At 44.5% G+C, this 487,587-nt stretch overlaps 8 protein-coding genes across 24 annotated transcripts; 3 read left to right on the top strand and 5 right to left on the bottom strand.

Moving 5' to 3' along the window:
- Positions 1-568: 568 nt before the first annotated feature.
- Positions 569-2,857, bottom strand: LOC133382214 (CKLF-like MARVEL transmembrane domain-containing protein 7). Its single transcript, XM_061621893.1, has 2 exons — positions 2,324-2,857; positions 569-625 (listed from the first exon to the last, which is right to left on the bottom strand). The coding sequence occupies exons 1-2, from the start codon at positions 2,855-2,857 to the stop codon at positions 569-571; spliced, it is 591 nt and encodes a 196-aa protein (XP_061477877.1).
- Positions 2,858-6,236: 3,379 nt separating this feature from the next.
- On the top strand, positions 6,237-88,545 carry STAT6 (signal transducer and activator of transcription 6). Of its 3 annotated transcripts, none has more exons than XM_061614617.1 (21): positions 6,237-6,550; positions 47,233-47,363; positions 51,078-51,216; positions 52,137-52,217; positions 55,526-55,664; positions 58,465-58,517; positions 59,594-59,751; positions 60,773-60,892; positions 61,558-61,743; positions 65,683-65,770; positions 67,383-67,505; positions 69,196-69,288; positions 70,402-70,608; positions 70,703-70,797; positions 73,370-73,506; positions 73,999-74,136; positions 75,980-76,034; positions 78,752-78,850; positions 82,700-82,777; positions 83,758-83,922; positions 84,614-88,545. In XM_061614617.1, the coding sequence occupies exons 1-21, from the start codon at positions 6,500-6,502 to the stop codon at positions 84,708-84,710; spliced, it is 2,433 nt and encodes an 810-aa protein (XP_061470601.1). In that variant the 5' UTR covers positions 6,237-6,499; the 3' UTR covers positions 84,711-88,545. The 3 variants fall into 3 exon arrangements, with proteins under 3 accessions (XP_061470601.1, XP_061470602.1, XP_061470603.1); XM_061614618.1 differs by lacking the exon at positions 6,237-6,550 and adding an exon at positions 6,608-6,708; XM_061614619.1 differs by lacking the exon at positions 6,237-6,550 and adding an exon at positions 28,902-29,038.
- On the bottom strand, positions 85,913-114,211 carry NAB2 (NGFI-A binding protein 2). 4 transcript variants are annotated; one of them, XM_061614620.1, is made up of 7 exons: positions 113,455-114,211; positions 110,157-110,925; positions 107,977-108,110; positions 106,282-106,333; positions 97,425-97,551; positions 92,629-92,829; positions 85,913-88,797 (listed from the first exon to the last, which is right to left on the bottom strand). In XM_061614620.1, the coding sequence occupies exons 1-7, from the start codon at positions 113,976-113,978 to the stop codon at positions 88,697-88,699; spliced, it is 1,908 nt and encodes a 635-aa protein (XP_061470604.1). In that variant the 5' UTR covers positions 113,979-114,211; the 3' UTR covers positions 85,913-88,696. The 4 variants fall into 4 exon arrangements, with proteins under 4 accessions (XP_061470604.1, XP_061470605.1, XP_061470607.1 ...); XM_061614621.1 differs by having other exon boundaries at positions 97,425-97,548; XM_061614623.1 differs by having other exon boundaries at positions 113,443-113,535.
- Positions 114,212-116,752: 2,541 nt separating this feature from the next.
- On the bottom strand, positions 116,753-118,464 carry LOC133382050 (uncharacterized). Its single transcript, XM_061621708.1, has 2 exons — positions 118,306-118,464; positions 116,753-118,204 (listed from the first exon to the last, which is right to left on the bottom strand). The coding sequence occupies exon 2, from the start codon at positions 118,130-118,132 to the stop codon at positions 116,753-116,755; it is 1,380 nt and encodes a 459-aa protein (XP_061477692.1). The 5' UTR covers positions 118,133-118,204; positions 118,306-118,464.
- Positions 118,465-135,831: 17,367 nt separating this feature from the next.
- Positions 135,832-155,877, top strand: NEMP1 (nuclear envelope integral membrane protein 1). Of its 2 annotated transcripts, XM_061614600.1 has the most exons (10): positions 135,835-136,083; positions 138,466-138,584; positions 142,359-142,578; positions 143,933-144,005; positions 144,962-145,055; positions 146,833-146,947; positions 147,778-148,003; positions 149,942-150,115; positions 150,505-152,833; positions 155,433-155,877. In XM_061614600.1, exons 1-9 carry the CDS (start codon positions 136,002-136,004, stop codon positions 150,713-150,715), a joined length of 1,314 nt encoding a protein of 437 aa, XP_061470584.1. In that variant the 5' UTR covers positions 135,835-136,001; the 3' UTR covers positions 150,716-152,833; positions 155,433-155,877. The 2 variants fall into 2 exon arrangements, with proteins under 2 accessions (XP_061470583.1, XP_061470584.1); XM_061614599.1 differs by lacking the exon at positions 155,433-155,877 and having other exon boundaries at positions 135,832-136,083; positions 149,939-150,115; positions 150,505-150,715.
- On the top strand, positions 152,748-254,200 carry SPRYD3 (SPRY domain containing 3). 4 transcript variants are annotated; one of them, XM_061614604.1, is made up of 11 exons: positions 152,748-152,833; positions 192,823-192,969; positions 194,928-195,003; positions 197,628-197,752; positions 199,864-199,999; positions 200,659-200,850; positions 228,535-228,684; positions 231,324-231,381; positions 244,129-244,248; positions 244,881-245,035; positions 248,183-254,200. In XM_061614604.1, exons 2-11 carry the CDS (start codon positions 192,842-192,844, stop codon positions 248,315-248,317), a joined length of 1,275 nt encoding a protein of 424 aa, XP_061470588.1. In that variant the 5' UTR covers positions 152,748-152,833; positions 192,823-192,841; the 3' UTR covers positions 248,318-254,200. The 4 variants fall into 4 exon arrangements, with proteins under 4 accessions (XP_061470588.1, XP_061470589.1, XP_061470587.1 ...); XM_061614605.1 differs by lacking the exon at positions 152,748-152,833 and adding an exon at positions 190,229-190,299; XM_061614603.1 differs by lacking the exon at positions 152,748-152,833 and adding an exon at positions 190,685-190,860.
- Positions 156,319-171,810, bottom strand: IGFBP6 (insulin like growth factor binding protein 6). Its single transcript, XM_061614607.1, has 4 exons — positions 171,211-171,810; positions 160,020-160,171; positions 159,173-159,292; positions 156,319-157,370 (listed from the first exon to the last, which is right to left on the bottom strand). Exons 1-4 carry the CDS (start codon positions 171,590-171,592, stop codon positions 157,257-157,259), a joined length of 768 nt encoding a protein of 255 aa, XP_061470591.1. The 5' UTR covers positions 171,593-171,810; the 3' UTR covers positions 156,319-157,256.
- Positions 254,201-255,856: 1,656 nt separating the features above from the next.
- Positions 255,857-439,835, bottom strand: TNS2 (tensin 2). Of its 8 annotated transcripts, none has more exons than XM_061614590.1 (29): positions 439,681-439,835; positions 336,560-336,671; positions 336,184-336,221; positions 313,794-313,832; positions 306,531-306,569; positions 301,404-301,453; positions 298,786-298,957; positions 297,948-297,998; positions 296,374-296,496; positions 296,010-296,074; positions 295,228-295,311; positions 292,705-292,817; positions 291,230-291,290; positions 291,028-291,106; positions 287,551-287,680; positions 285,424-285,489; positions 281,857-281,973; positions 279,155-280,405; positions 275,912-276,059; positions 270,650-271,533; positions 267,035-267,121; positions 266,560-266,691; positions 264,889-264,981; positions 264,666-264,743; positions 263,687-263,764; positions 260,404-260,572; positions 260,082-260,150; positions 258,616-258,645; positions 255,857-257,398 (listed from the first exon to the last, which is right to left on the bottom strand). In XM_061614590.1, exons 1-29 carry the CDS (start codon positions 439,780-439,782, stop codon positions 257,257-257,259), a joined length of 4,602 nt encoding a protein of 1,533 aa, XP_061470574.1. In that variant the 5' UTR covers positions 439,783-439,835; the 3' UTR covers positions 255,857-257,256. The 8 variants fall into 8 exon arrangements, with proteins under 8 accessions (XP_061470574.1, XP_061470579.1, XP_061470575.1 ...); XM_061614595.1 differs by lacking the exon at positions 439,681-439,835 and adding an exon at positions 391,659-391,743; XM_061614591.1 differs by lacking the exon at positions 439,681-439,835 and adding an exon at positions 380,265-380,643.
- Between the last annotated feature and the right edge of the window lie 47,752 nt (positions 439,836-487,587).

Raw genomic sequence — 487,587 nt, 5'->3', positions numbered from 1 at the left:
CCTGCTAGTTTTTATAAGTGTTAGGTTTGGAAACTACATATGCTGACAGCAAATAAAGCACCAGACAACATAATGTGGGATCGGGACAATGAACGGGCTTTTGAGCTACTTAAACAAAGTGTAGCCACATCAATGTCTTTAAAACCCCCGAATTATAATAAAGCTTTCCACCTGTTTGTACACGAGAGAACAGGAGTCGCCAGCGGAGTCTGGACCCAAATGTATGGCCCAAACCATTTTCCGGTAGCCTTCTATTCACAACAGATTGATAATGTTGCACGAGGTACACCTACCTGCATGCGCACACTTACAGCAGCAGCCCTACTTCTGAAAAAGGTAAAGGGCCTTACATTGGGTCACTTTACAACTGTTTGGACTTCACACGCTCTTTCGGCTTTGCTACGAAAGGGCACTACACAAGTCTTTTCTGCACAACGGCAACAAGACTGTGCTCCGGACACCTCCTTAGGATCAACTGCTGTAAACTGGGAGTCTAAGTCCCGGCGAATGCATAAGATCTTGTTCTGGAAGTGCCCAGCGAACTCATTACAGCGGGCTACCGATGGTACTATCGTGTCCTTCGGGCCAGAGTGAAGTAGCCCTCGGACAACTCTAAAAAGCTCCGCTGGATGGGAAAGAGAAGACTTAATGGTGTCAGCAAAATATTTTCTTTTCGCTACCCTCACCGCTTCTAAGTACAGTTTTGTAGAGGCACTTACCAGTGCATAGTTGCATCCGTCTGGAGTTCGCCTCCACCGCCGCTCAAGCCGCCTCCTATCTTGTTTCATCGCTCTCAGCTCTGGAGTATACCAAGGAGCTGTATGAGCTCTACACAGGAGAGGGCACGCAGGAGCAATCATGTCAACTGCCCAAGCCATCTCCGTATTCCACAGTTCAACCAGGGCTTTGACAGGAGCGCTAGACTTTTCAGCTGGAAAATCCCCCAGAGCCCTTTGAAAACCCTCAGGATTCATTAGTCTCCGGGGGCGGACCAATTTAATAGGTCCCCCACCCTTGCAGAGGGGAAAAGCCACTGTGAGTCTGAACTTCAACAAGTGGTGATCTGTCCATGACAAAGGAAGAGATGTAAAATTCCCCATATCCAGATCGTCATCTCCATGCCCCGTAGCAAAAATAAGGTCTAGGGTATGCCCCGACACATGCGTTGGGCCATTAACATATTGGGACAGCCCCATGGTTGTCATGGAGGCCATGAAGTCCTGAGCCGCCCCAGACAAAGTAGTCTCGGCATGGATGTTGACATCCCCCAGTACTAAGAGTCTGGGGGATCTCAGCAATACCTCCGAGACCACTTCCGTCAGCTCAGTTAGGGAAACTGTTGGGCAGCAGGGTGGGCGGTACACCAACAGGATTCCCAGTCTGTCCCTCTGACCCAACACAAGGTGTAAACACTCCAGACCAGTTGTTACATGGACATGGTGCTTGATGAGAGAGATGGAACTCTTATAGACCACAGCAACCCCCCCTCCCCGACCCTCAGATCTACCATGATGCTGAACCGAGTACCCCGGTGGGCAGAGCTGGGAAAGGCTAGCCCCTCCCTGCTCACCCACCCAGGTCTCGGTTATGCATGCCAGATCGGCCGCTTCATCCACGATCAAATCATGGATAAGGGAGATTTTATTATGTACCGATCTGGCATTTAAAAGCAGCAACTGGAGATCCGAGGGTTGGCTGAGAGGACAACCAACAACCCTGTGGTTGTGAGGAGGACTGGAACAAGGCACAGCCACTACTTGTCTGGGCCGCGTTCCCCTTACCTGGCATATCCTTCTCACAACGCCATACCTCCCTCTGCCCATCACTACGCTAATTGGGGCCCCCTCAAGTCTTCCCGTTTGTTGGTAAAGCCCCCTTCCCAGGCACATAATAAAAACTTATATATATCAACTTACGTACTCATTCATCAACAAACACAAACACATATACACATCCAAACATTCAATCACACCGAGTACCAAACACAGTCCCGCACTCTATACACACAAGCGCCGGCGTGAGAGCCACTCTTCTTCCAACAAGAAAAACCTCGTCGTCAGATGGTGTCAGAGATGTTAAACATATGTCAGGTAGCCTCCTCATGATGGGCAGCGTCGTTATTAAAGCAGTCCAGTCCTTGTCTTTATCCACCAGGCATGGCAAAACAGTCACAGATAGTAAGGGCATGCACCCCAAGTGCAAATTAACTGTTTGTTTCTAATGCAAAATAAGATTGACTCCAGTTAGGTGGGGCCTTTCCAGCCAAACAAGGTCTTCTTCACAGAGACTTGTATTAATAATGCCCAGCAACATAGATCAATACTGTTGATTGAGTGACACAAGAGACTTTGTAGGATAGCCATATACTTAAGATACACAGAAATGAAGCTAAGAAGCCAAAGGCTGCTCCAGCTGCAGGACCTGCTGAATAGGAGCTTTTTGCTGCCACCACAATAGAAGCAATGAGAAGCAGGGCGGTACCTATTAGGTAATGAAGAAACTCTGCAAGTGGCCAGTTGATGCAGGCCAGCATTCGGTAAATTCTGAAGATGTAGACAATGTAGAAAATTAGAATCATAACTAAGTCATACATGGAGATAATTTCAAAGTAGGTGTATGTACTGTGATCTATCCACCGTGAAGATCTTATGCAGATGAATCCAATCAGCAGCAATAACATTTGGGCCACTTTCAGCATGGCTGAGTAAGAGCCCGCGTAGGCTCTATCCAGTAACCCGGAGTCCGACCCGAAAGCAGAAGATGGTGCGGAGGAGGAAGGCGCGTTCCTTCCATTTAACTGCAACACCACTGAGGGAGACAATTCACCACGGCCACTTGGCTCTTCCTTCACCACCATTCTCTCTACCCATTGGTCATGTCCTGATGTCTGCCTCCCCACTACCTGTATCCTTGTCCCATCAAATGGAGATGAACTCTAAACCTTTTGCATCTATGCTGCGTCTGTATATCATCTAACACAGTGCTAGTCTAGAGTAGCAGTTGTTTCAAGGTAAGATAGTAGACGGTATCAGTGTTAGTTGTAGTACCAATGATGGCTGGTGTCACGGGTAGACATTGTTGGGCATCTGTAGGCGACCCACTATCATTCTTGGGAGACTCCTGCGCCTTGCCCTCTTGGCATGCTGTTGCTGCTTATTCAATTTTCTCTGAGGCTGCACCTAGATCGTGGAGCATCATGCCTTAAGAGCTCCACCTGGTCTCCTTTTTCATTGCTTTTTGCCTCCTTGCCAAGACTCTGAGCCCCTCCAGGCAACTTTGTAATGTATTAATTATGATTATGATTTGTTTTCATGTCATGATGGTATCAGAATGATTTTATGGAGTAATGCTGTTTGTGCCTGCCAAAGTTTCAGGAGGGGACACATTGCTTCATTTTCAATCAGCACATGTTCTTTAACTTCCTGCTGAAATCCTGTAACCTTTTATATCAGAAATGTTCCAGGGTGGGGTTTTTTTTGGGGGGGGGGAAGGGGAAATCCTATTTTTTGTTGTGCCCCTCCAAACAGCAATAATGAGTCACAATGGGAAAGTTCTGCAGAACAACTAATAAAGCTGGCCTAATAAACTGATTCTGAATCCCAGCAAGCCCGAGGCTCTGTGGGTGAGTGGTTTCTGGATCCAGGAAGCTGTTGCCTGCCCTGAATAGGGTTACACTCTCCCTGAAGGAGCAGGTACATAGTTTGGAGGTGCTCCTGAATCCAGGTCTGTCACTGGGGAGATGCAGGTGTCCTTGGTGGCTAGGAGTGCCTTTCACCAACTTTGGTTAGTGAGACAGCTACTGCCGTTCCCAGATTGGGATATTGTTGTTGTTATGTGCCTTCAAGTTGATTTTGACTTATGATGACCCTATGAATCGGTGATAAACCACCCTGTTCAGATCTTGTAACTTCAGGTCTGTGGCTTCCTTTATGGAATCAATCCATCTCATGTTGGGTGTTCCTCTTTTTCTACTCCCTTCTATTTTTCCCAGCATTATCCGCCTTTTCTAGTGAATCGTGTCATTATGTGTCCAAAGTATGATAACCTCAGTTTCATCATTTTAGCTTCTAGTGGTAGTTCTGGTTTAATTTGTTCTAACACCCGATTATTTGTCTTTTTTGCAGTCCATGGTATCTGTAAAACTCTCCTCCCAACACCACATTTCAAATGAATTGATTTTTCTCTTCTCCACTTTTTTCACTGTCCAACGTTCACATCCATACATAGAGCTTGGGAATACCATGGTCTGAATGATCCTGACTTTAGTGTCCGGTGATATATCTTTGCATTTGAGGACCTTTTATAGTTCTCCCATAGCTGCCCTCCCCAGTCCTAGCCTTCTAATTTATTTTTTATTGTCTCCATTTTGGTTAATGACTGTGCCAAGGTATTGATAATCCTTGACAAGTTCAATGTCCTTGTTGTCAACCTTAAAGTTACATAAATCTTCTGTTGTCATTACTTTTGTCTTCTTGACATTCAGCTGTAGTCCTTCATTTGTGCTTTCCTCTTTAACTTTCATCAGCATTCGTTTCAAATCATTACTAATTTCTGCTAGTAGTATGGTATCGTCTGAATATCTTAAATTATTGATATTTGTCCCTCAAATGTTCACACCTCCTTCATCTTGTTCCAATTCTGCTTTCTGTATGATATGTTCTGCATATAGATTAAACAAATAGGGTGATAAAATACACCCCTGTCTCACACCTTTTACGATTGGGAACCAATCGGTTTCTCCATATTCTGTCCTTACAGTAACCTCTTTTCCATAGTATAGAACAATCAGATGCTGTGGCACCCCCATTTCTTTTAAAGCATTTCATAGTTTTTCATGATCTACACAATGAAAGGCTTTGCTGTAATCTATAAAGCACAGGTGATTTTCTTCTGAAATTCCTTGGTCCATTCCATTATCCAACGTATGTTTGCAATATGATTTCTGGTGCCTCTTCCTTTTCTAAATCCAGCTTGGACATCTGGCACTTCTCACTCCATATATGGTAAGAGCCTTTGTTGTAGAATCTTGAGTATTACTTGCATGGGATATTAAGGCAATAGTTTGATAATTACTGCATTCCCTGGGATCCCCTTTCTTTGGAATTGGCATGTATATTGAACGCTTCCAGTCTGTGGGCCATTTTCCATATTTGTTGACAAATTTTTGTCAAAAATTTGGACAGATTGTCTCAGTAACTTGTAGCAACTCTATTGGTATGCCATCTGTTCCTGGTGATTTGTTTCTTCCAAGTGTTTTAAGACCAGCTTTCACCTCACATTCTAAACTTTCTGGGTCTTCATCAAACGGTTCCTCTGTGACTGAATCTGTCATCCTTGCATCTTGTTTATAAAGTTCTTCAGTGTATTGTTTCCATTTTCCTTTCATTTCATCTCGGTCAGTCAGTGTGTTCCCCTGTTGATTATTCAACATCCCTACTCTTGGTTTAAATTTCCCTTTAATTTCTCTAATCTTGACCACAGTTGTCCATGCAGTGGTAAATTCTAGGTTGGATTAGTGGAATGTGCTCTATGTGGGATTACCTTTGAGGTTGGCCCAGAGGGTGCAGCTGGTGTAAAACATGGAGGCTAGGTTGCTTCATAGAATCATAGTAGTGTTGGAAGGGGCCTATAAAGTCATTGAGTCCGGTGCAAGAATCCAAGGGTAGAAACATACTTGCTGTTCTGCTGGTTCTAGTTCGTCTCCACCTTTGTCTTCTGAAAACGGGGCACACAATGCTAGTCAAACCCTGCCCCTTTTTACTGTAAAACGTGGGTGAGTGTGCTTTGAAAAATTCAGCTTCAAAGAGATTTCGCAACTGATCGGCAGATCAATCGTTCCCCCTCCAGGTGTGACTAATGGAAATGCTCTAATCTGGTTTCCCTCATTGTTCAGGAGGAATTCCTTGGGTAACCAAGCATTTTATGGCTGGACGATACTCTCTTGGCAATCCTGAAATCAATGGCTGAGAGAATGTGGTTGTGTTTAACTGTTTTTAATGATATTGTTTTTGATGTGTTTGCCGCCCTTGGGCTCCTGTGGGAGTTATACCATGAGTGCCTCAAAGCCACTGTCGTTAACACAGCAAAAATATCGAAGCCGACTCAAGGGTATGGCTGCCAAATGGCCTTGGGAAACATTAACCTCCGAGTCCTAGGCATCCGGAAGTTTACTAGGAAAACTGCCCGTGGCAGAGCCAAGGCGCTGCGGCTCAGTGAGGGAAGGAACCATCTACGTCACAACCCCTCCCCAACACCCCAGGCTGTCCTTCCCCCTTCCTGGCTCAGTTGGGTTTTCTCCTTCTGTTTTTACTTTCACTTATGATTCAGTGCCTCGGTGACGCCAGTCAGCGTCTCTCCTTCACTGCTCGTTTCCCCCTCCCCGCCCCCAAATCGCAGACTTCGGGAGTCGGGAATCAGCCCACAGCTACTGGGATCAGTAGCGGAAGATCAAAATTTGGGATGAAAAGCGAAGGACTTCAATAGCCAAGGCTTTGGCGGCATGCAAGCAGGAAGCGGAGGAGGAGGAGGGAGGATCTCTGGCTTGAAACAGGTACAAAAGGGGTCTGGACAACTTTGAAGGTGTAGTAGCGGGATGGGATTTGTTGGAAAGGATCAGCAGGATAAGAGTTCAGAGGAAATGCCGAGGTTGGATGGTGAGGTGAGAAAGGTAGTGGTACATCCAGATTATGGGCGAAAGAAAGAGCAGAGGTATGTTAAGGGGGTTTCCTAGCGGGACAACTGGGAAAGAGGCTTGGAAATGTTTACTTCACAATCCTTTTGAAAAAGATAGGTGAGCCTAGCATCAAAAGATGCCCTACGGCACTTTTAAAACCAGCACACTTACAGGGCGATCCTGTGCATGTTTACTCGGAAGTAATTCCCATCGCGTTCAGTGGGACTTACTCCCAAATTGAGTAAGTTTGGGACTTGCAGCCTTTTATTGCAAGTCTTTCACAGGACACCTGATTTGACTCACACCTGTTTGAAATACGGTCATGGCTATGGATTAAAATCCCAGCTCACAAACATGCTTTGAAAGTGTGTACTTGTGTTTGTGCTTGTGCTTACTGCATGCATGCAACTTTTTTACTGGGGAATTCCAGAAATCTTGTTAGCAAGCTGTGGCAGCAGAAGCAACTAAGAGTCTAATTTGTGGTCTGAGCTCCTCAGGGCTAGAGTCCATTTCATTTATTTATCAAAATGTATATACCGTTTGATTGGAATACTGTGTACAGTTCTGGTCGCCTCATCTCAAAAAGAATATTATAGAGTTGGAAAAGGTTCAGAAGAGGGCAACCAGAATGATCAAGGGGATGGAGCGACTCCCTTACGAGGAAAGGTTGCAGCATTTGGGGCTTTTTAGTTTAGAGAAAAGGCGGGTCAGAGGAGACATGATAGAAGTGTATAAAATGATGCATGGCATTGAGAAAGTGGATAGAGAAAAGTTCTTCTCCCTCTCTCATAATACTAGAACTCGTGGACATTCAAAGAAGCTGAATGTTGGAAGATTCAGGACAGACAAAAGGAAGTACTTCTTTACTCAGTGCATAGTTAAACTATGGAATTTGCTCCCACAAGATGCAGTAATGGCCACCAGCTTGGACGGCTTTAAAAGAAGATTAGACCAATTCATGGAGGACAGGGCTATCAATGGCTACTAGCCATAATGGCTGTGCTGTGCCACCCTAGTCAGAGGCAGCATGCTTCTGAAAACCAGTTGCCGGAAGCCTCGGGAGGGGAGAGTATTCTTGCACTTGGGTCCTGCTTGCGGGCTTCCCCCAGGCACCTGGTTGGCCACTGTGAGAACAGGATGCTGGACTAGATGGGCCACTGGCCTGATCCAGCAGGCTCTTCTTATGTTCTTATTGTAACATAAAACCTTAACAAAAAAATCAGAACAAACATTAAAATTCTCAATAAAAGTCAGATTAATATGGGAATTAGTATATATATTTGATCAGATGTATTAGTGATTAAAGGGTCACCTAGATGGGCCACACATGAAAAATGTATCTCCAGTGTACAGTTATGATTTGTTTTTACAGAAGGCAAGTCAATGCAAGAGATATGTCACATTGGTAGATGTGTCACATTGTTACGTAGAGCACAAATGAAAACAGAATCCAATCAAATGAATACAGGACTTAGTGTGGCTGTGACCCCACCTGGATAACGGCCTTGATCACAGCATTACAGAGTTGGAGGGGACGTTTTAGGCCTTCTAGGCCAACCTGCTCAGTGGAAGAATCCAGAGTTAAAACATCCCCGGCAGATGATGGTCCAACCTCTTTTTGAAGATCCCGAGAGAGAGAGAGAGCACCAACTACTCTTCTAGATACTGTAATTGGTTCCATCTAAAGAGAAACACTTTGTATTGGTGAAGGGCCATAGCTCGGTGTTAGGGCACCTGTTTAGTATGCAGAAGGGCCCTGGTTCAATGCACAGCTTTTCCAAGGAAGGTTGGGGATGGCCCCTGTCTGCAATCTGGAGAGCTGCTGCCAGTCAGTGTAGCATGTACACAATCCCAAGCTAAATGAATAAAAGTGACTTGGTATAATGTGGCTTCCTATATTTCTATCTGACACCCTTGCTGGTGATCCAGGGTACAAGGGTTTGGAGGAGTTTACTGATTTGCAGTTAAAGGATCCTCAGAAAGTTTGCATCGTTGTCAGGAATCCTGAGGCTTGTTTTGAAAACGAGTTCTGCTTGGAGTAGTGTGCCTCTGAGTACCATATACTGGGACAAATGACAGAATCGAGGTCTTCATTTTTGTGCCCTTCTTGTGGGTTACTTACCGCCAGAGGCACTCATCTTGCTGTGTTCGGAAACAAAATGCTGAACGAGTTCTGGACGAGATGAATCTTAGTCTGATCCAGCAAGACATTTTTTTTTATATTATTGTATCGGAGCTGTTTTTCTTACCCCAAACTGATGTTGAATAGTGACTTAAGCTGCAGTTCTGTACTCACTTACCTGGAAACAAACCCCATTGAACTCAAAGGAACTTCTGAGTTAGATATATAGGATTGCGTTGTGATGTACCAGATCAGGATGATCCTGGTTTGAATTCCACCTCTGCTACAAACTCACTATGTGGGTCATTGGGCCAAACTAGATGAGACAATAGTAGCGATCTATTATCAGATCTCTTGGCTTTTTAATTTTATTTTTTTTAAAGCATCAATGGAGGAGGAGACAGTTAGAACTGAGACTGTGGCAGTGAGGGAAGAGGGTTCAACCTTTTCCTCCATGGCATTCCACTAGTTAAAATCTCTGCCTCCTACAGCTCCATTGGGAGTAAACTGTAAGTTTTCTTTAGTGAAGCAAAGAGCATGTTGGGGATTGGGGGTGGAAAGGACAATTTTCACTAGAAAAACGGGGAAACAAGGAAATTGGATTTCTTTGTTTATCCCTTTTCTGCAGTTACTGCACTCGGAGGAGTTCACATCAGATATGAATGGATTCATAACAGTCCTTCTCTGCCAATATTCAACAACTAGATTCATTAAAAGAACAAATAATTAATGTAGTTCTTAGACTAGTTAATAATTAAAACAATCATGCTAAGTTTGTAACGGTTCATTCTGATGCAACATTATAATGACAGCATAACGTTCACAATACATTTATCTAAATTAGCGAGAAATGTTTTAGCATTAAAGTGTTAGTCTTGCATAAGGCCTAATTATATGCTTTTTTTCCTGCAAAAGGGCTCCGTGAAGTTATAGAAAGTATACTGGGGCTCCATCTGCACTACACATCTAAAGCAGTATCATGCCACTTTAAATGGGCATGGCTTCTCCCAAAGAACCCTGGGAACTGTAGTTTGTTAAGAGTGCCTGGAGTTAGGACACACCCTATTCCCCTCACAGAGCTACAATTCGCAAGAGTTCCCTGGGAAAAGAAATTGATTGTTAAACCACTCTAACTGTAGCTTTGTGTGGAGAATTCTCCTGACAGCTCTCAGCATCCTTAACAAACTATAGTTCCAGGATTCTTTGGGGGAAGACATGACTGTTTAAAGTGGTATGATACTGTTTTAAATGTATAATGCAGATGAGGCCTAGGAAAGTGTTTATCTTCCCTTGCTTCTACAGCACCATGGTTCTAACCTGAATCTGAGGCTGGGGTATGTGTGCTGTGACTGTTTTTTTTACAAACATTTAAAGAGATGGAGATCCAATATGCAGATCTTTGTTGCCTCATCCCTTTCTCTCAGACTCAGCACCTCCATATGCAATAGAGGAGGAGTAGTACTGATCTGTATGGAGCGGAGCTGTGTCATGGATTATGGCAAGATAATGTCTGTGTGTGAAGTTAAGTATTATTAGTAACGTTAAGCCCTTCACATCTGAGGACAAAGGATTGTTGAATGACAACCTGTCTATAAATATGTATCTATCCATACAGTTAGAATAGATCTTCAGTGTAAGACCTTCTGCAGATGCCTCCACTAGCTGAAGATGTATTGGGTGGCTACTGCGGCCTTCTCAGTAGTGGCACCCCAGTTGTGGAACTTTCTCTTCAGAGAAGTCTGCCTGGTGCCTACATTATTGTTTCCTTGGTGCCAAGCATATACTTTATTTTTTGCCCAAACTTTATAGATACATTTTAATCCTACTGTTTTTATACTGCTTGTATGATTTTGTGACTTTCAGTGCATTGAGCTTTTTGTACCTACATTTTAATTGTTCTCGTCTTATTGTTAACAGTCTTGGGAATGTGGTTGAAGGGTGATATAATTTTTTAAAATAATGCTTGTCTTGCCTGGCAATGAGGCATCTTGTCCCACTATATTTAGCCTGTGGTGAAGTGCAACACGATAAAGAAGGAAGTGCTTCAAATGAGGTATTTATTTGGTATTCCTGGTTAGACTTGCACGACTAGCAAAATGTGTAATTAGATCAACACCCTGTAGCAATGGGGACAGTGGTTGGCATTGGGGTGCTCAGAGGATGGGTAAGATTGGTGTTATGTGGTTTGGTTTGGTATAGTGGAAGAAGAAATATAACTATCACTGGGTATATTGTGAAAGTGATAGGATACAGCATCTTGTGTGTTTGCCAAAAATATCAGGAAGTCTGGGAAAAGCCTGCAAAAATGCTTTTGCCTCCTGTTGTGTAAAGAAGCACAATGGCCATGTTCACATGTCTGGTAATGCTAAAAAAGGAGTTAAGATGCACATATAAAAAACAAAACAAAGTATAATAAACATTTAATGCACATATATTATAGAACCAACATGATATATATGTGCATTAAATGTTTATTGTACTTTATTTTGTGTTTTCTTTGTGCATCTTAATTCCTTTTTGAGCATTTTTTTTTTGTTAAGGTAGATTTTAACTTTCCAGTCCTTGCACAAGTCTAGTAAGCAGGAATCCTTGCTTAATAAGCTATACTGGGTACACACATCCTAAGATCTTATGAGCCTGCTGGATCAGGCCAGTGGCCTATGTAGTGTAGCATCCTGTTATTGTAGTTGCCAACCAGATGTCCCTATGGGAAGCCCAGAAACAGGAGCTGAGCACAAGAACACTCTCCCTACCAGCAGTTTCCAGCAACTCATATTCAGAAGCATACTGCCTCCAACCATGGGGTAGCCTGATCATTTCCACTCTGCTCCTCCCATCACGTGAGTGGGAAAACAAACCAGGGAGGGGTTATTTAATGTGATGTTTGAACCTGTTGAGATCATTATTTGTTTCTTCCAAACAAACCAGGATTTGTAAGTCAATAAAGACTACAGTTTAAGGTTGGCTAATAATCTTGGCTTGTTAGGAAGAAATGGACCACGATCCTAGATTTGGATGGTGCACTAAGCTATCCCTTCCTGGTTTGTTTACTCACTTGTATGATGGGAAAATTGTAGCAGGGCTGATCTCCAGGTGCGCATACTAGCATACAGCTTATGCACGGTATAGTTTATTCAGCCAAGTTTCTTATCTGGATGAGCAAATGTGCCTAGTGTCGGAAAGTTTCGGGATACTCAGGACAAGCAACTTGAGTCAAGCTCCTCCTTGTTCGAGTTTCCCCCTCTCATAATACTAGAACTCAGGGCCATCCAATGAAGCTGAACGTTGGAAGATTCAGGACAGACAAAAGACAGTACATATTCTATGTACAGCCGTGGAATTTGCTCCCACAAGATGTGATGATGGCTGCAAACTCTAAAAGGGATTAGACAAATTCATGGAGAAGAAGGCTGTCTAACTGCTCGCTATAATGGCTATGTGCTACCACCATTGTGGGAGGCAGTGCTATATGCCTCTGCATACCAATTTCTGGGAGTCAGAAGTAGGGAGAGTGCTATTGCACTCATGTCCTGCTTGCCGGCTTCCCATCGGAGCACCTGGTTGGCCGCTGTGGCAACAGGAAGTTGGACTAGGTTTGGCCTTTTATCCTGATCCAGCAGGGCAGTTTTGATGTTATCATACTGTTCATGCCGCTATCTTTGCCTGCAGTGTTAGCGCGTTAGCACCCCTCAACTTTCTCTAGACAAAGATTTACCTGTAATCCCAATCTTCATCATGAAAACCAGTTTTACAGCACAATCCTAGCCACATTTACTCAGACATAAGCCTCACTGTGTCACTCTCAGTCCCAGGTGAGTGTGCATAGATTGCAACCCTAATTTAAGATTTTTCAGGGTTTGTTCCATTTCTTTCTGTCTCCCTCCTATTTTCCCCCTTTCTTTTCCCGTCTGCTATGAATACATTCTCGGAAAATATTGTGCTGTGTAGTGCTGATTGGGCAATTTACTTTAGCTTGGGGACTTGAGGCGATGCAGTTGTGGGCTGCAACCCACCTATGTTGCAGGGAAGGAGGGGGACTTCTGTTTTGTCTTGTGATAGGGAAGAAGGTTCCGGAAAGAACAGATTTGAAGGTGAGAAGGAGGCTGCCTGGGAGCCACAAAATTGCATTCTACCAGTTTTTCTGGCTTATATTGAATCTCAAGCACTTTTTAACCATCCTGTTTTATTCACACAGTTAAGATCCCCCCCCAATTTATTTACTTAGGTTATTTTTATTTATATTCTAGGCTGTGCATATGTTGTGCTAAAAGCTATTTGCACCAAGAGAATAATTTTTCCCCCGTCTGCAAAGGAACACTGGATTATGTAAACTCTATTAAATATGAACATTAAGCACATTTATTGCTCATTTTGCACAATTTGTTCCAACCATTTGTCTGTCAGATTAAGGAAATGGGCAGAGCCTTGAAACTGATAGGGAAAGTCCTGAACACAGGAATCTTAATCAGCCACATTTCTAGTTTCTGAGGTTTTATCCGGTATTTCCCATGCACTTTAAATTTATTTATTTATTTATTTATTTCCATTTCTATACCGCCCCTAGCCTATGGCTCTCTGGGCGGTTCACAGCAAGGAATAAAATACAATACAGTAAAAAAGAATCAGATAAAATCCCTAAAACAGACAGCTTAAGCATTTAACAACTTGATATAAAATTAACTTAACATTAAGCAATTAAAATGCCTGGGAGAATAAAAAGGTTTTAACGTGGCGTCGAAAACATAGAAGAGTAGGCGCCAGGTGCACCTCATCGGGGAGACTGTTCCATAATTTGGGGGCCACTACTGAAAAGGCCCTGGATCTAGTAACAGCCCTCTGAGCTTCCCTATGGGATGGGACTCGGAGGAGGGCCTTGGATGTTGAACGTAGTGAGCGGGTAGGTTCATAGTGGGAGAGGCGTTCCGCAAGGTATTGTGGTCCCGCACCGTGTAAGGCTTTATAAGTCAAAACTAGCACTTTGAATCTGGCCCGGAAACAAATAGGTAGGCAGTGCAAACGCGCCAGAACAGGTGTTATATGTGCGGACCGTCTGGTCCTCGTCAGCAGTCTGGCTGCTGCGCTTTGCACTAGCTGTAGTTTCCGAATTGTCTTCAAAGGCAGCCCCACGTAGAGTGCATTGCAGTAGTCCAATCTCGAGGTTACCAGAGCATGGACGACTGAGGCGAGGTCAACATTATCCAGATAGGGGCGCAGCTGGGCTACCAACCGAAGATGGTAGAACGCATTCCGTGCCACCGAGGCCACGTGAGCCTCAAGAGACAGGAATGGATTGAAAAGGACCCCCAAGCTACGAACCTGTTCCTTCAGGGGGAGTGTAACCCCATCCAGAACAGGTTGAACATCCACCACCTGGGTCGAGAAGGCACAGCGTCTCAGTCTTGTCAGGATTGAGCTTCAGTTTGGTAGCTCTCATCCAGTCCATTATCGTGGCTAGGCAACGGTTCAGCACGTTAACAGCCTCACCTGAAGAAGATGAAAAGGAGAAATAGAGTTGTGTGTCATCAGCATATTGTGACAACGCACTCCAAAGCTCCTGATGACCGCTCCCAGCGGCTTCATATAGATGTTAAAGAGCATAGGGGACAGGACCGATCCCTGCGGGACTCCACAATGGAGAGTCCAGGGCATCGAGTAATGTTCCCCAAGCCCTACCTTCTGGAGACGATCTGCCAAGTAGGAGCGGAGCCACCGCCAAGCGGTACCTCCAACTCCCAATTCCGTGAGTCTCTCCAGAAGGATACCATGGTCGATGGTATCAAAAGCAGCTGAGAGGTCAAGCAGAATCAACAGGGTTACACTCCCCCCGTCTCTCTCCCGACATAGGTCATCATACAGGGCGACCAAGGCTGTTTCGGTGCCGAAACAGAGTCTAAAACCGGATTGAAATGGATCCAGATAATCGGTTTCATCCAAGAGTACCTGGAGCTGGTTGGCAACCACACGCTCTAGAACCTTGCCCAAAAATGGGATGTTCGCGACCGGTCTATAGTTGTTCAGATTATCTGGGTCCAGGGAAGACTTCTTCAGGAGTGGTCTCACCACCGCCTCTTTCAGACAGCAGGGGACCACTCCCTCTCTCAAGGAGGCATTTATCACTTCCCTGGCCTAGCCGGCTGTTCCAACCCTGGCAGCTTTCACTAGCCAAGAGGGGCAAGGATCCAGTACGGAAGTGGTTGCACGCACCAGTCCAAGTACCTTGTCAACGTCCTCAAGCTGTACCAACTGAAATTCATCCAAGAAATGAGGACAAGACCGTGCTCCAGATACCTCATTAGGTTCAACTGCCGTAATATTGGAGTCTAAGTCCCGGCGGATGCATGAGATTTTATCTTGGAAGTGCCCAGCAAACTCATTGCAGCGGGTTTGAGATGGTTCTAAGATATCCGGAGGGCTAGAGTGAAGAAGCCCTCGGACAACTTTAAAGAGCTCCGCTGGGCGGTTGAGAGATGATTTCATAGTGGCAGCAAAATATCGCTTTTTTGCTGCCCTCACCGCTTCTATATACCGTTTAGTGGATGCACTTACCAAGGCATGATTGCATCCATTGGGAGTCCGCCTCCATCTGCACTCGAGCCTCCTCCTCTCTTGCTTCATCACACTCAGTTCCGGGGTATACGACGGAGCTGCATGAGCTCTGTAAGGGAGAGGGCGCGCAGGAGCGATCGTGTCCACGGCCCGGATCAATTCAGTGTTCCATAGTTCGACCAGGGCTTCGACAGGAGCGCCAGTCTTATCAGCCGGAAAAACCCCCAGAGCCCTCTGGAAACCCTGTGGATCCATTAGTCTCCGGGGTCAGACCAACTTAATAGGTCCCCCACCCTTGCGGTGCAAAGGGGTGCTGTAAGCCTAAACTTCAGCAAGCGGTGATCTGTCCATGACAATGGGGTTGTTGAAAGACTCCCCACCTCCAGATCACTATCTCCATGTCCAGTGGCGAAGATCAAATCAAGAGTGTGCCCTGACACATGCGTTGGGCCAGTAACAAATTGAGACAGCCCCATGGTTGCCATGGAGGCCATGAAGTCCTGAGCTGCCCCTGTTAGAGCAGTCTCGGCATGAATGTTGAAGTCTCCCAGTACCAATAGTCTGGGAGACCTCAACAATACCTCCGAGACTACCTCAGTCAGCTCAGTTAGGGAAGCTGTTGGGCAGCAGGGTGGGCGGTACACCAACAGAATTCCCAGTCTGTCTCCTTGACCTAGCACAAGGTGAAGACACTCCAGACCAGTCGTCAACTGGACAGGGTGCTTGATGAGCGAGAGAGAACTCCTATAGGCCACAGCTACCCCAACTCCCCGACCCTCGGATCTACCACAGTGTTGAACCGTATAGCCAGGTAGGCACAGCTGGGAAAGAGCAACTCCTCCCTGATCGCCCACCCAGGTCTCGGTTACACATGCCAGGTCGGCACCCTCGTCGACAATTAAATCGTGGACGAGGGAGATTTTATTAGATACCGACCTGGCATTTAAAAGCAACACTTGGAGATCCGAGGGCAGGCTGATAGGACAACCAACATTCCTGCGGGTGTGGGGAGGACCGGAACAAGGCACAGGCACAACTTGTCTGTGGCGAGTTCCCCTTATCTGACCTGTCCTCCTCACAACACCATACCTCCCTTTACCCGTCACTACATTAATTGGGCCCCCCGAAAGTCCCCCCGATCGGAGCAGATTCCTCTCTCCCAGGCACATAGTAAAAATATATAAAATTCACAATCATGTACTCTATACACATTCAATTTCATTCACCCTCAAACAATGCATAAATTAAGTACAATAATTCAGACACCATTCATAACACTCAGACTCCATTCATACTACACACAGACCTTAAATAGAAAAATAACACAAGAGTTAAACGCTTCACAGACAGGAACAGCAACAGTCCAGCTTGGCCAAGATAGTAAAAGGCCAGATGATGGCAGCAACCGAAGCTACAACAGTAATAATAGCAGCATCCGCACTCAGGGCGTCCACAGCAGCAGCATAATAACGGTGGCAATGGTAGCAACAACAACGACTGTACCTGCATTCTGCTGCTGCTTTCTCCCTCCATTGGCCATTTTCTCTCTCTTGCTTCCTCACACAGAGCAAGCTCAGCAGAAGGCCGGTGTGAGTCACATGTCTGTTGCCCACCAATCACAGGAGCAGACTTCCCCCGCTTCCTCCAAGTAACTTAAAAGCCTTCACACCCTGACCTCAGCTGTGTGTCTCAAGCTGTGCAGATCACAGAAGGCAAGCATTGCAGCCATGAGGGTTAACAACTTACTACTTCATTCTGAGGAAGTGGAATTCTGCACCCCGTATTCTACTGACAGGAAAATACTAATTTTATAATTAGTGTATGATTACGTTTAGTATGTTGTAGCTTTAGTTATGGTATTTTGTAATTAATTTTAATTTGTCTAAGTCACTCTGAGACTTTTGTGTAAAGAAGCAAATATATTGAAAATAAGTTAAAATTATGTTTTTGTCTCTGCAAAAACATGATAAATAAATCTCATGACCACCTCCAGTGGAATACTATTACTATTTACATGTTATCCTGTTCTTCTAAGGAGCTCAGAGTGATCATTTGATTTCCACAACAACCATGAGAGGCAGACTAGGTTAGAAGGGACTATCCTGAGGACATTCTGTATGCTTCCTGGCTGAGGGTTGGTTTCAAATCAAATATATTTATTACGGTCATAGACCAAAACACATACATACAGATTAATACACAGCAGTAACAATAGCAAAATACAATAAACATCTAAAACTCTAAAATTCTAAAAAAAGCAGTTAATCGATTAAAAATTTCAGTTAAAAATTAAGCTACAAATGTCTCTACCTCGTGGTTATCAGAGATCTTCTACACAGAATAGCAGCAGAACAAAAGCTGGCAACCTTAGCTGTTACCGATGGGGAATGCTCAGATAGAAGATAATCTACATAAAAAGTTTCAGACCTACCAGGGAGATCTTGCAGAATGGGAGAAATCAGGTGAAGTCTAAGATCTCGGTAAGAAGGACAGAAGAGTAGTACATGTCCAATCGTTTCTACTTCTTCATTACCACACGGGCATAATCTATTTTTATAAGGTATTTTTTTATAACGCCCTTCCAGTAGAGCCGATGGGAGAATGTTAAACCTAGCCCACGTAAAGGCTCTTCTAAATCTGGGTAAGGTTAAAGTGTTCAGATAAGGAGCCATTACAAATGGCCTTGGATTATATCTGCGCTTGGTGATCAGCAGCAGATGACCCTGGAGATCTACATCTCGTATCCGTTGTGCTATGACTTCTTTAGCTTTTATATAACCCAAACTAATAATCATTGGCAGGGAAAATCCTAAACTTAATATTTTAGCATTGATCATCTTCTTCCACTTAGATTGGAAGGCATCCGAGAGTGTGAGTGGTGTCAGACCCACGGGGGTGAATATCATCTTCAGCCAGGAATTAATTCTATATGACCAAACACGTGATTCAATAGTAGGGAGCCCTACCTCTAACCGGAGAATATTACTGGGGATGGTTTGTACCTAAGTCTTCTAGAACTTAGTCTTACACTTTAAGCTCTACACACACTACCCTGGTTTTAGGCAAACCTCATAGAGTTGTTGTAACAATAAAGTACTTTGGGGATGTTGGTGTTTCATGCTGCAATTGTAACCGCTCAATGTGCCATGGACTCACTAGGTGGCCTTGAACAAGTAATAATACTCTTGCTAGCCTCTCCCCAAAGGGTTCCTATGAGTGATGAACAGAAATTCAGCTGATGAAGCTGTTCTACCCGTTCCAATTGTTGGTTTGTGTTACTGTTAGAGGCACAGGAGGATGAAGTTGGCAAGCCTAATAAACAAAAAGGGGGGGGGAAGGCATGTGTGTGTGTAGGGGGGAGTGTTCAGCCGTTGGAACATGTGTCATCCAATTCTTCCCCACCAAAAAAAGATACAAATGGTTCCTTTTAAAAAAAATCAATTTTAAATGTGCTCAGCACAAATCCCTCTGGACCTATTTGTCTGGAATTTAGCAGGGTTAAACCACACAGGAAGTGGCTACTATGTCTGCAAATATATCCAATTCTGATAAACAAGAAAAAAGTTAAAGCCATTTAAAAAAAATCCATAATAGTGAATGGGAAGTCACAAATGCTTGGTTTTCCTGGACTGAGATTCAGATTTAGTCCTAAATTGGGCTGCCTCTGAATCAGTCCAAACAAAATTGGACTGTTCTGAACTGCTGAATCTGGGTATGAACCCAATCTTGTGGCGGGTGCACTTCCCTGGTAAAATATAATTTTCAGCACTCTCCCCTAGTGACAATACCGAAAATTCATGATTGTTAAACTAGTATAAAACTTGTGAAAGAGCTATCCTCAGATAACTGGTTGCTGGATAGTGGTTCTAATCTAGGAGTAATTCAAACAAGGATAGTGTGCTTACTCTCAGGCTTTCTGGAAATGCTCCTTTCAGGAAATGTCCAAGAAATTGTAGGCAGAAAGAATGTTATTTGGCCCAATATGTTTTAGTTGCTGCATTAAAAAAAAATGAAGGAAGGAAAGAAATTCAAATGTCAGTTGTTTAAAGTTGGGTTACTAAGCTGATGGGATGTTGCAATCATAGGAGAAGCTGTTAAAATCATTGAGGATGTACGATTTAGACAGATGCTTTTCAGATGAAATGGTGTCTAACATTTACTTGAAACAACGTGGGCTAGAATTTGTTTTTCAGAGTTCTGAATTCAGTGCAGAAAGAATGCTTGGGCTACTTGGATTGTGAGGTTATATATTGTGCAGTTTGTGTTGTATAATTTGTATTTAATTTAACTGATTATTTAAAAAATGGCATACGAATAATTTTTAAAACTATGGGTGGTATCCAGCTGAAGAGTTCCACTAGGGCAAGGAGCTTTAGCGGAGCAATGGAACTTCCCTACCTTCTGTCCATGCATGCCCCTTAAATCTGTTCTGGGGTTTTCTCCAATCCTCTAGAGCAGATTTACGGGGTGTGCAGGGGGAGAGAAGAAGGCAGGGAAGTTCTATTGCTCACCTAACACTCCTGGCACTAGTGGAACTATTTAGCTGGATACCACTCTATACAGTTAATTACATAGTTAAATATTCATTTTTTTTTTAAAAAAAAATCCATTTCAACCTGATATGCTGGGTTTGGCTCCTATCTGTACAGCTATGAAATATAGCTACCATGAAACAGGTGGAGCATATGCACACTACAGGTTTTTATCCGTTTACATAACACCCTGGTTGAAATTGAAAACCAGTTAGCATTAGCAGTTATTATTTGGTTATGTTGCTAGAGGAAATGCAAGATCATAACACTGTATTGGGATTTGTGATAGGAGGATGTGGCTTCTGATAGCAGCAGGAGGATGTTCTAAAACAACAAGGTGATCACACAGCAAGTGGCTCTATAAAAGAGGGTCAAGGTCCATCGTCAGATGTGATAGGGTGCATTTGGTCCAAAAGAAGTGAGGGTGTTCTCTGACAGGGTAGTGACATGTATTGGGAATAGAATAAATCTACTGGGGGGAGGGGGGCAGCATGTGCTGCCGTTCTTGGGTCAAAGAAGGTTGATCTGTGCGTGTAAGCTTGTATAGCCTTGAGGCTGGAGACAAACAGACAGTTTTTAAGAGCTGAAAGTGGTTTGAGAGAACGACGTTACAGATGGACCATCCCACACATTTAGTGGATGTGAGAGGGGAAAGGAGGATCATGCCTGCTGGGCACCCCATTGGCCATCAGTCAAGGTTCCTGCTAGCGTGGAAGGCTCTTGTGTGTGCTTATATCTATACATGGTTTGATTGCCTTTGACACAAATGCAACTGCACAGCTTTGAGGGGTGTGTGGCCAGTAGGAGGTGCCATCCTTCTCTAACCTTGTGTGTTCATATATATACATTTCTTATGTCCCACTTTTGCTTTTGAGGTTTTGTGGGCTTTTTAAACGGTAATAGCGCTTGCAAAATCTGTTTACCTGAAGCTAAAACAGGATGAATGTGCAGATCATGGGCGGAGATCCCTTTTTCAAACCACCTTCAACTCTTGGAAGAATGAAGTTGTGAGAATATAAGAAACATGACGTAATTAGCAAAAGAGGGCATTTATTGGTACTTTTTTTGAGTGCAAAATATATATCACTTTGTCCAGAAATGTGTCCTTGAGACCCTGTGGAGCAAACCAAATGAGTTCTTGAAATTTTTTGTTAGTAGCTAAAAAAGGCAGACCTTTCAAACATGTATTAAGTTCATTTATGAATCGCTTCCTATGCAACATCTCAAAGTGATTTAGCAATATAAATATCAACAATAGACATAAAACAATTTCATATATAAAAAGAATTTCAAATCCAGTGCTGCCAAAGCTTCTTGTGGCTGTTGTTGGGGGTGTCGTGGTACATGTCTACATTTTTATTTAATTACTTGCAGGTGTTTTGTGTGAATCTGTTAATAGTATAATATATTTATGTTTATGGGTTGTATTCAACTAAGTCCTACTCAGAGTAGACTCTTTGAAATGAATAAACCTAAGTTACTCATGTCTATTAACTTCAGTAGATAGGGATGGGCAAGCATTTTGATTCAGTTCACATTTCAGACCGTATCGATCAAAATTGCACTTTTTGAAACAATATGAAAACTGAAACACAGCCATCCTTTGAAATGTGCACTTATTCAAATTTTGTAATGCAATTCACCATCCAAACAATGTTTATAAAAATGCATATATTAGGGCAGTGTTTCCCAAACTTTTTTTATTTTTTTGTTGCTGGACTACAACTCCCATCAGCCCCAGCCAGCATGGCCAATGGTCAGGAATTATGGGAACTGTAGTCCAGCAACAACAAAAATAAAAAAAAGTTTGGGAAACACTGTATTAGGGGAAAGCATGCATATAAATGAATATGTGAGTGAAAATAACATGAAAACATGAATTATATGATGAGAAATGGCCTGCAAAGATGTGTACATTAGTCAAAACTGCCAGGAGAAATTTGCACTAAAATGCTGGAGAATTTTCTTGAGGATTTTTTTTAAAAAAAATAGCAAATAGCTGCAGAAATATGGAGAACTGCATTTAAGATTGGAAAAAATGAGTAACTGAGAGAACTGAAATTGACAGATCTTTCCATCCCTAACTCTAAGTAGGACTGGCATTGAATACCACCCTCTGTTTTTAAATGTGTTGTAAATTGCTCGGAGACCAATGTATAACAAGTGACTGACAAGCCTAGTTAGTAAATAAATAAAATACTAATGGAGACTTGGATAAAAAATCCCCCTTAAAAGGTTTACTGAATATGGAACCTTCAATAGGTGCCCAAAAGACAACGGTGCCTGTCTGCTGTGCAATGGGAGGGACTTCCGAACTTCAGAGACGATGAACAAATGTTGTTATCTATATGTGATCAGCTTCCATTATTACTAAAAGAGTTTCATCCTCAAGGCTGCAATCCTATGTACATTTAACCTTGGAGTAAAATTCCATTATCTCATTGGAACTTCTGAGTAAACATAGTTCTGTATTTGTCAACCTTATCAAGCCTTCCAAAAACGATCGACTTAGGGTTGTTGTCTCATGTCTCTGAGCTGCAGATTTAAGCCAGGATGATGAGCTGTGTAAACCTGGGTTTAATGTGATGGCTTCTCACAAAGAATTAGGACGATCTGACAGTGAAAAACATACTTGGCAAGAGATCTCTAGCTCTTTCAAAGAATGACAGTGCCCACGGTTACTTTGCTGAAAGCCACAACAGTTTTCTTTTTTTAAAAAGAGGCTTGTAAGCCATGCACGCTTATAGCATAGTGTAGAATCTTTAGTGATGCTTCCTCTTCTGAATCTCATGGCTGCAGAAACCTCCACTGTTAAAGAAAGTGCAGCAGACATGAGTAAACCTATTTGAGGACTAAGAGGCTTCTCAGCCTCTACCATCAGAAGTCTGGTCTCAGTCCAAAAGCAAACAACCATAAACATTTCCCCAGCAGATTAAACAGTGTGTGCTGTATTTGCCAGATTTTTTTTAAAGGCAGGCACAAAGCTAGAGTTTTGTACTGGAGATTTCCTAAGTTTCTTCCAGCCAAGGGCGATCGTATTTATTTATCTATTCAATTAATATTTGATTTATATCATGTCCTTCCTCCTAGTAGGAGCCCAGGGCAACAAACAAAAGCACTAACACTTAAAAACATCATAAAAACAGACTTTAAAATATATTAAAACATCTTTAAAAACAGACTTTAAAAAGCTTTGAATACATCTAAAAAAAACAAAAGGTTTAAAAACAGACTTCAAAAAGCAATTCCAGCACAGACTGGGATATGATCTCAATTTAAAAGGCTTGTTGAAAGAGGAAGGTCTTCAGTAGGCACCGAAAAGATAACTGAGATGGTGCCTGTCTAATATTTAAGGGTAGGGATTTCCACAGGGTATGGGCCACTACACTAAAGGTCCGTTTCCTGTGTTGGGCAGAACAGACCTACTGATAAGATGGTATCTGCAGAAGGCCCTCACCTGCAGAGCGCAGTGATTGACTGGGTATATAAGGGATAAGACGGCCTTTCAGGTATATTGGTCCCAAGCTGTATAGGGCTTTGGACACCAAAACTAGAACCTTGAACTTAGTTTGGTAGCTAATACGTAGCCAGTACAATTCCTTCAGCGGCGGGGTGACATGTTGGTGATGCCCTGCTGCAGTGAGTAAGTTGCCCCGGCACATTTTGCATTAGCTGCAGCTTCCAGACCAACCTCAAGGGTAGCCCCACATAAAGCGCATTACAGTAATCCAGCTTGGGGGTTACTTGTGCGTGTACAACAGTGGTCAGGCTATCCTGGTCCAGAAACGTCCACAGCTGTCTTACCAGCCGAAGCTGTTAAAAGGCACTCCTAGCCACTGAGGTCACCTGGGTCTCTATGACAAAGATGGATCCAAGAGCACCCCCAGACTACTGACCAAACTCAGGAACCACCAACCCACAGCGTCTCCGCCTTGCTAGGATTCAGACTCAGTTTACTGGCCCTCATCCAGCCCACCACAGTCCAGGCAGCAGTCCAGGGCTGCCTGGAATGGTTATGGCAGGTGTTCGGCACCTCTGACCCCTGGGCTAATATTGGCCTACCAGGGGCTCCAGTTTGGCCTGCAAGACCTTCCTCCTCAAACCATACCCACCCAACCCTTGTTTGGGATTAAATCCTGCTCAATTTGGTTGCACGCACCTGTTCCCTACTGGGAACGTGTGCGCAGCCAAGGCAAGCAGTCTTGTGGAGTTTTCTTTGCAGGCATCGACTGTGAGAGTAATTTCTCCTATGCATAGCCAATGCTTGCAAAATACAGGCTTCTCAACACACACACACCCGGCTGCCGATGCTTCAAAAGGCACCTTTCTCCTGTCCCTGTCACTTAATAGAGGGAAGAAAGAAGCAGTTTGCCAGCTATATGCTCGGCACTTTCTAAAACGCCAGCCATAGGGTTGGCAGCACCCCTTGAGCTGTGGCTGTCAGATACTTGGAAACCTTGCACAAGGAATTTTAACAGGTGGATAGGTCTCCCCATCTGTCAAGCATGATGTCATGTGATTGAGAGGTGGATTGCCCTGCAGGTTGCTTCCCCACCCCTGAGTTTTGGAGCAGTGAGACATTTAGGCCAAGGGGGCCGCAGGTGTGGGGAACCTTTGGCTCTCTAGAGCAGCCTTTCCCAACTGGTGTGCCTCCGGATGTTGTTGGACCACAACTCCCATCAGCCTCAGCCATTGGCAATGCTGGCTGAGGCTGATGGGAGTTGTGGTCCAACAACATCTGGAGGCACCCTGGTTGGGAAAGGCTGCTCTAGATGTTGCAAAACTACAACTCCTATCAGCCCCAGAAAGCATGGCTAGTGGCAAGGGATGATGGGAGTTGTAGTTCAGTAACATCTGGGGGAATTTCTGGCCCTCCACCCCTGGCTCGGGGTTTGGCTGAATAATAATAATAATAAAAAGCTGATGAAGCATAATGGATAGAACAGGGGTAAGGAACCTGGTGCCACCCAGATGATACTGGAGTTTAGCTTCTGTCAGTCCTAGCAAGCATGGCCAAAGGGGGGGGGCAGGGATGATGATCACAACCTTTTGTGATTCCTTGTAGCCAACCTGGCTTGTGATCCTGTGTCTTCAACCCTGCCGTGCCTAATCGGATCTCCGTGTGTCCATTTGAAAACAAATGAAAGCACATGAAAACAGATGTAACTGGACCCAGCAATGGAAGAGGGTATCTACACTGGCCCAATGACATTCTGGCTGGCCATATACCACTTCCATCTTCATTCACCTGGTGCATGTGTAGGAAGGAAAAGGCTTGGATAACCTAATCAAGGAAGTCGCCATCATCATTAAACCCCAGACAATACAAGCCACCACCACCTCCTCCTCCTCTTGCTGCTGCTGCTGACCGCACAACTAGCCGGTGCAGATGGAGATGCCAGTGAGGAAGATTCAGAGGGGGGCCCCTCAGAGCAGGTCCTCCTGGCCACGGGACCAGTCACTTGAGCTATGCAGACAAGGCAGAGTGAGCCTCTGGTTTTCCCTATTGTGGGGGTCACATCAACATCAACACAACGGCCACCGTCTTTAGCCCCCAGCTAAAGCCGGTCCTGCTCACTGATCACAACCTGCCTCCCAGAGAGATGGTCCACTTTCAGAACAGTGGACACACAGGCCCACCGAGGCTTGAGTCCTGGAGCCTCACAGCTGGTGGGCGCTCCCACACACCCCTTGGGAGGAAGGAGAGGCAAGAGAAATGGTGGCAAGCCACACCAGGAAAGCGATAACCTTTTACCTGCTTGTTGCCCTCCTCCATGGTCAACATAATTTCAGTTTTCTGACACTTTCATAGAGAGGCTTATGGGCTTCCCTTGGTGAATTCTGACTTTTATACTGTGTTGATGTATATGTTTATGAATATTATTTATGTATTTTGCTTTGTAAATTAATTTGATATTTTTATTGTACCTTGTGTATTCTGTTGTAAACCGCTTTGAGATCTTTTAGATAGTAAGCGGTCTATAAATGGAAATGATGATGATGATGATGGGAGCTGGAATCCCAACAACATCTGGAGAGCTGCAGGTCCTCAATTCTTTGGGTAGAGTATAGGACTAGCAATACAATCTTATGCTCACTTACTTGGGATTAACCCCTGCTGAACACACTGGAATTTACTTTGTAAGTATGCATTGAAGTGCTCTGTTTGGCCTGGAAAAAAATAGGTATTGGGGCGGGAAGCTATCTGTGGGTTGTATCCAGTGCTAGTCCTATGCAAAGTAAACTTACTGAAATGAATGGGCACGACTAACTTAGGTTCATTAACTCCAATGGATGTACTCTGAGTAGGGCATAGTTGGATACAATCCTATGAAACAGGACTATTGAATGGCCATAGGGTTGTTGTTTCAAAGACAAAGGTAAAATTTGGTAAGCTTGCTGAAGAAATTATTATTTCCATCTATATTGTATTGTACTTATGGGCAGTGAAACCACCAACACTTATTGGTTCAGCTGGTGTCCACCTCCACGCTCTTTGGGGAACAAAAGCTGCCAGCAACAAAATCAGTTTGCAGACGTGGTGTGCTTTTTTTGGTGCCCATCTGCAAAATCACTTCAATATGCTATCCTGAAGCAAGATATGACTGAATTCTAAAGAACAGCAGCATCAATGAAGCAGCTATTTTGCACTTCAGAAAGTTGGAGGAAGGATGTTTGAGTCAAGATGAACTCATTGAAACTGCACTCTCCTGAATAGGCATGTATGGGATTGTGCTGTCAATCTTCCTTGCAAGACATTTTGCCTATTTCTACGATACCAAATTAAAAGATTCCTATGGTGAAGAAGAGTAGCTTTGAGAGCAGCCTGCATTTAGAGCAGAGGTGGGGAAAAACGTCAGGCTTAGGGGCGCTGTGTGTGTGGGCCTCCAGGCCTTTCTTACTTGCCCTTGAGACTCTCCGTAGGTCATTTCCAGACCACAGGCCCTGCTCTGTTCCCTCTTTGAGAGAACTTTTGCCTGGCTAGAACGTTTCCTTGAACTCTGATTAGCTGGATGGAGGATAGAGAGGGGTGTATATTTGTAGGAACGTTTGACTTTTGTATGGCTGGAATGAAGCCTGTTGTCCAAATAGGTAAGAGTGGCACATCTGTTGCTCCGCCCCCTTTTTTTGTTTCTGGCCCGGCCTGCCACTGTTATTTATTTATTTATTTATTTATTATTTCAATTTATATACCGCCCTTAGCAGAATAGCTCTCAGGGCGGTGAACAAACAAGATAAAATACAATATATCATAGTAAAAAATCACAAAAACATGTACAAACAAACAACAGAAAGCACAACAAAAACGAAATAGAACACAAATTAAGAAGGATACATGTTAAAAGTAGAAAGATTAAGAAAATTAAAAGATTAAAATGCCTGGGAGCATAAAAAGGTCTTTACCTGGCGCCGGAAAGATAGAAGTGTAGGCGCCAGGCGTACCTCTTCGGGGAGGCTGTTCCACAACTCAGGGGCCACCACAATGGTAAAATGCATTCCGTGCCACCGAGGCCACTTGGGCATCGAGAGACAAGGAAGAATCGAAAAGAACCCCCAAACTACGTACCTGTTCTTTCAGAGGGAGTGTAACCCCATCCAGAACAGGGTGAACATCCACCATCTGAGCAGGGAAGGCATTCACCAGCAGTGTCTTGGTCTTGTCTGGATTGAGTCTCAGTTTATTAGCTCTCATCCAGTCCATTATCGTGGTCAGGCAACGGTTCAGCACATCAACAGACTCACCTGAAGAAGATGAAAAGGAGAAATAGAGCTGCGTGTCATCAGCATATTGATGGCAACACACTCCAAAACTCCTGATGACCGCACCCAGCGGCTGCATGTAGATGTTGAAAAGCATGGGGGACAAGACCGACCCCTGAGGGACTCCACAATGGAGAGTCCAGGGTGTCGAGTGATGTTTCCCAAGCACTACCTTCTGGTGACGGTCCGCGAAGTAGGAGCGGAACCACTGCCAAGCAGTGCCCCCGACACCCAACTCCGCGAGTCTCGCCAGAAGGATACCATGGTCGATGGTATCAAACACCGCTGAGAGATCAAGGAGAATCAACAGAGTCACACTCCCCCTGTCCCTCTCCCGACAAAGGTCATCATACAGGGCGACCAAGGCTGTTTCGGTGCCAAAACCGGGCCTAAAACCGGATTGAAACGGATCTAGATAATCGGTTTCATCCAAGAGCGCCTGGAGCTGGCCGGCAACCACCCGTTCCAAAACCTTGCCCAAAAAAGGGACATTCGCCACCGGTCTATAGTTGTTCAAGTTATCTGGGTCCAAGGAGGGTTTCTTTAAAATAGGTCTCACTACTGCCTCCTTGAGGCTACCAGGGACTACTCCCTCCCTCAAGGAGGCATTAACCACTTCCTTGGCCCAACCGGTGGTCCCAGCCCTGCTAGCTTTCACTAGCCAAGATGGGCAAGGATCCAGAACAGACGTGGTTGCCCGAACCATTCCAAGCACCTTGTCCACTTCCTCGAGCTGCACCAACTGAAACTCATCCAATAATGAAGGACAAGGCCGTGCTCCGGACACTTCAATGGCCTCCCTGGGAGGTTCTCTAGAAGGAAATATTCTCAGGCGGAAAAAGGTTCCCCATCCCGATTTAGAAAGAGAAGGCTTCAGCCTTGAGGGAGATCAGAAGACAATTAAGCAGCAGGTTATAGTCTCACAGAGCCTCTGCTTTCTCTGAAGGAGGAATGGGATAGACAGACAGCGTATACTGCAGATAGAATAAAATGTTGCAGGTGGGGTAAACCCCCCTTTTTTAAAAGTAGGAAACCTTGGCAGAAAGGTGTAGCAACTTTCTGTGGGTGTGGTTGTGGAGATTTTAGACCTTACTCCCTCCACGTATTATGTAACATATGTTGGTTATAAATTCCAGGATCTACATGTGAGTCATGTGCACTGCATGACCTTTAGCTGAATGCTGAAAACTCCTTTTGGTTTACCCAGGCAGGCATGGCTGGCTTATACCATTGTTAGGGTGACTTTTAGCACCTGGCAAAGCAGTGTAAAGCTCACCTCAATACCCCGGGTGTAAGTGCAGGCGGAGGAGAGCCAGATGGGCCCCTGTGCTTTCTGCCAAGCATCGGCAAATCATACACAGTTACCAGCTGGTTTCCTGAGGATGAACGTTGTACAAGCCTGCAGTATGTTTCAAGACCATGATACTTGTTTTTTATTTCCATTGTAATATTGAATGTAATTATTTATGCATTGTCCTTTAAGGATGTGTTGTTGTTGTTGTTGTTTTCCTTTCATAATTTATATGTTATGGCTGTTTTGCTCCTAGGATGTTTTTGCTTTTCAAATCCCTCTGAGTGATACCTAACACCATCTTGCTGCCTGAGGTGAAACAGCAAATGTCGCTTCTCCTCCTCCCAAGTTAAGGTGCACAGCCATAGTACCAAGGGTGGTCAAGTTAATTTGGAACCTGTGGCAGAAAATCCTTGGAACACCTCTCCTGCTCTTTCATGACTCTTTCATGCTCTTTCATGACTCCCCAAATCAGATGCCTGGGGTGTTTCTGGGAATAGTGACAGAGTGTCCTGGAAGTCTCAAATATTCAAAAGCCAAGAAGTTTGGCTTTGTCTCATGAGCTTTTGATCCATTAGTCCAGGTGTGGGGAACCTTTGGCCCTCCAGATATCACTGAACTACAGGTAGAAACACACTCACTCTTCTGCTCGTTCCAGTGTGTCTCCACCTTTCTTTTCTGAAAAGAGGGCACATGAAACTAGTCAAACCCTGGGCCTTTAAACTGTAAAACCTAGTGGAATCAGCTTAAGTGGGTTTTTTTTAATTGCTCCAGAGAGATTTTGCAGCTGATCAGCAGATCAACCCGTTCCCCCTCCAGGTGTGGCCAATGTAAACGCTTTGCTGTAGGCGACTAGCATGTTCACAACCTACAATTCTTATTGTCCTTGTCATGCTTGCTGGGGCTGAAGGGAGTTGTCACTCAGGAACATGTGGAGTACCAAAGGTTCCCCAATCCTGCTTTAGTCTGTTGCTGTTTTGCCATGGAAGGTATTGCAGCTATGTTTTCAAGAAAAGGATGATGAGAAAATATTATCCTAAGGAAGGACTGATCTGGTCTATAACTATATTTTCATCTGAAACATTTGTAGATGTGAAATAATTGGGGACCACATGCAGAGGAAGCCATTGTGGTTCCCTTCAGGTGTGATTCACTACAACTCCCATCATATCTGACCATTGGCCAATAATAATAATAATAAATAATAATAAATAATAATAATAAATATGCATACCCCAAATTGTAAATATTTTCAGGTTATGAGGCTGCACGTCTGATCATATTCTAGAATGTTCCCTTTCATGGAAAAAATACCTTAAAAAAAAGAAGTGAGCCTTAAATAAATAGAACTTGTCTAGAATGTTGCTTCCTGATGTGCAATCTTGCAGTGGGTTGTGTTTTTTTATGTGAGGGAGCTTCCCAAATCAGTGCCTCTATCTCCAGTCTGAAATAGTCCAGTCTGCTATAGTGCCTCAGGATTCTTACCACCTAATTCTGCTGTATGTGTAGATCTTGGATAGAAAGACTTCTGAGACTAGCAATATTTTCCTAACAGGCTTGTAAATATCCAGTTCTTTGCCTACTTGCCTGTGGTTTATTAGGTAGAGAATCATTAATAAACTGGAAGATATTGCCTCCTCCCCACCCCTTCCCCATTTATCAGTCAGGTGCCATAAGTGATTAACATAGTTACATGGTCTTAGGAAAGCTGATAAATGTTGTTTTTTGTGCGCCATTAACTTTGTGAATAAAACAAGATTATTTCTGCCTTGTGTGGGGGATGGGGTGCTGAATCTGCAAATTGAATAGGAGCAGTATCTCTGCCTCTCTCTGTGTATTAGGCTGTGAACACACTAGTTGCCAACATCAAAGTGTTTCCATTGGCCACACCTGGAGGGGCAATGGGTTGATCTGTAGACCGTATATATGGGGTGGGATTGCCAGTTCCTTCCCTGGCCTTTCTTTGCCCCCCAGCGTATGCCAGGTACTCATTTTACCAACCATGGATGGATGGAAGGCTGAGTGGACCTCGACCCCTTTTACCGGAGATTCGACTTCCTCCTTCCATTGGAATCGAACTCCGGCCGTGAGCAGAGCTTCGGCTGCCTTACCGCCGCTTACCACTCTGCGCCACGGAGGGTCAATTAAACGTAGTAGATTAAACAAAATCAGCTCATTTTTAATCATAATGTAATAAAGCAAAACAATGAAAACAGCCAGCCCCCTTTATAACAGAATTTCATCTAACTACAGTTTATATCTGTTTTCTAGTTTACTCAAACACACCCTTACAAGATCAGCACACTCATGTTCAAACATATCAACAGTCTAAACTAACATACTCAACTTACTGTTTTAACACCTAAAATCGCACTCTGCCAGCACTGGAATCCATGTCTTCGTGGCTGAGTGGGGCTTGAAGAAACATTTTTTGGTGGTTTGAGTGTGAGCAGAAAAAAGGGAAACAATCTGTGTTTTTAGTGCCTGCTGGAAAAGATTGCTAAGAGTTTCTGACAGACAGAAACAACTTTTTAGGTTGGGGGGGGGAAGCTTGATTGATGTTGCTTTGGGACTAGTAGAGCCAGTCTGCTTGGATGCTTGCTGTCCATCTGCTTAACCTATGTTTGCAGAGGCACCATGCTTTTACAATACTCTCTTCCCATAAAGAACTCCCCCCCCTTGTGAATGGCTGTCGTAAAACTCTGTCACTCAAGTGTGTGCGCGTGAGAGAGAGAGAGATCTGAAATACTGTTTTGACGAACTGGAGTGGAAATGTGTGTTTTGCACTGATGCTAATTAACAGGAAGCCTGAAAGTGAGCGTTTGTCACATCTTGGTTTTCCCCCTCTCTGAAGATAACTTGTAACTTGAATTTTTCCATGGTTTTTTTTTTTTTTTTTAAAGATGCTGCCTGTTGCTAGAGACGTTGGCTGCTGGAAGAAACCAGTTAACAAAGACAGAGATTGTAACACTGAGAGGTGTTGGACAGATGAAATGAATGTCAAAGAGTTAAATCCATGCCCCGGATTTCTTGGACAATCTACCAACCTATCACCATAACCACCACCACCACTAAAAACCCAACCCAAACCAGATTACCTAGTGTTAGGCGTAAATGTTAATTCTTTTCTAACATGTCTTTTGTTGATGTGATTTTCTTAATAAATACTGGTAAGCGCAGCTTGTAGTGTGCATAATCTACAGTTGGGCAATACCATTATTGAGACTAACCAAAATGTCATTAAAAGCGTGGCAAACTTTTGAGTTCTGAAGAACGCTTCACCAGACAAGTTGTGAAACAAAGCAAGGGGGAAGGGAGATGAGGGAAATTTTTTAAAAAACCCCAAAGTACAAAAATGTGTCTGATGTTGTAGCCATGAGACCCGCTTGTAGGTTCGAAGATGGAGATTGCAAGCTGAATAAGGCCCTCCCAGGTGAACATCTAGAGTTCTGGGGTAAAGAAGCAACAGCTGCTTCTTATTTCTGAACTCCCAAAGTCCAACATTTTGTCCAGGTTGTACTTTGGCTTACATAAGATGACTGCTAATCAGACCTAAAGACCTGTCTAGTCCATTAAGCTGTTTCCCAGAGTGGCCAATCAGATGCTTATGGGAAGCCAACAAATAGGACAAAGTACATAATAGCAGTGCTGTATCTGCCAAGTATGAGTTAGGACGTTCTCAGTCTTGGCACCCTGACTCAGAGCTTGGAAAAGTTACTTTTTTGAACTACAACTCCCACCAGCCCCAGCCAACATGGCCACTGGATTGGGCTAATGGGAGTTGTAGTTCAAAAAAGTAACTTTTCCAAGCTCTGCCCTGACTACAGAACGCCTTCCCCAGTTTTGGCTTGGTAACTTTTCAACACTATCTAAAATATTCACTTAGGCTGTGAACATTTAAAGCACACAACTCCCCCCCCCCAGTCTCCTGGGAAGAGTAGTTTGTTAAGTAGTAGTTTGGGAGCTGTAGCTTTTTGAGGGGTAAATTATATTCCCAGAATTCTTTGGGGGAAAAGCCATATGCTTAAATGTAGGGTGTGTATGCAGTCCCAGACCTTTGCTTAATTGGAGGAAGGGTTGAGTGGTCTTGTGGATGCGCTGATGTCTTGTAGTGACATTGAGTTTTGAGGTAATATTGCTTGGTCTTATTATTTCTGACATTTTTATTGTAACCCGCTCTGGGATTTATTTTTAAATGAAGAGCAGGCTATAAAATTTTCTAATAAGTAATAGCACTCATGTTCCCTAGCAACTAATATTTGGAGGCATACTTGCTCTGATCTTGAAGGTGGCATGTAGTCATTATGACTAGCAGCCATTAGGGATGAAGGAGAAATTAGATTCAGTTCACATTTAAAGCCAAATCTATCAAATCCACATTTTCTGGGGCAATATGAGAACTGAAGCACAGTCATCCATTGAAATTTATACTTATACAAATTTTGTGATGCATTTCTCCACACAAGCAATGTTTACAAAAATGCATATATTAGGGGAAAGTATACATAAAAATGAATATGAGTGAAAATAACATACAAAAATGCATTATGTTATGAGCCAGAAAAAGAGATAACAATATCCTGGTTTTGATTGTTTTTACCTTCTTGTAAAGGCTTGAAAGGTGGGTACTATTGTACCAGTCAAGGCTGTAGCTACTAGAGGAGGTAGAGATGAAGGAGAGATTTCATTGCATGTAAAGTCAGATCTACTTAATTTGCACTTTCCAAAACAATACAAGAAATGAACCACAGCCATCCTTTGAAATTCACACTTGTTAGGGTTTAGAATCATAGAATCATAGAGTTGGAAGGGGCCTTGTAGGCCATCGAGTCCAACTCCCTGCTCACAGCAGGAAATCCACAGCTAGAGCATCTCCCGCAGATAGCTGTCCAGCCTCTGCTTGAAGACATCCAGCGAAGGGGATCCCACCACCTCCCTAGGCAGTGGGTTCCATTGCCGAACTGCCCTTACTGTCAAGAAGTTCCTTCTAATGTCCAATCTGAATCTACGCTCCTGCAACTTAAAACCATTAGACCTAGTCCTACCCTCTGGGGCAGCAGAGAACAAATCTGTAAAGTTATTGATTATTCAAAAACTGCAAAGGAGTCACAGCTTCACAAACAATGAACAACTGCCAACTCCATAGGTGAGAGGTTCTGCAAACACACCATCTATACTAACACAGAGACAGCCAAAGGTTGATTGAGGCATTTTATTAATTAGCAAGAAAAATGGTCAAACACCCTCTCATACCCTTCTCACACAGTCAGAGCTTAAATTCTTACAAGATTAAAACAGAGTAGGGGAAGACATTTTAACACCCCTGGAGGTAGGGGAAGGGCCATAGCTCACTGGTAGAGCCTCTGTCTTGCATGCAGAATGTCCCAAGTTCAATCCCCGCATCTCCAGGTAGGACTGAGAGAGAACCCTGCCTGAAACCCTAGAAAGCCACTGCCAGTCAGTGTAGACAATCCTGCGCTAATGGGCCACTGGTCTGATGCAGTATAAGGCAGTTTCCTGTGACCTCTTATCAGGATTCTGAAAAGACCCCAGTCTTTCCTCTGCACCTAATTAAATATTGTTTCCACTTTCCCTTGCCAATCCCACTGTAGCAATACTAATGAGGTAAATTTCTAGCTTTCTTATTGGTCCAGCACAAATACACGTGTCACCAATTCCCTGTTCTTGTGTGGGTTTTTACTCATGTTCAGGGGAGATCTGACTTCCTTGTCCTTGTTGTCAATATGCTCCTTGTTCTTGCGCTCAAAATAATTTTGATTCAAACCTCACTAGGATCATTGCCTGATGACCATCTTTGATTACTTCAGTGGGACCACTGCCTCATCCACTCTTAGAATTTTCTGCTCTCCTATCCTTATCAGCAGTAGGATGTCAGAAGATTGATTTATCCCATGTCTGATCTCAGGTTTGATTTCACTTCCCTTTCCTTCCACTTTGGCTATTTACTAGTTCAGTACATTTGAAGCCACTAACCAGCATCACTATGAAATTCTTTGCAAGCGCTATAAGCTCCTATAGCAATCTTATAATACTAGGGTACATATACACCTTGGCCAAAATACAAAATCCCTAATTCCAAAAGTCCTAACACACTTGCCAAATTTTGCAGTGCAGTTGTTGTTGTTATGTGCCTCAAGTCAGTTGCAATTTATGGCAACCCTATGAATCGGTGACCTCCAACAGCATCTGTCGTGAACCACCCTGTTCAGATCTTGTAAGTTCAGGTCTGCGGGTTCCTTTATGGAATCAATCCATCTCTTGTTTGGACTTGCTCTTTTTCTACTCCCTTCTGTTTTTCCAAGCATTATTGTCTTTTCTAGTGAATCATGTCTTCTCATTATGTGTCCAAAGTATAATAACCTCAGTTTCATCATTTTGGCTTCTAGTGACAGTTCTGGTTTAATTTATTCTAACACCCAATTATTTGTCTTTTTCGCAGTCCATAGTATGCGCAAAGCTCTCCTCTAACACCACATTTCAAATGAGATGATTTTTCTCTTATTCACTTTTTTCACTGTCCAACTTTCACATCCATATATAGAGATCGGGAATACCATGGTCTGAATGATCCTGACTTTACTGTTCAGTTATACATCTTTGCATTTGAGGACCTTTTTGCATTGGAGGACCCTGATAATCCTTGACAAGTTCAATGTCTTCGTTGTCAACTTTTAAGTTACATAAATCTTCTGTTGTCATTACTTTAGTCTTCTTGACATTCAGCTGTAGTCCTGCTTTTGTCTTTTCCTCTTTAACTTTTATCAGCATTCGTTTCAAATCATTACTGGTTTCTGCTAGTAGTATGGTATCGTCTGCATATCTTAAATTACTGATATTTCTCCCTCCAGTTTTCACACCTCCTTCATCTTGGTCCAGTCCCACTTTCCTTACGATATATTCTGCATATAAACAAATAGGGTGATAAAATACACCCTTGTCCCACAACCTTTCCGATTGGGAACCAAGCAGTTTCTCCATATTCTGTCCTTACAGTAACCTCTTGTCCAGAGTATAGGTCATGCATCAGAACGATATGATCTCTGGTGCCTCTTCCCTTTCTAAATCCAGCTTGGACATCTGGCATTTCTCTCTCCATATATGGTAAGAGCCTTTGTTGTGGAATCTTGAGCATTACTTTACTTGCATGGGATATTAAGGCAAGAGTTTGATAATTAATGCATTCCCTGCGATTCCCTTTCTTTGGAATTGGGATGTATATTGAACGCTTCCAGTCTGTGAGCCATTGTTTAGTTTTCCATATCTCTTGACAAACTTTTGTCAAAATTTGGACAGATTCAGTCTCAGTAGCTTGTAGCAACTCTGTTAGTATGCCATCTGTTCCTGGTGATTTGTTTCTCCCAAGTATATTAAGAGCAGCTTTCACCTCGCATTCTAAAATTTCTGGTTCTTCATCGTACAGCTCCTCCGTGAATGAATCTGTCATCCTTGCATCTCTTTTATAGAGTTCTTCAGTGTATTGCTTCCATCCTCCTTTTATTTCATCTCGGTTAGTTAGTGTGTTCCCCTGTTGATTATTCAACAGCCCTCCTCTTGGTTTAAATTTCCCTTTAATTCCTCTAACCTTTTGGAATAGGGCTCGTGTTCTACCCTTTTTGTTGTCCTTTTCTATTTCTATACAATTACCATTGTAATAGTTCTCTTTGTCCCTACATACTAGTTGTTGTATTGTTGCATTTAGGGTTCTGACCATGTCTCTGTCTCCTCTTGGTTTTGCTTTCCTTCTTTCCATTTTAAGAGTTTCTTCAGTCATCCGTTGAGGTCTTTCTCTCTTTTTAACTAGAGGTATTGTCTTTTTGCATTCTTCCCTGATCATGTCTCTGACTTCACTCCATAGTTCTGGTTCTCTGTCAACTAAGTTTAAAGCCTCAAACCTGTTCCTTCTTTGATCTTTGATGTTTTGGTGTGTGATCTTCTGGGATGTTATTTAAATTGTATTTTGCCATTATGACTGCTTTGTTCTTCTTCTTTTGCTTTACTCTGATTTTCGATACAACCAGTTCATGATTTGTACCACAGTCTGCTCCTGGTCTTGTTTTTGCAGAAAGTATGCAGCTTCTCCATCTTCTGCTACCAGTTACATAATCAATTTGATTCCTATATTGACCATTTGGTGGTGTCCACGTGTATAGTCTTTTCGGTCGCTCAAAATGTGTTTGCAAGAAGCAAATTATTGGCTTTACAGAATTCAATAAGTCTCTCTCCTGCTTCATTTCTATCTCCTAAGCCCCATTTCCCCACAATTTCTAGTTCTTCTCTGTTCCCTACTTTTGCATTCCAGTCCCCCTTGATTATCAAGACATCTTGTTTTGGTGTATGACTAATTTCTTCCTGTAGTTCTGCGTAAAATCTCTCCAATTCTTCTTCTGTGTTTACCATTGGAGTGTAGACTTGGATGATGGTTAGGTGAATAGGTTCCCCGTTAAATCTCATTGATATAACTCGCTCAGACCTTGCGTTATAGCTCCTAATTGCTTTTGCTACATCACTTTTCACTATTAAAACAACCCCGTTTCTTCTTAATTTCTCATTTCCTGCACAAAATATTTTGTAGTTGCCTGATTGAAAATGTCCCATTCCAGTTCATTTTAATTCACTCACACCAAGTATTGTAATGTTGATACGTTCCATTTCTAGCTTGACAATTTCTAACTTTCCCTGTTCATGCTTCTCACATTCCATGTTCCTATTGTGTAAATCGTACAACTCTGGACTTTCGCATCTGTGCGCATCAGCCTCTGGGCTTCCTTTTGGCTTTGACCCAGTTGCGTCATTAGTCACAGCGCTACTAGTACTTGTCCTTTGTTCTTTCCCAGTAGCTCGTTGAGTGCCTTCTGACCTGGGGGTTTCATCTTCCAGCACTATCTTGTGTTGCATTTTGGATACTCTGTTCGTAGGGTTTTTGTGGTAAGAGGTATTCAGAGGTGGTTTACCGTTGCCTTCCTCTGAGTTTGGATGCATCTTAGTCTGGTGTCTCTGATGCATCTTAGCCTGTTGGTCTAGACCTCTGATGGCATTGCTTCTTCAACACTCTCAAATCCCCTCACCATGTTAAGGTGTGCATCCTAGAGTGGGAATGCAGTTCTACAGTCAAGTAATGTGTACAAAAATTAGAGGAGTTCGCGGCCCCCAGTTCCTCTCCCAGAGGTACAATTCTCAGAGTTCCCTGGGAAGAGGGATTGATGGTTAAACTACTCTGGGAATTGTCGCTCTGGGAGGGGAACTGGAGATCTTCTAATAACTCTCAGCACCCTTAATAAACTGCAATTCCCAGGATTCTTTGAGGGAAGCCATGACTGTTAAAGTGGTATAATACTGTTTTAAATGTATAGTGCAGATGTGTTCTGCATCTTCAAAGAAGCAGGCACCTGGTTTAGGACATCAGCAAGAAGCCAGACTGGAGGAAGTTCTAGAAACCTTAACAGGATATTCCATATAGCAGACGCAGAACCTGTGGTCCTCCAGATGTCATTGGACTCCAGTTCCCATCAGCTGCAGCAAGTATGGCCAGTGGTCAGGTATGATGGAAGCTGTAGGTGTAGTCCAATGATGACTGGAGGACCACAGGGTCCCCAGACCTGCCGATTAACCAGTTGTAGAATTGAGTGTCAGAAGTAATGAAACTGACGTTCAATAAGCCAAACAGATACAGTTAATTGGTGGATCAACTCCAGAATTAAGTTGTAAATTGGGTTCCCACCAGAGAATACTAGCACACACGGGGGGAGGAACAAAATAGACTTTCTATTTTGCATGATGAGATCAGGGTGGTTTTTTTTGTCATTGTGATTCAGATAGTTTTGGATGCAACTAGCCACACTTCTTGTTTTCATGGGGGAAGAATGGGCTTGAAGCACTGTGATCCTAGCTGCTTAGAAGTTTTTCTGGAAGTTTGGAGAAATTTTCATGCTGTCAGGAATTTGTAATATCTAATGAGTAATGTGTTATCCACTCCCACAGCTGGGATGTTGACACTGATTCTCAGACCTATGAGTAAACCAAAATCATACGCACCCTGGGTTGCCTCTAGGTGCCTCCAGACTGTCAGTATTATGTAGGAGGGATCCAAGCACGTACCAGAAATCTAGGTTTGCACAATTACAGTAGATGAAAGTGCTCCAGAGGAAGCAAGATAAGGGCAGAGGCCGTTCAAAGCTTACGTGCCAAGCCAGAAATCCAGAAGAGACGTCAGTGACGGTCCGGGTCTAGTTTGTCGAGGGATCAGTCCAAGTCAAGGTTCAGGGAATAGGAAGACACACAGTGGTCACGCCTGACGTTGTAGTCAGCAACAAGCTGAACCCAAGGTTTGACTTTTAAGGAGCAGGTTTGTCAGCAGGTGTGAGCCATCAGCGTTTTGGCCTTAAGTGGACAGTCCTGCCCCTCTTCTGCCTGACCTTCTGTTGTCTACATTCTGCAGGTGAGGGGGGAGTTCACTGGCTGCGTCTGGCTGAAGGGCTTCAGCTGTGTCTGGGGCACTCTGCAGCTGAGGGGGAGAAGGAGCTGGGTTCTCAGGAGTTTCCTCCATTTCTCCTTCTGGGTCTGCTGCTGTTACTCCCGAGTCATCCTCGTCTGATGAGTCCTCTGACGGGGCCATGACAGAGTATGGAATGAACAAAACAATTAACAGGAAGACATGTAAACATCCCACTAGCAAATCAGGGTGAATGCAGGGCACATGCTCATTGTCATATAACCACCCTGTAAACGAATTGGAACAAATACTCAATAAAGTCGGGCCATAGTCTACACTCTGCATAAATTTTGTGCAAGTTAATCAGGATGAATGCTGAATAAACAGGAGGAGCTCACTTGGAGAAATAAGAACTGCTGAATATTCCATTTAAAGCCGTCAGGCGCACACCCTGGGTTGTTCAGGGATTGTGGGTGGTATTCAGTGCTAATTCTACTCAGAGTAGACCTGCTCAGACTAGACATGACTTAGGCTGCAATCCAATATACACTTACCTGGGAGTAAGTCCCATTGAACTCAATAGAGCTTCTGAGTAGACATATTGGCGTGCAGCCTAACTTAGGTTCATTCATTTCAGTGGGTCTATTCTGAGTAGTACTTAACTGAATGCAACCCTTTAAACTGGCAAATCATCTTGCCTTTGACTGTGGCAAGCCCACCCAACGTGGGAACTCTGCTTTTTCTAGGGGCTCAGTGTTCTTCCCTTCTTGCCTTTAGTAAGTACTTTAAAAACATAAAGTACTTTGCCATCCAGGAGCTGGTACATATCTTTTTTTTGGGGGGGGGTGTCCTGTTCTCTGTATCTCTTTAAAAAGTATTTTAAAATAATAAAACCATATGCAAATTTTTTCAGAGAGATAGCTGGCTTAGTCTATTGCAACAAGTGCAATGGAGAGTTTTGTGGCGCCTTGAAGACTGGCTAACAGATTTATTGTAGCATCAGGTTTTGTAGACTAGGGCACACTTCATCAGAGACATAAAGTGTTATACAGGTACATAGCAGGGCTGTGGAGTCGGTATGCCAAACCTTCGACTCCAACTCCTCTATTCTTCTACTGTCCGACTCTGACTCCACCCAAAATTGCTTCCAACTCCACAGCCCTGGAAAGGGCTGTAAATGTCTTTTTAAATTGGAAGCTCTCATAGGAGCATTTTTATCGCTGCCTGAATATGCACTGATCTTGGCATCACAGGACTTGTCTTCATCTTGGTCCTGTGTCATACACCGACACACAAAATGTTTTCCATCTTGAGTTATGGTGAAATGCTCAGCTACAGCTGACTTCATGGGAAGCTTCTTTGACATTTTGAATTTATATTTTTAAAAATTTGTCAATCAAAATTTATTTTGAAGCCGGAGTGGGTACATTTCTACCGACTCCGACTCCACCCAAAATTGCTTCCGACTCCACGACTCCGACTCCACAGCCCTGGTACATAGTATACACATAACTATAGCAAATGGTAAACAGTGAGGCCAAATGCCTGTTGACATGTAATACAATTGTCTCGCAATTCTGTAGAAACTTTTAAAGCTTAAATGTATGCATGATAAGCACAGTGAGCATTCACAATAGCAGTAAGAGGAGAAAACACATATTACTCTGTAGAACAAATATTGTGTAAGTTGCAGGACTCCTAGATGTTGTCCCAGTTCGCATGTAGCCCTGAGCCAAACCATAACTTAGTGCGAACATACGAGTGTGCAGGCTTTTGGAGAGGCGGGTGTGTCTACTTTGCTCCCTTTGTTGTCCTCCTCCTGCTGCAAGCTAAGCCATAGTTTGGCTTAACATAAAGTATGAACTGAGCCATTGTTGCACTCCTTCTCCCCACTTCTCTTAGCAGTGAGAAGATCCATGGTGGCTGCTACTCAAGATACTTTTCTAATGGCTAGGGATGGGATCCATTGACTAGTGCCACTTCAAAAGCATTCCATCAATCTTATGGGCAGTATTGATTCAAGTTCATTCTTTGTCGTCTCTCCATTACTTTTACCGGTCCAATTTTTTCCTCCCCCAAAATCAATATTACTAGTGATAATTTGAAAGGAATTAGCAATATTTTGAAAGGAAAGCAGCTTTGCATCCTCCTCCTCCCCTGCCGTCGTAGGTTATTATAGGTTTGGCTTGCTTCCTCTCTGCTTGGCTTATTCGACTGTGTGGGGGGGTAGCAGACGGAGATGTACTGCAGTGCTGTGTTGTGAGTAAAATCAATAAAAGAACAATATATTCCAGGGAATATTCAAGGGGGAAATACAGTGACGGGAAAGCCGCTGAAGTTTGGATCAAAAAGGATTCCTCTGCAAAGATGGAGAATACGTGGGCCATTGAAAAATCCAGTGCTAAATCCGAATTCAGCAGAATTCTCGCCAGTGCCTACTGATGGCATTGTTTTGTTTTCAAATCTATAGCAGAATATAAGTGAAGGTGCTTCTGCCAAGGCATCAGAGAGAGGATGTCTCTCTCTCTCTCTCTCTCTCTCTCTCTCTCTCTCTCTCTCTCTCTCACACACACACACACACACACACACACACACACACACACACACTCACTCACTCACTCACTCACTCACTCACTCACTCACTCACTCTGTCCCTTAGCTGTGGGGGAAGGACTAATCTGTTGGTTTTGGATTTTCTCTGTTTTACATTTTTCATGATTTAAGTTCAGATCTTATACTTAATATTTCTGCCTCGAATTTGCGTGTTTTTTAATCCCGATGACAGTTCATTGTCATTTTAGTACTCATTTCTCCTAATCACGTTTTTGTATGCAATTTTGCCTCAGACATTTTGGCAAGCAATTTTCCATAATTTAATGCATTTGTGTATGTTATTTTCATTAATATATACATTTTTATGCATACTTTCCCCTATGCATTTTTGTATGCATAATTTGGTTGGAGAACTGCATTGCAAAATGCAAACCCATCCTTACCTGTCAGGAAATCATCTCCAAACTATTAGCTCCTGTAGATGAGATATCAATTGACCATTCTGGGTTATGAACCAGCAAACTACCTAACAAAAGGAACAGTCACTTAGCAGCCCATAATGTGTCATGCTGTTCTGGGCAGCTAAAGATATTTTGGTACCTGGAATGGGGAAAAAAATCCATGTTGAGTGGCCTTCCCCTGCCAGTACATTAATGTAGGCTACAGTCCCACCAGAAAGCTTCCTTATGCAAGCCACGTTGCAATGGGTGAGATGTGAGCAACCAAATAAAATTCATGGCTGTACAAATATTTGAAGAGGAGATCTCCACCATTCAAGCTCAATGCTCTGGGTGCCATAATGACGTAATATAAAAGCATTCTTAGTATACAGAATAGTTTCCTCCTGAGCTGCCTTCTTGATGCATGGACATTTTGTGCGTGTGTGTGTGTATGGGTTTGTGTCATGGTAACTCTCAAAACACCCGTGCGTGAAACAGAGACCCAGTTGGAGGAGGTGGAGCATTAGTGAGTGGGTTATAAATAAGTTTAGTGTAAATGCTTTGGAAAAGCTTTCTAAAAATAACTAGAAAGCAGGCCAAATGTTCAAGTCTACTTGGGCTTATTTGCTTAACTCTCTAGGGATGGTTTGTTTCTTGGGAAACGAGTGGAAAGGCACGTACATAAGATAATTTTAACACAAAACATAACGTTACAATGTGTTCTCAGGTCATGAGCTACTGTGAAGTGCTACATGGCTACATTTTCTATTCATGCTTATGAAGTGTAGCAGTTCAGATGCAATGCATATTTACCATGTGGCAGCTTTCCACGGTGTACATTTAAATCAGATGCTAAGTGGATCCTCTCTGGGCCAAACTCAGTGTTAGAAGGAGATGCAATAACAAGTCTCCCGGTGGGTATTCTAAAGTTGAAAAAACAGCTATGAAAGTCTGTCAGATTGAGCAGAAGATCTCGGGGGGGGCATGGTTAGAGTGGCTATGTGCCCTACTTTGCAGAGGACAGCCTGTTATTTTGAAGGACTGTCCTCTGTTTAACAGTGTTCTCTGTCTGAGTGCCTCACAGTTCAAGTTTGGCTTAAAGATAAGAAAGCTTTAAGAGGTTGGGCAGAAGCCTTGAAGTGGCCCATCAAGAGTGCTGCAGCACCTGATCAGCAGACTGAGCAGCCGCACAAGTCACCTGGTGCCTTCCCCACTATGGTGAGATAGATTGTATGTCTCTTTAAATCACAGTCATTATTTCTGAATTTGCATTTATACATATAAATTTATACATGCATGAATTTTATGCATATTTGTCTCCTCTTTAGTTCTCTTTTTAGGTGATGCAAATTCTCTTTTTTTGACAATGAATAACTGGTGGCCCTAGGAAGGGTGGGGGAGAAGGAGGGAGACGGGAGCTGCATGACCCTTTCCCTTCCAGTGGTTTGTCCTCTCAGCCCTCCCGCCACCTCAGTTCCCATAACTAAGCTGCCTGAATTATCAGGCAAAGAGAGGAAAGGGATTTTCCTGTTCCTCCTCCTGCACTAGATCAGAAATCCAGAGAACTGTGGCAATGGTGATTCACCCATAATAGGTTGACTTATTTATGAGAGTTATTTATAAACCAGCAACTCACAGGAAAATATCATAGTGATGTATAACATCACAAAATTGAAACATGATAACATGCATGATAAAATGATACAGAAAATGGGTTTCCTGGATAGTTATATGTGCCTGGTGGAGAGGAGGTTCATCTTCAGTTTTAATGCCGGGATGGGTGGGTGGGTGGGAAGTGGAGAAGTTTACCTGCACTATAGAAATCCTACTCAACGTGAAATGTCAAGGCATTCTATTTTTTCAGGAGGCCTCTGGAGACCTTTTGATTTTTCTACCACAAAGCATTCAGTTCCCCACCCCCTAGAACTGTTTCTGGAATTCTTAATCCGCTTTGTCTTCCTGACTGAGTCCTGGAGTGCTTTCTCAGGTTGGGCCTCACTACACCTAGCCTGCATTTGGTGCTGTTGTTTCTCATGCAGACTCTCTTCAAAAGCTGCTGCCTCTCTGATGCCTAGCAACCGTGTATATATGGGCGAGTAGAATGCTGTGGATAACCTGACTTCTTGGCTCGGAAAGAGTAAATCCTAGATTGTTCTGGGATTGGAGAACTGTTGCTTGTTTTTCCTCAGTCCTTTATCCCATGTACAGACTGTACATCTAACATTCCATTTGCATTAACTATTAATCTTCCGGAGTGTTGCGTCCTCTGATTTTTTGGCTGAACTATGGTTAGTCCTGGATCCCTTCCCCTGCTTAGAGTTTCTAGGGCATGGGTTCTCAACAAGGGGGGAATTCCCCCCCGGGGAGGAATTTTAGGGTTCCGGGGGGGAATTGGGACCACTATTCAGCAAAGTGTGATGTCCTGTAGATTATGTACAATCTGTAAAATTGTAGTTTGTTTTTAATTTAATCTGCGACATTCAATAAAGTTTATTGAATGTCACAGATTAAAATCAATTCTTGAACATGCAGCATTATTTTCATTTGCAAAATTAAATTATTATTTAAAGACCAGAAAGTGCTCCAAGAAATTCTGTTATAATATAAACTTAGAAATTTTTCTCTCACGAGAAACACTACCATCACTCGCGAAACGTCAACACACTATGAGAGACTATCTTGGGAAGGGGGGAATTATATTCTGAACAATGGTGAAAGGGGGGAATGGAGCAAAAAAGGTTGAGAACCACTGTTCTAGGGGGACAAAGCTGGAGGTTTGAGAGAGATGTGAAACTCATTCTGCTCTGGGATGATAAGGAGGACCTTTTTTTGGAGGACCTTTTTTTTTTTTTTACGCCAACAGGCAAGGTTGGGCGATAGGTTCATAGGAGGATGGTGGGGCAGGAAAGACCATTGCTGCATCCTCTTTTGGTGGTACAGATCTGTTAAATCTCCAGATTATAACCTGACAACCCTTGGTTTTCTTCTTGTTTGTATTGGAAAGAGCTACTCTATTCTCCCTAGACAAGTAGAGGCAATTAGAGAGAAATAGTTCAGCCAGGGATTACTGAATTTTTTGGTTGGGTGCCTTTCAAAGGATTGTCTGTGCTCGTTTCTTAGAGCTACAGCGTGCATCCATTTTACTACAGTAAATTTGTTATTACTAGTTAATATACATTTGCCATTTATGAAGGAGTCTGAATCGGAGTCGGAGTCGGTACATTTCTACCAACTCTGACTCCACCCAAAATTGCTCCCGACTCTGACTCCACGACTCCGACTCCACAGCCCTGATTACAAGACTGATTTTTAAAATCATTCAGAGAGGTCAAAAAATGGCTCCCATTACAAGGGTTGTAGTGAATGTGTACTGAAGTTTAAATGGCCCCACCCATAGCAGTTAGGTCACACCCACCAGTGTAGAGATGACATAGCAGGATGCACAAATAGAAAAAGCACAACACTCCCAATTAATGTTTGTGGGTATGTGTGATGGTACTCACTGGTATGGAGTACTGGCACAGCGACCATTTTGTGCTAGCACCCACAACACTTTTATCAAGGTATCAATACCAGCACCTCAGTTTTTTTAACCAAAACAAGCACTTTTCCCAATAGTGTGAAACATTAATTGCAATGCCACTTGCTGTTTACAACTGAAAAGCAATGATTGGGTAGTGCTAAGAGACACCCGTCTGGAAGAGCTCTGGATGAAAAACTATCTGAAACTTTCAGATACAGTTGAAAACCTGCTGTTTGCATGCATGCAGAAGTTTTATTATTTTCAATCTGAGTTGCAGAAGAACTCCTGGGCAAGTGTTACAAGCTGGACAGATTTATTTTCCCAACTAGGAAACATACAGATGGTGATATCATTAGTGAGGAGTTGCTGTGCCTCAATACAACTTCCCTTGGAAAGACTTTGCTTATGCCGTATTCGTAAACTGACCCATTTTAACATGGCCAGTCACCTTTTTGTAATAACAGTCCTTTTCCCGAGGTGATTACAACATAATTAAATTAAATTTAATTAAATGCACTGATACCATGAGACAGAAATAAACTAAAGGAACTTAGATTTGTAAAAACAGCTTAGTTATAGTGGAGCAGAAAGCTAGCCAAGAGTTTTCTAATCCTCTTGTATTATGTGAAGCACCCTGCACATAAATGGTGCTAGAGGTTAATAAAACTGCAAGAAGAAGGTCTTCACTGGCTACCTGTAAGGAAGGGCTCAGGCAGGTCTCTGTGGGGAAGGCATCCCACAGGGTAGGTGCTGTTGAAGCAATGGGTCTAGCCTGTGCCCTCCTTAACAACCAGTAGATGGGTTGCCTTTGCTGCCATTCTGAGGAGCTTGCTTCCAAGAGCAACTTACCAGATCTCCTCTCATTTTATCCATCAGAACTGTTGGGTTTTTTATAAAATATATTTATTTATACCAGAAGGCGTTGCAGTGAGCTGGCAATTTAGGAGTAGTTTGCAAAGAGTATCTTATTATAAGGGAAGGACCCCACAGCTCAGCGGCAGAGCACATCCCTTCCATGGAGGAGGCTTGATGTTCAATCTGTGCATTTCCAGTGAAAGAGAATTAGGTACAAAGTGATGGGAAAGATCTTTCTCTTCCTGAAACCCTGGGGAGCTTAAGAGTAGAGACAGTACTGAGATGGATGGACAAATAGCCTGACCTGGTAAAAGGCAGCCTCTACCGTTGCCATTGTCCATGTAAACATTGTCATAGATGGTGTCATTTTGGGGATGATGTTGGTGAAAGAGCAGTAAACAAGACACTCCCAGATTGGCCAATGAGTGCTATAATTTCCTCTTTTGGGTGTATTACAGCAAACATCTTCTGTTTTTGTCACTGTAGATGACTGATTTCAAGATGTCCCTGTGGAGCCTTGTCTCCGAAATGCCTCCAGAGCAGTTCAGTGGCCTCTTTGAAGAATTTCCTCGTAGCCTGCGATGCCTTCTGGGGGATTGGTTAGAAAACCAGCCTTGGTAAGTCTATATGTTCCAAAATGGTAGCTCTGCCTTCTCCACACTTAATTCCCAGCCCTGCTGTTCATCCTTGACAATATCCGGTTTCTTTCATCTCATGCAGTACAACTGTTCTTAGTACACACAATATAGTGAAAGCATGTCCTTGTACAGCTTCCCGCTGTTTCCCTATTTGGAGGTTTATTACCAACTCTGGAAAAATCCCCTTGGAAAAGATGCTGCAGTGTGATGTCATCCCTGCACCATCACCGCATTTCAGGTCTAACACAGTCTACCCTCTTGATGTTGGACTCCAACTTCCATTGGCCCCAACCAGCATAGCCAATGGTCAGGGATGGTGGGAGTTGCTGTCTGTTTCTGGAGGGCACCAGGTTTAACGGATCTACAGCTGCTTCTCTAGACCTGTCCCTTTCTCAGTCCTGTTTCCCACGTTGGCTAGCAGACTTGGCTGCAATGCTATACATGCTTACCTAGGAGCAGGTTCCTTTGAACTAAATGGGGTATACTTTTTGGGGGGAGTGGGGACATTTTTTCATTGATTTTTCAGAACAAATACAGCTAAAATAAAGCAACTGCAAATGGAACAACAAAGTGGAGTACTGACATTTCAAAAAACATGCATCATAGAATCATAGAATCATAGAGTTGGAAGGGGCCTTGTAGGCCATCGAGTCCAACCCCCTGCTCACAGCAGGAAATCCACAGCTAGAGCATCTCCCGCAGATAGCTGTCCAGCCTCTGCTTGAAGACATCCAGTGAAGGGGATCCCACCACCTCCCTAGGCAGTCGGTTCCATTGCCGAACCGCCCTTACTGTCAAGAAGTTCCTTCTAATGTCCAATCTGAATTTACGCTCCTGCAACTTAAAACCATTAGACCTAGTCCTACCCTCTGGGGCAGCAGAGAACAAATCTGTACCCTCCTCTATGTGACAGCCCTTCAGGTACTTAAAGAGTGCAATCACATCACCCCTCAGCCTTCTCTTCACCAGACTGAACATGCCAAGTTCCTTCAACCTTTCCTCATAAGACTTGTTCTCCATACCGGCTATCATCCTCGTCGCCCCCTTCTGGACCCGCTCTAACTTGTCTATATCTTTCTTAAAATGAGGCGCCCAGAACTGAATGCAGTATTCCAGATGAGGCCTGACTAATGCAGAATATAGTAGGACTATTACTTCCCTCGACCTGGAAACTATAGCTTTGTTTATGCAGCCCAAATCCGCGTTTGCCTTTTTTGCCGCAGCATCACACTGCTGGGTCATGTTCAACTTGCGATCCACTACAATTCCAAGGTCCTTCTCACACGCACTACTGCTAAGCCGGGTATTGCCCATCCTGTACCCGTTCATTTTGTTTTTGTGGCCTAAATGCAGAATCCTGCATTTGTCTTTATTGAATGTCATTTTATTAATTTCAGCCCAATTTTCTAGTCTATCCAGGTCCCTTTGGATTTTATTCCTGTCTTCCATTGTGTTAGCTATCCCTCCCAGTTTCGTATCATCCGCAAACTTCATAAGGCTTCCCTCCACCCCATCGTCTAAGTCATTGATAAAAATGTTGAAGAGTATGGGCCCCAGGACAGAACCCTGTGGCACTCCACTCGAGACCTCCTTCCAGTCCGAAGCAGCGCCACTGACGACCACTCTTTGAGTACGGTTTTCCAACCAGTTGTGAATCCACCTGACAGTATTTCCATGTAGTCCCCATTTGATGAGTTTGCTAATCAAAAGGTCGTGGGGGACTTTGTCAAACGCTTTGCTGAAATCTAGATAGATGACATCTACAGCATTTCCACCATCTACTAAGCTAGTGACCCAATCAAAAAAAGAGATGAGATTAGTTTGACAGGATTTTTTCTTGACAAACCCATGCTGGCTCCTTCTAATCATAATATTGTCATCTAGATAGTTGCCAATGGACTCTTTTATTATCCATTCTAATATCTTTCCTGGTATTGAAGTCAGACTGACCGGCCTGTAATTCCCCGGATCTTCTTTTTTACCCTTTTTAAAGAGCGGGACGACGTTTGCCCGTCTCCAATCCTCTGGCACCTCTCCCGTTCTCCAGGATTTCTCAAAGATGATGGCAAGAGGTTCCGAGAGTACATCCGCTAGTTCCTTCAATACTCTGGGATGCAGTTCATCAGGCCCTGGAGATTTGAACTCATTTAGGTTAACTGGGTATTTCCTGACTATCTCCTTATCAATCTCGAACTGCAGTCCCGACCCCTTACTGAGATTGCTACCGATGCAAGGTTGCACACTGTTCCCTTTTTGGGAGAAAACGGAGGCAAAATAGGTGTTGAGCAGTTCTGCCTTTTCCTTGTTATCTGTCAACATTTTGCCATCCTCATTGAGCAGCAGTCCCACTGTTTCCTTGGTCTTTCTCTTGCTTTGAACATATCTGAAAAAACCCTTTTTGTTGTTCCTCGCTTCCCTCGCCAGCCTCAGCTCATTTTGGTTTTTAGCTTTCCTTACGCTATTCCTGCAAGCCGGAGCCACTCGTCGGTACTCTTCCTTGGTGATGCGTCCTTCCTTCCATTCTTTATACATGCTCTTTTTTACTTTTACCTCCTCCACCAGTCTTCCGTGTAGCCACATTGGCTTTTTCCGATGTCTTCCGTTTTTCTTCCTCTTTGGAATTGTTTGCGATTGCGCTTTTTGTAATACGTTCTTCATGAACTCCCATGCGTCTTGGGCTCCTTTTTTCTTTAGTCTATCTAGCCACGGGATTCTACCCATCATTTCCCTGAGCTTGCTAAAATTGGCTTTCCTGAAATCCAAGGTCCGTGTTTGACTATATTCTCCTTTGGCTTTCCCCTGAATCACGAATTCCAGCATTACGTGGTCACTTTCCCCCAAGGTACCGACCGCTTTAATTCCCGTGACCAATTCGTCCGTGTTAGTTAAGATCAGGTCCAGGATTGCCGATTCCCTTGTTCCTTCTTCTACTTTTTGAAAGAGGAAATGATCAGCAAGGCCCATCAGGAATTTGTTGGAGGCTTTGTGCTTTGCAGAGTTTGTCTCCCAGCAGATATCCGGGTAGTTGAAGTCCCCCATCCCTACTACTTCTTGCCTCCTTGAGATTTCAGAGATTTGTTTGAGAAAGGCCTCATCTACCACCTCTTCCTGGCCAGGGGGTCTGTAGTAGACATCTACTACCATGTCGGTTTTATTTGTTTCTCCATTTATTTTTACCCAAATGGTCATCAAGGTCACATTCCTGTAGATGCAAAAGCGCTCATTTTACTCCCCTGTTGTACATCATCTCCCTTTCCCCATAGGTGGGCCATTACGTATGTAACCTCTCCACGCTGATAACACGTGAAGATGGAGGCAGACACAACAAGATATTCCTATTTACATAACTGACAAAGGGAAACCACACTTTTCAAACTGGTCATTTTTCAGTGGGGTTTACTTCTGAGTAGACCTGTATAGGACCGCATTCTTAATGGTCTGTAGCCTGAGTTATAAGAGAGCTACCCTTTGCCTAGCACCTGCCTGTGTAGTTTATGCCTCTGGAAAAAAACTCCTCATGGCTTAGAAAAATGGTGCCCATTCGATGATGTGCTGGCTTGGACAAGACTGATCAGTTTTATGGAATTTTGAAAGGGAGGGGTAGATGGGTTTGGCTGTTTGTGTAATAAACTACAACACTTAATTTTCTCTCTCTCTCTCTCCAACGCCCCCCCGCAATCCTGATTTCCTCAGGGAATTCATCAACAGCTCAGACTCCTTCTGTGCTATTTTCAGTGACAGGCTGCTGTCTGCCATGGTGGAGAAGCTACAAGACCTGGCCAAGAAAAACTGCCAGGCTGGCCCGATTCTTCAGCTCATTGCCAGCATTGAGGTATGTAGGAAACTGTTGTCCGTTGAACAGGACGTGGGGGTCAGCACAACTTCTTCTGTTGTGCCTCTGAGCACAGATTTTATCCTGTTACGTTAACTCTCCATCTCTTTTGTGGAGAACACAGCAGATGGCTATACTGGGACACCTCATGAAGGTGTTTAAAAGAAAAAGGAAAGAGGCTGCAGGGTTTAACTTGGGCCCTACTCTTTGGTAATTCAGAGACACTGCTATGGCAATGGTTTAAGGACTGGGGTTCCCCCTACTCAGGGTGACTCCAAAAGATTACTCACAGAGAGAGTACACCTTGGCCTGGCCCTCCCCTCGCAACCTCAGGGAGGAGTGTGGTGAGAAAGGGAAAGCCCCCAGACCAAGATAGATAGATATATTGCAGAGCAACCATGCAATGAGATGAGTATATAAGCCTAATCTATACACGTAGTAGAATTCTGAGGTGATGGAATGGATTATACTATGTCAGACTGGAGGTGGGGGATCCCAGTTGTGAATGCTCCCCAACATTTAAAACAATCCTCTGGTGGGCTTACAAGTTGTGGTATGGATTCACTTTTGGGAGCCTGGGCAGGTACATGGCCCATCCCGCATTGTTACCTCAAGAGACACTTCCTTCATTGGCCCCACCACCCGGCGTCTCTAAGGAAGCAATGGGGAAGCTGTGGCCCTCCAGATATTGTTGGACTCCAACTCCCTTGAGCCTCAGCCAGCAGTCAGGAATGATGGGAGTTGTAGTCCAACAACATCTGGAGGGCCCCAGGCTCCTCATCCTTACCCCAGGTTGAGGGATGTGTTGCCTGCACAGCAATTTCAGTCCATTCACCTGATGGGGAAAACAATGGGATAGCCTCACAGGTGGCTTGAGGAACAAGCATTAACAATATTTGTATTCTTCCCAATAATTATAGAATAGCTATCGGAGAGAGCCACTGCAGTTGGTGGGGATTATAAAAAGAATCTTAGCAGGAGAACAAGCAGCAGTTCAACAGGTAAGAGGTTTCCCCAGAGCTGTTTTCTGCAATACAGTTGTTCTAGCCCGGATGTCTCACCCTGACTCCTAAATACCAGCAGCTTCGCGTAATAGTACCTAATGACCAGTCCGGTCCGGACACCATCAGTCTTATAACATCCCTGGGACAGCAAGTCTTTGTCTTATGTGTTCCTAAGAGCCCCTTGTGAAATCCTGGCTTCCTTGTTGCTGCCCATCCCATCCTTCGCTTCTCTGTGGCAGCCAGCTTACTCCATCTAATGGATTGGTGTTTGTGCACTGTTGTCCATCACTTCCCTACACCAGGCATGAGGAACTTGTGGTCCTCCAGATGTTGCTGGACTACACCATCCGTGACCATTGGCCATGCTGGCTGGGACTGAGGGCAGTTGGAGTTCCAACAAAATCTGGAGAGCCACAAGCTCCCGACCCAGTGTGGTTGTGTTCTGCTATTGCTATGAAGGGGCTGTAGCTCAGGGGTAGAGCAAGCTGCTTTGTATGCAGGCGGTTGCAGGTTCAATCTCTGGCATCTCCAGGTAGGGCTGGGAGAGACTCCTGCCTGAAATCCTGAAGGGCCAGTCAGTGTCAACAATACTGAGCTAGATGGACCAATGTTGTGACTCAGTGTATTGCAGCTTCCTGTGCTTCTGCTTAGGCTTTTAATGTTTCCTTCAGTCTGGCTTCTTACTGACTTCCTAAATCAGGTACCTGCTTCTCTGAAGATTCAGGAACAAGAAATTGGAAGCAGGATAGCATTTGGAATCCCATCATCATCTGGAGGGCCACAAGTTCCCCCTCCCTGCTGTAGAACCTTCCTACATCCAGGCCTGGCATGCCACACCTAAGGTTTTTGTTGCTGGAGGTGTTAGCATCATCCTCTCTACAGCACTTTATACTTATTTCCTGTGACTACCCTGGTCCATCCTTACAGCAACCATGTGTGATCTATTTATTTTACAGACAAACTGAGTAAGTCTGAGATAATGTGATTCACCTGATGCTAACTAGATAAATGCATGGGTTTGAACCTAGGCCTTCTCGGTCCACATCCAACACAATTTCCAGCAGACCAATGTGGCTCACATCTGACCATTGAATACAGCCCACATTGTTTTTTCCCCACCAGTGCCTCTGTTTCCTCTCTAATCTCTCCACAAGTGCACCTTCCTGAATTTGGTTTCATTTACTGTCACTCACAGGGCTGGGCCTTAGAGGATTCTCAGGTAAGAACCAGGAGCCAGGTCCAAAGCAGTACCAGTCGTAGATAGTGACACTGGTCAGCGGTGCATACATGACCTCCCAACAGGTGTGCCATATTGGTGCCGCTGCTGCGTTTGCATAGTGTCAATCTCCCTGCTGCCTTACTCCTCCCACTCTCCTGGCAAGCAGCAGCGACTCCAGGGAGTTCAGATAAAAGTCGCTGCCTGGCCTGCTACTATGTTTTGCTATGAACATACTTTTTTAAAAAAAGCATGCTTAAAACTGACCAGTCTTATTTTGAAGGAAAAACAGATGCAGGCCCTCCGTCTGGATCCTGCTCCTGATCTTGTTTGTGGCTCAACACTGATACCTTGCTGAAAACCCCCATCCCCATCCTTCAGCTGCTACTTGCCCCTGAAAATGCCGTTTCCTGCAAACAGCACCTTCAGAAACAAAGAACAGCTGGGGAAAAGGAGGATTTTCAGCAGGGAGCAGGCGCTGGGGGCCTGATCCATGTAGATCAAGAGCATTTTTTTGGACCAGGGCCCTGCACCAGCTTTATCAAGTACTGTAAGTTGCAGTCTGGCTTCAGACGCAGTAGCTGCTGTTGTTGTCCACTCTGAATTGGTCCCAGTCTGATCTGGAAACCTTTTATAGTCTTTCCATGTCAAGGGGAACCAGTGGATGGGCAGAGTGACCCCAGAGCCTAGCAACTCCTTCACATCACAGCGATCACTCCAACCTGCAGCCCCAGTGGTTCCATGCAGAGGAACAGCCCTTAGGGCAAAGGGTCACCTGCTGTACCTTGGCCGCCTCTCTCTCGCACCTTTCCTGTCCCCTCTGTCAGTTTCCTCCTCCACCCTGCAGCTTCACCTTCTGTCACTTTCCTCTCTGCCCCATTCTGCTCTTTCCTGCAGTCACTTAGGAAGGCAAATGTAACAGGTCACTTAGCTCTTTCTGATCTTCAAGAGGAGTAACAAAGAATGTTCATGAATGTACCCTTTAAGACAGGGATGGGGAATGTGTGGCCTTCCTGATGTGGTTGGACACCAGCTCCCATCAGCTTCAGCCAGCAAGGCCAGTGGTCAGAGAGGATGGGAGCTGGAGTCCAGCGACAACTGGGGGGGGCTACAAGTTCCCTATCTCTGCTGCCCTCCTAGTCCCTTTTCTTTTTAAAGGCTTCCAAAAGTGAGATGGAGAGCCTGTTGTTTGCTTTGAGTGGAAGCTGGAAGACTTTATTTTGGAGGGGTTGAGCAAGGGAGCTATATCAGTACTGGAACTGGTCTTATACTCTGTAACCTTTCAACTCTGTAACCTTTCAAGGGACTCTAAATATTTATCCTAGGTTGAAGGCAGATGGAACATTCTAACACAGAAGGGTTGATAGTGCTGTCAACTGTCCTCCAAACAGACAGAAGTTTCTGTCCTTCAATGAGATAAGCAAAACACAGATTTTCAACATGGTTCAATTCGAACCAGGGGAAATTGGATGTTGTGGACTTCTAGCGGCGGCTGCCTGTGACATCACCAACATGCCACTCTTCCCATCTCCAGAGCAGTTTTTCAACTGAATTTAAAATACTTGTGATTTCTTTTCTGTTTGGTCAAGTGAAGTATGCAAATAAGCTGCACTTAATTTTTTTAAAGGTAGGCAGCCCATCTGTGGTATAAAGTGTGGGGCAAGATTGAGGGCTGTCACCTTCAGCGGCATGGGAAACAATTTGCTGAACCAACATTTGACGCATTGGCACATCTGTCTGTAACATAAGTTGCAAAATGGGGCTTGCCCTCTGGGCAACCAACATGTTGTGACAGCTACAATGAAGGCGACATCTCTCTTTAACCTTACCTGTGAAATCCATGTGAGAGATGCAATGTTTTCAAGCTGGTTTATATCTTTCTTTTATATCAGGCTCCTGGCTGATTCTTTTCTGATTTCTGACCTTCCCAGAAACTGTTGCCACTGTCTTGCACTGCAGAACTGTCACTGCAGCTTCATTGCCCAATCTCCTCTTGGTCTTTAGTGTCATGAAGCCATAACTATGTAGTTATTAAAATATGTAGAAAATGGATGTAGGAAGGGCCATGTCTCACGTCTGCTTCTTGTAGTTTCAGCATGTCCCCCTCTTCATCCAACGCCAACGGGAAGAGCTGATGTTTGCATTCAATCTGCAGAAGCTGCAATACAGAGTCCAGGAGATCCAGGCACTCCAGGAGAGCTTGAATCAGATGAATGGCAGCACAAGAGGTGAGGAGGCAGAGATGCACCCTGCTGGGTGTGAAGGTACCTCGGGCTGGGTGCCTTTCTCCATCACCCCCCCCTTTGGCCACCTGTATGTCTCCCTCCCTGCTGTCGTCCTCTCACCCCTCCAGTGCCCGTGTTGGCCCAACATCTGTAAAGGTGGTGCCCAATTGGCTGAGCTCATTGCCACTCTTGGCCTGGGGTCAGAAATTACTGACATCAAAATACAGGGCACCTTCTTACTGAAGATATTAGAAGATATGGTGGGGTTTCAGAGAGCAATTCCCCTTTCCAACTGTGCTTGCTTAACCCCAAGGTCAACATCGTCATCTTTCTGGCAGAGTTGCTGCTGTTTAAACCTGGCAGTCCAGCCATCTGCTACATTAGTTGATGAAACAAGTATGAACAAAAATAATCATGGATATCAAATAATATGTTATTGTAAATGATTAAATATGGAGAGAGGATACAGGGCACAATTGCTGAGTGGTTATCATAGCTCCTAATCAGCAAATTGAGGTTTGTGTTTTTCAGAGCAGAGATTGCAGAAGAAATACCAATCTACATTTGATTTCTATAAAGTACACCTGATGTTGTTTTTTGCTGACCTGCCTAAGCCTTTCCCCCCAATAAATACATGTTTTTGAAACTTCAGAATTACTTGAAGTTTGTTCATGCACACATACCTTTCTGCTTTCACAGCAGCAAATGGATATACTCTGCCCACAAGAAAGATCACAAGAAGCTGCTGGGCAGAGCACTCCTATATGCTGGTTATGCTGGGAGAGCTGGGTGGGAAATTGAGCCAGGAGGAAAGGGAAAACACACAACTTTTTAAAATAATGCTTTTATTGCGTTTATAATGCAATACACAATGGGAAAACACACAACTGAGAGAATCCAAAAATAGCAGCCACAACCCCAGCATTCAGTACCATCACCGCCAATGCCAACCAATCAGGGGGCATGGTTGTGGCCAATGCCGACATGCCACCCACACACGGAGGGAGCCAATGAATTCAGATCAATGGAGAACGCTCTTAGGACACCTCCCTGCACCACCACACACACAGTGACACTACAGCACATACACATGTGCCCTGCCCAGTCTATGAGCTCCTGTGTCACAGACAGCAGTGACCCCACAGCTACAGGCCCTAAGGCATCACTGCATGTAGGGGTTTGAGTCCCCCTAATGCCACACACCTATTACAAGCACTGTTTTGGAGTACAACCCAAGGAAGGGGAGACTACACAACACAGCAGCCACAAAGATCCCTTTGGTAGAAGCCTGCAGAGAGGATGTGTAGCTCTCGTGGGACAAGGGTATGGGACCCACTGAGGGAGGGAAAGATTTTTTTGCCAGGCAACAAAAGGGAGGGGCCAGAAGATGCAACAAGAGGCTATCCTTGTCTGGTCTGGAGGCTCCAGCTAGTGCAAAATGCTGTGGCTAGACTGTTGATGGGGACAGATTCCTGCCAGCACATAATTCTGGTGCTTAAAAGCTTGTACCGGCTGCCCATATCAAACCAGGCCAGGTTTAAGGTTCTTCTATTAGTTTACAAGGCTCTGAACAACTTGGGTCCAGGATATTTTAAAGATCACCTGATCCTTTGTATCTCAGCCCGATCTCTGAGATCTTTGGGGGGAGTCTCTGTTTGTGGTCCCCCATGGCTCAAATGCACGGCTTGTAACAACTGGAAGCTGTGCATTCAGTGTATTGGGCCCAAGCCTGTGGAACTTCCTCTCAACTGAGATTAGACAGGCACCTTCCTTGTTGAATTTCAGGCACACGGCTAAGACGTTCTTGTTCCAGCAGACATTTTAAAGTAGTGTTTGGTTTTATGATAATTTTTTGTTGTTTCATTGTTTCATTTGTTATGGTTTGTTTTTATGTATCTTAGAAATGTGAATGATTAAGCAGGATATAATTGTCTTGAATAAAATAAATAAATCAACCACAGCAGCACACTGGCAGTGGGAGCAACATCCATTGATTCACTGCATATAGGGCATGGGGTCGGGAAGCAAGATATGCAAGTTCAAGCCCTTCCAGGGGGAAGAAAATGGTCCCACTTACTATTTGCATGTCTGGAAAAAAATAATTGAGTCATGTCGGGGAAAAGAGATGGAGCCCCCTGGATTCAAATTCACACTGCAAAAGCTACAGAGCAGTTCCCTACCTGTTCAGCCACAGCAGCAGATGGGAATCAGACTCATCATGGAGGATTTGTCTTCCTGCAGCTTCAAGGCTTAATCTTATTTGCTAGGATCATATGAGTTGCAGGGAAGAGTCATAGCCTGGTGGAACAACCCAGACCTCACATGCAGGAGGTCCAAGGTTCCAGTCCACTATACAGTCCCACACTAGAATAGGTATCGAGGGATTCCCCATAAACCGGCACAGCTGAGACAATCAGGAGGAAGGAGTGCCGCATTAACTAATAACTCAACTTCTGCATGGGCCAGCCATCCCTTTTGGCTTACCCCTCCCCCTGGCAATCTGTGTAACCAATCCCCCTTCCTGTTTTGCCTCCCCCCATCAGATTTAGATCCACACCTTTTCACATGAGGAGCTAGCAAATTGTACTTCAATCAGTATCAGTGTTATTGGCATGGATGGGGGGCGCATAAGGGGTGTCTCACTGAGTACAATGTGGTTGGTTCCCCATTCTGCAAATTCTATAGATGGAGAAGCTTGAGACAAAGTGATCTCTGTAAGCCAGGCAGAAAGCCCTGACCTTCTGTGATAGCCTACTTCTGCCTGACCTTCTATAGAAGTTAATCATGATTCTGTGATCCTCAGTTTCTTTGCAGCTGAACCCACAATTTCCAGCACAAGAGGACTTGCAAGCAAGTGTGAGTAGCCCATTTGTGATAGTGGCTCATTTGTTCTTCAGACACCATTTTTGTTTGATTAATTTATTTTGTTTAAAAGATTTATAATCCTGTATTTCCACCGTCTGAATCAGGGAGGAGAACCTGTGGTCCTCTAGAAGTTGTTGGGCTCTAGTTCCCTTCAGCCCCAGGCAGGGATAATGGGGGCTGTAGTCCAGCAACACTCATCCCTGTTCTGAGTTCTCAAGGCAGTTTGCAGACATAATTCTAAAAGAGCATTAACTATCAACAACTAGGCAACTTAAATAAAACAGTTTTATAAAAGAATAAATATTTAGGGAGCTAAGAACTAAAATAACAGCAGCTAAGACTTGTAATTGCCATTAAAGACTCAAGTAAACTGGGTAGGATTAGTCTAGCCTCTGAAAGATAATCACTATAGCACCAGGGCAATGTGATTAAAGAGGAAGTTCCATAAATAGGGCACCCCACAGAGAAGGCACTATCTGTGGTAGCTATCCATTTAGCCCAGGTATGATGAACTCTCCCCCTCCCCTCGATCTTGCTGAACTACAACTTCCATTAGCCCCAGGAAGCATAGCCAGGGATGATGAGAGTTGTAGTTCAGCAACGTCTGAAGGGCCAAAAATTCCTCATGCCTGATCTAACCTTTGGAACCATGGGCACCAAAGAAAACCCAAATACCAGCTCTCTCTCTCTCTCTCTCTCTCTCTCTCTCTCTCTCTCTCTCAACAGCAACATTTTGCAAAATTTTATTGATTGATTGATTTCAATTATTTATATATCCCTCCTTTCAGGATACAAATCCTTCTAAAGTGTCTAACAAGTAACATTAAAACACATTTAAAATCGCAGTAAACAATACCAAATATAGAAAGTCATCGGAATCCTTCCCACAAGGCAGCTGGTGGCAGACTGCTCTGGGGGTGGGGGAAGTAGTCTTGCTGGAACAGGCTCCAAGATCTTTTTTGGCTGCTCCCTTTGCTCTGCTCCTCAGACCTTCACCCCATTGTGCATGCCGCAGTGGGGCCTATTGTCATCTTCATGTCTACCAACCTCTTCATCTCTTCTCACAGTCACTCCACAACCTTCAAAATCTATTCCTGAAAGCAACCAGTGAGCTAGAAGGGGCCAAGAAACTGGTGCTGATGAGATGTCTGATCTGGAAGAGGCAGCAACAGCTGGCTGGGAATGGGACTCGCTTTGATGAGGACTTGGCTCCACTCCAGAAAAGGTGAGTAATGCAAGGAGAGCTGAGTCAGTCAGGGGGCTACTCTTTTTGAGCTGTTGGGAGTTCTTCCAGCCCAGGTTGCAAAGCGAGTTGTACCGTAATTGCTGACAGTAAGGAAGCCTGAGGTATAAATATGTCCACAACCCTTTGGTGCTGCTTAAATAAACACCTGAGTTATAAAAGGGGTAAAGCCATTCTCATATCTTCGGATATATCTTTGTCATTAGGGTTGCTAAGTCCAGAGGAGCCTGGTACATAGATCCCTGCATTCTAAATCATTCTGTGCCCCATATACAGGACTGTGTGTGTCCTGCACACAAAACAAAGCAGCCATAAGTGCCAGAAAAGTACTTTTTTAAAATGAAAAGTTGGGACACTCAGGAAGCTGGATTCTGTGCCCAGTACCACACTGTACACTCCCACAAAATTACAGCTATATGTCTAGCCAGGAAAGCTCTTAGACGTCTGAGATCTACTCCCTGACCAGCTTAGACCTGGGGCCAAATACATCCCTCCAGGCCTCTCTGCTTGGCACTCGGAACTTTCCTCAGGCTGTGCCCCCCTCTCCCCAGGCCACCCCCCTCACTAGCCTTGCATCACACCTCAACTATTTTTGCCTGGTTGGAATGTGTCCTTGAACTCTGCTCATGCCCCTTGCTTGCCTGAATGGAGACTAGAGAAGGGGGTGCGAGTGTGTGTGTAAAAACTAACAAATTGTACAAAGGTGAAATTTACATTTGTTACTCTGCCCACTATTGTCTCTGGCCCCACCCACCACTGGCATGTGGCCCTCAGAACGCTGCCCAGATGGAAATGCGGCCCTTGAGCTGAGAGAGGTTCCCCATCCCTGCCTTAACCCTTTGATAGGCTTAAGAGGCAAGAACACTATTAAACCTGGGTGCAGGTGTGACTGCAGCACCTCTTGTCTGCCTGGTTCTTGGAGCTTGTGTAATCTTGGATTAGGTACGGGAGTTTGGTTGGTGGCATGGGGAAATAAACCCTTATATGGTATGCTTCCTGGCAGATTTGAAAGCCTGGTGGACATTGGCTTCCAGCTCCGCCTGCAGTTGGTAGCCTCTGGAATTCAGCTGAGCTCTGAGCTTCAGGAACGTCTGGATAACGTATCCAGTGCCCTCATCAAAAAGTAAGAAGAATCCCTGTCTGGGAGGCACCAAGTTCATAAGTCTGAAAGGAATTGAAGGCCACTGAGAACAATTGTTCTCCCTTGCCCCAAGCCTCAAAGAGCGATTCTCTCCTTCTCAGTCGCCCACAGGTTAAACAATGCAGCATAGATTTCATTATGGCCACAAGCAGCAAACAGCAGTGTGTCCCATTTCAAGGTATAGAGCAGATACCTCCAGATAAGTGAATCTCAAGAGATCTCTCAGTAGGGCTGAAAAGGCATAAGGCCTGCCTCAGAAGTCTGTGACACAATATGATCATTTTGGGGGTTGCGTGAGATTATTGCATTTGCTTCACCAATCCAGAGAAACTTGTACCGGCAGGCACCATATACCTCAAGGTCATCTTGGAATTCATGGCAGAATCTTCAGTGTAATCTGGGAGTCCTGCATCCCAAACCTGTGGTGGTGACTCTGTCAACAGCCCAATGCCTCACTCCAACATATTTGTGGAAGTCTTAACTATACATTCAAGAGGCACAGGCTCCTCCCAGTTGGGTGTTTATTGTGGGATTGCCCATTATACTGACAGGGGAGCATGGAGGATGGTGAGACTGACTGCAGCAGGGCTAATAGCTGATCCTTCCTGCTCACTGGCTCCCTATCCCCACTTCTGCCTCCTCTTCAGCTCATTCCTGGTGGACAAACAGCCCCTGCAAGTTCTGAAGACCCAAACCAAATTTCAGGCCAGCACCCGTTTCCTGCTGGGGCCTCAATTGCTGAAGTCTCCACAAGCCTTCACGGTCACGGCTGACATTGTGACGGAGAAACAGGCCCGGGAATTGGCTACCAGCCATCCTGAGGTTATTCTCAGGTGAGCAAAACAGTTGCAACCAAACAAAACAATCTTCCTGCAGCTTTGTTTCTTTATTAGCTTTAAATAATCCTGATTTTAGTCACATTTTAGGGTTTAGCCTTCTTAAAACATGGATACTAGACATAACAAAGAGGTCCAAATCCCCCCCCCCATGTCTTGAACAAATAACTGCCACACGGTGAATCTGACATTTTCTAGAGTGGAGATGGGAGAGAAGAGAGACGGCGATCAGTTCCAGGTGTGGCTGTTCAGTGAAAATGATCCTGCCTGCCTGCCTTTCTGGCCCTGACCCTTCTATACTATCTCTCTTTATGTCTGGTGTCAGGTCCTATTTATCCTCAGGGACAGGAAATATTTGCAAAACCTGCCCATAAAGGCTAAGGCTCTTCTAATAAGAGCGTTTACTGAGCATTTCTTATGCCACTTGCTCATTATTTGGTTTCATCACTGCAGGATTCCAGAGGGGTTGCAAGTACTTTTGGTGCTCTTCCCAGCCTTGCTGTAAACATAAGTCAGGGATGGGGGACTTGTGGGCTGTCCAGATGTTATTGGAATCCAATTCCCATGAGCTCTGGCTAGCATAGCCAATGCTCCGGGATGATGGGAGTTATCGTCCAGCAATATCTGGAGGGCCCCCAGGTTCCCTACTGTTGACATAAATGGAGGTGCTGGTACAGTACTGGTCCCAGTTCTGTTCCAATCACGCCTTAGAGGAAGGATGCTTGAGGAATTTGATTTCTGTGAATTCTGATGCGAACTGACCTGATCTGCATCTCCTGAGCTAATGTGCAGATCGGAGGGTAATTTTTTTTCAGTTTTTGCATTTTTCCAGATTTTGTGATACAGTTCACAACTCAGAACATCAGCAAAATGTATCAAAGATGCATATTTTACAATACATTTAGAAATGTGTACATGGCAGCCTACAATTGCTTAGTGGGGGGTAATCAACATTGTGCCCTCCAGATGTTACTGGATTACAGCTCCCATCATTCCTAATCATTGGTCATGCATGCTGGGAGTGATGGAAATTGTATTCCAACAACATCTGGTGGCTACTCCTGGCTGAGCGAAAGGCCAGCCCTGAGCTTTTCCCTGCATGACTGTTCCTGTCTCTATGCTTCCAGGCCTCTTGCTTCTTGCGCTTTCTCCCACTTCTCCCACACACCACCATGTCCCAGTCGCACAAGGTTGTCCATCCATTAGCCAGCAGAATTACTCCATGCAATCTATGCATAGAGGAAAGAGTGTTTGAATGTGTGTACCTCTGGGCCCTAAAAGGCCGCTTTGCATAAAAAAGCATATAGTTCTGAGTGCCACTGAAAAAGTTCACAGGGAGCTGGGAGGGTCTAGCAGCAAGAGATAAGCATTTATTTTGACAGCTGGCCTCTGGGCAGGGCAGCTAGATCAAGATGTTGGCATGGGGAGCAGCTGTGTTCAGGCAAATAGGTTGAATGGGTTATGAACTCAGTTTAATTTCAGATCCAATTTCCTTTTTCCTCTTGTTGTCAAACGCCAGACTGCACAAGTGTAAGGTTTTGACTCTCCATCCAATTGATATGCCAGATTCCTGCCAGCAGCAGATAGCAATCAAATTAAAGACTAAATTTGAAGCCCAAGCTAGGCTCCAGAAATGAAATGAAATCTGTCTTTTATTTTTAATCATACTGAGTTAGGACTGTACAAATAGGGAGAAAATGTTAGCTATCAAGCTATATTTACAGTTTTCTATGTATCTAGCGATGCATTTGATTACTCTTTCTGGTTTATTTGTGTGAAATCTTTCTTCCTCTCTTTTTAAGAGAGGCCAGAGCTGCCAAAATAATGGGCAGTTTATATGGGGTGGCTGCACCCACTTTGGTTTTGTCTCTGGCCGTCTGCTGGCATCACACACAGACAGGTTAACTATGAGGAAATGCGGACTGTGTGCTGAAATCAGTTCCCCACCCCTGATTTGTATTCTACTGCAAGTGAGGACCTGTGATGGTTTGCAGCAAGTGAAGAGGATAGGGAAGTTTATTGAGTGCATCTGATAACCGCCCAAACAGAATCTAGGTATTGGAGGAGGAAATCTTCCCAGCCAGCCAGCCACATCCAGAGAAGTTTTGCAATTGTTTTCACATTTTAATTTTTATTGTAAGGTGGATAATTGCATATGTACATAAAACATGTCTCTCTCTTTTCTTTTTTAATGTGCAAGGCCATTGCCGGCTCTCCTGTTTGGCAAAGTAAGGCAACCACCTCAGGCAGCAGATGCTGGAGGGAAGCTACAGCAGCCGCCGCCACCATCTGGCTGTTCCTCCAACGCCATTCACCTCTGTTGGAGGACAGAGCTGTGTCCACAACATGGCCTTTCCTGGTCCCCCTAAACCAGCCTTTCCCAACTAGTGGGCCACCAGATGTTTTTGGACCACAACTCCCATCAGCCTCAGCCAGCATTGCCAATGGTCAGGAAAGATGGGAATTGTGGTCCAACAACATCTGGTGGCCCACTAGTTGGGAAACGCTGCCCTAAACTAACTTGCTGCCTTTAAGTGCAGTGGAGGGTGCTATCCTTTCAGCAGTGCTGAAGTAAGGTTGAGCTGCCAGTCCAGTCAGCTTCTGTACATGGAAAGCGAGGAGGTGCATCTTGTCCTTTGTCTCAGGCAGCAAATTGCCTTGGGCTGGTCCTGTGCAAGGCTACCCATTTGGCCACAGAGCAGATACAATCATTCAGTTATTTGTTCATAATATTATTGCATATTGGAGCAAAAAAATCTTAATTTCACATATACGCTCATGGGGTCTGAACTGGCGGTGACCGACCAGGAGAGAGACCTCGGGGTTGTGGTGGACAGCACGATGAAAATGTCGACCCAGTGTGCGGCAGCTGTGAAAAAGGCAAATTCCATGCTAGCGATAATTAGGAAAGGTATTGAAAATAAAACAGCCGATATCATAATGCCGTTGTATAAATCTATGGTGCGGCCGCATTTGGAATACTGTGTACAGTTCTGGTCGCCTCATCTCAAAAAGGATATTCTAGAGTTGGAAAAGGTTCAGAAGAGGGCAACCAGAATGATCAAGGGGATGGAGCGACTCCCTTACGAGGAAAGATTGCAGCATTTGGGGCTTTTTAGTTTAGAGAAAAGGCGGGTCAGAGGAGACATGATAGAAGCATATAAAATTATGCATGGCATTGAGAAAGTGGATAGAGAAAAGTTCTTCTCCCTCTCTCATAATACTAGAACTCGTGGACATTCAAAGAAGCTGAATGTTGGAAGATTCAGGACAGACAAAAGGAAGTACTTCTTTACTCAGTGCATAGTTAAACTATGGAATTTGCTCCCACAAGATGCAGTAATGGCCACCAGCTTGGATGGCTTTAAAAGAAGATTAGACCAATTCATGGAGGACAGGGCTATCAATGGCTACTAGCCATGATGGCTGTGCTGTGCCACCCTAGTCAGAAGCAGCATGCTTCTGAAAACCAGTTGCCGGAAGCCTCAGGAGGGGAGAGTGTTCTTGCACTCGGGTCCTGCTTGCGGGCTTCCCCCAGGCACCTGGTTGGCCACTGTGAGAACAGGATGCTGGACTAGATGGGCCACTGGCCTGATCCAGCAGGCTCTTCTTATGTTCTTATGTTCTTATGTTCTTATTCAGTGGACACGGCGCATTTCACCTCTACAGAATAACTCTTAACATCTTTTGCTATTTAAATTTTCAGAGAAAGTAGGCTTTATTTTTTTAAGCACGGCAGGGATATATGCCTGCCACCCCACATCTTGGTCACCTTTGTTACGTTTGTTGATCTGATTATCAAGCTTCCAAGACTGGATTGTGGTTTGATGGAAGTCACTCTGAAAATATTATGTTTACTCAATCCACCTGCTATGATTAACCACTTCCCAAAAGTGGAAGCAGAAACTCACGTGTGCACTCTGTCTTTGGTTTCAGTGAAAACACAGGAGAAATTGTGAACAGCACAGCACCTTTGGAGACAAATGCAACAAGCAATGCCTGCTGTGCTCTCTTTAAGAATATGGTAAATGCAGCAATGGAGTGTGTGTGGGTGTGGGAGCAATGGGAGGATACAGCCTCCTGGACTGGCAGAAGGGAAGTCAACAAGCCTTTTTAGTGGAGATCTTTATCACAGTCTGTATCTGTATCGGATTTGAAATTGTTTTTCATATGAAGGCGTTTTTAATTGGGCTCATTTGCGAAAGATGGATAGATAGATAGGTAGGTAGATAGATAGATAGATAGGTAGATAGATAGGTAGATAGATAGGTAGGTAGATAGATAGATAGGTAGATAGGTAGGTAGATAGATAGGTAGATAGATAGATAAAAAATCTTACAATATATTTTATATATGAAAGTGAGTCATTTTTATTGCTACTGGTTTTTTCCTGTGAAATCGCTTCAAGATATTTCATAGGAAGTGATTCATAACTGAAAATAAATAAACCAGTTGAATAGAGTGGCTTCCAGGTGACATCAGTTGTGTAATGAGCATTCATTCTGATTCATTTGTGGGGAGGTTATAAATGTTGCGTCAACACAAGTATTGTCCCACACTTTCTAGTATATTTTGCAATGGGAAGAAGTCTGTTGTTTTGGGAAATGGGTTTGTTGTGCAAGGCCTCCCAATCAACTATTATAGCATAATCTGAATTTGCTGGTATGTGATTAAATTTCACCTGAAAATAGTGACATCCTGGAAGTGCCCTAGGATGTATGTTTGGGACAAAGCTGGTTTGAGGCAGATTACCTCACTGCAGGGTTGTTTGTTTATTACACATTCCTGTCTTTCTTCAGAAAGGTTACGAGAAATAACTGAAGCAATCTTCCATCCAGACCTTGACCAGGCTATGACATGCTTAGCTTTTGAAATGTTACAGCATTGCGTGCTGTCAAACCATTGTCTAGGTTGATATGGCTTAGGGCAAGGGTGGGGAACCTGTGGCCCTGCAAGATACTGGATTCCAACTTCCATCAGCCCCAGCCAACATGGCCAATGGTCAGGGACGATGAGAGTTGTTGCCTAGAAACATCTGGAGGATACCATAGGTTCTCCCACCCTGCCCTGAGGCTTAGAGTTTGGTATATGCAGCAGGTACACACAGCCAGATGGGATGATGGAGTTCTAAGGTGGTAGAATGGACTATTCCACTTCAGACTGTGGGGGAGGATACTCTCCCATTAAAAAATAAATAAATAAATTGCTCCCTGTAAGAAGAAAATTAGCACAGCAAGGAGAAAGGATCTAGTTCAGTCCTTTCCATTCTATGCTAGTTTTCTACTTACAGGAAGTAAGTTTTTAAAAATAGGACAGCTTTCCCCCCGCTCCGGCCAACCTGTGATCTGAAGTGAAACACTCAACTCTACCACCTCAGGACTCTACTTCCTCATTTTGACCTTGTCCTACTGCATGTTTAGATACAGCCTTGCTCTCTTATTGGGCTATATGATCAACGGACTACTGTAGTTCTGTGATTCTAGAGGACTATGGGGTCAAAAATAGATAACAGGGAGCTGACGTTTGGAGTAGAAGTTCCCCAAACAATAGTTAAAGTTGCTGCCTTGACCGTCCCCCTCCAGCTGTTGAGACATTGTCCTTGTAAAAGGAGTGATTTTGCCTTTCTCTTCCTGCAGCTCCTAAAAAAGATCAAGCGCTGCGATCGCAAGAGCACTGAATCTGTGACTGAAGAGAAATGCGCTATCCTCTTCAGTGCCAGTGTTAACCTTGGCCCCAACAAAACCACCTTCCACCTGCAGGTAACAGTGCAACTGCTGAGGTTTATTTCGTTACCTGGATTGCAGGTAGTGGTGTGCTGATAATATCTAATGACTTTATTGATGGAGGGGCACAAATGGATTTCTCAGAGGTTCCAGCTATGATCTGGTTCATGAGTCGGAAGAGGCTGTCATGGCAGCCATGAAGTCTCAAGCCAGCCCAACCAAGGTGGCTTCATAGGGAATGTTGAAATCCCCCAAGACAATGGTCTGGGGCTTTTTGAACTCCATCTCTGGGACCTCCTCAGCCAGCTAGGCAGTGGGGTAGATGGTACACCAGTAGAATTCCCACTCTGTCTCTCTGGCCCAGCACCAGGCTCAGACCCTCGCAATCAGCCTGGTATAATGCCAGTGTTATTCATCCTGTGTCACGCTCCAGAATCAGTTGAGGGACTAGCTTTCAGCCCAAGTGGACTGGAAGCTGGTGCATGGTCCAAAATGGGCAGAAATCAAGTTCTGGATCAGAGGGGTCAGAGACAGGTGTGTAGTCCCTGTGGAATTCCCTCCTCTTAAATATTAGACAGGCGCCATCTCTGTTATCTTTTTGGCACCTATTGAAGACTTTCCTCTTTGAACAAGCCTTTTAAGTTGAGACCTATCCCAGTCTATGTCTGTGTTGGAATTGCTTTTTAATATGTTCTTAAACCTTTTTAAAAATCGTTTTAATCTTAGATGTTTTGAAAGCTTTTTTAAGTAACTTTTTTGAAGTTTTTTTTAATGTGTTTTAACATTTGTTTTTATAATGTTTTAATGTTTTTAGTGCTTTTGTTTGCCACCCTGGGCTCCTGCTGGGAGGAAGGGTGGGATATAAATGTAATAATTATAATAATAGTCAAAACCAGGAAATGGTCAGTGAGATCCAAGGGCATCTGAGAATTCTGGGCTTTGTGCAAACTAGCATAGTATGTCCCCATATGTTATAACCTTTCCCATGCTTTTCCTGAGCTTCCAATGTGAAATTTGTTGTGAAATTTGCTTCTAATCCTTAGGACCCTGCAGCTCTGGTTTAAATGCCCATGAGAGAACCTCATGGCAGTTGACAGTGGAGGCAATTGCAAATGAGCTAAAGAGGAGAGCTGGGGGAAGCAAGGGTTTTCTCAAAAATCTTGTAAATAAATATGTGAAGAGCCCCAACTCTAAGCTGTTTAGTACTATGTAGCTCAATGGAGGAAGGTTTCAGGTGGCTGGGAAAGCAACAGAAGATACCCTTTTTCCTCCTCTCTCCTGAAACCAACTGCGCACGCACGCACGCACGCGCGCACACACACACTCCTACGTGCTCCTTTTCCAGGCTAGCTGGAGTCTTGAACTGTAGAACTCCTGCCAGTGGCTTGGGATACAGTGCAACATTTTGTTGCAGGTCGCACTTTTCGTTTTCTGGCACTGCAGATTCCTCGTTTTGAGCAGTGACTTTGGAGAGAGCTATAGCTCAAGGAAAGAGCCCCAGCTCAGGGGTAGATCATCTGCTTTGCATGCAGAAGGTCCCAGGTTCAATCCCTGGTATTTCCAGGTAGGGCTGGGAAAAGATTCTAAACAGTCCTGTGCCTGATGACCAGTGGTCTGACTCTGTATAAGGCAGCTTCCTATGTGAGATGTGAGGGGCAGGAGGAGGGCTCCAACTGTACAGAAAGTAAAATGTCTGCTGTGCTTCCCCTTTCCACTTCTATTCCAGGCCCTGTCGCTTCCTGTTGTGGTGATCGTCCATGGCAACCAGGAGAACAATGCCAAAGCCACCATCTTATGGGACAATGCTTTTGCTGTTGCTGTAAGTGATTGAAATCAGTTGATGTATAAAGCTTTAACTGTCTGCAAGGCAAAGAAACGATAGTAGATGGGCACAGAATGAAAGAGGACAGTCTGACATTAGTTGTTCTTGAACAAGGAGACACGTGACACATGTCTGTTGCAAAATGAAGAGGTTTGGTAATAGAATATAAGTGCATGTGCGTGTGTGTTCAGATGGGAGGGGCACTAAGAGAAAAGAAAATGCTTTTCATGGTATGCCAGTGATATGGGACCCACTCCTTTCCATGCTGCGGAAGTACCACAAGGCACTGTGGGCCACACAGACTGTGACTCCTTTCCACACCAGCATTATCCTAGTTTCTGGAAGGGTGATCTGCAGCGTGTGTGGACTTCTCCCACGTGGCAAATGGCCTCTCACATTAAGGACAGACGAAGACCCCTGCTGGATCAGCAGAGTGGCTAGCATCTAGTCCAGCATCCTGTTGTCACAGTGGCCAACCTGATGCTTATGGGAAGCCGACAAGCAGGACCGGAGGGCAACAGCATTCTCCCTACTTGTGATTCCCAGCAACTGGTATTCAGAGGCACACTGCCTCTGATCCTGGAAGTAATGTATAGCCATCATGACCAGTAGCCACTGATAGCCTTATTCTCCATGAATTTGTCCAATTCTCTTTTTAAAGCCGTCCAAATTGGTGGCCATCACTACATCTTGTGATTGCAAATTCCATAGTTTCCGACTATGCGTTGTATGAAGAAATACTTCCTTTTGCCTGCCCTGAATCTCCTGCCATTCAGCTACATTGGATGTCCCTGAGTCCTAGTATTATGAGAGAAGAAAACTTCGTTTCAGGCTGGTAATGGAAACCTAGTCATGTCCCCATGGGTGCAAAGTGAATGAGTCATATTGGCTAAGTAAGGGGAGCCGGGAGGCAGGACTAACAGTTTCTGTTCTTAGCTTGGGTTACTTTGTTGCTGCCATTTTGTGTGAGGCTGCCATTGTGGGAAGGGTGGGGAAGACCACAAAGTTTGAGGAAGACCATGGGCGCACGTTGCTCCTGTTGCTGGTGCTGCTTCCTGCAGTTTACCTTGTGTGTGTGGTGTGAGGTTCTGTCTCTTTGGCCCATTCTAGAATCGCATCCCTTTCATGGTGGCTGAGCGTGTCAGCTGGGAATCCATGTGTGAGACTCTCAACCAGAAGTTCATGGCTGAGGTGGAGACAAAGCAAGGGCTGCTCAAGGAGCACTACTACTTCTTGGCGCAGAAGATTTTTGGTGACAGTAACACTGGTCCTGAGGATTTCCAGACACGCCAAGTGTCGTGGTCCCAGTTCAATAAGGTCATTCAGTGGGTGTTGTGAGAAGGGTGGGATGGCGGATGACTGGGGCTTCCCTGGCCCACCCTGTTTTCATGCTCACCTTTTTCCTATACAGGAGATTCTTCCAGGCCGAGGATTCACATTCTGGCAGTGGTTTGACGGAATCCTTTACCTCACCAAGAAGCACCTGAAGGATTACTGGTCTGACCAGTAAGAGAGCAACTGGACCAAGCCAGTGTGGTGTAGTTAGCAGTTAAAAGTGTTGGATCAGGCCTGGGGAGAACGTAATTGGGTGACCTTGGGCCAGTCACTCTCTCTCAGTCTAACCTACCTGACAGGGCTGTTGTGAAGATAAGGGGGAGGGGAAAACACCATATAGGCCACTTTGAAAAGAGACAGGATATAAATGTCATAGAATTCAAAGACCCTGCTGGGATCATGGGAATAGGTCCTGAACACCTGTTGTTGTTGTTAAATATTCATTAAATTTATATCCTGCACCTTCTTCCAAAGGACATATATTATAATCAATGCTTTTTAGTAAAAAATGAGGTGTTGATGCTCATATCTCCTGCTCCTGCTTGGGAGGAAGGGCAGCATATAAACAAACAAATATCTTCATAAATGTGCTGTTGGTGCGAGCACAAAATGGCTGCTACAGGCAACAAAAAAGAGGTGAAGATACTCCATACTGGTCAGTCACAAAGAAAGCACTGATTATATTATAATTAATATAATATATTATAATTATATTCTCCCAAAACACAAAGGAGAGAGGAAAACCAATGTTTCACAAAGGGTAGTAGAACATGAGGACATCAACATTTGTGTATTTTAGGGGTGGGGAACCTCTTTCAGCCCGGTTTGTAGCTGGCAAACCTTCAGAGCACTAAAGCGATAGGCCAGAAGCAAGGGGGTGGGGAAAAGTCACCTGACTGGCAGGTAGGGAGGGTTTAAAAGAATGACTTGGCAGGCCATTTGACATTTAATTGTCAGGCCTAATTAAGCCCGTAGGCTGGAGGTTCCCACTGCTGGTGTATTTTAAAGTAAAAAAGAGCCCACAATTGAAGAAGTACTATCTACCTTGCTAGAGCGTGGCATGCATGCCAAAAGTTATGGTGTTATATCCTCTTAGTCCCTAGACTTGCTGAAATACCGGTATCTCATATAACGAAAGCTTCCCATAGCTGTCTTCCAACCAATAATTTTCAATCATACTGTTAATGTTTTTGATATGTTGGCTGTATATTAGAAACAATTGCCTTTCAAAAAAAATTTCATATCAAGCATGCACTGTTTGTACACGCTGTGACTGGGGGAATGTGCTTTCACTGTGCATGGGTACCACAGGAAGGTTTTCCGGCTGTTTTTTCAGCTCCAAATGACTCTCCCTAAGCTGATTCATCGCATCCCCCTGTGTTGGGGAAAGAAAGGGAGACTCTCTACCTTTCCCTTTTGCAGGTGTAAAAGCAGGTTGATTTTGAGTTGGAAAACAACCAGAGATGAAAGAGCTAAGAAGCCTCTCCATCCTCTTGCCCTTCTTCTGCTCCCAGGCTGCTTTGGGTTTTAAAGAAAAAGAAGAAGGAAAGGATAATAGAACTCTGCAGAATGTGTAGCTTGAGCCTAAGGCCCCGATTGTGCCACTTTAAATCGTCATGGCTTCGAAAGAATCCTGGGTACTGTAGTTTGTTAAGAGTACTGAGAGTTCTTAGGAGACACACACACCTGTTCCCCTCACAGAGCTACAATTTCCAGAGTTCCCTGGAAAGAAGGACTGACTTCTAAACCACTCTGGGAATTGTAGCTCTGTGAGAGGAATAGGGATCTCCTAATAACTCTCAGCACTCCAGGATTCTTTGGGGGAAGCTGTAACTGTTTAAAGTAGTATGATTCTGCTTTAAATGTATAGGGCAGATGGGGTCTAACTGTTGGTCTCAGGCTGGTGTTCAAATCCCTACTGTACTGTGAACACATGGGGGAGTTCTTGAGGAAATCACTATTATAATTAACCATCTACACTGTAATGTACTGGCCTCTCATATCTTACGGGATTTCTGATTTTGGTTCTGTTTTTGATCCCTTTCTTTTCTCTTGAGGCACTTTCAGATGACCTGTTTATTGAGCATTCTTCCTGATTTGTTTGCAGGGAGATTAGATGATGTTAACTATTTGATGAACATTAGTTCTGATTTGTTCATGGGGAGGTTAGATGATGCTGTGTCAAACCAAACATTATCCCACAGTGCATTTTCCTGTCACTTTGCTTATCACAAAAAGTCCAATATTTGGGGGAAATGGGTTTGTTTCTTCCAAACAACTATAATTGCACAACCTGAATTTGCTGGTACTTGATTGAATCCAGGGAGATAATCTTTGTGTACCACGTTATTTAGGAATATAGGAAGCTGCCTCATACTGAGTCAGACTATTGGCCCATTGTCTACACTGACTGGCAGCGGCTCTCCAAGGTATGAGACGGGACATTCCCAGCCCTACCTGGAGATGCCGGGAATTGAACTTGGGACCTTCTGCATGCATAGCAGATGCTCCACCACTGAGCGACAGTCCTTTGATTTTCAGTCCACCAGATTGCACTGGCTGTCAAAGAGTCAACTTTTAGATGCTTCTCTTCTAAATTGTACGAATAGCATAATCATGAGGGGTGCTGATCTTGGTGTCAGGTGGTAAGTATCAGTCTATGAGCACTGCAATGTTGTCTTTTTAATCCCTGTCTCCCTTTCCCCCCTTTCTTTGTCTCTTTTTGTCCATCTGTCCCACACAGACTCATCATGGGCTTTGTCAGCAAGCAGTATGTTTTCAATTGCCTGAGCAATGCGCCAGCCGGCACTTTCCTGCTGCGCTTCAGTGACTCTGAGATTGGTGGCATCAGCATTGCCTACGTCACCTACTTGCAGGATGGTACGGTTTTGTGTAGGGCAGTGGGACTGGCTCCTTATTCCTTCAGCTGTAGCAGGAGAACTAGGAGTGGAGGAGAAATTTGACTCAGTTCACATTGATAAACAAACCTATCCAGTTCACACTTTTGGAAACAACACCCAAACCGAAATGCAGCCATCCTTCAAAATTTGCACTTCTCCGAATTTTGAAAAGCAGTTCTCCAGCCAAGTAATGGGTACAAAAATGCATCTACTAGGATAATGTGTGCATAAAAATGTCTTCAAGCAGAAGCTGGACAGCTATCTGCGGGAGATGCTCTAGCTGTGGATTTCCTGCTATGAGCAGGGGGTTGGCCCCTTCCAGCTCTATGATTCTATATATTAATGAAACTAGCATACAAAAATGCATAATGATAGGGGATGGAAGAAGACACGCTGGGTAGCAGGCATCTATTTTCTGTTGTGGGCTCCATATTGGTTTTTTCTTGTGCTGCTTTCTCCCCGCCCGACTCAGGTTCCACTCAGGTGGAGAACATCCAGCCGTTCACAACGAAGCAACTGTCCATCTGTAGCCTGGCTGACTGTGTTCTGGATCTGCCGCCGCTTGAGATGCTGTATCCTGAGAGGCCTAAACGTGAGGCTTTCAGGAGAGGTGAGTGACAGGGAGGAGCTTGCTTTGTTCCAGCTGTGTCTGCTGATGGCTGCCTTCCCTAAAGGGTAAACTTTTCATTCTCTGCTCCTTGACAGGCGGGTGCAGATTTTGATGTCTTCTGACAGCCCAGATTGGAAGCAAGAGTGGGGGGCAGTACTCTAGAATAGGGGGAAAGGCCGATATGATCTAGGTTTTTCTAGTGAAACAGATGTCTAAAAGGTTTGCCTTTCAAAGCCCTAGGCTATGGGGAACCTTTGGCCCTCCAGATGTTGCTGAACTACAGCTCGCATTATCTCTCACCATTGGCCGTACTGGCTGGGGCTGATGGGAGTTGGAAGACCAGCAACATCTGGAGCTCCTCAGCTCCCTATCCCTGCCATAGGGTCAAGAGGAGAGACTCCGCTGAAAGTCTGCGCTATTTAGAAGGCAACATGTCAGGAGAGGAGAGTGAATGGTCATAACAGGGTCCTTTCAATGAAGGGCCCTGTGTTACAGAATCTTTCGGCCGGAGACACCCACCTCAAATTTTGACAAGTCAATAGAAAGCCCATTCTTCCCATCCATTTATTTGTTTCTTAATTTAATATTTTAAAATATTTGTATGCCAAATTCTAAAACAATTGAAACTGTTGAAATACATCATATTTATGACCTTAATTCCTGAATTCAAAAGTCATATCTGAAAACTAGCCCATCTCTTGCATGCTAGACCTTCAGGTTGGTGCCTCCTCGTGGACAGCAGACAGGGCCGCTCACAGAAGATCCTCTCTAGGGAGAGGGGCTACCCTGCCCTCTGTGGCTGGTCCCGTCTTCTGGCAGTGCAGCAGAGTTTTTTGTTGTATTTGTTGAGCTCATCATTTTTTGGAGAGGGGAGAGAAAAAAAATATTCTTCTGTATTTTTTTTTTTAGGAGGGCCTCCATCCTTATCTCCCTTCTGTCCACCCCACATCTTAGTCAGGGCAGGGGAGGGGATGATTCACTGAGGTAGAGTTTTTATGTTCCATGGCCGCCTTCTATCACTGGAGTCCTCAAGCTTTGGACCACGTGTCCCTGGGGCAGAGGAACAGCAGGCAGCTTCTCTTCCCCTCCTGTGGCTGGTGAGCCGCCTATGTGCAGCTTCCACTTTTCAGCCTGGTGGTCTCTGCCCTTCCCACCCAAATTAGACAGGGCTCCTTGGGTCATTGGAGTGCCCCATCATGAATCCTCACGTCCCTAAGTTAGCAGGATTGTGTGCATTTTCTCCTCCCTTCCTAGCATTGGTGAGCTGCCCATGAGAGATGTCGATCCATCAGCCTAGTCACTCTTTCCACCCAGTGTGGGCAGCGGCTGAGGTGCCGTGTGCTATACACACACCTCTCTTGCCCGCCCCCCAGGACAATGGCAAGCAGCCATTTCCCTCTGCCTAAAATAGGCCTTGCCTTGTTGTTGTTACTTCCTTTTTGCACAAAAGTGACTGAAACCGACTCACAGTGATAAAACCAAGTATAAGAAGAGTAAAACAAGAACCTAAAATGTTCATCCATAATACATATAAAATGGCAGATGCAACTCAACCCACCCCACAAAAATAATTAGCAGAAGAAGCCCTTCCAATTCAGGGCCCAAAGCCTGGGTGAATAAAAACGGTACCCTGGTATTCAAAGTCAACAAGAGCTGCCAAGCAGAGGTCCAACAGCATCTGGAAGTTCCCCATCTCTCCTATGGGGGGATGCAAAAACTGCTGGTGATGTCATCTTGCTGCAGGGCTTGCTTCTGAAGTATCTTTTCCTGTACTATACTGAGGGAAAAAAGGAACCTGCTTGTGGGTTGAGAGGATAAATGTTGAATGTGTTTCCTCCCACAGTAGACATGCCAAAGAAGTTTAAAGAGTATCAACCAGCCAAGATTACGATGACGATGTGAGTGGGCTAATTCTTACATTTTGGGAGAAACTGCACCACTGCTTCTCTTAGGCTTTCTTGGGGTGTATATGTATTGGAGATCTGTTGCTTTCAGAACTCCCAGTCAAGTAGCTTACTTCCTGATAAGGGTGTTGCTAAATACGTAACAGGGCACACGCCCAATGCACAAATTTGCATAAAATATGCATATGTTGATTTATATGCATAGATGCCTCTGGGAAACTTAAGATGGTGGGTAATGGGGGGGTGTCTCACAAGCAATATACTGTGCAGTGTGCCCAATAGGGATAGAGAATAAATTCAATTTAGTTCTCATTTAAAGGTGATTCTGTCTAATTTGCATTTTCTGAAACGATACGCAAACCAAAACACAAACCAAAAATTCGCAGTTTTCTGAATTCGCAGTGCAGTTCTCCAGCCAAGTCATGTGCACATAAATGCACATCCTGGGGTCAAGTGTGTATAAGAATGCATGTGTTCATGAAAAAAGCAGACGGAAATGCAGAGGAAAATTGCTTTGCAGAAATGTGTATATTAGACAAATTTGCTTACAATAATGTGCATGTTAGTTTGTCCTATGAGGCTGATGAATGTTCATGATGACTTTTTTAAAAACCCCAAACGGATGTGGAAATATGGAAATGAGATGAGAAACTAAGGAAACACAGTATTGACAGATTCTCCTATTCCTAGTGCCCAGCCACTCTATAAGGAAAGGGGGAAAAGGGGAGGGGAAGGGCAGGAGGCCTGAGGCTCAATGGAAAAGACTTGGGGCTCTAACCTCTAGAACACCCCTGTTCCCAGCTAGCAGACAGTGCCTTAAACTCACAAGTAATGTGAGCATCAATAGCTATTGTCTTAGAAGGTGGTGGTTGGTTTATTTATACATATGGCATCATGGGTGTTTGTGGCACATTATAGTAGGGGTGGGGGACCTGGTGCCTTCCAGATGTTGCTTAACCACAATTCCCATCAGCCCTAGCAAGCATGGCCAATGGCCAAGGATGATGGGAGTTGCAACATCCAGGAAGGCCAAAGGTTCCCCGCTCCTGCCTTGCAGCGTAAGCAAAGGGGTCCCTACCCAATTTAGCTTGTGAATCTAAAAGTTGTCCATGCGGAGAGAGAAATGAGAGAGGGGAGAAAGATTTCCACAGTTGGCCTCCGGCTTCTCTTACATTTCCTTTGAGTGTTTTGGTGTTTAGATGATGTTAGAAACAGGTTGATGGGCTGTTGTAGAACATTTAATCCAAGCCTGGTCAGTAGTGACTCTGGAGTCAGGTAGTAGAACCCTGATTGTGCCTTCTGATCGCCATCGTAAGATGCAGCTTGCCAGGCTGAATACAGGCCTACCAGCAGGCCTTTTGGTCATGAGGCGGTTGTTGTGTTTGACAGTGAATTTCTCCATGCACCTAGTCCAGTCACTCACCACCCTCATCACACTCAATAGCGAATCTTCATGCTAGCTATGACCTCTGCTTTTCACTATGAAGTCGCTAAACCTTCAGGATTTCTGGAAACATACTAGCTGGACTTTGCACTTTGTTTCCAATAAAACAAATCGTAGGGCTTTGCATTCCAGCCACACCCACTGAATTATTCAAGTTTAGCAGCATTCCATGTGTAAAGCTTCCCTCCCCATTGGTGCTGGACTCACACTCTGGTTGCTTAACCTCCCCCCTCCCCCCGGCATATACAGTTGGAATCCGGCTGCTTGGTGGGGGGGGGGTAGATTTATTTAGTTAATAAATGAACTTATATCCTGCTTAGCTTAAATATAAAACCAATAAGGTGTGGAAAACAAAAGCAGCATAGCAGTTTAATAGTGATCAATAAAATGGCTGATAGTCATATTTCACAGAAAGCCTGGGTGAACAAAAAAGGTCTTCAGTGACATTCTGAAATGGCAGGTGTGTGCCTATTGTTACTCGGTAAGGAGTTTTACACGGCTGGTGCTGCAGCACTAAAAGTCCTTTTCTTGGTGACCACAGAACAGATTGCTGGAGCACATGGCACTACCAAGAGTTCCTCTTGTAGTGTCTCTGGGCAATCAAAGATGGTGGGCACAACTCTCTGGAGCTTTGTTCCAACTGCAACAGTCTGCCTACTTAGTAAAAAAAAATTAAAAGGAAAAAAAACCAAGAAAAGTTGCAGACTGCTGCTGTCGTTCAGTCCCATTGCCTCCCCCCCCCCGTTGCTTGGCCCCAGACCTGTGCCCTGTGATCCAGCCCTAGCAGCACCGCTGACAGCCTGAGCATATGAACTGTCTCCATTGCAGCATGTTGTACTTTGAGATGATATTAAAAGCTCTGTCTCTTGTGTGCAGTCTAATGATGGTTCATTCACACATGAAAATCATGGCTTGATATGGCTATCGCTGAGTGATCAGCTGGCCTGTGTGAACTCAGTTGGCTGTAAATTTTGCATAACCACCAACTGCCGTGTTGAAAAGATCCCAGGGGAGGGAGGGAGGCAGACAAAGCAGACATCAGCCTGCCCATCCCTGTCCCAGCTGGACTGTCTGCATCACCGCAGGGCCATTTTCCACTGACTGCCCTGTAGGAAAGATTCTGTTGATATTGTTTGCTTTTAATATTTCAATGTTACTTTTAATCTGCTGTTGAAAGATTTGCATCCTGAAGGGCGGGAAATAGAAAATTGTAACAAAGAAATAAATAACAAATGTATGCTAATACAAAAACTATGTTGAATTCCAGACCTTGTTCATTCCCTGGTTCATCGATTCAGACCCCAGTCGGGTCCATGAGCAATCTTAACATAAATCCTGGAATCCCTTCTGGTCCTCCTTATCATGAGTAAGTGTCAAGTCTCTGCTCTGCTATGAATCCCACCATCTAGGTACAAAGGCTCTGTATTTGAAGAGTACAAATCTCTTCATGGTTTTCCATCATCATGGTTTTGGAGCAAAGTAGGCTGCGTACACACTATACATTTAAAGCACATGTCCTCCCCCAAAGAATTCTGGGAACTGTAGTTCATTAAGGGTGCTGGGAATATTAAATCCATGAGGGGTAAGCTAAAGCTTCCAGGAAGCTATGTGCTTTAAATGTGTGGTCTGTGCACAACCGAAAAGTAAGTTTTAATTAGAGAATGCATTTATTTATTTAGAAAAGTTTATAGACTACTTAATCAGAAACCTCTCTAAGCGAACACAATAAAATTATCAATACATCACAGATAAAATCAGCAAAACTGCTGCTGTTATATCCACCTTTCCTCCAAGGAGCTCAAGGCACATATGATTCTCCTCCTCCCCATTTTATCCTCGCAACAACCCTCTGTGGTAGGTTAGGCCGCAAGACAGTGACCGGCCCAAGGTCACCCAGTGAGCCTCAGAGTTGAATCAGAAAAAAATGAGTATACATAAAATAATTATCAAGAAAAGACAGCTAAAATCAACAAAACGTTTAGAACAAATGTACCTAACTAAATTATATGTTTGTGGAGGCTTGCAGAACTATAAAACAGTTTTCAGCAGGCATCAAACACCATATAGCATCAGCTGCTGCCTAATGTCTAGGAGCAGGGAGTTCCAAAGCATAGGTACTGCTGTACAAAAAGATAGATTCCTCACAGATGTGGAATGAACATTATATGGTGCTTGTAAATGTGTATGATGTGCACTGCAATGGTGCATGTTTCCATGTGATTTCTTCCAACGTGAAGGCAAGAGACTACAGGCCAGGGACAGACTCGTATTTGAGGAGTGGAAACTTGGCAGTCCAACCAGAGAGGCTCATGGTCCCCACTTATTAAGTAACAGGAACCATATAAGCTTGCTCCTTCCCACTTCGAAGAATCTTGCTGTATTCCTAAGCCAGTGTACAGTAGAACTGGGAACGTTTTCTACATTCACAAACAATTGCAACACTGGAAACTGAGCTGGTGAAAGAAATAGCTTCCCATTCCTTTTGCAGAGTGAGCTAAGCGGTTATGGGGGAAATGCAAATTGTAATGTTGATGTTACGAAACTTGTCTCTTCTGACAGATACAGCTCTGTGCAAAAGAGGATCGTGGGATGCAGCTACATAAATAAGGGCTAAAGAACGACTGACCTCAGCACACACACACGTCTGCATTTGTGGGAGTTGTGATATGAAACCGTTCATCTGTTCAGGGGAGGGAGTTAGGTGATGCTGTGATGTGCTCTTGGAAAGTTTTTCATTTTAAGCAGGAGTGAAGTCACATGACTTCAGCTTGCAACAATGGGACAAGCTGTACCTCATATAGGAGATCAGTGATTGGATCTTCTGATGTCTTTTTCTTTTGCTAAAAGCAGCCATATTTGGGGGGGATTGTTTGGATTGCGGCTGAAGCAAGTGAAGAGGGGAGTTATCCCATTTCTCTCATCCCCATGCCAATTCCCCAATTCAAATCTATAAGCCTTGGAGGGGAGAACATCTAAGTACTCTCATTTTGCCTGTAGGTTTCCCCCCTCTGTGTCTAACAGCAATTTCGGAGCTCTTTGTGTGCAGTTTCATATGTCTTCCATGTCTTCTCAAGTTTGACCACTGCTGCTGCTTTGCAAAATGGTAGCAGGAGGGGGTGATTTGCAGCTGAGGAGTGGCTTAAACTTTCCCCCACTCATCACTTTCCCCTCTGCAGTTCTACTCCCTCCACCCCCTTGAGCTGCTTTTCGCCCTGCTTAGGTTCCAGATGCATGTCTATGCCGAAACCATGTGGACTGCACAGGTCTGCAACTCTGGCTGGGAGGGGTTGCAGGGAGAAAACTGGTGGATGTGGCAAGGGTTGGCCACTTTCTGCCATGCCTGTTGCTTCCCTGCTGCAAAGCAGAAGGGACCCAGTAGTGGAGCAATGCTTGGCATTTCAATATATACAGCTACATAACATGCAGCCCCTGTCGTGATCCGCAGGTATGCCCACCACAGAAGAGATGGTCCAAGCAAGGGGAGGGTGGTAGTTCCTGGTTCCCTAGGCAGGCAGACAGGACAGCAAGGCAGGGCAAGATGATGCAAAAGTCAGCACCTTGGAGGGAGATCAGGGTGTGCATTCAGGACTACTGATAGGACTCTTGCAACAAAGGCCAAACATCCCTGTTGGCTCAGCGAGGTCCTGGAACAACCAGCTGAGTTTTGTAGCGGGGCTAGGTGGTCATTGATTGGGGGTCCTAGCCCTTCCTGGCTAGTAAAAGTGCTGGTGCTGTCTTCTGTAGCCGTTGGCTCCTTTGAGGTAATGTGGTTTCCAGCTGAGTGGATCTGTCCTCAGGAGCAGCCTATGAACCGACCTTCAGAGCCTGACAGCAGAGGTGTTTCCTCAGGGCTCAGAAGAGAGGTGGGCTCCGAGGCCTGGAAACCATACGGGATGGACCAGGGTGTGGATCCTTCTCCTCCTAGTAGCTGCAGTTGTTGAAGGACTCTGCTTCTGAGGAGTCCTGGTCTGAGGTCGTGACAGTTGCAGCTTTTTAGAGTTTTTGAATTTCAAAGTGATAATAAGTATATAGGGAAGAGAGGGTTCCCAATTGTTTGGAAAACAAGTAATTTCACCTTTGCAGAGCTGCACTCGGTCTGTAAAGAGGCCAAGCTGTACCAGAGATGAACAGAGTCTGTGGGTTCTGTCCAGCTTCTTTTTCAGCCTTTCCTATCCTTGGGTCCCCACCCACGCTGCTTCCCTGGATTTTTAGGGGGGTATCCCACTTGCTCGTTCCATTAGCACAAGGATTTGCACTGGTATTCCCCCTCATCCTCTCCCCATGCACACCAATGCCCTCCCCAGATCTGCTCTGGAGGGTTGGGGAAAACCCCAGAACAGATTTAGGGGACACACAGGGGGGAGGGGAGGAAGTTCCATTGCGCAAGCATAAATCCTTGCTCTGACTGAACAAGTTACTTAGCGCCACACTATCCCTTTGTTTAAAAAAAAATGTTAAAATTTTTTTTAAAGTGTCTAGCCGTTTTTTTTACCCAACAGGGTAGTAAGGACAAAAGGGATTATCTGTGCTGCCCTGAACTTTTGGAGGAAGGGTCAGACAAAAATGCAATGAATAAATAAATAATAAAATTCAGTTTGGGGCTCAATTCAAAGTGCTGGTTTTGACCTATAAAGCCTTGTGTGGCTCAGGATCCCAGTACCTCAGGGACAGCCTCTGCTCGCATGAACCATTCCGGAACCTGTCCTCATTGGAAGCCCTTCTTCGTGTGCCCCCCCCCATGAGAATGGGCCTTTTCAGTGGTGCTCACCATCACTTGTGGAATGCTGTCCCCAGGGAGACACACCTGGTGCCATCTTTATCTGTCTTTAGGCTCCAAGTAGACTTTCCTCTTTACCCTGGCTTTTGGCCCTTAATTTGAAGCGGTTCAAGCATTTGTGGCCTCTTTTAGTGGGGCGGGATCTGCAAGACCTGTCTTCTATCTGTATAGATAAGCTTTTAGGCTTTTATTGGTTGTGTTGGTTTTAATGTTAAGTCACTTTGGGTCACTTTTGTGAGAAGAGCGAATGACTGATGATGACAATGTTGGATATTTTTTTTGAAATGCTATAAATAGATAAAAATTAGTAACTAACCATTTCTTGTAGTGGTCCTAGCTCTGCATGTCTGTTCCAATCCATTTGGGATAGAATAGGATTTCCAAATTACTGTTCCTTTGGCAAATGTTCAGCATATCCTTGCTCTGTCTTTGCCACAGCCCTCAGCCGATGATTCCACCATCTATGGGCATGTCTCCCTCCATCAGCACAACATATGGAAGTCCACATTTGCTGCCGTAAGAATCATTGCCTGAGTGCAAGCCTATTTCTTGTGTGTGTGTGTGTGTGTGTGTGTGTGTGAGTGTGTGTGTGAGAGAGGGGGGGAGGGGGGAGGGAGGGGGAGGGAGGGAGAGGGAGAGGGAGGGAGGAAGAGGGAGGGAGAGGGAGAGAGAGAGAGAGAGAGCTTCACATCAAAGCTTACACATCTGTTCCACTAGGGGATGAACACTCACCCAGCAAGAAACAGAGAGCTAGGGTTATATATAGATTGTGCAGATATATAATTATATAGATATTGTAACCAAATTTTGCATGATGATTTCTGAGACCAAGGAGTAGGTTTTCCTCTTTTGTTTGGATACAGTTAGATGCCTTTCTGAATCAAGATAGCCAGCGGAACCTTTCAAACCTGCAGTGATTTTTTGGTTTCTTAGAATTCCTGAGCAATGCCGGGTACGAAGCTGCTAGTTAATCCATACAATATGAATGAAAGTAATAAAAACTGGAGTCTGCTCAATATTATTATCGAACATAGAACCCAGTTGCTGTATTCTCTGAATACATTTTGGTTCCTTAACATAGAATAGTGATATTGGGAATATGCTGTGTATTTAATAAATGTATTTCTCTATGTATTTTCTTAGCTCTAAGGCTACTTAAAGTTTTGCTGAGTTAGACTAGATTTCCCCCCCCAACAAGAAATAGATTGGGCCCAGCACTGCCTAGAAGGCAAAACCCCGGATGCCATTTTCAATCCCGTTAGCCAGCCAGCTTTAGATGCTTTCTGGAGGGGTTTAAAATAGGAGATCTAACCCTTCAGATGGCTCTCCCAGATGTTGCCGGATTGCCGCTCCCATAATCCTTGATCATTGGCCATGCTGGCTAAAGCTGATGGGAGTTGCAACAACATCTGTCAGATTCCTCACTCCTGGGTTAGAAGTTTCTGACTCCAGAGTTGGGCACATTGCTTATTCAGTTCTTCTCTTGCTTCCCACAGTGAATCAATGAACTACCCATACCCCATGGGAAATGCTTCACCCCTTGGCTCAATGGATATATACCTCGGGTCTCATGATGTGGATATGCCAGAGGTCTCATGTAATGAGGACTCCATAACCTCTGCAGGGGATCTTCCGTACCCTGTCCTGCCAAACCTGATAACGTGAGTGTGTCGGTGAGGAAGGGAAGGTTCCTTGAGTTGGTGGGTCTTTGTTTCTGTGCTTCCTCCTCCTGTGATTGTGTCGGAGGGCCAAAGAGCTCCCCCTAAAGAACTATGGGATTCAGTACTTTTGAGAAGGTGCATGGAGAACCTGACTATTCATTTCTTGCCTTTTCACTGTCCTACAGTTCCCAGCGTTTCTCAGTTGGGAGCTGCTGAAGAGTTAAGCAGGATGGAAACTAGTTTAAAAATATAATTGTAGGCAGACATGCTCTGATTTAAGAGGAAGGTTGTAGCAGGGAAATGGTTGCAGATGTGTGGGTCAGGGAAGAGGGGCACTGTGGTTAGCCTCACAAAGTGGTCTGGAAATTAAATTGTACAGGATGATTAAACAGGCTGTGGGTGGGAGAGGTGGGGGGCAGGTTTGAGAGTTCTAGTAGTAGGTTTGATGTGGATAGCTTGGTTGCTGATGAGACACCAAAGAAATTAGGAGATAGTATGGCAGTAATCAGGATTCAAGATAGGTGCTGTGTTCAGTCATAGAATTTCTTGAACCAAAATGTCTTCCCATTACAAACATGGGTGTAAGGATGGGTGTGGAGGGGCACAGAGTGAAGGTGTAATCCTAATAATCTAAGTGCTTTGCAAGGGCCGTATCCCTGCTTTCGCTTACCTCCTCTTTTGCCTCCTTTAGGGTGCCTGAGACAATTTCCCCACCCTCCGATGAAGAGCTGGTTCAACTGCTATATCCTGAGCAAGAGATGAATCGCTATTGTCAGAATCTGGGATGACCAACATCAGCTCATAACCTTCACATCTAATGCTTTGGAGGGACTTTTATGGAATGCACAGCAATCAAGAGTGGGCATAATGCCAGAGCAGTGGCGGTCGATGCTCCCCACCCCCCAAAATCCTTATGGGGCATAAGAAGCTCCCCCCCTGGCTCCAGACACATGCCCTTCTCCCCCTATCTCTTTAATCTCCCTCCTCTCTTTAATCAAGGAATCCTTGGATTTTGTGCTGGGTCTGATCTGTGAATTGATATGCCCTGCGAAAATTTCCCAGTTTTGCCTAGCCAGAGGAGTAATAGAGGAAGGTGCCTTATCCCGAGTTAAGACCATTGGTCCATCTAGCTCAGTATTTTCTACACTGGCTGGCTGTGGCTGTTTGGGTTTCAGACGAGGGGCTTTCCTGGTCCCACCTCGAGATGCTAGGGACTGAGCTTAGAACTTTTTGCATCCAAAGCAGGTGTTCCACCATTGAGCTATGATTGCACCAGTGCATCAGCACCGCTATTTTGGAGCAGGACCAAGGCTCACATTTACTTGCTGCTCAGCTCTATCTTTTTCAGAGGAGGCAATATGGCCCTGGGTGCTTTACTGCTTGCCTGTGCTATTTACTGAACTGTTGGGAGTGGATGGGTTTGCCTTCTGGATTTTTATCCCCACTTGCAGCCCAGACAGAGGGAAGAGGGTATTTTTCTCAGGATCTACAGACTTGAATGCTGCCTTCTTCAATTAGTTTAGGGAGATGCTTGGATGGACTGCTGGTCATTTCCTATATCTACTTTGGACTGCCGGGCACGTGGAATTACTCCAAACTGGCACTACTGTCTTGCTTTTAGCTTCTGCTATGGAAGGAGAAGACTCCTAGAGCTTTGAAAACCCACAAATTGCAGTTGTCCCCATCAAACCTTTTACTTCTGCCCAATTGGATGGAGCCCATATCCACCATCAAACACACGTCCCAGAACTATCTAATTCCAAAGCAGTGTTGGCATGAATTTTGGGCTGTGATACCTAGATGGGAAAACTCTCTGCTGTTCCTCATTCCTGAGAAAGTGTGGGATTCATTCTTTACCTTCACCACCAGGTATCAAAATCTCCTACCCCACCTTTCCTGTTAGTTTCCCTGTTACCCAGGCTTCAACCCCCATCTGCCAATGGCTCCTTAATCCCACCTCACAACCTGTAAAGAGGCACAAATATAGATGTTAAACTAAGCCATAAAATAAAGACTTTATTCCAAAATAACAAAATAAATAATCTACTGTACACATTACAAAGGAAAGGGTCCTAATTTTCTCTATAAAGACACCAAGGCTCTATGGGAGAAGATTGGGGGAGGGGGCAGAACCAATAGCAGGTGGGCATTGATGTTTGCCTCAACAGGACAATCTGTATTTTGCCTCTGTGTGTTCTAACAGTACTTTACTCTGGAGAAATTGGCTCTTGGACTGCTCCCCAGGACACATTGCTGAAGAGTTGCTGCTCCTCCATTTTTCTCTCCATCCTGACAAGCAGTGGTTATGCCAGGTTATCGGGCACCTGTGGCCCTCCAGATGTTGCTGGACTTCAATTCCCATCAGCATATCCAGTGGCCAGTGATGGTAGGAATGGTAGGCCAGCAACGTTTGGAGAGCAACAGGGTCCCCACTTTCTGGGTTATGCCATATTCCCTTGCTCTACAAAATGTAATGTTGCCTTTCCCCAAGGTACTCCAGGGGAATATCATCTGATGTATTGTGGTTTTGATATCAGCTGCCTTGGGAGGTGGGTTGTCCTGAAAAGCAGTGTAATTAAGCCAAAAAAAGCCCAATTTCCTCCTCTGCTCCAGAACCTTAGGTCTCCTTCCCTCACCCTTTTCTTGGTTACAGCACCTGCTCTACTCTTCATTCACTTGAGAAGGGGCTGTAATCAAGAAATCTCCTGAAGGAGGAAATGCTTCCCCTACACACCACATGCAGGATAGACGCTGCAGAACCATTGTTTTCATTCTGTTTGTGCTGTTCCTGGCCTTCTTAAAGGGCACTGTAGCCAGGAAGTGGTTACGCTCTAGAAATGTCTGTACTGTGTCCCACTCAAAGATCCCAAGACGCTCAGTGGTAAGGTACAACTGGAACTTCCAGCAAGTAACTGAAAATTAAACCACTGTCTATCGAACTGAGAACCTTAAACTAAAAGGTGGGAATTCCACCAGTGAATTATCAATGCATACACCTGGGCTTTCTGTCTGTGCCTGTTTATGGCTACCTTTTGCTATCATCATCATCATGATTTCTTACCCACCCTTTGCCATAAGGTCCCAGGGCGGATTATAGCAGTATAAAAATGCAATTGCACACCCGTTTCTTGTCTGCATGCGACTGCTCCAAGTTGGAAGAACCACACAGCAACACAGGGGCATTCAAATCATCATGTGCCCTTGGTGTACATGGCTGGAGAGGCAGTACTGTTTCTGAATCAGCCTGTACTGCACTACACTATGCAGCAGGGCCCCGCTTTCCGGTGTTCCGCTGATGCGGTGGCTTTCAATTAGAGAAAAGTCCCCGTTTTAAAGAAGATTTTGCGCTTTTGCAGCATTTTTGCACGACACAACCCATTATAGTCAATGGGTTCTGCTTTACGGCGATTTCCACTTTACGGCGGGGGCCTGGTCCCTAAACCGCCGTATAAGCGGGCCCCTGCTGTATCTTGGTGTTGAGGATACTTGATTTCTCTCTCGGCTATGGACTCCTCTTCCTGCTGCATTAGAATAGCAGGGACGAGAAGTATGAGATTATCCTCCCCCCCCCAACAGCATGAGCTGGATTGTCTCAGGAAAGGGAAGAGGGGTGAGAGAAAGAAGCTGCTATAGTGAAGGAGTGAGGATGGTGTTCCTTCTGGATTTAACAAAGAGAAGATCCACTTGTCTTTCCTCTCCCTTCTTGGGGCATCTGCAGATCACATAAAGATGGAGTGAAGGCAACATGTCTTTTTTAAGTCAGTTCTCATTCCTGCATCTATAGAATGTTGATAGAATTAGGGGGGGAATAATCTGCTGGTGGAATGGGGGACGGAAGCATACGTGTCGCCAGCATGCCCAACCAACTAATGGCAGTCATTAAATAAATTCATTTTGATTAACTGATCGAATTCCCTTGGGCAGCCATGTAAGCAAAGGGCCTCCCGGGATTCCCAGATGGGTGAGACTGAGCAGTGATCAGTACCACTGGTGACTATAAACGCTCACAGAAGGTCAAGACCAAGGGAGGGAATAACGTTGGAGCTGCTTTCAGCTTTGTATAGGAGATCTACCATAGAGAGCGACAGATCTGATGCACAGATGATGAAAGGAATGTGTATCGTTGGGGGGTATTTTTGCATGTGTAGGGGGGGTGCGTGGAGAGAATGTGTTGTATGTACACATATGGGAGGCGTTTGTGAGTCACTGCATGATTGTGGGTGTGGGGAGCATTTGGAAAGAAGATCTATGTTTGTGGCTGAGAAACTAACAGCCTTTCTGGTCAGGGTATAAAGTGTACTGATGTGATTTTTTTTTTATGGCTATGTACCCCCCGAGTTCCAGGCTCCACGTGAGGGGAAAGGCTGTGAGGTGAATCTGACCTTCCAGTAGCCCCCCACAGGGCAAAGCCAGCCACAGATTGGGTCTCCCTGAGCTCATGGCTATCACCTGCAGCCAGGATGCCCTCCTCTTGCAGAGTTAGTAGGGTGACAGGCTTCTTACAGGATGCACTTTCCTCATCCATATGTTCCCACTTTGTGATTGCAAGGCGGAAGGGAGGAAGGCAGTTTCTCCATTTTGTGAAGAGAACTGGGAATGAGTAATAAAGATGTGTTGTGCTAATATGGTAGCATTTCTTCTGTCGAGGAAGCCAAGAACACCTCCTTGTGGTGATGTGAAGGATTGCACCCCTCTCTCCGGCAGGAGTCTCTCTGATGTGCGGCGCTGGTTGGCACATTATTGCTTGGTGACGGAGCAACAAGTCACCTGCCGCTCATTGCCGGCTGGTCTCTGGTTCCACCTTAATGCTGTTTCTTCTAGTTTCAGGCTGTGCTGGTGGGGGCTGGCACCGCTCAGAAAGGTTTTCCCCAAACTCTAAAAGGAGAAATCAAAAGAGTCAGGCAGAAATCTGCAATCTCCTGCCCTGCACTTGCTTCTTTTTGTGATTATTAATTGCAGCCAGCAAGTCTCGGCTTCCACATCCGTGGACTTCCCTTCACATGCATATCCCCGCTGGTACAATGTATTATTTTGGTGGCCCTGAAGCACCAGACCCTGCATTTTCTCCTGCCATTCTCCAGTTGGCCATAAGGAAAGGATGCCATGCGGTGATCTCTCCTGTCAAAAAGTATTTTGATTATATAGCTTACTTTTAAGGTGCTTCCAGGCAACCTGTTTGTTGAGCATTCATCCTGATTTGTTTGCAGGGAGGTTAGATGACATTGACTGTTTGTTGAGCATTCATTCTGATTTGTCTGTAGAAAGGTTAGGCCACGTTGCATCAAAGCCAGTGTTATCGCATCCTTTCCAGTGCATTTTCCTGTTACTTACTGCAAAAAGCCCTATTTTGGGGGGAAGTGGGTTTGTTGGGCAAGACCTCCCAATCAAGTGCACAACTTGGATTTGATTGAAAACCACCCAAATAAGTGACGGTCTGGAAGCCCCCTTAATTAGTGAAATGAAAGGGTTAAGGAGACACCCAACCTATGACTCGCCAAGTTTCCTCCTGCTGTCTGTGACATACTAATAATCAAGATGAGACAGCATGATGATCTTCATGAGTAATATGGCTACTACCCTTTTGCTGTGCCCAAAATTTATTATGGAAACCATCAAAGTTATTCGTACTGGATATGCATATATCTTGCATGTTCTTGATTTAATCCTGAATTTCTTGACAAAACCTACCTACGAAGTGTTTTTGTATAGACTCCTTGTCCTCTCTTGACTAAACAAATGGCTCAGTATTTACAGTGCTTAACTGAATAATTATTCATCAGCACAAAGAATGTAAACCACTTCTTGGAGCAGAAGCGGCTAACTTTTGTCAGGGCAAGTGCCTCAGTGACACGTGGGGAACCCTCCATGGGAGGTTGTTTGTCAAAGTGGGCGTGGTAAAAGTGGGCGGGGTGAGAAATGCAGTTCTTAATTAAGACTGTCTTCCAAAAGGCTTTCCATCAGCTATTCTACATATTTTAAAATGATTTTATTATTAAAATAAAATTATTAAAATAAAATTGTTAAAAGTCAGTTAAAAAAATTAAATATTCTTGAAAAACATTTTTAAAGAAAAATTGACAAATTTGGGGGAGCGCCCACAAAAAACCCTTTTAGCATTGCAGTATTATAGCAAGGAAGCAACAGAAGCAGTCAGTAATCTTTAAAAAATCTAAATTTTTAAAAGAACTAATGAACCAATTTGGGTCATGAAAAACGCTGGACATGACAGCATCACAGCAGGGAACCTAAAGGAACAGTCAGTAATTATTTTTTAAATTTGGGGCCAGGGGGTGCTTGGGTGGCCACCAAAAAAACTTTAGTATCATGGCCACAGGAGCAGTTAACTCTTGCTATTTTATTTATTTCATGATAAATTTGGGGGTTGGGGGAGGCACAAAAAACCTTTTGGAGGACCAGATACAGCCCATGGGCTACAGATTTGCTGCCTCTTTTAGAGTGTCACTGAATGGCTTTTCAATAGTCCTGCCTCTTGTAGTCCCTTTGACTTGTAAAAAACTGATTCGTCCATGTTGCAAGACTGATCTCCCCCTTTCCCCAATCCTTAAGTTATCCCCCATCCCCAATTTATTTATTATTTATTAAAGTATTTATATACCGCTGTCTCATAAAATACAAGGGCAGTGTACAACTCTCTCTCTCTCTCATATATTAATTAATTAAAAGCAGAATAGAACAATCATTAAAACATGTCTAGCTACTCAAGTAAAGTTTAAACAACTGCATAGGCCTGTGAGCGTAATAAAAAAAAGGAATTCAAGAGACACCTGAAAATCAAAAGAGAAGATTCCTGCCGAGTCTCTGCTGGAAGAGTGTTCCACAGCATGGGACGATAGCATGGGACCACTAAAGGCCCGACTTCTGGTTGAGGCCAGTTGGGCCTCTGTAACATAGGGGACAAGATTCCAGTTTTCCAGGACATTTTTGGAAATCCATGGATAAGGAGATTCTGCTGTGTTGTTGCTGTTTCTTCCTTCCACTGATGGGGAATTTTGAGCCCACAGGCCAAATTAGGACTGTGAGTCCAGTTCCCCCCCCCCATGCCCACCTGCCCCCCCCCGATGCCATGTGGGATATCAGACACAGCTCCAAAGGAACAAAGTGATGGACAGGTGGGCAGCCCCACCCTCCTGTCAGAGTGGCCCATGGATTGGGGGGGCGCGAGGATCTGGGTCGGCAGGCCAGACCTTGTTCCCCACCACTGCTTTATTCTCAGACCACACAAGCTTAGGGCCCATAGAGGCTGACTCTCTGCCTCCTGAATCCTCTATTCAGAACGTAGAAGTAGAACTTCCCCTGGAACGAAAGTGAGTTGGACCCTGCCCTCTCAGGGTAGAGAGCTATCATTTTATGTATTAAATGCCAAGTGGTCCAATTTCCTAATAATAAATCTGCACAAATTTGCCATTCCATCCAAACCTGCAACTACCAGTGCACTAACTGCTATATACTACAGGTAATCAGAGGTTCGATTCCAACGGAAGGAGGAAGTCGAATCTCCGGTAAAAGGGGCCGAGGTCCACTCAGCCTTCCATCCATCCGTGGTCGGTAAAATGAGTACCCGGCATATGCTGGGGGGTAAAGAAAGGCCGGGGAAGGAACTGGCAATCCCATCCCATATATACGGTCTGCCTTGTAAACGTCACAAGACGTCGCCCTAAGAGTCGGAAACGACTCACACTGTAAGTGCGGGGACACCTTTACCAGGAAATTGCATGCCCATTTTGAGTAGAGGTGAATGATTGCTACCAGTTTTATGATTTTAGTAACTAAACAAAACAGGGATATGTTTGAGAGTGCGAGACTCCGAGGTTCCTAAGAACCCCTATTTAGCTGCATGTTTCCTATAGCTGGATTAAGCTATAGTTAATGAACAGTATGTGTTTTGATGCATATCAACTCTCACCTTAGGGCAGGTGGCTGGTTTAGCTGATCTTACCCAAGATCAATTCTGTACAATATTTTGTCTCACACACTGGCCAGCTGGATGGTGTGCCACATTCACAAGCAGGGCATGGTGAAGAGAGAATCCCAATGGATATGGAAGAACCTCCCCTGCCCCTACAGCATGGGGCTGAAGCATTCAGCCCCCTCTGAGGCTTACAAAGCTGGCTATCCCTGAGTCTTATATATACACAATAGCCTCCCTGCCTTTATCTAGGATTTCCGTTTCCTGGGCAACAATTAAATCGCAAAATGCTGGAGTGGCAAGATGCTCCTGGCACCAACCCACGCGTTTCATGCTAATCTGCAAACCTTTTCAGAAAAATGAACCCCCAAATAGAGTGCAGGCCTCCCACCCCTGCCTCCACGCCTTCCACAGTGCACAGGTGTGCCCAGTCCATGCTCCTTGTAGGCAACATGCAGAGACGCAGCTGTTCTTGGTGCTTCAAGGGGAGGGGCACGTAGGCCCTCTAGGTGCTGCTGCTGGACTCCGACTCCCATCATCCCTGATCAGTGGCCATGCTGGCTGGGGCTGATGAGTGTTGGAGTCCAGCAACATCTGGGAGGTACCCTGCTCCTGTACAGGATGGTGTTAATGGCTTTCTCAGTTGTAATATATATGCCTGTTGCTGTCCCGGCCCTGGTGCCCCCTCATTATCTTGTTGATACTGAGTGACAAGCCTTCCTTTGCTATCCGAGACCTGTGCTGCCCATCAAAGTCTAGGGAGGGAAGAAGCAGCTTACCTGGGCCTTGGGGCTTTCCTGGCAGGCAGGGGCTGAGCCGCCCTACCCGCTCGTGTGATACCAGCCGGGCCAACCTCAGCCCTTCATCCATCAGAGTCTGCTGCAAGATATGGCGACTCCAGAGTCCATGGGGTGGGAGGCTCAGCAGTGAGTCAGGGGCAGCGTTGGGGGGCGGTGTAAGGCGAGGGCAGGACCCTGTGGCTGCAGAGAAAGAGAGTGAGAATCAAGGAGGGGGGCATCCCTTGAGTTGGGGCAAAATGGACTGAGTCAGGAGAATGGTGCAATCTACTCCAGGCCTGAGAATCTCCGTTCTGAACTATAGCTATGCTAGTCCCTAAAAGTAGTCAAGTCACAGAAAAGGCAAGTCCCATTTGTCTGTCCTGCTCAAGCATGATCAAGAAATGGACAGGTTTCTTAGGATGGGTTCTTAAAGCCTGGAGTCACTGGAGAAGGCTGATCGAGTAAGGATTTTACAATACAGATGTTCTTCCATTTGCACCCATCCTAATGATGAGCATTTTGCTAGGGACATGTCAAGTGGAATACAGCAATATTGTTTCCTAGATCAGTTTCTGTTTGATGGGACAAATAATACAATGGCAGGGAAACTTAGCTTCCTTTCATTTCTGTCAGAAAAAGAATTCTGTGCAACTTGAAAACTTGTATGCAATTCAACCAGGGCACATTGATTTAAATAATCAGAGGTGGTGGTGGTGACTTAAATAATTGATTTAAATCAAGTTTCTCATTGGCACTTCATATATTTCCTAAATTAAGCATAGTAATGTGTTGATATAGCCACTAAGACATATTAATCTACAACTAAACAGAGCATCTGCTTTATCTAGGACAAACAGCAAAGTCTTGTGGCACCTTAAAGACTAACAAGTTAATTATGGCATAAGTTCCGAGGACTACAATCCGCTTCATCAGATACATGGTGTTAGCCTGAGTTCAAATATATCTATATCCATCTACCTACACACACACACATACACACACAGTGGTGTTGGTGGTGGTAATTGTAAATGGTAAGATTAGAGGGAAATGAATGCAGAAAGTAGAGACAGTGATATTTTTACAAATTCCATGCATCTGATGAAGTGGAGTGCAGTAATACATTTGTTGGAGTTGAAGGTGCTATGAGACTTTCTTGTTTTTGCTGCAACAGAATTACATGCTCTGGAAATTATCTAGGAGGATATACTCTGTAGTATATATCTGATGCTTTTATTAATTTTCAAAAATGTTAAGCAGTATGCTGCTTATTTAACAAGTAACTGCTTGAGAGGAAGCTGTCTACTGAACAATGTTGTCGTCCCTTCTGTTTGCTGTTATTACTTCCTGTTTCGTGCTAAGTTGGCCAGATACAAAAGAGGGCAGGGCTCCTGCACCTTTAATAGCTGTGCAGAAGTGGGGATTCCAGCAGGTCTAACTTGTCATGCAAATCTGATCCTCCACCTCTTTTCTGTATTGCATAACTGCCTTGGCCCAATCTCTACCCAACTCACTAGAAATGCAAAGTTGTTATCAGTCCAACATTTTTGCTCGTAGAAGCCCATGGGTATTGGCATGTCTGTCTTTATCTGTTGAGAGACAACAATAGTCCCAGACCTTTCCAGAAGCAAGGGCTGATAATTACTGGGCAGGGCTGTTTTATTTTCATATGTAACTTGAGAACTATGCAAACGGCAGAGCATACAAACAAGAGTATACCAGTTCACTTTGGGGAGCACAAGGGAGAATCCTCCTGGCCAAAGGTTTCACACCCCTGCGTCCTCCACGTTGTTGGACTACAACTCTCATCATCGCCATGCTGCCTGAAGCTGATGGGAGATGGAATCCAACAACAGCTGAATGTCTAAAGATGAGTCACCCTGGACCTGGTTCTACAGGGGATGGTTTCATCTGGAGCCGGGGAATGGATCCCAGTGCCTATGGTTGGTTGGTTTGTTTAATAAATACTGACAGGCCACTTTTGAGACCATTGCCCTTACAAGGCAGCAAACACAACAAGACGTAAAGGTACATGGGAAACATCAGATTATAATACAGTTTAGAAATTCAAAAACCAACGGTATGAAAACAGTGTTACAGGAAGGTGGCTTGAAAAAGGCCTGTGTGAAGGCCCCCATTGTAGGGCTTATGTGTAGTTCATTTGGAAGGGAGTTCCACAAACCTTAGGTGAGCTCTTATCTCTCATGCCTACCAACCCAATCAATCTTACCTAGGGGGCAGGGGTGGGGAGAAAGTGTATAAGTGAGTCCTCCAAAGTTGATCTTAACATACAGTGATGACTTCCTGGCCCCCACGGGCCCAGTTTATATGAGCAGCATTGCTAGGGAACGCTGCTCAGAAGTTCCTATGGTGCTCCTCCTCTGTCCCCCATTCCTGCTGCTTCTGCACCACAGAAAAAACAAGCCAGAACCCAGCTTGTCATGTTATCTGAACCTGGGCTTGTCATTTGTTTGCCACAGACAAACCACATGCAGTGAGCCAAGAACAAACCTTGATTACTTACTACTCACGGTTTGTTTGTAGAGAAACCACAAGCCTGAGTTTGGATGACATGTCAAGCCAAATTCTGATTTGTTTCATCTGCTGCAGCAGGAGGATGGGAGAAATGGATGCAGACACTTTTGAGCAATGTGCACCAGCACGCTGCTAATTCACATTAAACCACAGTTTTGTTTTAAACTATGGCCGCTATCCATAATAGCGGACCATAGCAAACCAGGCCGCTATCCATAATAATAAGAGTATATACCCCACACTGCTGATTGTAAGAGTCCCTTAAATATAGAACAGGGATGGGGATTCTGTGATCCTCCAGAGGTTGTTGGACCACAATTCCCATCAGCCCCAGCCAATATGGGAGTAACAGTCAGGGATGATGGGCATTGTGGTCTAGCAACATCTGGAGGGCCACAGGTTAGCCACCCTGGTATAGAAAATGTTATCCTCTACTTTGAAACTATAAACCCATTCATGTAAGCTGGGCCTGGCAGGTTTCCTGTTATGGTGGGAGCTACTGAGCACCCAGGGGGGGTATGGGGACAAGAGCAGCATCCCCAAGCTTGCGCAATTTAGGGATCAGAGGCACATCAAATTCCCTTCCAGACCTCTGTAGCTCAGTTGGTTTTCAGTTCCCTGCAACATGAGACCTTGCACAAACTTCCCCAACAAATCTGATCCCACCAATGATGTCTGGTGCCTCAGAATGACGACAGCAGACAGTACTTCTCCATGTTGAGACATGTAGCACTTCACTGTGCTCTTATCAAAGTTACTGGCTGAGGTGCTGGAATGCCAAATTAGAGGTGGCGAAAAATGTAAAAGTAGGAATGGGGAGCTTGTGGTTCTCTAGATGCTGTTGGATTCCAACTCCCATCAGCCTCAGTCAGCACGGCCAATGGTCAGAGATGATGGGAGTTGTAGTCTCAAAACATCTGGAGGGCAGCAGGTTCAAGAAGGGTTCAAGCTGCACTTGGGGCATTTGCACCTGAAGCATGTGCTCTAGTGCTGAGTTATGGATTCCTTTCTAATCCCTTGGACTCTTTTGAGAGTTGCCAAACAAGTCTTGGGTGCTATATGCAAAAAGGTGGACTATAAAGTGTTTGGATTAATTAATTGAGGCTATGGCTATACTTGGCATAGTAGACATTTCAGACACCTTTTGAGAAAATTATCATGGAGCAGTAAGGAAACATAAGATGTGTCATGTTGTTGACACAAATTTAAACTGGTTTTAAGGCCAACCTACTATTGCAGATTCCTCTAATAAAACACCTGGAGAGTGCTTTGCCAAAGATACCCTACCCTCTCCAAAATTGCAGTTCTGTGGCAGAGACAATGCAATAAGCCAGTTTAGGGAACACAAACACACCCAAAAGACTTTGATCCCAGAGTTAAAAAAAAAAGTTTTAAAGCTCAAAACATTTGTATTGTTTGAAAAAAGGTGTGCGTGAGAAGAATCTGAGGTGGCACAATGTACAGATAGTATTTGAGATGAAGTCCAAATCAGATAGAACGCAATGCTGTTGTGCAAAGCAATGCACATGAAATTGGGGATATGATCCCAGCTTAGATGCAAGTCAACACATGTTCCAAGTTTACAAAGAGCAAGTAAACATGGAGTAGAAGTGTTCCAATAAAAAGGAGGGTTCTTTGAACATGGATTATATCTGCCTGAAAGTCTATGAGATACAACTCTGTGGCTTCTTCTGGCGTCATGATCTAAGGCAGCCTTTCCCAACCAGTGTGCCTCCAGATGTTGTTGGACCACAACTCCCATCAGCCTCAGCCAGCATTGCCAATGGTCAGGAAAGGTGGGAGTTGTGGTCCAACAACATCTGGTTGGGAAAGGCCGGTCTAAGGGCTGTTTCAGATGACTTTTATTCAGCATTCATTTTTATTTGCTTGCACAAAGCAAATGGAGGTTAGATTATATCTGGTCTTTATTGGGCATTCATTCTGATTTGCATGCAGGGTAATTATACAATGAGTATTAGTTCTCCATTCACTCTGATTTGCTTGCAGGGTCTTTACACATCTTCCCATTAATCGGTGCTTCACCCCACACTCTTCAGTGCCATTTCCGTGTCACAAACTGCAAGAAGTCTGATTTCCTTTTTAAAAGTGGATCTGTTGCACTAGGGCGACAGGTCTCCTTAACCCACGTTAATTGCACAAACCTAAATTTGCAGCATGTGCTTGAATCTCTTCTGCAAAACAGTGACAGGCTCATTCGCCACCCCCTGCAGTTGGAATGTTTACTCAGAGCTCAGGCCACTCACCCTGTGGGTGTCCGTCTAAGCTTTCCCCAGACAAGCTGGCTGTGTCTTCCTCAACGCTGGACCGGTACTGAGGAAGGAAGGGTTCACAGACCAAGGGAAGTTCGGGACGGGGGTGCTCAGCAACCTGCTGGAAGGACAGGGATGGGGGAAGGGGAGGCATTTAGAGCTGGGTGTAGAAGTCCTTTGGCTACCAACTTTGCCTCCACTGTCAACACTATTCCCTCCACTAGGGTTGCTGGATTCAAAGCTGGAGAACAGTCACTTAAAAGTAGGGATGAAAAGATCCGTCAATTTTAGTTTTCATTTTTCCAATCTTAAATTTGGTTCTCCACATTTCTGCAGCAATTCACAATTTTTATTTTTAAAAATCCTCACGAAAGTTCTCCGTCATTTTATTGAGAATTTCTCCAACTAAACACATTTTTATATGCAGTTTTGACTAATGTACACATTTTGAAAGCAATTTCTGCTAATGTAATGCACGTCTGTATGTTATTTTGTCATATATTCATTTTTATGTACACTTTCCCCTAATATAGGCAATTTTGCCAACATCGCTTGGTTGGAGAACTGCATCACAACATTTGGATAAGTGCAAGTTTTCAAAGATGGCTGTGTTTCGGTTCTCATGTTGTTTCAGAAAGTGCAGAAAAGATAAATTTAGCTTTAAATGCAAACTGAATCAAATTTCTTGCTCATTCCTAAGTGACATTAAATGTGTGCAAGCATTCAACATGCATGTTATTTCATCTGCAAATATCAGCTACCCCACCCCACCCACCGACCAAGCAGAGCTGCAGCTGTGGTGTGTAGGATTAATGCTGAAATTCCCCCCGGAAGCCTGGAAGTTGATATGATAGAAACTTTCCTCCTGTGCTTCAGGGGGAGAGATATTTGGTGGGATCACAGCGTGCATGGAAAGGGTTAACCCACACACACACTCCAGCCCTGCTCCTCCCCCTCCCTCACTGCAGCTTCCATTTAAAGAGACACTAAGAGGCAAAAAAAAAACAAAACCCTTGCAATTTAAGAACGTACCTACAGCCAACAGATATTTCTATCAAACTTTAGAAAGCAAGGAAATTGGGCAGCTATAGTTAATGCACCAGGGAAGCAGGAGACCTGACCTTCTCTTACTGCTCTACACATTTGTAAAAATGCAAACACAATTTGGGTTGGTCTTTCACAGTCCAATCCCACTTCCTGTGTCGTTTGGAAGTATTTGGTAACGTGCCTCTGAGCATATGACGAGTGGTGGCAATAATTGTAATCAGCCCGAATAACAGAAACAAGACATGTGCTTATCTTGTTTTAGCAGGAAGCAACAATATTAAGACAGTTGATATAGTTCTGATAGTCACTTAATTATGTTTGATTTACTTTGCAATTTTAGTGAAGTTGCCGATAGTAAATTATTTTCTTTTGCTTCTGTTTCTGTGAATATGTGAAGTACAGCAATGTTTTGCATAATTTACACTAAAAAAAAACTCAAAAAACAATTGTGGAATAGTGGCACTGACTATTCTGCAGAATAGTCTCCAATGGACACAGGGAGTGTCTCAGTTTGAATAAGATAAAACAGTGGGAGGTGAAATATATTCTAGTAAATTTCTAGGTGTGCTCTGTGTTTTTAACTGACCATACCCACCTTTCCTTAAGTGAAGTGGTTTAAGCATAGCAGGCTGAAAACATGCATCTTCGGCAGGTCAAGTTTGTTTTTCCCAACAGCTAGATTCATTGCTTAAGTAGCAACATATTGTAATCAGTCTAATTTTACATCAAACTACAGTTTCAGATTCAACTGTTAATGCACCCAAAATAGAAACAAAATATAACCTCCAGTGTGAAACACAAAAGACTGTCTTCACCATCATATGACACTGCATGACAATAAAAAGGCTTTGAAATTAATAAAAATACATTTGACACAAATTTCTACGATGAATAATGAGAGAAATGTAATTTTCTAGGTTAGATTATCTGTAGAAACAGTAGTAACACAGGAAAGAAGCAAAGTAAGAAGAACACCAACAAACTGACAAAAAATGTAATTCTCCATCTCTGGAGATGTAGTCCTGATGGCAGGTGTTGCCACCACTTACCATATACTCAGAGGCACATGTTACCAAACTTTTCCAAACTACACAGGAAGTGGATTGGACTGTGAAAGAAATTGTCTTTGCATTTGGACAAATTTGTAGGGCAGTATAATATGTCAGGTCTCTTGCTCCTCTGGTGCATTCAGTATAGCTGCCCAATTTCCCTGCTTTTTAAAGTTTGATAGAAATACCTGTTGGCTATAGGTACATTCTTAAACTGCAAGGGTTTTTTTTGCCTATTAGTGAATTTCTCTGCTTTTTAATCCAGGAGGTAAGAAATAGGATCCTATGCAAGTTTGCTGAGAATGGCTTTTACTGGGATAATGGGATTTACTGCCCTACGATGGTGCTTAGGATAGGTGAAACTGACCACAAGGGAGGGGGAGGAGGAGGGCAGGTTTGATCATTTGCATGCTTATTGAGTTCAGTGGGATTTATTCCCCTGCAATCATGCTTAGGATAGATGAAACTGAACATGGGGAGTAGGAGAAGGGTGAGGGAGGGAAGGCTGGAGTGGGTAGGGGAGGAAGAAGAAGGAAGGGGGGAAGAGAAGAGGAGTGGAGGGGGGGAAAGGCAGGTCTGATCATTTGCATTGAGTTCAGTGGGATTTACGCCCCTACAGTCATGCTTAGGATAGGTGAAATTAACCAAGAGGGAGAGGAGAAGAGAAGGGGAGAGGGGGAAGGATGTGAGGGGGAGGGAAGAGAAGAGGTGGGGAGGGGAGGGGAGGCAAAAGGCAGGTCTGATCATCTGCATGCTTGAGTTCAGTGGGATTTAACTCCCATGCAATCATGCTTAGGATAGGTGAAACTGACCATGAGAGAGGAGAAAGGGGAGGAAGGGAGGAGGAGGGGAGGGGGAAGGGATAGAAGAGAGGAGAAGAGGAGGTAGGTTTGATCATTCGCATGCTTGTGTTCAGTTGGATCTACTCCTGTGCAATCAAGCTTCGGACAGGTGATACTGACCTGGGGGAGGGGCGGGGAGGGGAGAGGAAAGGGGAGGAAGGGGAGGGGTAGGGAGGAAGGTGGAGGGGAGAGGAGATTGGGTGGGTGGGCACTGGACAGAGGGAAAGCCCCTTTCCTTTCCAAAAGGAAAACATCGTTTAACAGTATCATTATTTTTGGGGGGGGATTCCCCACCTTTTTATTCTACAGCAGGCATATGTAGTCTCTCACCCAAATTTAAACCAAAGCTATCCCTAGCCATATCCACACCAGACACTGGTTCCACTTTCAACAGTCCTAGCTTCCCTCAAAGAATCCTGGGAATTGTAGTTTCTTAAGAGCGTTGGGAGTTGTTAGGAGATGCCCTATTCCCCTCACAGAACTGCAATCACCAGAAGAGAAGCTAAGTGTTATCTGGCAGCTGGAGCTCTGTCAGGGGAATAGAAGTCTCCTAACAACTCTCAGCACCCTTTACAAACTACACTCCCCAGGAGTTTTGGGGAGATGTCATGACTGTTTAAAGTAGAAAAAATCTGGCCTGGGTGTGGCCCCCTAATTAGCCAAACCAAACAGCTGTGAGTCTGGCTTTTAGCACACTGGCGGTTCTTACTGAGCATGCCTGCACTATCACAGACTCCAACATTAAATTTCTTAAATTAATTAAAAATCAGCTATGCAAATTTTTTAACTTTAAAACTGCAGAAGATGGTCAGAGCATGGGGCAAGGTCGGTAATAGGATTACAGGTACCTTGTGAACATGGCTGATTTTTAATTAATTTCAACATATTATGAGACCACTGACAAATTAAAATGTGCACATTAAATGCTTGTATGTCCTTTCTAGTTTGGCCCTTAATCTCCTGATGTGGCAAGAGATAAGGTCGCCACAGCATCTCCTGTCTGATCCCACCCTAGCCCTGCAGTCCACCACCTCCTCCATCATCACCACCAGCCCCGCCCTCTACTGCTTGCTGTGTGCCATAGCTGGAGCCCGGAATCAGCTACAGAAGGTTGAGGAAGAGGTGGGGGAAGGCAGGGCCAAGAGGGGACAGGGCAGGAGAATCCATGTCTGCTTCGATTTCCTGCTAGTTCTGGAGAGTTAAAGGCGAATGGACGCTCTCCATCTTCAAACTTGGCTAGGGAAAAGTCAATCAGAGCTGGAAAGCTTATACCACACACGTTCTAGCTCTAACTGAATTGTCACTATGATCTGCACATTCTGCATTTAATTTTCTTCTGATCTCACTGCTTACTCTTCCACACACACTGTGGGCCCCATGTGTATATATACCGGCACCTGAGAATTACACTTCAGGCATCTGAAGTGGGCTCTAGTGCACAAACGTTTATGCCATAATACATTAATTGATTCATCTATTAGATCCCACAAGACTCTTCATTGTTTTTACCTCAAGCATGTGTATTAGGATATGCATACAGTTCTCAATGCGCATACCACAGTATCCGTAAACATATACATCTTCAGATACACATCTTCAGTTATGCATTCAGGAATGCACACCAATATTTATGTATTTGTGTTTATATCCCACCTTTGCTCCAGAGAGCTCAAGGTGGTGTACATAGTTCTCCCCCATATTATCCTCACTGACCTCACAACAACCCTGTGAGTTGGTGACTGATCCAAGGTCACCTGGTGAGCTTTGCAGTGAAGTGGGGATTTGAACCCTGGTCTCCCAGATTCTAATCTGACATTCTAGCCACTACACCACACTGGCTCTAAGCCATGAAGATTTGCACATCCGAGAGTACCTACCTGCTGCTGTACCTGTTGCCCTGTTCTTGAAACTAATGTTGCCAAGTTATGGCCCATGTTGCTCTCCTGTTTCTTGAATGGTCTGCAGCCACAAAGGAGGATGCAGTCACAGCCTTCTCCCTCCATTTCTCCCTCCCTCTTGTTTATTTATTTATTACATTTATATACCACCCCGTAGCCAAAGCTCTCTGGGCAGTTTACAAAAATTAAAAACATTGAACATTAAAACAAATATACCATTTTAAAGCCATACAAAGTTTAAAAACCATGAAGCACAGATAAACATGTTAAAAGACCTGGGGTCAGAGCTCAGCACATGCTGTTAGAATGCCTGGGAGAAGAGGAAAGTCTTGATCTGGCACCAAAAAGATAATAATGTAGGCACCAGGCAAACTTCATTGGGGAGATCATTCCATAATTTGGGAGCCACCACTGAAAAGGCCCTCTCCCTTGTTGCCATCCTCCCAGCTTCCCTTGGAGTAGGCACCCGGAGAAGGACCTTTGACGTTGAGCTTAGTGTACGGGTGGGTTCGTGTCAGGAGAGGCATCTCATCAGGTATTGTGGTCCCAAGCTGTGTAAGGCTTTATAGGTTAAAACCAGCACCTTGAATTGGGCTTGGAAACATATAGGCAGCCAGTGCAAGCGGGCCAGAATCGGTTTTATATGTTCGAACCATCTGGTCCCTGTTACCAATCTGGCCGCTGCATTTTGCACAAGCTGCATTTTCCAAACTGTCCTCAAAGGCAGCCCCATGTAGAGTGCATTGCAGTAATCTAATTTGGAGGTTACCAGAGCTTGGACAACTGAAGCCAGGGTATCCCTGTCCAGATAGGGACATAGCTAGGCCACCAACCGAAGTTGCTAGAAGGCACTCAGTGCCACCGAGGCTACCTGAGCTTCAAGTGACTGAGATAGTTCTAGGAGAACCCCCAAACAATGAACCTGCTCTGTCAGGGGGAGTGCAACCCCTTCCAGAACAGGTTGGACATCCACCATCTGATCAGAAGAACCACCCACTAGCAGCATCTCAGTCTTGTCTGGACTGAGCCTCAGTTTATTAGCCCTCATCCAGTCCATTGTCGCAGCCAGGCACCAGTTCAGCACATTGACAGCCCCACCTAAAGAAGATGAAAAGGAGAAATAGAGCTGCGTGTCATCAGCATACTGATGGCAACACACTCCAAAACTCCAGATGACCGCGCCCAATGGTTTCATGTAGATGTTGAACAGCATGGGGGACAGAACTGACCCCTGTGGAACCCCATACTGGAGAATCCACAGGGGCTGAGCAGTGCTCCCCAAACACAACCTTCTGGAATTGACCCGTCAAGTAGGAGCAGAACCACTGCAATGCAGTACCTCCCACTCCCAACTCAGCCAGTCTCCCCAGAAGGATACCATGGTCGATGGTATCGAAAGCCGCTGAGAGATCAAGGAGAATCAACACAGTCACACTCCCCCTGTCTCTCTCCCGACAAAGGTCATCATACAGGGCAACCAAGGCTGTTTCCGTGCCAAAACCAGGTCTGAAACCCGACTGAAATGGATCCAGATAATCGGTCTCATCCAAGAGTGTCTGGAGCTGGCCCGCAACCACTCGTTCAAGGACCTTGCCCAGGAATGGAACATTTGCCACCGGCCTATAGTTATTAAGATTTTTTGGGTCCAGCGAAGATTTCTTCAGGAGTGGTCTCACTACCACCTCTTTCTGGGACCACTCCAACTTGCAAAGAGGCATTAATCACCTTCCTGGCCCAGCCAGCTGTTTCATCCCTGCTAGCTTTTATTAGCCAAGAAGGGCAAGGATCCAGCACAGAAGTGGTTGCATGAACTTGTCCAAGCACCTTGTCAAAGTCCTCAAGCTGTACCAACTGAAACTTATCCAAGAAACCAGGACAAGACTGTGCTCTGGATACCTCGCTTGATTTACCTGCTATAACATTGGAGTCTAAGTCCTGGCAGATACCTAAGATTTTATCCTGGGCCTAGCAAATTCATTACAGCGGGCCTCAGAGGGTTCTACCATGTCCTTGGGGCTAGCATGTAATAGCCCCCAGACAACTCTGAAAAGCACCACTGGGCGGTGGATTGATGGTTTAATAGTGGCAGATCAACATCTCCATCTCCAGTTGCAAAACCCAAGTCTAGAGTATGCCCTGCTACATGTGTTGGGCCAGTGGCATGTTGGAACAGTCCCATGGCCGTCATGGAGACCATGAAATCCTGAGCCGCCCCAGTTAAGGCGGCCTCAGCATGAATGTTGACATCCCCTAGAATCAACAGTCTGGGGGATCTCAGCAGTACACCCGAGACCACCTCCGTCAGCTCAGCTAGGGAGTCTGTTGGGCAGCAGGGTGGGCAGCACACCAACAGAATCCCCAATCTGTCCCGCTGACCCAGCACAAGGTGCAAACACTCCAGACCAGTAGTCACATGGACAGAAAGCTTACAGAGGGAGATGGAGCTCCTATAGACCATGGCAATCCCCCCTCCCCGACCCTCAGGTCTACCCTGATGCTGAACCAGGTACCCTAGTGGGTATAGCTGGGAGAGACCGACTCCTCCCTGCTCACCCACCCCAGTCTCAGTTATACATGTCAAATCGGCTGCCTCATCCACAATCTTGTTGCTGACCCTTGGCTCCTGCCTGAAGGAGCAAGGGGCGTTCTCATGTCATCCCATTTGGTACCCATAGGAAACAGGATGGTAGGGTGGGCAATAAGACAGGGAGAGGAACTGGGGAGTAAGAGAAGCCATTTCTGTATAATCGGAACAGCTGTTACTGCATTCTCCTTCACCCTTCTATGGCTATTAAAAACACAGACAGGTTCTCTGGGTCACAGCTATGCAAACCTATCAAAACAATGCAAACCTACACGCTAATGAGCTTCCAAAAAGTGCAGTGATTTGGGCACCTCAGCCACAAACTTGGAAATGTCAGTGAACACAAGAGCATATATATGCTTGATAGCATGTACACACACATATATACATACATACATGAATATACATGCATAAACACAGACAAGCATACACAGCCATGGCATATAGTCGTGTTCAGTAGATATCTATGTGAACTTGCCCTGGGCTCTCCTAATTACTGAAAACACACCACAGATGCACATGACATGCACCCCTGATGGGCAAGTCATCTTACAGAGGTCATATTTTGAAATGAGCAAAGGACCTATAGCACTCCTGAGCAACCTAAGGCATGGGCACAGAGGTCTTTAACACATGCGCATGCGTAGACTGCGACCAGGGCTTTGGTAAAGACCTTTCCTTATCGTGCACTCCCCATGTGTGAGCAAAGGCAGAAGCAGGCAGAAGTGATCACCAGAGGTACATCTGGGGAGAACTCTGCCAAAGCCCCCTACTGCTATATCATGGAAGATTTTAAAAAAAACCAAACCAAAAAAAATATTTATTATACATATATAATGTATATTGCATAGGACTTTCTGGGGTCTCCTGTCTAGCTCATTGATCCAGTCAATGCTGCTTGGCTGCAGCAGGCTCTGGTGTTGCCAACCCATTCTCTGGGCCCCTGTCATAGAGGACTGAAGAGCAGAGTGGCTTGCAAGGTGGAAAAGTGTCTAAGGAGCATCAAATGGGACTGTCCTTGGGATCATGAGCCAAATGGGGGGAAGGGGGAGGGAGGAGGTGTGAGACTGGCAGCCAGGGTAAAGCACAGGAACATAGGAACCTACTTTAGACTGAGTCACATCACTGGTCCATCGAGCTCAGCCCTCTCTCTATCCTAACTGGCAACAGCATCCAGGGTTTCAGACAGAAAGGCTTTCTCTCCTGTACCAGGAAATGCTGGGGATTAAACAAGGGATCTTTGGAATGCTTTAACACTGAGCAACTGGTCCTCCCCGATCAGTCTGTATCATATATCTACCAATCTCTATGAACACGAACATCATTACCATTATTTACATTGCACTTTCTTTCGGTATCCACAGGGCTTCGTATTCATTTGTCTTAGCAATCATGCATGCGCACACAACTGAGCTTGGCTCTACAGCTTACCTCCCGCTTGAACCGCTTGGCTTGCCCAGCACCAGTCTCATCTGGATGCAGTCTGAGGACAAAAGACACTGTGGAGTCAGAACACTTTGCTATATTACGGTCCAGGAAATTACCCCTATCTTGGGCACTGAGGAAGCCAAAAGGGTATTAAAGGAGACGACTGTAAACATTCTGCTGGGTTGTGAAGAAGAACTCAGCCATATGACGTTACGTGTATTCCTGCATGAAAACTGGACTGCTTCACCTGCAAGTGCAGGTTTAGCACATACAGAAATCTCCAGCCTGAGCAGCTGCTGTCATGCTAACGTTGCAAGCATAGCAGCTGAGGATCTGTTTAAATGAGAAACTGGGCACCTACAAAATCACAACGGTAAGCTCTTGTTGCCAATTAAGCAACCCACTGATTCAGACGTAATGGGAAGCCACAAGAACATATTGCAGTGGGGACTGGATTTGTGCTCTCCTCTTTTCACACACACGAGTTCAACAGCTTTCATTTTCGAAGCAGCCACAGTTCCCTGCCACATTGGGAAATTGTCATTTGTGGTTTGATGCCCTGGTTTGGTAACTTATCACAATCAGAACAAACCACAGTTGCCCATCTTTGGACACAAGAGGGAACTGTGACTAGTTCAAGAAGTAGAAGCAGAAGTTCTTTATCTCCTCCTTGCACACTTGCAGGAGGGGAAGAGGGATGCGAAGGGGATGTTTGCAAGCCCAAGGCTCAAGCAAGACCCTAACCTTTAATGCCAAACAACCGAGTCCTTTACATCTGCAATGGGCCATTCTGTGAGGCAAAGAAGCAGCAAGGGCCATGGGCACTGAGAGTGACAGCTTGGGCATGTTCAGCATAGTCAGAGCTGGGTTAACTCCAGCTGCCAAACAGGGCCCAGCCCATTTCTGGGATGCCTGAGATACTATTTGGAACAGCAGGAATATATTTATTGGCTTTAAAAGTTTCTAAACTGTTTTTCATCCAAACATATAACAATAAAATACAATAAAAGCAACACATAACCCATTGTAAAACAGTAAAACCTAACAGACAATAGCTAGAAGCCAAAAAAACAACAACTCAAAGACAAATGTAAACCCTTTCAAATATCTGGGCAAACAAGGAAGTCTTAAATTGGGGTGGAAAAGACTGTAATGTTACACCAAGGCTGGGGAGCCACCACAGAAAAGGCTCTGCCAGTGGGGAGATCATTAGCACAGCTGGATACCCCTCTGCGGAGCTCACTTTGTACGAGGACTCAGGAAGCTCAGCCCAGACCTCTGGTTTTGATGTCAGGGGTTCAAAAAGATAATAAGAAAAAAATATAGCAGAAGTACCCGTGAACAAGAGCTGAGTGCATTTCTTCTGACAGTAATGGTAAAGAGTCCTTACCTATCAGGAATTAGGGGACTGGGCTTCTAGACTAGAAAACAGTGTTGTCAGACAGACATGAGTTCTGGCACATTTTTTTTTAAGCATGTAGGTACTGACTGTCTACCCACCCTCAGCCTGGAAGGGACAGCTGGAGAGTGTTTGAGTCAAAGGAAAGGCCAGCCCGCCATGCAACACCTTTATGCTGCCTGCTCACCCATCTTTCCCCTCCAGCAACGATACCGCACGGGTGCAGGAGGTCACAGCCTCGCTTTGAGGAATCCCCAGGGGCACTATCACTAGCAAGAACAGGAGGGTTTGGTTCTCACCTGGATCCCTTAAGTGAAGACAAGTAGCTGCTCTCCCGGGCCACCTGGCGTGAGAGCGAGAAGAGTTCCACCCTTTGCAGCAGCAGGGAATTGTCCCGCAGGCAGAACTGTGCGGCAGCCTCATTGATGGTGAGCTGGGAGAACAGAGGGAACAGAGTGATTCTCTGGGGAAGGAGCAGACACAGAAGCTGTGAGGATATTAACTCCCCAAGGCTATGTAGCAAAAGCATGGCTCTTGAGGTAGCAAGGGTAGCCAACGTGGTGCTCTCTGGATATCGTTGGACTCCATCTCCTGTCAGCCCCAGCTACCACAGCCAATGGACAGGGATGATGGGAGTTGCAGCTACCTCTGAGAGACAGGCGGGAAACTCTGGGGGAGCCAATGAGCAAAGAGAAGGAGATCAACGAAGAGAGAAGGACAGCTACATGGATGGACATGTGGAGGCTTCTGCAGGATAACCACCAGGTTAAATGCAGGTGGTTGGGCAGGGGGGCGTAGCTCAGGGGTAAAGTGTCTGCTTTGCATGCAGAAGCTCCTACATTCAATCCCTGACATCTCCAGGTACAGCTGGGAAAGAGCCCTGCCTGAAACCCCGAAGAGCTGCTGCCCGTCAATGTAGACAACACTGAACGAGATGCACCAATTCGGTCTGACTCAGTATAAGGCAACTTCCTACGTTCCCATATTCCACCTCAGAAAAAAATATTTGGGGTTTTTTCTTTCTAAAAGAACAGATATATATTACAAGTTTTTCCCACACAATCGAAATAATTGCTGAAGTGTAATGGGAAGTCTGACATGTTTCTTCTTGGCTGGATGGGAAAGCTGCATTTTCTCAGCACTCGAAACACAACCCACAACCCACGGCGAGAGCATCCGAGCGTAGGCTGGACTGTTTGTGCACAGGGGTCTTCATAGGCTGGTGCAGGGGTAGCCAACATGGTGCCCTCCCAATGTTGTTGTTAGACTCCATCTCCCATCAGGCCCAGCAAGCATGGCTAATGGACAGGGACGGTGGGAGTCATTCTCCAATGACATCTGGAGGGCACCACCTTGACTTCCTCTGGGCTAGCAGCTGTGACATCACAGGGGATGAGCGATGCCTACACACTGCCTGCAAGCACATACCAGTTTGACCATTCTTTTAAAGGTAAGCCCTTTACAAGCCTTCCCCACTATAACAATGATGTGGGGAGGAGAGAGGGGGCTGTAGTCTTTTAAATTTGGGGGATGAAAGGAGGGAGGGGAAAAACAAAGAACAGCTAGCCTAATTCCACAGTCTGTAGCAACCCCAAATTGGTATTTCATGAATTTTTGTTGTTGTTGTTGTTAATGGCTTGGCTCCAGAGATCAAGGGAAGAGAACTCTGTTGATGAGATGCTCCTGCTGGTGGAAAGCAGATGGGAAGCCATTTTTGCTCATTCCCTTGCTCTCCAGGGTTGGGGGAGCTTTCAGAATAGCACAGCAGATGCCACAATGGGCTGCAGAAGAAAGGGATTTTTTGTGGGTGTGAAATCACCTCCCACAGTCCTTCCACCCGCAGGATCCTCCTTGATCAAAAACCCTCCCATTCATGAAAGAGGAAGTCTGGATCCAAGCCAGCCTACATAAAGACTCTTCTATGACTTTTTCCCTCTCCAGGGCTGGGGTCCATAATCCCCATTTTAAAAACAAAACAATACAAAACCAGCAAACATGCACTCCCCTTGCAGAACCTGAGGCCTGGGGGCCAAATGCACCCCTCCAGACCTCTTTATCTGGCCCTCGGAACTTTCCCCAGGCCACACCCCTAGCTGGCCCTGCTTCACACCCCTAATATTTCTGCCTGGCTGGAATGCATTCCTTGCTTGCCTAGAAACGGGTGTGTGAGCGTGTACAGAAAGTAGCCTACAGTACAAACGGTAAGGTTACATTTGTTGCTTTGCCCACTTTTGCCTTTGGCCCTGCCCACCACTGGCATGTGGCCCTTGGGAGGCTGTCTTGAAGGGAATGGGGCCCTCAGGCTGAAAAAGATCCCCTGTCCTTGTCTTATCCCTTCATGCATTTCACGGGGCTGTTGTGCTGCAAAACACTGGAGATGAATTAGCTCCCTTTTGGCACTTTGATGCAGAGTAGCCCATAAGTGGTACAGAACAGGGGCTGACTAATCCTTTCTCCTACCCCTCGTTCCTTGGCTCACCTCATGAAGCGTGAGCTGCTTGCCCTCGCATCGCCGGGCCTCGCCTCGTCCATAGATAGCGCTATGGCGCCGGACCTCTTCCTCTTTGCGAGGGTCTCCGTTGTCCATCCGGAAAATGTGTCCCACTGTTTTTGCCAGCTTCTTGTTCAGCTTCATGAGGGTTCTCAGCTCTGTATCACCACCACCACGGGGGCAGGTGCGCAGGAGACGATCCACACTATCTGACACTGCCTGGACCAGCTCCGGATCCAGATGCTCTGTGGATGGGGGTTGCTCACTGGGTGAGGATGCCCCCCCTTCCTCTTCTGACTCCGGATTACCCCACTGAATTGCCGGCAAGGGGGATAGCTTCTCCCTTGGATCCGAGGGGCTCTTGGCAGGGGAGGTACCGATGGCTTTCCCGAGGACCTCTCCAGGGCTAATGTGCCCATTGGTCAGGGACTTGCGCCCCCCTGACTCGGAGATCTTGAAGAGGGGTATGCTGCTTACAGGAATGGAAGGTACTGGCTGATTAAAGACCCCAGGATTGGTGGCCCACTCCCGCAGGGCCTTCTGGAGACGCCGGACATGGAGCGGCTTGGTTGCCATGCCAACCAGGGCCATGATCTCCAGGAACTCCTCTTCACCTGCTTCGCAGAGCTGCTGCACATCGTCACCACCCTGCTGGATGAAGGTCTCATAGTAGGAGAGGAGGTTGGCTCTCTGCAGAACACGATACAGCTGGAGTTCGCCCAGGGTGCGAGGCAGGGACAAGGCCATAGCCTGCGGCCTGCAGCATAGACAGAGGGAGCAATGAGAAAAGGTGGCTGAAACGGAGGGAATGTGACCACACCTGCTGCCACCCTCCCCCACCCCACAGTTGATCAAAGCAGGGGGAGAAAAAGAAGACACAGGATAGGTGTGAAAGCTGAAAACATTTGATAATGCTTGTTGCCTCACAACAATGTTTCATTTGTATACACAATCCGTTTGGTTAAAGGCCTGATTCACATAAAAAGAAACACAAACACACACCACTTATTTGTGTGAACTAGTCCACAGAGAGAGTTACCAGACTTTAGGGGATGAGCAGGAAAAGGAGAGGGGGAGAATGTTCCACTGCGCTAGGAAAAATCCTTGCGCTGATGGAAAGTTTGCTTTAACACCGTATTGAATACAACCTTATGACTCTGATCCGCATTAGTGACTGTGGACATGGGACCAGGGTGTGGTATTTATTCTGGTTGAATTTATCTGGAATAAATGAGCGTCATCTTGGGTACACACATCCTATCCAGCCACCTAGAACCATAGTGCACTGCAATCTTCCCATCAAAGTGAAGTTCTCACCTTCATGTTCTCCTTCTGCACTGTGGCTTCAGCCCATTCAGTGAAATCTACATGCGTTACACGCTGACATTCAGTAGAGAAATGGTACTGCACAGAAATGGCAGAGCATCTGCTTTGCATGCAGGAAGTCTCATGTTCAATCTGCAGAATCTCCTAGTAGGGCTGGCTCACCTCATGAAGAGCGAGCTGCTTGCCCTCCTCGCATCCTTGCCCATCCTCTGTCTGAAACCCTGGCGAACAGCTGCCAGTTGAGGTAGACAATTCTGAGCTAGATGGACCAATCCAATGATCTGACTCCCTATAACCCAGATTCCTCTGTTCCTTATGTACACAGGGCCGGCTCTACCACTTGGCTAAGTGAGGCAACTGCCTCAGGGAGCAGATGCTGGGGAGTGGGGAAGCATTCATGCCATGTGGGCTTGCCCTGTGCATTCAACAATAAATCTGTTTGGAACTGGTGGTGGGGAAGAGGGGAGTACATGGAATAGAAAATCGGTGTGATGGTGGTGCCATTTTGCACGTTACCTCAGGCAGCAAAAATGTCATGGGTCAGCCCTGAATCAATGTATGTTCTATCCTTCCATCATAACCCAGATCAGGCTGAAACCAACCTTGCTCTCAGACTGCTCCATGCAGCCCTTGCCCCTTCACTTCAAACCAGAAATGCCTGAATCGAAGGAACAAAATACAACTATATTCCCAGCTGCTGCTCTACCAAAGCCCCAATGGGATCTTCCACCTGCACTACAACAAAAAGCACTTCAAACACACACACACAATTTGGACCTGCTCTGCAGATTAGAAACAGGTCACACACAGAAACATGTTCCTGGGCTGCCCTCATCTCCAATATGCGCACATGCACACACACACACCGTACACCCACTCCTTACTCTTTATCTTCTCTTGCGCATGAACATTGGGGGGCCCTCCCCAGGCCAGACCATAAAGGCATTGGAGGTGCAATGGCCTGAGGTGGAGTCAGTGCACCTTGGCCACCGCTCAGTTGTGAAAGCTGGGATATCCTTTTTTCCCCCCTGGAGCAATGTTATATACCGAGAAGCACAGGAATGTGGGAACGTGGGTGATCCAGTGGGGGGAATGCAAGGGGGAGGTCATGAAGTTTGCGGAGTGGGGGTGGGGGAAGGCACTAGCTTGCTCATAACTTCATTGCCCTCCTCCCACGTCACCCTTCTTGCCAATACTCTTGCGGATACAGCTGCCTCTTCTGGAAGAAAGATTAAAGACTGGGGAGTTTATGGGGACATTCTGCTCCCTTCACCTTAGCATCAATCCTTCCAACCCCTTTTTAAGGAGCCCAGGAAGGATTTCCCTCACCTTCCCATCTTCCAAATATCAGCCTGACATTCGGCTCTATACTTAGCCCTGCCTCCCCAGATTCGTATATTCAAAAGCGTGGTTCGATGGGTGTATGAAGGTAGCCTTAGAAATACCACGCACACCCCTCTCCAGTCAGGCTTAATTTGAGAGAAGGGGGGGGGAAAGCTCAGCTTCAGATCCTGTCTGGAGATCATGAACGGCAATAAAAAGAAAACCACAGAAGATAGGAATGTCTCTGAGCATGTGCAGAATCCATTGAACCGCAAGGCCCCACATTCCTCTGCTGGCAGGAAGCAACCCAAGCGGCCCTAGTTAGAAGGCGTTGACTCCGGCAAGGCTTGAACCCCGGCACCTCTTCTCTCCCCGTGTAATATATATTTTCACTACTGGCTCCTGCACTTTACTACTCAGCAAAGATCTAAGCAGGCAATTAATTGAAGAGAGGGGAGGGGAGAAGAGAAAGGAGGACGACAAGGGACACCTCTCCCATGTAAGCCTTGCCTGGCGACCTTCCCCTCCCCTCCCCTCGGGGTAAGCGGCTTCCAATGTCTCTGCCCTGCCCTGCCCTCCCCTGCTGCTCGCCCGCGGCGGCACTTTCCCCTTCCCCCCCCCTTACTTTTTCACTCACTCGGTCCTCGCTGCGATCTCACGGCGTTGCTGGATTCCTTCTGAGCCCGGTGGGCGTGACCGTGGGGCATGGACCCAAGGCCTCCTTCGCCTCGCTGGTGGTGGCGGCGACGGCGCCTTCCTGGCGAGGAGAGCGCGCACGAGAGGGATCGCAGGGCGTCGGACGGAGCCTGTCCACCCGGACGGCTTTCTGCTTCCGTCCCTCGGAGCGTCTCCGTTCCCCTGCCCCCCTTTTCCTCCTCTCCTCTCTCTGCGCGCCTCGGCGCTGAGCCTCTGGCACGGAATTGCCTCCCACGCCGCCGGATTTACAATGGAACAGCGGCGGCGGCTCCGAGCTGCTGCCGCGCGTGGGAGGTTTCGGGGGCGGCAGGCAGCTCTTGCCTCGGACCAGAAAAACTGCAGCGGCAGCCGCCACAGCCGAAAGGAAAAATACCGCCCCCTTTCCCTCCTCTCCCCCTCCGTTCTGTCCATGCAGGCATGCAAGGGGGCGAGTGCGCAGAGCTTCACCCCACCATCTCCACCCATCGTCCCCCGGCCTCCTCCGGGCGCCTCCTAAGGTGTACTTTGATGCACCTTGGAATGAGAGAGGATTCAATGTCGCCTGTTGCGGAGGTGGCGATGAGCCAGCTTTGCCCATGGCTTTCTTTTCAGGATTTTGCAACCCTTGCGCTGTCCACGATGTGGGCTACGCCCGATCTGGACTAAATTAACGTGCGGGACTTTTGTGTACCTGTTTTTTTTTTTAAGTGCCTGATTGTGGTTTCTCGGGTGCATGTGTATCGTGCCTCCTCCCTTTCGTATATGCATGCGCGGTGTGGGTGGTGTCTCGTGCGGGCGAGTTCTTGTGATTTCATGTGTGTATGTTATGTTTGGAACTGCAAGGGACTTGCCTGTGCCTGCATGTACGTGCACAAGTGTCCCGTGTGAGTGAGGTACGAGCATGCTATCACATCACATAACCGTGTGTGTGGGTGATGTGTGCCTGTTGTAGTGTAAATCCTGTGTAAGAAACGTACAAGGTTAATTGAAGGGTGCGGGGGTTAGAGGTATGTTACATATTTTTTCCTTGCAGAAAACCTGCCATATGCTGGTTTTCCAGATATTTTGATGGCCAAAACCAGCGTTTGGTAACTGAAATGCTCGTCCAATTAGAGTAGTGTTGAGATATATGGTCCCCCCCCCCCAAAAAAACTTCCCATTGTGGTTTTACATTGTATTGCAAATTTCCACAATACTGAAAATAAGCTAATAGGTTATTATTTCATTCCACATATTTTGAATCATCCTGTGGAAGGCTTTTTAAGTGCAAAATTGAATGCTTTAATAAACTGTTTTTAATAAAAATAAAATATTAAAATCCTTTTAATATGATGTGACTGCATTTGGAAGACTGTGTACTGGGGATACTGGTTGCTTCACCTCAAAAAACATACTGTGTTTCAGAAAAGGGCAACCAAAATGAGCAAGGGAATGGAGCAACTCGCCAATGAGGAAAGGCTGCAGCATTTGCGGCTTTTTAGTTTAAAGAAAAGGCGAGTCAGAGGTGACATGTTAGAAGTGTATAAAAGTATGCATGGCGTGGAGAATGTGGATAGATCAAAGTTTTTCCCCCTCAACGCTAGAACTTGTGGACATCCAATGAAGCTGAATGTTGGAAGGACAGACAAAAGAAAGTACTTCTTCACATAGTACATAGTTAAATTATGGAATTCCCTCCCACAAGAGGCAGTGATGACCACCAATTTGGATGGCTTTAAAAGAAGATTAGACAAATTCATGGAGAATAAGCCCACCGATGGCTACTAGCCATAATGGCTATGCTTTGTCTCTACGCCAGTATGCCTCTGAATACCAGATTCTGGAAAATGAGGGGAGAGTGCTCTTGTTCCCGGGTCCTGCTTGCAGGCTTCCCATAATGGGCATTTGGTTGGCTACTGTGAGAACAGGATGGTGGACAGATGGGCAATTGGCCTGATCTAACAGGCTCTACCTATGTTCTTAACATCATTTATTGACTTGATTATGACAAAGGGATTGCATTGGGGGAGTGGGGAAGATTTTTTTCTCTCTGATATATTTATATTCTCTCTGCTAAATAATGCAAACACAACCTCAGCTGAATAAAAAAGCAAGGTCTCCTCCAGTTTTGTAAGAGAACAATCTCTCCACAAAATCTCCCAGCCTTGCTTCTTTTAAAAATAGATGTATAAATCAGAGCTTGGAAGATTACTTTTAAAAAGTAATAAATTACAGTTACAATTACTTGGCCCAAAAAAGTAGTAATTACCGTTATAATTACAATTGCTCTGAAAGTAACTGATTGCTTTACTTTTTCTCAAAAGTAATCACTACAATTACATTTCAGTTACTTTTTTTTAAAAACTCCTACAAGGTGCTGGCCTTGGCTGCTGCACATCTAAGAAGCCTAAAACAATATTAGAAATAAACACACACACACAGGGGGTAGTAGAATAAAAAATTTTATCCATAAGATTAACATAATGGCATAACAGAATCTCACATCCCCCCAAGCAATGAAGATACCCCAACTCTTGAAATCAAATTTTACACTTGAAATGCTTTTATAATATGTTTCTGTTATGTCTCAAAAGAACAAGATGCTCAAAGAGCATGTCAGACAAGGAATGTCTTTTTACAGTCATTATGTTGCCACCAGTACTGAACAGGCGTTCTATTGGGGCGCTTGAAGGCATGCCTGTGTTGTGCTGCAAAAAACACCGCAGCACACGTGGAAAGCCATGGAGTGATGACACTTCCCTGCTGGGAGACCTCAGGTACCTCCCCAGTTCCTCCTCAGCAGTGTCCACTGCTGACTTCTTGCCCTGGGGCAGAAAGTTAAAGAAGTCATCTGCTAAGTCATCTCCTTCCTGGTCTTTATCTGAAGACTGATCACTGTCCTCATTAAGTACACCCATCTTTATTTCAGCTTTCAGCAAGGCTTCCATTGTGTATCTAAGAAAGAGAGAGGATATGTTAACACATATATGTTAGGAAACCATCATCTGCTCTTCATTTCCTGATGCTTGTCATGTCCCCTGGTTCAGGGTCCAGCCTGAGCCTGTGGATGATGACATGGAAGGTAGGAAGGTGACCAAGTCACCACACTCATGGGGCAGCACAGCAGACCCTTAAGGATTACCTGCAGCAACCCAAGGTTGTGATGAGGAGCCCCAGGAAGAAAAGGCCCAGCCCCTGCCTACCACCTTAAGCCCTCTGATGCCTCCCTTGAGACAGCATTTCCCTTGGAGTAATCCACCCAAAGGGCTTCCCTAATGTTCTTACTTGTTGGTATGGGTGGTGGCCTGACACGATTCCAGCCAATCTAGTTTGAAGCGAGGGTGTAGGCAGGCTGCCAGAAGAAGCCTCTTGTCCTCCCAGATAGCTGCAAACCGCTTTCTTAGGGCTTCGCGCACACCTCTCAGCAGCTGAAAACAGTATGTGTACCTCTCAGGTTTGTTTTCCAGTCCTTCTAACTTGTGGTCCAGATTGCAGAGCGTTGGTAGCAAATACCCCATGAACATGCTGTTCTTCCGTTGCAGGATATCTAGGGACTGGGCTAGTGGCTCCATAATCTCTGTGTATTCCTGTACCACTTCAATCTCAGCAGCTGTGATCCTGGACAAGGAGCAGCGGTCCATTATGGCATGCATTTTTAGTGGCACAGTTGACAGGAGCTCATGTAGTTGCTTCAACGCATCAAAGGTGGAATTCCACCTGGTCTTATTCGGTACCTTCAGATACACACCACATTGCGCATGGATATACTCAGAAATCTGGGCTGACTGGTTCTGCTTGGACCACAACTTGCTGCACTTTCCCATCAAGGAACGAAACTGTTTCTTGAAAGGACCAAGAAGACTACTTTTGGAGGAATCAGAAAGCATGGCCTCTATGTCTTGTGTTGCCACAAGGTTGAGGGTGTGGCTAGCACATCTCTGGTGTGGTGGTAAAACAAAATCCTCTCCTGAGTCTGCAGCTTCTTCCTCTGCCTCAGGTCCTGTGTCCAGGATCTCACAGATAGGCACAAACTCCACCTCAGCCTCCTCCTCCTCCTGGTTATCACCATCATCGTCACTGGTGCCTGCAGCTTCCACTGGTTCTTTGGCCATGAAAACTCTGAACGCTTTCACAAAGTTGGAGCCATTGTCTGTAGTAGTGCACATAACTTTGTTGTGGATCCTGTACTGCACATGTACATCATGCAGTGCTTTTGAAAGGACATCATATGTATGGCGCCCCTTCAGACGCTTACAAGCCAAGGCCCTGACCTCACGTTTCAGGGTAGTTGGGTTGATCCAGTGGGCTGTTACCCCAAAGTAACTCTTCTTGCCATTGGTCCAACAATCTGCAGTGGTTGCTATATATGCCACAGCACCCATTCGGTTTGCAAGAGTTTCTCTCATGTGGCATGCTCTCTTCTCAATTCTGTCTCTCAGAGTCTTGGCACATATGATGGTGAGATCTTTGGGGAGTCCAATGCGAACCAGATTAATGAATGATGGTTTGTCCACAGTCTGAAGTGGTAATGTCTCCTCTGCAATGAAATCAATAATTCTCCTGTCGAGATTGCTCTGGGTGACAGGCTCCCTGGCAGATCCCCACCTCTCAAGGGTTGTCTGCTGCTGCTTCAGCATTTTGGGAGGAGGGGTGTCATGCATTGGTTCAAGAAGGCCACGTTTCCTTGCCTTTATTGCTTCTTCAATTGCTCTCAGCTTCTCAGGGTGTGCCCTCTGAGGAAGAAGAACAAAGCATGAATCCAAGAAAAAATGGAAGAGTTTAAACATAAATAGACAATGGACACTCTTTGAGGACCAGCATGACAAAGGCTTACCTCAAAATGTTTCTTCACATTGGATGAGGAGGAAACAGCTGATCTCAGATTTTTGATCCTTGGAAGGCAGTAATTGCATTGTACAACAACATTTTTCCCACTCTGGCTCACAAATGTACAAGCTTTCTCAAAGCCAAACCATGGTACTTGCTGTTCTGCAGATGTGGCTGTGGGCAACTGGCACTGCTTCATGCCCTCCTCCTCCTCATGCACAGAGCCTCCTTTCTGAACCTCACTTTCTAGTTTTGCCTCCTCAGGATCAACAAGCTGTGACTCAAGTGGCCGCACTAACTGACTGCTGCTCTCAGCAGCAAAACCTGCAACAGGCGTCTCTGAATAAACAAGAGATAATGCTCCTATATGGGTGAACTTCAGCTGTGATGTGCCCCCATCTCTTCCCCATGCTGCAAGATGCCCCAGTCAGAGTGGAAGTAAGCAGGTCGATAGCACAATTAAAAGAGATCCTATTTGCATCATTTTTGCTCACTGAATAACCCTGCCTGGGCCAGTCTAACCTACTATCTCACAGGGTTGTTGTGAGAACAAAATGAGACTAGGGTTCAAATCCCCACATAGCCATGAAGCTCACTGGGTGACCTTGGGCCAGTCACTGCCTCTCAGCCTCATGAAAACCCTATTCATAGGGTCACCATAAGTTGGAATCAACTTGAAGGCGGTACATATATTTTTTATTTTGAATATGATGATTATGATAATAAATATGCAGCATTTCAAATTAATTCTGTATGAGAAGCATTCCATGCCAAGCTTGGAAAACCAAGGATGAGGTATAAAATGTAGACAAAAATACTTTTGACAAAATGCCGTTTATCTTTTATATCTATATCTATAATTAGCAATACAGCTGAATGATGTATGTAAAGTATTTTTTCTTTCCCTTTTCTTTTTTATTAATATTTTAGTACTACTGCTAAACTTCTGATGAAAGAAAAAAGCATTCATTAGCCAAATTCAAATGATTAGAACACATCACATAAATTCCACTGAAGTTGGAGTTTTTGCCATAGAAAATGAAAAAAACATATAACCTATGATAGCCCAATAGACAATCAGAACTAATATAAAACCCTATTGCTTCTCATTTGCAAATCTTGCAAGATCTAAGGTAACTCTAGATCATGTGAATTCAGGTGATGCATGTTATGTACATTTGTATAGATATTAGCAGAGATTGTCAACAGTCTATGATGCTTGTGTGTGCCAATGTGTGTGTTTGTGGCAGGCTTTTACCCTGCACTGAGATCACTGAGACTTAAGACTTAGTAAAATAAGAAAAGCTATTTCATTTATAGAAATACATCATAGATAGGAAAGGCATACCTAGTTCTAAGTAACTAACTTGGAGGTGCAACACCCAGGTTTGGGAGTTGCCCTCACTGCCCCTTCTTCATGTGTACTGGAGAGTGACAGAACAGGGCTAGAAGCAAATAGAAAGCAAAAATGGAAAGTAGGGTAACATCTAAAGAAATACTCCCCTTTACATCTCTCCTTTCTTTCTTTCTGTATATATATATATTTATTTATATTTATATATATCCCGCCCTTCCTCGCAGTAGGAGCCCAGGGCAGCACTGACAGTGGTTGACCTTCACTTCCTAAAAAGCAGTAATGATGAAACCCCTCAACATTGCCTATCGCAGCCTGTGCAGCTTTGGCACTGTTCATCTTATTGAAGCTTACTTGAGCTTCTGCTTTTTGCACCTGCACATTCTTTTCTAGGCAGCAATTGTGTTGCAGCGACTGCACCACACAGCCTGTGACTTCTCTCCTCCTTGCTTTGGTCACCACATGGCAATGTCATCAAGAAAGGGCTTGCACATAAATACACAAGCCTGGGCTGTGATGAGAACAGATTAATCTCAACTCTGAAATTCACTGTATGCGAACTGAATGGTACTTGTCTTCCTGGTCAAATGATTAAAAAAAACACCAACTCTAGGGCTACAAGCTTTAATTTTCAGCAGATTAATTAACTAAAAGGAGAGTTGATTAATCAGTGGGGCCTATTTTTATTGGTAAGAATGAGTTTTAATATGAGACACTTGTTTATTGTTTTTAGAGTAATTTTGTGTGTTACTGTACTGGGGAATGCATGAAACAATGATCAGCCTTGATTTTTTTTAACTGTGTGCCCTAGAGCTTCTGTATTGAATTCTTCATTGTCTTGCACTCCTTTTAATTATTACATTCTGGAAATTCTCATAGATTTGAAGTCTTGGTGATAAGCAAATCAATTGAAATGTAATTGATCAGTTTATTGAAAGGGAGAGGATTAATCAGTTAAACATTTTAATTTTACATTGCCCAGATATTCAGCTGCAATAAATGGATTTTTTTCAACAAGAGGTGATCTTCACAGGTACCCCGCCTGGGGATGCTGTTGGAGAGAATGGGGTTTACATGAGTTGTCTCTCTCTGGGACTGGGAATCTCTCTCTTTCTCACAGAACATGAGTTTGAGAACTGGGGGACTGAGAGGAGGAGCTGCAAGGACCCTACTTCTCACCTCATCTCTGCCAAGAACAAAAAAATCAGCCTTAAGCCATTTATTATACGCCTAATGATTTATTATTATTATTATTATTATTATTATTACTGAGACAGTTTTTGTCCCACATGCAATTCAGTCTTGTGATTAAACAGGTCAAAAATACAAACAAAAAGAAAGATGGAGTTCAAATAAATATACAATAAAAAGCTAGCTGGCATTTTAAAAGGCAGGAGTGCTCTGTCTGGATAAATACAGCACACAGGTACGCATGGGAACAAGGTGGAGAGTTCAAAAAGGGGGGGAAGGAAGAGTAGGCCGAAGTTTCAGAAGTGCCTTGTGATTGATGGAGGGGGTGGCAGCGAGGCAAGGAGAGGCAGTGGGGGGGGCAGAAGGTGCCGCGGGGGGCAGAGGTGCTGTGGGGGGGCGGGGGGGCAGAAGGTGCCGCGGGGGGACAAGGTGCCACGGGGGGGCACACACACACACACAAATCATTGTCACTCACCTCCACAGCTCTTCGCCATTCTGCTGCTGCCTTCTCCGTTGTCCTTGCCCTGACTTTTTCCTCCGGCGTCCATTTTTTCCTCTCAGACGCTAGCAGGCCCTGCCTATTCACCTCTTCCCTCGTGCCTCCTAACACAGATCATGAGGGAAGAGAGAGTCTGTGCAGAGGTCCAATCAGTGTGAGGCACATGTCTTGTCTTAACCAATCACAGCCAGGAGCTGACTTCCCCTTGTTCCTGCCCCCAAGTAATGTCCAACCTAATGTGGAAACGTTAAAGTTGCAGCTGAAAAGTAGGGAAATTACTAGTTGTTCCGTTACTTGCCAAATGTAATGGAATTACCCACTCGTTATTTAAAATTGTAACGAATTACAAGTAAAAAATAATGAGTTACTTCCAAGCTCTGGTATAAATAATCATTGTAGTATTTGCTTTTAGTAGCTTGTTTCCATGATTCCAAACAATTGTTTCCATGATCTAACTTTAGATCTTAGAGGAGAAAGTTTTCTTATTATTTTTGAAAAATAGAAAATCTGAAAATGTGCATTAATATTTTCCTCACAGATTCTGTTTACTGTTTTACAATGATAATGAGGCTTTGATACTAGAAAATCATATCTAGTTATTATTAAACATTGGATAGCTAGCCGGTTAGGAACATAAGAAGCTGCTTTATTCCAAGTCAGAAGTTTTGTCCATCTAACTCTATATTATCTACTCTTCAGAGTCTCTGGCAGAAGTCTTTTGCATTTCCTGCAACCTGATCCTTTTAACTGGAGATTCCAAGGACTGACACATGACTGGCTTGTAAAGAAGATCATATTTCACCCCAGAGAATAGGGACATAAGCATTTCTCGCTTGGAAGGTGCAGAACTTCAGCAACCACTGTGACTGCAGTTTTCTTTGATTGCTAAAGATTTCTGAGCTGTTCTGAAGCTGGCTATCCAGATTGCACTCAATCCAATCCAATGTAAAAGGTATCTGAATCATTTTGGATCCTGACCATCAGTTCTTCTGCACCAACTTTGGCCATCCTTTCAGAGGATACCAACTGAAATTAAATGAACAAAGCAAGCGTAATTAATTCACTATAGATTAGGAGAGCTTCTGATATTGCAAGCTGAATGCATTAAAGAGGTATGGGAAATTGTTAGAGGGTTGTGGGCTAGGATGGAAGGGCTGGGCTGCAGGAGTATGAGTAGCCGTTGTATTGCATCAGGATATGAAGGAGACTGTTAGCAAATAAAAGTCCCACAGGGAGATGAATTGGACATCCAATGCTTGCAGGTATATATAGATGCATAAACACTCCTTTTGTAGATTCCCCTTCCAGGAGACTTCTGCTGCAGATCTACTCACTCCAGAAAGAGGATAGATGTCCTTCCTGAAGCGTTACCACATATGCATGGGATTGGCTGTTGATGTGTGTGCGTTGTTGCGTGAAACAGCATACGTTACATTGGAGTTAAGTTGAGCAAGAAACATCACAGAGGCATTAGATCAGGTTAAGAGTCTTTACTACAAGACATTATGGCTTAAGGCTTTAAGATTACATGTAGAGTTGCTCCCCCCCCAGGAGAGAAGTTCTCAGTTCAAAGACATGACACAGAAGACTCAGCTCAACACAGATAGCTGCTAGAACTCTCCCAGTCTATCTTGATGCTACCATGGCAATGGCCTTGGTAGTTCGTTCCCAGACTGGGCAAAGACATAACTCCTTCTAGCTACAGATTTCCAGACTTGCAGACTTGATGGAAAATAAACTCAGTGACATTGGCCACTTGCCAAATCCTGCCCATTCAACAGCAACCCATACCACAGGGCTTGAGAAGAGTATGTAATTGTGTGCATATATACATAGCTCAGCTGAATTGGGTGAGTGTGAACAGAAGTCTTGGAGATAACACTGCAAAAGAGATGACCCCACAAATCAAAAGGAGGGAAACAACTTGATGACTGAAAGGTAGAATATAAATTATTATTTAAATTTTTTAAAAACGTGATCTTCCCTCACAAACCCTACCTATGGCATCATAGGAACATGGAAATGGCCTTATACCAAGTTGGCCTGTCCATCCAGCTCAGTATTGTCTACACTGGCGGTAGCAGCTCTCCAGGGTTTCAAACAGGGAACAGTCCCAGCCTTACCTGGAGATGTTGGGGATTGAACTTGGGATCTTATACATGCAAAGCAGATGCTCTGCCACTGAGCTACAGCCCTTCCCCTATCCTGCTGTCCCAGCTCTAAGCTTTCTCACACGGAGGCCTCTCAGCTTTGTTTCCCATCTCCCAATACTAAATTTATGTTTTCCCCTTGCAGCTGGGAGTTGATTGTGGATTTATTTTTGGATCTTCTTGGCGGCACAGGAAATGTCCATTGTGGGTTTTGTAGCAACGGAAGTTCAGCAACTTTTTGTGACACCCTTTCATTGCATTCCCCTCCCCACCTCCTTCTAATGCTGTCCAGTCCCAGAGAAACCTCCTGACTTCTCAGCCACAGAGGGCCCAGGAAGTCAGAGCTGTTCCCTGCATGCAAAGGAAGGCGTAGGCAGGGAGCTGGCTCTGCGGAGGCCGAATCCTCCTGACCAGCTTTAGCTGCTGAGAGAAGGCTTCTATTCAGAGAGGCCTGAGCAGTAACATATGGTACCCACTGAGCAACCTCCCACGGGGATGGTGACAGCATCTACCCAGGTGGGGATAGATTTGAAGTGCTAATGCTCTTCAGTGCCAGCCAGCAAACTATTCAGTCTTGGAGTCCCTCAACCTCTTCAGGGGCTCTTAAATCCCCATTGGCCGCCCACCAGGACTCCTCTCACACAAACCAGGACCAAATTGTTGACAATGGCTGCATTATTATTTTGTTACCAACTGTGAATGTACTGAGTTGAACTGCGTGTCAGAAATTCCAAGTCTTATTCACACAAGTAAGCATTTGGCCTGCAATCCTATGCACACTTCCCTATGGATTCAGTAGGACTTACTCCTGAGTAAACATACATAAGATTGAGCTACCAGTTCAGCAATGTAAGTGGCATCATTATGAATCGGTGACTCAGCCAGGTACCAAAGATTTGCAGCTGGCCCTGTTGGGGTAGAAACCAAGATTCTAGAAGGCAGCCCCTTATTTTTATTTATTCATTTTTACATTTGTATCCCTCCTTTCCTCCAAGGAGCTCAAGGTGACATACACGGTTCTCCCCACTCTCCATTTTATCACAACAACCCTGTGAGGTAGGCCAGACTGAGAGACTATGACTGGCTTAAGGTCACTCAACGAGCTTCACGGCTGAATCGGGATTTGAACCTTGGTCTCTCAGGTCCTAGTTGGACACTGACCACTACACCATGCCAGCCCTGTTAATTTTACAACATAGCACCTAAAGGACAGGCTGTTGTTGGTCCTGTTTCTATCTGGAAAAAGAGCCATGGTGAAGGCACTTCTTAGTGGTGGGGGAGGGGGATGCCTTTGCTGTGGAATACCTGACAGGAATGTCATAAATTAGACTGTCTCATGCCCAGCACCTATCCACCCTGATTTACAGGTGTGCACATACACGTCTGGGGACATTAACATTAGACTATAAAACATGCAGAGGAGAGGTCTGTTGCTTATTAACATCATTTAGTAAGAACACCGGTAGTTGCAGTTTCTAAAAGTGCTATTTGGAATTACTTTTAGCTCCTCAATTAACCTTTTTCTGTGCAGCAAGAATATGTTGCATTGTTTCAGTAAATTAAACAGTCCCGTAATTAAATAAGACTGCAGACGCTCAACTTTAACTGAAGATAACATTAAATGAAGGTACAAGGTAAACTCTTCAGCGTCCCCATGTGTTTTGCAAGAGCAGTAACGAATGAACTATACAACAGGGTTGTTATAGGCTACTGTCAGCTTCTGCCGTTTCATTATGCTTCTCAGTCTAACCCCCCTCCATCTGCAATATGGGGGCAATCATATTGGATAACGTAGGTATTTCTCCCCTTCCAATGCAGGGCATTTTTAAAAAAAGTTTAAAAACTCAAAACAAATTGCAACAATGAAGTTGTTTATTTGGAATTCTTTTTCTGTCACTGCGGTCCCCCCTAGCAAGAGAGAGGTGTAGACTTCAAAAAAAAAACCTAGGAAATCCGGTCTGCAAGCTGAAGCGCTGTCTCCCGCTCTCGACCCCTCCCTGTCCCATCCACGCCACCCCTGTGGTCAGCCTTGCTTCCACGTGTTAACCTCCCCCGCGCTCGGCTGACGCACATCCTGCCGCCAACGCGGCCAGTGGCGCGCAACGCGTTCTGCTAGCGGGGCTTGCAGAAATGAGCGCGCCCACGCCCGGCCTCTTGCCGTCCCTTCAGGCGCTAATAGGAAGCTGGCACCGAGGAGGGAGCGGGGGGAGGGAACAAAAAGAAGAGCGAAGAAGGGGGAATAACAATTAATGGGAACGAAACAGATCCTTCTTCCTCCTCTTCTTTCGAAGTGGAACAGTTCCCACCCCTGCTCAAGAAATAGCCCTAGGAGTGGAAATTTGGAGGAATGGGATTGCGGCTCACTTACCTCCTAACTGGAGTAACCGTAGCCAGTCTGTAGACTCCCCTCCGACCTAACGCTCCACCCAGGATTTCTAGAGGTTTTATCTTTGTGGATTGCCACAAGGATAGATTTTTAACCTACCCTGTTCCCGAACGCTCATTGGGGATCTCCTTTTTTAAGAACAGGGGAGACAGGACTTGAGGGTCCTGGAAGGGCCATACCTCAGAGGTAGAGCATTTTCTTTGCATGCAGAAGGTCACAGGTTCAATCCCCAGCATCTCTAGTTAGGTCTGGGAAAAGTTCCTGCCTGAAATCCTGGACATCCGCTGCCAGTCAGTGTGTAGACCGGGGTGGGGAACCTCCATCTTGAGGGCCAAAGTTGTCCCGGGATGAGTCCGAATTTGGCAAGCAAGGCTGTTTTTGTCAAACCATGCCCTCCTGTCCCACACCTGACATCATGTGTTGGGCAGATAGAGATGGAGCTGGATTGGCTCTGCATCTGAGTTCCTCATGGGGAACTTGTTTGTGCAGCCCATCCCTGCAGAAAACAGCTTTGCCAGCCTTATGTTCGGTGCTTGTGAAGCACTGAGCACTGGGCTGGCAAAGCCCCTTGTGCTGTGGTCCCCAAGTACTGCACAAGGAACAGAGGTGGGTGTGATAACCCACCTGCCAGTCATAGGATGTCAGGTAATGGACGGGTGAGTGGTCTCTTCACACCTGTCAAAGTTTGGCCTGTGGGGGTGGGGACAGATAGGGATCTGGCCTGCTGGGCTAAAAAAGGTTTGTCACCCCTGGTGTAGATGGTACAGTACTGAGCTAGATTAAGATCAGTTCAGTCTTGACTCAGTATAATGCAGCTTCCCATGTTCCTACACTCTGTGGAAGAAGCATTGCCTACTGCCTTACAGTAGTGGTGTGATGTAGGGCCACTTGGGTTCTTTCCCCAGTTCAAGCTGAGAAAGTGAGGTCTCCTGGTTAAGAGCTGGAATCCAGGGCTGCTGTGTTCTCTGCATCACTCAAGATCACCTAGTACAAATAAAAGACAAGGGGAAAAGGCTGGAGAGAAAAAATAGGGTAGCCACTTCCTTTGTTCTTTGTCTTTTATTTGTACTGGCCTGTGAGCCTGTTTGATTATGATTATTTGAACATTTTCAATACAAATCCATTAATTAAAAAGATAGATCAGCTAGTGCAGATTAGTTATCCCACAATCAAGGATGATAAAGAAATGGGCTATTTCCTATTTTTTCAATGCACTCATGTAGGTAGAGTAGGAATTTGCATAGTGACTGTGAGTACAGAACAAGAAGGGAGTGGCAGTAGTGGATTATTAATGTGCTAACTTGGATTCATATGGAATAGATGGGTGTAATGTGATGCATGTGGCACCAGAGAGAGGCGTGGGTAGTATGTTCCCCATATTTTAGCTATGCATATAGGTAGTAGTATGCCTAAAATGATGGACAAATACTGTTGGATGTTACCTAGGAGTAATGTCCAATTAACAGTGGGACATGCTTCCAGGTAAACTTGCACAGGATTGCACCGATAGGCTGTTTTTATGCACAATAGTTTTGCACATGGTTTCCCCAAAGTACTTAATTCAGTTGACTAGTCCAGGTAATGTCAACTGATCTATTTCCATCTGAAGCTAAACACTTCTGAATGTGGCCAGCCCCTCAGCTGGAGACTTGCCTGTGAATATCATGAAAGCCACTAAGCTGAACTTGATTACTAGTTTCTAGTTACTTATTCCTGAAGTTAAGAACATAAGAAGAGCCTGCTGGATCAGGCCAGTGGCCCATCTAGTCCAGCATCCTGTTCTCACAGTGGCCAACCAGGTGCCTGGGGGAAGCCCGCAAGCAGGACCCGAGTGCAAGAACACTCTCCCCTCCTGAGGCTTCCGGCAACTGGTTTTCAGAAGCATGCTGCCTCTGACTAGGGTGGCAGAGCACAGCCATCATGGCTAGTAGCCATTGATAGCCCTGTCCTCCATGAATTTGTCTAATCTTCTTTTAAAGCCGTTCTTTGGTGCAAAACTTATTGTGACAAATGCTTCTTTCCATTTAATGCGCTCTTTTTAAAAATGAAAATAGCATTTGCTTGTTGGGAAGGGTAGGAGTTTAACCCTTTCCTCCCCTGCGGCAGTCATAGTGAAAATTGCTCTGTGTATTGGGAGGAAAGTTCCCAATATTGTCAGTCATATATCTCCATCACTGAGAAACTCTCACTTTTGAGATGCACCCAGGATGTTTCATACAGTGTAGGCCAATGTTTATTTTGAGGAGGCATATCAACTTCAGTTCCTCATTCAGGCTGCTCATGTGGTGTGTCATGTCATATAAGGAGCGAGGAACCAGCCACATTTTGGCAGGCTTGAGCAAATGTCATTGGAAATGACATAGAGAACTGGATGAGCTCATGGTTTCTTGTCAGAGCTGGCACATCATGGGTTGTGCAATAGGACTGCGCGGTTCTTCACATCAGCTTAGCCTCTGAGACATCCTCCCCGTCCCACTATAGCTGTGAGTGTGAAATTCTCTATCCAGGTGCACCAAGCCAAGTGCAGAGCAGTGGGCAGTGGGTGGGAAGGGCCTTGACAATCATGCCATTAAGAAAATATTTGACATTAAAGAGCCGGGTCACGTGGGTTGAAAGGATGGGATTGTGAAGCATTTGCATCCCACGTAGGCTTGTTGAAAAGGCTCCCGTCCACCCCCTGAGCCTTTCCTTCCCACTAACTTGAGTCTTCCAGAGAGAGCCAAAAAGAAAATCAATTGAGATCTCCTCTGAAATAGGATAGTTGCTTTCTTTCCTGACAAAGGCTCTTCAGCATTTTCTTATTTTCTCACCCTTTGAAGCCAGGAGCAAGCCTTTTCAAATGTATATACACATCCACATTTTAGGCTACTGTACTCTGTTTGCTACAAAGGGCTGCTGTTTTCACAAGAGATCCAAGTGTCATCTATCTAATCTATCTAGCTATCTGTCCTGTATGTGCTCAACCTTTTTTTAACACTGCATCCCACCAGAGGGTAGTTGTGTTTCTCAGTTATGAGTCTTGCATTAAAAACAGAGGGAAAGCATTGGGGCTTTAGATGTCAGTGTTTAAAATATCAGAAACTACCTCCTACCAAGACAGACCCTTAGCCCATCTAGCTCAATATTGTCTATACTGACACAGCAGTTCACCTGGGTTTCAGAAGGGGACTTTCTCTGCTCTATCAGAAGATTCATTCCAAGCATGTGTATCACTCAGCTACATTTTGCATTCAAAGGACCCATCCTACCACTCAGCTCCAGCCCTTCCCTAACTGCCAAACTGTACACCTGTCCTTACGAGATGTCTCAGCACAGAACACTTAAGGTGTTTATTTATATTGACAGTTATTGATTCATCTTGCCTGGCTCCTTTTTATTCCCCAAGCAGCTGTCTCTATAGGGCAACCTTTGCAGGCTTGCTTTCCTTTGAAGAACAGAACTGTTTTTTAGTTACTTGTTGGGAAAGGGTGCAAGTAATCAAGCTATATTGGTGCAGGCATCAGTTTCATGACATGCTAGATTGAGCAGCCCAATCTCCTTTTGTCAAGTGTCTTTTTGCAACAAATACATATTTCTGATTCTACAGTGGGACTTCTAGGAAAGCTTTATTGAATTCGATCTGGCTGGATTAGCAGACTGGCTGAAGGGCTCCTTGCTCACATACGGTTGAAACACACTGTTCTGCCAGTTTCAGTGCGTCTGCACCTCTCTCTTCTGAAAACAGGAGCACACAAAGCTTGTCAAACCCCGCCCCTTTTTACTGTAAAACCTGATGGGAGCAGCTTGAATGCATTTTTAAAAAATTCAGCTTCAAAGAGATTTTGCAACTGATCAGCAGGTCAACCCGTCCCCCCTCCAGGTGTGACCAATGGAAACGCTTTGATCTGGATTGCTCTTGTGAGGTCCATTCTGTTTGAAAGGAAGCAAAAGATGCTTAGAACTTTAGAGCATGGATACATGCTTTTTAGAAGCAAGGAAGAATTCCTATATTTTACGCTGCCTCTTTTGTGTCAGGGTCTCTTTGATTTTCTTTAATCTAGTAGGATAGCGATGTGACCTTGGCTCTGGAACAAGGGTTATCCACAGGCATATATTTCAGATAGTGTGGGTGTGAGCATTCTGTTCTCACAGTCTCAACAGTCATTATCGCTGCTGGAGAAACCCGCAGGGTATGAAAATAGAACATGAAAAAAGAAAAGGTTTCTCCCCTGAAGTGAGCAAGTTAATTACGTCTCTGAACTGCTCATGCACTTTCCCTTAAGAATTCCCTTTCAGAGGAAAGAGATTGAGATTACACTCCTAGAGTCAATTACCTAGGAGTAGGCTCCATTGAACTCAAAAGGGTGTATTTCCTAGTAGATACATTCAGTATAAGATTTCATTGTAAGGCTGCATACTTGGCAGAATGTTCCACTGAATTAAATGGGATTTGCTCCTGAGTAGGTTAGGACATGTCAGGTTTACTGAATTTATGAATTGCTTCCTACAACAAAAAGTCCTGAAGCAATTTATGAGTGCATTTAAAGGGTTTGAAGAGTGCATAGGATTGCACCAAAGGAATTTAAGAGTGCATCGGATTGCACCAAAGCAATTGAAGAATGCATAGGATTGCACTCTTAGTGCCTGAACTACTGGCCTGCAAACTGACAAGCAACACAAAAGTGGGAGAAAGATTTCCTTCTGCTGCATTCTCAGTAAAAGAGGTGGTGATTCACCCAATTGCTGTCATTGCTGGTGTCTTGTATTTTTCCAAGCCTGGATGTGCAAGGATGCATGGAGAAGGGCTATTGTGATGCTGTTGTTTATATGCATATTAAATAAGGCTCCAAGCCTGAGAAGTCTTTTTACCTCTCTCTATGGCAAAGTGCAGGAAATTGCTTACTATTTAATAAAAAAACTATTTGCATTCCATTCCGTTCTCCTTATGTTGCATATAATCAAACTTCAGTCAATATTATATTAAAATCAATTATGTGAGATCAATACCATGCATTACTTATTTGAGAGTAGCCTCATGAAACCCAACTCAGCTCACTTCTGATTAGATGTGCATAGACCCTCCATGGCGCAGAGTGGTAAGCGGTGGTAATGCAGCCGAAGCTCTGCTCACAGCTGGAGTTCGATTCCAACGAAAGGAGGAAGTCGAATCTCCGGTAAAAGGGGTCAAGGTCCACTCAGCCTTCCATCCATCCATCCATCCATCCGTGGTCGGTAAAATGAGTACCTGGCATATACTGGGAGGTAAAGAAAGGCCGGGGAAGGAACTGGCAATCCCACCCCATATATATGGTCTGCCTAGTAAACGTCACAAGACGTCACCCTAAGAGTCGGAAACGACTCGCACTATAAGTGCGGGGACACCTTTACTTTTACCTTTAAGCTTGGGAAGTCTAATCTGAGATACCAATGGTGAAAATTGAAGCTGGGCAGTCTTTATTCCAGATTAGTTACTCCAGGACACTTTTGACTCTGTTTTCACTTATCAACTCTGGATCTACCCATAAGTAACATGCAGCCTCTGGCAGATTACCTCAGCCCCCACACCTGGAATGTGGCCCCCACAGAAAAAAGGGTAGCCCACCTCTGCATTACAGAAAGCAGTAAAGGATTCTTGTGAGTCCCTTAGTGCTTCTGGGAAGTAGTTCTTTCAGTACTATTTTTTTCTGCCCCACTCTAACCTTTTATTTTTTATTGGCATAGCTTCCCATAGTACAATCTGAGAATGCATTGCATCACAAAATATTTTTTTTTTACAACTGTCAATAATTATTTTTTAAAGGAAATGAAAACCATTAACTTCTAATGGTTTGATACACTGCCCTTTGGCAGTTTTTCCTTTCCCCACCTCTCAGGTTCAGTATTTCTGGAACTGACCTTAGTTTGTTCTTCCTCCTATTGCAGAGAAGACTGGAATTGTTCCATTCTGTCATAATGCATATTGCTATTTTAGCATTCATTTAGGGGAATAAAGTACTATTATTCACATTTTTGTAAAGAAAACAAACCCCACCCAAATTGTATAAAATTAATCATTCTGGACTTCCCTTAGCTAGCCTAAGCTTTTGTGTTATTTTTTTCAGAAATGGTCAAAAAACCAGATCTTTATGTACCAATGTTCTATTGTGTTTCTAACCTTAATTTCACTAAACTCAGTATGCTCATTATAAATTCCTTTGGCAGTTATAGCTACAGGTAAGTTTGGGAGATGAACTTTGACTGTGAGCACACTAGTCACCTACAGCAAAGTGTTTCCATTGGTCACACCAGGAGGGGCAACAAGTTGATCTGCCAATCAGTTGCAAAATCTGTTTGAAGCTGAATTTAAAAAATGCACTCAAGCTGATTCCACCAGGTTTTATAGTAAAAAGGGGTGTGCCCATTTTTAGAAAAGAGAGGTAGAGATGCACTGTAACCAGCAGAACAGTGAACATGTCTCTACCCTGTCTATTGAATAGCCTTGGCTGACACATTGATGACTAATAGTCACCTATGTGCTGTGAGCTAACTTCCCTTCAGAACATATATAGGGGTTTCTGTTATATTAACAGTTAGGCTACATATACAGTATCAAACCATAGGAAAAAATATGGAATCATACTCTCTTTTTCTGTAGCATAAAGGGGACTCTAGTGCTCCTGGACAAACTTATGCAGGAGTTTTGTGTATTTTATGGTGTGACACAGAATGATAGCTTTATTGAGTGTTGGTTCGCATTCCCATCGTATGCTAACAAGGATCCAGTTATGCAACTTTTTGCTCAATCTCGCCCCACGTTCTGGATGGATGTGATCCTGAATATTATGAATATCAGCTAATGGCAATACCTTTATGATGACCCTCTTTTTATACTTATTGTCAAGCAAAATGTGCCACTTTGTTATTATTTAGCCTGTTTCAATGTCAATAGTCAATTGTTTTTGAATTTGTAGTTCTGAAATACTTTTATAGATACATAAATAGGATTTAGTGGGAGAAAGCTGTAGAAGACATGCAACTGAGAAGTCATATATTGAAAGGGATCTTCCTTCCTTCCCATACTGCAGATTACCCTATATCATAAACCAACTCTCTCCCCTTCTCTTTCCCATGCTGTAGCCCTATCACCTCACACACCAAGGCATTGTCTCCACTTCTCTACAACACTCTCTGACCATAGATGGCTGCAGGCATAAAATGATGAAACTACACAGGAAACAATCACATTCAACTGAAAACAGTTCAAAACAGATATCAACCCAGAAGGATAAAGGTTCCCATCTCTCTGAAGTAATCTATCTCATAGCTCTCACAAGTTAATTGTTCGAAGTAGCACTGGATTAGTCAGCCTCTCTAGTTTTAATTCTTCCCCCCTTGTTACAATTATTTTTAGGGCTGTTGGTTCGCACATGCATAGAGTTGTTATTTAGAGATGTAATTTTATTTAATAAATGTATACCCTGTCTCTCTAAAATGGTTTGAGGTGATTTACAGTAAACAAAAATATCCATATTAAACAAAAATATCTATGATTAATCAATCACCATGATTCACAGACAGCTGGATGCTGGTCATACCCAGGCCCAGAATCAGTATCTCAAATTGTTGGCAAAATGCTGGGCCGCATGAGCCCTGGAAATCCAGTTGCACCTGCTGCTGGCATATCTTAAAAAGCTCAAAATCTTTTTTTAGGGCCCATCTATCTATCTGCATTACCCTCCATGCCTCTGAGCTCTGCCCCCACTTATATTACATCAGAACCCAGAGGCATTCTGAGAAAATGAAACTGGCAGTGGTTTCTGCAGTTGCTTTGCCTATTTTTTAGCACTGGGCTAAACAGTGTTGCCATTCATCCCTACCTGTCCCTGCTAATGTTCTCTGCCTGCTGGTAAGGTTTCTTTATGGGGCCCATGAGAGTGGCATTGGGGTAGTGATGGTGAAGGGCACCACCTTGCTCATGGCACTGCTCATGGCAGGTCTGACTGGCACCATCCCTGGTCATACTAGTGGTTCCACTGCTATTGCCCTCCTTCTTTGCTTTTTCCCCCCTAGTGAAATGAAAAGTTTAGGGGGAGGAAGAAGACAAGGAAAACATACTTCCTTGACTGACCAGGAATGAGAACTTGGGATGAAGATGTTGATTCTGTGTGAGGCAGCTGTGAAAAAGGCAAATTCCATGTTAGGGATCATTAGGAGAGGAACTGAAAATAAAACTGTTAATATCATAACGCCATTGTACAAATCTATGGTCTGACCAATACTCTGTATAATTCTAGTCACATCACCTCAAAAAATGATACTGTAGAACTAAAAAAGTTCAGAAAACGGCAACCAATATGATCATGGGAATGGAGCAAAGGAAGGTTACAACACTTGCGGCTTTTTAGTTTGGAAAAAGGGCAAGTAAGGGAGGGCACATAATAGAGGTATAGAAGATTATGTATGCATGGTGCGGAAAAAAGTGGATAGGAAGATGTTTTTCTCCATCTCTCATAGTACTAGAATCCAGGCCCATCCAATGGAGCTTAATGTTGGAAGATTCCAGAGAGACAAAAGGAAGTACAGTAATACCTCAGTTAACAAAGTACATGCGTTCCTGGACATGACTTCTTTAACAGAAAGTTTGGTACCAGAGGTAGGAATAACATGGAAATAATAGGGGTAGGTTCCAACACCACAAAAAAGAAAAACAGTTCAACGTATTTCAGCAAACTTTTTATTCAAAACTAACAATATTCATGTCTGAGATGAAACAACTAGGTCTGGTAAGCCTTGCATATAGACCACTTGAAGGCTTCTTCCAAAATACATCGAGAGAAGTCTGCCTTGCCTTTTTTCTTTTATCATGTAGCATCTTGCTATAGCAATCTAAAGCTTTGAGCTCCTCTCTGTACATTCGAGCAGGCAGGCAAGGGGCAGTCACTACTGCCCTGTGCTAGGTCTCTCTCTCTCTCTCTGCCATCCTCCCCTACACTTGAGCAGATACATCTGCAGTAAACAGTGCTTCCAGGGTGCCTGAAGTGCTGTTTACTGCAGAGGCACCTGTGCCACCTGCAAGGAGCGCCATTCCAGTCATGTGCGAGAGAGCTGACTGCAGCAGCTTCTGTCCAGTAGACAAAGAACCACATTTTGACTATGTCAGAGTGTGTGCCCACCCACCCAAAAAAGATTTTGTTAAAAGGAGCTTCCTTCAAGGAGGATTTGTCAACTGAGGTATTACTGTACTTCCCACAGCTTTGCTCCCACGAGATGAAGAGATGCCCACGAAAAAGAGGATTAGACAAATCTTGGAGGATCAGGCTATCAGTGGCTACTAGTCATTATGATTAAGTTTTGTCTCCATTGTTGGAAGCAGTGGGTCTGAATACTGGGAAACATAACTGGAAGCAGAGCTGTTTTAATGCCCCGTCTCCTGTGCCAGCAAAGTCTAATGACTCTGATGGTGATAATACAACATTGCAAGAAATTATTGAAACAGGTGGCCGTTTTTCTCTATGAGGAGGTGGAGAATGCTCCAGTCTCCCTCCATGTGGAGCTCTTATATTTTAATGATTGAAATCTTATGCTAAAGATCAGGCGCCTCAATACAGAGGATGGATGCTCTTTGAAGGGGATCTGTGGTCTGTGCCACTCAAGAGGTTGTTTAGCATTTACGTCGGACGTTAAACCTCCGTTGCTACGACACCGTTGTTTACCTCTAAAAAAGACTGACAGGCTTTGCTCTAAATACTGTCTATCCGATAGGCTGAAAAGCGAAGTCCTCCGTCCAATGGGGGCAAAGAGGCGGGCTTAATTCATGTCGCAATATTTGGCCTCCTGGTTGGCTGGAGTGGTTGCAAATCAATGCGTCGTTTTGCTAAGAGGCGTTACCGCACAGAGGCCATCACGATGATGTCCCAGTCCTCTGATAGGCTATTGTCACATCACTCAGCGCTACCGTTGGCACGACGGATTTTGATAGTGGAACATCCCCACCCTCCTCTCGAGCGGCTTGTAATTGGCTAATGTCCCTTTCGGTCAAGCAAAAGGGTGGGCGTATTGCGGCAGCTGCCGCTCTCCTATAGGCTATGGAAAGAACCGTGGCGCAAAGTGCTGTTTTAGGATGGGTGGCGGGTGAAGGGGTGGTGGGCCGGACGTGGCGGGACGGATGAAAATGGACTTGGGGTGCTGTCAACTTTGTCGCCTTCTGCTAGGGGTCGTGGTTCTCTGGGTGCTGTCGTGTGACTCAGGTAAGTGAGCGGGGCTTTGGGAGGCAAGCGGAGGGTTGCCAATTTTTCAACCTGCTCCTCTCCTCCGTAAGAGCAGCTCCATGTGGGACCACGTTTTTGTGGAAAGCTTCCCCTGCTGATTTCTGCGCATTAAATTATTTCTTCTCCTACCATTGTTGTTATTAATTCAGATATTCCTAAGCCTGATTTAACATTAATAACAAATACATAATCTAATTAAAAACAAACTCTACGAATTCCTGCCATAACTTCCTGTACGCTTTTCTTGGTCTTGATAGGGAAGTGGGGATAGAACTGTGTGATTTGAGGGGTAGGGGTTCCTGGGCTTCTATAGAAGTGCTTTTAATTTGGTATTTCCCAAAGTTTTCACAAGTAGCCAAAAGTATTGGGGGTGGGGGAGAGCTAGCTCTCTTTGTGTGCTCATAAGAGACAGCTCTGTAAGGATTGTAATGTACAGTACCGGAAAATGTCAGCAGGCACGAAGTTTCTGATATTTACCAGCAAGGTGAATATCGTAAGAGACCCAGTTGTAAGTGTTAGAAAACTTGGGTTGTGATGTTGGCCTTGTTACATTTATATCAGGGGCATGTTAAATGCTCTTTAGCTGTAAATGATGGCAATGAGGATGGCACTCATTTGCTGGCAAGTGTCTGATTTGAACAGCCCAGATGAAAATCTTTGGTAAAAGGCAAGATTCACTAAATGTTTAACATGTACAGTGCATTCCTAATGCCTGCTGACTTGGGAGTAAGTCCAACTCAGTTCAGTAATGCTTACTTCCAGCACTGCTATTTTCTGGGAGCTCATGAAATCAGCACAGATTATGGTTTTAAAGCAAACTGAAAATAATGCCTTAGCCATCATCTTGAACTGAAATAAAACCTACATATTTTAACTTCATGTGTGTTCATCCCTTTTTAATCCTTGCCTCTTTTAACTTCCTTCATGCACACACTCCATTATGAAATTTAGATTGTTAGCTTCTTGAGACAGAGACAGGAACCTTTTTAGTTACTCTTTTAAGCAGCCTTCCCCAGCCAGGTGCCCTTCAGATGTTGGACAACAACTCCATGAGCCCCAGCCTGTATGGCCATTTGTCAGGGATGGTGGGAGCTATAGTCCAAAACTTCTGAAGGGCACCAGGTTGGGGAAGACTACCATTGAGTGTTATATACATTCATGGTGCTATATCTATAAAAATAATTTCTTCCCAGGATTCACAGTTTAATCCTTGCATGCTTTCTTAGGAATTACTCCCATTAAATTTGTTGAGATTTCCTTTTCACTAAGCATATCTAATTTTGTAGTGCTGTACAAAGTACACAAAATTCAACACGGGGGGGGGGAGCCAAGGTCAGTATAGTGGCTGTTTTATAGGTGACAATGGTCTTGTAAGGAAGAGCCATAGGTCAATTGCAGACTGCCTTTTGCTTTGCATGTGGAAGGTTCCAGGTTGAATCCCTGGCATCTTCAGGTAGGGCTGGGAGAGAAGCTGAGAACCCTGTCAGAAATCCTGGAGAGCTGCTGGCAGTCAGTGCAGACAGTACCAATGGTCTTGCTCAGCATAAGGCAACTTTTTATTTTCACATCCTTAGGGTTTCATTGGATAGATTTCAGATCAAATCCAAATGTGGTCAAATGGAGACTTAACTTGTAATTTCTGTTAGTGCATAGGTAGGCGACTCATAGGCTACAAGCAGCTGTTTCCCTTGTGGCCTGCTGTTTGCCTGCTGTTGCTGAAATTACTGTCACTGCTGAATTTGCTGTTGCCCAGTCACTTGCAAGGGTCAGATCCACACTTAAATAGCATGCCTTCCGGGGCAGAGTGAAAAGAGCATTTTGCAAGCAAAGATCCCTTTGGATCTGTGCTTGCACAAGGCATCCCTATCCCGTGTTGTAGTGACATTTCTTTCATCTCTTATGGTGTGAGGGTATGACAGGGAGTGCATGTGTTTGCATGTGTGTGTGCATGCCCATGTGAATGTGTGGGGCCCATCCCATAGCCCACCACCACATATAGCCTTTGTGACCCAAAAGTGCACACCCTTGTGTTAGTGGCTGCTATAACACCTGCTGCAGTTCACTGGTATGGTGTAACGGGTGAAAAGGAGTACTGATGTTTTGAGAGAAATGGAGTAGTGATGTTTTGGGTGTACTCTTGCTAATATTGCTCTCTGAAACAGTGCTTCCTTGGTATAGGCACTAGAATATGTTTGCCTCAGATTAGAGCACACACATGCCAGCATTTTACTGAACTGGCTAATCCTTGTTTTTGTATCAAACAATGCAGTTCTCGCAGTTCCCAGGGAGTAATTCTGATCTTAGATGAAGATATTGCCAATATATCTAATGCAATCCTTTTTCTTTGTTTGAACCCTGAAGATGAAGGACAGGTGGTTCAGCTTAAAGACCATCGCATGCTAGAAGCACATTCCTCTAAGCAGTTCTGCTACACAAACAAGGTGATCCCAAAATGGCATGACATATGGACCAGAATCCAGGTAGGAATTGGAGTTCTCTCTGTTTCTGGCAGCTCATGAATCTCAGTTGAACTTCCTGTTGTCATAATTACTAACAAAATTCAAGGGAACTAATCCTAGATTCTGCAAATCTCTGCTAAGTAGCTACATACAGCTTTCATCAAAAAACCCATTGTCGTTTGTTTCTCAGCATTCCTTCTGCTTTGAAATACGTAGTAGATGCAAGATAAGAGTTGACCATGCAGTGCATTTCTCATGGCTCGGTACTAGAACCATGAGTGCTGATGAAGAGCATTACTGTGGGGCCAGTCCTGCATATAGATTCAAATGTTTCCTCCATGCCTTCTCATTCTGTTCCGTGAGATTCAAACTGCATTATACAGCCATTTAGAGGAAGCTTATCCAAAAGAACATTCTATGTTACACAATGACATTGTGCAGGCTTTGGAGAGAAAAAAGGGTTGTGAGTGCCATCATCATGGGGGTATGGGCCAGAGATCAGTCAAAGACAAGGCCATCTCTTGGAATCTTGGTTATGCTTCAGGATGATGTGGCTGAGTGATGAGGAACCTGTGGCCCTCCAGATGTTGTTGGATGATAACTCTCAATCCTTGACTGTTGGCTATGGTGGCTGAGGCTTATTATTATTTACTAGATTTATTAGTTGGCTGTTACCCAAAGGTCTCCAAGCAACTTACAACATTGTTAAAAACAAAAGTAAATATATCATACCATAAAACAAAATAATAAAACAACAACCGCCCCCATACAGCCACAAAAAGTCTTAGCAGCACACTAATACAAACAACATCATCTTAGTCTATCAAATGCCTGAGAAAAAAGATAAGTCTTTACTTGGCTCTGAAAAGATGTCAATGAAGGCACCAGGTGGACCTCACTGGGGAGTGCATTCCATAGATGAGGAGCCGCAACTAAAAAGGCCGTCTCCCTTGTACCTACCCTCCAAACCTCCCTCAGAGAGCGGACCTGGAGAAGGGTCTCAGAAGAGGATCTAAGAGTCTGGGTAGGTTCATATTTGTCGAGCATTCTAAAAAATACTGGGATCCTGAGCTGTAAAGAGCTTTATAGGTCAAAACCAGCACTTTGAATTGGGCTTGGAAGTATACAGGCAGCCAGTGTAATTGGAACAGAATTGGTGTTATATGATCTGTTCACCTTGCACCTGTCAACAATCAGGCAACTGCATTCTGCACTAAATGAAGCTTCCAAACCATTTTCAAAGGCATTCCCATGTAAAGTGCATTGCAATAGTCCAACCTTAAGGTTACAGCAGCATAGAGTATTGTAGCCAGGTTATCTCTGTCCAGATAGGGTCTCAGTTGGGCCACCAGCCTAAGCTGATGGACGGCGCTCCACGCCACTGAGGCTGCCTGTGCCTCAAGTGACAGCAATGGTTCCAGGAGAACCTCCAAACCCCCAAAGTACAAACCCATTCCGTCAGAGGGAGTGAGACCCCATCTAGAGCAGACCACTCAGCCGGTCAGAGGAAACATCCATCAACAGCCTCTCATTCTTATCTAGATTACAGTTTATTGGCCCTCATGGATACTTTTATTGCAACCCAAGTACTGATTCAGCACATCCACTCACTGCCTCACCTACTGTCGTGTCCAGGGCTGGACTCAGAAATCACACCAGTCGATGAAAGCAATTCAGTTTTTATTAGTGTAATATCCAGACAGAGACTACGTCTCATGAAGCAACACAATACACGTGTCCTGTGACATGCAAGAGAGTTGACAGAACAAGGAATTTCTGCCCCCCCTTCACCTTATTAAGGGGGCTTTCTGGCGCGAATTCTCTCACTCCGCCTTAGGACAATTTCTTCCCCGCCCCTTCTCTCTCTCCCCCTGACCCGTTTTTCCCTTCTCCGGGTTCTTGGTGAGGGTGGAAGTTCTGCCTCCCCCTCCTCTTCTGAAGATTCTGTTTCTGGGATTGGAGAAAGGGGAGGGTGTGCGTCATGCCCATCAGACTGACTTTTCCCTGGCTGAGGAGGGAGTGGAATCCCCCCTCCTTCTTGGTCTAACTGCTCAGTGAGGGGGTTGAGCGTGGGAAATTCCTGAATAATGTCTGTAGCTTTGTCTGTTGGAGTTTCAAGGCCTCTGCGGTCGCTGGGCAACACTATCTCTGAGAGTTCTCCCTCCCCCTCTTCACCCAGCTCTGAGAAAGTGATCTCCTCCTCATCCTCTGAAGTGCTAAGGTCCCAATCCTGCATCCTGACACCTACAGAAGATGAAAAGTAGAAATAGAGCTGCGTGTCAGCAGCACTGATAACAACACACTCCAGAACTCTGTATGATGCCATTTAGCGGTTTCATGTAGATGTTACATGACGTGAACAGAACCAACCCCTGTGGGACCCCATATTAGAGACCTCATGGAGCTGAGCAATGCTCCCCAAGAACCACCTTCTGGAGCTGACCATCCATAAGAATGGAACACTGCAGTGGAGTGCCCCCAACACCCAACTCAGACAGTCGTCCCAGAACGATACCATGGTCGGTGGTATCAAATGCCACTGAAAGATCAGGGAGGATCAACAGAGTCACACACACCCTGTCTCTCTCCCGACACAGGTCATTGTGCTGGGTGACCAAGGCAGTTTCCGTATCAAATCCAGGCCTGAATCTAGCTCATGGGAGTTGGAGTCTTAAGAACACCTAGAGGGCCATAGGGTTCCTAACCCCTAGGTGGTTAATGACATCTATGGGTTATCCAGTGTCTCTATGCTATTTTGTGACTGACTCAACAGCCGTAGTTGGCAGATGTTTGTACTTTCACTGGAGTGGCAAATCTATTTTCTCACAGTACTCTATTTACCCAGTATTACCTAAACCAAGCAATATCCCGATACCCAAGTAAGGGAACATTACATAATTAAGATGCAATCCTTACCCCACTTTCAACTCCGTTGAAGTCAATAGAACTTACTTCTGAGTAGACATGGGTAGGATTGCACTGTTAGGCTTGCTTGCTTGCTGGGTAGTTGCCTTTTTTTAAAAAATGGAAAGGGTTGACTATGTAGCCTCTGAAGAAGAGAAGTGAGAAAATAGAGAAGAGCAAAATGGCAGGGATAGGTAGGGTGAAGGGGCCTGTGATGTCATAGGCAACATCAAATAAATGCTCACAACACTTTAACAACGGAGATTCACATTGCTGCGGCAATTATTCGAGTTACTATTGCGTAGCTGACTGCTGCTTGGAAATGGCAGTTCCTCCCATAACAGTTTCACAGTACCTAAGGGCAGTGTCTTAATGGTTCACGTGATGCCCTGCCCTCTCCTTCCCCTTGACACACAGCATCTGGAAAGGCCCTCAGTCTTAAACTGTTTGAATACTCACACAGTTTCTATTGGGAACTTGTTTTCCTTCTCATTTATTTCCACAATGAAGTTCAGTGTTGGAACTCTGTCTCCTCTTTCTTTCTCTCCCCCTGCACAATTTTTTCATCCTGATCCTCATCTCTCAGGTAAATGCTTATGTTTTCTCTTTATAACAACTCCATATTATACCAATCTCCTTCAGCCAACTTTTTTTCTCCAGATGATATGTACTTAGCTATAGTAGATTTCATTTGTTGCCAGTCTTTCCAAAAGTCTCTTTATCTCCTTTGGTATTCTCCTTTGAACCAGTTTCTCGTTTATCTTTTTAAGCATGCATTCCATAATGGTACCCAAGATTTGTGTTCGAATTCGAATACCATTTGTGATATTTTTCCTTATTTAAATGTTGAAATCTCCCTTGTGGCTAACCCCATCCACTTGTTTTTTGCAGGTGCGAGTAAAGAGCACCAAGATGATCCGGATCATTCAGGTCGAAAATGAGGAAAAACTGAAAGAACTGGAGGGATTCAGTGTGTGGAACTATATTGGCTCCTTCTTCAAAGAAAAGCTCAATGATACCTATGTTACTGTAGGCCTCTACAGTAATAAAACCTGTTTGAAAGTCGAAGTGCTTGAAGGAGACTCCAATTATACTATCATCGTTGCTCGTAGTATGTCCTGTTTTACCTTTTTTGCTGTCATACTGGGGAGATTGTCAGATGTCCATCTAGTACTGTTAAATGCATTAGATCAGGGATTCCCAAACTGGTCCATGAGCTTCATTCAGATGGTCCATGGTGTGTCTGTAAAAATACAATTAAAATCATATTACATCAAGCCCAGTGCATTATAGTTGCTACAATGGGCAGAAAAATACATGGTCCACCAAGACCTTCCGTAATTTTCAAGTGGTCTCTGGGGGAAAAAGTCACAGAATTAGATTATGCTGCTTATTTCCTGATACTGTGAACTGTAGGCCTTCTGGTTGTGCAGAAATGTAGCAGAGATGTGAGGGCAGGAATATCAGGACAGTGCCTGGGCAAGTGAGTTATGTAGTCCAGAACCTTTGTACTTCATGTAGTGCCATAAGTAAGATGATTACTAGGATCTAATGCTGAGGTCAGCAGCTTCAGTGTGTCAGGTTAACTGAGAAATTGAATTTTGTGATGGCCAAATTAAGTCTTGCAGTGAACTAAAGCTCAGTTTCTTGAACTTCATAAAGGGAAGATGTAAGCTTGGCTTAGACAGTATTCTGGTATTGGTGGTCTCTCACCATTCCTTGTGAAAACCCTTGCGTCTAGAACATTTTCTGTTGTAAAATGTGTACCTACACTTCTATACTTTACTACATTTAAAAGAATGCCATATTACCTAGTGTGGACGTTTTATGAATGGTTGGTTCACTCTTTTATTTTCTATAGTTGGGTGCCGATACCCATCACTTGCAAATGTCACATGTATGTTCATTCTGTATGTATTGTACGGGAACTTGGCCATTTCAACACACATGCACTGTTCACAACTGGTGTACTGCTGTGTATGTATTGTCTCAGAGCACAAAAGGTAAAGTGAGTGAAGTGGGCAGTCAAAAGTTGGTCAGTTCCTTTGGCTTTTATTTGGAAAGGATGTAGATGGTGAGAACTGCTACTTTAAATAAAAGGGCTGGTTGCCTTCTTCCAAGGGTGAGTTGTGCACTTCACTGTGTTATTTATTTAAGATAATTTAGGATGCAGTTTCCCTGTTCTTACAGTGGTTCAGCCTACTTAAGTTGCTGCAGAGGAACTTTTTTACTCTGCCCTTAGAATTAATTCTGTATTTGTACAAGGGTATAAATGTTCTGTGTGCATGCAGGGAGAAAGGAAGCAGTCACCACACAAGCTTTATGTCTGGTATTGTTGCTATATGAACCTACATTGTCAATGGGCATTTGCTCTGACAGCCCATTTGAGGACATGTAATGTCCTGATCCAAAAGATCTAGGAGCTTACAGATCAGATCAACACAACTGATTTTGTTTTATTGCAGCGTTTGATCCTAAGCTCTTCATGGTTACGTTTCTGGGCCTTCTGCTATTTTTCTGTGCTGACTTGATGAGCAGGTGAGCACTCTTAATGGATGACGGAAATGAGGGTTGTGCTTAAGTATGAGCAGTGGTAGCTCCTGTCCTTATGCCAGACGTCATCTACTGCTGTCATTTGCTTGGCTTATAACAGCTAGCGCAGCCTTTCCCAACCAGTGTGCCTTCAGATGTTGTTGGACCACAACTCCCATCAGCCTCAGCCAGCATTGCCAATGGTCAGGAAGATGGGAGTTGTGGTCCAACAACATCTGGAGGCACACTGGTTGGGAAAGGCTGAGCTAGCGGATTAATCTTTCCTGGCTGAAGCAGTGGAAATAGATTATATGATTTTTGTCTCAATAACAAAGGGATTATGTAGGAGTGGGGAACCTTGGGCCCAGGAGCCAAATGTGGCCTCCCTGGCCTCTATTTGCCCTCAGGAATCTTCTCTTGCCCTTATTAGAGCACTGACAGCCGGGCCAGATCTCCCATATTTTTAGCTGTGGCATGGCCAGAAAATGTTACAGGCGGTCCCCATTTATACAGTAGGTTCCGAAATCGCTGTAAAGCAGAACCCCATTGAGTATAACGGGGCGCGTTGTGTGAAAATGCCGCAAAAGCACAAAAATTGGCTTTAAAACAGGGAATGAAAGCCGCCGCAGTAGTGGAACGCCAGGAAGTGAAGCGCTGGGAAGCGGGGCCCTACTGTATATTGTTTCTTTGGTCCACAGAATGCTGCCTTTTGCCTTGCTAGGCCGTGCCTATGCTGCCTCTGTGAGCTCATAGCTTTCTGGGGCCCCAACTACTGGGTCAGCACTCATTTTTCCTTCTTCCTGCTATAGCCTGCTTTCCTCTGAATGGGCCTAGTCTCTGTGCTTCCTAAAGCAGCAGACAGAACAATCTTATTGCATGTGTTGAATATTTGCTGCTCCTGACAAACTTTGGATTTAGATCTTATTTCTGCAGAGCAACTGAGATAATAATTGTCTTTGCAGAAGCCCAGTTTTCTTCTATTCAGCTGGAATAAGCATTGGCATGATAAGTTCACTGCTCATCGTCATCTATGTAATGTCCAGAATGGTGCCCAAGGTGAGTGAAAACATAGTTCTCTGGACAGTACTAGACTCTTTGGCTACAAAGCATCCTGAAAACTACCAGTTTAGAGCTGGCTGTTTCAAAATGGTTAAGCTCTAATTTCAGGTGCCTCATTCAGGCTGACTGCAACTTTGAGAATGTGCAGAATGCACTGCCCACCCAATCTAGGTTAGAGGGAATGACTTCTGTTCAGCTTTGCTGTCCATATTACCCCTTTCCTAATCACCATTTGCAGTTCTCAAATGATCTTTCACTGTTTTACATTAGCAAGAGAAAGGAGGGAGATGGCAGCAGTAGCGAGATGGGAAGAGGAGAGGCAGTAGGAATTGTACGGAGGTGTATGTTCTTGGAAACATGGAGATGACAGCAATAATAGTAACTGAGCCAAGAGAGGGAGGAGATCATTGAAAACAAGGAAAGGAGGAACATATGCTTGCTGTGACCAGCAGAACATAGCTTACGTCACTACATATCGTTGTATTCAATGTAGTATTAAACAGATTGTTCCATTGTGCAAGGAAAAATCCTTTTGCTAATGGAACAATCTCCCCTGCGTACCCACTAAATCTGTTCTTGGGGTTCCCCAATCCAGATTTGGGGACCGCACAGTGTGCATGCAGGGGGTGGGAATCTCATTGCACTACTGCAACTTTTTAGTTGAATTCTGCCCAAAGTTAGGATTGTCGTTGCACCCTTCCTCACATATGGCTCTTGTCTAATATATAGTAGCTCAGAGGCTCTTTAGTGCATGCTGTTCTTAGAATCTGGCAAAACCTTAGTGTGAAAAATGTTTTCTTACTATGGTTGCCATATAAAGGCACAGGTAATTTATAAAAGAGAAATTTAAATGGGAGGGGGGGTCAGTGGGTATGTCTCGCTTTTGCATGACTGCATTACAGCTGATTGATATGGAAGTTCAAATATTACTAGCTGCACACTCATTAAAAAATTCAGTTAAAGTATTTTTCAGTGTAGGAGAAGCTATGCCATCAAAAAGAAAGTTAAAATTGTATGTTTCCCTATGAGAAAAAAATAGCATCGAGCAAATGATAATGTCCATCTTTGGACAAGTCTCTTAATCTGAGAAGTTTAATAAAATAGCTGCTAGAATGGAAAATGCCTGTTTCTTGTTTTTCATATTTACCACAAATCCCTGTGGAGCTGTGAAAAGTGTTTGTGTCCCTTGTGAAAGCATTTTGACCCAGTGTAGATACACAATTTAAAGAGTTTAAGTTGAAGGGTTCCCCCATCCCTCATTCAGTACCAAAAAGTGTAAAGTTTCCTAATTTTCATAAAGAGGCATCATGGTAAACCTGTGTCTGGGTTCTACCACATCAGATTAGTTGATCCTCTTTTGTTAAAAAATAAATCCCTGCATGTAGAGTATTAGGTGTTGGGAAGAAGTGTTCTAGCTTAGCCCGCTCCTGGTATGCTAATTTTGGTAGAGGAATATTCTGTCGCGTGACCCATCCCCGCCGATCTGCAGCCCATAGCAGCACAGTCTAGATACAGGTTTGCCACTTCATTTGCTTTGGATGTCTAACCAAATGGTTTGCATCCGTTCCTAGCAGGAGTTCCACCAAAATAAAATGGCTTGACTTGATCTTGTCAGGCTATGCAGATCTACCCCTGCCTGCCAGAGCCCAGACAGAGAATATAATATGTGGAGTTTGTGTAGCCTAGCAGTGGTGTGTACCTATTTTAGGGCAAGCTGGGTTCTCTGCTCGGCTAAGAATGCTAAAATAGGTTGTCTGTTCTTTCTATGTCCTAGAAAAGTCCCATCTACCTCATGTTTGTGGGAGGCTGGTCTTTTTCTGTTTACCTTATTCAGCTGGTCTTCCGAAACCTGCAGGAGATCTGTAAATTGTACTGGGAATATCTGCTGGGTGAGTGTATGCATTGGCCTGTTGTGGTCTCTTTTTTGCAAAGTCTGATCCTCAGGCTATTTTGCATATTTCTGAACAAACTTGCTTAGGAAACGCTTAGCCTCCACACTCCATTAAGTGAATAGCTTTTGAACTCTGTCCTTGGCTTTCAGTCGGCTTGAGTAAAGAGGATCCAGAGTTTTCATTAAGGTAAATCAAGCTGCTTGGTTATCTTAATTAATCACAACAAAATTACAGCTTAAAAAACAGTGCTGAGCAAATTCGGTGAAAGTAGGATTTGGAGTTGCTTAAACAGAAGTTTTAAAAAAATCTGGTATTTGGATTGTGACTCCTGGTAGCATGATGCACTGGGGATGGGAGTAATGGAGGAATTAATGGCATGTGTCTTGAAAGTGACCTGTTTAAGGCTTTAGGTTATGCAGTCCTCATTGTCAACCATACTAAACGCTCACTTGGACTTCATCTTGAGAGTTTTTCCCTTCAATTTCCCATGCTAAAAGAAGCACACACTGTGAGCACAACACTTGTTATGATGCAACTCTTCTAGATTAGCATCCTTTCCATGTTGAGACTCTTCTGACCTTGAATCTTCCCAGAGAAGGTTGTGTAAAAGACCCGAGTTCTTTTCTTTCTGTGCCTTCTGGATTCTATGCTTGGCAACATCTGCCTTAAAAAGACAGTATTTTCATCAGCTTGATATTTGGAACACTAGATATTTTATATCCATTTCTGGCTGATTCTTGTAGTGGTGCTTCATTTATTCAGTGTGGGGATAGTTCAGACTCCAGATAAAAATAATCCTCTTCCTTTTTTCTTCCTTTTTTCCACAGGTTACTTGCTTGTCGTAGGATGTGTCAGCTTTGGTGTGTGCTACAAATATGGCCCCCTGGAGAATGAACGCAGCATCAATCTCCTCACTTGGGGTCTGCAGATCCTTGGCTTGCTGCTCCTCTACTTAGGCATCCAGATACGGCAGATTGCAATCGCCTTGATCGTCATTGCAATCTGCACTAAAAACCTGGAGTATCCGGTCATGTGGGCCTATGCCATCTACAGGTGATGGATGGGAAGCAGGGCATTACTCATCCTAGAAAGCACACTCCAATAACTGACTTACTAATAGATTAATAGGAGGTGTATATATATGTGTGTGTGTGTGTGTGTACTTGAAATACAGTGTAATTTCTAACATACTTGGGAGACCTAGGATTACATGTTCAGAGATCACTCACTATATATCAATCTATAGCTAGATCGCTGGAAGGTGAATAGCTACTTTTGCATATGCAATTAGGGAAATACAGTGACTTGTTCAACCCAGCACACATCAAAAGAGCAGAGACTGAATCTATCATCTCCAGGGGCTGATTTTCAGGCTGCTGGAACACCTTGACTTTTCCTGTGTCTATTCACATCAGAGTCTGGGCACACTCTTGCAGAGGACACTTGCTCAGAGTGGGGTGACTGTCATTAATCATTTTTAAAAATCCTAAAATTCTGGGCACTGTACAGTGATTAAAGAAACAAAACAGTTTTGCAGTCTAATACACTGTAAAGGAACAGGGAGAAAAACAGGCAAATTCAGGTACCAGTTCATAAAAGTTATAGCAAGCTGTGTAATTGAGTAAAGTTTCTTCTGGTAACCAGCTGCAACAGCTGCTGAGGAAACAGTTCTGGGAAAGGGGGACCCAAATGGATGTTGGTCCCAGCCAGCCCAGTGGAGTGGGCCTTAATGACAGCATTTGCATGCCACTGTAAACCATAGTCTTACTCCTCTCCACTTCTCCCCTTACCATTGTGGAGCAGAAACAAACCATGATCCTGGCTTCCTGCTGTGTCCAAATGGGGACTGTGGTTTTGCTTGACCCCAAAGTTTTTCTTGGCTTGCTGATCATGGTTTGTATGAGTGAAACAAAACAAGTTCTCCACTTTGGATGTTACGCTAAACCAGGACTCGTTTCCTCTGAATTAGTGGGAGGAGTGAAGCAGGCAGATTCACTGTAAACCACTAATTATGGTGGACAGTTACATCTGAACTCGCCCATTGTCCCTTTTTCTCCCTTGGATGACACCAGATGAAATGGTGGCTGTTGGAAACAGGTTGTGGGAGACGAGTAATTAACGTAGTGCCATAGACCCCCAAGTGAATGGATATGTTTTTGCTCCTTGTAGCCTACTGTTCAGTCATATGGTAGAAGCTGGGTTGAGTGGGCTTGCTCTGGATGTTATGAGTGACAAATATGGTCAAATGGGTGTTATGATAAAACATGAAAATTGGGATTTCAGCTGTTGGATTGAAGCATTACCACTAGGTGGCACTTGCAAAGATTTTTAGAAGATATTATCTGCCTCTAAAGACAAGCCTTTTCTGTGGATGCCTGGGTCCTCCTAATCTTAAGTATTTTCTTCTGTGCAGTGGGCCCTTTGGTATAGCATTTGAGAGCATTATCCAAATATATCTTTATGATAGCTGGCAAACAGGGCATTTCTTAAAGCAGTAAGACACAAGTGATTTAAGACCCCTCTAGGCCTAAAACTAGAGGATGGAACTGAATCTCTCTCAAAAAGACAATCACTCTGTAATTTGTCTCCCTTTATATCTAATATAAGAAAATGACATGCAGCTTTGAGGCCTGTTCACATGTCTACGTAGCATCCGCTAAATCATAGAGCACCCTGCTCCGATTGTTGCCAAACTGTATTGAGCAGAGTAAGTTAGTGGGGGTGTTGTGAAGCCCAACACTGGGTCTTGGGAAAAACCATCAAGATAATCTGGTAAGATTGGCAGAATAGAATCTCTCTGAAGAACATCTTGTCTTAGGCCAGAATGACAGTTATGTGCCCTTTGAGTACAGACTGTCTTCCAGCTGCACCCTGTTCAAGTTAAGCTCAAGGCTAAACGCTGTCTCCTGAGCCACTGGAGAGTTGTTGCATGGAACCATACTTTGATGTTCAGACTTGCAGCTGCTGCTAATGCCATTACTATCCTAGCAGGAAGGTCTTCACAGCCATAGAAAAGCCCAGCCCACCACGTCTGCTAACTGAGGACGAGTACCGGACACAGGGGGAGGTGGAGACACGCAGAGCCCTGGAAGAATTGCGGGAGTACTGCCGCAGCCCCGACTTCTCTGCCTGGAAAGCAGTCTCCCGCATCCAGTCTCCAAAGAGGTACTGCCCAAGAAAATCAGAAAAAGGGAAGGGAAGGCTGCATTGTGCTATGGGCTCCTTTTTATAATTTAGGGACCTCAAAAGGACACCAAGTTACAAACCCAGCTATGGGAAGGAGGTGGGATCTGGGAGGGAGAAATGAGATTCATGCCCGAATCTGGTTTTCTTCTCTGCTAATGTTATGTGCCAAGAAAATGTTCTAAGTGTATTTTCCTTATTAATACTTGCTGCACACAGTGGGATATTCACCTGGCCTTGCCTGTAATCTGGACTTTGTCTGACAGATATTTAATTGGCCAGTGTTGCATATGCATCATGGCAAGAATTTAAATGAGGTCAGAGATAGGCTAGTTGCTGCAATATTCTCACTGCTCTCCGTTTACCTCCAGATTTGCTGACTTTGTAGAAGGGGCCTTGCATGTGGTCCCCAATGAGGTCTCTGTCCATGAGCAAGAATATGGGCTTGGAGGTTCCTTTCTGGAGGATCAGCTCTTTGAAGAAGAGGATGAAGAGGAAGATGGGGAGAGAGATTACAGCTTTGAAGAGGAAGACACCCCATGGCCCCAGAATCATCTGAGTTTCCAAGACAGAGCTGGCTAGTATTCATGCAGGTGGATTGGCTGGTAATGCCCCCTGCTGACCTGGGGTAAGAGTTGCAGTTTTGCAGCTCTCTTCTTACAGGGAGCACACATATACAAAGTCTACTGGGTACGACACATACACAACAAGGTGTGTATGCTTGGCAGACTCTGGGAATGGAGTGGGATACTACAGGCCATTAAAGCCTGGGAATGGAGTGGGATACTACAGGCCATTAAAGACTCGTCGTCTATACCACACAATGAACTGAATGTGAAGTGAACTGTGCTTGAAATATGGCAGAGTCCTGAACTAATTGTATTGTAGATTGCAAGTTGTGAATGAAGTAACAGAGGAGTGAGGTGGGCTTAAATCCTGATAGTAACAATGAGTTCTGTCACCTTGATTAGGCAGAGACTCCAGAGGAAGAGCTTAAAAACACCATAATGTCCAGCTGAGTCATTCATTTCTTGGAAGCCCACAATGTTGTCCTCTGAGTGCCCGTGATGCTTAGTGGATATGTTGTCCATTCCAGTGCCTCTGTACTTGTCATTTGTTAGCTTAAGAGTTGCCTATTAGGCTTGATCCTGTACTTGGCACAGTTCTTCTTCGATGATAGCAGCTGGCCCACATTGTGCATGTTTCAGCTCAACCAGGATTTTGTCTGCTTGCAAGTAAGATGCAGCCAGTGTTTTAGGTGGCTTTCTACTTCTTTCTGTGTTTCTGTTTGCTTGCTTGCTTGTTTTAACTAGTTTCATCCCAACTTTGGCTTATTGGCAGATGGAGGCTGCTGCTTTGTCACAGATAGAGCATGGTGAGATCTCTGGCAACAGGCAGAGATCTAGGTCTCTCAGAGATGTTTCTGCCATCCTGTAAGGGAGATTTGCATAAATAAAATTATTTTTAATCATGCCCCATGGGAAAGCGATGGCTTCAGCATGAATGCCTGCTGTCTAAATCACTTGGGCTTCCCATGGTGCATCTTTCGTTTATTTGCACCTTTCTTAGATGTTCAGTTTTGTGTTCCACAGCAAACCTGCCAAGGTGCAGATTTGTTTCACTCTTCTATATTTGACTTAGTCATTTGGATTGCTGCAATTCTCCATGTTAGATTTCAGTATTGCCTTGATGAGGGTGTGGCAATAATGAACTTCTCACAACAGGTGCTTTTATGTATAGCTCTCTGACGTTGCCATTTGGTGTCAACAAAGACTGACTGTTACTGGACCTATAATGGGATTTAACTTGTTTCTTTCAACCACCTATTTGGTCCTCCCTTGTTGTGAAGTTTGCAGTTCTCGTAACTTTGTATTTTTAGATGCTGTCTACCTCCTGGCTTTTAAAATTCTGACATTCTACAGGGATTTGTTCCTTTATCAGCAGCAATTTGGCACAAGCCAGCAAAGAGGTCCTAAAAACAGCATTGGCTAAGCCTGCCAAATTCTACCACCACCTCTTTTACTTCAGGGATACTTCCTAAAAACAGAATTACAGACATGACGACATCCTTATTTATTTAGGTGTAAGTCCTCCTTGCTACAGATTATTTGAGGCCAGTACAGAGAAATGTAGCAAAGGCCTACATTCCCAAAACGGATGCATTTGCTGAGACTGGTGAAATTGGATTTTCCAGGAGTGGGAATTTCCAGGAATAACCCCCTCAAAATAGAGTTGATGACATGAGAGAGGATTTGACAGGTTAATTGTGCCTTAGTGTTTCACCTAGTCTTGGAGCAGCATGTGCCAACACAAAAAAGGAGCAGTTCGGGCTATTCTGTTTCTTCTCATTAGCCTGTCATTTGATTGTCTGTGTAAAATCTTCCAGTTGTAATTGGCAAAATCTGTGATTCATTGTGTGCAGCAGGATTTTTGGAGTAGAAATAATTTATTTCCTCCATACTTCAAAGGTCATTAAAAAACATTATCACAAAATGCAGAGAACTCTGTCCTGTGGTGGACTTTGAGCGGAACTTGGTTTTGCAAGAAACACGGGGCTGCTGCTGCTGCTGCTACAAATGGCAACCCCATGTCTATATCCCCATGCCTTGAGGTCACTTGGCTGTATTTGTTCCTGCTTGCTGCACCAGTGATGTGGAACAAAGAGAGAAAATGAATACCATAAAAATGATAGGACACTGGGTAAGTTGTAGTAGACTGTATGGGGGAGGAGAGGGTAAATAACATGGGGTGGCCAGTTTTGTGCTGCCCTCAGCTACCGCCTTCACATTTTTTTCAGTTTAGAATTCAGGACTGGAGAGTAAATTGCTGGCGTTGTTTCCCATATTGAGAGCTAAAACGGATCTGATCAAACAGCAAAGCATCAGACCTAGATTACTCAGTTAACTTGCTTAAAATTTAAAGCAAAGTATTTTGCTCCACATTCTGTGCAAACCGTATGTGGAAGATACAATTCCTTCCTCTTCCAAATGTTGCAACTAATGTTAAAACACTGAGGTTTCTGACTCTAGCTAAAACGTATTGTGGTGGAAAAGCAAAACATTTGATCTATGCAGTGTTATCTGCAAGTGCGGGATATAAGCCATGAAATTTTTTGGATAGTGTTGGAGGGGAATACCTCCTAACAATGGTCAAAGTACCTGCAGGCCTAGTAGGTTCAAGTGTTTCTTGTTTTTCTTTTATTTCTTCGAGATGGTCATTATTTTTCAAAATGTTGTTTTTGATAGTGAATGTACTGATATGCTATCTCAGTGCTTTCTCATTTGAGTTGTGAAGGTTGAAATTTTAATAAAGTCTTTTTGGTAGAAAATGAAGCTTCCTTGTGTGGTGCCGTGGGGGGGGAGTAGACAAATCTAACTCCCTTCTTAAAGAGGTTTTAGTAGAAATCTGTCTATCTGTGAAAAATCTCTTCTTTGGATTTGCCACAAAACAATTGCCCCTTGGTTGTTCAGAGTAGCTATTTGCTTGTTTGGTTCTGAAGCATTATGTACAATAACCCATGTGTGAATTGGGAGATATTGAAAGGGGCCTGCCCAAAAGCTTGTGACTCTCCTTCCAGGTAGTGATTGCTGCTTGGTCAGAGATGGATGGTCCATGTTTCTCGATACTTCATTTTGATAGTTATACATTTGACATTTTAACTGACTTCATTGAAAAGCATTGCAGTTGAGGTTATATTTGGTGATCTGTGATAGCTCTCACAATTGAGATACCCCCTGGGTGCTGCTAAGTGCATCATGTGGTTTGCTATTTTAAACTGAATATGTGATTTATTGTCCTGGCCAAACTAGCTAAGCAATACGCTTAAAACTTTTAAAGAATGTTTTAGTATCTGTAAATAAACCTTAAGTGTCTATGCAATGTCTAGAGGCTCCATCGCTCTACAAAAAAAGCTTCAAGATGGGATTTTCTGTCTACCCTCTGTGCTGTTAAGGAGCTCCTTTTTTTGAGAGAGAAAGATTGCTGTGGCTGTCTGCTGCTGCATGCAGCATACATACTTTTTTAACCCAAAGGCTGCTCACAGCAGTAGAATGCATGCTTTGTACAGACAACCCCCCAAGTTCAAATCGTACCTAAAGGAAATAGCATAGGAGGGCTCAGAAAGAAAGACCCCATCAGAGAGCTACTCAGATGCCTGTCTGCTATTACTAGAATTACTAGACAATGATCAAGCTGTAGTTGGTGGATTTAGCTTTTAGGATCATTATGTTAGGATTAGAATAATATGGTTTAAGAATGAAGGGCTACAGAGTTTTTTCAGAACAGTAATGGCATCCACAAATGTAGTATCCTAGGAAAGGTTAGCAATTGGCAGCCCTTTAGTCAAGTCTGCCTATGTTTAATCTTAAGGGTGAGAAACTTTTTAAAAAATGCACACAAGCCCAAGATTCTCTGGTGACTGAATTCTGTGCCCCCTACCAATTTCCCTGCTTTCAGAGTAAGATTAAGAGTTGCTGAATATAGCTGGGTTATTCAGGAGCAGCTCTGAGACAAAATGCAGTCCCAGAGGAACAGGCACAAGCATTCACTTGTTGAATTTGGCTCCCTTCTACATCACAAATTGTGCAAGTGAACTAACATAAAGTAGCCGTGTTTTTCAGAAAAAGTAGCAGCCCACTTCTCTCTATCCCAGGGGTTGCCAACCTTTTTGGGCCAGTGGGCCCATTTTGAATTTTGCGAGTGCTGTGGGTGCCAGTCACTACATGGCTGCCATAGTGCAGCATAACAAAATTAGAGAGTACAGTCATTGTTGCTCCCCCCACCCCCAACAACCTCATGCTTACCATGGGAAGTTGACTATGTCCTGTTTGTGGAGAAACAGCAGTTAAACATACAAGAACTCTCTTCCCAGTGCCCAACCCTAAACCAAAGCCTAGGCTGCTATCCTCTATCCACGTACGTGGGAGCAAGCCCCAGTAAACGCAGAGAGACTTAATTCTCAGTAGACAGGTATACCAGTGAATTCTTAATGAGTACCTAGTTTTTAGCTCCTGCACAGCAGGAGACATCCCTAAGCCTCTTTGCTGAGGACTTTTTTTTAAAATGAAAGCTAAGAGTTTGGGTGCCTATGAAGGTCTTTGCAGGTACACTGTCCCTTGCTCTATCCCCAAGCAATGCATGGCTTTAGCTTCCTTTTGTATGTCGAGCCCCAGCACCCTTAGGAGGATCAAGGAGGGGGGCTGGATGAGCGTCAGTTCCAGCCGCTAGGGCAAGGGGAAGAATCAGAGGGTGTTGAGACTTTCAAGGACAATGAGAGGGTGTGTGGTTGACACTGTGCCAGTTCCCACAGACAGTTCTCCCACCAAAGAAGACCGCACTCAACTTCCAGACACCCCCATAGAGCCGTTGGATGTCTTGGCGCGCGTGCCAACTCCACCTCCCCTGAGCTCCCCTCTTGGCACTTCAAGCACTTCTCTGCCTCCTGAAGTTGAGTTGGCACCTATCGAGACAGATGAGCCAGCAGAGGCACGCCCCCTTTTGCCCCGTGCCAGGCGCCAGGAGAAGCACTTCGGTCAGAGGGAGGCTCTTCGAAGGAGTCAGAGATTACGGGCGAAGACCTTTTCTACTTAAGCCTGCTCCCCCGACCTGGGTGCTGAGTCAACTTTCTTCTTCACGCTGCAGAGTGTACTTAGGTAGCCTAGTTAGGGATTGCAGTGAGCTAGCATAGTGTGCCTGTGAAACGTATTGCCTTCAATGTTACTTTAATAAAACAGGAATTGATGCCATCCTCTGTCTCGTGAGTCTCACTCTGGGCAGGACGTTGGATGAGTTTGCAGGGGACTCCTACAAATGCTACGTCTAGACAGCGCATGGAAGACAAATAATGCTACTATATAAAGCTGCATCCACAGGACTCTTCCTTAATGCCAGTTGCAGAACTTGAACCTCTCTCTCAGAACTGATGGTAGCCTCCAACCTTAATTAGTAGCAAAAAAACTTGTTTAACAGCTTGCTATCCTAAGTAAACAATATCCTCTGGTGCAAACAGAGAATAACAGTTAAAGTTGCCAACAAAAAAGGTAGATGTCGTTCTAATTGCCAGATGCAATTATGACTTTTTTATTGTTTCCATGCATTTCTTATTGGCATGGATTATTTCTTCATTTGAACCCTTTTCAGTGTCAGGAGTTCTTCATAAGCAAACAAATTAGTCATTAGGAGCAAAGTATGTTATAGTTCTCAAATTTATTGAAACCAGTGACAGTGAAACATACGGAAGCCAAACTTTCCTCGCCCCCTGGACACAAACGGCTTCAATTAAAGCACACTGCAGACAACAGGGAAGACCCATTATATGCTCCTCCTCTGTCATGGAAGGCAGCCATAGAATCCCTGCCATCAACAGCTCCTGCCATCCATATTACTCTCCCATGATGTGCTTCAGCGGAGGCTATAAGGCAATCTGGTACAGAGGGGAGACTAAGGACCAAGTGGAGCTTGGTAAGAAGGGGGCCACCATAAATGCCCTAGGCAGAACGACCACAGCCTATTGCTTCTAGTGCCCTGCACCACGTATCCCATCCACACTTTCTTGTTCTAATTCAGGGGTGTTAACAGTAAGAAAAGCCTGTTCTATATGGGTCCATTCTTCTCCCATTTCATAGTGCCCCTGTGGACTCTATGGTGTTATATATTTTTACAAAGTTGTCCCCTTTTCCATTCTTCCCTATTACCTGTAGCTTAGTAGGATGCTTAAGACAGACCCTGGCTGGTGATTACTCCAGGACTCCTCTGGCTACTCATGTTCCTCTACCAGTTTAGCACCTGGGATACATGTCTACCTAAATAAGCCTGGCTTATGTGCCAGCATAACTTTGCAGTGCAACCACTAATAGCTTATTCAACAAAGCATCTTTAGTCATGCATTCAGAAGTTGCCTGCTATTGGCCATTGTCCTGACGCAGCCAGTCCAGGCTCCTCCACCCTTTTGTAGGAGATTTATCAGATGCAACAGTTGCTCCAAGGTTACTCCAGGGAATCCAAGATCCCAACAAGGTAGCAACCACACAATAAGTTAAAAGCAAACATTTGTGACAGTTCTAGTAGGGAGATTCTTCTCAGTCAAGAGTATCTGCTGCTGGAGCACTTGGTACTCCCCACCTATTCAGTCGATGTTAGCAAGCAGGCAAAGGGGGTTTTCTTCCAGCCCTTCCAACTGGTGGCCTCTCTTATCCACACACCAGCACTGGCCTCTCTTCTGCCCTTTGGATGCTCGGCACTGCAGAGGGGAAAGATATTAACAGGAGACGGGTGGACCAACCAACCACCATACCCTTCAGCAGATATCCAACATCCTTGGCTATTTAGGAGTACTGAGAACCAGCAGCTCCTTCAGCAATCAACACATTGTGGAGACCCTGGATTTCTTTACTTATGATTCTGGTGGGGAAGTTGAAGCCCAAAGAATCAGCAGTTCAACACAGAGAATGTAACAAGTCCAACTGAGAAATCACTTAGCTTCTGTTCAGTAGTGGATTTCCCCATTATTGCAGTTTGCCTCTGCACCCTCCCTCAAGTATTACTAGCAAAAGGGGGTGGTACTAATGGCTGTTTTTTCCTTTGGTCATGTATTCGATCCAGTGGTATTCAGCAGAAGAATCCCCCTTTCCCTCAAAGTATAATTGGAGGAATGATCATCTGAAAGCTTTGAGTACAAACAGAGCTAAAATTTGCCTCCCCTTAGTTATATGCACCCCCTTACTGTGTTGAAGTTACTTTGGGAAGTGTACCTCTTAACTGGAAAGAAGCAAACTTGGAACAGAGCAATGACTCATGCAGAGATGCTGTGGGCAATTTCTCCTGAAAATGCACAGTGCTTTCTTGCAATCCACTTCTAGTGGTGGTAGACAATTCTGCCACACCTATGCAACAGATGCAAAATAGTTCAATTGTTCCTGGTAAGATTCCACATGAACAACTGAATAGTTATGGCAGAATCAACTACTCCTAGTGGAGGTTGATTACAAGGAGGCAAAGCCAGAGTGGTGGACCACACAGAGACCAAATGTTTATCAAGCTATTCTACAGCATTTGAGTTTCCTTTTCCGATAGGTTAAACTGTTTTGAGAAGTTGTAAGATGAGACATTACATTTATCTCTGGGTCTTAATTGTAAAGGCCTGAGCATGCTCAAATCCATGCACATTATTAAAAAGACATTACAGGTAGGAGGTGCTGAGAGCATGATTACTCGTGGAGCACTGGCTGCAGACTAGTGCCCTCCAAAGTTACAGATGCTGGCCGTCTCTGGACAGTGTAGAGGCAGAAACATTAGAAAAAAATCTCATGTGTCTAAAAGAGTCTGTTTGAGAGAGAGAATATAGAATCAAAAAGAGAAGACGAAAGCAGCAATTGCCAAACTGTGCCAGAGTACACTAGTGTGTGCCATGGAAAAACTGATAGCATGCCACTAAAATGTTTTATTTAAATGATATTGTGAGCCTAAAATAGCCATCCACAGAAGATCTTGCTTGTTACGCCTCTGCATGAGTCACTATTCTGGGCTCTCCTCCTTCCAATTAGGAGTCATAATTAGAACATGAATTTGCAGCGAGCGATTTGCAGGGGCAGGCAGGCAACACTTTATACAGACTAGATTATGTTGCAACCAACTTTGTGCTCATTGTTTGTGCAAAAAACACATTTCTTTCAATAGCTAGAGCTCAATAGGTCCCAAGGCCTTAAAAGAAAGATAGGCATTTATGAGTAAAGCCACATAAGGCACACCAGCATGACTGCTTTGCTGGAGCCTAAAAAAAGTAGTAGTCACGTTGGTGCTGGATCATATTATACCTCACTTCCCCATTTAAGGAGACCAATACATGCATTACCCTTTTCCCAACCTTAGCGCTGTGGGAAGCTCCAAGTTATGGTTCTCATGCACATTATACTCGCTTCCTTCATATCATATCCAAAGAAGTACGCCTTGTGCCTGCCCAAGATCGGTTCCTGCCTGCACGGTTTATCTTGCCATAAAGCCTGATAACAGCTCACTTTGCCTCTGAGCAGCTTATCAGTCTACCTGCTTCCTCCTGTAGAAACCTCTGGTATCGCAGTTGGGAATGAAGATGTCTTCACCGTTGAAGTAAAGTGGGGCCTTCAGCTCCTGCAAGATGGCTGACAGGTGTCTGCGGCAAGGAGCCTGTGAAACAGAGATAGGATAGTAGTTAAGCAGTGGTGGATAACCTATGGCTCTCCAGATGGTGTTGGATTCAACTCCCATTAGCCCCAGCCAGCATGGCCAATGGCAAGGGATGATGGGAGAAGTTGGGAGTTATAACTCTCCAGATGCTGTTGATTACATGTGTTAAAGTTAATCACTGGATTGGCAAAAGGGTTATGGTTGTATGCAGGTGGATAGAAGCAGGAAGAGTCACTGAAGTATATTCAAACAGAGGTACTTAAGCCTATTTTATGAGTCAGAGTTTCTATACAGAAAGCACTGTATAACAAATGCTAGCATGGAAGGGAGGGAGTCAGGCTATGAATTTTCTCCGATATGCTGATTTTCCAGACAAGGAAGGCTGTGTGTACATGCATGCATGTTAGTGTTAAACCAAGGGTGAGTGTTCAATTGTGTGATCCTTCTGCTTACTGAAGACATGTAATCCCAGAAGACTTATACCTCATGCTCTTCTGAAAGTGTGAAGTAGCACTTGTAAGAGTTTGGAAGGAAAGGAAGAAAGGAAAAAAGATGGAAGCAGACAGCTAAGAGCAATAATGTGTAGGTTTCTCAGTTCTTCAAGCCCTAGCATAACTTTCCTGTGCATGAAAGGCTGCACAGAACAGGAAGCCAGAATTCCAGCAGGGAAGCAGAGTCCTCTCTATTTTCACTGCCTGGGACAGCATAGGCCACTTGCTCCACACACCGTTTCAAGCTCCTGTTTGGCATCACTGCTCAGGGAGAGCTGCTGTAGCTGGACTTTGCCAATGGTAACCTCTTGTAGTGGATCCTGGCTCTGTAAAGGGAGAGTCTCTGGAGTGGACTGACCTGCATTATGATTCTCTTCCCAACCGTCACCTAGAGGGATAGAAACAGACCAGTCTTTCAGTCACTCTTCTTAAGGTAGGCGAGGGGTGGGGAGACCTGCTTCAGGATAGCAATTCTCAAACTCTGTACACTGAACAAGACTAAAACATGCCTTGAAAAAAATTAAGCCCCTATGGTTTAATTGGATGCATCCATAGTTCTCTGCCCAACAGTACATGGATGGTGCAGTCAGCTCTCGTACTCTCTACTAGTGACTGGTAACATCTACTGCTGTCCAACCTCCCCTGAACAGGAAGGATTAAGGATGCACTGGGATTCCCTGATGCATGAGCTGCAGCTGACAGGTGCCGAGGAATCCCTGAAGCACCACTATCACTCAGCAAGCATAGCCCCATTGCAAGAGTCCCATGTTTGGGCAAAGGGAAGGAAGGACACTGACTAAGAATGTTAACTAATCTATCCTGCCATTGAAGGAATGTATCTGCACATTGTTCTGGAAACTGATCAAGAAAATATATGCAAGAGTGAGATCTGTCTGCAATGTTAATTGCAAAGCAAATGCACCTCTGTGCCAGATATCAAGAGTTGTTATCAGCGTACAATACCTCTCTAAAGGAGGGATTTCAGGTATGGCCAAAGAAAGCCTTTGGTCAATTTCTCCTTGCAATTTCAGAGAGTCTTGTCCTTGCTCTCTCTCACTCACAGCAATTTGTACCTGACTGCTTACCTAAAAGGCTAGACACGTAAGGTTGCATCCTCCCCACTTTATCCCGCACCAGGGAAGGCAGTTTTTTTAAAAAAGGGATTGCTGCTTGTTATATGTACACAATCCAGATTAAACAGATTTTTCAAATAGTCCAGAACTCAAAGTCCCTCAGTCATGAAGTTCACTGAATGACCTTGGAGAGTTAATACACTGCCCTGAAAGGCAGTTGGGATAAAAATACCAAGAAGAAGAAATGTACTATTTTTTTATTTATTAAATTTATACCCTGCCCTTCCTCCCAGAAGGAGCCCAGGGTCGCAAGCAATGGAACGCAATGCTGCCGATAACTTCAGCCATCTCCACCCAAGAACTAGCAGTATCCAAAGGACAATTTTAAAGCTAAGACTATCCAGAAGGTTGTGTGTGGAGTCTTAACAGTCACATAAGTTTTCCATTTGAAAAAGACTCCTGACCTATTTGTCCCTCCAGCCACATAATCTTGTCACTTAGGACTACAGGTGCCGAGCAGTCCAATTCTCCCTGTCATACCCCAGATCCAATGGAGGGTAGTTGTATTCATCTCCACATCTGTTGTTGAGTTACGATTTTCCTCAGGGGAAATTCAAGGTCTGTAGACAAACACCTCTTCATTCAACAGAGGTGGGACTAAACCCTAACCCCAGGTGCACTTTCCATTGTAGAATTTACAGGGAAAATAGATGCACAATCTAGTCTTTCTAAGATACTGTGCTGTATTCTGTACTATTGTAAATAATGTCCCCAGGCTTTAGCCACTTAGCAAAAATTAATAGACTTATTTGTATTTTTGTCAGGTGCATTTTGTGTTGAAAAATGTGCACTTTAAATGCTGTTTATCTTGGTGTGCTTTTTTTGTCCAAGCCAGTGTTAATAATGCATTGGAGTAAAAAAAAAAAAAAAAGTCCTATGTGGTTTTTCAAACAAAAGCTGAATCCGGAACTGGAGAACGCTGCATGCTTATTGAATGGTGGACTGACATCAGCAAGTCTGGAATAATGGAGAAAGTCACTTATCAAGTCCAGGCATGTTGAAATAATCACAGTAGATTTTTATATCATTTGGGTCAGTTTTATTAATGATACAGTCATGAAAAAAACATGGATTTCACCCACCAAAGACACTTCAATGTTTATAGAAAGATACAGTGAAAAATGTGACTGTGCAGTTGGTTTGTCTCCCAGTTGATCTATGTATTTTGTTTCCCATGGAGTTTTGTTAATGAAAATAAAAACACTTAAAATAAAAAAGCAGATCCAGGGAAGCAGGTATCCTTCTGACACAACACAGGGCTTTGTTTGAGGCACTTTGGCCTGGGGCAGTAGCCATCCATGTTGGTTTGTCCCCACTTTAAGAAAGTTAAATCGTGGCGTTCAGGGTAGCCAGGAATGTCTGGGTTTCCCAGCTTCTACTTCAGACCTTGACAGCTCAATGGGGAGGTTTAATTAAGAGACTGTTCAACTCCATCACTAGGAGACCCTAGCAAAACAGGCAGTGTCTACCAGAGTCCTACCCAGGGCTTCGGAGTCGTAAGCAATTTTGGGTGGAGTCAGAGTCGGTAGAAATGTACCGACTCCAACTCCTTTGTAAATGGCAACTGTATATTAACTAGTAATAACACATTTACTGTAGTAAAATGGCAGCACAAGGCATTTCATCACCACCACGTGAATCCAGAGCTTGGAAAAGTTACTTCTTTAAACTACAACTCCCATCAGTCCCAGGGATTGGGCTCATGGGAGTTGTAGTTCAAAAAAGTAACTTTTCCAAGCTCTGGATTCACGTGGTGGTGATGAAATGCCTTGTGCTGCCATTTTACTACAGTAAATGTGTTATTACTAGTTAATATACAGTTGCCATTTATGAAGGAGTCGGACAGTAGAAAAATAGAGGAGTCGGAGTCGAAGGTCTGGTGTACTGACTCCACAGCCCTGGTCCTACCCCAATAAAGTTCAGCTTTATAGTAAAATAAGACTTAAAACATTAGCTCTTAATTTCCTGTACCTGAAGTAGGTATGACAATCCAATTCTATACATAAATTGAGTTGTATTCAGCTATGTCCTGCTCAGAGCAGACCCACTGAAATTAATGAACCTAAATTAGTCGCGTCTATTATTAACTTTAATGGGTCTACTCTGAGTAGAGCTAGTAGTGAATGCCATCTGTTGTCTCTACAACAGTACACACAGGATGTGAGGACTGTAGCTAGTCCTTTATAGACGTGTAGCCAGTGCTCTACAGGTTGAGAATGCTGAAGGGGCTCTTGAGCACTGAAGACCTGTGTATTTATAGCTCAACAGGCACTAGCTCAATCAAGCTACTCCACTGAACGTCTGCATTTTCCATACTGCTCCTCAAGGGGGCACCAGAGTTCCCTAACAGCAAGCTGTCTGTTTTAAGGTACTCCTGGTGTCTCTGCTTCAGTCTGCATTTCATATACAGAACTCTGGCACAGTGGAGACCATTTAAGGCTGCTGGAACTGCAGAAGCAGAAAAAAAGATGGGCAAACCTTCAAGGACAAGCCAGTTTAGTAGACTGTAATAACAAGTTTCTTGTGATATCAAATGACATCATAGGTTCCAATAAAACTATTAGCATCTTTATGGAGGATACATCCATAGTTGTCACAGAGAATGATCAGTCTAAACATTCCTGATCCTATGTATGTTTTACTCAGAAGCAATTCATACTGTGTTCAATGGGATTTGCGTCCTATGTAAGAATGCACAAGGTTGCAATTTTATGCTGGAAAAATCCACCGTTGGCGGTTGTCAAACAGAGATTGGGCTTGCTGGCTAAGGAATGCTGGTATGACCAGCGTCGCACCAAGTGAAGAATCTTGGATGCCACATCAGCAAGTTTTTCAGATTCACAATGAACAGGATAAATTATGCATTTATCCAGGTTGTTTGATCAAATGGAATCAACTGATTAGCTACAAAAGCCCACTTAGAAGCTAAGTTGGTTAAGTTTCCCTAACTGCAGAAATAAGGCACTGGTAGAATGGAAAAGTAGGAAGGGAAACATATATATGACCTTCCAATGGTCCTATGCAGACACACAACTGGTGAAGCCTCACACAGCCTTTATCTTGCAAAAGCCATTTCTGTACTAATAAAGGTGAGAAGTTTGATGTTAAAGAACTGGAATTCTTAGTATTCCAATTGATTTGTTGGATATCGTTCTACAAGTGAGCTTCTGCAATTCAAGGCCATGCAGTAAAATAGTGTCTAGATTTTCTCCACTTGTGCATTCCAGGGCTGTGGAGTCGGTACGCCAAACTTTCGACTCCGACTCCTCTATTTTTCTACTGTCCAACTCAGACTCCACCCAAAATTGCTTCCAACTCCACAGCCCTGGAAAGGGCTGTAAATGTCTTTTTAAATTGGAAGCTCTCATAGGAGCATTTTTATTGCTGCCTGAATATGCGCTGATCTTGTCATCACAGCATTTGTCTTCAGCTGGGTCCTGTGTCATACACTGACACACAAAATGTTTTCCATTTGAGTTATGGTGAAATGCTCAACTACAGCTGACTTCATGGGAAGCTTCTTTGACATTTTGAATTTATATTTTAAAAAATTTGTCAATCAAAATTTATTTTGAAGCCGGAGTGGGTACATTTCTTCCGACTCCGACTCCACCTAAAATTGCTTCTGACTCTGACTCCATAGCCCTGGTGCATTCCTCTGCATGTTTACTTGGAAGTTAAAACTCTCAATGTTCAAGGATGCTTACTTCCAAATAAGCATGCATAGGACTGCAGCCTAAAGTGTAAGTTTATCCTAATTTCCAAGCAAAGTGTCACTGAAGTATTTCCAAGTGTTTGACTAGAATGTGAAGAAGCTTTACTCTGACTATGGGTGCATTACAAGGACAGAAAGCTGGCATTATATGAAACAATGTTCAATGCTGCGTAATGTAGAAAACAGACACATCACTTCTGACTTTGTAGAACTGCATGCACGGACACCAGGAGGCCTGGATAAAGTGGTCTTTTAAAATATTTTAAAGTGGGAGGAAGAGAAAGATGCACTCAATTCTTCTTAATCATGCATTCAGTGTTATGGACCGAAGCCTGTGAAACTCCCTCCCAACTGAGATTAGATAGGGTCACTCCTTGCTGAACATCAGGCACATGACAAAGACCTCCTTCTTCTAGCAGGCATTTTAAGATAGTGTTCAGGTTTCTGTTTGGCTTTATGATTATATTATTGTTTTATTCTGTATGGTTTATTTTATGTATATTGCTTAGGAAATTAGATATGCAAATGAAATGGGTCCCAAGCTATCGTCTGAAGGCACATGAGGCCAGCACCCTGCTGAAGCTAAGCAGGGTCAGGTCTGGTCAGTGCCTGGATGGCAGACTGCCTGGGAACCATATGTAAGCTGCCTTGGGTTTCTATCATGAAAAGAAAGGCAGGATATAAATGTAATAAATAAATAAATAAATATGTGATATATAACTGTCTTAAATAAAATCATCAAGAGGTTGGTATTCATTGCTTTTTAGTCACCAAGAGGGGAGTGAACTTTACAAGTTCAACACAAATAGTTCTCCAACCACAATCTCTTAACAGAGGGGAGGAATTGGCATGATCTCCACACATCCAGTATCCCTTCCCACCTCTGGCTTTGATTTTGAAAAAGAATGAGAATGTATTGTACAAGCCATTTGAGGGGTATGCTGGCCACAACTCCCTGCAGCCATCTGTGGCTCTCACCTTCTCCACCATATTAGCAAACAATAACAGAGCCATCTCTTCCTTTAAATCAGCCAACATAGCTAGGGCGCCATTTTGGCATACTCTGTCCCAAGCCAAGTTGAATTCTGCATAAAATATCTTATACACAATAATCACACACATTCTGCTAATTGCAGGAAGGGGATAAAGAAGCTAGATTTTACATTGGATATCCATGGCACTTGAAATTTCACCGAGCCATCTCTCAGAGCCTCCATCTAGGTGTTTTCCCCACAATCAATATAATTTGCACACTTGGAAATTCTGGAGAATTCAGATTATATTTGTATAATACAGTTCCATTCCAACATTCTCCCTGATGCCCTTTTGATTTTAAAGACCTGGTTCATTGCAATTTGTCTGGTTAGTGCAATCACAGTGCCCGCTTTGACTCACCCACTATAGAGGAATGGTCCATGAGGCAGCTGTTGTTGGCAAAAGCTCCACCTCTCTGTATTTCTTGGTTGTAGCACCACCATTACTACCCCTACATCTATGGAGCTCTATTTTAAAAAGTGAGAATTCTGCAGATAAGCTATTCAGGAGAGTAAATAAGGAAACAGATCCACCACCCCCCGCTTTCCTGCCAAACAGCAGAAGAGCAGGATTTTAACCTGCACTGGTTAATTTTTAAAAACAAAATTTTAAATTTTCATTTCTGCAGTGGGACTCAAGTAAAACAAATAAATATAGGAACATAGGAAGTTGCCTTATACCATGTCAGACCAAGCATCCATCTTCCTCAGTACTTCTACACTAGGAACAGGGAACCTGTGGCTTTCCAGAGGTTGTAGGACTCCTACTCCCATCAGCCCTAGCTAGCATAGCTAATTGTCAAGGATGGTGGGAGTTGTAGCCCAACAACATTTGGAGGACCACAGGTTCCTCATCCCTGGACTATTGTGACTGAAGTGGCTCTGCAGAGATTCAGATGGAATCTCCTCCAGCCTGACTTGGCGATGCCGGGGGTTGAACCTGGGGCCTTCTGCATGCAAAGCAAATGCTCTAGTACCGAGTTATGCCCCTTCCCTAAACTTGCTTGGGACATTCCTAGGTTCAGCCCTAGCTGTACTCATGAATCAACATTTGGGATAGAAACACACTTATTGTTCTGCTGGTTCCAGTGCGTCTCCACCTCTCTTTTCTGAAAATGGGGGTAAACGCTAGCCAAACCCCACCCCTTTTACTGCAAAATCTGGTGGGACTAGCAGAAATGCTTTTTTAAAATTTGCTTCAGGCAGATTTTGCAACTGATCGGCAGATCAACCTGTTGCTCCTGCAGGTGTGGCCAATGGAAATGCTTTGCTGTAGGCGACTAGTGTGCTCACAGCCAAGGAAAAGTCCTTGTCTCAGTCTCTGGAAGGCCGCTGTCCAGCATGGTAAATCCTAACTAGCATCAAAGACCATTGGTTAGATTTCATTAAAGGCAGTTCTTTTCAGAAACATCTCCACAATTCATTTAGAGGAACAAAACTTCTGCCCATTATTTACCAATGGCTTAACTATAAAGAACACTATACATGTGTTATTCATGGGGCTGCCCTTGAAGACTACTCAGAAACATCAACTGATACAGAATACAGCTGCTTAGAATTTTGACTTGGACAGACAGGCTTATGCATATCATGCCAATTTTAAGACAATTTTGTTGGGTGCCCATTTGCTTCTGGGCCCAATTTCAAGATGCTGCTTTGGTTAAAACTGCAAATGGCTTGGGACCCAAATGCCACTCTTCCCATATTAACCTGTCTGCGCTTTAAGATCTTCTGCTGATGCACCTCTCCAGTGCCAGAGATATGCTATTCAGCAATAAGGGAGAGGGCTTTCTCAGTCCTCTATGGAATGCCCTCCCTAAAGAGGCTCAGCTAGCATCTACACTGCAGTCTTTCTGATACCAGGCAAAAACATTTTTATTCCCCTAGGGAATTTTAGTTTTAAGGGTTTTTAAAACCTGCTTTATTACTGTTTTATGCTATAAATCAATTGTATACCACTGAGCAGTGGGACCCTCTGGAAGACCCATTGTAATTTTGAGGAGACAGTGTAGTGTGATGCAATTATTCCCTTACATGCCTCTCTCCCCCTTGGTGCATCCAGCATGCTTAAACTTTCTCATGGCTCCCATGGGAATGTTTAGGGAGCACAAGACAGCCAGGTGCTATGAATAAACTAATCAAAAATGGTCTGTGAGAATGTAGCCAAGACATAGGTGTGGCTCATAGACAATTACTGAAGCAAGCACGAGTTGGCAAAATGTATTCGACCTCATGATAGGAAAACAGTATAAAAAAGTCCCAAGGGGTGACAGAATGTTGAACCTCTCCATGAGCAAGGACTGTGATATAGGGCACGGCTGCCTGGCACTTGAAGCATGTCTGTTACTGCAGTAGGGTTCTCAGTAACTGAAGGAATGTAAGCCTACTGTAAGAACCTGTTCCTTTTCCCCCCGTGCTGTTAATATTTTGTCTCTCCCTCTTCATAAAAAATGGAAAAGGAATCAACCTGGTGGGCTTCACTGCCTCGTTCAAATCCCTAAAGAACCTCTGGCCATGGTAGAATGCTCCAAAATCCAAACATGATGAATGGCGGCAGATAAATGTTTTGTAAATAAGAGAGGGAAGAAGGTGATTTCAGGGCCACAAGTCAGGCATCTCATGGCTTGATGTTAAGACCTAGCTAGGGTGCATCCACTTCATGTGTCCAGTATCAGGCACCGAAGGAAATATGAATATACAACATCACCCCCACATCAGACAGTATAAGCTTCTGGACTGGCCATATGAGACCAGTCATAAGTACTAGGAACCTGCAGGCCTTCAGTCGATCCTTGGTTAATGAAACAGTCCTGTTGCATTTTCAGGTTCCAGATTACATGCTCACTTATTGCTCCAGCAACCGACTACAGTTGGGGCTGGAGAACAGACTTGCTAGAATACTGATGGCAACAAGAGCAAGAAGGTCTAGCCCAGCATAACTGAAAGATTTTTGAAGATGGAAATGTGGGACCAGGGGTATCAGTTCTCTCTCTCTTTGCCTAGGGCTCCTACATTTAGTATATACATTTTTTTAAAAAAGCTAACACAAATTCTCAGCTCTATTTTTGCTAGTGAAAATATGCACCTATGTGAGTTGCCCAGCATCCTTCCATCATCTGGCAGAGGGCTCATCATTGGAGGTGAGCAAAGCTAATTATACTTGCAAACAATCCAGTTTGCAGGCTGTGGCCTTTCCATGCAACCAAAGAAAACAGGCTGTTGTCACCAAGTGTTCAGGAAGCAAGCAAAAACGAGTTTTTAAGAAGTTACGTCGTGTGCAGTCAGGCACGATGCCAGAGATGCTTGCATTACTTCTCTTGTTGCCACAGACCAATGTGAATGTATCCTAATAAAGAATTCAGAGGCACAGTGCCCTTAAATCACAAAGTGAATTCTAATCATAAATCCAACTCATAAAAATAGGTTTGTGACAAGGAGCTGTCAGATCCAAACTTTACTTGTATATTAGTGTTAAAGAATTCAAGCCCAACCTCTCCCTTCCCATAGTGCCTCTGTCCACCACAGAAACTAGTGGCAACTTGTAGTCTATAAAAGCAGAGCAATAAAGAACTCTTTAGAGAATCCTCCCGTGAATTCACTGGGTGCAATCCTCCTAGGGTGCAGGTTTTCAAACTGGGAAGGGGGGACATGCCCCAAGGAGGTGAGAGGAGATGGTGAAGCCCCAGGTAGGAAGAGATGCTTTTCCAGCCTTCTCCCCACAAGGCATTGCACCCGTGACTAGTTTTAAGCAAAAGGTGAGACAGCTCTGACATGAGATCAAAGGTGACACAGCACGCACAGGACACACACCCCTAGGGAAGGAAGAGGATCCCGCAGATTATCCCCCACCCCCAAAGATTCCTGGCAGCTTTGGGCAGTAGACATGGGAGGGGGAAGATGGGTCAATTTTGGTTCTCTTCGTTTTTCATTTTTCCAATCTTAAATTCAATTTTCCATATTTCAGCAGCCATTTGCAATGTTTGAAAGAATCCTCATAACTCCTCCTTGGCATTTTAGTATGAATTTCTCCTAATAAATACATTTTTATATACAGTTTTGACTAATGGATATATCTTTGCAAGGAATTTCTCCAAACTATGCATTTTTGTGTTTTATTTTCACAAATATATTCATTTTTATTCATATTTCTTACAAATATATGCATTTTTGCAAACATTGCTGAGCTGGAGAACTGCACTGCAAAATTTGGGCACGTGCGAATTTTGAAGGATGGCTGCGATTTGGTTCCCATTTTTTTCAGAAAGCACAGATTTGATAAATTCAGCTTTATATACGATCTGAATTGAATTTCTTCCCCATCCCTAGTAGACACTTATCTCATCTATCTGGAAGTATTCCTTTCCTAGCCAGAGTTTCACAAGTACATGGCAAGAGCTTAAGGTGCTCACCTGCACAAGAAATGGCTACTGGGGGGTGCGAACCCAAAGGAGAGAAGCTGAGTTCAAAACGTTTGAGAAAGAAAACATTACCAACACAATGTAAACGAACTATCCTGATGCCTTACTGAATATTCTCTTCCAAGGCACCCAACTCCGCTTTCTTATGAAACAGCCTCTGTACTAACAGCCCTTTCACACCATTACGATTTCACCTATTTAGGGCTCATCCCTCACATTAATACAAAGGTCAGAAAACTAAGGAGGCTTCTGGTCTCCAGGATACATACAAATTAGCTCTGAGAAACCCATCAGGCCTCATCGCTTTTTGAAGCCTAAAGGAAGAAAATATGACAAGCTGAGCAAATAACCTTTAAAGGACATGCTTTTCAAAATTAACTTGCACTAACTACTCCTACACGACTGCAAATCAAATTGCTAATTTGAATTCGAATTTTGAACATATAAGCATGCACCGCAGACTTAAAGCCGCTAGCCCTTATGGATGCAACGAGAATTCCACCTCAAGGCTGGAAAGATAAGCACCCAGCATCCACTACTTAGTGGCCAGACGATGGTAATGATCTTTCTGCACTTGGAATGTCTATTTTTATAATCGTCAGTCTCGTTTCGATATCTGTTGGGACATATATGGACTGCTTATGTGCTTAAGTCAAGATGGGTGGATTATTTTTATTGTTAACGTGAGCTGACAACATTTTTTATTATATTTTCAAAATAACATATAAAGAAAGGGAAAGTTTGGGGCAGTGAGCATCTCACACTCACACACAGAGAGAAAACCGCACCCTTTTATCACATCCTTGCAGCGCAATCCAATGGCTATTTATTTGAAAATAGCTCACAGTGTGTTCAATAGGGATTTCTTCCTTTGTGTTGAGGACTTCAGCCTTAATCACTTTCGTCTTGATTAGAAGGTAACGAGATTAATTTATCTCCTGCAAGTAGTATCCCCCACTTTATCCTTTCCTGCGCGCTTTATAATTACTTCTATGCCAACTTTGCTTATAGCTCGGCGATTTTTCTACCCGGGGTTGATAACCCGACTTAAGTAGCCTCAATTCTACAGTGAAACTCCGGCTCCCTCATGCCTCGTGTGGAAGGTGTGGGCCAGCCAAGCCACTCACCTGCCGCGGGCCCCGCCTCCGTCTGGTTTTTACTGCTGCCGCCACTGCCGCTTCGCTTCTTGGCAGTTCCCGCCAGACAGACCCCCTTGCCGCGCAGCAGGGCCTGCAGCGGGGCGCGCTCCCCGGGCCGAGGGACGCACCGCAACCCCGGGGCACAGCCAGGCGTGTAGACGCCGCAGGGTTCGCCAGCTACCCTGACGCCGCAGCCCTTGTCGTCGCAAAGGGCCTTAGGGTCCCTCGCAGGGAAGTCGCAGCCAGCCGCCGGGGAAGAGCAAGCGGGCCTGGGCTGGCCCTTGGGCCCCAGTACAGCGCCTCCCGTCGTCGTCGTCGCCCCGGCCAGCAAGAACAGCAGCGCCGTCTCCAACCAGCAAGCCAGGAGCATGGTGGACCGTAATACGCCGACGCCGGCTGCTCTTCCCGCCGCGAACTGAGTGTTTTGAGCGCCGTGCTGTAGCTCCGGCGCGCCTTAAATGCAGCGCCCAACCCACGAACTGCCGGCCTCCTTCCGCGCCAGGTGTAGCCGGCTCGGCTGGAAGGTCACCAGCCGAGAGGGTGTGGCTGCGGGCTACCACGAGTTGGTTGGTATCTTCCCTCCTCCCCCTTATAATTGTCAATCTTGCCCGCTCCTAAGGCTGCAGTTCCATCCACACTTATTAGGGCGAAAATCCTGTTGAAGCTGCGGCGGAGAATTACTTCTGAGTAGACACGCATATAACTGCGCGGGGAGAGCACCCTTTTATGAACACTTGTTTGGGAGTATCGCCTATTGAATCCAGTGGAATTGACTTCGGAATAAACGTCTGAAAGCCAGTATGATGTAGCGGTTAGAGTATGTTTGGACTAAGAACGGGTTCCAGCCCAGGTACAAAGTACAACAAAGCCATGTTCCGCTCTCGGGCTAACCGATTCCAGGGAGCAGGGAGCAGGGAGGAGGGAGGGGGGAAGAAGAACCTTGGAGCCCCCCCGTGAGCACCTTGGAGAAAGGGTGAGATAGAAATATTAATAAATAACATAAAAACGTGCATAAGATGAGCCTACAAAGCTGCAGTCCTGTGCCCATTGCTGGAGGAAGCTCCTCTGCACTTTAAGGAACTTCTTGATACTTGCTGCATACCTCTCAACTTCCTAACCTAGATCACATCCAGAGTCCTAGCATATGCACGTTGAGGCGGAATTTAAGCCGCATGCTGTTCAGTGGGCTTTTTACTCATAGGTAAGTGTGGCAGACCTATTGCGTTGAAATTCTAGACATCTAGAATTTTTGGTTGATTCTATTTTTTAATCGTTCTAAAAGGAGTATACTTTTGAAAAGTAAAGCGAAACAGAACAGTCTGGATCCATCTTCAAAATATTTTGCTGCCGTGGAAGGCAACCTGAGGCCCAAGTCTAGGCTGTTTTGAGATAAAAGCTGAGATGCAAAGTCTGCAATAAGCTATTGGTGCTTATCTCTCCCACCTTTGCAACTTCCTATTGAATATGAACAATGGCAGGACCATTCTATACAGTATCTACTCAGAAGTCCCACCAAATTGAATGGAGCTTATTTGTAGCCAAGTAAGTATAGCGTTGCAGCCCAATGTTCCCATTTTATTTTTGTGGCAAACTGAGGATGAAAAAATCTTTGGCTGAGGCAGGAGTTTTAATTTCTCAGGTTTGAGTGTACACAGTAATGAACCACTGGAAAATAGAAGCTTTTATCCAATTGTAGGATTGCCAGCTTTTTTTTTTCATGGACGAGCGCATGTGCCTTCGAACATGCAAAGTGATCAGAAATCAGCAGCAGATTCTCCAGCACATGGAGATTGCAGTTTAGTGATGTTGCAATTTTCAAGCAGTGCAGAGTACTTTTCCTGAAGTCAGTGGGACTACTGAACTTTTAACTGTGCTGAATAACAAGTATGTTAAACCAGATGAAGATTGGAAATAGTGATCAGGAACACTTTACCAACTGGATTGCTGCCTGTCACAAAACTGTTAAGAGAGAGAGACAGGACCCTTACTTAGAGCACTTGTTTGAGGTTATAACCATCAGTTAGTGGAAGTAAATTGCTGACACTTGTAACATGTGAATGCTGCAAGATTATAATTAGATAACATAGGGTAGCTAGCCACAGAATTGAAGCATAAGGCTTTAACAAGTTCTTTAGCCTTCCCCCCCCCCTTTATTTCATATTCTTTCCTTCCCCCCCCCTGCAATTCTGCAGTTCAACCCTTCTCCCAACAGTTGGGTGAACCACTTTAAAAAAGAAACCCTGCTTGCTCCTGTGCCTTTAACAGGAGCCTGAATTTTCTGGGCATGGAAATATTGCTTGGGAGTGGAGGAGGAACTTTGGCTGCAGTCCTAAGCATGTCTATACAGAAGTGACTTCCACTGAATTTAATGGGTCATACACCCAGGAAAATGGGATTAGGACTGCAGCCTTTTACCTGCTAAATGTCTGTATTTGGCAGCTGTTAAAGGTGCAGGGCTTGTTTTTTTAAAAAACAGTGGCAACCCTATTCTGCAGCTTTCTCTCTACCCTTAAAGTCATAGAATCTTAGAATCAACCCCCTACTCAATGCAGGAATTCAAGCATATCTGACAGACGGCTGTCCAGCTGCCTCTTGAACGCCTCCAGCGTTGAAGTCTTCCTATAGGTGCTCTCACCTTCTCACTCTTACTTCCTGTTTTTAAAATTTCCCTGAAATAATCATGCTACTTTTTGTACCTGCCTGCAGCAGCAATGAGTAAACCAAGATGACTGTGTATTAAATCCTATGGTGAATTTTCTTTTGCAGTTGTGAGCTAGCTTTAGCCTGATCCTATGCATGTTTGCTCAGAAGTGAGTCCTACTGAGACCTCAGTTGAATTTACTCTGAAGTAAATGTGCACAGGATTGCAGCTTGATACTGTTCACCCCAAAACAAGTCCCACTGTGTTCATTGGGTCTTCCTTCCAAGTATGCATACAAAAGATTTCACGTTAGGACACACTTGTGAGAGTTGCCCTTATTTAATTTAGGACCTACTTTTGAATTAGGAGTGAGCTGCACATTAACTGACATCCAGCCACTGAGTAGTGAAGGCAGTGTATAAGGGGAGTTATCCCCACTGACCCTGACAACAGCTCTGCAAAGTAGGTTAGGCTTCCATATGAGTTAATCTAGTTATTTGGGAATAATATTGAAGCTGTTTTCCAAACAAACAAAAGCCAGCAACGAGCCAACAATTTCCTGACCAGGGCTTTTTTTTATTTTTCCTTGCTGATTTTTTTGAGGGGGGGCAGGGGTGGAGATGGGATATTCATCCTTCCTCCCAAGTTTTTTTTCTGTTTGAAGCCAGACAGAATGCTTGGAATACTTGCAGTTTCCAGTCCATCTCTGTTGTGTAATCCAGTTGCCCAGCTATTTTCCTCCTTGGCCAGTTCTTTCCAAAAACATGATGTGAATCAATCCTTTTTTTTTTTATTAAATTGCTCTCAAGAGTCAAGGATGGATTGCCTTTATGGCAGCCGCATCCATTGCAGAGGGCTGCGCCTGAGGAACCCTTGGGTTGCATCACTTGTCCTGTGGGGGGAGTGAATTAAGTTGAGTGATTGGAGCAAATCAGAATAGGAATCTGTCCCTCTGTAGTAGTTTTGTATGTAGGTCCTGTATAAGGAGTACTGATGGATCAGACTTAGGTGGGCAGAAGATCTGCAAGGATTCCTGTCTCTGTGTCGAACTAAAAAGCTTCTTCCATCCCTAAATTAGGTTGCTGAAAAAGGAATGCTGGAGGAGGTGGAGGGGGGAAACAGTGGAATTTTGTGTGAAAGGATATGTGACCTTGTGTTTTTTGGTACTAACCACAAATTCCTGGGGTGAGCTTGTGTTCAGTTGCACCCTGTTCCTTAATTCTTACCGTGTGTTTGCTTGTCTGAATAACTGCTTTGCCCTTGGCTTTGGTGGTGGATCTTGGGGCTGTAGTAAAATAGCCAAAGGAGATCCTACAAACCTGAAGTCTGCCCACCAAGGTCTATCTAGTTCTGCATCCTTCCCAGTGGCCAGCCAGATGCTTCCCCAAAATCCGACAAGCAGGATATGAAAGCAGCAGTCCTCTACGGTCCTTTGTATCCAGCATCTGGTATTCAGTGGCATGCTGCCTTTTTAGAGTCTGGCAATCAAAGCAGGACACTTTTATTTATTTATTTATTTTATTATTTCAATTTATATGCCGCCCTTAGCGAAATAGCTCTCAGGGCAGTGAACAAACAAAATAAAATACAATATATCATAATAAAAATACAAAAACATATACAAACAAACCACGAAAAGCACAGCATCCTTTTGACAATCCTATGTTCCCTTTGAAGATCCAACTGAGTTTCACTGTGTCAAACTGCTAATTTGACAATCAGACCTCAGCCTTGTAACAAGTGGGAGTAAAAAAGAGGAAGAAATGCCTCTGAGTATGTGCAGAGTGCAACATTTATTTCACCACAGATTAAGGTTGCCAGCTGATCAGAAAAGCAGCTTGGGCTGCTCCTGTGCCTTCAAAACCAGTTTGGTTGATGTTTCACAGTATGGAGACAAAGCATTGTCACCTGCTAGTGTTTGTGTGCACATCTGACTGCTGTTAAAGGAACTGGGACTGGCAAAAAGCTTGGCAATCCTACTAATGAGTAACTTACTGCTGGGTCGAGGAGAAGGGATGCAGTAGGAGACATGGCTCTAATATAGGGTTGTCATTTGGTCAGATAACAGCCTGGTTGGCCCTGTGTCTTTTGAGAGGTTTTCTCTCCAGATATCACCAGGTGAAGTTTTTCGTGGTATGGAGCTAAACATAATCCCAATCAGCTAACATGATGGCCTTCAAACATTGTTGGACTCCCAGTTTCCATCAGTCGCAGCCAGCATGGCCAATGGTCAGAGATAGTGGGAGTTAGAATCCAAAAACATCTGGAGGGCACCATGTTGGCTACCCCTGAATTAAAGAGACAGCTATAGGAGCCAATTCAAAAGCTGACAGCCTTGTGCTAGCACCTCTAGTTGTTGTGTAGAGGAGGGAATTTTGGCAGATGCAGCTTGATGTGTCATGAGGGAGAAGTGGGGAAAGCTGCAGCTGCCCAAATTTTCTCTTCTGCACAAAGGTATAGGTGCTGGCTTTTTTTTGAATTTGATCTCAAGGTTCCACAGGTTGTATCTCCAAATAAGCATGCATCAGTAGAATTGCACCCTTTAAAAGCACACATTTTTTCTCTCTCTCTGTCTCAAACTCATGTTGGTTTGCATGTTGCTGTTGCACATTCAAAAAAGATCACCGCAATCCTGTGAGTGCACATGCCCTTTTATAGCCTTGTAACGGACCTTTGCAGAGGCCTTTTTGCACTCCCACAGGCATAATTCCAGAGGAATCTATACTCTTGACTTTTGGCATTAGATTGCCCTTGTACTCTGAAGGAGATGCAAGCTCTTGGGAGTCTGAAGGAATGCTCCCTGATCTGTAGAAAGGGAGCAGGTGGACAAGATGTGATTTTCAGGAATGACCCTTGGAACGGCAGGACTCCTCTCTCCCCAGCTTCGCTGGAGTGGCACTGCTTCTGCTGGGCACAGGAGAAAAACTGCTGAGGAGAGTACATGATGTGGATGCTGGCAAGAAAGCTGCTGGGTTCTGTTGGGAGCTCATCAGGAATTCTGATATAGCAGCATTTCCCAACCTGGTGCTCTGCAGATGTATGTTGGACTCCAACTCCCTTCAGCCCCAGCTACCATGACTAGTAGTCAGGGATGATGGGAGTTGTAGTCCAACAACATCTGGAGGGCAACAGGTCAGGGAAGACTGCTTCATAGCGATCTTAAACACTTGTGCTCAGCCCTCTAAAGGCCGCTGATGTGATGGTTTGGGAAGAGAGGAGGAGACTTTGCTTATGGGAGGAGGGGCGGGTGCTTTGCCAACTACAAAAAAAGACTCAGTCATTTTCTTTTAGATGCTGGGCCAACTTCCAGAGTGGTATGTGTGTGTATGTGCACATACACATGCAAGAACCAGAGGATTTTTTTAATTAAAGCTAAAAAAAAAGTTGACTAAAAAGTATAATTTCCAGTTAGCATATGTTTGAACTGCGTAACCTTGGGGAAGCTAACATATTGCCCTCCAGGTGTTGTTGGAGTCTCCCAGAAGCCTCAGTCAGCATGGCCAATGGTCAGGGATGATGGGATTTAGACTCCAACAACTCATGGAGGGCACTACCTTGGCTACCCCTAGTGTAATCTAAACTTGCCAGATTCCACTTGCTAACCCAGGTGTGGGGAACCTTTGGCCCTGTTGCTGAACTACAACTCCCATCGGCTCCAGCAACCAGAGCCAGTGGGGATTAGTGTTGTAGTTCAGCAACATCTGGAGGGAGAAAGGTTCCCCATGCCTGCCCTAACTTGGCCCTGGCCCCAACCAGGTACTAGAATTTTTGAATCAAAGGTTAAAATGGGGGTTGAGAAAGGGGAGACATTTCCATCTTCCTCCACAAGCTTCCCCCACTCTCAGTCATACTACCGTTGATCAGGGTTGCTGCCACACTAGCCTTTTTCTTGGAATTGCCATCCTTGGTTCATTCACTTTTTACAAAGCATCCAGAGTGCCACCCTGGGCTCCTGCTGGGAGAAAGGGCGAGATACCTATACCTATCTATATAAATAAATAAATGTCATAGTTAATCCATTGTATTCCAGCATATTCTTCATGTTTTCTCAAGAGCTGATTTCTAGTAATTGTTTTGTAATAAAATGCAACTACACAAGGATGGTGCCTGTCCTAGGGTGGGCAAGCAAAATATTATTGATATATAGTGTCAGAATCCACATTATTCTTGTGACTGAAATGTGTTTTCACTCTTTTTAATACCATATTTTGGATTTTGTAAACCTCCCTGGGACCTATTGGTGAAAGGTAGACAATAAATATCAATAATAATAATAATAATAATAATAATAATAGACCAAGATTCCTGTTTCGTTAAACACTTCCCTTTTTGCAGGTGCAGCCTACTTTATTTCTTCCTGACTAGGATAGGTGAAGGATTGCCCCATAATTGCCCCTTGAATGGGCTTTCTTAGTTACCTCAATGACACTTTCTGTTTCCATGAGGGAGAAGGCTTTAATGACTAGTTTTCTGTAATTATTATTATTATTTTACTACAATAGCACTACCACCTAGAATAGAAACTGACATTAGCACACTAAAAGCAGATTATTAAGACACTATTCATGACTAAATTCCCCCACTGCAATCAACATGTAGTAACAAAATAGGCAAGATCTGCAAACAGGCAATTTTTAATTGATGTTGGAAAAGGGAATTACTGGTGAGTAAACATTATAGAAGCATCTTAGAATCATAGAATCGTAGAGTTGGAAGGGGCCTATAAGGCCACTGAGTCCAACCCCATGCTCAATGCAGGAATCCAACTTAAAGCATACCTGACAGGTGGCTCTGGTGGCCACTGGGAAGGGCATTGCTGGGCAATACAGCACTATATTAAGCACTGCATTTTAACTATACTAGCTAATTACAGAAAAGCAATGCTTCCTCAGCAGTAAAAGAAACAGCTGTATTGTGGAAGTAACCAAGGTCAAAGTTTTCTTTCTGTATTTCTGGCAGAAAGTCAATAAACAGAGGAATGTAGCAAAATGACTCAAGATCATAAAAGAGCTTAAAACAGAGCAAATTACCTGTGGCTAGAAAAAGCAGTCTATCTAAAAATGAGTCTGGCATAATTTCTGCAGTATATTTGTGTGTGTGTGTGTGTGAAATACATACATTTATCATATTCATTCCAAAGGGTGGGGAAAGCTCTTTTAAGTTACTAATTCACTCATACACCAGATAGCATGGAAATACCAAGTTAGCGCCCACCATAACTTTCACAATATGTTGGCAATAACTTCCACTGTATTGTGTATGGTGCTTGCTTACAATTTAGCCCCAATGCACCCACACTTTCCCTTCCACTCTTCCCCCATGGATTGGTGGCACTGCTGATGCTGGGGTCAGTGATATATATCATACTTTAATATGACCTATATTTTTGCATTCCAAACTCTTAATTCTGACAACCTCTTACATAGTTTATCCTTGGCATAGTTCAAGGTTGGGGAACCTGCGGCCCTGCAGATGTTGTTGGACAACCATTATCTCTGACCATTGGTCATGCTGGCTGGGGCTGATGGAAGGTGGGAGTCCAGCAATGTCTGGCAGACTACAGACTCCCCAATCCTGTGTTACAGCATAAGCAAGTAAAATAAAAGGCTGGGGGAGAGTGGGGACTAATTTCCTGAGGTTATATACTGTATGATGTTGTATAGCATTGAAATTGATCCCACATCAGTGCAATCTTCCTTATTACTCAACCATCAAATCACTACCACCCTGGGAGATAGCAGGTGTTCTGCTGAGACCAATGGACTTTTAACGTTACTCCTGAGAACATTGTCAAAATAATCACTGAGTATGAAGCCTCCCAGTGGGCAGTTGAAAGAGGTGCTGTTAGTGAATACTGAAATGGTTATCGATTGGACTTTTATTTAACAATTGCCAATTATTACACTCCAAGGACAACAAACGGCTGCCTTAGTGAACGAGCATTTTCCAGATTTATGTTACTAGCTGGTGCTCATCTGGCTTCTACACTTTGGAAATAGGCAGCCCTGTGTTCTTTGCACTTCTGGAGTTCTGCATTCCTGTAGCTTGTCCTTCCTGTGCCCAGGAGAAGGTCCCAATTCTGCTACTGTTCCTGCCCCTGAAATTTGGTGAGTTAAAAATGGGTACTGCTGCTGAAATTCTATACTTTTACTCTCCAGATAGATTCCACTTGTTCAGTGCTGTTAAAACTCTTTACCCCCAACAAACCAAAAACAACTTGTTGGCTGCTGCTGCTGCCCACTGTCAAAATCTAATTTTCTCTTGCTGCCTCCTCCCCACCCCAGCAGTTTCCCATGACTGAATGCAATTTACTGTGGTAGGCTGCCGGTAGAAGGCTAATAAGAAGCTACAGATGGTACACTCTGCCCTGACTACACCTCTAAACAAGCAGATGTTTGGCATTTTATCTACCATCCTGAAAACAGGCTGAATTATACAGAAAATAACACTTCCATTTAACATCAGTTTAATATTACATGATTTTTGGAGCCCATTTTCCATCTCTGGGTTGCATCAGAGTGAATACCCCTCTCTCCTTACCCTTGCTTCACTACTTGTTCTGTGTGCATTTAGAGTACAATTTTAACTCAAATATATTTAGTACTGGTAACTAACAGATTATCACTCCCGTTATTCTGAAGTGGGCTGTATAATACTGGCAGCAGGGGGATACCACCACTCCTTTTTTCCTAATATAAAATTTCTCCCTCAAACTGCCATTTGCCCAGTGAGGTAAACCATAAAGACCCCATACATATTTACATGTACATTATCACTCTGGGGGTGCTAAGCAAATAAGGTGTGAGTGAGAGAGAGATAGATGATGATGATGATGATGATGATGATGCCGCCATCGTGGCTCACCCATCATTCAATGTTCCTGGATGCCACAGATTATCTGGATTCACTTCAATCTGGATTTAGGCCTGGCTTCAAAACTAAATCAGCCTTGGTTGCCCTGATGGAAGACCTGTATCCTGAGATGGCTGGGGAAATACTCTATCTCAGAGGCTTTTGATACCATTGACCATGGCATCCTCCTAGACCGACTATGTAGGATGGATATCGAAGGCACTGTGGTTCCGTTCCTACCCATGTGGTCGAGTGCAGACAGCAGCACTGGGGGAGTGCTCTCCCTGGCATGTATGCTATGGGGTTTCATAGGGCACTATTTTGTATCTAGTACTATTTAAAATCTGTATTTAGACATTGGGAATGGTTGTTAGGAGTTTTGGAGCATAGTGTTTTTAGTACGCTGATGACACGCAGCTCTGGTTCACCAAAACATCCGAGTCAGGAGAGGCTGTGCAAGCTCTTTACCAGTGCGTTAATGCAGTGGTGGATTGGATGAAGGCCAATAAACTGAGTTTGAATCCTGGGAAGATGAAGGCTCTATGGGTATGCAGTTCCCATGTTTAGAAGATAGGCTAGTTGCCTGTTCTGTACAGGGTTGCAGGTATGTTGCTTGAGGGTGCTCCTGGATACATATTTGTCATTAGAAGCCCAAGTGACCTTGGCTAGGAATTCCTTTAACCAGCTTTGTCTGGTATGTCAGCTGACTGGATTGGAATAACTTGGCCACTATAGTTATGCTTTGGTAACCTCAATACTGGATTACTGCAATGCACTTTATGTGGGGCTGCTCTTGGGCCTGGTGCAGAATGCAGTAGCTAGACTGCTGGTGGGAGCAGACAGCTGATAGCATGTGATATCTCTGTTAAAGCATCTGCACTGGCTGCCCATATTGTACTGGGCCAGGTTCAAGGCTCTTGTGTTGACATATAAAGCCCTGAACTTGTGTCCAGGATACCTTAAGGACCGTTTGAGCCCAACCACTAAGATAATCCAGAGGAGTGCTTTTAGCTGTCTCCCACATTACAGAGGTCCAACTAGCTTCAACCAGAAGTCAGGAATTTAGTTTCCCCATGCTGTGGAACACTTTTCCAGCAGAAATCCTGCAGGCATCCTTGCTTTTGACTTTCAGGTGTCTCTTGTGCCAACGGCCTGTGCAGCTCTTTAAAATGTCTCTTGAGGAACTAGTCATTTTAATGATTATTTTGCATTGTTTAAATTTTAAATGTTTTTATGTTGCTGTACACCACCTTGATGTTTTATAAGAGGACAGTACATGAATATTTTTATAAATAAAGAAGTCTCCTCCCACTATGGTGACATGTATTGATTTGTAAATAAACTGCATAGTCCTGTTAATGGTTACTCAGAAATAAATCCATTTCTCTCTCCCATTGGTCCTTCTCATCTCACTGGATTACAAATTGAACAAAATAGGAAGTAAGACCCATTATTTATTATTTTATTTATTACATTTATACCCCACCTTTCTTTTCATGATAGAAACCCAAGCCGGCTTACATATGGTTCCCAGGCAGTCTCCCATCCAGGCATTGACCAGACCTGACCTTACTTAGCTTCAGCAGGGTGCTGGCCTCACATGCCTTCAGACCATAGCCAGAGGGACTTACTTCTGTGTGAGCATGCATACGACTATGCTGCTAATAAGTGACAATATGCTGTTGTTTAATAGTACCCAGAATCTGTCCTACAAAACGGTTCCTTCATGATAGGACTGGACCTAGCAGTGCTGTACTAACCATCATACAAAAAAATCTCTGGCTTCTTATCATTAAATAACTATTTCCTTTGTCAAATGGTGGAAGATGGACATCCCCATAATTAAGCATGGAGCTGCAGCAAATGACAAATAAATGAATGGTAGTAAAACAGAATGGGTTGAGATTCCCTGGGTGGTGGAGGAAGCAGCCAGGAGGCAACTCATCTGCATTTCCCTCAACAGCCAAGGTTCCTTAGTTCCTGCCCTTGTCTTCTACACTGCAGCTTTCAGGCTCAGGAATAAGATTAGAAATGTCCTCCTGGGTCTTCTACCCAGCCTGGTGCAATGCTTCACTTTTGAATCTCATAGCTACTGTAGGCTGTCAAGTGACTAGTTCGCTCTCAGCTCTTCCCAGTGCAGAGTTTTGAAAGGCATTCCACGGCAGCTGGCATGGAGGCCTCACTACAAGACAGCAAAAGGCACAAGGCTCTCTACAGCGACAGCTATGGAACCTGATTCATTTTCAGCTGACGCAGGTATGGGAAGAAGATAAAATTATTTGGAACGGGCTTCTTTGCTTACCAGAGAGGATTCAAGAATGCCTCTTAACCAAGAAGTGGGAATAGAGGAAATGGGGGAGAAGGAGCAATAGAAATGTTACAAGATTACTCATACCTTATTTGCTCTTTCAGCATGGAAAGCAAGTCAGGCAGTACTGATTATATTCCCCCAATGCTTTTGTTAGTTAAAGGGTTGTTATGTGCCTTCAAGTCGATTACAACTTATGGCAACCCTATGAATCAGTGACCTCCAAGAGCATCTGTCATGAACCACCCTGTTTAGATCTTGTAAGTTCAGGTCTGTGGCTTCCTTTATGGAATCAATCCATCTCTTGTTTGGCCTTCCTCTTTTTCTACTCCCTTCTGTGTTTCCCAGCATTATTGTCTTTTCTAGTGAATCATGTCTTCTCATTATGTGTCCCAAGTATGATAACCTCAGTTTCATCATTTTAGCTTCTGGTTTAATTTGTCCTAACACCCAATTATTTGTCTTTTTTACGGTTCATGGTATCTGTAAAGCTCTCCTCCAACACCACATTTCAAATGAGTTGATTTTTCTCTTATCCACTTTTTTCAACTTTCACATCCATACACAGAGATCGGGAATAGCATGGTCTGAATGATCCTGACTTTAGTGTTCAGTGATACATCTTTGCATTTAAGGACCTTTTCTAGTTCTCTCATAGCTGCCCTCCCCAGTCCTAGCCTTCTTCTGATTTCTTGACTATTGTCTCCATTTTGGTTAATGACTGTGCCGAGGTATTTTTTTTTTTATCATTAATTTTTATTCAAATTTTCAAAGACAAGAAACAAAACAAAACAAAAACAACCAAACAATAAAATAAAATGTTGACTTCCGATTTGTCGCAGATCAGTTATAGGTCTACAATATATAACAATCCTATCTCTAAAATTATATTATAAAATCACTTTCCTCCAGTAGTTATCTTAATTAATCATCAAATCTCATAAACATTATTTTATTCTTTCCACAAAAAGTCCAAGAGAGGTTTCAATTCCTTGAGAGATATATCTTTCAATTTTTCTCCAAATAAACATATCGCTTAATCCATCTAATTCAAATCTGTTAGGCCCAATAATTTCAATAGCCATTCTTCCATTATCTATATTAATTCCATCTTCCATCTTCAATAATCCTGTTAAGTCCAGTAATTTCAGTAGCCATTCTTCCGTTATCAGTATCCCATAATAATCTTGTTGTCATAGCCATAGTCCAAGTAAACATATCAATTAATCCATCTCGTCAAATCTGTTAAATCCAATAATTTCCATAACCATTCTTCCATTATCAATATTAATTCCATCTTCCATCTTCAGTAGTTCTGTTAAATCCAGTGGTTTCAGTATCCATTCATCCATTATCAGTATCCCATGATGATCTTGCAGTCGTAGCCAATAGTCATATAACAGGAGTCTGATGGGAATTTCCCCCATCACAAATATGTCCTTGCCATCAATTCTGAATATGTTGTTGAAATATTGTTGTAAAGTCACATCTCTGCTCTGGGTGCATCTCTGCTCTGTCACATATTTGTAGTTAATTCCATAACTTTTTTCTATGTCAAGCCCCATCACATCTTTCCAGTCAAGAATTCTGAATATGTTGCTGAAATATTGCTGTAAAGTCATATCTCTGTTCTTCTTTTTTACAAAATGCACTGGCTCATTTCTTAAGAGTTTCTCCACTGTCACATATCTGTAGCCAACTCCATAGATTTTTCCTATGTCAAGCTCCATCACATCATTCCAGTCCAGAAAATTATCCAAGACATTGATAACTTTACAACCAAAATCTTCATTAATTTCTTCAGAGACAACGTTGAATTCCAAACAGTAAACTTTATTTCTAACATCCATAAACTCCAAATCTTTTTCCAATTTCACATTTGTTCCAATCTCCAGGGCTTGTAGCTTCCCTATCCCATCAAACTCCTCTCTCACAAAATCCATTGTTTCTTTAAGCTCCTGCGTCATTTTGTTAAATTCAATTTTCATCTCCTGTCTACCCTGTCTCAGGGTTTGTTTCGTTATCTCAATCTCACCCATTATTTTCTGAAACATAATTTCTTCCATGGTCTCACTCACTTTCCTGGTTGTCTTTCTTAAAACCACAGAAACAAAAATTATTTCAGCCACAATTGGGTTAATGTTCCAGGCTTGCTTATATCAGTGTAGACAATACAGCCTGCCTTATCTCTATGTATTCAGGAATACAAAAACAAACTTAGTTCCCAACATCAAAACAATTAGTGGCATTGTGAATAAGCAGATTCGTCAAAATGAAATAGACCAAAAAAAAAGTTTTTGTTCCCTCCTCCTCGAAATAGAAATCCCTCTTCCGTTGGTATCTTTAAAATGCACCTCCAGGACAGCTTTTTGCAATAAAAACAAAGATAAGCTTTTTCGATTTCTTTCCTCCTTAATTTCGTTAGTGAAAGAGAAAAGCCATAACCTCACCTAGAAATTCTTCACAGCTGATTCATTGACAAATCTTTTTTGCTACACCAATTTAAACCAAGTAAAAAAAGAAAATAGAAAGAAGGATGCTTATTTGCCTGTTGAAGTCCGTTTTTCTTTAAAGAAAAGATAAACGTGTCGCTGTAATCAGCAAGAGCTTGATGAAAGTCCGTCCGGCATTGCAGTTTGAACCTTCTCTCATAAATAAATGAAATCCAGTCCTCCCCACAAAAACAGGCTTTATGGTTAATCTCTACATTTCTCCCTGACCGGGAGAAAATCTTTATCAGTCAAAAAGAGCATTGTGACTGAATTTTAAAGCTGAAAAAGCTTCTTCTGAGACAAGAGCTCGTCTCAGAGGCAGCACAGGCGAAGCAACCCTTCCCGGAAGTCGACTGTGCCGAGGTATTGATAATCCTTGACAAGTTCAACATCCTCATTGTCAACTTCAAAGTTACATAAATCTTCTGTTGTCATTACTTTAGGCTTTTTGACGTTCAGCTGTAGTCCTGCTTTTTTGCTTTCCTCTTTAACTTTCAACAGCATTCGTTCCAAATCATTACTAGTTTCTGCTAGTAGTATGGTATCGTCTGCATATATTAAATAACTGATATTTCTCCCTCCAGTTTTCACACCACCTTCATCTTGGTCCAATCCTGCTTTCCATATGATACGTTCTGCATATAGATTAAACAAATAGGGTGATAAAATACACCCCTGTCTCACATCCTTTCCTGAGGGGAACCAATCTGTTTCTCCATATTCTGTCTTTACAGTAGCCTCTTTTCCAGAGTATAGGTTGTGCGTCAGGACAATCAGATGCTGTGGCACCCCCATTTCTTTTAAAGCATTCCATAGTTTCTCATGATCTACATTATCAAAGGCTTTGCTGTAATCTATAAAGCACAGGGTGATTTCCTCTGAAATTCCTTGGTCCATTCCATTATCCAACATATGTTTGCGATATGATCTCTGATACGTCTTCCTTTTCTAAATCCGGCTTAGACATCTGGCATTTCTCACTCCATATATGGTGAGAGCCTTTGTTGTAGAATCTTGAGCATTACTTTACTTGCATGGGATATTAAGTCAATGGTTCAATAATTACTGCATTCCTTGGGATCCCCTTTGGAATTGGGATATATATTGAAAGCTTCCAGTCTGTGGGCCATTGTTTAGTTTTCCATATTTGTTGACACATTTTTGTCAAAATTTGGACAGATTCAGTCTCAGTAACTTGTAGCAACTCTGTTGGTATGCCATCTGTTCCTGGTGGTTTGTTTCTTCCAAGTATTTTATGTGCAGCTTTTACCTCACATTCTAAAATTTCTGGTTCTTCTTCATACGGTTCCTCCGAGAATGAATCTGTCATCCTTGCATCTTTTTTATAGAGTTCTTCAGTCTATTGCTTCCATCTTCCTTTTATTTCATCTTGGTCAGTCAGTGTGTTCCCCTGTTGATTATTCAACATCCTTGGTTTGAATTTCCCTTTCATTTCTCTAATCTTTGAAATAGGGCTCTTCTACCTTTTTTGTTGTCCTCTTCTATTTCTGTACAATAACTCCTGTAATAGTTCTCTTTGTCCCTACGTACTAGTTGCTGTATTATTGCATTTAGTATTCTGACCATGTTTCTGTCTCCTTTTGCTTTCCTTCTGTCTTTAACCATTTTAAGAGTTTCGTCAGTCATCCATTGGGGTCTTTCTCTCTTTTTAACTAGAGGTTTGTTTTTTTTGCATTCTTCCCTGATAATGTCTCTGACTTCAATCCATAGTTCTTCTGGTTCTCTATCAACTAAGTTTAAAGCCTCAAATCTGTTCCTTATTTGATCTTTATATTCTTCTGGGAAGTTATTTAAATTGTATTTTGGCATTATACAATTATTATACATTGCCACCCTGGGCTCCTACTGGGAGGAAGGGCGGGATATAAATCAACTAATGAATCAGATAAATAAATAAATGATTGCTTTGTTCTTCTTCTTTAACTTTACTCTGGTTTTCGATATTACCAGTTCATGATCTGTACCGCAGTCTGCTCCTGGTCTCGTTTTTGCAAAAAGTATGGAACTTCTCCATCTTCTGCTACCAATTATATAATCAGTTTGATTCCTATATTGACCATTTGATGATGTCCACGCGTACAGTCATCCTTTTGGTTGCTCAAAAAATGTTTTCAAGAAACAAATTATGGCTTCACAGAATTCAGTAAGTCTCCTGTTTCATTTGTCTCCTATGCCCAATTTCTCCACAATTTCTTGTTCTTCTCTATTCCCTACTTTTGCATTCCAGTCCCCCATGATTTTGTTTTGATGTGTGATCAATTTCTTCCTGTACTTCTGTGTAAAATGTCTCCAATTCCTCTTCTGCTTTTGCCGTTGGAGCATAGACTTGGATGATGGTTATATTAATAGGTTTCCCATTTAATCTCACTGATATCACTTGCTCAGACCTTGCGTTGTAGCTCCTAATTGCTTTTGCTACATCACTTCTCACTATTAAAGCAACCCCGTTTCTTCTTAATTTCTCATTTCCTGCATAAAATGTTTTGTAGTTGCCTGATTGAAAATGTCCCATTCCAGTCCATTTTAATTCACTCATGCCAAGTATTGTAATATTGATGCATTCCATTTCTTGCTTGATAATTTCTAACTTTCCCTGGTTCATGCTTCTCACATTCTATGTTCCTATTGTGTAGGTTGTACAACTCCAGACTCTCCTTTCGCATCTGTGCTTCCTTTGGTCTTTGACCCAGTGGTGTCATTAGTCACAGCGCTACTCATACTTGTCCGTTGTTCCTCTCCAGTAGCTCCCTGAGTGCCTTATGACCTGGGGGTCTCATCTTCCAGCATCTTGTGTTGCATTTTGGATACTTTGTTCATAGGGTTTTCATGGTAAGAGATATTCAGAGGTGGTTTACCATTGCCTTCCTCTGAGTTTGGATGCGTCTTAATCTGGTGTCTCAGCTTTGACCATTCCACCTTGGGTGACCCTGCTAGGAATCTAGCCTCTCGGTCTAGACTCCTGACGATATTGCTCTTAAGTTTCTTCAGCACTCTCAAACCCCCTCACCACGTTAAGGTGTGTATCCTAGAGGAGGTAGTTAAAGGGTAGCCACACAGAATTGATTATCCTTGCATTCTTCCTGAATTTTGTGGGATCCAAGCTCATAACTACATTATTATTATTACTAATATTATTAGTAGTAAATATAATACTAAGTATACTATAAGGTCTAAGTGTGCTGCAGAATGTGCTTGTGATATGTGACACTGATAGAATCAACTGCACCACTTCACACTGCAGGTATGAGATACTTGAATATTCTGGTTTGTAAAAAGGCTAACAAATCTCCCTGCATGATGAAAACTCCTACATCAGGGAGCAAAGTTGTAGCCCCGTCCTGTCCATGCTGTACCAGTTTTCTACTCTCAGGATTTTTTTTTAATGCAAGTGAGCATTCAGAAACGTGAATACCTCCCCTCCAAAAAACCCCTACAGTCTGAAATGGAAATGTCAATTTTACTAGCCAATGCTGTTGCATGTGAAGACAGACCCAGCCTCATTCCAATGAAACCAGTGATTAGAACATTGGGTCTGGTGTTGCCTGATCTTAAATCTGGCCCTGTTCAGACAAAAATCTGCACTTTGGGTACAATGGTGGTGCTTCTGGGATTCCCTCATGCCCATCAGTTGCAACCCAGCCTGCATCAGCGAATACCAGTGCAGCCCAAATCCCACCCTCTGAGATGATGTCTCTGTCCATATATTGGCAGAGGGAATCCATGGCGCATGGGCCTCCCAGCTGTAACAAGCATAGAGTGGGTGGTGGCTTGGATTTTCAATATACTTCAGCCCCTATTGTGGCCGTTTGGGAATTGTTGCACTTAGAAGTCCCACTGGATTTCTAACTTCATTCCTTATGAGTCACGGCAATATGAAATTACCATATAGCAGACCCTACAGTGATTTTATTTTATTTATAAAAAGCTTGTTCAGGCACAGTTGCCCTTTGAAGGTGGTATAGAAGTTTTCAAAAGTAGTATTAGGATAATGTAGAAGGTGAGCCTAGAAGTGGATCTGTTCACTTTACAATACTAGGGGTAGAAACACACTGTTGTGCCTGTTCCAGTGTGTCACCACGTCTCTTTTCTGAAAACGGGTACACTAAGCTATCAAAACTTTTTTCTCTAAAATCTGGTCAGATCAGCTCAAGTCAATTTTTTAAAAAAATCAGCTTCAGGCATATTTTGCAACTGATTGGTAGATCAACCTGTTGCTCCATCAGGTGTGAACAACAGAAACACTTGGCTGTAGGTTCAGGTGGAGGCAGTGATTGGCCCAATGCTTTGCTGTGGGCAGTCCTGAAAGATCTGGAGTCAGCAGTGGGTAAGGGAGGTGTCCAGCAAAGCAGAATTGCTGCAAAAGGCAGCCAGAAAAACCATTCTTGCTCCTTTTGAAGCGACTAGTGTGTCCGCAGCCTAGGAAATTCCTCTATAGGAAATGGAATATTTATTTTGATCACATCTTCCCATCACATGTCGAGGCCTCTGGGTGGTGACCACGTCCACCACTACAGGGTAGTAGACAGCAAAATAAAATATAACAAAGCATAATAAATCATTAAAACCAATTCACATAAATTGACGAGGCATGATAGAGCAATCTTGGATTGCGGCCCACGCCAGCAAGTGGATCTCAGGTTGGCTCAGCCTCTCCCCACCCCCAACACACCCTTTTTCAGAGCTTTCCACAGGCTACCCGCAGACTTCCGCTTGTCCTTTTGGCAGATGGAGCAGGGAGCTCAAAGCTGGCAGAGTAATGCTAGGTAGGAGGCCAGCAGAGCTGTGCTGGGATCTGGGGTATGAGTGTCCATTTATAATAAAACTCCTCCGCTGAATCTAACTAGCTCCTACCCGCTACAACGGAGTTTCCTTTCCTTAGAAATTCAACAGGCGGTGGCTTCTGCTTCTCTCCTTACGTCATAGTCGCGCCCGCTTAACCTTTTGAAGCCAACACCCATGGAGAACAGCGTCACACCTCCCCATTCATAGCTGGAGCGCAACTTCCCTACTAACCTTCTCTCGAAATCTTCGGCAGCAGGAAGCTACGCCCCGCTCGTCTCCTCAGTGGCTTGCAGCGGGGGCGGGAGAGAAGGAGCTTTGCGACATGCTTTTGCGGATCAGCGGTGGAGAGGCGAATGAGCAGAGATGGGCGGGAGGAAAGGCGGAGCCAAGGCTGGGGAGCCCGGATGTGAGCTGGGTGGCAGGAGACCTGAGCAGAAGAGGAGGAACTGGACTAGTGGCAGGAGGAGAGCGAGCCTGGGAGGGGCGGGGCCCATGGAGGGAGAGCAAGGGCCTCTCGGTGTAAGGGCTGCCTTGGGGGAGAGGTAAGGGAAATGGGAGGGGATACCCTTGGGCAGGAATTCCTGGGCTTGGGTGGGGGAGAGAGATGTGGTACCTGACTGCAATGGAGGTGAGCTAAGGGTTCCTATCTGAGGGTGAAGGGTCAGGAGGATTATTCTGGGTTTGAAATCCCGGAGGAGTGGGGAGGAAACGTGGGGGAGATCGCTGTCTTTCTGATAAGGAGGAAAAATGCAAGAGTTTGTGGAGACTGGAACTGGAATTCTCCTGACCTGGAAGCCCTGAACTATGTTCAGCAATGGAGGACAGATTCTGTACATTCTCAGAGATGGTGTTCCTCCCCGCCGGGCTTGAATACTGGCACTAAAAACCTGCTCCTATGGCTGTGAGCCCTCTCTGGGTTACGAGTGAGTAGAGAGGTAGGGTAGAGTTCATGGATGCTTATTATTATTCTCTTCAAATAAAAATTCTGCTGAGGACCTTGGTTGCATTTTAGTTTCACAACAGCTCTATGAGGTAGGATAAAAATGTGACTTGCTCAAAAGAGGCTGTTTGGCGATCTTTGCGTCCTGGAAGAGGCTTTTATTTAACCTATGATAGCTGCATACTACCTTTATATTGGAGAGGGGTATGCCTCTGAGTATCATTTGGGGAGAATGTTATTGCACTCATTTCCTGCTACTTGCAGGCTTCCCATAGGCATCTGATTGGTCACTGTGAGAGCAGGATGCTTGACTAGATAGGCCTCTAGTTTGATCCAGTAGGGCTCCTCTTCTGTTGTATTTTAGCCACTACAGGACACTGACTGGGATGTTGAGGTATCTATAGTTTATAGAACTATAGAGGTGTGACTGCCCAGAGAAAATAGGGACAAAAAGCTGGAGGGAAGGATATTTAGTGTGGCATGGAGGATAACAAAGAGAAAAATTAATGGGAAGGGACTGCCTAGGTCTAGGCCAGGGATAGCCAATGTGATGCCTTCCAGGTAGTGTTGGACTCCCAACTCTCATAAGCCTCGCCATCATTGCCAATAATCAGGAATGATCATATGGAGGGCACTAGGTTGGCTGTTGCTCATCTACGTGGTGCTGTGGCAGGGGGAGTACTCACATCACAGCAGATGTGTGGAGGACCCTTATGTTAGGAGATGGATAACACTTCAAATTTGGGTGGTAGATGGGCAAAAGAGGGGAAAGAAGAAGTAACCTGTATGACCTGGTAAAGAGCTATGGTGCAATGAACCATTATTTTGTAGTAGACAAAATCCAAGTCTCTATCATGAAGTTCACTGAATAGCTTTTGGTTGTCTCTCAGTCTAGCCTACCTTCCACGTGTGTTGTTTGATTTTCAGTATTTCATATTAATTCAGCACGGAGGCTCTCATGGAGGCTAACTATAGGTACAATAAATAAATTGGAATATACTAGTGACACAAGTTTAAAATATGATTCAACGCTGTTTGATCAAAAAAATGGGATAAACCTATAGCTAGGGTGGGATAAAAAAGTGAAAGATAAAATGGTGAGAATTTGACAAGGAGTAGTCTTGCTAGGTACCAGATGTGACTCTGGTACACAAGGTATACATGCAGCAGAAGACTCCACTCTTGATAGAATATTGAATAGTTGTAGACTGAGTTGTGCAAATTGGCACTTGATTTTTGTCAATCAGACTTAATGTTGCTTGGTGCAGAGTTAGAGTGGTCATTAGTTTGCAGCAGTGGCTGTGCAAGTAAGCTGAAATAGGTGCTGTTAATCAATTTTTTTACTGACCATTGGAAGCTGACTGTATCCACTCCTGATTTTTCTAGTCTGCAGTTCATTTCTGTCTTGGAAGCTTCATGGGCAGATGGCAGAGTTTGAATCTAGTGCCTGCAGTATAATGTTGTTCCTACAGTATATTGCCTGACACTTCTGAGTTCTAGAATTTCTTGTGGCATTTACTCAGTTCAACATGGATTTCTTTTTAAACATGATTTTCTACCATAGGTAGTTCTTTACAACCACAATGGATGATTTAAACCTGCACTACAGATTTCTTAACTGGAGGAGGAGGATCCGGGAGATCCGAGAGGTGCGAGCTGTTCGCTACCAAGAGAGATTCAAACATATCCTTGTTGATGGAGATACGTTAAGGTAATATTTGGTGCTGGGTAACCTGTCTATTTAAAGTGGTCTGAGTGGAGGAATCTACTTACCATTTTAAAGTTTCAATGAAGTTTGCATTTCAGATTTTTTATATATTCTCAATCCATGGAATATTATCAACACTTCTGTCCATGCTAGGTTGTACTTACAGGGATATGGCAATATTCTATTCTGAACTGAACATTTTGTGCTACTTACAAGAGAGGACTTAATCCTTTACATTTTCTTTAAAAATGTGTGTGAATTGGAAGGGCAAATCTGTGCAATAAACTCAGGCCTCCAGAACAGAAGTCATAGTTGCTGAGACCGTCAGAACACCAACGCTTTTAAACTCCTGAATAGCTGTACCAATATAAGAATGTTTCTATGTGGACCAGGAATCCCAGGGCATCTAAGTCCCACTCCACTGCTGGCTTCCCCCCCCTTTTCCCCCTAGTGTGTTTATAGGTCATCCATTTCTTTCACGACCCACTTGGGGCAGCAACCCTGCTGTTATTTAGGACAGGTTGGTCAGCTGATAATCTGCGGGCTGGATCTAATCCCCAAGCAATTTTATCTGACTTTGGTGGCTCTTTAGTCAGTGTATAGTTTTTTTAAAGTGATGGTTTTACTGATAGAAGAAAACATTTCAAGTTGTAAGAAAAATTGTGGAGTATTTTTCTCTTTTGGATGTTGTACGTAAGTGGATATATATAAGTAACACTGTGCTTCCACATATGTTCCATAACTGTGATGTTCTTCTAGTTGGTGGCAACTTCATAATGGAGGCTGACTGCTTGTAGGGGCATCAGCACGAGTGACAAAATACACTAGTGAACTGTTGTCTGGATTAATAGCCCCAACACGAAGGAAACAGAAGTTGCCTGCCTCTGGTTTACACTGTTTGGGATGAAAGAGAACCCACTTTCAGGCTATCAACTTATTTACCAATTAAAGAAAAAATATATTTTATTTAAATCAGATATTAATCTTAGTTCTGGGGCAGTTAATTCCTTTTGTGGATTTTAAACACAGCAGCCCTGTAAGTCAAACACTGTCTCTCTAAAGCATTGGCTTCTACACCTTTGCTTAGGTTGTTCTCTCACAAAGTAGCTTCAGGCCAGCTCAGTGTCATGAAAAAAAATTGCAACAACAGTGCGGGGGGATGTTTCCGTGGCAGGAGATAGCTGCAGAAGTGTAGGACTTGTGATAGTAAAAAGAAACCACTTTTTTCTTTCATTGTGGCCAGATATCCTGGCCTGCATTCTCTTCTGGTCAGTAATTTCTTCTAAAGCTGTCTTATTCTGTGATTTGACTAGTGAAGAATTGTTTGGAAACTGCAGCTAGTGCAGAATGCAGCGGCCAGATTAATAACTGGGACCAAGCGGTCGGAGCACATCACACCGATTCTGGCCTGTTTGCACTGGCTGCCCATATGTTTCCGGGCCCGATTCAAGGTGCTGGTTTTAACCTATAAAGCCTTACACGGCACGGGCCCGCAATACCTGATGAAACGTCTCTCCCAATATGAGCCTACCCGTACACTGCGCTCAACATCGAAGGCCCTCCTCCGGGTGCCGACACAGAGAGACGCCCGGAAGGCGACTACAAGAAAGAGGGCCTTCTCGGTGGTGGCCCCCGAACTATGGAACACCCTTCCTGACGAGGTTCGCCTGGCGCCTACATTACTATCCTTTCGGCGCCAGGTGAAAACCTTCCTCTTTGCCTAGGCATTTTAATATTTTAATATTTTAATATGTTCGTATTCTTGTATTTTTATTTTGTATTTAATGTTTTAACAGACAGTTTTGATATATTTTTTGTAATCTGATGATTAGGTGCTTTTTATATTATATGTGAAGTGTCTTTTATTGATGTACACCGCCCAGAGAGCTTTGCTATGGGTGATATAAAAGTTGAATTAAATAAATAAATAAATAAAATAAACCTCCATATCTTTTCTGCAGTTACCATGGAAACTCTGGTGAAGTTGGCTGTTACGTTGCTCCTCGCCCACTGACCAAAGACAACAATTATTTTGAGGTAACTTGCTTGGCTCGCTTGACAGTTGGGAATCTTTCTTTTTTTTGCAACTGGTATGGAGCATCTATTATCAGAATGCTGTTCACACCAAGGGCCCTCCCTGATGGCTGTTTCTGTGCCCGCCTGTCTTGTTTTCTCTTGCTGCAGGCTAGAACTAAGAGAGCAGATTTTGGCTGAAGATTAAGAGAAACTTCCTAATGGGTATGAGCTATTTGACAGTGGGACAGGCTGCACTGGGAGGTGGTGGGTTCTTTTTCACTCAAAGTGTTTAAGGAGTGCCTGGGCAGCCATCTGTAATTGGAATGCAGTATTTCGAAGATTCCTCCATTCAAGGGGAGAAGTTAGTACAGTAGGGCCCCACTTCTCGATGCCCTGCTTTTTGGCGTTCCACTAATACGGCGCCAGCGGCGTGATCAGCTGGAGGGGGGCTGGAGCTCCCCGCTCTCCATCTGATCTTGCCGGAGGAGGGGAAGATCAGCTGTAGCGTGCCACAGCAGATCTTTTCCACCTCCGGCACAGTCAGTGGGTTAGGTTCCAGACCCTTGCGCGGTACAGCTGATCTGCTTTTCAGCGCTTTTTGGCTTTTGGCACAGGACTGGAACCTAACCTGACGTATGAGTGGGGCCCTACTGTAATGGCAAACTTAATAATAGTGGGGTTGGCTCAACGGAAGAGTTGTCAGTGATGATGGAAGTAAGCAGTGGTAGTTTCTAGGCCCAGCAGCCATGTGTGGTGGCCTACTGTGAGCTCTAAACGTGCTGCTTTCTAGGGCTATAAGCACAGAGGGTTGTCCTGGACCTTGTCAGCCACCATATATAGCCGTTGCACAGTATACAGCAAGGCTTTTATGTTCTGGTGGCTACTAGAATGTTAAGTGCTCTAAATGCTGATTTTGCCATTGCAGGGTTGTTGCAAAGGGGCAAGCAACTCAGAACGTATTATTTGTTGCCTGCTTCCTTGCAACAGCCTTGTAACATAGTTCTGTTTTGTCCACTGTATGTAATGGGAAAACTATGGTAAGGGTGTATGATTTGCCTTTGACAGTCTGTGCAGGGCAGAGAGGCTGGCATTTAGAACCAGGGCCCTGTCTTTCCTAGTCCACTGGGTTACCCCAGCACTGTGGCTGGAAACGCATGTGCTCCTGCCATTTCTAGTCTGTTCCATTAAATTCTCAAGCTGTGGGCTGGGATCCCTATGGGTGTCATGTGGGGCTCTGAGAAATTCACTGCTGGAAAACTAGCAGCAGCAGCTTTGCATGTGTATGTGGTAATCTTGCTATGACACCCCCCCAAAGAGGGAACTTTGCAAGGGACAGCTGAAAGACCTGCTGTACTTGAGTACTCCAGGTTAATGCTTAGAGAAGCCAGGAGGGTCATTGTGCCAGGCAAGGATAAGGGCATAAGATAGCAGATGCACTCTTCCACTGTGGGACTTCATGTAGCCACAATGGCAGCATCCATGCAGAAATGCTCCCACAAGATGCAGTAATGGCCACCAGCTTGGATGGCTTTAAAAGATTAGACAAATTCATGGAGGAGAGGGCTGTCAATGGCTACTAGCCATGATGGCTCTGCTGTGCCACCCTAGTCAGAGGCAGCATGCTTCTGAAAACCAGTTGCCGGAAGCCTCAGGAGGGGAGAGTGTTCTTGCGCTCGGGTCCTGCTTGCGGGCTTCCCCCAGGCACCTGCTTGGCCACTGTGAGAACAGGATGCTGGACTAGACGGGCCACTGGCCTGATCCAGCAGGCTCTTCTTATGTTCTTAAATGGAAGTGTCAGCAGACTTAGGGAAAACCCAAGGTTTGCAGAAGTACATTTTTTAGGAAAAACTCAAAAGTCGGGGAACCCCCCTTCCTCCAAACAGCCCAATGACAGCGGAACATTCTCAGCAGACAGACTACTATAGTGTGTGGGGATGGTTGTGGAGGGAGCAGGAATTTGGAGGGAGAATGCAGTGGAGTATTCTGGAAACGGGCCTAGCTGGTCTGGCTGGTATCTTGCTCTCCAGATTGCAGCATTTTGTTGCAGACCCCACTTGTAATATTGAACAGCTGTTTGGTGTATTCTGCACATTCTCTTCTTCCCCTGTGCCCTCAAAATCTGCTCTGAAGGGACCCCCAATCCTCCTGAGCAGATTTTAAGAGTACAGAGGAAGGGGAAGTCCATGCTGCTGGCACATGCACAGCCTTGCATACAATCCAGTCATTGTTAGCCCTTTAAAAAGTGCTTTAGGGAGTTTAAAATGCTTGTGTCTCTTATGGCTGTAATCCCTACAGCAAATTCTATGGTATGTCAGTATTATACTCACGTTGCTGATGAGAAATTTGTGGTTAAGAGATTAGTCATTTGCCTAAAGTCACCCTACAGAATTTGTGGCAGGGGTGAGATTTGTACTGGGGGCTTCTTGCCTCTTAGTTTCTATGCTACAGTATTTATCCTCTCTTGGCAGGTCAAGGAACATTTCTCACTTTATCCTTAGCTTCTACATGGGGCCAGGTTGTTTTTAAAGCTACTCAGTAACTCACATCTGGCTCCTTTTCATGCCATAGGACACCAGGACTCTTTCCTGGATGGAGGGGCTACAATTTTGTGACTTTGTACATCCTTTCTTCCAACTTGTTCCCAGGTATCAATTGTGGACAGCGGTGTACGAGGGACCATTGCAGTGGGGCTGGTGCCTCAGTACTATAGCCTGGACCATCAACCCGGATGGCTACCGGATTCAGTTGCCTACCATGCCGATGATGGCAAGTGAGTTAACGGGTGACCCATCCTACAAGTGTGATTTTTTTCCTCCATGGGTTTAAGAAATAACTAGGGCTGTCACTAAATTAAAGAGATCTTGGTTGGTCATTTGATTAAATTTGCACATGAATAAAGCAATAGTTCTGGAGGGAAGAAAATATGTTCTTCACTTTTAGGTGATGCGCATGTGCCATGCCTGGCACTTTCCTGAGCGTGTGAGAGAAGAGGGTTCTAAGGTGATGCAAGTTCTTAGATTTTTAAAAAATATAATTTTGAAATGTATAATCTTTTTCATTGGCTGCCCTTTCAGTAGGTGAAATGGCTTTAATCGATTCATCTTATCCTTTAATCGTCTGAACATTGCTGCCACAGAAATAACTCATTGGGCACTCTCATTTAGGAAGATTGTGTGTATGTGTCTGATACATCCTATAACAGAAATACGCACACACATATGTGTAGGAAACAGAAATGAGCAGTAGGTTTCCAGTGGGTTTACACAAAGTAAAATATACACGTTGTCAGTGTTCATACATGATAGTGTATGCTCCTTATTTCCCCCCTGGTCACAATACTTATTTCTTAAATATGTATTGACATCTGAGGGTCTTCTTTGCAAGCACCTACCATCATCAGAAGTAAAGTTGGCAGCAACTGGACAGGAATGCCCTCCACAGGAAGGTTTGTCTGGTGGGCACATTTCGTTATTATTTTGCCACTAGGCAAAGACTTCTTCCTAGGCTTTTAGCATTGCTGACTTTTAAAGTTTTTTATCCTTTTAAAGTTCTGGTCATTTTCATTGCTTGGAATTTTATACTGCACTCTGCTAGCTTTTTATAGATGTCTTGTGGGTTGGTTTTTTTACTGTTTTGAAAGCTGCCCTAGGAATGCTGATTGGCCATTGAAGGCTAGGGATATGTTTCAGAAATAATAAACAAAACTTTAAAAAGAGCTGCCAGGGCTTGAGTTCCATGGGAATAAATATTCATGTGTTTGGAAGAGCTGTGGCTGTTCAGTACTGAAGTACTCTGTGTGTGCATGTGTGTGTCCACGTGGAACTCAGGAGTTGAGTTGATTCCTACGGCAGCCATTTTTGTCTGCCTACAGACTTTGCACATGTGCTTGAAAAACTCCTGAGGTTGCCAGTCTTTGGTTTGAAGCACAGAGTGGAGAGGGAGAGTAACCAGAGCCAGTGAGGGGAAACCCTGAGGAAGGCGTCTTGGAGGCTTGGAAGGAGCATCACCCACTGCTACCTTCAGAAATCTTATTCTAGAGCAGAAATTGCTAACCTCTGGGACTCCAGCTCCCATCAGCCCAAGGTAGCATAGGCAATGGTCAGGGATGATGGACAGTGAAGTCCAGGGACATCTGGAGGGCCAGCAGATTCCCCAGCCATGATGTAGAGGCTTGACAGATGTGTCAAGGGTGTTAAGTACCAGGCTATGGTCTGAAGACACATGAGGCCAGCACCCTGCTGAAGCTAAGCAGCGTCAGGTCCCTGGATGGGAGACCGCCTGGGAACCATATGTAAGCCACCTTGGGTTTCTATCCGGAAAAGAAAGGTGGGGTGTAAATGTAATAAATAAATACTGCATTGCTTGGGGGAGGGGGGGCAGCAGGGTACTCTTCTTGGTTACCTCATCAGACCCTCCATCTTTAGCCATTGCTGTGTTTCTGTGCACTGCAGTGGTCCTGGGAAGGAAATAGGTTCTCTTGGTTTCTGAATCAAACGTCCTGCCCCCACCCAAGCAGGAGACTGCTGTAGCCAGTACTTAAGATGCCTGCCTGTTGGTGCCTTTCTGATATATTTGCATAAGGAGCTGATTCAAGGATCCAGAGAAAATAACAGGATTGGGATTCAGGCCGTGCCCTCTTACCAAGGGAACTCTGTGGGATCACTTTTAACATTTCTGGGTTCTTCTGTTTTGCTGAGGGGATAGATCCTACTTTAAATCCTTGAGCTGTGAGTTTCCCAAACTCTTAAGAGTGTTGTTCTGTAAGATTAGGGACCCCCTTAGCATTGTGTGTCATAGTAGTGTGTGTTTTTCTTCCTGGCATAATGACACACTGCTTAGTAAAGATTGTTTCAAGATCTGCTTCTGTATTTGCCTACCCAGACTTTACAACGGCCGAGCCAAGGGCCGTCAGTTCGGGACGAAATGTAGCTCTGGGGACCGGATTGGTTGTGGGATTGAGCCGCTGTCTTTTGAAGTCCAGACAGCTCAGATCTTCTTCACCAAAAACGGAAAGAGGGTGAGTTCTGGATCTCCTCTGTTGGACGTTAAAAGGAGGCATTTTCCCAGGACACTGTCTGAAGGTACACGATGCAGCAGCCTTGCTGAAGCTAAGCAGGTCTGGGTCTAGTCAGTCCCTGGATGGGAGATTTCTTGGGAAACCTATATATAGACTCTTGAGCTCCAAGGAAAAAAGGTGGATATATAAATGAAAGAAAGACAGTTTTTTCCACAGAGGCAGTGGCTTGCCTGAGGCCACCTAGTGAGTTCATGAATGAAATGAGATTTGACCCAGGGATCTCCTGGCTCACACTCTTGGAACCATTCATCAGATGTTAATGGATGATGGAATTCTAGACTGTACTAGTTTTGATTGATTTCATTTTTAAATGCTTTCCCCAACGTAGAAAACGTAACATATCAAGGGGAGAGCTGCACTGTATCTTTTTGCCCCACCTTGATAGCTTAAATACAGGGAGGGTATTTTTTAAAACCAACATCATTAATTCCCCCACCCCAGCAGTCTGAAGTGGTATAGTCCAAGAACTCTGCAAGCTCACTCTGCCCCTTCATTCTGTGTAATCTGTAGAATGGCTCTGGGCCAGTTCACTACACCATTGTGTTTTGGAGAACAGAAGCCGTACAATGTATAACAAAGAGAGTGATTTCCTTCTGCAGGTGGGCTCCACTATAATGCCACTTTCTCCAGAGGGGCTGTTCCCAGCCGTGGGAATGCACTCCCTGGGAGAAGAGGTCCGGCTCCATCTGCATGCAGAACTGGGCAACGAGGAAGAGGATGACAGCATCATGATGGTGGACAGCTATGAGGATGAATGGGGCCGACTGCATGATGTGAAAGTCTGCGGCACAGTGAGTGAGCATCTCTTGAGGGGGGTGGAGAGTTTTGGAACTCCTGGGCGAGGCATCTGTGCTTTGGGGTAACGCCTCAAATAAAGACCCATCCAGAAAGCAGCTATTGGCACTCCTAAGCAGGACTAGAGTATGCAGCAAGGTGGGTAGGATATCCTATCCTCTGTGGATTTGTCCATTCTGTTAATAATTGTCCTTCATTCTAATCTCAGACTTGGGTGGTCAAGTTCAGAAACAAAATGGGGCCAACCAAAAATAAGATTGTGCTTTCTGTATACTTGGGGGGGGGTATTTCCCAGATGTACAGAAACATTTACATGTCTAAATGAAAGAAGTTAAATAAAAGCATGCAGAACAATGTGATAAGGATTGCTGAGGCTCCAGGATGTATGGGATGTTGAGGTGTCAGTTTGGGGGTGTGGGAAGAGAGGAGAGCAGAGGGAACTGGTCTGCTCAAGCTTTCATGACTTATTGTTTAAGTATACTGGAGAGGGATTGGGGTTGGCTGAAATGTATGCTGTGGAGTTAAAAATATCTCTCTTGCATTGTACAGAGAATTTTAGGAGTCAGGAAAGAAAAAATGACAGCTTTTCTCTTTCCTTCTCTCCAGAAAAAGCCCCTCTCTTCCCCCTAAAAAAGAAAAGAGACCCCTCAAAGTCAGGTCTGGCAGCCAGCTCCAAACCAGAACCCTCTAGTAATATATAGCACAGCAAGGAAAGGGCTTGGGTGTTACGAGAAAGTCAAGGCATTTATTTTATTTATTACATTTATATCCCATCTTTCTTCTAAAGAGCTCAAGATGGTGTACAAACATGGTTCTGTCCCTCCCAATGTTATCCTCACAACAATCCTGCGCGGTAGGTTAGGCTGAGAGACAGTGATTGGCTTCTCTCTCTCCCTCCCTTCCAACCTCCCTCCACCCAACAAGGTCTAAGTAGCATTACAAGTTCCGAACTGGCTGGAGCCCTGAACAGCAGAACTCTTCTTAGGACTGGGATGTATTGCAACTGCAACATCTTGTTGAAGGCTCTGCTTGTGAGTAATTACTAAAAGTGGCATCTCCATGTATACCTTTTGAATATTGGATGTTGAGGACAAAGTTGGGGTGGGATGGGGTGGGGTGTCGTGTTACTGCTGTGTCCTGCTCTTGAGAATCATAGTTTTGGTCACAGAATGCCGAGGGAGGTTAGGTGCACTGTTGGCCTTAATCTGGTGTGAGAATTCTTGTGAGCCGAGAAAAGGCAGGAACCTTCTCCCTCTTGGGATATAGACCTGCAGTCATCTTGGGGAGCTAACCATGTGGACTGCACAATTCTTGTTGGCCCCTCTCAGCAATTTGGGCCGGTGGGAGGGAATCAGTACAAGCTGAAATGCCACATCTGAGTGCTGGTGAGGAAAGGATGCGCTGAAAGCCCTTGATCTTGAGCAGACTTGAATTAACCCTTAAGCAAGACTGGACACTTGGTTGACTTAGTGGTTCCTGTTGTTAACCAAGTAATCCTGCCGAGTACATAGCTATGCCTGTTCCTTTAAATCCCTTACTGCTCAAAACGTGGTAGTGGGTTGACTTTCTCTGGAGACAGAGAAGCAATTACTTGGCTGCCAGTATACATTGATCGCTACGCAGGATGCAGAAGAGCACAATGGGATGGTATAATGAAGTCTGGCATTGCCAGGACAAGGAAAAGGGATCAGGTTGTGTGTGTAGAAGTGCTGGCGTGGTGGGGTGGGTGGGTCTATGGGTACAGAGCATAAGAAATAATGAACTTGAATGGATTTAGTGACAGACCTGGGTCTGCCTTTCCACCTCCCTGCTTCATTTTCAGACTAGGCTCTCAGTTTGTGCAGAGTTCACTGCAAATCCAAAACGGAGCTGGCTAGGCCTGTATCTGCTCTATATCTCCCTCCTGCACAGAGTGGGTTAGCCACCCAGAGGCCAGGCAGCACCCCTCTCTCTCCTCTGTAGGGCCCCGACTTAGCACATGGGCTGCCAGCTGCTTTTCCTTATACTGGTACCCTGAGACTCCTGCTGTGTTGGTCTTAAAAGCATTTTTATATTTCTTGTGGTCTCAAATGGATGTTTGGCAGCACATGAAGAGGATCTGCTGAAATCCCATGGGGTAGGCAGAGTACACCAGCCTTCCCTTCCTCAGTGGTGGGATGTTGGGGTGGGAGGAAGCACCCTTGCTTCTAAAATGAGAGGTGTCCTAGTTTTTTGGGGGGTGGGGTCCAACTGGCTACTCAGCAATACCATGAGTACCTTCCTTGCATGCTCAATGACTCTCTCCCCTTCACATATTCAGAGAGCTCTGCTTCCCAAGCCCCCGTTGCTTGTATTTCTGCCATGCCTTAGTTTTTGGCTTGTCTTGTTGGCCAGCTGCTTCCAGGTGTAAAGCTATAGCCTGTTGCACTAAGGAGGAGGAACCTGGGGTCCTTCTACATGTTGCCAGACTCCCAACTCCCATCCTCTCCATCTGGTATAGGCAGTGGCTGGGGATGATTGGAGTTGTAGTCTAGCAGCGTCCGGTGGGCTAAAGGTTCTCTGTTCCTATGCTAAGTGGAGGTAACTCCTCATGATATCTTCAGTTTGTAGGGTTGAAAATGCATGTTGTCTATTTTTGGATCTACTCCTGCCTAACGAGGCTTAGGTGAAGATATTGCAGTTTAATCCCTCAGTTAATACTGATTATTCTGTTACTCTCTCCCAGTATGGTGCCTAGAACAGGCATTGCCAACCTTTTTGCACCAGAGGGCATATTTCAAATTTTGAGAGAGTGATCAGGGCACCAGTCACAAAATGGCTGCCATGGGGGCCTGGCATAACACAAAATTAGAGAGTAGTCATGGTGAAGCCTTTCCCATAATTGTATTTCCATGCTATAAAAGGCTTGACCTGTTGAATTTATGCCTGCCATACAGCTCTTAAAGGCACATGAGCCCTGTTTTTCCCCAGTGCCCACCCTAAACCAAAACCTAGGCTGCCATCCTATATCCACTTACCTGGAAGTAAGCCCCATTAAACACAAAGTCTTGCTACTGAGTTGGCATGTATATCATTGTACTGTAAGTTTTATTATTAATACAGTTAATACAGTGATTTTTTAATGTCCCTGGTCTTTAGCTCCTGCAAAGCCGGAGACATGCCTAAGCCTCTTTGCAAAGTCTTCACACTTGCCTTTTGCAGGGAAGGGCGCTCTTTAACATTCATCCACACTTATTGTGTAGCAGTATTTGTAGAAAATAACTTCTAGGTACTACCTGATCTCAGGCAACTTAGTACAGGAAAGATGCATCCTAGTTGCTAGAGGAAAAGGAAGGGCAAAATACAGCTTCCAAGAACTACAAACTGAACCAGAAGAAGAAAAGCAGGGGGACCAGCAGCTCTTTAGGACCCCAGGGATTCCTATTACCTGGTGTCCAAACAACAGCTCTAACATCAATCACAGCTCTAACATCACTCATTGGCTAATAACACTGACAGGCAGGAGCAGCCAGGCTGGCTCATTTCACATATTTCACATATATCACTTAGAAAAGTAACTGCACATTTTGCTCCATAACTTTCTTTCTAGGAGGGCTAGAGACTTTTTTTTTAATGAAAGCCAAGATTCTGGGTTACTTACCCAGGGTGCCACTTGAAGACTTTTGCGGGCACCGTGGTGCTTCCTGGTCTAGAGTCTTGGTCTATGATTGGTGAGACCGTTGTTTGAAGCTCCATTTCGCAATAAAGTTGACTGAGTGATCTTGGGCCAGTCCCATTCTCGCAGCCTAACCTGCCTCACAAGCTTGTTGTGAGGCTAAAAGAAGGTAGGATTTTATGTGCCTCACACTGAGCCCCTTAGAGGAAGGGTGGGATAAAAATGTGAGACATAATACATCTAATGGTATACAAGTGGCACACAGACTTGGAACTCTCCATGTATCTCATGGGATATTGGTAGGACCCTGTGTGCTCTAGCCAAAAATAAAAAAATGTGCATAAGCAATCCAAATCCTGCATCAGGAAAAGCTGAGTTGTGCAACTGGTATAATATATGCAAATGGAGAACTTCTCCATGGATATTACTATTTTGTAGAAATGCTGCTGGTTTTGCTATTGATGAGGAATGGCAAGGAGCTACAAACTCCCATCACTGGAAAAATGATTAATGCTGCAGTCTAATACATGTCTATTCAGAAATAAGCTCCATTGAGCTCAGTGGGACTTAATCCCAGGTAAGTGTGTAGTGGATTCCTCTGAGATTTCAGCTGATGTTGTCCATGTACTTTCAAATCTATATTTGAAGTCGTAATGCCTACGGATATATACTTCGTGAGTTGAATCCTGTGTCCAACAGTACACATATCCTTGCCATTTCTTTAAAAATTGTGACATAGGCATAGTGTTGGATATCAGTGTTTGTTAGAGTTGGGTTTGTCATCATGGGTGTATAAAAAAGAGGAAACTCTCCAGTCTCCACATGTTTTAGCCACTCTTCTTGCTTTCAAATTTCTCTCCTCTATCAACACCATGAGGACTAGAATCATAGACTTGTTTTCTGTTCAAGACCAAAAACAGGAGTTCTCAACAGTTAAATAGAGCAATTCTCTGCTAGAAGCAACTTTCTGTATTTGTGCAGTGGTGTACAAAATGATTGTCTCCTATTAGAATGTTTCTTGCATGGCTGTTGGTGTTGACCATTGTCACTCCTGGCCTTGAACCATCTGGGCCAGATGTTCATCTGGCTTCATTTGCAAAAACTTCCAGTGACCTATTTGCTGATCTTGCCTGCTAACGTTGCCCTGTTGCCTAATGCTGTCATGGTTAACAGAATATAACTCAGGGCGGTGGGAGGACCATTTAGAATTTAAAGTTTGTTCTCATTCTGTTCTTCCCATTGCAGCCATAAGGAAGCAATTTGGCATCCACACTCTATACAGCAGCCCAATGTATATCATTATACAGCCACAAGAATGGCTGTTTACTATAGCCTGCATGGATTTTTCACATTCTGCTCTGTTAAATTGAAAATACCCATCATGCCATTCTGCTGCTTCCCATAAGCTCATTTCAAAACAAAATCTTGCGAAACTTATAGTCCTGAACTCAGAAATGCTTGCTTAACAACCCTTTAAGTTTTCATGGCGATACGCAAAACAATCAGAGAATCTAGAATTCAAAATGTAAAACAAGAGGAAAAAAATCCAGATCTCTGTTGGACTTCTTTTTGTCAGTGGTCTCATAATTTGTTGAAATCAATTAAAAATCAGTCAGGTTCATAGAGTACCTATAATTCTATTACTGACCTTGCCCTATACTCTGACCTTCATTTTCTGCAGTTTAAAAGTTTTTAAAATGCATAGCTGATTTTTAATTAGTTTAAGAAATTTAACATTGGAGTCCATGATAGCGCAAGCATGCTCAGTAAGTACCAGCTGTCAGTGTTCTAAAAGGCAGACTAACAGCTATTTGGCTTGGCTAATCAGGGGACCATACCCACTCCAGACATTTATTCCACTTGAAACAGTCATGGCTTCCCCTTCAAAATCCTGGGAAGTGTAGTTTGTGAACGGTGCTGAGAGTTGTTAGGAGACTCCTATTCCCCTGACAGAACTCCAGTGGCCAGGGTGGTTTAAGTTAGCCCCTCTTCCCAGAGAATTCTGGGAATTGGAGCTCTGTGAGGGGAATAGGGCATCTCTTAACACCTCTGAGCACCCTTGACCATTCCTGCCCTAGCATAAGAACATAAGAAGAACCAGTTGGATCAGACCAAAGGCCCATCTTGTCCAGCATCCTGTTTTCACAATGGCCAGCCAGATGTCCATGGGAAGCCTGCCAGCTGGACATGAGTGCAACATCACTCCCTACTTGTGATACCCCCTCCCACCAGCCACTGGTATTCAGAAGCATGCTATCTCAGGTAACGGAGGTGCACAGCCATTGTTACTAATAGCCATTGATAGAGTTATCCTTCATGAATTTGTCTAACCTCTTTAAAGCCTCCAAGCATTACTTACCTAGCTGGCATGAAGCATGCTATGGTCAATGAGAGATGTCACCACAAAGAGCCTCCCTGTAGCAAGTCATTCCCCATTCCAACTGCTTCATGTGCAAGTCTTGGCCACATGGATTGATGCCATCATGTTGTGAATCTCCACCCACTTTCCCCCATGTTTGCCTGGGACACAAGGGTGGAGACTCATAGTGTGAAGGGACAGGTTTGCACAGTGAGTAATTAGCAATGTTACAGCTGGATTGGGGATGCCTTCCCGCGCGGGAGGCTCCATGGTGACAGAAGACTGTGCTCTGGCCCTAAGTTAAAGTGGCCTTCTAAGCTGTTATCTGGGAATGAACCAGCTTCACACTGGGGTGAAGGCACCACAGCCCTTTCCATTGCAACTAGATGGATGTCGGCCGAGGCTCTCATCTGGTGTTTTGCAGGAGAGAACATCTGTCAAGCTAGGCTTGAGGAAGTGCCAAGGAGACATTCCAGACCTTTTCTTGGGAGAAAGCCGGTTGTTCCACCAGATTGAAACAGTGACTGGAGGTCAGCCTCTTGAGCCAAGATTGCTTCTGTTTATGTCTTTGCCCCAACCAAGACTCTGGGTTGTCTGCTCTTGCCAACTGTATCCTGTATACTGTCTGGCTGTTGCATTATACCACAAATGTCTGAATATTGTACTCTGCTACTAGACAGAGCTAGGAGAGAGAAGGTAGGGTGTGGCCATGTTAATGGGATCTGCCGCTCTTTGCAATTTAGAACTCCTTGATGCTTTTGCCTTGCATTCCTCCCCCTTTTCTCCACCCCCATCCTCTAATCTCTTGATGGAGAAGAATACAGAGGGAGCAGTACTACAGATAGCAGCACATTAAGAATATTTGTAGTGTCATGACCACAACAATGAGCGATATTTATTGTATAACTTCATGCTTGGTTCTTCAATCCAATAGGAATCGGAACAGGTTTCAGTATGCATTTAACGTCCATATAAACAGATCCTAAAACAAATTAACGTTCATGGAAGGAAAATGTCCTATCCCTGCTTCCACCTAAGCACCCACCAAAAGCTTCTATGGATGGTCAGGTGTGGGGAACATGGAGTGGAGGGAACAGCCTAACTTCTTTCTGTGAATTTCTTTAAGTTAGGCTGCACTCGTAACGCCACTTAGTAAGCTCTGTTAAATTCAATAAAACGAGTAGACATGGTTAGGATTGTGCTGTTAACATGAAATCTAAGCCCATAAAACCAGGAAAGTATTAGACTCAGTTAAGCTGCCCAGCATACTAAAAAAGATAAAATGGCATAAGACAGAAGTAAATAAGATCTAAAAGGCCTGAGAAAGTAGAAAGGTTTTCACCTGGTGCCCAAAGAATATTGGACTCTACATCAGCAAACCTGCTGAGAGAATTCCAGAGCTGGAGGGCTATCACCAAGAAGTCCTTCTTTCCAGTGACCACATAGCTTGCTTCTAACAGTGATATGATTAGGATCTCTGAGGCAGATTTTAATATAGAGGCAGGCTCATGTGGGAGTCCTTAAAGTACCTGGGTCCCGAGCTGTTTGGGGCCAGAAAGATGGACACAAGTACTTTGATTTGTGTTCAGAAAGAAGTGAGAGCTAGTTGCAGTTGAATTGAGACTGGCAAGAAGTGTTCCCTTTACAGTAGGGCCCCACTCATACAGCGGGTTAGGTTCTAGGCCCCCACCGAAAAGCAAAAATTGCCGAAAAGTGGAACATAGCCCTTTTTTCACTTTTTTACACAATACGCAATAGAGCTAGGCCTAAAAAAGGATACGAAAGTAAAATGAATACAGTATACAATACATACATTGCTTACCTTAAAATATTTGACTGTTGGCTGCAGCGCTTCTATCCTTGCCGGGTCTCCTGGCACGGCGCTGACAAGCGGGTTGGGGCTGATGCAGGTGTTAATCCTGCGCACGCAAAGGTTAGCGAAGGAGCTTCCTTGGACTGTGATTCTCCACACTGCCGTGTCCAGCTCCAGCAGCTTGGTGAAGGGAGTGCTTGGTGTCTGCCCGGAGCGTGTGCGATGGGCCACTCCACGCAGTTGGTGTTGCAGCTGGGGAGCGCCACTGCCTTTCATTCTTTAGGGCTGTGGGGCCGGCTGGCTCTCCATAGTGTGGTGAGCCTTCTCCGTTGCCCCTGGAGCTGGCACATTTTCATCATCTGACTCCAAGTCTCCATCATCTGACTCATCAACGGAACTTACTCGTTTTGATGGTGGAGACTTGGATGAAGCTGTTGCTGTTGACATTGAAGATTGTTCAAGGCTAGCTGTTGCTGTCGAAGGTTGCAATGGTACTTTCTTAAAGTAGGAAAGCAATGAACTTTGCCTCATGAATTCCCGTCTCCTTTCCCTTAGAATTTCTTTATAGCATGCAATACCATTTAGAAGGCTTGCATTCACTTTAGAACTTCTGTCAAAATTTGGATCAATCCTCTCAAAAGCTGCCATCCCCATTTCTATACAGTTGATAGCTTCTTCCAGTTCCTTGGTTGTCATTTCTCTAGGCACAGCAGGACTATCAGGATGGGTCTCCTCTTTGCAAAACATCCTTCTTTGCTCTTCAGTCAGAAGAAGATCTTCGTCTGTTAGGGTCTCATCATGAGAGACAAGCAATTCTGCCACATCTTCAGGCTCGACTTCCAATTCTAATTCCCTTGCCATTTCCACAACATTTGTAGTGACTTCCTCCACTGGATTCTCAAAGCCTTCAAAATCGTCCATAAGTGTGGGAATTAGCTTCTTCCAAACACCTTTCAATGTTGTTTCTTTAACTTCCTCCCATGCATCTGTAATCGTTTTTATACCATCAAAAATTGTGAAGCCTTTCCAAAATGCTTTTAATTTATTTTCTCTTTGCCCAACTACTGTATCGCTGTCTAAGGCATTTATAGCCTTAGCAAAAGTTCTTCTTAGGTAATAGGATTTAAATGCTGCAATTACACCTTGGTCCATAGGCTGCAGCAATGAAGTTGTATTTGCAGGTAGAAAAATAACATGTATCTCCTTGTACAAACCAATTAGAGCTCTAGGATGGCCAGGGGCATTGTCTGCAAGAAGTAAAATCTTAAAAGGAATGTTCTTTTCCTTGCAGCAAGACTCAACTGTAGGCTTAAAATAGTCCGTGAACCAATTTGAGAAAAATTGCCAGTCATCCAAGCTTTTTAATTGGATTTATAATAAACAGGGAGACTAGCTTTTGCATAGTTCTTTAGAGCCCTAGGATTTTCTGAGTGATAAATCATCATAGGTTTTACCTTGCAATCACCAGCTGCATTAGCCCCTAACAAGAGAGTTAGCCTGTTTTTTGCTGCTTTGAAGCCAAGCATTGACTTCTCCTCTTTAGCAATAAAAGTCCTAGACAGCATCTTCTTCCAATATAGGCCCATTTCGTCCACATTGAAAATCTGCTGCTTAGTATATCCACCATCTTCGATGATCTTTGAAAGCTCACGTGGATAACTTTCTGCAGCTACTGCATCAGCACTAGCTGCTTCACCCTGCACTTTGATGTTGTGGAGATGGCTTCTTTCCTTAAACCTTTTAAACCAACCTTTGCTAGCTTCGAATTTATCCTCAGCAGCTTCCTCGCCTCTCTCAGCCTTCATAGCATTGAAGAGACTTAGGGCCTTGCCCTGGATGATAGCTCGGCTTAAAGGCACGTTGTGACTGGTTTGATCTTCAATCCACACCACTAAAAGTTTTTCCATGTCAGCAATAAGGCTATCACGTTTTCTTATAACTTTAGTGTTCATTGGTGTAGCACTTTTAATTTCCTTCAACCCTTTCTCCTTAGTGTTGACAATTGTACTAACTGTTTGGCGAGCCAAACATACTTACGGCCTATCTCAGCCATGGACAGGCCTTGCTCACTTAGTTTAATCATTTCTAACTTGGCATTTAAAGTAAGAGGCTTACAACTGAAGAGTATATTATATATTTTTACTGTACATCGCCCAGAGTGGCGGGACAATCTGCCAGATGGGCGTCTGATAAATCCAGTAAATAAATAAATTAAATAAATAAATAAATTACAACTCCTTTTTTTATCTCTAGTACTACACTTAGATGCCATTGTAATTAATATATGTATTATATATATTTTATATATATTTTATATATATTTATATACAGTATATATAAATAGTATTGTATAATATAATAACCTTAATCTTTGAAAGTTTGGAAAATTGCCAGAATACAGAGAGACGCAAAGTGCACGAATTCTGTAAATAGACCAAATCACCGACAATAAAATGGCGCCCGACGCCCTTCTTGGACTCAGCTGCTGAGCACGTCATCAGAGCTTGGAAAAGTTACTTTTATGAACTACAACTCCCATCAGCCCAACTGTAGTTTAAAAAAGTAACTTATCCAAGCTCTGCGCGTCATGCCGCAAAAACACCGAAAAAGTAGAACAAGCACTGAACATAATGAACATGGATGTAATTGAAATCCACCATATTAGTGGAATGCCGAAAAGCAGGACTCTACTGTACCTGGTCCCAGTTGTCTAGCTGCTGTATTAAGTACCAGCTGTAGTTTCTGAACAATTCTGGGAGGCAGCCCCACATACAACACATTGCAGTAATCTAAATAGGTTATTAGAGAATGCATCTGCAAAGTGTAGGCCTAACACCACATAGAGCTTTTTCTTTTGCCTTATACAATGGAGCTGTGATGTCCTCAGTTGAGCCTACATATTTTAGCAGCTAATGAGAGCTGGTTCGGACTTTATATAACAGAAAAACTATTTGTTTTTTCAAATGAGTTAGACTGTTGGCTACATTGGACTGAAAACTCAAGTGAAGTTTGAAACCTGACATTTAGGAACTGAATTTGTTTTTGTTCATAAAAAGTATTTTGGAAAGTTCGTACTTTTATCTCTTAAGTAACCACCTGGGGTCAGTACAGAGGCAGCTCAGGTGTTCTGTTGCAAGGCATCTTCTGATAAGGTCATCAAGGGATAGACATAACTACATGTGGATATTGGGCCAGCACTAAAGAGGTGGCTGGGCACTGGCGTTGCCTGATATGCTGAAGTGCAGCTGATACTTGGGGTTCTAATAGCAGAGGCTGTTCTAATTTTGTTTTGTTTTCTTTAAATATTTTTTATTTTCTGTTACAACAGTAAACTATAATAGCTTTAACAAACCTTGGAGTACTGATGGTCTTGTCACATTACCCATTTTCCTCTTTCAGTTGACACATCTATTGCAACACATTAAAGCATTAACTAATATGTGGGCACATTCAGTACCAGGATTCCTTGATTCCTGTACATTATGAAAGGCATCCAAGTATCTGCAAATTTGTCCTTCACTTTAGATCCCCTGCTAACTCTGCATAAGCAAGCTGCCAGACCCTGGTGCTCCAGCCGTTTACCTGAAAAGTCTACTGCCTTCCAGTGACATGGCATTTCTGTCCAAACAGTTATCAACATGAACACCATCAGATATTTTTGCACTGGTTCCCCCTTTTTTGTGTTTCTGAAAGCGACAGAACCAGGGTCAGATCCAGAACAGTTTGCCTGGTTAACCATGAAGTGAAGCGAATAGCTGAAAGTTTTTGGAATTCATGTAGGCAGGCAGAGCAGGAGTGGTGCCCTTCCTTTTGGAAACCTCACGTATACCCTTTCTGTCTTGGAGGCTTTAGGATAAGCCCCCCCCATACCTTATAATCTGGAATCATGAGAACTATAAACTTGTTTCTTTTTTAAAAAAAAAAACCCTCTGATTCTCAGGAGGCTAATGAAATACCAATTTTTTCTGTGAAGCTTGACTCTTGTGATTTGTGGGGTAATTTCAGCCACAGAGAAGGGTAGCTTCCTTCTAACACAAGTGAATAGAAAGGAGCAGATTCAGCTAGCTAACTCTAGCAGAATGTGCTCACAATAATAAAATGCAGTGTCAAAATAGGGAGAATCATAGAGTTGGAAGGGGCCTTGTAGGCCATCGAGTCCAACTCCCTGCTCACAGCAGGAAATCCACAGCTAGAGCATCTCCCGCAGATAGCTGTCCACCCTCTGCGTGAAGACATCCAGCGAAGGGAATCCCACCACTTCCCTCGGCAGTCGGTTCCATTGCCGAACTGCCCTTACTGTCAAGAAGTTCCTTCTAATGTCCAATCTGAATCTACGCTCCTGCAACTTAAAACCATTAGACCTAGTCCTACCCTCTGGGGCAGCAGAGAGCAAATCTGTACCCTCCTCTATGTGACAGCCCTTCAGGTACTTAAAGAGTGCAATCATGTCACCCCTCAGCCTTCTCTTCACTAGACTGAACATGCCAAGTTCCTCAACCTTTCCTCATAAGACTTGTTCTCCATACCGGCTATCATCCTCGTCGCCCTCTTCTGAACCTGCTCTAACTTGTCTATATCTTTCTTAAAATGAGGCGCCCAGAACTGAACGCAGTATTCCAGATGAGGCCTGACTAATGCAGAATATAGTGGGACTATTACTTCCCTCGACCTGGAAACTATAGCTCTGTTTATGCAGCCCAAAACCGCATTTGCCTTTTTTGCCGCAGCATCACACTGCTGGGTCATGTTCAACTTGCGATCCACTACAATTCCAAGGTCCTTCTCACACGCACTACTGCTAAGCCGGGTATTTCCCATCCTGTACCCGTGCATTTTGTTTTTGTGGCCTAAATGCAGAATCCTGCATTTGTCTTTATTGAATGTCATTTTATTAATTTCAGCCCAATTTTCTAGTCTATCCAGGTCCCTTTGGATTTTATTCCTGTCTTCTGTTGTGTTAGCTATCCCTCCCAGTTTCGTATCATCCGCAAACTTCATAAGGCTTCCCTCCACCCCATCATCTAAGTCATTGATGTTGAAGAGTATCGGCCCCAGGACAGAACCCTGTGGCACTCCACTCGAAACCTCCTTCCAGTCCGAAGCAGAGCCACCGACGACCACTCTTTGAGTACGGTTTTCCAACCAGTTGTGAATCCACCTGACAGTATTTCCATCTAGTCCGCATTTGACCAGTTTGCTAATCAAAAGGTCGTGGGGGACTTTGTCAAACGCTTTGCTGAAATCTAGATAGATGACATCTACAGCATTTCCACCATCTACTAAGCAAGTGACCCGATCAAAAAAAGAGATGAGATTAGTTTGACAGGATTTTTTCTTGACAAACCCATGCTGGCTCCTACTAATCACAGCATTGTCATCTAGATAGTTGCCAATGGACTCTTTTATTATCTGTTCTAATATCTTTCCCGGTATTGAAGTCAGACTGACCGGCCTGTAATTCCCCAGATCTTCTTTTTTACCCTTTTTAAAGAGCAGGACGATGTTTGCCTGTCTCCAATCCTCCGGCACCTCTCCCGTTCTCCAGTATTTCTCAAAGATGATGGCAAGAGGTTCCGAGAGTACATCCGCAAGTTCCTTCAATACTCTGGGATGCAGTTCATCAGGCCCTGGAGATTTGAACTCGTTTAGGTTAACTAGGTATTTCCTGACTATCTCCTTATCAATCTTGAACTGTAATCCCGACCCCTTACTGAGATTGCTACCGATGCAAGGTTGCACACTGTTCCCTTTTTGGGACGGAGGCAAAACAGGCGTTGAGCAGTTCTGCCTTTTCCTTGTTATCTGTCAACATTTTGCCATCCTCATTGAGCAGCAGTCCCACCGTTTCCTTGGTCTTTCTCTTGCTTTGAACATATCTGAAAAACCCCTCCTCGCTTCCCTCGCCAGCCTCAGCTCATTCTGGGTTTTAGCTTTCCTTACGCTATTCCTGCAAGCCCGAGCCGCTCGTCGGTACTCTTCCTTGGTGATGCGTCCTTCCTTCCATTCTTTATACATGCTCTTTTTTACTTTTACCTCCTCCACCAGTCTTCCGTGTAGCCACATTGGCTTTTTCCGATGTCTTCCATTTTTCTTCCTCTTTGGAATTGTTTGCGATTGCTCTTTTTGTAATACATTCTTCATGAACTCCCACGCTTCTTGGGCTCCTTTTTTCTTTAGTCTATCTAGCCACGGGATTCTACCCATCATTTCCCTGAGCTTGCTAAAATCGGCTTTCCTGAAATCCAAGGTCCATATTTGACTATATTCTTCTTTGGCTTTCCCCAGAATCACGAATTCCAGCATTACGTGGTCACTTTCCCCACAGAGGTAGGGTACTCTCTGTGCACAGATACACTGAGAGTTGTTCTATGAGTTACACAAAATGAGGTGAGAGTGAATTGCAAGAGTTTTGTAGCTGGATATGAGTTTCCACCTTTTTGAATCTTCTTGTACCCTAAACAAAACCTCTCCCCCTGCATGCTGAAAGTTAGTACATCAGGAAGGAGGCTAACTCTATACACAGGGAGGTTTTTATTTGAGTAAACATTGAAAAACAGCATCCGCCCACCCCTTCATCTGCAGTTTGATGTGGTACACTACAGAATTTTTCAGAAGCGGTGACACAATCATTTCCTTTCTTTTAGGAGTATCTATCAGGAATAGCTGCCTTGCAAATAGCAAATTTTATACTGTAGGGCAGCCTTTCCCAACCAGTGTGCCTCCAGATGTTGCTGGACTACAATTCCCATCTTTCCTGACCATGGGCAATGCTGGCTGAGGCTGATGGGAGTTGTGGTCCAACAACACCTGGAGGCACACTGGTTGGGAAAGGCTGCTGTAGGGTATGGCAGAAAATTACCGGCAAGGGGGTGGGGATGGAACAGAACAGTGTGACCATGATCAGAATACTTGTATGGGTTACAGCAACATTTACTTGCCTTAGGCAAGTCAGTTGGCTTTTGGCTTCTGGCTTCTGTTGCTCACAGATGAGATGAGAATATAAATGACTAGATATAAACTTTGTTTATATGCTTTACAACAAAAGACCTTAGAGTTGCTGCAAGTATGGCTTAGGTAAGAATCATGCATCAGTTAATAAATTCCGAGTGCATCCAGATAGCTTTCCTGTTGCATTTAATTTCAGTTTTGTCCTATGGCGCTGATGCAAACATTACTTACACTCCACATAGCAGTATTCTGGATTATGTGTGTGTGTAGGTAGGGGGTTTACACTTGTTGTATGTATGGCCCTGATCACTGGTCTTGATATGGAGGCTCTAATGGTTGGAGAGTCAGGATTATGTGGATAAGTTGGCTTTAAACAGTTCTGTGCAACTCAAAACCTCGTGTATTCTGTTATGAAAAACACTCAGTTTGGTAACGCCTTAACAGATTGTGCATTGGCTTGGGGCTGGATCTGTCTTATTCAGGCTTCCCTGTTTCTACCCCACCACAAAATGGCCTTTGTTGGAATTAACTTGGGGTACATTGAGGACAAATTTTTCTCCGTCTACCCTGTAGATACCGCTCTGCCTAAATCTGGAATCTGCTACCAGTTTTATGTTCCTTCAGCTGATGTTGGCCAAGTACAGGACTCATTTGACCAGAACAAAGAGCAAAGCCTACATCTGCTTATCTAAGAGGTTTACCTGTTTGTTTTGGACACTCTCTTTTCTTGGCCAAAATGTTCTTGCCTTCATCTGTTGGAAGCTTCCCCTTATAAACTATGATCTGAAGTAAAATGCCATCAGGAAAGGCTCTGGGTGGAATTTCTTTTTCATAATTATGAATCTGACTATACTTTAATCTGGTGAAGGTGCATCTTTGGGCTAAGTGTTAAAAGGGAGACAGACCTCTGATCCTTTTTGTGTCAAGCCCTGCAGGTAGTCCAAAATAGTTGAAACCTCCATGTTCATAACTAGTATATCTCCAACGGACCAGATGCTGGGAACAAACATGATCCCCTGCCTATTAGCTTCCCAAAGATATCTGGCTGGCCACTTTCAGAAAGAATGTTGGACTTAGATGGACCTGTGGTCTGATCCAGCAGAGCTGTTTGCACATTCTTAACACCGTGCCTGAAATGGAAGCCACTGCCCACAAAAGCCTTACATAAGCACTTGTTTTCTGCATGTCTTCCCCCTGCCCTATGCAGGTCTGAGATGTGTGCCTGCCCTGACCCAAACAGCAATCCCCAAGAACACATAGAAGCAATTAATCCGCCTTCCCTCCCTTATTTCAACATTGCTCCTTGCCATTACCTATTTTACACAGCTCCTTTTACTCTTACGGTCTTCCTCCCTTCTAAATTTAGGCTCCCTTCTCATTATTAAAACAGATTATCACCTTTTCTTCCAAGTGAGCTTAATTTTATGTGTGACTGTAGGACCCTCCCTAAAATGTTGTATATAGGTATTTGTACAGTCTCTGCACTTTCGATGGGCATCTCCTGTCCCCTCAGATAATTACGCCTCAAACTCCTAACAAATTTACTTCGAGGCTCTGCACACATGCCAGTCTACTGTTAACTTTGTGTATGACTGCTTGTTTTAGCTAAGATGAATGGATATACCGCATCCTATAAGGGAAGTTTAGGAGGTGAAATAATTGAACATAGGTGGAAGACTGATTAATAATCTGGTCTGTATGGAAGATTCTGCAATCTGATCCTGGATAGAAGCAAAAAATGGTTGGTGTATAAGCCCACACCATCCTGGCTTAAGGGCAACACCAAAAATATGCTTGCTTAGTCTTGATTCGGAGCTGATTTAGTTAAGGGCGTTTCAGATGAGACATTTACAGACCACAGAAGAAGTGACTTGCAGAAGCTCTCCTTTCTTAATGTTACAATGTCTGAAGCACTCCTCTGAGGTGAAGCTCTGAAATTTCGAAAAGGTGTATCGAACCAGAATTGGACCCAGCCAAACATGGTGAAGACTGGAGAACCCTTCCAAGACAATCACTTTCCTCCTCCTGTCCTTTAAATTGCAGTGCCAATTTCACCCACGTAAACTCCTTGTCTTTCCTGGCTCCTTCCCTGGCCTGATGGAAAAATAAAATACATAACTTGCATTCTTCCCTTGGACAATTTAATATTTTGTTTATTAAAGGACCACTCTTCAAAGGCTGGGCGTGGGTTTTCGGCACGCTGGCAGAGTGGGAGGTAGGCCCAGATTTGCTGTGTGTCTCTTGAAAGTGAGTGTGTGTCTGCTTCAGCAAAGCTGGTTGTCTTGGAATTTTGGATGTCTGAGTTGCAGTAGCCTGAGGCCACCTCCTTTCCCATAGTCACCCTGCTGTAGAATTAGAAGTCTGTCTTATTTTTTTCTTTCCTTTTTTTCATTAACTAGCTTTCATATTTGAAGTTGGTGGGTCGTTGGGCTAGGAATTTCTGCTGTGGATAAAAATAATATCTCCCCACCCCCTGGACCATATTGCATTAATCCCCACTTCATTGTGTTTCTGACTGAAAAAATCCAGCAATGTTAGTTCTTTTCATGAGCCTTAGTTTTCCATCCCCAGCTAGTGGGCCTTGTTCTGAGGTAACAGCGCCAGATCTGAGGGCAGAAGGTGGCAGGGGCTCCCTTCAGGCCTTCAGATGGTCTGTTGGTCCTCAGCGCAGTCGCCATGGAAACTGGCCCATGGAAACTGTTTCCTAAAGGACAACTGCCCATCTAGTCTTTGTGCTGGCCTGTTAGGCAGAGGTGGCAACTGGCAGCTTTCAGTGGAATTGGCACCCTTTTTTTTCGGGAACATCTTTAATAGCTGCATGACGGGGGGGAAAGATTTACAGGTGCAGCTTTTCATGAGGAAAAGAACACTGGAAAACATTGCCTATTGAACTTATGCTTATTGTGCTGCTATGAGAGGCATGACAGCGTTGCTTAACAATCTGTTCTTCTTGAGGCCGCTGGGAACTTGCTGGCTCTTCTTATGTTTTCTTGAAATATTAATGAAACCTTTCACCCCGGATGCCTTTTTGGAATCCTGTTTTTCAAGAAAAAAACCTAAACGTGCCAGGAAAGTAGAGTTCTGTGACCTGAACAGATTATGCAAATTCTCTGTTTTCTGGCTGACTTAATATCATTTCCATTTTCGTAATCATGAGAGCAGGGCAATAGGCTATGCAGAGATGGAATCTCTTCACCTGTTCACAGCCTATCTCATGACATTAGACATTGTCTATATCTTTTCAGGTTTTATCTTCAAAAGGGTAGGGTTAGAAACTTTAAAAAAAATAAAGCTGAGATTCTCAGGATACCTAATTCTGTGTCAGATGCCTATACTTCCATGTCACATTTGTGGAGACCCTGTATCCGTCCCTTCATCTTTCTGGGTTTTTCTGTGGACCATGAACGTTATCAGCACAAGGCTCTGTTCAAAGCATAGTTCATGTCCAATTCACACAATCTATTTAGATACTAGTTCACTTTTCCTGCCCCCTTCTTCCAGAAATGTGTGCATGGTCACTGCACCAACACTATCCAAACTGGGAATATTATGTTTTTTTACCCCGTCCTTCCTCTGAAAGGAGCCCAGGGTGGAAAATACTATCATTACAATAATTAAATTAAAACAACAACTGTAATATATCACTAAAAATACAGTGCCTTGCAAAAGTAATCAGACCCCTGACCAATGCTCTCATATTACTGAATTACAAATGGTACATTGTAATTTCGTTCTGTATGATATTTTATTTTGAAACACTGAAACTCAAAATCAATTATGGTAAGGTGACATTGGTTTTATGTTGGGACATGTTTGTAAGAAACATAAAAAACTGAAACATGTTGCTTGCATTCAACCCCCACACATTAATATTTGGTAGAGCCACCTTTTAGTGCAATACCAGCTTTAAGTCTTTTGGGGTAGGTATGTACTAGCATTGCAGACAGTGTGGAGGGATTTTGGCCCATTCTTCTTGGCAGATTCGCTACAGGTTCCTTCAGGTTGGTTGGACGTGGAATGCAATTTTCAAAGAGCACCACAGATTCTGCCATGATAAAATATCATACAGAATGAAATTACAGTGTACCATTTGTAATTCAGTAATATGAGAGCATTGGTCAGGGGTCTGATTACTTTTGCAAGGCACTGTATTTTTTGAAAATAACCAAGAAACAAACAACCCATCGAAGCACTAGAAATTCAGTACTGTGAGAGCATTGGTCAGGGGTCTGATTACTTTTGCAAAGCACTATATTTGGATAACTATACCAGCAAGGAACATTTGGTTAATAACAATCCCTTTTTCCAAAGGCATACATAAACAAATGCTTCTTCAAAAGATGTCTGAATATTGACAGTGTGGGGGACAAATGAACCTTAATGGGGAGGGAGTTCTGCAAGCAGGGAGCCACCACAGAGAAAACTATCCTGCGCCTACTAGTGATATACCATGAGCAGGGCCACCCCTGCAGATCTGAAGGTACCGGATGGCTAGTACTAAAGGAGGTGCTCTTTTCAGTACTTGGGTCCCAAGCTGTTTAGGACTTTAAACACAAAGACCAACATGTTAGTTCTACTTAGCCACCCCACTCAGCAGCTGGGAAGCCGTGTTGAGCACTAGCTTTAGTTTCCAGAGTGTCTTCAAGGGAAGCCGCATATAAAGCAAATTGCAGAAGTCCCATTTCTGAGGTTCCCAGGGTGTGGATTACTAAAGCCAGGTTATCTGAGTCCTGGAGCAGCCATAGCTAACAAACCAGATGGAACTGGAGATAGGCACTTCTCATCACTGAAACTTCCTGGGCCTCCAGACTGGATCCAGGAATATCCCCAGACTATGTGTCTGTTCCTTCAGGGGAAGTCCATCTCCATCCAGAACAGGCTGCATCCCTAATTCCTGGGCACAAGACCTACTTACCAACAGCACCTCCATCTTGTTGGCATTAAGTCCAAGCTTATTGGCCTTCATCCAGCCTGTCACAGCCCCCAGACACCAGTCTAACACTTACACAGCCTTTTCTGATATGGATGGGAGAGAGAGAGAGAGAGAGAGAGAGAGAGGTGTCATTAGTATACTGATGACACTGCATCAAATCCCCAGATGACTCCTCCCAGCAGTTTAGGGATGTGCCATGTCCTCTTCAGAAAGGTGTGTTGATGATACGGTGGTAATCTGGATATGCATTTGGTACATTGATGCAGCTTCCCACGTGTACATTCATTGATGTGGTAAGCATAGTTTCTCTGTCTGAAATTTTTTTAATATTTTTTTACCGTTCTCCATCAATGAATAAAAAAAAGAAATTTCATTCAAAAATTATCAAAGGGAAGAGAAAATTTCAGTGAAATTCTCTTTGGTGGGATGCAGGTTTGCCCCCACACACATACATTTACCTTACTCTTTTTTTTATCATTAATTTTTATTCAAAGTTTCAAAAAACAAAACAGAACAAAACAAAACAAAAACAAATTAATAACTAATACAATAAAATAAAATGTTGACTTCCGATTTGTCGCAGATCAGTTATAGATCTATAATATATAACAAACCTGTCTCTTAATATATTACAAAATCACTTTCCTCCAGTAGTTATCTTAATTAATCATCAAATCTCATTAACATTACTTTATTCTTTCCGCAAAAAGTCAAAGAGAGGCTTCCACTCCTTGAGAAATATATCCATCGATTTTTCTCCAAATAAACATGTCAATTAATCCATCTCATCAAGTCTGCTAGGTCCAGTAGTTTCAATAGCCATTCTCAGTGTTAATTTCATCTTCCATCTCCATCCTTGCACCCATAATAATCTTGCTGTCATAGTCATATAATAAAAGTCTGATAGGAATTTCTTTCATCACAAATATTTCCTTGCCATCAATTCTGAATGTACCACTGAAATGTTGTTGTAAAGCTGCATCTCTGCTCCTCCTTTCCACAGAATGCACCATCACATCTCCCGAGAGTTTTTCCATTGTCACACATCTGGAATTAATTCTGTAAACTTTCTCCATTTCAAGTTCCATCAAATCCTTCCAATCCAGGAATTTTTTTGAACCGTTGATATCTTTATCTCTAATCTCTTCACCAATTCCTTCAAAGACAGCGCTGAATTCCAAACAGTGATATTTGTCTCCAGGATCCATCACAGCCTTAAGATCCAAATCTTTTTCCAAGTCCATATTTGGTATATCTATTCCAATATCCAGGGCTTGAACCTTTCCTTTAATTTTTCTTTCATCTTCTTTTATTTGTCCAGCCATATCTTTGGTCTCATCCACCTCCCCTCTCACAGAATCCTGAATTTCCTTCAGTTCCTGTCTCATTTTGCCAAATTCACTTTTCATCTCTTGTCTGCTCTGTCTCAGCTCCTGTCTCACCAGCTTAATCTCATTCATTATTTTCTGAAACATATCTAGATAGAGAACCCCTTCCTGTACATCCAGGGTCTCAGCCACCTTCTTGATTGTCATTCTTAACTATTCCCAAGCAAAGAACAGTTTATTTCTTTTTCCAGTCACAAACGAGTTAATCCTCCAAGCCTGCTGACATCACCCTCTAGACAGCACAAACCGCCTTATCTCTTATGTGTCCAAAAGTGCAAAACAAATTTTGTTCACAGCATCCAAAAAATTAGTGGCATAAAAAGTAAGCAGATTCGTCAAAAAAAAAAAAGTAGATCAGAGAAAATAGTCTCAAATGTCATAAAATCAGATTTCCTCTTTAGATTAGTTGCCCCTCATCCGTTTATATCTTTAAAATGCTCAATTCCATGCCAGCTTTTTGCAATAAAAAACAAAGATAGGCTATTTCGATTTTCTTCCTCCTTAATTCCGTGTATATGAGAGAAAGTTATAACTCACCCAGAGATTCTTTGTTGCTGATCCTTTAACAAATCTCTTTTACTATAACGATAACAAAATGATAAGAGTAGATAGAAGAATGCTTGCCTGTTAGAATACGTTTTTCTTTAAAGAAAAAAAAAAGTCTTGCTTAATCAGTTTGAGCTTGCTTGAAATTCCCTGGCTCCGTCCGATGTTGCTGGCAGGTCCTTCGTTCCTAATGAATTCAAGTCCCCCAACAAACACAACGAAGCTTGTGGATAATCTCTTCATTTCTCCCTTGCCTGGGAGAAAGTTTTTACCAGTCAAAAAAAACCTTTTGGCTGGTTTTAAAACTGAAAAAGCTTCCTCTGAGACGAGAGCTCGTCTCAGAGGCAGGCACAAGCTAAGCAATCCTTCCCGGAAGTCCACATTTACCTTACTCTTGAGGGGACTGATGGGTGTTTGTCAGTGACCTTTATTTCATTCTACAAGTCATCTCTACAGTTGTCTGTACCTTGCAGCCTTCTTGGGTTTTTCTGCTTCAGTTAAAGCCCAGAGGAAAACAACATGAGGTAACTCCTCTCAAGGGGCTTTTTCAGATCTGGAAGCGGAGGCAACCAGGGAGGCTGCAAAGTGCTAGAGAAATGCTTAGTGGGGGGGAGGGGGAAACCATATGTACCACCCTCAGCTACCTTGCAAGGATAAGGTAAGCTTAAACCCCTCGCCCACCAAAATTCTAAAACAGGCTGAGAATGACAGGAAAATGGAAGCCTCAGGAATAAAACTTTTTGAGAAATTAGAACACAGATTTTGACTTGGTGCTAGCACAAAAGTAGAGGCTTGGAGTCATGAAGATCAGGTCACGTGGGGCTCCTTGGCACAGACCTGTTCCGTTTCAGGCCTTTTGTACTTTTGATGACTGAATAGAGTTCTTAAAAGCCCTTCCACTAAAAAGGGATTAAGGTGCTTTTTAAAGGCAGCCCTGGCAACTGATTCATCATAGCTAGGTGTAAACACCTTGCCTACATATCCTGCTTGTCTGCTCTTTTGCCTATAGCCAAAGGGGCTCCTGGATGTATGCCAATTATAGTGCTACTGCTCTATGGCCATGCTTATTTTCTTTACATTTATATTCCACCTTTCTTCTCTAAAGTGTTATACACATGGTTCTCAAGGAGGTTCCCCATCTGGGCATCAGGTAGACCTGCCAAGTTTCAGCACATTGGTGGTCTCATGCTTTCTCATTGAGTGATTCAGGGTTGGCCCTTTAAGGAAGGGTGAGGTGGCCGGCTGCAGGTGAGAGATGTTGAGGTACCATTTAAAGGGCAGCAAGTTATCCATTATTTGCATGACTTGCACATGCTCCAGAATTAAAACATTTAGTTTTTAGAACAATCCTAAAGACTTTTTTTAAAAAAAATATTTTGGTAAACCTTTGAATTAGCTTAGGTCTATGTTTTGCTGATACTGTTTTTAACTGCTGCTGCTATTTATAATTTTAGATTGTGTTGTATTTTATATTTTGATTTTATGACTGGTAATATTGTTTTAATATGTTGTGAGCCAGCCCTGAAGAGTAGCCAATAAATAAACAGTTCTTGCCTTACTTTTTTTACCATGTTTTCGCTGATTTTACTTTTCTGCCGGACGCCCCAAAATGGTTTTGTACTGCCTCTGCATTTGTTACATTTTAAACCACTCTCTCCATCATAGGAACATAGGAAGCTGCCTTATACCAAGTCAGATCATTGGCCCATATAGCTCAGTATTGTCTACAGTGACTGGTAGTGGTGGAAAGGGTGGCATTCCCAGCCCTACTTGGAGATGCCAGTGATGGAACTTGGGACCTTCTGCATGCAAAAGAGATGCTCTACCACTGAGCTACAGGCCTTGTCCAATGGCCATCGGAAGAACCTAGAATAGCTTACATGTGGCTCCCAGTGTAATCTTCCATACAGGCAATTTATAGGGCCAAACCTGTTTAGCTTAAGCAGTAACTTGTGTTGTGTATCTTCTGGACCACTCTTTGACCCATGCCTTTCTTTCATTTCCTTCTGCTAAACCCAGTTCTACATTTCCCCCCTGCTATGTAGTTGAGATGTAGTTTGGCATTATATCTGCCTTTGTTTCCCATCTGTAAAGTAGTAAAAAGTAGAGTGGACTGGCTTAGCACGATATCTTGAGAGAGAGAACGGGGGTTATTATCCACCTTTTTGCTTTCATAATATGTATGTCATGAGCTGTGCAATCCTATGAATGTTCATTTGTAAGTAAGTCACACTGTGTTCAGTGGACCTTACTCTCTCACTACAGTATTTAGGGTTACAACCTTGAGTAAAAAAATCAGATAAAAGGCTCCAACTTCAGCATTTGCACCGTTGCAGAATTAATTGTACAAAAGTGCATATGCCTGTCACTTTTAGGAAGTTTTCCTTTGATAAGGATATGTTCATTTTCAAACCTATGAATATACTTCTGAGTTATGTTGTTGTTGTTGTTTTGTTTTAAAGAAAGGATACCAAAACCACCCCTTGAACCTTTAAAACTCATCAGGAAATCTTAATAGCCCCCAGTGACATCCCTCCCCCAAGTCCCAGTAATCCCCTATTAAAGTATGGCTGTGCAAAACATGGACAATGGCCCAGTTGGCAAAACCTTGCTGAATTTGCCCAGTCAAAGGAAGGTACTTTTCAGCTTGGCTACCATTTAAAAAATATCTATTTTAATAATGTTGTGAATTTGGTTTTTATGTTTTGTAAAATGCTTAGAAGACATCTGGACATTAAGGGAATCTTCAGCTGGAAAAGTATGGATACACTTTAACATCTAGGTCTTATTTCATTTTGGAAATGTAGATTATTATTTATTATTATTAATTTATATACCGCTTATTGCCCAGATGTCTTCTAAGCATTTTACAAAACATACACACCAACTGTGCAGCATTGCAACTCTGCACAGCTCTGGTGCAGATGACTTGGTTCTTTGTCCAGTGCTTCATATCCTATAAGAAGATGTATGTACAAGAATGAATACTCTACTAGAAATTTCACTGCCAGTAGCTAAACATGGACCATGAGTGTAGTTGTCTGTTGCTAGTTAGCCAAAGACTGTTGCTCCTTGCCCAGAAAGTTGAATATGACCCAAAAATTGTCCAGTGGCTTGAAGAGATGTAAATGTCAGTAATTAAGACTAGTCATGTAGCAAAGGAATATGCTTATATTTTTATCCAGACCCAAGGTATTTCTAAGAGACACCTTCTTTTAATATGAACAATCTAGAAGGGAAATGCAGTGTTGCTTGCCTCCCCAATCTTCGAGCGGTGAGATTTCAGGGGTCCCTGCGCTCACCCTGGGTTTGGTTTCCTTGGGAAGAAGGTCAGCGGAGACTGTGGTGTCTTTATGAAAGATGGTTTATTTATTTACACACATTCCAACCTGAGCTTAGGATGGAATGGTTCAAGGCATCAGCAGTCCAATATCCAGCTTTCCCATCAGTGTTACAGGAAGCATCCTAAAGCCATGGTGCAGAGAGATAGCCTCTCTGCCTGCCTCCAGTCCCCAGCCTTTCTCCAGACACAACTAAAAACACAAGCCTCTTCTGGGCCCCAGGAGGGGGGGGGAGGATCTCCTGTAGAGTTTCAATGACAAAAAGGTCTTCCTGGCCCATTCACCAGTTGCTGGGCACCTAATAGACCCATTAACAACCTGGCCACTCTATTAACTTAACTGAAGAAACTCATCTGGCCAGCACAGCCAGCCCCTCACCCCAAGGCACAGGATTCCAAATCAGAGGCTGGAAGGGGACTCACAGGGATCATCCATTCCAATCCCCAAACTCACAACAGCAGAATAAGAACATTCATACAGTATCAATAGCCATATCAGACCATGAATGAACTTCCTGTGTTCCCCATCCTTCTTGTTTTAATTGTCACTCCCCTAGTCTAGTTTGACATCTGTTCTTGTTGTTAAATTGCTTTATTTAAATTGGGGGGGAAAGCACTTCAATAAACTATTAATAACAATAATAAAATCTGATGAAACTTGCACAAGAAAATCAATTAAGAGTCATTCTTCCTCCTTCCAAGGATAGATCCTTGTCAGAGTAGGTCACTCCATATGTCGAGCTGCTTCCTGTTGCAGCTGCTTGAAATGTTTGCTTTGTGCTTAGATGGATGAGCGGTTCTCAGAGTCCTACGGCAGCGCGGTGAGTTAGTGGAAAGGGTCAGTGGTTTGCATTTTTTCCATAAGGCTGTAAGAGCCAGGAAAGATTGGTTCAATATGTGATTGTGCTTCATGAGGGGTGTATGTGTGCACGCACACCCGTGCCCTTGGGACTAGGATGCTCCATGCAAATTAGAGTGTGTTTGCAGTAGCTGTTTATCACATCACTGGCTTATTGCTGGAACTACAGCTATAGAATCCCTGGTTGAACAGTGTTAGTTTGATGATAGGACATCCAACAGTGTTTCAGTTGTCTCAGGGGATGCATATGGTTCTGGGGTTCCGGGCAACCATTCTTAAGTCAGCTTTCATTGAAACTTGTATAGATCTATGTGTTAAATTGCTGTAACTTAACAAGGGAGCCAACTGAACTGGATTTTCAGGGCTCAGTTTAGCTCTTTGCCCCTCACCTCACCAGCAGAATAAATTATCCAAAATGAAGACATAAGAAGTCTCTCTGGGGTTACTAAATCTGATAGGTAGAAGCTCAGCGTTGACATTCAGAGACTGTCTAGCTCTCCGGGCAGGCTGAAGTGAAATTCTTCCCTTAATAGCACTTTTGAAAACTTGTGCAGGAAAGTGCCCTTTGTAATCTGTGAATGGTGGTTTGAGGTGTTTGTGTCCGGCAGACAAGGCTTGGATAGCAAAAGAGGAGAGAAGGAGTGCTCATAAGCAGGAACCAGATGGAAAAAGCCCCAAAACTGAATTGGATATATGAATAAATGATTTCAAGTTTCATATATATGTAGTTATATTACAAAATCAATATCAGATACAGTGTAAAGAAGCCCATCCCAATGTCGTAGATTATAACAGCAACATCTGCAAATTAATAAAACAGAGCAATAAATATTCATCCACAAATAGCAATATGATGACCCCCCTGCTTTATATTGCACAGTTCGATGGGAGGTGGTCAGCTACCTTTTTCATAACTCATTTGAACAGATTCTGCAGTCGATATTGGATAAGAAGAAATCAACTTCTCTTGAGTAGTGGCTTAAAAAAAACTGGTAGCTGTTTCAGTTTTTGCAACGATTTCAGAATTAGCTGATCTCCAAAAGTACTGAAGAATCTTGAACACTGGAGACTTGCAAAATAAAACAAGGGCCCCCACTTATTCATTTATTTTGTACTTATACCCTCCCATCCCCAAACGGTCCCAGGACATGTTACAAAAATATCACAATTAAAATAAATGCAACATCCAATTACAATCCATTTGTTGGTCACACATTTACATTGTGAGGAGGAAAATCCTAGGAAAATGCAAAGCCTTTGCTGCTGTCTCTGTAGATGTTTTCCAACTTGTTGAAGAAAAGTGGCCTTGCATGTTTCAGATGCTTATCCACAGAAGCGGACATATGATATTTGCAAGGATAGGATTTTCCAGATTGTGGTTTCACACGTTAATATGTATTTAACTGCTTTTACATGTCTTAAAAGATGCACAGACTGGTTAGCCTATTGTGCAGCCACCCAATATAACTAGTGCTTTTCATAGTCCCTTCTCAATTGCTGGCCAACTTGCTATTGTATTTTCTCCATTCTGTGAAATTAGCTTAGCTGAATGGCACATCTTTCTATAGTTGCTATTATGGATAGTTGTTTGGAAACATGATGCTGCATTCAGGATGATTATCGTAAGTGGTGACTATGTGGTTTCTGTTCCCAGAAGTGAAAATTGCAGATATTCACTGCATCCCTTTAAAAAAAAAAAAAGCAACATCAGAATCTACCAGGGGTGGGGGTTGCTAACAAGTTGGTTGGTGTTAACTTTATGCCTTGCTTGTGATCCTCCTGGATAACCTGACATTGGACTCTGTGGACTGCCAAGTCTGATCTGGACTGTCATTTATTGTGTCATCCTTTTCTCTGCAGCTCCTGGAGTACGTGGGGAAGGGGAAGAGCATAATTGACGTGGGTCTAGCACAAGCCCGGCAGCCCCTCAGCACCAGGAGTCACTATTTTGAAGTAGAGATTGTAGATCCAGGAGAGAAATGCTACATTGCGCTGGGTCTGGCTCGAAAGGTAAAAGATATTTTGGGGAGAAGGGCGTGTGTGTGTGTGTGTGTGTGTGTGTGTGTGTGTGTGAGAGAGAGAGAGAGAGAGAGAGAGAGAGAGAGACCGACAGACCGACCCTCTTCAATTGCAGCTGCTCAGGAGTTTCCTTCCTCTGTGATGCCATTCTGTGTGGCTGTGGGGACTGCATGAGAGTAATGCAGCCACGAAGCTATGACTATTTGCCAGGGTCTTACCAGCATAGTCAGCAACCTTCCTCCTGATTGTATACAGATTGGATGGGAAAGACCCGCTTGGATCAGCCCCATGCATATAGTCATATGTGAAAGTGGTCACAGGAAGCCACCAGGCTGGAACTAGAAAAAGTCTGGGTTCTTATCTCTGTTCAACATATATTCCCAGGAAAGAGCCTTGCTCTTTGCATAACTGAGGGTGGTTGGAATTTGAAAACTTGTGAAAGCAGGTACCTCACTGGGTCCATTTAAACTCAGGGTTTAACTTGGCCAGTTTGAGGCTTCTCCGTGAGGTTGAACAAGACAGTGGCTAATAGAAATCCTCAGTGCAACATGTTGTGGTGCTTGGGATATTACAGCTGCAATGTCAAAGCCATTTCACAGTCTTGGTGTCACGGTCAAAACCCGTAGGTGTGGGGACATTTCCCTGTAAATTCATCCTTAGATCGGCAAAGAAGAGGCCCCAATCTAGCATCCTTTTTTTTAAAGGAAATTCTTCTGTGCAAAAGGTTACCTGATATCAAATAAGTGCTTGGGGTGCTCCTGGCAGTTTCATGTGTTGCCATAGGGCAACAGCTTTGGAGAACTCTGAAGGGCTATAGTTAATCTTCTGGTCCCACCTTGGGATTCTGTGTCTCTTCATGCTGCTTTGTTCTGCACACCTCCGCTGCACTGAGTTGTCTGAGCCAGGCTTTCTTATTGCTGAATTCCAGATAACAAATTAGAAGCAGGCAGGGCTGTACATTGGGGCTGGATTGGCATCTGTCCCTCTTCCTTTCCTGTCTTATGTGGCCATCTGGTTCTGTTGTTTGCCTTAACACATGGTCTGGATTCACGTGGCTGTGTTAGCCTTAGAGGCTGGGCCATTCCATTTCCTCCTCATCTTGCTACAGCAGGATAGCAAATTCCAGCATCCATGTGAGATCCAAACAGAAGAATAACTGGATCAACTTTCTTTCACCCTCCCTTGAGTTCCTGTCCCTACAGGAGTACAACTTGCCCCTAAATGCTCTGGCAATTCTGCATCTGGTGTGTGTATGACCACCAGAAGCTGCTTTGTAGGAGACCTGTGTCCAGGTCAGCTGGAAACTAGGAACTACCTTGCTAAGTCCAAGTCTCAACTGGTAGAGTGTGATGGCAGAAAAATAATATGCAAGACTCCTTGCCTTAGAAAAGTGTTTCCCACACTCCTGACAACTAAAGTACATTCCTTCCCCCCCCCCCCCGGAATTAAAACTGGAGGCACACAGCATTTTTGCACTGGAAACGTTTTGCTTTTAAAGTATCAAATAATAAGAGTTACCTGCTCTCGGAGGAGAGCATTTCTGAATGCATTTCCGAATGGCTCACCGATCTGGGCATGCCTCCTCACTTGTTAGGGTGTCAGCCCAAAACAGTGGCTCACGCAGAGAAGCAATAGGCAGCCTCTTCTGATAGTGGGGAATTCTGCCACTCTCTGCATCAGGAATGCGGAAGACGGACAATCTGCCCCCAGTGGAGGTGTTGAAGCTAGAGCCATAAATCATACAGACGCACAACAAGTAACAGTTTCTTTTCTGGGTGGGCACTTGGGACTCCCAGGACTTCTTTATTTCGGCTGGCATGCTGGTGTGCCCTGGCATGCAGTTTGGCAATGTCTGTCCAAAATTAAGGTGTTTCAAAATGTAACGTCCGCTATTATTGAGTCTTTGAAAACATATCTGCCTCTCCTTGTCTACATATATGTGTGGTTCTCATCTCTTTTAAGAGGTGCAATTTGCTTTTTATTTTATTTTATTGGAGCTGCAAGCCCAGCTAATGCAGATGTGGCATAACTCATTCCTTAGCTGTCTTCATTTCTCTGGAGCTGGAGCTGCTTAAGGCATGTTAGGACCAAATTAGCATCTTCTGCCCAGAGTGCTGTAACTCGGACTAATGTACTTCAGGTGACCAATCTCTTCTGGGAAAAGACAGAGTTGCTGCATCTTACGACATTCTCTATGTTCTAATTTTGGGGAGCAGCACATAAGCCTTATTCCCTTTTTTGAAAGTGTTTGTATCCTGCCATTTGAGTTTTGGCAGCTGCAAGAAGGGCCTTTCTTCCTCCTCCCACTTGTGGCAGTGAAACATTGTGGCTCTAACCCCTGTGGATAAACCTGTCCATGCTGAGTCAGGATTCCCGAGGGCATAGGAATGCACCCCTCTGAGCCCCATCCCTGTCCTTGTGATCACATCCTGGTGCTGGGGGGAGTAAAGGGAACCCTTAGTAGCTTCATAGGAAATGAGCATCGGGATGGGGGAATCAAGCACCTTTTCAGTGGAAATTTCTTTACAGCACAGTACTGACAGCTTTGCACTTTCCTGCCAAATGAATCTTGGGCGATTAAACTATGATGTTGCATCACTTACCCTGTTCTGTTTTTCTCTTGTTCACAGGATTACCCGAAAAATCGGCATCCTGGCTGGAGCAGGGGATCTGTGGCCTACCATGCAGGTAAGTGGGGATTTGCAGTTGCCAAGGGCCAGGCTTAGGGCATAGTGGGAAGAGCAGTTTGGTGGCTAAAGCATGTGTTTAGATTTACATTATTTGGTATCTGCCCTTCCTCCATTTCTCTGAAAATAGAGAACTAGATAGGAAAGTGTCTCGAAATCAGTGGAAATAAAACGTTAAGTAAAAATGGATGAATCTGGCATATTTAAAATAACATCACATCTTCTATATGCCTTCCTGAAAAAGACTGCTATTTTTTTTTGGAGGGCAATTGAAGACTGAAGTAGACAAAGTCAGTAGGGGGAAGAGTTGCACAGCTGTAGTGCCACAGCTGCAAAGACTCTGTTCCTTTTAGCCAGTAGCTTAATATCTGAAAGTTATGAATCACAGAGCAGGATTCTCCAGATTATCTAAGAGGGCAAAGAAGTTTTTTTATGGGATTCAAAATCACCATAAGGCCCTAAGCTGTTTAGGGATTTAAAAGTCTAACATTTGGGGAAGGGCTGTAGCTCAGTGGTAGAGCATCTGCTTTGCATTCAGAAGGTCCCAGGTTCAACCCCTGGCATCTCCAGGTAGGGCTAGGAGAGGGCTGTCAGACAGTACTGAGCTAGATGGACTAGTGGGTCTGATTCAGCATAAGGCAACTTCCTGTGTTCCATTTGAGTTGCCATCAGGCTTCTGTGTAATGCGCATTTCACACTACACAAGCATAGAATTGGAACATTTGAGCTTCTTGACAGCTTTTTTTAAAGCTAGCCCTTTGGGGTGTGAATATGATTTTGAATATGCAGGCAATTCTTGTTGAAATCTCCAGGACTTGCAACGCAGGAGTGTCTTGGAGCTTGAGCAGAACCTGATCAGTTTGGTGATATGGCATCTTGCCCTCCTGACACTTAGTTGAACGACAATAAGTTATGAAAGAAAAGGTGTGCCCAGTTTGCATATTCTATTCAGACTGCAGATTTTGTTTGCCTTTAGTGCAGAATTTGGAGGATCTTAATGCAATATTTGGGGTGACTTCTCCACGCCTCCTAACAGTGCATGCACATCCTAGATATAAAAAAGAACCTCCTTGCTCTCCAGCAAACCTCTGAGTAGTGTACTCAGAACCTCTGTTGTCTGGCAGTACAATGTGGATAACTATCCCAGTCTTTCAAATTAGGTTACAACAGTTAGTCAGCTAATTGTTTAGGTTAATCAATTAAACACCATTTGGTCAATTTAAGAAAGGGTCTTCAGTTCATTGGAACTGCAAAGTGTAAGTTTTAGTACAAGTGTTTACACGCAAAAGAAAGTACTCGGCAGGCACCATCTTTCCAGTTGTGGATAAAAAACAAAGAATGCCTCTTCAAAAAACGGGCTCTGCCATTTTTGTAAGTGCTTGTAAGAACCTTGCACTCTGCAAATGTGAGTAAAACTAGCTTAGGTTGAAATCCTAGTTGCAGAATGATGGCTGACGCTGCAGTCCCACCTCATTTGTTAATTTGTGAACAAACACCAGTGCATATGTAAATAAAATTGATCAACAGACATTTTAAATGACTGATTAAACAAAAATGTATTTAATTGGGTGGCAGTCCTAAAAAGCATAGGCAATTGGTTAAAATCTTTAAATATATCACTTTGGCCTGGCTTTTCTTCTTTGCGGATTTCCCTGTGCATGTTGCCTGCTCCTCTTATAAGCACATTTCTAGGAAGTTTGTGGGGAGTTAGTGTTGGTTAGAAAGGACAGGTCGAGGGAACATCCAGGTTCCTGTTCTTTCAGCAGCCCCATTAAACTAGTTGAAAGAGAGACTTAAGTGACAGATCTGTCTCCAATGTTATTTTGCCCATATCTAATAATGATAAATGGTGTTTCTGAACATGTACAGAAAACATCCCCCTCTCATATCAGAGAAATAAGCCTCACACATCTAGGATTCTGATTTGGTGCACAGTTTTAGATTTTCGTGGTTGTGGAACAACATCCACCACTCAGTGTATGGAGCCAGTGTGTAACACAAAAATTCATGTGGCTTGAATCATGAGGTGGGGAACTTAACCCCTGCCCTACCCAAAATACAATCTCGATGTGAGGGAAAAGGCTTCTAGGCCAGAGGGTTAGACATCCAGACAGGCTTGGTCTGTAGCACTTCTAATAGAAACTAGCTGCTAGGGTATGAATTATTTGGGTAGTGGAGATTTGGTGTAAGGCAGAAGGTAGTGTGCAGTGGGGCTGGGGTCTTGCATCCCTTTGGTGGAAGATCACTTGAGGCTCTGAAGTTAGGCTTGGTGCAAGATATGTCCATACAAATCCTGAAAGTACAATAGTTTCCAAGACATTGTACTTTGAAGATTCAGTTTTCATGGAATCATAGAATCTTGAAGTTGGAAGGGGCCTATAAGGCTATCGAGACCAACCCCCTGCCTAATGCAGGAATCCAAGTTAAGGCATACCTGACAGGTAGCTGTCCAGCTATCTCTCGAATGTCTCCAGTGTTGGAGAGCCCACCACTGGCCTAGGTTCATTCTCTTGTCCTCCATAGACTTGCTGAATAGCCTTGGACAAGTTGTGTTCTGTTAGCCTTGTTTGCATCTGACAGATAGAGAGCTAATAAGGAGTTCCTTCCAGGGTTGTCAAGGAGCATGAGACTAAAATGTTCAAAGGCCTTTGCCTTCTGAAAGTAAATGCTCACCATTTGAAGTGAATTGGGAGAGTGTTCCTTTCCTGGGTGAACAGTCAAGATGGTTTCGACTGCAGATGAGCCACCTATCTAATGTCTTTTAAACATGATGTCATCTTTATGATCACAGTGGTTAAATGGTGAATTTCTGCTTGAAAGAATTCTAATACAAGTTGGTTATTGACCATACAAGTGAGAGATCTTGTGTAATATATCATACCTGATTCTAACAAGACAGGGGAAAAGACTGCACCAGTAAATGCTCATAAAAAATATGCTCGTAAAAATACAAAGCTAGTAAAATTTTTGTATTAACACATTTTGAGCCATATAGACTCTTCCACAGGGAAATTTCTGTCATATGACAAGCTCAGGCCTTGTGCAGACATAAGTTAAACATTATTTGTTTTCTTTTAAAAGTTTTTAAAAAACCCTTAAGTTAATCATTCCATTCTAAAATATTGCATCAGTCCTGCTGGATGATCAGTTTTGCTAAGTATACTGAGTTCTTTGCGAGTGAGGTTTAAGCAGTTATGCTTATAGAGGTGAGACTGAATGTAGTGCAGAGTGTTCCTGTTCAGGGTTCTAGTCAGTTATGTTATTTAGTTATCTTACAAGCCACCCTATAATACATGTTCTTTGTCCGACATACAAGGTAAAGGAATGTTAAAAAACACAGATAAAATACAATTTAAATCAGCGTTGTACTTTACTCTCCTGGTCACCATAGGTGATGAGGGATTCCATCCAAATGATTGTTTCACCCCTCCTTTGGCAGCCTGCTGATGGTGGAGGAAGGTTAGCCCCTTCCTTCACAGCCAGCATGGAAAAGCAGTGGGCTGGCAGAATTGAGAAACCTCTTGGCGGGCTAGTTTTTTAAAAAAATCAGCCTTGTAACTTCTGGCCTTCTACAACACTATTTAACACAGAAAAAGCACAGGTATAAAATCCAACAAATCATTTTGAAACAAGAGCAAGAGAATTTAGAAAACCACAGCATTATGACAACTAAAAAAGAAAGTAAAAGCCATGCCTTCTTCCAGGACACTGCATTCCAATCCACCTCATCTCTAGTTTCCTGTTTCTCCCTCTCCCCTACATCCTCATCAGTTTTTTGGGGGGTGGGGGTTCCCCCCAAAAGCTGCTTTGTATTTCTGCAAACTTTGGGGGTTTCCTCAAACCTTCTGATACTTCCCTGTTGTAAATGGAGGGTCCTGTTTTGACTACATAAGAATCCATACTCAAAGGAGTTTGCTAGCTTCCTATAGGGGCATCTGGTTAGCCACTGTGAGAACTGAATGCTGGACTGGATGGGCCAGAGGGCAGCCAGGTCAAGCCCTGGCCGAGGGCTCCTGTGGTCAGAGGCCCCCTGAAGGGCTTCCATTCCATGATCCGCAGCAGCTGCAGCTCCCAACCCTGCTGCGGATCGCAGAGAGGGAGCTCAGCCCCTTAGGGAAACCTCAGCTGCCATCTTGGTTGATGGCAGGTATGCGCGTACAGCACAGCCAGCATTTACCATAGCGGGAGAGGTAGGTGTGCGTGGGTGCTGTGGGCCCTGGGCAAGCCCAGTCATGTCTGGTGCCGGCCCTGATGGTCCATTAGCCTGATCCAGCAGGGCTCTTCTTATGATATGTTCTTAAGAAGTTTGCTGTTAGTATATAGTATACCTAAAACAGGATTAAGGATTGGATGCAAACCAGGGTACGAAACCACTGCTTTGAAGTGGATTAACAAACTAGTTTGCATCAATCATTTGCACTAATCAAACCTTGGTTAAAGTAGTTTATCCCCCATCTCTGTCCTTTTTGCTTGTCGATGACAAGCAAGTCTCACTGGTGTCTACATGAATGTGCCCCCTGGAGGCAGGGCTTAGCTTGACAAGTCAAACCATGATTTCACTGTATGACTGAGAACTTAATTGGACTTAAGGGAAGCTACCCCATAATGCTCACCCTTGCTAAGCATTTTGTTTGTACTGTATGTGAAAATGTGTTGCCCTGGGGAAGAGTCTCTGTGGTTCAAAATGCATAAGAGAGACTGTATGTTTCTTCAGGCTTTCTATCCTCAGGGAACTCTTGCCTTGTCAATTATGAATTATATGTGATGGTGCACTTTCAGTCCACACAGGATGCAGCCAAGTCCTAGGTGTGAACTCGTGAACTACGGCTATGCTCTAGAACACATTACCATATTTCTTCCCATCCTCCCAGGGTGCACAGTACAGGTCAAAATTGGTAGTGACGGATAAGCTGTCTTTTTGTTTAGCTTATCCACGACTCTTGGCCTTCCCATTAAGGATCTTCCAGCAGTCTTCTGAGAACATAAGAAGAGCCTGCTGGATTAGGCCAGTGGTCCATCTAGTCTAGCATCCTGTTCTCACAGTGGCCTACCAGCTGCCCATGGAAAGCCTGCAAGCAGGACCTGAGTGCAAATAGCACTGTACCAGGTTTCCTGAAGCTGGTATTTGGAAACATAATGCCTCCGACCATGGAAGTAAAGCATAGTCATCATGGCTAATAGCCATTAATAGACTTCTCCTCCATGAATTTGTCTAATCTTCTTTTAAATCTATCCAAGGTGGCCATCACTGCCACTTGTGGGAATGAATTCCATGGTTTAACTATTTATTTATTTATTACATTTATACCCTACCTTTCTTTTCATTATAGAAACCCAAGGCAGCTTACATATGGTTCCCAGGCTGTCTGCCATCCAGGCACTGACCAGACCTGACCCTGCTTAGCTTCAACAGGGAGCTGGCCTCATGTGCCTTCAGACCATAGCCTGGGAACTATGCGCTGTGTGAAGAAGTACTTTCTTTTGTCCTGAATCTTCCAAAAGTCAGCTCCATTGGATGAAAGTAGAGGAATCCTGTGGTTCTTCCAAATGCAGTTCGAAAAGATCTTGTGTAAGGCAAACATTTTGCTTGAACCATTCAGATCCCCCTCCCTGCTCTCTTCTGTTTTAGCCTTATTCTTGGCCTGGCTTCAGCACAGCTGTGAGTGGCTCTTATCCCACCATCACCTTCAGTTCCATTCTTCACCTTGTCCGCATGAATGTTCCATCATTTTGGCTTGGCAATTTTCCTCTTTGTAGATAGTCTTGGTGAGGTTAGTTCCTGCCCTTTTTTTCCAGAGCTTGATGCCAGAGGATGTTTGAGAGTCTGACGGCATTGTTGCCTCCTGTTTTCTTCATGGACCTTGAAACAACTGGGATGTTAGGCAGATGGTAGTGGTTGCAGGTGCATGTTAACATTGGTACCACATGGGCATTTGAAATAACCAGTTTGCACTGGACCTGATAAGCACATGATCCTGCCAAGAGACCCTCCATGGCGCAGAGTGATAAGCGGCGGTAACGCAGCCGAAGCTCTGCTCACGGCCAGAGTTCGATTCCAACGGAAGGAGGAAGTCGATTCTCCGGTAAAAGGGGTCGAGGTCCACTCAGCCTTCCATCCATCCTTGGTTGGTAAAATGAGTACCCGGCATACGCTGGGGGGCAAAGAAAGGCCGGGGAAGGAACTGGCAATCCCACCCCATATATACTGTCTGCCTAGTAAACGTCACAAGACGTCACCCTAGGAGTCGGAAACGACTCGCACTATAAGTGCGGGGACACCTTTACCTTTACTGCCAAGAGATGTGTTTGAATTGGCCACCAGAGGTCCTTTTTGCAATGGCACCTTGGTTATGGAACAGCCTTCCCAGGAAGGTCCGCCTGATACCATCCATATGCTCTTTTTGGTAACTGGTGAAGACCTTTCTGTCATTTTCAATAACTTACGTAGTCTGGCCCTCTCAGTTCTTAAACTGAGTTATTTGTGTGTTTGTTTTGTTTACTCTGTGTTGGTTTTGGTTTTCAGTTTTATTTCGTTTTTAAATTGCCTGTAAGCAGCCCAGAGAACTATGTTATGGGGCAGGATACAAATGCAACAAATAAAATAAAATGTAATAAATACAATAAATACATTGAAATTAGACCCAGGGACAAATCCCGGCTCTGCTATGAACCATGGTTGCCCATTTCTCAAACGTAATGCTAGCAACCCCCACTGGTGGCTGGACGAATGAAGGAAATGTTATCCACTCATGAGCTTATGGTATAGACAGAACTATGCACTGTTTGCACTTGTACAGCACCTAGACTCTTTCACAGTTAGATGATGATGATGATGATGATAATATAATATAATATACTATTTTCCCTTATTAGAACAAAAAAATTGCAAGGAATACATATTTAATTGCAGACAGTGGGAAAAGTGCCTGCATCTGCAAATTTATCCTGCAAATCAGGGCTAAACATTGTATTGCATGTACACTGAGCAAACCATGGTTAAAATAGCTTTCCTGCCTTTCCAGCTTCTTGGATGCAAAGTGACAAGATAGACTTACAGGTGCCTCCATCTACATGTACTCCATGGACAGGACTTGGATTGATAGGACAAATCATGGTTTCGCTATCTATGGGGAATTTTAATCAGGGTTAAGGCAACAAACTATGGTGAAGTTCACACAGGATGCCTTCAATGAGAAAATAATTCCCTGAAAAAGAATCTATATGACTCAAAAAGTGGACTGAATAAACTAGTCTCAGGAAGAGACAAAGAGATATGTAAACATCTTAGAAGTTTAAGTGGTTTACAAATTCCATTAAATAAATGTGGGACACTGACTTGGAAAACCTTATCAAATACCCATTCCTTTCTTCCTTGCTTCTGAGATCTCACCACGCCTAGGGGCTAGAAACTTAAAGAAAATCTGTGATTCTCATGATTTTTAATTCTCCACTTACAGCGATTCCTGCTGTTGTAACAGATGGAGGAATATGCAGAGTTTTTCTTGCTTAGGCTCCTAACTATAAAATAAGACAAAACAGATAAACAATTGGCGCCTCTGGCAACTGTCCACACTTCCTTGAGAAGCCTGTCTCACAATTTGAGAGTTGTTGCTGTAAACCAAAGTAAAAAGATTGCCTGTTTCTCAGATATGGGCTCTGTGGCCAGCTGGCTCAAGCAGATTTGTTTCCTGTGAGAGCCAGAAGCATCCCAGCTTCTCTAGCCTTTACCATCCGCTGCATGCTTTTTCTTCTTTTCAATGGACTCTGGTTTTACTGCTTAGTCTAAGCATGTTGAAGTTGGTGGTGAGAACCCTGAATTTGGTCATACTTCAGGACTTTAACGTTAATGCTGGGGCTTCCTTGCATGGAATGCCCCGTGACTTCATGAGAATGAAGGACAAGCTGGGAGGCAAGGAAGTGACAGGAAAAAGCAATACAGTAATACCTCGCATTAACGTACTCAATGGGACCAGAGCGAGTACGTAAACCGAAAATGTCCTTAAAGTGAAGCAGTACCTTTTAAAACTTTTTTTCCCTCTCGTTCATGCGAAGCCTCAAAGCCCCGCGCTAAAGCCTCTGCTGCTGCGCTGCCGCGCCTCCCAGCTGATCGCGATCGCGCCTCCCAGCTGATTTGCGGTGGTGCGATCACGTCTATTTCCACCCCCACGCGCTAAAGCCTCTGCTGCTGCGCTGCTGCGCCTCTCCCTAACCCTGTAAGTGGTTTGCTAGCTGTGTTTCTGGAGAAATACAGGCATATGGAGCATGTACGTTATGGCGAGGCGACGTTAAGTGAAGTGATGTTAAGCGGGGTATGCCTGTATGTTTTATTACCACTAGCACTACTTAATTTTATGAAGAATGCCTGATGTTTTTCAACTTTAGGCCGTCCTTGGGGCAAAGGCTCTCCATGTGTCACATTCCTCTGCAAGGGTGGTCAACCTGTGACCCTCCAGATGTTGCTGCGCTTTGTTGTTGTTCGTTATGTGCCTCAAGTTGATTATGACTTATGGCAACCCTATGAATCAGTGACCTCGAAGAGCATCTGTCATGAACCACCCTGTTCAGATCTTGTAAGTTCAGGTCTGTGGCTTCCTTTATGGAGTCAATCCATCTCTTGTTGGGTCTTCCTCTTTTTCTACTCCCTTCTGTTTTTCCCAGCATTATTGTCTTTTCTAGTGAATCATGACTTCTTATGATGTGTCCAAAGTATGATAGCCTCAGTTTTAGCTTCTAGTGACAGTTTTGGTTTAATTTGTTCTAACACCCAATTATTTGTCTTTTTTGCAGACCATGGTATCCGCAACGCTCTCCTCCAACACATTTCAAATGAGTTGGACTACAGCTCCCATTATCCCTGACCATTGGCCATGCTAGCTGGGGTTGATGGGAGCTGGAGTCCATCAACTTCTGAAGGTCCAGCTTTCATAGGCATTGGGTTGGCCACTGTGAGAACAGGGTGCTGGACTGGATGGTCCCTTGCCTGATCTAACAGGCTCTGCTTATGCTCTGCTTATGAAGAGACACAGCATCCCCATTCCTGTATCTAGTACAGTAAAAATAACCCACTCAAGAGTATAGCATGTTGTTTAATGTGCTGTTGTTGTACTAGAACAAGATGGGAAACTTCTTTGCTCTGAGGATGACCCATGGCTGAAATGCATTGGACATTCTAGGCAAGGTTCTTGAGAAGATGGTTGCTAACCAGATCCAGGTACTCTTGGAGGAGACAGATTTTCTAGATGCGTTTCAGTCGGGATTCAGGCCTGATTTTGGTACAGAAACTGCCTTGGTCGCCCTGTATGATGACCAGTGTCAGGAGGGTGCAGGGGAGTGTGACTCTGTTGATCCTCCTCGACCTTTCAGCAGCTTTCAATACCATCATCCATGATATCGTTCTTGGGCCACTGTCTGAGTTGGGTGTTGGGGGCACCACATTGTGATGATTCTGCTCCTGTTTGGATAGCTGGCTCCAGAAGGTGGTTCTTGTGGAGCATTGCTCAGCTCCATGCGTTCAGCCCAAAAAAGAGAAAAAAGGAATTTGAAAGTTCTTTGCTTATATACACTAATCACTTCCTGTAGAGATTTAGAGTTCCAGCAATTCAGCTTCATTGGATGTCCCCAGGTTCTAGTGTTGTGTGTGTGTGAGCGAGAAAAACTCCCTACCCACTTTGTCCGCACCATGCATAATTTTATATAATTCTATCATGTCCTATTTGTCTTTTTTCTAAACTAACATGAAGAGTTTATTAGTTTACTATTAGTTTATTAGTTTACTATTAGTTTATTAGTTTACTATTAGTTTATTAGTTTACTAGAGCCAATGAACCAGCCTGACAGGCCTGGCAAATGTTAAACTAGGCCATCCTCTTTCTATACCATTTCCCTGATATCCTGTGTCCCGATTGACTCTCATGTGGGTGTTCTGATTGGTTAAGAAGCCACAGATTACCAACCCCTTCTGTCCAACAGACCAGGACTCCCCCATTGCTGGGACTGCTTTCCTTAGCTCCAGCTGCCCTTTCCTTAATCTTTACTTTGCCAGCAGCAAAAGCGTCTTTGGGTTTAAGATCTCAGCCCCTTTATTGCTTCACTCCTAGAACATGTCTAATTCCTGGTCAGATACTCTGATGGATCGCATTGCTGCTACTGAATAGCCAGGAAAAATAACCTACCTATCAATCTTGGTATAGGGAAGGGTCCTTTGAATTCAGTCTCTCAGTAAGAGTCAGAAGGATGGGAGGTGGAATAAAGATAGGTATGCTGATCCTCCCCTGTACACCTACCTAAAGGTTTCTGCTCAGACCAATGATAACTGAAAATGGCCTGATGTGCATCATACAGTAAGCCAAACTATGGCTTATAAGGGCATTACAAACATGCAGACTCCTGGATGGGGCTCACTGTCACTTCTGCTCCTCTTCGCTCCTTTCTGCTGCTGCACCATGCCGAGTGGTTTAGCATTTCCTCTGAACTGAGACTCGTGGTTAAGCGCTCTCCTCTTTGAGCTGTAGCCAAGGACAAACCTTGGCCTTCCCGAGGAGAGAGCGTAACCACAAGTTCCTGAGCCATTGTGGCCTCTCGTCTACGCATGCGGCAGAATAGGGAGGAGGAATGGGCTGTACCATTTCAGACTGCATGTTGGGGGTTATATCTTTTTTTACGCTTCCCTTTGTTAAAACAAACACAGCTCCCTGCAAGTAGAAAAGCAGTACAGCAGAGAGAGAACCCTCTTGTGCTAGTGGTTGTGGGAGCACTCAAAATAACATTCCCACCTGCAACCTGAAGTCACTCTACCACTTAAGGGTGATTTGTACGTGTAGAACAAAGCAGCCTATATTCTGGAGAGTTTAAAGAAATGCACAGCAATGTTAGCGGGGGTTTATTTAATCTCCACCTCCCCTATAGGACCGGGCCTCCTCCTCCTCCTCCTATGCCCACCTCAGTCCTGTAGGCCTATCCCTCTCCAGCCTGCTGCTGTTTTGATCCCCTTTCCTGTGCCTGCTGAGCAGAGGGGATTCCCTAAAAGGCACTCTTGCTGGCCGGCCTTCATTACTTGAGACACACTCTGGAATGTTTACACAACATTATTCCCAACGTTTCCTTGGCAACATGGGGAAATATTTACTGCCTTTTTACTGAACAAACCTCCCTCCTTCATGGAGACAAAGGACCTTGGCCACGTGCCGGGTGCTCTGGGCGCCTGCATCCGCTGCGTAGCTGAACTTGGAGAGACAAAATGAGTGCCAAGGCCTTTCAAGTGGTCTGTGCCCCCCCCCCTTTTGTTCTTGTCTGCCCAGAGGCAGGGAGCTGCTCTGACCACCAGGTTCTGAACTCATGCCTGGCTTTGATCATGAGTGGCAAATGGTGTGTTTGCCCTCGCTGGCCTGGCAGGGTAGTGTGTCTGATTGAATGAACCAACTTGTTTAGCCCTGGAGGAGGATCGCATGGCGAACAGGCATTATGGGAAACGTCTTCTTTGGCTCCTCAAGCCCTGGGGAGGCGTACTCAGCCATCTTGCCAAATACGCTTTTGGAACTGAAACCAGGCCTGTTTGAAGTTAGGGTTGTTCACAGATCAAGATTTGGCGGTTGTTACCTCAGGGCAGTTCTGAGATGCACAGCCCTGTCTGCAGGAATGAGAAATCCAGGGTTGTTGCTGGCTTGCTGGAACCATTTCTCAGGTACGAAGGTTCTCTTCTGTGATGCTGGATTTTTTAAAATAGTAATAGTTGAATCAAGAAATTCTGATCTCATCAAGAGCTATTTATACTTCTAGCTTACATCTACCTCTGGTTCATCAACATGCAACGATCTGAATTTTGAGTCTTGCTTCAACAATTTCCCACCTCTGGTGGAAAAAAAGATCCTGCATGGCACCTCAGCATTTTCCATTCACGACCCAGTTTTTTAATGGAGAAAAGGGGAAACTTTTACCCTAATGCTCCACCTTGTTTGCTTACCATCCAGTCAGGTTTTCTTCGTGACTTTGGAATAAAATGGCCTAGAAAATAGAGCTAAGCTGAACTTTCGTGTTGGGAGAACCTTTCTTTAAATAGCTAAGGTAATTGCATGAAAATCTTAAGAATTTCTGTGATTTTTGGCCATGTCCTGGATGCTAGTGAGAGCTACGCCAAAGGCCCCAAAGGCTGATCTTTTGAGGTTCCAGAAAACTATGCCTTCCAATAGTTGAGCTGAGTCTAGAGCTCCCAAGCCTGGGGAACAAGAGAGTTATGTAAAACTTGAGCTTGTCTGACCAAGCACTGGGAAGCCTCCAAGTAAGTTGAAACTTCATATCAGGAGTGGGGACCCGTTGGCCTTCCAGATGTTGTTGTTGGACTGCAGCTTTCATCATCCCTAACCATTGGGCCATGGTGGCTGGTGCTGATGGGAGTTGGAGTCCAAGAACTACTGGAGGGCCACAGGTTGTTTACCTCTGCATACATGTGAATGTGCATCACATGCATACATATATAGTCAATATGTCTAATACATGCATACATATATGCTCAATATGTCTCTCTCCCCCCTCCCAAATCTAGCTCAGGTGATGAGGCACAGCTGGAGTGGGCAGCGCAGCTCAGACCGTATCTGTGGTGTCTCCATCTGAGCTCTTGAGCTACCAGTATTTTGCTTTGCTGGTATTGTGGGGGATAACAGGACATCCAGACGTTACAGGCTAGTTGAGGTCTGCATTGTCTTCCAATTTCTTTCCTAGACTGCATCTCTGAGGTGCCTTTTCTCTTTTTCAGATGATGGCAAGATCTTTCACGGGAGTGGAGTGGGGGACCCCTTTGGGCCCCGCTGCTACAAGGGAGACATCATGGGCTGTGGGATCATGTTCCCACGTGACTACATCCTTGACAGTGAAGGTGAGCATCTAAAACTTTGTGAATCATGATCCTATGTAAAGCAAGCAATAAATGCATCACAGTGGATGGCTCTGAGTCATAGGATGCATATAAGAACAGAGTTTGATTTGCCTTGGCAAGTTTCTGCAGGCAATGTGCTGTTGGGGCTACTTCTCTCCCTGGGCTTGGAGGCACTTTTTTAGCTGCCACAGGTGACCAGGCAACTGGCTAATTTATAAATGTGGATTAAACTGTTAGGATGGCACTGTGAAATCACATCTTCGTACTTTCCCAGTCTGGTCCTGCGACTGTGTGTGGTGGCCAATGTTGCCATGTTTGTGAAGTTATCAAGCTGCTCCTTTCACTTTGCGCTCCTTGAGGATTCTGATTGGACAGGGCTTCTGTCACTCTCTTCCCCTAGAAGAGTTCTAAAGGTTCTTTGGTTCAGAAGAGGAATGCTAGACAGAGAAAAGGAGAGGGAAAACAGTGTGCTCACTGTTAAGGTTGAGAGAGAGGAAATGTGCTTAGTGGCTGTAGATCCGAACCACAGATCTGTCCATGGCTGCCAAGCCTACCTGTTAAGGATCTTTCTATAGTGCTTGACTGGTGTGTGTCTCGCTGGAAAAGTTACATGGCTTTGTGGTGCCCTGCAGGTGACAGTGATGACAGCTGTGACACAGTGGCTATCAGGGCCAAGCCACGAGGTGTGAGGAATGTCTTATACCTACACCAGGAAGCTGAAGAGGATGAGGATGAAGAAGAGGATGGGGAGGACATGGAGCAAGAACATGAAGGCAAGAAAGTGGTGGTAAGTGTCAGCGAAGGTTACTGATAAGGCTAGGGTGTGCCGGGTAACATTTTTTTCCTGTGCCAATCAAGGCTGCAACCTCCCTTGAGTCAATTAAAAGCCAGATAAGGTATTTGTTTATAAGTTATGTTAACCAGACAGGACATTGATGGGCCCTGCCAACTCATTATGCTGCCGGCTGGAGAGTTTAAAATCGTAATGAGCTCTCTTGAAGGAACTTAATGTACCCAAATCATTAATTTTTTCTCTCTCTTCTTTCTCTTTCTTTTGATATTGCTGTAATCAGTTGAAATATATGCCATGGCAGGGGGAAGTGGATACAGGTAGGGGATTGATAATAGGAATGTTATAGATAGATAGTTTAGCATAATTCAGACTTCTGGTGATAAGACACACTCATATTTTATACTTCTGAGACAGAAAGGTGTAGTACGCAACTTGTTATTTCATTTTTATGTTATGCTATTTATGTGAAAAATTTGCAAGAAAAAATACTATTTTGAAAAAGTCACATAAGAGAAAACATATAAAATAACAATTAAAATACACAATTGAAGTGGTGGAAACTATCCATTGTTAGGGGATTGTTCCTTTCCCAAGACATAAAATGCTTGAGAAAAGACAAGGGAACAGAGGCTTCCATTTGGAAATGACAAACATGGGCCAGCCTAAGTTCCCTAGAGAGGCCACTCCAGAATGCATGCCACAGCTGAGAGCTCTGCAGGGCACTCTTAGTGATTTGTCAGCTGAGTGAAGGGAGACACAATTGATAGGGCCTCATCTAAGAGCACAAGAAAGTACATAAGGGGGAAAGAAAGGTATGCAGGAACCAGGCCATTTAAAGCTTTAATGGTTATTGATTGAGGCCTCTCTTTACAACAGCCTTCTTCCCCAACCTGGCACCCTCTAGATGTTTTGAACTACATCAGCTCCAGCCACCATAGTCAATGTTCTGAAATAATGGGAGTTGTAATACAGTAAGATCTGGAGGGCACCAGTTTGCAGAAGGGTGCTTTACAGCTGCCATATTACCAATTTTCATTCCTCTTCTGTTCCCCTGATTGTTACCATTCTCACCTCCACTAGATATATGCAGATTTGCTTGATACGAATAATTCAGGTTGCAGAATGAAGGCTTCTTTGCCATATAATTTTGACTGTTTTATTTTCTGGATGTGGGAGGTCCCACAAGCAGGTTCCACTGCTGAGGGAGTAAAACAACAGTATTAGAAGATACAGAATGCACTCACCACCAGTTCTGATTGTGTACCTAAATTCAAGCACAGGAATAACAATGGTATCTGAATTTAGCCTCCTAGAATCTTGACTTTTTTTAAAAAAAACTTTTTTAGTCCTTAATGGTTGTGAGCATCAATGTGTGGCAGTATTTTAGAATCTAAAATGGGGTGGGTGGGGAGTGGAGAGAAAAAGCACACTTCTTAGTGAACTGGGCATGTTTCATTTACTTGCTTCTCCTTGCTTTCTGCAGTGTAGCTGCAGAAAAATTACTTGCATTGAGCAGTTTGCTTAATTCATCTAATTTATGCTGGTCACAGAATCTAATTTTAGAATTGGAGCTGCTTTTTTCTTAGCTCCGCTCCACCCCACCACTACCACCACTGTATGTTTCTGATACATCATGAGGCATTGCTTGCATGCTGTAAGGCCTAGTTTTGTTCCATGAGGGCTAGAAACTTGGTTGTAAAAAGACCACCACCACTCCAAGCAAATGACTCTCAGGATGCTGAATTCTGTGCTTGCTGGCAAGTTCACTTCATTGCTTTTAAAGCATGTGTGCAGAATACACACAACTTTGGAGGATATTGTACCTAGCCTTGCCTGGAAGGTTCAACGAAGAGTATGGTTTCCTGCCACTTTAAATGTCGTATTGAGAGGAGTTAACATTTGCTGTCCTTCATAGCTAATATTGTCATCTTAGCCCACAGTCAGAAGGGAGGGGTTCCCCTAAACTGATCGACAAGAGAGGGGCCCAGCCACCTGCGTCTCCATCTGTTTCATACCTCTACCAAGTACTGTCAAGTGATAGGTTGCAGGCTTATGTAAAGCATCTGGCTTGTTGTTAGTTGCTCTGTTCCCAGTGTGCGCCAGACAGAAAAAGAGTCCTGTTCCCACCACTCTCTGATTATCCTCTTGTCCGTCATTACTTGGTCTGGTTTATGCTAGTTTTCTCATTGTTTTTAGGGTGCTCCTAGTGGCTGCTATGAGCAATGCTCCTGGGCCTTTGTGGTGAGGACAGCTCTCTCCTTCCTCCAGACCTTGGAGTTCAGAAAGAACTCTAGATCCCTGGTTGTGCCAAGTGGCATTAGTGGAGTTCCCAGTGCTGGCTTGCACTACTGTTAATGTTGATTTGCCAGTGTATACATCAAGATGTAAACAGTTAATTTTGAAATCATCAGGGTTAGGATTTAGGCATTTTGTGTACCTTACATTAATTACAAAAATAGCTCATCTATTTACCACCAGAGTTCCTGGTTCTGGTGGACTCTTTTTAGTCATCCTCCTGATCCCTGTTGCTTGTTAAAATCTAACAAAGGGCCAAACTGCAATCAGCAGCTACTTGTGATATCTCTTGATTACTGGCTTACTTCAGACTGAAGGTGGGGTGAGAGGGTGTCAATTTCTGAATGTTCCCTGATTTTAGGGGTGGGGAGACACCCAATTCTATGCACACACAAAACTAGAATATCAGAGGATGCCTCCGCTGGTAGCACCTTCTCTCTATTGTGTAAGTAGAGGGAGTTTTTTTAAAATGTGCATTCAGATGCTGAATTTTTCCACCTGCAGTCTGTGAAATGGTGCAGTCGAACAAGAGCCACATCAGGTTAAGGCTACTGCTCATGCATTTTATCTCAGAGCCTCCTCTATGTTCAAGCCAGGCATGTGCACAGTTGGCATCCTTGTCTTATGGTGAGCCCTGGGTTGCAAGCTTTTCATACTGATTTTTTCAGTCAGCTGAGTTTGTTCAGGCTCTTCTTGGCACGTGTCCACCTAGCAAATCAATCTGCAACATTTTCTCCAAACTCTGGTTCAGCAGCTGCAGGTACGTACAATCACAGAATTAAGCTGTGTGAATCTAATCTAAAGTCTTCCCTTTTCTTTCTCTTTCCACCTCTTTCTCCCTCCCAGGTGTTCTTCACGCGCAATGGGAAAATTATTGGCAAGAAAGATGCTGTGGTGCCATCTGGGGGCTTTTATCCCACTATTGGGATGCTGAGCAGTGGAGAGAAGGTCAAGGTAGATCTGCATCCACTCAGCGGCTAAGGATCCAAGGATGGGGAGCCTGCCTCTTCTTCTGCCATTCTTCGGGACAGCCCCATTGCTGTTCTTCATTGCACTTCCAGCCTCTGCCTCTAGGGGCAGCATTTTGTCTGTGGGGCCATATAGATATCTGTCTGTCTAAACACCACCTGAGCCATCTGTCCTGTATTTTTTTTTCTTGCTTGACTGCAGCTGCTGTTGGACTCCTAGTACCATTGCTGGATGCTGTAAAAATCTTGAGGCTCTTGTTCCCAAGCAGGTCTGTTACTGATTACTGGGACAGAGTCCTGATCTCTTCCCACTCGCTATGTTCTGCTGGCCCCTGCCTCAGGAAACATTGTGGCCATTGCTTCTCAACCTTTGAAAGGGTGGGGTAAGGTCTAGCCTAGTTCCACGATGAATGGGCGCAGAGCCCCATTTTGCATTGGAAGAGCATGGCTCCTGTGGACCATATTTCATTTCTGTATAATTCTTCAGACGTTTGTCGTCCTTCCCCAGCTGCAGGCCAGCCCCACAAGTCTTAAGTTAGCTGTAATTCCTTTGGCACCTCCTTCAGGCACACTCACTCCTTTCCCAGTTAAAATGTAGCCTGTAATCCCTGGCTCCTAGAAATGGCAGAGATCCTGTTTTCATTTCTGAAAGAGGAGCCCGTGCGAACTTTGAGGAAGGCATGAGAGAATACGATATAGCTGGCGGAAATCTTTCTAAGACTGCATTTCCCTGTGTGGTGTGCACCTTTCCTCACATCATTAAGGAAGGATCTTGCCATCCCTTCTGGACTGTCTCCCTGCTATTTCTACTGGCATGCCTTCTACCAAGGCCACAGTCTGGAGACGTGGTGAGGGGGCAACTCTTGAGACAGCCTGCCTTGGCCCATCCCCCTTTCCAAAGCCACTGAGGGACCTCTAAAATCAGTTACATATGCTGGGCCCCTGGAAGGGTGGTGCTTTTCCCTGGGTGCAAATACTGCTGCAAACCTGTACTGCTGCTGTTGTCATTTTATAAGGTGGGGAAGAGGTATGGAGCATGCATCATGCCCTGCAATTTAATTGTAAAATGTTTTCTCTTCAACCTTCCCGCTTCTCTCCTCCTTCCCTCAAGTTTACTGAGGGCTGGTTCTTAGTGTGTAGGCCTGCCCTTGTGGTCATTTGCACTCTAGGTCTCTTGTACTCTGCATTGTGATTGCTTTGTTGTAACCCTTAACCTTCTCTGGCTTTGAGGTTATCAAAGGCTATTTGGAAGTGTAAAAATCTGTCAAGATGCCACTTGTGTAGATGTGGCTAATGTATGGCAAGAGAAGCCAACGCATAGTAGCTTCCCTGATCCTTGGGGCAGTGGGCAGGTGAAGGACAAGCCACTACATTCTCCCTGCCTCTCTGGCCCCGTGTCTCCAGGTCTTGCTACAGAAATGAGTTTTCTGTGAAGCCAAGATTTGAAGATGGTGGGCCCGACAACCGTTGCGCAGGCTCCCTCTTGTGGTCTAGTGACCTGGCTTTGTTGTAATAGTTCTGTTTTTTAAAAGTTGGTGGGGCCGGGAGCAAAAGCATCCTTCGGTGGTTCTTTCTTGCTTGAATGTTGATGTCTTACCAGCAACTATCCTAGACTACTCTGGAAATGTGATGGTGCCTCCATCTTCAACCTTAACCCATGCTGCCATTGCAGATGTCACTGGTGGCTGCTTCCTATCTCCTCACCACCAATGTATCTGGGTGGGGTACCTGTGTGTGAGAGAGATCACAGCAAGCTTTTGCAAGTGTCCTCTGACTACAGCAATCCTTGGAGCCAAAATCCTATCCCCCACCCAGCACTCTCTGTTGGCAAGACTGTTCTTGGACTGTGCAAGCCGATGGATGCTTGGTCTGGAGAGAGCTGTCTTTGCTCTCCAGCTCCATGCAGCACTGGCTCCTGCTGCATTTCTGCAGACCGTTATACACAGTAGGGTTGAAATGTCCGTATTTATCTAGTGCTTGAATAGGCTTCCAGATTGTTTTTAAAATGCAACCAGTGCTGCTTCCCTGCCCCCACGTTCCATTGTTTGGACCTTATACTTTCATGTTGCCCCCCTCCTCTTCTCTGCTGGTAAGTTTCTCTACCTTTGCCAGGTGTGTTCCTTATTCTTTCTAGGTTTGCCTGCAGCTGGGCCCTAGGCTGCTTCCTCCCCTTCTCCATCCCAGGAGGGGGAAAAGGCATGTTGGAATGTGGGTGGTAAGAAAGTGAAGTGGTGATGCTAGTGGGAAAAAGAGGGAGTTTCGCTGGAGTGACCACCCCGTGTGCTCCCTGCAAAACCTCGTTGTTGCCTAACACCAAGGAGATCAGCAGGGTACCCAGCAAACAAACAGTGAAATCTGTAGCTGCTTTCTTTACGCAATGCCAGTGTTTCCAACATCCCCCCAAAAGTTCCACATAACCCTTTCCTGAAGAAACTACTTGCTGACCACAATTCATACGGTGAGCACTGCTGAATGAGGTGTGGGGCGCTCCTTACTGGGAAGCAGCTCTCTGGGGCAGGGGTGGGGAGAGTGAAATACAGAGCCTAACTCTGACTTCCTTTTCTGAGAGGGAACAGCCCAAATTGTACATGGCATTCCAAAGGCCAAAAAAACAGAAAAACCACCACCAAAGCAGCAGAATTGGTGTGGTGTCATTTTCACATGGAAGAAGGGTGTATTTTGTCAGTGCAGCAAGAGCGAGCTGCGTGTGTGAAGTAGCCTCCTATCCCCCGGGCAGAGGCACATCCACGTCATGATGTTGTTAAAAAGTGTCTGGCTGCACCTTTTTATTTGCCTGGAAGTGAGCATCCGCAGCTGTTGTTGCAGACGAATAGTTCCTGTGTCTGCTGCTAGAGTAGAGCTTGAGTGTGATAACAATGTAAGGCCTTACCTGCTGCTGCCTCCCCCTCCCTCCCCTAAACTAAGAACACCTCAGGCAAAGGGGCTGCATAAGGAACCTAAACTGGACAATAATTAAAACAAAGACACAGGTGCTAAATGACAAAAGCAGGGTAGGCACTCTGAGTGCTTTTTTTTCTCTTGTGTGTTAATTTTATGGAGTAAACAGAAATTGTGTTGCCATTTGTACACAAAGAAGGAAAAAACAGATACAAAAAAATAACCAAGCTTAGTGCTGCAGCTTTCTCCCCCTCCCGCCCCTTCCCCCATATAGATATATATTACCGCTATATCTCTGGCTAACATTCATATATAAATTCTTTAGTAGACAAAATAGAACTCTGTACTGAACTCAACCCTTCTCCCCCCCCCCGCCATCTCAAAAGTTTTAGGGGCTAACAGCCCCTTTTTATTCAGCCCACCATGCCTGCCCTCTCCTACTGTCGTTCCATCTTTAATAATATAAGTGGCTTCCTTGCTTCGCCAGTCTACTGAGCCCAACTGTTATGCTTTCTGTACTTGTTTCCGTATGTCCCACCAGTGAACATGATGTACAACAGCAGAGCTTTATGTGCCTAAAAAGGAGCCAATCAAAATGGTAGTGATTTGTCTAAGCTATGAATACAGCATCATACAATTTCCAATATTTATTTATTGGGAGACACCCAAGGTTCTCTAGCCTTCTTCATGGTGGAGAAGGAAGCCTAGAATTATGCAGATGTGCTTGCTTTTTAAAAAAGTTATTAAAGTTTTAAAACCAAAAGGTGGTCAGTGCAGGGCCTTTGCAAGGTCAAGTTGCCTGCATTTCATGTGCCCCTGTGACCACTAATCCTAGCCCTTGCATATATGTAGTTTAACTATGGTAACAAGATACAAAGTAGGACAGGTCTCCTTAACTGTAACAGTTTTATAGCAGGGGTGGGCAACCTCAGGATCGGGGCCAAATGCAGCCCTTAACGCCTCTCTGTCTGGCCCTCAGGACTCTTCCCCAGGCCACACATCCTCCCCGAGCATACCCCTTCTTCTCAATCCACACCCCTCACTGGCCCTTCTTCACACCCTCAAGTGTTTCTGCCTGGTCAGAATATGTCCTTGAACTCTGATCCAGCTTGCCTGGATGGAGGATAGAGTGGGATGTTGAGAGTGTATAGAAACGAGGCTGCTGTACAAAGGTAAAATGTATACCTATTGCTCCACCCAATTTTGCCTTTGGCTGCACCCACCACTGGCATGTGGCCCCCATATGGTTGTGCAGAAGGGAATGTGGTCCTTGGGCTGAAAAAGGTTCCCCAACCCTAATTTATAGGGAAGGGAGTTTTAGACAGTTTGTCAGAGACGGTGAGAAAAGCTGATTTTACGAAGAATCGGGGCTTTGAAATAGCTAAAATGTAATGTCACTTTTCTAACATAATCTAGTCTTAAAAGTTTTGTGAGTCTTTGAACTGTTATCAGGGATAGCAATTCACAGTAAAAATAAAGGGGAGTGTTTATACATGGCCAGATTAGCTGATCTCTAAGAATTTTAATGTTATTACATGCGAATCTTCAGTAACAGGCAGTTCTGTCCCAGCCAAAAGTGGCAAACTAAATTAAGTACAATTTATTTCAGCCAGCCTAGAAAGATGTTCTTCAGGACCCAGTGCAGCAGCCTTCCTTAACCTGGTGCCCTTCAGATGTTTTGGACTACACCTCCCACCAGCCCCAGCCAACATGCTGCCTGGGACTGGTGGGATTTGTAGTCCAGAACATCTGAAGGGCACTTGATTAGAGAAGGCTGCAACACAGCAAACACATATAACCACCTTTGTAGCTAAGGGGTGGAGAACCTGTGGCCCTCTAGATGTTGGACTCCAGCTCCCATCAGCCCCAGCCAGCATGACCAATGGACAAAGACAGTGGAGTCCCAACAACACGGTGGTGGTGGGGACAAGTTCCTAACCCCTGTTCTAGCTCCATCTCCATGAGGGTTTGTAAGGGAAGCAAAGTGCTGTAAGGCAAAACAAAAAGCTGCCCTTATATTAGCTAATATATTTATTTTTGTTCACCTTGTTGTAAGCCGCCTTGAGCACAATTTTATGTGGAAAGGCGGCATACAAATAAAATGATGATGACGATGATAATAAAGACATACGTCATAGAGAACCAATTTGCAAGCTTAACACAGCTTCTCAGCCTCTAGGAGCAGCACTGAAAGCAGGATTTCAGCCGATGCAGCTTCTCCCATCAAAGTGTTCTATTGGTGGGAAAAGTTACAGAAACGGGAGTCTCCTTTCAGTGCAACTACTATATGTATAGGAACCCTTTCTCAAACCCAGCACTAATGAGGCTATAGCTTAAGCAAAGTGCCTTTAGAAAACCATTCACATCCTTTCAACCAGTTTTTGGAGCCATTTTGTATTAGATGAAAAACTGAAGACAGACGAGAGCAGTTTTCACATCTGCAGGGGAACAGGCTGTGAGGATAGACTGCACATCTCCCCATACAGAAGAAGTAATTGTTCCCTTTCTTTACTATCTTCTTTTGCTGCCTCTATCCACTGTTTGTAGAGAGCCTAAACACTCTGGGGTATCCTCTCATAATTTAACAACACAGCCCTGAGGATTGTGTGAAATGCGGCACTTCTCGGTAACCCATCGAGTAGCTTTTTAAGCTGTTCACAAGACCTCAGCTTGAACAGAACCCAGCTTTTCTTGCAGTCGTGCAGGTACCGTTAGTAGGCACTCCTTAATTTAGCAAATCTTGTGTTCAAAAACAAACTGCTTCCAGCTGTTATTTTTGCAAGTAGGATTCAATTGCATACTTAAGGCAGATTTAGGTTGCCTAATTAAAGGGGTTTGGGGGTTCTTGCACAACAACTGCTGAAATATAAATGAATTAAATCAGACTTTTCACAATAAGGAAAGCAATGGGAAAATGCACGGGAAATGTGGGGTTACAATTCCTCGATTCAACATTGTATAACCTCCCCACAAATAAATTGGAATGAATGCTCAAGAAGCAGCTGGTGTTGTATAACCTTCTTTTCAAACGAATTAGGATGAATGCTCAATGGGCAGGTCATCTGAAAGCAACCATGTGCATCTTTAAAAATATCAATTATTTGGTCCATAACGGGCTTGTTACCATTTTCTCACTGGGAAAATTTGCTTTGTCACACATGAACAGTACTGTGTTTACAGCTATGCCCTGGAGAGAACTAGGAATCAAACTCATGGGTGCTTCCAGGTGGGTCCTACTGTGGTGGGATAGGTGCTGCTCATGAATGCAAGGTAGGGTGTATGTGTGAGAGAGTGTGTGAGCATCTGCAGCAGAATGGCAGCCCATATTTGGCTTCCCTCCATTTAATCCAGATTTTCTCCTTTGTGCAGAAAATTTGATAAAACTTTTGCCAACAGCTTGTTTGCAATATCTGAATGACCTGTTTGCGATACTAAGATGCTATCTAGAAGCACCCAAAGGGGGTGGTCCAGATGATCCATATCTAATCCATGTACTCATTCTCACTGCTCTTCTGACCCAGGAACAGAATCCAGGAAGCCTAGTTCTTGGCTCTGCTAACCCCCCAAGGTTACTGCTGCCTTTAGCTTTAATTAGACCATGGGAACAATGGGTCCCGTTCTCGTCCCCGTTTTCTAGTCCATTTAGGCATGCATTGCTGCCTCCATTCTCACCTCCTTCCATGTGGTCTTGGTGAGCTGAAGGCCGGGCACTTAACTCAGGCAATCCAGTTGGCTCTCTCTGCTTCACTCTTGCCCCCTTAATCACATACAGTGGCCTAATATCACAAATGCTGCTCCATTACAGAACTCTGAAAAAGGTAGCCGAGGCATCTCCTACTCATGATCATAGCCAATGGGGATGTTCACATATTAGCAGGTTTTGATGTGTCACCTGCAACTGCTCAGTCTGGACCCTTCCAGTGAACACACCAGAAGCCATTCCTTTACACAATGTGTCTCCTTTACACTATTGGTGCATTTTCCTACATGACTCCTGCTTCAATCACTTCTGCAATGTGAATGCAAAACCTACATTGGCCAGAATGCTAATTTGCATTACAAATGCTTCTCCCACTGCTTTATCCTTCCAAAATGGCCTAAAGGGATGACCGCCCCTTGCTAAGTATCTTGGACTAGTTGCAAGTCCTTGTGCTTTTCTATTGCACTGTGGATTCCATCCACTTGGATACTGTTTACATGGGGGGGGGGATCCTATAAGCCTCCCAACATTTCTGGACCACAGCTTCCATCATCCCTGATCATTGGTCATGCTGGTTGGGGGTGATTGGATTTGGAGTACCAACAACACATGGAGGGCCACAGCTTCCCCATCCCTAGTTTGCATAACTTAAATCCAGGCTATAGGAGATTTGAGTGAATTGTCCCTCTTCCACTGTTCAGCTCACTCCAAGTTGCAAATCAGAGGGTGGCGTAAATGCCAAAGTTGTTGCCCCAAGATAGCAGACTGCACCAATCCTCTCCAAAAGTCAACATATACATTATGAATGGCAGAAGGGAGTGGGAAAGTAATTGACACCCACATCCAAGCTTCAGAGCCAACGGTATTGGTTAACAGAAGCTGTTAGGTGAATCCCAAATGATATTTTAAAAATGCCCCCCCTTCTCCTTTTTTACCCTTTGCTACTCTGAAATGTTTTGTCAGCTTAAGACCAGCTTTATTCTGGATGTTTGAAATGGGGGCAGGCAGACATCAGGCATGAGATCTACTTTTTGGTGATTTTTTTTAGCTAAAGGCCAACCACTGTCACAGCCCCTTCATACAAAAATCCATTCCAGGTAACCCTTCGTCCCACTTTCTTCATTACAGCAATATAGATTGGGGGGGGGAAGAGAGTGATTTTGTTGTCATTAAACAATTGACAGTCAAACAATCCCTGCCTATCTACTTCAAATCATCCAGAAACCTACTAGTAGATCCCAATCTGCTTTCTGTCCATCCGAGTTTAAAACTTCTGTAATGAATTATGTCTTACAAAGCCTGAGCATCTTCCTCGCTAATGGAAGCAAAGTTAGGAATTTATAAGCCTAATGGAGGAATGGGGAAACCTTTGGCCCTCCAGATGTTGCTGAACTACAACTCCCATCATCCCTAGCAAGCATGGCCAATGGGCAGAGATGAAGGGAGTTGTAATTCAGCAACATCTGGAGGGCCAAAGGCTCCTCACATCTGGTCTAATCAGTATTTAGTCAGGCTGGAATGATCTGCATTTTCTGAACCAAACGAGTTGGGAACTAGCTGCTGGTTCTCTGCTGCAAAGTGGCAGGCATGTGCATATACATGGGATTTGTGGGGAGCAAACAGCAACTGGGGGTGCTTAACCCTTCACCTGTCCACTAGTCTCCACATCCTTGGTCACCCCTGGCAAACGTCTCTCCCCAGTTGCTTTTCCCACTTCACCAGGGGCAGGGGGAGCTTTGTTCCTGCAAATAGCGCATACACACACCCTTTTGCTACAGAGAAGGCAGGCTTCCCAGAACAATATTTGTCCATGTATTTGTATTCTGGCCCTTAATATGCCCAAAGGCAGATCTGTGCCAACCTTGGCCTGCCTGGAGTAATTCTAACCCCTTTATCTACCATGACTGCAAGATGCTGCCTCTGAATCGATATAGATTGCTACACATATTCATTGCTTCCTTTTACTGCTGTTGAGCCACAGAACCTTGGCTGAACTTACAGAAAAATCAGCCAAATGTTTCAGCTGTATGGTCGTCTCCTAAGTTCTCATTTGTTGGTGCTTCCTCTGCTAGCAAGAAAATGCAACCTTGACTTCTAGGGGTGGGGTGAAGTGCAGCCTTGTCATCCTTCGCCCTTATACCCCTTTGTCTGGCCAGTAAATGAGAAAGGGAGGGAGGGAAGTAGAAAATCTCTATAAGGGGCTCCGCCTAAGTCTGCCAACCTGCCCAATAAGAGCTTCTCCCCACGTTGCCGGGGATTCTGCATCAAGTAGGCATGACAGATCAGTGGTCAAGCTGGGGAGGAGGAAGGAGAAGCCTGGTGAGAGATCAGGAACAGCAACCCTTCAGCTCTCTTCATCGCCGGTGAGTCCCCAGCATAACCTTTGTGATGAAGTTTACAATGGCCGATGCCGGTTGCTCAGGGTCTAACTCGGCAAAGAGGTGGCACACGTTCTCGCATGGGCTGCCCTGCTTCTTGGCCACAAAACCGAAGATCCTGGAAGAGACAGATCACCACTGTAGTACACACACACATGCATGTCTGCATCCATTGGGAAGACCCAGATGTGTGCCTGATCCAATTAATTCCCCCCTTTATCCTGGTCAGGGCAGAAAGTCATGGCTCAGTAATCAACACTAGAAAAAAAACCCTGCACATTTTCTTGTACACTTTTGTAAAGCGCTGTACGTAACTATTAATATTAAAGATTACACTGAATGTTCTCTCATGTTAGCATTTGCTTCAAAAGTAGGGTATTTGGCACAGCTGAACAATTTTTTAAAAAAATACTTGCTGAACACTTATTATTTTGCTACAAGATGGTGATTTTTGTTCCCCCAGGGTGTGGCTTCTTGCAGGTGTCATTTCCCTTTTTCTCCTTTGCCCTCACAGTCATGGAGGGTTGCCACAACCAACAGGATTACATTAAAATTTAGGGAAATGAAGTCTAGGATTGTGGGGGCAAAGAAGGGAGGGGAATGGCATCCAAAGCATAACACTGGAAAAAAACTTCATACAACGTGCCAAAAATATGTATTTATTTATTACATTTTTATCCTGCCTTTCTTTTCATGATTGAAACCCAAGGCGGCTTACATATGGTTCCCAGGCGGTCTCCCACCCAGGCACTGACCAGACCTGACCCTGCTTAGTTTCAGCAGGGAGTTGGCCTTACGCGCCTTGAATATAGGTGCTTTTTAACACAAAAACATGAGTAGTAACTCAGCCCTATCGAGAAAAGCAATGCTGCAACATTAGGCCTTTATTTGTGCAACCAGGATTTTAAACAAATTTAGAGAGTTAAAGTTGGAAGAGCAAAGGCAATGCCTCTTCTAAAAGGTTGCTCAATTTCCATTTTTTAACAAGCAACAGTTATTAATAAATATTTTTTAAAGTTTAACCATATTGTTGTCCCAGATAATTATGGGCACATTTTAAACCACTCAAAAGATTATGAATCTCACCCACCAATCAACTAATTCTGCTAAGTTAGAACTACAGTGCACAGGTACCGAAAGGGCTACAGAACTGGTCAGCATCCTGGATAAAGTCTGACCCAAGCAGAGCTCTGGTTCACCCAGATTTCCACACTGAGGAAAGTGCTCTGTTACACCCCCTGTTCACAATTTCTTGTATAGGAAGGATGTTAAGACAATGGCTGACTTGATCTCTGAAAAGTTAACAACCTGGCCTTTGGCCTTTCCAATACTTACTTGGACGTGGTGCCATCTGGGTTTGCCCACCTACAATCGGAGAGAGAAAGTAATGTCATGTGAGAAAAAATATATTTCTATCTTTCTCTGAGGCAAACCCTCAAAACACGTCCCAAGAGGTAAACATCCTTCACAAAGCAAACAAACAGCACACTTTGCTTAAAAGTTAGCTCTCGGAAAGTTGATGTCCCTTTAACAACAGCATCTCTTTATGCAAGTTTAAGGAAAGCAATATTTCCGCCAACATAAACTTAAAGGAATAAAATAAATAATCACACGGTATGCTTTAATGCATCTGTTAACACCAACAAGCTTCAAAAATGACAAGGAGCGTTTGCAAAGCTCCCTTACAATGTCTTATTTAACTCAGTTTAAATGGGCAGAAGTACAAGAAACTGCCTATGAGGTTTTTATTTACTGCATTTATGAATCATGCTCCAAAAGGGGTTCAGAGCAATGTACAACAAATGATAAAACATATCCAAAATCCAAAAATATCTACACAATAACAAAGTTATTAAAACACTATCACTCGCTGCTATGCGGCGTTACAGCAAAAGATCAATCTAAACAAAAACATCTTCAGCTGGTGTCTAAATGCAAATGAGATGGCCTCAACCACAAAGAAGGCCCTGCTATGCATCCCTAAATCATAATTCCTAATGGGGGCCACAAGCAGATACACACACCACCAATTTTAGGGATCAAGTTGGCTGGTATTGAAGAAGGTACTCCTTCAGATACATGGGCCCCTACAGCTTTATAAACCATTATCAACATCATAACGATATGCCCAGGAAATACGTGTGGTTAGCCCAAAATGGCCTGGCAGGCCTAATTAGGCCCACAGGCTGCACTAGGAATTGCGCCTTCCACCCAAGACCTCCTTCTACACATGCAGACCACACATTTATTGTAATTATGGTCATTTTATCAGCCAGTTGCACAAACAAAAACAAGCAGCAACCGCTCGTAATTAGAACTTGGTGAGACCACCAAAGTAGAAAACAGAAATACACGTCCTACACAACAGCCTGTTTTTATAACCCAAGTGTCTTGCTAACACTTTGGCTGGGTACACACCATATATTTAAAGCAGATGACCTCCCCCAAAGGATCCTGGGAGATGTAGTTTGTTAAGGGTGCTGGGAATTGTATTTCTATGAGGAGTAAACTGCAGTTCCCAAGATTCTTTGGGGAAAGCCATGTGCTTTAAATATGCTTTAAATTATGGTGCGTACACAGCCTTCCACCAAAAGTCCAGGAGAGATCACACAGACAAGCCTCCTGCAGGAGCTTCTCCACAACCTCAGGATGCTCTCTACAGACAGAACACTGAGCAGGGCACTTCTAGTCAATTTTAACAGCTATTGGGGAAGGGGGGGAATGCAGATTGTTCTCTGACTAAGGCAGAGGCACAAGCGCAACAAAAACCTGTGGCAAAGTCAGGCTAAGCTGGTGGTTACCTGCGGTCCTGAGGATCTGCGCTGCAGAAGGTGACGCTACTGACAGGATAATGACGTCGGAAAAACAGCCTGTGGGAAGAAGGAATTTTTCCTGAATCAAGAGGGAGGAAAAGGTGCAAAAACCACTATGGGGTTCTCTCATAACATGGGCCCAGCAGCAAGAAGAAGAAAATATATGGGAAGAGCCAAACATATCAGGATGAGCAGGGAAGACAACAATGTATTATAAGGGGCTGGGAGAGGAAGGTTCTTGGCCCACACTACAGGAGGTACAAAGGGAAGGGTATGCTGGTGCCCCTGGAACAGAAACAGGCTGACTCACTTTCTCTGGTTGTCTGTGAGCGTGATGCCCTGGGCTGACACCTTGAAGTGCACAACACAGGCAGAAGCAGAAGGTGTGGCGCTCAGGGTGCTGGTGGCTGCCTTGGCCACAGCCTGTGGTCCTGTCAGGGACTCAGTTTCCACAGAGCTCAGGTAAAGTACACTGCAGGCTAGAATTTGGAAGGGGAGGGAGGGGGAGAGAGAGAGAGAGAGAGAGAAAGATGGATCATCCACATCTTTGCACCTTCTGTAATCACACAGCTTGAGCCAGCTCCATCTAGCCCCTACCTGCCTAGGCTTCCTAACACTTCCTGGAGAATTCCCTATTTGATTCCCCCACTGAAGCGTATGTTTGAATTAAATGTCTGAGAACCCTGGCTGGGAGGAAAAGCATCTGAGGGAGGAGGCTGCAGAGAGAAGTGGTAGGCAGCAAAAGGGTTAAGTAACCCCTTCCCCAGTGTGGCGTAGTGGTTAAGGTGTTGGACTACAACCTGGGAGACCGGGGTTCGAATCCCCACACAGCCATGAAGCTCACTGGGTGACCTTGGGCCAGGCACTGCCTCTCAGCCTCAGAGGAAGGCAATGGTAAAACCACCTCTGAATACCGCTTACCATGAAACCCTATTCATAAGGTCGCCCATAAGTCAGAATCGACTTCAAGGAAATCCATTTCCATTTTCCCCAATCACTGCAAAATGCATCCTCGCCCTGCTACTTCACAGCTTTTAAAATTGTGACCAAGAATCCCATGGTTACATCTGCTGCTGAATAGTTAACACTTAAAGACTTCTTTACTTGCTGGTGACAAATATATTCTAATGTATCTTTCTAGTTGAGTGACATTGACATTGTGCAATATTTTGCTTCTCCTGCCTCTCAACTTCCACGAAGAACGCAAACAAGCTTCTAGGCCTTATTGCAGCAGAGATACACTTGAAAATGTACAGGCAGGGTAGGACTTCCGGGAAGGGTGACTTAGCCTGTGCCTGCTTTTGAGACGGGCTCCTGCCTCAAAAGAAGCTTATTCAGATATATCAGTCAGTTTTTTCTTTTTTTTTTTGACTGATTAAACTTCTCCCGGGTAGGGAGAAACGAAGAGATTAACCTCAAAGCCTATTTTTGTTGGGACGACCAGATCTCATTAATTTATGGGACGAGGTCCAGCCGACGAAGGTGGGACGGATTTTCAACAGCAAGCTCTATCTGTTAAAGCGAACGTTCATCTTATCTTCTAAGAGAGAACGTACTAACAGGCAAGCACCCTTCTTTCTATATTTTTCTTTTACTTGACTTAAATTGTTGCTGTTTAAAAGAGATTTGCCAGATTGATCGGTTTTTGACATCTCACTGGGGAGCCATAACTTCTCTCTGCTACGCACTAATTAATAGCTTATCTCTGTTTTTGTTGCAAAAAGCTGTCCTGGATTTGCATTCTAAAGATATACACAGAAGAGGGATTTCTATTCCAGATTTTTATTTTGAAGAATATTATACTGTCTGAGACTACTCTCTTTTTGGTCTATTTTATTTTGACGAATCTGTTTCTTGACGACTGCCATTAATTGTTTCGATCCTGGGAACTGCATTTTGTTTACTTAACTATGGAGAGATAAGGCTGTCTGCTCTGTTTATACTGTGATGTCACCAAGTTTGGAGTATTAACCCAATTGTTGCTGAAATAAGAAGTGGTTTTCCTATATTTTTCTTTTAAAATGGCAATTAAGAAAGTGGCTGAGAATCTGGAAATAACTATGTTTCAGAAAATAATGGATGAGATTGAGATAACGAAACAAAACCTGCGACAGGGTTGTAAGGAGCTGAAAATTGAATTGAGTAAAATGACGCAGGAGATTAAAGATATAGGGGTCCCTGTGAGAGAGGTGACCCTGGAAGGGGTCCCTGTGAGAGAGGAGACCCCGGAGATTGGAACAAACGTGGAACAGGAAAAAGATTTGGAGTCTATGGACTTTAGAAATAAAATCTATTGTTTGGAGACACAGGAGATTAAAGACATAGGGGTCCTTGTGAGAGAGGAGACCCTGGAGACTGGAACAGGGGTCCCTGTGAGAGAGGAGACCCTGGAGACTGGAACAGGGGTCCCTGTGAGAGAGGAGACCCCGGAGATTGGAACAAACGTGGAACAGGAAAAAGATTTGGAGTCTATGGACTTTAGAAATAAAATCTATTGTTTGGAACTCAATGTTATCTCTGAAGAAATTAATGAAGATTCTAGAGATAAAGTTATCAATGGCATGGATAATCTTCTGGACTGGAATGATGTGATGGAGCCCAATATAGAGAAAATTTATGGAATTAACTGCAGCCATGTAACAATGGAAAAACTTTCAAGAGATGACCCAGTGTATTTTGAAAAAAAGAACAGAGATATGATTTTACAGCAGTATTTCAGCAACCTATTCAGAATGGATGGCAAGAAAATATTTGGGATAGAGGTAATTCCCATCAGACTCTTACTATATGACTATGGCTTTGACAGCAAGATTATTATGGAATACTGATAATGGAAGATTGGATACTGAAATTACTGGACTTAACAAGACTACTGAAGATGGAAGATGGAAAATGGAACTAATAGGGATAATAGAACAATGGCTACTGAAATTACTGAACCTAACAGATTCTGATGTGATGGATTAATTGAAATGTTTATTTTGACTATGGTTATGACAATAAGATTATCATAATTAGTAATGAGATGGATTAATTGATATGCTTATCTGGAAAAAAAAAATTGATAGATATATTTCTTAAAGAATTGAAACCTCTCTTTGACTTTTTGTGGAAAGAATAAAGTAATGTTTATGAGATTTGATGATTAAGTAAGATAACTATTGGAGGAAAGTGATTTTATAATATGACTTAAGAGACAGGATTGTTATATATTATAGACTTATAACTGATCTGATCTTTGACAAATGGGAAGTCAATATTTTACTCTTTATTTTTTATTTTTATTTTTATTTTTATTTTTATTTTTTTTTTGTTTAACTATTTTTGATTTTGTTTTTTGTCTTTGAATGTTTTATGATTTCGTCTTGTATGTTTTATGAAAATTTGAATAAAAATTATTGAAAAAAAAAAAAGAAAATGTACAGGCAGGGTAGCGGAATAAGACTTCCAGAATTCGGGAGATTGGGCTTTAGCACTCTGTATGGCTCTTCACCCCTTCACCTATGACTATCAGAAGTGGAGTTATTTCCCTAAATTGCTGCCTGTCTAAAGAATATACATGCACTGCCCTCCCTCTCTATACCAGTACTTACCTGCTCCCTGCTTCAGCAGATCAGCAGCTGTGCTCATGTTGGTGGGAACAGCCAGCTCTGGGCTCTCCTCCACAAGATCTGAAAAGGGGTGTGTGTGGGCAAAGTGAGACAGCACTGGCTAACATACACATAGCAATGCATCACAGTAGTTAGAGCATGTGGGGCTTGAATGGGGAAACCCAGGTACAAATCCTCATCCAGCTGTGAAGCTCACTGTTAGGAAGTGTCCCTCTTCCCAACATAACAGGGTGGCTGTGAGGTTAAAATACTGCCCTGGGCTTCTTTAAAGAAAGGTGAGTTGCAGATGTAATGTGATGTTGGATGATGGGAGATAGAATCCAACTTCTAGAGGGCACCATATTGCTACCCCAATACAAGATTTTTTAAAAAATACCCAGCAAGGCTAGACTACTTCCAGGTGGACACTTTTTTGGGGTACGGGGTGAGGAATAGGGACTGGTCAGGCATACTAATTTAGCCTTCACCAGAATTGTGAGGATCTCTGCTGGTTCATACAGAAGAAAGCCGGTCGGTTGGTCGATAGATAAATAGTGTTTTGAAGGTTGAGAGCATTTTGCAGCTGTTATCTAGCGATCCTTACAACCCTGTAAGGGGGTCTGAGTGACTACAGCCACCTGGTGAGTTCTTGAGAGACAAAGTTTGACCTGAGGCCTTCCTGATTTATAGTTCCTTCTCTGAGCTGTTACAGTGCTATACCAGCCTGGGTAACAGGGACTGTTCTGCTAATAGCAGACCTACTAACATTAATGGACCTGTTAGTCACGCCCATTAATTTCAGTGGGCCTACTCTGAGTAGACTGATAGCGGGATACAACCCAATTAAAAGGCGAAGGTAATATCTTGCAAGAAATTGCAAGGCATTACAATGATACTGTATGTATTCATTTCAGCATTTATACCCCAACGTGTTCCTGCCTCTCCAGAACGCTGGGTTCTCAACAGCCTCCTGAGCACTTACCTTTGCTTGGGATACGGAGACGGCAAGGCAATGAGATGGGGGTAATGGAATGCTGGGAGACCAGGGCTGGCAAGCTGCCTGCAAAAAGGAGAAGAGGCACAGCCATGGGGCAAAGTGCTGCCTCCCGTGAACAAGAGGAACAAGTTTGGAGCAGCCTGGAGGCGGCATCCACTTGCCCCCAAAGGTACAGGCCACCACCCTTCTTCACATCCCAGTCACTCACCAAAATGGGGCTCGTTGTTACAGCCCTTGATCTTCACCCCCTTGGGTCCTGTCTCAATCAGAAAGTGGCGCACCAGCTGCTCAGCAGGATCTCCTATGCAGGGATGGAGAATAATTTTGTTGTGCACATTTTAAAGCAAACTAACTAATTCACATCTCCTGGACTGGATATCAAGCAGAAATATAATTATCCTTGACGATTTGCACTTTCCTGAATTTTGCAATACAGTTCTTAGTTTAATAAACGTGGCAAAACATGTCAAAGTATGTTCAGAAATGTATTTAAATATGTATTTAAATACCAATTTTCGCACAGATTTTTTTAAACCACCCCAGACTAATGCGGAAAGTGGATGGAATGGACTTTTATGAACAAACACGGGCAAGATTGACATGGACCAGAAACAGAGTGATCTGTCCATCCCTCCTCCTATGACAGTGAGGGCCATAAGCAAGCTATGGGTGCTAATCTGTCCCCATCTTCTTCCCATTCGACATGCTCTCGGACAAGAAAAAGCATTTACCAGTTAAGGTTGCTAATCATTCTCCTATGCACCTTTTCTTCCCACCCAGCACGCCCTCAAGCAAAAAAAAAAGAGCATTCACCAGGGACTGAAGCTTATTTATTAATACACCACCCAATTAGCCATGTCCTCTGGGTGGCTCACAATTTAAAAATCAACAAAATGCAAATGCAATTAAACCTAATCCCATTAACAGAAAAAATAATACAGGCACCAAGATCCCATTAAATACTGTATAATAGCTTAAGAGTCTATTGTGACTCTGGCAGATGAGTGAACCTTCTGGAAGGGATAAAGGGATGGAGAAGGACATATGATTTTTTTTTGAGGCTGGGATGGGGAGAGGAGAGAAGGAAATCTATTAGCCACACTTCACAGTTGTCCTTCAGCATCCCCCTGCTCCCACAGACGCTGCTAAGAGGGGCAGTAGGGTTAGGAATGGCTGTGTTAACATTGTGCAAAGGTGAGGCTGTTTCCCTAGGTGTGTCCCTAGGAGGACAATGGGCATATTGCCTGTCTCTCTTTGTCTTGAGAGGCTTGAAAGATTTGTCCGATCTGACACCAGAGTGGGTGCCCAAGGAGAAATGAATGGGAGCAATGCTGGTTTGGCTAGATCAGAGAGTCAATCTGGATCAAGAAGCAGACAGGAGGACTTTTAAATATGGTTTGATTTAGCACTGCCTGCCTATACTTGCTTATGGATATGAATATATGAATCCACCTTATACCAAGTCATCTAACCAGGTATTGGCAGCAGCTTTTCCAATGTCTCAGGCAAAGGGTCTTTCCTTTCCAGGCCTTGCTACCCATGATCCTTGTTGGGTGGAGATGCTGGAGAATGAATGTGGGACTTTACACAATCAAAGCATGTATTCTCAACTGAGCTATGGACTCTCTGCTTCTGCATCCATATGATATATCTGTTCAGCTTCTATATTTGTAAATGAGTAGATTATTGCAAAGAGGCCTGTACGTTTCCTTTAGAGGAAACTGGACCTGAAAAGGATTTCTCAGGGAAAGAAAACTTTGAAAACAAGAACTGGGTATTTCAGAATAATGCTGCAGTGACTGCTTGAGAGGCAGACTCCCTTTCCTTTGCAGCTTTTGCTGTTGCTGAAAGTCAGGAAGTGCTGGGTTGTTGTTTTTACCTTTGGTGGAGTGGTTGATGCTGTTGGGTGGAGGTGTTGCCACTTTCAGAGCCAGTCCGTAGGCCCCCTGGAAGGAGTTGCTGTCCCGAATAAGGAAAGTGCCAGGTTCCTTGTCCTTCAAGAGGGCAATGGCTGCTCAGGAGCAAAAATTTAGGTGAGCATCTGGAGTATGCAGAAGACTGCAGGTCTGCTGACATAGGATTGACCATCATACTAAAGTATTCCTCAGAATAAGGTCCAACACCAATAGGGGCCCTTGGAATTTCATTCTGTAAAATGTGGTCTTCCAGATGTTGTTGGACTGCAACTCCCATCAGCCCCACGCAGCATGGCCAGTCATCAGGGATTATGGGGGCTGTAGTCCAACAACATCTAGAGACCCAAGGCTGGGGAAGGCAACTCTAGGGAGAGTGTCAAATACTAATTTTGTTAAATCCTAGCCAGACTAGGCAAAAAATGTTTGAGAACTGTGTACCTTGGTCCCGGGACAAATGAGGCTTGTACCAGAACTTTGATGTGTCTTGGACAAATTTGACGCTAACCTGGTTCTCTTGCTCTGGATCTGGAAGGAAGCAAAATGGATGTTGGTTAAGTTCTCCCTCCAACAGGCAGACAAGCAAAAGTGCTTGGAATGTCTACAAAAGGGTGTAACATTAATAATAATGCATACTGTTTTTGCAATGCTTTAGAGCAGCCTTTCCCAACTAGAGGGCCATCAGATGTTGTTGGACTACAATTCCCATCTTTCCTGACCATTGGCAATGCTGGCTGAGGCTGATGGGAGTTTGTGGTCCAACAACATCTGGTGGCCCACTAGTTGGGAAAGGCTGCTTTAGAGTTCTAAGTGCTTAACATACATTATTCTAAATCAGGGATGGGGAATCTGTGGCCTCCCAGATGTTGTTGGAATACAGTTCCCACCATCAGTTCCCACCATCCCTGACCACTGGCCGTACTGGCTGAGGATGATGGGAGCTAGAATCCAACAACACCTAGAGGGCCACAGGTTCCCCATCCCTGTTCTAAGTGATGCTTACTATCTACAATATATTTTGGAAAGTTGCTTGTTTCCTATGCATTTGGACATCTCTTAAGATACCATAATCAAATTTTGCATGATGGCTCCTGAAATCAAGGAGAAGGCTTTGTTCTCTTTTTGGCTACAACTGGATGCCATTCTGAATCAAGATGGTGGACTGAACCTTTTAAAACGTTGATAATTTTAACTACTGACTTCAAAACTGCACTGATTTTTTTCGTTTCTTAGAAATCCCGAGAACCGTCAAGTACAAGGCTGCTATAATCCTATAAATTAGGACAATTTTATAATGGGAAAGGGCCACAGCTAGGCAGAACACATGCAAAAGTCCCAAGTTCGATCTCCAGTTAGGGTCTCTATGTGATTGGGACACTTGATTATGCAGTTGCCCTGACTACAGGAAGTCCCTACACACAAACAGTAGCTCACATATTGTACATTCAACAGCGCACAGCACATGGTTGTGGAGAGATGAAGATTCAACATCAGGAGTGAGGCTAAAAGTGCATCCTCACTCCACACACTTAATCCCCTACATGCAAGTGACACATGAACAGAGCTTTAGAGGGACATCTATCTGATGTTATTTTCTACATGATTTTTTTTTACTGGTGGGAGCATTCATATCACACAGTCTCCCACCCACATTCTGAATTGGTACAGAGAAGGCTATACCATCACAATTTCCTATGTGTAAATCATATTTGACACATCCAGTTGCTGAGAAATTAAGGGCTGTAAACAGAGTGGTACAAATAGGGTAGAACAAGAGCCCTATTCCAAATGATTAGGGGAATTTAAACCAAGAGTAGGGATGCTAAATAATCAAGGCTGTCAGAGTGCAATTCTAGGGGTTTTTTAAGTTTTTAATCTTTTAATGTTTTCTGTCTATGTTTTTATATGGATTGTATTTGTGCTTTTGTTGTACATTGCCCAGAGTGGCAGACTAATCTCTGCCAGATGGGCATCTAACAAATCTAATAAATAATAATAAGAGGGGAACACACTAGCTGACCAAGATGAAATAAAAGGAAGATGGAAGCAATACACTGAAGAACTCTATAAAAGAGATGCAAAGATGACAGATCCATTCATGAAGGAAGCGTATGATGAAGAACCAGAAATGTTAGAATGTGAGGTGAAAGCTGCTCTTAAAATACTTGGAAGAATCAAATCACCAGGAATAGATGGCATACCAATAGAGTTGCTACAAGCTACTGAGACTGAATCAGTCCAAATTTTGACAAAAATTTGTCAAGAAATATGGAAAACTAAACAATGGCCCACAGACTGGAAGCGTTCAATATATATCCCAATTCCAAAGAAAGGGGATCCCAGGGAATGCAGTAATTATCCAACTATTGCCTTAATATCCCATGCAAATAAAGTAATGCTCAAGATTCTACAATAAAGGCTCTTACCATATATGGAGCGAGAAATGCCAGACATCCAAGCTGGATTTAGAAAGGGAAGAGGCACCAGAGATCATATCGCAAACATACGTTAGATAATGGAACAGACCAAGGAATTTCAGAAGGAAATCACTCTGTGCTTGATAGATTACAGCAAAGCCTTTGATTGTGTAGATCATGAAAAACTATGGAATGCTTTAAAAGAAATGGGGGTGCCACAGCATCTGATTGTCCTGATGCGCAACCTATACTCTGGACAAGAGGCTACTGTAGAGACAGAATATGGAGAAACCGATTGGTTCCCAATTGGAAAGGATGTGAGACGGATGTATTTTATCATCCTATTTATTTAATCCCCCTTTAGGATGCACACCTTAACATGGTGAGGGGGTTTAAGAGTGTTGAAGAAGCTAAGAGCAATGCCGTCAGGAGTCTAGACCAAGAGGCTACACTCCTAGCGGGGCACCCAAGGCAGAATGGTCAAAGCTGAGACACCAGGTTAAGATGCATCCAAACTCAGAGGAAGGCAGTGGTAAACCACCTCTGAATACCTCTTACCACGCAAACCCTATGAACAGAGTATCCAAAATCCAACACAAGATAGTGCTGGAAGATGAAACCCTCAGGTCAGAAGGCACTCAGCAAGCTACTGGAGAAGAACAAAGGACGAGTAGTGTTGTGACTAATGATGCAGCTGGGTCAAAGCCGAAAGGAAGCCCAGAAGCTGATGTGCACAGATGTGAAAGGAGAATCCGGAGTTGTACGACTTACACAATAGGAACATGGAATGTGAGAAGCATGAACCAGGGAAAGTTAGAAATTGTCAAGAAAGAAATGGAACATATCAACATTACCGCTGAAGGTCAATTAGACTAAAGTAATGACAACAGAAGATTTATGTAACTTCAAAGTTGACAATAAGGACATTGCACTTGTCAAGGATTATCAATACCTCGGCACAGTCATTAACCAAAATGGAGACCATAGTCAAGAAATCAGAAGAAGGCTAGGACTGGGGAGGGCAGCTATGAGAGAACTAGAAAAGGTCCTCAAATGCAAATATGTATCACTGAACACTAAAGTCAAGATCATTCAGACCATGGTATTCCCGATCTCTATGTATGGATGTGAAAATTGGACAGTGAAAAAGTAGATAAGAGAAAAATCAACTCATTTGAAATGTGGTGTTGGAGGAGACCTTTGTGCATACCATGGACTGCGAAAAAGACAAATAATTGGGTGTTAGAACAAATTAAACCAGAACTATCACTTGAAGATAAAATGATGAAACTGTGGTTATCATACTTTGGACACATCATGAGAAGACATGATTCAGTAGAAAAGACAATAATGCTGGGAAAAACAGCAGGGAGTAGAAAAACAGGGAGGCCAAACAAGAGATGGATTGATTCCATAAAGGAAGCCACAGACCTGAACTTACAAGATCTGAACAGGGTGATCCATGACAGATGCTATTGGAGGTCGCTGATTCATAGGGTCGCCATAAGTTGTAATCGACTTGAAGGCACATAACAACAACAAATAGAGTGGGCATTAAGGAAGCAGGATCAAAGGTTAAAAACGAACCCATGGAGCTAAAATCCACCCCAAACATGCATTCTACGAACCAAGCTGTTACCTGGGCCAGATGTGTTGCCATCAGGCACACCAGGTGCAAAGGTAACATGGTGAGCAGAGCCGGGGCTACGGCCAGGCAGCGAGCTCCTCTCCCAGTTCCTGGCTGCAAGTATATGATGTTTTTCAGGCAGCGGCGGCTGCTGTGGCTCACAGAGTTGGTCCCGACTGGTGGGGCTGCTCTCTACACCTGTGTAATAGGCCGTCGCAATGGGGAAGGCTGGGGTTGGTGAGCCCTGCATGTCAGCAAACCCACAGCCAAGAGCTGGTGGTTGAACACTGATCGAGTAGGGCCCAAGAGAGGGGCTGCTGCTAGGGCACCGGAGAAGAGCTCTCATCTCGGGTTCAGTTCTGTCCCCCTGCACTCGCCCGTTATAGGCTGCTGGGATCTGAGGTGAGGCTGGAGCGCTGGACACAGTTCTGCAGCCAGGCAGAGGCGGCTGGCTGTGGCAGGAAGCGCCTAAGCTGCTCCTCTGGGCCTGTCTCTCCACCGTAGGGCCCAGCTGAGGTCCCAAGGCATCTTCAGCAGATGACTCATGGGGGCTAGATCTCTCTGAACCATTGTGGTGTTGCAGGTCTTCTGGTAAGATGCCATGTTTGGCTGTGGGCGAGGGGGTTAAGTGGGGTGGACTGGAGGAACAGTGGGCACGGGAGCATGGCTGTGGTGACTGGAGGCCAAGCCTCAGGGAAGTTCCGTTAGCTTGTGGCCGGAAGGCGGGGAGGTGCGTGAAGGCCTGCATCGGGGACAGAGTCTGTGTGGGACTGCTTGAAGAAGCCATCTTCTCTGGGCCTCTTTTCCAGCCAGGAGAAGCCAGCTCCTCAGGGCTTGCCCGGAGCACATTTTCAGGGGGGTTGGCGGCTTTGTTGCTGTGCTTGTGGATTCCAGGGCTGTGAGGTAGCAAGCATATAATTAGTAAATTTTGACAACAACTCCTGTCATATACAGAAAGACACGTCCGTATTGACGTGGGGGGAGGAACACAGGTATTCAAATCTGAAAAATAACAACACACAAGCATAGTGAACAACTACAGAATATTATTACTCAAGTTGTGTGCTGCCTTTCTGTCCAGTAAGAGTTGCCAAGGTGGCTCCCAGACAAAAATTATAGCCCTGCACAGATGCAAACAAAATTTTCCAGCCCACAAAATTGTTGTACTAGCTCAACTGAGCAACCACCCCAAATTCTGTAAAGTTTTTCTGCCTCATTGCCTGAAGGAAGTTCTAGACTTCCCACATGCAGGCAAGCTGCTGTTTACAAGCCTGTAATAATAACAATAAACCAGAAATATTAAAAACAATCAATCAACATCTACAGTAATAAAAAAATAAAAACAATAAAACAGTGTTTCAGATATTTAGAGTTCACACACAAAAGGTGGAGTTAGGGAGCTTTAACTCTCCCCCCAATCCCACTATAGTCTGATCCAGATCTACGGTTTAGTTTTTAAAAGCCATTCACACAAGTACTAATTACAGCAGCTGGCCTCCGACTTGAAACCGGACTAAACTCTATCGAATGCTCTGCTTGGTTGTAAGCTTTTAGATTCTGGACTAAAGTAGCCTATGCTGGTCCGTCCTTAGGCTACTTAAATCTAATTTGGAAAGACTCCTATTCCAGCTTATGGTCCAAAAAATTTAATGAGAAAGTAAAGCTTCTTGGCTTATCATTGGACCTACTTTCCTCCATGAATCTTGAATCAGCTAACTTTACCATTGATCAGCGCATCAAAGATATGGCCCTCCGGACTTCCGGGAAGGGTGACTTAGCCTGTGCCTGCTTTTGAGACGGGCTCCTGCCTCAAAAGAAGCTTATTCAGATATATCAGTCAGTTTTTTCTTTTTTTTTTGACTGATTAAACTTCTCCCGGGTAGGGAGAAACGAAGAGATTAACCTCAAAGCCTATTTTTGTTGAGACGACCAGATCTCATTAATTTATGGGACGAGGTCCAGCCGACGAAGGTGGGACGGATTTTTAACAGCAAGCTCTATCTGATAAAGCGAACGTTCACCTTATCTTCTAAGAGAGAACGCACTAACAGGCAAGCACCCTTCTTTCTATATTTTTCTTTTACTTGACTTAAATTGTTGCTGTTTAAAAGAGATTTGCCAGATTGATCAGTTTTTGACATCTCACTGGGGAGCCATAACTTCTCTCTGCTACGCACTAATTAATAGCTTATCTCTGTTTTTGTTGCAAAAAGCTGTCCTGGATTTGCATTCTAAAGATATACACAGAAGAGGGATTTCTATTCCAGATTTTTATTTTGAAAAATATTATACTGTTTTGAGACTACTCTCTTTTTGGTCTATTTTATTTTGACGAATCTGTTTCTTGACGATTGCCATTAATTGTTTCGATCCTGGGAACTGCATTTTGTTTACTTAACTATTGGAGAGATAAGGCTGTCTGCTCTGTTTATACTGTGATGTCACCAAGTTTGGAGTATTAACCCAATTGTTGCTGAAATAAGAAGTGGTTTTCCTATATTTTTCTTTTAAAATGGCAATTAAGAAAGTGGCTGAAAATCTGGAAATAACTATGTTTCAGAAAATAATGGATGAGATTGAGATAATGAAAATTGAATTGAGTAAAATGAAGCAGGAGATTAAAGATATAAGGGTCCCTGTGAGAGAGGTGACCCTGGAAGGGGTCCCTGTGAGAGAGGAGACCCCAGAGATTGGAACAGGGGTCCCTGTGAGAGAGGTGACCCTGGAGACTGGAATAGGGGTCCCTGTGAGAGAGGAGATCCCGGAGATTGGAACCAACGTGGAACAGGAACAAGATTTGGAGTCTATGGACTTTAGAAATAAAATCTATTGTTTGGAACTCAATGTTATCTCTGAAGAAATGAATGAAGATTCTAGAGATAAAGTTATCAATGGCATGGATAATCTTCTGGACTGGAATGATGTGATGGAGCCCAATATAGAGAAAATCTATGGAATTAACTGCAGCCATGTGACAATGGAAAAACTTTTAAGAGATGACCCAGTGTATTTTGAAAAAAAGAACAGAGATATGATTTTACAGCAGTATTTCAGCAACCTATTCAGAATGGATGGCAAGAAAATATGTGGGATAGAGGTAATCCCCATCAGACTCTTACTATATGACTATGGCTTTGACAGCAAGATTATTATGGAATACTGATAATGGAAGATTGGATATTGAAATTACTGGACTTAACAAGACTACTGAAGATGGAAGATGGAAAATGGAACTAATAGAGATAATAGAACAATGGCTACTGAAATTATTGAACCTAACAGATTCTGATGTGATGGATTAATTGAAATGTTTATTTTGACTATGGTTATGACAATAAGATTATCATAATTAGTAATGAGATGGATTAATCGATATGCTTATCTGGAAAAAAAAATTGATAGATATATTTCTTAAAGAATTGAAACCTCTCTTTGACTTTTTGTGGAAAGAATAAAGTAATGTTTATGAGATTTGATGATTAAGTAAGATAACTACTGGAGGAAAGTGATTTTATAATATGACTTAAGAGACAGGATTGTTATATATCATAGACTTATAACTGATTTGATCTTTGACAAATGGGAAGTCAATATTTTACTCTTTATTTTTTATTTTTGTTTGTTTTTTTCTTTTTTTCTTTTTGTTTGACTATTTTTGATTTTGTTTTTTGTCTTTGAATGTTTTGTGATTTTGTCTTGTATGTTTTATGAAAATCTGAATAAAAATTATTGAAAAAAAAAAAAAAAAAGATATGGCCCTCCAATATACAACAGCCAGTGCTCGCAAAACCTGTTCCCCTTTCCTCTTTGGTCTTAGCTCTCCCTTCCCTTATCGTGCGGCCTATCTTGTTAACCTGACCATTCTGGGTTTCCGTCAGCTGTTTACCAGGGCCAGATTTAATTGCCTCCCCTCAGCGTTATTAGAGGGCTGCTTCCAAGGAATTGCATATGAAAAGCGACTTTGTATTTGCAAAAAGGGGGAGGTCGAAACAATTGCACATGTTCTCCTCTCCTGTGATTTATATAAAGATGCTCGTGCTAGATTTATTTCTCCACATATTGAAGCTTTTTCTGGTAGATCTACAAAGTCGCTCCTGATCCATCTTATGTCTGACACTGATAAACATATCACTGAATCAGTTGCTCAGTTCTTAAATGCAGCTCAGAGTTCACGTAAAAAGGCAATTTTAGATTAACTATACTAGAACAACGTTCTATAAATGTTGATCCTGTATTGTCCTGTCTTATTTGTTTTAATTTCTTTTGAATAATCAATTGTATATCGGGTCAATGACCACATAATAAAATTTGATTTGATTTGATTTGACAAGTACTAATTGTGTGAATGGCATCTTGTTGAGTTTGGCCTTCAGTCTGAGCACCTTGTTGTTCAGAGCCAGATTGAATTGCACAGTTGCTCTGCCTGAGCCTGTTGACCTGCCTACCAACCTGCTTCCTGGCTGCCAGCTTGCCCTGAATCAGACCCAGCACTACTAATGTGGCTGCAAATTGCAAGGGAAGACTAGTGGGAGGGCAGGCTGTCTATTCAGGAACATTGCTGATCTTTTTATTGAGGAACCTCTAATACGCTTCAAGGAATCTGATGAGTTTTCTGGAACACTGTTCAAACTATTGATCTTCAGCTACAGCTAATGGCCCTGCAGGATGATCCACAGCTGGTTTTGACTTTAAAAAGAGCAATACAGTAGGGCCCCACTTCTCAGCACCCTGCTTTTCGGTGTTCCGTTAATATGGCGCCAGTGGGGCGATCAGCTGGAGGGGGGGCTGGAGCTCCCTGCTCTCCAGCTGATCGCACCAGAGAAGAGGAAGATAGGCTGTAGCTCACTACAGCCGATCTTCTGGCGCAATCAGACTCCCTCGCTCAAGCTGATCGCACCGGAGGAGGGGAAGATCAGCTGTAGTGTGCTACAGTTGGTCTCCTCCTCGGGGGTGGTCAGACTCGCACACTCCAGCTGATTGCGCCAGAGGGGAAGATCGGCTGTAGGTTGCCACAGCTGATCTTCTTCTCTTCTGGCGTGATCAGTCTCCCACTCGAGCTGATCACGCCCAAGGAGGGGAAGATCTGATCTTCTCCTCCTCTGGTGCGATCAGCGGCTTAGGTTCCAAACCCCCATGCAACAGCTGATCCGCTTTTCGGCAGTTTTCGCTTTCCGGCAGGGGTCTAGAACCTAAGCTGCAGTATGAGTGGGGCCCTACTGTAGTGAAGGTTCAGCTAAGAAACATTTGAAGCCTTCTTTTCTATGGCAAATGCACCTGTCACTGCTGAATACTGGACTGCTGGTGTGGACTGGCATGGGAGAGCCAGCCACGTCTGCACAAGCAGCTCGTGCCTCTTGACGATGTGGCTGCATGGCGCTGGAACTATCTGGCCAGGGCACGGACTCCTTACAGTCTTGCAGCTCTGTGGAAAGGAAGGGGACAGGAGACACACGTGGTCAGTCAGCCAGAACACTGCAAAGCCATTCTGATATGCTCATATGGAATGGGTTCCAGACCCCAGGGCCTTAGGTAAAATGGTCCCTTTAACTGCATCCCTGGTGCCTAGGCATCATGGCAGCAAAAGCCCAGGGTTTGATAGCTGACTTTGTTCTTGGATAGAACCACTTAGACGTACGTGAGCACACTAGTCACCTACAGCAAAGCATTTTCATTGGTCACACCTGGAGGGGCAATGGGTTGATCTGCCAATCAGTTGCAAAATCTCTTTGAAGCTGATTTTTTTTAAAAAAATGTGCTCAAGCTGCTCCCACCAGGTTTTCAGTAAAAAGGAACATGGTTTGACTATCTTCAGGTGCCCCCATTTTCAGAAAAGAGAGGTGGAGACACACTGGAACCAGCAGAACAGTGTGTCTCTACCCTAACAGTACAGAGTAGTGGTTAGAGTGCTGGATTCATAGGTGTCTGGGGGCGGAGGGACAGGGGGCAGTTCCCCCTTCCAGATGAGCCATAACTCCGATTCCCAGCTTCCTTCCTTCCTTTCTAAAAAAGCATTTGTTCCTAGCAAAACATGTAGGCGCTATTCTCATTAACTTTGTGAAAAACTAGCCTGCTCCCGCCTTTCAGGGATTTTGTTTGTTTGTTTCTGCTATGACTTCATTCATTTGCCGTTATTGGCATTTAGGAAAGGAGATCTAGCCAATTAGACAAAGAGATGGCTGGAGTGAAATAGCCATTGTGTCCAGACTCTAGGCCAGCCTTTCCCAGCCAGTGTGCCTCCAGATGTTGTTGGACCACAACTCCCATCAGCCTCAGCCAGCATTGCCAATGGTCAGGAAGATGGCAGCTGTGGTCCAACAACATCTGGAGGCACACTGGTTGGGAAAGGCTGCTCTAGAGAAAGGACTTCTTGCTATGCTTTGAAGCATTTTATGCTGGTCTTCCCTGGTGAAGCAGTTGCTGCCACCTCACAGAAAGCAAGGCAGGAATCCTGGATTTCAGTCTATGATGGAGGAGCAGTGTGTCACCTAAAAAAATGAAAGGCAGCAGCAGAGAGTCCATGATTTTTCTTATTTCAAAAAACTGATTCACTCCCACCCCCGGCCAGGATTTGTAAACATTTTATAGATTACTCTGTGAATGCCAGTGCAGATAAACCAACATGATTATACCCATATTGCAAGGCTGTGGCTGAGGGAGTGTGGTTTAAGCCAGCCCTGCAAAGTAAACCAATATTGTTGTACCCATTTTGATGAAGGGAGGGGGGAGTTAGAACAGTGTACAGAATCTTCAAATGTAGTTCAGGGCTGCTACTGGGTGTGTTGAGTTAGGGTTTCTTTAAGAAAAGAAAGTGCAGCTGTATGGGAAGTTGATTGTATCAGCAATGCAATTAATTAGAAGGCTGGGTGGGTGAAAGGCGCCAGGGAAAGACCTGAGGGTCTCAGTAGTGAGTGGAAAACCATCACCTGGATGCCATATCCCAGGCCCAGGTCCCAGGCTATGGTCTGAAGGCACATGAGGCCAGGTCCCTGCTGAAGCTAAGCAGGGTCAGGTCTGGTCAGTGCCTGGATGGGAGACAGCCTGGGAACCATATGTAAGCCACCTTGGGTTTCTATCATGACAAGAAAGGTGGGGTATAAATGTAACAAACAAACAAATAAATGCATTAAATAATAATATCTACCCACAGATGGGCAGCAAGCAATTGAGAAACAAGGGCAAGGCAGACCATTTCTCAGAGGCCAGGTTTCACCACCACTCAGGCATCAGATCTACCACAAATGGTAGACCTGTTTTCTGATGCTAGTTGCCTTTGCTTGTTTGGAATATTTACTTTGTCCCGCAGCCCTGGACAAATTCCAGTGGATATCTATGGTTAAATTAGGACTGGGGAGACTCAAGTTCAAACTTCTACACAACCATGAAGCTCACTGGGTGATCTTGGGCCACTCTTTACAACCCAACTTACCTCACATGGCCATTGTGAAGATAAAGCTAAGCGGGGGAGGTGTGATCAGAGGAGGGCAACATAGGAAATGTAATAAAACAAAATAACTGGTTAAACAGCCATTCCTACTCCCCAGAGAAGTCTGGGAAATGTAAGGATCTCTAATAGAATTCTCAGCATCCTCACCAAACGACAGTTCCCAGAATTCTTTGGAGAAAGTTGTGACTGATATAAACCTGAGGCTTGTTTGTAGTTTAGCTAATGATAATCAGAAGTAGTAATAGTAGTAGCAGCAGCAGTAACATTTACCTGCATGTAGGCTCCTTGGCGTAAGCCTCAAATGGCTTGGCCAAGCCTGTCACCATGGGGTGGTGGCAAGGAAGAGTCTCAATGGGCCATCAGCCAACACAGTACCATTTCTCTTAAAATGAAGCCAAATCCACAGGGAGGACTATATTTCACTTTAAAAAATCCCCCAAAACTAAATTTTGCTCCAAATTCTATGTTGAAAAAAACTCGCTTCTGCAGTCAGTGTCTGCTATGTGAATCGAAAGAAGCCTGAATATATGAGTTGTTGTATTTATTATGAAAGGGTGGGGACATTCAATACACATGCAAAGGTGACTCATGCTGAGCCAGGTCACTGGGCCATCCAATGAAGAACAAGGGTCTAGGACATGAGGTCTTTCTGTGCCTGCAAACTTAGATGCTGGGACCTTCTGCACAGAAAGCACGTACTCTGCCTCTGAGCTATGGCCCCTTTCTACTGACCAGTGCCTCAATCAGGGATGGGAACCTCTGGCCCTCCAGATGTTGCTGGACTACAACTCCCACCTTCCCTGGCCATTGGCCATGGGGCTGATGGGAGTTGGACTCCAACAACATCTGGAGGGCCAGAGGTTCCCCATCCCTGACCTTAGGTTTCTGCATATCCTCTCCCTTTTTCCTAGCACAACATTCCTGGCTCCTCTCTAGTCCCGCAATGCAGCATCCATGGCTGTTGAGCGTGGGGGAAAAGGGCCCCTTGGCTATGCACACTGCAGCTTTCCCTGGGACGCCTCCTCCCACTAGCATGGAAACACAGCACCCTCTTCTGTGCCAGTCACACTCACCGCGTGGCCTTTCCACAGGGGCTGGCGGGAGGTATCCATCGCTGCTCTCTGGAGGCTCATACCCATGTTTCCTGGCTGGCGGATATAGTGGGCTGGTTGGCGAGATGGAGCCTGAGTGGGGAGATCCCAAGTATCCTGAGGCATAAGGGGAAAGGCAGGACTTCGCTGGGCTTCTTCCATAGGCATATGATGGTACTGGACGGTAAGGGGGACCATAGCGAGGGTAAGGAAATGCCTCAGCATTCTCTTCCATCGCCTTTGACCTCTGGTGGGCTGGGTAACCATGGCCCAGGTGTGCTGCCACCATCTTGGGCTCAAAGTTAAAAGCTTGATGTTGCCCATGGGGGTGCCCATACGTAGTTGGCATTAGAAGAGGCACAGGCTGCCCACCCCGGTGGAGGGGATGATGAAGCAGTGAGGGTCTTGCATTTTCCACCCCCCATAAATCAGGTTCCCTGTCCAGACGTAGGCTGTAGAAAGAAGCAGTAGGCAGCCTCGCCTCTTCACGAGCTATCTCTTGGCAATCTTGGCAGGGGCATAAGAAAGTGGGTGGGTCCTCCAAGATGAGTAGCTCCTCATGTTCCCGTCGGCTAGGGCTGTGAGGGGACAGTGGCTCATGGCTGAAGGGATAGGCGTGGGGCTGTATGCCCTCAGAAAGTGAGCGAAACACCTGCCGTTTCTCCTCATATCCCTCAGGATGGGGATGAGAGTGCCCACCATTATAGACGGGCTGTCGCCGCTCCAGAGTGCCGTCAGGTCTGTAATAGGCCACATTGTGAAGCCTCTCAGGGCTGTGGGAGCGGTAACCAAGGTGACAGGAACAATGGCGGGTCAGGCCTGAGCGCTGAGTTTGGTAGGAAAAGGGGGTTCCTGGATGACCTATGTCTGAAAGCTCATCTTCCAAAATGGCAGTTTCTCTTTCTTTAGAGGAAGAAATGGCATGAGGACAGCTCCCCTCACTCGGCTGCCGTGTCTGTACACCAAATCCACCCAAGAGCCTGTCCAATTCCTCCTTCTCGGCGGCTGTGGGCTGCGGCCGGGACGGTGGCGTGTTGTCATCCGCCTTCTCGGTCAGCATGGAGGAGTGCCCCGAGTCGCTGCTGATAGACAGGAGGCGCCCACCTTGCTGCGGAGGGGACTCTGGACTGCTGGGGCTGCCATTGGTGGTGGAGGAGAAGCTGCTCAGGTCACCTTTCTTCTTGATCCGGGCATAGAGGCTTCCGTCAAGTGGGCCCCGGGTGTGCAAGACATCTGCAAAGGAGAAGTGGGACACTACTCAGGTGGGAAGCAGGGGATGCCGTGCAGTAGAGGAACTCAGCACTCACACTGCATGTATGGTCTGGAATCACTGGGAGATTCAGGTTTCTTCTACTGTTTCAAAAACATGCAAAACCTGTTTCACCCGAAGCATCAGCGAGACAAAAGAAATATGTGTGCATGGATAACAAAGCCTCTCCCTGAAATTATTTCCATCTTGAAAACTATTGCCTCTCTCCTGCCACTGTATGGTTTAATGAACATGCTGAAATTGATTCATGCCTAATCCAGCAGAGGGCGATGGTCCACTAAGGCATGGCCGGAGCAGGGTACATTTTCTTCCCTATACTGTATATACACAGCTCTGAGAGAGGCCATTAGTTATCCATCCATCAATCCAACTCACCATTATGCATTATCCCCAAAATTTATGGCACTCTTTCCCAACAGAAAAAAACAAAAAAACCACATTCCAAAAGATGGCCTCCTTTCTCTGAACATCAGCTCTTGCTGGGAAAGGGGGGGGATTTTATTCCATACTGTTGAAGTTTTTCTGGCATTTGATGCAGACATGCCACAACTATTAAACTGCCATTTGATTACTCCCTTTGGTATTTTATTTATTTTAGTTTTTAACGAGTTTACTTTAAGTGGATGTTAGGAAGAAACTGTAATCAGGGTTGACTGTGTAGAAGCCAGCGGTTGGAATTACAGTTCCTGGGAGCAAATAAAGTCACTATAGTCCAGATGTTTGGGAGGTGGTGGGGAGGATTCTCATTGTCCTGTTTGCAGTAGGGTTTCAAACTCTGAAATATCAACGCCTGTTTAAAAATCAAGGAAGGTATTTGAGTCCTACACACACACGTGCAAACACAGTGGAACCAACGGAATGTCTATGCAGGGACTCTTGTCAAGTTTAAATGTGCTAATTGAATTGTAGCGCACAGTGTAGATTGGAAGAAGCCTTAGATCCAACAACAGAAAGCTGCCCTATGCATCTTTGTCAAAACAAAATAAAACTGCAATGCTGTCCATCTTTAGATATAAGCAGAGTATGCGGGTAGCCTGTGCAAAAGAACAGCAAAATTCTGGGCCCGGATAACCCAAATTCTGCACCAATGAAAGCTCAGTTCTGAAACTTGTATCCATACACATTTGCTTACTTTGCTTCCCTTACTCACTGAGAGGAGCAAGGCAAGGCATTTAAGGCCAGGATTCTGACCAAAATAAATGCTACTAAGTTCCCACAGCCACCTCTTTTGAGATTTCAATAGGAATCAACTACAAACTAATTTCAACTCAGTCTTTGCAGTCTTATGAGTTAGAAACTTGGAAGCTGAGTTTCACAGGATGCTGAATTTTTCACCCAAAACAGTGTGGCAATAGGAGTCTAAGGGTTATGAAGACACGGCAGGAATGTCTCACTGGGATCGGCCCCTATGTACCTTCCAGGCTGTCCTCATGGTGCAAGTTGAAGTTCTCATAGGAGTCCCAGCGCACTACAGGATCTGAGATATTGTAATCTACTGCAACAGCAGCATTGTCCCTGTAGGTCTCACGGCCTGTGGAAAGAGACAGGAAGAACCAGATAACTTAAGTATCAGAAGGAATAAGTCCATTCTAGATAACATACTGATGTTATCCTGGATTGGATAACATACTCTCATTCCATACATCAGACAAGGTCACCAATGGCTGCACATCGTCCTTATGTGTCAGAAGACTTATAAGAGGTTGATGTGTGTATTTATTTAATTGGATAACCCAGGCTTTTCTGTAGGTTCACAACAATGTTTCTGGGAGGAAGGGCAAGATATAAATTTAATAAATAAATAAAAACATTTTAAAAAATCATCATCTATATTTTTAAAAGCAGGATTCCCAATGGAACCTGAGATGGGGCTATGCAGGCAGATCTTGAGCCCTCACCCAAAGAGTAATTCCAGTGCATTCCTTTACTTTCTCCTGTGTCAGTGAATGGTTGACATTCTCTCCAGTCAGAAAAATAAAAGGCTGCCACCGGGGATGATGCAGAGGTCAGGGCAAAATCTGACTATCCCTGAGACTAGGTGGTTTCTCTTCCTCTGGCAGGGATCCTGCTGGGGTGTGCAGTTATGGCCAGTCTCTATGGTGGCACATTGATTATGGAACATGGGCCCTCCTCACAGGAGCGTATCTGGCACCAACCCTTTTTTTTATTTTCAGCACCAGCTCAAAACACAACTGCTTACTTATACAATATTAGCCGTGAATTTTATTTGGAAGGATGAAGCCACTCAGTACCTTTGAAGAATTCTGTATCCCTGCTGATATTTATGGCATTTTGGAATTTGACACACTTAAGGGTTTAAAGTTCAGTCTTTTATTCTGCCTGTACCCGCTCTGGAATCATTTTTGATTGAGGCTGGGTTACAAATATTTTAAATAAATAAGTAAACCTGCACACAGAACACACATATATGCACTGTATAAATACTCTGTCTCTCCTCTCCCCATATATCCTATTAAGTTTTCAAATTATGTTTCTATTGTTTTTCCTCTAAGGAGCTCAAGGCTGTGTCCATGATTCCCTCCCATTTCATCCTAACAACAACCCTGTGAGTCAGGGTTAGACTGAGAAACAGTGACTGACTCAACGTCATCCAGTGAGCATCATGGCTAAGTAGGAATTTGGGGATCTGAGTCTCCCCAGTCTTAGTCCAAGCTTGATATATGCATCTAAAGAAACCCCTGGAGTCATCATTCTCCTAATAAAACACCAAGTTGATTGGCCATTAGTTTTTTGGAATATTAGCAATCTCTAGCGATAGCAAAGTGAAGTCATCTGGATTTAGAATGGTAGTTTACAGATTTTTTAAAAAATACATTACAATATAGGATTTATGTGCTGATCTCGCCTCTTTTTCTCTGCACAGTGGTTTGTCTGATGCGAAAGCTTTAGAGAAGCTAAGGAAATATGGATCTTATCAGTGCCTGGGTGGAAGACCACTGGTAAGCTATTCTGAGACTTCTTGCTGGAAAATGCCACAATACCGGAGGAATATTCCCAAGAAAATTATATTTGAAGTAAAAGAATATAAGATCTTGTAACCCCCCACCTCTACCCCAGGAAGGTTTTAAATCAAACCTAAGTTTATTATGGCTTTCATTCTCCAGGCATAAGCTTTCCTGTCCAAGATCAGCTTGTGGTTTGCCTATCTTGTTGTGGTTTGTGTAGTGCTCCCCCCCCCCGCAATTATGGAATACACACAACACTAACCATACCAAGGGAATGGGAAGCCCAGAGAGCTTACAGCAAAAGGAAATGCTTTGATCCAGATCGACAGGCAATGCTCACTCATTCCCTCTTTCATTGCTAGCAATGTTTGCAGGGCCGAAGGGAGTTTCTATTCATCTGGTGTGCTAGGAGAAAGATCACTCTAGGCAAAGTAAAAGACATACTCCCCTCCCCACCAAAAAAAGATGCCAAAGCACCTTTAGACGCTTCCAAACGGCACTGTTTCTCTAAAGCCACATCAGTACAAGAAGCCAAACACAGTTCACCAGCCATCAATTGCGGCCTTCCAAGATGCTTGATAACCCACCCCAGTTCTTGCATCCCCAAGAAGGAACCAGAAACACAAGACTGATTAAGGACATATAAGAAGAGCCCTGCTGGATCAGACCAAAGGCCTATTAAGGCTGCGAACACACTAGTCGCCTACAGCAAAGTGTTTCCATTAGTCACACCTGGAGGGGAACAGGGCTGATCGACCAATCATAACATCTCTTTGAGGCTGATTTAAAAAACACACACACTCAAACTGCTCCCACTGGGTTTTACAGTAAAAAGGGATGGGTTTGATTAGCATAGTGTGCTCCTATTTGCAGAAGAGAGAAGTGGAAATGCACTGGAACCAGCAGAACTGTGAGTGTGTTTCTACCCCTAGTCTAGCATCCTGGTCTCACAGTGGCCAACCAGATGCCCCTATGGGAAGCACACAAGCAGGACCTGAGCACAGCAGCACTCTCCCCACTTGTGATTCTCAGCAACTGGCATATAATACTGCCTCCAACAGTGGAGGTAGGATATAGCCATTGTGGCCATTGATAGTCTTATCCACCATGAATTTGTCTAATCCTCTTTTAAAGCTATCTAGGCTGGTAGCCATCATTACACCTTGCAGGAAAACTGAAACTGAGCTGAGCTTGCCATACATGGCTGGTGGCACTGTCAGCTTGCCAGACTCGCTCTAAGGGAGCCGGGCACAGGTTCTGGCACTGTCCGGCAACCACATCACCAGGGAAGCACAAAGGCAAGGCAACGTGCTGTAGACTGGTTCCCACCACCACCAAACATTAGCAATGAATAGCAGGAAAAGCTGTGTTTGGAATGCACTTTATACAAATGCTCCAGATCAAATTGGTGTCCCTCTAATTTTTTTATTTACATTTACATGCCACCTTTCTTGTGTGAAACTGCTTATGTCCGGTTCTCAAACAGTCCCCCATTCTAAGCACTGACCGGATGCAGACCTGCTTAGCTTCAGTGAAGTTGCTGCCTCTTGTGTGCCTTTAGGCCAAGGTCGAGGAACCTTTTTCAGCTGAAGGGCTACATCCCATCATGGCCAACCTTCTAGGGGCTGCATGCTAATGGTTGGTGGGGGCCAAAGGCAAAAGTGGATGAAGCAACTGTTGCGACTCTTGTCTTTTCACAGTAGGCTACATTCCAGCCATGCAAAAGTCAGATGGTGGTGGAGGTTCTACAGACATATCTCTCCATCCAGGCAAGCAAGGGGCATTATCATAGTTCAAGGACACGTCAGCCAGGCAAAAACACTTGAGGAGGGTGCAGAGCAGGGCTGTGGCCTGGGGAGAGGAGGCGTGGCCTAGGGAGAGTTCAAAGGCCAGACAGAGTGGCTTGGAGGACCGCATTTGGTCCCCGGGCCTGAGGTTCCCCAGCCCTGCTTTAGCACATGTCCCGGAATCAACCAGGAATTGTTCATCTCCCTCCAACTCATTTCTCCACTCACCTTTAATTTTCTCTGGGCTGGAAGAGAAGACAAATTCCACACTTGCTTCAAAGGGGAACCGTTCATCTAGGGAAGGCAAAGAGAGATAAGAGGTGAATAGCCTGACTGTGGTGCCTGGACTCTGATAAGCCAGGAGAAATTACCTGCATCACAGGCCACATTCACGCAAACATTTACCTTAGTTTGAAAAACACTTAAACATGGTTTACCACTCTTATGGAAAGAGGAACAATCTCCTTCTCCTAAAACTTTATCTAAACTGCAAACCTGTATCAGCTCACACCATTTCAACAGTCCAAAGAATTCTGGAAACTCAAGTGCTAAGAATTCTCTTGCAGAGATAGGGATGAGGAAGAATTCAGTTCATATTTAAAGCCAAATTAATCAAATTCGCATTTTCCAAGACAATATGAGAATCAGAACATAGCCATTCTTCAAAGTTCGCAGTTATTAGAATTTTGCAATCCAGTTCTCGAACCGAGCAATATTTACAAAAATGCATTATGACGGGGGAAGTGTGCATAAAATGAATACATAGTGACAAATAACATACAAACATGCATTAGGAGAACTTACTTACAAAAATGTGCACATTAGTGAAAACTGCATACAAAAATGGGTTTATTAGGAGAAATTTGTACTAAAATGCTGAAGAATTTTCATGATGATTTAAAAAAAAAACACAAATTGCCGCAGAAATGCAGAGAACTCAATTTAGGATTCAAAAATGAGAAACTGAGAGAAGCAAAACTGACAGATGTTTCTGTCCCTAATTAGAAATCTAATCTATTCCACAGAACGATAATTCCCAGGTTCTGTGGGAAGATGAAATGACAGGTAAACCAGTTTCTAGTGTGGATGTGCCCTGAGAGGAGGCCTCCCCTTCCACTATCACTTGCCCATGTAAACACCTTCAAGGAAAACACAGCACATCTCTTCCCAGAGTGCCACTGTCAACCTAAGCAGGAAGTGAATTTGATGCTGCTGCACAACAAAACTGCTTTTTTAAAATGGTACTTTTTTCAATAAGTGATGGGGAAATACACTGGAAAGAGTGGGGTAACAATTGCTTGATGTGATATCATATAACCTCTCTGCAAACAAATAAGAATGAATACCCAATAAACAGCGGAAATCATTTGTGCAAATGAATCAGGATGAATGCTCAATAAAGAGATCATCTGGCAACCTGTGTGAATGGTACGGAGTTCAGCAGAATTCCTGGCTCACTCTAACCAGATCCTCTTGGTTGCTTGCTTGTGTGAATCAGCATGAAAGTGAGCAGGTCGTATCAGATATGCAGCACCAACTAAGCTTTAGCAATGGTACAGGAATACCATGATAAACATTAAAAGATTTTGGGACTGTGTTCTCAGAATGCTGTCAAGCGAACCAGGGACAGTGCTTAAAGAGGGAGGTGTCAAGGTTCAGACCTGCTCCTTCATTCTGTGTCTGTAGAGATAGGCTGCAGTAGCTTAGCAGTAAGCGGGGAGCACTCTGTATATGGGCAGAGGCGCATTTCTTTAGAATATAATACTACTTTGGATTTGTTCCTTTACAGAAGTGCCATCACCACAAATGGGCATGGGCTATCTTATATGGATATGTTTAAAGGAAGATATGTGTGGTTATAAGACCAACAACACCTGTAAGATATTTTTCCCCGCCCCACTTACTCCACTGACTTGTACACAGCACAGGAGAGGTTTATCTATGACTGAAGCCTTTCTCAAGGCGCTCCCTATAATGGGACCTTGCAGAACTGGACTCTAGAAGAGTAGCCATGTTAGAACCAAGCTAGAGGTTCAGCAAAATCTAACCTCTACCACTTTAGGCTGAATTCAATTTTTGAATGCTCCCTTTATGTAGAAAACTAGCACATCAGGGAGAAAAGGTTCTGACCTACCTCTTTCCCCAATGTCTATGAGCAGTGAGTTTTTCATAGTTTTTGGGAAGGACCCTACCATGGAATTTTATAGAACATGTGGCTCGGTCCTTGGTCTTATGCAGAAAGCATATGATGAGTTCTGTGTCATGAATAGGCTCTTGCCTATAAGAACTCATCCTGAAATAAATTCATCTTTAGTTTTTGTTTCTTTGTTTCCAAGAATTGGGCCTCCTCCTCACCTCTCCAGGCTTCATCCAGCTCATCTTTGCTAAACCAGAGCTGGGAGCTGTGGATGGTACAAGTGTGGAACTGGACTCGGAACACCACATCCCGCTCGGCGCCCTGGAATTGCTTATGATAGCATTTCACCTGCAGGGAAGGAGGGGAAATGAGCACATGAGTTGCAAGAGAGCACAGCTGTTGCAGCTGGCATGCACACTTTTGCCATTGCCCGACTCCACACACATGCACACAGGGCAACAGGCAGCTGCCAAGGCACAACCACGTAGAGACACACACACTGAGCCCACAGATTGTGTACACATTTGATAGCATTCTTTTCATGGTCAAGAAACACTGAAGGGAAAGCACCTTAGCTGATGGACGATGAACTCTCCTGTGATCCAGTAATAATTATTTTATATGATTTAAAAGGAAAAACTGAGGAGTGCAATACAGAATTCACTGTAAACTTACTTTGCTGCCAGACTGGAAAAGAACTTAAACTGCAAGTATTTATAGCTACTTTAAACTGTGTGACAAACAGTCGAAGTGATAAATTGACTTATTTACTGTATTTATTAATTACATTTATAACCCACTTCTTTCTTCCAAGGAACTCAAGGCAGCATACATGATGCTCCCTCTCTCAATATTATGCTTACAACAACCCTGTGAAATAGGTTAGGCCGAGAGCTGGTAACCAGCCCAAGGTCTCCCAGTGAGTTTCATGTCTGATTGGGAATTTGAACCCTGCTCCCAAATCCTAGTCCCAACACTAGTCACTAGTCACTAATAGGCAAAAAACCTTGCGGTTTAAGAACGTTCTTAAACCGCAAGGTTTTTTGCCTATTAGTGAATTTCCCTGCTTTTTAATCTAGGAGGTAAGAAATAGGATCCTGTGCAAGTTTGCTGAGAATGGATTGATCATTTGCATGTTTATTGAGTTCAATGGGATTTACTCCCCTGCAATCATGCTTAGGATAGGTGAAACTGACCACAGAGGATGGGAAGGGGAGGAGGAGGGAGGGGAGGAAACGCAGAGGGGAGGACTGGGAGGGGAGCAGGCAGGAGGGGGAGGGGTGGAGGACAGGTTTGATCATTTGCATGTTTATTGAATTCAGTGCGATTTACTCCCGTGCAATCATGCTTAGGATAGTAAAACTAACCAGGGGGGAGGGAGGGAGGGCTGGAGTGGGCAGGGGAGGAGGAAGAGGCGAGGGGAGGAGGAAGGGAGAGGACAGGGGAAGGAGGGGAAAAGCAGGTCTGATCATTTGCGTGCTTATTGAGTTCAATGGGATTTACTCCTATGCAATCTTGGTTAGGATAGGAAAAACTGATCATGGGGGAGGAGGGGTGGGAGTGGGAAGGGGAAGGAGTGTATTGGAGAGGGGCAAAGGAAGGAGGAGGGAGGGCAGGTTTGATTATTTGCATGCTTATAGAGTTCAGTGGTATTTACTTCCGTGCAATCATGCTTAAGATAGGTAAAACTGACCATGGGGAGGAGGAAGAGGAAGGGGAAGGGGGGATTGGAAGGGGAGGGGGAGGGGGAGGGAAGGGGCAAGAGGGGGGGATAGCAGGGAGGCAAAAGGAGGGAGGGTTTGATCATTTGCATACGTTTTGAGTTCAATGGGATTTATTTCTTGGCAATCATGTTTGAAAATGGAAATGGACTGCCTTCAAGTCGATCCCCACCTATGGCGACCCTTTGAATAGGGTTTTCATGGTAAACGGTATTCAGAGGTGATTTCACCATTGCCTCCCTCTGAGGCTGAGAGGCAGTGACTGGCCCAAGGTCACCCAGTCAGTTGCTGTGTAGGGATTCGGACCCTGGTCTCCCAGGTCATAGTCAACCACTGACCCAGGGAAGGGGCAGGGAGTGGGAGGGGGAGGAGATTGGGTGGGTGAGCACTGGGCAGAAGGGAAGCCCCTTTCCAAAAGGAAAACATTGTGAACAGTATCATTCTTTTTCAGACTTTTCCCCACCTTTTTATTCTACAGCAAGCACATGTAGCCTCCCACCCAAATTTAAAGCAAAGCTGTCCCTGGCCGCATCCACACCAGGCCTTTATTTCACTTTGGACAGTCATGGCTTCTCTCAAAGAATCCTGGGAAGTGTAGTTAGTGAAGGTTGCTGAGAGTTGCTAGGAGACGCCCTGATCCCCTCACAGACCTTCAATCAGAGTGGCTGACTGTTAAACCAGTCTGGCCGCTGGAGCTCTCTCAGTGGAACAGGAGTCTCCTCTCAGCACCCTTCACAAACTACACTTCCCAGGATTCTCTGAAGGAAGCCATGACTGTCTCAAGTGAAATCAAAGTCTGGTGTGGGTGTGGCCCCCTGATTAGACAAGCCCAGCAGCTGTGAGTCTGGCGTTTAGAATTCTGACAGTTGGTTCTTACTGAGCATGCTGCCAGCCAAAATTTATTAAATTAATTAAAAATCAGCCAGACCTTTATTTTAACTTTTAAACTGCAGAAGATGAAGGTCAGAGTATGGGGCAAGGTCAGTATTAGGATTACAGGTACTCTGTGAATATGGCTGATTTTTAATGAATTTCAACAGATTATGAGAACTCTCAGTGAAAAAAGTCCAAAAGGGCTCTGAGTTTTTTTCTCTCTTTTTAGACTTTGAACTCTCGATTCTCTCTGACTGTTTTGTGTATCGCCATGAAAATTGAGAGGGTTGTTAAGCAAGCGTTTCTGAGTTCAGAACTATACGGTTTGTAAGGTTTTGTTTTGAAATGAGCTTATGGGAAGCGTCAGAATGGCATGGGGGTATTTTCAATTTAACATTGTGGAATGTGAAAAATCCATGCTGGCTATAGTACACAGGCACTCTCGTGGCTGTATAATAAAACAGTGGCTCTCATTATTGATAATTAGAGATAATAGTACAGGATTTTAAGGGTGTTGAAAATGTCTTGAGAAAGAGGCATTTCTATTCATGGTACACCCACATATTTTCTCACCTCACCCCCTGCCCTGGTCATCTCCACTCAAACAGATTTTTGAGACATAATATAAAAACATGCAAACATGTTGACCAGAGACAAAAGTGAGATGAACAGGTAAACTACAAGCAGCACCTCTGAGCCAACTTCAGTTCTCTGGAAAAAACAGCCATGCAGCGAGACAGGGTGGATGACTTTAGTGGATTATTTTTGTTTTGTTTTTAAAAAATAATGACAGAATTCCCATCATCTAACACAGGGGCAGCCAATGTGGTACATTCTAGACTGCAACATCCATCAGCACTAGCCAGCATGGCCCATGATCAGGGATGATGGGAGTGGCAGTCTAACAACATCTGGAGGCCACCACCACATTGGCTACCCTGATGTAATGGCATGTTTTCCATTTAAAAACTAAGAGTGCATACTCACGTAGCTGGTCTGGACTCTTACTTAAGAACATAAAGAAGTGTCTTGTTGGATCAGACAGAGGCCCACCTAGTCCAGTATTCCACCCTTACATTCTAAGCTGCTGGCAGCACTCACCATGACATCCCCCTTCAACAGCAAGGCTGGCTCCAGGCTGATGCAGAGCTTCTGAGTTCCACCAGCACTATGGAGGCTGCTGCAAGACATGGAGAAACACAAAGACTGCTGGGATCAAAGCCACAAGGAGATTGGTCCTAATCCTAGAAGGCTCCAGAGGGTGATCTAGGCATTGCCCTAGAGAGAACGCAATCATACTCACTAGATCCCGGAAGTGTAGACCAGCTGCATGGACTGATAGATCTTTAGGAAAGGCTGGTAACCTAAGAAAGGAAAGATGGATTACACAACACAGGTTTGGAGAACAACAAGGTTGGAGGAACATCGCAGTTCTATGCCAGAAGATCAGTGTAACTCTTGCCCCAACAAGGAATCATGGATGTCGATGGGTACGGAGAACTCTGATGAAGTCAGAAACAGTGCAGGGCACACATTCATTCCCCTAGGAAACACATTTCATAAGGAAAGTGGGCATGTGCACCAATTCCCAACAGAGACATGGTTTCACCTATCTGCACATACTCTACCAATTTTCGCTTCTGAGCCTAGCCCTAAAAATTCAGCACATCCCTTTGTAAACAATGCCCTATATATGTCAAATTTGCATCATTACAACTTGCCTGCATAAACACAGGGTTCACTCAACAACCCCGCTTCTGGCATTGCATACACAGATTTCTGGAGCACACACTCAGAAAGTTTGTGGGAACTGGAACTGCTATAAGTAGCATAAGAACTTTGGCTTGTGTTCCACTTCCAGCATTGTGGATACTCCTTGAATTGTGACATACACACACACACACCCTTAAGAATCTGCCTAGCTCACTTGTATGTAGAGCTAGCATTCTTATGTGTCCTAGCAAATGCTTAGGGACATGAGAGCCCTGCCACTGATAACAGCATCTCATTTTCAACAGTGGCCAGTCAGATAACTTTGGGAAAACAAGGAGGGCACATGAGCAACAGCCTTCTTCCGTGTCATGCCTTCAACATCAGGTATTCAAAGGCACACTGCCTCTGAATGCAGTGATGGCTGGTGTCCATTGGGGCAGAAGTCAGGGAGACCAACTGTAGACAAAGCCAGAGCCAATCGAGCCAACTAATTTGTTTTGTCCCCATCCTCCTCCCAGCTGAGTTCCACAAGAGCAACACTGAGACCGAGAAGGAGGAAGCAGACGCCCAGTGCTACTCACTATACTGGCTGTAAATAGGAAGGCAGGCAGGGTGGGCTGGCTGAGGGCAGACTAAGGTCTAATGAACCAGCCTCCACTGTCTGAATGGAGGTTTCTCGTTTACCTAACCCTACTAACTGTCATTGACAGATGTCACTTCCATAGGTTTGTCTAACTCATTAAAAGCCATCTAAAGTCATGGCCATCACTGCATCTTATGGTAGTGAATTCCATATGTTTATTATCACTCCCTTTACTGTCGATGTTCAGGCTGTGGGTGCTGTCGCATATGTAACGACTCTCGCACAAGAGGCTTGAAAAACCCCAAGGTTTGGAAAAGTTCAAAGAAATCTTTAGCTGGAGGGAGAAACCCTAAAAGGGGAGGGCTAAAATAGCTGAGTGGAGACTGAGCATGCTCAGATTTAAGCAGGGGTTTACTCATACGTGTGCCTATTTTGCATTAGATGGGGAGGGATGTTCTCTGGATATCAGCTGTGGCACTTACCTCCTCCAGCCTCAAAAGTAGGGATAGCTGGAAGCAGGACATGGTGCAGAAACAGGGTATTGCTGTTCATCTTGATCGTGCCTGAAAGTAGCCCACTAAAATAGTGGATATACCTGTCCATGGGGAAAAGAGGGAAGGGTCAGCCACAAGCTCTTAGGCAAACCCACAGGGCACCTGAAAGAAATTTTGGATCTGAAGACCTCACACCTACTTCCTCCTCTACCCCTTTGCCTCTAAACTCCCTGTTTCATAACAGCACTCTAGTTTCCCGAAAGACAGGAAAGCCATATCTCTGTCATGTCACCTCTCATTTCAGCTGAGGTCCCACAAAGTGGAATGTTTCCCAAAGAAGAAAAGACCAACAATGTGTGAGGGTCCAAACAGAAATACAAAAAGAACAATAAAGACTCACAATATGCAAAGGGTTCTGTATAGAACTCAGTAATAATAATATAAAGATACAAAATGGAAAAAAAGTTCCTATGTAAGAAACAGTATTCTTGCTTAACATTCTTATATTGGCCAAAAACCATTTATTGGAAGCAGCCTTGTACGTTAATGGTTACAGTGATTTAATATTTACAAAGCAAATCACCAAATGGAAACAGCTGCATATATCAGTCGTAAGAGGAATTCTGCACTTGCACTCTTGCCAAGGGCAGTATATTTATAACAAGGTCTGAAGAAGACATTTAGTCAAACAGATTTGTATCTACTAGTGTGTTGTTATTAGGGATGGGTGAGAGTATCCGCTAAATAGGACCTGGCACCAGATTCCAATTCGATAGTTCACCATCCTTTCGGACCAGCACCTATTTCTTGCTGCCGGCCACAGCTGTAATAGGCATGGATTTTGTGGCTGCGGTGACAAAACGGCAAGAATTTATTGAAGGAATAACTTATCATCACTTGGTTGTTTAGCTTGTCTAGGTCTAGGATTCACATAAGCTACCTATTACGCAATGTTTTTCCCGCAGCCAAAAAACCATGTCAAATACTGTCATGTACTTAAGTGTCTACGCTGATAACTACAAAATTCTGGCAACCAAAAAACAACCACTGCTGATCAAATCACCCAAAAACGCGCACAGCAGATCGAATCGGCACGTGCGAGAGCAAGCAGGAACAAAAAAAGGGCAGATCGGGATCAAATGACGGACTATAGGAATGCCAACAGATCGGAACCATGCAGCGAACCCCATCCCTAGTTGTTATTCATGATTAATTCATGACTACATTATAGATTTCATTTCTTTTGGACTTGTAATTGTGTATCTTTATATTATTATTACTGAGTTCAATACAGAACCTTTTGCATATTGTGGGTCTTTATTCTTATTGTACTTCCTAAAGAAGAAAACCTCTCCATGCTTAGAAAGCCAGCATCTTAAGGAGAAAGGCTAGGCTACAAGTCTCCTCTCCAGCCTCTATTTATCTATGAACAGGGAACGTTTTGTGTGTGTCTGGAGGAACATTTATGTTTACCAGGTCAGAGTCCAGATAGGGCTACTCATGCCTCCAGTCTGGCTCTGACACTTACAAAGCAGCCAAGTTATATCAGCCTAACAGAGGCTCTACAACTAGACTTCTGAGTCATTGCATCTTCCAGTGCCACTCTTCCACTTTCACCTTCCTGCAACACAGGGTAGCAGCTAGCACTAGTCCACGTGATCATGTCTGCTTGACAGGAGCATAGCAGTTATGCAGCAGCTATCAAGAGCTGGTGCCCTGGGGTGGGCTGTCCTGAGGAATGAGGGAATCCAACCATTTCAATTTCTCTCTGTTTTGCATTTTTCCAGTCTTAAGTTCTCCACAGTTCCATGTCAGTTTGCATTTTTTAAACAAAAATCCTCATGAAAATTCATCCACGTTCTAGTGCAAATTTCTCCTACTATATATTTTTGTATGACATTTTGCCTATTATACACATTTTCGCAAAGCAATATCCCCTAATGGATTTTACATGTTATTTTCACAATCATATGCATTTTATGCACATTTTATCTTGGTATGCATCTCTGTACATAGCTCGAGAATTGCATTGCAAAATTCAGAGACGTGTAGATTTTGAAGGATTGCTGTGTTTTGGTTCTCACATTGTTTCAGAAAGTGGAAACTAGGTAGATTCGCCTTTAAATGCAAATTGAATCAAACTTCTCCTCCATACCTATCAGTCCTACTCTACAGTTTAATGGTGGTCTAGCACATCTCTTCAATCTCACACCAGCACCCCTCCCAGGAGATTTTGTAGATTTGGGAGACTGGATAGCTCTTGTAGAGTCAGAATAATCCCCAGGCACAAGGGATGGATATCTAGTGTGTACACACACACACAATTTCAATATTTCCCCCCAAAGTTTCTCACTGCATACCCCTATAATGTCTTGATAAGATGCCTTTCCCACCCATCTTAGAGCTTGTTTTCACGTGGCTACCATTTTTTTTAAAAAAAGCCACAGCTAGCCACTAGAGGAAGAGAAGGGAGAGAGGGGAAAGTGGAGGGGAAGGAGCTGCGAGCCTCACCTCTTCTGGGAGGGTTGTAGAAAAGCGGCCACCTTGTCCTCGCAGAACTTGCGCATGGTCAGTGTGCTGAGGGCCTGGTCTGCACTGAGGAGAGAAGAAAGGAAAGGGGTGTTTGTGTGTTCAAGCGTGCTCCTACCCTTTGGCGTTTCTGTCTCAAGCTGAAGACAAAAGCCATGTCATAGTAGCAGTAGTATTTCTTATGCCTGGATTCTAAGGATCTGGATTCTGCCCACAGAAACTGGGCCTAAGTGAGGCAATTCTGGAGAAAGGAAGAAAACTGGTTTCTGGGGGGGGGGAGAGCTGCATATGAGGGAGTGAGGGGAGCAGGGCCAATCAGAGGGAGAGGCAAGGAGGGTCATTTGGCCTGTCACCCAAGCTGAAAGAGTCCCCCAAATGCAACCACTTGTTCATTTTTTGGCATTCGATAACTTTCACAACTTGGTTTTATGAACTTTGGGCCAAAATGCAACACACTTTCTCAGTTTAGAGCTGCAAATTTAAGCAAATAGAAGATGTGATTCAGTAAAAGACGTAATTATTTTGTATGTATACAATTAAAATATTCATAAATATTAATAAACTATATTCGTTCTGATGGCACAAGATTAGACTGTGCTGAATATGTCCTGTCAGATCAGCTGATTACAATAAACAAGACACTTATTCCATATATATGTATCTTTCTGGACCTATGAGAGGGCCTGGAGGGGAGTAACTGCAAAGGAGAGGTACGCTTTCCCCCACACAACCACAGCCCCCCACATACTCCTCTTGCTCGGTACCTTGCAGAGATTTTGCTGTAGTACATATAGGCTGCTACAATCACACCTGTCTTGCCCTTGTTGCCCTGGCACAAAGAGAAAGAATGCATTAAACACTGAAGCTAGGACCATAAAAACGCAGCAGCACCGTCAATCCAGGAGTGTAAGATGCTTTGCAAAATCGTAGGGAGAGCCAGCTTGAGGGGGCGGGGGAGAGAGACCAAGAAAGGAATGTAAGAGCCCAAAGATCATGATCCTCAGAAACCAGGAGCCCTCTTTCCAGTCTCTAATGTCTTTCTTGTCCCTCTGTCTCTACCATTCATAGATACTTCCCCAACATTTCTATCTGTAATGGCCAGGAAGATTAGGGCATTTTCTTCTGCACCTTGCAGTGAAGCACCACCACATGCTGCGGGTCTGAGTTGAGCCAGGTCTCCATGGCTTTGCAGATGGAGCAGATTTTGTCCAGAGGTGGGGCGTGCAGGTCTGGCCAGCCAAAGTCTTGCACCTGTGGCAGGCGTAAAAGAGAAGCATTGGCATTAAGGAGATGCATGCACATGCATATACAGAGGCAGAACAGATAGAATAAAACCAAAACCTGTGATCATCAGAGGCCCTCTTCATGTGCCCTCTACATGTGAGGTTCGGAGATTGGCAACACAAGAACAGGCCTTTTCAGTGGTGGGCCCCTGGCTGTGGAATGCTCTCCCCGGGGAGGCAAGCCTGGTGCCATCTTGATCCATCTTTAGGTGCCAGGCAAAGACAGCTAAGAGATCTAGAATGTTTATTATAGAAGAACCATGCAGAAGGTCGCAGGTTCAATCCCCAATAACTGGAAGAAACCTCAGTCAGGTTAGAGAATACTGAGCTAGATAGACAAACGGTCCAACTCAGTATAAGGCAGCTTCCCCATAAGCCAAGTTTAATTATTAGAATGCACATGCAAATCAAGTTTGTACATATAGGGTTTTTTAATGTACATATATATATATAAATGCAAGTTTGTTATTCCAGATTTTTCCCCTTCCCCTGATAGTGGAAAGTGGGATTTCTAGAACATAGAGATAGGAAAAGGCATGGGCATTTCACTTTAAAAACAGAGGCACAAGGACTGGGAATCAGGTGAACTTATTGGGGCAAAGCACTGCTTATTAAGCTCTGGTTTAAATATTATATAAATAAATGATTGTTCTTTCCTTCTATAAAAAGAACAATCCGTCCTTATCTGTGATTACTCACACTTCGTACCCCTCTGGTTTTTAAGAGCTTATCAGACACATTGCACATTTTAATGGACTTCCCCACAACACCGAAAACTATTGTATTTTTAAATGATCATCTAACGTCCTGGGTTTTTTTTCCCTAGGCAGTTCCAGGTTCAGTTAGTGTGACACTGTGGCCATACATATGTTTAGACCATCTGACAAAATGTACTCTCCAGCAGTTGCAAATGATTTAATTTAGTATCTTTGCATAAAACTGACCCAGAGTAAGGAGCATCACACAATGCCATGTGAGAATATTTCAACTGAATCCAAGACTGTTGTGCGAGGCGGGTCTCACCAAAGAGGCAAGGATAGCAGCTGCCAAGGGAAACTTCCGTTCCTCCCTGATCCAGTCCCAGAGTGTGTCTTGATTGGACCAGGAACTAGACTGTCAGACAATGCATTGACCATCAGCCAATGGGGATTAATGGGGCAGGTGCCATCCATTTTCAACATCTATATGTTTTGCTGTGGACTCATGAATCCCTGTTTCTTTCTTTCCCTTTTTTGCTCCCAAGAGTAAGAGTGTCCACCGGTAGCTGAACTCATGGTCTGTCTGCCTTGCGTTTGGGCAGTTATGCTGCAAGCTTCCATCACAGGAATGTTCAAGAACCACCAACATAGTTACAGTCTAAACAAACTCTCAGGCCCCAGGTCAACATAAGTATTTCACCCCAAAACCTTCTCCCCTTACCTTGGGGTTCAGTCTGATGATGTCATGCCGTTTCTCTGACAGATTGAGGAGCTGTTGACACAAAGAGACATGTCATTGGCTCCTGTGACTAGTGGTGACCCTCTACAAGGGTTGCCAGCCCGCCCATATTTTACTCATCTCACCAGCCAGTCTTCTCTCATGTAACCAGTACGATCTGGGGGGGAAACCGGCTCCACCTGGCTCCACCTGTTCTAGCTCTGCCTCCAACCCCACCCAGTGGCTCAGTTTTTAAATTAAAACACCATCAGCCCTGCCTTAATGTTCCCATTTTAACTCCCCCTTCCCAGACCAGAGGGTGTATCAATCTCCTACTCTTCCTGTTCCTTTGCAAAGTCACATTCAAGATAATAGCCTTCATATCACCCTTGCCCATAAGATGAGCAGAAGCATCTCTACACTGGCGGCTTGAAAATCTTCCAATCTATATTTTCAGGAAGAACACTGATCTAGAGGAACTTGAAGGGAAAGGCCATAGCCCAGTGGTAGAGCATCCTGTTTGGGTGCAGGAGGTCCCAGGTCCAATCCTTGGCGTCTCGCGGTAGGGCTGGAAAAAGACCCGTCTGAAACCACTGTAAGCTAGGTGGACCAATGGTCTGATTCAATATAAGGCAGCTTCCTACATTCCTAGGTTGAGCATCCTGTGTCTGCATGGGAAGGCGTAGTTCAAAATTTCTTTCCAACTCCGAGGAAGGACACCCCACATACTCACTCAAATCCATGCACCCAGAACTACTCACTTGTTCAAGTGCCCACCCTACAACAGCCCTCTAACGCATTTTCATCCATTGCCATCCCTTACTTTCCTTGGCCTTTTTACCATGTACTTGTCCTCATGCTTGGATTTTAGCATCTGGGCCACCTCCCGAAGGTTGCCATGGTAACGCTGCTCCTCCAAGGCCGGGGGGAAGAAGACAGAGATGATGCGCTCAGTGATGTAAGTGAGGTCAAAGTCATACTTGCGTTCCATCACGTGGTCCAGGCTGAAGCTCCTAAAGGAAGAAAAGGAGAACTGTTGGGGGGAGCCCATGGGTGTTTCCTAATCTTCACAGGCCCAATACACCACACAGCAAAAGGAATCTAAGAATATATTAAATGTTAATGGAAAAAGAGGGGACTTAAAACCTGCATGGTGTCACATTTGTCAACGGGTTATTTATAGTGCTTGTACCCTATGGTGCAATGGCACTGTGGTGCATTCTGGGTGCAACAGTGCACAAAGATGCCACTGGTCCATCCTGCAGACTAGCCTAGCAGCAATTACCTCTGTTCTTGATTTGTTTGTTGTTAGAATTATCATAGACTTTGAAAGTGAGAACAATACCCTGGAGGTCATCTGGTCCAATTCCTTCCTCAACGCAGGATGCAACTCCAGCATCTCTGACAGATTGCCGCTTAGTCTCGGTTCAAATGCCTCCAGAAAAGGAGAGCCCAACCACCTCCCAAGTCAGTCTACTGCACTGTCAAACAACTGTTATCTTTAGGACGTTTATCCTACTGTTTAGCCGAAATCTACTTCCCTGCCGTTTCCACCCATTGGCCTCCACGGCAAAAGAGTACAAATCTTCTCCATCTTCTGCTTAACAGAAGGCAACTTAACTGTCTCCAGTGGCAATGTTGAGAAACATATTTACCACCTCATCAGCTGTTTGCAAGCATTAAGCCCTAGCAGTGACACCTGAAGAAAGCCCTCCTCTCTAGAGCTTAAGTCACTGGGGGAGGGAGAAGAGACATACAGGAGAAAACACTTCCTTACATTCCCCAGACTTAGGAGATACAGCTTGCAGTGATGGAACTCTGAATGCATGGCCTACGTTTGCATAGTTCTTGTTCGAAGAAACCTGTCTTAAGTAAGACTGAGCCAAAAGAGGGGAGGGATTTTTCATGAACATTTATGCTGTGTCAAAAAACGCCCCACCCCATCACTGATGTGTTGGTTGCATCCAGAGGTGTGTGTGTGGGGAGGAGGACAATCTATTTAGAGGAAGGCCAACACTTGCTGAATTAGCTTCATTTGTCAGTGGACATTATAGTACAGCCAAATCTGAGTGGATACATCAGATTTACCTTCATCACAATCACTATGCAGTCCCCAATTGGCTGGCATCACTCATGTGACTGATTCAGGCAGTATTGCCCTCACTCTTCACTGGCTTCTCTTCCCCTCACTAACATGGTCCCATAGCCAACTCTATGCAGCAGTGTGATGTGATATTGTTATATGACATCATAGGATGAAAACTATGCAATTGGTTAGATGGAAAATGGGACTAAATCATCACCAGAGAGGTAAGATAAAGGGAATTAATAGGACCCCCAAAAGTGGACATTTTACCAATTAAGGGTTTGGGGTGAATTATTACTCCATCCCTTCCCAAAAGTCTATCTCAACCTGAAAATTACAATGGGAAGAATATCTGGGATCCTAGACCTTAGTTGACATCCACATGCCAACTTCTTATACTTTTGGCCACCGGTTTGTTCAGGCCACTTCCACAAACTTTCTGCTTTCGTTCTCAAAGCCCACATAGGTTTCATGCGCAAATTTGTGGTGCTTGGGAAGACATTAGGGTTATTTCCTTAGATCAGCTCTGGAAGGAATGATTTTCAATTTAATGAGAGGATTCACTTCTGGAACTTGTAATAATAAAAAAATCCCTTAAGGATGCAACCCTGTACTCAAAAAATGCTGGAGATGGGGTTACGATATAGTGGAAGTCTGCTACATCAGCGCAGCTTCAAGAACAGGAGGTCAGTATACCTCTCCCTCATCACCATCTATCTAGTCCCCCCCGACTCTGCTCAGTTAAATTCTGCATGGTAGGAAGCAGCAACACAAGTTTCTGTTGAGACCTACAGGAAGCCCTTTGAAAGGCACTGCACTGACATGTGGAACGATGGCACTTATAGTCTGCCCTGGAAGTGAGCTTATATAATAGTGACATTAGTATCATGGTGGTATTCAACCACCCCTGCGCCAAAGCTCTGGAGGTGAACACCACCTTGATGTCATTTAAAATCCATTAGCAAAAGATTATATAACCACAATCCCCCCAAAAAACCCACCATCCAATAAAAAAAAATCATACTGTCATCTTATTTGTATGCTGATATGTTGCAGCTAAGGGACAAAAGAGAGGAAACGGGGTTGCCCAGTACAGGTGTCCCACACTGTTAGCCTCTCCTGAGCTCAGGAACATTAAAGACCCTCTTTGCCTTTGTTCCTGCTGAACATGACCAATCAAAATTAGCTGCGGCACTGCAGAGACATGCCTTCTATAATTAAGGAATGGAATTTAAATTATCGCTTTCTGCAATCAATCAATCAATCAATAATATCCCACCTTTGCTTGAAGAAGTTACAGAATAACTATGCGTAACCAAAGACAACTCATCGTGACTAGAAGCTGGCTGAGATATGCCATGCCAGCCCCTTACCTGGGCAGCGTATTCCGTTGCTTAGCGGTGTTGAGGGACTTGGTGGAGCCCTGAAAAATAAATGTGGGGAGGTCGAATGTCAACATCTAGCAAAACATCATAAAAAAGCACTGCCAAAGCAAAACAGCAAACAAAAAAGTGGATTTGGCTGAAAAATGCCCTGAGTAGCTTGAAGGAAGGGAAGCAACATATTTCTTTCTGCCAAGCAGGGGTGTGGCTAACTTTTTTTGGCCTGAGAGCTGCATTTACCCTGGTCAACCAATGCCACCAGGGCAGAGCTTGGAAGTTACTTTTTTGAACTACAACTCCCATCAGCCCCAGCCAGCATGGCCACTGGATTGGGCTGATGGGAGTTGTAGTTCAAAAAAGTAACTTTTCCAAGCTCTGCACCAGGGATATGCCTATGCCCAAAGGTTGGTGTGCTCACCCCACATGTGGCAGGTCCACATGCACACAACACATACGGGCAGAGCTTGGAAAAGTTATTTTTTTGAACTACAACTCCCATTAGCCCTAGGCAACATGGCCACTGGATTAGGCTGATGGGAGCTGTAGTTCAAAAAAGTAACTTTTCCAAGCTCTGCATACGGGCCGATATTTGCTCACAGCTCCCGCCTCCTCAGAGGATCAGTGCAGATCAGCCAAGGAGGAGGGGTTTTCATCCCCTCTCTGCTCATCAAATGATTGATATGACAACTGGGGAAGGAGCAATTTACACATCCATCAGGATGCTGGACTCCGCCCACCACAGCACTGTGCCCACGTTGTTGTTTTTTCTTTGTGCCACAGTCACCAAAGTTGGTGGAGTTTTAAGGGACCACAAAGAATTGGGGGGGGCAAACTGAGGGATATCCAACCCTGCTCAAAAACCAACACTATGGATAATAAGCAATGTTGTAAGACTCAAAATAGGATAATATAAAATATCAGTTTTCACAAGTTGGAGACAGTACTTGAACACTTTTATCTCAGATTTGTTTTTGGGTTTTTTAGTGTTTACTGTTAACCTTTTGGGAACAGAGACCACTATCCCCCATCAGTTTCTCCCTTCTTAATCTGATGCGTCCGACGAAATGGACTTTAGTCCATGAAAGCTTATCCCATAAGAAATTTATTAGTCTTTAAGGTGCCTTTTTGATGGAAACTGGGGGTCACCTCCAGACTGTCACTATTTTGTGGAAAGGATTCAAGTGTACCCTGGAAATTTAGGTTTGCACAATTGAAGTGAATTGAAGTGCTCTGTCACCCTAGTGCAACAAATCCACTTTTTAAAAAACCATTTGTGTTTTGTAGTGAAGAAAGTGATGGGAAAATGCACTGGAAAGTGTGGGATGAACAAATGATTCATCGGAAGAAACATAAACACCTTGGAAGCAAACCAGGACAAATGCTCAATAAACAGTGTGTCTGAAGCAGGTAAATATATCCATAACGTACTCTGAGTCCTCTGAAGTAGAGTAGCATAAAAGCCTGCAGTTTGCTCCCCTATTTCCCTGAATGGCAGGCAGCCTATTGAGGTCAGTGTCCTTGTATAGAGAAGAGTTATGGTGCCTTTTGTAACAAACTGTTTACATACAGAAAACATTCAGGTTGAGCGGATGTGGACTCAGCACGCACGCAAACAGTGCTAATTGCCAAGCAACATCAATCCAGCTCCCCAATATTTTGGAATCTCCTCCTGCCAGCTGCATCCTCTTAACAACCTTTTCCATCAGACTCCAAACTCAAACCCTCTCTACAACCTTCAGACATCTTTATACATCTTCCTTTCCTTCCTAAGTCAAGTGGGGTGTGAAACAGGCTTCAGGGGTTCTGAGTAGATACCACCGAAATGGAATTAATCAGGGCCCCCACATGCCAAGCTATATCATAATATAGAAGGAGAGGCCATAAATTATCATCAAGGAGCAGGTTGAAGGATATCATCAAGTCCTCTCACAGGGGCTGAGAGACTGAGGGATAAACTCCACAGGGAAGGGCCATGCTTAGTGGTAGACCATCTGCTGTGCATGCAGATGGTCCCAGGTTCAGTCCCCAGAATCTCAAGATAAGACTGGGCGAGACCCGTCTGAAGCTCTGGAGAGTCACTGTCAGTTGAGACAAGACTGAGTTCAATGGACCAATGGTCTAACTCAATATGAGGCAGCTTCCTATGTTTCTATGTTCATTATTCATGCTTTTTTTTAAAAAAAATGTGCTAAAGCTGGCCACTTTTTTTTTGAAGGGAAAAAACCATAAGGAGCCCCGATCTGGAATGTGCTCCCAATCTGAATTGGGCCCCTACACCACTTTCCTGCCAAAAAACCCACACACAGCCAACTGCTATTTGCCCCTGAAGATACTGTTTACTACAAATACCACCTTGGATTTTTGGTGGGAAACTGGCACAGTGTCTCAAGCCGGCTTTGGCACAGGGGAAGGGCCATAGCTCAGTGGCAGAGCATCTGCCTTGCTTGCAGAAGGTCCCAAGTTCCATCCCCGGCATCTCAAGGTAGGGCTAGAAGAGACTCCTGCCTGAAACCCTGAAGAGTTGCTGCCAGTCAGTGTAGACAATACTGAGCTAGATGGACCAATGGTCAGACTCAGTATAAGGCGGCTTCCTATGTTCCTGTGTCTGGGTTGGGGATCTACATGGGTGCTTTTCCTTCAAAAGTAAAGTAGCTAGCTTAAGAATGCTTTTTTTAAAAAAAGCACAAATAATGTAACATGCAGTTTGGCCCAGAGCTATGCATCGGGAAACCCTGGTTTGAATTTTGCCGTTGCCATTAGCTCACTAATTGGCTTCTCTCTAAGCCTCAGTTCCCTACCTGTAATATGAGGCTAATAATACTGACCTACTCCACAGAGTTATTGTAAGGATTACAAGATAAAGCTTTTGAAGTGCTCTGAACATTCTAAAAGAGCTATACAAATGCTAAGTATTATGACTTGTTTACAATGCAGTAGTAACATAAGATGAGTGGCCATCACAGCTTGCATTTGGCTTCCATTGTCAATGGAAGTCAAAATAAACTTAAATTAAAACTCAAACCAAACCTTTTTATTATTTTCCCCCGACCATTTTTTTGAGTCTGTGTAAAACATATAATGGAACAGAACCCTAAAATAACATTTAAAAAATAGATTGCCTATTCAGGATAAAGGTTCAACACAAAAATGTGGTGGCACACTCACTTGCTCCTACTAAAATGAATAATGAATGCATAGGATTTATATCTGGGTTTCCTCTTTTGTTATGTGTGTTATGGGCCTCCAAGTAGACTGCGACTTATGGCAACCCTATGAATCAGCGACCTCCAAGAGCATCTGTCACGAACCACCCTGTTCAGATCTTGTAAGTTCAGGTTTGTGGCCTCCTTTATGGAATCAATCCACCTCTTGTTGGGTCTTCCTCTTTTTCTACTCCCTTCTGTTTTCCCCAGCATTATTGTCTTTTCTAGTGAATCATGTCTTCTCACTATATACAGTCTAAAATTACCTTATCTTTTATACTCTGTCTTCTGAAAGGGTTTAAAATCAGGAAACAAGAGAAATTTATTTATTTAGCTGAATTTATATCACTGCCTTATAAGTTCCTGCTGTTCAATTAATTGAGGAAAGGCTCATTTAAATAGCACCAACTGCAAATATGTTGAAAATATAGTTGGGGTGGGTGGGTTCCCCATGCATGCTTCACAGTACCTAAGAATTATTGCTAACACCTTTAGAAATTCATTTATTTCGCAATTTAAAGCAAACCTACCTACTTTACACTCCCCAAACCAAAATGCACCTGAACCAAAATGCACCAAATTCTCCAAATTTTGTGATGCAGTTCTCTAACAAAAATGCATACAAAAAGTGTGCATACAATGTACTGTATATATTAATGAAAACCACACAGAAAATTAATGCATTTTTGTATAACGCGAGTGAAATTTGCTTGCAAAAATGTATAATTAGGACAAATGTAAACAAAAACGTGTATGAATTTTCTTGAGGATTTTATTTAAAAAATCACAAATTGTAGAGCAACTGAACTTATGACTGGCAAAATCAGAAAGGGAGAGAAGCTGAAATTGAAAGATTTGTCTATCCCAGCAACGCTTGTCACAATAGACCCACACACTTGTTCCACCCTGCTTAGCAATTCAGCACTGTAGTATGAATCATATTTAAGATTTCCCACACAAACTAGAACTGACGTGATTCTGGAGGCATGCTGAAATGGTTACTGACCTGGAATTCACTTGAACTGGATCCAAATCGGAGCAACGTCAGACACAGTGAACCAGAACTGAATCAAATCATTTATGGTTGACTCCCTGATTACTAGGGATGTTGTGCATTCATTTTGGAACCAATGAAACTTTGATCCAAATGGGAAACACTTTTAGTTGTTCCAAAACAGAGGAGGGAATGTCACTTAGGAAGCTGCCTTATACTATTAGACCACTGGTCCATTCAGCTCAGTATTTTTTACATTGACTGGCAATGGTTCTCCAGGATTTCAGACTGGCGTCTCGCCCAGCCCTACCCGGTGGTGCCAGGGATTGAAATTGGGACCTTCTGCATGCAAAGCAGAGGCTCTAGCACTGAGCTACAGCTTCTATTTGAGACTCACATCTGTACCCATTAGTACCATGTGGGCTGTGTTTTCCTAAGCCCCAGCAAATGTGGCTATAGACCTGACTTGGGCAGCCACTGTGGGGCGCGCTCTCTCTCTCTCTCACACACACACACTCACACACTCACTCACACACACACACACACACACACACAGCTATTTCTGCTGCAAAGTCAATGATCCTGCCACAGCAGCGAATAAATAAACAAAGATTTTTAAAAGTTACAGAGAGGCAAAAATGTACTTGAGTAATGAGACCAATGTGCCCTTGGCAAAAATGCACTGAAGCTAATGCGATTTTAACGAACGAGTCATAAAGTGCATGAGACCTTTGAAGTACAAAAATGAATGTAATTACAAGAAGGGGGTAATGTCCTTGCACGCCCCTACTGATTACATGTCAGCGTGGTGCGTGTCTTGTTGCCTGCAACACTGTTTTTTGTCCCTACTAGCAAATCAATCTTTAGACTAGAAAGCCCCACAGGCAAGGTTAAGAGGGCTTGGAGAAAGCGGAGCCTTACCAAATGCTCAATACGCCGGACTGGGGCAGTGTTCCTCCTCTTGACATGTGGGAAAAGGGGGAGAAGAAGAGTAGTGAGATTCAAAAACAGAAACAAAAAAAACCCCTGTAGCTACCGACAGCGTGGCGCAGTGTCTTTCCCTGAGAAGCCAGGCACAGGAACGTAGGCAACTTCCATGGAGGACCGGCTGCTGGGTTGTGTGAACTATTCCATGACAGCTTATGATCCTCAAACGAGCTGAATGAGAAGTGGGCAATGGCCATAGCTGTGCTATGCCTTCCTACTAGGATAGCCTTTGCCAGCCTGGTGCCCTCCATGTGTTTTCATAGAATCATAGAATAGTAGAGTTGGAAGGGGCCTATAAGACCATCAAGTCCAACCCCCTGCTCAATGCAGGAATCCAAATCAAAGCATTCCTGACAGATGGCTGTCCAGCTGCCTCTTGAATGCCTCCAGTGTCAGAGAGCCCACTACCTCTCTAGGTAATTGGTTCCATTGTCATTTGGCTCTAACAGTTAGGAAGTTTTTCCTGATGTCCAGTCGAAATCTGGCTTCCTGCAACTTGAGCCCATTATTCCGTGTCCTGCAGCTCCCATCAGCTCTGACCATTGGCCATGCTGGATGGAACTAATGAGAGTTGGAGGTACCATGGAAGCAGCCTCTGAATGAAATAGTACATCTATTATATGCACACATATATATACATATTCCCACTTCCTCTCCACCCCTCCCCAAGGTGAGCGAGTGATGTTAGATAGTCTTTGATGCCAAAGAGCTGTCCACATATTTTGAGCAAAATCTTTTGAGCCCTTCCATTTGAGCTCTGCTTGTCCCTAGCAGCAGGACATTCTGGGCAGCCTTCATGGGAACCAAAACTCAGTCAAGAACTGATAATCAATTACTCCCTGCCAGGCAGATATTTTTAATTCACTATAATGCATTGAAGACTACCTCAGTTATTGGCAATCCAAGTCTAAATGATATGAGAAAGAAATGGCACTACTACTGAAATGACACATCTATGTCATATTCTCCCCCCCTCTGCTGCCCCTCCTGCTACCCCCCCAAATAACTATAGTACAATTAACCCATTGCTTTAATGTGCATTTCCACATCCCTGTTACCTGCAGCCAATGATGCAGAGCAGGATCAGGAAAACACAAGTGATGATGTCACAACAAAGAGTATACATATTGTAGAGGGGAAGGAGAAAAACTCGATAAGGGGATGTGATTTTCAGTGGCAAACCCAAAGTTGTAATTTGCAGTTCCCTCCTAAGTGAACTGCAAAGGATGCTAAGAACCAATTGGTCCCTTATGGTCCACCTTGTTCACTGAGATCCTCTGATGGGCACTTTTGGTGATTTCCCACACGGCCTCTGAGTTTCAGTTGGCTTTCACTAGGGACCAAGCTTTTACTGGGGTGGGTCTTGCCCTGAGGAACTCCCTACCAGTAGAGATTTGGTAGGAACTATCTCTCTCTTCTTTCAGATGACTTTTGAAAACTATATGATTTAGACAAGCCTTTGCAATTTGAATTTTCTCTTTTTACCCAATCTGTATTTATTGGTGTTTTAAACTATGTTTTTATGACTGTTTTTACTTATTTTTATTATATTTTATCAGTTGTACCACCTTGATATACTTTTATGAAAATGTGGATTATAAATATTTCAACAAATAAAATAAATAAACTCACTACTTAATTTGAAAACAAAAACCCACGTCCTCATGATCTGTGGTGATCAGATCCTACAATTCACACAACCATTTCTTCCCTTGACAGTGAGTTAGCGATGGCTTTGCATGGCTCAAGCAGATTGTAGGCTTTGACAGGTGTCAGGGCATTTGGGAGCTTGCCATGCCCTGGGAAACGGTTTCAACAAATATGCTTACCACACTAAGTGTGGCACCACCCTCTGGCAAGCATGATAAGGACACGTTGCCTTTCCCTTGTGGTAGAAGCACAGTGGGGGAGGGGCTCATCCAAAGGTACATATTTGGAAAGTAGCGCAGAAGAGGGCATGCTTCTCCCTGGCTCATTCCGCTGGAAATGACCAGAGTACAATTTTTGGGCAACAAGCCCAGCCCAGAATGGTTGACCCCTGCTTGGGAAATCTTTTGCTTTGCATGGGTTGTGCAGCCAGAATGGCAAGTTGCAACCTTTTAATGCCCAAAAGTTTCAAAAGATTGCCTCGCTGCACCAAACACAGTGACTGACAATTTCATTGTGTTCACAAAAGTGTCATGGGATTCAATTCCTGCCCCATCCCTTGACCATTTAACGGATAGTTATGAATATGCTGTAGTTCTGCTTTACATTTCCTGGAGACTGCTCGGCTCACACTGCCTTTACTGTCTGTTCAGTTTGGCACAACCTGAGGGAAGCAGAAACTGCCATCAGGATGGGGAAGAGGCTATGGGCTTTCTGACAGTTGTGCTTTAGAGAGGATACACCTGCTCTTTCAAGCTCATTGTCAGTGCAGTGAAAAGAGGCAAGGCAAAACCAGGGGCCCAGTACCCACACTAAGGCTGCACACACACCATACATTTAAAGCACATTTGAAGCACACACCCCTCAAAGAATCCTGGGAACTGTAGTTTGTTAAGGGTGCTAGGGATTGTCGCTTTGTGAGCAGTAAACTACAGTTCCCAGGATCCTTGGGGTGCTGCTTTAAATGTATGATGTGTACACAGCCTTAGGGAAGAGACACACTCATAGTTCTGCCAGTTCCAGTGTGTCTCCACCTCGCTTCTGAAAATGGAGCCACACAACGTTAGTCAAACCCCCACCCCTTTGTAAATCGCTTGAGTACGTTTTTAAAAAAAATCACTTCAAAGAGATTTCACAGCTGATCAGCAGATCAACCTGTTCCCCCTCCAGGTGTAGGCAACTAGTATGTTCACAGCCTTAGACATTTGTCTGAAGCGGTGCAATGGGAAGAGTGGCAGATTTGTGTACCCTTCTCCTGCCACTCAGCAGCCACCATTTAGTGATGGGACATTGCAGCTTTGCCGCAGCAGCAAAACAGCCCGTAGCATTCCCACACTTTGCTCTGAGGAAGGATCGCTTCTCAGAGCGAGGCATAATGGAAAATGTGGCCCTGGAGAGTGCCTGCGTCGTTGCTGCTTTGCTGTGACAAATACTGCTTAAGGTTTACTGTTGTTAAAGTAGCATTTTCTACCACTATGGCAAAGCGGCTGCAGAGCAGACACTCTTCTTGGCCGCCTCATCCACAGCACCTCACCTAGAGTCTTTCCTTGGAGAGAGTCATTATCAGGTTTCAGGCCCTGGAAGGCTTCAGCAAGCATGCCTGGGCTGTTGCAGTGGAAGAGGAGAGAAAGAAAGGGGAAACACAGCAGGAGCAGGAGGTGTGTGTGAATGACAGCAGCAGCTCTGCCTCAGGCAGTAGATTGTGTCGCACTGACCTTGGGCACAAAACCCCTCAGCACAGAGCAGTCAGGGGTCTCTCAATTCCAGAGATTAAGTTTGGGATGGAAAATGGAGGAGGGAGCAGGTGTAGGAAACCTTTGGCCTCTAGACGTCGCTGAACAACTCCCCTCATCTCTGGCCATTGGCCATGCCTGCTATGGCTGATGGAAGCTGTAATTCAGCAACATCTGGAGGGCCAAAGGGTCCTCACTCCCCACTCCTGCTATAAGGCAGTGATTTTCAAATGTCCTAACCTGAGGACCTCTTCTGCATCTATGTTTCAGCTCAAATATATATATATATGTATGTGTTGCAGGGGATTCTGGGAGCCTGTATCCTCTCAGCTCATTCATACAAGCCAGGCTTCTTCAGACTAGCTGCTGCTCTGTACAAACTGTTAGTCCTAGAATATTCCTCTGCAGTTGAGCATTACATGGGACAATCAGCATTTTGCCTTGCCATTACTAACATGGCTCCGGCAATCAAGGAACCCTTGATAAGCATCCAAGGAACTCTGGGCACCCACAAGCACAGTTTGAAAGCCATTGCTGTAAGGACTGATCTGGAACAGCCTTCTCCAACCTGGTGACCTCCCAGATGTTGGACTACAACTACCATTATCCCTGGACATTAGCTATGCTGATGGGAGCTGGAGTCTAACAACATCTGGAAGGCACCAGGTTGAGGAAGGCTAGTCTTGAAATACTCCCTTGAGAACTGCTGGAGGTGACACACAATGAATAATTGTTTAGGATTTGCAGGGATTGTGAAAGGAGAGGAGGATTTTCCAGTAAGGGAAGCTAGGCAGTCTCCTGCTGATACAGAAGCAGAAAGAAAGTTGACAGAGAGAAGAGACAAGCATAGCTGGGGTGGTGGTGTTTGATCAAGGTCTTGTGTTGGCCCACTGAACATCCTTGTATCTCATATCCCTAAATCTTCCCTCCAGCATTCTGTGGGATTCCACTTATTTATTTCTTAGATTTATATGCTACCCTTCTTCTGTTGTGGAACCCAGAGTGGTGTACATGTCGTTCCCAGGTGATCTCCAATCCGGGCACTGGCCAGACCCAGACCTGCTTAGCTTCAGCCAGGTGGGAGTTTCATGTGTCTTCAGACCATACCTTTGGACTACAGGCAAACTTACCTCCCACCTTCTGGATGAGTTCACACATGCATATTGCTCACTAACCAGTAGTGGAAAATACAAAGTGATGATATGCATGTGTGAAACAAGCACCACAGATCAAATGTAACCGACAGCTTACATATCACCTGAAATGTGGAACACTTAAGGCTCATCCAGACGACTGTAAAATGTGTGACATGATCGCTTTGTGTTCTCATTATTTTTCGGTCGTCCATATGATGCCGTGCGCTTTTGCGCATTTTCACACGGTTAAATCTGCTCCTACAATACCGCAAATCATGCGATTTGCTTTTTTAAACCGGGAATCATCCACTGTACCTTCAGGTGCTCGGATGCAATACCGCGGACTTTACAGCTGTGGGCGTTTGATGGGCGGTTCTTGGGCGGTTCCCCATATCCCTTCCCTCATTCTCAACCAATCATGTATTTCCACTGTTGCGCATGTGCGCAAATGTCCGGGGAAAGCCCGGGAAAAAGGAACCTATCAGAGCAAACTGGGCAGCTGCTCAGGATGAGATCTGCAATTGTGGTTGTTTGTAAACTTTTTCAAGGGAGAAAATGTTTATCTTTGCCTAACCTCCACCTCCCACCCCTCACCCCCGCATCAAATGTCCTTCTTGAACTTATTGGTCTTTGCTTCCAGGCATCCAGAGTCAAGGGGGGGGAGAGAAGAGAAATAGAGGCTTTCCTCTTGGATTACAGACACACACTCACCCTTAGTCAATTTCGCTTTCCTGCCTGCAAGGCTACTCTCTTTGAGTCTTGTCAATTTCAACCACAGCCTGCAGGTTCTCCACAGCCCAGCTGAGCTGAAAAGCATACAGTCGCTTTTGCGAAATATCTCAAATACAAGCAAAAAAACCCACACGAATTATTGGCATATAAGTGGCTTGCTAGAGCATCTCAGCCACCTGCAACCATAGAGACTGGTGGTCTACCTTCCTAGACATGACACATCGTTACTTGCTGTTCTGGAGAAATAAGTGGAATTGCAATCATGTGTATCTCCAGAAACGTTAAAGGTAAAAAAGCATACAGTCGGTTTTGCGAAATATCGCAAATACAAACAAACAAAAATACAGGAATTATAGGCATATAAGTGGTTTGCATGTTTCTTTTATCAGAGGGAACACCGCAAAGCCTGTGCTGGTCGCTTCAGCGCAGATTGAGACAGCAGCACAAGGGGCTGTTTGCCTGCATTCCCTGCCCGGGCCAAGAGCGGCCACCCATTGGGCAGCATTCCTGCCGCCGAGCCGCATAATGGTCCGGGGCTGAACCCTGCAGTGAATGAGCCCAAGGGTTATGGGGGGGGGATTCGCCCGGCGATTACAAGCGCTGATCCCTTGCACTGTCCACAATCCCCCTGGACGGTCAGGGGCACCTGGATACAGCCTGGGTAGGTAAGAGTTAGAGCTGGGGTGGTGAACCTGTTGCCCTGCAGATGTTGTTGTTCGCCTCAGGCTGCATGGGCAATGGTCAGGGATGAAGGGAATTGTAGTCCAACCATATTGGAGGGCACAGGTTCCCCACCCCCGATTTAGATTTAGTTCAGTTGCTAAGAAGCCAGCAATGGCCATGGTGAAAAATAATGACCAAGGGGGGTACTGATACTGCAAGCTCTCTTACTGGACAAACAAACACAACATAAATAAGGTGCATAACACCTTTTACAGCAGTGGGTCTGAACCTTTATTGAATCATGGACCCCTTTGAGAATCTGATGAAAGCTATTTATTTATGAAAGCTATAAATAAATAAATAAATAGATTTTACAGAGATACTGATTTTTTGTGCTCAATTTCATGGACCCCTGAATACCACAGGTTAAGAATTCCTGTTTTACTGGATTATTTGGACAACAACAAAGCAGCAAACTTTCAGGTTATATGGAACTCCTCATCAGGCAGAATCGAAAGTAGATCATTTACAAGGTTTACTGAGAAACAAAGCATGCATTCCAATCTACTTTAAGCCAGGGATGGGGAACCTGTGGCCCTCCAAATATTGCTGGACTACAATTCCCTGGCCATTAGCCATACTGGCTGAGGTATGATTGGAGTTGGAATCCAGCAACATGTGGAGGGCCACAGATTCCCCATCCTTGCTTTAAAGAGGTGGGGCCCCTATGAAAGCACACCAGCTGCATTTTGCTCATTATGTACAATCGTCTCCCTGGGAATGTATTCATGGGGAGGAAAGATCTGTAGGTTTAGGGGGGAAGCTGATAATACATTGCACAAGCCAACTGGGGATTTCTGATATCACATCCCCATCCCCCCCACAACCCCCCAACTCTGGTACCAGTTTTGTCAGCTGGAAACTGAGCGTATTTATTTATTTATCATCAACGTTTTAAAAGTTCCAAACAAATGTCAAATTGGATTGGGGGGGGGGTTGCAAGACAGACGACTGAATCAGTGTTTTTTTGCTGGTACTACGTATGTCTGACAGACCCTTTGCAAAGGTGAAGCGGGCCTTGGATGGGTGGGGAACAGCCAGGCTCACTCTTCCTGTGAAAAAGCATGGGGAATCTTGCATTTAAAACCATGTACGCTGCTGCCATGCTAAGTGCTTAATTCCCACCCTCACCAACGCAAACACAAGATACAGAGCTCCGTGGGGATGAGAGGAGGACATAGGTAAGACGCCAAACAGACGGTGGATGGCTAGACAGCCGCACTTACCAGTTCAGGTGGAGGGAGGGGCTGGCAAGGTGACGCTACCTGGAAACAAGAAGAAATGAAGAATGAAAAAGCCCGACTGCGCACCCCTGGTAGCTCAGCTTGGAGGCCGCACAGCTTGCCTGCATCCCCACAAACGGAGCTTCGCAATGACGTCCCACCCTCTCTCTCCACCCCAGGAGTTGGGGCAGGGGGGAGAGAGGTTCTTGCTCAGTTCCATGGATTGCCTCTCTAAGAGGCAGGATCTGTCTCTTTTTCCCCAATCAGGGTGTTTGCTTTGGCCTCAGCTGAGCCCTTCTAATGACGGCGCACACATAGGCGGCAATTCATCACGGCCAGGAGGCAGCACGGCCAATGTAGCAGGGCTGGGGGGCGGGCTGCTATATATAGAGAGAAACGTAAACAGGCTGCACCCCACACCCAGGAGGGCAGCACAGAGAGGTTATTCAGCCCTGTTCCTCTCCCATCTCCCCTGACTTAGCTGCCTTTGCATCCCTGGGTGACCCATGAGAGAAGAAAAGTGCCGAGCACCAACTGCTTTGCCTTCCTCAGGTTCTGGCATTGCAGCTTGCAGGCAACGGAGAACTCTCTCCCTCCACTGTTAGCCTGGACTAGCGACTAGGCCATGTCAGCCTGGGCTCCAGTTGAATTCAATTGCTGATTTTCACACACTCACTCACACACACACAGGTATGCATACATAAGCATTGTTCCAGATTAAAAACAGTGCACAGTTCAGGGTAAAGCTAAACATGACATGTAAACATGTGTAACAGATCCTGGACGGCCATAGTAATTTGTTAGAGAAAAGCTGTTTCAGGAGGGTGCAATATGGAACAGAGAAATATTAATATGCTTAATGCTTTTCCTGCCCATCACTTTTCTGCCACTTTGTCATCTCAAATGCTCATCTCCACCCACACATAGATATACAAGCTGCTCTCTGTCCCCCATGGGGTTCCAGGCACACACCTAAACGCAAAAGCTAAAATGTGAACAGCCACATTTTTAAAGTTCTAAGTAGAATATTTGTGAACTAGGCAAATACTTCTGCTGAGATATTTATTTGCTTCCTAATAAGAACGCCAAACATTAAGAGATGTACGTAAAAGACCCACTTCAGTAAATAGAAAGATTCTGTTCCAACTTTCTTTTTATGTAAAATGTGCTTTCAATCAGAATACAAGAAAGGTTTTATTTAACATCCTGAGGACAGAATTATGCATGGTGTGAAGGAAAGCTTTTCTCCCTCTCCCATAACACTAGAACTTGTGGACATCCAATGAAGCCAAATGTTGGAAGATTCAGGACAGACAAAGAAGGTCCTGCTTCACACAGCGCAGAGTTAAACGATGGAATTCGTTTCCACAAGAAGTAGTGATGGCCACCAACTTGGATGGCTTCAAAAGAGGGTTAGACAAATTCATGGAGGAAAAGGCTATCAATGGCTACTAGCCACGATTGCTATGTTCTACCCCCACTGCCGGACACAGTATGCCTCCGTATACCAATTGCGGGGAATTCACAACTGGGAAGAGTGCTATTGTGCTCAGATCCTGCTTGCAGGCTTCCCACAGGCACTTGGTTGCCCAGGATGCTTTGGTCTGATCCAGCAAGGGTCTTCTGGTGTTCTTAGATAGAGGGGCATGCCTCTGTACTATTAAACCTCCCCAAATTAATTCCGTTTTAATGTTAGATATACCACTGTACCTAAACACAATTCATATGGATTTTCTGGATCCCCTTTATTCAGTTTAATTTCCCAACATTTTTTGATGAATTTGGCTGCCAGGAGCATGCGTGCATGCGTGCGTGCGTGCATGTGTGCGTGTGTGTGTGTCCCACACACAGATGAATAATATTATTTATCTAATCACACATGTGGAACTCCATATATACTAAATTTTGTGTAGAATCTGCCACAGTATTTGACTGATTAAAATTCTCAAGCTTTTGGTTTGCACTTATGCAAAACACTTTCTACTTATCTTGCTTCTGAAGACATGTTTTGAGCAAAACATAAGCTGTGTGTAGGAGAAAAAGTCTCTGTGCCCCACAAGATAATGGGCCACCACCTCATCTCTTATGGCCTCCTCCATTCTAAACCTCCCTCCCTCCATTATGCCACACTTTGCTGAAAGTTCCAAACTGGTTCTGCAAAGATTGAAAGACCAGGTTCAGAACAGTCAGAATGAACAGGCTTATACAAGTAAGTATAGTTGTGGTCATTTTGTTGAACTTGTAAATTTTAGTATGAACATGGAGTTTCTGAAATACCTCATCCATTTTTCCTGCCCTCTTTCACACAGTGTATCATTAATGGCCCAGGTTTCCAAATGGAGGCTTTTTAGGCTCTCAACGTAATTTTAAAATCTCTCTGACAAGAGTGATCTCCTCCAGTAGCCCATGGGATGAGGAGGAAGAAGGAAAGATAAGGGGGTGTCAGAAAGAGAGTGAGAGAAAGGGAGAAGGGGTATCATAGAGAGACAGAGAGAGAGAAGGGAGAATCAGAAAGAAGAAGAGGTGAACATGCCCAGTTTTGGCTCTGGCAATGCCCACTGCTTGATTCGACCCCACCCCCAGTATGCAGCCTTAAACAGATTACCCCATAGGGAATGCAGCCCTAGACAGAAAAAAAAATCATCTCCCCTCCTGCTTTAAACGAACAAGAGCTGGGATGCCTTTGGCACATATGCGTAAATGGTCGCTTTTCCATTCAGAAAACATATGAGTCACATGCAGGAAAAGACTGGGTCGCTACTTGTGTGTCTTTGCAGGGGAGGGGGAGAAATGACTTATACACACATACATCTTCTGCTACTGTCACTATATACATGTACTCTGTACATAGGGGTTGGAAATCAAGTACAAAATGTCTTGTAAGAAATAAACCCTATGTGCAATCCTTCCGAAGAAGCTCTGTTACACAAACAAAGCCTTCCCTGCTCCTGTCTTGGCCACATTCCATCCCTAAGTGATCACAAGATTAAGAAGAGTTTATTTATGTTACTGCAGTCAGGACATGGACAGTTCCCTGCTCCTTATCATGCTCCCAAGACATGACCAATTGCTGGGCTACATATGAAAAAGGGTGCAGGTAAGAGTCTGAGTACTTGCGAGGCTCACATGCTGTACATCAATTGTACTTTCAATGCAAGATACCCAACATCAGGAAAAGAGTCTGGGAGTCGTCAGAAAGAGCCAAGTGTCCTTTGTAGGCCACAACCAGTCTATGCATGCAAGAACGTGCTACAGAAGAGGAAGACGAGAAGAAGGCAGACGTGGCTAACCTGGTGCCCTCCGGATGCTTTGGACTCCAGCTCCCATTAGCCCCAGCTGGCGTGGCCAATAGTCAAGGATGATGGGAGCTTTAGTCCAACACCACCAGGAAGGCACCAAGTTGGGAAAGGCTGTGGTAGGTACACGTGGGAGAAAATGCAAAAGGGATATTGAAGGTGAAACTGGTAGACGCTATGTGGGAATCAATGGGGGGCTGGAGTTTGGTAAGGGTGGGCGAGTTCACGTTTCTAATTTCTATGTACTTGTCCTGAGTTAAATATCGTCCCTGTTTGACTAAAGAGATTTTGAAGAGATTTTGCTAATGCGAGTTACTACAGTTTATTTATTCCATTTTTGTTTACTTTTCAGCTCAGTGTGTACACACATTCTGCCAGCTAACAATATAAAATCATTTTTAAAACACACACACACAAACACAACAAGTAATAAATTTCCTTTCAAAATATTTTTTCAAAGCAGGAAGACAGCAACCACACCTTTTGTTAATCCCTAGTGCCTGGTGGAATAAAAAGGCCTGCTTCTGCAAGGTTAAAATAAATGGTAGTGAAATGAATCTTCTGTGGGAGGGCATTCTACAAAAGAGGGGCCACCAGAAAAAAGGTCCTGCTCTTGAAAGATGAGCTAATTTCTGCAAAGAAAGCAGCTCTGAGCAGGGCTTCATTAGAATCCTATGATTAGATTATTGCAGTTCACATTAGATGGGTGCTTGTAAGGAGGAAGACATTCTCAGAGGTATTCTAGAACAGTGTTCAGTGACCTGGTACCTTCCAGATGTTTTTGACTACAACTAGTTGATGGTGGAGAAGGGTGTTCTAGACTATGACAGCACCAAATACGCATCTTTGAAAAATCTCAGCACAAAACATTATCTCCAAAAGTCTCATTCTAGTTTTCCCCTCACATTTCCTTACTGTTTGCAACAGTTGCTGCTGTTCTGAGGTCAACATTTCCCCTATCTGTCTTCCTTCCTTGCATGATCCTACTCAGTCAGGGATCATGCAATAAATGTGATGATACTGTTATGCCACATAGCCAGTTCAGAGCAAGGTGAAGAAATACAACCTTCACTCGGTGCTGGTGTCAGGGAGAGAGCCGCGCTTTAAACATTTCCCCACCTAAAAATGTACAAAATGGAGCTTTTCGTGGGAAGTGAAAATGTTCACAACATGCACCCTCCATTTTTGCTCAGCCCTGTCCTGGACACACCCAGTTTCAGATGTCAGAGCAGTTCAGGCTCTTTCAGTCTGAATGAACAGAAAGCAGAGAAAAGATTTCAATACTGTGTTAAAGTGGAAAAGCAGGGACTCAGGCAAGTGGTTCCTGGTTGTGAGAATAGGGATGTTACAAGTAGGAATGGGTGATTCTGTCCATTGTGGTTTCTCTCCGTTTCTCCTTTTTCCAATCTTAAGTTTAGTTCTCCATGTTACCACATTAGTTTGCAATTTTTAAAAAAATCATAAAAATTCATCAGCATTTCAGTGTAATTTTCTGCTAATATGCATGTTTTTATATGCAATTTTGCCCAACAGACATATTTTTGCAAAGCACTTTCCCCCAATAAAATGCATTTCTGTGTGCTGTTTTCACCAACATATGCATTTATATCCTAGCATATGCATTTTTGAACACATTACTTGGCTGGAGAACTTCCGTGTAAAATTCAGAGAAGTACTAATTTTTTGATGGATGGCTGTGTTTCCATTTGCATAGTTAGAAAGTGCTAACTAGGTAGATTCGCCGTTCAATGAGACCTGCATAGAATTTCTCCCGCATTCCTGTATACCAGAGAGTGTTTCTAATAATAACTGTGAAATGCTGGATATTATTGTGAGATTATTTTTTAAAAATACAGAACCACACTGCCTCAGTGATTCCTTTGTTTTTCATACCTGGAAAGCTGTGAGGTTGAATCAAACCATACGGTATTACTGGGGCATCAGAAAGCTGGTTGTTGCTGGGAAGGAGGCCAGCTCCTGCCTCTGTCCAATCATGTTTGATAACGGAGAAGCCAGGGGCAGAGAGAAGCAGGAGGGCTGGAGTGCAAATTGGCAGGGTCACAGGCCCTTGCCAAAAGCAACTATCAACACAACAGCAATTACGCTGTGCATGAGCGAGGATACAATTAAGTAAGCAGGTACTGTTAAAAGGGATGCCCTGCTGGGCTATGGCACAGGGTATTCTTTGCCAGCTCCGCCTTAAACAACAAACAAACAAAGAGGTATGGAGGGTATCTTCTCTTCTGAAGCCTTGCAGAGACAGTTTAATTGGTCACATTATTATTAGCACCCCCAAAGGCAATTAATGAGCATTAATCGACCTGCCAGCTGTTGCCCTCTGGATGACTGCCTCTTCTTTGCCTCTCTATCTCAAACAGCTAAACTCCCTCTCTGAGCAGAGCTTGAGAGTTCTGAACATGCAGACCATACTTGGGTGCAGATCAGGCTTCTTGAAACTTGGGTACGCCACACCTGAACGTTATCAAGCACCTAGTGGGTTAAATTATATGGCTGATTGTGCATACCTCTCAGAGCCTCTTATCTGGGTTTGCAATCAAAATGGAGCCCCTGTTGAATATTGTATTCCTGCCACTTCCAAATCCTGATTCCAGAAATTATAAAAATACGAATGATGGATTTTTATTAATGTATTCTCTGCATTCTCATTAAATTTTATCATTTTGCATCCTGTAGAATATAGATGTCAGGAATGGCTGGCCACCTGTCGAATTTGGCCCCATGGGAATATAGGGAGGTAAGAACCTGGCTTGCTCACTAGATCCAGTTCCCTACCCCTGCTCTCTTATATCAATCAATTGTTTCAGAGATTGGAAGGGGGTGAGGATTACGATTATAAATATGGGGCTTAAAATAAGAGACCTAGGAATGGTTGATTAATGGCCCATTCTCTCCCTCCCTCCCTCCCCCTTCCTTTCTAAATTGTTTTATGCCATTATTGATGGGAAATGGAGTCAGAAGGGGGGGGAAATAAATGTTACAACTTGAAACCAGTTTTCAGAAAACCGTAATAGTCAAAACAACAGAGTCTTGTGGCCCCTTGAAGACTAACATATAAATTAAACTAAATAAATAAATAAATAACAGAGTTATTATGGCATAAGCTTTCAAGATCTAGAGTCCATTTCATCAGATGCAGGAAGCGTTACCCAAAGACGGAAGGTTTACATCATAAGGCGGCTCCACAACAGCCGAGAGAAAGGCTTTCAGTGTGGCTGCCCTGTTTTGTGGAATAGCATTCCTGTTGAGATGTGCTATTTGTAGTTTACAGAAACAACTTAAGACTTTTTAAAGGTCTCTACTTTGGGTAGTTATCTGTATTGCTTTTAAACCTATTTTTATTGTGTGGATGTAAATTGCCTTGAGAGGTGACAAATGATTCAGTTGCAAGAGCAGCATGTGGGTAAAGAGGGGGACTTAACAGTGGAGATACAAGAATGCATCTCAATGTCTTTCTCTTCTGCTAAAAGCAACTATGGGCTTGGATCAGCACCATGACACGGGGGGGGTATTCTTAAACCTTTACCCCCCTGCTATGTCCCAGATCAAAATGACACACACTTTGGATCTTTGATTAGCCATGGAGAGGAAAACATTAGGCATGCCATGTCTCATTTGGCCCTCAGAAGAAAATCCAACAAATGCAAATTTTATTTTCAAACAGTCCTTTAAATAGCCTGCATGGTCAGGAATAGCTGCCAGACAACCACACAAAGAAGGGGTTTTTTTTAAGTTAGGCTTTGCTTTCAGCCACAAATGATTTTTTTTATCACAGAAAAGTGTGGGCAGGCTGGCTAATAAATACATTTGGTGAGCTAGTGGCTGGAGGGCCTATTTGCAAGCCTGCTCCCAAGTGTACAAGCCTAAAATCACAGCCCCAGGATTGCAGTTCCAAAAGGACACAATTAACACATGCATCGACCCATGGCTTTGACTGATTTGACAGATTAAAAGGACATGAATCAAGCCCGCACAGCTGGAACACTTGAAGTGAACCCAGGGCAGTTCATCAATGCCTTGTTGACCTATCTGTTCATCCTCAATCTTCTCCCATTTCCCATAAAGGCATACAAGTCTTCTGTCTTTGGTTCTCTCTGCCATACCATGCCCCGCTTCATCTCATCTCTGCCTCCCCCAATATACACATGCAGTCATACACACACACATACAACCCCCATCCCAACATTCTCCTGTGGTCCAGTTATTGGAAATATTTGGGATGCAGAACAAATATTGCACAAATGATGTTCTGGAGGAAGCTTCTTACCGCCTCCCCCCTTCCTAACCCCTCTGCTTCATTCCTCTAGCAAGCCCTGGCCTGGGAAAACATCTGGACCAGCCCATGGGAGGCAGAGGGGAGGTCACCAGGATGTGGGAAACTCCAGCAGAAAGTCGAGCCTGTATAGCTTAACAGGCCAGCTAGGCAGCTAGTGGGCCTCACAGCCTGATGAGCTGGGCTGCTTCTTAACAAAAGGAAGACATCACTGTTTTTATAGCATGTTACATCTGCAAAGTACTAGGATAGGCAGGCCTCTGAGTATGGAGGGGGGGTTGTATCCCTTTCCTTCCAGATGCCAGAGACAAAAAGCAGTGAAGCATATGAGCAGAAAAGGAGCTTGTCCAGGTCAACATATGCAAACCTGAGCCATCTTGGACATCAGCCTTCCCTTCATCTCTTCTAAGGATCTGCATGTGCAGAAGAAGGATATGGTGGAGAGGGGTTGTAGGTTGCAAGGGATAACATTTTTGAATGCTCCGCTCTATTAAACCAATGCAAATGGCTCAATTTAAAGTCCCGGTATAAACAGCTGGTATAGCACAGTGAGGAGGAGAGCCTGGCTGGGAGTTCAGAGGTTGTGAGTTCAAATCCCCGCTCGTGTCTCGGTGTCAAGGGCCAGCTAAAGATCACCCCCACAGTGAGTGGCTCAGGGGCTACATGCCTGCCACCGGTGCAGCCACGGGCAAGCTGCAGAGTCCCAAGGAGCCCAGTTGCCCCCAGCTGGCACTTGCGGACAAGGAAGGGGCTGGCTTGTGCAGCTGTAGCAAGCTGGGCAGGCCCTCGCTAGCTGGGGAGGACTAGCCTCAGAGGGAGGCAATGGTAAACCCCCTCTGAATATCGCTTACCATGAAAACCTTATTCATAGGGTAGCCGTAAGTCGGGATCGACTTGAAGGCAGTCCACCACAATGTTGCAGTGTTGACTTTTAAAGGCATAACAAGGTATGGGGAACCCCAGGCCCCGGGGCCAAATGCAGCCCTCCAGGCTTCTCTGCCTGGCCCTCAGAACCCTCCCTGGGCCTCACCCCACACTGGCCCTGCTTCGTACCCCAAGTATTATTGCCTGGCTGGAATTAGTCCTTGAACTCTGATACTCTCGCTCGTCTGGATGAAGGACAGAGAGGGGTGTGTGACTGTGTGCAGAAAGTAGGGATGGATGAGAAATTCTATTCAGCTCATATTTCAAGCGGAATATATCAGATGTGTACTTTCTGAAACAATATGAGAACCAAAACACAGCCCTCCTTTGAAATTCGCACTGAACTAGATTTTGCAATGTAGTTCACCAACCAATGTTTACAAAAATGCATATGTAAGGAGAAAGTGTGCATAAAAATTATGTGTGTGAAAATAACAGAAAAATGTATTACATGACAAGAAATTGCTTGCAAAAATGGGTACATTAGTCCAAACTACAGATTGCTGAAGAAATTTGAAGAACTGAATTGGAAGAATGAGTAACTGAGAGAACTGAAACTGACAGCTCTTTCCATCTCTACTAGACACTGGTCTACTGAACAACTGTAACATTTCCATGTGTTGCTCCATTCACTCTTTCCTCTGCCCCTAATCACCACTGGCACGTGGCCCCCGGAAGGTTGCTCAGGAGGGAATGTGGCCCTTGGGCTGAAAAAGGTTTCCCCACCCCAGCCATAAATGGACTGGAAACAGGTTAGTTGAAAGACTACCTGCAGTCATGTGAACCTGCCCAGGCCTTAAAATGGCTTCTGAGACTCTGCTTGCAAGCCCACCATCAGACTACCAGGCACTAGAGACAGGACGTTTGCCATAGTAGCCTCATACCCTTGGAACTCTTTCCCCAAATAAGTTTATTAGTTTTCCAAAAGGACCTTTGATTTTTGCTGTTGTATTGTTTTGATCTGCTTTCTTTTAAAAGTCCTGCAATCTGGGTTTTAAGATGTTGCGATTTCCCAGTTATTGTGATTAGTTTTCTTTTTTTTTTTTAATTTGTTTTAATGGTTTTAATAGTCTTTTGTCAGCTGCATTGGAAAGGCAACATAAGTATTTTAATTTAAATTAAGTTAATATAAACAAAAATATCCCTGCAAGTAGAAAATCAGCACAGCAAGGAGAGAGCTGAGCTAGATCTGGCCTCCCTGGTAAACAGTTAGGCAGTTTTTGTTGTTGTTAGATAACAAAACACACACACACACACACACACACGTCCAGGGGCTTTGGCTGGCTGATAAAGAGATCAAATGCTGGACTAGATGGAGCTTTTGGTCTGATCCAGCAAGGCGGTTCTTGTTATGCACTCACAGTGAAAAGCAGTTCCAGATGACTTGGAGAAGCAAGCCAATCCATGCGCCAGAGGGGAAGGCAAAAAAAGTAACATCGGGCATTGTGGCTTGCAGGGTGGAAATCCACCCCACCTCTAAGTACAGCAATCAGTCAGGCACTGTGTGAAGAAAGCCCACCTTACTGAATCACCTCAAAGGGATTTGCATTGGGCACAAGGCCACGCCATCAAGTATTCTTACTGTTCCCAATGCCTCCCCTGAATGGCCTCCTGCCAGCCAAAGTCCAAGGACAAAACTCTTCCCATTTGGGGAGGGAGGGAGGGAGAGAGAGAAATTTAAGGGATTCCAGGGAGGAGACAGCAAAACAAATCGCTCTAGACAAGTCATGCAAGAGCTAAGCCATATGTCGTCAGGGAACTTTTGGCAATTTCAAAACATAGAGGAAGACGTCTACTAAACAGTAGAGGCAAAACTCTTTTTCTAAAAAAAAAAGAGAGCTATTTATTTATTTACGACATTTTGTATCCGACTTTTCAAAAAGACACCTTTCAAGTTCTGCTTAGAACCATCGTTCCCAACCTGGATTAATCAACTCCCACCATCCTTGACCATTAGCCATGCTGGCTGGGACTGATGGGAGTTGTTTTGGCCTACCTGGAGAAAACACCAGGTTGGGGCAGAGTGGCTTAGAATCTTCCTACCAGAATAAAAGGTCCCCTCCCATACTTTCTGGAGTATCCCCCCCTCGCCCTCTAGAGCAGATTTTGGGGTGAGGGACATGGGAACTGCGGGGGAAATTGAGTCAACAAAAATCACCTCTTCCCCCAACCACCAGTAGGATTCTTCCATGAATGGCCCTACCTTTTGTGGGAAGCAAAGTATGGATCCAACCCAGTCTACATCCATTACTATAAATTGCCCCGAACCTTAGAAATAGTAACATTAAGAACCCCTTTTCTGAATCAAAACATGTAGTCCAGCATTTTGTCTCCAACAATGGGCAGATGTCTCTGGGAGGCCCACATACAGGACATGAAGGTGACCACGGCCTTCCCTGTGTACTAATCCCCAGCATCCAGTTCTCAGAATGTTATGGTGGTTAGAGCGTTGACCCAGATTCACACCTCTTGTTTAGCCACAAAGCTCACCAAGAGACCTTGGCCCAGTCACTATCTCTCTCAGCCTAACTCACCTCACAGGGTTGTTGTGAGGATGAAATGGAAGGGTTGGGGGAGGACCACCTTGAGCAACCCAGAGGATTGGCAGAATATAAATGTAATTAATAAAATAATAAACACTCCCCATTTAACTGTCATGGCTGATACCTGGCCAATGGGCAGGATATAACTTAATAAATGAGTAAATAAATAGCAACAAATAAACAAATAACATAATAATTATTTTAGTAAAAGCAATCCCTTTGGGGATTTGTTTTGTTTTGTTTTGATCCATCCATTCATCCTTAACCCCCCAAATGACCCGGTTCCCACTCACTAGCATTCCTTCCAGGGGCTGCTGCCCCCTTGCGATGAGGGAAGAACACACATCTCCGCTAGAAGAACAGCCCACTCTTCCTACCCACCTGTTTGCAGATGCCAGTCCTACGCCAAGTCTCCTGCAGCAGCTCTTCTTTCTACCCGCAATCCAGTGATCAGTCTAGCTCTGCAATCTAGCTTTTTTCCCCTCTGTCCAACGGGGAGTCTCCCAGAAGAGGCACCGGCAGTGCTGTGGGAACCAATGACTGCCCCATGGATGAGGGGCAAAACCTACTCACCCCCCTGCTTTCTCAAGGCCGTCACTCTCCCTGTCCCCAGCTGTCCTCCTCCCTTCCCCTGTTCTCTCTGAAGCTATCACTTCTTTCCTGAGAGCAGAGCTATGTTTGCAGAAACAGCTACTGATCCCGAGTTTTAGAAAAAAGGAGAGAGAGAGAGAGAGTGAGTCCCAGAACAACAGCAGCTTGAAGTTAAGTGGCTTCTCCTCCAGCTGCAGCCCTTGGCCCAGCTCCAAGGCAAACTCCGCTCCATAATTACACAACTTAAAAGAGCGGCCCCATGCAGGCTTAAAGGGCCAGAGGTCTGGATCTCACAGGAGTCAAATGGCCCAGCTCCTGGCATTGTCCTCCCTGAGTTAAGTCGCACAGGGATGTGGCACCCTTTGACCAAACCTGTTTGTGAATACACAGCCCCTGGAGCCGTTCCAAAAAGCTGTCATGTTTTGTGGCCCCAGGATGTCAGGACCGCATGGCCCAGAAGAGGAAGGAGATATTGCTATGGTTTCCTTCCTTTCCCCCTATTTACATGATCTGGAATGACAAATCTGGACCCCAGTTGGTTTTCTGTGGGAAGCAATTCAACCATGTGATGAGCTTTCCACAGCCTTCCGGTTGCAGTGCATAAGGACATAAGTAGAGCCCTGCTGGATCACGGCAAATGCCCATATAATCCAGTGTCTTGTTCTCATAGCAGCCAACCAGATGCCTCTGGGAAGCCCACAAGCAGGAACTGAATGCAACTGCCGCTCTCCCAGCAACTAGTATTCAAAGGGACATGTTGCTGCTCCTGCAAGGTGTGAGGTGTCTGCTTTGGGGTGTATGGGGTCATATAGAGTGAGGCTGGGGGAGAAATTCAATTCAGTTCACATTTAAAGCTAAATTCACACTTTCCGAAACAATATGAGGACCGAAACACAGCCTTCCTTTGAAGTTCACACTGATCCTAATTTTGTGATGCAGTTCTCCAGCCAAACAATGTATACAAAACTACATATATTAGGGGAAAGTGTACATAAAATGAATATATTAGTGGAAATAACAGAAAAACACATTACAGGAGACATTGCTGGCAAAAATGTGTATGTTAGTCAAAACTGCATACAAAATACGTTTATTCAGAGAAATTCACACTAAAACGTCAAAGAATTTTCCTGATGATTTTTAAAAAGAATAGCAAATGGCTACAGAAATATGGAGAACTGAATTTAAGATTGGAAAAATGAGAAACTGAGAGAACCAACGTTGACAGATCCTTCCATCCCTGGTATAGAGGTAAGGCAAGTGAATCAAGTAGAGAAGAGAATGACAGCTTCTGGGCCTACCTGTAACTCTGCAAGCCTGGCTGCAAAGATATGACAGTGACAGGCAGTGTCAATACAAAAGAGAAGCCGGGGGGGGGGAGAGATGAATGATCTGAGAAGGAACACCAGGTGCTGTGGCACTGCTGAAACTAAACCACTGAGACCTGATCACACAGGAGGCCACTGGAAGCCCCAAATCAAAGCAGGAACAGAACAAATGTCTGATGGTCTGGAGGTAAAGAAGCCTTGCTGAAGCTAAGCAGGTCAGTGCCTGAACGGGAAACTGCATGGGAGGTCTCAGCATGCTGTCTTCTTTTCCACAATGGGGAAAAGGTGGCATAGAAAAATAGTACACGTGCTGTGGTGTTTGCAGTTTGTTTTTTTAAGACTGCAAGATTTAACCAATTTGATTGGCAGATTTACCTGTTGATGTTATCATAAAATGTTTTTACGTAACTGTAAGCCACTGGGGGGGGGGACTTTGGAGAGGTGGCAGAGAAAGCCTCAAATGACTAAAGAAAGGTTCAGTTGATTTTACAGCACAATCCAAATCCTCTTTGCACTGGGCTGGATTGGGTGAAGGTATCCGCTGGCCCCTGCCCATCCCTGCTGGCCTCCACCAGCATTCGTCTACAGAGGGACGACTCCATTGCTCCACCAGCATGGAGCTCCTCCTTCTGCCTGCCAAACAGGTGGTGGGTGGAAGTGCTCAGCAGCCGCCAGCATAAAGCCTTGAAATGGACATGGGGGGGAGCAGGAAGGGGCTAAACCAAACCGGGATCAACTGGTACACTGATCTGGCACAGCAATCTGCCTGCCCCCACACCTTCTGCCCCATCTGGCATGATTGGCAGGGGTTATGGATGCAGTGGCAGTCGGAGGGCCCTGTTAAGCCCAGCTGGGCAGAGGCTGAAATTAGGATCGTACCCTAAATCAATGAGGGCAAATATTACGTCGGTGAGACATCATATTTAGGGCTTGCTTGTTCATTTGGGGAGGGGAGCTATTATGGTTCTGATGTGTTACTGCAAGGAGTGATGGGAAAGCACCCTTCTCCCTCAGCTTACAATAGACGGATGCTCTGCAGTGGCAAGTGGGAGAAAGAAGCCTCTGGCACATGGTGTGCTGCCCTGCAGTCTATCAGCATAGCCCCTTTAGTTTGAGAAATGAAATGGGCAGGGCAGGGCCTTTTCTGTTGCAGCCCCCACCCTCCAGAATCAATTACCATTGTAATTTCCCCACAGTGTGATCACAACAGTGGCAACTAGGGAGTAAAATGGTTCTGCAGTCAACTGCATAGCAGCACATAAGGTGCAGGGGGAAAGCTTTCCTCCCTCCCTTCTCCCTATTTGCCACCATTGCCAGAGAGGGGAGAGAGATCTCTGGCCATAGGCTATTCAGTATCTGTAGTGATGGGACAGCTTCAAGTGGCAACTGATTCCACAGGATGGGGGCTGCAACAGAGAAGGCCCTGCCCCACCCATTTCATATCCCAAGCGAAATGGGCTCTTTAGCAGCAATGGGTAGACTTGCATGAGGAGAGATGTACTCCCTGTGCATGCAGCAAAAAGCTCATTCCCATTCAAATAAATACAGAGTGGCTGTATACTATAGCCAGCATGGATTTTTCGCATTCTGCAATGTTAAATTGAAAATACCCCCCCATGCCGCTCTGATGCTTCCCATAAGCTCATTTCAAAACAAAACCTTACAAAACTTATAGTCCTGAATTCAGTTCCCAGGATTCTTTGGGGAAGCCATGACTATCTAAAGTGAAATAAGGTCTGGCGTGGGTGTGGCTGCGATTAGGCAAGCTAAGCAGCTGTGAGTCTGGCTTTTAGAATGCTGACAGGTGGTTCTTACTGAGCATGCTCAGACTTATCATTGACTCCAATGCTAAATTTCTTAAATTAATTAAAAATCAGTCAGGCATTTTTTTAAACTTTTAAACTGCAGAAGATGAAGGTCAGAGTGCGGGGCAAGGTCAGTAATAGGATTACAGGTACACTGTGAATATGGCTGATTTTTTATTAATTTCAACAAATTATGAGAACTCTGACAGAAAAAACTCCAACAGGGGTCTGGGTTGTTTGTCTTTCTTTTTACACTTTGAACTCTTGATTCTCTGACTGTTTTGTGTATAGCCATGAAAAAGCAACAATTTATTTAGTTCAGATAGTCACTTTAAATATGTTTGATTTACTTTGCAATTTTGGTGAAGCTTCCTATAGTAAATCATTTTCTTTTGTTCCTGTTTCTGTGAATATGGGAGGTACAGCAACACCTTGCAACACTAAAAAATCTCCAAAAACAATTGTGGAATAATGGCACTAGAATAATGGAATATTCTGCAGAATAGTTTCCAATGCACATGAGGAATATCTCAGTTTGCACAAGATAAAACAGTGGGAGGTGAAATATATTCTAGCAAATTTCTAGGTGTGCTCTATGTTTTTAACTGACCATGCCCACCCTTCCTTAAGTGGAGTGGCTTAAGCATAGCAGGCTGAAAACATGCATCTTGGGCAGGCCAAGTTTGTTTTTTCCAATAGCTAGATTTATTGCTTAAGCAGCAACATATTGTAATCAGTCTAATTTTACATCAAACTGCAGTTTCAGATTCAACTAATGCACCCAAAATAGAAATAGAAAATAACCTCCAGTTTGAAACACAAAAGGCTGTCTTCACCATTGTATGACATCGACCAGTTAAAAGGTTTTGAAATTATTAAAAGAAATTTTACACAGATTTCTAGGAAGATTAATGAGAGAAATATAATTTTCTAGGTTAGATTCTCTGTAGAAACAGTAGTAACATAGGAAAGAAGCAAAGTAAGAAGAACACCAACAAACATACAAAAATGTAATTCTCCATCTTTGGAGATGGCAGGTGTTGCCACCACTCACCATATGCTCAGAGGCACGTTACCAAATTCTTCCAAGCTACACAGGAAGTGGACTGTGAAAGACCAACCCAAATTGTGTTTGCATTTTGACAAATTTGTAGGGCAGTCCAATATCTCAGAGAGGAGTTCAGGTCTCCTGCTCCCCTGGTGCATTCACTATAGCTGCCCAATTTCCCTGCTTTTAAAAGTTTGATAGAAATATCTGTTGGCTATAGGTACGTTCTTAAACCGCAGGGAGTTTTTTGCCTATTAATGAATAGATATTAACTTCCATGTTGGGAGAAAAAAAACCCACTAAGGAACTCTCATGGAGTGATGAATATGTTTTTTCCCCTCTCTACTTGATCATTAATTTTAAAAAAGGATTTCTCTCTTGCCTCTACCCCTCCATAGCTGTGGGCCTGTTCATAGACAAAAAGACTCCAGCTATGTTCAAAAGCAGCCATGCAACTCCCAGAGATCCCCTTAAGGTCACGCCTTCTGACCCTTTCCTTGTAGCCTAGGTTTTTTTCCCATGGGCTGCATCTGCCCCTGTTCTGACCCCCCCCCAGTGAACACGGCCACAAGTGTGCCCTTATGACATCAGCCCCTCACGATTCCCTTCCAAAACTCAGCCAGACATGAGCCTGAGCTTTGCAAAGAGCTCTGCATTTCCTCAGCAGCTCCCCCTCCTCCTGCAAGTCCAGCAGGCCCAAGAGCACGTTTATCTGCAGAACAGTCCCAATAAGACAGTGTGGAGCCAGATGATGTCTTCATCCCCCTTCGCGGCAGTTTCCTAGTTCCTTTTCCTCTTTAGTCTTAGGGCTGGCAAAAGGCTTGTACATCTCAAAAGGAGAGCATGTGCTCTGTATAGAGATACACAAGGCCCCTCCAGACATTCTTTTTATTGTGAATTCATTATAATTTGTGATCATGATGGTATCAGGACTGTTATACCAGATCCCACTTTCAGTATTGCTTGTGTCTGCAAAAGGTTTGGGGCGTACAAAAGTTTTGGGAATATTTCCAATCAGGTCACGTACCATAACCTGCTGAAGTCCTGTAACTTTTTTACACCACAAATGTTCCCATTTATTTTTTGTTCCACTTTTGTCACACTAAGAAAAGCCTGCTAGATCAGGCAGTGGCCCATCTAGTCTAGCAACCTGTTCTCACATTGGCCAACCAGATGCCTAAGGGTAGCCCGCAAGCAAGACCTCAGCGCATGAGCACTCTCCAGATCTGCAATTTCCAGCAACTGGTACTCAGAAGCATACTGCCTCCAACCCCAGAGGGAGAGCATAAACATCATGGCTAGTAGCCATTGCTTTATGCTCCATGAATTTGTCTAATCCTCTTTTAAAGCCATCCAAGTTGGTGGGCATCACTGCCTCCAGTGGAAGCAAACTCTATAGGTTACCTATGTGCTGCTTTTGTTTGTCCTAAATCTCCCAACATTCAGCTTCCCTGGATGTCCACAAATTCTAGTGTTCTGAGTAGGGTTGCCAGGTCAGAAGCATCCTAAAACCTGAGATTTTAGGGGCGGGCCCAAGTGATGTCATTAAGCATGATACATTAAGCATCAACCACAGTTGCTTGGAGATTACAATTAAAAAAAATATCTGACTGGAAATTAAGCTAGACATCTTAGCTAAAAGATGGAGCCTGGGTAGGGAACATTTAATCTAGCCTACTTGCTTTCAGCAAGAAGGGTTTAAGTGCTATCAGGCCAGGCCAGTCACCAGAAGGTCACTGTAGGAAGAAAGGAGCCTAGTGTTGTGGAGTTGTTAGATGGGAGCATTCGGGAGTAAAGATGGATGCCCCTGAAGGCTGCAATTCTAAACACACGTACTAAGGGACTAAGCCCCATAGAACTCAACAGGACTTACTTCTGAGTAGATATAGTTTGGATTGTGCTGTTGGTAAAGCTTGACTAGGGATCCTCTGCAAAGACATCCATATCCAAGCAGGGCCGGATTAAGCTGAGGAGGGCCCCTAGGCTGATTCGGAGCTGCCCACCATCCCACCCCACCCCATCCCCCCCGCTTCACCTACCTTTCCGCTTTTTTTGCGGCTGTGCGCACGGCACACGCAGGTTTGCTATCAATCAAGATGGCGGCCAAGGTTTCCCTAAGGGGCTGAAGCCTCTGCCACCTTCTTGGTTGATGGCAGCAATGCGCACATGTAGCATGCATGCATGCCATCAACCAAGATGGCGGCAGAGGCTTCAGACCCTTAGGGAAACCTCGGCCACCATCTTGATTGATGGCAAACCGCAAAAAACAGCGGAGAAAAAGGTAAGTAAAGAGGGGGATGGTGGGCAGTTCGGAACCTCTTGTCCCAGGATCTGCGGCTCCTGTCCTGCATCCGTGGATCGCGGGCCCCCAAGAGCTCCGGGCCCCTAGGCTTCAGCCTACTAAGCCTAATGGATAATCCAGCCCTGTATCCAAGTAGGGTTGGCAACCCCCTGCCTGGAATGCCCTTCCCTTATCTTTTAATGTGGCTGCTCCAAACTTCTTTACAGATTTGACCCTTCACTTCAGAAAGAGGTCTGAGAAATGAGTAAGAGTAAGATTCTCTGCCCTGTCTGCATAGATGCCCTCATCCTTCCCCTGTGCACAGCAGAAGCTCTGGGCCAGGCGGGACGCAGTGGCATCTCATAGAGGACACCCTCCCCTTTCATGAGGTGTATGTTTTGTCCTGGCCCAGAGCAGATTTTGGGGTGGGCACCCCCAGTTACTTATTTTTCCTGTATGTCAATTTCTGCTTTGATTTTGTATAGATGCCCTCTTCTGTGCCCTGCGCCCAGCAGAAGCCCTGGGCCAGGCGGGACACAGTGGCATCTCGTAGAGGACACCCTCCCCTTTCCTGGGGTATATGATTTGTGCTGTCCCAGAGCAGATTTCGGGGTGGGCACCCCCAGTTACTTATTTTTTCCTGTATGTTTTGGTCTGCTTTGATTTTGCATAGATGCCCTCATCCTTCTCCTGCGCCCAGCAGAAGCTCTGGGCCAGATGGGATGCACTGGCATCTTGTAGAGGACACCCTCCCCTTTCCTGGGGTATATGATTTGTCCTGTCCCAGAGCAGAGTTTGGGGTGGGCACCCCCAGTTACTTATTTTGTATGATTTTATGACATTATTATGTATTTATGATAATATCAGAAGTCTTATGGTTTTGATTGCATAAATGTATTTTTATTCTTGACGGGGAGAGTCCCCCGATCACAGTGATATATCATACAGGGTACCCCAACATATATTTTGGGGTTCAGAGACATGTTAAGTTTGGTTTGACGTTGCTGTAGTTGTCAACTCTTCTTCTTCTTTAGTGTTTTGAACTTTCAAGCAAATAAGGAATTGGGAACGAGGAAACAACTTCAGCATCATATCAGTTAAATAGATTAAACAGTCGCGGGGGGGCGGCTGACGTTTTGGTGTATATCTCGAGAACCAGACCACCTAGAAACTTTTTTTTAAAAAATTGAAGCTGAGAGTCCGGATATTAAGGGGTGCTAGCTGGAGAGCCAGAGGGGCCCCACAAAAACCGGAGACTCCGGCCAAAAACCAGAGACCTGGTAACTCTAGTTCTGAGAGAGGAAGAAAACTTTTCTCTATCTACTTTCTCTATGCCACGCATACTTTTATGCACTGTAAAATATATTATAGTGCAAAGTGCCCCTCTAGATGGTAATAATGCAGTAACATTGTGGAAGCATAGCAGAACAACTAATCAAGTGGAATATGTGGACAGTCCAGCATAAATCCACTGCTAATGCATTATTATTGTGTTAAAGACATGTTGCAGAATATAACCACAACAAACAAACAAACAAAAAAACAGTCTGGAGGGCCCCATAGATAGATATAAGGTTGTGTACTGTGGATGTGTATATATAAAGGTTGATGCATCACATGCCTTCAGATCATGCCCTGGTCCCAAGGTACGGTCTGAGGCATGTGAAGAAGCAAACTTCACTAAAGCTAAACAGGTCTGGGTCTGGTCAGTCCCTGGATGGGAGACGACCTGGGGAACCCCATATATGCTGTCTTGAGTTCCATCATGGATGAAATTTCCCCTTTGAAAGGAATATTCCAGGCAATCAGTGAATGGATGTCCCAAATCACATTTTAGCCTTTGTATATGTCTACTGACTTCCATCTCAGTTGCTCATCAAGCCTGTACATGTATATTACACATGCATATTCCTGAGGATCTTCATCAACTGTAACGTCTAATGACAACCTGGTGCCCTCTAGATGTGTTGGAATCCAACTCCCATCAGCCTTGGCTAGCGTGGCCAATAGTCAGGGAGGAAGGGAGTGTAGCCCAGCAACATCTGGAGGGCACAGGTTCCCCAGCCCTGCTTTAGGGGAACACAATCTTCACTCCAGTCCGTTCAAAGTTTTGTGGGGATAGTTCTCTCCCCCCCAAAAAATTTTTCCCACATTCCATTCAGATGGAGCAAAAGTCACTTTCTTCTACTGTATCCACTTGCAATTGTAATTTCCCCTTCCCCTCCAATATGTTTGTAGGGGGAACAAAATAAAATTGTACTGATTAGCTTGAAGCCCCTGGAATTCTGTTGCCCAAGGCAGCTACTTTCATGGCTTTTATTGGTTGGCCTTCGATGTGAAAGATCCAGTGATGTACACACATGTGACTCTGCCCTTCTTCTGAATCCAACTTGAAACACACCTACCTCTAGACCATTGGTCCTCAGTTGGTGGGTTACAACCCATTACCAAATTGTGGCCTGATCTAAAGTGTGTTGCAATAGTAGTACTACAAATCATACAAATACATGATAAAAAAAATTAAGAAAGGTGAGTCTTGGGTCTGAAAAGACTGAAGACTGCTGCTCTAGACTACAGGTCCTCATAACATGTCTACTGTGGAGCAAGCTAAGTGACATTGACTGGATTAGACACAAGCAAAGCATTCAGTCCACTCTCTGAATTCCAGAGCTCATTGCAACCTGCTGCAGACAAGCACTCATGTACGTCAACTTCGGCTCTTTGCACTGCCACATGTTCCAGAACCCCAGGGAATGACCATGGGTGGTGCAACGCCTGCACTGTGGGTGGTAGGAACCCACTTGTTACAAAGCGATGACACATTGCCATTGGTTTAACTACATTCAGGCTGGCCTCTGTTAAATTCTTGTGAATGGTCATCTTAATTCAGGGAACTTGTGCAACGGATTCATAAGACCCCCACACAAAGACCTTTGCTTGTGCCAGCCTAATCCCCCACTTGTCTTAGCTCTCAGAAAGGAAGTCAAGCTATACATTGGGAAAATCTCATTTAGTTCAACGTACACATGAACATGTGCAAATGAGAGATGTTTGAGCATGACTGACTCACTCACAGGGTCCAAGATTATCAGAAAATCAGAACATGAGATATTGAGATGTCACCTTTTCCGCAAAGTCCTTGGCATAACTCCCTAGCTCAGCCTTTCCCAACTAATGGACCACCAGATGTTGTTGGACCACAATTCCCATCTTTCCTGACCATTGGCAATGCTGGCTGAGGCTGATGGGAGTTGTGGTCCAACAACATCTGGTGGCCCACTAGTTGGGAAAGGCTGCCCTAGCTCCTTCTGTAACTCAGCCTTCAAACCAGGCCTAGGGAATCATTTTCTGCCCAAGGGCCAGATTCCCTTTTGGGCAACCATGCAGGGCCACATGCTAGTGGTGTTCAGGGCCTGAGACAAAAGTAGGCAGCATGACTGTGTACAACAGGCTATATTCCAGCTATGCAAAAGTCTCTCTCACACACGTACGCACACCCCTCTGCATCCAGGCAAGCAAGAGGCATGATCACACTTCAGGAGACATTCCAGCTGGGCAAAAGCACTCAAGGAAGGCACAGAGCAGCCCCAGAGAGGAGTGTGACCTGAGGAGATTCCTGAGGGTGAGTCAAATTGGCCTGGGGGTCCCCACCCTTGCTTTAAGCCAACCCTGAGCATGTGGAGCTGAAACAACTGCATGTTCCTACTCTGTTTACCCCTCCTTCCCCTTTCCATGTTGTTTTGTATCAATTTAGACTGTAAGCTCCTCAGGGCAGGGATCTGCCGTCTTGTTCTCTGCAAAGCGTCCTGAATACAGTTGGTGCTAGTTAAATAAACAAACAAACAATGCCCTCCTTCACACTGGAAAGTACCCCAGAATGGTTAAGGAGTTTCCAGAGCACCCAGGCAGCCAAACCGTTGGACGTACATAGTCAAAGGCACGGCACCCTATTTTCATTTTAAAATGGGGCACTTTGAAACCAAACAGTCAAAATGTAGGACATTAATGGTTACCTCATAATGGAGGCATGCACTCTTCGGCACAGAGCTAACAAGACCCACACATAACAAAGAATGGAATGGAATGGAATGTCAGGCTGTGGGAGTTGTGCTGTTGCTCCTTCACACACTTGAATGGATTTATAATAGCCACAAGAACACGTATATATGCTTACAGAAGGCAAACTGAAGTGAATATTATATGCAACTAAACAGCATAGAATGCAACCAACACACACACACACACACACCATTTCTTGCTCTGACCAAATGCCCCTCTGCTCTTACCTTGGCTTCACATTTCTTGTGGCTTGCCACTTTGCACACTGCAAAAAAAGAAAAAAGGGAAGAGATATTCCAGATCTAGGCTTTGTAACCTTACAGGTGGATTTTCCTCAGTGTTTTCATACCAAGTGCATTACTGTTAACTGCCCAACTGAACAGTGCACTGAAGAGCAGTGCGTGATTACTTATTTAAGTGTCAATGCCATGTGATTTCCCTTTAATTCTGCTGTATGGAACACTCTGGTTAATGGAATGGCAGGGTGGGTGGGTGCTGCATAGATGGAACATTATAGGGAATGATCTATATTCACTAGACCTTTCGTTTGTTCTCAGTGAAAGATGAGAAAAACAGGGAGGCCTGCAACTGGAGGGCTCTTACCTTTACAAACAAGCCCCTGGGTCTCAATGGATTCCTTGCACACTACACATGCCTTTTTCTTCTTCTTAAATACCTTCTCTTTGAAGCTGTGAGGCTCGGACACCTTCCCAGGCTGAAATGACAAACACAAGGGCAGGGATTTGGTAAGGTGTTTCACTAATTTTAAAAAAATTAAAAAATCTATCCATCACATGGATAAATAGGTACCACACCGATGGACATACGTGTGTGAAGCCGTAAGGAGCAAAGTTATGAACAGAACAGATGTACTACTGTCAAAGGTACCGAACTGCGGCCACGTTACAATGCAGCAGGCATAATGGGCACTTCCAGACTGTCACATTTTTGAATGGATCACTCACACATTTAGGTAGATGTTGGTATATGCCCTCTGCACAATAAAAAAGCACTCCTGTATGACAAACCCACTTCCAATAAATCAATTAATAAGACATTTTGTGGCTAAAAAAAAGGGACAGAAAACTACAGTGGAAAGTTCAGGATAACCATGGGCAAATTTTGTGAAAACAAACCAGGACAATTGCTCAATATATGCTTTATCTTGAAACAACCAATGTCACCAATGGGAAATTTATTCATTGATCAAGCTGCACCAGCTAGGGATGGGGGGAGAAATTCATTTTGGCTTGCATTTTAAAGAAACCTATATAATTCACACTTCCCAAAACAATATCTGAACTCAAGCTCAGCTATCCTTTGAAATTAGCACTTTCCTAAATGATGCTATACAGGCTTGCTATGCAGGTCTCAAACCAAATGATGTGTGCAAAAACACATAGGGCAAAGTGTGCATTAAAATCATATATTAGTGGTGAGGAAAAATATAAACATGAAATTAGGGAAAACTGCTTGCAAAAATGTGTATATTAGGCAAAAGCATACAAAAACGTGCATATCAGAAGAAATTCCTTCTAAAATGCTGACAAATTTTCATGAGCGCTCTTTTTTTTAATGTGCAAACTAACACAGAAATGTTGAGAACTGCTCTTAGGACTAGAAAAGTAAAGAAGTGAAAGACACCACAATTGACAGACTTATCCATCCCTAAAACAGCTAAGAGCCCCTTCCTACCTTTAGTATGTATTGCCCAATCCTCTGCAAAGTTGAGACGTGTAACTTACACTACCTAACACTGCATAGAATCAGACTGTTCAGTACATGAGGCTAGTCCAATTAACACGACCCTTTTCATTATCCTAGCATATGCTTTTGTCAAGCCCTCCCAGAGCAGGGAGGGCTCTACTTGTGTTCAAGAAAATGCAAGTAGAAGTCCCCTTGCAGACCTGCCCCACTGAACATGGGGATGGTCTGGGAGTAAATGTGTGGGGCAATGTGCATGAGGATCTTGGTGGGCAGGGTTTGTGTTCGCTGACCATTAAACAGAATCTCCATGCTGAGAGGAAGAGCAGCACCAATTACTTTTTCAGATAGTTAACAGCCTCCTCCGTCCTAAACAGCCGGCTTCTGATATAGCCCACTCCCAATCCCGTTGCCAGGAGTTTGCTACATTCTTTGAAACTAAGGTAGATCAGATTCGCTCCACCTTGGACTCTATTAAAATAGCAGAACATAATGATATTCTATCAGAAATTGATGTAGCCAAATTGGCAGAATCCAATGACACTCCATCCGAAATTGTTCTCCCATCCAAATTTACGAACTTTCAACTTATCTCACCGGTTGATATTCCCCAACTTCTCACTAAAATGAGACCGACAAACTGCTCACTTGATGTCTGCCCTTCATGGCTTATAAAAACATCAAAAGCTCAACTTGCGAACTGGCTCTGTGTGATAATCAATGCCTCACTCCAACAAGGCCATGTTCCCCAGACATCGAAAGAAGCAATTGTAGTTCCTTTATTGAAAAAGCCTTCCCTTGACCCCACACTTCTTACTAATTTCCGTCCAATATCTAACTTATCTTTTATCAGTAAGGTTATTGAACGAGCTGTAGCCCCACAACTTCAAACATTTATAGATACTAATGTTTGCTATGACTCCTTCCAATCAGGTTTTCGACCAAAACATGGGACCGAAACATTGTTAACAGCACTGGTAGATGATCTACGACTTGAATTGGATAGAGGAAATCTAACTTACTTAATCTTACTAGACCTGTCAGCCGCATTCGACACTATTGATCATACCATTCTCTTAGACCGCCTCTTTAGTATAGGATGCTGAGGAACGGTACTACAATGGCTCCGCTCCTTTTTGGAGGGCAGGCTACAAAGAGTTGTCCTTGAAAATTTCTCATCCAAGGTTTGGCCAGTACGATACGGTGTCCCCCAAGGCTCCGTACTATCCCCAATGTTATTCAGTATTTATATGGAGCCCCTAGGAAGGATTATCCGCGAATTCGGAATACACTACCATCAATACGCAGATGACACCTAACTCTACTATTCTTTCCCTCCAGATACCATAGAGGCGGTACGTCCCCTAAACCAATGCCTGGTTGCCATACAAAACTGGACTAATAGGAATAAATTAAAACTTAATCCAGAAAAGACGGAGGTTCTGTTAATTGGACAAAAACCGTCTCATGAAATCAAAAACCTACTTATCTTAGACGGGGTCCCACTCCCTCTGAAATCCCAAGTTCGGAGTTTGGGTATTATCTTAGATTCCGCTCTGTCCCTTGAACCTCAAATTGCAACAGTATCCAGAAGTGCTTTCTCTCAATTAAAACTAGTCCGTCAACTCCGTCCTTTTCTAGAGATGTCGGACTTGAAGCAAGTGACACAGGCTCTTGTGACCTCAAGACTGGACTATTGCAACTCCCTATATATTGGACTATCTGCAAGATCACTTCGCCCGCTTAAGCTGATACAGAGAGCGACAGCAAGAATGCTGACCAGAGCAAGTCCACAGACACACACCACACCTCTACTTTACCAACTTCATTGGCTTCCGATCTCATTCCGTCATCAGTTTAAAATTTTAGTACTAACTTTTAAAGCTCTGAATGGTTTAGCACCAATATATTTATCAAATCGCATTCTGGAATTTAAACCTCAGCGACCGACAAGAATACCTTTTGAACACTCTCTCATTATCCCATCCACCTTTATAATCCGCCGTGCCAATACTAGAAATAAAGCTTTCTCGACCATAGCGCCCATCCTATGGAATAATCTGCCACCAGAGATCCGACGTTCTTCTTCACTCATGGACTTTCGCCGTCAGTTAAAATCTTTTTTGTTTCGTTTAGCTTTTAAACATTTAATAGTTAATTGATTTTTAATGTTGTTACTATACTCTTATTGTTCTTATTTTAGATTGTATTGGACATTGTTGTTGTTCGCCGCTCTGAATTCTATGAACTAGGGCGGGGTATAAATTATTGAAATAAATAAATAATAAAATTATCATATGCTACTGATGATCAGGCAGGGGACATCATCTCCTTGCCTTGCTTGTGTTCTTCCTAAAAGCATCTTTGCTGGCCTCTGCCAGAAGAGAATAGGGGTGTGTCACTCAATTGAGTCTTCTTAGCCAATTAACTGCTTGCATTTTTCATTTGCTTTTATGGGGAAGGGATACAGCTCAGTGACAGAGCATCTGCGCTGCGTGCAGTAAGTCCTGGGTTCAATCTCTGGCATCTCCAAGTAAGGCTGGAAAAGACCGACTGTCTAAAATGCTGGAGAGCTGCTGCCCGTCACTGCGTAGAGAAGACAATGCTGAGCTACATGGACTAATGATCTGACTTGGCATAAGGCAGCTTCCTGTGTTCCCATGTTCAGATCCATTCAAATTTATATAGGAGTAAAACAGCAGTTCTGAAGCAAAACAAGCATTTTGCCTTTAGACAAAGCACACGCGCCACAGCAGGCATCACCTTAGAAGAGACATAAGCTCATGTGATTGTAAGAGAGAGAAGAAGGAAAGCCTCTTAAGATGATGCTTGCCATTTGATGTTTTTATGCACACTAATATTAAATATAATTGACTTTTTAAAAAAAATGTATTGCACAATTAGCTGATGGACCTTTTTAGTTAATGAAAATGTTTTTTTTAATCAATCAATCCAACCAACCAAGGTTGTAATTGCAATAATGCTATAGCCACTTAAACAGGGAGGAAGCCTCACTAAAGTCCAATGGAACTTAATTGTGAGTATGTTAAAATGTTGCGGCACTAGACTAACTAGACAGATCTCAATTCTGATCCAGCACAGCAATTCCTATACAAATTAAACACATTCAGATGTGCTCTAAAGAAAGGAGAGAAATTTTGTGCGCATGTAAGGCCCCGAGGGTTGAAGAACGCAAACATAAAATCAGTTCACTCATGGGAGGGGAGCAGGGAGAAAACAGACTATAGGGAACATTTGTGACATATACAAAACGGTGCTGAACATTCCTCCATAAACTACAGGCCCAGCATATATCCTCTATAGACAGGAAGAATGTGCGTGCTAAGAGTTTGTTAGATAAATCTTCCTGGAATGGTGGGTGCTGGGTCAACATTCAGCATTCTGTTGGAACTTGGAAGGAGTAACTGTAGTTGTTTGGAATGCATCATCTCAACCTACACAGACAGAGGAAAGATAGCTGTACTTTATCTCCCTAAAATGGAGGGGAGAGGAAAGGACGCATACTTTCACCCTGATCGTAAAAACAAAGATTTTCCATGGACAGAAAGGATTCCTCCAGTTTTTTTTTATTTAAAACATTATAGTAACCCTATGCAGAGCTTTAGAGAGATTTGTTTGGCTGGTGTCTGGAACAGGACCTTTTATGTTGTGGCACTGCAGAGGAGTTGCTCCAACTAACAATTTAGGGCAGAATTACACATTAAAATGAGCACAGGGCTGCTGCTGAAAGTGACAGTCCTGTGTAGAGTCTCCTTCCCTTTCCTTCTCATAAAGTTTCATTCAATTTACACAGGGCCACATTCACACCATACATTTATTCCATTATTATTCCACTTTAAAGAGTCATACCTCCCCTGGGAAGTATAGTTTGTTCAGAGTGGTGCTGAGAGTTGTTAGGAGGCCCCTCTTTCCCTCACAGAGCTACAATTTCCAGAGTAGTTTAACAATCACTCCCTCCTTCCTAGAGAACTCTGAGAATTGTTGGTCTGTGAGGGGAAAAGGCATCTCCTAACAACTCTCAGCACCCTTAACAAACTACATTTTCTGGGATTCTTTGGGGGAAGTCAAGTCATGACTCTTTAAAGTGCAATAACAGTGGAATAAATGTCTGATGTGAATGTGGCCAAGGGCATAACAATGTGATTTCCCCACTGCCGCCAGCGGCAGACAACGATTTGACACAGCATTTTTAAAAATTCAGCCGGCTTCCAGTAGTGTTTTTATAATTGCTTTTTAAATTTTTCATTATTGCTATTATTACTCTGCTGGAGTCTGAACTTTTGTCACAATGGCTTTGAACTCTTTTTTATTGCACTGATTCATTGTAAATTGCTCTGAGTGCCCCTGGCAGACAATGACATGCTTCTTAAAACAAAACAAAAACGTTTGGGGATGAAAGGAATTTCTCCCCAGGTCTGTTTGGCAGTGCCCCTATATATTTGGCTCATTTGCACCCACTGCGAAGTAACCTCCTGCAATATGTGTGTTCTGCTTGCCTTGTGATCTGAATTGTATAGTTTGCTTTCTTTTGGGGAGGGGGGGCTGGTGGATGGTGAGTTCTGTATCATGGCAGAGTTAGAGACTAGATGGCCTTATGAATAACTACTTTCAAGAGAAATTATCGTCCAAATATACTAAAAAATGGACTGCCTTCAAGTCGATTCTGACTTATGGGCGACTCTATGAATAGGGTTTTCATGGTAAGCGCTATTCAGAGGTGGTTTACCATTGTCTTCCTCTGAGTGACTGGCCCAAGGTCACCCAGTGAGCTTCATGGCTGCGTGGGGATTCGAACCCTGGTTGTAGCCCAACACTCAAATCACTACATCACGCTGGCTCTTAAGAGGTACTTAAACAATATTACACTATTTTATATTGGGTTAATTAAGGTGGAATAACATGCTATGATGCCTTTCTTCCTTTTTTATCATTCCTTTCTTTTCTCCCTCCTGGTTAATGTGTTGAACGCATTTTTCTATAAAATAAAAAAGTTTAAAACGTTAATCTGAAATAACCACTTCTAGCTCTATAGCCACAATCACTAATTTGAATATCCTTTCTATGTATCAGTATGAACTAAAAACAAGTTTGAGGAATCTTGGGGGGGGGGATAACCCAATTTTCCCTTGCTTCCAGGTATGACTGTACTGAAGAACTAATCCTCCATTTGAATGCACTGTAAATACACGAGGTGTCTTGCAATTGTATCAGATTAACCCTGGTAATGCGGAGGGCTGTGTACACTATGCACCTTTTAAAAATACCAACACTGCATTCCAAGTAAAGCTAATCAATTTTGCCTAATTTATCGTTTTTTATTATTTTGCATAATTTACTCTGCTTCTTTGTTTCATTTTAATTCATTCTGAAACTGAGTAGCAAACAGTTGCAGATAAAGAATTGTTACTTTAATGATGACATTACAGTCACATGTATGCACCTATTTAATTGCCCATAACACATAAATGTCCTTCTATATAAGACTGACTGCAGCCTTCTGCATGTTTGCACAAGAAGTCCATTTTACTGTATTTAGTGGGGCTTACTCCCCTGTAACCATGCACAAGTTTGCAGCCTAATTGCATGGCTAATTGCATCTTGGTCCAATAATTAATGATCAGTGGCCAATTTTCATTAAAACAATAATTATTCTGCAACTGTGAACTGTGCTCAGAGCCAAGGCATAGAAGCTCAACCACTGTTGACTGGAAAGAGTATTCCGCAACATCTCTAGCTTTGGAGACCCAGCATTGCTCAAATTCTTTGAAGCATATCTTTGCAACCAAGAGAGCTAGAACCCTAAAGGAGGATGGGGATGAAATCTTTCATTCATCTTTCTGAAAAAGATACTTCTCAAGAAACTGAATTCTGTATCCAATATCACATTCTGCCGTTTATCTGCGCTTGTTCAGAACTGGGCACAGCCATATTCTTTGAAAGCTAAATTCAACTGGTTTATTTTTGAAAATTCCAATAAGCACGATAAGAAAGAAAGAATACTTTCACCTTCACATGAAATTTGAAGACAGCAGTTCATCAGTAAGAGTTTATGTTGAAGACTGAGATTTATATACATGTTAGTAATGTGCATTATATATAAAAAGGAAAGGAAAATATTCCCATCCCCCAATAACAACACCAATAGGTTCCCTACCCGCCTTTCACCATGAGGTCCCAGGGCAGGTCTTAACAATGTAAAGATACAGTATTAAAATCTGCTAAAACAAATTACAGTCAAGAGAATGGTATGCACAAGCACAGCCCATCACAGTCCCAGTTCCCCAGCTGACAAGTTTTACAAATGCTTCTTTGCCCTTCTCCCCTTCCCAGCCCCCCCCCACCTCCTTTCCTAGATTCAGAGGGCACAAAGCTTGAATTACCCAGAAATGGAACAGCTGTCCTGCCGGAAATGGAGCCACATTCCAGTCATGCAAATGGCAGGGGAGATGAATGGAATGTTGCTACATATTACTAACAGAGCCTCCCTCTCCTCCAACACATCTCCATTCTATACAGGGTAAAAAGAGGGGCAGAATTATGGAATACCAGATGCCCATGCAGTTGAAAAGAAGAAGTGGCAGGGGCATATGTGGGTGTGAGAAGTCACAGCAAAACACACCTTCAGATATTGGTTACTGTACTCAAAAAACGTAATCACAGCTCTTCCACAGAATCCCACCAGCTAAGTTTCCTTGAAGCTAGTGACATCCACAGCAACAATATACGCTTTGAAATCGTGCCTATTCTAAGCCGTGCCATTGCATACCTTATGATATGTCACAGATGAAAATAGGGACATGACTGCCAGTTAACACCCCACCCCAAGCTACAAAGCCCTCGACCATAACATTTTACTTAAGACTCTACTCTTATTAGATTTGCTGCTGTGTGTGGTATGCATTTATTCTGAAACAGGGCCCTTCCAGACTGGTGAGGGTGTCTTGCAGCTGTATTCTTTGGAATTCCCTCCCCTTAAATATTAGACAGGCACCATCTCTGTTATCTTTTTTGTGCCTACTGAAGACCTTCCTCTTTCAACAAGCCTTTTAAGTAGAGACCTTCTCCCAGTCTGCATCTGTGCTGGAACTGCTTTTTCATACTTTTTTAAACCTTTAAAAAAAAAAAAAAGGTTTAACCGCTTTTGTTTTAATATGATTTTAATGGTTGTTTTGTTTTAATATATTTTAAAGTCTGTTTTTATGATGCTTTAATAAGCATCATTTATTGCTTTTGTTTGCTGCCCTGGGCTACTACTGGGAGAAAGGGCGGGATATAAATCTAATAAATAAATAACATATTCTGCAACATGGCATGGCCTCTATAATAGTGCATTAATGGTGGATTTAGACTAGACTGTCTACGCATCATTCCGCTTTCTTAACTGTTATGTGATGCTTCCCCAATGTAAATGAATTATTGCTGCCTGGAGGGGCATTTTTGCACTATCGTGCAACAAAAGTGGGACCAGTCCTCCCCCACACCGAACATTTGCGGTATGAAAAGTTACAGGGTTTCAGCAGGAAGCTACGGGACATACACCAATTGGAAAGGAAGCAGTATGTTCACCCCAATTTTTTTGCAGGCACAAACAGCACTGAAAGTGGGATCATGTATAACCACCCCAATACCACCATGAGCACAAATCATCAAGAATACACAATAAAAAGGACATTAGGAGGGGCCCATAGCCTGTCCCCCATCAGCTGAAAAGCCATGTAGTGGTTGTTTCTTTGTTAAAGAGAGCCATATAATCCTATAGTAAAATTGGAGGCTGCAGCAACTCCCCTACGAGAAAAGGTTATTACACTACTTTTGCGCAACTTTAGTTCTGGAAAAAGGCAAGTAAAGGAGGGTGGGTACTAGATAATGAAAAAGATGCATGGTGTGGAGAAAGTAAATAGAGGTTTTTCTCATTCTCACTATACCAGAACTTGAGGTCACCCAATGATGTGAGTGGCATAATCAATCATAGAATCTTGGAGTTGGAAGGGGCCTATAAGGCCATCAAGTCCAACCCCCTGCTCAGTGTAGGAATCCAACTTAAAGCATATCCGACAGATGGCTGTCCAGCTGTCTCTTGAATGCCCTCAGTGTTGGAGAGCCCACCACCTCCCCAAGTAATTGGCTCCATTGTCGTACTGCTCTAACAGTTAGGAAGTTTTTCAATCGATCATTAATACCAAAAACAATTGCCAGGAAAGTTGATAAGGATCAGAAAATAGGAACAGTTTGAGCACATGCTCATATATATATTTGTGTCTACTAAGAAAGATTTGTGCAGAGGTTTTGAGTCTGGCGATATATATTACCAGACTCAAAACCTCTGCACAAATCTTTCTTTTTTTTTTTTTTTTCAATAATTTTTATTCAGATTTTCATAAAACATACAAGACGAAATCATAAAACATTCAAAGACAAAGAACAAAATCAAAAATAGTTAAACAAAAAAAAAACAAAAACAAAAAAGCAAAAATAAAAAATAAAGAGTAAAATATTGACTTCCCATTTGTCAAAGATCAAATCAGTTATAAGTCTATAATATATAACAATCCTGTCTCTTAAGTCATATTATAAAATCACTTTCCTCCAGTAGTTATCTTACTTAATCATCAAATCTCATAAACATTACTTTATTCTTTCCACAAAAAGTCAAAGAGAGGTTTCAATTCTTTAAGAAATATATCTATCAATTTTTTTTCCAGATAAGCATATCGATTAATCCATCTCATTACTAATTATGATAATCTTATTGTCATAACCATAGTCAAAATAAACATTTCAATTAATCCATCACATCAGAATCTGTTAGGTTCAGTAATTTCAGTAGCCATTGTTCTATTATCCCTATTAGTTCCATTTTCCATCTTCCATCTTCAGTAGTCTTGTTAAGTCCAGTAATTTCAGTATCCAATCTTCCATTATCAGTATTCCATAATAATCTTGCTGTCAAAGCCATAGTCATATAGTAAGAGTCTGATGGGAATTACCTCTATCCCAAATATTTTCTTGCCATCCATTCTAAATAGGTTGCTGAAATACTGCTGTAAAATCATATCTCTGTTCTTTTTTTCAAAATACACTGGGTCATCTCTTGAAAGTTTTTCCATTGTCACATGGCTGCAGTTAATTCCATAGATTTTCTCTATAATGGGCTCCATCACATCATTCCAGTCCAGAAGATTATCCATGCCATTGATAACTTTATCTCTAGAATCTTCATTAATTTCTTCAGAGATAACATTGAGTTCCAAACAATATCTTTAATCTCCTGCGTCATTTTACTCAATTCAATTTTCAGCTCCTTACAACCCTGTCGCAGGTTTTGTTTCGTTATCTCAATCTCATCCATTATTTTCTGAAACATAGTTATTTCCAGATTCTCAGCCACTTTCTTAATTGCCATTTTAAAAGAAAAATATAGGAAAACCACTTCTTATTTCAGCAACAATTGGGTTAATACTCCAAACTTGGTGACATCACAGTATAAACAAAGCAGACAGCCTTATCTCTCCATGCTTAAGTAAACAAAATGCAGTTCCCAGGATCGAAACAATTAATGGCGGTCGTCAGAAAACAGATTCGTCAAAATAAAATAGACCAAAAAGAGAGTAGTCTCAGACAATATAATATTCTTCAAAATAAAAATCTGGAATAGAAATCCCTCTTTTGTGTATATCTTTAGAATGCAAATCCAGGACAGCTTTTTGCAACAAAAACAGAGATAAGCTATTAATTAGTGAGTAGCAGAGAGAAGTTATGGCTCCCCTGTGAGATGTCAAAAACCGATCAATCTGGCAAATCTCTTTAAAACAGCAACAATTTAAGTCAAGTAAAAGAAAAATATAGAAAGAAGGGTGCTTGCCTGTTAGTGCGTTCTCTCTTAGAAGATAAGATGAACGTTCGCTTTATCAGATAGAGCTTGTTGTTGAAAATCCGTCCCACCTTCGTCGGCTGGACCTCGTCCCATAAATTAATGAGATCTGGTCGTCCCAACAAAAATAGGCTTTGAGGTTAATCTCTTCGTTTCTCCCTACCCGGGAGAAGTTTAATCAGTCAAAAAAAAAAAAAAACTGACTGATATATCTGAATAAGCTTCTTTTGAGGCAGGAGCCCGTCTCAAAAGCAGGCACAGGCTAAGTCACCCTTCCCGGAAGTCCACAAATCTTTCTCAGTAATCTTACATTTGAGAGCCAGTGTGGCATAGTGGTTACAGTGTTGGACTACGACCTGGGAGATCAGGGTTCGAATCTCCACACGGCCATGAAGCTCACTGGGTGACTTTGGGCCAGTCACTGCCTCTCAGCCTCAGAGGAAGGCAATGGTAAACCACCTCTGAATACCGCTTACCATGAAAACCCTATTCATAGGGTCGCCCATAAGTCGGAATCGACTTGAAGGCAGTCCATTTCCATTTCCAATCCTAAGTATACATTGAGGAAAATAGAAACTTGAGAGTTTCCACAGAGGTCTTGGAAGAGAAGGTCTTAGGCCAAGAAGGAAGCTGTTGTTCATTGCCACATCTATGTCGGAAGGCAGAGCTGGGGTCCCAATCCCGGGGAGCTGGATCCCGGAGAGTTGGGAGAAGAGTATTCGGATGGATGGCAGAGGGAAGGGGGAGGAACTTCCCCCCTTTGGAGCGAAGACGAAACAGAGGAACTGCCAGTGATAAGGTCGCTTAGCAACGGGGAGCCTGAGCCCTCCCTGGACATTCTCACGCCTCCCCCTCTTTCAGGCTCAGAGCAAGAGGGGGAAGAGGGAGGGCTGCTCACAGCCGAAAAGCGGGGAGGCAGTTTACCATCAGCTCCTCCCCTATCCCCCATCCTGGAATCGGAAACTTCAGAAGAGGAGGGTGTGATGCTTCCCCTGTCACCGCGCACACGCAGACAGCTGAAAAGACAGGAGAGAAGGGGGGGAAGGCGGGCAGTACCTGAGGGGCAGTTAAGGAGGAGCAAAAGATTGCGCGCCCGTTTGGCCCCTTCTTAAAGAACAGGCGGGAAGAAGTCCCTTGCTCTGTCAACTTTCTCCCAATGCCGCAGGACCTGTATCCCTGTATTGATTCATGAGGAAACGCAGTCTTTGTTTGGACATTACCCTAATAAAACACGAATTAACTACAATCGTTGGTCTGGTTCTTGAGTCACATCCTGGGCCTGACAATCTATGACCTTCCAGACATAAGTGATCAGAACCGCTCTCAGACAATGCCCACTAGACTCTATAGTCGAGCACTCATCTATAGAGAAAAAACAAAAACACTTTCATATAGAAAACTAAACAAAAAGGAGCATTCTCCCTGCCATGTTAGCTTTCTACGTACAGGGAATTTGCTTCTATGGGGCAACGATCAACCATGTGGAGACCTGCAGTCTAAACTCCTATGCCCCAAGTCCAGGTTTATGTCCCCCAGTCTATCCAGGGTTATTTTTATTTATTTATTATTTGCTTTATATCCCGCCCTTCCTCCCAGCAGGAGCCCAAGGCAGCAAACAGAAGCGCTAAAAACACCTCAAAACATCATAAAAATAGACCCTAAAGTACACCAAAACAAAACAACTTTAAAAACATTTTTTTAAAAAAAGCTGTTAAAAAGCTTTATGCTGTAGAGCATCCTTTCCTACAACCTGGTGCTCTTCAGACACTTGGGACTCCAGCTCCATCAGCCCCAGCCAGCATGGATCAGCATTAGGGACGATGGTAGTCCAACAACATCTGGAGGGCACCAGATTATTTATTTATTTGTTTGTTTGTTTGTTTTCATTTTTAGACCGCCCATAGCTAGTAGCTCTCTGGGCGGTGTACAAAACAGATTGGGAAAGACAGCTGCAGAGACTCGAATATTGAAAGCAGAAGCGGTTACGTATAACAAGAAAACATTTATTCAGGATACAGAATTTGTAAATGGGGAAGGGGGAGGGAACAGAGCATGCCCAGTCTACAGGAGGGGCCAGGAGTTGAGTATGCCCAGCCCTGCTAAAATGAGGCCTGAAATAACAGGAACAGGTAAAGATGCCCAAACGGCAAGTCTGCCTTGCAAAAGAGGAAGGCTCTCCGGGACATGTAGTTCTTTTCTTGCGAGGAAAGGAAGGTGAGGCTGAAGGATGCTCTGTTTCAAAGCATGTGGACATAAGCCCTACTGAATGGGCCATTCAGACTGGATCCCGGCATGGCAGCCCTCACTATAAATAGCCATGAATCGTGTTCTTTGTTGCAGGGGCTCTTGATGTGAAAACAAGTTATCTGTTTAAAAGGGCAAGAAGCAGGAGCCGTTGGCTGGCCCAGGCGAGAAGCCAAGGGGGCAGGAGGAGCCCAGCAAGAGGCAGCTTTTGAGGCTCAGAGGGGAAAGGCCTGCTTTCCAAATATCGCATTCCCAAGTACAAAAACACTCAGAGCTCATAACAGCTGAGCAGAAAGGACCTGACTTATGTCGAAGTTAACAAGATGATCCGAGAGTCACAAGACCCCAGATCAGTAGGCAATACTGTCATACGCTACTGAACTCCCTTGTCAAATCCAGTCAAGAAGCACGCACCGCTTAGTCCAGCCGCTGCCAACCTGGTGCCCTCTAGATGTTTTGGACCACTACTTCCATCAGCTGTGCTGGCTGAAGCTGATGGGTAACGGGAGTCCAAAACATGTGAAGAGCATCAGACCAGTAAAGGCTGGGTTAGCCTTTCCCCTCACCCAACAATTCTCCCCTGCAAACGTTCGGCAAGGCTGTTTTTAAACAGTTGTTCTCCACACCTCAGCCTCTCTCCAGACGAGCTCTAAAATGAGAAGCAAGCCGGTGGAGGGAAAGAGAGGCCATTTTCTGTGGTATGGAAGATATTAAGCAGTTCTGCTTCCCACAGTGTATTCTCCTCTACAAATGACCCCTCCCCTCTGCCCCTGCGATGCATTTGAGAACACCCATTTGCCCAAGCAGACCTGTAGCCAGGGGGGGTCCACCCCCCCTAAAAATGTTCTGCCTCCTAAAAAATTTACCAAAAAAATACATAATTTATTACAGGTTTGTTTGTTTTTTTGCCTCCCCTACTTTTTTTGGTGCCTGCACCTGAACTTTTAGGCTGGCTACAGGTTTGTACCCAAGGAACCAATTAGCTCACCTTCATTCCTGCAAAACTCAAGATACAAATGGTTCTTCCACCCTCTTTCCCAACACGAGCATCCCTTTCCCTAAGCAGTTCAAGCACTCACCTGAAAACACAGGCAAAAGGCGCTGTCTCTCTCCATCAGGGCCAGATCCACACCATACATTTATAGCACATCCAATGCACATTTAAAGCACATGATTTCCCCCAAGGAATCCTGGGAACTGTTGTTTTCCCCTCACAGAGCTACAAATTCCCAACACCCTTAACAAACTACAATTCCGATTATTCTTTGGGGAAAGCCATGTGCTTTAAATGTATGGTGTGGACCCATGAATAGTAACAGAGGCTCTGCCAGAGTTCTTTCCTTGCGCCCCTGATCTGGGGAAACCCACTCTTTAACCCTTCTGTGTCATAACTCAAAGGCTTCCTCCAGAGGACCTGTTTATTCAGCATTCATCCTGATTTCCTTGCACAAGACTCAGGCGGCGGTTAGACTATATCTGGTCCTTCTTGAGCATCTGTTCTTATTTGTTTGCAACACAGTTATACAACAATAAGCAGGGCGCTTGCAGTGTGTTTACATTTCTTCCTGTTAAATCAGACGTGGCTCGCTGGATGGGATGGAGTGGCTATGCTCACTTCCTGGTAGGTGGGTCTCTGCTGCTTATTGGAAGAGGGAGAGTGGGGGGTCAGCATGGTGTAAACTCCCCAGCAGGAGCACCAGATTGGCCCCACTAGTGCATTTGCCCTGCACCCAACCTCCCCCTCTCCCTCCTGCTACAGTAGGCTAGTAGTTACTTTCTACACACAGTCACAGACCCCCTCAGTGCCCTCCAGCAAAAGGCATAGTCAGAATTCAAGGACTTCTTCCATCCAAGCAAAAACCGTCAAGGAGGGTGCAAAGCAGGGCTTGTGAGGGGTGGTGGTCTAGGGAGAGTTCCATGGGCCAGGCAGAGAGGCCTTGAGGGCTGCACTTGCCCCCCCCCCACGTCTGAGGTTTAAAAAGTATGGAATTGGTAATGGAATTGGTCATTTGCATATAATAATTTGCAATAGATCCTGATGTCCTGGAGAGAGTGACCTGATGTAGCACGCTTTTGTCTATGGAAAATAATTTTAAAAAAAATTTCAAATAAAGAAATAAGCCATTTAGCGTGCCTGTTTTACTTGCATTTCTTCAGCAAAGCTAAAAACCTTGAAGCTGACAAGCTTGCCTAATATAGTATTGAGTTGTATCCAACGAAGTCATTCCACACAGTCATTCCCCTCCCTCTCTTTCCCACCTGCACCCCCAAATCTGCTCTAGGCTTCCCCCCCCCAATCCTCTGGAGCAGATTTGGGGTCGTGCAGGAGGACTGTAGAGGGAGGAGACAGTATTAGTTCCATTATGTAAACAAAAATCATTCCACTCACACGACTTTGTTGGATTCAATCCTTTGCAATAGGCAACAGTTCACTGTTACTAATATACTTACGAAATGGAAGTTTTTCCACAGTAACGTTAAGCGCTGGAAAAATATCTGCTTTACATCAGTGCAGAGAACTAAAGAGCCTCCTCTGTATGTACACAAGGGCAAAAGATGAGCCAAAAGGCCTGGTTTTTGCTAGCTTCACTGATCTAAAATTACAAAATCTACAAAAAATCTACAAAAAATGACTATATGAGTGTGTGAATGTGTAAGTATGTGTGTGTGTGTATGTGAAGTTTGTAATACAGTTCACCAACCAAAGTTCACCAAAATGTTAGGAGAAAGTATGCATAAAAATGAATTTGTTCGTGAACGTAACATACAAAAATGCATTATATTATGAGAAACTGCTTGCAAAAATGTGCACATTAGTCAAAACTACATACAAAGATATGTATTAGGAGAAATTCACACTAAAATGCTGATGAATTTCCATGAGGATTTTTTTTTTAATTGCAATTTGCTGCAAAAAAGCGGAGAACCGTTTAAGACTGGAAAAATGAGAAACTGAGAAAACTGACACTGATAGATCTTTCTATCCCCCCCCCCCACACACACACAGAGCTAGGCAACCCTGCAATGGCAGGTACAGATTTCTACCATCTCTTACCAGCATGGCAACACCAGCACCAAGCTGGGGAATGAAATCATCGGCATGGATGGTGGGTTAGTCCTGGCCGCAGCTTCTGCCACTTTGTGAGGAGGTTAACCAACGTGAGGAACTGGCTGGGCACAATGGCTCTTTCGTAATCAGAGCCCACAAGGAGCTGCAGCTGCAACATCGATTCTCCTCCTACCTTGCTCTCAGTGAGTCCAGAACAACATGTTTACTCACTGACTTGGTCACACTGCCGCGCAATGACTGCCTGCTATTGTGTCCCAGTTGAGAGGTGCTTTCCAGGGCGACACAACAGCCTCATCATGTGAAGGGCTGTATTTACACTGCTATCCACCCAATCCAGATTCAGAAATCTCTTTTACAATCCAGGTAAATTATGGAAATTAAAAGATAAACTCATCACATATTTATTCATGCAAGTTCTACCCTGGAGGGATATTTGGCAATAAGACAACCCATTGACTCTGTGATTCCTAAGACTCATGTTTCTTATTGTTCATGTTTATTGAATCCAGAATGTTTTTGGCAAGGATCAGGAGCTTAGCTTCAAAGGGTATGGAGTTAGTTATAAAGACTGGAAATAGGTAGAAACAGGTAGACATCAAGGGAAGTCACTCAGTGGGAGAGCTCACACTTCACATGTCGGAGGTCCAGTCTCTGACATCTCCAGTTAAAAGGATATTGGGTACCAGTGCTGGGGAGAAACTTCTCTGCCTGAGACACTAGAAAGCTGGTGGCCCATCAAAGTGTACGGCAGAGGCTGAGATGGAACCAGTGGTTTAATTCATAAGAACCTAAGAAGAGCCCTGCTGGATCAGACGAACAGGCCCATCTAGTCCAGCACCATGTTCTCACAGTGGCCAACCAGGTGACTGTAAGAAGCTTGCAAGCCAGATTTGAGTGCAACAGCCCTCTCCCCACTTGTGTGTGTGTTAACAAAAAAAGTGGAGCAACCAGTTGCAAAACATTTCAACATGGATGGTCACAGTCTGTTGGACTTTTCTATAACAGCGATAGAGATGCCAACGGATCCAGCAGCATTGACTAAAAGGGAGAACTTTTGGATTTACTCTCTGGACACATTGGCACCACATGGCCTGACCCTGGAGGACAGTACCACCACTACTTAGCTTCTGCAAAAGAAGCCCCTCTGAGCATTCCATCCTCAAAGCTCTATAACTGCCACCTTGGTAACAGCATTTGTATGTTGGCAGCTGATGAAGGCGGAAGCTGAAACGTTTTGTTAATACAATAAAAACCTCTGTTTGGTTAATCACAATTACGCAGATAGATAGATAGATAGATAGATAGATAGATAGATAGATAGATAGATAGATAGATAGATAGATAGATAGATAGATAGATAGATAGATAGATAGATAGATAGATAGATAGATAGATAGATAGATAGATAGATAGATTAGATTAGAGAGATAGAGAGATAGAGAGATAGAGAGATAGAGAGATAGAGAGATAGATTAGATTAGATTAGATTAGAGAGATAGAGAGATAGAGAGATAGAGAGATAGAGAGATAGATAGATAGATAGATAGATAGATAGATAGATAGATAGATAGATAGATTAGATAGATAGATTAGATAGATAGATAGATAATTTTATTGATTTTCAAACTAAACATCTTCCATTACCAGTACAACTGTTGGAAATAGAGAGGCATAAATAAAATACAACAAATAACTAACCTTCCCCCCCCCAACATACCCTACCCCACCCTTGCCCGTCCTGGCACTTTCTAGATTATAAATTTTACAAACATTGTCTTCATTTCTATTATTTGTGAATGTTAAAGGTTCTCATCAAAAACCTTTATAGAACATACTGAGGAAGACAACAACCAAATGAATTGTCCGGGGGCTATTACACTCTGGCCCCAGGAACATGGTAGAACCATCTGAGGCCTGCTGTAATGAATTTGCTAGGCACTTCCAGGATAAAATCTTTAGCATCCGCCAGGACTTAGACTCCAGTGTTATAGCAGGTGAATTAAGCAAAGTATCCAGAGCACAGCCTTGTCCCGATTTCTTGGATGAGTTTCAGTTGGTACAGCTTGAGGACGTTGACAAGATGCTTGGACAGGTTCGTGCAACCACTTCTGTGCTGGATCCTTGCCCTTCTTGGCTAATAAAAGCTAGCAGGGATGGAACAGCCGGCTGGGCCAGGGAAGTGATTAATGCCTCTCTGAGAGAGGGAGTGGTCCCTGGCCACCTGAAAGAGGCAGTAGTGAGACCACTTCTGAAGAAACCCTCCTTGGACCCAGAAAACCTTAATAACTATAGGTCAGTAGCAAATGTTCCATTCCTGGACAAGGTCCTTGAATGAGTGGTTGCAGGCCAGCTCCAGACACTCTTGGATGAGACCGATTATCTGGATCCATTTCAGTCGGGTTTCAGGCCTGGTTTTGGCATGGAAACCGCCCTGTATGATGACCTTTGTCGGGAGAGAGACAGGGGGAGTGTGGCTCTGTTGATTCTTCTTGATCTCTCAGCGGCTTTCGATACCATCGACTGAGATGCTGCTAGTGGGTGGTTCTTCTGACCGGATGGTGGATGTCCAACCTGTCCTGGATGGGGTTGCACTCCCCTTGAAGGCGCAGGTTCGTAGCTTGGGGGTTCTCCTAGAACCATCTCTGTCACTTGAGGCTCAGGTAGAATGCCTTCTACCAACTTCGGTTGGTGGCCCAGCTACGCCCCTATCTGGACAGGGATAACCTGGCTTCAGTTGTCCATGCTCTGGTAACCTCCAAGTTAGATTACTGCAATGCACTCTATGTGGGGCTGCCTTTGAAGACAGTTCAGAAACTGCAGCTTGTGCAAAATGCAGCTGCCAGACTGGTAACAAGGACCAGACGGTCCAAACATACAAAACCGATTCTGGCCCGCTTGCATTGGCTGCCTGTATGTTTCCGAGCTCGATTCAAGGTGCTGGTTTTAACCTATAAAGCCTTACACGGCTTGGGACCACAATACCTGATGGAACACCTCTCCCGATACGAACCCACCCATACACTACGCTCAACATCTAAGGCCCTCCTCCGGGTGCCCACTCCGAGGGAAGCTCGGAGGGTGGCAACAAGGGTGAGGGCCTTCTCAGTGGTGGCCCCCAAATTATGGAATGATGTGTTTGACAAGGTGCGCCTAGCACCATCACTGTTATCTTTTCGGCACCAGGTCAAGACTTTCCTCTTCTCCCAGGCATTTTATCATGTGTTTTTAAAATTAATTTAATTTTTTTAAATTGTGTTTTAAATTGTTTTTAAAAGATGTGTTTTAAATTTGTATGTTTGTTTTTGATGTTTTTAGTTGCTGTAAACCGCCCAGAGAGCTTCAGCTATGGGGCAGTATACAAATACAATAAAATAAATAAATAAATAAACAACCAAATGTCAATGGTGAATTTAATAATTTTTTTAAACAACTCCAAGTTATCACAACTACTTTTAGGTGGTCCAAATATGTGTGAATATGAGGGTGGCTTTTTCCTGTGTTCATTTTGGTTGATATATACTACAAACAGGTCCCATGTATCTAAACCTTTGTCTGTTTTGATTGTACGTTGCACTAACTGAAGTTTAGCTGTTAATTTTTCCATGAAAGCCATATATCAGACCTTTTGATACCAATGCTCCAAGGTGGCTCCACTTAGATCCTTCCAATAAGTTGCAATTGTAATCAGGGCCAGTCCCAAGGGGCAGCCAGGATACAAATTTAATAAATAAATAAATACTAGTTCTATAAAGTGTCCCCAGTGTTTATTATTACTATCTAGAGGGGCTCTCTTGCGCTATAGCCTGACAAAAACAGGACAAAAATAAACCAGAAAATTCATGGTATAAAAAGTTACAGGATTTCAGCAGGAAGTTATGGGACATGCACTAATTAGAAATGAAGCAATATGCCCCCAAACCTTTACTGGCCTATCAGCAATGAAAGTTGGATCACATAACCACCCCAATACTACGAAGAACAAAAATTATAATGAATGCACAACACAAAGGACATCTGAAGGGACCCAGTAATTCTTCTCTAGGAGATTAGCGTACAGCAGCAAGAATACAACAGCCAGAATAACACTTTTAAGAACTGCCTGGCTGTATCAGCTAAAGGTTTGTCTAGTCTAGCATTCCAACTCTCAGGTCACTTCCAGATGACCTGGTAATTCAGCATTCATTGGATTTGTTTGCACAAGGTTTGCAGGGAGGGAACACGATCTCACATCTAGTAGTGGTTATCCCACACATTCCAGTGTCACTTTTCTACTGTAAAAAGTCTGGGGTTTTGTTGTTGTTGCTGCAAAAGAGCACCAAATCCACTTTAATTGCACAGCTAGTATATGATTGCTAGTATACAATTGAACCGCACACACAAAATAGTGACTGTCTGGAAGCAGCCTCAGTCCCCAACTGCAGCTGATCAGATGCCACGGGGGAAATCTCTTTTGGCTCCTCCAGATGTTGTATTTATAGAGCATGCATCGCATCCTGATTTGCCTGCACAGAGCTTACACGGAGGCTGGATTGTATTCGGTCTTTATTCAGCATTTATTGTGATTTGTCAGAGCTTGGAAAAGTTACTTTTTTGAACTACAACTCCCATCAGTCCAATCCAGTGGCCATGCTGGCTGGGGCTGATGGGAGTTGTAGTTTTAAAAAAGTAACTTTTCCAAGCTCTGAGTTTGTGGAGTAGTTATATGACAATGAGCTTTTATCTTGATTTGTTGGTAAGGTGTTTATTGTTGGCGAGTGCGTGTGTAGGTCAGACATGGTTTGAATCCATTTATACCTCCCCATTATTCATTTGTTTAGCCCCCGTTTTTCAGTGCATTCCCTTGTCACTTCCTAACTGTAAAAAGTCCTTTTTCTTTTTAAAGTGGATTTCTTGCACTAGGGTAACAAAGTGCTTTAATCCACTTTAAATGTGCAAACCTAAAGTTCCCAGTATGCATTTGGATCCCTCGGGCAAAATTCTGACAGTCTGGAGGCTGATGGTGAAAGGCATCCTGTGTTATTTGTCCCTTAAAGGGCACCGCAAATGTTGGTGTGGAGTTCTAGCCAGGAATTGTTTGTGTTCACCACAAATCTCCTCTCTGGCATCCTGTGGCATGCACAGAGGTCTTTCTCATTTTGTGCAAGGCATGAAGATAAGAGACAGTGGAAGTGTATGCTGCTGCTTCAAAGGGACGCTTACCATTGCTAATCTTCTCATTGGAAACCGTCCAGGTTAGGGATCAGGGTGGTGCTGGATGGGTGCCATGCTAGCCAGACAGCTGAGGGCACTCGCCACTGGCAAGCCGATTTATGGCGATATGGTCCCCAGCATCTGATGCTCAGATACTTACTGCAGGGATGAGGAAGATCTGGCCTGTGAGCCAAATGTGGCCCTCTAGGCCTCTCTGTCTGGCTTTCAGAACTCTCCTGAGGCCACACTCCTCACCTGCCCTGCTTCGAACCCCAAATGTTGTCACCTGGCTAGAATGTGACAGTGCCTCTTGCTTGTCTGGATAGGGTGGGGTATATCAGTGTGTGTAGAAACTAGCCTACTCTACAAACATAAAATGTTCATCCATTGCTCTGCTGATATTTGCCTCTGGGCCCATTCACCACTAGCATGTGGCTCTTGGGAGGATGCCCAGAAAGGAATGTGGCCTACTGGTTGAAAAAGGTCCCCACCCATGACCTGCTGCCTCAGACCATGGGGACTCTTGTTCTGGCTAACACCTGGCTTTAAGTTATCATGACTAACCTCCATGAATTTGTCCAATCATATTTCTGAGTCATCCGAGATTCACATACCTATGCATGACTGAATTACGCAGTAATTTTTTTTAAAAAGTTCTTTTATTTATCCTGAACATATTACATATCAGTTCCATTGGATGATATCTACTCTGTCTTTTCAAGTGCATTCAAAGCACTTCACATACATTGGCTACGTACACACCATACGTTTAAAGCACATTTAAAGTACATTGCTTCCCCTGAAGAATCTTGGGACCAGTAGTTTACAGAGCTGCAATTTCTAGCACCCTTATCAAACTACAGTTCCCAGGATTCTTTGGAGGAAGTCATGTACTTTAAAGGTATGGCGTGAACACAGCCCTAATCTCAATATGCTCACAACAACTGTCTAAGGAAGGCTCCATATCACAGATGGGGGACTGGGCTTAGTACCTTGCATATGGCCACCGGAGTTTATGGCAGAGGTGAGCTTTGAAGCAGGGACTCCCTGCTTCCCAGTTCAGTCTCTTAAACGCTATCGTATGCCAGCTTTAATAATTTCTATTTATAGGTGTACATTAAATTTATAGATTACTTCCCACTACAAAAAAAGTCCCAAAGTGATTTACAACCACAGTCAAAATACAACAATAAAAATAGTATACGCATGTTAAAAACATAGTCAGAATACAATATCATAAAATGATCCATCCCCTTCATAACCACCCAACCCAACCTAAGATGAATAACAAAACGGGACAGGCATCCCATCATTGGTGCTGCCCAAATCGAAAGGTCTTAGCCTGGCACTGAAAAGATTGTAAAGCCAGCACCAGACGCACCTCTTTGGGAGAGCATTCCAGAGTCAGGGCACCACCACAGAAAAGTCCTTCTCCATCCATCTGTCCATCATCTGACATCACAATGACGTCTAGTGGCCCTTTTTTTGCCCACGGTCTCGTGGAGCACTTGGCAAAGGGCTTAGCAAGACCCTCTTGCAAAGTCCAGTTCAGAAAGCTATCTTGCAGGGACCTGACAACCCATTGATATTGGGGTCTTGCAGTCACCGGTCAGCTGAAAGGCAGTGCCTGCAAACCCCCTTTTGGCTGAGTCAGGTCATCACCTGCCCTGCACCTGATGTATGACAACAGGCATAGAGCAGGTGAGCAAAATGAGGGGCCTAATTAGGCCTGCAGGCTGGAGGTTCCCCACTCCTGTCGGAAGACATGGCTAGGCAGGTATGAAAAGAGGCTCTCCCTCACGTATTTGGGACTCAAGCCATATAGGGGTTTAAATGTCGCCCTCCAGATTTTGCTGAACTCCAACTTCCATCATGGTTTTAAACTTTGTATGGTTTTTTAAATTGTATGTTTGTTTTTAATGTTCAATGTTTTTAATTTTTGTAAACCACCCAGAAAGCTTTGGCTATGGGGCGGTATGTAAATGTAATAAATAAATAAATAAATAAATAAATATCCCTGATAATTTGCCACACTGGCTAGGACTGATGAGAGTTGGAGTCCAACAATATCTGGAGGGCCACATTAAAGGTAAGCACCAGATACGACAATGGATTAATGATTTGCACTCCTGCCCTTATCTGATCCGGCAATATATCAATGTGGGTACGAAGAAAATAACATTTGATTAGCTTTTCTTGAGACTTATGCATCCTTGCAGGCATTCCAGTATATTTGTATTAATAATTTATATGTTTCCCTTTTCCTATATTAATTTTCCCTTTTGATTTTATTTCTTTTTGTATGTTGTTTTAATTGTATCACTCGCAAACTGTAATGGAAAACTTCTGTTTAAAAAAGGTAAGCACCTTAAATTGGCCTAGAAAGACTATGGACTGGGACATACCTTACAGCCACCATAAGGAAGCCACTTGAAATCATTCCATGCGGTGAGCCATTCATGTGCAGTAAGGATTAACATGTGGATTGGGCAATTTCTCCATGGCACACCAGACCTTTTGAGGAGACTGTTAAAAATCACTGCTCCATAGCACCATCCACGTACATAATGGTCTACACAACAAAAAACAGGATTGACAGGTCCTTATCCCAAAGGGCTTAAATTTTTTAAACAGATGCAAAGGGAAACAATAGAGGAAAGGAAGGGAAATGTAGACAGGAGCAAAACTTGGAAGAAGATGCTGTTATTTCAACCACATGAACTTTGACTTTGGGCATTTTTAGACTGTTGCTATTTTCGGGTGGGATTTAATCACATATTAGCAAATTCAGGTTGCACAATTATAGTTGACTGAAGCTCATGGCATCAAACCCACTACCCCAAAAAGATAAGACTTTTTGCGATAAGGAAAGTGACATGAAAATGCACTCGAAAGGGTGGAACAACACTTGTTTTGACACAATATCATCTAACCTTCCCGCGAACAATTCAGAATGAATGGTCATTAAATAGCCAACCATCTAATCTCTCTGCAAAGAAATCAGGATGAATGCTCAACAAACAGGTTGTCTGGAAGTGCCCTTAGTGACAATAGGGCAGGGCAGGGGATCCCATTGGGCCCCCAACTCCCATTAGCCCGAGCCTGCATGGCCAATGGTCAGGGATGATGGGAGTTGTAGTCTAGCAACATCTGGAGGATTCCCCCTCCCCTGCAATCATACAGAGATGTTCTGGGAAGCAGTTTATTTACTTATTTATTTAATTTGTATCCTGCTCTTCCTCCCAGCAGGAGCCCAGGGCGGCAAGCAAAGCACTAAAACACTTTAAAACATAATAAAAACAGATCCTAAAATACATGAAAACAAAACAGCATTAATTTAAAAAAAAAAACAACCTTAAAAAGGGCTTAAAAACATTATTAAAAAGACATATTAAACAATTCTGACAGAGATGCAGACTGGGATAGGTTTCAACTTGAAAGGCTTGTTGAAAGAGGAAAGTTTTCAAAAGGCGCCAGAAAGATAGCAGAGATGGCACCTGCCTAATATTCAAAGGGAGGGAATTCCACAGGGTAGGTGCCGCCACACTAAAGGTCCGTTTCCTATATTGAGCGCAACGAACCTCCTGATAACATGGTATCTGCAGGAGGCCCTCACCTGCAGTGATAGACTGGGCATATAAGGGGTAAGACGGTCTTTCAGGTATCCTGGTCCCGAGCTCTTTGTACGCCAAAACTAGAACCTTGAACTTGGCCTGGTAGTAAATGGGCAGCCAGTGCAATTCTTTCAGCAGTGGGGTGACATGTTGGCGATACCCTGCTCCAGTGAGCAGTCTCGCAGCTGCATTTTGCACCAGCTGCAGCTTGCAGACCATCCTCAAGGGCAGCCCCACATAGAGCACATTACCGTAATCCAGCCTAGAGGTTACCAGTGCGTGGACGACAGTGGTCAGGCTATCCCAGTCCAGAAACAGCCGCAGCTGTCTCACCAACCGAAGCTGGTAAAAGGCACTCCTAGCCACTGAGGTCACCTGGGCCTCTAGCGACAAAGATGGATCCAAGAGCACCCCCAGGCTACGGACCTGCTCTTTCAGAGGGAGTACGACCCCATCCAAAGCAGGCAACTGACCAATTATCCGAACTCGGGAACCACGAACCCACAGCGCCTCTGTCTTGCTAGGATTCAGACTCAGTTTATTGGCCCTCATCCAGCCCACCACCGAGTCCAGGCAGCGGTCCAGGGCTTGCACGGCCTCTCCCAATTCAGATGTTACAGAGAAATAGAGCTGGGTATCATCAGCATACTGCTGAAACCTCGCCCCAAAGCTCCTGATGACTCTTCCCAAGGGCTTCATATGGATGTTAAACAGAATGGGGGACAAGATGGTACCCTGCAGCACCCCATAGCACAGCTGCCAGGGGGCTGAAAGACAGTCAGCCAATGCTATTCTCTGAGAACGACCCTGGAGATAGGATTGGAACCACTGTAAAACAGTGCCTCCAGTACCCATCTCACCAAGTCGGCCCAGAAGGATAACATGGTCAATGGTATCAAAAGCCGCTGAGAGATCAAGTAAGAATAACAGGGTCGCACTCTCCCTGTCCTTCTCCCAATAAAGGTCATCCATCAGGCCGACCAAGGCCGATTCAGTCCCATAACCAGGCCTGAACCCAGACTGGGATGGGTCAAGATAATCTGTTTCATCCAAGAGTACTTGCAGTTGCTGTGCCACAACCCTCTCAATCACCTTCCCTAAAAAGGGGGTATTTGCAACCGGTCGGTAGTTGTCACAAACCAATGCGTCCAGGGTGGGCTTTTTCAGGAGTGGTCAAATCACCGCCTCTTTCAAGGCAGCTGGAACCACTCCCTCCCATAATGATGCATTGACCATACCCTGGATCCACTCGGTCAACCTGTGATGCGTCCTCCTTCCCTGGCTCTCCCTGTCAGGTTCCTACCTGCTCGTGGTTACTGCCTGTCTCTAGGCACCACCAGGGACTCCACCAGTCCGGACCGCTCTCTCTTATGATTTCTCTCCCCGCTCTAGCACAGATCTCAACAGATCCCCCTGCTAGGCAACCACCAGTAACGTCCCAATACTAGTATTCCCAGAGACTCTGAATACTGGTATTGTTATTCTCTTCACCGCTGCCACCATTTGTTACAGTTCCCCTTCAGCCTTGGTCATTACCTTACCCTCCCTTCTGGTCTGTGAAACCCCAGCCAAGGATCAGGCCTTTGGTAAACCAAATTAAGTATTTATTACAGATAACAAAGCTAACAAGATTAACAAGATTTCTTCTTAAGGCACATAAGCATATGGTTTTACTCAATACTAATCCGAACTCCACCTCCCTCCTGGTAAACAACTCTCTACACCCCACCAAGCAATCCACTCTTTCTCTTCTCCCCCCAGATTCCACAATTTACCACCTCACATTCACCCAGATTTACCTGTCATCCTTTCATTTATACTGTCAGCCATTTTAAACATTCAGCCAATCATCAAGCATTCTATTGCCCATTCACTCCCCCTCCTCTTTCACTACTTACCATGTATACTCTAAACAACCAGCACTTACCATATATACACTAATATATAGGAACATCACACAACCCCCCTCAGCAAGCTTTAATAAGCCGAGCCTTAAAGACCTGGCTATTCAGGCAGGCCTACAAGAACCTTGGGGTGGATTAGCTTTTTGTTGTGTTTAGCTGTTTTGATATTGGATGAATTGTATATTGTATTTTAATTCTGGTTGTAAGTCGCCTAGAGTGTCCGTTAAGTCGGACAGATAGGCGACTAACAAATAAAAATTTATTATTATTATTATTATTATTAGAAGGGCAAGAGTCGACAGGACATGTTGCTGGCCGCAACATCGCAAGCACCTTCTCCACGTCATCAGGCTGCATCAACTGAAAGCGTTCCCAAGAAGTTGCAGCAGACGTTGCACTGGACACCTCATTGGGGAATACAGTAGATGTGGATGGGGCATCAAGACTGCTACGGAGGCGAGCAACTTTACCCTCAAAGTGCCTTGCAGACAATTCACAGTCGGCCTCCGAAGGGTCTAAGACTCTATTTCCTGGAGTTGATGTCAACAGACCCCTGATAATATGGAAAAGCTCCACTGGACAGCTACTTGAGGATGCGATGGAGGCAAAGAAGAGGGCCTTCTTCGCCACCCTCACTGCCACAGAGTAGGCACAGTTATGATGTTTTACTCATGCCCGATCAGCCTCACAGCACGTCTTTCGCTACTTGCGCTCTAGCCATCGTCCAGCCTGTTTCATTGCCCTTAGTTCACTGGTGTACCAAGGTGCAGACCGGGCTCCACAATGCTGGAGAGGGAGCTCGGGGGCAACCATGTCAAGAGCACAACGCGCCTCACTGTTCCACAGCGTGATAAGGGCTTCAACAGGGTCACCTGCTCTATCTACTGGGAACTCCCCCAGGGCATTCAGGAATCCAGTGAATTCCATTAGGCTCTGGGGGCGGACCATCTTAATCTGTCCACCACCCTTGCAGGGAAGGATCAGAGCCAGAAGTCTAAACTTCACCAGAAAGTGATCTGACCATGACAATGGGGTGACATCCACCCCCGCTATCTCCAGACCACCCCTTCCTCCATCTGGAGCAAAAACCAAGTCGAGGGTGTGCCCTGCCCTGTGTGTTGGGCTAGTAAGAAGTTGAGACAGCCCCATGGTCATCAGAGACAGAGATGGAAGTTCTGTAGACCACAGCAACTCCTCCCCCCCCATCCCTGCAGCCTATGCTGGTGCTGCAGCGAGTATCCAGGTGGGCAAAGCTGGGTCAGATCAACGCCTCCCAGCTCACTCACCCAGGTCTCGGTAATGCACACCAAATCGGCACCTTCATCCACAATCAAGTCATGGGTGAGAGTGGTCTTATTATGTACCGATCTGGCGTTAAACAACAACACATACAGGCCAGTGGGCACAGCAGATGAGCAATGAGGAACAAAACCATGAGAGGAGTGGCAGCAAGGAACAAGGTGCAGATTGCCTTGCCTTCGCCTTCTCGGGTAATTCACCACCTCCCCATGCTATATTTTCCTCTGCCCATAATCGCTGAAATTGGGGTGGCATCACCCATGTTCCTCCGTACTAAGACTCCCCCTAAACACCTAATATGGGCCCAACACAAGTCCACCAACAAAGCCTGCCGGAGCAAATTATCTCAGTAGGCCACTGCGAGGATTGGGAACAGTCACACCCATTCAAACTTTTTCACACAGGGCCCATCTACTCCCCCTTCTGTCTCACACCCAGGGAGGGTCAGTCTTCTGCCAGTTACAGACTCTCACTCTGAAGGCATCTGGCAACTTTCTCCTCTCATTCAGTTCACTGCACAGGCTCCCACCCTGTGCAGGAACTACACATGTGCCACACGCCCTCCCCACCACCAATCTCCTCTAGATTGGTTTAACAGAAAACAAATTAATTAAAAAAAAACAAGAAAAAGTAATAGGAGGGGGTAGCACCCTCACCCTTGGGACTCCCTAAGGGGCTCCCCAAGCGCAGCTGGGCTTGTATGCCTCCTGGCCCAGCCAGCAGCTGTTGCAAGGGGCTGCGAGATCAACTGCAGCCTCTCTCTGAAGCAAGGGCCAGGCAGGGGGTCCCAGTCCTTGCAGCACTTACCAGGGACTACAGCTGTCTGGACAGACAACAGCCTAAAGGAGCTAGTAGCAGGCACCCAGGTGCCAGATACTCACTCCCAGGGCAGGTCTTCCTCAGTCCCCTCGTGCTGCAGCTGTTCCAGATGTAAGGAGCAGCAAGGAAGGAAGGACACAGTTATTTCAAGGAGCAGGAAGCCTATAGATGGCAGAGGATGGTAGCAGTGAATGAGGGAAGGTCACAGGAATGAACATGTAGGGATACGAGGGTGGAGTGGTGCAATGGGGGAGCTGCTGCAGGATCCAGCCAGTGTAGGGATTCAAGGAGGAGCACTGGATGGCCAAAGTGATGAGAGAGCTGTATAATTTGGCAGCAGAGTGCGGGATGGATACAAGGGTATGAAGGTAAAACAATGGAAGACCAGAGAGGAGGAGATTAGGGCATAATGTGGTGACAGCAGCCAACAATGTACAACAATATGAAATAGTCTTCCTCTCTAACAGCTGAAACTGGCCTTAAGTGCTTTCTTCTGGAAACAGCCTACTTCAGCCTTCACCAACCTGCTGCCCTCCAGGTGTTTTGGACTATAGCCCCCAGAATCATCCCAAGCTGGTCTGCTTCATCATATAGTATATCTATATCCAAGGCATTTTTCTGGCAGTGCTCACCAGAACAGAGGACTAGCATCTCTTTTTTTGTTGTTGCCTATGGCAGCCATTTTGTGCTGGCACCAACAGCACTTATCAAGAAATGAATACCGGCACATCGGGGTTTTTTTTTATCTATAGCTATAGATAGTTGGGTCTGACTTACTGACACAGGACAGAGGGATCCATGCTGTTAATGTGCTTCTCCAGACAGGCCAAATCCTGAAATTTAGTACACTCATAGTCCCATGTACATGGATCACTAAGGGGGGGGGGAAACACTTGGAAATGGGGCCGCTTTACTTCTCTTCCTTGAAACCCAGGACACAGAGTCCATCTAAATAGGGTAGCCGTAGCCAGCTCTCCAGCACAGAACAAGCCAGAGCATCCATGGGATGGAATGCAAGGCACTGGGAGGTTTGTTCCCCTTTGACACACATGAAAACAGCCTTCAGGTGTGGGAGGGGAGAATCTTTGGTGGGCCCCAAGTGTGAAAATGGGAAGACACGCACAGGCATTAATTGACGGAAGGAAGGGTGTCCTTGGGCAGCCTGCGACACACCAACAGACACAAACACAGAGGGCAGAGAAGAACAAGCAGTTAACAAGGGGAGAATTAAAAGGAGTAAAAACAGACACATTCTGGTTGCTGGGGTGGCGTGCTGAACAGATCACACAACTACAGAAGAGACATTTGCCTTTGTAACGAGAAAAGCAAATTGATGGTTGTGATTTTCCTTAGAAATAGTCTTATGGGTCACAGATGCAGGGGGAAGATGACTGGGGGGTGGTCAGGAAAGAGACAAAGACAACATTCTGATAGACAAACATGAACACAAGACATAACCAAATGGGTGCCATGAGACTTACCGATAGAATCAGAGCTTGGAAAAGTTACTTTTTTGAACTACAACTCCCATCAGCCCAATCCAGTGGCCATGCTGGCTGGGGCTGATGGGAGTTGTAGTTTAAAAAAAGTAACTTTTCCAAGCTCTGCCCATGCTGGCTGGGGTTGATGGGAGTTGTAGTTCAAAAAAGTAACTTTTCCAAGCTCTGGATAGAATCAAATAGACAGAAGGGCACCCAAAAGGCTCTCTAGTCCAGTTTCTGCAAGAACACAAAAACAGGTCAGCCTACACCCCGCTAGGTTCTCAAACTGTGGGGAACGATACTTGGAGGGGTGTACACGTCAATATCCAGTGCTACTGTTCCTCTTGTAATATCAGTGTTCGAGCAATCGCTCAATGCATTTGTTTCAGCGTGCAGCAGTCTGACTACATGTGACTGTGCAGAAGGTTATTGCTGGGTTAGACTGGGACAGAAGGTAAAGTCAGCTTAGGTGGGAAGCACAAAAGGCAGAGGGCAGCAGGAGCACTGCAAATGGTGCTTAAGGAGGGTGAATTGTGCAAATGAACCTAGCTACATACTGCAAACTGCAGTTAATCAGGCCTGGGGGTGAAATTCCTTCCCAACCTGGTCGAATCCCAAGTTTAAGCAAAACCAATCCACTAAATTTCCCCCAGGAAATCAGTACTGAGCATCAACTCCATGCCAGTCAACAGCCTTCTATAGATTGGCAGTCAGCAATCAGAGGCCTCCAAACCAAACCTGGCCTAACAACTGACCAACCCAGAGGTGAAACAGGTGCAAAGGATACAGGAACTGTTGCAGTGGGATTTGCTAGCAGACCATTTAGGGGCAACGGAAGATAGGAGCCTGCAGTCACCACTCTCTTCTCAAAGCAGGCCTCCAGAAAAATGTTGATCAGAGTCATAAATCCTCCACAGAACAGCGAGGAATCTTTTAGTTCTCATTAATTTTTTTTTTATTCAAAGTTTCAAAAAACAAAACAAAACAAAAACAAATTAATAACTAATACAATAAAATAAAATGTTGACTTCCGATTTGTCGCAGATCAGTTATAGGTCTATAATATATAACAAACCTGTCTCTTAATATATTACAAAATCACTTTCCTCCAGTAGTTATCTTAATTAATCATCAAATCTCATTAACATCACTTTATTCTTTCCGCAAAAAGTCAAAGAGAGGTTTCCACTCCTTGAGAAATATATCCATCGATTTTTCTCCAAATAAACATGTCGATTAATCCATCTCATCAAGTCTGCTAGGTCCAGTAATTTCAATAGCCATTCTTCCATTATCAGTGTTAATTCCATCTTCCATCTTCCATCCTTGCATCCATAATAATCTTGCTGTCATAGTCATAGTCATATAATAAGAGTCTGATGGGAATTTCCTTCCTCACAAATATTTCCTTGCCATCAATTCTGAATGTGTTACTGAAATGTTGTTGTAAAGTCATATCTCTGTTCCTCTTTTTTACGAAATGCACCAGCACATCTCTTGAGAGTTTTTCCATTGTCACATATCTGTAATTAATTCTATAAATTTTCTCTATTCCAAGCTCCATCACATCATTCCAGTCCAGAAATTTTTTCGAAACATTGATAGCTTTATCTCTGATATCTTCATCAATTTCTTCAGGGACAACGCTGAATTCCAAACAGTAATCTTTATCTCTAAGGTCCATAAACTCCAAATCTTTTTCCAGTTCCACATTTGATATATCTGTTCCAATCTCCAGGACTTGCATCTTCCCTTTAATTTTTCTTTCTTCTTCTATTGCTTGTCTAGTTATATGTTTGATCTCATCAACCTCCTCTCTCATAAAATCCCCTATTTCTTTCAGCTCCTGCTTCATTTTGCCAAATTCAATTTTCATCTCTTGTTTGCCATGTCTAAGTTCTTGTTTCGTTATCTCAATCTCATCCATTATTTTCTGAAACATATTTACTTCCAGGGTCTCAGCCACTTTCTTAATTGTCATTTTTAAAACCAAGAAGAAGAAAAAAACCCTTCAATTTCCAATATAGCACTATTCCCAAGCAAAGAGCAAGGAATCTTTTGAACTTGAGGGCCACATTCCCTTCCAGACATTTTTTTGAGGGCCACATGGTTGACACCAGAGGCAAAAGAGAACGGAGCAAGAAATCTGAATTTTACCTATGTACAATAGGCTAGCTTCCACACACACTCACACACCCATCTCTGTCCTCCATCCAGGCAACCAATAAACATTAGCAGAGTTCAAGGATACCTTCCAGCTAGGCAAAAACTTGCAGGCAGGGTGCAAAGCAGAGCTGGTGAGGGGTGTGGCCTGGTGAGAGAGGGTGTGGCTTAGGGAGAATTCCTAGGATTAGACAGAGAGGCTTGGAGGGCTGCATTTGGCCCCACGGCCCTGAGGTTCCCCCCTCCTTGCTGCAGAATGTGCCAATACTATGTATGTACTATCAATGACAATCAGCTAATTTATGGGCAACCACAGCAGATTATCTCTGACCTCCTGCATTGCTGTAGAGCTGCGCAAGGGATGGGAAGTTCCCATCCAGCTGAACACAGTGTTCCATAACGCAGGAAACCAGATGGGAATTGGTCAAGGCTTAAGAATAGCAGGCTGGGCTCCAGAGGTCAGGAACAGGACTTAAAAATAGGATCTGCCAAGAGATATCAGTGCTTTTAAAACTACCAGCCTGGCATGGCCAAGAGCTTAAGAACAAAACTAAAGCCTGTCTCTCTCATTGTGCCCTGAAGATCAGTTTGCTGAATTTTCCCCACCCCAACACACACATACAGCTCATCACAAAAAGAAAAACTAATCCAGTCAGTTTCCCTTTCCTGCTTTACGATGAATGTCATTTCCTGGTTCTCACCCACCCACCCCTTTCCCCTGGTTCAGGTTCCCAGCACTGCTTAGAACGAGCTGGAAAGCATGTGGGAATGTCTTAAGAAACCTGGAAATGTGTTCTTTTCCTTGGCTTGGAAACCCTATGCATCAAATTGCTGGTTAAGCAAAAACCCATGTTTTGCACATGAAGCCTAAATCAAAGGGTTGGAAGCCTATCTGAGAGACTGTCACTGTAATTACATCCCCGGGAACTTCCAACACAATCATGCAGTAACAGCCACCATACTCACGATGACGGTAGATTGTAAAGTCCTCTCACTGATCAGTGTCAAGAGCTAATAAGTAGAGTGACAACCTTTGCAGTCCAATCTTATTCATGTTTACTCAGAAATAATAAGTGCCACTTATTTAAGAGTAGGGACGGGGAGAAACACCCATAAAGCTGAATCTATCAAATGTGTACTTTCTGAAGCAATATGATGTCCAAAACACCTTCAAAATTCGCACTTATCTGAATTTTGCAACCAAAGTTTATAAAAATGCATGTATTGGGAAAAGTGTGCATAAAATGAACATATTAGTGAAATAACATACAAAAATGCATTACATTAGAAGAAAATATGTACTTTAGTCAAAACTGCATTCAAAAATGTGTTTATTAGGAGAAATTTGCATTAAAATACTGAAGAATTTTCAAGAGGATTTTTTTAAATTGCAAATTGGTGCAGAATTTCAGTTTGGAAGCTTTCAGTTTGGAACTGAATTTCAGTTTGGAAAAATGAGAAACTGAGAAAACCGAAATTGACAGATCTTTCCATCCCTATTTAGGAGAAAATCACATTGAACTTATGGTGCTTCCAGACCATCATTTTTTGTGGGAGGGATTCAAGTGCATACTGGTTTGCACATTTAAAGTGGAATAAAGTGCAACGTTGCCCAAGTGAAACAAATCCACTTTAAAAAAGAATCAGACTTTTTACAGCTTGAAAAATAATGGGGAAATGCATTTGAAAAGTATGGGATGAATGAAAGACCAACAGGAAGTCGCATAATTTGTATAAATACCCTGCAAGCAAATCAGGATGAACAGAGGACAAATGCTCATTGTCGTATAACTGCCCCACAAACAAATCAGAATTAATGCTCAATAAAGACTGGATCTAATCTAACCTCAGTATCAGATTTGTGCTGGCAAATCAGGATGAATGCTGATCAATAAACAGGTCATCTGGAAGGGTCCTTTGCAATTTAGAAAGTTATGGGGAAAGCACTGAAAAGTGCAGAATGAATGATTTATAGGAAGATGTGTAAATACCCCAGAAACAAATCAAGACGAATGCCCACTGTCATATAACTACCCTGTTAACAAATACCAGACACAGTCTAACCTCTGTGTAAGATTTCTGCAAGCAAATAAGGATGAATGATGAATAAACAAGAAGTCTGGAAGAGCCATAGTGTATAGGACTGCAACTAGACAACCTGATCCTTTAAAAAAAAAGTGTAATGTGTTTTTTTAAGTATCACTGAGTTCAGCGGGGACTTACTCTCTAATAGGTATGCTTAGCACATTAATCCATTAATAACAGATAGATAACCCACACACAAGCACACAATTAATTGGTAAACCTGACAAGCAGCAAAATTCCAAGACCAGAAGCTCTTGCCACACAGCTGTGCCAGATCCATCCTTCCTGGCCCGCATCAATTGAACAAGAAATTTAAAGGATTTCCCTTCTGGTCTGCATCCAAAACCACCAATAAAAGTGTGAAATGTCAGCATTTCAGCCCAAGAGAAACTGCTTCTTTCAGGTTCTCAAAGGGAATGCTTCCTGCTTCACATGCTATCATAGCTTATAAGTATACACTTAAAAATGAAAATCATATGTGTATTTTTCTCACCACAGAGCCAAGATTGACTACAATCTATCCAGTGAAAACTCATACAGTAAACCTAGTCAGATTTGTTTCCATGCTGCAAAATGAAATGGCCTACCAAGGACATTGAAGTTTTGCAATATGCAGCAATATGTATCAATCAACTTGTCGGTCAATAAATCTATTAAAATTAAACTTCTTTAATCAGTTGACAGCCTCAGCATAAAAATGCAGGGAACAGCTTTACCTACTTTTTTTTTTAATGATATATAGTGGGCTTTTTTTCAATGTGACCAAAATGCTTAAAATGTATGGTGTGTATGCACCCAGTATATGAAAAGAGTTGATCCTTCAGGAAACCAAGCTACAGGCCATTTACCATTTTGCATTTATTCATCTGAGGCACTCCTAGCCTGCTTGGCATTAAATTCAGTCTTACAGTATGGGGGTAAAGACAATGCATAAACCACAATAAAACCACATTACCTGTAAACTAAGATAACACCACCAACAAATCAGCATGTCAAGCAAGGCCTATCTCCAGCAATAAAGGCTAACACTAGCACTTTCAGCTGAAGTGAAATGTACAAATCTACTTGGTTTATATGAATCTCTGTCAAAAGCCCTCCTTTTTCCAGATTAATCTTCAAATTTTGTGGTTACAATTTTCAGGGCTAGAAATCTGGAGGTAACTCAGGAAGCAGGCAGGTAAATAGTCAAGCATGTTTACATTGCACAGACAGAGGAGCAAACCTTAGCCTGGGCCTAAGTGGCACATTGCTCAGACTGAGCAGCTGTCTAGGACTAGACAGACCCCAATTTGCCACTTGTATAATCTGCCCTCAACCAAGCTGGTACGTTGCAATGCCACTCCCTACCCATCTGCATGATCGTGGTGGCGACCCAGTGCACTAGATAACTGGACAAGAGCTTCCTCCTCTAGCAAGCTCCTACAGAGGCATAAAGACGAAGGAGCCTTGCTTGGGTCGCGACTCGCTGGTCTAAGAACCCTGACTGGCACCTTACCACAAGGTGGTCAGTGGAAGGGAAATCTTGACGTGGATAGAATTGGGCTCCTCCCTTCATCCTGCATCTGCCACAAGTGACTCAAGCAAGGCCTCACACGCTGGAGCTGTTCCAGCACAGCAGTTATGCAACACTGCGCTCCCCTCACATAGCGTCTCGGAAGACTGGACCATATATTTGGATTGATTTGCAATATAAACACACACACACAGAGGGAATATAGTTGATTGAATGGCTGAGCTCTTTGGGTCATTTCAGAAGGAGCTGGGTAACAGCAAACCAGTCTAGATCTGCAGTCTCATTTCCTGTTTCCTCAGCATTCTCAGGTCTTCTGGCCAGAGGATCCCCCCCCCCCAAGGAGAAAGGCCATTCCTAATGAAATCTTGGAGAAAAATACTTCTTTTTTTAATCTACACACAAAATGGCTTCTGTTATTTCTGCCCCCTGCCCCCCAAGCCTTATGCAATCACCCTTCAAACAAAGCAGCAGAGAGTTTGATGGCTTGTGCCCCCCAAAACCTCACATACAGAACTTCACAGCCAGCCCTCCTGCAATGAAAATAAATAACATCATATATGCAATCCCCAACCCCCACATTCTTCAGTACCCCCAAACCAATTCATAGTTGGGTGGAAGTACAGTAGGGCCCTGCTTTACAGCATTCCGCTAATACAGCGGTTGTCAATTGCAGAAAGGCCCCGCTCCTATGGTGCTTGTTCCGCTTTTACGGTGGTTTATGCTCGTCACGCGCCATTTTCGTGTCATTTTTGCGCAATGCGACCATTATCTTCAATGCGCTCCACTTTACAGCGGTTTTCGCTTTACAGCGGGGGTCTGGAACGTAACCCGCTGTATGAGGGGGACGCTGCTGTAATCAGTGGCCTGCCTAAATGGTACCTCCACCCAGAGTCTATCCACCAGAAACCCTCATGTAACCCAGCAAGCAAGAGCCATTGTTGCAGTTCAAGCACATATTCCAACCACGCAAGGGCACTCAAAGGGAGCACAGAACCGGGAGGGTGAGGAGGTGTGGCTTGGGGAGAGTCCCAAGGGCTGGACAAAGAGGCCTGGGGGGTTGCACTGGGCCCCAAGTCTGAGGTTTTCTGCCCTAGATTCTCTAGATCAGGAGCTCCCAAACTATGGTTCGTGGACCATCACTGGTCCTCAAGCTGTCTTCGGGTAGTCCACAGCATGTCCATATTAAATATGAACGTTGATTTTAATTGTATTTTCATTGCTTCCTTTATTTCTTAGATTGTATATTCTATGGATTGATAAAAGAGGCAATAAAAATGCAATTAAAAACCATACAGCTTTTAGCGCAGAACATTACAATTGTTGTAACAGGCTGAAAAATCATTAAGTGGTCCATCAAGACCCTTAGGTTTTTTCAAGTGGTCCATGGGGGAAAAGTATGGAAACTACTGCTCTAGATTCTAGGTACTGGCTGTGTATAAGCCAAACATTTAAAGCACATGGCTTCCCCCAAAGAATCCTGGGAGCTATAGTTTACCCCTCACATGTGCTCTAAATGTATGGTGTGCACACAGCTATTATCTAGACAGTTTGGGAGTGCACTGTGAGAAAGCAACTTCCATATTGTTTCATCAGTGTATGAATGGGGACTAAGAGAGGCCCATAAGATATGCTTAGTGCTTCATTGCAACATGAAATGAACACCTCCATGTGTTAAACAGCCCAAGGTCCCTCTGCCCACCCATCTTTCATGCATACTGTGTAAAGAGGTGGAAACTAGATCCTACTTTGTTACATACGGGTAAAAGAGGGGGTGGGTGAAAGGGCCGATGTTGACTGCAGCCCTATATCCATCACAGAACACACATCCTCTTTGTGCTGATTTACATACAGCCACTTGCTTTCTCTATACTTCATGGCTTGCAAAAGAATGAGTGAAGTGAGTCCACTGAACAGCGCTGGGTTTGCGGTGATGTGACAGGTCAATGTCCCACCTGCGGGTACTTAATCTCCGACGGTGCCTCCAACACCAACAAGTGGCAAAAATCGAGGAATGGAACATGCATGAGCAAACCAGACCCATTTTTCTATCACCCTATACTACAGCACTTCAACACAGGAACATAGAAGGCTGCCTTATGTGAAGTCAGCCCACTGGCCCATTTAGTTCAGTATTGCCTACACTGAGTGGCAGCAGCTCTCCAGAATTTCAGATTAGGAGTCTTTCTAGGCCCTACCTAGAAATACCAGGGATTGAATTTGGGACTTTCTGCATGCAAAGCAGGTGTTCTACCATTCAGCTACAGCTCTTCACCAACATACAATGCTTTTCAGAGGAAGCAGCTCCCAGGATCATATGCTGAGCTGCAAGGCATCAAGAGATGCAACATTGACCGGTTCAAAGACCAGAAAACACAATGAATTAGCTTTCTGTAGCAGTGCTGCTCCCTTTTATTCCAACCACGCAAGGGCACTCAAAGGGAGCACAGAACCGGGAGGGTGAGGAGGTGTGGCTTGGGGAGAGTCCCAAGGGCTGGACAAAGAGGCCTGGGGGGTTGCACTGGGCCCCAAGTCTGAGGTTTTCTGCCCTAGATTCTCTAGATCAGGAGCTCCCAAACTATGGTTCGTGGACCATCAGTGGACAGCGCTCTTAATAATAGTAACCTGGCCTGAATTGCCTGGAACAATTTTGTGCCAATTTCACTTCTGTTTAGGAAGCTGCCTTATACTAGATCACTGGTCCACATAGCTCAGCACTGTCTACACCAGGGTTTCCCAAAGTGGTAGATATTGACGCCTGGCGCCAACAGGATTGTATAGGGGGTGAGTAATGACTTCGGGATCAAAAGGAGGTCAAAAAGGGCCTAGGGGTGGAAAAAAAGTTTAAGAGGTATAATGCAGTAATAATAATAATGATTAGGAAGTATGAGCCTCAGAAATAAAGGGGATGAGCATGTATAGAGTGCACCTCCCTTGGCAATGAGCAACCTCTGTATTTAATAAGATAATCCCACAATGCAAAGTGTTCATTTTTTATATGTTATGATTCCTAGTAATGATGTTGTTGTTATGTGCCTCCAAGTCGACTACGACTTATGGCGACCTTATGAATCAGCCACCAGTAGCATCTGTTATAAACCACCTCTTTTTTTACTCCCTTCTGTTTTTCCCAGCATTATTATCTTTTCTAATGAATCATGTCTTCTCATGATGTGTCCAAAGTATGATAACCTCAGTTTCAGCATTTTAGCTTCTAGTGACAGTTCTGGTTTAATTTGTTCAAACACCCAATTATTGGTCTTTTTCGCAGTCCATGGTATCCGCAAAGCTCTCCTCCAACACCACATTTCAAATGAGTTGATTTTTCTCTTATCCACTTTTTTCACTGTCCAACTTTCACATCCATACATAGAGATTGGGAATACCATGGTCTGAATGATCCTGACTTTCGTGTTCAGTGATACATCTTTGCATTTGAGGACCTTTTCTAGTTCTCTCATAGCTGTCCTAGCCTTCTTCTGATTTCTTGACTATGGTCTCCATTTTGGTTAATGACTGTGCTGAGGTATTGATAATCCTTGACAAGTTCAATGTCCTCATTGTCAACTGTAAAGTTACATAAATCTTCTGTTGTCATTACTTTAGTCTTCTTGACGTTAAGCTGTAGTCCTGCATTTGTGCTTTCCTCTTTAACTTTCATCAGCATTTGTTTCAAATCATTACTGGTTTCTGGTAGTAGTATGGTATCGTCTGCATATCTTAAATTATTGATATTTCTCCCTTCAATTTTCACACCTCCTTCATCTTGGTCCAGTCCTGCTTTCCGTATGATATGTTCTGCATATAGATTAAATAGGGTGATAAAATACACCCCTGTCTCACACCCTTTCCAATGGGGAACCAATCGGTTTCTCCATATTCTGTCCTTACAGTAGCCTCTTGTCCAGAGTATAGGTTGCGCATCAGGACAATCAGATGCTGTGGCACCCCCATTTCTTTTAAAGCATTCCATAGTTTTTGATGTTCTACACAGTCAAAGGCTTTGCTGTAATCTATAAAGCACAGAGTGATTTTCTTCTGAAATTCCTTGGTCCGTTCCATTATCCAACGTATGTTTGCGATATGATCTCTGGTGCCTCTTCCCTTTCTAAATCCAGCTTGGATGTCTGGCATTTCTTGCTCCATATATGGTAAGAGCCTTTGTTGTAGAATCTTGAGCATTACTTTACTTGCATGGGATATTAAGGCAATAGTTCGATAATTACTGCATTCCCTGGGTTCCCCTTTCTTTGGAATTGGGATGTATATGGAACGCTTCCAGTCTGTGGGCCATTGTTTAGTTTTCCATATTTCTTGACAGATTTTTGTCAAACTTTGGACAGATTCAGTCTCAGTAGCCTGTAGCAACTCTATTGGTATGCAATCTATTCCTGGTGATTTGTTTCTTCCAAGTATTTTAAGAGCAGCTTTCACGGTTCCTCCGTGAATGAATCTGTCATCCTGGCATCTCTTTTATAGAGTTCTTCAGTGTATTGCTTCCATCTTCCTTTTATTTCATCTCGGTCAGTCAGTGTGTTCCCCTGTTGATTATTCAACATCCCTACTCTTGGTTTAAATTTCCCTTTCATTTCTCTAATTTCTCTAATCTTTTGGAACAGTAACGATGACCAGTGCTTAATAAATGTTGATTGCATATTAATATTTCTTGTCTTTATTTCATTTACATGCCTAAGAATTTGGGTTGGGGTCAATGAGAACTTTATAATCTCATCAAGGGGTCAATTAACTTAGAATTTTGGGAAATCCTGGTTTGCACTGACTGGCAGCAGCTCTCCAGGGTTTCAGGCAGTGGTCTCTCCCAGCCCAGACTGGAGATGCTGGGGACTCAACCTGGGACCTTCTGCATGCCAAGCAGATGCTTCACCACTGAGTTACATACATCTATTTCCCTTACTTTCTGCTGCTTTCCTTTGCCTTAGACTGAAATTTACAGGCAACAGACAACCATTTAACCACTGAAAGCCTCATCCCACATCACATGAGGGGGGGAGGAGGGGGAGGGGAGGAAAAAGAGGAGGGGGAGGGGGAGAAGAGGAGGAGGAGAAGGAGGAGAAGAGGGGGAGGGGGAGGAGAAGAGGGGGAGGGGGAGGAGAAGAGGGGGAGGGGGAGGAGAAGAGGGGGAGGGGGAGGAGAAGAGGGGGAGGGGGAGGAGAAGAGGGGGAGGGGGAGGAGAAAGAGGAGGGGGAGGAGAAAGAGGAGGGGGAGGAGAAAGAGGAGGGGGAGGAGAAAGAGGAGGGGGAGGAGAAAGAGGAGGGGGAGGAGAAAGAGGAGGGGGAGGGGGAGGAGAAGAGGAGGAGGAGGAGAAGAGGAGGAGGAGGAGAAGAGGAGGAGGAGGGGGAGGAGAAAGAGGAGGAGGAGGGGGAGGAGAAGAGAAGGAGGAGGAGGAGGGGGAGGAGAAAAGAAGGAGGAGGAGGAGGGGGAGGAGAAGAGAAGGAGGAGGAGGAGGAGGAGGAGAAGGGGAGGGGGAGGAGAAGAGAAGAAGGAGGAGGAGAAGAAGAAGGAGAAGAAGGAGGAGGAGAAGGAGGAGGAGGAGAAGGGGAGGAGGAGAAGGGGGAGAAGGGGGAGGGGGAGAAGGGGGAGGGGGAGAAGGGGGAGGGGGAGAAGGGGGAGGGGGAGAAAGGGGAGGGGGAGAAAGGGGAGGGGGAGAAAGGGGAGGGGGAGAAGGGGGAGGGGGAGAAGGGGGAGGGGGAGAAAGGGGAGGGGGAGAAAGGGGAGGGGGAGAAAGGGGAGGGGGAGAAAGGGGAGGGGGAGAAAGGGGAGGGGGAGAAGGAGGAGAAGGAGGAGGAGGAGAAGGAGGAGAAAGAGGAGGAGGAGAAAGAGGAGGAGAAGGAGGAGAAAGAGGAGGAGAAAGAGGAGAAAGAGGAGGAGAAAGAGGAGAAAGAGGAGGAGAAAGAGGAGAAAGAGGAGGAGGAGGAGAAAGAGAAAGAGGAGGAGGAGAAAGAGGAGGAGAAAGAGGAGGAGGAGAAAGAAGTTTCCTAAGCTACATGTCAAGCAAAAGCTCAAACTGGGTGACATGGCATTTGGCCAACCAGCTTTCATGCATCTGGCATCCGGGGTTTAAGATCTGTGTCAATAAATGCAAATGTCAAAATTGGCTCTCAAGCTTCTGAGCACGAAAGCAAGAGGCATCAGACAACCTCCTTCTCAGACTCCAGAAATGTTGTTTCATTAGGCCCTTGTAGCACCAGGGAGAACAAAAAAACAAAAATAAAGTCAATTTCCTTTATTTTTAAGAGGGGAAAAATAATATTCCCTGATGCTCCAGAAGGGTAGATATGTTAAGTCAGCTGCAGAAAAACAACCAACCAGATTTTCATAGTTTTTTAAAATAGATTTCCAAGCAGTAAACAGCACTTTGGGGACAGATAGAAGCTGTGGCGGGGATGTCAGTAGGAAACGAGTGTGAGGCCCCTACCCAGATCAGGAGCACCTTCTAGAGTGGGGAACCTAGGAAGCTGCCTTATACAGAGTCAGACCATTAGTCCACCTAGCTCAGTGTTGTCTACACTGACTAGCAGCAACTCTCCACGATTTCAAGCAGGGGACATTCCCAGCCTAACCTGAAGATTCTGGGGATTGAACCTGGGACCTTCTGCATGCAAGGCAGATGCTCTGCTGCTGAGCTATGGCCCTTCCCCTCAGTGTCCTGCAGCTGCTTTTTCTTCAAAATAAGAACTGGGTAGTTTTAATTATGGGGTATTTTTTGGGGGGGGGTGTTAATGCATTGTTTGGCCCCGACAGATTTACTCTGACATGAGCTTTCCCAGGTTACAGCCTATTTTGTCAGGTGCACAAAAGGGTCGTCCAGACTGTCGCTATTTTATGGGTGGACTTTAATGGCAAAACTCAGGTTGTGCGATTAGAACTGATCTGGCACACTTACCCAACAAACCCACTTCCAAAAAAAGTCCACCCAAATTTTTTGTAGTATAGAAAGCGGCACAGGAAAGTGTGGGATAACAGTTGCTTGGTGTGATATCATATAACCTCCCTCTACAAAAATCAGAAAGGATGCTAAAGAAATAGTGTAAGCTCTCCACAAACTTTGTGCAAAGAAGTCAGAATTAATGCTCAATAAAGCAGCCTCACTTTCTACCACTTGCAAGAAAACCCCATCTTGCCTCTTCTCTGTTCGCCTCTGGCTGCATACACATTTAGCATTTAAAGCACATCCCATCCTAGGAACTGTAGTTTACCCCTCACAGAGTTACAATTCCCAGCACCCTTAACAAACTGCAGTTCCCAGGATTCCTTGAGGGAAGTCATGCGCTTGAAATCTGTGGTGTGTATGCAGCATCCATTGAACACTTACCCGGTGGCTACTTGGTATACGAGTGGTCTCTCTTCTCCCCAGCACTCTCAGAAGAGTTTCCACGGCATTTTTGGGCTTCATGATTACAGGCAATGAAGATGGTGGTGACAATGTCCACACACTAATCCGACTTTTGTCTTAGGGTCTCAGCCAGCGTAGGCAGCATGTGAGCGACGTTGAGCACAGACCCACACAAGGGTGACAGAAGCCTGCCCTGATTCATGGCACTGGAGGCTGCAGTGGATCCGCTTTAGCTGGCTTCCCAAACCAGCTCAGTCCTTGGAAGTGCATGAAAGAGGAGGATGTGAAGCTGGAAACAATGAGCCAGGAGCCAGGCTGGGCTGTGAGATCAGGGCAGGCAGGCAGGGAGCTGCTGCTTCCTGACACACAATAGCTCCTTCCCTTTGCACAGAGGTAATGGAAAAGGAGGGACTGGGAAGGAGCGACAGCCGGGCCTGGAGACCGGGGCCTGGCAGAGGCACAGAGGAGCTGCCCAGGTCACCCCTCAAAGCTTAGATCTGTGCGTCAGCAGCAGGTTTTGGCAGCCAAGGATTAAAAAGAGTCTGGCAGAGCATATAGAAGGGACAGAGAGACAAAGTAGCCCCAGGACAGGAGCACAGGAAACTGACATAGGAAACCACTGGTCCATCTAGCTCAGTATTGTCTCTACATTGAGTAACATCAGCTCTCCAGAATTTCAGGCAGAAGTCCTTTTTCTATGCTGGGGGTTGAACCTGGGATCTTCTGCATATTAAGTAGATGTTGTACCACTGAACTATGCCCCCCCCCCACACACAGCAAATGGATTCTGTGACTCTGGACAGAGACACACTCACTGTTCTGCCAGTTCCAGTGCGTCTCCATCTCTCTCTTCCAAAACCGGGGGCACGCGATGCTAGTCAACCCTGCCCCTTTTTACGGTAAAACCTCTTGGGAGCAGCTCGAGTGCTTTTTTAAAAATGCAGCTTCATATAGATTTCACAACTGATCGGCAGATCTGTCATGGCCCCGTCAGAGGATTCATCAGACAAGGATGACTCGGGAGTAACAGCAGCAGACCCAGAAGCAGCAGACCCAGAAGGAGAAATGGAGGAAACTCCTGAGAACCCAGCTCCTTCTCCCCCTCAGCTGCAGAGCACCCCAGACACAGCTGAAGCCCTTCAGCCAGACGCAGCCAGTGAACAGGATACTCCCCCCTCACCTGCAGAACATAGACAACAGAAGGTCAGGCAGAAGAGGGGCAGGCCTGTCCACTTAAGGCCAAAACGCTGAGGGCTCACACCTGCTGACAAACCTGCTCCTGAAAAGTCAAACCTTGGCTTCAGCTTGTTGTTGACTACAATGTCAGGTGTGACCACTGTGTGTCTTCCTATCCCCTGAACCTTGACTTGGACTGATCTCTCGGCAAACTAGACCCGGACCGTCACTGACATCTCTTCTGGATTTCTGGCTTGGCACGTAAGCTTTGAACGGCCTCTGCCCTTATCTTGCTTCCTCCTTGCTAGCCTGGCAGATTTATAGCCAAGCTGCTGGCTGAGGACTTACGGCCTGGCAATTACCAAGGAATCTCCAGCCCTGCCTGCACCCCCACTGACACTGCTGTTTCAGTGAAGAGCTGACAAGATCAACCTCTCCAGGTGTGGCTAATGGAAACGCTTTGTTGTAGGCAACTAGTGTGCTCACAGCCTAAGACTGGATATGCACATACAGCAGAATCAAGTGGTTGAGTCCTGAAGTGGTAAAATGGACCATACCACTTTACACCTCAGTTCACTCACACTCACACTCACAGAGAGAGAGAGAGAGAGAGAGAGACAGAGAGAGAAAATGTGGAAACTAGTGCAAAGGGAGAGGCCTCTGCTTGAAGCTTTCTCCCCAGTGTCCTAGTTTTCCACTTGCAAGGAAGTTTCTTGCAAGGAACATTCAGTGGAAACTCTCTCAGTGCATGGCACTCAAGAGCAGCTCCAATTTAGATCCAATTCACACTTAACAGCAAACAGTGCAGGAACTATTTCCCTACGAAAAGATCCCACTTCACCAGTGAGCAAGTAGATCCAGGAATTACATGGGTGCCAATTGCATGGGTTTCTTCCAGCCCAATTCCCTTCTGCCAGATGACAGAGTGACAAGCAGGTGGGAAGAGATTGTGCAATTGTAGCCCCAGCAACACGGCCCCCGGATTTGCTTGACAAGCGGTATAGGATCTCCCCACTAGTGGTCCCAGGCTATGGTCCAAAGGCACATGACCGCCTAGGAACCACATGTATGCCGCCTTGGGTTCCATGGTGAAAGAACGGTGGGGTATAAATGTAACAAACAAACAAATAAATAATAGTGGTAAGAGTATACTGGGCTTGAGAAGTTAGAGAAATCTAACAGGTTCTTATTCAGAAGTATCAGCTTGCTCTTTGGGATGGCTGAAGCGCCCCTGGCCAGAACCTTCCAGCTTATATTCTCAAAGTCTCCCTCCGTCAAAAGAAGCTGCTGGCCAGGAACCTGTATTGTACACTTGAGTCTGGGGTGATGCTCGCATCTGTTTGACCCAGAGAGTTAACTTAGGTCCAGAGACCCAGAGGGCTGGGGCCAGCAGAGTGAGGCGGCTGGGGCGCAGGGAGCAGCGGGGGGGGGGGGAGGATTTAGGACAGAGCCATAAGTACTATGTAGCCTGTCCTCAAAGTTAATTGCTGCCCTCAGGTGCAGCAGAGGACACTGCCCCATTTTGATTCATCTGCCAGCCTGGGAGATGCAAGGTCAGCACACTCCAGCTCACCAAAAGAGCAAGCCCTGTTGCCTCAGCATACACTCTCTCCACACACCTCTTTTTCTTCTAAGTTGGCACTGGAGAGACTACCCAATGCTCCTCGGAGAGCCAGATTTGGCCCTGGGGTTGCCGGTTGATGATTCCAGGTTGAAATGCTTGTAAGCCACTGAAGCATTCATCCATAGGCAAGTCAAGGGATAGCTAAATAGAAAGAACATAAGAAGAGCCCTGCTGGATCAAACTAGTGGTCCATCTAGTCCAGCATCCTGTTCTCAGTGGCCAACAAGATGCTATGGGAAGCCCAAAAGCAGAGCCTGAGGGCAAGAGCATTCTCCCCTTACTTGTAATTCCCAGCAACTTGTATTCAAAGGCACACTATCTCCCAATAGTGGAGATGGAACACAGCCATCATGGCTAGTAGGCATTGATAGCCTTATCCTCCATGAATTTGTCTAATCCTCTTTTAAAGCCATCCGTGTTGGTGGCCATCACTCCCTCTTGCCAGGTCCATATTTCACAACTATATGCTATGTGAAGAAGCCCCATATAATGATGGCCACATAATAGGGAGGGATACTTTAGTAACTAGTACAATGCTCCACTGCAATGGGAAAGCAAACAGTTCCTTTCTCTGTGTCTCTCTTCCTAGGTAGAAGACAGCTGCCCCTTTAAGAAGAGAGAATGACACCTCCCAGGGAGAGAGCTTGCCATCTCCATGATTCCAAGGCTCTTTGCAGGCCAGTTTTGACAGTGGGTGAAAGCTGAAGTTAGTCAAACTGGAGATGCCTTGAGGAAGCCTCTGCTGCTGAAATGGGTCAGGCAGATGCAGCCAGTATGGCACAGATGTCATGGTCACAGTGTAGGGGAGGTAGGTCTTGGGTGCACCCATGGCATTCACAACCATTTCCTGTATAAACACAGTGCCAGGGGCTTGCATAACCAAATGGCAGCCTACTGGCAACAACTGAAGCTTGCATCAATGTGGTTCTAACACTACCCCCTTTCTGCCCTTCCAACATTCCTAATGAAACACACAAACACTAGTTTGTAATGAAGCTATAAATTCTGGAATTCATTTGGAGCCGATAGCGGAAAGCAACCAGAAAGAAAAAATCAGTATTTTGATCTTCCATCCCAAATTCCAGCATGATGCAGCTTATAGCGAACACATCCAAGTTTAACTGTGCTTGAGATCTTAAGTCAAGTATGTGGCAAAGTTAGGTATGTATTCCAAATGTACCCAAAGGCCAGAACAAGCCAGCGCTGGACTAGCTTTTGCCAAAGCGTGTTTATTAAGTGATTCCTACCCACAAGACAGAATTTGGTGTCAGCCTCATGATTCAGCATCTATCTAAAATTTTATTTTCCTTTTCTAAAGCAAGCTTCGTGCCCTCATGAAAATGTGTGGGTAAAGCTTGCTGAAATGCAGGAAGCCACAGAAGGGTCAAAAGTGCTTTCAAGTAGTCAGGAGGAAGTTTTACCGCTCTGCATAGTTCCTCGCCCTTTCCTTTAGCTAGCAGGGGCAGAATAAGTAAATTATGCACCATATGCATACAAATGTGTGTTTGCTTCACTGTATAATTGTTACAGGTTGCAGAATTGAGGTTACCTTATACTGACATGGCCCTAAGCATAGTCTTAGGTTTCCCCTTTTTTTCAAGCCCTGTTTTTTGTTGGGGGGGTGATCTTCCTGGGGGATTATTAACCCTTCCCTCCTCAGGTGCAATCTGGAGGATCACACACCCTGCAACTGTTAGGCTTGTTAAAGGCCTTCTCTTGGACTAAATGGGAGGCTTATTTCAAACCTAACTGCAGCAACGGGGTGGTGTTTTTTGGGGGGAGGGTCACTGCTGGGGAGGGAAGGTGTTACTCCTCCCTTCCCAGCTGCAATCCTCCCCCCAAATCACTCCTCTTCCATTGTAATTAGGATGGGAGTACTTTTTGTGTGTGGGGGGGGGGTTACAGCTGTGATTCCTCCTCAAAATTATTTATTTATTTAGATTTATATCCTGCCCTTCTTCCCAGTAGGAGGCCAGGGTGGCAAAAATTACCCCCATATCGCAAATAAGACTGGAAAAAAGCCCTCTATGGGTGAGGGAAGAGGGAATGCTGGGGGCACCAGGGAAGTCCTCTGCGGGCCCATGTGCGCCCACAGGCACTGCGTTGGCAACTTATGGTCTACAATTTCCATCATTCCTGAGAATTAGCTAGGCTGGCTGAAGTAGATGAGAGTTGGAGTTCAACAATATCTGCGGAGGGACAACAGGCTCCCTAGCCCTGTCCTAACATTAACATTATTCCTGCTAGGGTATTGAGGAAGACATCCATTCCTCCTCCCCAAAAAACCCTTTGTGACATAAATTCACAGCTTCATGAGCCAAAAAGGCCCATAGGGCAATGTTAAAAGGAGCAGGTGGAGGCCTTGTCCATCCAAAATGCCCACAAAGCAGCTGCCACATTAGTGAATGGGGAATGAGTCAAGGTCATTTGGTAGTGGCGCACCACCTGTTGTGGTTTACCAAGAGGAAGTGAAGCTCTAAGACCAATCCTATGCCAGGGATGCTATCAACTGGGGTGGGTAAGAGGGAAAGGACAATCATAGTCTCTCTCTCTGACACACACATACACACACACACACACATATGTGTGTGCGTGTTTCCAGACCACATTATTCATTTTCACTAAGCCTTTTAACTTTGTCGCTGTTTTAAGTTACTGTTTGTTAATTTGTCTCTCTTGAGTTCTTTTAATGCTGTTTCTACATCAGATACTTTGCTTTGCTTGGATTGTTTTAATTGATGGAGACTATTGCTATTTTCATTTTTGATCATATCCGTGCACACTGTTAGCTGTTTTGAGCAACTCCCCCACTGGAGTGAAAACTGGGATAGACATATTCACACAAATAAATGTACTGATTGTCCTTCACAAGTATCTCTCCTCCTTGGCCACTCACATGCTGCACATGCTGAAAGGGTTATTGCTTTTCATTTAAAAGTGCCTTTTTGCCCGGTGGTGACAGGACAGCTACAGCAATGCTTAGGCATTAAAAAAATAGTAACATCAACAAAAAAATTCACAATACATACTTTTAAAATACATTGCTTGTTTACCACTTGACCTCTAGTGGGTCTCACAGCAGGCTTTAGACTTTGCTTTTGCTACTCCTTCTCACTCTGCACTGTGATTTGAAATAGTGGCTGCTTCCACACTGTCACTATTTTCAGGTGGGATTCGATCCTATATTGGCAAATGCAAGTTGTTGAATTAAAACTGACTTGGACCTCTTGCACAACAAACCCACCCCAATCAGACTTTTTGCTATAATGAAAGTGTCAGGAAAATGTGGTGCTTGATGAGATGTACTCACACTGTGTGTTACCCCTTCCCCTCGATTAGGTTTTCCCCATCCTCCCTGAGTTTCAGAATTCAGAGGTCCATTATGGGCACGTGCACAGGTATTTGGTTACGTGTTTTTGAGATACAAGTTTTCTGGTATACCAGACATGTACAAATCACAGAGTTAAAAAATAAAAATGTGTGTTGCACCCAGCCCCACAAGCAGCTCACCGAGGACTTCCTTGCTAGTGGAAATAGGAAGTGTGGTGAGAGTGAAACATCACCACACAGGTAAAAACAACAACAACACGGCCACACAGTGTGCTTCAGTCCATCCACAGTTGAGTAACATGCAATTATAAGTTGGGTTTTTTTGGATGAGGACAATGTTGCATGAATTTTTATTTATTTTATTTTGTTCAATTTTTATACCGCCCAAAGCCCGAAGGCTCTCTGGGCGGTGCACAGCATAAAATTATTACAACTATAAAGTACAATAAAATCACAATAAAAACATCAAAACATACATTCCAAACATTCAACATCCTAAAACATTATTAGCTACAAGTGAAATATGTTAAAATAAGTTCAAGTATTAAAAATATTAAGAATATTAAAATGCCTGGGAGAATAAAAAAGTTTTGACCTGGCGCCAGAAGGATAAAAGAGTGGGCGCCAGGCGCACCTCGTTGGAAAGACTGTTCCATAATTCGGGGGCCACCACTGAAAAGGCCCTAGATCTGAAAAGTATGCACACATTGGATGCACTGAATCTACTTTAAACTGATGTTTAAACTAACTTAGGTGGGAAAAGTGCTGCTATTGTTAAACAATTGGGGGTGAAAACCTCTTGCTGATCTACTGCAGACTACCCACAGATCTGTCAGTAGATCTGGATTCACCTGCCCACTGCTGATATATACACCACCACTTACCCGGTGGCCATTCATTACATGATCAGCATGGATCAAGTCACCATCTCCCAGCTGCCCTTCCCTGCCTGTCAAACTAAAGTATTATTAGCCACCCACTATAAAAGGGTTGTAAAGCATTCCACTCAGTTTTAAGGAGTGTTACAGAGATTACTTAGGGCTAATAAAAAGCACATCTAATTATCTGCCAGGGCCGGGGAGGACAAGTTGAGCAGAGCCAATCAGGCCAAAAGCAGCGTCTGTCAGTCAGTTTGGCTCCCATTCCCCACACCCTGCCATGTCAGAATAACGCCATGACCAAAGTCTCCCCATTCTCAACCTATTCGGTGCTAGCTGAGGACGCAAGGTTGTTACAAGCCAGAGCACCATTTGGGCAAGAGAACAAGCAGCAGTCCCATTTGGTCTTTCTGACTGCTTCCTCTGTCGTACTCTGGCTTACCAGTGGATTTGGTTATGTTGAAAATGTGCACACGCTGGAGGTTCAGCGAGATCAGGTGACAGAAGCTAGCAGCTGGTTATATTAGTGTGTGTGTATGTAGCAGTAATAAAATGCTCATCATTGCAATGAGGTGCGGACAGATGACCTTTAGGGGGCTGCATCTGTGTGCTATATGCTCAGATATGTGAGAACATAAGAAGAAGAGACCTGCTGGACCAGGCCAGTGGCCCATCGAGTCAAACATCCTGCTCTCACAGTAGCCGACAAGACACCCCTATAGGAAGCCCACAAGCACAACCTGACCGCAACAGCACTCTCTCATGAATTTTGTCTAATCCTCTTTTGAAAACATCAAAGATGGTGGCCATCACTGCCTCTTGTGGGAATATTCTCCATAGTTTTAACAACTATGTGCTGTGTGAAGACGTGTTTTCTTTTGTCTGTTCTGAATCTTCCAACATTCAGCTTCATGGGATGTCTACAAGTTCTAATGTTATGAGAGAGCAAGAAAAACTTTTCTCTATACACTTCCTCTATTCCATGCCTAATTTTATACACCTCTATCACATACTGAACTGGTAGGATTTCACACAGCCCCATGAGGTAAAGGCTTTCCATTGTCAGGTGCAGAAGGCAGGTTTTGCCCTCACCATGTTACTGTTTCCTAAGCACAGCAAGGAATGAGTGGCTGCCATTCATTTATATGTGAAAAAGTTAAGGTGCATACTTAGAGACAATGCAATGTGAAGTCCATCAGCCACCTCTGATCTGGAGTGGCCCAGCTTCTGCAGTCAGGAACCACTCCATGGGTAGACAATGTACAGGCTCCATAACTGTGCAGGTCTTTCTGCTTGCCTCTAAAGTCCAGAACAGCCTTTCCCAACCAGTGTGCCTCCAGATGTTGTTGGACCACAACTCCCATCAGCCTCAGCCAGTATTGCCAATGGTCAGGAAAGATGGGAATTGTGGTCCAACAACATCTGGAGGCACACTGGTTGGGAAAGGCTGGTCCAGAAGTTTGTTCTGCAATTTTGCATCTCATCTCATGGGGATCATCAAATCTGGATGTAATGGAAAGCATTCCACCTATTATGGCTAAATTATAATATTTTGACTTTAAATGTGCTTACTATCCTTCCCCCTGCTCCCATATGCTGTGGATAAAATTTTATAATGTGATGACAGAGGAATTAATTAATTTCATTACACAGATAAACCAGGGGACACAACTACAGCTACGTGAGAATCACCTGCCTAGCCTGGCTCCTTCACCTGTCTAACTCCACCTCTGTTTTGTATCTTGGTCACAATGAAGTGCAACAAAACCTTGGGAACCAACTTTTAAAAATGTATTGGTAGAGAGACAGAAAATCAATAGAATGGTGCCACTCTATGACTCAAACAGGGCTGATAAGCAGCCATCACATTTAAAAAACATTTTAAACAAAAGTGAAACTTGACCAGCTTGGGTTTCAGCATATCTGCTGGGGCAAGAAGAAAATGATATAGCTTCATAGGGGGATTGAATGGTGAAAGGTGTTCCCTTCCGATCATGCAAGCAAGAAGGGAGGTGCAGCTCAGGACTTGCTGCACTGCTTTGAAACTGGCTTTTCTGATGTGGCAGGAGGTCATTATTCAACAAATATGCACCAATATTCATTCAGTAGATTCATTTACTGAGATTTAACATGCACATTCTTGCTGGGTGCATTAGGAACATAGGAAAGTGCCTTATACTGAGTCAGACCATTAGTCCATCTAGCTCAATATTGCCAACACTGACTGGCAGCATCTCTCAGGGTTTCAGGCAGGGAGTCTCTCCCCATCCTAACTGGAGATACCGAGGATTGAACCTGGGACTTTCTGCATGTAAAGCAGATGCTCTGCCACTGAGCTATGGCCCTTCCCCTTAAGCAATGCATTCTTCAACTCATGCCCCATCTGCACTATACATTCAAAGCAGTGTCACATCACTTCAATCAGTCATGGCTTCCCCTAAAGAATCCTGGGATGTGTAGTTTGTTAAGGGTGCTGAGAGTTGTTAGGAAACCCCTCCCCCTATCCCCTCACAAAGCTACAATTCTCAGAGTGCTTTAACAATCAATCCCTCTTCCCAGGGAACTCTGGAAACTAGCTTTGTGAAGGGAATAGGGGTCTCCTAACAAACTCTCAGCACCCTTAACAAACTAAAAACCCCAGAATTCTTGGAGGGAAGCCATGGCTGTTTAAAGTGGCATGATACTGTTTTAAATGTACAGTGCAGATGTGACCCAGACTGAAGTGACACATGATACAACCAACCCCCGCACTTCCATCCCTAGCCATGTACAGCGCAAGAGCACATGGTTGATAGTGGGAACTGCTCTATTGCCCCCATCCCCACTGTCATTATCATCATCATCATCTTGGTACCCAAAGGTCTCCAAGTGACTTACAACACTGTTAAAAACAAAAATGTATACTATAAAAACAAAACAATAAAACAACAACATAATGTTGTCATTGTTGCCCCACCCAAGGCCATGTTCAATTGGCAAACGTATTAAGAGTGTCATGGAATCCCATCGGAGTGCTGGATTCTTGATTAGTGGCAGCTAAACCAGTGCAATGTTTTGGATGCTGTGGAATCCCATATCAGAAACAGGCACGCCCCCCCACCCCGAGTCATTTGTTCAGTTGTGCTAGTCTAACCATTACAAATTTTCATCCTTCATACTCTTTTACCTTTTTTTTTAAGGGATGGGACTTTTTTTAAGGGGTGGGAAAGTTTTTTTCATTCCAAGGGCCACATTTCTGCATGGGCAGCCTTATGGGGCCATTTGCCCGTGGCAGGAAGGGCCAGAGGCACAAGTGGGTGGAGCAATGAATTTGACTCTTGTCTTTGTACAGTAGTCTACCTACCAGCCACGCAAAAGTCTATACGCATCCCTCCATCCAGGCAAGCAAGAAGCATTAGCATAGATCAAGGACACTTTCCAGCCAGGAAAAAAATCACTCATTGAGGGTGTGGAGTAGGCTCTGTGAGGGGTGTCACCTGGAGGGAGGGGCCTAAAGAGCAGGAATGTGGCCCCTGATCCGACAGAGAGGCCTGGAGAACAGCATTCAGCCCCCAGGGCTAAGTCTCTCTCTCTCCCCTCCACACACATTTTAAAGGGATCTATCAAATTCATAGATGACAAGTTCATCACAGGTTGTTAGTCATGATCGCTGCTCAGTGGAACCTCCATGTTCTGAAGCAGTACACCTCTGAGTATCATAAGAACATAAGAAGAGCTTGCTGGATCAGGCCAGTGGCCCACCTAGTCCAGCATCCTGTAGCCAATCAGATTCTGGGAGCAAAAACAACAGGGATGGGGTGTTGCCCTCTTGCCCTGCTCATGAAGTTCCTAGACAGCCATGGTTAGAAACAGGATTCTAGAGTAGCCAGATTCACAGTCTGATCCAACAGGGCTGCTTTTGCATCCTTTTATTTAAAACACTGATTTCTACATACTGAAACGTTGAGTGGCTAACCATATAGGGCAGCTAGAGCCACTTTTTTTGTAAAATATTACAGCCCTCCTTCCACAGCCACATCTTCAAGCTCCCTAGTAGAAACCAATCCCCTCCACCTCCCCATTGAGCTCCAAAAGACTGACAGACACCCCATCATAGCTCCAGTCTGCGCATCTGCACTGAGCCCTGTATGTGTGAAGCTGCCTTCTGAAGCCTGTTCAGCCCATCCATCTGCCCACTCCCCAAACCCTCCTGTGTCTCCTCCGCAGCCTGAAAAAAGGGGAAGAAGAAAGTGATTTTTCCAACTACTGGAGCCCATCTGCAGGAAGTCTAGGTAATTTACCTTCCTGATTGAGGAAGAACCAGCTCTCCCTAATCCCACAGAGTGCCATCTACATAAAGGAAAAGGAAAGGGGGAAGAAGCTCACCTTCATGTTTCTGATGTCTCGCGATCTCTACACCCTGGATTTGGGGCTGGCATCTCAGTGCCCTGCATAACTGGTGGTGGCCTCCATCTAAAGCCCCTTGCCTGATTCTTACTGGGAGAGAAGGAAGCTGCAAGCTTCCCTGCAGTAAGAGTGCCTCTTCAGCCTGAGCAGAAACACACCCTCCCTTTCTCTCCCCTCCCTTCCTTCCTCTCTCCCTTTTTTCTTCCCTTCCTCTCAGAGATTTTTTCCTAGCCCCCTTTCCCTACCCTCCTAAAGGAGGAAATGACCACCCCCAAATTGCATTTCCTGCTGAAAGCATGAAATCTCTGAGGGGGGGGGGAGGAGGAAGAGAGGGAAGTTGGTTCCTCATGTTAACAGCTGCTGCGGAAAGCAGTGAGATTTAAGTTAGCAATGGATCAGTCAGCCTAGTAAGGATCATATAACCCACGAATGAACCTCTGCTTTCATTAACCAAGCAGAAGGGTTTGGGGGCCTGCCCATGTCCAGAAATCACTCTTCTCTAACTTGGAAGCCTTGCATATTTCATCCCAGATGGATCAGTCTGATTCGGCTTAGTTAGTCCAAAAGGAAAAAGCACTCTGTACATGCTCCAAAGCACTCCGCATTTTTAGTACTTCACTCATTTTGGGGCAAAGTCCAGTTTTATAAGTGACCCAAGAGGACCTAAGCACTGGGTCAATTTCCCCCATGTGGGGCAGTTGGGGACCTTAGAGGAGATTTCCCACATAGTTATAATTTAGGACATGCCTGGCTAATTTCTTAAGCAGGGCAGGCCTGTAGCATTTTCAACTTGGTGCCAGAATAATATCAAGATATTAACTGCAGTTTACAGGCTGTCAGGTGGGCATCCCTGATTTAGACTGCAGTCCACCGTGTAAATTCATTGGGAGGGAGTCAGCTCTATTGACCATAGCAGGACTTACTTATGAGTAAACATGCACAGGCTTGTGCTGTTGAGGGGGGGGCAGGAATGCCATTTGAGCAGTTCCTCCAACCTCAGATGCACACACCGCAAACAAGGACTAGCATGGCACAAATGTGGGCAATGCAACCTGCCATGCATGCCTTCCAAACTCACCTCCATGATGCCGCAGTGTGGCAAAGGGAACTGGGTTTTCTCTGCAACCCTTCCTGCATACGCCCTAGGCATTGAGGAAGCTGCATCTGAAGGAGCCATAAATACAGCTACGCACTCCCTGATCATGCAGCACAAGTGTAGAAATGTGTCTTAGTGGCAACATTCAGCATCCAAAGAACATTGGAAGCTGCCTCATACTGAGTCAGAGCATTGGTCTATCTAGCTGAGTATTGTCTACACTGACTGGCAGCAGCTCTCCAGAGTTTCAGGCAGGGAACCCTTCCAACCCTACCTGGAGATGCTGGGGATTGAACCAGGGACCTTCTGCATGCAAAGCAAATAAGATGTTGACCCTTGCCATTGCAGAGAACCAACAAAGAGGTGCAGTTCTGCTCAATCTATGCAACAGGTTGATTAATTTTTCTTTCTTGGAGGTCTGAGTGACCTTGGTGCAGGAGAGTCAGTTTTTAAAATACAGAGAGCACATTGAACCCTTGCCAAAAGACAATTACTATGCCCTGATTGTTTATAGCCATGTAGGGTTGCCAGGTTTTGAAGTGGACCCCTATAGCGCCTTCACCAGCTGTTTGATCCGCAGCTATTAAAAGGCAATAATGGTAGTCTTCATGCTCTAAAATGTTTCACCTGCTAATTCCTGACAAACTTTTAATTCTTGTGGATCAAGTATCTCTTAAAAGCACGACAGCAAGCCAGACTCTTCCCCCCCCGTGCCTGTTGGCAACCCTATTGGCACAAAGTGGGATGAGAAGGTGGCAGGGACGTGGACGCACAGATGTGAATTGTGATACTTCATGTTCCACCGTAAGTTGAGAATTCAAGAGAGAGGGTCTGAGTCAGACTGAATTGGACCATCTAGTTCAGTAATTTCTACAGTATCCGGCAGCGGCCCTTGAGTGTCTCACACAGGGAGTCTCTCCCGGCCCTACCTGGAGATGCTGGGGATTGAACCTGGAACCTTCTGCATGCCAAGCAGACTTCCATCACAGAGCTACAGTCATAGGTGCCAGAAGCAAGATCCGCTTGACTTGCCAGAATGCTAAGCAGACATGAACCAACTGAATGGGCGACAACTACTTGGGGTGGCGAGATTGTCAAGAGACTCCCCACCGCACGTCAGTAATCTTCGTCTAAGCCCTGAGAAATATGATCCGATTTGTTAACAAACTCCAGTTCCACAGCCAGCTTGCTGCAACTGCCCTTACATTTAAACACAAGTATTTGAGAATCTTCTAAATATGTCCCCAACAACTAGTAGCCCACAATTGTTATTTATTACCCCACCTGTCCATACATCCCTGTCATAAATCATTTGTGGGAAACTGATTGCCTGAGAGGGACAAGTAAGAGAGAGAGACCCAGCTTACGTCCATGCATGGAGTGGAAGCTGCTCCTTTGGGGCAAATGTGGCACTGCCTCACCTACCTCTGTCTGCCTTCAGTCAGCCCCCACCTGCTTGCCCAGGGGGTGGCCCTGGCTGTCAGCTTCCTCCTCTTTGTTCTCAGTGTTGCTCTTTTGGAGCTCAATCGAGAGGAGGATGGGGGCAAAACTAGAATTGGCTGGCTCTGGCTCCACCTACTGTTTGGCCTTTCTGCCTTCCACCCTACCTGTCCCAATGGGCATCAGCCGCCAGGGCTGTGGAATCGGTACGCCAGACCTTTGACTCCGACTCCTCTATTTTTCTGCTGTCCGACTCTGACTCCGACTCCAACTCCTTCATAAATGGCAAATGTATATTAACTAGTAATAACAAATTTACTGTAGTAAAATGGTAGCACAAGGCATTTCATCACCACCACGTGAATCCAGAGCTTGGAAAAGTTACTTTTTTAAACTACAACTCCAATCAGCCCCAGGGATCGGCCTTGTGCTACCATTTCACTACAGTAAATTTGTTATTACTAGTTAATATACATTTGCCATTTATGAAGGAGTCGGAGTCAGAGTCGGTACATTTCTACCGACTCCGACTCCACCCAAAATTGCTCCCGACTCTGCTTGCAGGGAGCAGATTCTCATTCACCATGCACAACCAGGTATATTGCCAAAGGGGCAATCGGTTTTGCAGATTAAAATGGTAGCGCTTCTGTCCTAATTTCTCAAATTCCTTTCACACTGCATTCGCTGTTGCGTTAAGGAATCGTGGCTTTTCTGGCAAACATGCTGGCATTTCACACAAATGTATTTTACACTGTTGCAAAGAACAACATTTTGTTTTTCTCCCTCACCCATTACACACACGTGCACGGTGGTCCCCCCATAATTCACTGCACAAGTCAGCAGTCCGCAGTCATGAGCAGTCCTATTATGGCCCCTTTTTATAATTTCTTTTGAAATGTCTTGAAATATGTCAATATTTCTCTGATTGCTCCTTAACGGTGTAGGAACTCTAAGATCTTGTCCTGTCTATATGTGACCCCTCTCCCTTTAGCATCTGACATTTTTGTGGGGTGTCTGGACAGGGGTGTGCATGGGGTGTGTGGGGAAAGGAGGAAGGTGAAGCTGCTACCTGTCCCTCCACTGGAATACCAGTACAATTTTTATCAGGGGGGAAAAAAAGCTAAAAAAATTGATGTGCTCCTAAAGTGTCGGTGAGAACCAGTGTGGTGTAGTGGTTAAGGTGTTAGACTACGACCTGGGAGACCAGAGTTCGAATCCCCACATAGCCATGAAGCTCACTGGGTGACCTTGGGCCAGTCACCACCTCTCAGCCTCAGAGGAAGACAATGGTAAACCCCCTGTGAATACCGCTTGCCATGAAAACCCTATTCATAGGGTCACCCATAAGTCGGAATCGACTTGAAGGCAGTCCATTTTTTTTTAAAGCGTCGGAACACATTGCATGCCAGGATGCCTGTCACATGAGCAGCTACAGCTAGCACAAAACTCCCATGATTTTTCAGGTTCCCAAGCTTGCACATCAATTATTTCTGGAACAATTTATCATAGAACTGAGAAGTAAACTACCACTACATTCCACCAAATTTTCAGAAATGGCTTTTACATTGTGTGCAAGATTGAATAAAATGTGTAAATTACCAGGTAAGAAATCATCAAAATAATAGAATAAAGTACAGTGTGAAAACAGCCCCACTAGGCACACTTATGACATCATGGATTCATACACAGAATTAACTCTTTAAAGGATGCACCACAAGAACATAGCCAGTATCTGGCAACCCTAATGGGAAGCTGTTGCTAGGACCACCATGACCATGGCTGCCCAAGGAGTTGTCAGCACTAGGCAGCTATTTGAAGGTCTCCCAAATGCAAAGCCAAAGTTCACTCCACCAGAGAAGACAAATGTTATCACCAAATGCAGCTGTTGTGAATGAAAGGTCATTACTCTGTTCATTTGGCATGCCTTTAAATTTCACTGACTACGTTGCATTTCATGGCATCTGACCACCCCTGTGGCTTAATACTACTTTTTTTCTTACTGTTCTACACCCACATCACATACATACATCCTGCCAAATGAGGGTAACATATCAGGTATCTGAGGTAGTGGCCTCTAGCCCGCAAAAGCTCTTACGCCACTGTTAATTTTTAAGGGGCTACAGAGCTCTTCTTTTTTTTTGCTGCAACAGACTAACACAGATACCATTTGGGAGGTTCCCACTAGACCAGCCTTTCCCAACCTTTGAGTCCCCAGATGTTCACAGAATCACACAACAGAGTTGGAAGAGGCCTATAAGGCCATCAAGTCCAACTCCCTGCTAATGTTGCTAGACTACAACTCCCATCAGCCCCATCCAGCATGGCCAATGATCAAGAATTATGGAAACTGTAGTCCAGCAACATCTGGGGACCCAAAGGTTGGGAAAGACTGCATTAGACAGTGGCTTTTCATTCTGCATGTAACAGGCCACCAAGTCATGCCACACAGACAAATTAATGTGATTATTCCAGAGCTTGGAAAAGTTACTTTTTTGAACTACAACTCCCATCAGCCCCAGCCAGCATGGCCACTGGACTGGGCTGATGGGAGTTGTAGTTCAAAAAACTAACTTTTCCAAGCTCTGGATTATTCCTTTCTCTGCCAGTTTAGGATTGCAATCCTGTGCATATATAGAAGAAAATGCCACCGAATTCAATGGGACTTCTAAATTAACACACCCAGGACTGGTCTGCATCTCTTCCTTAAGGAACCGTAGCCAACTAACAGCTAAATGCAACTTGGGCACAAGTGATTGCACAGAGAATACATGTCAATTAAAATAAGGGTTGTGGCTCAGTGAAAGAGTATCTACGTTGCATGCAGAACATCTCATGTTCGGTCCCTGGCATCTCTAGTCTGGGCTGGGAAAGATCTGTATCTGAAACCCTGGAGGGCTGCTGCTAGTCAGTGTAGACAATACTGAGCTAGATGGACCAATGATCCAACACAGTATAATGCAGCTTTCTATGCTCCTTTTTTAAAAAACAAAATGCAGGTGTGTGGAGCATCCATGGGGCACTATTGGGCAATTTGCCCAGAGGCCCACATTCTGCAGATGTTTTAATGGATCCCACCAGGGTTACCGTATTCTGGGTTTTAGGGACTTATTGGCACGAAGAAAATTTCTCCTGCTGCATGTTGAGTGGTTACACACTGAGCAGCTTACCACATGCTAAAAGGCATCTCACAGGACAACTTAAAAGCAGCCTCTCTCTGTGGTATTCTGTCACACGCACACCAGCCTCGAGAAATGCACTTGTGGTGTTGTTTTTAAAAGTACAATAACCCTGGTTGGGCCCATTAAAATTCCCACAAAATTTAAAGGGTTTATAGCACATGGTACGACCTCCCCAAAATAATCATTGGCATGCAGCCTCAGCAGCTTTTAACCAGATTCTGGATTTAGCTAAATTTAAAGCACATTTTAAACACATTTCCACCCACACCAAAAAAATCCTAGGAATTGTTGTTTGTTAAAGAAGCTGGGAATTGTAGCTCTGTGAGGGGTAAACTACAGTCCCCACAAACCTTTGGAAGTGCTTTAAAAGTATGGTGTGTATGCAATCCAATCTCTCTCTCTCTCTCTCTCTCTCTCTCTCTCTCTCTCTCTCTCTCTCGTCTGTATACTCCAAGTTCTTTCCCATTCACTTCCTATCTAACCTGCATTGATGCAGGACCCTTCACTGCTACCAGAACAACCACTTGTGCCTAGCTCCTGCAGTTACAACTCCCAAGGGACCTTCCTATTCCCAGCTCGCAGCCTGGCCTCCTGTCCCCAAGCAAAGGAAGTGCTGATAGCACTCAGGAGGCCCACACCCTTTTCCTCCCAAGGGGCTCAGCCCTTTGGCAAAGTCCTCCCCTCCTTCCTGTATCCTCAGATCAGAAACTCCCAGCTTAACAGGGAAGCTGAAGGCCTGGGCACTGCCAGGGAGGGGGAGGCTAAGCCACAAAACTCTTGTGGCTTCCCATAGAGGCATCTGGTAGGCCACTGTGAGGATGCTGATCTAGATCAGCCACTGGCCTGATCCCATGAGTAAATGCAGAGTGCTTTTTTTCACCATCATTGAGTAACTACTGGGAGTATTCATTTATTTATTTAAAATATTTCTATCCCACCCTTCTGCCCTATAATAGGGCACTCAGGGCGGCTTACAAAAATAAAATCAGGAATGTACATAATAAAACTGTAAGCAGTAAAATCACAAAAACATTAAAATAAATTAAAATACATAAAATACAATTAAAATACATAAAATACTATATATATATATATATATGCACACATATGTACATATATATAGGGATTGGTACTAAAGGGACTACAAAGGTAAAATTTAACATAGAAGACATAAAATCAGTGTCAGGCTCTACCTTCAGTCCCTCCCAAAGGCTCTCCAGAACAAGATCATTTTCAGAAGTCTCCGGAAAACCAACAGGGAGGGAGCAGAGCAAAAGTCTTCACTAGCAATTAAGCAAAAGGGCTTCCTGATAGACTAAAGCACTGCTCTTTCTCTCCCTTTACTGGTATCATTGCCACCTGACCAAATGAACAAGCCCAGGCTGCTCTTGTGCTTTTAACTGCAACTTGATTTACAGGCATTAGCAAGTAAGGTTTTTCATAGCACAATGACAAACATGATCTTCCGCTTTAGCAATGGGGAAGCTTTATGATGCCATTTCTCTTGTTTACAAACTTTGGTTCACAAAGAGGTTTAGGTATGTGATATTGTCTTTTAATTGCTTTGGGGGAAATGTAGCTGGCATATAAATATAGCGGATACTCTTAAAAAACAAAAAGAAAACTACCTTTTGCTGATAAAGAAAAAGGAGCAAGAGAGGGCTAGTTAAACAAAGTTATAAGGCTTCTCTCACATGAGAAGTGAAGGTTACAAACCAAATTAAAACCTTTCCCTATATTTAACCAGGTCTCTTAAAAAAGGGCAAAGGGAACAAAACTGAAATTGTGTACCACATACTGCAACCTGCATAGATTCTGTAGTGTAAGCATATTTGCATGCACTAGGTTACTTTGAATAATTTATTCTGCTTCTGTTAGTCATGCGGACTTACAATGAGCTATAGATGGCCCTTAAGCCCTACAATGACCACTGGAAATCTTAATCAGCTTCTCCTCCCACTGTTCTCACTTCAGTTTTCACAACAAACTGATCACACCCATTCAAGTCTATTTTTGCATCTATGAGGACTAGAAACCTTTAAACAAACCAACGAGATTTCCAGGATGCTGAGTTTTGTTCCTGATGCCAAATTCTGTTGTGAATATTCTGCAATTCCATTCTAATGCATGGGGGGGGGGGAACCCCAATCCTGTGAATAAATCATCATGCCTGTTAACAGTAAAATCCACATTTTTGCTATGTTCTATGTGAAGAAGTGATATAAAAATGTGTATTAATAGAAGGAAAACTGCCCCTCTTGACAAATTCCTCTCTCAAAGAGAACTGTAGAGAATCCTCTCAAGCAGCTATGGGGATACCCTAGATCCCTTTGTGTAAATCAGAGCACACCACCTTCTGGCTAGGCCCCAAACTACACAGGGAATAAATTAAGTTGGCAGAAAAAGAGCAATCCAGGTTTCTTCCATGCTTAGCTGTTTTCTCTGGAATTGACATAATTTGTTCAACTGGGTCATTACAGTGAATCCAGACAACAATACTGCCAGGCTGTGGCATTCCACAGTGTTTGCCCCCTGTCCTTTTAAAGACCAGGGTTGTAGCAATTTGTGCAGCGATGAACACAATAGCTTTAGACTGGCAAAGCATATTGATCTCCATAGCAGGGTGAGTTATAAGAGATGGTTGGTGGGGCCTGGCTGGCATTTCTACACTGGTCACAGATTTCCTGGCTCTCCTGTTTTATTCATTCATTGATTTTTATTTCCAATAATTGTATACTGCTTTTCACCACTGTTAGTACCATACTCTGCCACATAGGACACTTTAAGATTGTTGCTGTCTTAGGTAGGATTCAATCACACACCGGCAAATTCAGATTGCACAGTTAAAGTTGATTTGGAGATCGTGCATGACAAACTAGCTTCCCCCAAAATCTATCTTTTTTGCACTAGAAAAGGGATGAGGAAATGCACTGGGAAGTTTAGTATAACATTTGCTTGATGCAATGTCATTTGATCTCCACAAAAAACAATTCAGGGTGGATGATCAATAAACTGGTAATCTGGAAGCCCCCTTGGTCCCTTACCTCATAGCCAGAGTTTGCTTATATGTACAGGAATACCTCAGTTAACGAATTCTTCAGGAATGAAGTTCCTTTTAATGAAGGCTTTTCAAAGGTGACCAGCCTGCATCTTTGCTTTGCTATGGATAAACTTTCAAGCCTGTGCCCAAGGTGAATCTGACCATCCTGTGCCTTTGCTTTGCTATGGATAAACTGATGTGCCTTTGCTTTGCTACAGTGAAACTGACAGGCCTGTGTGTTTGCTTTTTGTTAAAGAGATCCCTTGCTTTATCCCAGGGCTGGGGAGGGAAATATCTGATATGATTCAGAGGAGGAGAAAGATGGGAAGTGGGTGGGTACAGGGTAGGCACCTTTTAAAGCCCCTATTGAAGCTGCCCCACCATCTATGTGTGGATGTAGAAACCTATCCCTACTCTTTCCATGTTATTCCTACCTCTGGTACCAAAGTTTCTGTTAAAGTAGTAATGTCCAGACAAACACCTACTTTGTTAATTGAGGTATTACTGTATATATGTGCACGCACATGCACACACACACATGTATATAATTTTGAGTTTGCACTAAGACATGAGTGCACAAATTATATTTATGTCCCCCCATTTCCACTCTCCAGTCTTGAGCACTGTGAGAATATAAAGTTCTTTGAGCCGATCATGGCAAACTGGGGTAAAAACCACAATAACACATGCAGCATAGGGTTGCCAGGTTCAGTCCCTGAGACTGATCCTTTATCTTTAGGAGAAGAGAAAGTCAGCCAAGTGCAGGTGTTCTTGCAACATTGTAATAGGAAAAACCACAAGGTGGAAATCTCCCTTCCCCCTGCACAACTTTTAAAGATACAAAAGACCTCTTGGAGGCTGGGCCTGGCAACCAAGAGGTCTTCTGTATCTTTAAAAGTTGTGCAGGGGGAAGAAAGAATTCCACCTTGTGGTTTTTCCTATTACAGGGTTGCAAGAACACCTGCACTTGGCTGACTTTCTCTTCTCCTAAAGATAAAGGATCAGTCTCAGGGATTGAACCTGGCAACCCTAATTTTGCAGCAGCAGCCAACCACAATGGGCACTGGAAGTTCCTGTCAGGGTTTTTATTATTCCCCAAAACAGTTCCATACATTATTTCTTATCCCCAGATCTTAAGGCCCAATCCGCTGTCACCTTTTCTTCTTTGCAAAACAACCCCAACAGGGAAAACCTAACAATACAGTAAATATTAAGTGTTGATACAGCAACAGCGAAGGGCACTTCCAGACAATGGGTGGTATTCATTGCTAGTCGTACTGAAAAGTAGATCCACTGAAGTTAATAGACACAACTATCTTGGGTTCATTAATTTCAGTGGGTCTACTAGGACCTGGTTGAATACAACCCAATCTGTTTATTGCACATTCATCCTGATTTCTTTGCAGGGAGATTAGATTATATTGACTATTTAATGAGCGTTAATTTTGATTTGTTTGTAGGGAGGTTAATGATATTGCATCAATGCAAGTGTTGTCCCACACCTTCCAATGCTTTTTCCCAGTCACTTTCCTTATCACAAGAGGTCTGATCTTTTGGGGAAGCAGGTTTGTTGCTCAAGGCCTCCTAATATATTAGAACTGTGCAACCTGAATTTGCTGGTATGTGATTGAAACCCACACAAAAATAGTGTTATTCTAAAAATGATCTAAGATGAGGCACTGTTAACTTTTCTAATTACCTACATGAGATTCATGAGTTGAGGAAAAAGATCATGAGTAAAATATCAGGGGTCTGAGAACTGACTCTGGAGGTCATTACAGACCCCAGCTTCTATTCCTGTACTATAAATAATATTCTTTATGATGGTCATATTTTTTCATATTAACTTTGAGTTGCTGTCAAATACATCTCTTTTTTTAAAATCACAACCTGATCTATAACTGTTTATATGTTTGTTTCACAAGTAAAGGAAGTTAAGATCCATGTGAGCGTAAGTGGAAATATTTGGATCTGATGTAATCTTTAGGTGCTCATCCTCTGTTTATCCTGATATCATTTCCGTCTGAAGGGAACATTATCTGAAGGAAAGGAAGAAGCCTATTAAAAAAAGAAAACGTGGAGCCTGAAACATCAGGAGCAAGAGGCAGTCCAGCACACAGCCCCTCTCTCTCTGGCTCGTTGGATGCAATTAGTCCTGCTCTGGTTAACTCCCTCTTGAACAAGAGCCTAGTTGCATCAGTCACATGTGGGGTGCCCTGGATGCTGTAACTGCATCCCTGTCAAATTAATGACCCTCATGTTCGGAGGAGGAGAAGGAAGCTATTAGAAGCTGGAAGAAGAGCAGAGCAGAGGCACGACTGCTGCAGACCTCATAGGCTTGCTTGCAGGAAAAAGACCCAACTCAGAGATGTTGACTGGGCAAGCTTCCAGTGGACCCCTGATGTCAAGGACATTTATGAGCTGGATGTTCTTGGGGAAGTTACAGAGCCCAGCACAGAACACACACGTGCATATGCACAGAGAGAGTCATTGTGTTGCAGGGAGATAAAGGAGCAAAATATAACCTCCAGATGTGTAAATACATTTATTATGCACCTAAATAACTATTCATGTTGTACAAAAGAGGTAAAATAATAAATAAATAATAACATTTTATTTATGAGTCGCCTATCTGGCCTAATTAACAGCCACTCTAGGCGATGTACATCAATACAATAAAATACAATATAAAACAATGAAAGCCACAATCAATAATTAGACTAAACACTACAATTCTGATTAATAACAGTATTAAAAGCTAACCCACCCCATGGATCCCATAGGCCTGCCTGAAACAAAGACCTGCTCACAAGTATACAACTGAAGATTACAATGCTAAACACTAGAAAATGAGTACTTTTGAAGTCAGTCGTTGAGTTTCAGCAATCAAATCATGGCTTGATAAGCCAAGATCTGAACCAGATTCATACACCTGTGCATAGCCATTTCATGCAAGCAGGGAAACAAGTCATGAAGCTGCAGTTAACCATAGTTTCTGAACCAGGAACTATGGTTAATGGCTTCTAAACAAGCCAGGATATAAAGTCACAGTTTAAAGTTGGCTTCTGTATCCTGGCTTGTTTGAAGTCACCAAGAACATAAGAAGAGCTTGCTGGATCAGGTCAATGGCCCATTTAGTCCAGCATTATGTTCTCACAATGGCCATCCAGTTGCCCATGAGAAACCCGCAAGCAGGATCTGAGTGCAAGAGCACTCTCCCCTCCTGCTGTTTCCAGCAACTGATATTTGGAAGCATACTGCCTCTGCCAAAACCTTAATTTGGGAGTTGCATATAATGGGAAGGTCTGGTTAACTACGGCGTCCTGACTTCCTTTCCCACTCATGAGAAGGGAGGAGCAAAATAGCTGTTTGCATGAACTTCATTCTTGTCTCAGCTTATTACCCTGAGAGCTAAATGTGGCTGCTGGGTCTTACTAACCTGGCAGGGTCTAACCAGGCAAGAGATCTTGGTCGTCACGATCATGATCAATAGAATGAAGATGTCAATCCAGTGGGTGTGAAGGGAAACTTCTTGTTGGGGATTGTTAGGAAACAGAGTTGAACATAAACTGGATGGTATTGTAATGCCTTTATATAAATCTATGTATGGCCACATCTGGAATACTGCATGCAATTCTGCTCACCTCATCTCAAAAAAGGGTATTACAGAGCTGGAAAAGGTGCCAGAAAATGATAACCTAATGTGAACAACTAAGGGGGAACATGAAAGTGGTTTATAAGGTCATGCATGGTGTGGACAAAGTGGATATAGATATTTTTTCTCATTCTGTTGTAAGTAATAGAAGAACCCGGGTCACCCATGGAAATCACATGAGAGTAATGAGTCTTGGGTACCAACTGAAGACCTGGTTATTTTAGCAAGCCTGATTCTGAAAACAATGTATGGGTTTTCTAACCTTCTTGTCAGGTGATCCATTCTGTCCTGTTTCTGTACTGCATTTTGCTTTGGTTTCATTTGCTGTGTTGTTTTGGTTGTTAGTGAGATCTTGTGCGCTGAGTAGATCACTTTTTATATGAGGCACCTTGGACTGCCGCTTCACACAGCAGGCTGGCACTGCTTACTCATGAGGCAGAAGGAGACAAAGGACGCTCCCAGACTGTCACTATCTTCTAGTGGGATTCAATTACATATCAGCAGATTCAAGTTGTGTAAACCTTCTTTTTAAAAATGTTTTTAATCTTAGACGATGTTTTGAAAGCTTTTTTTCAGAAACATTTTTAAAGACGTTTTGTTTTAATGTGTTTTAAAGGTTGTTTTTATGATGTTTTAAAGTTTTTGTTTGCTGCCCTGGGCTCCTGCCGGGAGGAAGAGCAGGATATAAATCAAATAATTAATTAATTAATACACAAACCCACTTCCCCCCAAAGATTGGACTTTTTGCAATTAGGAAAGTGACAGGCAAATACACCAGAAAGTCTAGGATAACACACAATGACACAATCTCCTCTAACCTCCCTGCAAGCAAGTCAGAATGAATGCTCATTAAACAGCCATCGTAGTCTAATCTCCCTGCAAAACAAAGCAGGAAGAATGCTCAATAAGCAGGTCATCTGGAAGTACCCAAAGAGAACCCCACAAAGTCTACGTTGCCTTTAAGAATCCATGGCCCTTTCCACTTGTTTTTTTAAACCACCCTGTTTCAGCAGAGCCCTAGAGCCCTAGGTATTTCAGCCATCTGACTGTTCTCATATCTATCTACCCCCATTCACTCCCACTCCCTTTCCCTTCAAGGGACAGCTCGGATTAAAATTCCATAAGAAAGCCTCCTTTTTAAATCTGCAGTTAATTAATTAATTGCACCAGTCAACCAACCCAATGAACCAAACATAAGTGACACTGACAAGGAGCCTGTCAGCTCTTCACTGAAACAGCAGTGTCGGTGGGGGTGCAGGCAGGGCTGGAGATTCCTTGGTAATTGCCAGGCCGTAAGTCCTCAGCCGGCAGCTTGGCTATAAATCTGCCAGGCTAGCAAGGAGGAAGCAAGATAAGGGCAGAGGCCGTTCAAAGCTTACGTGCCAAGCCAGAAATCCAGAAGAGACGTCAGTGAAGGTCCGGGTCTAGTTTGCCGAGAGATCAGTCCAAGTCAAGGTTCAGGGAATAGGAAGACACACAGTGGTCACACCTGACATTGTAGTCAGCAACAAGCTGAAGCCAAGGTTTGACTTTTAAGGAGCAGGTCTGTCAGCAGGTGTGAGCCATCTGCGTTTTGGCCTTAAGTGGACAGGCCTGCCCCTCTTCTGCCTGACCTTCTGTTGTCTACGTTCTGCAGGTGAGGGGGCAGTATCCTGTTCACTAGCTGCGTCTGGCTGAAGGGCTTCAGCTGTGTCTGGGGTGCTCTGCAGCTGAGGGGGAGAAGGAGCTGGGTTCTCAGGAGTTTCCTCCATTTCTCCTTCTGGGTCTGCTGCTTCTGGGTCTGCTGCTGTTATACCCGAGTCATCCTCGTCTGATGAGTCCTCTGACGGGGCCATGACAGAGCCAAACCCCTTCAATTCTTCCTCTTCAGATAATTGCATCTCCCTCTGCTGGCCAGAATTTTAAAGACACAGCCAAAATATTGTCATCCTCCTAGGATCCAGCAAGGAGGGGATGGAGGTGGTCAATAATGCACATGCCTCTCTTGTCATCACAGCATATGCACTAATAATAATAATAAACTTTATTTCTACCCCGCCCTTTTTCCAATAGGACTCAGAGCGGCTTACAACTAAAAACAACACCATTAAAACATACAGAAATATACAATTAAAATAGAAATAAACTATGAGAAAAATTAAAAACCATAAAACATACGTTAAAATGTTTTAAAACACACTAATGTGAGGGTAGAAGCAGCATGGGTGGTGGTGGTGGAGGAGGAGGAGGAGGAGGAAGAATTTTGTTGCTTTGGAGCAAACGTTTATATATATTTTTCTCCCCAAATTTCCCACATTACAATTTCCCCTCCTGGAATAACAATTTCCTCCAGACTTATACTAATAAAAGACATTGGAACAAGTTTTATGTGTTAAAATGCTAAAATAATTACTCATACACCACAGGTCAGCTGCTAAGCATCCTCCCCCTTCAATTGGAGGGCCAATTCACATGTGATGCGAGAGGTGCACGATCCAGTCTTCCAACATTTTGGTGTGTGTCTGTTTAATTTTAAAGCAGTCTGCATTTTTTCCCGCTGCAGAGCTAACAGCTGTCTTAAGGCTGCTGGCAACCATTCCTTAGTCAAGCAGATTGCTCATTAATTAGAGGGGCTGTTGCTCAGGGGTACAGCACATACTTTGCATACAGAAGGTCACAGGTTTCAATCCCTGGCATTCCCAGGAAAGGCTGGAAAAGACTCCCTGGAGAGCTGCTGCCAGTCAGAGTAGGTAATACTAATCTCAAATAGTCTGACCTGGTATAAGGAAACTTCCTAATGGCCCTGGCAGGCTCGCTGGCTGGCATTTCCTTCGTGGAAGCTCATGTTTGAGAGACAGTGGGCAATATTTATGTGAGTTTGAATGGGAATACAATCAGAGGTTGGGAAAGGTGATGAACCTCAGCTAAGGGGAGAGGGCAAGCAGATACGTGTGTGTCTGCAAAGAAACAGCAGGTAGGCAATTGGGGGAGAGATGAAGGCACCTTGGGGTTCAAAGAACCTCTCCCTGATGATCCGATGTGAGGCAGCAGCCTCTTCAGGCTTTAGAGTTGTTCACACATTACAATGAACATAGGTAAAAGCTCTCTCTACACATGCACAAGTGTTTGTGCGAAATATAGAGCTTGGAAGATTACTTTCAGAAAGGAATAAGTTACAATTACTGTTACGTGGCACCCAAAAAGGAACATATTACCATTACAATTACAATTGTTCTGAAAGAAACGGATTACTTTACCGTTACTCAAAAGTAATCATTACAATTATAGTTAAGTTACTTTAAAAAAAGAAAAACAACCTAGAATGCCTACAAAATGCTGGTCTTGGCTGCTGCAACCTAAGTAGCATAAAACAGCGTTAAAAATACACACACATGCACCAAGGGTAGTAGAATAATGATTTTTATCCATAAGATAGCTGTGATGATCTCTTCACTAGAAAGAGTGGCGGGGAGGAGGCAGAGGCTGCCACTCAGATCTTTGGGCATCAAACCAAGTGCAACCCCCCCACACACACACTCTTCAGGCAAGCGCAATCTCTTACTCAACCACCTCCTGGACCCTGCCCTGCTACCAGCTAAGGCACACACAAACACACACACACATCGTCGTCTCTCACCTCCACAGTTCTTCATCTCCATTCGGCTACTGCCTCCTTCTCCTCCTTTATTCATGTCCTTGGCCTTCAGTTCCTTTCACCCTAACTTCATTGTTCTCCACCACCATCAATTTTTTAAACTTTTTCTCCACTCCACCCTCATCTCACTCTCCACCTCCTCCCTCATCACCTCCGAAACATCCACAGAGCACGAGGGAAGAGCAACACTGCGCAGAAGCCCAGTTTGAGACACGATTTTCATCCACGAATCAGAGGAGCAGAAGGCTTTATCTGCTCCCTCCCCCCAGGAATGCCCCCCCAAAATGTTGGAAACATTAAAATTACTTCTCAAAAGTAATAAAATTACTCCTCGTTCTATTACAACCAAGATGTAAAGAAATTACCCACTCGTTTCTCAAAAAAGTAACAAATTACTAGTAATTCCTTTTTTGTAACTAATTACTTCCAAGCTCTGGTGAAATAGTATATACATGTTCATTTGTACAGCTCAACTACTAGCGTACACACATACTCAGACTGTATGCTCATTGAATGTGGTATGTGTGAACACGCCTTTTGCCTTCATTTTTGCTCTGCTTGTTTGGCTGTTAATAACACAAATGTTACAAGGCCACTACGCATAATTTCTCAGTGCACACTCACTTGCTTTTTCCTCCAAAAGCAAAAAACCTTAGGGCATGTGACCATACAGCTGCTGCTGCTTTAGGGATGAAGATCTCAATCAGGAAAACAGCAGAGTCTGGGTATGCTCACCTGAATGTTTTTAAGGTCATCTTTTGTAAAACAGATCCCAGAGCAGCCTGTTTGGAGACGAAGGGTGCCTCAGTATTTTGCAGGAAGGATTCAAGTGCATACTGGAAATTTAGGTTTGCACAATTAATGTGGGTTAAAGGACTCTGTTGCCCGAGCACAACAAAACAACTAAAAAACCCCCCACCATGACTTTTTGCAGTTTGGAAAGTGATGAGGAAATGCATTGAAAAGTAAGGGGTGAACAAACGACTAAATGGGGAGACATGTAACTACCCCACAAGCAAATCAAGATGAATGCAGAATGAATATTTGTTGTCATATAACTGTCCCGTAAACAAATCAGAACAAATGCTCAGCAAAGAGCAGACGTAATCTAACCATTGTGTAAACTTTATGCCAGCATATCAGGCTGATTGCTGAATAAATGGATCATCTGGACTAGGGGTAATAATGTAAGTACAGCCCTGCTGGATCAGGCCAGTGGCCCATCTAGTCCAGCATCCTGTTCTCACAGTGGACAACCAGGTGCTTATGGGAAGCCCGCAAGCAAGACCTGAGTGCAAGGGCACTCTCCCCTCCTGCAGTTTCCAGCGACTGAAACTCCCGTTTGTTGTTCCTACAACAGCCACATAAAACCAACAGAGACAAGCTCCCAGTAAGCAGTTAAGTGCCGCTCAGTTTTAACTCCCACCCCACCTCTTTCCTTTCTTCCTCTTTCCTCATTAAAATGCCTGGGAAATAAATACAGACCGCACCAAGCCCCTACGAACCTTTGTCTGCTTGGGGGGTCCTGGAATCACACTGGGCTAGGGGACATCTATCTAAGGCAGCTGTAAGGAAGCTGCTAGAGTAATCCTCCTCCTCTTCCCTTGTGAAACTGCAAATCTCACAAGAGAACAGCCAGAGGTTAACTCTCCCTATTCACCCGAATAGCTGTGTTAACCCTTCAGCAGCCAGCAGCATACCCATCATTACACTGTGTTATGGTTTAAGGATTAACATTGGACCTCCAAGAGTAATCAATTCATTTAAATGTGGATTAACCCTCCTATTTCCCCACCACCACCAGAAAGGATTAACTGGGGAGGTTCACAGAGACCGCTGGGGCTCTTGAGCTTTTGAAGTGTTCTTCAAGTCTCCAGCTAGCCAGGCCACACAGACATCAGTACCTTCCTCTCTGTATGGCCTTGGCTGCTGCTCATCAAAGTAGCCTAAAACCAGAGCTTGGAAAAGTTACTTTTTTTCAACTACAACTCCCATCAGCCTAATACTGTACAATGGCCGTGCTGGCTGGGGCTGATGGAAGCTGTAGTTCAAAAAAAGTAACTTTTCCAAGCTCTGCCTAAAACATAAAAATCAGCACACACACACAGAGGATAGTAAAATATTTTTTTTTTATCTGTAAGATTAACAGAATGGCATAACAGAATCTCAGATCCCCCCACCCCCAGCAATGATGATACCCCAACACACATGTAATTCACTTGAAATCAAATTTTGCACTTGAAATGCTGCTTTTACAATACATACACTTCTGTTATGTCTCAAAAGAACAGGATGCTCAAAGAGCACGTCAGACAAAATCTGCTTTGGACTGGGACAAATCATACACCCCAGGAAAAAAGAGGGTATCCTCTACGAGATGCCAGTACATCCCACCTGGCCCATAACTTTTGCAGGGTGCAGGGCAGGGATAAGGGCATCTATGCACAACCAAAACTGACAAAAAGGTGCAGAAAAAGTAAGAAGCTGAGGGCGCCCACCCCACAATCTGCTCTGGGCCAGGACAAATCATACACCCAAGGAAAGGGGAGGATATCTTCTACAAGATGCCAATGCTTCCCACCTGGCCCAGAGTTTCTGTTGGATTCAGGGCGTGTATAAGGACATCTTTGCACAACCAAAGAGACAAAAAGCAAAACAAAGAATAAATATCCGGGGGTGTTTGTTGGAAGTGGGGCAAGAGCAATTCCTGTTTTGTTCTTTTGTTTGTGCTCCAGAAGGAAGATAGAGCTAGGGTCCTCCAGATGGACAGGCTTCTTCACCTTTTACCTGTGATGTTCTGAGTGTCATGGCCCCGTCAGAGGACTCATCAGACGAGGATGACTCGGGTATAACAGCAGCAGACCCAGAAGGAGAAATGGAGAAAACTCCTGAGAACCCAGCTCCTTCTCCCCCTCAGCTGCAGAGCACCCCAGACACAGCTGAAGCCCTTCAGCCAGACACAGCCAGTGAATAGGATACTCCCTCCTCACCTGCAGAACGTAGACAACAGAAGGTCAGGCAGAAGAGGGGCAGGCCTGTCCACTTAAGGCCAAAATGCTGATGGCTCACACCTGCTGACAAACCTGCTCCTGAAAAGTCAAACCTTGGCTTCAGCTTGTTGCTGACTACAACATCAGGTGTGACCACTGTGTGTCTTCCTATCCCCTGAACCTTGACTTGGACTGATCTCTCGGCAAACTAGACCCAGACCTTCACTGACGTCTCTTCTGGATTTCTGGCTTGGCACGTAAGCTTTGAATGGCCTCTGCCCTTATCTTGCTTTCTCCTTGCTAGCCTGGCAGATTTATAGCCAAGCTGCCAGCTGAGGACTTACGGCCTGGCAATTACCAAGGAATCTCCAGCCCTGCCTGCACCCCCACAGACACTGCTGTCTCAGTGAAGAGCTGACACTGACTTCTTTTTGTTGCTAGACTGTGATGCTTTTAGGGAAGCTTACCTGTTCCTTCTCCTTCCGCCCTTTCCATTCCTTTGTCCTCTGGCTGTCCAGGAGAGAGGAGACATCCCTTTGTCTCTGCTCTCTCCAAGCATGGGGCTAACTCCCGCACCTGGGTGCTATGCCTCCAACTTAGCTAGTTAGTTAGAACTAGGTATGCCTTTTCTATCTACTGTGTGTTTCTATAAAGCAGCTTTTCTTATTTTACTAAGTCTCCAGTCTCAGTGATGCTGATGCAGGGTAAAAGCCTGCTTTCTTAGGCAAACGCACGCACACGCTGGCACACTCGCATTTCAACATCTGCTGTTACTCTCTGCTGCTCTGGTGCTGCTTTTAAACGAAATTAAGCAACACTACACACAGTGCAACAGTGTTCACCACAAGATCTTCTCTGGGCTAAGACAAATCAGACACCCCAGAAAATTATAGGGTGTCCTCTATGCTATGCCAGTGCTTATGGTCAGTGCTTATAAGATCTATGTGGATTTTTAAAAATTTTTGGTCTTCCCTGTTACTTACTTTGTTATAGCTCAATTATTATTATTTTTAAAAGCCACTGATGTTGGTGACAGAAGGACTTGTGGCAAGGTCAACCAACAATGATTTTTTGAAGAAGATGTAATTTCATAGATGACACTCTAAAGTATGAATGGATGGCATCTCATAGAACACACTCTCCCAGATGCACGGAAGTATGATATGTGGTGCCCCAAATCATCTTTTAGGATGGGCACGCCAGTTTCTTATTTTCTTTCCTCTACATAGTCGCTATTTTTCTAATACATATATGCCCTTGTCTGTACCATATATACAAAAGAAGCTCTGAACTGGGTGGGAACCCTCTTCTGCATCCATGGATGTATGACGTAGTGCCCAAAGCATGGGGGGGGGACCCACAGTTCGTTATATGCGTTCTACATTGCTTGTTGTGCATAGATTCACATATCCGTTTCGTGTGTCCACAAGAAAATCCATTCCAGGCAGGATGCAGTGGCATCTCGTTGAGGACACTCTCCCCTTTGCTCAGGTGAATGATGTTTCATGGGCCACAGATTTTGGAGTGGTCACCCCAAATTACATATTTTTCTCTACTTACTCTTCATTATTTTAGTTCTGCACAGATGACCTTATGAGTGCCCTGTGCCCAGCAGAAACTATAGCCCAGGTGGGAAGTACTGGCATCTTGTAGAGGCCACCCTCCCCCTTCCTGGGATGTATGATTTGTCCTGGCAGCAGGGGTGTAGTTGTCCAGGGGTTCAGGGAGTCCTAGACCCCTTACTTTTTTGGGAGCAGGGTCCCTATGTCTCCAGCATCATATGAGCTGATCAGCATGAAAGGGGAGTGTGTTAGCCACTGAGAAGAGTCTTCTAATAGGCTTCCTTGTCTTTCTTGCTGATTGGAGCCAATCAGTGTGAAAGGAGGTGAGACACCCACTGAGAATACTCTTTTCAGTAGCTAATACTCTCCCCTTTCATAGTGATCATCTCTCAGGGACATTAGTTGTTGTGGGAGAAGGCATTAACAAGGACCTCATTCTCAACCCAGGAGCAAAATAAAGGGAGAGAGGGGTCTGGATGTGGTGGAGACTATCATGAAGGGACCCTGCACTTCTGAATTTGCCACTACACTACTGCCTGACACAGTGCAGATTTTTGGGTGGGCACCCCCAGTTTCTTATAGTTTTCTGCATATTTTTGTCGCTTTGAGTTGTGCATAGATGTCCTTATCCCTGCCCTGCACCCAGCAAAAGCTCTGGGCCAGGCGGGATGCACTGGGATCTTGTAGAGGACACCCTCCCCTTCCCTGGAGTGTATGAGTTATCCTGGCCCAGAACAGACTGTGGGGTGGGCACACCCAGTTACTTATTTTTTAATGACATCATTATGCATTTATGAGCATTTCAGAAGCCTGATGATTTTGATTGAATAAATTTGTTGTTATTCTTGTTGGGGAGTGTCCCCAAATCACAGCGACGTATGAGATACCCCAACATATGTTTTGGGGTTCAGAGACATGTTAACTTTGGATTGGAGTTACTGTAGCTGGGAACTGGGAACTGGGAACCAACTTCAGCGTCGTTATGTTATCTGAGACTGATGGGAGTTGTAGTCCAACAACATCTGGAGGGCACTATGTTGAAGACCCAACTCCCTTCCCACCTACCCATCTGTTTCAAACACATCCAGAAAAGTATGTCTCTTAAATTCTATGTCTGACAGTGCATTCCTTTCAGAGGTATCTGCAATCCTATATACTTACCCATTTAACTCAATGAGGCTTAATTTGGAGTAGACATATATAGGACTGGATTCTACCAGAATACACTTCAGGGGCTATACTTTATTAATGCTGTACCAACTACAACTACCAACTGTTGCTTATGTACATATATTGTCTCAGCCTAAGCTACCTCACAGAGTTGTTGCAAAGATAAAGGGGGAGGGAATGACAATGGTCATGGCATTCACAAATCAAAAATAAATCTGGGGAGGGGGACACACACAAGTAATAAGATGTCTGACTAGGGTTGCGAGGTTCAATCCCTGAGACTGATCCTGTATCTTTAGGAGAAAAGAAAGTCAGCCAAGCGCAGGTGTTCTTGCAACTCTGTAATGGGAAAAACCACAAGGTGGAATTCTCCCTTCCCCCTGCACAACTTTTAAAGATACAAAAGACCTCTTGGAGGCTGGGCCTGGCAACCAAGAGGTCTTTTGTATCTTTAAAAGTTGTGCAGGGGGAAGGGAGAATTCCACCTTGTGGTTTTTCCCATTACAGAGTTGCAAGAACACCTGCGCTTGGCTGACTTTCTCTTCTCCTAAAGATACAGGATCAGTCTCAGGCAATGGACCTGGCAACCCTATGTCTGACAGATAGAATGTTAACAGGTGAAGCTTTCCCCATTATTGTATTTCCATTCAAAAAAGCTTACTCGATTTAATTTCTACCTACCCCACAGCTGTCCATAAGAACCTGATCTCCTGCAATGCCACCCCAAACCATGCAAAGAACTCAAGTGAAAAAAAAACAAAAGCAAACAAAAGAACATCTATAACAGTATGAAATACGACATTCTCGGGCAAAAAGAAGTTATGAGACAGTAGACATAAAAACCCACACACAAAGCCTTGACAAAGAGCGACAAAAATACTCTGAGCGTGAGCATTTTCACATTTTAAATTTTTACGTATCATTGTTTTTACTTATTTATTGCCTTGGGCCAGTCCCTAACTGTCAGCCTAACCTACCTCACAGGGCCTGTTGTGAAGATACAGAAGGCAGAATTAAAATGGGAGGGGAAAGGAAACTAAGGCTGCAATCCAATACGTGTCTACTCAGAAGTAAGCTTTATTGGGTTCATTGGGACTTACTCCCAGGTAAGTGTGTACTCACACTTGCCTGGGAGTAAGTCCCATTAATCCCAATGGGACTTCTGGGAAGACAAAACTGGATTGCAGGTTAAATGTAAATGTACTGCCTTCAAGTCGATTCTGATTTATGGTGACCCTATGAATAGGGTTTTCATGGTAAGTGGTATTCAGAGGGGGTTTACCATTGCCTTCCTCTGAGGCTGAGAGGCAGTGACTGGCCCAAGGTCACCCAGTGAGCTTCATGGCTGTGTGGGGATTTGAACCCCGGTCTCCCAGGTTGTAGTCCAACACTTTAACCACTACACCACACCGGCTCTCAGATTGCAGGTTAGTCCTTGTATTACATGCATCAGATTTTCTTGCCTTAACCAGATTGATGCATCTTTTTACTATGAAGGGCCATATTTTTTCTTCCCCCCCCCCCCCCGCAAATTGGTACAGCTTCACCCAGTCCTTATGTTGCCTAATTAGTACAATCCTATACCCAATTTGATTTACCTGGGAGTAAGCTCCATTAAACAAAGAGACTTACTTCTGAGTAGACTTGTATATATTGTACTGTAAGTCAGCTATACAATCATTTTTAACAAGTGCCTGTTTGGAACTCTTTCATTTGCCAAGGGAAGAAGGATTTGCACAAAAGAGCTTCTAGGGAATATCTTCTTCACAAGACAAAGATGCATTCTGCTTTTTAGGGAAAGGAAGGGCAGGAAAGAAAATTGGCAGCTCTTTAGGACTTTGGCTGCTTGCTGCTGCAACTTCTGCCTGCCCCTCACTCACCCTGAAGCTGTGCTTTTGGCTCTGCTTGCGTCTCTCCGCTAGTAAGAGAAGAAGGCAGAAGCTACCGCTGGAGCTTTGCGGGGGGGGGGGCACGTGCTCTTTGTGCACCAAACACACACACATCGTCATCTCTCACCTCTACAGCCAGTTCTTCATGTTCATTTTGCCGATGCCTCCCTGCTGCCTCCTTGCTCTCCGGCTCTTTTCTCCCTCCACTCCTGTCCATTATTAAACAATTGTTTTCTCCACTCCATCCCATCTCACTCTCCACCTCCTCCCTCATCACCTCCTAAACATCCATAGAGCATGAGGGAAGAGCAACGCTGCACAGAAGCCCAACTTGAAGTACATGATTTTTATCCACAAATCAGAGGAGCAGAAGACTTCCCCTGTTCCCCCCCCCAAGTAACACCCCCAAGTAATGCTGGAAACGTTAAAGTTACAGCTCAAAAGTAATGAAGTTACTACTCGTTCTATTACCAGCAAAACGTAACGAAGATACCCACTCGTTACTCAAAAAAGTAATAAATAACAAATAACGAGTTATTTGTAACTAGTTACTTCCAAGCTCTGCCTGTAAGGTAGAGTGACTGGCAGAAGGTCACCCAGTGACCTTCATGACTGAGTGAGGATTTCAACCTACAGCTCCTTGCTCTAAATCCAGCACTGTGACCACTGCACATTAACAAATATAAATGAAGATGCCTTAGGTGAAAACAGTTTTTCTTTCTGAAATGAATTCCAGTGGTCCAAAGCACAATCGTTTGTATCCTGGCCCTACCATGTTCATAAAGCTCTCTTCATCTCAAAAAAACAGCCTTATTATTGGAGTACTGGAGAGGGGCCATGGTTAAGGAAATAGTAAATTGTATTTGTGAGATTTTGCAAGAAAGAATGTCTATCCTGTGAACAAGTATATACAGGAGATTGGGACAATAGGTTTTATTAAAAGACTAAGTGTTGTCTTTTGTTTTGCAAATGGCAAATATTGCATGTAATAGCCTGAAAGGGGATCGTTTTGTTTGGAGAAAGAAAAAAGCTTATTGGTGTTGGGACACTGATTGCAATGACCTGAAGCGCTTGACTGGAAAAGAAATGCCTTTGTAAATAGCGAAGCATGAATCATCGTGTATGTTTTTTATTTAATCTTTATTTCTTGTTAGCCCAATTTATCCTCTTTTCCAGGAAGAGCTGAAAACATTGTAGAGAATTCCTCTACGTAGACCATATTATGTAAGGAAGAAAGTATTAAGGATGCTGAGAAAAACCATCCTCTCCTAGGCAAAAGGTATGTTAATAGTGCAGGACAATTGATTGATGAATAGAGAGCCAATAACCTGAGATGTTCTGATAGTCCAGAATCCCTCTCCAAGTTTTGGAATGAGATATTCTTCAGAACTTGGTAAATATAACAGCACACCAGCTAAGGATGGGAGTCAAATGGAGGATTAGAGGCTGAATAATCTGTTGAAGGAGACTATTCACTTTCACCATGCTCTGTGTATTTTCAAATAAATATTACAAAAATATCACACCATAAGTCTCCAGTGCACTCTCATTCAAAGGAAACTGTCTCTGCTCGATCATCTTTTTTTTATAACTACAATGCTCCAATCACTTTAGCTTTTCCTTATAGCAGTGATGAGGAAACTATGACCCTCCAGATGTTGCTGGACTACAATCCCCACCATTCCTGACCATAGGTCATGCTGACTGAGGCAACTTCTAGAGGGCCACAGTTTCCTTATCTCTGCTGTAGGGTTACCCATGAAACTTTTCATAACTTTGAAAAATGGGGCAAACAAGTAACAACGCTATCTCCAAAGCAGTAGTGCAGTGGCAAATTCAGAAGTGCAGGGTCCCTGGGTTGAGAATATGATCCTTGTTAATGCCTTCTCCCATAACAACAGTCATCCCTAGGAGCCAATAAGTATGAAAGGAGAGAGTGTGAAAAGAGTATTCTCAGGACAAGGAAGCATGCTAGAAGACTCTTCTCAGTGGCTAACATACTTCCCTTTCATGCTGATTGGCTCGTAAGATTAGGACCCTGTTGGGACACTATTCCCAAAAAAGTAAGGGGTCTAAGACCCCCAAAGACCCCGGACAAGTACACCCAGTTCAGAATAAGTGATTTCAATATTTACAGATATGTATGTTTAGGATTGCAGCCTTAAATAACATTCTAATTTAAAATTATTCTTTAGCTCTTTTTGCTCATGCTTTATGGACTCTGAATTGCTTTGGAAAGTTTGGCGCTCCATAGTATTTCAGACTAAAAGGGAAGTTGCTCGGACAGTAAATGGAGGCGATTTTTGTTCACCTATAATGGAGAAAGAGAGTTTCTGTTATTTCAACTCAGAATATTATTATCTTGGCAATAGCTAAGATTGTGTACCTCAGCCTTTGCTGATCTGGTGCTCCCAGATATGATTGGACTACAGTTCCCATCAGCCCAGCTAGCCCAACTATGCTGGCTGGGGCTGATGAGAGTTGTACTCCAAAGCATCTGGAGGGCACCAGGTTGGTGAAGGCTAATCTGTATACATGCCACAAAAGGAGGTGATAGAATGGTTTTTGCACCACTTCAGGCAACAAGCGTGGGATGCCACTTTTAAATGTTTTCCCCATGTTAAAAAAAACAACCTCAGTTCAGCTAGAAAAGCAGCACAACATCTAGCCCAGTTCTTTACCTGATGTGCTACTTTTCTATTTGGACAGATTTTGTTTTAAAGGCAGGGAAACATCTAAAAATGTGACTCCTCCACCCCCATCTGTCTACGCATTCATTCTGCTGCTTGTACGGAATGTTTCAGTTTATCAGCAACTATAGTGAACCAGCTGCTCATAAATCAGCCTTTTTCCTGACAAGTAGGATGTTGAGAAGTGCATTCTGTCATAAGCCTTTGCCAGCTGGTCAGAGGGCAAAGGGTGGCCAAGAGAGTTTTCTGAGTGGGCATTGGCCCACCCTCCTATACTGCCATCTATGATGTCAACACATATGGATTGGGGACAACACTGATGGGCCTTGGTCTTAAAACAACAAAGGGAGACTTCTGGCTCCTTAAAGAGTAAGGACACCTCCAAATCCAGTATTTTGCAGGAAGCAAATGTAGGGCCATAAAACTACTGATGCAAGGTTGCACACTGTTCCCTTTTTGGGAGGAAACGGAGGCAAAATAGGTGTTGAGCAGTTCTGCTTTTTCCTCGTTATCTGTCAGCATTTTGCCATCCTCATTGAGCAGCAGTCCCACCGTTTCCTTGGTCTTTCTCTTGCTTCGAACATATCTGAAAAATCCCTTTTTGTTGTTCCTCGCTTCCCTCGCCAGCCTCAGCTCATTCTGGTTTTTAGCTTTCCTTACGGTATTCCTGCAAGCCCGAGCCACTCGTCGGTACTCTTCCGTGGTGATGCGTCCTTCCTTCCATTCTTTATACATGCTCTTTTTTACTTTTACCTCCTCCACCAGTCTTCCGTGTAGCCACATTGGCTTTTTCCGATGTCTTCCGTTTTTCTTCCTCTTTGGAATTGTTTGCGATTGCGCTTTTTGTAATACATTCTTCATGAACTCCCACGCTTCTTGGGCTCCTTTTTTCTTTAGTCTATCTAGCCACGGGATCCTACCCATCATTTCCCTGAGCTTGCTAAAATTGGCTTTCCTGAAATCCAAGGTCCATGTTTGACTATATTCTTCTTTGGCTTTCCCCAGAATCACGAATTCCAGCATTACGTGGTCACTTTCCCCCAAGGTACCGACCGCTTTAATTCCCGTGACCAATTCGTCCCTGTTAGTTAAGATCAGGTCCAGGATTGCGGACTTCCGGGAAGGGTGACTTCGCTTGTGCCTGCTTTTGGGACGGGCTCCCGCCTCAAAAGAAGCTTATTCAGATATAAATCAGTCAGAACATTTTTTTTTTGACTGATGAAATTTCTCCCGGGCAGGGAGAAACGTAGAGATCAACCTCAAAAGCCTGTTTTTGTTGGGAGGACTGGATTTCATTAATTTATGAGATAAGGTCCAGCCAACAATGCCGGACGGACTTCCTAACAAGCTCTATCTGCTTAAGCGATACGTTTATCTTTTCTTTAAAGAGAGAACGGACTAACAGGCAAGCACCCTTCTTTCTATTATTTTTTTTACTTGGTTTAAATTGTTGCAGCAAAAGGAGATTTGTCAGATTGATCGGCTTTGGACAACTTCTGGGTGAGATATAGCTCTTCTCTGTTATTCATGAAATTAACAGCTTATCTCTGTTTCTGTCGCAAAAAGCTGTCCTAGAAGTGCATTCTAAAGATAATAAACAGAAGAGGGATTTCTATTCCTGATTTCTATTCCGAGGAATATTATATTGTCTGGGACTATTCTCTTTTTGGTCTATTTTATTTTGACGAATCTGCTTCTTCACGACGCCACTAACTGTTTTGATGCTGGGAACTAAATTTGTTTTGCATTCTTGAACATAGAGAGATAAGGCAGGTTGCTCTGTTTATACTGTGATGTCATCAAGCCTGGAATATTAACCCAATTGTTGCTGAAATAAGAAGTGGTTCTTCTTTATTTTTGTTTTGCTTTGTTTTCGTGGTTTTAAAAATGGCAATCAAGAAAGTGGCTGAGAATCTGGAAGTAATTATGTTTCAGAAAATAATGGATGAGATTGAGATAACGAAACAAACCCTGCGACAGGGTAGTAAGGAGCTGAAAATTGAACTGAGCAAAATGACGCAGGAGCTTAAAGAATTAGGGGATCCTGTGAGAGAGGAGAATGAGATCAGAGATGAGAAAAGAAAAAATAAAGGGAAGATACAAGTCCTGGAGATTGGAACAAATGTGGAATTGGAAAAAGATCTGGAGTTTATGGATTTTAGAAATAAAATCTACTGTTTGGAATTTAACGTTATCTCTGAAGAAATTAATGAAGATATTAGAGATAAAGTTATCAATGGCTTGGATAATCTTCTGGACTGGAATGATGTGATGGAGCTTGATATAGAGAAAATCTATGGAATTAACTGCAGCCATGTGACAATGGAAAAACTCTTAAGAGATGAGCCAGTGCATTTTGTAAAAAAGAAGAACACAGATATGACTTTACAACAGTATTTCAGCAACTTATTCAGAATGGATGGCAAGAAAATATTTGGGATAGAGGAAATTCCCATCAGACTCTTATTATATGACTATGGCTACAACAGCAAGATTATTATGGAATACTGATAATGGAAGATTGGACACTGAAATTACTGGACTTAACAGGACTATTGAAGATGGAAGATGGAACTAATAGGGATAATGGAATAATGGCTATTGAAATTATTGGACCTAACAGATTCTGATGAGATGGATTAATCGAAATGTTTATTTGGACTATGGTTATGACAATAAGATTATTATAATTATTAACGAGATGGATTAATTGACATGTTTATTTGGAGAAAAATTGATAGATATATTTCTTAAAGAATTGAAACCTCTCTTTGACTTTTTGTGGAAAGAATAAAGTAATGTTTATGAGATTTGATGATTAATTAAGATAACTACTGGAGGAAAGTGATTTTATAATATGATTTAAGAGACAGGATTGTTATATATTGTAGACCTATAACTGATTTGATATGTGACAAATGGGAAGTCAACATTTTATTTTTTTTTGTTTAATCATTTTTGTTTTGTTTTGTTTTTTGTCTTTGAATGTTTTATGATTTTGTTTTCTATGTTTTATGAAAATTTGAATAAAAATTATTGTAAAAAAAAAAAAAGATCAGGTCCAGGATTGCCAATCCCCTTGTTCCTTCTTCTACTTTTTGAAAGAGGAAATTATCAGCAAAGCCCATCAGGAATTTGTTGGAGGTTTTGTGCTTCGCAGAGTTTGTCTCCCAGCAGATATCCGGGTAGTTGAAGTCCCCCATCACTACTACTACTTGCCTCCTTGAGATTTCAGAGATTTGTTTGAGAAAGGCCTCGTCTACCACCTCTTCTTGGCCAGGGGGTCTGTAGTAGACACCTACTACCATGTCGGTTTTATTTGTTTCTCCATTTATTTTTACCCAAATGGTCTCTACCGGACCACTTTGTTTGCTTTCTTGGATTTCCATAGAGGTGTATTTGTCTTTGACGTATAACGCTACTCCCCCTTCTTTTCTGTTGCTTCTATTCTTTCTGTAGAGTTTATATCCTTGAATGGCTATATTCCAATCATGGGAGTCATCCCACCAAGTTTCTGTTATCCCTATGAAGTCATATTTGCCTTGATGCACTAAGACTTCAAGCTCCCCTTGCTTGTTTCCCAAGCTCCGCGTGTTGGTATATAGACACCAGAAGTCTCTTTTGTCCCGATTGGATTCCTCCGTTAATATACCGTGAGCTTTGCCATGCATCCCTTTCTCTCTCCCAGTGTCTCCTGTACCCTTCAAATCATTGTGTTTACAACCCGCTGTCTTTGGATCGGTATTTAAGCTATCATCTCCATCCCCCAGAGGCTTTAGTTTAAAGCCCCCTTGATGAGTTTTGCCATACTTCTGCCAAAGAGATTCTTCCCAGTCCTCGTGAGGTGCAGCCCATCTCTTGCCAACAGTCCCCCCTCCAAGAAGCTTAGACCATGGTCCCAGAATCCAAACCTCTCCCGTCGACACCATCTGCATAACCAGTCGTTGACCTGCAGTATCTTCCTTTTCCTTTGTAGTCCTCTATCCTTCACGGGAAGAATTGATGAGAAGACCACCTGCACCCCCAAATGCTTGACGTTCCTACCCACATACAACTCAAACAAAACCATTTCTCTGACTGGAAATTAAGATAGAAATCTTAGCTGAAAGATAGAGCCCGGGTAGGGAACATTTAATCTAGCCTACTTGATTCTGGCAAGAAGGATTTTAAGTATGAAGAAATATTTATATAAGCATGATTGTCAAAGATGTTTATTATTTACACAACCTGTAAAGATATTTGTAGTGCAATCCTATGACTGTTTACTCAGAAGCAAGTTCCAATGTGTGCAATGGGGCTTACTCAAACAGGGAAGCGTGCACAGAACTGCAGCCTCAAGTGATAAAGAACACTCACCCAACCCAAAATTCAGAATCATGCCACTTTAAACGGTTTTGCAACTGTTTATATTTTTTATGGTTATTGGATTTTAAAGGGATTTATTTCTTGTTGTGTGCTGCCTTGGTTTCCAATCGGCAATCCTACGTCACAGGGTTGTTGGGAAGACTCCATATACACACACAATGGAGATGTAAAAATACATAGACTTCATATAATAGTTTATTGTCAAAATGAGTTGGTCATTGCAGAACATTTAAAAAAATAAAAATAAAATCAGTATTATTTTCCTACATAAAAACAGTGATATCTATGTAAACCCTGCCTAATTGCTTTAAAAATAGGATGGAGAGAGACAGAAAGATTTACAACACAAATACAATACTTTGCTATGTTCACTCAAAAGTCCCATTAATTCACAGCACAATCCTAACCACGTCTACTCAAAAGTACCGGGCTAAGTTCAAGGTTCTAGTTTTGGTGTACAAAGCCCTATACAGCTTGTGACCAGGATACCTGAAAGACCGTCTTATCCCTTATATACCCAGTCAATCACTACGCTCTGCAGGTGAGGGCCTCCTGCAGATACCATCTTATCAGGAGGTCTGTTCTGCACAACATAGGAAACGGACCTTTAGTGTGGTGGCACCTACCCTGTGGAATTCCTTACCCTTAAATATTAGACAGGCCCCATCCCTGTTATCTTTTCAGCACCTATTGAAGACCTTCCTCTTTCAACAAGCCTTTTAAGCTGAGATCTTATCCAAGTCTGCTTCTGTGTTGGAATTGCTTTTTAATATGTTTTTAAAACTTAAAAAAAAATGTTTTTAACCTTTTTTAAAGAAAAGTCTTGAAAGCTTTAAAAAAATGTTTTTAAAGATGTTTGGTTTTAATGTGTTTTAAAGTCTGTTTTTATGATGGTTAAAGTGTTTTTAGTGCTTTTGTTTGCTGCCCTGGGCTTCTGTTGGGAGGAAGGGCGGAATAGAAATCAAATAATAAATAAATAAATAAAAGTCCTATTCAATGGGGTTTACTCTGGGTATACGGGATTAGCATTGCAGCTTTACTCCCAGAAAAGCAAGTATTGGATTAAAGCTTCATATTGTGAAGGTTTTCAAAACATTAAAACACTGTCATCTTCAACAGCCCAGGAAAATTTAAACTTGTTTGACTCATGAACACAAGATAAAAAAATACTTTTGGTACTGCTGAAAGCTTATATACTTACTCAGTTTATGAGATTTTCAGATAAACAGGAAAAAAATAGTTTTCTACCTTTGCAGTGGAGTTTAGGTACTGCCTGGAGGTCCAGAAACCCCTTGTCAATCACAACCCTGACTTCACTTATTGGCTATAAACATGAAAGGGAAGGGTTAGAGCAGCAAGCTAAGAGATCATTTCACAGAAGTTGTGGGTGAGGCGGGTGACATTTTAGTGCATATCTCGAGAACCAGACCACCTAGAAACTTAATTTTTTTAAAATGAAAGCTGAGAGTCTGGAGATTAAGGTGACTCACCCGGAGAGAACCCCCAAAAGCCAGAATATCTGGCCAAAAACCAGATCTGGCAACCCTACTGAGCACAAATATGAAGCCCAAGGCCAGCCCTACCATTTGGTAGAGTGAGGCAGCAGCCTCAGAGGGCATATGCTGAGGGGCAAGAGCAGACAGAGCTGTGTGTGACTTGCAACTTGCCCTGTACCCTCTGAGCTAGCCTGCTGCCCTCATTGTCCCATTGCCACTGTTGAAGTAAGATTCAAGTGGAAGTTTGCTTATGGAATACAGCAAGGCGCCATCTTGTCCTTTGCCTCAGGCAGCCATCAATGTCTTGGGCCAGCCCTGCTGAAGCCAAATCTCTCCAGTCCAATGGCTAAACCAGACATTGTCTAGTAAATTAGTGTCTGTCCTCAGCAATGTCTACATCATGTCCTGACTGGTGTCACAAAAGCCAATGATGGCAGCCAGTGTGGTGAAATGGCTAACGTGTAGAACTAGAGACCTCGGAGACCAGGATTCAAATCCCCACTCAGCCCATAAAGCTTACTGGGTAACCTTGGACCAGCCACTGTCTCTCAACCTGACCCACCTCACAAGGTTGCTCTGAGGATAAAATGGGGAAGGGGGAAAGCCAAGTATGCTACCTTGATCTCTTTGGAGGAAAGGTGGAATAAAAATGTAAAGATGAAATAAATAATTAGGGCAAAGAAAAGACGCAGAATGGTGTAGTGTCATGGTATGTTCTATGTAAGATACATTTATCTTACATAGAAGGAGGGGAGTCACATACACAATGGCAGTTTTCATCACCAGATGCAGATACCTACAGCAATGTTTAGCTTACACAAAGTCTAATGCTCTGTTCACCGCACCACAATGGCTCTATGAACACAGTACACATTTTTAAATGGTTCTTCAATGGTTTCAAAATTTCCTTTTGGAATTTAAGCCTGAAGTTCCTGTGGGCTTAAGAGTCCTGTCTGTCTGTCTGTCCATTTACCTGTGTCAGTGCGTTGTACCTCCTCCTCACCACTAAGTAGCCACTTCCACCCTCCATCTCATCTGAAGTCCCACAGCCACAGGCAATTCCTTCAAGCAGGCTTGTAGGCCCAGGCTCCTTTAATATAGGAATCAAGTACTGGATGACTGCTAGTTTGGCTGACAGAGATGCCTCACAGCAGGGACAGGCAAATCCTCCGTTCGGTTCACTCACTTTCAATCAAGGACAACAGTCCAAGCCAGGCAAATTGTGGGTTTTTTCATTGTCTGCAGCAGGGGGCTGTGGCTGGGCGTCTGGGAGAGTTTTCGAGCTGCTCATCATGACTGAATCCCAAGAATAAACAAGGCCTCAGGAATTCCGTTTCCAATTTCTCCTTTTCCACTTCAGACAAACAAGGCTGGAAAAATGAGTTCAGCAGTCCAGGCCCAGAGAGGCTCCGCTGGAATTAAAGCTGGCACACAAGCACACACACACAGCTTCCCCCCCCCATCAGTCCCTTAGTTTGGCTATGTTGCTCCTAATCATTCTAAAAATAAGGAGCCAAGGCCTAAATAAATCATGTGTTCAGCTTTAAAATCATACGGTTTAGAACATCAAGAGTAGCCTAATTTGGCTTCCTTGAGTTCTGAATTGTAACTTTTTTCAGGTTTTTTTTTTAATTAATATCCAAGTATCCCTGCTGGACCAGAGCAATAATCCATCTAATCCAGCATTCTGTTCCCCATGGTAGCCAACCAGCTGCCCAGGGGAAATCCACAAGTAGGACATGAGGGCAATAGCCCTCTCCTCCTGTTGTTCCTCAGCAACTGATACTCAGTGCTATGCTACCTCTGATCTTGGAGGTATCATATCGCTATTATAACTAGTAGCAGCTGGTAACCTTATCCTCCAAAAATGTTCTAACCCTCTTCTAAAATCATCTAAGCTAATAATTTATTACAGACATGTAACAACTGCCCCTGGTAAACAGAAACAGTTGGAGAGGATTGTGCCTGTTTTGCTCAACTTGCATAACTTATACAAGAAATCAGCTTTTCTTGTTGCAGAATTTGGATCAGCATGGCCCTAAATGTTGATTTACTTACTTATTTAAATCACAGGGTCACATCCAACCAAATCTCTGTGCGCCGAAGGACTTCCATGAGTCCAACAGAATTCCCTCTCCCTCCTGCATGCTCCCAACCCTCTAGAGTAGATTTGGGAGATATTGGGAGAGGGGGCAAGAGGGATGGAAAGTTCCATTGCACTTGCAGAAGTTGCTCCACTCTCACACCTGACTTATTCAACTCACACAGTACATTCTCCCTGGAAGTAAATTACAAGTTCTAGGGGGGGAAAGGAGGAATCTCATCCTGAACCCAACCAATTGAGGTCCCTAGTTAATTACTCCCAAAACCGATTTTACAAAATGTATCCAATTCTACTGAACAGAGTCTTTCTTGACAACTATACAGCTAGTATAACTAGGAAAGAAAGACCTTTTTGTGTGAGCTTTTGGATATGATTCTCCAACATGCAAATGCCCATCACAGTACACAAGACAACTGACAAGCAGACAGACAATAAGAATAAACTCAGCTCTAGTGCATAATAATTGAAAGATATCTAATTTGCATTCATTATAATGAATTAGCATGCAAGTAATCACCTGGATTAAGTGATTTTAAACATATATATCTATACTTGCTTTAAAAAAGAACAAATAGCTACCATAATAAGTAAATATTGTGGCCAGGATAGTTTTTTTAAAATAACATATTCTCTGGAATGACAGTGTTGAAAGAAGGGACAGGGGACCTGTGGTCCTCCAGATGTTGCTGGACTATAACTATCACCATCCCAGACGATTGGCCATGCTAGCTGGAGCTGATGGGAACTGGAGTCCAGCAACATCTGGTCTGCAACCTTTGGCATAAAGTTTTTTTTAAAAACTCCCCCCCCCTTTTTTTACTGTTTTTGGCTCCCTCCTAGTTCCTCTAGTATATTTGCACAGGAATAAAACCTCTCAGTTTCAGCTCTAGCTTCTAGTGAGACCTATTTTTGTCATAAAGAGCTGCCACCTCCATCAGAGAGTTGTTAATGCTACTTATCTGCCTCAAAATAAAAACAAACTGTGGGGAAGAACTGCTTCAAGGTCTGGGACCACCCTGTCTGCCCCATTCAAGGTTCTGGGTTCCCCTCGCTTTCTTGAAAAGGGCTCTATGCCCAGATTAGCATGCTAGCAAGCAGTCTAGACAGTCTCTAGACAAAACTCTAATGAAATAAAAGTAGTTCCTTAAAGAAAAGAAGCAGAAAATATAGCATACATAGCAAAATAAAAGGATTATTTAGGCCAGTGATTTTCTTTACTGATTGGCTTAGGCAGTCAATAAGAAACAGGTTTCAAGGCTTCCATAAGTATTTTATTCAAACCATTTCAAAGGGTCCAAGATTGCACAATGTGTGTTGAATTCAGGCACAGTGAGTTAACAGTGCATCATACCCTTTAAAGTAGTCCAGACTTCCTCCTCCCTCTCTTCTCTTGACCTAAGAGAAACCTTATTCCAGGCCAGCATTAAAAGCCCAACTAGGGAGCTAGATAATGGGTGGGGAACCTGTGGCTTTCTAGATGTTACTGGACTACAGCTCTCATCATCCCTCATCATTGGCCATGCTGGCTGAGGCTGGTGGGAGATGGAGTCCAACAACATCTGGTAGGTCACAGGCTCATCAACTCTGCTGTATAAGGACCCTGTTAATGAAATCAATATGTAAATGGGCCTTGAATTTGGAAATCAAGGATCAGCAGACAACAGAGCAATGGTTGCATTATCCCTAGTCCTTTTAGTCCATGGAGCACTCCATCTGTTTCCTTTGGAGCCATTTAGGAGAGTCTAGCACAAAGAGACATTGCTGCAAACCCAACCTCTTTCTTATTTGTTTCTTTGATTTATATCCCACCCTTCCTCCTAGCAGGAGTTTTTAAACCTAAAACATCCCATCTTTGTAATGAGATCATAACTCTATTCCCTCATGTCTTTTTAATTAAAGCAGGAGAAGTCATGAATGACTTCATGTACCATTGCTGAGTAACCACATCTCTGCTATGTAACAAAAACCAATTAACATTAAAATTCAGGATCCCATGAAGCAAACAGCAAACAGAATACACAGACCTGGGTGGGTGGGTGACAGAAAGGATTAAACAGAGGAAATGTCACTTGCACGCACTCTCCACTGCTTTGCTGACTTCCCAGAGAAGACTTCTGGGAACTATAAAATGGGAGCAGCCCTTCCTAGCAAACTCAGGAGAAATATACTACAGTCTAAGAAGCACATGAGATCTAGTATACTACATAGGTGAACAGGACAAGACAATACATGTGGCACTGGGATGCATTCCTATGTTGAGGTCTTCTCCTTCTCCTTTATAATGCAGGGGTGGGGAAACTCAGGCGTGGGCCCCCAATGTGGCCCCCAAGGTCTCTATCAAACCCAGGCCTTTTCCTAAACCATGCCACATCTCTCCCACATCTCTTCCCAGCCTTCCTCCACACACTACTTGAGTGCGTTTAACAAGGTGGGAATATGTCCTTGAACTGTGATAATGGCTTTGGCTTCCTGGATGAAGGATGGTGTGTGAGTGTACAGAAATCTCTGACTTTTGTGTGGCTAAAATGTAGCCTTACTGTACAAAAGTAAGAATCACATCCATTGTTCTGCCCACTTTTGCCTCTGGCCCCTGCCCATCACTTGCATGCGGCCCGCAGAAGGTCCCCCACGAGGGAATGCAGCCCTTGGGGTGATTAAGGTTCCATACCCCTGCTATAATACACATACACATGCACATACACATACACTGTGTCTTCCAAACTACCCTCACAAATGCTACAAAAACCTGCTCCCCTCTATACTTTAAACTAAATCCAGAACCTTTTAAATATGCCCCATATCTGGACTTTCTTACAGATCCAAATCTTCGGTTGGCTTTTACCAGGGCTAGGTTCAATGCCATTCAATCCGCACTACTTACAGGAAGATTCCAAAAGATTCCGCTGGACCAACATGTATGCCCCTGTGGCAATGCCGTTATTGAAACGCTTTCACATGTTGTATTTGACTGTCCACTATACCACACTATACGCTGTTATTCATTACTAAATATATTTCAACACATTACTCTAATGGCTCCCATTAATAAGATTGGCTATCTCTTATCAGGGCGCAACAAAGAAATTACTATAAGAGTTGCTAAATTCATCCATCTTGCGCAATGGATACGTTTAGAACATTTAGCCTAATTTGGACTCTCCTTTAAATATTAATTTGTATTAACTTCCCAGTTTATTTGATATGTATATATGCTTAATTTAAAAATTCCTTTTAACTGTTTTTATTCTGTATTCCGTAACTGTCTATAACAGGACGGGTCTTTGACCGCAAATAAAGACTTACTTACTTACTTACATACATACACTGTGTCATGACATCATTTTACTGGGCATTTCCTTAGCAGCCACAGATGGGGAATGGGAGCAGAGAAAAACATACAAGATGTTGACATTATTCTATGGAGTTGAGTGATCCTGAGCATTTCTGGGGAGAACTTGACATTTTAGAAGGCATCCCTGGACACTGCTATTTAAAGCTCTAGAACAGCCTTTCCCAACCAGTGTGCCTCCAGATGTTGTTGGACCACAACTCCCATCTTTCCTGACCATTGGCAATGCTGGCTGAGGCTGATGGGAGTTGTGGTCCAACAACATATGGAGGCACACTGGTTGGGAAAGGCTGCTCTAGAACATGGACAGACTGGTCACGCTATAGTGCATGTGCCACAAGAGATACAGGAGCCAGAGGTTCATGGGAGAGGAGGAAGAAGAAGGCATGGAGTCAGCCCTGACTTTTCTGCTTGCCTCTTTAGTGGTGCACTGCTGCCAGGCCCCAGTACAGTAGACCAAAAAAAAAATAATCCCATGGCAAACTGGGGAAGAGGCTGCTGCATTGGTACTAGTTCAATGCACAGCAGCGTAGGTAGACCAAGTCAGACAATTGGCTCATCTAGCTCAGTATTGTTTACACCATGGATGGCCAACATGGTGTCGCTCCTGATGTTGCTGGACTACAACTCCCATCACATCCTTGACCATTGGCCACTCTGCCTGGGGCTGATGGGTGTTGGAGCCCAACAACCTCTGCAGGGCAACAGCTTCCCCATCCGTGATGCAACACGTAACTAGCCCTAAAGTCTTATACTTTTTTGTTATTATTTCTTATTAGTTGCTTTTCCCCCAGAAAAATGAAATTCAAAATTACAAAAACAAATGCTAAAAAACAACAAAGGGAAAAACAACAAACCAAAATACAGAAATAACATATATAAAAGAACAGATTCAACGCAATCCAACCCCACTAATAAATAAGCAGAAAATTAAGGTCCAAATGTATGGAAAATCAAGAATTCTTTTGCCTGGCACCTAAAAACAGACAGTGATGGTACCAGCATGCCTCCCTGTGGAGAGCATTCCATAAACAGGAAGCTACCACTGAGAAGGCCTGTTCTTGTCTCTCCACACCTCCCTCAAAGGGAGCACGCAGAGAAGGCCCTCAGATGAAGAACACAAGGTCCAGGTTGGTTCATGTGGGGAGAGGCGGTCCTTGAGGTCCTGAGCCACATAAGGCTTTATAGGTCAAAAACAGCACTTTGAAGTGGGCCCGGTAACTAATTGGTAGCAAATGCAGTCATGCCAGTCTTGGTGCTTTGTGTTCAGACCATCTTAACCTGGTCAGCAACGTGGTCACTGATTTCTGACCAGCTGCAGTTTCTAAATTGTCTTCAAAAGCAACCCCATATGTAACACACTGCAGTAATCTAACCTACAGGTTATCAGAGCACAGACAATAAAAGATAGGCTATCCCCATCCAGATAGGGGCATAGCTGGGCCACCAGCCGAAGCAGATGGCACTTCATGCCGCTTGCTCTGTGCTCATTTTTTGTTCTAGCGGCAGCATAAGATGCTGCTTTACACAGAGTCAGACCATTGGTCTAGCTCAGTATTATCTACACCAGTGGTGGGGGACCTCAGGCTCAGGGCCGAATGCAGCCCTCCAAAAGCCTTTGTATCCAGTCCTTGGGACTTTCCTCAGGCCACACCCTTCACCGGTCCCGCTCCATACCCTTCTTAAGTGCTTTTGCCTGACTGGAATATGTTCTTGAACGATAACTATGCCTCCTGCTTGCCTGGATGGAGGATAAAACAGGGTTGTGTAGAAACCTCTGCCATCTGCATGACTGGAATGTGGCCCTACTAGACCAGCCTTTCCCAACCAGTGTGCCTCCAGATGTTGTTGGACCACAACTCCCATCAGCCTCAGCCACCATTGCCCATGGTCAGGAAAGATGGGAATTGTAGTCCAGCAACATCTGGAGGCACACTGGTTGGGAAAGGCTGCTAGACAAAGGTAAGAGTTGCATTCATTGCTCCACCCACTTTTGTTTCTCACCCCACCCACCACTGGCATGTGTGGCCCCCAGAAGGTCCTCCATGAGGGAATGCATCTTTTATTTTAGGCTGAAAAGGGTTCCCACCCCCATCCCTGGCGGATACTCTGTGGCCCTTATCCTCAGTTTAGGTGGCCCCTGCCACAACTTGGAGCTGCCCAATCCCATTGGAATTCTATCCTTGCTGTTAGCATCCTCCTCTATCCCTTGCTTCTTAGCACAACCCCAAGTGCATGAGGAGCAAGAAACCGGTACTATAGGGCTAACAAGGAACAATTTGAGCTCTTAAAGGCCTAATGGACTCCTGAGGACAGGGGTGAGGGCTATACTTGGTGCAAGACTAGAAGCCCCCAAGGACTACCTTTTCCTCGTAGGCTGCAAACTGCTTATCCCTAGGCTAGCTAAACAGTTACATGGAACTGCTTCTTAAGAGTCCTGAAATGAAAAGCTGTTTCAGGAGAGGAGGAGATTAGAGGAGAGATTTGTGGGGAGAGGGGCAGGGGAGAGAAGGGAGTGCAACTTAACCCTTCCCGCACCCACTTATTCCCTGCTTCAAATTGTTCTTCTTAGCCCCTTTTTGAATGAAGTTTTGGACCTGCATTTTGGTTGGCAGCCTTTATACAGTAGGGCCCCACTCATACGGTGGGTTACGTTCCAGACCCCCGCCGAAAAGCAAAACCCGCCGAAAAGCGGAACTCCATCAATAAAATGGCGCCCGACGCCCGAAAAACTCCGTAAAAGCGGAACAAGCGCCGTATGAGTGGGGTCTTACTCTAATTTTAGTTGCCGTATTAGCAGAATGCCAAAAAGCAGGCCGCTGAAAAATGGCCCCCCACTGTACTAGCCTTCCCCAACCTGGTGCCCTTCAGATATTGTTGGGCTCCTTTATCCCTTGACCATTAGGCATGCTGGCAGGGGCAGATGGGAACTGGAGTCCAACAACACCAGGTAGGGGAAAGCTGCTTTATGCTATTAACAGTCTTTGGCAGCTACAGTGCCTCTGAACCCTTACACTCGCCCTCTCAAAAACCCTCTTTCCTCTGCCAATCAGCCCCTCCAGAGACGACTCCTGTTCCTCACTTGCAGGGATTAGGCGCCTGTGGGTTGGTGTTTTTTTTCCCCCTCTCTGAGCCAATCCTGCTGAGTTATGATCATGCCCAACTAGCTGCCCTTGCTCTGGCCAAAAAAAATCCCCCTCAAATCAGATTTTAACCTCAAAAAATGCAAAGAACTTCCTCCGAATTGGGCCGAGCCAACAAGTACAGAGCAAGAGAAAGGAAGGAAAAGAGAGAGGGGAGGCTTCCAGAGTATGAGAACAAGGCAGGGAGAGGAGTAAAGCATCCAACTCGAGAAGGGAGGCAAAAAGTGCAGATTTGGAAATGGACGGTTTAATTCGCCTGCTCTGGATATTTTGTGGGGAAGTGGGCAAGCTGATTTAAGGGAGCTAACGATTCTGTGTGGCAGGAGTGGGGAGTGGTGGTCCTCTGGATGCTGTTGGTACTCCAGCGCTCATCATCTCAGGCCACTAGCCATGCTGGCTGGGACTGATGAGAGTTGGAGTCCAGCAGGAGGGCCATAGCTTCCCCATCCTTTTCCTAACATTCTGCACTGACAGCACTCTACTGTCATCTGCACCATACATTTAAAGCACATGACTTCCCCCAAAGAATCCTGGGAACTGTAGTTTACAGTTCAGAGAGCTATAATTCCCAGCACCCTTGACAAGCTACAGTTCCCAGAATGATCTGGGGAGGCCATGTGCTTTAAAAGCATGGTGTGGATTAGGGATGGGATCTGGTAGTTGGTTTCCATCCGTTTGAATTCCGACAGTCTGGCTTTCATCAGTACTGATCTGCCATTTTTTTTGTTCCCGATTGTTTGAGCAATTGCCGATTTGCGTTTTTTTCCCAGCGAAAAAAATAACGTAATTGCTAATGAAAATGCTTATGCTGTAGGCATTTGTTCCACTGAGTTAAGAATGCATCAACTTAGAGGAAAGCTGACTACAAACACAATAACGTAACATTCGGAGAGGTATTTTTGTTAAAACCGTGCTGATGACAGCCACAACCTGCCGCAAGAAATCAATGGCAGTCCAACAACAATGCGGATTGTCAGATTATGTCAAAATCCGATAATAAATTTGATTTAGCGAATATTCTCCCCCATCCCTAGTGTGGGTTGCCCCCCTCCTCCCTCTCTTCCCCCCTCTCTTTCACACACTTCACCTTCGTGCTTGCTCCTAGCTAGAGATGGAATGATGTGTCAGTTTTGGATCTCTCCATTTCTAATTTTTCCAAACTTAAATTCATTCCCCACATTTCTGCAGAAAAGTTGTGGTTTTTAAAAAATGCTTATGAAAATTCTCCAGCATTTTTGCGCACATTTTGTAGGCAGATTTGACTAACATATATTGTTTTAAATTTTTAAATTGTGTCTTAAATTGTTTTTTAAAAGATGTATTGTATTTGTTTTTAGTTACTGTAAACCGTCCAGAGAGCTTCGGCTATGGGGTGGTATACAAGTATAATAAATAAATAACATACACATTTTTGCATGTAATGTCTTATTATAGAATGCATTTTTGCATTTTATTTTCTCTCATATATTCATTTCTATGCACACTTTCCCCTAACACACCCATTTTTGTAAACACTGGTTGGTTGGCGAAGCTGCATCACAATATTCAAAAAAGTGCAGATTTTGAAGGATGGCTGTGTTTCGGTTCTCATAGTGTTTCAGAAAGTGCAAATTTGATTTATTCAGCTGGAAATGCAACCTGAATCACAATTCTTGCCCATTCCTAGTTTGTGCTCATCCTGCACCCCTTCCAGCCCCAGGAGCAGGGCTGGCCCTATCATTAGGCAGAGTGAGGCTGCCAGTGAGAAAGAGGTGCTTGTGGGATTTTCTGCCTCAGGTGACAAAATAACTCGATCAGCCTTAGATACTATGTACCTTAACTTAACCTGGGGGAGGGGGATTTGCTGCTCCTCCTCAGGCCATGGTCTGAAAAACCGGGACGTAAAAGCTAGTCTTGCAAGCTGGCTCCTTCCTTCCAAGAATCTCAGTGGCCTTGTGACCCACCCTTAAGGAAACTCCTGTGCTGACTGACTGGCTGATTATAAGCCTATTACCAATTATATAACCTCCCACATTACACAGATGAACAGACACTGCTGCGTGCTTGTAAGACTTACATTCCCACCTGGAAGATCACTGCCTAAATCCCTGCCTGCCCCAACTCCCTTTATTAAACATTGCCAAAGGCTCTTCATTTACTTTGCAATGCAGTGCAATCTCTTCTACATGTCTACTCAAAAATAAGTCCTAGAGTTCAATGGGGTTTACTACCAGGCAGGGATGGATAAACCTGGTTTCTCTCTTGTTTTTCTAAATTCAGTTTACCCCATTTTCCCATATGTGCAATTTTTTTTTAAAGTCTGCATTAATATTTATACACAATTTATGTACATTTATATATATCCTAATATGCATTTTTGTACACAGTTTTGCCTAGTATATTATTTCTGTGAGCAATCTTCCCCAATAGTATTTCTGCCCATTATTTTTCATGCACTTTTGCACTAATCTATACACTTTTTGAAAGCATTATTTGGATGGAGAACTGCGCTGCAAATTTCCAAGGAGAGCTGTGTTTCAGTTTGCAGAGGATTGTTCCGGGAAGTGTGGATTTGGTTGAACAAATATCTCCTCCATCCTTTCTCCCAGGAAACCAGGGGTGGAGAATGTTTTTCAGTGCAAGGGCCACATTCCCTTATCAGTAAGCTTCTGGGGGCGACATGCCAATGGTGGATGGGGCAATAGATGTGACTCTTATCTTTGTCCAGCAGGCCACAGTCCAGCCACACCAAAGTCTGAAGTTTCTCCATGTATTTCTCCATTCAAACAAGCCACCGGCATTAGTATAGTTGAAGGATGCATTCCAGCCAGGCAAAAGAACTGGGCTGTAGACACACTAGTAGCTTCACAAGCAGCCAGACCATTGTCTCTGGCTGAGTTTTGAAAAACTCTGCCCACGGCTGGGCACATTTCCCTTCCCCACTGCTGATTAGGACCGCCCACAGCAAAGCATTGGGCCAATCCCTGTGTCTGCCTGAGCCTACAGCAAAGTGTTTTCACTGGACACATATGGAGTGGCAACAGGATTGATGGTCAATCAGTTTAGAAGTCTGTATGAAACTGACGTCAAGGTAAAACCCGATGGAGCTGCAACTTCCAAGGGGCATGGCCTGGGAAGAGTGCATTTGGCCCTGGGTTATAGGAATAGGAATGTCAGCCCTTACATTTTATTCCATTTTTCCATCAAAGTACAAAGTAGCTTAAAAATTAAAAAAATGGAAATGGATTGCCTTCAAGTCAATCCCGACTTATGGCGACCCTATGAATAGGGGTTTTTCATGGTAAGCGTTATTCAGAGGTGGTTTACCATTGCCTTCCTCTGAGGCTGAGAGGCAACGACTGGCCCAAGGTCACCCAGTGGGCTCCATGGCTGTGTGGGGATTCGAACCCTGGTCTCCCAGGTTGTAGTCCAACACTCTAACCACTACACCACACCAAAAACTTAGAATCAAACCATGTAAGATTGGACCCCATCTTTGCTATCTTCTACTAGGTAGTTGGTTATGGCATTTTTATCCCACAGAGCTTTTAGTATATTTTTATCTTGCCTGACTGGATAGCTTTTATTTGTTTTATCATAGCCTGTTTTCATGCTATGGGTTTTTTTGTTTAAATGGAACAAGATTTTAATTGCTATAATCCACCCTAGGAGGACTCTTTAGGGTCAAAAGGCAGCATAAAAGCATTTTTATTTATTTATTTAAAAAACACCCAGTATTGATACACGTTCAAAACAACAGTATTAAACAAATAAAGCCAACTTTAGGGATGAAATGAAATCTCTCTCCCCACTCCCTCAAATTCACATGTGGCTAAAAGAGGGGCATTCAGTTGTCTGAAAAATTTCATCCGTTTCAGGTGACAGTTCGTGTTTACATAAGACCATCACAAGAGCTCCTGCTGGATCAGGCCAGAGGCCCATCTAATCCAGTTCTCACAGTAGCCAACCAGAGGCCCATGGGGAACCCACAAGCAGCAAGACCTAAGTACTGTACAAAAGTTCCCTCCCCACTTGCGATTCCCAGCATCTGGTATTCAGAGGCATACTGTCTCCAACAGTGGACATAGAACATAGTATCCATGATTGCAATGGCAGACTTTTTTTCTTTATTGCCACCTCTTCCAGTAGTGGAGTTCTTCCATTCTACAGATGTTGTCTCCCCCGGCCAGCCGCCCATAACAAACCCCCTTAGAAAGTGCCATCCTAGGATAATTTAGCAGCAAGGAGAGGGGAAAAATGGTGGCCGCTGGGTGGCAACTACTGCAAGATGCTCTGCCATCAGTTTTTTGTTATTGTTTTGCTAAAAAAAAAAGGGAAGTTTCAGCTGCTACATTGTGAATGATAAAAGTACCTCACCCTCCAAAACTGTTCAAAAAGTTTCACCTCCCCTCAAATCCTTTCCCGGATTTCAAGTGCCACTTTTGCACTTTTTGAAATTCAGAATGTTAGCTCTCATCCACCCGAATAATGATTGCAGGCACCTTTTTTGGGACATTTACCACTCTGAGTTAGATGAAAAAAGAGAACAGCTACATGTCAACACCTCACTCCAAATCTCTCGACGACCTCACCCAGCGGTTCCATGCAGATGTTAAACAGCAAGGTGAGAGAAGATAGAACTCCCTGGCATTCACAGCTAAAGTGCCATGAAACAGTGCAATACGGCTCACACACACACACTACATCTTTGACTCACCCAATCAGGTAGGATTTGAACCACCAAAGCATTCTAGTCTTGTCCTAGACTAGCGATCCAGAAGGATGCTTTGGCCAATGACACTGAAAGCCTCTGAGAGGTCAAGAAGAAATAAGAGTCCCATTCTCTTGTGGAAGCCGTCTGCCAGAACCACCAAAGCAGTTTCAGCCCCCAAACTAGACTCTCTACACAATTCATGTAATCAAAAAATGTCACCGCCTGTTTCAGCATCTTACCTATGAAGAGAAGACTAGCAATCAATTGATAGTTGGAAAAATAGTATGGGCTTCATCTGGCATACTCTGGCTTTTGAAACAGGATGAGCTTATTAATTGATCATAACAGTTTGCCTTTTCCAAATTTAAGAATGTTTAAACTGAGCATTGAAACTCACAGTGGATTTGGTTGTTCTTACAGAATAGCTGCAGCTCAAAACACATTCAGCATTTTCTTCCCCTTTTGCTATCTTGATAGGGAACCTGTGGCTCTCCCTATTTTGGACTCCCATCACCCCAGCCAGCATGGCTAATGGCTAGAGATTATGGGAGCTGTAGTCCAGCAACATCTGGAGGCCCACAGATTCCCCATCCCTGAGGATATGTGAAAGAGATGCAGTGAACTGGCATTTTGTGTCCATATTATACATGCATTTATGTGAATGCACACTGCAGTTGTGATGCATCCACCTTCCCCACCCCACCCCAGCCCTACAGGGGTTGAAACCTGAAGAAGAATGCCAACATACAGCAATTCACTAGCAAAATCTCTCCCAAAACACAGGTAAAAATGACAGACAATCCTTTACTGGAACAGTTACCAGCAAATATTGCTGCCCCTAGTCAATAGAGACAGCTGGAGGTTATGCAATAATAAGGCATGCAGAATGAGTTGCACCCACTTCTGCTGGTGCCCCTGCCAATTTGGGGAAAAAAACACACTGGCTACACAGTTACTTCATAATGGATCAAGCATGCACACAGCTAAGGAAAATCTCAGCCCAGTCTTTCATCATGGCGTCTGCAATTCTCCTCCCAAAAGATCTTGGGGGGGAAAGAGCCTTTTGACACATAAACCTTGTTTCACACATAGGGTTCAGCAGTTCACTCAAAACAAGAGGGCTCTCATCTCCTGTCAGATGCAGTGAATGGACCACTGCATTTTAATTGTGTGTATGTTTGGAGCTGGGGAGAGGAGAGAGGAATTCACATATACCCCACCTGTTCCTATTTACCAGTCCTTCTGTTCTTCTACCTATTCCTTGCAAAGCACTGTCATAGCATATTAGACTTGAAAGGGGTGCATGAGGTCATCTAATCCACCCCTCTGCTCAACCCGGACTCTGCAGTGCAGGACACAAAACGTAGCATCCCTGACAGTTGGCTATCCAGCCTCTGCTTAAATGCCTTCAGCAACAAAGTGCCCCCCGACAACTCCTAAGGCAGTCCATTCCATTATCAAACTGTGTAATTTTCACCCATTAATTTCTAGTCCCAAACCTGATCCATCTTCTATGTGACAACCCTTTAGATTTTTTAAGGCAGCTACCATGAATCCCCTCAATCTTCTCTTCTCCAGTCTAAAACATACCCAGCACTTTTAACCTTTCCTTATTTATAGACCCCCTGATCGTCCTGGTCACCATCCTCTCAATGCTCTCTAGCTTGTCACTGTACTTCCCAAAGTGTGGTGCTTGAACAGTACTTCAAACAATGTAGTCGGACATGAGTAGAATATAGAGTCCCTACTTTGCCTTTGGGGATGCTTTCCTAACAATTTCTTAGCATGCAGACTTGTACTAGATTTTTTTTTTTTTTGCAATGTAATTCTAGGCAAATTTACTCAGAAGTAAGTCTCATTTATTTCAACAAGGCTTACACCCTTGTAACTGTGGATAGGGCTGCAGCCTCAGACTAAAGCTGGGCCTCTGAAAGTTAACATTTGTGGGAGTGTGATAAAAATTGGCTCTAGAGTAGGCGCATGTTGTAAAAAGGCAGGCACATGGACACACACGCCAGCACCAGCGTGCCCTTTCCCTTCCACCCACGGCCTCCAGTAACGGCTATTCTATCAGAAGCACAATCACAGCCATTGTGAAGTTCAATCACTCTTATTAAACACTCTTAGGAACTGTTTACTAACACTTCCTGCTTCAGGAACAGCACAGACAATTGCAAAAAAAGAAGAAGAAAAGTCGTCAGTGAATACAAGCAACAAGCAGGCAGAATTAGCTCAGGTAGCGAACTGAACAGGGGGCGTTACAAAAGTGTCCCTATTTCTCATCTCTGGGAAACTTCAGAAGTTATGAATTGATTCTTCCCATGCTTCCAGCCAGAGACAGAGAGAGAGAGACAAACACACTGCGACGCTCATACATTCACGCCCCTTGTCATCCTATGCCACAAAACAGCAAGCGTCTCTGGCTGAATAATTTTCATGAGATGACGCAGCCAGTAATTCCACGCTTGCCTGTGCAGAGAAATAAATTAGGGTTTAGGTAACACACCTTGGTCAACTGCATTTTTGTGGTGCCTCTTGGGCTTCCCTTTCCACGGGGTGCAGAGCAGCAATCCGTCCCCCAGCAATCGGACCCTCCTTCCCAGCCCATACGATCCCCTCTGCTTCCTCTCTCTCTTTCTCCGGCAAAAGTTGTGGGTATTTTTCCGCCTTCTCTGGATCTTTGGAACTGCCTTGCCTTACAAACTCCTCCTCCCTGTCCTACTCCCCCCCCTCCATCTCTCTCTCTCTTACACACACACACACACACACCACACACACACACAGTCTTAATAATATTTAGCTCGGTGCCAGAGCAAACTCAACCATGCCAGATGAAGCCAAGTGAGCTTACAAAACTGGGCCTTGTAAACAGGTGACAAAGTGCCCCCCCCGAGATGTAGGTAGATTAACATGCCGTGCATGTGTGCGTCTGCACACACAGAGAAGAAGGTCATAACCTTTTCAGGGAATAACATGGAGAGGGAAACGCAAGGGGAGATGACATATTGTTGGAAATGGGGAGGGTGCCTTGTCAGAACGCATGCACTCCAAACGGCGTAACAGGATAATTGGAAACATATTATTCCCCTGGAAAATCCCTCCAGAGCAGCTTTGGAGTAACAAAGAGACATGTGTACCATTCAGCCAGATCCGGATCCTGTTTCCTTCCAGTTTTTAGTGATCTGGGTCAGCAGCTTCAGGGCCTGCATCTCAAGAGGGGGAGGGGGGGAAAGAAGCAGCTTGGTTTCCACTTCCTAAGCAGGAATATATATGCATGCAACCCTACTTGGAATAAACTTCCATTCTGTCTTTGCCAGTCTCTTTCTTACTCTACTCCTCCATCCCTGATTTGCCCTTCTTTTGCTGATGGGAAACACAAGTGCGACCTACAACAATGCTGCAGTCTGGAGTGCTCATGTTCACGGTTCCAGCCAGCCAACCATGCCCTTTTCCAAGATCCTTCACTGCATCACCTCTCCAACTGTCTGCCAGCATTCTGTGGCCACCCAGCATGCTCAGCCTTCATTGGGCTGTTTGGAGGCTTCTCCCTCACACATCACCTTTGGATTTTTTGGGGAGTGGGAGACTTCTGCAAAAGTTCCTCTCAAGTCTGCCCCCATACCTCCCTCTTGTGTGTCCATACTGCTGTTTTGGCTACATAAGGAGCAGCACTTGAAGAACTGAGCTTGCTCTTGGGATTTATCATTCAGACAAACATCAAGTCACTCCTCTTACACTGTTGAGCACATTGTTGAGGCCTCACCAGCAATGCCAAAGGTGTTCAGCAGAGCATATTATTGCACAGCTATAAAGGTATCCACCAAGAGAGAAAGATGCCTGCTGTATCTCTGCATGATTCGCCAATGCTCTTTGGCCATGCCTCCTTGCAATCAGCCTCCACGGGGGGGGGGGGGGGATTCTCCTAAGTCTCTGCATCAGATGTGACTGGGTCATTCAATTGCTCTGGATAGAGAGGCACAACAGAATTGCCTGCTATCCAAGGAGGTGTGGCCCACAACAGTGATTCATGCAGAAACTCAGAGGGAGTACTCCTTAGAGGGCAGGTAAAGCTCAACTCCTGGACACACTAACTTTGAACATAAGAGCGAGAAGTGCCTCCAGTTTTATTTTGGGAGAGTGAGGAAATTTGGGAAGCACCATGCATGATACACATTATGGTAGCCACAAGTGGGCATCACCAGACATTACCTAAATTCAGCTAGTGTTAATCGTGCATTAAAAAACATTATATCCAAAGATAATCCTTCCTGTACTCCCACCATTTTCCTACCAATAAGGGGGAAGGCCAATGTTAATCACCATTACAAAAGCATCCCCAAGCTTGCAAGTGACAAATTCTTCCTGGCTAGAAGAAGGAAACAGCAGCAACATCCCACTGAAGGGGTGTTAAAGGGCTGGGAGTTTGACTAGGGAGCTGAAATGCAGAGCAATTTACAAAGAGTTCTGCCAAATGCTGCAGGCAGCTTAGGATGTGTCCAGAAGACCCACGTTTAGAGGATCAGGCCTGCTGTTACCTTGCAGTAATGGGGGAAATGTTGGAACAACATAGGAAGCTGCTTTATATCAAGTAAACCATTGATCAGTGCTGTCTACACTGACTGGCAGCAGGTCTCCAGCATTTCAGACAGGGGTCTTTCCCAGCCCTTCCTGGAGATGCCACTGGGACTGAACCTGGGACCTTCTGCATGCCAAGCAGATGCTCTGCCACTGAGCTACAGCCCTTCCCTGTACCTGCTCTTTCCCGGAAAGCTTCCCACCAATGCAGGTGGTATTGTTATTGGTATCATTATTGGTATTACCTGTCCTTCACCAGCAGGTCCCAAGGCAGGTTACAGCAGTTTAAAATTCAATATTAAAAACAATTAAAACAAATCACAATCACAGGAATAAGGTAGGTCCTGAAAACATACATCTCAAGTGCCAAAAGCCAGAGTAAAGAGGTGCTTCTTCAGCATTCATCGAACACTGTACAGCGAAGGTGCCAGACACAGTTCTACGGGGAGAAAATTTCACAACTTAGGGGTTGCCGAAGATAATACCTTCTTGCTGGCCACCAGCCCACGAATTTCTGACGATGATCTTGTTTGTAGGGAAGGTCTTTCAGATGTTTTGGGGCTAAGTCATTTAGGGCTTTAAACACTAGTGTGAGCACCTTCTATTAGCCCCAGAAACAAAATGGTAAACAATCCAACTGTTTTAGAACAGGGGTTCGATAAGTTCTAAAAGCAGCCCCAGCCACTAATCTGGCCCCTGCATTTTGGACCACTTGATGTTTTGTCTTCAAGGGCAGCCCCATGTAGAGTGCATTGCAACAATCCAATCTGGAAGTTACCAGAGCATGGAGTACTGTGACCAAGTCATCTCTGTCCAAAAGGGGCTGTAGCTGGTGAACCAGCCATAGCCAGAAATAGGCACTCCTAGCCACCGAGGCCACTTGGGCCTCTAGTGACAATGCTGGATCCAGGACTACCCCCAAGCTACAAATGTGCTCCGCTGAGGGGAGTACAACCCCATCCAGAACAGACCATTTTCCCACATCCTGGACTCAAGAACTTGGAGCACATAACACCTCTGTCTTTTCAGAATTCAGTTTCAGTTTGTTAATAAGAACATAAGAACATAAGAAGAGCCTGCTGGATCAGGCCAGTGGCCCATCTAGTCCAGCATCCTGTTCTCACAGTGGCCAACCAGGTGCCTGGGGGAAGCCCGCAAGCAGGACCCGAGTGCAAGAACACTCTCCCCTCCTGAGGCTTCCGGCAACTGGTTTTCAGAAGCATGCCGCCTCTGACTAGGGTGGCAGAGCACAGCCATCAGGGCTAGTAGCCATTGATAGCCCTGTCCTCCATGAATTGGTCTAATCTTCTTTTAAAGCCGTCCAAGCTGGTGGCCATTACTGCATCTTGTGGGAGCAAATTCCATAGTTTAACTATGCGCTGAGTAAAGAAGTACTTCCTTTTGTCTGTCCTGAATCTTCCAACATTCAGCTTCTTTGAATGTCCACGAGTTCTAGTATTATGAGAGAGGGAGAAGAACTTTTCTCTATCCACTTTCTCAATGCCATGCATAATTTTATACACTTCTATCATGTCTCCTCTGACCCGCCTTTTCTCTAAACTAAAAAGCCCCAAATGCTGCAACCTTTCCTCGTAAGGGAGTCGCACCATCCCCTTGATCATTCTGGTTGCCCTCTTCTGAACCTTTTCCAACTCTATAATATCCTTTTTGAGATGAGGCAACCAGAACTGTACACAGTATTCCAAATGCGGCCGCACCATAGATTTATACAACGGCATTATGATATCGGCTGTTTTATTTTCAATACCTTTCCTAATTATCCCTAGCATGGAATTTGCCTTTTTCACAGCTGCCGCACACTGGGTCGACATTTTCATCGTGCTGTCCACTACAACCCCGAGGTCTCTCTCCTGGTCGGTCACCGCCAGTTCAGACCCCATGAGCGTATATGTGAAATTAAGATTTTTTGCTCCAATATGCATAATTTTACACTTGTTTATATTGAATTGCATTTGCCATTTTTCTGCCCATTCACTCAGTTTGAAGAGGTCTTTTTGGAGCTCTTCGCAATCCCTTTTTGTTTTAACAACCCTGAACAATTTAGTGTCATCAGCAAACTTGGCCACTTCACTGCTCACTCCTAATTCTAGGTCATTAATGAACAAGTTGAAAAGTACAGGTCCCAATACCGATCCTTGAGAGACTCCACTTTCTACAGCCCTCCATTGGGAGAACTGTCCGTTTATTCCTACTCTCTGCTTCTCAACCAATTTCTTATCCACAAGAGGACCTCTCCTCTTATTCCATGACTGCTAAGCTTCCTCAGAAGCCTTTGGTGAGGTACCTTGTCAAACGCTTTTTGAAAGTCTAAGTACACTATGTCCACTGGATCACCGCTATCTATATGCTTGTTGACACTCTCAAAGAATTCTAATAGGTTACTGAGACAGGACTTTCCCTTGCAGAAGCCATGCTGGCTCCGCTTCAGCAAGGCTTGTTCTTCTATGTGCTTAGTTAATTAGCTTTAATAATACTTTCTACCAGTTTTCCAGGGACAGAAGTTAAGCTAACTGGCCTGTAATTTCCGGGATCCCCTCTGGATCCCTTTTTGAAGATTGGCGTTACATTTGCCACTTTCCAGTCCTCAGGCACGGAGGAGGACCCGAGGGACAAGTTACATATTTTAGTTAGCAGATCAGCAATTTCACATTTCAGTTCTTTGAGAACTCTCGGGTGGATGCCATCCGGGCCCGGTGATTTGTCAGTTTTTATATTGTCCATTAAGCTTAGAACTTCCTCTCTCGTTACCACTATTTGTCTCAGTTCCTCAGAATCCCTTCCTGCAAATGTTAGTTCAGGTTCAGGGATCTGAACCACTGTGAAGACAGATGCAAAGAATTCATTTAGCTTCTCTGCAATCTCCTTATCGTTCTTTAGTACACCTTTGACTCCCTTATCATCCAAGGGTCCAATTGTCTCCCTAGATGGTCTCCTGCTTTGAATGTATTTATAGAATTTTTTGTTGTTGGTTTTTATGTTCTTAGCAATGTGCTCCTCAAATTCTTTTTTAGCATCCCTTATTGTCTTCTTGCATTTCTTTTGCCAGAGTTTGTGTTCTTTTTTATTTTCTTCATTTGGACAAGACTTCCATTTTTTGAAGGAAGACTTTTTGCCTCTAAGAGCTTCCTTGACTTTGCTCGTTAACCATGCTGGCATCTTCTTGGCCCTGGCGGTACCTTTTCTGATCTGCGGTATGCACTCCAGTTGAGCTTCTAACAGCCCATCACTGCCTCCAAATACCTGCCTCCAAATACCTGTCTAGCACCTCAGCCATCTTTCTTGAGGCAGATGGAACAGAGATAGAACTGGGTGTCCTCTACATATTGGTGACACTTCACTCCAAAACATCTGATGACAGCTCTCAGTGGCTTCATATAGATGTTAAATTGCATGGGGAACAAGATGGAACCCTGTGGGACACCACAGGACAGCTCCCATGGTGCCGAACAGTAGCCTCCCATAACTCCTTTTTGGAAACAGCTCTTGAGATAGGAGAGAAATCACTGAAGCACAGTGCCCCCAACACCCACTTCCCTGAGCTGCTCCAGAAAGATGCCATGGTAAATGGTACCAAAAGCCACCAAGAGATCAAGAAGAACGAGTAGGGTTGCACTCCCTGCATCCATCATCAGCCAGGGCGACCAAGGCAGTTTTGGTGCCATGACTGGGCCTAAAGCCAGACTGAAATGGATCCAGATATTCCGTTGTCTCCATGCATGCCTGAAGCTGGACACTCACCACCTTCTCAAGGACCTTGTCCCAAAAGGGGATATTCGCCACGGGCCGATAGTTATTTAAGACTTTTGGGTCCAAGGAGGTCTTCTTAATTAGGGGCAGGTGAACACCTGGAATAGGCAGCCGTGGAGTCGAGGCAGAGAAGAGCACTAGGCTTGGAGGGGATATGCTTGCCAGTCTGGTGCTATCTACTCAACAGCTGAAACAAACAGTACAAACAGTTAATCTTTACTTATAAAGCTGGCAACATCGACCTGATTGGCCAGTGTTGCGTTAATCTTTGTGGGATTTGTTGGTGGTAGGGGAACCTTCTGTGTATGTGCACAAAAATGTATAACATCACAGCCATGTGCACATGAGCGACTGGGATTAGATCCATGCATGTATCACCTTATATGACAAGGACAGATCATGCATGTAGACGGCACATCAAAGTCATGTGATGGGCTCCAAATTAACTTAATATGCAAAGGATTAAAAGTTTGAAAATGGAGCGGGGCGGAATGCCTTAGACCTGAGCCAGGTCCATGCTTAAGGAGGGCCTCAGTATCCTAGTGGGTGCTGGCAGGTATTCCTGGAAGCAGTGCAGCAACAGCAGAATCAGGTAGTTGAGGGCTGGCATTTTAATTTTTTTAATTTATTTAGTGTTTGAGTAGGTGAGATTCAGTCACATACCGCCAAATTCTGGTTGCACAACTGAAGTAGATTGGGCACTCCCCACAAATGTGTGTGTGTGTGTATATATATATATATATATATATATATATATATATATATATATATATATATATATATATATAACTTTTTGCAATAAGGAACATGATGGAAAGTGTGGGATAGCAACCGCTTGATGCCTCCCCATAAGCAAATCAGAATGAATGCTTAGTAAGCAAGTTGTCTAGAAGTGACTGCAATGCAGTCCGCAGCAGCAGGCCATGCCATGTGTGGGCAGCTTCTGGAGCCCCATCACCCTGGCAGGGCCTGCTGCTGCTGACTGCACTGCGGTCACTTCCAGACAACTTTCTTATTGAGCATTCATTCTGAATTCATTCACCTGAAAAGAGGAGCAATCTGCAAGTGCCACAGGTCTCACTTTATTGGCTCTTTTCCCTGGCTAGTGCTCTGATCAGCCCCAGGCAGCTGAGCTTAGGTGTCCTGTCTATTTTCCACAATGCCCCTAATGTTGTGCCACTCTGGGGCATTGTGAGTAATTGTATGTACCCCGCCTTGGGACCTTGTGGTGAAGGGTGGGTTAGAAATTCAAATACTAAATAAGTTAAAAAATTTAAAATGCCAACCCTCAACTACTTGATTCCCCTCCATTTTTAAATTTTTAATCCCTTGCCTTTTAAGCTAATTTGGAGCCCATTACATGACTTTGATGTGCCGTCTACATGCATGATCTGTCCTTGTCGTATGATACATCTGCATGCATGGATCTGATCCCGGTCGCACATGGCAGTGATGGTATACATTTTTGTGCACATTCATCTGGGACCTTTCTTGCTTCTCACATTCTGACCTATGAACTATAGAGCACAAAACTGCCTAGGACAAAATAGGAGGCAGCCTTCTGGATTGCATCCTTCATAGAGGAAAAAAAGTATTTTAATATTAAAGCTACTAAGTCCAGACTCAAAGAAGGCTCTTGTACCTGTTAAAGCTTTGCATGGAAGGGAAAATTCTGCCAGACACAGTTTTGCCTGTCACGGCAGCCCTCTGATACAGAAAAGCCACACCTGCAACTCTGCAGCTGTTAAAGATGCAGAAACCTGCCCAGGGTCACGATGCATAGCAAACCTACCTGGGACTGACCAGATCAAGTTGGATGAAGAGGTGTGGCAAGAGAAGTGATGCTGAGTTACAGCATAAAAAGGGGTAAGTGCTGTATCAGGTGCCAAAGAAAGATGAACGAGCACTTCAGAAGATTAACCACCCACACAACCCATAATGTAGAAAGGTGGAGCTGTAAGTCAGCTTTGTTTTTTCAAAAAAGGCAGGTTCGCTCTATATAGGATGCCTTAAAGCAGTGGCAGTAAAGAAGGCCAGATTGGACCAGCCAGTGGCTATATCTGCAATATGCTAGCATTTCCCAGCCTGCTCTTTCTCTTCAAGGCTGGAGGTGTGTGGTGGTTTGCCATTAAAAATAGGATTCTCAAAGTGTATCACAAAGACATATGCTGAAGGCCAATCTAACTAACATTGAAGAACTGCACCAGAGGGTATCTCAGATTTTTTGAACTGGGGGCCCACCTTCTAAATTGAGCTTTTGGCAAAACCCCTTCAGAACAGATTTCACACAGATCCTTGCACACAGTCATGTGCATATAGCCTGTTGCTGCATGCAATAATCTGTGGACTGGGGGAGGAGCAGTAATTTGAATAGCAGCATTTAGAAGAGGAAGAAACAGGGCCTGCAACAAAATGTTGCAGTGTCGTGTGGTTCTGGGCAGGGTTGCAACTAGCCAACCAAGCCCTCTTCCAGGATATTCCATTCCATTCCCCCTCCTTTCTGGTTTCCATCCCCCCTCCCTTCAACAGTCAGCCAGTATTCTATGCCCATTGAACATGCTCAGTCCTAGCTAAGATGTTTTGGGGAGGGGGGGTTCTCTCCCTTAGGATTTCTTCCCAGATATCTTGTACTTCTGCTAATACCTTGCTGCTTCCCCGAACCTGCTGATTCCTCTCCCTTGTGCATAGATGGAATGTTTTTGGCAACATAAGGTTCCATACTGAGGGAATAAATTCACTGTTAGTATTACACGGCAGAAAAGGATATCTCTGTCTAACTCCTAGAGCAATACTCAGTGAAACATTCATAAGAAGAACAGAGCAGCTCTTTCTGAGCTCCCTTTCTGCCTCCGACCCAGATCACATGGGGATGACGGCATAGTGAGTGCGTAGTTACTTTGATAAATCCAGAGTGGATCAGGGAGGGTCCAGTTGACTGCCAAAGGCGTATTCAGTCTACCCAGATCTTGGCTGATGGGGGAGGAAGGCACCATCTGCCTCAGAACCATGCAACTCCCTACCACAGCTTTCCCCAACCTGGCACCTTCCAGGTGTTTTGGACTACAATTCCCATCAGCCCCAGCTAGCATGCCCAATGGCCAGAGACAAACAGGGACCTGCCCATCAACTGAGCACCGCTGAACAGAGCCAGCCTCAGGCCAAATGACATCCCGAGGTGTGAACCTTCTTCAACACCCCTCTCCATTACTTTTGAAGATGTTTATTTTTCATTGTAGTTGGGGCCCGTTTGTTTCACGACTCTGACGCACAATTTTGCATGTATTATTAATCCCTGTCAAACAGGGCCAGATTTATGGGCAAATACAACCTTGGCAATTTGCCTGGGGTTCTGGGCTTGGTGGGGGCACCAGTCTGGGGCTATGTAGTCAACTGTCCATGCAACACCTGAAACAAAACAGTGAGTATCGTTCATCTTCACCTGTAAACCTGGGTAGCACCAACCTGTGTGCTGCGGTTGCGCTGACATTGTTTTTATCCATTGGTGTCAGGGCTGAACCAGCAGCCTAAGATGAGCCAAGGGACTAATCAGGCACCAAAGCCCAGAGCAAGGGACGAATCAGCTTCAAGGAAGAATCCAGAACTGGAAAGCAAAGCCAGGACCGAAGGCCAGAGCAGACACAGGGCTGCCCCAGAATGACTTCCGAAAAGAAGGCTAAATTCGCACAGGAGAGTCTGTTATAAATCTTTTCTGCCCAGGCAGGGTCCAAATAGCTAGAGTGGGCGATCAAGCCAGCCCAGGGCCAGACGGGTACTTGGCTGCCTAGGCCAGAGATGGGGAACCTTTTTCAACATGACTGGGCCACATTTCCTCAAGGGGAACTTTCTGGGGGCCATAGGCCAGTGCTGAGTCAAAAGTGGTTGGCCTAAACTTGCAGTGTTTCCCAACCTTTTTTATTTTTTTTGTTGCTGGACTACAACTCCCATCAGCCCCAGCCAGCATGGCCAATGGTCAGGAATTATGGGAACCGTAGTCCAGCAACAAAAAAATAAAAAAGGTTGGGAAACACTGGGCCCTAAAGGGAAAAAGTGGGTGGAGCAATGGATGCGACTCCTACCTTTGTATAGAAGATGACATTCTAGCCACACAAAAGTTGGGGGTTCCTACATCCCCTCACCCTACATCCAGGAGCGCAAGAGCCAGTATCACCCTTAGAGGACACATTCCAGCCACGCAAAAGCACTCCAGGAGGGTGTGAAGCAGGAGAAGTGAGGGGTGAGGCCTGGGGGAAAGGGGTGTGGCTTAGGGAAAAATCCTGAAGGCCCAGAAGTGGAGCCTAGAGGGGGCTGCAGCCTCAGGCCTCTTGTTCTTCATCCCTGGCCTAGGCAGATGCTACAACCTGCACAGAGATCTGAAAGTCCCCAGTTCTGACCGAGTTGCTGACGCTGGGAGAACGTACAACATTTGTGCCTATTCAACAAACTGGGGGGGGGGAGGGGATGCGAGTGGTTGTGATCAGACTCATACATGAAAAATTACCATCTTATATGACGGGGGTGTCAAACCATGTGTGAAAATCTTAGATCTCACTTACAAAGGGAGTGACAAAATGCAATGAAAAAATAAGGCGCTCAACAGGTGAATTAATGATTTGCACTGGGGGCCCCTCCAAGAACATGCCATTTGGTCTAAGGTGTATCAGAGATAAATTTGCACTCATAGATCTTATCACAAACACACTCAGACTGAGCCTGAATGGGGAGGAAACTATTCACATAGGTCAGTGGAATGAATACAAGAGAGATACCCAGCATTAAGACTTGTGTAGTATAGAGGGGCCTTGCACATGGCAACAAACCTGAGGAGAGCAATGCATCTCTGGGTCCTCTGCAGAGCACATCAATGTGGAGATCCCTCTGACTGAGGGCCACTTCACCCAGTGGAGAGCTTGCTCAGCATGCAACTTTGACCCTCAGTGCAGCCCTGGTGACTAGAAACCCTCCAACATGAAGGCCTGAGTTTGGGTGCCATGACACCAGATGTTGTGAACTCTTAACTACCATCAGCCCCACCCAGCATGACCAGTCATCAAGAATGATGAGAGCTGTAGTCCAACAACACAAGGAGGGCCACAGATTCCCCATCCCTGCTCTAAACCATGGTTTGCCTGTATGTTGGAAAGCCCAAAGCATAATGTGAGTTCTAAACCATCATCAGTTCAAAAACTATAGCATGATGCCCAAACTGATTATATATAACTGAAAGTGAGCCTCAAGTCAAGACAGGCATCTGAACCCTCCTTACGTGTGTATCTGGAAGACTGCCTTCCCATCCCCAGATTCTGTTTTGTAGTGAACTCTCTGTTTTGAAGGTCATATCTGAGACCAAGTGATTTTTATTCCACCCAGCAGCATCCACATAATATGGAACATTGGCCAGATGAAACGGATATTGACCACAAGCAGAATCACTTCCCAATCAGATTATTAGCATTAGCTATCTGCCAGGCAGATAGAGGCTGGACTGGCCATAAAGGGATAGAAATGTATTACAAAGTTCCAGGCCTCCATCTGTTTATTGTCATTGCATAAGGAGAGACGTATGTGGGGGAAGCGAGTGTTTGCCTTTACAGCCACTGCCTGGCCTCAAAGAAGGAAAAACAAGGCAACAAGTAAGATCCAGAACCACAGAACCAATCCCAAAGTTACTGCTTGTGCCATGATGAGACAGGAAGGAAGCGGAGGGGACTCATGGAGCTGGGTCTCAAGTTCAAGATCGTCCAGAGTTCATCCTTAAAAATAGCCCTTTTCTGGCAAACTGTTTATAGTGGACACTGCAGAACATTCTGGTTACATAGTTCTCAGCACATATTTCTAGATCTACCCCAAAGAGTCCTGTGGCTCTTTGCCCTGTCGGCTTCATTAACGCAGTCACATCTGGAGTCATATGATTTTGCTTGGTTGTTTCGCCCAGCTGGAATAGCAAACTGCTTCGCAACAGGAGAGGGGCAGCTAAACTCACTGGATCAGTGTTGCTGAACTTGATGGTTGTTTGTTTATTGGTAGCTTTTTTAAAACCATGTTTGATCCCTCCTGATGTTGCAGGAAATTTCAATAAATATTCTAAACCGAATCAAAACTTCAGGTCAAACTTAATGCTAGAGATGGGAAACCTGTGACCCTGTTGATGTTGTTGGTCCAGTTCCAATCTTCCCTGACCATTGCCTGTGCTAGCTGGGACTGTTGGGAGTTGTAGCCCAACAACATCTGCAGGGCCACAGGTTCCTCACCCTTAATTTACACCAATAGTTTCCAAATCTTCCATCCTCCAGGAAATACCAGATACCTGCTGAGGTATCTTTGCCTGATTCCCTTGGAACTCCTGTGCATTGCAAAGAATTCTGGGGCATCTTCTAGGGCACACCCTTCATTCACATACAGCACAGAAGTCTTAGGACAATGAGGTGCTCTTTGGTCATGACCCTGCATGACCTAAGAACACCTCACAGAAGGAGCTCAGCACTCAGCATTCTCTTACAGCTCTGCATTCCACCAGGACTGTTCCAAGGCATTTTGCTGCCTGAGGCAAAAGACAAGACAGCACCTTCACCCCATTCCACATACAACAGCTGACCAGACTGGCAGGTGAATTTTACTTCAGTGCTGGCAACAGGACAGTATCCACCATAGCACCTGAGAGTTACATTAGCGGGTTCAGGACAGAGATGTGTGTGACACGTGGCTTGCCTTGTGACTCCTAAACTAGCCCCAGGTGCCCTCAGGCCACTTACCAGTGTTGAAATAAGATTCAACATGTGCCAACCAGTGTGGTTGGCACATGGAACAGGGGACAGGAGTGATGGGGGGGAGGTGCCCTCTTGCCTCAGGTAATAAAACATGTCCTTTGCCTCAAGCAACAAAATGTTTTGTGCCAGCTTTGCTTTGTGTATGACGCAAACAGCTCTGTCTGCTCCCCTGCCTGAAGCAGCCACAGACCCCTCACTCTGTCTAATGGTACAGCAGGTCCTGTATTACAGGGAAGATCAGTAATGGTGAGTACGTGGCCTTTCAATTAAGCTTGATCAACCTTTACTGATCTTCTTCATTGAAGCCCCAGGGTCCCCCAGAACACAATTTTAAAATTACTACTTTAGACAAAGGCTGTGAACACACTAATCAGTAAAGTGTTTCCATTGGCCAGACCTGGAGGGGGAACAGGTTGATCTGCCAATCAGTTGCAAAATCTCTTTGAAGCTGAATAATAAAAAAAAGCACTCAAGCTGTTCTTACCAGGTTTTACATTTAAAAGGGGTGGGATTTGACTAGTGTCATGTGCCCACTTTCAGAAAAGAGAGGTGGACGGACACTGGAACTCGCAGAACAGTTCCTGCCAAACAGAAACAGCAACAACACTAAGACCACTGGAGGTAAAGCAGGGATAGCCAACATGGTGCCCTCTAGATGGCTGATGGACTACAACTCCCATCATCCCTAGCCAGCATGGCCAGTGATCAGGGAGGATGGAAGTCAGTTGTAGTCCACAACTTCTGCAGGGCACCTTCTTGTTGGCTACCCCTGAGATATTTATTCATTTATTTAATTGCATTTGTATACCACCCCATAGCCAAAGCTCTCTGGCCAGTTTACAACAATTAAAAACATTAAAAACAGATATACAAATTTAAAAGCACATTTTTAAAAAGCAATTTAAAAACACATGCTAAAATGCCTGGGAGAAGAGGAAAGTCTTGCCCTGGCGCTGAAAAGATAACAGTGTTGGCGCCAGGCACACCTTGTCAGAGAGATCATTCCATAATTTGGGGGCCACCACTCAGACTCCCAGCTTCCCTCGGAGGAGGCACCCAGAGGAGGGCCTTTGATGTTGAGTGTAGTGTATGGGTGGGTTCATGTCGGGAGAGGCATTCCATCAGGTATTGTGGTCCCAAGCTGTGTAAGGCTTTATAGGTTAAAACCAGCACCTTGAATCGAGCTCAGAAACATACAGGCAGCCAATGCAAGCAGACCAGAATCAGTTTTATATGTTCGAACCGTCTGGTCCCTGTTACCAATCTGGCAGCTGCATTTTGCACAAGCTGCAGTTTCCAAACCCTCTTCAAAGGCAGCCCCACGTAGAGCACATTGCAGTAATCTAACGGACATTACCAGAGCATGGACAGCTAAAGCCAGGTTATCCCTGTCCAGATAGGGGTGTAGCTGGGCCACCAACCAAAGTTGGTAGAAGGCACTCCGTGCCACCAAGGCTACCTGAGACTCAAGTTACAGAGATGGTTCTAGGAGAACCCCCAAGCTACGAACCTGCTTCATCAGGGGGAGTGCAACCCCATCCAGGACAGGTTGGACATCCACCATCCGGTCAGAAGAACCACCTACTAACAGCATCTCAGTCTTGTCTGGATTGAACGTCAGTTTATTAGCCCTCATCCAGTCCATTGTCGCAGCCAGGCACCGGTTCAGCACATTGACAGCCTCAATTGAAGAAGATGAAAAGGAGAAATAGAGCTTGCATACTGATGGCAACACACTCCAAAGCTCTGGATGACCGCACCCAATGGTTTAATGAACAACATGGAGGACAGAACTGACCCCTGCAGAACCCCATACTGGAGAGTCCAGGGTGCCGAGCAGCAGGGCCGGCTCAAGGAATGCCGGGGCCCTTGGGCATCAGCTTGCCCTGGGCCCCGGCGTGTGCATGTGCAGCCCCCCCACCCCCCCCACCTACCTGTCTGCTGTCTTTTACCATTGCCCTTAACGAAGATGGCGGCCACGGTTTCCCTAAGGGGATGATGCCACCTCTGCCGCCACCTTTGTTGATGGCACGCGTGCGTGCTACGCGCGCACATCTCTGCCATCAACTAAGATGGCGTCAGGGGCTTCAGTACCTTAGGGAAACTGCGCCCGCCATCTTTGTTAAGGGCAATGGTAAAAGACAGCAGACAGGTAAGTGGGGGTGTAGGAGCGTGGGGGCCTGTGGATCGTGGAAGGGGAGCAGAGGGGTGGCTGAGGGGCCCTCTATAGCTCCAGGGGGCATCAGGCCAGTGCCCCACCTGGCCACCATTTAGAACCAGCCCTGCCGAGCACTGTTCTCCAAGCACCACCTTCTGGAGCCGACCTGCCAAGTAGGTGCAGAACCACCACCATGCAGTCCCTCCCACTCCCAACTCATCCAGTCTTCCCAGAAGGATACCACGGTCAATGGTATCAAAAGCCATTGAGAGATCAAGGAGAATCAACAGAGTCACACTCCCCCTGTCTCTCTCCCAACAGAGGTCATCATGCAGGGCTACCAAGGCTGTTTCCATGCCAAAACCAGGCCTGAAACCCGACTGAAATGGATCCAGATAATCGGTCTCATCCAAGAGATAGGAGATAGTTCCCTTCCCTCCCACCCTCCAGCATCAGGTATCCATAAAATGAGTGTTTTTCTCACCATTGTCTCTCTTCTGAGGTTTTGAAGGTCTTTGCAGTTCTTCAAAAAGTCACCAAAATCTGCTTGATAGGAGAAGACAGAGGACAAAAAAGAGACAGTCACATATGCCATAGGGAATCATGTGTCTGCAATAGCAGCAGCAGCTGAAAAAGGAAAGGCTCCAAGACAGATAAAACAAGTTGCATATCTAGCATAAGACAGGGAAGGGTGTAATGATAAACAGCATCTGATCAAGGCAGGTTTTGTCCACCCTGCAACAGTAGCCTGAAGCATGGCTTTCTTTTCCCGAGAAGGCTGACCGGCAACTATTTGTTTAGGGAGAAAATAAAGGGGTATCCCAAAGAACAACATTGGGGTGAAGGCTATTTATTTTGTCCTATCTGCAGAGCTTGGAAGTAATTTGTTACAAGCAACAAATTACTTGTAATTCATTACTTTTTTGAGGAATTAGTGGATAATTCCTTTACATTTTGATTATAATAGAACTAGGAGTAATTTTATTACTTTTATGGAGTAATTGTAATGTTTCCAGCATTACTTTTGGGCATTACTTTTTGGGGAGGAAGCAGGGGAAGTCTTCTGCTCCTCTGATTTGTGGATGAAAATCATGTGCCTCAAACTGGGCTTCTGTGCAGGTCGCTCTACCCTCATGCTCTGTGGGTGGGTAGGAGGCGACGAGGGAGGAGACAGAGAGTGAGACGGGGTGGAGTGTAGAAAACAATTGTTTAAAAAAATAGATGGTAGTGGTGGTGAAGAATGGAGTGGAGGGAAAAAGGAGCCAGAGGGCAAAACATGGATAAAGGAGGAGAAGGAGGCAGCAGCAGAATGGAGATAAAGAATTGTGGAGGTGAAAGATGATGTGTGTGTGTGTGTGAGTGTGAATACTGTGTTTGCACTTGGCACACAAAGTGGCCTCCATCACCCTCTCTGGCTACTGTGCTGCATTTTCAGTATTTTAACTTTTTTGCATCTCAGGGAAAAATGTTTGCTTGGGTGAGCAGCCCTTAGTTGGTTGGCAGGGCAGGGTCTGGGAAGTGGTTAAGTGAGAGATTGTGCTTGCTGGCTGAGTGGGGGGGGTTGCACTTGGTTTGACATGCAAAGATCTGAGTAGTGACCTCAGCGGAGAGACCACCATTGCTATCTTACAATAAAAAGAATTATTCTACTACCTCTGTATGTGTATGTTTATTTTTAATGTTGTTTTAGGCTACTTAGATGTGCAGCAGCCAAGACCAGCACCTTGTAGGCGTTTTTTTTCCCAAAGTAACTGAAATGTAATTGTAGTGATTACTTCTGAGAAAAAGTAATCAGTTACTTTCAGAGCAGTTGTAATTGTAACAGTAATCACTACTTTTTTGGGACTTATAATTGTAACTGTAATTTATGACTTTTTAAAAGTAAGCTTCCAAGCTCTGGTCTCCATTGCCCACTATCTCTGCAATGGAACCTAAGAACGGGCATACATATGAATGACTGGCAAGAACTTGGTGGAAGTTATAGAGTGCTCTCCATTCAGTGTTCCAGTCATTCCATTCCATTCTCCCTCACCTTGGCTGTCCATTTCCCCCTTCCACGACCACTAAGCATTCAAAGTTCTCATTGGGCTGTTTGGGAGAGTCACCCCCTTAGCGTTTTTTAAAATTTTTGTTTTGTATATTTGCAAAACTTGGGGTCACCCCAAGTCTTTGATACTTCCTCTTGCATATGGGTGCTGCCATTCTAGCTACATAAGGAACGACACTCACATCCTGAACATAGGAAATAGAGGGAATGACCAATTAAAGGCCTGATAATGATGGACCATGTTTCTCTGTGTGTATGTGTGTGTGTGTGTGTGTGTAGGGAGGACTCATGGATGCAACCCCCCCTTCCTGTCCATTAAGAGCTGGGCCACACAGCCTCAGGGCCCTTTGTGGAATGCTGCCCCCAGAAAGGGAGACTTGCCTAATGCCAGTGGGAATTTCATTTTGGTGCCAGGGAGACGCCTTTTTTTTATCTTCCCAGGGTTTACAATCTGAAGTTTTCACATAGATTTTTATTGCTGGTTTTATGGTTTTTGCTGATGTTTTACTGTATTTTCATTTTATTTGTCACTTTTGTAAACCACCTTGATAACTGTACATAGAAGGAAGTAAAAAAACAACTCTGATAGATTACACTGTTCTTTCTTTCTTATTCCTATCTGCACAGCCCTGCATAGCCCTATCCTAAGTTGTATTGTCTTGGTCACATTAGAGTAGGAAAGAAGGTTGAGAAATTGTGTTTAACAAGAAAGATTAAAGCACAGTTAGAGCACATAGCTTCCCTCAAAGATACCTGGGAACTGTAGTTTACCTCTCATAGAGTTAAGAATTCTCAGCACCCTTGACATGCTAGTTTCCAGGATTCTTTGGGGGAAGCCATGTGCTTTAAATGTGCCTTAAATGTAGGTTGTGCATGTGACTAACGAGGAGAAAAAAGACATTTATTTTAAGAAGGGACATTGGCAAAGACAGGAGGAGGCAGGAGGGCGGTGCTAATGGGTGTGTCTAAAGGAAGGGTGGGACCAGAGCTTGGAAGATTACTTTTAAAAAGTAATAAATTACAGTTACAGTTACATGACCCAAAAACGTAGTAATAACTGTTACAATTACAATTGTTCTGAAAGTAACTGGTTACTTTACTTTTTCTCAAAAGTAATCACTACAATTACATTTCAGTTACTTTAAAAAATGCCTACAAGGTGCTGGCCTTGGCTGCTGCACATCTAAGTAGCCTAAAATTTATTTATTTATTTTATTATTTCAATTTATATACCGCCCTTAGCAGAATAGCTCTCAGGGCGGTGAACAAACAAGGTAAAATACAATATATCATAGTAAAAAATCACAAAAACATGTACAAACAAACAACAGAAAACACAACAAAAACAAAATACAACACAAATTAAGAAGGATACATATTAAAAGTAGAAAGATTAAGAAAATTAAAAGATTAAAATGCCTGGGAGCATAAAAAGGTCTTTACCTGGCGCCGGAAAGATAGAAGTGTAGGCGCCAGGCGTACCTCTTCGGGGAGGCTGTTCCACAACTCAGGGGCCACCACAGAAAAGGCCCTAGATTTAGTAACCACCCTCCGGGCTTCCTGATGAGTTGGTACCCGGAGGAGGGCCTTAGATTCTGAATGAAGTGAACGGGTAGGTTCATAGCGAGAGAGGCGTTCCACAAGGTATTGAGGTCCCACGCCGTGTAAGGCTTTATAGGTCAAAACCAGCACCTTGAATCTCGCCCGGAAGCAAATAGGGAGCCTGTGCAGACGCGCCAGAATAGGTGTTATATGCGAAGACCGACTGGTCCTCGTCAATAGTCTGGCAGCCGTGTTCTGCACCAGCTGAAGCTTCCGAACTGTCTTCAAGGGCAGCCCTACGTAGAGCACATTACAGTAATCCAATCTTGAAGTTACCAGAGCATGAACAACGGAGGCGAGGTCGTCCCTGTCCAGATAGGGGCGTAGTTGGGCTACCAGACGAAGATGGTAAAATGCATTCCATGCCACCGAGGCCACTTGGGCCTCGAGAGACAAGGAAGAATCGAAAAGAACCCCCAAACTACGTACCTGTTCTTTCAGGGGGAGTGTAACCCCATCCAGAACAGGGTGAACATCCACCATCTGAGCAGGGAAGGCGTTCACCAGCAGTGTCTCGGTCTTGTCTGGATTGAGTCTCAGTTTATTAGCTCTCATCCAGTCCATTATCGCGGTCAGGCAACGGTTCAGCACATCAACAGACTCACCTGAAGAAGATGAAAAGGAGAAATAGAGCTGCGTGTCATCAGCATATTGATGGCAACGCACTCCAAAACTCCTGATGACCGCACCCAGTGGCTGCATGTAGATGTTGAAAAGCATGGGGGACAAGACCGACCCCTGAGGGACTCCACAATGGAGAGTCCATGGTGTCGAGTGATGTTCCCCAAGCACTACCTTCTGGTGACAGTCCGTGAAGTAGGAGTGGAACCACTGCGAAGCAGTGCCCCCAACACCCAACTCCGCGAGTCTCCCCAGAAGGATACCATGGTCGATGGTATCAAACGCCGCTGAGAGATCAAGGAGAATCAACAGAGTCACACTCCCCCTGTCCCTCTCCCGACAAAGGTCATTGTACAGGGCGACCAAGGCTGTTTCGGTGCCAAAACCGGGCCTAAAACCGGATTGAAACGGATCTAGATAATCGGTTTCATCCAAGAGCGCCTGGAGCTGGCCGGCAACCACCCGTTCCAAAACCTTGCCCAAAAAAGGGACATTCGCCACCGGTCTATAGTTGTTCAAGTTATCTGGGTCCAAGGAGGGTTTCTTTAAAAGACGTCTCACTACTGCCTCCTTGAGGCTACCAGGGACTACTCCCTCCCTCAAGGAAGCATTAACCACTTCCTTGGCCCAACCGGTGGTCCCAGCCCTGCTAGCTTTCACTAGCCAAGATGGGCAAGGATCCAGAACAGACGTGGTTGCCCAAACCATTCCAAGCACCTTGTCCACTTCCTCGAGCTGCACCAACTGAAACTCATCCAATAATGAAGGACAAGGCCGTGCTCCGGACACTTCAATGGATTCATCTGTCACAACATCGGAGTCAAGATCCCTGCAGATACATGCGATCTTATCTTGAAAGTGTCCCGCAATTTCGTTGCAGCAGGCTTCCGATGTTTCCGTAGTATCATGGGTGCCAGAGTGTAAGAGCCCACGCACGACTTTAAAAAGCTCCGCTGGGCGGCATAGGGATGATCTAATAGAGGCAGCAAAATAAAGCTTCTTTGCTGTCCTTACCGCTTTTGTATACAACTTATTGGTGGCACTTACCAAGGCATGATTGTATCCACTGGGAGTTTTCCTCCATCTGCACTCCAGCCTCCTCCTCTCGTGTTTCATCGCTCTCAGCTCCGGCGTATACCACGGAGCTGTATGAGCTCTACAGCGGAGGGGGCGCGCGGGAGCGATTGTGTCAATAGCCCGGGTCATTTCCGTATTCCACAGTGCGACCAGGGCCTCGACAGGAGCACCAGTCCTATCAGCCGGAAAATCTCCCAGAGCCCTCTGAAAACCTGCGGGATCCATTCGGCTCCGGGAACGGATCAACTTAATAGATCCTCCACCTTTGCAGAGGGAAAGAGCCACTGTAAATCTAAATCTCAGCAAGCGGTGATCTGTCCATGACAATGGGGTAGATGAAAAACACCCCACCGCCAGATCACCATCTCCATGTCCAGTGGCGAAGATCAAATCAAGAGTATGTCCCGACACATGCGTTGGGCCGGTAGAAAATTGAGACAGCCCCATTGTTGTCATGGAGGCAATGAAGTCCTGAGCTGCGCCAGATAAGACAGCCTCGGCATGGACGTTGAAATCCCCCAGTACCAAAAGTCTAGGGGATCTCAACAGCACCTCCGAGACTATCTCTGTCAGCTCAGCTAAGGAAGCTGTTGGGCAGCAAGGTGGACGGTACACCAACAGTATTCCTAGTCTGTCTCCCTGGCCCAATACAAGGTGGAGACATTCCAGACCAGTCGCCGTCTGGACAGGGTGCTTGGTGAGAGGAAAAGAACTCCTATAGACCACGGCGACCCCCCCTCCCCGGCCCTCAGATCTACCACAGTGCTGAACCAAATACCCGGGTGGACAAAGCTGGGAAAGAGCAACTCCTCCCTGATCAGCCACCCAGGTTTCGGTTATACATGCCAGGTCGGCACCCGCCTCCAGAATTAAATCATGGACAAGTGAGGTTTTATTATGTACCGACCTGGCATTCAAAAGCAGCACTTGGAGATCCGAGAGCTGGCTGATAGGACAACCAACAAACCTGTGGGTATGAGGAGAACTGGAACAAGGCACAGACACAATTTGTCTGGGACGAGTTCCCCTTACCTGGCCTGTTCTCCTCCTAACGCCATACCTCCCATTACCCGTCACTACGTTAATTGGGCCCCCCGAAAGCCCCCCCACGAAGGATGGAATCTTTTCTCCCAGGCACATGTTAAAAATACACAAACTCACACAGACAAGCAATCATACAATCATTCACCCAACAGTAACGCACACACACACCCAACAAACAACGTTAAAATTAATTAGTCCTCTTCAAACAGCAATGGCAGTCTCGGGCCCTCCAGCCAAAAACGAGCTGCCAGCGATGGCACCAGGACAGCAACACAGCCCCAAGCAGCGACAACAGCGCCCACACACGAGCAGAGAAGCGGCGAAGGCAGCGGAGCCGCAGTGGTAGTATCCTGGGCAGCGGCACGGTCCTCGGCGACGATGAAAACGCCCGCAACCAGCGGCGGCGATGGCGGCAACACGAGCCGCAGCGACGAAGTCCCCGGCAGCAACACGGTCCCAGCAGTGGCGAAAAAGCCCCGCACGCAAGCGGGCAAGCGGCGGCAACAGCGGCACGGGCCGTGACGCAGAGTCCCCCGCAACGGCACGCCCCACGGCAGCAGCGACAACGCCCGCATGCAAGCGGGCCGACAGCGGCAACGGCGGCGTCGCGGGCCGCGGCGACAGAATCCCCGACAGCAGCACGCCCCCCGGCAGCAGCGACAACGTCCGCATGCAAGCGGGCAGGCGGCGGTAACGGCGGCGGCACGGGCCGCGGCAACAAAGTCCCCAGCAGCGGCACGCCCCCCGGTAGCAGCGACGACGCCCGCATGCAAGCCAGACGACGACGACGGGCAGCAACACGAGCAGGCAAGCTAGCAGGCAACAACAACGGCGGCGACGCAGCACCGCCCGGCCGCAGGGCCCGAACCAGAGGCCGCAACAACGCACACAACAGCGGCGGCGGCGGCCGAACAATGAGCCCAAGCCGCGGAAGACAAAGCCACGGAAGAAGAAGCAAAGCACAGCCACGACAACAGCAAAGGCAGGTAGCAGATGGTAAATGGTAGATGGTAGATGGTAACTAGGAGCTAAACCTCTCTAATCCCAGTTAAAGATGTTAAAAACAAACGGCAGGAGCAGGAGCTTCAAACGCAAGCTCCTCTGCCTCAGCCGCCATCTTCTCAATCTAAAACAACATTGAAAATAAACAAACACATACAGAGGTAGTAGAATAATTATTTTTATTCATAAGATAGCAATGGTGGTCTCTCCGCTCGTAAGGGTGGTGGGGGAGGGAGTCTGAGGCCACTACTCAGATCTTTGCACGTCAAACCAAGTGCAACCCCACCCTCCTGTCAGCTCTACACTGCGTCAGCAGTGCCAGGGGGCGCTGGAAATTCCTGGGTGGTTGGCAGGGAAGCAAAGTCCTTAGCCGGCAGTCTGGTCATAAATCTGCCAGGTCTAGGAGGAGGGGAACTGATAAGGGCCAGGCTTGTCCGAAGCGTACTTGCCGAGTCAGGAGTCCAGAAGTGAGGTCAGTAGAGGTCCAGGATCAAGTGCCAAGGGGTCAGTCCGAAAGAGGGTGCCAGGAAACTAGGAACACACAAGCCACGCCTGACGTTGCAGTCAGCAACAAGCTGCAGCCAAGGTGTGCCTTATAAAGAGCAAGGTTGACAGCAGGTGTGAGTCCTCAGCCTGACCTTCTGCTGTCTACGTTCTGCAGGTGAGGGGGGAGTATCCTGTTCACTGTCTGTGTCTGGCTGCAGGGCCTCTGCTGTCCCTGGGGTGCTCTGCAGCTGAGGGGCAGAAGGAGCTGGATTCTCAGGAGGCTCCTCCGTGTCTCCTGCTGCTCCTGGGTCTGCTGCTGTTACTCCCGAGTCGTCCTCATCTGAGGAGTCCTCTGACGGGGCCATGACACTATCCCCCGCCCCACGACCAACCCTCCGCCTCCCACCGGGGCCCGGCTTATCCGGGTAGCGCTGGTGGAAGCGCCGGACCAGACGAGGGGCATGCACGTGCGCCACATCTTCCCATGAGCGTTCCTCAGGGCCGTACCCCTGCCAGTCTATAAGGTACTGGAGGCGGCCACGATGCCTCCGGGAGTCCAGGATCTGTGCCACTTCGAATTCCTCTTCCCCGTTGACTTGTATCGGAGGCGGGGGCCGTGGTTGACTACCCAAGGGGTGAGGTGGGAGAGCGGGAGTCAGCAGTGATCTATGGAAGACAGGGTGAATGCAGAAGGAGGCAGGGAGTTGGAGCCAGAACGCCACCGGGTTAATTTGCTGGGTGATCCAGAAGGGACCTACGTTCCGAGCCTCCAGCTTGTGAGACGGCCGTTGCGAACGCAGGAATTTGGTCGAGAGCCATACCCGGTCCCCCACCTTCAGCGGCGGGCCTGGTTGGCGGTGGCGGTCAGCAAAGCGCTTATACACGTCCTTGGCCTGCTCCAGCTGCTCCTTCAGGACTGCCTGCAGGGCTTGCAACTCCTGCAGCATGACATCCGCAGCGGGGACCGGCGACAGGGGTCGCCCTGAGGGGAAGAATCGGGGGTGGTAGCCGTAGGAGGCAAAGAATGGGGTCTGGCGCGTGGAGGCATGCACGGAGTTATTATATGCGAACTCCGCCAGTGGTAACAGATCCACCCAATTGTCCTGTTGGAAGCAGGTGTAACACCGCAGGTATTGTTCGACGGTGGCGTTGGTACGTTCTGTTTGTCCATCTGATTTTTTTTTTTTTTTTCAATAATTTTTATTCAGATTTTCATAAAACATACAAGACAAAATCATAAAACATTCAAAGACAAAAAACAAAATCAAAAATAGTTAAACAAAAAAAAAAAAAGAAAAAAAAAACAAAAATAAAAAATAAAGAGTAAAATATTGACTTCCCATTTGTCAAAGATCAAATCAGTTATAAGTCTATAATATATAACAATCCTGTCTCTTAAGTCATATTATAAAATCACTTTCCTCCAGTAGTTATCTTACTTAATCATCAAATCTCATAAACATTACTTTATTCTTTCCACAAAAAGTCAAAGAGAGGTTTCAATTCTTTAAGAAATATATCTATCAATTTTTTTTTCCAGATAAGCATATCGATTAATCCATCTCATTACTAATTATGATAATCTTATTGTCATAACCATAGTCAAAATAAACATTTCAATTAATCCATCACATCAGAATCTGTTAGGTTCAGTAATTTCAGTAGCCATTGTTCTATTATCTCTAGTAGTTCCATTTTCCATCTTCCATCTTCAGTAGTCTTGTTAAGTCCAGTAATTTCAATATCCAGTCTTCCATTATCAGTATTCCATAATAATCTTGCTGTCAAAGCCATAGTCATATAGTAAGAGTCTGATGGGAATTACCTCTATCCCAAATATTTTCTTGCCATCCATTCTGAATAGGTTGCTGAAATACTGCTGTAAAATCATATCTCTGTTCTTTTTTTCAAAATACACTGGGTCATCTCTTAAAAGTTTTTCCATTGTCACATGGCTGCAGTTAATTCCATAGATTTTCTCTATATTGGGCTCCATCACATCATTCCAGTCCAAAAGATAATCCATGCCATTGATAACTTTATCTCTAGAATCTTCATTAATTTCTTCAGAGATAACATTGAGTTCCAAACAATAGATTTTATTTCTAAAGTCCATAGACTCCAAATCTTGTTCCTGTTCCACGTTTGTTCCAATCTCCGGGATCTCCTCTCTCACAGGGACCCCTATTCCAGTCTCCAGGGTCTCCTCTCTCACAGGGACCCCTGTTCCAATCTCCGGGGTCTCCTCTCTCACAGGGACCCCTTCCAGGGTCACCTCTCTCACAGGGACCCTTATATCTTTAATCTCCTGCTTCATTTTACTCAATTCAATTTTCGTTATCTCAATCTCATCCATTATTTTCTGAAACATAGTTATTTCCAGATTCTCAGCCACTTTCTTAATTGCCATTTTAAAAGAAAAATATAGGAAAACCACTTCTTATTTCAGCAACAATTGGGTTAATACTCCAAACTTGGTGACATCACAGTATAAACAGAGCAGACAGCCTTATCTCTCCAATAGTTAAGTAAACAAAATGCAGTTCCCAGGATCGAAACAATTAATGGCAATCGTCAAGAAACAGATTCGTCAAAATAAAATAGACCAAAAAGAGAGTAGTCTCAAAACAGTATAATATTTTTCAAAATAAAAATCTGGAATAGAAATCCCTCTTCTGTGTATATCTTTAGAATGCAATTCCAGGACAGCTTTTTGCAACAAAAACAGAGATAAGCTATTAATTAGTGCGTAGCAGAGAGAAGTTACGGCTCCCCAGTGAGATGTCAAAAACCGATCAATCTGGCAAATCTCTTTTAAACAGCAACAATTTAAGTCAAGTAGAAGAAAAATATAGAAAGAAGGGTGCTTGCCTGTTAGTGCGTTCTCTCTTAGAAGATAAGATGAACGTTCGCTTTAACAGATAGAGCTTGCTGTTGAAAATCCGTCCCACCTTCGTCGGCTGGACCTCGTCCCATAAATTAATGAGATCTGGTCGTCCCAACAAAAATAGGCTTTGAGGTTAATCTCTTCGTTTCTCCCTACCCGGGAGAAGTTTAATCAGTCAAAAAAAAAAGAAAAAACTGACTGATATATCTGAATAAGCTTCTTTTGAGGCAGGAGCCCGTCTCAAAAGCAGGCACAGGCTAAGTCACCCTTCCCGGAAGTCTGTTTGTCCATCTGATTGAGGGTGGTGGGCGGAGGACAAGTGGATCTGGACGTGCAGGGCCCGAAACAGGGCCCGAAACAGGGCCTGCCAGAACCGGGCGGTGAACTGGGCTCCTCGGTCAGAGATCAGGTGGTCGGGGAGGCCGTGCAACTGGAAAACCTGGGTCAAAAACAGTTGCACAGTTTCTGGAGCAGAGGGTAGTCCGGCACAGGGGAGGAAATGGGCCATCTTGGTGAACAGGTCTACGACTACGAGGATGGCGGTCATTCCCCGGGAGGCTGGTAAGTCCGTGATAAAATCCAGGGAGACCGAGCGCCAGGGCCCTGGGGGGGTAGGCAGTGGGAGCAGGAGCCCCGGGGGCTTGCCGGGGTGGCTCTTGGCTCGTTGGCAGGTATCACAGGCCGCTACATAGTCCTTGACGTCCACTTGGACCCGGGGCCACCAGAAATCCCGTAGGACCAGGTGGAGGGTTTTATACGTTCCAAAATGCCCTGCAGGCTGGCTGTCATGGCAGAGGTGGAGCACCTCTCCCCGCAGAGATCCCGGGGGAACGTACAACCGGTTCCGGTGGTACAAGAGGCCCTGATGCAAGGAAAAGGGGCTGTCCCGGGCGGCCGTCCCGGACTGGAGCTCTCGCTGCTGGGCCAGGGCATAGGGGTCCTTTTGCTGCTGCTCCTGCACCCGGTCCAGGAGGGGTTGTGGTTGGTGTGTAGCGGCGAAGTTCTCTGGGCAGAGGATTGGGTGAAGGGGGCGATCGACCTGCTCGGCTCGGTATTCCGGCTTGCGAGAGAGCGCGTCTGCTAGGGTGTTTCGGCGGCCAGGGAGGTAGGTGACCGTGAACTGGAACCGGGAGAAAAACAGGGACCACCGGATCTGGCGTTGGTTCAGCCGTCGGGCGCTTTGCAGGTGCTCCAGGTTTCGGTGGTCCATTTGTACCTGGACCGGATGGCGTGCCCCTTCCAGGAGATGACGCCAGGTCTCGAAAGCTACTTTGATGGCCAGTAACTCCTTCTCCCAAATGGTGTAGTTTTGTTCCGAAGTGTTGAGTTTCCGGGAATGGAACGCACAGGGGAGCAGGGACTGCTTGCTCCCCACCGGCTGAAGTAGGACCGCTGCCACTGCCTTATCAGATGCATCGGCCTCCACTATGTAAGGTCGGGTAGGGTCGGGTTGCTGGAGGATGGGTTCAGATGTAAAGGCGTGTTGGAGGCGCCGGAAGGCCTGTTGAGCGGCCTCGGTCCAAACAAACTTCTCTTTGCCTCGAAGCAGGTCTGAGATGGGCGTGGTGAGTTCGGAGAAGTGGGAGATGAACCGGCGGTAATAGTTGGCGAAGCCCAAGAAGCGCTGCACATCTTTGGGGCTTCGCGGAGCTGCCCAGTGGAGGATGGTCTCAATTTTGGCAGGGTCCATCTGGATACCCGAGGGCGAGATCCGATGGCCTAGGAAATCCACGGTCGTGAGGTCAAAGGTGCATTTTTCAAGCTTGGCGAAGATGCGGTGCTCCCGCAGGCACTGCAGCACCGCTCAAACGTGCTCCTTATGTTCCGAGGGGTTCCGCGAGTAGATCAGGATGTCATCCAAGTAGATCACCAGGAAGCGGTCTAGGAGGTCCTGGAAGATGTCGTTCATGAAGTGTTGGAAGACGGCAGGAGCGTTGCACAAGCCAAACGGCATCACGGTGTACTCAAAGTGCCCATAACGGGTGCGGAAGGCCGTCTTCCACTCATCGCCCTCCCGCATACGCACCAGGTTGTAGGCCCCTCGCAGGTCTAGTTTGGTGAAAATGCGAGCGCCCCGCAGCCGCTCTAACAGTTCTGGGATCAGGGGCAAAGGGTAGCGATTCCGAACTGTAATCTGGTTGAGGGCGCGGTAGTCATTGCACAGCCGGAGTTCCCCACATTTCTTTTTGACAAAGAGGACAGGGGCGGCTGCAGGGGACGTGGAAGGGCGAATGAACCCTCGGTGCAGGTTCTTGTCTAGGAACTCTCTGAGGGCTGCCAGTTCGGGTTCTGACAGGGAGTAAAGCCGGCCCACGGGAATCTTGGCTCTGGGTAGCAGATCAATGGGACAGTTGTAAGGACGATGGGGTGGCAACTGGTCTGCCTCTTGCTTCCCAAACACATCCGCGAACTCCCGGTACTGCTCCGGTAAGGCCTCGAGCGTGGAGCTTGCCTTCCGGGTCATCAGGATGCGCTCCTTTGGCCTCCAGCAGGTGGCTTGGCAATAGGGGGATCCGAGGGTCAGCCGGCCCGTGGACCACTGGATGATGGGGTCGTGCCGCTGGAGCCACGCCAGGCCCAGCATGACCGGGAAGTGGGGTGCGGCAGCCAGGTAGAACTGGAGGCTTTCCTGGTGCTCCCCCAGGGCCACATCGAGCAGCACTGTCTCCTGTACTACAGGGCCCAAGGCGAGAAGCCGGCCATCAATAGTCTCCACCAGGAGGGGGCGGCAAATGGGTTGACTAGGAACCCAGTGGAGCTTGGCAAAGGACACGTCCATAAAATTGCTGGTGGATCCCGAGTCCAGCATGGCGGGTACTTGTAGGGTCCCCCTTCCGGGGACTGTCAGTGCGATCAACACGGTCAGATGCTTGGGCGGTGAGGAACTGAGGTGGCAGGCCCCTTGAACCACGAGGTTTCCCCGGCTCAGGGGCCTGTGAAGGCCAGGGCATGGACGTTTCCCGAGGCAGGGGCTGTGGGTCGTTTCGCGGAACACTGGGCTGCAAAATGTCCCGGGGCCCCGCAATACAGGCAGAGGCCCTGTTGCCGGTGTCAGCAGCTTTTCGGCCGCAGAGAGATGTGGCCGAGCCCCTCCCAGCTGCATCGGTTCTGCCAGGGGTGTAGGGTCCTTGCCGACGGGCTCCGAGGGCCCAGCCACTGGTGCTGATGCTCTGTAGACTGGCCGGGGTCGGTTGGCAGCACGCCTGCTTTGCAGCCTCCCGTCAATCTGGAGACACAGGCGTATGAGGGCATGCAGGGTTCCAGGGCGCTCCACCCTAACTAGCTCATCCAGAAGCTCATCCGACAACCCCTCCTGAAATTGGTTCATGAGAGCTGCTTCGTTTCAGCCCAGGTTTTGTTGTAATAAACGAAAGTCTGTTACATATTCTCCCAAGGGGCGTTGGCCTTGCCGCAGCCGGTGTATGCGGCGGTTGGCTGTAGCTGATTGGACTGGGTCCTCGAACATAGCCTTCAGTTCTCTGGTGAAGGTGGCTAAGTCGTTGAGCACGGGGCTCCGCTCGAGGAGTAGGGGCGTGGCCCATCTAGCTGCGGCCCCGGTGCACAGGTTAATCAAGAATCCCACCCGGGTCTTATCATCTGGGAAGGCCTCTGGTCGTAACTCCATGAAGAGCTGGGCCTGGGCCAAGAAGGCTGGGAGCTGGTCGGAAGCCCCAGTAAATTTCTCTGGAAGAGTCACAGGGCACTTGGCTCTCTCTGTAGGGAGAGGGGGTGGGGCTGCTGCTAGCTGGGTTTGCAAGCCTTGGACGGCCAACAACAGCTGGTTTACTTATGAGCGCAGGAGCAAGTTTTCCTGCTGGAGTTGCTCCATGGTCAGCACTTCCCCCACTCCCTCGTTTGCCTGCTTTGTTTTGGGCTGACTGCAAACTGTCAGCTCTACACTGCATCAGCAGTGCCGGTGGGGGGCTGGAAATTCCTGGGTGGTTGGCAGGGAAGCAAAGTCCTTAGCTGGCAGTCTGGTCATAAATCTGCCAGGTCTAGGAGGAGGGGAGCTGATAAGGGCCAGGCTTGTCCGAAGCGTACTTGCCGAGTCAGGAGTCCAGAAGTGAGGTCAGTAGAGGTCCAGGATCAAGTGCCAAGGGGTCAGTCCGAAAGAGGGTGCCAGGAAACTAGGAACACACAAGCCACACCTGACGTTGCAGTCAGCAACAAGCTGCAGCCAAGGTGTGCCTTATAAAGAGCAAGGTTGACAGCAGGTGTGAGTCCTCAGCGTTTGGGCCTTAAGGAGACAGGCCTGCCTCTCTTCTGCCTGACCTTCTGCTGTCTACGTTCTGCAGGTGAGGGGGGAGTATCCTGTTCACTGTCTGTGTCTGGCTGCAGGGACTCTGCTGTATCTGGGGTGCTCTGCAGCTGAGGGGGAGAAGGAGCTGGATTCTCAGGAGGCTCCTCCATGTCTCCTTCTGAGTCTGCTGCTCCTGGGTCTGCTGCTGTTACTCCCGAGTCATCCTCATCTGAGGAGTCCTCTGACGGGGCCATGACACCTCCACTCAGCCAGCCAGCATAATCTCTCTCACTTAACCACCTCCCAGACCCTACCCTGCCACCAACTAAGGGACACTCACTCAAGCAAACATTTTCTCCTGAGATGTAAAACAGTTAAAATACTGCAAATGCAGCACAGAGGGTGATGGAGGCCACTCTGTGTGCCAAGTGCAAACACAGTATTCACACACACACACATACACATTGTAATCTTGACCTCCGGCTCCTTTTTCCCTCTACTCCATTGTTCACTACCACTCTCTGTTTTTTTAAATAATTGTTTTCTCCACTCCACCGTCTCACTCTCTGTCTCCTCCCTCGTCGCCTCCTACCCATCCACAGAGCATGAGGAAAGAGCGACGCTGCACAGAAGCCCAGTTTGAGGCACATGATTTTCATCCACAAATCAGAGAAGCAGAAGACTTCCCCTGCTCCCCCCCCCAAGTAATGCCCAAAAGTAATGCTGGAAACATTACAATTACTCCACAAAAGTAGTAAAATTACTCCTAGTTCTATTACAATCAAAATGTAAATGAATTACCCACTCGTTACTCAAAAAAGTAATGAATTACAATTAATTTGTTACTTGTAACTAGTTACTTCCAAGCTCTGGGTGGGACTAAAAGCACCTACAAGAGTGATACTTCTATGTACACTGCAGGACGCCAGTCCAAGACAAATTTATATCCACATTTCCCAGGGCTCTGCTCTAGCAAACCGCAGTCCAAACGAAGCCATGGAAGCCAATCCCAAGACATGTGTGTCAGTGGAGGCTAATAGCAGGTGGAGCCAGTACCAATAACAGGAACCAATGATAGACGGAACTATCTAATTTTGGTTTTGCCCGTATCTTCCTCCTGGCTGAATTCTACACACTGAGACTAGAGAGAAGGAGGAAGGTGATAGGCAAGGTCACCCTAGACTAGTTGTAAGTAAGGAGGCAGGCAGGTAGGGGATGGCTGAGGGCCAACTGAGCTTGGTGGGCAGTGCCTCATTTGCCCTAGCTGACAGATTCAGCACAGCCAAGCAGCTTTTTTAGAGAACAACTCTTCAGAGCCACAACACAGACTAATCAGTCCTTCCTTCCCCCCAGGAAGCTCACTCTACAGCGTGCAGAGTTCCAGTTGCTGATTTTGGCTGCTGTCCGGGGCCTGTGATAAGGGGAAAGAAAGGCATGGCTGGAAAGGAAAACTGGGGCCACAGGTATGTCTCCCTGCTGGGATTCCTGCAGACAAGGAGCCATAGAGCCGGCCCAGCAGCCTTCCCGCACCCTCCTGCTCCGCTTGTGAGGGAGCCAGGCTATTTCCTGCTCACAGAGAGGAGGACTCTGCTGCTGGGGCCCTGATGTGGCAGACAGGCCTCCTCTCTCTCAGTCCCAATTCTCCCTTGCTTTACTAAGGAAATCAGCACTTAAGGAGCTCAGGCTGAGCCAAGCCGAGGTAGGAACTGACAGACTGCACAGCTAACAAGGGGTGGCAGGAGAAGAGCAGACAGAAAGCCCCAGCAGGCAGGAAGGCCCCGGCTGGCAGAAATGTTGCTTCCAGGACCCACAAAAGGCTTCAGATTCAAGAGAGGGTGGTGTTTTTTTTTTAGTTAGATGGATTCTCCACCTTTGGCCATGAGCCATTCAACTTTTTTTTAAAGCCTTTTTTGGTGTGTTTTTAGTACAGGCAGACACTGCCACCAATGAGGAATAGGGTTGCCAACTGATGAGAAGACAGCCCACTCTTGTGCCCATCAATGGAGGGTGATCTGCAGAAATCAGCTGGTGAAGCTTTGATTGATTGATTGATTGATTGATTGATATCCCAACCTTCCTCCCAGCAGGAGCCAGGGTGGCATAGCTTGGAGATAAATGCTAGGGGGTGACTAACCTGTGGCCCTCCAGATTATGTTGGACTACAGCTCTCATCGTCCCTCAACATTGGCCACACTAGTTGGGGCTGATGGGAGTTGGAGTCCAACAACCTCTGGAGAGCCACAGTTTGCCAGCCATGCCAGCTGTAAGGTAAGTCTGTATTAGTGTATTGCAGATGGTGGAGACTGAGGCTGAGAAAGACTGGTTTTGTCTAAGGCAGAGGTGGCTCACCTCTGTGGCCCTCTACATGGTATTTGACTCCAACTCCCATCAGCCCCAGCCAGCATGGCCAATGGTCAGGAATTATAGGAGTGATAGTCCAGCAACATCTGGAGGGCCACAGGTTCCCCATTCCTGCTTTGCAAACACCACCCCACGAAGACAGAGAGAAAAGGCAGGTCTCTCCCTTCCCGTTAGCATTTTGCCCTGAGTGTGGATTTGCAACATCAATGGAAAATTCATTTCACTTGATTAATTTCCAGGACAACGCTTTGTAATAGTCTAACAACATACCCGATACCATTGTGCCAACTCCCTTGGGCCAAGAGGTTTGGCAGGTAGCTATAAAGTAGTAATAGCACAGGAATCCAGACCCTGTGCCCATAAATGCAGGCAGAAGATAGGTGGGAGGGATCATCTGAAGGGAAACAGAGATTAGGAGTGTTTGGCTGTCGAGCTGTGGAGAAACTTCAGGAAGTAGGAAAAGAACAGCCTCGCCTACGCTTCACTAATACATGAAAAAAGGGCTAAGGGGCACAACAATTAATGATCTCAAGGGCTGTCACATAGATGATGGCGCAAATTGGCTTTCTGTTGCTCCAGAGGGTAGGACCCAAACCAATGGCTTCAAATTACAAGAAAAGGGATTTAGACTACACATTAGGAAGAACTTCCTGAAAGTATGGGCCCTTCCGGACTGTCGTCATTATTTCAGTGGGATTTAATCGCATACTGGCAAATTCAGATTGTACAATTACAGTTGATTGGGAGGTCTTGCACAACAAACCCACTTCCCCCAAAGATAATACTTTTTGCGATAAGAAAGTGAACTGGAAAGTATAGGATAATAGCACTTGCTTGATGCAATGTTGTCTAACCTCCCTGCATAACAAATCAAGATGAATGCTCAATAAACAGGTTGTTCTGTCCTTGTGCGCTGCTTGGCAGTGGAATGGACAGCCTTGGAAGATCCTGGATTCTCCTTTGTTAGAGTCCTTTAAACAGGCTGTATGGTCACCTGTCAGAGATGCTGTATTAGTGGGCTTCCTGCATCAGCTTAATGGACAACCGCTGAGGTCCCTTCCAACACTATGTTTCTATGGGCGCCTCCAGACGGTCAGTGTTTTGCAGGAGGAATTCAATTGCATACCAGAACTTTAGGGGGCCCTAAAGTGTTTTATTGCAGGTGTATTCTACAAGACGTTTTTGACACAATAACAGTGCATTCATGGTGGATTTTTCTGCTTTAGTTTGTTTTACAATGCTGCCCCATGCTAGTATATTGTTGCTGTCCAGAGGGGGCTATAGTGCAACGAAAGCAGCACAAAAATAATCCAGGATATTTGTGATATAAAAGTTACAGGAAGTAACAGGATATGCACTGATTGGAAATGAAGCAGTATGACCACCACAAAATTTTTGCAAGCGCAAACAGTATTGAAAGAAGGATTGCGTGTGACCGCCCTAATAGCATCAGAGCACAAATCATCATAAGTGCCCAATAAAACAGACATCTGGAAGGGCCCTAGGTTTCTATCTTTAAAGATGATTAAGGCAGTCTGTCACCCCAACTGCAATACATCCACTTAAAAAAAAAATCAACTGACTTTTGGCAGTTTGGAGGGTGACACAGAAATGCATTGAAAAGTGTGGGATGAACGAATTATTAAGAAGATATGTCAACACGTAAATCAGGATCAATGCAGGATGAATGTTCATTGTCATTTAACTGTCCACAAATTAGAATATATGCACAGCAAACACCAGATTACTTAGGTAACCAATTAGCTAGGGAGGTAAGTGGTCTCTCCAGTACTGGCAGCATTCAAGAGGCAGCTGGACAGCCACCTGTCAGTTACGCTTTAACTTGAATTCCTGCATTGAGCAGGGAGTTGGACTCGATGGCCTTATGAGCCCCTTCCAACTCTACTATTCTATGCTTCTATTATATAATCTAACCTCTGCTTAACTTAAATGAATGCTGAATAAACAGGTCATCTGGAGGAGCCGTGTGATCAGAAAAACAATTCTTAGCATTATCTAGCATTTTTTCCTGAGTGCTTCGCAGGCAAGATTTCCATAATACTTACAGTAATCCTATAAGGTAGGCCAGTAATACCCTCAAACTGAAGATCAAGCAATTACGGGCTTTCTTTTCCTGTTTAAAGGGGACTTTCGTTTGGTATATTGCAGTTCTCCTGTTAACAGATAATGCTAATTTTCTCTAAAGGCCACACTGCTCTTATTATATCAATGGTACCTTATATTCATAAAAGGTCATAATATAAAGGTGATTAAATATAACAGGAACCCCTGAATTCTGCTGATATATAATGTCATATCACTCAATACAGCCATTGTAAGACTCCTATTTTTTATGGGACATGACAGATTTGGAATTAGCTCTATCTAAGAGCAGAAATGCCCAAAGCTGCAAATAAATCAATGATATGTTAATAGCTCACCAACATTTGTATTAAGCCTGCCTACCCATGCACACCTATGTTTCATGAACAGACCAATCCTATGCATGCTTATTCAGAAGTAAGTCTGCTGAGTTCAACCAACCTGCACAACTGCTATCTTATGTATCCGTACTTGTGTGTAGGTCAGATTGAACACACTTTGGAGTAAACATCCATGAAACCAGGCACATAAAAAGGAGAGAACATTTCCAGCAATTTTTTAAGTCAAACTTACTGGTTTGCAGCAGGCAATTTAAGTGCAATCAAAAATTAAGAAATGCAGTGCAGTCCTATGCATTTTTATTTGGAAGTAAATCCCATTCAGCTCACTGGGACTTAATCCCATGTAAATGTGTATAAGGATTGCAGCCTGAATTCTTTAGTACAAGGGTGGGGAACCTCAGTTTTGGATGGGGTAGGGGTGGGGGGATCTACTCTGACCGTCTAGGCTTATCTCTCTGATCCTTGGGTCTCCCACCAGGCCACACCCACTTTCCAAGGCCACCCCCCCCCTCTTCTAGTACATGCTGCTCACTGACCCTTCTCCATACCCTCCTTGAGTGCTCTGGCCTGGGTTAGGATGCGTTCTGGAAATGTGATGTAGAGAGTGTATGTTTGTACTAGAAACATCTGGCTTTTGCATGCCTGGCATGTAGCCAACTGTAAAAAAAAAAAGGTAAAAGAGTCACATCCATTGATCAGCCTGCTTTTGCCTCTGACCATGCCCTCTTTACTAAATTTTAGCATATAGGAGAGCTAAATATATCAGCTCCTTGTGGGCAAGGGCCTGTCTTTTTGTGGCTTCTCTTACTTTCTAAAATGATAACATAAATGTGACAGATAGTGATATATATATATATGTATTGTTTCCCAGCCAACCCTCCCCGAATGTTCTGTTGTTGATCACAAGTACATAGATAACAATAAAAAACGCAACTAGTAAAGAAGAAAACAAGCTTTCCGTACAAATACAGAGCAGAATAGAGCAAAACAATACAGCTGACGGTGGAACACCAGGGCCGTCGGAGCGTTATGAAATAACAGATCAGAGCATCACATAATCAGAAGGAGAGAGGCTCAATGTCAGAGGGTGTCGCCTCTACATTCCATCCTGGTTTGGGCTGCAGGATGTCTTCAGAAGGCAGGAGAAGGACATATCTGCTCATTTCCCAGTAGTGGCTGCTATTTTGTGGCATACCCTCCAGAGGGAACTTCAGCAATAAGGCCTTGTGCTTGGACTGCCCCTTTTCAAGGGGCAATTAAAACCTCTTTGCATACAGTTCATGGCGTGGTTCTGGCACGCCTTGTGGCGGCTGTTATAGAGCGAGCTGAGGATGTCGTCTGTGCACCATCCGCAGACTGATGGGCAAACGGAGAAAGTGAACAGAGCTCTGGAGCAGTACCTCCACTATTATGTGAACTACCAGCAAGACAACCGGGTGTCCTTGCTGCCCCTAGCTGAATTCGCTTACAACAATTCGGTACATGCATCTACTCGGCAGACACCATTCTTTGCCAATTTCAGGTACCACCTGTGCACCTTCACCACCCGCAGCTCTAATCTGGCCGGGTTGTGCAGGAGTTGCAAGCCGTGCAGCAGCTGCTACAAGAACAACTATCCAGGGCTAAAGCCGACTAAAAAAGAGTAACAGATCAGCATCGCCAGCCAGGCCCTGAAATACAAGTAGGCAACAAAGCATGGCTCTCCACTCATTACTTGCTGACGCAGGTTCCCTGCCACAAGTTAGAGGCACGGAGGCTGGGACCCTTCGAAATAGAAGCACAAATCAATCCAGTTGCTTTCCACTTACACTTATCCACCCAGTATTTCACTGATCCCTGCTCACAGCAGAAAAGCTGCCAGACCCCCCACCGATCACCTACTCTGCCTCCACCAGTCGTGGTTGATGGTCAAGAGGAGTATGAAGTGGAGCAGATCCTCAACACCTGCTGGTGTCAAGGAAAGCTGCAGTATCTGATTCATTGGAGGGGTTCGGTCCAGAGCAAAGATCCTGGGAAGTGGCGACAGAAGTCCATGTGCCGGATTTGGTGAGAGAGTTCCATGAAGCTTATTCAGACAAGCCCAAGCTCCCAGGATGGGGGGGATTGGCATGGGGGGATGATGTAATGAGCCAAGCAGGGAGGGGGCAGATAGATGAGGGCAAAATAGAGGATGAGGACTTGGACAGGGAACCTGGGGAGGGGGCAGACAGGGATGGACTCCCAGGGCACCCCAGCCCAGATCTTGGACAGCTCAGCCCCCTCAGCTCCTGACCCCCCTGTGGAAGCGCAACCTGCTATGTCTGACACTCCACCTGGGCACGCTGCTGCTGCCAAACAATCAACCGTGCATGCCAGATGTTTCCCAGCTGAGCGGTGCCCAGCTTCCCCTGCCCGAGCTAACATCTAGCAGACCCCCTTTGGCAGAGGGGGAAGCTGAGATCAAACCACCTTCACCCTGTACTCAGAGGCGTTTGAGGAGGGAAGTTCAACAGATTGAGCTGAGGAGAAGCCTTCGGTTGTGCACAAGATCCAAGCCTACTTAAGGGAACTCGGGGGAACCCAGTTGCTCAGTCAACATCTTAGAGTCGCGAGGTCATGCTTAGTCAGAGCAGTGCAAAGTTCCTAGAAAGAGTGGTTAGGTTAATGAGGCAAACTGCTTTGGATGTATCTATTGTTGTTGTTGTTATGTGCCTCCAAGTCGATTACGACTTATGGTGACCCTATGAATCAGCAACCTCCAAGAGCATCTGTCATGAACCACCCTGTGGATCTACCTATTACTTTAATAAAAAGAGAAAAAGCCACAGCTGAGTCTGAGCCTGGTTTCCTCGACTTCGGGCAGGACATCAGGCCTGGCTATGGGACTGAATTGGCCTTGGTCTTCCTGATGGATGACCTTTTTCAGGAGACGGACAGGGGGAGTGCAACCCTGTTACTCTTACTTGATCTCTCGGTGGCTTTTGATACCATTGACCATGGTATCCTTCTGGGCCGACTTAGTGAGATGGGTATTGGAGGCACTGTTTTACATTGGTCCTGATCCTATCTCCAGAGTTGTTTTCAGAGAATAGCATTGGGTGATTGTCTTTCAGCCCCCTGGCAGATGTGCTGTGGGGTGCTGCAAGGTACCATCTTGTCCCCCATGCTATTTAACATCTATATGAAGCCCTTGGGAGCAGTCATCAGGAGATTTGGGGCAAGGTGTCAGCAGCATGCTGACGATACCCAGCTCTATTTCTCAGTAACATCTGGATTGGGAGAGGCTGTTCAAGCCCTGGACCACTGCCTGGACTCGGTGGTGGGCTGGATGAGGGCCAATAAACTGAGTCTGAATCGTAGCAAGATGGAGACACTGTGGGTTGGTGGTTTCCAAGTTTGGATAGTTGCTTGCTTTGTATGGGGTTGTACTCCCTCTGAAAGAGCAGGTTCTAGTCTGGGGGTGCTCCTAGTCCATCTTTGTCACTAGAGACCCAGGTGATCTCAGTGGATAGGAGTGCCTTTTACCAGCCTCGTCTGGTAAGACAGCTGCAGCTGTTTCTGGGCTGGGATAGCCTGACCACTGTTGTCCATGCACTGGTAACCTTGAGGCTGGATTACTGTAATGCTCTCTGTGTGGGGCTGCCCTATAGTTTGGTCTGGAAACTGCAGCTGGTGCAAAATGTGGTGGCATAACCACTCACTTGGGCAGGGTATTGCCAACACGTTATCCTGCTGCTGAAAGAATTGCACTGGCTGCTCATTAGCTACCCGTCTAAGTTCAAGGTTCTGGTTTTGGTGGACAAAGCTCTATATATCTTGGGACCAGGATACCTGAAAGATCGTCTTACCCTTTATATACCCAGTCGATCTCTTCACTCTGTAGGTGAGGGCCTCCTGCAGATACCATCATATCAGGAAGTCCTTTACAAACAACATAGGAAGTGGACCTTCAGTGTAGTGGCATCTACCCTTTGGAATTGCCTTCCCTTAAATATGAGGCAGGCACCATCTCTGTTATCTTTTCGGCACCTGTTGAAGACCTTCCTCTTTCAACAAGCCTTTTAAGTTGAGACCTTATCCCATTCTGTGTCTGTATTAGAATTGCTTTTTAAGATGTTTTTAAAGCTTTTAAAAAATGTTTTCAAAGATGTTTTGTTTTAATACATTTTAAAGATGTTTTGTTTACATATATTTTAAAGTCTGTTTTTATGATATCTTAGAGTGTTTTAGTGTTTTTGTTTGCCACCCTGGGCTCCTCCTGGAAGGAAGGGCGAGATATAAATTAAATAAATAATAAATAAAATTAGATTGCCCTCCCATCAATGAGCAAGCTGTGTCAAGCCTATGGAGAGACAGAGAGACATTCCTCTAACTCTAATGAGACAACAGCATGACTCACAATTATACAGTAAAAAACCGTCTCCCTTGTTGGCTCAACCCTGCTGTCCAAGAGCCAGAATAAATAAGACAGGGCTTGCAAAGGAATATGTTAAAAGTGGTTTTGCAATTGCGGGATAGCACCGAGACCAACTCTGTGTGACCCCGGTGCCCAGGACATGGCACATCAGTGTCAATGGAAATCCATTATCTCCGCTATCGTGGGATTGGAATCCCACGTAGGTACTTAGGAAGCTGCCTTGTACCAAGTCAGATCATTGGTCCATCTAGCTCAGTATTGTTGAAACTAACTGGCAGCGGCTCTCCAGGATTTCAGACAGGGGACATTCCCAGTCCTATCTGGGGATGCCAGGGATTGAACCTGGACCTTCTGCATGCAAGGCACGCATTCTACCACTGAGCCACAGCCCTTATTAAGGAAACAAGCTTCCTCCTAGCTCTATCCTAAGGGTGGAAGTCATCCGTTTTGGAGCCCATGCTTTGCATGCAAAAAAGATCTGGCATCTCCAGTTCAAAGTGTAAGGAATTCAGTGACTTTTCTCTGCCTGAGACTGTGGTGAGCTGCTATCAGTTAGAGTAGACTAGTGATAGTCAACATGGTGCTCTCCTGATGTTGCTGGACTCCAGCTCCCTTCAGCCCCAGCCAGCCCAACTAATGGTCAGGAATGATGGGAGTTGTAATCCACAACATTGGGAGGACAGTACATTGGCGATCTCTAGAGCAGACAATACTGGGCCGGATGGACAAAATAATCTGACCCGGTACAAAGCAAGCTTCCTCCACCATTCCTTCCTCATTCTCAACCCCTAAATCCGATTCAGGGTCAGATCAAGAGCTGTGTTCTTCTCTTCCCCTGAGGTCACCCAGTGGGACCCATGGCTGGCTGGCTATGATCCTGGGTGTCTATAGTCCTAGTCTGATATTTTAAAAACTCTTGTCATTCTGGTTGAATAGTGGGAAGAAAGTAGGCAGAGATCATTTTTTCTTTCCTCCATTTTCAAAAATCCTGGAATATTATAATTACCCTAGTCAAATTACATGGTGGTAGATTCAAGGAAAGGCAAAAGAAAGTATGTCTTCACAAAACATGTAATTAATACATGGAACTCACTTCCACAAGGTGTGGTGTTGGCCACTGGCTTAGATGGCATTAAAATAGAGAAGGGAGGCCATTTCCTCCCCCCAATGAGGGCTGCATTCCATTGGAGGTAATCTGTCAGGTTGGGGGGTATGCTGGCAGTTGGCAGAGCCAGAGCTGGTGGTGGGTAGGATCAGAGACACCCCACATCCCCTCTCTCTCTCAAGATCCTCACCATCCCCCCACTCTTCCTCTTCCCTTTCTCTCTCATCCCCATCCCCATATCATCCATTCATCCATTGCACAGACAAACACACCGGTCCAAAAAGTTTAAAAGAGCAGACAAAGAAACCCTTCAGGCGTTTCACTCATCTGCAAAACCACTGGTGGCCACTGCTGGAGACAGAATGCTAGGTTAGAGGTACCTTTGATCTGATCCAGCAGAACTCTTACATTATTAAGATCCCCTCCCTCATTTGCCTCATTTTCACCTAGGGTGGGGCATTGCAGACAACCAGAGACACCATAACCTTTACAGCTATGTTTATGAAAGGTTTCAAACCCTCCAGGTGCTGTAAATAAAAGCTGCTGCAGACTCTTTCTCCTCTTTGGAAGACATTTTGGCTGGGAGGCCTCTCCCCCTCCCCAATCCTGGGATTTCCAGTCTTTGAAAAGGTCTTCAAGGAGAGAAATCTGGTACTGATTACTACCGAGCAAGGAAAGAGGAAGCATGTGTGACTCAGCTCTGCAGGGGGGAGAGGGGGGATTACCTCCAGCCCACTGGCTGGTCTGATCCCAGGGGAAATGAGGGGGCAAAGTTTGTAAAGCAAGATGTTTCTCAGGAGGAGGAGTTGTGCCTCCCTGCCCTTGGAATCTCCAGGATCAGAGGGAATATGCCTCTGGAAACCAATTGATGGGGAGCAACAGCAGCAGAGGGCAATTGCCTTTCTGTCATCCTAGTAGGCTTCTCAGAAGCATCTGCCTGGCCACCGTGAGAATCAGGATGTTGGACAAGATGGGCCTTTGGTCTGATCCAGCAGGGCTCTTCTGTTGTTATATCCTTGTTTCCAGTTACATTCCTGAGAATGTCCAATTTCCAGCCCTTATTGCAGCGGGGGGGGGGTGTTCCCACCACCACCTTATTGTGATTGGTTTATTGGGCATGATTACCTTGTTCAGCTCTGGCTGATTTTAGTTTCCAGATGGAGGCAGAGCCCCACCTCCATGGCCACCTCACTACCTCTACACACTACATGCATATATATTATACAGCCACAGGAGTGGCTGTATGCTATAGCCAGTGGGGATTTTTAACATTCCGCAATGTTAAATGGAAAATGCCTCCAGCATGCCATTCTGATGCTTCCCATAAACTCATTTCAAAACAAAACCTTGCAAAACTAATAGTTCTGAACTCAGAAACGCTTGCTTAACAACCCTCTCAATTTTCATGGCGATACACAAAACAGTCAGAGAGAATAGCGAGTTCAAAGTCTAAAAAGAGAGAAAAAAACCTCAGAGCCCTTTTGGACTTTTTTCTGCCAGAGTTCTCATAATCTGTTGAAATTCATTAAAAATCAGCCATGTTCACAGAGTACCTGTAATCCTAATACTGACCTTGCCCCATACTCTGACCTTCATCTTCTGCAGTTTAAAAGTTAAAAAAATGCCTGGTTGATTTTTAATTAATTTAAGAAGTTTTGGCTGGAAGCCTATTATAACACGGGGCATGCTCAGTAAGGACCAACTGTCATTGTTCTAAAAGCCTCACAGCTGCTGGCCTTGGCTAATCAGAGGGCCACACCCACACCAGACTTGATTTCACTTGAGACAGTCATGGCTTCCCTCAAAGAATCCTGGGAAGTGTAGTTTGTGAAGGGTGCTGAGAGGAGACTCCTATTCCCCTGAGAGAATGGTTTAACAGTCAGCCACTCTGATTAAAGGTCTGTGAGAGAAACAGGGCGTCTCCTAGCAACTCTCAGCACCCGTCACTAACTACACTTCCCGGGATTCTTTGAGAGAAGCCATGATTGGCTTTGAGCGATGGCTTTGAGAGAAGCCATGATAAATTGTTTTAAATTGTTTTTAAAAGATGTGTTTTTAAATTTGTATATTTGTTTTTAATGTTTTTAGTTATTGTAAACCGCCCAGAGAGCTTCAGCTATGGTGCGGTATATAAATACACTAAATAAATTGATAAATAAATAATGATTGTCCAAAGTGTAATAGAGGCCTGGTGTGGATGTGGCCAGGGACAACTTTGTTTTAAGTTCGGGTGGGAGGTAGGGTTGCCAGGTTCAGGTCCTGAGACTGATCCTGTATCTTTAGGAGAAGAGAAAGTCAGCCAAGTGCAGGTGTTCTTGCAACATTGTAATGGGAAAAACCACAAGGTAGAATTCTGCCTTCCCCCTGCCCAACTTTGAAAGATACAGAAGATGTCTTGGTTGCCAGGCCCAGCCTGGTCAGTTTTACCTATCCTAATCATGATTGCATAGGAGTAAATCCAATTCAACTCAATAATCATACAAATGATCAGACCTGCCTTTTCCCTCCTTCCCCTCTCCTCTCCCTGCCTCCTCCCCTCCCCTCTTCCTTCTTCCACCTCCCCTGCCCACTCCAGCCCTCCATCCCTCCCCCCCGCTGGTCAGTTTTACCTATCCTAAGCATGATTGCATGGGAGTAAATCCCACTGAACTCAATAAACATGCAAATGACCGCATCTGTCCTTCTTCTCCCCTCCCCCTCCTGCCTGCTCCCATCCCAGTCCTCCCCTCTGCCTTTCCACCCCTCCCTCCTCCCCCTCCTCCCTTCCCCATCCCCTGTGATCAGTTTCACCTATCCTAAGCATGATTGCCTGGTGTGTGTGTGTAAATCCCACTTAACTCAATAAGCATGCAAATGATTAATCCATTCTCAGCAAACTTGCACAGGATCCCATTTCTTACCTCCCGGATTAAAAAGCAGGGAAATTCACTAACAGGCAAAAAACCTTGCGGTTTAAGAATGTACCTATAGCCCACAGATATTTCTACCAAACTTTAAAAAGCAGGGAAATTGGGCAGCTATAGTGAATGCACCAGGGGAGCAGGAGACCTGAACTCCTCTCTGAGATATTGTACTGTCCTAAAAAGTTGTCAAAATACAAACACAATTTGGGTTGGTCTTTCACAGTCCAATCCACTTGCTGTGTAGCCTGGAAGAATTTGGTAACATGTGCCTCTGAGCATATGGTGAGTGGTGGCAACACCTGTAATCAGCCCAAATAATAGAAAGAAGATATGTCCTGTGCTGATCCTGTTTTTGCCGGGAGGAAGCAACATTATTAAGACAGTTGATATAGTTCAGATGGTCACTTTAAATATGTCAGATTTACTTCGCAATTTTAGTGAAGTTTCCTATAGGAAATCATTTTCTTTTGCATTTGTTTCTATGAATATGTGAAGTACAGCAACACTTTGCAAAATTTATACTAAAAAAAACTCCAAATATAATTGTGGAATAATGGCACTGACTTTTGCAAAATAGTCTCCAGTGGACCTCAGAAGTGTCTCAGTTTGCACAAGATAAAACAGTGGGAGGTGAAATATACTCTAGCAAAATTCTAGGTGTGCTCTATGTTTTTAATTGATTGTGAACACCTTGCCTTAAATAAAGTGGTTTAAACATAGCAGGCTGAAAACATGCATCCTCTTTTTTCCAACAACTAGAGTCATTGCTAAAGTAGCAGCATATTGTAATCAGTCTGATTTTACATCAAACTGCAGTTTCAGATTCAACTGTTAATGCACCCAAAATAGAAATAGAACATAACCTGAAACATATGAAACACAAAAGGCTGTCTTCATCATCACATGACAATGACCAGTAAAAAGGCTTTGAAATTAATAAAAATACATTTGACACAGATTTCTAGGATGAATAAGGAGGGGGGGAAATTTCTGGTTTAGATTCTCTGTAGAAACATTAGTAAACACAGGAAAGAAGCAAAGTAAGAAGAACACCAACAAACATACAAAAATATAATTCTCCATCTTTGGAGATGGCAGGTGTTGCCACCACTCACCATATGCTCAGAGGCACATGTTACCAAATTCTTCCAAGCTACACAGCAAGGTGATTGGACTGTGAAAGACCAACCCAAATGGTGTTTGCATTTTGACAACTTTGTAGGGCAGTACAATATCTCAGAGAGGAGGTCAGGTCTCCTGCTCCCCTGGTGCATTCACTATAGCTGCCCAATTCCCCTGCTTTTTAAAGTTTGATAGAAATATCTGTGGGCTACAGGTACATTCTTAAACCGCAAGGTTTTTTGCCTATTAGTGAATTATACTAAAGTTCACTTGTGAGTTGCAAGAAGAGCTGAAATGTGTCTTGAAACATGAAGCTGCCATACATCCATCACCCTGTGTTCCTCAAAGCAAGAAGGCCCTTTGCAGCATTGACCCTCCCCTCTTACCCACCCCTTGTTGTAGACCTTGGGGCAAGCCAGAAGTCATTTTTCTCCTCAGAAGGTTCTCTATGTTCATGAACTAAACAACAGCCCAGGTTGCTAGGCTACAGCTTGGGAGTTCACCCTTCAGGGAGATGTGTTTAGGAGCCAGATGTACGACTGAGGAATTGCAGATTTATTATTATTATTATTATTACCACCAGCCCTTCACCATGAGATCTGAGAGCAGGTTATAACAATTTAAAAATACAGTAATAAAATTAGTTAGAACACAATGGCCAGGAATGATGGGAATTGTAGTTCAGCAACCTCTAGAGCAGCCATTCCCAGCCTTTGGGTTCCCTTTGTTGCTGCACTACAGGTCCCATCATTCCTGACCATTGGCTATGCTGGCTGGGGCTGATGGAAGTTGTAGTCCAACAACATCTGGGGGCCCAAAGGTTGGGAAAAGCTGCTCTGGAGGCCCAAAGGTTCCCCACACCTGGCCTAAAAAATCATTTTTTTCCCTAAGTAGCGTGCTATATTTTGTGCTTCTTCTCTATAAGGAGCTACTTCTATTCTGTAAGAGGTTTTTCTTTAGAGGCAGTCTGGACTGCTTGTTAGCAGGCTAATCTGGGCATAGAGCCCTTTTCATGAAAACAAGGGGAATCAGAAACTTGAGTGGGGGCAACAGGGTGGTCCTGGGCCTTGAAATAGTTCTTCCCCACAATTCATTTTTATTTTTCTTCGTTTTCGATCATGTCCCGCAGCTACCTGCTGAAATCCTGTAACTTTTCATACCACAAATTTCTTTGTTGGTTTTTTTTGTTGTTCCCACTTTTGTTGTGCCATAGTGCAAGAGTGCACCTCCAGACAGTGGTAATGCAATAACCTTTGGCAAAGCATTGCAGAGCAACTAAGAAAGTGGAATGTAGTCAGTCCACTAGAAATCCGCTACTATTGAATCCACCACCGCATTGCACTATTAGTGCCTCAATGACCTGTTGCAGAATACACTGGCAAAAAAACACCAGTCTCAAGGGAACCGATGTCTCCATAGTGCCTTTGCAGAGAAGGAGGATGGGGAGAAACCTGGAACAAATTGGCCTCACCTCCAGTGACCCGCTTGGCTCTACCTCCACTTAGCTGCCCAGCCTCCTCACCAGGCCCAGTGGTCACCAGCCTCCAATGGACAGCATCCTTATTCCCCCATACTGGGAGAGAGAGGAGGCATCCGCACTGCACAAAGCCTCACTGCTCTGATGGGCATGAGCAGTGGATGCAGCCAACATGGTGGCTTCAGCTTTTGAGGCACGCCTCCGCTGCTCTCGCTGCAAAGAGCCCGGGACTCCTTGCTCTGCCAGGCATGTGCAGTCCAGTTGCTTGTGGTTGATGTCAGTTGAAGTACGGTAAGTTCCACACCTGGAAGCCAGCCTGGATTTCCTGAGGAACTTGAACATTAATCAAATGGGGAGGGTGGGATGGTACATGTATACCAGATGTTGCATCAATAGCTATCTGTCTTCTGATGCCTTGTACATAGGGAGGACGACACACAATGAAAAGGGCACTGTGTTCTCCTGCTGTTTATAAACCAAGTTTTGATCTCTTCCCCCCTTTTTTTTTCCACCAAAGGGAGGAAACTGGAATCGGCTAAAGCATTACACTACCAATCTAAGCACGGGGAACCAGGCACAGAGATGCAATTGTGCAAGCGGAGAAAGAGATAGTTTTGATTTCTTCAGAAATGTGTGGAAAAGAATCGAGGCTCAGTTCCTTTCCACCCAAACTACCCCCACTCCACCCTGCCCTCTTGTCAAATAAACAAACAAGTCCATTGCTTCTAATCCAACCAAAGGGCTGTACAGTTTTCTGTACAGTTAACCATTGAGAGCCATGTTTGGCAACTAGGTATGAACAGGGGCCACATTTGCAAGGGCCAAAGGGACCAAGGACCTTGGCTCCACCCTCCCCTACACACAAACAGCTTATTTTTATGTTATTCATTAAAAAGCATAAGGTTCTGCCTGTTAGTGTTCTCACAAGCAGGTGGACAAAAACAGTCATCTAACATAAAACCTACCATTTAAAACCTACAATGATGCTCCTTTACATCAGCAGGACTCATTGTAGCAAACGCTAGCTGTGAGCAAACAAAATGGGCTTCCACTTGTACAGTGGGACTTTACCTTCCTCTCCCCTGCAGCCCTTTCTGTGCCCTCAAAGTCTGCTCCAGAAGATTGGGAGATCCTCCAGAGCAGATTTTGGAAGCATGCAGATCAGACAGGTGAGGAGTCCTTGTCCAGGACCAAAGCTGGCTGATCATTGGTGCTGGGCTTGCCTTTACCTGTGGCTCAAGCGCAGGAGAAAATAGTAGGTTGTGGGTAATAGTGTGTTTGTCCTTGTGCGTTAAGTAGATATACGGAAGGTTATGGTACAGCAGCACGTACTAGTTTTGTTACAATGAATGCAGTAAGATCTGCACTAGCAGTTGGAACCTCCATGAGGTTGAGGAAGAGGATTCTTTTGTGGCTGTCAGTCTCTCCTCTGGAGGAGAGAAGAGGGAGCCAACCATAAGTCATTTGGCCATGTGAGAAGACCCCTTCCCTGTTGAAGTGTGGTGGCCCCTCTTAATAAGGATGGTTGCACCCAGCAACCATGGCCCTCGCAATTTCGCTTTGTTTGGGTCAGATTCGTGGTTAGCTGAAGTTCCTAGCTGGTTTGTGCTATATACATGTAAGCAGAGCTTGGAAGATTACTTTTAAAAAGTAATAAATTACAGTTACAGGGCCAAAAAAAGTAGTAATTACCATTACAATTACAATTGCTGTGAAAGTAACTGATTACTTTACTTTTCCTCCAAAGTAATCACTACAATTACATTTCTGTTACTTAAAAAAAAGCCTACAAGGTGCTGGCCTTGGCTGCTGCACATCTAAGTAGCCTAAAACAACATTAAAAATAAACAGACACATACAGAGGTAGTAGAATAATTATTTTTATTCATAAGATAGCAGTGGTGGTCTCTCCGCTGGTAAGGGTGGTGGGGAGGAAGGCTGAGGCCACTACTCAGATCTTTGCATGTTAAACCAAGTGCAACCCACCCCCCACTCAGCCAGCAATCATAATCTCTCTCACTTAACCACCTCCCGGACCCTGCTCTGCCACCAACTAAGGGACACTCACTCAAGCAAACATTTTCCCGAGATGCAAAAAAGTTAAAATGCTGCAAATGCAGCACAGTAGCCAGAGTGGGTGGTGGAGGCCAGTTTCTGTGCCAAGTGCAAACACAGTATTCTCTCTCTCTCTCTCTCTCACACACACACACACACACATACACTCTCTCTCTCTCACACACACACACACACATTGTCATCTTTCACCTCCACAGTTCTTTATCTCCATTCTGCTGCCGCCTCCTTCTCCTCCTTTATCCATGTTCTTGACCTCTG

The sequence above is a fragment of the Rhineura floridana genome, chromosome 3, assembly GCF_030035675.1.
Source record: "Rhineura floridana isolate rRhiFlo1 chromosome 3, rRhiFlo1.hap2, whole genome shotgun sequence".
Taxonomy (NCBI): Eukaryota; Metazoa; Chordata; class Lepidosauria; order Squamata; family Rhineuridae; genus Rhineura; species Rhineura floridana.
Note: the sequence above shows the minus strand (reverse complement) of the source record. Positions and strands in the feature narration are given on the sequence as shown.

Excerpts from the sequence above, each read along its gene's own strand:
- LOC133382214 (XM_061621893.1), bottom strand. The coding sequence starts at position 2,857 with ATGGTGGTGAAGGAAGAGCCAAGTGGCCGTGGTGAATTGTCTCCCTCA. Across the intron at positions 626-2,323 it reads CTTGTGTCACTCAATCAACA|CGGAGCTTTTTAGAGTTGTC; the intron begins GTATTGATCTAT and ends TTTCCCATCCAG.
- NEMP1 (XM_061614599.1), top strand. The coding sequence starts at position 136,002 with ATGAAAATGGACTTGGGGTGCTGTCAACTTTGTCGCCTTCTGCTAGGG. Across the intron at positions 142,579-143,932 it reads TACTATCATCGTTGCTCGTA|CGTTTGATCCTAAGCTCTTC; the intron begins GTATGTCCTGTT and ends GTTTTATTGCAG. Across the intron at positions 146,948-147,777 it reads GTACTGGGAATATCTGCTGG|GTTACTTGCTTGTCGTAGGA; the intron begins GTGAGTGTATGC and ends TTTTTTCCACAG.
- STAT6 (XM_061614617.1), top strand. The coding sequence starts at position 6,500 with ATGCAAGCAGGAAGCGGAGGAGGAGGAGGGAGGATCTCTGGCTTGAAA. Across the intron at positions 55,665-58,464 it reads GATGAATGGCAGCACAAGAG|TTTCTTTGCAGCTGAACCCA; the intron begins GTGAGGAGGCAG and ends TGTGATCCTCAG. Across the intron at positions 73,507-73,998 it reads CGTCACCTACTTGCAGGATG|GTTCCACTCAGGTGGAGAAC; the intron begins GTACGGTTTTGT and ends CGCCCGACTCAG.
- NAB2 (XM_061614620.1), bottom strand. The coding sequence starts at position 113,978 with ATGGGTGGAGATGGTGGGGTGAAGCTCTGCGCACTCGCCCCCTTGCAT. Across the intron at positions 108,111-110,156 it reads AGCAGCTCACGCTTCATGAG|CTCACCATCAATGAGGCTGC; the intron begins GTGAGCCAAGGA and ends CTGTTCTCCCAG. Across the intron at positions 106,334-107,976 it reads TCTTCACTTAAGGGATCCAG|ACTGCATCCAGATGAGACTG; the intron begins GTGAGAACCAAA and ends TTTTGTCCTCAG.
- TNS2 (XM_061614590.1), bottom strand. The coding sequence starts at position 439,782 with ATGGGCTGGGAAGGAGGGTCCGATTGCTGGGGGACGGATTGCTGCTCT. Across the intron at positions 301,454-306,530 it reads TCCGGCGTATTGAGCATTTG|GGCTCCACCAAGTCCCTCAA; the intron begins GTAAGGCTCCGC and ends TTTATTTTTCAG. Across the intron at positions 285,490-287,550 it reads GCTGGATGAAGCCTGGAGAG|ATGAACGGTTCCCCTTTGAA; the intron begins GTGAGGAGGAGG and ends TGCCTTCCCTAG.
- IGFBP6 (XM_061614607.1), bottom strand. The coding sequence starts at position 171,592 with ATGCTCCTGGCTTGCTGGTTGGAGACGGCGCTGCTGTTCTTGCTGGCC. Across the intron at positions 160,172-171,210 it reads GGAGGCGGGGCCCGCGGCAG|GTGACGGTTGGGAAGAGAAT; the intron begins GTGAGTGGCTTG and ends CTATCCCTCTAG. Across the intron at positions 157,371-159,172 it reads GTTTCTACAGGAGGAAGCAG|TGCCGAGCATCCAAAGGGCA; the intron begins GTAGACTGATAA and ends TCCCCTCTGCAG.
- LOC133382050 (XM_061621708.1), bottom strand. The coding sequence starts at position 118,132 with ATGCATGACACCCCTCCTCCCAAAATGCTGAAGCAGCAGCAGACAACC.
- SPRYD3 (XM_061614604.1), top strand. The coding sequence starts at position 192,842 with ATGGATGATTTAAACCTGCACTACAGATTTCTTAACTGGAGGAGGAGG. Across the intron at positions 192,970-194,927 it reads GTTGATGGAGATACGTTAAG|TTACCATGGAAACTCTGGTG; the intron begins GTAATATTTGGT and ends TCTTTTCTGCAG. Across the intron at positions 200,000-200,658 it reads TCACCAAAAACGGAAAGAGG|GTGGGCTCCACTATAATGCC; the intron begins GTGAGTTCTGGA and ends TTCCTTCTGCAG.